Source organism: Cydia splendana, chromosome 24, assembly GCF_910591565.1.
Source record: "Cydia splendana chromosome 24, ilCydSple1.2, whole genome shotgun sequence".
Taxonomy (NCBI): domain Eukaryota; kingdom Metazoa; phylum Arthropoda; class Insecta; order Lepidoptera; family Tortricidae; genus Cydia; species Cydia splendana.
Window position 1 is genome coordinate 4013824 of NC_085983.1, and position 503016 is coordinate 4516839.

At 39.1% G+C, this 503016-nt stretch overlaps 15 protein-coding genes across 18 annotated transcripts; 8 read left to right on the top strand and 7 right to left on the bottom strand.

Moving 5' to 3' along the window:
* Positions 1–1584: 1584 nt before the first annotated feature.
* LOC134802445 (uncharacterized) lies at positions 1585–51175 on the bottom strand. The gene is made up of 6 exons (XM_063775111.1): positions 51114–51175; positions 49518–49540; positions 48103–48205; positions 10751–10969; positions 8346–8492; positions 1585–2004 (listed from the first exon to the last, which is right to left on the bottom strand). The coding sequence occupies exons 1-6, from the start codon at positions 51142–51144 to the stop codon at positions 1838–1840; spliced, it is 690 nt and encodes a 229-aa protein (XP_063631181.1). The 5' UTR covers positions 51145–51175; the 3' UTR covers positions 1585–1837.
* A 2396-nt stretch (positions 51176–53571) lies between these two features.
* Positions 53572–76160, bottom strand: LOC134802459 (uncharacterized). The gene is made up of 5 exons (XM_063775139.1): positions 75948–76160; positions 68830–68958; positions 62824–63030; positions 56836–56991; positions 53572–54184 (listed from the first exon to the last, which is right to left on the bottom strand). The coding sequence occupies exons 1-5, from the start codon at positions 75976–75978 to the stop codon at positions 54165–54167; spliced, it is 543 nt and encodes a 180-aa protein (XP_063631209.1). The 5' UTR covers positions 75979–76160; the 3' UTR covers positions 53572–54164.
* An 822-nt stretch (positions 76161–76982) lies between these two features.
* On the bottom strand, positions 76983–115442 carry LOC134802442 (uncharacterized). Its single transcript, XM_063775107.1, has 6 exons — positions 115319–115442; positions 89070–89193; positions 81796–81912; positions 78948–79175; positions 78022–78157; positions 76983–77084 (listed from the first exon to the last, which is right to left on the bottom strand). The coding sequence occupies exons 1-6, from the start codon at positions 115350–115352 to the stop codon at positions 77016–77018; spliced, it is 708 nt and encodes a 235-aa protein (XP_063631177.1). The 5' UTR covers positions 115353–115442; the 3' UTR covers positions 76983–77015.
* LOC134802285 (uncharacterized) lies at positions 92494–94668 on the bottom strand. Its single transcript, XM_063774864.1, has 2 exons — positions 93813–94668; positions 92494–93124 (listed from the first exon to the last, which is right to left on the bottom strand). The coding sequence occupies exons 1-2, from the start codon at positions 94650–94652 to the stop codon at positions 93101–93103; spliced, it is 864 nt and encodes a 287-aa protein (XP_063630934.1). The 5' UTR covers positions 94653–94668; the 3' UTR covers positions 92494–93100.
* On the bottom strand, positions 106688–111523 carry LOC134802469 (uncharacterized). The gene is made up of 3 exons (XM_063775148.1): positions 111400–111523; positions 108471–108639; positions 106688–106834 (listed from the first exon to the last, which is right to left on the bottom strand). The coding sequence occupies exons 1-3, from the start codon at positions 111508–111510 to the stop codon at positions 106734–106736; spliced, it is 381 nt and encodes a 126-aa protein (XP_063631218.1). The 5' UTR covers positions 111511–111523; the 3' UTR covers positions 106688–106733.
* Positions 115443–117112: 1670 nt separating the features above from the next.
* Positions 117113–177555, top strand: LOC134802405 (uncharacterized). Its single transcript, XM_063775061.1, has 10 exons — positions 117113–117155; positions 118940–119275; positions 121003–121162; positions 132705–132768; positions 140396–140471; positions 141132–141144; positions 146625–146780; positions 153714–153805; positions 163268–163412; positions 177448–177555. Exons 1-10 carry the CDS (start codon positions 117116–117118, stop codon positions 177497–177499), a joined length of 1134 nt encoding a protein of 377 aa, XP_063631131.1. The 5' UTR covers positions 117113–117115; the 3' UTR covers positions 177500–177555.
* A 4167-nt stretch (positions 177556–181722) lies between these two features.
* On the top strand, positions 181723–364728 carry LOC134802315 (segmentation protein cap'n'collar-like). Of its 3 annotated transcripts, XM_063774907.1 has the most exons (20): positions 181723–181974; positions 206567–206665; positions 263009–263083; positions 265403–265540; positions 267519–267564; positions 301997–302118; positions 303143–303229; positions 339457–339566; positions 340398–340489; positions 341451–341533; positions 342699–342801; positions 354515–354595; positions 356686–356797; positions 357791–357884; positions 358730–358841; positions 360501–360637; positions 361788–361908; positions 362605–362697; positions 364011–364141; positions 364402–364726. In XM_063774907.1, exons 2-20 carry the CDS (start codon positions 206582–206584, stop codon positions 364678–364680), a joined length of 2100 nt encoding a protein of 699 aa, XP_063630977.1. In that variant the 5' UTR covers positions 181723–181974; positions 206567–206581; the 3' UTR covers positions 364681–364726. The 3 variants fall into 3 exon arrangements, with proteins under 3 accessions (XP_063630977.1, XP_063630975.1, XP_063630976.1); XM_063774905.1 differs by lacking the exons at positions 181723–181974; positions 206567–206665 and adding an exon at positions 244184–245605 and having other exon boundaries at positions 364402–364728; XM_063774906.1 differs by lacking the exons at positions 181723–181974; positions 206567–206665 and adding an exon at positions 244184–245605 and having other exon boundaries at positions 339487–339566; positions 364402–364727.
* A 1741-nt stretch (positions 364729–366469) lies between these two features.
* On the top strand, positions 366470–372922 carry LOC134802100 (segmentation protein cap'n'collar-like; the record flags this gene model as incomplete). The annotated part of the gene is made up of 4 exons (XM_063774693.1): positions 366470–366616; positions 367300–367399; positions 370242–372601; positions 372771–372922. Coding segments are annotated over 3 exons (306 nt in total), but the record flags the coding sequence as incomplete, so codon positions are not given.
* Positions 372923–375578: 2656 nt separating this feature from the next.
* Positions 375579–474895, bottom strand: LOC134802475 (cytoplasmic FMR1-interacting protein). Its single transcript, XM_063775153.1, has 29 exons — positions 474609–474895; positions 472483–472619; positions 471481–471660; positions 470788–470969; positions 468654–468781; positions 465904–466001; positions 412310–412414; positions 411133–411218; positions 410290–410410; positions 409545–409736; positions 408618–408739; positions 406660–406752; positions 406456–406586; positions 400914–401084; positions 398622–398704; positions 394667–394809; positions 393751–393924; positions 390592–390730; positions 389022–389108; positions 387729–387928; positions 385456–385589; positions 383637–383828; positions 382401–382525; positions 380111–380189; positions 379249–379343; positions 378532–378713; positions 378042–378104; positions 377651–377798; positions 375579–376766 (listed from the first exon to the last, which is right to left on the bottom strand). The coding sequence occupies exons 1-29, from the start codon at positions 474682–474684 to the stop codon at positions 376605–376607; spliced, it is 3828 nt and encodes a 1275-aa protein (XP_063631223.1). The 5' UTR covers positions 474685–474895; the 3' UTR covers positions 375579–376604.
* Positions 425665–428178, top strand: LOC134802101 (uncharacterized membrane protein DDB_G0293934-like). The gene is made up of 3 exons (XM_063774694.1): positions 425665–425804; positions 426231–427243; positions 427702–428178. The coding sequence occupies exons 1-3, from the start codon at positions 425684–425686 to the stop codon at positions 428176–428178; spliced, it is 1611 nt and encodes a 536-aa protein (XP_063630764.1). The 5' UTR covers positions 425665–425683.
* On the top strand, positions 433186–438351 carry LOC134802102 (protein PF3D7_1417600-like). The gene is made up of 7 exons (XM_063774695.1): positions 433186–433348; positions 433886–434811; positions 434921–435790; positions 436041–436412; positions 436698–437444; positions 437870–438258; positions 438319–438351. Exons 1-7 carry the CDS (start codon positions 433219–433221, stop codon positions 438326–438328), a joined length of 3444 nt encoding a protein of 1147 aa, XP_063630765.1. The 5' UTR covers positions 433186–433218; the 3' UTR covers positions 438329–438351.
* LOC134802103 (uncharacterized) lies at positions 439234–444300 on the top strand. Its single transcript, XM_063774696.1, has 4 exons — positions 439234–439302; positions 440606–440724; positions 441337–442265; positions 444280–444300. Exons 2-4 carry the CDS (start codon positions 440607–440609, stop codon positions 444298–444300), a joined length of 1068 nt encoding a protein of 355 aa, XP_063630766.1. The 5' UTR covers positions 439234–439302; position 440606.
* Positions 449512–466560, top strand: LOC134802344 (uncharacterized). The gene is made up of 8 exons (XM_063774958.1): positions 449512–449613; positions 454043–454173; positions 454713–455626; positions 457795–458211; positions 460767–460925; positions 461249–461398; positions 465447–465593; positions 466402–466560. The coding sequence occupies exons 1-8, from the start codon at positions 449555–449557 to the stop codon at positions 466543–466545; spliced, it is 2121 nt and encodes a 706-aa protein (XP_063631028.1). The 5' UTR covers positions 449512–449554; the 3' UTR covers positions 466546–466560.
* Positions 474896–486309: 11414 nt separating the features above from the next.
* On the bottom strand, positions 486310–492145 carry LOC134802360 (zinc finger protein 62 homolog). 2 transcript variants are annotated; one of them, XM_063774985.1, is made up of 3 exons: positions 491429–492145; positions 490614–490906; positions 486315–487800 (listed from the first exon to the last, which is right to left on the bottom strand). In XM_063774985.1, the coding sequence occupies exons 1-3, from the start codon at positions 492048–492050 to the stop codon at positions 487420–487422; spliced, it is 1296 nt and encodes a 431-aa protein (XP_063631055.1). In that variant the 5' UTR covers positions 492051–492145; the 3' UTR covers positions 486315–487419. The 2 variants fall into 2 exon arrangements, with proteins under 2 accessions (XP_063631054.1, XP_063631055.1); XM_063774984.1 differs by having other exon boundaries at positions 486310–487800; positions 490614–492145.
* A 4417-nt stretch (positions 492146–496562) lies between these two features.
* LOC134802403 (phosphatidylserine decarboxylase proenzyme, mitochondrial) lies at positions 496563–498134 on the top strand. Its single transcript, XM_063775056.1, has one exon. The coding sequence runs from the start codon at positions 496692–496694 to the stop codon at positions 497826–497828; it is 1137 nt and encodes a 378-aa protein (XP_063631126.1). The 5' UTR covers positions 496563–496691; the 3' UTR covers positions 497829–498134.
* Positions 498135–503016: the final 4882 nt, after the last annotated feature.

Here is a 503016-nt window from a genome sequence, read left to right on the forward strand (position 1 = left end):
CAGAAAAATGGTACCATTTACTTTTTAGGGTTCCGTACCCAAAGGGTAAAACGGGACCCTATTACTAAGACTCCGCTGTCCGTTCGTCCGTCCGTCCGTCTGTCACCAGGCTGTATCTCGTGATCTGTGATAGCTAGACAGCTGAAATTTTCACAGATGATGTATTTCTGTTGCCGCTATAACGACAAATACTAAAAACAGAATAAAATAAAGATTTAAGTGGGGCTCCCGTACAACAAACGTGATTTTTGACCGAAGTTAAGCAACGTCGGGCGGGGTCAGTACTTGGATGGGTGACCGTTTTTATAGATAATGGTACGGAACCCTTCGTGTGCGAGTCCGACTCGCACTTGCCCGGTTTTTCGATTAACCATCAACTTCTGAGTTATTTAGACTCAAAATCACAAGTACTATTGAATGAGACAAAGCAAAAAGTGTCCCCAGTTTTGCATACCTATAAATTTTGGGTGTCAGTTTTGTAACGGTCCATACAAAATGTAGGTATGTGAAAATGCGTTACAAAACTAACATTTTTTTTTTAAATCGATAGTCCTCGTGATTCTGAGTAGAAAAAACCCAAAAATTTATGGATTAATGACTCAAATTAATGAATCAAAGACATGAAAAACATAGAGGACGAATAGGACTTTCAATTTTTAACTCATAAATGCTAACTCACGCTAGACCGGGCCGGGGCCGAGCCGGAACTACCTGCGTTTCGTTTTCCATGGAAAGCACCACGTGATCATCGATCAGCCGTCATAGAAAATGACATTTCGGACGCGTCTGCCCGGGCACGGCCCGGTCTAGCGTGAGTCATCCTTAAAAAAGCGGTGGAAATTTTTCAGGTGTCGGTGAAAAATAAAATACTCAAAATTTTCTTGTTAGTATATTATATATATAATATCTTTACAATTGGAGTTGGAAATTCGGATTGTAGGCCAATCAAATTAAAAAAAAGCTCAAAAAAAAAGCTTGACTACGAATATGAGTGATGAATAGGTATCAGTTTTGTGCTTGATTTTTTTCCAGGAATTAATTCCCAGCAAGCTGGAAATCGTCTTAATACCTTCGTTAGGTTCTAAATTAGCGTGTCCAAGTTTGCTCCGTTCCAGGAGTTGTGGAATAAATTTTGCTCTTTTTCAGTTTTTTGCTTGAAGTAAGTAGTGCAAAAACGGTACGTCCGACGGAAAATTTGCTCTAATCATGATAAAAATTGACATCTGAGGATCCGAAAGACACCTTAATATGAATTAAGGTGTTAGACACCTTAATATGAATTAAGGTATCTTTAGGATCGGTCAATTTTTATCATGATTAGAGCAAATTTTCCGTCGGACGTACCGTTTTTAGGGTTCCGTACCCAAAGGGTAAAACGGGACCCTATTACTAAGACTCCGCTGTCCGTCCGTCCGTCCTTCCGTCCGTCCGTCCGTCCGTCCGTCTGTCACCAGGCTGTATCTCACGAACCGTGATAGCTAGACAGTTGAAATTTTCACACATGATGTATTTCTGTTACCGCTATAACAACAAATACTAAAAAGTACGGAACCCTCGGTGGGCGAGTCCGACTCGCACTTGTCCGGTTTTTGAACTACTTCAAGCAAAAAACTGAAAAAGAGCAAAATTTATTCCACAACTCCTGGAATGGAGCAAACTCAGATTACGCTAATTTAGAACCAATGAAGGTGTTAAGACGATTTGCAGCCTGCTGGGAATTAAATCCTGGAAAAAATCAAGCAAAAAACTGATATTCATCACTCATATTCGTAGTCAAGCTTTTTTGTGAGCTTTTTTTGAATTTGATTGGCCTATAGTAAAGATCTTTTAAAAAATTTTAGCGATTGTCGAAACCTATGCCATCCAGTTCTCCGGACCACTTCTGGGGATAGTGGGGATAGTCCGCATCCCTGTGTCTTACCCACCTTCTGCCTTGGGCGGGTGTCGTCGACGCCGGCGACGCCGGCGACGACGGCTTCACCTTCTCCTCTTCTTCTTTTATTTCTAGAAACAAAAAAACATTACAACTATTCTATTAGAAGTCTTCTTCCTCGTAGACTAGACAAAAAAATACAAAATCGCTCTCCTTCTTGATGCGACTGGCAATAGTAGATTGTACAACAAGGGCATAAAGTGACCCATTTTTACCCGAGGCAATTTTTTGGTCTGAGCGAAGCGAAGACCAAAATAGTAGACGAAGGTAAAAATGGACATTTATGCCCTTGTTGTACACTCTGCTTTTCACTTCGATTGCGAGGAAAATAATTATATTTTTCACGGCAATTTACACCACGAAATTGTCGTAAAGCGAAAGAACATAATACATAACCAATTCCCGCCAACTAACTTTTTAATTTTTTTTTTAATTTTCTACATGTGATCAGAGTTTCAGACGCTTGGTTTTCTGCCAAGTCAAACATTTCGGAGCATTTTTGAACGATAATCGACTCCTATTTTATGTGATTTACTAAATTTAATGACAGAAAATACGGATTTCTAATAAATTGTAGCAAAAATAAAATAATATAACAAGTTTTGTCATCTACACAATTTTATTGCTCAGTAAAATTGTGCAATATGTTTTAACTGTTTGGCTGTTGAGACCGATTCCTTAGTCTTAGAAGAAAATTTTACTTTTATGCTCTAGAGCATAAAATGCGATTTTATGTCGTCTACGCACGACATAAAGGTGCACTTTTTGAGCATGAGAAGTGAAAATCATATTACTTATAAGCAACCGGGTTTTTTAACCTAATTAGACCCCGCTGAATCCGAATTTGGCGGTTGCTCGATCGAAATCTTGACCGGAAGTGAGATATTTGATATTAAAGGTCCCTTTTTTAGTTTTTCGTAAATAACTCTTAAACAGTGGCGCATAGCAGAAAATGTTCTTATACATAAGTAATCTGCATAAAATTGCCTACAAGAAAGATTCAGCACAATTTTTCGCTGGGATCGATATTCAAAGAGATATTAACGCGGGAAATTTAATTATAATCACTTCTAAGGTCGCTTTTTTAATAATCTACACAAAATTTTGAACAAAAAAGATTCAGTAAACTTTTCGCAGGGATCAATATTTAAAAAGATAATAAAGAGGTAAAGTTAATTAAGTAAAAATGTAAGATTAGTTCTAAGTTGATTGTATATTTTTTTTTTAAATAAACAGTTTAATTTTTTTTTTTCTAATTACTTATAATAAATTCTAAGGTTCCTTGTTTTTAATTTTTTCGTTAATAATTTGTAAAGTATGACTCATAGCAAAAAAAATCTTATACATAAAATTTCCTACAAGAAACATATAGAATACTTTTCGCTAGGATCAATATTTAAAAAGACAAAGCAGCTGGTAAGTTAATTATAATCAATGTTAAAGTCCCTTTTTAGTTTTCTGTAAATAACTCGTAAACGGTGTCCCTTAGCAAAATAGGTTTTTAAAAATAAATTATTTACATAAAATTTCCTCCAAAAAACATCTTGAACACTTTTCTCTACGGTCAATATTTAGAGCGATATTAAAGGAAGAAAATTAATTACAATCAGTTCACAGGTCACTTTTTTTTGGTTTTTCGTAAATAACTCGTATACGGTGGCCCGTTGCAAAACAATAGGTATTATACATAAATATGAAACATTAAATTGTCCACAAACAAGGTTCTGTACACTTTTTCGCTACGATCAATATTTAAAGAGGTATTAATAAAGGAGGTATGTTTATGTGAGGGGGCAGGTAGAGGAGCCTCACGGGGATGATGGGAATGAAAAGGCAGGATCCAGAGCGATGAGGGGTATTTATTATTTAAATAAAAAGGCACCTGTAACAATACAGGTTACGTGTTAACAGATAGGTATGTATAAAAACACTTTCGTAATTCAGAAGGTTAGAAATCAAATAACTTACAATATGTGCCTTGGTGATGATGTAGATATATATCAGGAAGGTGTGCAGGGCCACAAAACGAGCACTATACTGAACTGCACGCACTTTGAATTATTACGTTTACTAATAAAAATCACACTTAAACGGTCGTGTTTAGAAACTTGGGAAGTACAGTCTGTTAGATTAAATGATGTTTATCGATCAGAGTATGTGATCGAACTGAAAATAAAAATCATTGAATGGAATTTGGAATAGGATTTGAATTTCAAAAGGGAATTTAGAATTTGTATGGTGCCAGAAATAGTATGAAGGTCGATAGTGTAACGCTTCGTTACACGCACCGTTACAGTTTATGTTAATTATAATCAAATTCCAGGTCCCTATTTTTAGGTTTTCGTAAATGACTCATAAAATAAGGCTCATAGCAAAATAAGTTCTTAATGTTCTTGTAAATAAATAATCGGCATAAAATTTTCTACGAAAAACATATTTGAACACTTTTCTCTAGGATCAATATTTGAAACGATATTAAAGGAAGAAAGTTCATTACAATCAATTCACATGTCACTTATTTTTTGTTTTTAGGGTTCTGTACCTCAAAAGGAAAAAACGGAACCCTTATAGGATCACTCGTGCGTCTGTCTGTATGTCCGTCTGTCATAGCCCATTTTCCCCAAATGTACTGGACCAATTAAGTTGAAATTTGGTACACATGTAAATTGGTGACCCAAAGACGGACATCTCACGTAAACAAATGAATTTTAAACTATATCGTGTTACATATTAAATGAAAAAGCTCATTTTGTAAATCTGAAATATATTTTTTTGGAAATATAAAAATAAATATTTTAGAAGTCATTTAAGAAAATAGCCCTATCTCATTAAAAATTGATCGTAGCGAAAAAGTGTACAGAACCTTTTTTGTGGACAATTTTATGTTCAATATTTATGTATAATATTGTTTTGAAATGGGCCACCGTTTACGAGTTATTTACGAAAAACTAAAAAAATGACCTGTGAACTGGTTGTAACTAACTTTCTTCCTTTAATATCGCTTTAAATATTGATCCTAGAGAAAAGTGTTCAAGATGTTTTTTGGAGGAAATTGTATGTAGATAATTTATTCTTAAAAATCTATTTTGCTATGGGACACCGTTTACGAGTTATTTACAAAAAACTAAAAAGGGATTTTAAAATTGATTATAATATATTTTTTTAATTTAAAATAACATGGATATATAAAATATGCGTACCACAATACAAAGATTCGCCAAACTGAGGGGCAGTTTGTTGGCGATGAGCTCGCTGTTTTCATAATAAGTACATCAAAGAAGCTACACAATTTTGCACTGTCCTACCGTCCCAGCTAGGGAATGCAATCTCGCACCAAGATTGGCGATTCGAGATCTCGCAGGAAAAATCTGAATCGAGATAGGGTGTTTCTAGATCTCGACCGTCACACTTTCGAGATCGAGATTAATCTCGACGAGATCGAGATTTGACAACGTAAATATAAATGTGCTATTTTGAGCAAAAATCTCAAAGGATTCCGTATATACTACATATTTAGAGTAGGTACATCATGTTTTATTTTGAAGATCAACAAATTAATCAACATTTAATAACAAAACTACTTTTATTTAAAAAAAAAAACAAATAATATGTATGTAGGTAGCTCTAATTTGCATGTAATTATGAAAAAGTGGTATTAATTATTTTTAATTTTACACAATTGTAAGCAGAGGCAGTAAGCATGCTCAGTTGATATTTTTGACAAGCACTCAGCAAATTACAGAAAAAATTAGGGTAAGCGAGCAAAAATCATAAATAATTGTGACGGGGTACGGTTAAGTTCGTTAGATTTTTCCACACAGAGCGCACCACAGTGCTTTTATCGTTAGCTAAAGCTGGCGCATACAATAGCTCTGCCTGAACAACATGATCCTAAGGTCAAAAAGATTACTCAAAACAAAGTAATTCACACGGATCAATCATTCAATCTCGTTCGAGATCTCGAAAATATTAATCAATATTAACCGAGATTGCTAAAATCGAGATTTCCTGTCAACGAGATTGAATCTCGAAAATTCGTGCAAGATCTCGCGAGATCTTGAAATTGCGAGATCGAGATTGCATTCCCTAGTACCAGCGTAGCCCTTTCTTATTATGTACCTATAGGTATATTACAAGTGAACATAGGATGACTGAGTCTTCGCTGGTGGCGCGGGCGGGGGACAGGAGTACAGCGGTGCTTAAAAACTACCTTAACGCTAATAAATATGTTTTTTTTTATATTTTTTAATCTAAAAACTTGTACAAATATACTTACCCACTTACTTACTTATAATTAACTTACCCGCTGCTTTGTCTTTTTAAATATTGATCCTAGCGAAAAGTGTTCTACATGTTTCTTAAAGAAAATTTTATGTTTATTATTTATGTATAAGAGTTTTTTTTGCTATGAGTCATACTTTTCAAATTATTAACGAATAAATAAAAACATGGAAACTTAGAATTTATAATAATTAACTTTCCATCTTTATTATCTTTTTAAATATTGATCCCTGCGAAAAGTGTACAGAATCTTTTTTGTACAAAATTTTGTGTGGATTATTATCGTTTAACAACATTTTTTTATATTGGCGACCGTTTATGAGTTATTTACGCAAAACTAAAAAAAGGGCCCTTAGAAGTGGTTATAATTAAATTTCCCGCGTTATTATCTCTTTGAATATTGATCCTAGCGAAAAATTTTACCAAATCTTTCTTGTAGGCAATTTTATGCAGATTACTTAATGTAATAGAACATTTTTTGCTATGCGCCACCGTTTAAGAGTTATTTACGAAAAACTAAATAAAGGGACTTTTAATGTCAAATATCTCACTTCCGGTCAAGATTTCGATCGAACAACCGGCAAATTCGGATTCAGCGGGGTTTAATTAAAAAACCCGGTTGCCAAAAAGTAATATGCTTTGCCAGTCGAAATCGATTTTATGAAAAATATGACCAGTCTATCGCGTTATCCCGGCATTTTTGCCACGGCTCATGGGATCGGGGTCCGCTTGACAACTAATCCCAGAATTGACGTAGGCGCTAGTTTTTACGAAAGCGACTGCCATCTGACCTTCCAACCCAGAGGGGAAACTAGGCTTTATTGGGATTAGTCCGGTTTCCTCACGATGGATTCGTCACGGCCGTTTTTGTTTTGAGTAGATCGACGAATCCAGCAACATAAAAACTAGTTTGATGTATTCAAAAGGTACTTAAATACAAACTACAGTACGTAGAGGCCCCCGTTTTTAAATATCTTTCGTTAAATTTAAATAATCACGATTATTTAGCAGTGGCGCTAGTGAGCACGTTGATGGGCTCCACAGACAAGACATCCTCCAGACTGAGCATAGTAGCGCTACCCCCTCTGCCACAAATATACGGTATTTAATTGCACAAACGGGTCTACCGCGATATAATTTCATTGTTTTTACCTTTAATTCCGACGTTTCAGCTGAGTTGCACCAGCTGTGGTCACGGAAAGACCTCTTCTCTTTTTTGAGTCTTTCCGTGACCACAGCTGGTGCAACTCAGCTGAAACGTCGGAATTAAAGGTAAAAACAATGAAATTATATCGCGGTAGACCCGTTTGTGCAATTAAATATGTGTACAAAACGCGAGAGTTTAAAGTGTTAAATATACGGTAGTTTTACTCCATTTTCGAGTCAAGTGTCTTTGTGAGACGCCCGTGTCTTTGAACGGACCAATCACGGCACGGGACCTCGCTCACCTCGTCCCCCGCACCCCAGTATTTTTGTCAGCATCGGTTTCATTCATGAAATAATTGCTCTAAACTCCGTCTAGAGGATTCCTAGTCCAGGGCTCGGAACCGGTATTGAAATACCTGTTAATATCGTTCTAAAACCGTTATATTATTTCGTTCATTAAAAAACCGGTTAATTGATGGAACACGAACTAAAAAAATTCGTTCCGTATAAAGTTCCGTTTATGGTTCGCAGGGAACGATATAATACCGGTTACTCTTGGCTTTCGGAGACTCTCGGTTAAACTCGTTGTCATACGTGAAAGAGATAGCAATACTTACTCGTTCTATCTCGCTTCGATATTTTAAATTTAACCGGTTAATTTCGTTCCACAAAAACGGAAGGCGAACGAATAATGGCTCCTCTACACGATGGGCCAGCGCCGGCCACTCCAAGGGACGCAGCCAGCGGTAGAATGAGATAGCAATATCACTTGCTCCCTCTAACGCATAAATGCGTCCCTTGGAGTGGCCGGCTCTGGCCCATCGTGTAGAGGAGCCATTAGGCATAAATCGGTTAAGCGCAAACGGAAACGAAATCCTTTTCGTTCCCGGGTGAATGAACGAAACCGATTTGAAAAATAAAACGGTTTCCGAGCCCTGTCCTAGTCTATGATAGGCTCTTAAGTAAGTAAGTTAGTAAGGGGTACTTGGGGGCGGCACGTCGAGGCTCGCAAATTTCGCCAGCTGCTTCTTGACCACGTCTTTGGTGTCATCCTCTGCCGCGTTCGTTTTCTTGATTCGCTTTTCCTTCTTGACAAGCTCTGACAGCATCATGATTTCATTGTAGTCGCTCACTGACAAAACAGACAATTTAGGTTGACCAAAGTGTTATAGTCGAGAGTGTGGGTCCTAAAATACGGCGTTGCGTGAACAAACGATTTCCTTTGGCAGGATAGGTCCTTAGGACCCAAGGATGGGCTTAAGAGCCCATCAACGTGCACACTAGCGCCACTGCTAAATAATCCTGAATATTTAAATTTAACGAAAGATATTTAAGACGAAACAGGAGCTGAGTTTTAAATATTTTAGGTAAATATACCCGTCTCGCTAACGGAAGCGGCACCTAAAAGTAGTGCGATAAGGACAAGGCGAAAAATCCTGCGTAAAAATCTCTAAAATCGAGGTTTCGTACTCCTGTTTCCTCCTCCAAAACTTAACCAATCGTAACCAAATTTGGAAATCTAAATGATTATGAAATTATCTGTGTCGGACCGTTTTGCTTTTTTGGCTAATTGATATCAGTTTTGAATGCCACGCCTCTCATTGCGGCATAGTCAATTAGGCGATTTTGGCCATTTTTGAAGGGGTTTAGCGTCTTAAAAATCAAAAATATCAAAAAAAGCAAAACGGTCCGACACAGATATTGACAATATTAATCTGTGTTGAAAAAATCATTGCTCTAGCTTCAAAAACCACGGAGGAAAACGAGGAGTACGTTTGTATGCTGGAGAAATGACCACTCCCGTTGGCTCTTAAAAAAGGAGGCCGCTACGTACTGCATCTTGTTTTTAAGTAACTTTTGAATACATCAAACTAGTTTTTATGTTGCTGGATTCGTCAATCTATGCGTCCAAAGTTAAAACGACCATTCTTGTTTTGAGTTCATATATCGACGAATCCAGCAACATAAAAACTAGTTTGATGTATTCAAAAGGTACTTAAATACACAATACAGTACGTAGCGGCCTCCTTTTTTAAATATCTTTCGTTAAATTTAAATAATCACGATTATTTAGCATTAGCGCTAGTGTGCACGTTGATGGGCTCTTAAGAAATGGAGCCACTGAGATTTTTTTACCGACCGACATTTTAGGAACACAAAGATTAATTCTGCCAAAGGAAATCTTTTATTCAGTGAACGCCGTTAATGGTTGACGGTCGGGATTAAGAACAATGCTTGCCTATATAAAAATTTTAAAGGATCGTATGTATCGTAAAACATCGTACAATACTCGTGCGAAAAAGTTATTCGCAGCTCGTGTCGATTTATTATCGCCACTTCCTTGCAAATTTCCTTTTTTTTGACGTGATAACGTCTTATACATCAATGAACACCGGTAGCATGCACAAAAAAGTGTTACGTTATGGACAGATCTCCATGGTAACGTTGTGGACAGATCTCCATGGTAACGTTACGGCAATTTTTCATCAATGTCTTCTTATGACGTTATCACGCAAAATTATCGTCCGTAAACCGACTTTACAGACAACCATATTTTTTTTGCTTTAAAGTCCAAGTTGCAATTTTTTTACGCTTGTGTCGTAATGTACTAACTTACACATGATCAGTACGGTTAGCATCAGTTTGTCACTGATATAAACGCCGTCGAGAACGTAATTTACTTTCTATACGTCCCGTTTGCACTAATATGCGAGTGCGAGCGAGATGTATAGAAAGTAAATTACGTTCTCGACGGCGTTTATGTCAGTGACAAACTGATGGTAACCGTACTGATACAGGACGACCACGTCCCAGTTCGGCGCCGTATCGTTTAGCTCGACGCCAAGCACGTATCGTTACACAGTCGCATACTGGTGGTAACGGTCGCACATATGCTTGAAACGCCTCTATAATGTTTTATACTTTTATACTTACACATGATCTGATACAGGACGACCACGTCCCAGTTCGGCGCCGTATCGTTTAGCTCGACGCCAAGCACGTATCGGTTCACAGTCGCATACTGGTGGTAACGGTCGCACATATGCTTGAAACGCCTCTGTAATGTTTTATACTTTTATACTTACACATGATCTGATACAGGACGACCACGTCCCAGTTCGGCGCCGTATCGTTTAGCTCGACGCCAAGCACGTATCGGTTCACAGTCGCATACTGGTGGTAACGGTCGCACATATGCTTGAAACGCCTCTGTAATGTTTTATACTTTTATACTTACACATGATCTGATACAGGACGACCACGTCCCAGTTCGGCGCCGTATCGTTTAGCTCGACGCCAAGCACGTATCGGTTCACAGTCGCATACTGGTGGTAACGGTCGCACATATGCTTGAAACGCCTCTGTAATGTTTTATACTTTTATACTTACACATGATCTGATACAGGACGACCACGTCCCAGTTCGGCGCCGTATCGTTTAGCTCGTTACCAAGCACGTATCGGTTCACAGTCGCATACTGGTGGTAAAGGTCGCACATATGCTTGAAACGCCTCTGTATATCGTCATAACTGGCGCCAATCATAAAGTCAACTGAACCGGCGTAGTTTACGCCTGTTCGTTTTATGATATTCATTTTCTGTTGCATGTCTGGAAATGTACACGAGCACAGAATAAATAATAGTACTAGGTACAGAAAATTCACTCTCTAACAAAACGCGTCTGTTACGATTAGGACAGATATGACCGCTAAGTTTGCAAGCGCCACGCGCGGCCTATGGCTAGCCACCAAAATTGGTGTGGAACGGATGTACTTTTAGCTACCTGTAGCAAAGCGACGAAATCGCGGAGTGAGCCACGCCTGACCATACAGAAAGGAAACTTCCTACAAAACCAAAGTTTGACAGCGGTTCAGGGACGAATCACGGTGTCCCTTTCTTATGTATTCCGATTTTCGAAAAAAAGCGCGTTCAGAAAATGACCCGTATCAACGTTCAAGTATCTCGGTTGCACAATAACAGACACCAACCAGAGAGAAGACGAAATCGACATCCGTATCCAGAATGCCCTAAGATGCGCAGCGGCTCTACACAAAATATTAACGTCCAAGCTCATCAGCAGGAGAACCAAGATTAGAGTCTACAAGACCGTGATAAGACCGATCTTGGTATATGGATGCGAAGCTTGGACGTTAACCCTGAAGGAGGAAAACAAGCTCTTGGTGGCAGAGAGGAAGATCTTTAGAAAGATCCTAGGCCCTACAAGACGTGAGGATGGCTCTTGGAGAGTGAGGAGGAACTTGGAGGTGGAAGAACTGGTGGGCGAGCCCAACATCATCGGCGAGAGCAAGGCTGCTCGACTCCGCTGGCTCGGCCATGTGGAGAGGATGGGAGAGGATCGTGCGGCCAAAAGAGCTTATCTGGGGCGACCAACTGGGAGACGTCCGGTCGAAAGGCCTAGGTACCGATGGTTCGACGAGGTCCAGAAAGACCTGTGTGGCATACAAGTGACTCGCACAGGATAGGAACGAATGGCGAAATCTAGTGTCGGAGGCCAAGATCCACTTCGGGTCGCTGAGCGAAGTAAGTAATACTAGATTTGACATATTTTTTAAGTCCAGGAAATGGTAAATCCAGTGCGTCCCTTGGTAACTTATTGTAAAACTGTATACACTGTCCTAGAAAAGTTTTTATCACTTTAACACGAGATCTAATTATTGCTATGAAATGAAATGAATTGAAATGAAAAATATATATTTCGAGCAACTATGGACTCACACAGATTTGTTAGTAGACTTACGTTCCTAATGTTAGAGCCTAATGGCTACAAATATAATGACCACCAAAAAATACTTTGGTACCCTAAATAAAAAAATCATGCTTACCAAAAAAAATTACTGAACACCAAAAAAATAAGGCCTAAAAATACAAAAGTACCACCATTTTAATTACGACTGCACTTCAAATTGTATTCAAATACCAAATATATTGAATGATCACCAAATCTTGAAGACCAAATTAATGCGATATTTTCACCTAATAAAGTAAACTGATGCCAAAATTACTAGCCCCTCCCGCTCAACCCCCCGTACCCCGCACCGCATACCTACCTTACCTAATCTACTTTTCTAGTAGCATTTCGTTATGCTACTAGAAAAGTAAGTCAAACTGCTATCAGTTAAGTGGGTTAGGTTAGCACTGCGACCCTTACAGAAACGAAATGGTACTAGAAAAGTAGGTTAGGTTAGGTTTGAACTGCGACCTTTACAGAAACGAAATGCTACTATAAAAGTGGGTTAGGTTAGGTTAGAACTGCGATCCTCACAGAACCGAAATGCTACTAAAAAGTGGGCTAGGTTAAGTTTCAACTGCTACCCATACATATACGAAATGCTACTAGAAAAGTGGGTTAGGTTAGGTTTGAACTGCGACCCATACAGAAACGAAATGCTATCAGAAAATTGGGTTAGGTTAGGTTTGAACTGCGACCCTTACAGAAACCAAATGCTACTAGAAAAATGGGTTAGGTTAGGTTTGAACTGCGACCCTTACAGAAAAGAAAAGTGGGTTAGGTTAGGTTTGAACTGCGACCCTTACAGAAAAGAAATGCTACTAGAAAAGTGGGATAGGTTAGGTTTGAACTGCGACCCTTACAGAAAAGAAATGCTACTAGAAAAGTGGGTTAGATTAGGTTTGAACTACGACCCTTGCAGAAAAGAAATGCTACTAGAAAAGTGGGTTAGGTTAGGTTTGAACTGCAACCCTTACAAAAAAGAAATGCTACTAGAAAAGTGGGTTAGGTTAGGTTTGAACTGCAACCCTTACAAAAAAGAAATGCTACTAGAAAAGTGGGTTAGGTTAGGTTTGAACTGCGACCCTTACAGAAAAAAAATGCTACTAGAGAAGTGGGTTAGGTTAGGTTTGAACTGCGACCCATACAGAAACGAAATGCTACTAGAATAGTGGGTTAGGTTAGGTTTGAACTGCGAACCTTGCAGAAAAGAAATGCTACTAGAAAAGTGGGTTAGGTTAGGTTTGAACTGCGACCCTTGCAGAAAAGAAATGCTACTAGAAAAGTGAGTTAGGTTAGGTTAGGTTTGAACTGCGACCCTTACAGAAACGAAATGCTACTAGAAAAGTGGGTTAGGTTAGGTTAGAACTGCGACTGTTACAGAAATAAAATGCTACTAGAAAAAGGTGACGAAGTGGATTAATTAATTTAATAGGATAACGGTAATTATATTAAATATTTGCACATTTTTAATTAAAATGTGGTTACAATTTTGGTGGTCATTTACAATTTTTGGGTTTACAATGATTATTTTGGAGTCATTTGCTTTAATATGATATCAAGATTTAAACATTTGGTTATAATTTTACATTAAAATGGAGTTCAAATTTTGGTGGTCATTTACTATTTTTGGGTTTACAATGATTATTTTGGTGTCATTTTCTTTAATAGGATAGCAAGATGTAAAAATTTGGTTATCATTTCACATTAAAATGGGGTTTGAAATTTGGTAATCATTTAGTATTTTTGGGTTAATAATGATTAGTTTGGTGTCATTTCCTTTAAAAGGATAGTAAAGTGTAATAAAATTGGTAATCATTTCACATTAAAATGGTGTTATAATTTTGGTGATCATTCATTATTTTAGGGTGGTAAAATAGATTTTTTTGGTATTAAATTTTACTAAATCTGGTGATCAGTTAAATAGCAGCCGTACCTAATTAACTATTACAATATATATACACTGCTGGAAACATGCATTTCGCAGCAGTGTCTCATATACGGGCAGTCAAGTCTGTCCGCTATCACACACAGGATAGGGTTGGGGCTGGCCCGCACCCGGCGCACCAGGGATGTGCATCGTTTGCGCATAGTCGCATAAAAGCAGTCCACGCGCGCTTCTGCGAACATCCCTGATGCGCTGCAGAAACGAGGCTGCCCCATCAATACCCGGAACGCGTTATTTAATTCGGTTAAGTTGTGTTCAAATGTATGGGAAAGACAAACAAATTATAGCCAGCATTCAATGAATGTATGATACCTTTGGTAATGGTGCTTTACGCACACTAGTGTCCCATCCCCTCCCCCTGACATGTCCCGGACCCCGGTTGACGGTTTTTTTTTAATTTCTGAAAAAAGTATTGGTGTTAGGAATAAAGTGTCAAGGTAAGAAATAAATAAATACACAATATTCCATTATTATAAAAAAAACGTAAGAAATAATCCTTAATAAATTATAAACGCCGTTTTGTCGATTAAATAGTGCTTAGTTTTAAGTTTATAAAATACGTATGTATGTTAGTCTGTAAGGTATTTGTAATATGGGCCTTGTTGCCTGAATTAAATTTCTAAATAAATAAACAAAAAAGGTTACATGCAACTTTTTGGTAAGACTCACCATATTCATGTATTAACTTGTTGAAGTACTTGAAGTTCAATCTAACAAACATAGTACGTGATAGCACTGAAAGAAATCTTATGCGGAGAATAAGCTTGCAAGGTTATTCTCCGTGTAGGATTTCTTTCAGTACTATCACGTACTATGTTATATTGAACTTCAACAAGTTTTTCAACGGTTAAATTTTGTCAAAGTTAATCTAGCCATATCATGAATATTCATGATGCGTCATATAAAAAAAAATTATATAACCTTTTTTGCTAAGAATTTAATATGGATTATTTCTTTCATTGACACTTTTTTCCTATAGGTACCGTAAAACGGGGTGAGTAGGTTTCGCGGGGAGAGGTGGGTTAAGAATGGGGAGAGAAGGTTTTAGAGGGGGGAGAGAAGGGATTTTAAGGCTACTGCTACAAAAATAATGTATTCCAATTTAAAATGGAGCTATAGTATGAAAACCCCTCTCACCCCAAATACGAGGCACTACGGGGTGAGGTGGGTTTTCCTCTTTATCGTGAAAGTTATGAAATGGAACTACCCAAAATAAAATAAAAACTAAAATACAAACTTCCGGAACACTTATTATATACACCATTCAGTTTTCATATGTAAAAATAAAATGTTATCGAGGTTTGAATTTCAGTTTTGACCCTACTCACCCCATTTTACAGTATTGTATGCTTTCCCCAAAAAATAAAAAAAACTGTCAACCGGGACATATTTCATGCTAAAACGGGGTGTTGCGTCAGGGGGAGGGGATGGGACACTAGTGTGCGTAAAGCACCATAACCAAAGGTATCATACATTCATTGAATGCTGGCTATTTTTTCTTTTTTTCAAAAAACACAATTTGACCGAATCAATTGTATTGGATCCCGAGGGCCCCGTAGGCCCGCTGCGTATAGAACCTCCATAGGCTGCACGTATACAGGGAAGTACCCATATAACCATTCCGGTCGCAGAATCATCAAAGTGGTAACTAAATGTCAGATGTGTCGTAACAGAGTGCACACAATGTGTCTAGAATTGTTCAGTAACTAAGTGCCGTCACCGTGTGTACGCTTTTCCGTAACAAGGTGTCATGTGTGTGCACTTTGCGTGCGGTTTGTGACCAAATCTGACAGCAAATTTGTGACAGCAAATGTCAAAATAAAGTACCTCTTGAAAACCAAGGTTTGTCAAACTGTACTATTAGTGTTTCGTGTGCTCGTAATTCTAGTAAGTCATCATGAGCGATCCAAATAATAATTAATAATCGACGAAAACCATATAAACACTCGTCAACATTTTATAGAAAAGTTTTTAAAGAAATGAAATACCTATACATAGGTTAGGCAACGAATGCTCAAAAAAAGTTGTAGAGGGAAATGCTTGGAACACAATTTTTGATTCCGTAACTTGGTTTGAACTAGTACAACATACAAAATACACATACAAACACATACACAAACAAAACATACATATCAAAAGTCCCCGGCCCTTAGTAGCCCTTGGTAGCCCTTAAGCCGAGGGGAGAGAGGGTTTAAATGTCCCATTTTTGGGTTTTCGGTTATATCTCGGAAACATGCCAAATCTCCACAGCGACAACATGGCCACTTATACAAAATGAAAGTTAATTTAATTTGTTACAAGTTTTATTTAGACAAGTTTCTCGATATCTTGAATAGTTTTTGAGATATCCGCTCTTGAAAGTTTATTTAGGGCTCTCAATTTTACCTTGATATTGTATTACACTGCACCTGCACCTACAATAGAAGACATCGGCGTGGCACTAGATGAAACGGCTGCTCAGATGGCTCAGTGGTTCGAGTGCAGGACTTGCCCTAAATCTTAAGAAAACGCATTACATACATTTTAACCTGTCAGGCCGTGGTACGAAGCCGCTGACTGTTAAGTTGGACGGTAAAGCTCTCGAGCAAGCTGCCTCTACTACCTTCCTAGGTTTCGAGATTGACAGTGGACTAAAGTGGGACCAGCACGTCAACAAACTGTGCTGTAAAATCGGAAGCGCATGCTTTGCCCTCGGCCGGGTAGCGAAGACTATGACACCAGTAGTGGCCCGGTCGTGCTACTTTGCCACCATGCACTCCCTAATTCAGTATGGTTTGGAGCTCTGGGGCCGCTGCGCCCAATGGGAACGAGTGTTCCGACTCCAGAAACGAGCAGTTAGGTGTATCGCACGGGTACCTCCAGACACGCCAGCAAGAGAACTGTTTAAGGAATTAGGCATACTCACACTGCCTTCAATTATGGTTATGCAAGTAGCTATGTACGTAAGGGTCAATATAGCGAACTACAAAACGAATGGAATGGTACATAACTTCAACATTAGTGTGGAGTGTAGACTGTAACTTTAGTGATGAGGGGTTCGTTGGGTGAAGCGTAGAAACTCGGCAATTTGGAACGCGCCGGCCGCTGTGCTGTCTCGAAGTCCGCTATACCTCCATTTACCGGTATATGTGTTGTGTGAAATAAAAACACATATATTTGATTTAATTTACTGGAGAGTGTTCAGGCTAGTGTGAGTGAAGCTCTCTTGATGTCTCTGATATCTCTAAATAAGCTACAAACGGCTCGGGTTTATATAGGAAAATATCCGGCCGTTAGGTACCTTTCTTCAACTAGTGAGTGTATCATGCAGAGTCAGTTATGTTTATTTCTGCCAATCTCATTAATTATTAGCACGTATGAAAGGAACATGGATCCTAGACTTATAACTAGATACATAACATTCCACGCAATTCATTTAACATAATATACGCACACAAGTAAAACATGATATACACACAAAAGTAAAAATAGTAAACTTATACGTAAAGACTAAACTAAAACATACATAATTCATAGCTATTTTCTCCCCCACGTGTGTCAACACCGTCTTCATGTGAGGAGTAAATGGGTATAAGCCTAGAAACGGGGCGGCGGACGTCACCTGCGCGTGTGCGAACAATGGCCACTCTCACATGGCCATCTGGGCCAGGAAATAGCTGGGCGATTACGCCTCTGGGCCACGTTCCTCGTGGCATGGAGCTTTTCGCTACGATGACTACGTCACCTTCATGCAGTTTCTTTACGTTTTCAGTACTACTTTTAGTGCGGTTTTTTACGCTGCCCACGAGCCGTTCCCAGGCACCGCCAGCGGAGGGGTTGCCGGGTGGAATTTTCTTCCATTTTATGGCTCGCTCGGTCAAAAAGGGTTTGAGACTGTCGGGCAGCGTCTTTTTGGCCTCTGCTAGTTCTCGTACCGCGCCGTAGAAGTTGGTGGCGTTGTCGGAATAGAGAACTGTAGGCGTGCCGCGTCGCGCTATCAATCGGCGTAGCGACAGTATCATGGAGGATGCCGAAAGTGAGGCGGCAAGCTCCAGATGTACAGCGCGAGTCGTGAGGCATGTGTATAATACACCCCATCTTTTCTCGCAGCGGCGGCCTATAGTTATATGCATAGGGCCAAACAGGTCTACGGCTGCAGCGGTAAATGGCGGTTGATTCGCTTTTAACCTTTCGGGCGGCAGGTCGCCTGTGGGAACCTTGATTGGCGTTCCCCTATAGGTTCTGCACCATTGGTATTTATTCGTTATATAGCGAATGCTACCGCGCAGCCCTACAATGTAGTACCTTTGTTTCAACTCGTTGATTACGGTTGCGTGGTTGCCGTGATTGAAAAGAGCATGAAAATGGTGTACTAATAACTTGAGGAAATCTTCTTTCGCATGCAAGACAGGCATGTGCGTGTCTTTATCGATTCTAGCATTTAGTACGATGATTCCGTTTTTGTCAAGTTGTACAGCTATTTTATGTAGCGGAGATTTCTTCAGGAGTGGCCGCCCAGTTTCCAGAAGCTTGATTTCTTCTGGAAATGCAGCATGTTGACTCCGTCGGATTAGCAATATCTCTGCTAAATCTAAATGCCCCTTATTTATCTCTATATCTGTTTTCTTAGCTAGCAATGCGGCTTTGAAAACCTCGGCGGCAACCAGAACACTAGCGGTGGCGCGAACTAATCGTACGTTATTAATGAACGATCGCCACGCGGGTGCGAGTGAGACGGGTATAGGCGAGTCCCAATCGATCCCTGTCCACCAAACGAAACGTAACGTATCGCGATCTTGCTCTATTATTTCGATCTGTAAAGACTCTAACAGGTCGGGGCCAGCCAACAACGCCCTGTTAAACGAACGTCCGTAAGCTGTGGCGGCCGTGTCCCAAACTAATCGCATTTTCCCGCTTTGCGGGTGAAAAGTTGGGAAGTGCACCAGATGTCACGTCCGGGGTGCCTCGGGGGGCGGCGGTGAGTCCATTTTCTCCGCGTAACCTTTGTCAAGCAACATATGCTTTGCATATTCGACTTTAAGTTTCGCATCGTGGTCTAGCTTTCGTTCTAGACTGTACGGCCGTTGCAATGCTTGCGCTCGGTTATCGGGGAGTTTCTCGTCATCTGATCGCCACAGTAAGCCCGAGTGATACCTTTGCTCCCCCGGTATCTTCTCGCAGGTGGCTTCTAACAAATCTAGCGCACGTTGGTCGGGGTCGGCCCTAGGTAACTTCTGCGAAACGCCTAATGATTCTACCTCAGAATGTCGTTTCCTAAGTTGTAAGGCCTCGTCTTCCGCGGTATTAGGCTTTGCGTGCCCTTCAAACTGTTCCGCAGGTGCGATTCTGTCCGCAGTTTCGTGTAGCGTCAAAGCCATTGCCGCGCCTTCGTCAAGTAGCGCGAGGGTTTGGACGGTACCTAACGGTTCCGACACCTCTACAGGCATGACTTGGAGACACGTCTGCGGCAGCCTAACATTGAGTACTGCAGGTGCCGCAGGGACACTATTACCGTTCGCGGATGCGGCCGCGCTTCGTCCGTGTAATAGTTTATTATGTCCGGCTTCGCACTGATTCATGCCACACGCGACATATTTACATCCAAAAAACTTACGGTGATTCGCGCCTAAACATTTAAAGCACAATCTAGCACCCTTTGCCAAGTCCCATCGCTCAGATATAGTCGCGGCCAGAAATTTCGAACACTCGCTAACTTTGTGTTCTTTGCCGTTCTTACATATGGCGCACGCATCGCGCGAGACAGACGATATATCCCGCTGGGGCTTAGCTCCGGTTGACGCTGGCTTTTTCTTTAAATTACCATCGCGGTGCTTTACTTGAGCTATAGTCGATTTACTAGTACGCGATCTATTTCCCGTATCACGTGTGTGTGTCGTGGGAATCTGACTCCGAATCCGAACTATGGTCGCGGTAGGACGCGAGGGCGCGGGACCCAGCGAGAGCAATAGCTCGATCGACTGGGTTCGCGCACAGAGAATACCGCGTCCCCTTCATTACGCGACCCATCAGACGTATCACGGTATGAACGCGGGGGCACGAAACCCAGAGAGAGCTTGGCTTGATCTTCTCGGTTCGCGCGCAGAGGATACCGCATTCACTGCATTCCGTGATTTGTTAGACGGCTTATGTCGGTTTACGCGCTTAGCCGCAGTGCTAATTTCGTTAAGAAACTCGGATATCGCAACTAACCCGGGTGATTCTACGTTAGACTGCCTATATTTGGCCCATTCATAGCGCACTATCAGATTCAACTTATCCACGATTTTATTCACGAGCTCAGGCGCGTGCAAGTATTTCTCTTGACGCAACGATCTAATGGTGGCGACGGCATTCGCTACATGCGCGGCGAATGAGGCTATATTCGAATTGTCTTCGGATAAACGCGGCATGCGTTTGACGTTATGAATTTCCGTAAGCACAATCTCCTCAGGGTCGCCGAACTGCCGTTCTAGCGCTTCCATTATCTCGTACGGATCCTGAACCGTGTACATTATTGATTTGACGGCTGTCCGAGCTTCGCCCTTAAGCGCGCGCCTAATACGACTGACGTTATTGACGGCACTAAACATGGGCGACGTATCCTCGAACTCTGCCCTAAATGATATCCATTCGGTGATATCTCCGCCGAATGTAGGTAATTCCGGCGGTTTATGGTACATTGGCGCGTAGGTACCGTGCGGTACCTCTACAATAATGCGCGGGGTTGGTCTGCTAGCCTGATCGATGGCGGCACGCGGCGGCGGCGGCGGCGCGGTCTTTTTCGGCGGCGGAATTTTAACGTTTTCCTTTGCGATCTCGTGCTGTAACCTAGCTTGTCGTTCTACCCAACTTCTAGTCCGTTCTTCGACGGTCGCGTCACTGCTGCCGACAGACTGCGCCTTCAATTGCGCAACCTGCAGCCTTAATTTTGCAGTGTCGGACTCTGTCTTAGCAACGGCTAGAGCGGCTTTATGAACCTCGAGCTCGGCCATTAGCACGGCCAATTTATCATCGCGTTCCCTAACCGATTTACGACTCCTATGTGATTCGCGATTAGACGGCGCCCGCGACGGCGATGGCGGCGCATCGTTGTCTTTATTCACTAGCGTATTTGACCTACTTCGATTTACTACCGTGTCATCTAACGTTTCCGAGTGTACCGACTCGTTTCCACCGGTAGCATTCGGGTTGCCACTGGTGCCCTTGCTCCACGTATTGGTCTCGTTGGACGTAGTCTTACCAGACGAGGGGGTAGGGGTGTCCATGTTCGGTGCGGGCGCAGGCGGGCCCCTGGTGCATGGGCGAAGGCTCCTTGCTTCCTTTTCGGACATCTTTCTGGCTGGAACCACTTCACTTTACACACGCGGCGGGTCCCTATCTATACCTGCCTACGTCTATATCTGACGTTACCGAGCGCAACGTCAGTGCCCTAAGCGTGGATCCCTCGTGGTACTGAATCTCCCGCAATGGCAAAGTACAATGCCTAGAACGTTCGAAAGCAGTGTGTGGTCATCAACCATGTGACACATGCAACGAAAGTTGCCAGGACACGTGAGCGGAGGTAAACCTACAACACTGCACGGTCCGTCCGGCAAGCCGGTAAATGGGGTACGGAAAGGTATTGGGTTTGGGTCTAAACCGAAGCGAACTTCTAGGTTCAGCGCGTCCTTTATTCTGTCTTGCCGTCTGAGTTAAGCAACGTTCGCTTGAAACTCAGCGCGTACTTGTTTCTTTCTTGCTGTCTGAGTTAAGCTATGTTTGCTTGAAACTCAGCGCGTACGTTTTTCTATCTTCATTCGGCTTCAGAAGGACCAAACTGTGGAGTGTAGACTGTAACTTTAGTGATGAGGGGTTCGTTGGGTGAAGCGTAGAAACTCGGCAATTTGGAACGCGCCGGCCGCTGTGCTGTCTTGAAGTCTGCTATACCTCCATTTACCGGTATATGTGTTGTGTGAAATAAAAACACATATATTTGATTTAATTTACTGGAGAGTGTTCAGGCTAGTGTGAGTGAAGCTCTCTTGATGTCTCTGATATCTCTAAATAAGCCATGGTCTAATAAAACATGGTCTTCTATTCCCAGAGTGACACGGGCCTACGTCACAATAACATTGCCACTTTATTTCAACATAACATGTTACATGGGTACATTATACATATGGTTAATAAGTTAAAATATTTCTTTATAATATTATAATTTTCATTTATATGTATTTTATCTTAAATTTTACAATAACACGTCATTTTTAATTATTCGTTAGCAATATCTTCCGATTCACGAAAGAAAATTCACACGTTCGGGTAATTCTGTTTACATTACTGGCAACACAGGATAGCGCTGTCACATTTGACAATTCGGATCTAGATAACTTCATGCCCTGACCGTCATCCTTGTCGAACGCGTGTTAATTGTTATTTCCTTCTCGCTCAGTGTCAGCAGTCGCAGTGTTTTCCAAACTTTTCACGTCGTAAGCTTGGTAATTAATGTGTAACTGTGAATTAGTTTTTCAAACGTTTGTCTTGTATAGATAAATAAAGTTTAATTTAATACATTAGATTTGTTTTATTTTACTATGTTTCTACATGAATAACTTAAAATTAATGCCGTTAAAATAATTTTCACCGTTGGTTAAAATTCTCCCACATTTTAAAGTTTGAGAACCTGTAAACAGCATGATGACGTAGGCCCGTGTCAGTTAGGTCATACGCGAATCTCGGAATAGAGTACCAGGCGGAGTATATTATTATACCATGTAAATAAGCTACAAACGGCTCGGGTTTATATAGGAAAATATCCGGCCGTTAGGTACCTTTCTTCAACTAGTGAGTGTATCATGCAGAGTCAGTTATGTTTATTTCTGCCAATCTCATTAATTATTAGCACGTATGAAAGGAACATGGATCCTAGACTTATAACTAGATACTGTTAAGAGAGAAAACACCATACATCATTAAATAAAGGATTTAATACATAAAACTCGGAAAACAGGCGTAGCTTCAAGTAAATCACACTCCGACGCAGTAATGGCGGGCGATCCTCTTCTGACAGCCCGGGTCGCGCCAGTCCTAGTGTCACCATTGACACCTACCGTAGGGCTGCGTTCGAGCAAACCACATAATCGGTTATCAGTTCGGCCTCCTGATGAAAAAACCTTCGCCCACGAAGGTCAGCAAGCGGCGCCACAGCACTTCCGTCTTCGCGCACCTCCCAAGTCGGTTAAAGGGAATCGTGACGTAGCCTACTGGTACTCAGCGACTCCGTTGACCGCGATGACTGTGCTACACATATCAAAACACAAGCCAATTTGCATCTGTTACAGTGCCAAGTCATATTCTGACGTTGAGACCCCTTTAGGCCACATCAGAGGTTTCTATTTCTTAAAGTAAATAAATTCGATCATCAACTCTCAAACAATGAGCAGTCGTCGGCTCATATTATATCTAACCGTGTACTACCTCTTATTATTTTAATTTAGGAGGATTAAAGAATTATTTATTTATTTTATTTTTAAACTTTATTGCACATACAAAAAGTACAACAGGCGGACTTAATGTAGTCATTATCATGTAGTCAAGAGTGACCCTTTAAAGCAAATGTCATATAGACACATATCAGTTCTTAAATGAAACATGATGTAGACAATACTCAGCCTCTCTAAGCAAGTATCAACTCCTGAAGGAAAACATCAGGTAGACAAATATAAATTCTTAAGGCAAACATCTTGTAGACATCTGTCAGCTCATAAAGCAAACATCTTGTAGGCAACTGTCAGCTCTTGAATCAAATATAGACTTTTAAAGAAAAACATCATGTAGACACACATTAGCTCTTAAAGCAAACATCATGTAGAGTCTACATTGTAGACAACTGTCAGCTCTTAAAGCAACCATCTTGTAGGCAACTGTCAGCTCTTAAACCAAATCTCAACCTTTAAAGGAAAACATTATGTAGACAAATAAAATATTCACTCTTAAAGTAAATATTTTGTAGGCAACTCTCAGCTCTTAAAGCAAATATCAACTTCTAAATGAAAACTGTATACTATCAACCTTTTTTTTTTTAAATCTTGTAGACAGTTATAAGCTCTTAAAGCAACCATCCTATAATAGTTGTCAGCTTTTAAAGCTAACACCAAATATTAACTCCTGAATTAAAACAATGTAAACAAATATTAGCTCTTAAAGCAAACATCATGTAGTCTACATTGTAGACAACTGTCAGCTCTTAAAGCAAACGTATTGTAATAAATTGTCACCTCTCAAAGTGAATAACAGTTACTGGAGGAAAACATCACGCAGATGTCGTATATAAACTGTCAGCTCTTAGCACACACACCTCAACTGGACTTTTATTTATTTGTTCAGCCCTTTGAGTAATTTTAAATCATAGGCTCTCTATAAGCAACTTTAATTTATGGGCTCTTTAAGCTAATTGTATTATAGAGCTCTTTAACAGATTTGTAACATGACCTCTAAGAAAATTTATTACATGGGCTTTTTAAGCAGATTCGTAATATTAGCTCTTTAAGCATTTGTATCACAAGCTCTTTAAGCTGATAGTTGATACATTTTATGGACTATTTAAGCATATTTGTAACACAGGCTCTTTAAGAATTTTTGTAACATAGGCTCTTTAAGAATTTTTGTAACATAGGCTCTTTAAGAAAATTGGATGTGCTGGCAACTCTGGCCAGATAAACAACAAAAGAGAGAGCTCGTCGTGTTTTAAAATAAACTAAGACAATTTAACTTACGTATACTCGTGCAATGTAAACATAAGTGCCGAATAGAGTGCTGCGGCTAAAAGTGCACTACTTTTGGACACTTAACAACACTACAGGACTAAAAAGAAGTACGGTAAGATACATTATTTTAACCGTTTGACTTTTAAAAACATTCAAAAACACAAAGAACTGGTTAAAAATAACGGGACCTTGCATGCTCAGTAACATATGATTGGATGAACTGTGACATTGACAGCTTTGACATTGCTATACTGCTACCAACATCATAAGCTTGTGTTGCCATACAAAAGGTGCGTTCAGATACTTCAGATAACGAAAACTCGCTAGAACCACAGATAAAGTAATGAGCAGCACATGCGTATATATTGTAAGAAATAATTACGCAAACTAATTTTTTAATATTTAAAGCCTTGATATTATTAACTGAATATTATATCGATAAAAATGGCAACAAAGAATATGGACAAAAAGAAGGAATCTCTCAGAAAAACGCTGCTGAGGCCGAGGAAAAATGCTGAATTAGCACAGGTTATGAGCAGTGACGAAGAGGGTTCACATGACCACCAATTATGCTTAAATAAAATAAGCGAAAGTGATAAAGTAATACGCACGTTAAAACAAGAATTACAACAGTACTCTGATGTGCATAATGAAAATAAGTTATTAAAACAGCTACTAGCAGATAAAGAACGACAATACAACAGCCTTGAATCAAAATTAATACCAAACGACCCAATAAATAGCTCTTGCCCAGGTGTGGGGTCACTCGAGACTGATGAAATGCAAATATTAACCCCACTAAAGCAAAAAATTGCAAAGAAAGAAAAAGAGAATCTCTCTCTGGCCATGAGAATAGAAGAACTAGAAAATGAAAATACGACCTTATGTAATATGATTAAAATTAACGAGCCTTCCTCGATGACACCATACAATTTAGATAAAATTAAAGATCTTGAAGAAAAAACTAACGAATTTAGACTAAAAATCAAAGTTCTGACTAAAAAACTACGGAACGTTATAAAAAAAATATACGGCCATAAATAAACAATATAAAGAACTAAAAAGTAAGGATATATCGTTAAGCACTATCAGGCAATCCGTAGAATGCCTTAAAAAGAATACAGACGCGTTAAAAGAGCTTATAGAACAGGCCCCCAGTACAATCTATACGACCCCTAGAGTTACTACACAACATCCGAACACGTCAACGCATGAAGATCTACGCGACAAGTCTGCAAGTAATGTGGAACATAAGACTAAAGAACAGCCAAGACCAAAACCAAATCTTCTCCTTCTATCAGACCTCCATGGAACTGAAGTGACCTCAATGCTGTCTCGTATACGCCGGGGGGACTACGATTTCACTGCGGACATTATCAACAACGGTACAACTGACCGCGTCCTCCTGAATGTTATAGAAAAGACGGAACACTTCAGTAACAAAGATTGCGTAGTCTTAATGTGCGGTGGAAGTGACTACAACGTTTACACTCCAGCAGAAACGGTTTTATTGGTAGAGGAAGCAGTTAAGAGGCTCCCCCATTGTAATATTGTTGTATGCACTATACCAGTGAGCATCAATTATAACAGCAAAGGGTTTAATTTATTTGCAAATAAGGTTAATGCTGGGTTTACCCAAACTTTGACGAAGTACAACAACGTTACAATTAAAAATATAGATGAGAACCTTAATGTGGAGGATTATGCAAAGAACGGCTATAACTTACGAATTAAGGGTAAATTTAAAATTGCATCTGCCATAAATGTATGTTTAAAAGAAATTAACGAAAATTTTTACAATAGTGACAATTTTTTATAAATAAAGATATTATGGATAGTAAATTTGAGGCTGAAAATCTTGGCATTATGCATTTAAACATAAATAGACTCAGAAATAAATTGCTTAGCATGGAAGCTTTTATAGAATGCGAAATAAAATTGAAACCAAAAGTGATTATGCTTACGGAAACATGGCTTGAACCATCCGAACACGCAAACATCAACATGCCAGGTTATTCAGTTTCAAGTCATACTTCTAGAACTATAACTAAAGGTGGAGGAACAATAGTATTTATAAGAAATGACTATTCAAATAATTATAAAGAAATTGATGTTTCTGAATACTACATAGAAAAAGTATTTGAAGTATGTGCAATTTGTTTAGAGCTGAACGGCACAGGTTTTTATTGTGTTGTAATCTATCGATCCCCAAATTCTAATTTCAATCTTTTTCTCAACCAGTTAAATAACATGTTAAGCAAACTTAAGTTTCCTAACATCATAATAGGCGGAGACTTTAATATCAATCTTGCATCTAAAACCGATAATAATACTAAAATGTTTCTACAGACCCTCTTAGAACATAATATTAAACCTACAATATCTGATTATACCCGAGTAACTGCAAGTACATCAACTGTAATAGACAATATAATGACAGACTTTAGTGAGTACGCAACAGCTTATGTTATACCATGTAGCTTCTCTGATCATGATGCACAAATGCTAGAGTTGCCTGCGTCACTCAATCGAAAAGCTGAACCATGTAAATTTACACAAAAACGCATATTTTCCAAAAATGCCACAAGTAAATTTCAGCATGATCTCGAACTTATCGACTGGCACACAGCTTTTGCTAATAAAGATTGTAATAATAAAATAAACCAATTTTATGACATACTATTCCCACTGATCGAAAAATATTTTCCTTTAAAAAAGGTACAATCGCGAAAAAAACCTAATAAGTGGATAACCAAAGGCATAAGAAAATCTAGTCAAACAAAACGTAAGCTGCATAGTATAGCGCGCCACAATGCTGATGAATCATTCCTGAAGTACTATAAACAATATAAAAATACATTCAAAACCGTCCTTACCCATGCCAAGAAAATGAACATGTATCGTACAATCAGTAACGCAAAAAATAAGGCCAAAACTGTATGGAATCTAGTTAAGGAAACTACAGGCAAATGTGTAAAGGCTCAATCTAAAATAACTCTAAGACTAGATAACGGCATTACTAGCGATAAAAAAGCAATAGCAAATGCGTTTAACAATTACTTTTTAAATGTAGGGATGTCATCGTGCAAGACAAAAAATAAGGAACATATAAAAGCTATGCACAAGCTAAAAGTAACTAACAGTAGTTCAATATTTTTGAGCCCGATAACAGAGTCGGAAATCATCCGAACAGTAAAAAATCTTAAAAATAGTAACTCTACTGGACCAGATAATTTAAATACTAGATTCTTAAAAGATAATATTCACTTATTGTGTTCCCCATTATCCATAATATTTAATAGTTGTATAGAAAAAGGTATTTTTCCTGACCTGTTAAAAAAAGCTAAAGTAATAACCATACACAAAAAAGGAAGTCGCTCTGAACTAAATAATTATAGACCAATATCCCTGTTATGTGTCGTCTCAAAAATACTAGAGAAATGCTTAGCTGAGAGATTAGAAAGACACTTGACAAAACACAACATGTTAACTACACAGCAATATGGTTTTAGGAAAGGAAAAAATACTTCAAATGCTGTAATCAATTTAGTAACGGAAGTAATGTTTAATCTAAATAAAGGCTATAAGTGTGGCGGAGTATTCTGTGATCTGACAAAAGCATTCGACTGTGTCGATCACAGGATACTTCTCGACAAACTAGAATATTACGGAGTTCGTGGCTCTGCTCTGAATCTCATTGAGTCATATCTAACTAACCGCACTCAATATGTGGAAATATCGTATGTAGATTCTGATAGCGTAGCTCGTTCTGAAGAAGCTGTAGTAAAATACGGGGTGCCTCAGGGCTCTGTACTAGGTCCATTATTATTTCTAATTTTCATAAACGATTTACCCCAATCTCTTACCTATGGAACACCTTATCTATACGCTGATGATACCAGTGTCATTTTGAATGCGACCACTACCCATGAGTTCAAAGTAATGATCAAAAAATGCTGGGAAGAAATCGAAAATTGGTTTACTGTCAATGGCCTTAGAATCAATCATGAGAAAAGTTATTACACTATATTTCGACGTAGCCCTAAAAGTACCGACTTCGACTGTGATGTACCAATACAGAAGGCCGAATGTATTAAATTTTTAGGGGTAGAACTCGATCCTTATCTGAGATGGAACAACCAGATAGACTCCATATGCAAAAGGCTGGCTAGTGCATGTTACTCCTTAAAATCACTTTCGAAAGTAGCTGATGTAACTATACTTAAAACTGTATACTTTTCCTACTTCGAGAGTATTATCAGATATTGTATAGAAGTATGGGGTAACGGAACGAACATAAACTCTATACTACTCTTGCAAAAAAAGGCACTACGAATTATTGTGGGATCTAAACACATACCAGTCACTCATCGCAATATGTTTATAGACCACAAAATATTTACAATTACGGCATTGTATTTATATCGAATATGCGTTTATATGTATGTCAATCAAAATCATTATAGAAAGGCTGAAGAAACCCATCATTTTAATCTCAGAAACAAATCAAAAATTGTTCAAATTAAATCTAACTTTATCCATTTTAATAACAGCCTTAACAATATCGGAATTAAAATTTTTAATAAATTAAGTACCGACATAAAACAATGTAGTGACCTAAGAACATTTGACATAAAGGTAAGAGATTATTTCATAAATAGACCATTCTACACAATTGACGAATATTTTGCCAACGCACTTGATTAAAATTATTTTAGGAACTGTATTTGTAACTTCGTAGACTTTTTTATTTATTTTTACATCATAACTTGACATTTATACAACATCCGACATTATTTTATACATTTATATTTTTAGCTAGATTTAAGATATTATGACTGTAATGGTGAGTGGGGGTTTTATTGTTAAATTAATTATTAAGTAATTGTAGTTATAATTATTATATAGTTTTGACTGTAATTTGTAAGTTTTATGTGTGTATGTGTAACTTTAAATTTATTTTATATCGATTTTAATTTTAATGTATTTTCAATGTTTTTCTAATTTTGTGCCAATTAAATTATAAACATAATTGAAATTGTAATGGATAATAATTAATGTAAATATTGTAAATAATTGTATATACCTACTTTGTACCTATAAAACTGTATTTGCATGTACATGTACTTAACGCAAATAAATAAAATACAATACAATACAATACAATACAATAAGAATTTTTTTTGTAACATAGGCTCTTTAAGCATTCGTATCATGGGCTGGCTAAGCTGATACGTCTCACAGGCTCGCTAAGCATTCGTATCATGGCTCGCTAAGCTGACACGTCTCACAGGCTCGCTAAGCATTCGTATCATGGGCTCGTTAAGCTGATACGTCTCACAGGCTCGCTAAGCATTCGTATCATGGGCTCGTTAAGCTGATACGTCTCACAGGCTCGCTAAGCATTCGTATCATGGGCTCGTTAAGCTGATACGTCTCACAGGCTCGCTAAGCATTCGTATCATGGGCTCGTTAAGCTGATACGTCTCACAGGCTCGCTAAGCATTCGTATCATGGGCTCGTTAAGCTGACACGTCTCACAGGCTCGCTAAGCATTCGTATCATGGGCTCGTTAAGCTGATACGTCTCACAGGCTCGCTAAGCATTCGTATCATGGCTCGCTAAGCTGACACGTCTCACAGGCTCGCTAAGCATTCGTATCATGGCTCGCCAAGCTGATACGTCTCATAGGCTTGCTAAGCCTCCCTTTTTTTGTGTATTTATATATTTGTATTTTTTTTTTGTTAAATAGTTTTTTTTTTGTTATATAGGTTTGTATCGGTGTACATCGGTGGCTCTTTGAGCATATAGATGGGACTTAGTCCCGCTATCACACAGGCTGCCTCAGTCACGCACCGCCGCTCAGGTGCGCAGTCTCGCACCGCCGCTCAGGTGTGCAGACTCGCACCACCATATAAGTGTACAGACTCGCTCCATCGGTCGGCGCGCAGACTCGCACCGCCGTTCAGGCAGGCAGACCCGCACCGTCATGCAGGCGCAGACTCGCACCGCCGCTCAGGAAGGCAGACCTTTGCCAGTACATTCTGCAACCATAACTCAGGGCAATAACTGTGTCATAACATAGCATATTTGGATTCAACTTTTGAAATTATGGTTCAACTATCCTTGGCTCACTCAATATTTTCTAATAATTCATCAACATAATATTTGATCAGAATAGATGGAAGACCTATGCCCAGCAGTGGAACATTGCACAGGCGGGTAATAAAATAATGATCTTGGCTTCAATTACATCAAGATACACACACAAGACATGTCGCATACTCTATCAAGATTCTTTATGAAGTATTGACACTATCCCTCACATAAAAAGGGTTTTCTTAGAATAAGTAATGTGAATAAAACATGTGTAAGTACAATTTATTAGCTTAAGGTGTAGGTATTCCAATACTGTATGAGCTTTAGTAAGCCATTTACCACCTTCACCTTCATGACAATACCCCAATAATTTATTCTATTTTATCTTTTATAACACATATTATGTAATGCCATTATGACCTTGTCAATTTTTTTAATAAAATGGGATATAGTATTATTATGATTTGCTTGCATGAAACAGCCAAATACTTCAACTTGGTGAAACAAAGAACTTGTGTTGAGAATACTTAACTTCTCTCATAGTGGTACATGCAGCATCCAACTTGGCAACTTTTAACATACTACCTGCAGTCATCTCCCACCACAGATTTCTTTCACTGCCAAGAATTCCTTGCACCATCCAGCCTGGTGAGGACTCCCCTCAAGCAGCTGCAGTAGCCATTTGTGAAGACATTTGAACATTCTAACAACACACAACATGCAATGCATTTAACAAACAACAAAAATATGTGATCTGTTTTCTGTCACATCTTATTCCACATTATTATTTGTCAATTAGATACAAGATTATTGCACTTTACTAAGTTTTGACTAAATTTTCATGACTGACCAAGACTTAACTGGTAGGTCTCTTAAAATGACACAATTTTCAATCATCAACATAATATGTATATGAATAGTAAATAATTTAAATGAACTCTTTTAGAAGTATCATCACCATATCAATTGTTCCTATTTTATACTTATTTATTCACTGAACTGACTGCATGTTAAAGTACAGTCAACATTACAGCTCCTTATTAACGGCACATGTCACTTTATCCTTTCCATTTGGACATCACAGGCCTTTAGTGGCTATGCTGACCTGTTCTATTTTATTTGAAACATATTAACACACACTAATTATTTAGTGTAGGTGCATGACAATTTGAATATGTTAGGAACATGCCTCAATCGCCGCTTTGAGTATAATTTGGTGTAAGTCAATTATATATCTGACCACTCACTTGTTATTATTTTTATTATTTTAACCATGCTATAACTACAAATTATATGTGAATGTCTCTCACATAACACAACAATTTAATTTGGCCTTACCTTGTTCAATTTTGTGTCGCTGATCATATTTCTTATACCGCCAAAACCTTTCACACAGGACAGTATTACTTACTCATTTGTGTGCAATCATTCTGCAAGCGCAAAGCTTCTGTGAGTATGCAGACATAAAGCTTGTTCTGGTAAACAATACCTCCTGCATAAAACACATTTATTCTGTGAAAATATAAATGAAGCAACAACTTTATATGAAATGACAATTATTACCATATTTCCCCATCATGTGATCATGCTGCACTCACACTCACACACACAACATTCTCAAAGGGATCATTTTAACATAGCTTTATAATACTATGTCATTCAATGACCCAAGAAAGCAACTTGGTCGATCTCGCATAAATAGGCATAGTAATAATAACACACAACATAAGTACTCTCAAACTATAGTACTTTTCATCTTAGCATGTTTTTTTTTTTAAATATTAGTAACATAAAGCATTACTCAATGTTAAATAACCAATCTTTTATGTCGGTAATATGTAAAATACTTAATCCATTTATTTTTATTGCTAATGCTAATATTATCCATCATCAATCATAGACTAAGTGTTTAAACATAAACTTAACCATACACCATAAGCCAAACCACTATGACTGATAAATTTCATAAGCAATTTAATAACACCTTGATAGAACGTTCTGCGCTGAACATTCACCGACATTGTTCAACATGTACACGAACATTGTCTCCGTTATATGATTTTTATAAAATTGGGGTCCAGAATAAATATTACAGTGTGACTATAATGTCATTGCAGTAGTCTAGCTGGCATTCATAATCATAATGGTAATTTTGAGTATTGCCTTTCTTTGCATATTTTAAGACTAAATAATTATGACGAATGTTGTCTACATGATTATATGCCATTATAGCTGATATTTTAGGCTGTAAATTGTTTGCATATGTGCAATACTATTCTACACTAAGTGGATAAGACAACCTTTCACAGATTTTCCTTGATTGCATAATGATATTTAAGATTGGACACTATGGCACATAGTTCTTGGATTACTTACCCATAGATCATTTTTATAACTTACGTGGCTTGAACATCGTTCCAACAATTGAAACGATACGATATAGCTTACCAAATGTCGTATTCCAACTAACTCCTCGTATTGGACAAGAGTGGTTATGACGCCATGAACTACGGTGATGTACACCGTCATCAATGATTTTCTTTATCAAATATGCCTTAATAAGGCTTCATCAAAGATTTGTTTATATTATTCAATGATGAATGGTGCGAATATAATAGTAAAATCACTTGAACCGGCGTTCATTTGGTTAGCAACAATAAGCGGATGAACTACTGGCTTTTTGCCTTTCAGAATATATTGTGGACGTAAATTACGTATCGCGCTTCTGAACTGTTAAGAGAGAAAACACCATACATCATTAAATAAAGGATTTAATACATAAAACTCGGAAAACAGGCGTAGCTTCAAGTAAATCACACTCCGACGCAGTAATGGCGGGCGATCCTCTTCTGACAGCCCGGGTCGCGCCAGTCCTAGTGTCACCATTGACACCTACCGTAGGGCTGCGTTCGAGCAAACCACATAATCGGTTATCAATACATAACATTCCACGCAATTCATTAACATAATATACGCACACAAGTAAAACATGATATACACACAAAAGTAAAAATAGTAAACTTATACGTAAAGACTAAACTAAAACATACATAATTCATAGCTATTTACGACAACAAGGAATGCCGAGAAACTAGTTAGTGTAGGCCGCAAACTTAAAAAAACAAATAGGCTCACCCATGTAATGAGGCCCACTATGTATAATAAACTGCCCAGAAATATCGTCGAAGCTGCAAATTTAATTAGCTTTAAGCACCGATTAAAAAACTGGCTTGTCGAGCGCCCATTCTACACCTACCATAAGTTCTGTGCTTACAGAGAATAATAATAAAAAATGTAAAAATAATACTCTTACGTAAAATTAATAATGTACCTATGTAAAAAATGTAAGTAATTATAAAATAGAATAGAATGTTGACATGTAAACTGGTTTTATGAATAAAAATGATTATGATTATGATTATTATCCTATGGCCTGTCCTGGGACTCAAACTATTTCTATACCAAATTTCAACGAAATCGGTTCAGCGGTTTAAACGTCAAAGAAGTTTAAAAATGGTATTTTTTTAATTTTGTGGAATGGTGTCAATGTAATACCATAACTGGATTCAGCACCCCCGATTTTACGAAAACGATGAACATGGCCTCGTAGCTTCATTGATGTAGAACTCAAGATAAAATTGAGAGCCCCAAATTCTTATTACTAACTTGTGTAACAGGAAAAGGAAAAATAAAAGTCTTCGGCAGGAATACAAGACACAAATATATTTTTTTGAAGTACGAGTACGATTTCAATCATCAAACATAAACATACCTTGATTATATTATTCTAGTGAGATCATCATACATAAACAAAAATACATATTAAAAAAAATTACAAGTTTGAAATGTCACGGAACTCTCACAGTATGTGAAAAATAAAAACTTTAACGACAAAAAAAAGTTCTTGTTACAATTTAAGAATCACCGATTGCGGCGAGGAGTCATCTGTATTTTTGCTTGTTTCATTATATTGATTACATCTGAAAATAAAGATAACTTACGTCGTCACGGATGTCGATTTATAGGTATTAGGGAGTTCAGAATACGAAAATTATAACCTTTTTGGAATCCTAGATGTCTGCCGTGCACTTTGTCATAAAAGTCGTCATGGATATCGATTTATAGGTTTTAGGGAGTGCAGAATTCGAAAATGATGACCATTTTGGAATCCACCTTGGCGGCCACACACTTTGTCACAAAAGTCGTCATGGATATCGTTTTATAGGATGACCATTTTGGATTCCAAGATGTCTGCCGTGCACTTTGTCATAGATTAGATTAGATTAGATTAGATTCATTTATTTCTTGTTGTAAATATACATTAAATTTCACACGTCAAAATAGAATGCATTTCACAAAAAGATCGTCACAACAAAAAATATCAATAATAATAATCTAAAAACAATAAAATAACAGTAATACAATATAAAACGACTTTCTATAAAATAGAAAAGAGTAGGTAAAATGTAAAAATCAGTCAAATTATAAAGAATATAAAAAATAAAAATGTCCAAAAATAATAATAAAAATATTTAAAATATACGACTAGCCTAGGTAATGTCTAAAGGTCAAAATTAATATATTACAATAATAGGAAATGTATGTCAATTGTTACTAATTTATAAAAAATTAAAATATACTTATTAAAAAATTAAATAGTCAAGATTTTATTCTTTATATTCTTTGACAGAATAGAGGGTTTTATTTAATAAAAGTTCCTTCAATCGGCGCCCAAATACATCATCCGATGATTCATTTTTGAGAGTGGCGGGTAGACGTTCATAAAACGCCGGGCCTATTACGCGTGGGTTTATGTCGAGCAGCGCGAGGCGCCGCGGCACGGACTGTAATCGGCCGGTCTGGCGGGTTATTCTGACAGGCATGTCTATGCGTTTAAATAAACGAATGTTACGGCGTGTGAACATAATAATTTCATAGACATAGAGAGAGTAGTGCGTCATTATGTTATATTGCTTGAAGAGCTGTCGACATGAGTGTCTAGGATGTACACCCGCTAATACACGTAAGGCCTTTTTTTGGAATTTGAACACCCTCTCTGATTCTGTGCAATTTCCGTATAAAATAATACCGTACGCCATGAGTGATTGAAAATAGGAGTAGTATACTTGAAGCAGCATATTTTTTGAAATAATTGGCTTTAGTTTGCGCATCGCAAATATAGCACTACTAAGCTTTTCGCACAAGTTGTTAATGTGTTCTTTCCATTTTAGTTTTGCGTCAACGGTAAATCCAAGGAATCTGCACGAATCACACCTTGGAAGTGGAATCTGTATTTGCGGAATATTAATCGAAGAACTTGCGGAAAAAAGCATTATATTCGATTTTGTGACGTTGAGGATGAGGCCGTTCGCTGAGAACCACTCATGAAGTTGGGTGCATGTATTTGCTATTTTTTCCTCGAGCTGCGAGTACGTATGCGCCTTCACTACCACGGTGGTGTCATCAGCGAACAACACCATCTTGCCATCATCAATAGAGGAAGGGAGATCGTTAATGAATATTAAAAATAGGGTATTTCCGAGCGCGGAGCCTTGAGGTATTCCTTGTTCCAGTATACCTGCGTCGGATTTAACACTTTTGCCCTTAATTTTGACCTCCACTGTCTGCCGTCTATTTCGAAGGAACGATTTAAATAATTTATGGGTGTTATTAGCGATTCCATAGTTTCCGATCTTTTCTAACAGTAAGTCATGATTTATAACGTCGAAGGCTTTAGACAAGTCGCAGAATATTCCTGCCGGTTTGTCCTTTTCATCTAACGCCGTAGCTATGCAATCATATACTTCATATGCAGCTGTTGTGGTGGACCTATTTTTTCTATACGCAAACTGTCTGTCCGTCAGTAGGTCATTTGTCTCTAAGTGATGCATTAAACTATTTGATACAATTGATTCGACTAATTTAGAGATGTTGGGGACAATAGTGATGGGCCTGTAATTGTCCACAGCAGTTTTTTCACCTTTTCCCTTATAGACAGGACATACTCGAGTGCTTTTCAGTACGTCCGGGTACTCACCGCACGAGAACATCCCATATAACCATTCCAGTCGCAGAATCACAAAGTGGTAACTAAATGTCAGATGTGTCGTAACAGAGTCCACACAATGTGTCTAGAATTGTTTCGAAACAAAGTGTCGTCGCCGTGTCTACACTTTCCCGTAACAAGGTGTCGACACATTTGTGCGGTTTGCGACTAAATCTGACAGCAAAATTGTGACAGCAAATGTCAATATAAAATACCTCTTGAAAACCAAGGTTTGTCAAACTACTATTAGTGTCTCGTGTGCTCGTAATTCTAGTAAGTCATCATGGGCAATGCAAATGATAATAATCGACCGAAACCATATAAACACCCAACACCCGTCAACCTTTTACAGAAAAGTTTTTAAAGAAATTCAATAAGCTACTTAGGTCAGGCAACGAATGCTCCAAAAGTTGTAGAGGGAAATGCTCGGAACACAATTTTTGACTCCGTAACTCGGTTTGACAAGTTAGGAGGTGAACATATCAAAAGTCCCCGGCCGTAGCCCTTGAGCGGGGGGGAGAGAGGGGGCTTTGAAGGTCCCATTTTCCCGTTTTTCGATTATATCTCGGAAACTATGCATCTGGGCGTTTCTCAGAGATGACCTTCGGTGCCTGACTTCGGTGCCAAATTTTTTTTTTAACTTATTTGATATGCGACTTTATTTCCTAAAATCTAGCCTTAATATAAAAAATATTGGTAGTGGAGGCCTCCATTAGAACCTTATAGTTTTTAAGATATTTGAGATTTAAAAAACACCGAAATCATGTGCAGGCACTGAAATCAATTGGCGTCACCGAATTCAATAATGCATACACAAAAATCACATTTCAATTTTATATCTCAATCATATTACATTTTAATCATATTTTTCATTCTTATTTGATTATAAGCGATGTAATAAGGCTAATGATCTCGAAAACCCAAGATTTTAAAATAACCTAATTACGGCTTGTAAAACAACATCTCTAGAAGATATCCCACACTATTTGACTGTCCTCTCATATAATAGGGTGGTGGGCGATGTATGGTCCTGGAACGAGTTTCAGACATGTCGACCACAAATTCGCACATTAGTGCCATAAAGGAGAAGATGTTTGTTTCACACAATCCGACCGCACATGCATCAAAAAGAAACTTATGTTACCTACACTCGATAAACAAGAAACTTTTGAGTGGTGTTTAATGCTCAAAAAATATTTAATGCACTTATAAAGCAATGTGATGCAATACGGAAAACAAGTATTTTTGAATAACAGAGTTTTAAAGCATGAACTCCATCAATTTAAAACTATTTGAAGTGGTCGACTAATGCTTGAAGATCTAATAACCTGTTAATTATTTGAGGGTGCTAGAGACCTCCAGCATTCTGAAACACTTGAGCTAATTAGTAACTCCTATAATTAGACATAAAGACATAAGATATTGAGGATTGTTAAAACATTTGCTATGTTCAATTTGTGTCTATGGCTATCCTTTAGAAATATCGATCAGTAAGGTACGCTCAGTGCCTTTGAAGCGATCTCGACATTAGAAGGCCACTTTATTTTTAATCCCTTGTTCTGATCATCCTGTCCCTTGGGTGCACCTTGCATAATACTTACATACACAAGTTATTGTAAAAGAAGTGGGATCTGCATTCATTTAACATGGCTGACACGTTTAAAGTTATCGAGGTGTAGGGCCTCAGGTGATACAGAGGACAATTAACATAATTTACTTCATTGGTTTGAAGAGAACATCACGACAGAGAAAGAAACATTGGGTCTACAAGTTTCAACACACGTCTGGTTTAAAAAACTACTCATAGTAAACTAGTGATTTTTTGTACCTATTATGACTTAATTTACTTACAAACATAATTTTACGTTTATACAACGTATCTTGCACTTTTTAGGTGTGATAAATTAGTACAACAAACTAGTTTACAAAGCAGGATTTGAATTCAGTGATCACTTTTTTGATATCGGTGGTCAAAAAATCCACCGAATCCAAGGAAATCAACACCAGTGATGTCAAAATTAATCGCTTTTTAGCAATTACAGAAATAGCATGAGTGATACAGAGGAGATGTAATAATAATGGATTTACGTACTTTCGAGGATTTCTTAAGCACTTGCATAACGATAAATGCACTATAACTTTCGGAGGAAATTGCACCACCGATCTCAAAAAAACATAGAACCAAACCCACCGAAGGACGGTGAAACCTTAAAAAAATCACTTTATTATACTGTGACTGTACCTCTACTCTATTCAACGGTTAAGGCACAACTAAAGCATACTATGTTTGAGACACTGAGTTCCTGGTTTACAACTTTGAAGGAGTACCGACATGTTTTGCAAATTACACCGAAATCAGGCACTAGCCCGGGACACATCGTAAATTTGGTTTTATTCAATGAGTTGAGCAAACACATTATTGTGATATAAAGAATATGATAAGTTAACTAATACCTTATGCGTGAATACCCATAATAACTCCGATCTAATGCCCCATCTTGAGTAATAATTTTTTGTTTCATAAAATCTAAGAATCACCCAATTGCGTCGAGGAATCATCTGTATTTTTGCTTGTTTCATTACCTCCTCGCTTCTTTTTTGTCCTTTGTATTCTGTAGCAATTTGTTAGATCTGAAAATAAAGATAACTTGCGTCGTCACGGATGTCGATTTATAGGTTTTAGGGAGTGCAGAATTCGAAAACGATGATCATTTTATAATCCAAGATGGCGGCTACGTATTTTGTCATAAAAGTGGAATCCAAAATAGTCATCATTTTCGAAATCTGCGCCCCCTAAAACCTATAAAACGATATCCATGACGACTTTTATGACATAGTGCATTGCCGCCATTTTGAAATTGAAAATGTTATCATTTTCGACATCTGCGCCCCCTAAAACCTATAAAACGACATCCATGACGACTTTTATGACATAGTGCATGGCCGCCATCTTGGAATCCAAAATGGTCATCATTTTCGAAATCTGCGCCCCCTAAAACCTATAAAATGACACCCATGACGACATTTATGACATAGTGCATGGCCGCCATTTTGGAATCCAAAATGGTTATCATTTTCTAAATCTGCGCCCCCCAAAACCTATAAAACGACACCCATGACGACTTTTATGACATAGTGCATGGCCGCCATTATGAATTTCAAAATGGTCATCATTTTCTAAATCGGGGCCCCCTAAAACCTATAAAACGACATCCATGACGACTTTTATGACATAGTGCATGGCCGCCATCTTGGAATCCAAAATGGTCATCATTTTCAAAATTGGGGCCCCCTAAAACGTATAAAACGACACCCATGACGACTTTTATGACACAGTGCATGGCCGCCATTTCGGATTCCAAAATGGTCATTATTTTCGAAATCGGCACTCCCTAAAACCTATATATCGACACCCATCTCGACTTTTATGACAAAGTGTTTTGCTACCATCTGCATGCAAGACATTTCTATTATTTTTACGTACAAAAATGGCCCCCTGTCAACTTTCAATCGAGATTTAATCGATAATTTATTCGATTAATATTCAGATTAATTCAATTTCAATCTATGTTAGGTCGACTAAACTAATCGCGATTAAAATTTGAGAATTAACTTTTTTTATTCCATTAATTAGTCGAATAAACAGTTAATCGATTAATGCCTATCTCTGACCACGGCATTTTTACACTTTGAGAATATCTGAAAACAAATCAACACAAGGAGCCATTTTGCAAATCCAGTAACATACCAGTAACTTTGTTATTACTTTTGACAGCGCGTGTCATGTGTCAACACAGAGTCGACACAAAGTCGAAACATTGCAACTACTTTGTGACTGCAATATTTCTCAGCCTTAAACCATATTTATACATCATAATTAACAAGTTTCGTAGTATGTAAAGCGTTATTTCTGTTATTTAAGTATAGTATACGCATCGAAGTACTAAAAATGCTTCAAATAACATAGTTATGAACACAGGCACTGAGAAGTAAACAATTTCATTTCAGGCTAAACTAAAACAATGTGGTGGCGCGTTGATTATATTACACTTAGTTTATCAAATCACTCGAGCAGTTTAATTCCCCATAATAATTTAAGTTCTATTGTAATATAAATGCAAACAATATGTAATTACGTCTTGTAATCCGTTTTAGAGATGGCGTATTAATGTCACTTATTTTTATTTAAGTATTTTTCCATCTGACAGTTTCCATTTGACAGGAACAAAATGAACGAATGAACGAATGATTTTGGCATAAAGTAGTCGCAAACCCGAAACAATGTGTGCACACGGCGACCACACTTTATGTCACTTTGTGTCATGTGTCGACCCTTCCCCATTTCTGGTAACTGTGTCGACACGGCGACGACTCTGCGACTGGAATTGTGACCGAAACAGACGGTGTCGACACAAGATGTGTCAACACCGCGTCGTAACGGCGACTGGAAATGGTTGTATGGGATGGTATTAATGAGTTCTACTAGTAGCCCTGCGACGACTGGCCAGATGCACTCGAGTATGTTTAGGGAAATATCGTAGATATCTAGTGTCTGTCGTGTTTTTACCATGGATCTCAGAGTGCGGTTTAGGTCTGTGAGTGTGATTTTTGGCAAAATGAAATTAGGAACGTTTTTGTTTCTTAGATGATGCCTAACGTGCTCCACAGAGTCTAATTTGTTAATATTTAATTTATATTTTGATGTTACCGTCAGGAAGTGTCGATTTAATACTTCCGGTACGTCGCTGCAGGGCAAATCATTTCCTTTTTCATCCCTGAGTGAAATAGTATGTCGTAATGGTTTTGCAGATGACTCATCATTTACTATACGCCACATTTCCTTTGATGGGTTTTTACTATTGGCTATACGATCTCCAAAGTATTCTCGACGGGCAGTTAGAGTTTCTGACTTAATGCAATCTGCTTGGTGGCTGATGCACTCCGCGAGATTTTCAAGATCTGGGTACTGTTGTTTCATTACTGTCAAGTCATTGTAGTTGGTAATCAATTTAGAAAGACTTTCTGTAATCCATGGTGCATGTATGTTTTTCTTAACTAAAATATTTTTCATTGGAAAGTGAATATCAATATAGTACATTAAAATATTAAATAATTTGTCGAATTTGTCATTTATAGAAATTACGTCATTATAGACAAAATTCCAATTATAATTTTCAATGTCAATATAAAAAGTAATTAATGATTCGTCAGTAAATAGTCTTTTTTGCATGAAACTGTTTGGTTCAAGTGTTTGTCGTGTAGTAGGGAGGGTGAATACCTGTGCGTTATGATCGCTGATTGGGGTATCTAGCGGGCGGGTCTCAACGCCCCGGTACTCGCGCGGTACCAGCCCGCAGTCGATGCAGAGGGCCTACCGCGAACCACGTTCGACGTGTTGCCCCTCTGTCGCACTTGTAAATTTGTACGTAAGTGCGACAGGGAGGCAACACGTCGAACGTGGTTCGCGGTAGGCCCTCAGGTCGAGCTGTGCGCGGACACACGGGTCGGAAACTCGACACAGTTTTTACACCCATACATTTGTAAGATTTCGTTTACCCGCCGCCTCGATACGTTCTCTGACATGAAATCGACATTTTGGTCGCCGACTAGAATGAAACTTTTATTCTCTTTTATTAATCTATCTAATAATAGTTCTAACTTATCTAAGTAAATTTCAAAGTCACCGTTTCCAGTGCGGTACAACACAATTATTATTAAACTTATTTTACAAATTTCAATTGCAGTAAACTCTATATGAAATTCGATGGCCAGGCTCTGTAGGTCATTTCGTTGGCGGTACTCAATATCGGCCCGTGTGTACAGCGCCACACCGCCATGTTCTATATTCGTGCGACAGTAGCTATTTGCAAGCCGATAACCACATAACCTAACTCGTTCTATTTCGTATTTCTTGCACCAAGTCTCGCTACAGGCCAATACATCGGGATTTTCGGAGTTATTTAGCAAGTCTAGTAACCCAGTTTTGCCGCAAATTGATCTGACGTTTTGGTGGACGATTTTAAAACATGAAGATTTTGCTAGCGTGGTGGTCGGTCGCCGCTGCTTATTAGGTAGTTTTTTGACTCGACTGTGTTGAAGTGCCTGATGGACACGCCAGCCGGCCAGTGTTTGTGACTACGAACTACACCTACTTTATTCGCCGGCACATCGATCTTGAATGACGAGTAATGACCCCTCGTGACCTTCAGCTGTTCGCACCTATCTACCTGGACCCCGATACTGGTTTGGATGTGATGAACGACGTCTTCACAGCTGGTTTCTACGTTCAGGTTGAAGACGTGCAGACTAACAGACCGTGGCGTAGCTGCCCGCAGTCCCTCGCGTTGCTCCGTCGGAGCTACGGGCACCGTGGCTGCCAGTGGAGCGCACGTAATAGCATCACGTGCTGCCAGTGGACCATATGCAGGATCAGGAGGTGCCAGTGAGATGCACATTGCAGAAGGTGCTTTTGGGGCCGATGACGCAGCAGGAGGTGCCTGTTTAGTGAATGCTGCAGCTGGTGTACCTGCCACAAGAGAACCTGACTCCTTCTGCACTACTCCTGCAGATATAGCTCGTTTTGGAGGTACTGCATCTTGAGTGACGGATTGCCAGACGGGAGGATGGGCGGCAGCTGGTTTGGATGCTGCACTGACAGGTGGCACAGAGGACATGTTGTCTGGTGATAACGATGGTTGAGCTAAGAGCCCCTCCGACTGCAGTTTACGACGGGTACGGGTCCGGAGCCGCAGCATTTCCGCTGGCATTTGATCTGTGGGTCCTGTAGGTGTCGTGCAAGATATGTCATGCTTTGATGCAGTGTGCTCTTTGGTCGGTTCTTGTGTTCCATGTACAGTGTCATCAATGAAATTAAGTGCTTCTGGACCAGAGTCATTTAATTGCGGTGTCTTTGCCTGTAGTATATCAAGGTCAGTTTGATTGTGCTTTAGTATTTGTAATATCTGGGAGTGTATTTGTTTTTGTCTTACCAGTTCTTGTTGTTGGCATTTAATTAAATCATACGTGTTATCCATTTTTTGTTTCATTTCCAGAATAGTACTTTGTAAATTCAAAATAATGTCCGTCAACTGTCCGTCACTACACTTTTCTTTTTGTTTAGCTTTTGTTGGTGGCATTTTTATCGCTTTTTTGGTCACGGTGTCACTTTATCACTTCAATAAAATAAAATAATTTGTTTATGACCAAAATATATGCACTAAAATAATTATAATTAATAAAATTTAACGGAGCAGTTTAAATTTGCTGCTATTGATAAAAGTCGTCATGGATGTTGATTTATAGGTGTTACCCTAGTAGCATTTTCGTTGGGGCCCACGATGCCAACGGTTGGGAAAACGTTGGGATGAGGTTCGTTCCGTAGCCAACATTAATTTTGTATTGGCCCACCATCGCATTTACCAACATTCGCTGTGGCACAGATGCCAAACAATGGGCCTTTGTGTATTTTGGTACCGTTGGCTAAACAACGATAATATTCGTTGGCCCAATGATGACGTATATTGCATTTACCAACATTGGCAGTGGCAGTGATGCCCAACAATGGGCCTTTGTGTATTTTGCTACCGTTCGCTAAACAACGATAACATTCGTTGGCCCAATGGTGACGAATACCGCATTTACCAACATTGGCTGTGGCACGGATGCCCAACAATGGGCCTTTGTGTATTTTGGTAACGTTGGCTAGTCAAGGATATCATCCGATGGCCCAATGATGACAAATATCGCATTTACCAACATTGGCTGTGGCACTGATACCCAACAATGGGCCTTTGTTTATTTTGGTAACGTTGGCTAATCGACGATATCATCCGATGGCCCAATGACGACAAATATCGCATTTACCAACATTGGCTGTAGCATTGATGCCCAACAATGGGCCTTTGTGTATTTTGGTAACGTTGGCTAATCAACGATATCATCCGATGGCCCAATGATGACATATATCGCATTTACCAACATTGGCAGTGGCAGTGATGCCCAACAATGGGCCTTTGTGTATTTTGCTACCGTTCGCTAAACAACGATAACATTCGTTGGCCCAATGGTGACGAATACCGCATTTACCAACATTGGCTGTGGCACGGATGCCCAACAATGGGCCTTTGTGTATTTTGGTAACGTTGGCTACTCAAGGATATCATCCGATGGCCCAATGATGACAAATATCGCATTTACCAACATTGGCTGTGGCACTGATACCCAACAATGGGCCTTTGTGTATTTTGGTAACGTTGGCTAATCAACGATATCATCCGATGGCCCAATGATGACAAATATCGCATTTACCAACATTGACTGTGGCACTGATGCCCCACAATGGGCCTTTGTTTATTTTGGTAACGTTGGCTAATCAACGATATCATACGATGGCCCAATGACGACAAATATCGCATTTACCAACATTGGCTGTAGCATTGAGGCCCAACAATGGGCCTTTGTGTATTTTGCTACCGTTCGCTAAACAACGATAACATTCGTTGGCCCAATGGTGACGAATACCGCATTTACCATCATTGGTTGTGGCACGGATGCCCAACAATGGGCCTTTGTGTATTTTGGTAACGTTGGCTAGTCAAAGATATCATCCGATGGCCCAATGATGACAAATATCGTATTTACCAACATTGGCTGTGGCACTGACGCCTAACAATGGGCCTTTGTGTATTTTGGTACCGGTGGCTAAACAACGATAACATTCGTTGGCCCAGTGAGCACAAATATCGCATTTACCAACATTGGCTGTGGTACTGATACCCAACAATACCAGTTGAGTTTGCTTGTGGCGTCACTAGATGGCGTTACTGTCTCCAAACATCGAAGTTATAGTTATTTTCTCGATTATTCCGGATATAGTCATAATATTTTTTAAAAGTAACTTATAAATCTAATAGCTATAACTATAAAATTTATACATAAATTTAAAAAATTGTATTTTACCAACATTTTCTCAATTTAAATCTCAAAAAACATAAATCTCGCTTACGAAGTTTCGAAGTGCGGTTAGTATATATACAAATTAGAGTGTATAGTAAGTGTAATTGCTTCGGCAGTACATATACTAAAATTGGAACGATACAGAGAAGATTAACAACAACTGCTGCCTAGCCTAGGGCCTTCATGTGGATACAACCAATGCCTACCGTAGTGTAATTGTAATATTTATCAGCAAAGGCCCAACGTCGTATTACACAACCACTTACTTAACGTAGGGTAACTGTAGGACTCGTAAACAAAAGCCCATTACATAATTAGACTGTAGGCACACTATAAATTACACAACTATTTACCTACGGTAGTATTGTAAGAATCCTACACAAGGCCCAACGTTAAAGTTACAATGTTGGCCCTTTGTGGGACAAGCTGTGTTGGGCCTTCAACCTGGTGCACGACTACCTACCGACCTACCTGACTTGCCGTTGGGTAATTGTTGAATTTGCAAACAGAAGCACAACGAAAAAATGTCCCTTTTTTATTTTTTTGCAGTTGGCCCTACAGCAAGCCATACGGCCAAATGTAACAATTAACCAACCATCAAACAAATGTGTATAGGCCCAACCACGGCCCAACCAAAACCACCACCGTTGAATAATTGTATGATTTATTTAAATAGGCCCAACGAAAAAATTACTCTAATGGCCCTCTGTTGGGAATCTTCGGGAGGGCCTTTGTCGAGGGCCCTCCAGCAAATCGTACGGCCAAATGTAACAATTAACCAACCATCAAACAAATGTGTATAGGCCCAACCACGGCCCAACCAAAACCACCACCGTTGAATAATTGTATGATTTATTTAAATAGGCCCAACGAAAAAAATACTCTTATGGCCCTCTGTTGGGAATCTTCGGGAGGGCCTTTGTCGAGGGCCCTCCAGCAAATCGTACGGCCAAATATAACGGTTGCCCAACTAATACGTAAACAAAGGCCCAACAAAATCCCTACAAGAAAATGCTATTAGGGTAGGAAGTACAGAATTAAAAAATGATGACCATGACCAAAGTGCACGGCAGAGATCTTGGATTCCAAAATGGTCATCATTTTCGAAACCGGCACTCCCTAAAACCTATAAATCGACACCCATCTCGACTTTTATGACAAAATGTTTGGCTGCCATCTGCACGCAAGACATCTCTATTATTTTTACGTACAAAAATGACCCCCTGTCAACTTTCCATCGATAGTTAATCGAAAATTTATTCGATTAATATTCAGATTAATTCGATTTCAATCGTATGTTAGGTTGCTAAATTGATCGCGATTAAAATTTGAGGATTAACTTTTTTATTCCATGAATTTAGTCGAATAAACAGTTAATCGATTAAAGCCCATCGCTGACCACGGCATGGCTCTTACACTTTGAGAATATCTGAAAACAAATGAACACAAGGAGCCATTTTGTAAATCCAGTAACTTTGTTACTACTTTTGACACGCGCCGTCATGTGTCTACACAGAGTCTACACAGAGTCGTAACATTGCGACTACTTTGTGACTGGAATATTTCTCAGCCTTAAACCATATTTTTACATCATAATGAACAAGTTTAGTAGTATGTAAAGCGTTATTTCTATTATTTAAGTATAGTATACGCATCCGAGTACTAAAAATGCATCAAATTATGTAGTTATGAACACATGCACTGAGAAGTAAACAATAACATTGCCGGCTAAACTAAAATAATGTGGTAGCGCGTTGATAAAATTACACTTAGTTAATCAAATCACTCGAGCAGTTTAATTTCCCATAGTAATTTAAGTCCTATTGTAATATAAATGCAAACAATAAATACTTAGGTCTTGTAATCCGTTTTAGAGATGGCGTATTAATGTCACTTATTTTTATTCAAGAATTTTTCCACCTGACAGTTTCCATTTGACAGGAACAAAATGAACGAATAAACGAATGATTTTGGGATAAGTAGTCGCAAACTGGTAACAATGTGTGCACACGGCGACGACACTTTGTGACTAAAAATGTCTGTGTCGACCCTTCCCCTTTTCTGATAACTGCGTCGTAACGGCGACGACTCTGCGACTGGAATTGTGACCGAAACAGACGGTGTCGACGCAAGATGTGTCTACACCGTGTCGTAACGGCGACTGAAAATGGTTGTATGGGTACAGCTATGATTATGATTATTGATTATGTAAATGACTCACCTTTAATGAAATCTGCCGACATTTTAATGAGCAAATCCGCGTCTTTTTTTGTTTTATCTCTCCGATATTCATGATATTTGTCGAGCACGTCTGCTGTCGTTGTCTGGTTTAACACAAATATACATTAGAGATGCGTAAACGCTTCACCATATTTCGCTCACTTCGCTTAGTGAATCTATAGACTATATTGTTCAAGAGTGAGTAGAGGATGGTAGAGGGAAATATACACACAGCCATAAGTGCGACCAAGATGGTGAATCATGCGATACGATCCCGCCATGTTTTCCCGAAAGTCCCGAAGCCCTCCGAATTCTTCCGAACCGCTCCGAAACCTATTCGTATCGTCTCATTCGCTCCTCGCTCGTCACGCTCAGCCAGCTCATTTGAATCATGAGTGGGAAAGAGCGCGCAAGGAAGGTATAGTCGCGGACGGTCTAGAACGCAAAATGACTAGTGTAATATTTTGCCTATGTCCCTTTTAGCCTACATCGCGAACGGTCTAGAACGCAAAATGACCACTTTTTTATATCACTAGGGTAGGTTAGGTTCGTTAGTTATCTTCAAATGGCCGAAGGCCAAATTTAACAGCACAGAATAGGAGCCCCGCAACAGCGGCGCTCCGTCGACATCGCTAACGTAAAGATAAAACGAGCGAGATTTTGCGTTCAGGACCGTGATATAGGCAAAATATTGCGTTCTAGACCATCCGCGAATAACCCGCAAGGAGCACCGAGACTGAGATATGTAGATGAGCAACTGAGCGTGTTAAATCATCAGTTTGTTTGAAGAGTGAGCGAGTTCAATCAAATGATATAATAAATTTAAATCACTCACTCGTGGACGATACATGACTACATACATCATAGAGTAAATAAGTAAAGAAAGAGTGGTAACTCCATATCAGTTTTCTTACCAAAACGCGCGTTATTTCGTAGTCGACATCTAGCGTCGTGTAGCGGAATTTATCAAAACACGGTACTCTACTGAAAAGCTCTCTATTATATCACGATTGTATAAAATAGGTACTATAGCGAACTCGGCACCGTCGACTGGACAGAAACGGTGTCGGAGGCCAAGATCCACTTCGGGTCGTTGCGCCACAGCAGCACAGAATAAATAATAGTACTACTGTACAGAAAGGACACTTCCTACAAACCCGATGTTTGACAGCGGTTCAGGGTCGAATCATGCTATCCCTTTCTTATATATGGCACTATCCCTTTCGGCTATTTAGGGTTGTCAAAATTCCAGTGATTATCTTATCTGTGGTCGTGCAGGCAAAAGGAAGTCAAGTGGTGCCAACCCTAATAATTGCTCGGAGCAATGCTGAGCCGAACGGAGCCGAGTTCGACCGAAGTGAGGAGTGTCTCCCCACTGACAACAGTAAGTAAGAACCTAAGCCTTCCTACACTTACCTTAAGCACCAGAGCATATGCCACTAAAACGAATAATAAAATCTGATATAATATAGGTAGGTACAGTATGTAAGTATACTTGGTCAAGTAAATCTTGTCAGTAGAAAAAGGCGCGAAATTTAAATTTTCTATGGGACGATAACCATTCCATTCGCGCCTACATTTTACAAATTTTCCGCCTTTTTCTACTGACAAGATTTGCTTGACCATCTATATATATGTATAGTCTGTCAAGCCATTTCCGTTAGTAGAAAAAAACCGTTCAAGTGCGAGACTCGCGCTCCAAGGGTTCCGTATATTACCCAATTTTTAACAATGTATTTTTTCATTTGGAACGTGAATTAATTAAATGTCTTTAGAAAAACCCGTAGGGTTCGGATCAAAAACTAAGTAATTAAGTCCGACTCACGCTTGACTGCACATTTCCTGACATCAATTGGTAAAGAACAATTAAGTGTATTTTTTTCAAATATTTAGACGCAGTAGTTTCGGAGATAAAGCGGATGGTTGGATAGACAGACAGACAGACAGACGCACGAGTGATTCTGCAAGGGTTCCGTTTTTTCCTTTTGAGTTACGGAGCCCTAAATTTAAAAATGTAGGCGCGAAGGGTTATCTTCTCATGTCCCATAGAAAATTTGAATTTCGCGCCTTTTTCTACTGACAGAGTTGTTTGTTTAGTTATTTTAATGTGTCAGTCGCGCCACAAGCCCGCTTCACACTCGTGCGCGAAACCGCGAACGCGAGTGGGCTACAGAATAAGTAATAATACTACCACAGAAAGGAAACTTCCCACAAAACCGAAGTTTGTTAGTTCAGGGATGAATCATGCTCTCCTTCTTATGTATGGTAGGTACTATCCCTTTCGGCTATTTAGGGTTGTCAAAATTCAAGTAATTATCTTATCTGTGGTCGTACACGCAAAGGGACGTCAAATTGTGTCAACCCTAATAATTGCTATGAGCAATGCTGACCCGAACGGAACCGAGAAAGCCCGAAAGAGTTTCGCCTCCCTGGTCGCGCAACATCGACCAATCGCAGCAGTCCTGGTTTTCGGTTGCGATATTGTCGGATTGTGAAAGTTTTTTCGGTGCATAAAAACATGATAACAACTATAGTCTGTGTAGGTATTTAAATAAAAGTAAACAAACAATTTGTACATTTATAATATTGGTAAACCGACCAATTACAAAACCGCCTGGATCAGTCACTGAACGACCTGAGTTTAACCTACATTATTTGATCGTGTAATGTTTTCATCTACCCTCAACTGGCATATGGAGCCATTTGAGGGTAGATTTTGTTTACTTTTATTTAAATACCTAAAGATACAGAGTATAGGCATAGGATAGTGTGAAAAGTGTACTAATTTTAACATGAAGAGACTTATAACATAACTTTTAGACCAAGAAAAGTCTGCAGCGATTTTGATAGCCCACGCAGTGCAAGTGTTATTTATACGTCATAATTTCATAGAAGTTTGACGTTTAAAATGACACTTGCACTGCGTGGATTATCAAAATCGCTGCAGACTTTTCTTGGTCTAACTCTAGGTAACGGGCCTTATACCTACATTAAAAAAATCTTGAAACTTACTTAAAATTAGGCCTTGTTTTATTAAATTCATATTGCGTCTTCCTCCTATAATACGGCTTTGTTTCAAGTTCTGGATATAAGTGCGAAGGAAATATAATTTTACTGCTTATTGTTTTTTAGGGTTCCGTATCTCAGTCGCCTAAAGTGGTATCCAGACGGGACTGATCAAATCAGTCGATGAAAAAATAGCCATGTCAGATAAACGTCAGTCCATACAATGTATATGACCATTGGCCGCCTATTTTCGACAGAGGGGAACGCCTGTTAATGGCTACTCCGTTTGGTTATATCCTCTAAGGGAGCGGCGGATCGATGCTATCGTGACGAGAGGTTCCGAGAAAGAGGGAGTACACAGCGTCAGACATGCATAGATAAAATAGACACTTCAGTGTTATCATACCATAGAGCAAGATAAGATTAAGTGATGCATACACTGACAGACTTCAATAGTTATCACGTCAAAACATTATACGACAAAAGACATCAACGAGTCTCTAGCGGCTATCTAGCCGCTAGAGACTCAAAAAAATCAAACCTTTGCACTTCGTTTGGGCGCTCATCGTTGTACGGAACCCTCGGTGCGCGAGACTAACTCGCACTTTACAGACTTTCTACATTTTAATTTGTGGGTATTATATTACCTAATCAAAGCAATATTTACAAATTTTACAACCATTTTCGTATTTTAATTACTTTTTAATAATTTAATTTTAATTACATGGTAAGCATTTCGTTGTTGCTTCCGTCTTATGTAACTCCATATTTCACTACCTACCTACCTACTAGGTAGGTACTTAAAAAAGAAATCCTGAATAGTAAGTATCTATCCATGACTGTTATTTCCAAGTTATATCTGTAGAGCTCTCTTCTTTGTCGTATCCTCATGGCTGAGGGACGTGACGAATGTGGACACTTCACCAGCACTCTCCAAACCGCTCTGTCTTGGGCCCAGTGCATGCTAGCCTGCAATGTGGCGTTTGTCTCTGACGTTATTCTGTCCGCCCAACGTGTGGCCATTTGCCATGCGGCCAGTAATAAGGAGCTTTTCCAGGCTATCCGGCCCTGTCCTGCTCAGATGGCCGAAGAAACCAAGTAGAGAAAGGCAGTATATTTGAGAAATGTATTCGCGAAGGTCGGTCTACTCGGTCTTCCATACAAAATTTGAATTTGGCGCCTTTTCTTCTGACATAACCTGGAAATAACAGTCATGGATAGGTACTATATTTTAGATTTCTTATTTAAGTTGGTACCTACCTATCTCAAGAAATATGATCGTAGACATAAATAGGGGTCATCTAAATATACAGAACCACAGAATAAGTTTAGTAATAGTACTACCGTACAGAAAGGAAACTTCCTACAAAACCGAAGTTTGACAGCGGTTCAGTGACGAATCACGCTGTCCCTTTCTTATGTATGGTACTATCCCATTCCCATTTGATTTTGACAAAAATTCAAGTAATTATCTTATCTGTGGTCGTGCACGCAATGGGACGTCAAGTTGTGTCAACCCTAATAATTGCTCGGAGCAATGCTGAGCCGAACGGAACCGAGAATGATCAAAATGATAAGTTTCGCTCCCCTGACAGAACCTATGATTGTGTAAAGTGTCATTCAATGGAACTTGCTAACTATGTAAACAAAAGTCACTAGTAAATTCATCATTCATAGACAATTCCAATATGGCGGTTTGTTTACATAGTTAGCAAGTTCCATAGAATGACACTTTCCCGTCACCGGGCAGGGATGACGTGGGAGATGAATGAGAACTGCAGTCACTTTATATACTTCGTGTAATATCCTTGCACGTTTCACAATATTAAAATACGTTGTAGTACTTAATTTAAACAATTAGAAATAAAAGATCAGAGAGCGGCGTGTACGCCGGTGCTAGTCTCAGTATTCAATATGGCGTGTAGGGGGTGGTGTTGCCAGCCTGAGATAAACTATTTGAGCTAGGTGTTCACACGCTACACCACTTTACCTAATAACAACAACTATAAAAAGTTTGATATACTTATGATCATAATTGTAGGATTGCTATTGCTGTCAAATACGAATCAAATATTTGATTATTTCTATGACTAGCGACCCGCCCCGGCTTCCCACGGGTAAACCTTAACAAATTATATACCTCAGCCTTCCTCAAGAATCACTCTATTCATAGGTGAAAACCGCTTGAAAATCCGTTCAGTAGTTTTTGAGTTTATCGCGAACATACAAACAGACAGACGCGGCGGGGGACTTTGTTTTATAAGATGTAGTCATAGTCTAATAGGTACTAAGGTAAACGTACTGGTGCTCGACGCGGTCCCAGTACATGTCATCTTGAAACTTAAGTCATTGTCAATAGAGGTGACAGCGAGGTGTCAACTATTGGGCATTAGCATGTCGAACACTAGTACGTTTACTTTATGTATACAGAGTTTAGTAAAAAAAACTACATTAAGTGTTTGTATTAGTTGATTTAATAGTTAATGTTGCAACCAAAATCATTTTAGCACAGCTATCAGCCAAAAGCCTTTTAGCGGCTATCAAGGGAATTAATACCAGTATTAATTCCCTTGATCTTTGTAACAGTGATACAGGATAATGAATATTTTTTGGTCAAATAAATACATATTTTGGAACATAACAATTTCCTCATAGTTGATGTGACAAGCAGTATGTGTCACACGGTATCAAAATTATTTCGTCTTGGGCGTTAACACTTGAATCCCTCATTACGCTCAGGATTCTACTTTAGAATCTCCACAATAGTAGTTTGTGTTACAAGGGATCAAAATGATATATTTCCGTCAAGATATACTGTTTGTCACATCAACTATGAGAAAATTGTTATGTTCCAAAATATGTATTATCTGACCAATAAAAATAGTATGCCAGAAAGAAAAAATCGTGTCCTAGTACAGAAAAGTACAACTTTGATCCCTCCTAGCAGGGAAGAAAAGTGCCACTTTGATCCCTCCTAGCGGGGAAGGAAAAGCCCTTTTTCGAAAAGGTGATGTGAAAAGAGGATTTGTATTTGTATATGCTTCGAATAAACCAAAATTAGCGCCATACTTCCATCTCTGTAAATAAAAAAAAACTAATACAGCACTAATTTATACACATTTCAATTAACACAATTGAATAAGAAACAATGTTAGCTAAAACCCCTCTTGTCTCATTCCTCACAATCTCATTACCCTGGCTATACCACAGAATAAATAATAGTACTAGGTACAGAAGACTCACTCTCTAACAAAACGCGTCTGTTACGATCAGTACGGTTACCATCAGTTTGCACTGACATAAAGGCCGTCGAGAACGTAATTTACTTTCTATACATCTCGCTCGCACTCGCATATTAGTGCAAACGGGATGTATAGAAAGTAAATTACGTTCTCGACGGCGTTTATGTCAGTGACAAACTGATGGTAACCGTACAGGAAACAGGACAGATATGGCCGCTAGGTGGTGACAGCGCCACGCGCGGCTTATGGCTAGCCACCAAAATTGGTGTGGAACGGATGTACTTGTAGCTTCCTGTAGCAAAGCGACGAAATCGCGGAGTGAGCCACGCCTGGCTATACCTATTCACAAATTCCCAGGAGATTCCGCTAAGCAGTTTTGGTTGTATATGGAACTTGGCATTGCCTACACATCATCAGGCCTTTAACATCTTGACAGATGATTTATGCAGCATCTGTAAGCGAGGAACAGTTCTCTCGTGGCTGTATAAGCCAATGCGGGACCGGCATTTGCGACGGCATTTGTGGCAGCTGAAGCAGGGAGCCATGTCGGCAGTAGCTTCAGGTGGATTGTGCCTCTGCGCGTTTTCGGGCAAGGTCTTGGAACTTGGAACCATGCACTGTCGTGAATTTCGCGACCTTTCGCGATAGTACCCCTCCATCCATCGCGATATTCGCGATCTGACGCAAGCTCCTCCCAAGTCTCTATCGATGTCAAAAGCGACGTCGTCGCGTCGCTTTTGATTCGACGTCGTCACGTTTAGGGTTACCAGATCCAAATCTGGGATTTCCTGACAACATTCCTGATTTGGGAATTGTTTTCCTGACGCTCGTATCGGTGACGGGGGGGGGGGGGGGGGCGAATCATAAACGATAGACTAACTCTATCGTTACCAAGAAAAATCTGCAGAGATTCAGATAGCCCACGCAGTGCAAGTGTAACTCTATCTATGTATGATTGATACATTGTTTAAATTTGATTTGTTTTGGATTTATGTAAGTAAATTTGAATAATGTTAATGTTGTCTGTTAATTCACTAAAATTCCTGACATTTTCCTATTCCGGCCGCATTCCTGACAAACGACCAAAATCCTGACAACTGGTAACCCTACTCACGTTTCACGCAGTCCTTAAAACGCAGCAAGGGACGTCCAATGCGGCGCTTTTGAAATCCTATCTGGCTGAACATAATCTGCCCAGGCAAACGAGTGCTATCCATACGCTGCACATGCCCAAGCCACCGCAAGCGCCTAGAGACTCCGGCGCAGGGCGGTGATGCTAGGAACCTGTGCAATTTCCAGGACTCTCTCGTTTGTGACCCTGTCCTTCCCCTGGCCTTAGTCACCAAAAACTAGATGCTAATAAATGATAAGATAAAGATAAAAAATAGTTTATTCAAGTACGCATATTACAATGCGCTTATGAAAGTCAAATAAAGCTACACCGGTCCAACCCTACACCTCTGCCTTGAGAAGATTTAATTCCCCCCCTCAGGAGGGTATCCCAATATGGGACCGGCAACAAACTCGGCGGGACACATCTTTTCAAAACATTATTACATCTTGTAATTAACATTCATTACGAGTAAATAAGAAAAATACAATTTAGATTACTATAGAATTCATGCAATTATACAATTATATTATTTTATGGAAATTTGATTAAAAAAAATATGTACATGAAATCATACGAATACATCGGAAAACATATCAAAATCAACAGGCAAAGAGACAAAATACAAAAATAGGGGAATCTCTTGGGAATTTGAGAATAGGCGTGGCCAGGGAATGAGATTTTTCAGGAATGACCTTCTTGGATGTATAAGTAGTTTTCTGTTTAAGAATTAAATACATTGCATTAATATTAACAACTATTCCTATTGAATATTCATAAAAAATCATTATAATTTTCCTTGTAAAAAATTGCCGCATACTTGTACACTGTATAGTGTTAATGTTAATTATATCTGTGGTGCTAACGATTGGTCGTTCCAAATAGGTATGGCGCGCAGTCAAGGCGTGTCCAGACGAGTAAATTTTTCACCAATCTGATTAAATTGTCCGATCGAATCAGGCCGTGCGGACGCAAACGCCAATTTGGCTCGCTGAATTCAACCGCCGATTATGACCGATATTACTGATAAAATGGAGTGCGGACGCAAGAATACCAATTTGTGACGCCAGTATTTTTGTTTTGGGGCATTTTTTCAATTTAGAGGGCTCTAATATCACCATAAATCTAAAATCGGAGATTAAATTGGAAATTGACGCCAATTTCATTTCTGATCAACTCGGTCGATTTGATCACCCCGTCTGAACTCCACTTCACGCGTAAGCGTAGGGATGGGACATGTTCATTACAGACAGTGGTACTGCGACCTTAGTACCTTAAATTATTGTGGTAAAATTGTTACCAATTTAGTATAAGTACTTACAGTATACTTACTTAATAATAATATTGGTTTGTGTTCTATTTTGAATGTACTTACCCTCGGTAAAATTCCATCTGGAAGGGAAAACTTTTTGGGAAATCAGGTACTTTTTAATGATTTCGTGATCCAGATAGCGCTTCGATATTTGCCTCCAGTGCTTGAAGCGCTCCTTGAACAGGTCTATCAGTGACTGCAGCTCGTCGTAGTCGCTCACTGTCGACAGTACCACAGAATAAATAACAGTACCATAGAGTATATAACATCACAAGTGAACATCACTATTCTTACCAAAACGCGAGTTATTTCGTAGTCGATATCTAGCATCAAGTAGTGGAACTATCAGTACTGACGAATAATATACTACTAAAACAATTTACAACTTATATTGTAATCAGAAGGAGTTGAAAATAGAGTTCCGGTTAATCCGGTTATAATATTAGCTGAAAATTGTTGAGCATTAGAGTTTTCGTTCGCCGCGACATCTATTGTCAACTAGCAGTACTGATAAATTCCGCTACTTGACGCTAGATGTCGACTACGAAATAACTCGCGTTTTGGCAAGTAAACTGATGTATGGAGTTACCACTATTTCTTTACTTATATTAGTCTATGGTATTACCGTATAGAAAGGCACAGTGTTCGATTTCCCTCAAAAAATTTTCCTATGCTGTTAATTGCATAAATCAATCAAGGAATGCATTTGAAATGCAAGACTAGAACACCCAGAAGTCTATTTCAAATACTTTTTTTAATAAAAAATAAATTATATTTCATGACCTTGACATCGAAAAATTACTAAATAAATTCTACAAAAGTATCTGATGAAGAAGTCGCTTTTTAATCAATGTAGTTCGATAATGAAGCCTTTGGTGCATATTTTCTATTTCTTAGTTTTGGAATTTACCCTCTGGTTACCGAGTAATTCATATAAATAGAGATTTTTTATTTAATTTTTTTCTCCTATTTAACTCAAAAGTGCGACTTGTGACTAGCACTGACAGATTGCTCTTAACTAGGTCAACCACTGGTAAAAAAATCACGTTCCACTATCGAGGCGTTTGAGAGTTATCGAATTTAAAAATACAGTGTTAGGGTTGACCCTCAACTTGACCTTTAATTTTTAGTCAGAATTAATTCAAAATTTTCCTCTATTACAAAACTGTATATTGTTTAGACATACTCCAGGTACATAAATAAAAATACAGGAACACTGGATTGTCGGGGGCAAAAGTGCACCAGTGCTAGTGATTAATTAAAAATCGACTAATCGTAAAAAACAATTTAACCATCATTATCAAAATGGCTAAGTTTGAATACATTTAATTGTGTGCAAACCTGTTTCATTTATACTTATCACAAGTATAAACAACCGATATCTGACATTGACGGTGTCGAGTCACTTGTGACAAGTATTGAAATTATATTGAATAATTAATTCAGTACAACAATATTATTGAACAGGAGAAAAACTATGATAGATCTCTTTCACCGTGGACTAGAATCATCAGATCCGTTCGTGTCTATGGCACACTACAGACAACGCCAAAAATCGTCCAGTAGGATTAGTCTACCAGAAGCAGTTCGTGAACTTCTGAAGCCGATTCATGAAGAAAACTTACAAGAGGCTGAAGTCGATGATGAAGATCTAGCTAATGATGGATCTTCGTTAATAGACGGTGATGAAAATCCATCCCATGTTGACGACTGCACGTTAGTTCTCGAAAATGATAATGATTTGTATGAGCCACCAAATACATAAAATCTGAGATCAACTTGCGAAAAGAAACTATAACTTGACTTCTGAATTTCTTTCTTTCTTTTCTGAATTTAATGACTTTATTGTTTAACAAAGTCCACTGCACTTAAAAGTTTCTGCGTGGCCCAATGGTTGACTGGTAGAGAATGCCTTTTGGCAAGTCTGCCATTTGTAATTTCTTGTATTGTGCAATAAAGTTTAAATAAATAAATATAAATAAAGTTTCTTATATTGTTCCTTGATTTAATTTAATCAGATTTTTTAATTACTCCGACCTTTCATATTTGTTTGACCTTTAAGTAACAACCCTAAAAAGTATAATTTGACCTTTATACGTAACTCCCAAACGCCGCGATAGTGGAACGTGATTTTTTTACCAGTGGTAGACCTAGTTAAGAGCCATCTTTCAGTGCTAGTTACAAGTCGCACTTTTGAGTTTTTCAGGAGAAAAAAAATGAAATAAAAAATCTGTATTTATATGAATAACTCGGCAAGCAGAGGGTAAATTCCAAAACTAAGAACTAGAAAATATGCGCCAAAGGCTTCTTTATCAAACTACATTGATTAAAAAGCGACTTCTTCATCAAATACTTTTGTAGAATTTATTTAGTAATTTTTCGATGTCAAGCTCATGAAATATAATTTATTTTTTATAAAAAAAAGTATTTGAAATAGACTTCTGGGTGTTCTAGTCTTGCATTTCAAATGCATTCCTTGATTGATTTATGCAATTAACAGCATAGGGAAATTTTTTGAGGGAAATCGAACACTGTGAAAGGGTATCATTGTCATTATCAATATTTAAGAGCTATGCTCTTGTCGATGGAGTAATCGCCACTTTTCTCTTTGCTGGGCCATCTATTAACTCCCTCGTACGACACGACAGAAACTCTATCTTTTATTTGGCTGAGATATGTGAGCCTGGGCCTTCCTCTGACATTTCCTAAAAAACCGAAGTTTGACAGCGATTCAGGGACGAATCATGCTGCCCCTTAATGTATGGCACTGGGTGTGTAATGATCCGTATAACAATTTTTGATATATTTTCAAAAGATATAACAACTTTTGATATAATTTCATGGTGTATAATCACTTAAGCGGTATAATGAACTTTTGATATAATAACAAAATAACTATTTTCATGGGGTATAATGCTTAATCGATATAAAAGCTATTCGATATAACGTTTACTGGGTATAATGAATATTTTTATAAGTATTTATTGTATAATGTATTCTAATGTATAAAAATAAGTTGAGGTTTGTCAGTATTTAAAAAAACATTTATTTGTAAAGTAATAAAACAGTCGGTTCTGGCGCTTCGCCGGCCGCTACCGCGGCACGCTCGCTTCGCTCGCTCGGCTCGCGCGCTGTAGGGTCGCAGTTCTACCTAACACTCCTCCTCGCTTCGCTCGTCGTCGTACCTAACTGAGACCTGCCTTAAGTTCGAATACGTAGGTTGTTATAATAGTAGTAAATATTACAAATTATACCAGTACTACATTATGCCAACTGAGCGTTATATCGACCATAATTATATCACATATACGTTATACGCTGTTAATGTTAGATTAGATGTTGTTATATTACAAGTTCATTATACTTGACGATAGTTAGACTCTCTAAGAATATACCATGTATTGTTATAGCAAAAGTGCATTATGTCCCTCAATCGTTATATCGACTAAAAATATATCAAAAGTTGTTATATGGACCGTTACGCATCCGTATGGCACTATCCCTTTCAGCTATTTAGGGTTGTCAAAATTCAAGTCATTCTTATCTGTGGTCGTGCACGGTGAGGTCAAGTTGTGCCAACACTAAAGGCCCACAGATTACCAGTTCGCTAGTAGACGATATCAGCCTGTCAGTTAAACGCAAAAGGTGACAGTTCCGAACAACTGGTAATCTGTGGGTTAATAATTGCTCAGAGCGATGCTGAGCCTAACGAAGCCGAGAATGCCCGAAAGGATGAGTGTCTCCCCACTGACAGTACCCCAATTTAATGGCTCGTCTACACTATCGGCGATGACAGACGATGACGGGCGGGCACGATGTAGAGTAGAGATGCAACGGATAGTTGTTTGGCCGGATACCGGATATTCAGCCTGACCAACGGCCGAATATTCGGCAGGGAGAACTATACCTACATTTCGGTTTTTCATATGCGCATTATGCAGGTTTAGACCTGTTTCACAGCTAGTGAACGTTCGCGCGGACTCATTTCTAGGTTCAAAATGAGTGCGCGTGCAAGTGGAATGTTTAAATTGTTTTAAAATAATAATTAAACGAGTACGATTATAACCTGTTTCTTATTCCAATTTTGTTTACTCCGAAATCAAGCAATGTTACTATCCGGTATCCGGCCGGATAGTAGGCCACTATGCGGTATCCGGCCGGATGGTAACATAATGGCCGGATAGGCCGGATACCGGATATTAAACCGAATATCCGGTGCATCTCTAGTGTAGAGGGCATACTCGGCAGTCCCCGCCAGTCATCGTCTATCAATTCTATCATCGCCTGCGTTCCGTGAGTTGTCGGTTTTTTGGGCACGAATCAAAGGGATTCGTCGGGTTGCGTTGTACATTATACTCGTACCTACGGGTCTCTATTGTTTCCCAAAAAGTTTTAAGTTATAACGTATTGTTTGCCCGCATTTGTTAGTCATAATTTATTTGAGTGTTATAGGTTATTTGTTTTTTGTTTTGGGTGAGTTCAAGTCTCATCCAAGACAGTAATTTTTCCACTTTTAAATTTATTCTAAGCTTAATATTCATCGTTAGCAGACGTTTCTGCTTGTTAAAAATTAAAAATAATTTATTTGGTTCAGAAACGCGTCACTTTTCAGGATTGCCATAAAACAAACCTTTAACCTAGCTATAGGATAACCCATAGATATAATATACTTAAAGATTACGTCTAAGCGAGGTGTCACTGTAACCATTTTTGTTTAGCGTACGATTAACAATGTAACTCAACCTTGCGGTAGCCATGTCGATAAACTATCGATATTTCTTGCAATTTTAATTTTACTTCAAAGGTTTAACGACACCTAAAATGAACGAAAACGCTTTTATTCTTTATTGTGGTTATCAGATCACAATTTTATCGTCACGCCCCAGCCGGGAACGAAGGGAAAGTTCAGATATTTAATTAAAATACATAAATACCTACTAAAATATGTGTTCCGCAATAATTGAATTATCTTATTATATTCTAATATATTAATTATCCATTAGCATTTCAATTATGTTTATGTTTAACGAAGATAATTATTGAAGCTTCAATTAATAGGTATTTCGTTCCGCTGTGTAGCGTTTATCGATATATAACATGATTAAAATCGACTTTTCACATCCCTAAAAGAGCACACATACAAGTTTTTACGCACACATACACAGCCTGGATGCACCAAAAAAGGCAACACTTTGATTTGAAGTTCATCTTGTCAACAGTATGGTTGTCCTTTTTTGACAAATGGCATTTTTAAAAGAGCGAGAAGAGAGAAGTGATACTAGTTGCTGCGCCGTCAAAGTGAACAGACAACGTTGGGGCCTTGGGATAACCTTACGAAAATCCTGTAAAGTTAATGGATTCAGTTTTATGACTAATGTTAATATGACAAACAATACATTATGACTTAAAACTTTATGGGGAACAAAGGGAAGGGACATTATACACCTAAACCTTCCTCAAGAATCACTATTCATAATTAAAACCAAAATATTACTTTGCTAATCTGCGAAAAGATAACGAGCTAGTCAATCAGTGCTAACCGGTTATACTTACTTGCGTATTTTTATTTTTACATGCTAATTAATGATCCCAAATAAATGACCGCAAATAAATGTAACAAACCACCACCAAAAGTACAATACTCGACACGTGTTTCGCCTCTCTACGAGGCATCCTCAGGAGTTGTTGACGGTCTGACGCCCGGCAACGGAATGACCTGTCTAGAATGGTCGGTCAAATTTATACCTTGACCACTCCCCCTACTGTGCAAGTGTGAGTGAGATGGAAAAAGTCGTAATAACGGCGATATATGTGAAATCCGCTGCTCTATCATGTAAATTGTAAGGTAACCGCGAGATATTATACAGCGAGTACATGTGTGTGTGTGTGTGTGTGTGTGTGTGTGTGTGTGTGTGTGTGTGTGACTCACACATGAACTGCAGCATTCCGACGACCTCCGACCGCAGATCCCGCTCCTGCTCTGTAATGTAAGGAACCCGCGATGTGTTTTTGTACAGCGCGCACATGTGTGTGTGTGTGTGTGTCACTCACACATGAACTGCAGCATTCCGACGACCTCCGACCGCAGATCCCGCTCCTGCTCTATAATGTAAGGAACCCGCGAGGTGTTTTTGTACAGCGCGCACATGTGGTCGAACTTGTTCCCAATAGCGCTGAATATGCGCGCGGCGCCAAAGTCATAAGTGCCGTAGTAGTTGCGCTCGATGCGGCGGACGTCGCGCATTTTCATATCCATATCTGCAAAGAGAATAGATAGTATAGGGGGTCCTGTCATAGTATATTTTGTAGTCACAGTAAATTTACTGCCATCTATCGACACACGACTAAAACTCAAAATGAAAACGTATAAAATTATCAAAAAAATGTATAAATATGGATATATGATTTTATTATTTTTATAGCATTTTGACCCATGTTTATTCACTGATATTTATGTGTTAAAATTGTTAAATATGAAACGGTGTCGTCACGCCATCTAGCCGAGCATAGGCCAAAGGTGTGTGCGCCATCTATCCGAGAATGACTTTTTCTTGATTTCCGAGGCACGTTTTTTTCCTTAGACTTTATTCATCTTATACGAAGTTACATATGTCTTTGATATCTGGAAGCAAGACCTAAATTTAATGAATGAAATTTTTATTTCAGGCAACTAGTGGCCAATACATAAATACCTTAAAACTAGCATACATGGCTCCGCGATTTCGTCGCTTTGCTACAGGTAGCTAAAAGTACATCCGTTCCACACCAATTTTGGTGGCTAGCCATAAGCCGCGCGTGGCGCTGTCGCCACCTAGCGGCCATATCTGACCTTATCGTAACAGACACGTTTTGTTAGAGAGTGAGTCTTCTGTACCTAGTACTATTATTTATTCTGTGACTAAACACTACAAATTATGGTTGCGATCAATGATTGGGAGATCAATCAATCAATCAATCAATCAATCAATCAATCAACGATCAATCAACCCCGCAGTGATTGGGAGCCGCCAGCGGAACCGCCGAAACTTGATACCCATCGGCCAAAACTAGGGATTGCAAACCGGATTGATTTTCAATCCGGCCGGATCCGGCCGCATTCTGGCCCCAATCCGGCCGGATCCGGCCGGACCGGATCCGGTTAGGTATAAGGATATTAAAATTAATTATATGACATATTTTACTAGTTTTATACGTTATATGAGAAGCAAAGGGTATTTTTACAAATGTATTCATAAAACAACAATTTAAAAGTTAATAAGAAATAACTTTTTAACAATAAAATAAAACTATGTATTAAAAATTGTCACAATGTCAATCTCAATTTAAAAATAAAACTTAAATCTAAGTCATTTATTAATTTCTGCTCACATTTACATTTACAATAGAATTATAAATTTGATTAGATTCCAAAGCCTGTTAATGGGATAACTATGGGATGGGAATTGGAGAACTCCTTGAAAGGACGAGTTTTCGTAACTGTTCTTTGATGGAATTATTTGTAACGTTGACATCCATTCTAATAAACCAAAATTATATGAATTGCCAATATTATCTTGCTTTCACAAATAAGTAAATAATTCACGAATAAATATTTGGGGACAATCTTATACAGATCGACCTACTCGTAGCCCCAAACCAAGCAAAGCTTGTAATATGGGTACTAGCTAGCTAAGTAGTAGTAGGCGACGATATATATACGTATAGTATATTGATAAATACATGCTTATATAATTAGAAAACACCCATGACTCAGGAACAAATATCTGTGTTCATTACACAAATAAATGACCTTACCGGGATTCAAACCCAGGACCATCGGCTTCATAGACAGTGTCACTGAATGGTCTTCCGATATGAGTCCTAATAGTATGTATAATTCATTCTTTCACACTTTTATGGATCATTATAATGCGATATTCACCTCAAAATCGGTCGTAGTTAGTGGTGCATCAGTTTTTAGTGAGTGGGCTACTGCGGACTTACATCAAAGAAGACGTGAACTGTATGCCTTATATGAGGAACGGCGGTTTAATCAGAGTGATGAATTTAAAGAACATGTGAAGGAGTATTCGAAGAAGTTTAAAGTAGATTGTCATATAGCTAAGCGAAATTATCTAAGTCAGAAAATAAAAAGTAGTTCCGACATTGTTAAAGCAACCTGGAAAGTTATAAATGTGGAGACTGGTCGCTCGAAACATACAATTAAAGAACTTAAACTAAACATTGATAACAAAATTATAGATTCCAATTTAGAAGTAGCTACAGAATTTGAAAAATTTTTCACCGAGGTACCAGTATCCACAACTAAGGATTTAAATTCATCACCCTCATCTGCTGTTACATTATTAAAACATAACGCTCCAGAGTTTTGTGGAGACCTTCATTTTGAACATGTTTGTACCTCAGATGTAATAAAGGCGTTTAAATCAATTAATGTCAAAAAAACTAATGACCTCTGGGGAGTCTCTGTCCATGCTGTCAAATCCTTAGTAGAAATTGTAGCGCCTGACTTGGTAGTTATATTTAACAACAGTGTTGATTGCGGCGAGTTTCCTGATCTAATGAAACATAGTAAAGTAATTCCTTTATTTAAATCTGGTAGCAGCTCTGACCCCACTAACTTTAGACCGATATCTGTGCTACCAACATTAAGCAAAATTTTTGAAAAATTAGTTCTTTCTCAATTAGTACGACATTTTAACGTTAATAATTTGATGCATAATAAGCAGTTTGGTTTTACACGGGGTCGCTCAACAACCGATGCTGGTGTTGAGCTAATTAAGCATATTTTCGATGCCTGGGAGGAGTCACGAGATGCTTTAGGTGTCTTCTGTGATTTATCTAAGGCCTTCGACTGTGTTTGTCATGAAACATTAATCAGGAAACTTCATTATTACGGAGTTAGAGGATCGGCACTGAATTTACTTAAGTCGTACTTAAATGGTAGAATACAAAGGGTCGATGTGAATGGACAGCGATCACCTGGGTCATTGGTCTCTATGGGTGTACCACAGGGGTCAATATTGGGGCCTTTCCTGTTCCTTATCTACATAAATGACTTGCCATTCCTTGTTAAGACCCACCATGATATAGTATTGTTCGCAGACGACACCTCACTTATTTTCAAAGTCAAACGACAGCAACAAGCTTACAATGATGTAAACAATGCTATTTCCAAAGTAGTAAATTGGTTCAATGTTAGTAATTTACTGTTAAATGAGAAAAAGACTAAATGTATTAAGTTTGTCACTAGTAGTAACGTAAGGCATGTGCAAACAAGTGTCATTGTGAAGGATGAGGAATTGGAATTAGTTGATAGTACAGTTTTTCTTGGTATAACTTTAGATTCTAAACTCCAGTGGGGTCCCCATATTGCTACTCTTTCGAATAGACTGAGCTCTGCAGCTTTTGCAGTGAGCAAAATCCGTCAGTTAACTGATGTGAAAACAGCTCGATTAGTATATTTTAGTTACTTCCATAGCATTATGGCATATGGTATTTTACTGTGGGGCGGTGCTTCAGAGATAAATACCATTTTTGTTCTGCAGAAGAGGGCTATTCGAGCAATATACAAAATGAACCATAGAGACTCACTTAGAGATAAATTTAAGGAAATTGACATAATGACAGTGCACTGTCAATACATTTATGAGAATATTCTGTATGTACATAAAAATATTGTAAATTTTAGGAAAAATTGTGAAATTCATAATACTAGAAATAAACATAAGCTCGCAGTGCCCTTCACTCGGCTCCATAAAATTAAAAAATCATTCATTGGTAATTGTGTAAGATTTTTATTATAAAATCTCCCTCACTTCCAAACCATATTACTGAATTATCTATTAATAAATTTAAGAATTATGTAAAGCGTAAACTTATTTCTAAAGCTTATTATACCACACAAGACTACATGAATGATATTACAACGTGGGATTAATTGTTATTCGAAATGATTATTTATTTATTAGGTATATTTGATTATTGATGAGGAAATGGATATTCCGATGTAATACTGTCTACTTCTTTTGTTACTTATGCTTTTTTTTTTGACATTTAGATTTTATTCTAGAATTTCTAGACTAGTATTTTTTTATACAATCTTTTTAATGTTTGACGATCCTTTTGTGAAATTTTTAGTGTTAAATTTGATATGTATAATAATCCAATTTTATTATGGGATAATATTAACATCAATAAATTGCTCTGATAATTAGATTAAGATTAATTACGATTCATAAGAGCTTGTTGCTAGGCCTACATGAATAAAGGAAATCTTGTTTGTTTGTTTGTTTGTTTGTTTGGTCACTACCCACTAGGCCAGACCGGTCGTTACAAATGCCTTCCATAACATCTACATCCCTCCTTTAATTTTTACTTCTAAGTATCGTATAGTAACTGTCGTATCGTGCCGATTTGTGCCACCAACATGAAAGAAGAGGAAATTCTCCTCTGTTCTCAATAATCGTCATATTAAATAATAAATATCTTCTTATTTTACTAAATCTTGACTTTTTCATTCGTTTATTCTGTTTAACTTCTTTCTTCGATCCGTCGCCTTTATCTCACCTAAAACGCACAGTCGGTGCTGTGTGCGGTCTTTTTTTCTGTTTTCCCGGATCCGGTCCGGATCCGGTAGCTCCTAAGAAGTGCCGGATCCGGCCGGATTACAGGATCCGCCGGACCGGATTGCAATCCCTAGCCAAAACTCCTCCTTGGTTTAATGTGAGTACCTGCCTACGTTTCGCGAAGCCCTTTGAATAGAATAGAATATAGTGATGTATCGACTATTGATTTGGCCGACTAGCCGACTAATCGGCGCTCGAATGGCCGATTAGTCGGCCGATTAGTCGGTCGACTAGTCGGCTAGTCGGCCAGATCATTAGTTTCGTATAAGTTCAGGTGAAAAACAACAGTTTTCCTCCTTTGGTTGCGCTATTCATCATAATTTAGCTTGGCTAAAAGGTGTTCTCTACAGGTTCAAAGATCTATCACAAGAATCCTCGTTCAGTTCGTCTTTAGTTCTTTTACAGCTTGTAGGAGGTATTTCCAAGGCGCTATTTCCCGTACATAGTCGCCAGCTAAGAACCTATCCCCTGTGATCAGGGTCTTTACGAGCAACGTGCCCTGACTAAGTCTCTAAATTTTGCAATAACATTAATATAGATGGTCAAGCAAATCTTGTCAGTAGAAAAAGGCGCGAAATTCAAATTTTATATGGGACGATTTCCCTTCGCACCTACATTTTTCAAATTTGCCGCCTTTTTTTACCGACAAGATCTGCTTGACCAGCTATAGTTCCTCATGGCTCCACCATTAAAAAAAACAAAAACTGAATAATAATAAAAAAATATAACTATCGAACTTGCACATGAAATTACACGAGAATCAGTTGAGATGGACCTGTAGAGGAAAACACCACCCCGCCAACATACGATAACGATCAATCGGTCAATTATATGAACTAAAGTTTTCATTTGCACCCTGAATAGGTATTTTAGTAAAATAAACATAAAACATATGGTAAATATTAACTGTTGATTTTTTTATTTATTTATTTATCATAAAGTTCACAACAATTTTGTAACAAATTATATTACTCGCCAAACTGCGATTGCAGTCTGTTTTTATTTCACCAATAAAGTGCCGACTAATCGGCAATTTTTGCCGACTAGTCGCCGACTAATCGCCGACTACAAATGTGGCCGGATAGTCGGCTTTCCCGACTAGTCGGTACATCCCTAATAGAATATCATTTATGTCAGTATGTTTAACCTTTTGAACGCCACAGACGGCAATTGACGTCAACGCAAAATCGTGACAACGACGCCAAAGACGGCATTTGACGTCGATCGTTTTTTGATGAAAATCTACTGAAAAACACCCCACTTTTAGGTTGGCATTATTTATTGACAAAAGTAAAATTTACCCCCGTGGCGTCAGTGGCGCGGCAAATGGATGCGCCGTTTGGCGTTCAAAAGGTTAAGTAGGTACACAGTTATACAATACATACACAGAAAGAAAAAAATACTTATGAGGGTATGAATGAGAGTTGACCTTTGACAAACTCCAAGGTCATGTGGATGATTGCGCTGATCTCCTTGCGAATCCAGTCTTTACTATGAGACTGCAACCGCAGCCCGGGCTTGTTGGGTGCTCTGGGGGCAGTCAGCGGCGCCCCACACACTGTAGGTACACATTTAGTGAGCTTTTCTTTTATTTTTTGCCATTTTTATATATTATGACCTTTTTTGCTACTTTTGTGTTATTTCTACTCAGAATCACGAGCTCTTTCTGTAATATGTATTATTATTTGAAATAAACGACAACCATATCTAGTTTGGTCTAAGAATGATTCTTTATTCATCTGTTCAATCATAGACACAAAAACATAAAAGTCAAAGACAAACTAAACATACTCTACATCTCCCTTTTCAACATAAAGTAAAATAATAAAATATAATGGTTAAGAATTAAATAGTACACACATAATCGTTGAGATGCCTAGGAGGTCTAACATCTCTGTTAGATCTTCTGAGAGGCATTGGAAGAGCAGGTGCCTCAGTAGCACTCATCGACTCCATCTCAGACTCAGGACTTGCAGCTGGATTCAAGTTAGTAGCAGGTAACTGCTGGACAGCGATCTGAGACCAAGTCGACTGTACATGCGGTTGGACAGGCTCTCTACTTTTGTCCACTTTGATGAACCACGAGTTCCTAGTTTTTAAGTTTCCATAAAAGTCTTTTATTGTTACAGATCGTGGATTACTGGTGATTTTGTAAACCGTACCTGGTTTCCAAATACTACTATTTTCATTTTCTTTATATACTATCTTTTGCCCTTCTTCTAAATTGTCACTTCTAGGTTTTGTGTGTTGATCCTACGATCAACACACAAAACCTAGAAGTGTTAGTTATACTACTATAATTTATTTTTATTACAATTATTCAGTAATTTATCTTGTATATCATTATGTAGTTTTGGTTTTAATAAAGCGTTATTTATTGGAAGTTTGGTTCTACATAGTCTATTGAACAACAGCTCAGAGGGGGAACAGTTCAGACTGATAATTGGGGTATTTCTATATTCTAACAAAAACAACTCAATATCAGTTTTTGTTTCAGCAGATTTCTTTAGAAACCCTTTACAGGTCTGCACTGCCCTTTCTGCAGCTCCATTGCTCTGGTGATAATGAGGACTTGAAAACACCGTTTTAAAACCCCATTCGACGCTAAAATCCCGGAATGCTAATGAGTTAAATGGCATATTATCGGAGTATATAACTTCTGGTATGCCATGCGTTGAAAATATACACTTCAAGACAGAAATGGTTGCCTCAGCTGTTTTACTGTTGAGTTTGTGTAACTCGATCCACTTTGAGTAGTGGTCAAATAGAGTAAAATAATCATTATTACCATATTGCAAAATGTCTACGGAAATATGCTGAAAAGGCAGTTCAGGTAATTCTCTCATAACCATTGGTTCTTTCATGTTGTTATTAGAATGTTTAAGGCACACACTACAGCCAGAAATGAAATTGTCTATATCAGAAAACATATTCTTCCAGTAGAATAATGTTTTCGCTCGAGCTTTGGTCTTAGACATGCCAAAATGACACTCGTGCAGTTTTGTCAGTATTAGTCTTTGTAGAGATGTTGGGACGTAAAGCCTATGGTCTATAAATATCAAGTCATCCTCATAGCAAATGGTTTTTCGGATGTCATAATAGAATTTTAGTTCAGTCGGTACCTTAGATACAGAAGTTGGCCATCCTTTTTTGAAGAAATCAATCAATATTGATGCTATAGGATCTACTTTTATTTCTTGTTTCAATTGAGACAGTATTGCATCTGAAACGTTAACACTGTGAATTACTACATTGAGATCACTATCACAGTCTTGACTAGCCGTGGAGCAGGCTCGACTTAATGCATCTGCTATGTGCATTTGTGTACCTGGTACATGCTTCATGGTTAAGTCGTATTTACTTAATTTTAATTTTATTCTCTGCAGGCGAGTTGACGGAATGTCATGTAAGTCTTTTTTCATTATGGAAATCAGCGGTAAATGATCTGTCAACATAAGAACTTTTTGACCATAAATAAATGAGTGAAACTTCTTACAAGAGAATAATACAGCAAGAAATTCTTTCTCTATCTGACCATAATTTATTTCAGTCTCTGTTAAGGATTTTGAGGCATAATAAACGGGTTTATTATCCTGCAGAAGTACACAACCTATGCCTGTCTTGCTCGAGTCAGTCTGAATCACGATCTCTTTACTGGGATCAAAAGTCTGCAGAACTGGATTCGTCGATAAGATAGTCTTAATTCGCTCAAAAGCATCAGTATGAATTTTTTGCCAGTCAAATATCGTGTTTTTCTTTAGTAAATCTCTCAATGGGCTAGTGAGTGAAGCCAGATTGGGAATATATGGTCGTAAATAGTTAATTAGACCTAAAAGTCTTTGTAAGTCAGACTTGTCATTGGGTCTGTCAAAATTAGTTATAGCTTTAATCGCGTCGTCATCGGGTCGGACTGTACCATTTTCAAATATTTGCCCTAAGTATTTAACTTCTCTAATCATGTATTGAAACTTTTTTTTGTTGAATCGAACATTGCATTCCCTTGCCTTTTCGAACACTTTAGATAAGATGTTATGCATTTCTTCCTCAGTTTCTGAAAAACATAGCACATCATCAATATAGTTTACAACACCATCAATTGAGCTAAAAATGTCAGATAACCGTTTCTGAAACACTTCTGACGCTAATACGATGCCAAAAGGCAGACGATTAAATTTATATGTTCCAAACATTGTGGAAAATGTGCAATATTTTGAGGAACTCTCAGTCAAAGCAATGTGCCAAAAGGCGTCTTTCAAGTCTAATACAGAAAAGTATTTAGCATTCTTAATTTTCGCAGATAAGTCTTCAATAGTAGGAATATAACAATAATCTTTTACTATCGCGTTGTTAAGATCTTTCGGGTCTAGGCACACTCTAATAGACTTATCAGGTTTTTCAATCACCACTAACCTGTTAACCCATTCCGATGGTTCCGTGACTTTGCTTATTATGCCGAGACCCTCAAGTCTTTCCAACTCTTCTTTTAATTTTGGCCTTATTTTTAGAGGAACCCTGTATGGAGGTTTGGATGTAGGTATAGCATCAGCTTTTAATTTGATTTCGTAAGGATCATTAAACTTACCCAAACCTACAAACAAGTCCTCATTTTCACGAACTAATTGTTGTTTTCTATCATATCTAGCTTCGATAGATGAAACTCTTTTTACTAAATTTAAACGATCACACGTATCTCGAGATAGAATCGGTGTGGCGTCCTCTTTTCCCGCGATGCAAAACGTTTCGGAGTACATCTTGCCATTTACTTCTATGTTGAATGTTGCTAATCCTTTGACTTGCGTTTTGTAGCCATTCCAGCTCTCGAGTGTCGACATCGTTTTCTTGAGGGGAACAGGGTGTGAAGATATGACCTTTTCATAGATGTGTACTGGTAATATGTTGACATCAGCTCCTGGGTCGAGTTTGAATTGCACCGGATTGTTTCCAGGCAGTGTTACCTTTTGGAACCACGCTAACGAGTCAACAGATATGTCTGAAGTCACAGACTCTACATAGTAATCAGAATCATCTTGCAAGTTTACCTCATTCGATGTGACTTTACTGGAACGACACATTTTAGCGAAATGATGTCTCTTCTTACAGTTGACACACGTCTTGTTATACGCCGGACATTGACCGTAGATATGATGGTATCCACAGTTCGAACAGGTCTTCTGGGTGCTTTTAGGCACTGTGACCGCATCAACTTCGGGTTTGTTGTCAGTTATATCTTTGACATGTGCATTCGTGATCTCAGATATTCTGAGCGATGACACCACATCGTCCAGGGGTGGGTCTCCTTTCTTTATCAACTTTTTTTGACAATCCGTGTCATTCGAACCTAATACAAGACGGTCCCTTAGAATTTCATCTTTATTTTTGAAATCACAGTCATTGCATAATTGTTTTACGTCAGTCAAATAATTGTCAAACGATTCTCCTGCTTTCTGATTTCTATTATAAAATAGGTACCTAGAATGAAGTATGTTCTTCTTGGGATTGCAGTATGTTTCAAATACCTTTAATGTATCTTCGAGAGTTTTCACCTCTTCCGACTTTACATCTAGAGTATTGTAGACGGCAAGAGCCTCCTCACCAATTAGATTTAGCAAAAGTGAGATTTTCCTTGCCTCTGTCACTTCGGAGAGACCCGCGGCATTCAAGTATATATTGAATGATTGCTTGAATTTTCTAAAGTTCTCACTTAGGTTCCCCACCAGGGATAACTTGGAAGGTAAATGATATCCTGTAGCCATACTTGACTGCGCCATGTAATATGTATTATTATTTGAAATAAACGACAACCATATCTAGTTTGGTCTAAGAATGATTCTTTATTCATCTGTTCAATCATAGACACAAAAACATAAAAGTCAAAGACAAACTAAACATACTCTACACTTTCGAGCCTAATGGGATAAAATAATGTCCCAGATTTTTTTTTCCTATTGTGTTACCATTTTACATATACTTTGTATGGCGGTAACAAAAACGAAAATTTTAAAAATGTATGGAAAGTTTAGGACCCTTTTTTTCTCCTATAAGGATGAAAAGGGCTCGCGATCCTGACTAGAAATAACACAAAAGTGGTAAAAAAGGTCACAATATATAAAAATGTCATTAAATAAAAGAAACGCTCCAATAGGGAATATTACGCAAAACTCTGAGTAGAGGGCGTCACTAGGCTATATATGACATTGATGCACCAAGGCGGTCTGTTTACAGGTGGCCTACCGTGAAACACGACAATCGAAAGCTCGGTTTCTGCCTCTCTATCACTCTTGCTTATTCGATCGATAGAGAGGCAGATAACGAAATTTCGATTTTCGCGTTTCGCGGTAGGTCACCTGTAAACAAACCGCCTTGGTGCATCAATGTCATATGTAGTGAAAACTTGTCAAAAAACTGTTTAAGGCCTAGTATGTAGGTATAAGTTACTCTATGGTTAACTAAACAAATTAGTGCTGCACTCTGGCGGCAGAACATTGCAGTAATACTCCCTTAAGGCCCCTGTACACAAATGGGCCAGCGCCGACCACTCCAAGGGACGCATTTATGCGTTAGAGGGAGCAAGTGATATTGCTATCTCATTCTACCGCATGGCTGCGTCCCTTGGAGTGGCCGGCGCTGGCCCATTGTGTACAGGGGCCTTCACATAGTGAGTTTTTAATAAAACCGGCCAAGTGCGAGTCGGACTCGCGCACGACGGGTTCCGTACCATTACGCAAAAAACGGCAAATAAAATCACGTTTGTTGTATGGGAGCCCCACTTAAATGTTTATTATATTCTGTATATTATCTGTGAAAATTTCAACTGTCTAGGGGTCTATATTAATTCGCATAACGTAATACTCCTAATTTAAATTGGCATAACGTATATTACGCATAATTTCTAAATCGCATAACATTATTCCGCATAACTGAGTAAGCATAATGTTAATGCGCATAACGTAAATTGTCATAACGATGACTTGGGATAAATATAATAAGCATAAAGTTACTTTGTATAATTATTAAATGGTATAAATATAAAATGGCATATTAATAAAAATGTAGACAGAGCGGTCGAATTAAGGTTCAGTAGGTTCAGAGAACGAAGTTTTAAGTAAATGTAGCTCTTTTTTAGATCACAAATATCACAATACGATTGGCAAAATTTTTATTTACAATCTAGCGGCCTTTTTCTAGGGACTTCAGCGATTCGAATCCTGAGTTTTTGACTTATGCTCGATATAAAAAAACAGTAAAATAGGTCGAAAATACACTTTAACAAATTTGCAAAAAAAATATAATTAAAAATAATGATTTCTAAAACCAAAAAATATTTAAAAAAAGAAGACCACGAACTTACTACGCTTTAATAATGTTTTACGGCAAAAAGATTATTATTTGTTATAAAAGCTTCGCTTCGTTTCGCTCGATCCTGCCTTAGCCTTGAGAACCTGACCTAACCGAGTTGGTTTTGCCCTGATCCATCTAATTCTCTTGCTTTATTAAATTATGATGCTTATTCATTTTGTGCCAAATAAAGTTGTAGTTAATAATGTTATGCATATTTAAATTATGCGGATTCATTATTATGCGCAATAAGTGTTATGCTTTTTTAATATTATTCCTGTTCCATGTTATGCACAATTATATTATGCCAAATCTGTTATGCGAATTCATATTATGACAATTAATGTTAGGCGTATTAAGGGGCACCCACTGTCTAGCTATCACGGTTCATGAGATACAGCCTGGTGACAGACGGACAGACGGACAGGCAGATAGACGGACAGACGGACAGTGGAGTCTTAGTAATAGAGGGTCCCGTTTATTACCCTTTGGGTACAGGGCCGTCTTAAACTATGCTGGGGCCCTTGGGCACATAAGAATTTGGGTCCCTTTGGAAAGTAAAGAAAGCTAATTAAACTAACATTTTTTTACTATGATCTTCTATTTATTATGGGTAGGTAATCAAATATACTGTTAAGTACTGTCTGTCCTTCGGGCCCCCCCAAGGATGGGGGCCCTGGGCACGGGCCCCGTGTGCCCTTATGGTAAAGACGGTACTGTTTGGTAAGGAACCCTAAAAACCGATATGTGTGTGTGTCTGTAGCTCTTAAACGGACGTACTGATTTGAATGCAGTTTTAATTTGAAAACAGGTTTTCTTGCGGTATTAGTTTCTGGTAGCGGTAAGAGCGTGTGACTTGCAATCCGGAGGTAGCGGATTCAAACCCCGGCTCGTACCAATGAGTTTTTTCTTTGTAAAAACTAGTGCCCACGCCAATTCCTGGGATTAGTTGCCAAGCGGACCCCAGGCTCCCATGAGCTGTGGCAAAATGCCGGGATAACGCGAGGAAGATGATGAGTTTTAGGGTAACATTCCATTTCTGACCGCAGCTGCACTACTGGTACTAAAACGCGTCGGTGTTATTGTCAATTTCCATAGTATAATGAACAGTAGTGCAGCTGTCGTTGGAAATGGACTGTCACCTTTATCAAAATCATCAATTTCATTGCGTTGGGGTTTTTATTAATTTTTATTTATAATTCCTGTACTTACGTAAAAGTAGTCCCAGTGTAAGAAATTTCATTTCGATTTAGTAATATAAGAGTTAATTCTAATTCTGTCTTTTAATAAAGGCAGAATTAAAATTAATGTATATTTTTAAATTTTAAACTTGTTTTTATGATTTTGAGTTTAGTGAATTGGGAAAACTTAAAGTATCTAGGTAATTGGTAATAGGTACTTTATTTCTTGTTTTCAATTATTCTCAGTAGGTAGGTATAAAATTTCATTATTTAATGTTGCATTGTAATGTTTATTAATAGTTAAGTATAATGCATTAAATTCGTAAGTGGTTACATTTAGATAAGAGGTAGGTACATAAGGTACTTAATAGCTTTGCTCGGAAAACATATAAAAACTCAAAAATGCGCGTTTCCCCAGAGATAAGACCTAGCTAGATCGATTTTTCGCCCTCGAAATCCATCGAAATCGTTAGAGCCGTTTCCGAGATCCACGAAATATATATACTTATAAATAAATATGTATGATCAAATTACCTACTCTTTATAGTTTTATACGGGTTTTAAAATATAAATTTTGTCAATAATAATTGCTGTCTACGTTTCTCTATTAATCTTCTGGTGCTATTTCTTGCATGGTGTAAAATAATTTATTTTAAATACAGTCAAATACCCTATTGCCAAACCCTCTTACAGTTAGTTTCGATTTAAGGATGACCCACGATATAGTTCGTTTTTTTAGCATTAGAAATAAGGTAAACAATCTTGATGTGTCTTTTAATTGAAAAACACATTTTAAAAATAAGTTACGGCAAATACGTAACAATTATGAATCTAATACGATCATTTACATTCTTCTGCTTTCATAAGTAATAGTTACTGATTTTTAAAGTCGCCACCTAGCGGCCATATCTGTCCATTCGTAACAGACGCGTTTTGTTAGAGAGTGAGTCTTCTGTACTATTATTAAATTTATTCTGTGACCTGATGATTTCTATAAAAAACGAAGCATCGGAAGCTCCGGCCCGGCCCCGGCCCGGTCTAGCCCGAGAATAAGTAATATTTCATCGTTTCATGAATCATTAATTTATTTTATATAATTTCAATGATTGCGGACGGGAGTCTTGCCCGGTGCGGCGATTGTGCGGACCATGTCAGCTAGATGAGTCACCTGCAAAGGCAAAATAAAATAAGCAAAAAAAAAAAAAATGGCGAGTCAAAATGAGACTTGGCCTCCGACACAAGACAGCGCCACTTTTCTCGGTCCTGTGCGACCTCTCGCCAATTCGCTGCCCCAATATTACAGGGTTCTATGTTTCACTTTTATCGAACTGAAATTTGAACATTGTCATAGTGACATTAACTCGAATTTCAACTATCTTGAAAATGTAACATAGAACCCTGTAATATTGGGGCAGCGAATTGGCGAGAGGTCGCACAGGACCGAGAAAAGTGGCGCTGTCTTGTGTCGGAGGCCAAGTCTCATTTTGGGTCGCTGAGCCAACGGAGTAAGTAAGTAAAAAAACCGGATAAGTGTGAGTCGGACTCGCGCACGAAGGGTTCCGTATCATTACGCATATACGCATATAACGGCGAAAAAAATCACGTTTGTTGTATAGGAGCCCCACTTGAATATATATATTATTCTGTTCTTAGTATTCGTTGTTATAGCGGCAATAGAAATACATCATCTGTGAAAATTCCAACTGCCTAATAGCTATCACGGTTCATGAGATACAGTTGTCATACTGTTGACAGACAGACGGACAGTGGAGTCTTAAGGGGCCCACTGATTAACAGTCCGCCGGGCGGTATCGGCCTGTCAGTCGTTCGGAACTGTCAAAATTTTGTTCTAACTGACAGGCCGATACCGTCCGGCGGACTGTTAATCAGTGGGCCCCTTTAGGAACAGGGTTCCGTTTTTGCCCTTTGGGTACCTACGGAACCCTAAAAAGTACATACACTAGAAACAATCAATTCTTGTTAAGCCCGCTCCGCTCCACACTCGTGCGCGAATCACGGCGCGAAGCCGCGATTTCGAGGTTGGTCCCATAGTAAAAGCTCAGTATAATCCCGAAACCTTTTTTGTCTCTCACTACATCTCTCACCTCTATAGCCAGATTGGCAATCTGTTCGTAAGCGTTGACGTGCTCCACCGGTCTCCACACATCGTACATTCTCTTCAGGGTCTTCGATATGTCGATCATCACGTTCAGCTTATCTGACGCGTCGCCAAACACGTATCTGGCGACAAAACACTTATTAAGACCTGTCCAGATGGGGGACAATTTATCACCAATCTGATTAAATTGTCCGATTAAATCAGGCACTCAAACGCCAACGTTTCCTCACGATTTTTTCCTTCACCGAAAAGCGACTGGTAAATATCAAATGATATTTCGTACATAAGTTCCGAATAACTGATACGATCCGGGGTTTGAACCCGCGACCTCCGGATTGCAAGTCGCACGCTCTTACCGCTTAACTAAGTCATATAATAAAGTTTAATCCTCGGTATTACGAATCTTGAGCGTAGCGAAGGACTCGAGAGACCCGTGGTGCAAATAAGTTTGGTCTCGCGTAGCATATACATATACATCATCATCTCTACAGGGAGATCATAAATCTGTCGACCGGTCTGGCCTAGTGGGTAGTGACCCTGCCTGTGAAGCCGTTGGTCCTGGGTTCGAATCCCGGTAAGGGCATTTATTTGTGTGATGAGCACAGATAGGTATTTGTTCCTGAGTCATGGGTGTTTTCTGTCTATATGAGTATATATTTAATAAGTATGTATATCGTCGCCTAGCACCCAGAGTAAAAGCTTTGCTTAGTTTGGGGCTAGGTTGATCTGTGTAAGATGTCCCCTAATATTTATTGATTTATATTTATAAATAAAACGTGGTGATGGTAGTGTAGTGAGCTTACAAAGATATTAAATCATTGTTCAATTTTACGCAATGTGAAATGAGCAAAATGTTATTTTGCTCACTTGGCGCAACAAAGTGCGCTTGATCGCTAAGAAAAATACAAGTACCCTATATCAAAGGCCGTGGAGTTCTCGTAATCCGCCTTCACCAGCTCCGCCCTCTTGATCTTCAAGTCGCTATCCTTCACCGACTCGTACATGAGTCGGAACAGTTTCATTTTCATGACGTCATCATCATCGTCCTGGCTGACGCCGAAGAGGGACTCGTTAAACTGGCGGGTGCTCAGGAGCGTCATGGCGAGGGAGCGCGCTTTACGAATGTGCTTTGTGGGGGAACTGGAACGATGAGCAAACAAATAATTTAATACTGAAAATCGTAATTCAAGACCAAAAAAAGTAAAACAATGTTGCCACTTTTTACACTGTCTTGTATTTCTGTAAAAATAAGTAAGTAAAAGTACTTTTTAGTGTTCCGTACCCAAAGGGTAAAACGGAACCCGGTTACTAAGACTCCGTTGTCCGTCCGTCCGTCCGTCCGTCTGTCACCAGGCTATATCTCACGAACCATTGAAATTTTCACAGATGATGTATTTCTGTTGCCGCTATAACAACAAAGACTAAAAAGTACGGAACCCTCGGTGGGCGAGTCCGACTCGCACTTGTCCGGTTTTTTTAAATCGTAGGAGTAAAATTACCAATAAATAAATTATCTTAGCGTGTTTATTTATAAAAAGGAATTTACTATTTTACAAACAAATTATTGCAGTGGCAACATTGTGTTACTTTTTTTGGTCTTGAATTACGATTTTCAGTTTACAAATACAAATAATTTATTAATAAAAGTATAGTACAGTGGTTTAGCCGGAGAGTGGTGGTGTGACAGTGGTTGGGCAACAAAGGGATTGTAAAATTAATTGAAGGTCACCCCTGACTGCTGCCAGGCGCCCGGATTAATAAATAATCATAGTATGACACATTAACTAGAGAGATTTCGTTGCTCTATAAATTGCATACCTCTTAGACTAGTTGTTCTTAAATACTAAGAATTTATATAGAGACAAGTGGTTTACAAATGCCTGAACTAGGATTCCCTGTGTTTCAGGCAGCGAAGGACAATATCAATTAATTTTTAATTATTCAGTTAGGAACAATGAGCAAACAGTGAAATTGTGAATAGTGAGTGTCCGTTGCCGGGCGTCAGATCGTCAACATCTCCTGAGGATGCCTCGTAGAGAGGCGAAGAGTGTTGAATATTGTTCGAGAGCGCGGAGCGCTGAGAGCGTGGAGCTCTGAGAGCGCGGAGCGCTGAGAGCGGCTGCGGCCACAACAGCGGAACTAAACAAACGGCGCAAATATGCTGTCCTCGGCGAGGGCTACATATTTGCACCGTTCGGAGTCGAAACTCTGGGTCCGTGGGGGCCCAGTGCGAAGTATTTATATAAAGAAGTTTCCGAGCGCCTTATACATGCGTCTGGTGACCAGAGGGCTGGCAGCTACTTCGGCCAGAGACTAAGTCTGGCCATCCAACGAGGTAACGCTGCCAGCCTACTGGGCACCATAACTCATGACAGCGACCTAGGGAGCATTTTTTATTTATAAGTTTATTTATAAGTTCATTTATAAGTCTATTTATATGATTATTTTAAGTTTTATATTCCATGTAGTTTAGTTTTATTATTGTTTAGTTTGTATTTTTTGTCTCCATATTGTTCTTTTGGTGGTGGTTTGTTATATGTATTTGCGTATTTATTTTTGCGGTGGGAGGGTGGGATCTTTAATTGCATGTAAAAAATACGCAAGTAAGTATAAAGGGTTAGCACTGATTGACTAGCACGTTATCTTTTCGCGGATTAGCAAAGTAAATTTTTGGTTTTAATTTACAATGAGCAAAGTTGATGTTTGCACTCCGGGCTTATATTGAGACCTGGCCGCGTAGCCAAGATGCCAATCGCTTCCGCTCCGTAGCGATCGAAACGCAACTGTCACTGTCGCACTAATATGGAAGAGTGATAGAGAGACACAAAGCGATTCGATGGCGAAGGGCAAGCGATCGTCACCTTGGCTAGGCCGGCTGACCCCGTAGACAACATGCCAATCGCTAACGCTACGTAGCGAACGTAACACAACTGTCACTGTCACACTAATATGGAAGAGTGATAGAGAGACACAAAGCGATTCGATGGCGAAGAGCAAGCGATCGTCACCTTGGCTAGGCCGCCTGACCCCGTAGACAACATGCCAATCGCTAACGCTACGTAGCGAACGAAATGCGATATTTATAATTATAGGTGTTTGCTGCTGTCTTAGAAAAAATATTGCGTGCAACGGTACATTAATTAGATGTATAATTCTCGGGCCTATCTTTACAAAACACAACTTCGTTTCGTTTTGTAACTTCGGCCCTTGAATTTTAAGAACCCTTGTTATGTACCTTTTTCACATACTTAATACTATTTCAGGGGCGTACAGGTGTGCATTAACTATTTTCCTTCGTTATTTTCACGGAAACGTACGAACGTGTCTTGCTATTTCAGCCAGTCTCGGTACAAAAAGTACTGAGGTTGACTGAAGTAGCATGACAAATACGAACGTTTCCGAGAAAATACGATGGAAAAGATATGCACTACATCTGTAAGAAATCTCAAGGGTTAGTTTTATGGGTGTCGTAAGGAGCAGCAATAAGGTATTTGCATGACTACTAGTCAAATCTTTTTTCGAACTGTCAAAACGATTTTGCTACTGTGGAATTTATATAAAACACTAGCATGTGACGTCACAATCAAATTACCTACTCTTTATATTTTTATACGGGTTTAAAAATAGAAACTGTGTCTAAAAGTAACTGCTGTCTACGTTTCTCTATTAATCATCTGGTGCTTTATTTCATGCATGGTACAAAATAATTTATTTTAAACACAGTCAAATACCCTATTTTACCTCCAAGGTTTTACCTTACCTAAGGAGTTCATCGTTGATCTTTGCAAGGGTCCCACTCTTTTCTAGCCTCCTCGGTAACTCGGGAATAGACCTCGCCTTTCTTACACCGAGTAGTTGTCGAAGCGATGCTGTCAAACTGAAACAAATTAGCTTGTTAGAGCAGTGGGGAGATACTCCTGACTTCGGCCAAACTCGGCTCCGCTCGGCTCAGCATTGCTCCGAGCAATTGGTTGGCACCTCTTGACTTCCTTTTGCGAGCCCGACCACAGATAAGATAATCACTTGAATTTTGACAACCGAATTAAATAGCCGAAAGAGATAGTGCCATAAGTTAGAAAGGGACAGCATCAGTCGACCCTGAATCGCTGTCAAACTTTGGTTTTGTAGGAAGTCTCTTTTCTGTACGGTAGTACTGTTAGTTATTCTGTGGTTAGAGTTAGAACCCTTTGACGACCGGTCTGGCCTAGTGGGTAGTGACCCTGCCTGTGAAGCCGATGGTCCTAGGTTCGAATTCCGGTGTGCCCTTACCCTTTATGCCCTTATTTGTGTGATGAACACATATATTTGTTCCTGAGTCTACGGGCACACCGGAATTCGAACCTAGGACCATCGGCTTCGGCGGCGGCGCGAGCTCTGAGAGTGCGGAGCGCTGAGAGCGTGGAGCTCTGAGAGCGCGGAGCGCTGAGAGCGGCTACGCGGCAGGTTCACGTTGATTTCAAAATCACCAGTTATGAATCATACATTGTAATGTTTTCCTAAATTATATCACAACGGTTACACTCACTTGTAATTTTAGTCGCTATTGGCGACACATGTTTCGGGCCCGTGTTTGTGATATTTTGTAATATGTCTCACGAAAGTTTAATTTCGATGAATATATAGTTAATTTTTTGTGTAGGTATATTGTAAATACTTTTTGACGTTTTGGTATATAAAGTGTAAGCTTGTGTGTTGTGTGAATCAACAATAAATAACATATCAAAATTGTGACGTTTATACAATAAAAGTGCAATGCGAACTACCTGCAAGTCGACATTCTGTTGTCAACTGTCATGGCGTACAGGCGGGTCGCGGAGCACACCTGACTGACCAACTGAGTTTTATTTATCACCTTGTAATACAACAGAACCTAGACGTCACAATGGCGACGAGGATAAAGAACGTAAGAAAAAACAAAAAAATCGATGTAGTTGCTAAATAACCGACAAAAAGTTATCAGTTTGAAATTATTTTTTCAATAAAAGGGAGGGAGACGAATGACCCAAATAGCACAGGTATGATGGACCCATTGTGGACTTAATTTATACCTCTGAGCACATAAACATCTTTATAAGGTGCACTTCTGGTATTTAAACTATATTTTGATCGAGAAAAGAACTATTTTTACGCTAATATTATTACTATAGGGCACATTTCAACGTCTTATTCAGTTTAAATACTATTTAATGCTTTTACCTTTCCAAGAAACGGGTCGGTGAACAGAAATTAAGCCAAATACAGTAAAATAAGTTATTATAAAATAGAAATAAAACTTTTATAGCGACTGTGTATTTAAGGAAGCGTGTAAAACTATAATTAAGTTATAAATAAGTAAAGTTATAACGTATAATAAATAAACTGTCGCGCATATTGCTGTGTAGTGCTGAATATGTCTGTTCACCGGTAATTTACTACAGGTAACTAAGTATACCAACGTGGTGCTGTCTGCGTTAACGGTTGTTGAAACAATATCTGGGTGCGCTGTAGTTTATTATTAGCTCACAAATGTATCAAATTAACGACAAATGCTTAATAATAGTTCACATAATAGGGTTAACACTTTTAACCAGAAGTCATCTACCTAAATAAATAATAAGTGTACGCTATACAACATGGTGCTACTTAGCTTACGTGTGCTAGTTAGATATGCATTTAAATTATTTAACCAAATCAGCATAATATTATCTGGGTCTTGTTTCTATAATGCAAAAGGAAAAATAAGTAAACAAACTGATACTGTCGGTGAAATTTGTCGTAAAGCTTAAGCTTAATACGAGTATTCTCCAAAAATGGAATACTTTTATGGTTGTAAATGTTGTTGTGTTAATATTGCACTCACCCTCCTGGGGCCCAGCCATACAAGGAAAAAGTCTGAAATTTGCTATTGAAATTTGAATCTATAGTGTACGATTCAGGGTTGATTTTGTTTTGTTTAAAATGGAACGAACCAAAACAGATGCAACTCTGCTTCAATTAAACATTAGGTTGTGTCGCTAAGGAGCAAAATGTCATGGTTACGGCGACGGCGAACATTGAATCCTAAACGAAGCGAGGTATTAAAATGGAATACTGAGCGTAGTGAGGGATTCAAGTGTTAACGCCCAAAATGAAAATAATTTTGCTACCATGTGACCCATACTGCTTTTCACATCACATAATATATGTATAAGGAAATAAAAAATAAAAATAAGTTAGATTAAAGAACCTAAAGTCTGAAGAGTTTAAAGAGTTAAAGAGTGAAAAGAGTCTGAAAAGTCTAAAGAGTTAAAAGAGTAAAGAGTCTAAAGAGTCTAAAGAGTCTAAAGAGTCTAAAGAGTCTAAAGAGTCTAAAGAGTAAATAGTCTAAAGAGCCTAAAGAGACTAAATAGTCTAAATAGTCTAGAGTATAAAGAGTCTAAATAGTCTAAAGAGTCTAAAGAGTCTAAGGAGACTACAGAATCTAAGTTAGAGTCTAAAGATTGTAAGAGTTTAAATAGTCTAAAGAAGTCTAAAGGGTCTAAGAGTCTTGAGAGTCTGAAGAATCTAGAGTCGTACATGTGTGCAGTAAACAGATTTTGTTGAAAATAATTATAATAAAAAAAACCATTTTCCGAATAAATGTAAAAAATTCTTCCACCGAACTTAGAAAGTACCTACTACAGCTGGTAGGACCGTGGGCCTTGGGAAGGTATGGCTATGCTTAATAATTCTGCCGCGCCAGCAATGATTGCGCGGTGATCGATTACATTTGGAAACTCATGAAATGTTTACCTTGTCCTCCTTAAATAAGTTCTTTATTTAATTATTTAAACGAGTTTTCAAATGCAAGTACCGCGGTTATGGTGGTGGGGCGGGGTTGCTGATGCCGACTATGGTGTATTTAAAATAATTAACTAGACATTGACACAACCTTGCCTATAAATATGAAAACTAGAAAAGTCGAGTTTCATAGGCTGAAAAGACAATGGTATTAATGTATAGTTTATGCAAGATACGAGTTCCGTATAAATAAATACCTACAATTGGAGTGAAGACTCCGTGAGTGGAACCTAAGTCCGAATAAGGAAATACCATTGGAGTGAAAACTCCGCGAGTGCTGCATGGGATATCGGCCCATGTAGTGCAAATGATAAGTTCTTCAGAATTAAAAATAAATATAGCTCAGGAAAAATTCCATAAAATTTAAATTGTTAGTAATATGTGACTATAATTAACGTTAAGGAGTGAAACTCAGGTTATTGTCACAAAGACTCGTTGAACTTTAATGTATGTCTTGGGGTCCAATCCTATGTATATGTGTCTACCTGTTCTGTTTGTTACACGTTAGGTTACTTCGATAACTCCTTAAGTACAGAAACTCGGTAGTTAGAAGGTACTTACCTAACGCACATGTTCCGTGCTTACTTACGGATAGTATTACAATGATGTCTTAATTGTCCGCTTTAGAATGTGCCTGAGTGTCGTGTGCCTGCTATCTGCGAGCACTCTTCCAAGTACGCACGTTTCAGAAGCTAGCGTAATGGACATTTTTAAAGTTGCTGTCGACAAATTACAAGAATACTTTTCGCAAAAACAGAGTTTGTATGAACGATTCATGTTTCGACTGATGCAACAAGAATTGTACTTTGGAAATTTCTAATCTAATCTATTCCTTATGATTCTAAATGTGATTTCAATGCGAAAAATTGAGCCTCCGCCGATCTAAAGGAAAATATTGAATCTAGGGGTTTCAGTTACAATAAACAAGTGATTATGGGAACAAATTTGATAAAATGTTAGGAGGCAACTGAAAGAGTTTTTGGGCAAACATAACAAACAGGTAGACAGGATTGCGATAATGGCGCCGCCTTCCCCCTAAAAGATAAAATGTGCCGGCATGTGATAAATGTGCCTACAAAGGCCAATTCAAAATGCAAAGCTGCACTAGGACTAAATGAGTACCGATAAAAGTCGACGGGCCGACTAAATTAAAGTCCAAAAATAAATAAATTACCTAAAGCAAATCAACTAATTTTAGTGACAAAAGAACACAATAATTTTAAAAATAAATAAATTACCTAAAGCCAATCAACTAATTTTAGTGCCAAAAGAACACAATAGTAATTCTATAAATTTACAATCAGGTCAAAGGTCAATTTAAGGTAAATAAATAGACGCTGGGTCCGTCACAATGCCACACATTGTGTAGGTATCTAAAGTAAATGCTGAAAAAAATACAAAGTACCAATCAGTGACGATGCGTGAAACCTTGCACTCCCACTGCGCTACTTTATATATGACTTGTTCCTAATAGTGAAAACATACACATACGAACGTCAATATCGGACAGTTACCCAGATAGAGATGCGTTTTAATTAAGTGTAATAAAAAGGCACGTTAGTGGGAAATTTATACTGTGTACGTATAAAAACGTAAGGACCAGACGTGATCTTGATTGCACCAAATTGCAGTTTGCCTAGTTGAGGTTGAAACTAACAAAATCAAACAAACCTTGTAAATTGAGGTTGCAGATCGAGCCTCTATATTTGCAAGAGTACATATATATTATCAAAGAGTTATTTACTTAAGTCGTTGTTTAATTATCGTACAGGTACTAAGTACCAAGTATGAACTAAAACCCAAAATGGCCTAGGGTTTTATTAAAGCAACGGAATAATAATAAAGTAAATCTTCGAAAATGTACTCGGTGAAACCGTGTTCATGGTAATGAAATTCCATTGGTTCCTTGTAAAATATACATAATTAGAGTTAAACAATATATGCCACCATCAAAATGAACATACACAGGTGCTAGTTTTGCTCTATAATATATCTGTAAGTAATTGAAAGGGAAGCAAAATGTCTATAAAAAAAATATTAATGTGACTGTAACCATGGTCAAATTAAGGCTGTGTATATTGTAGTCAAGGGCTACTGTAGACTATAGTCAAGGCTAAAATCAACTTCCAATTGTAAGCAGGGATTAAAGTTGTTTTCATAACATAAATAATATCATTCATTGTATAAGTAACATTAAGTTGCTAGATTAACAGTACAGTCGATATACAATACTTGAATATAATTGAGGTCAATACTGTATTCAGCAAGTATTATAATTAAAAAACGGTAATAAAATAATGTATCCAATGCAATTTATAATAATAACGGTCAAATATGTAGGTACCTACATCATTTTACCCGAGTAATAGAAATCTATTTGTATAGATCATGGTTTGCGTAAATAACATACCAGTAAAACTAAATAGGTTGTGATATCTGATATGACTTTTTACCTTACTTAACATTGGACCATTTACGTATATTATAAATTGCATTATATCTATATATTATACTATATTACCTATCAAACAGCCAAGTAAAACTGAGGAAATCAGTTGTTGCCAATAAATAATGTACATGTACGAGATGTTATTGGAACGCGACCTGTATGTTACAATTTTATTGGAAATTCACGAAATAGGTATTAATTGTGTGAAACGTGTATATAGCTTGAACGCTAATGAAAATACCTAGAAAAGTGTAAGCATCCAAAGAAAATATGTATCAATTAAGGTTAAACTCGTAAGATATTTAAACCTCGAGTTATTATCAATTTGAATAAAAGAAAGCAGACTCAAAATTCAAAACTGAAAAAAGGAGAAGGAGAGAGACTGATATTGTAAAAGTAAAACCATAATTGTATTAAAACACTTTATTACGCTAAACAAGTACATAACAATAAGAGAATAGAATAAATGTGTACAAAGGCGAACTCATCCCTTTAAAGGATCTCTTCCAGCTGACCGCTAAGCAACTGAGAGAGATACTAGGAATAATGTAAATATTCCAAGGTTATATTGTTAAAAAATGTTTATTGTTGAACTGTTGAGAAATGAATATGTCCACACCTCGCCGAGTTTCTTCCGCCGGTTCTTCTCGGGTCTGAGGTTAACGCTGTTTTCCGAACCGGTGGTAGTATGTCGGAATTAGAATCTAAATTAACCTAGCTGTTATAAGATAAACAGATGTGAGATGACTGAACTATTGTTGCATGGCTAACGCATAAAATAAAATAAATAAATCATTATAAAAAGGAAGAGATGTGACGTTTATACAATAAAAGTGCAATGCGAACTACCTGCAAGTCGACATTCTGTTGTCAACTGTCATGGCGTACACGCGGGTCGCGGAGCACACCTGACTGACCAACTGAGTTTTATTTATCACCTTGTAATACAACAGAACCTAGACGTCACAAAAATCATTGCAATTTCAATCGGAACGAGGGTTTTAAATGTGAGCGGAAACGAATATCGACCGTCGATAAATCGAATATCGTTAGTTGTGGTGTCGACAGAGTAACATCCCTAAGTGCGGGTAGTTCGAAAAACTCGCGCGGCTAGAAGATGTTGATGTCAATTTTAGTCAGTCTTCTCCGAGACCACGGGGACAACGCCGTCCTCGAAACGACTGTACTACTGTACTAACTGTACAATTTAATAATTCATACTAATATTAGAAAGACGAAAGTGTATCTGTCTGTCTATCTGTTACCTCTTCACGCTTATGCCGCTGAACCAATTTAGTTGAAATTTGGCATAGAGATAGTTTGAGTCCCGGGACTCAAACTCTATCATGCCCCAGGGGCCCTCTCTAGATATAGATTTTTAGGTTTTTTTTTTTAGGTTTAGTTTTAGTTTTGTAGGTAGTTCTATATTTTTTTTAGGTATTAGTTTTAGTTTTGTAGGTAGTTTTAATTTTAGGTTACTTTTTATTCTAAGTTTGTTATTAATATTGTAAACAAATATTAATATCTTAATTTAATTTAATCTGACTAATATTGTTATTTTATTTAATCATAGGATAGTATTTATGTCAGAAATCATCCCCGAAGAGAGTGCAAAGGGGGGTGGAATTGAAAGAGTTAATGAATTGCCAAATAATTGAAGTAAGCAATGCGCGAATTGAATGATTGCTATTTAGCATTATCCAGGCGCTATACCTACTTTAGCTGCTGTCACTAATGCCACGCAGACGAAGTCGCGGGGAAAAGCTAGTAAATAATAAACAACATACTTGTTTAAGCTCTCAGGCTTGGCGACGCTGATGTAATCCAGGAACATGGGCTTGGTGGTCCAGCTCAGTTCGGACATGATCTTCTGAATATCTGGGTCCAATCCCAAACACTGGAACACAACACCTGACAAAACACATTATTATTATGAGCCGATGTTCATATCTTTAGGTATATACTTACATATAAATAAAAGAAAACAAACAATTTGTACATTTTCGGGTAGTTATAACATTTATTGGTTAACCAACCAAATACAAAACCGCTTGGATCTGTCACTGAACGACCTGACTTTAACCTATATTATTTGATCAAGTAATGTTTTCATCTACCCTCAACTGGCTTAAGGAGCCATTTGAGGGTACATTTTGTTTACTCTTATTTAAATACCTAAAGATACAGAGTATAATTACGAACGGGTCTACCGCGATATGATTTCATTGTTTTTAGCTTAAATTCCGGCCCGATGCCTTGGATTTTTTGGGTAGACCCATGGTATAATAATATACTCCGCCTGGTACTCCATTCCCGTCTTTTCTAGGTCACCTAACTGACACGGGCCTACGTCATCATGCGACAGCGCTATATGATAATATGCGATAGCGCTATATATAGCGGCCATGTTGTTGTGACGTAGGCACGTGTCACTCTGGGAATGGAAGACCATGTTTTATTAGACTATGGGTAGACCCCTTCGTGTAATCATCACTACACCGTAATAAAACGTCCCCCGCCGCGTCTGTCTGTTTGTGTGTTTGTATGTTTGCGATAACTGAACAGTTTTTTAGGGTTCCGTACCCAAAGGGTAAAAACGGGACCCTATTACTAAGACTCCGCTGTCCGTCCGTCCGTCCGTCTGTCACCAGACTGTATCTCATGAACTGTGATAGCTAGGCAGTTGAAATTTTCACAGATGATGTATTTCTGTTGCCGCTATAACAACAAATACTAAAAAGTACGGAACCCTCGGTGGGCGAGTCCGACTCGCACTTGTCCGGTTTTTTCATGCGGTTTTCACCTATCAATAGAATTGATTCTTGAGGAAAGTGTAGGTGTAAAATTTGTTAACCCATGCGAAGCCAAAGCGGGTCGCTATACTCTGTATCTTTAGGTATTTAACAAAGAGTAAACAAAATCTACCCTCAAATGGCTTCTTAAGCCAGTTGAGGGTAGGTGAAAACAAATAATGTAGGTGTAATGGTCGCGCTATCACGGAAACACCTTTTAGATGAAGCACAATTTTATTTACAGAGAAAATTTACACGAATAGGTCTTGGTAAGACGAGGATGTTTGGTAGACTACTATAGCAACGTAAAATTCCAAGTGTTCTACAGTGACAAGGTTCTAAAACTGTTTCGTATGCATGGAACAAGGATTCAGTACTTTATATTAAATAAAAGATTATTTACGATAATCAATAATTGTATTCAATGACGCCATGTTCGCGAGTGCCCTCTTGCCACAGATAATCCTATTTATGACACATATGTCACATCCCCGCCTTATGCTAATTGATACTATACTAATTACAAAAGCTCTCGAGCCACTAGAAGTTATTTTAACTTAAATCAAATTCGCCCAAGTAGGCAGGTTTCCTCACCAACCTTCCCTTCCTTGTAACTACTGGCAAATCTAATGGCTCTGGGTTAGGTGCAGGTACATTTGGCACCGGTTGAAGAGGAACATGTGCACGAGACTCCGGTGCAGGCGGCACCATTGCATCTTGTCTTCCCTGACTACCCCTCTCATGCAGTGCCTGGCTTACATCTGATGAGTCCAGCATATTATACTGATTTGTAACAATAAACTTATTTATAACAATAAACATTTAGGCATAGTAATGCCTAATATGCCTAATATGTTTTTCATTGCGCCTAACTAAATTGCCCCTATCATTTTTAACAATGAATGATCTAGGTCCACTGGCTTTATCCACTATTTTACCAGAATACCAACACTTACTTCTATTAACATCTTGAACAATTACATCTTCCCCTCTTTGAAATGGTTTCTTAGCTTTTGAAGTTTTATTATAATTGTCCCTAGATTTTTCATTATTAATTAACATTTGATCTTTGACATTTACACATAACTTAGGTTTTAACACTTCTTTGGAACAGGGCAAATTTGTTCTTAATAATCTGCTCATTAACAACTCTGATGGGCTGTAATCCAAATTTGCTACTGGAGTGGTTCTATAATGTAACAGTGCTAAATCAAAATTAGAACCACTTTCATTACACTTTTTCATCAGATTTTTAACAATCCCCACAGCTTTCTCTGCTAGCCCATTTGATTGCGCATAATGTGGACTGGACTTGACTAATTCTATGCCATGCTTCTTTGCAAATTGTATGAATTCAAAACTACCAAATGGCATATTGTCACTGACTATTTGCCTAGGGATTCCTAGAGTACTAAATATCTTAATTAACTCATCTATAATATTAGTGGTTGATTTGTTTTTCAGTTTTGCAACCTCAATCCATTTTGAAAAGTAATCTACAACCACTAAAAAATCTTTACCCGCATAGTACCCAATGTCCATACCTACTTTACTAAAAGGAAGATCAGGAATCTCATGTGATATAATTGGCTGTTTGCAGTTTGACATCCTGTACTTTTCACATACTTTACATGCTAACACATAATCCTCTATATCTCTTGACATTCCTGGCCAGTACAGTACTTTCCTAGCTCTCTTTTTACACTTTACTACACCTGCATGCCCTGAGTGTATTATATCTAACATTTCCTTCCTTAATGCTTTAGGAACAAGGACCATATTTCCAAAGTATACAATATTATCTGTAACCATCAACTCATGTCTTAATTTGTACAACTTTTTTAATTCTACACCATAAATATTTCTATCATTTTTTGGCCATTCTGAACTATACCACATCTTTATTTGTTGCAAGTTACCATCTTTATTTGTTTCATTTTGCAATTCTTTTAATTTACTTTCTGATATTTGCAAGTCTTTGTCTAGTCCATACACTTTTTCTGTTTCTACACTATGCACTAACTCTTTAAGTGTTGGCTCTATTTGCCCATTTGTTGAATTATAATGCCTAGACAAATAGTCAGCAACATACATTTGAGAACCTGGTATGTACTTAATGTCAAATTCATATTTTAAAAGTTTAAGAACCATTCTTTGCAGTCTGGCTGAAATTTTATTGATGTCTTTATTCATTATCGCCACTAAAGGCTTATGGTCTGTTTCAACAACTATTTTGCGTCCGTAGACAAATTGGTGATATTTTTCCATTGCAAGACAAACTGCAAAGAGTTCTTTTTCGATGGGAGCCCATCTTTGTTGACATTCTGTATAACATCTAGAATAAAAAGATATTGGTTTACCATTTTGAAGAAGACAAGCTCCCATGCCACTTTTTGAGCTGTCAGTTTGTAGAGTCACCAAACCGTCTCTCTTTAAAATATCTAAGGTTGGGGCTTTACTAATTTTCATTTTTATTTCTTCAAAAGCTTGACTTTGTGCTGTACCCCAATCCCACAATACATCTTTTTTTAATAGATCCCTAAGTTTTTCAGTTGTTTTGGAGTATTGTGGTATAAACTTACTTAAATAATTGCACATACCTAAAAACTTTTGTAGTTCTTTAACATTTTTTGGTTCATTCAAGTCCACAATAGCCTTTACATGTTCAGGATCAGGTTTAATTCCTGATTTTGACACTAACAACCCTACATATTTAACAAAATCACTTCTATACTGAACTTTGTTTGGATTAAATTTTACATTGAACTTCCTTGCTCTATCTATTACTTCACTTAAAATTTTATCATGGTCTGCTAAACTGTCCCCCGCAACAATTATGTCATCATAATACACATTTACCCCCTGTATATCACTAAATATGGCTGTATTTATTCTTTGCATTACCTCGGGAGCTGAAGAAATGCCGAATGGCATTCTCTTGAAAAAATACCTTCCGAAGGGAGTACCGAAGGTGCAGAGTTTTTGTTCATCCTCCAAACTCACTTGAAAAAACCCATCCTTCATGTCTAGTACTGTGAAGACACTTTTACCTGCAAGTGAATTATATATTTCTTCAGGTGAAGGAATTTGATAATTTTCTCGAAGAATGGCTTTATTCAACTCTTTGGGGTCTAAGCATAACCTAAGTGACTTATCTGGTTTTTCTACAATGACAAGATTGTTGCACCATGCGGTAGGTCCTTCTACTTTTTCAATTATTCCTCTACTTTCATAATTATTTAAAGTTTCTTTAAGTCTTTCCTTTATAGTCTGTGGAACTCTTCTAATAGGCTTAACTACTGGCTCTGAATTCTCTTTCAGCTTTATTGAATATATACCTATATTGCCTAACCCATTAAACACATCATCATTTAATTTTACAAATTTATTCTTTTCTTCTGAGACTACAGCATCTACTCTTTTTATTAAATTGAATTGGACACAATCAGGCAAGCCTAAGATTGGTTTAACAGGCATATCCACAACAGTAAATCTTACATTGCCCTTTTTTCCCCTAACAGTACAGGTTAAATTAACACATCCCACAGTTTTCATTTTTTCTTCATTATAAACAACTAACACTGTGGGTTCCCCGAGTTTACATTTGTCTAATTTTAAGCTTTCAAACAGTTCCAGTGATAAAGTACTACAGTCAGCACCAGAATCCAGTTTAAATTTTATATCTACTCCTTCAACATTTATTACTTCATACCATTGTAACCTATCTGAGCTACTTACAGAGTCTACTACAAAGTCTTCCGAACTGCAGTCGCTGTCATTTGTAGATTCCCTGATGCCATCAACTTTGTTTTTTGTGGATCTTTGTTTTTGCTGCGGTTTCTCTTCTTTCTTCTTAAATCTACACATTTCTGCATAATGGTTATAAATGTTGCACACAGTACATCTTCTCCCATACGCAGGACATTTTCTTGGCTCATGTTTCTTACCACAATAACTGCAATTGTAATGAATCGGTTTCTTTACATCTTTTCTATAACGAGAACTTTCTCTTACCATATTTACTGACTGTACTTTTTCTTCCAGCTCTTTTACATTTTTCTTGCTGTATTCAGCAGCCTTGCATAATTCTAGTGCCGTATCCAAACTCAGTTCCTTCTCTCGTAACAATCTCTCCTTAATGCCCGTCTCACTCACACCTATCACTAACATATCTCTTACCATTCTATCTTCTTCTTTAAAGTTACATGTCTTGGCTGCATTCTTCAATCTTAAAACAAATCGTTCCACCGGTTCATCTGGCTCTTGTCGTAAATTATAAAATCTGTAGCTGTTCACGACGGTGTTAGTTTTGTTTTTAAAATGGTCATCAAACTTTTTAAGCAACTCAGCCCATTTTAATGTAGAAGTGTCACTCATACCATTGTAAATCTCTAAAATGTCTTCTCCCGCGCAGGTTAAGAAAATGGCTACCTTTTTTTCATCGGTCCCCTGTTCCAAATCCGTGGCCTGTATATATAAGTTAAACATCTGCTTGTATTTTTTCCAAGCCTCCGCATCTTCAATCTTGTATCCTTTAGGAGGCTGCAAGCCCAGGGTCATTACGGGCGTTTCCTCCATTTTGTTTGATCCACAAAGGTTTTATTTTCTTAACAAAGACTTCTATTTACCACTTAGGTTTTTTCTTCTTGATGTTATACTCTGTTTTCACCTGACACCATGTTTCGTATGCATGGAACAAGGATTCAGTACTTTATATTAAATAAAAGATTATTTACGATAATCAATAATTGTATTCAATGACGCCATGTTCGCGAGTGCCCTCTTGCCACAGATAATCCTATTTATGACACATATGTCACAAAAACCAAATATAAAATTATGAATACACTGTATAAAAACCTCTTTAGAAGAGCAGAATGGGTCGAAAACATTCTGTGTTAGCGTCTTTCTAGACATACACAAGAGTTAAGGGCTATAAAGGTTAATTTTCTTATTTAACCCTTATCCACGTGAAAAGGTCCTCCTTTTATTTAGAGAACTGTGATAAAATCATTACTTACATGCCCACAAGCTGTTAACTATTGCCCACAGAAGAGAAAAATGTACAGTTCGCGCGAACACGCTAGTTTTCTCTCCTGTGGGCAATAGTTAACACCTTGTGGGCATGTAAGTAATGATTTTATCACAGTTCTCTAAATAAAAGGAGGACCTTTTCACGTGGATAAGGGTTAAATAAGAAAATTAACCTTTATAGCCCTTAACTCTTGTGTATGTCTACAGGAAAGACGCGAACACAGAATGTTTTTGACCCGAATACCTCACAGTAGGTTAAAGTCAGGTCGTTCAGTGACAGAACCAGGTGGTTTTGTATTTGGTTGGTTAATCAATACATGTTATAACTACCCGAAAATATACAAATTAGTTTTTTACTTTTATTTAAGTGAACATTTTTTTTTACTGAAACAAAAATAACTTTGTTTATACAAAAGGTTAATGGTAAATTATATTTGTTTACTTTTAGTTACGTAAATATGTGTGCAAAACGCGAGTGTTATATGAGCCAATATTGTCCCACTGCTGGGCAAAGGCCTCCCTCCTATTCCTCCACGTCATACTAATCTCCTGAATGTACCAATACAGGGTGGAAATAGTAGTTTGTGTTACAAGGGATCAAAATGATATATTTCCGTCAAGGGCGTACATTGAATCCTGAGCGTAATGAGGAGAGAGTGATACCGTGTGAGTCGTGTGACACATACTGCTTTTCACATCAACTATGAGGAAAATAAAAAAATCTTAGAGTTGACACAATCTGATGCTTAAACAGATTATTTAAGCTAAAAAAATAATGTGCAAAAAAATGTAAAAATAGTGTGCTAGAACAGAAAAGTGTTACTTTGATCCCTCCTAGCAGGGAAGAAAAGTGCCACTTTGATCCCTCCTAGCAGGGAAGAAAAAGCCCTTTTCCGAATAGGTGATGTGAAAAAATAATGTGACCTGGAGGGGAGTGCCTTAAAACCTTAAGTTAGCTGAAGGAAACTTTCTTTTAATAAGTTAAGGAACAAAACTGCATTCAAAGATTTTTTTTTTCAATTATCTTGTCTAAATATATTCTTGAGTATTAAGGTAAGTACCCCTATTAACGAGCCCATTAAAATCGGCATTGATTACCGCGGTATGTACAAAAAGGCGTTTTATAAGAAAGCCTATTGACTTTTTTAAAATTGAAGTACACACAAATAAAGCCTTCTCTATTGACTGTCGAATAAGTATAGCACTATTAAAGAAACACAAAGTAAACAATTCGAAAACCGTAAACTAACTCATCGGGGGCGCAGGATTTGAATGCTCCATACTAACGCGCAACACCTCAAGTAAGCAAACGCGTATTTTATTTAGTGATTTTCATAGTAATGGTGAATATTATAGATAGACTAAGACTTTATATCAATTCTTAATTATGATATGTATGGTTCCCAAATCCTCAATTTGTAAATATTTGCTGGCCAATAGTAAAAAACAGGAAATTAAAAACCTCGGTGTTGGGTTCCATTTTTTGGTGTGGTTCCTAATTTCGAGGTATACCTCGGTAATAGCGGAAACGGTATTTTAAGTTCGAAGGGTTATATATTCTTATGTAAATACATATTTCCTTAACTCTTGATGTTATTGAAATATTTAACCGTCTATAAAGCTAAAGAGCTATTAACGTGGTATGAAATCTATTCAAGAACTCTTAATTTTAACTACAGTTTTAAGCACTTAACTGGAGGTTTTCCTAGAAACCATTATATGAGAATCTTGTTTAAATATTGATATAAAAACAAAAGCATGGCTGTCAAGTCTGTTTTATACAATGTTTCGTAATATTTAGTATCTTCCATTTTGATTGTGTTCAAAATATACGCGATCTTTATTTATTTTTATCAGTCGTAAATGAGTTTTACAATAATGTGAATTAAACCGTTTAGCGATGGTTACAAAAGACATCACTCGGTAATAAGATGTATGGGAACCCAATACCGACCCACCTACAACTTTGGTCGGAAATAAATAGGTTCATAATATAATTATTATAAAACCTATTGTATTATTTTAATTACAACATATAATACACCAACATACAATCGCAATCCAACGCGGCAACGCAGCGAGCGTGATGGGCACCTTTGCGTCGGGGGCAGCCCGGGACGGGATTCAGTAGGTTGTTTATTTTATACATATTTAGTTTATATTTATATTCAAGTTAAGTTTTTAATTAATTTAAAATTATGTTTGGATTATGTGTTATTACTTATTAATAAAAGATGCAGTACATCCAATATTAATTTATTTTAATATTTGATTTCACATATTTTGTATCACTGGATCAATTTGATGTTGATGGGCATTTATTTGTGTGATGAACACAGATATTTGTTCCTGTCATGGGTGTTTTCTATGTAGGTATATAATATATAATGTATGCCCAGCAGTGGAACGTATATAGGCTGAATTATTATTTTTATTTTATAAATTTGTATTTATCTATATACGTATGTATATCGTCGCCTAGTATCCATTGTTGAAGCTTTGCATAGTTTGGGGCTATGTCGATCTGTGTAAGATGTCCCCTTATATTTATTTATTTTATGTTGTTTTATGTAGATACTTGTATACAGCATGTATTATTGATACGACCACATATATATTATTATCTAAGTGTAGTTAGTAGGTGTAAGTAGACTCAAAGGAATTCACTTTCATAATAATTATATTTTACTAATAAAAATCCTCTTATTTTTCCTTATAGACTTACCTAAAAAAATATTAATTGAATCTTATGATTGGACTGATTAAATATAACCCCTACTATTTATTTAACTACTATTGTCAAATAAATATAAGTAGGTATATAAAGAAGGAACTAAACATGCGATGGGTTTATCTACCCTCGTAGAAAGGAACCCTTATCCGCGGTATTTGGGTATCAATGATCAATTACCACGGTAATAGGCGATTTTGACGTTTTAAGTTTAATAATTATTTTTTTCTATATAACTGGCCAAAACAAGTCCAAAAACGAATGAAATATAAATTTCGATGTACAAATTATCATAAAAAAATATGCCTTTGTTCATACAGAGCCAGCTTATGTTTCATTTTTGGCTGTCTTTGTAAAAGTTGCTTAACCCCCTCGTTAATAGGGGTACTTACCTTAAATATTCGAATTTATGGATATGTTGGACAGTAGACAAGTGTAAAGGCTCCTCTTCACGTTGGGCCAACGCCAACGCCAACGAGGGACGCATTTATGCGTTAGAGGGAGCAAGTGATATTGCTATCTCATTCTACCGCATGGCTGCGTCCCTCGTTGGCGTTGGCGTTGGCCCAACGTGAAGAGGAGCCATAAGACCTACTATTAATGTTTCTTGGAGAAATATGAACATTAACTGTATCGACTAGCAGAATAAAATAGCGAGTATATATTTTTTTGAATTTTTAATTGGTTCGATTCCCGGGCGAGACAAGCGAATTAAAAAATCTTTTAATGTAGTTTCGATTCTTTAAAAAAAAATAGACTCGGACCAAGAAAAGTCTGCAGCGGATTTGATAGCCCACGCAGTGCAAGTGTTATTTTAAACGTCAAACTTCTATGAAATTATGACGTATAAATAACACTTGCACTGCGTGGGCTATCAAATCCGCTGCAGACTTTTCTTGTGCCGAGTCTATTTTTTTTAAAGAATCAAAACTACCTACATTAAAAGTTTTTTTTTAATCGCTTGTCTCTCCCGGGAATCGACTTTAATGTTTCCTGTAGGTACCTAAAATGAACTAACTTAAGGTGTCAAGGCACATGCACGCTTTAATATGAAAAACCATATTTTATTGAGTTCAGATATTGTGAACACCTTGGCCGCTCGATATATCTGATGGCGACTATACTAGCTAGCGGGTAGATTGGGGGTTGTGCACAAATCAGTGATTTCGGATACTTTTTGACCCCCCCTCCCCCTTGGTGATATTTGGTGAGGTTTTTGGCTACCCCCCTCCCCCCCACACAACCTCACGTGTATTTTTGTGAAACTTTTTCATTCGACCTAATTTTATACGTTCTCAACGTATCAGCATTGCGATACAGCGAGGAAATGCCGCCAGCATCCTTGGTACAATGCCTCAAGGGCCTATTTTAGATTTAAGCTAGTTATTAATTTAGTTTAGTAGTACCACTGTATATATATTGTATGTAAATAAATGATTAAAAAAAAATTTTTAAGATAAATAGTCTTGTATATAGAAAATCGTGTTTATTTTTATATTTTCGTTAAATAGACTCGCTTTTTTGAAGTGCAGAGTGAAGATCTATGTTTAAAGAAACCGAGAAAAAGTATCAATCAATCAATCAATATCATTTATTTGCAAGAATACTTAATTATAGTTACAGGATGTTCTTGTAGAATATTGTCTAGTATTCTATCGTACTTAAACGATGCGCAAATTTTATATTACCTAACAATAATAATTTTCAGTCTTGCACATATGCGAGACAGAAAATAATTATATTATTGAATTTTATTTTAATACATGCAATAACAATTACGATAAAATAAATTACACTCTAAAGTTTGTATAGGACATTTCATTACTTCATCAATTGGACTATTATCAATACATCACATTACATTTGTTGATTATCATTACATTACATAAAATTTATATTGAATTAGATTATAATAAATAATATTAATTATCTGCATTATTGTGCTCAATATATTCCTTGACACTATAGAAACAATGTTCTAACAGAAAGCTTGTCATTTTCTTCCTGAATTCAGTTGTGTTTAGACCTCTGAAATCAACAGGCATACTGTTGTATATAAGGATACACATATTATAGGCATTATTTTTGTATATGGCCGTGTTGCATCTTGGTTGATATATTAGATTTTGATATTGAGACCTCTGAGTTCCTGAGAAGAACTCAGATCTCATTTTAAATATGTCTGGGCGATTCTTTACAAATAGACACGCTTTTAAAATATACATGCAAGGTAATGGTAGTATGTTTAATTCCTTAAATAGTGGCCGGCAACTGTCAGTCACCCAAGCTCCCATTATAGCACGGATGCACTTCTTTTGTAACAGGAGGGCTCTTTCAGTATCTACAGAGTTGCCCCAAAGTAGCAATCCATAATTAAGCACCGAGGACACATAACCGTGATAGGCTGTAATCGACGCCGCAGCATTAATAGTGTGTCTCAGTTTTCTTAACGCAAATACGAATCGGTCTAATCTGCTGCAGACATAATCAACATGCTCCTTCCAATTAAGATGCTGGTCAATATATAATCCCAAAAACTTAATACGTTCACAACTCGATATAGAAACATTATTATAATTAATATTTAATTGCAATGGATTACTATTATATGAATGAAATTGAATAAAAAATGTCTTTGTCATATTTATATTTAAATTATTATAAAATGTCCAATTTTTTATGTCAGCCAAGGCATCATTAATATTATTTTCGTATGATGGAATATTCTCTCCCTTTACTAATATTGTAGTGTCATCCGCGAATAATATGCACTTGTGGGGAATAGTAAGAGGAAGGTCGTTTATATATACCAAGAATAAAAGGGGGCCCAAGTTGCTCACTTGAGGTACTCCAGTCTTAATTTCTCTAAAATTAGACCGATATTTAACTTTAAATATAATTGTTCTTAATTTTTTCAATTTTTACTATTTCTGTACACTGTTTCCTATTAGATAAATAACTTTTTACCCATTGAAGTGCTACTCCTCTAATTCCGTAGCATTCAAGTTTCGCGAGAAGCTTGCCATGTTCAACATAATCAAAAGCTTTACTAAGGTCTAAAAATAACGAGACTATAGGTACTTTGCTATTCAAACATTCAGACACATGCTTCACATACTCGAAACATGCCAATTCAGTAGAATGACCTTTTCTGAAACCGTACTGCTCCGGTTGCAGCAAATTTTTCCTCTCTAGAAACCCTATTAATCTCGCACACATAGCCTTTTCAAATATTTTAGCGATTACTGGAACGATTGTTATTGGCCTATAATTGTTGGGATCACTATGGTCGCCTTTCTTAAATAAGGGCTGGACGACAGATAGTTTCAATTGTTCCGGAAAGATAGATTGACAAAAGGATAAATTAATAATATGAGCTATAGGTTAACATACCCAATTAGCAATTAGTTTAAGAATTGTTGATATAATGTCGTCATAACCGCAGGCCTTACTATTATTCAGAGACATTATAATTTTAAAGACTTCATTAGCATCTACAGGTTCTAAAAATATCGTGGAAGGATGATTACTTATGTTTTCTGTAACATTTGCCTGGTTGCTATTTATACTAGATTTTGATGAGGTAACGTCGATAAAATAATTATTGAATAAATTACAAATGTCTTGAGGATCCTTAAATGTCTTATTATTAAAATTCACACAGTCAATTTCATTGAAATTCTTAGCTTTTGTCGAGTTGGCAGATATGACATCCCAAGTTGCTTTACATTTATTTTTGTGTTTTGTTATGTAATTAATATTATTAATTCTTTGCGATTTGGTAATACATTTTCTTAATATATTGTCATATTTTTTTAGATGAATACTGTTATACAAATTATTTGATTTTACTAATCTGTATCTAAGATATAATTTACGTTTAGTTTGACATGATTTCCGTATACCTTTTGTCAACCACTTAACTTTTTGTTACGGTTGTTCACTTTTACCTTGATGACCGGAAAGCAAAGGTTATAAAATAAGCACACAACTTCATGAAACGATGTGAAAGCTACTGAAACGTCGTCTAAGGAAAGTATATCAGAAAAAGATAAGGCAGACACACACTGAATAAATTTATCAATATTATCTCTGCTTATATCTCCAAAACCAGGTTAAACATTTCTTTTTCCCTTTTACATTAAAAGTTATTGTTTGAGCCATATCATGGTCAGATAAGCACAATTTATGTGTATCTGCTTCAACTCTCCTGACGTTACTTGCTATTTGATCTATACATGTTCTGATCCTAGTAGGTGAATCGATATGCATTGTTAAATTATAATTTCTAAGTGTACTTTTTAGCTCTCTTGTGAAAGGGCTATCTTTTAGTATATCAATGTTCCAGTCTCCACATAGGACTATCTTCTTATTCTTATACTTAGAAGTCAATCGAGAGAGTAGAATATTAAGTTTATGAATAAAAATGCCAACGTGAGATTTAGTTTGTTCCGGAATTCTGTATATAGCGAAGACAATAACATTCAAACCGAGAACTTCTATCCCGCAACACTCAAAGTAATAGTTTGAAGCTAAATTCGACTCGAGCTCAATTTGTTTAATCTGGAGATCTTTGTGAACAAAAATGGCCATTCCGCCTCTACAGACTTTTCTACTAAAGAATGCTCCTGGTATAAAATTCTCAATTTTTACATTTTTTTCTGAGCCTTGCTTTATAAAAGTTTCACTTAAACATATAATATCTATTTCGTGATTCTTTGCCTGAAACTCTTGTAAAATAATATTTTATTCATTAGTCCTGCGATGTTTTGGTGCATAATCCTTAATTTACAGTCAGAAATCAAGTTATGATTCTTTAGATTTTTAATTTTATCCACGAAAAAGCTCAGATGATTCAGGTTGGTTACAGCTGCAAGGACAACACTCCAAGGAGTGATTAATATCGTTATCATTCTTAATTATTTCCATCAATGTCCTAATGTCTTGAAATACCGTATTTAAACCGTATTTGTTGATGCGTCCTGATTTTATGTGGAACATTTCATGATCATATGTCAAGTTTCGGTTGCTATCAAGTAGGTAAACATAATTATATTTAGAGTTATCATCATATAATGATTGGTTAAACAATTCAATTCTCCAATTATACATATTATTGTAAAAACCTATATTAAAAGTCGGGCAACATATTATAATATTCGTATGTGTTAGTGTAGATGTCATTTTTCTTATGTACAACACTAGGTTATCATAGCATTGTGATTTTTTAAAATCCTCTTCACCTATAAATATAATACAGAAATCATCTTTAGTGTAATCAGACAATTTATTATCTAAACTGTGAAAGAGGTTTCGTACCCCAACATCAGGATAAAGATAATGACAAATACTGTAATCACCTAACACTTTATTAGCAGTTTGCAACATATTGCTGTACTTATTTGCACTAATAACGCAAATCTTATTGGTCTTAGACCTGTTATTATCAGTTTCCAAATTAATGTTATTACGCGCGACATGTGTTGGCTAATGTGTAACATGTTCAGTATACCTATTTTCTTTATTTCCTGTGGCGTCCTCTGGTGTCTGTACTCCTGATTCTCCTTGGATTGTTAAAGTTGGTTTATCCCCACATTCTAAATCCTTGACCAGTTCAGTGACTGTACGAGGCTCGTCAACAACTCGTAGCTCTTTGAGACTGTCATTTTGCCTGGTTGTATTCGCATCCGGTGAGAATACAAGGGTAGATTTGTTTGAGTTCTTACGGCGTTTTTTCTTGTTGGATTTGCAGATCAGTTCCAGATTTGTAACTTTGGTTTTTAAATTTTCTATTACATTTTTTAGTGTTTTATTTTCAGCAAGCAGGTTCTCAATTTCGTTGTCTGAAATTGCCAGCTTATCTTGCAACTCCTCCACTTTTCCCTGTAAGGCTTCAATCTTATCTCGTAGACCTTCTCCAATTTCTGGACAGCTTCTATTTATCTTGCTCAAGTTGGTCCGGTCATGGACGGACTTTGGGGAAGAAGATGTGTCAAGATCATCGTCGTCTGGTAGAGAATCGAAAGAATTCTTAGTGGATACTTGGATGTCATATTTTATTATATGTGAACTATTTTGACTTTCTGAGAGAGGAGATGGCGATATACTTGTGAGTTTGTTTTTCTTGATAGTCTCTATTGTTTCCTTAGATTTGCAGCAATCTTGACATTGCCAGTTTTCTTTAAGGTGTTTGGTCATGCTCCTAAATTGTGCATCGGTAACTGAGGTGCAAGCAACATCATACAAGTTCTTGCACAAGGCGCATTTTAAAAACTGCCTTGTTTTGATAGTATTTTTGCAGTGTGCACAAATATTCGGTGTTTTCTTCGGTGTCATATTTATGTTCAGCTTAATAATATTTTGCAGTATCTCTAAACACTAAATAATTTGATAGCTATCTTCGTAAATGCTTCGTTACTTAGATCGTTTCTGAACCATGAAGTTATAAGATGGAGTGAACTGTCACTTTTTTTGCCATACTAAATTTAACCTTATCACCGAGCCAGAAAGACGTTCTTACCAGACTAGAGAAAACGGTCCACTTGAGATAGCAAAGGTGGGTCGCGGTGTCTCACTCGCACATGTTGCCAATGTTAAAAATATACCATTGTGGTAGTATTTATATCAATATACTACTAAAGTTAAATACCTTCTTATATTATTTAAGTGCTTTATTTAGAGTAAGGTTCTGATATATTTTAAGAAATTTGTAAATAATTATGATGTCAATATTATTAACTGATTTAACCAAGCATGTGCACAACAAAAAAATAATAATTTTGATATGGTAGACATTGTAGTAACTTTAAATATTAATTGGTATCCCTATAAACGTGTGATGACATGTTATCAAAACACGTGAATGAAAAATTTCTTAAAAATGGTGAATAAATGTTGCGTTAAAGGTTGTAGGAGTGAAAGAATTTCTAATTGTGGAATATTGTTTCACAATAGAGCCACAATTATTACATTTTGCGATAAAAAAACAAGTCAACATTGTCAAACTCATTAGGGTGACCATGATGTCGGCACGATGAGAATCAGTGTTACACAATTCTTATTACGTACTTAAAAGTAAGTTTATATGAATAGGTATGTATTTATTTCGGCATGTTTAAATTGGTGAAATGAGAGCCAATACAAATAAATAATTGCCAAAATTGAAATCCAAAGTCCTTAAACACTACAGACACATTTATACATTGTTATAATAATAAAAAAACACATTGATAATAAAAGAAAAATAGAACTTTATGGTAATTTACTGACTTTTGGGACGATACCAGAAACGTTACTGGGAATTTACCGTCTTTGGAAAATTTACTGGGAAATGCACATCACTCGTTTCTTTACATTTCACGACTCTTCTCTTTTCGCACAGATGGCCTACCACCGTGAACACCGAGGTTCGCAAATTGCGGGCATCTTTCTCTTTTACTCCTATAAAGGAATAATTACAGAGACAGAGAAAGATGCTCGTCAAACGATGCAAACTTCGGTGTCTATGCTCCAGTGACAAGCGTCCTAGTTAAGAACTATAGCAAACGGACGTAGCGGTCCCACGCGACCCTGTGGCAGTGGCGGATTTGCCCTAAGGCCGAGTAGGCCCGGGCCTAGGGCGGCCAGATATTTTAAACGGCAGTCTATATGATGGGTGCTGAGAAAGGGGCGGCTAGTGCTTGCTATGAAGGGCCTGGGACCTTACGCGGCAAAGACTGTAAAAAGCTCTCAGGACAGTAGGGTTGTCCTGAGAGCCTACCCCGAGCCGCTTTCGACGTGTTGCCTCTTTGTAGCACTTTCGTACGTAAGTGTGACAGATGGGCGACACGTCGAACGCGGTTCGCGGTAGACCCTCTGGTTCTGTCAGCATATCTGTCTCTCTATCTCTCTCACTCATACCTGTATTCTTGACAGACGTTACGGCGGACCACCTTCCTGAGGATCGACCATGTTCGTGGTCCAGCATCTACGCCTATTAATAACAGTTTTTAGAACAACTAAATTAAGTACCTAAGGTTGTGTGAAGCGTTATACAGAAGAGAAAAAAAAACGATATCCATCCCTTTTCAGGCCATAATACTAGTACAGCGAAAATACAGTGTGATTCTTTATAACTGATATAACTATGCATGAATAAGAAAAGATCCTGGCCAAACTATATATTCAATGTTATCCTAATATCCCACATACATATGACTTATGGTCACCCTAATTAGAAAGAGATGCAACGGCCCACCTTGACTTCTCATGTGGACACACTTTTTGGCTAATGTACACTATCCGGTTTACTCTCTAGGTCCGTGTTCTGAACGCACCCTATGGCATGAAGTGTCACATGAAACGGAACGTCAGATGTCAAAATGTCAAAACCAGCTGATTAAATATATTAAATACCGCTTTTCTCTCTTCTTATTTTAATTTGTTTAGCAGTTAATTTAAATGATTTATATGTGTGAGTGATGCAATTATGTGATTCCAAATCGTAATTCTTCAATTATGTGAAATAGTGGCTCACCGGTGTATAGATTTATAGACGTTCGAATAAGATGTATCCTGCTCCATGCTTTAGCACATTTTCCTGTATGTATATCGAAGTATTTCTCCTATTTTGTTTATATTAAAGCTCTGTATCTCGCACTGACAACTGTTTACGTTCACGCACACACGCACAATGCTACTACTTATGTGGTAGGTTTTTTTCTTAGTTTCGTTCAAAAATACACGTGAGGTTTCCTTTATCCCCCCTCCCCCAACGTGATCTATCGTGATTTTTTCGTGACCCCCCTCCCCCCATCGGACCTCGCGTGATTTGTGCAAAAGCCCTTGAATAAAATGCAATTGCTATGGAGTACGCGTTTTATTCACTTCAGTCATATTCTGAATAACGTAGTGATTTAATTCTCTTTCTTCTGAATATCCTCGTTCGTATTGTTGGGAGCCTTCGTAGTCGGCTTGATACCGAACGGGTAGAACACTCGGTTGTCCAAAACTTGGGCTGAAAAACAAAATTAAACGTCCTTTTTAAAGGCACCCTGTACACAGTGGTCAAGGATGGTCCATGCCAAGCCATGCTTTGCAATGCGCGACTGTAGGCCTATATCACGTAGATGTTCACACAATGGTGCATCAAAAAAAAAAAAATTGCAGGCTCTGTTTGATAGAAATAAATCTATAAACTGAAAAGTCTCTTCATTGCTCCACAATAATGACATTTTGGGCTATGATCATTTAATCAAGCGGTCAAAAATTCAAGCTGTCAGTAATAAACTAAACAAAGAATGGTGACTGTGTGAACACCACAGGCCACGGTACGCCACGATTCCTTTGAAGTGTGCTAAAAAAACCGACAACTTCCCGATTGCCCACCACGGCTGACAACTGACGGCCAGTCGTCCGCCATTGTATCCCATTGCCCCCTGTACACAATGGCGAAGGCGTGGCATGGCCCATCCTTCACCACTGTGCACTGGGGCCTTAAAACATTCAGGGCCAAGAACCCGACTGTCGGGTACACTGTTCGTAGCGACTACGCGCTCCATACGGCGAAACCGTGGCTACGCGCTACGAGCGTTACCCGTAGCACTTAGTGGCAATGAATGTGTTAATAACGACTTTTTTGGACGACCGATCTGGCCTAGTGGGTGATCGTGCCTAAGAACCGGGTCCCAGGTTCAAACCCGGTAAGGGTATTTATTTGTGTGATGACCACAGATGGTCCTGACTTCCTGAGACATGGGTGTTTTCTATGTATAACTTATAAGTATATATTTATCTATACAGTGTGGAAAGATAAATCGGGCCCTGGAGGGAAACTACCTTAAATCCTTAAGCTGGCTCATTTTACTTAAAGGAGACATTCCTTTATTTAAAAAAAGTTAAAAACTGCATTCAAAGATTTTCTAAAACTCGCTTGCCTCGCCCGGGACTCGAACCGACTAAAAATTCCAAAAAATAAAAACTCGCAATTTTATTCTAGTAGTAGTCAATACAGTTAATGTTAATGATAACATTTCTCCAAGAAACATTAGGTCTTACACTCGTCTGTCGTACAAAATATCCATAAAATGTAATATTTAGTACTCAAGATTTTTTTAGACAAGCCAAATTGAAGAAAAAAAGAAAAATACTTTGAATGCAGTTTTGTTTCTTTTTAAAAATAAAGGAATGTCACCTTTAAGTAAAATGAGCCAGCTTAAGGATTTAAGGTAGTTTCCCTCCAGGGCCCGACTTATCTTTCCACCCTGTATACGTATGTATATCGTCGCCTAGAACCCATAGTACAAGCTATGCATAGTTTGTGGCTAGGTCGATATATGTATAGTGTCGTCCCGCTTTCTTAAGGCGTATCCAGATTAGTCAATTTTTCGCCAATCTGATTAAATTGCCCGATTGAATCAGGTCGTGCGGACGCAAACGCCAATTTGGCTCGCCGAATTCAACCGCCGATAATGACCGATATTACCGATAAAATGAGGTGCGGACGCAAGAATACCAATCTGTGACGCCAGTATTTTCGTTCTGGGGCATTTTTTCAATTTAGAGGACTCTAATATCACCATAAATCTAAAATTGGAGATTGACGCCAATTTCATTTCTGATCAAATCGACCGATTTGATACCACTTTACTTACGTTTAATTTTATATTTCTTCTCGACCTCATGCAGCATGTTGGCTAGGTGCATGACGTCCCAGTGAAGTTTCTCGATTTTCTGCAGATGTAGAACCTGTTCCCTAGTCCGTAGGACCCCCACCAACGATAGACTTGAGTTGTATAAGTCTACCATTTTTCGGTAGCGCTCCTGAAACAAGAATAAAAAAAAATCAAATACAAAACATATTTATTTCATAGCTTGGATGTTACATAGGTGAAGTACCGTAAAACGGGGTGAGTAGGTTTCGCGGGGAGAGGTGGGTTATGAATAGGGAGAGAAGGTTTGAGAGGGGGTGAGAAGGAATTTTAAGGCTACTGCTACAAAAATAATTTTATTTATTTAGAAATTTAATTCAGGCAACAAGGCCCATATTACAAATACCTTACAGACTAACATACATATGTATTTTATAAACTTAAAACTAAACACTATTTAGTTTAGTAAATAATGTATTCCAATTTAAAATGGAGCTATAGTAATACGCATAATAAAAAAAAATCGATCCAACAATCTTCCAAAACCACCTTTGTATGAAAACCCCTCTCACCCCAAATACGAGGCACTACGGGGTTAGGGTTACCAGATAGAAATTTAGAAATTCCTGACAAAATTCCTGATTTCCGAATATTTTTCCTGACATTCATATTTTTGACGACGACAAGTGCATTTGTATTATTTTGGTACATTGTTTGATTGATAAGTTGCGTGGATCTCATTTATTATTTTTAAGAGATATTTTTTGGATTAATTTAAGTAAATAAAAAGGTACTTTATAAATAAGTTTTTGGCAAAAATTTCATTTTTGGTACAAGCTTTTATCGCTGACTGTACTTTTCATACGACAGACAACTAATACTCATCCAGACAATTCTAAAAACCCCTAACACAATTAGGTTGCGTTGTTTCATCACAGAGTTCCTACGGCCACCTCCTGTCTCCATCATCAGATCAGTTCGACAGTAGCATATTATTGTATTGTCATCAGAACTACATACTTACAGCTGCCAATTTTCATGACGCTACGATCCTTGGAAGATGGTTAAATTAGTTACCTTAGATTCCATTACAAGTTAGTTACATACAGGTCGACCTAATAAAAGCTTGTTAAAAAGTATATCAATTCAAAAAATTCCTGACATTTTCGTGTTCCGTCCCCATTCCTGACAAAAGGCCAAAATTCCTGTCATCTGGTAACCCTATACGGGGTGAGGTAGGTTTTCCTCTTTATCGTCAAAGTTATGAAATGGAACTACCCAAAATAAAATAAAACTAAAATTCAAACGTCCGGAACACTTATTATATATGTCGGCGGCCGATCGTAAGATCAGGCATATCGTGAAACGTGAAAATCTTTGACTCGTTCCCTGAGTCGACGCGCGGGGCTCCTATGTCTGGGCAGTTTGCCCTTCGGGCATCTGAAGCAACCTAACTTACCTAACGAACCTATCCTACCTATATATTGGTTTAATGTGACTATATATAGTCAAAACATTACACAGGAACATTACGATCGGCCGCCGACATATACACCATTCAGTTTTCATATGTAAAAATAAAATGTTATCGAGGTTTGAATTTCAGTTTTGACCCTACTCACCCCATTTTACGGTACAGTGATCTCCACACTAGGCTTAGCCAAAAAATTGGGTACAATCTTAAGTCCTGTCCAGACGGGGACAGTTTTTCGCCAATCTGATCAAATTGTCCGATCAAATCAGGCCGTGCGGACTCAAACGCCAAACAGACCAAGAAAAGTCCGCAGTGATTTTGATAGCCCACGCAAGTATTATTTATACGTCGTAATTTCATAAAAGTTTGACGTTTAAAATAACACTTGCACTGCGTGGGCTATCAAAATCGCTGCAGACTTTTATAGGTGGGCTAGTATAGCCACCAAGTGGAAGTCGCAAAATAAGCGTGGACGTGGCAGGCCCAGAACGAGATGGCGGGAAGACTTAGACACCTTCATTAATAACTGGCCGGGAAAAGCTCAACAACGGGAGTCGTGGAAATCAAGGGGAGAAGCCTTTGCCCAGCAGTGGGACACTATAACAGGCTATTAAAAAAAACTCTGTACCTATACCATAGAAGGTATTAGGATCCCATAGAAGTGGTACACGCGTGCCTCCGTGAGGGACAACATACGCAATGCGACACTATGATTGGTCGAATCTATTTGTTGCCCACCATAATCCATACTAATTTACGGTGGGGAACAAAAAATATGTGAAACTGTGACAAGGACACACAATAAAAGCGCTTTCGCTGCTACTCCTACTGAAAGCTACATAGATTCATGGGGTATACTAAATCTACGTACCTCGCTAGTTCTATAGGTATGTGTGTGCTGCAGTGCGTCCATCGTTGCCGATATCATATACATGAATAAGGGGGACAGACTATATATCTACGTACCTCGCTAGTCCTGACTAGGAAGCCGATCTCATACGGCGCGTTGCCGCGGAACATCTGCCTTTGCAGCGTCAGCTTCCACAGTTCTATATGTGTGTGCTGCAGTGCGTCCATCGTTGCCGATATCATATACATGAATAAGGGGGACAGACTATATATCTACGTACCTCGCTAGTCCTGACTAGGAAGCCGATCTCATACAGCGCGTTGCCGCGGAGCATCTGCCTTTGCAGTGTCAGCTTCCACAGTTCTATATGTGTGTGCTGCAGTGCGTCCATCGTTGCCGATATCATATACATGAATAAGGGGGACAGACTATATATCTACGTACCTCGCTAGTCCTGACTAGGAAGCCGATCTCATACAGCGCGTTGCCGCGGAGCATCTGCCTTTGCAGTGTCAGCTTCCACAGTTCTATATGTGTGTGCTGCAGTGCGTCCATCGTTGCCGATATCATATACATGAATAAGGGGGACAGACTATATATCTACGTACCTCGCTAGTCCTGACGAGGAAGCCGATCTCATACGGCGCGTTGCCGCGGAGCATCTGCCTTTGCAGCGTCAGCTTCCACAGTTCTATATGTGTGTGCTGCAGTGCGTCCATCGTTGCCGATATCATATACATGAATAAGGGGGACAGACTATATATCTACGTACCTCGCTAGTCCTGACGAGGAAGCCGATCTCATACGGCGCGTTGCCGCGGAGCATCTGCCTTTGCAGCGTCAGCTTCCACAGTTCTATATGTGTGTGCTGCAGTGCGTCCATCGTTGCCGATATCATATACATGAATAAGGGGGACAGACTATATATCTACGTACCTCGCTAGTCCTGACTAGGAAGCCGATCTCATACGGCGCGTTGCCGCGGAGCATCTGCCTTTGCAGCGTCAGCTTCCACAGTTCTATATGTGTGTGCTGCAGTGCATCCCTCGTTGCTGATATCATATACATGAATAAGGGGGACAGACTATATATCTACGTACCTCGCTAGTCCTGACGAGGAAGCCGATCTCATACGGCGCGTTGCCACGGAACATCTGCCTTTGCAGCGTCAGCTTCCACAGTTCTATATGTGTGTGCTGCAGTGCATCCCTCGTTGCTGATATCATATACCGCGCCTCTGGCTCCTCGTCGAATTGTAACTTTGTCGTATACACCGTGTCTGAAATAATTAAGGTAATAAATACGTCAGTACAAAAAAAAACTTAAACAAAAAAGGTGCGACATCAAGAAAAAGTAAGCCATTTGTGCTCCGGCTTTCTAACGGATATACCACATTACACTTAATAAGAAATAAAAATAGAGGGGCCCACTGATTACCAGTTCGCCGGACGATATCAGCCTGTCATTTGTTCGGAGTTGCCAAATTCTGCGTTTAACTGACAGGCTGATATCGTCCGGCGAACTGGTAATCAGTGGGCCCCACAAATAAAATATACCTATATATAGGAAAGCAACAATATGAAAGTAAAATATGCCTTACTTTTTCTTTCCAGCTCCGTCCTGTAGGGCTAAGATGGTCGGCTCTTTATCAGTTGTCACCATTCCTGTCACGTTCTAACAAATGTGTAAGTGCGAAAGTGACGCATGTCATGACAAGTGATAAAAATGTGACCATGATACCGCTTCTGGATCCGATTTATAATGTTCTTGTCTTGCACAACACAATCACAGTTTTAACAACACGTATAGCCGAATTTTCCCAAAGAAAGTGAGGTAAACTGGCTACTGAATGGACACTGCAGACTAGCCGGGGCTAGGGTTGCCATACGTCAGGATTTGTCCGGACATGTCAGGATTTTTAACCCTTTGTCCGGATTGCGGCCGGACTTGGTAAGTGTCAGGATTTTTAGGAATGACCTCATAAAAAAAGCGGCCAAGTGCGAGTCGGACGTACTCGCCCATGAAGGGTTCCGTAGCAGCAAGTAACATAATAAAATTGCGGTTTACGATTTATGACGTATTAAAAAAAACTACTTACTAGATCTCGTTCAAACCAATTTTCGGTGGAAGTTTGCATGGTAATGTACATCATATATTTTTTTTAGTTTTATCATTCTCTTATTTTAGAAGTTACAGGGGGGGGGGGTCACATTTTACCACTTTAGAAGTGTCTTTCGCGCAAACTATTCTGTTTAGAAAAAAATGTAATTAGAAACCTCAATATAATTTTTGAAGACCTATCCATAGATAGATACGTTACCCCACACGTATGGGTTTGATGAAAAAAAAATTTTTGAGTTTCAGTTCTAGTTCTAAGTATTCTAAGGGAACCCCCAAAATTAATTGTTTTTTTTTTTCTATTTTTGTGTGAAAATCTTAATGCGGTTCACAGAACACTTACATCTACTTACCAAGTTTCAACAGTATAGTTCTTATAGTTTCGAAAAAAGTGGCTGTGACATACGGACGGACAGACAGACAGACAGACATGACGAATCCATAAGGGTTCCGTTTTTTGCCATTTGGCTACGGAACCCTAATAAGCGCGGGGAGGGGGCTACGGGGTCGGGCGGAGGGAAAGGGAAAAGTAGATCCACGATACAGTACACCGCAGAGCGCAGCGCGCCGCCGCCGGGGCCTCGTTCAAGCTACGCTAAATCTCTGTTACAAGAAATGTCAGGATTTTTAGGGTGATGTCAGAATTTTTATCAGGACATTTAAATCTTCCATATGGCAACCCTAGCCGGGGCAGAGGCAGATCAAAACAGAGATGGCGGGATGACCTCGAGGCTTTTCGCAGCGACTGGCGGGAGCTTGCACCAAACCGTGATGAGTGGCGTAAGAGGCCTTTGCCCAGCGGTGGGACACAACATAGGCTATTAAAATAAACTGGCCAAGTGCGAGTCGCACTCGCGCACGGAGGGTCTCCGTACCACTACGCAAAAAACGGCAAAAAAATCACGTTTGTTTTATGGGACTGGGAGCCCCACTTTAATATTTATTAGAGATGCAACGGATAGTTGTTTGGCCGGATACCGGATACCGGATATTCGGCCTCACCATCGGCCGAATATTCGGCCGGCGGAATTATACCTACATTTCGGTTTTTCAGGTGCGCATTGTGCAGGTTTTGACCTGTTTCGTAGTGAACGTTCGCGCGGACTCATTTCTAGGTTCGAAATGAGTGCGCGTGCAAGTGAGTGGAATGTATAAATTGTTTTAAAATAATAAACGAGTACGATTATGACCGTCACTGTTTCTTATTTCAATTTTGTTTACTCCGAAATCAAGCAATGTTACTATCCGGTATCCTTCCGGATAGTAGGCCACTATCTGGAATCCGGCCGGATGTTAAAATAATGGCCGGATAGGCCGGATACCGGATAGTAACCGAATATCCGGTGCATCTCTAATATTTATTATATTCTGTTTTTAGTATTTATTTTTATAGCGGGAACAAATTGCTCGAATAGCGGTGAAAATTTCAACTGCCTAGCTATAACGGTTCATGAGATACAGGCTGGTGACAGACAGACGGACAGCGGAGTCTTAACTCTTAGTAATAGGGTCCCGTGTTTACCTTTTGGGTACGGAACCCTAAAAAAAGAATGACACGCTAGAACGGTCCGGGTCCCGGCCGATGCGTCCGACACTTCGTTTTCAGTGATAGGTGATAAAACTATAAGTGATAACTGATGCTCTAAAAATCACGAAAAACCCGGAAAAGCTGTAGGTATTTAAATAAACGTAAACAAATAATTTGTACATTTTCGGGTAGTTATAACATTTATTGATTAACCAACCAAATACAAAACCACCTGGATCTGTCACTGAACGACCTGACTTTAACCTACATTATTTGATCATGTAATGTTTTCATCTACCCTCAAATAGCTTAAGAAGCCATTTGAGGGTAGATTTTTTTTACTCTTTTTAGGGTTCCGTACCCAAAAGGTTAAACGGGACCCTATTACTAAGACTTCGCTGTCCGTCCGTCCGTCCGTCCGTCCGTCCGTCTGTCTGTCACCAGGCTGTATCTCACGAACCGTCATAGCTAGACAGTTGAAATTTTCACAGATGATGTATTTCTGTTGCCGCTATAACAACAAATACTAAAAACAGAATAAAATAAAGATTTAAATGGGGCTCCCATACAACAAACGTGATTTTTGACCAAAGTTAAGCAACGTCGGGCGTGGTCAGTACTTGGATGGGTGACCGTTTTTTTTTTTTGCTTTTTTTTCGTTTTTTTTTTGCATTATGGTACGGAACCCTTCGTGCGCGAGTCCGACTCGCACTAGCCCGGTTTTTTAAATATCTAAAGATATCTAATGATAGACTATAGCTACTAGTTACAGTAACTAAACAAATAGGCTCTCAATTATATAAATTCAAATGAGCGAAATAAACCGCGATTATGCTAGTTAAATAAAATTAAAAATTAAAAGAAATCCAAATAAAACATACATATTAGACAGAAAAAAACAACTGTTGGCTTCATTTCTCTTCCTTTACTATTAATAAATATTTCTTCCCATTGGAACCAATCTCAAAGCATTTATGATAAAAAATTACTTAATTGGGAATCAATTAAAAACCTTAATCATATTTTTATAACACCTTTAATTAAAACACTTTGTGTTTTATAATTATTATGTGAATCGTAAAACAAAATTGATTAATAACAATTTGTTATAACAATTATTAATCTATTGGAATCCATCGTAAGTACCTACACTTTTATTTAATGTGACTATTTTAATTTAATTTAATTTTTTATTTGAATATTGTTTTAATATTAAATTATTATCTTTACTGTGTTCCTAATTTTAATGTTAGTGTATTAAGGATCTTTTGTTATCTGAAATAAAGATGAATTGAATTGAATTGAATTGAATTTACAGCTTGCGTAGCAATAAGCATGAGAAATGAGAATAGGCTAAATATACAATCTTGCACAAACTTTCCTAAACCAGGCGTGGCTCACTCCGCGATTTCGTTGCGTCGCTACACCAATTTTGGTGTCTAACAGGGATGTCGCGAATATTCGCATCCGCATCCGCAACCGCGGAACTTCCGCATTATTTTCAACATCCGCATCCGCATAAAATCGATGCGGAGCTTGTGCGGATGCGGATGTCGAACAAGTCGGTACAGGAACGTCTCAGCGGCGGCGTAAGTGCTAGGTAATTTCGTCATTACCTGTAACGAAATCGTCTAGATCCAGAAAAGTCGGCCCAGTTACTGTTTATTAAATATAACGCACCTATATTCTTGTTCAAATACTTAACGTTTCGTGTTTGATTAATAAAAAAATACTAAAAATTAAATATTTGACGTTTTTTAAGTACCTAATCTTGACTTCCGCATCCGCATCCGCATTCGCATCCGCTGATGTGAGCCTTTAAATATCCGCATCCGCATCCGCATCCGCCTCCGCGGATGTCAAAAAATCTGCATCCGCAACATCCCTGGTATGTACGTGTGTATGTGTGTAGGTATATACCTACACACATAGTTACATACATATGTAATGTACCTACATTGCAAGGTAATAAAAAGCTTGTAATAAACGTTTAATAACATTCTCAGTTCCAATAGTAAAATAATTGATATAAGTAATATCTAATAATTATAAAACCCAATGTGTTTTAAGGCATTATAAAGACGTAATTAAGTATTTAATTGAATTCCAACTAAGTATTTTTAGGGTTCCGTACCCAAAGGGTAAAGGGCCTAAGGGGCCTTTGGGGCCTATGAAGCCTGGTATAACGGATACCCGAGACGGCAAAAAAGGTACGTTGGGCCATTTTTAGGGTTCCGTACCCAAAGGGTAAAACGGGACCCTATTACTAAGACTCCGCTGTCCGTCCGTCCGTCTGTCACCAGGCTGTATCTCGTGATCTGTGATAGCTAGACAGCTGAAATTTTCACAGATGATGTATTTCTGTTGCCGCTATAACAACAAATACTAAAAACAGAATAAAATTAAGTTTTAAGTGGGGCTCCCATACAACAAACGTGATTTTTGACCGAAGTTAAGCAACGTCGGCCGGGGTCAGTACTTGGATGGGTGACCGTTTTTATAGATAATGGTATGGAACCCTTCGTGTGCGAGTCCGACTCGCACTTGGCCGGTTTTTTATCTTTCAGCGGTTTTAACGGTAAAAAAATACCTGCTTAATTGGAAAAGTCGAAATGAATTTATGTAATCATGTAATTTTTTTGTAATAATAAATATTTCTTATTCTTAAGGGAAGCAGAATGAGGCGGACAATTGTTTTTTTCTTCGTAATTTGTATAAGTAAGCTATAATTGTATTTCTTTTTTTATTTAATTTTATATAGGGGAGCGTGGGGTTGGAGCGAGCGGGTAATGGGAGCGCTTTCAATATAGATTTACTTAATTATCGTTTTTAGGGTTTCGTACCCAAAGGGTAAAAACGGGACCCTATTACTAAGACTCCACTGTCCGTCTGTCTGTTTGTCCGTCTGTCACCAGGCAGTATCTCATGAACCGCGATAGACAGTTGAAATTTTCACAGATGATGTTTTTTTGTTGCCGCTATAACAACAAATACCTACTAATAAAAAGTACGGAATCCTCGGTGGGCGATACAAAAGCCTTTGAACAAATGATGTTCATAGTCTGGCTCTTTACTGACGAAACGCTTCTAACGCTTTTAACAAAATAGTCGAGCTTTTTCCTATTTGGAAGTTACTTAAATAAAAATAAAATTTTAAACTTTGAGATTTGAGATCTTGTATTATTTTATTCCTATATATTTTTTAAGTTTATAATGTTCCTATTTATTGTGTTAAATTGCTCACTTTCTATCTATTTAACTAGATTTATTTATAATATTCAACATGTGTCAACAACCCTATTGGCGGGTAGGAGACGGGGCCGTCTTAAACTATGCTGGGGCCCCTGGGCACATAAGAATTTGGGGCCCTTTTTGAAAGTAAAGAAAGCTAATTAAACTAACATTTTTCTACTATGATCTTCTATTTATCATGAGTAATCAAATATACTGTTACTGCATGTCTTCGGCTTCGGAGCCCCCTGAGGATCGGGGCAGGAGAGAATCATTTTCACGACTATCGACAAATTAATTACTTAACAAAAAATGCCATTAGTTTTTTTAACATATCTCAACACAAAATAATTATAATTTATTCCCGAAATCTTATGGAATATCACAAAAGTATTAATAAACATCCTTAGTAAGCTCCCATTCGCCCCATGCTCCTCTTAGGGGTCATCCATTAATTACGTCACACGAATTTCTAGGTTTTTTTACCCCTCCCCCCTCTTTGTCATACTTGGTCCCATTTGGCAAACCCCTCCCCCCTGGTGAGACGTCACATTGTTTTTTCGAAATTTGCAAATCGAATAATAATATTTTATCAAAATATATTTTAAAAAGGAATATTAGTAATTTTATTACCCAAAACTGATTACGAAAGAAAATCTTACTAATAATATTTAGTTAATTGACTTATTTGTTTTAAATACGGCAAATTTTTTGTTTAACCGCTCGTGCTAAAGAAAGGTTCCATAATTGGTTCGAAAAATGGAATCTTGAGCGTTGCTAGGGTTTCAAAGCACGAGGGTTAAACAAAATTTGCCCCCGAGTGAAACTCAAATTTTTTCATCACGCCAACCCGAAGCAAATATTAAATGTAAAATATCAAACAAAATCAAATCCAAATGAATGTTATTAAATATTTATCATCCAAAATCATCATTTAAAAGTCAATTCTACCAGCAAACATAAGAAAACAACTCAAAACTTGCATTTGATTACTTTGCCTCACATGTGAATAAAATGCAACTTTGCTATCAGTTTTTGAAGTGCAGTGTAAGCCTTTCCGAGCTGGTGTGGTGAAAAAATTATTACCGTTCCAAAAAAATGTTATTTGACTGTACAGCGAATAAAATAATTTAAATTAATTTCCGGTTACTGATGAAGTTAAAGTAACATCACCAAGTCAAGTCAGTTTTGTTTTAACCCCCGACACAAAAGGTCCCTTTTCATAGATAATGCCCCATTTCATGAATAACTGCATATTGTGTTATATTTAGTAATTCTTTGCTCGTCCTTGGACGGGCAAGAGGAATCCGGGGCCACTCCGACCCGAGGCCCACCTTCTGAAGATGATGAGATGTACCGCCAACTCTCACCAGGAGCCTTCTTTGCCATGAAGGACAATGTTGCCATGGGCACTGGTATGGGGCCTATGGGGCCGGGTATGGGTCCAGTAGGGCCTGGTATGGGTCCAGTAGGGCCTGGTATGGGGCCTATGGACCCTGCGGGCCCTGGTATGGGGCCTACGGGACCTGTGCGCCCTATTATGGGGCCTAAGGGGCCTTTGGGGCCTATGAAGCCTGGTATAACGGATACCCGAGACGGCAAAAAAGGTACGTTGGGCCATTTTTAGGGTTCCGTACCCAAAGGGTAAAACGGGACCCTATTACTAAGACTCCGCTGTCCGTCCGTCCGTCTGTCACCAGGATGTATCTCGTGATCTGTGATAGCTAGATAGCTGAAATTTTCACAGATGATGTAGTTCTGTTGCCGCTATAACAACAAATACTGAAAAGTACGGAACCCTCGGTGGGCGAGTCCGACTCGCACTTGTCCGGTTTTAATTTTTTTGTCGATTTTTTAATCAGATTTTGATATGTTGGTAGGTTTGAAAGTTTGAGCTCCTCATTCTGGTTGGAATAAACACGAAATCCAAATTTGGGACCTTAAAGTATGTTAATTCCCATTGAGTTAAGAAAGTCCCATACGTTCTCGTAGCTTCGTGGAAGATTTTGTAGGACATACGGTGTTGCGCCTATTGTAGTACAGAATAGGGCACTCTATCCAACATAATAATAATAATTCAGCCTATATACGTCCCACTGCTGGGCACAGGCCTCTTCAGGCCTCTTCCTGTTCACAAGGACCAATCACAGCCGGCTCTAAGGGAGTCGCGATGTGACGAGGACGGTTTCAAGAAGGTGGAGAAGAGAAGAAAACCGGCTCGTCAGAATCAGTGTGGTACCGCACCGACTGGACCGAACCATTTGCTGCGTCCTGCAACACCGTCGACGCTGCTGTATGTGTCCCGTCTACATTACCTTACGAAGGTCGATGACATCGTAAAGTATGTGAAAACGAAGACCGGATTCATCCTAAGGGTCGCGAAGTTGGAATCTCGACACAATGCGAATTTTAATTCGTTTGTGGTTAGCGTTCCGACTGACCATCTAGCGACCTTCACCAAGGAGGAGTTTTGGCCGAAAGGTGTCAAGTTCCGGCGGTTCCGCGGCCGGCTCCCTGACACTGCGGGGTTGCGTAATGCATCGCAGCCATAATGTGATATGTAGTGTTTAGTTTTTTAAAGTTTAGTTTTAAAATATATTTATATATATATATGTATGCTAGTTTTAAGGTATTTATGTATGGGCCATTAGTTGCCTGAAATAAAGATTTTCATTTCTTCTCATGCGCGAGGGCTTGGGCTATAGTCCCCACGCTAGCCCAATGCGGATTGGGGACTTCACATACACCTTTGAATTTCTTCGCAGATGTAAGTATGCAGGTTTCCTCACGATGTTTTCCTTCACCGAAAAGCTACTGGTAAAAGCCACCACCGCTTCCATACCACCATATATCATCAAATTCTGAGAAAAAAATAAAAAAAACTGGACAAGTGCGAGTCGGACTCGCCCACCGAGGGTTCCGTACTTTTTAGTATTTGTTGTTATAGCGGCAACAGAAATACATCATCTGTGAAAATTTCAACGTCTACCTAGCTATCACGGTTCGTGAGATACAGCCTGGTGACAGACGGACGGACGGACGGACAGCGGAGTCTTAGTAATCGGGTCCCGTTTTACCCTTTGGGTACGGAACCCTGAAAAACGACAGCAAAAAAATACATTGAATATTTTACAGTTTAGACTCACTTGTTTTTAGTCACTCGCGCGACATGTTTAGGAGAGCCTAGGTCTCCTTTCTCAAGCACTGACAGTGCGAGCATGTCGCGCGAGTGACTAAAAACAAGTGAATCTAAACCGTAAAATTATTCAATGTGAGTATGTCTCACAACAGTTTAAAATCGAGCAAAAAAAATAGCCCAAATATACCATTTTAGGCTACGAACATTTCGACCTGTCTATACTCGATGACATTGCCAGGAAATCTCAGTATTCGGATAATTTTGGCGTAACTGACGTACTGCATGTGCAAGGGCTCGATGTGAACAGGCTCATCTATAATTTATGTTACTGCCTCTCATACATCTGGCGACGTGGGTAAGATTTTTTTTTATATTATTATTCTTTTATTATAGTATTAATATTTTTTGTAGAGGTGAGTCTTAATTTATAAGAACATTGGTTAAGATTTTCAGACATATTGTGTGGGTAAGTAGTTTGTGAGATAATAGATGATCAAACGAACTTCTCGAGCGAAGTTCGATCACTATTATATGAGTCGTTTAATTCGAAGATATTACATTTACCAGGTAGTCCTTTAAACCTACAGGCGACTTTTGCACAATATTAAGAGACAGTCAATTGACTATTAAACTGATTTTTAGTTCATTCATTCATTCTCCTACCCTTCCCGTTCGTTCCACCATCATAGTTGCTCATTATCTTTAGAGAAAAAACGCAAAACTTTATAATTTAGGGTCTTATTAGGGTGGGAGGGTTATTTTATCTTCGAATGAAACGACTCATATAATAGTGATCGAACTTCGCTCGAGAAGTTCGTTTGATCATCTATTATATTTCGTTCGTTTCATTCTTCAGATATTACATTTACCAGGTAGATGTTTAGAGTCTTAAAGTTTTGCTTAGGTGGAATGAAACTATAGATATATAGTCAATGAATCATTTATGTATTTATTTTCTTCTTTGGCTTGACTTTATTGGTCAGTCATTTAATTTTAACATTTATTCAAATTAATAAATCATCTAATTATGATTGATAATCTTATTATCTAAGGATTGTCACTTGGACTCGGCAAGCAAACAGATCTTGCAAAGAGTCCTTCATCCGATAGTGGCCTATTATAGAACCGCGCAAACGATGTAGACGCCGCGGTCCAGCCTGCGGTGCGGCGGATAGTGTCGACGCTGACGCCGGCGCGGCTCGCGGCCGACGTGGCGACTGTAATGTCAACGCCACTTTCCGACAAAACATTTTTAATCCACCTGCTGATGGTCTGAGAAGTTGCAGGTCTATGTGGAGGTTTATATGTCAATAACAAATGGGTCCATATTGGGTCGCATAATAATTGATTGTCCTAATGTAATGTTACGCATAAAACTCATTTCGCATAATTGTTATTGTACTGAAAATATTAACATTTCTGAAAAATTATAACACAAACCTAACCTAACCTACCCTATTCTACACAACCTATGCAAAATATTTTCGAAAATACTTTCTGTTTCAATTGGAGAAAAAATATGCGAAAAGAGTTTTATGCGTAACATTACATTATGACAATCAATTATTATGCGACGAGATAGGATCCCATAACAAATTTCCTATACCATCAACTCTCTTATTTTTTGTTACAAAAATATAATCTCTGAGAGTTGTAGCAGGGCATATAGATACATTGTCTTTAAAATATGGAAGGAAGAGAACGGGTTGTTCTCGTCCTGCAGCCGATGTTTTAATTATGTCAGTAATTCCAATTTTGACACCGTTTGTGGAAATAACGATATTTTCTATTTTTATAAGCGCTAATGTTTGGACCCTATGCGTTGTGCATATGGCCAGTAATGTCACTAATTTTTGCGACAGTTTTTCCAGGCTTATACTTGTATTGGGATACCAGTGAGAGACACGGTTTAAAACAACCTGAGGGTCCCATGTATGGTTATACTTGGGACCGTTCGGTCTTTGTTTGTACGCACCTTTGAGAAGGCGTTTCACGCAATCGTCCGAACCGACATTGTCTCCCAATAACAAGGATAAGGCTGAACGCTGAACGGTGACTATTCAGTGTGCCGTATGCACAATTTTTGTTAAATTGTTCTGTTAAAAAAGACAATATAGACGATTTCGGGGGATTTAAAATTTCAATAGAATTAACGGTGCAAAATTGCCACCAGAGCTTATATGTAACTTCGTATTGTTGTATTGTTTTGTCGGAGAGTGATGCTAACATCAGTGTTATAGCTTCGGGCGGGGAGCCTCTTCGACTGAAGGACTGTTGCAGAGCCTGGCGGTCCCCAGGGTAAGCCCCTTGTGTAGGGGATGGCAGTCCCTGTAATGGGAATAAAACAAGTTATTATTGAACTAAGGCTCTGCAATAGGAGGAACCACGGTTGCATTGGTCAATACGGAAACACTAAGATTACATTTGCTTGATCGTCTACGATCTTTTTAAGGCATTTTAAAATTAGCGGGGGAAAGGCGTAAAACTATATTTCACTCTAGTTAATCGTAAATACATCGACCGCTATCGCATTTGAATCGGGTTTCCATGAAATTAAATTTTTGGCATTTGGCACTGGAGCGAGAAGTGAGTAAATCTATTGTTGGTTTTTCAAACCGTTGTACTATAGATTCGAACGCTCTGTCTGTCCGCAATGTTTTCTATTGTATTTATGTATGATGCGGAAATATCAATATATTTCACTTCTCGCACCACAGTCAAATTGTACGAGGGTGTGGAAATTGTAAGCCCCCATGCGGTTTATATAACTTATGGCGGTCGTGTTATCAACACGCAACAAAATTGCACAATTAGTAATATTTTTAGCAAAGACATTTAATATTTAATTCAATTATTTGATGTATTAACATTAACAACTAGTTAAGATCGTCCAATATGGCACTAAGTTTCATTTTGGCATTAAAATTATCGTATTATTATTTTTTTTTTATTTTTTTTATAACTCAAGATATTTTAGGCTTTCTAAAGTGTTTGTATAAACCCAACCATATTTTACAGCGGGACATGCTGACACTAAAACTTCGAATCGTACCTTTAGACAGCCTTAGAAATTTAAGAACCAAGTGTGCAATTTTATTTCGCTTTCCTCCGAACGGTTTTGGGGCAAGAAAAACCTTAGGTATATAATATATGAAAACCAATATATTATATTGGTTTTTGATTTTAGGACACTCAGATATGGTTCCTAAATCTAACAGCTTTTGTATAGCTAGTATCAGCTACTTCACTTTGTTCAAACGTATTTGATGGATGTTTTGTTTTACGTCCGAGTTATTTGAGATTGACTAGCCATATCTGAAAAAATCTAAAACCATGTTTTTAAATGTTATTTTTAGACCACATTTATTTAATAAAAATGATTTATTGGCCGGCATGTACCTGCGTTACGGTGCCTGGGCACGTGTCTTGGTCGCGGGTGATGTCTCGGCCGGTTGTGGAGCTGGAAACGTCCGCCGGGTGTAATTCGCCTGCCTGCGAGCACCTCTCCGCCCCCCCCTGTTCGACGCGTAACGAGGGGGCGCTGACCAGTTTCCCGAGTACGACGCTCGACTTGTCGACGGCTGTGCTGTCGCGGGTTTCTTTGGGGACGTTTTCTTGATTTGAAGACCTTGTTTTTCAATGGTCTTCGCAGCTTTGATTTTCTCGGACAATTTATTACCAAACAGGGTATCATCACGTTCTGTGTCTTGTATAACTTGCAAGAACGTCTTATCGAGACTAGGTGTGACTAGGTGTTTATGCGGCTCTGAGTAGATGACGCATGCAGATCACACAGTATACGGCAGCCGTTGCTGAGGTGTTTCATAGCTTCGATTCCGCTGGGATCGACACATTTTATTAGAATATCCATGCCTCCATGGCCCTGTTGACGGCAGCGATCCCGTGGCCGAGTTGTTGCTGCGCTGCAGCCAAATTTTTGTCTCGGTTCCGGACCATATCGGACCGTCACGTTTAATTTTGGTGCTTGTAACAATCGACAGTTGTCGGGAACCAAATAATTTGAGGATTTTATCTTTGGCATCATTCGTCATACCTTTTTTGAGTAACGGTAACCGAAGTTTCGATAAATTATCGTGGATTTTTCCGCCATATTCGGGTGCATCTTCGGTCGATTCGCCGAGAGCCAGCAGCATATCCGGGTCGAGCTCGGGTTGAGCTGACGACAGCTAATGGGCAAATCTGCCTGATTTTCAGGTGCAGAAATCCCGTTATTATGGTTCGACATCGGTACATCACTATTATGTTCCGGTACAGGATTTTCGCTGTTTAGTGGTTCCTGTATAATAGGATCTTGAGCCGGTATGAAACCATCTGGATTTTGTTCCATTACAACATCTAAAACAAAAAGGAAGTGATTATTACATTTTATGAAAAATATTTTCTTTTGGGGGTAGGTTGAAAAAATATTTGTGTCGCAGAGTAACGCGCATCTACTGAAGACTGCGCGCATTGTTCTGCTTGTTTACATCGTTGGAGACTCGCAGTCAACCCCGATGGTTATATGATCATAGTTAGAGACTCGCAGTCAATCTCTATGTCGGCTCATTTTAATCACTTCTCAACACCAAATAAAAAAACATAAAAACAACTTACCCTCATCTTCCGATGAAGACGAATCATAAATGATCCTGTATCGTCTTTTATGATCTTCAAGTCGTTTGATTTTTTCACGATAATAATTTAACTTCTCTTTAGCTGTGCGCTTCGACATTTTGTAGGTAATAATGTCGTAGCCGAGGAGCTAAAGGGCGCGTGCGCTCGTCGCCGTGCACGAAAAAAGAATGAGCAACTATGATCGTGGAACGAACGGGAAGGGTAGGAGAATGAATGAATGAACTAAAAATCAGTTTAATAGTCAATTGACTGTCTCTTAATATTGTGCAAAAGTCGCCTGTAGGTTTAAAGGACTACCTGGTAAATGTAATATCTGAAGAATGAAACGAACGAAATATAATAATTATTTTTAATAAATCTTAAAAATGACGTAAGTCGGACACTATCAAACATAAGAAGCTGAGACTTGGGCAAAATAATAGCAAAGAGAATAGATAGTATAGAGGGGTCCTATCATAGTAAATTTTGTAGTCACAGTAAATTTACTGCCATCGACACACGACTAAAACTCAAAATGAAAACGTATAAAACTATCGAAAAAATGTATACATATGGATAAATGATTTTATTATTTTTATATCATTTTGACCCATGTTCATTCACTGATACCTATGTGTTTAAATTGTTAAATATAAAACGGTGACGTCAACGCCATCTAGCCGACCATAGGCCAAAGGTGTGTGCGCCATCTATCCGAGAATGACTTTTTCTTGATTTCCGAGGCACGCTTTTTTCTTAGACTTTATTCATCTTATACGGAGTTACATATGTCTTTGATAATAGACACCATTAGGGGTGCTTACCACAAAATCGATACTCTATAATAAAAGGTCGCAAATTGTATGAAAGTCCGACCATAGCCTTTGGTGTGGACGTGCTTTAAATTGCGAAGATAAATTGTAGGGGAGTTTTATCCCAGAAACCATCCCTTATGGGGATAAAAAGGGGGTGGAATTTACTCTTTTACTTCCAAAGTATATGGTAACACTATATAAATATCGTCAACCGGGGTGAATAGGGAAAAAACTGAACAGCCCATCAACGTGCACACTAGCGCCACTGCTAATTAATCGTGATTATTTAAATTTAACGACATGTATTTATAAAGGGGGGCCGCTACGTAAACAGTATTGTGTATTTCAGTACCTTTTGAATACATCAAACTAGTTTTTATGTAGCTGGATTCGTCGAACTAGGACTAGGGCTTGCATTCCGGAATTCCGGAATTTCGAAATTCCGGAATCTCGGACAAATTTTCCGATATTACAATTCCTGAATTGAGACCACTGAATATCGAAAATTCCGGAATTGGATTTAAGTACTTTTATTAGATTTTACTATTGAAAATTGCCAAGAAACTACACTATGCTGGTGTTTTTAGCAGTCGCTGACAAAAGTCTGAAGTCTAGCAGCATGCTGCATTAACATGCCTCATTAACTTAACCATCGAATTATTTACTTTTGATACTTGCTGAAGCAAAGCGATACATTTGCCCAGAATCCTACCTACACGAAACCTTTGAATCAAAATTTATAAATAAGTATGTAGTTGGATATTTTATTCTCAATTCAGAAAGATTTTTCCTCAATGAAAGATTTCGGATTTTGTAGTGTAGCAGCACATTAAATTCTGAATTAGGAACTAGTAAGGAAAAAAATAAAAATCAAAGTTGGTAAGCGTAACGTTTAAGTATGGAAAGCACTGTTAAACATTAAGTCTATGAGCCATTAAAGTTATTATTTTACACTTCAATCCAAAAGCAATCAGGAAATTTACTAGACGCTTATTTTTCTCACCAGGCTGTAATGAAGCGCTAATGAAATCATTTAGCCCATTTGGTGTAATCTCAAAAAGGCTTGCGTTTTGGGCACTAGTCGGCAATCCATAAAGGTAATAGGTATAGCTGAATAGGTACTTTAATACATAAAAAACAACCTTAACTCAGCAACAAATAATCGTTATAAGTACCTTAACACAATAAATGCCCTTACCGAGATCGGAACCCCATCAGGACCTTCATCTACGTAAACTGAGAGCCACTAGGTAGGCTACGAAGCCTTTTATATTTATAAAATTAGGCATCAAATGGTATGCCAGCATTCGTAGTTTCCCCAAAAAATACGCCGTATCATTGAAGTGAATAAAAGTGACCATAGTAATAAGGTGCTAAAATAAGAGGTGCAGGACGGTACTACTCAATTTATTAATATTTTTAGATTAATAATACTATAAATTAAATTCCACTAAAATAATACCTACTATCTTTAATAAACGTAAAGTATCAGAATTTCACATTTATTGTTGTTTTTTATTTAAAAATATGATTAACCCTAATTCCGGAACCAGTTCCGGAATTCCGGAATTAGGACCCAATATCGAAAATCAGTTCCGGAATTGGAAACCGTCCGATATTGCAAGCCCTAACTAGGACCTCAAAACAAAAACGGCCGTTTTAATTTTGGACGCATAGATTGACGAACCTAGCAAAATAAAAACTAGTTTGATGTATTCAAAAGGTACTGATTAATACACAATAAATACAGTACGTAGCGGCCCCCTTATTTAAATACCTGTCGTTAAATATAACACTTTAAACTCTCGCGTTTTGTACACATATTTAATTACACAAACGGGTCTACCGCGATATAATTTCATTATTTTTACCTTAATTCCGACGTTTCAGCTGAGTTGCACCAGCTGTGGTCACGGAAAGACTGACGTCCCAACAAATGTCAACGGAGATATTAATAAAACACCACTAAACTACCCGAAATTAGTTTATAAAAATGTTCGGGGTAGACAAAGAAATTGCAGCTACCCGTTAAAGTTTAATGTTTATTGTCCACGGCACGACACGCAACACTCACAGTATCCGTACACTGGTCCGAAAATATATCCGCTGGTTTCAACATTTGAATCACTGGTCCCCAAGTAGACGATAATTTGTACCCGTCCTCACGATTGAAATTTTTAGGGTGTTTTTTAATTTCAATCGCCTCTCTCACGATCCGCGGATAATAGTGTCGCTCGTTGGAGAGGACTTTGGGTTTATGTAGCTCAATCCAGTGATTCGTTCCTGTTGTCAGCAAGTGCTCAGCTATTGCGGATTTGTTTACATGGCGATTTTTAACAGCTGCTATGTGTTCCTTCACCCTCTCTTGAACGCTGCGCTTAGTTTGGCCAATGTACGCACTTCCACAACTGCATTCTATCTTGTAGACACCCGGATTCTGGTACGGAATGACATCCTTTGGGCTGCGTAAAAGACTTGCTACTTTAGATAACGGCGTGTATACAGTCTTAATGGAGAATTTCTTCAGTACTGATCCAACTTTGTCCAACTTTGTTTGTGAGGTAAAAATAATGAAATTATATCGCGGTAGACCCGTTTGTGTAATTAAATACCTGTCGTTAAATTTAAATAATCACGATTAATTAGCAGTGGCGCTAGTGTGCACGTTGATGGGCTCTTAAAATGTGACATACCTTACAATTTCTTAATAACTTTTTATTATTTATAGCCTATTTTGTGTCCCACTGCTGGGCAAAGGCCTCCCCTTTCTTCCGCCACTCGTCACGGTTTGGTGCATGTTCCCGCCAGTCGCTGCAAAAAGCTTCAAGGTCATCCCGCCATCTCTTTTTTGGTCTACCTCTGCCCCGGCTAATCTGCTGTGTCCATTCAGTAGCCAATTTGGCCCACCGATCCGGGTGCATACGGCAGACGTTTTCCGCCCAAACCCACTTAAGCTCTTAATAACTACCCACACAAAATTTATCATTGGATTGGAAATAATAGGGAGATTTTGTATGAAACAATTTGTGTGGGTAGTTATTAAGAAATTGTCAGTTAAATCCTTGGAGCCAGGGGCGTATTTACCCTAGGGCCAAGGGGGCCATGGCCCGGGGCGGCAGGCCGCGGGGGGGGGGCTCGCAGCTTTTTCTGGGCGCCTTTTATAATCAAACTTAGCTATATTTTTTATTATATTTTAATTGACATTTAAATTAATAAACAAACGAATGCTTCAAACCCCACCAATTGCTTAAAATATATCTACCAACAACTGTCGCCTGCATAGCAATGATTATCATTGATATGCAGCAATGACAGCACAGAACCTAGTGCAACGCCAGCGGTAATGTCCACACTATCGGAGCAGCTTCCGTCTACTACATATACGGCTCATGTGCGTCTACCGGAAAAAAGCTAGCGATCCATTTGTATAACATAGTCCCTCGAGCAGACTTGATGCCAGACCCGACCGAACTCCTTAGCTATATCCAGCCTAACTGCCAATGCCTCACCTTGATTCTCAATGGCCAAAACCCAGCAGTACCAACCGGTCACCGATCAGATCAGGCAAATATAACGAGGTCGCATCGTCATTGAGTGACAAAAACGGCTCATACAAATCTGTATCTAGAATAGTGACATTAGTGACGTCACCTTTCTGCACTCAAAAGAATAAAAATTTATCTACGTTCCACTATCAGCGAAGAGCGCCTGAATAGCTTAAGAAGCTGAGCTGACAAACGTTTTAAATTACGACAGCGTCATTGATGATTTTGCAACCAATTTGTACATAGGAAAACAATGTAAATGCCTATGTGAGTAAATGGTAAATGGTTTTTCTTTTTTTATTTCACACCCCAAAGGTACTTGTTGCAGGTTTTTTTTTTCTTAAATAAAATACTTTATCGTCACTGATGAAGGGGGGCGGCCTTCGAGCAACACCGGCTTCCGACACATCGGAAGGGAGGGGCCCAAGCGATATCTCACCGTACAAATCTTTCTGCCATTTTTCGCGGGGGGAAAGGTGCACACAGTCGCATTTCTCACACACTTACATACAAAATCCAATCTGTAATGACGATACAAATACATAGAAAATGACACACGTCAAAGACAAATCTTGCAAACCTCGATCTCTTTTTGTGTACGGACTAGAGATGGGTAACTACCCGGTAAATACCCGATATTTGCCTACCCCTAAATACGCGGGTATTTTCGTTTTTCTTCTAAAGTTGATGTGTTTAATGGTATGTGAGTATAAATAAGATTAATTTAAGTATTTTTTTATAATGTTACATAAAATGTATGTTCAAACTAATTACGAAAAGGTTGCTATGAGGTGAAGTTCGATTTTAACATATCAGTCCAATTAGAAAAATCGTGTAAAATCATTCCCTGGCTTCCGGAAATGTTTTAAAATGCTTTTAATATACATTAGAAAGATGAAAATAAAGAATACTTATGAATGATAATAAAAAAAAATTGTGCAGTATCCCAACTTGGGAAGCTTATAAGTCAAACACAGTTAGTTTTAGGACAAAAATGTATATAACCTTTTTTGTAGAAAATTATGTCTAGTTTAGTTTGAACATACAACACTTTTCGATATTAATGACAGATTCCAAGCAATATGAAAAAGTTCACTTTTGCCCCCCTCCCCCCAACAACACCCCCCGCCGACCGAAGTTGGAATGTGTATTATCAACGTATAAGTACGATAATTTACTCAAGTCTAAAAAAATACTCTTATGACGGCGTTTTTTTTAATATTTATCAAAATTGTACTAAAAATTCCTTAGTTACAACTGCAACTGCAACTAAACCATTTCATTTTAAATGACACACAATAATTACAGCCATTAACTCGGTTTATATCTCCACTTTAACACAAATCGACATGTGCAACAAGATATGAATCTACCCGTCCATTTGGGTAGATACGGGTAAATACCGGGTAGATGGGTATTTACCGGGTATTTACCTGGGTGGGTAAATTGGGTAAATACCCGCGACCCATCTCTAGTACGGACGAGTGACAAGTGTCACAACACGCACACTAACACATTTTCGTTGAAGTATGTTATTGTATTCTGAGAGATGAGAAGTCGGCTTTGTCGCTCGACCGATCCGCAATTTGTACTGAGCGAGCAAAATCGATAAATCCAAGAATTACATGAGACTAAAATATAATAATTGTGTTTGAATGTAATTAAACGTATGATATGTAAACAAAAATATTACATGTGAAATGTAACACTTTCTTTTTGTAAATTTGATGTCCCCGACCTCTTTTTATAACAAAAAACCGAGCAAACAGGCATTTTTGTGCAGCAGTGTTCACGCGCTCGTCTGGACTCGGTCTAGTGAAAAATCCAAGTGCAACTAGTTTTATTACCCGCGCTAGATTAGATTGACGCGCTAATCTTGTACCTCGGCAGAGGGGAAATAGTGCGAATGCCGCCTCCCTTCCGTGTTGCTCGAAGGTTTTGGTACCAAAACAGTCTGCCGATTTTTGCGGGGGTGGGATGTCAAATGTATTGCTATTTCTACATGATTTGTACGAAACGTACATATAGCCATGTCAGTCCTTACAAAAGTTTGCACAATTGTGCAAGGTTTTCGGCAAAGGGGTAAGCTCTTAAAGGCGACTCCAGTTATTAAATGCTCTAGGGCTAAATCACATCTAAATTTTTCTCCCTATTCATCCCAGCTATCCCTATTCACCCCGGTTGACGGTATTACTAAATTTACCTAGAAGAAGTCGCGAGCAGAAGCACATAATAAGTAATAGTACTACCGTACAGAAAGGACACTTCCTACAAAACCGAAGTTTGACAGCGATTCAGGGTCGAATCATGCTGTTCCTTTCTAAATTATGGCACTATCCCTGTCGCCTATTTAGGGTTGTCAAAATTCAAGTCATTATCTTATCTGTGGTCGTGCACGCAAAGGGACGTTATAAGTAGTCCCAACCCTAATAATTGCTCGGAGCAATGCTGAGCTGAACGAAGCCGAGTTTGCCCGAAGTCAGGTGTCTCCCCACTGGCAGAAGCTAGGATTAAATGTACATTAATGAATATCGTATTGTCATAGAGAAATATAGTAAGACAAGAGTGCTCACTCCATACATCAGTTTTGGTACCATAAATATTAGTATTTTCATAGTCGACATCTAGCATCGAGTAGCGGAATTATCAGTAGGTACGTTAAGTAGTAGTAGTAGTACTGTCAAGTGACAATAGATGTAGCACCGACCGGAAAGTCTTATGTTGTTGAGATTAGAGTTTCCGGTCGGTGCTACATCTATTGTCACTTGACAGTACTACGACTGCTACTTAAAGTACTGATAATTCCGCTACTCGATGCTAGATGTCGACTATGAAAATACTAATATTTATGGTACCAAAACTGATGTATGGAGTGAGCACTCTTGTCTTACTATATTTTTCTATGGTATTGTGTTTTTTTCAGACGTCTAAGTATTCGCAAATACTATCACTTGCGAGATATATATTCAAACCATTTGCCGTTTGAGGTAAGATTGTTTATATTCTAACCCAGCGGTCGGCAACCAGCGGCCCGCGGGCCGCAGGCCCGCCAACCTCTCGCTTGCGGCCCGCGAGCCTCTCTGGCTATTTTGTATGTAATACTGACAAACGACAATGTCTGCTAAAGTCACAAATATTACCAAAGTGCGGCCCGCGTCATCTTCCTTAACTACTATGTGGCCCTTGGTTGCTAAAAGGTTGCCGACCGCTGGTCTAACCCCCCTTATTCATAAACGCACTACGAACCTCAATTAGCTAATAATCGTTTGTCCTTATCTGTCATTTTGACTTATGTATTTGTAAGAAAGGGATAAAACATAATTTAACTAAATCAGGCCCGTGAAGTTTTATGAATAAGGCCTAACGGGATAAGAGACGACAACTGCGAAAAATACTGCTACTCGACACTAGATGTCACGTTTGTCGCGAATGACGAAAAGTGTATTACTATAAGATGGTCAAGCAAATCTTGTCAGTAGAAAAAGGCGCGAAATTCAAATTTTCTATGAGACGTTATCCCTTCGCGCCTACATTTTTCAAATTTGCCGCCTTTTTCTACTGACAAGATCTGCTTGACCATCTATATCTAAACAATTTACAACTAATATTAAATGCAGAAGGAGTAGAAAATAGAGTTCCGGTTAACACATTCGGTGCGGCAGCGCAAAACCCAAACTTACTGCCAGTGCTATACGAGTCATACTTCCCGTATTGAGAAAGCCAGATTTGCGGCACGACCTACATTTTCCCGTACCATGTCCTGACTTTAAAGGTCCCTACAGACCTGGAATGTAATCGATTTGAAATAAAAGTAATTCTGATCAATAGACTATATATCTTTGTGTATATACAGCTGCCGTCGCCCGCGGATCTATATAAAATTAAAAAAGATATAGGCGTTTTCCAAAACCCTTAATTTTACGGGAATATACTTCCCTTGCCGCACAGGCCGTATATAACACTAGTGATGGGATACAAAAAAATCGATAACGACTTTTATAATCGACAAAATATTTATTATCGTCATCGTGTCTGTACGTAATCAAAACAAATATTATTCATCCTAATATAATTATAAACAGTGTAGTTTAGTTTTATTTTAGAATAGTTTTGTATTTAGTTTAAAATTGTAATTTTAAGTTGTTTTTGGGCATGTTTTTGTACCATAGATATGAATAAAAGTAAATTATAAACAGGAGTCGCACTTTTAGATTAGGTGATTTTCAATATAGATGTCATAGTCTTGAATTGTCGCACTAATAAAATGTCGTATCGACGCGGACGCGTGAACAATGCGCAGCACTATGACCAATCTGAGCGCTGCGTACCCACCTTTCGGTGCGGTACGGGGTGATGGAGTACGGACAAATAGTACCCGTGCCGCGCCAGAGAAAAAAAAATACCTTTCAGTGCGTTACGCAAAAATACTTCCCGTACATTTTTTCTTTTGAAATAGAATATACTTGAAGTAAGAATATCGGGAGTATAGTCATCTTTCTCTTACTCACACGGGAACATAGAAAAACCACCGCCGCACCGGGGGTAAGACAAGCGCAGATAGCTGCCGCACCGGCGGAAAGTCAAATACGGCCAAATGCTTCCCGTAACGCAGCGAATGTGTTAATCCGGTTATAATATTAGCTGAGAGTTGTTGAAGACTTTCCGTTGAAATCTATATTGTCTTTTTTTGTGCGAAAACCAATTTTTTTGTATGAAAAGGTAAAAGGAGTATTCTTTTTATAACTTCTTTTTATTTTCATCTTTTATTAGTATATTTTAGTTTTTTATATACTTAATATTATAAGTATTAGTTTAATTTTTAAGTAGGTTTATTTTAATTTTAATTTAGTTTTTAAATGTTTAATTCATAGTTAGTTTAATGTTTTTTATTATTATTACTTCAGTGTTAAATTAAAATTTATAAGAAATTATACAGTCAAGAGCAAATTATACAGGTTAAGTAGGTAGAATCAGTCCATGAAAAGTCTGCAGCGGATTTGATAGCCCACGCAGTGCACGTGTTATTTTAAGTGGTGGAAAACACAATATTTTATCTGTGCGTGGTGTACATCCCACCTAATGCCGCCGAAAATGAGTACATGCGATTCTTCCACAAAATTGAGTGAATCATTGAGTCGCTAGCTGGTGTCGTAATAATTGTTGGGGACCTAAACTTGAACCCTAAGTATACCTCTATTAGTACTTTAAGTTACTACTGTTATTTTACTACTGTTTGTGATTTGAAAGAGATGAATGAAGTTGCGAATATGTATGGCGGAGTGTTAGACGTTAGTGCTGGTGTGGGTGGAGGCGTGAAGGTGGGGTCTCTGTAACAGAAATTCAAGAGTGTGGACTAGTACTGTATCCCGATGCGTACCATCCTCCGCTTCAGATCTCTGTTCCCTGTGTTGATGCCAAGAATGATACTGCCAAGCTGCAACCAGGCAATGTCGACTCGAGACTCGATTGGAACTACCCCAAAGGAAACTATACACTCCTCTGCCAACTGATTTCGGAAGTGTCTTGGGAAGAAGTTCTTGAGAGACGCGAAATCAGCACTGCTTTGGAGCGCTTTTATAATATAATATACAACATGTTCGACATTTGTATACCTAGGAAATTAAGATCTGATAAAGCGCGTAGACGTTATCCGATATGGTTTACAGCCGATTTAATAAAGGATATTAGGCGTAAAGCTCATCTTCACCGTGTATGGAAACGAACAGGTGACACTGCGGTATATGATGACTTTTCCAGGCTAAGGGCAACTGTAAAATCGAAAACCACAGTAGCCTATGAGAATTATGTCCGTCATATCCAAAGTAAGATAACTTCCGAACCTAGTGCATTTTGGCAACACGTGAGCAGTCTAAAATCCAAAGGAGGGTTTGAACCGCAGGTCAATTATAAGGGAAAGATGCATGAGGGGGTTGAAGCAGCCCAGGCCTTCTCAAACTTTTTTTCAAGCGTTTTTCTTCTGTCTGAACCTCTCCTTGATTATGAAAACATCATCCGTAACGACTCAACACGTACTTCGAATTATATAAACGTATATGAGATATGTCTTGCTGGTCTAAAAATTGGTATAACTCATTTAAAACCTCGCAGCTCCCCTGGCCCTGATGGCATCCCTGCATTTGTTGTTAAGGGGTGCAAGGAATGGCTAACTGGGCCACTACTTCACATTTACAACCTGATTCTTGGTTCTGGAGAGTACCCGTGTCAATGGAAGATTACAAGAGTACGTCGCATCCCAAAATCGAGTGAAACGTCCGAGGTCGAGAATTACCGCCCTATAGCCATTCTATCTTCAATTGCAAAAGTGTTTGAGTCAATCGTAAATAGACTCGCTGCTTCTCAAGTAAAACCTTACCTTTGCGATTCTCAGCACGGTTTCAGGCCTAAGCGATCTGTCGAAACGAACCTATTAACTCTGGTAGACTCCGTCTCTGAGCATTTAGATAAAGGAATACAAGTTGACGTGCTGTACTTTGACTTTAAGAAGGCTTTCGATCGCGTGGATAACGACATACTGTTGAGCAAGCTATGTAGCGTTGGCTTCTCACCGAAGTTGCTCCGGTTGGTTGCCAGTTATCTGCGCGATCGACAGCAGTACGTGCAGCACGGATGCTTCGTATCGAAACCCTACCACACACGTTCCGGAGTCAGTCAGGGTTCAATTTTAGGTCCGTTTCTCTTTGGCTTAATGATAAATGACTTAGCTGCAGTCCCTAAGCATGCCAGATGTTTGTTATATGCCGACGACCTAAAGCTCATTTATGGAGTGCAGCAGTTGTCCGACTGCGCGTCTTTGCAGGAGGATATTGATCGCCTTCATCAATGGAGCATTAACAACAAGCTCCTCTTCAACAAATCAAAGTGCTCCGTGATGACTTTTAGCCGTGCCAATAGTCCCATATTCGCTCAATACCTGCTAGGTCCTGATCCCATAACTCGTGTCGAGTCTATACGCGATTTGGGTGTTATCCTCGACACGCAGCTAAACTTTCATGAGCATATGAAAGCGTTGGCTACAAATTGCTATCGGAGGTTAGGGTTTGTGGTTCGGAATGCGCGAGATTTCGATGACGTCAGGGCTATTAAATTAGTTCACACTGCGTTAGGGGCTGTCCATAAATTACGTCATCGATGTTTGACGATTTTTGACCCCCCCCCCCCCCCCCCCCCATAATCATCCAAAAATCATGCTTTAAATACCGTCATCCGATGTCCAGACCCCCCCCCCCCCCTAATTTGAAATGACGTAATTTATGAATAGCCCCTTAGTCCGGAGTAAACTCGAAGCCGCATCGGTCGTGTGGAACCCGGATGAGGGCAAGTACGTCTTGCTTCTGGAAAAAATCCAGAAAGCCTTTCTGCGGTTCCTTTATAAAAAGATGCACGGTTATTACCCATACTTGTACCCTTCAAAGTTCCTGCTAGGCGGTTTAGGGTTTAATTCCTTAGAGGTAAGGCGTAACTACGGGCTCTTGACCACAGTATGTAATGTCTTACGGGGGAACTCGGACTGCCCTGAACTGGTTGCACAGCTCGTACGCCTGTTCGTTCCATCTATGGCTAAGAAGGCCCAATTTAATTTTCGACCACGAAGTCATCACCTGTTAGATGTGCCTAAAACACGCACTATGTCCCATGGCAAATCACCACTTGTCCGCGCTCTACAATATATTAATGCGCTCCTCGCATCAGCACCGGAATGTGATGTATTTGCAAGTAGTTGGATGGACCTGTGTAAAGAATGTATGAAGTTCTGTGAGGCGTTGGATAAGCGTGAATCATCTGTCTTGTATTAGTTTTTCTTTCTGACATTTTGTTCTGTTTGTCCTTTCTAGACTGTATCTTATACCTTGTTTGTATAAATACTGTCTATTATAAATTTCACAGTGTATTAGTCCGCTGTAATGCTGTGTAAATTTTATGAATCAATAAAATAAAATAAATAAATCGTGCAGAATGGAGGAAAAGAACAGGGAAGGCCGACCCCAAGTAAATGGGAACAAGGCCTAGCAGGATGATGAATAAAATAAAATAAAAAATAAAAATAAACGTCAAACTTCTATGAAATTTTTGAGGTATAAATGACACTTGCACTGCGTGGGCTATCAAATCCGCTGCAGACTATTCTTGGTCCGACTTTACTTTCTTTGTAATTTTATACAATAAAACCAATTTTTCTTGCTCTTAAGTGTGTATTTAAGACTACAAAACCCTACACTGAGCATGGCCCGACATGCTCCTGGCCGATTCGTAGCTTTTATCATATGTTTTTCTTGAAGGATAAATACAATATTTGTAAATTAAAATTTCATTAATTCGAATGTCACGTTTAGTAAAATGATAAGGTATTTCAACTATGAATTTCACATTGATTTTAAACTTGGTCAGTCGTGGCTCACTCTGCGATTTCGTCGCTTTGCTAGAGGTAGCTACAAGTACATCCGTTCCACACCAATCTTGGTGGCTAGCCATAAGTCGCGCGTGGCGCTGTCGCCACCTAGCGGCCATATCTGTCCTGATCGTAACAGACGCTGTTAGAGAGTGAGTCTTCTCTACCTAGTATTATTATTTATTCTGTGACTTGGTCGATTTTTACACATTAAATTGTACAACGGGACTTAGTCGCATCGCATGAGTCTTCTTCGAGACCACGCGGGCCGCCCTAAAAAAAGTTGTCGTCAAGCTCACCATACTTGTTAACCTATCGAATGAGATGATGCCTTTACTGATACTGGTTAGCGATATGTAATCATACTACATACCTATATGAGGCCTGGACGTTAGTGAGATGACGATTCACTCATTGCTGGTGTCCTACTTTATTACCTGCATATAAAATAAGTTTCACCTGATTATCCACCTGGTTTCTTGAACCTCATAGTCGCCTCCAAACCTCCCCTTATAGCGACCCCATTCCTCACACTAAGTTTACCATAAGTTCATATTAGCCATCAACAATTCCCTCGGATCACTGTTCACTCTGAATACTGATATACGTTAGTCACAATTTACATGAGGCACATCATTAATCTAATAACACCATAAGAAAGCCGTTGAATTGATCCCCAAAGCAAAATTCTCCCTCCGTATCTGTTCGCACTTAACCTCCCTTTCTTACTATCGTTCGGCGTCTACCCTCTTGTCTTTGCCTTAAAAAATCACAATAACCTAGAAGCGGTTATTTAACTTAAACATGACTGCGAGCGCCATCTACTCCATGACACTGGCAACTATTAGCCGGTTCGCATGTTCGCGACAAAAGTCGGAGGTAAATCTTAAAACTTAAATAACTACGTGATTAAGGCCCATTGTACAATTTACTAAAATTAATTTCTCGTCCCTAAATTATACAAAAAAATACCGGCCAAGTGCGAGTCGGACTCGTTGTTGTATGGGAGCCCCACTTAAATATTTGTTTTTACTATTTCTTGTTATAGCGGCAACAGAAATGCATCATTTGTGAAAACGTCAACTGCCTAGCTATCACGGTTCATGAGATACAGCAGCAGTTAAGCAGTTCAAACCTAACCTAACCCACTTTTCCAGTAGCATTACTTTTTTGTAAGGGTCGCAGTTCAAACCTAACCTAACCCATTTTTCTAGTAGCATTTGGTTTCTGTAAAAAAAATATATTATGGCTAGTGATAATTATGGCTTACAATGATGATGACAAATGATATTATTGAAATTGATTTTATGGGAAACAAAGTTTCTGGCACGTGACTAATATAGTAAACAATAAGTATTGCATATGTAATTATGGGAAACAATATAATGGCTGTTGACTATTATGGCAAATGAAATTCTGGCAAGTGGGTGTATACCCTTAGTAATAGGGTCCCGTTTTTACCCTTTGTTACGGAACCCTAAAACATGGACTCAAGTAAGGGTCTCCCCAGATATGTCGACGCGCATTCGGCAAAAGCTGTATCGGCTCGATTCGGGAAATGAATTAGAGATTCACTAGACATGAAATAGTAAAGATATGTGACGTTCCACGGCAAAAGGTACCTTATGGCGGCTGGCGCTTACGTCGCATAGCGCTGCAATAATATTGGAGTGGCGTTAATAATAGCGTAAGCGCCAACCGCCATAAGGTACCTTTATCCGTGGGACGTCACATATCTTTACTATATCGTATCTAGTTAATCTCTAATTCATTTCCCGAATCGCGCCGTATGTCCCTTTGTCCGCGCAAATAAAAGCGGAAAAGACGGCGACGCGTCGGCAGGCGCCGGCCGATGCGAGCCGATCGACGACATTTCCGCTCACGGCTCGGCCACCACATTGCGCGACTTGCGACGGCGGCAGCGGTAACCTTAGGTTGGAGCGAGACAGAACCTTTCGTTCCAACATATGGTTGTCGCTGCCGCCGTCGCCAGTCGCGTAGTGTCGTGGCCGAGCCGTTATTGCGCGGACATAAAGTCACCAGGCTGTATATCTCATGATCTCATGAACCGTGATAGCTAGACGGTTGAAATTTTCACAGATTTATTTCTGTTGCCGCTATAACAACCAATACTAAAAAGTACGGAAACCTCGGTGGGCGAGTCCGACTCCCACTTGTCCGGGTTATTTTCAATTTTCTTCTTACAGGTCGGCTACATCACTCATGTCATAATGGTAAAATATCAAAACATGTTGGAACTCTATCAGTACTGCAATTCAAAAGGTACGTACTACAGATATAATAGTACCTACGTAAGTATTTTCACGGAAACGTACGACCGTGTTACAAGTATGTTATTTCAGTCAGTCTCCGTACAAAAAGTACTGAGGTTGACTGAAGTAGCATGACAAATATGAACGTTTCCGAGAGAATACGATGCAAAACAATTATATAATAATATAGCCTATATACGTCCCAATGCTGGGCACAGGCCTCCTCTCAAACACGAGAGGGCTTAGGATATAGTCCCCACACTGGCCCAATGCGGATTGGGGACTTCACATACACCTTTGAATTTCCTCGCGGATGTATGCAGGTTTCCTCACGATGTTTTCCTTCACCGAAAAGGTAGTGATAAATATCAAATGATATTCCGTACACAAGTTCCGAAAAACTCATTGGTCGAGCCAGTATTTGAACCCACGACCTCCGGATTGAAAGTCGGACGTCAGATCCACTCGGCCACCACCGCTTCGCTTGAGCTTAAAATAAAAATAAAATAATTAAGTTAAGGAAGGTCTAGCGTGAGTCGAATTTAAGGTAAAAATATAATTAATATTATACTCTTACTTCGTTAAAAAATGTGTGATTGGGGCGCGACCGACTCGCACTTGACCAGTTTTTTGTTTTAAAGTTTATGTATGACTCGTATCAATATTTCAGTGGCAAAGAACAAGTAAGCAATATAACGTACCTAATATACCTATACAAACTAATAGTAGGGGAGAGCGGGAAAAACGTAACATAGGGTGGAAAGTAACAATTGGTCCATAGGTTTAGCCAAAGAGAAGAAGAATAGAGTGTATCAGAGGCGGATTGTCAAAGTAAATTATGTAGCAACTGTAAATTTACTGCCATCTTTCGACAGAAAATTAACACTGTTAGATCGCCTTTTGACTATGATCATTATTCTTTCACTGATATTTGTTAACTTGTTAAATATTAATATTAACACCATCTAGCAGTTTATTTATGTGCAGGTTACAGTCGAACCCTAACCTAACCTAATTGTCCGATAGTAGTTCATTTTATGGGGGTTTACAGCTCTAACTAATTTTTAGAAATTCTTGGTTAGAATTTTGGCCCCTTTACCGGTAGCAGTTTCTTTATATGGAGGGTCACAGTTCTAACCTAACCTACTTTTCTGGTAGTACTTTCTTTCTATCGGTATCACAGTTCTAACCTGTCCTACTTTTCTGGTACCTACCTAGCAATTAATTTGTTTGAGCGTTGAAATTTAGAACTAATTTTTGTTTACTATGTATCACAACAATGTTTAATGTTGAATTGAATTGAATTGAATAGTGTCGGTACAAAATTACAAACCCGATAGGGTTTCACGGCACTTTCCTGTTTGATTTAATGTAAGATTTTAGTAGAGAATAAATTTAAAAAAATCATATGATATGATCAATTGATCATGCATGATTCATTACGAAATTGCGATCATGCGAAGGATAAGTAGCAGCAGGCGTGGCTCACTCCGCGATTTCGTCGCTTCGCTACAACAGGTAGCTACAAGTACACCCGTTCCACACCAATTTTGGTGGCTAGCTATAAGCCGCGCGTGGCGCTGTCGCCACCTAGCGGCCATATCTGTCCTGATCGTAACAGACGCGTTTTGTTAGAGAGTGAGTCTTCTGTACCTAGTACCAAAAAGAATAGATAGTATAGAGGGGTCCTGTCATTGTAAATTTTGTAGTCACTGTAAATTTACTGCCATCTATCGACACACGACTAAAACTCAAAATGAAAACGTATAAAGTTATCAAAACATGTATATATATGGATAAATGATTTTATTATTTTTATATCATTTTGATCCATGTTCATTCACTGATATCTATGTGTTAAAATTGTTAAATATGAAACGGTGTCGTCACGCCATCTAGCCGAGGATAGGCTAAAGGTGTGTGCGCCATCTATTCGAGAATGACTTTTGCTTCAATTCCGAGGCACGTTTTTTCCTTAGACTTTATTCGTCTTATACGAAGTTACATATGTCTTTGCTAGTACTATTATTTATTCTGTGGTAGCAGTGAAAATGGTATCCCAAATATATTTGCGGTAAAGTTAGATAGGTACTCCATTAGCAAGACATTGACGGGGAAAATTTCAATCGTGAGGACGGGTACAAATTATCGTCTACTTGGGGACCAGTGATTCAAATGTTGAAACCAGCGGATATATCTTCGGACCAGTGTACGGATACTGTGAGTGTTGCGTGTCGTGCCGTGGACAATAAACATTAAACTTTAAAGGGTAGCTGCAATTTCTTTGTCTACCCCGAACATTTTTATAAACTAATTTCGGGTAGTTTAGTGGTGTTTTATTAATATCTCCGTTGACATTTGTTGGGACGTCAGTCTTTCCGTGACCACAGTTGGTGCAACTCAGCTGAAACGTCGGAATTAAAGGTAAAAACAATGAAATTATATCGCGGTAGACCCGTTTGTGTAATTAAATATGTGTACAAAACGCGAGAGTTTAAAGTGTTATATTGACGGGGTGTCTAACTTTATACATAATTATATAATTATTCATTCTTTATCATATTATATTTTATTTTAATTTATTTTTTAAGTTATTTACATACTATGTTACTATTGTTACTAACCATAGTTTGATAAGTCTTGTAAATATGTAATTACTAACAATTTTATGGATATTTATATCTGAATTAAATAAATAAATTGAAATTAAATTGATGTTGAATATATAAAGATCTATCGACGCGCTTAAATAGAGGCCTGGGGTGACCAGAGGGCTGGCCAGTATTTCGCACAGCGCACGGTGGGCTGGCCTTAGGCCATAACTCAAAAAAACGCATGTGGTATTTTTTGGTTTCCAATGACTGAATATTATTAGCTAATAAGTCTACTTTTATCAGGTATAAATAGATCCCGCATAACTAATTACTTTCATTCTCTAACAATCCTTGAAAGTTAACGCAACTCCCGTTTGTACGCGCTCTCTTATCAAAGGCTCATTAAGTGAACGTCATTAGTAGTGAATTCCTGAGGCGATAGTGATTTTAGTGATTATTATTAATATGGAGCTTAAAGAATCAGGTATGTTGTTTCATTTTATATACAAAGTATAACTTTTTCATTAAAAGTATATTTATAATAATAGGTCTACGAGGTAACAAAAAGTCATACAAACAGGATTAGAATATTTTGTTTACTTAAACTTCTAGTTATGTTCCCAATGAATTCTAACATCAAAAGTAGTATTGTTTTGAAGCTTGATATCTCTAAATTACCGGCCATAAAAGATTATATGCAGACGCTTGCGGGTTTGATAGTTAAAAGACTGCTACGCTTGGGTAAGCGAACGCGTAGCGGCTCTACGAAAATATTACGAATGACAATTCACCTTTTTTTTTTCTTTTTTTCAGATGATATGTACATCGCATCATTTACAAGAGGATTTATATTCGAACAATGGCTACCTACGAGTGGTTCAGATATTGAAAGATGTCGTCAAGTGCTGCAATATTTAATACAAATGGTACCAAATGCAGAAAATGTGGATACAAGTAATTTGAATAACGTCATCAAGTATATTTGCAAACAAATCGTGGTTTTTTGGAAATCTTCTGGGAGAAAAAAGTGTGCAGTTCTCAAGACACATGCGGACTGGTTCAGTGAGAAGCAAAATGTAAATCTGCCAAAAGTGAACAAAAAGGCGTTAATTGTTGATTTGGAGCAACCATCTTCATCGAGCCCTTTGGGAGCCCGAGCCTCGACTGCAGCCGGAGGACGGCCAAAAAAAGATTTTTCGGCTTGTAGTAAGCGGTCAAAGCGTAGAAGATTGGCAGCTCTGGCTTCATTTGATGAATCAGCAGTTAGTGATCTGACGAAAACAACTAGTTTCGAGACCCATGAAGTAAATCCTGACGATGTGTTATCTCTCCTCACTGAAGCTAAGTTAACAAAACACCAATACCTGTTGCTTCGTACTTTTATTAATTCTCGGGTTAATCCCATTTTGCCTTCGTATGGTAAAGTAATTGATGCAAAAAAAAAAGTGTTATCCAGATAATATAATAATTACCGAATCTACAGCTGAGGTAGAATTGCAAAGCTTGTTGGATCACACAGCTTCTCGTATCATCGAATTTCAAAAAGAAGTGATAGCAGCTATACCTGAAGATTCGATGGGTGAGGTGACTTTGATTGGAAAGTGGGGCTTCGATGGTAGCACTGGACAAAGTGAGTACAAGCAAAAGTTCGCCAGTTCAGATGTCACCGCAGATGGGAGCCTGTTCGTCACGTCATATGTACCGCTGCGATTAATATCAACAAATTCGATATCAACAAATTCGTCGTCAGATGACGCCGAAATATTATGGAAAAACCCTCGCCCTTCCTCAACCAGATACTGCCGTCCTATCCGGTTCCAGTTCATAAAGGAGACGAAAGAATGTACAGTTAACGAACAGGCATATTTTCAAGAAAAAATTGACAAGTTAATACCAACAACACTGACATGCGGCGACAAAGAATTAGAAATTAACCACTGTCTACAATTAACAATGGTTGACGGAAAAGTATGTTCTGCGCTCAGTGATACTGCGAATGCAACTTGTACTATATGTAAAGCTGTGCCCACCCAAATGAAGGATGTCCCTACTTGTATGGAAAGGCCGATTGATTGGAGCAAGTTGGAGTTTGGCCTTTCGCCGTTGCATTCGTGGATTCGATTTTACGAATATTTTATTCACTTGTCATACAAATTAGAGACAAAAAGATGGTACGCTACGTCAGAAGGAGACAAACAACATGTAGCCTTAACAAAAAAAAGGATTCAGGACGAGTTTCGGCAGAAGTTAGGTTTAATTGTGGACAAACCACGAAGCGGAGGAAGTGGCACAACCAATGATGGTAACACCGCCCGGAATTTTTTTTAAAATCCTGAAGTGTCAGCCAAGATCACCGGCATAAATCAGAGCCTTATCGAAAGGTGCGGAACCATTTTGGAATGTATATCGTCTGGATACAAAATAAATGTACAAAAATTTCAGGAATATGCCGTAGAAACTGCAGAACAACTTTTGAATGCCTACAAATGGTATCCTTTGCCTGCTACCGTCCATAAAGTACTTTTGCATGGTGCAATTATAATAGAAAATGCTCTGGTACCTATTGGTGAACTTTCCGAAGAAGCTGCAGAATCAAACAATAAAAATATAAAGTTGTTTCGGCGTAACCATACAAGAAAAATGTCTCGAGATGTCACCAACTCAGACCTTATTCATAGGTTACTTCTGAACTCCGACCCATTCATCAGTTCCAGTAGGAGATTACCTCGCAAAAAGAAATCAACACTCTCCTTAGAAGCATTACGTTTATTAGATTGTACAGAATAGCGTAGATTTGACTTTTACTTATACAATTTTACTTTTCGTTTTCCTTTATTCATTTTCTGTGTTAGGCTAAAAAAATATTGTTTTTGTTACTATTTTATTTACAAGATTTATTTAACCTTTACATATATTTGTTCTTTAGCATATATTATACGAAATAAAAGTTTTTTTACTGATTTTCTGTTAATAAATAGTTATAAGTAACATACACATTTAAGGATTAATTCTACATCCTATTAATCTGCATTTTTGGTTATTTTTTATTTACCTATGCTTGTCTGTTAGCATAATAGGTATATTATAATATTATACATAAACATATTTTATTAATGTATTAGTATTAAAATGTAAATAATGTTAATTAACATAGATATTTAAGAATTAACTTTTTTATTATTAAGAGAATGACTTTTTTGTTAGAATGTATGAATATATTTTGCATGCAATATAACCTAACACGTTTTTTTTTAAATATACTACATACATAATAATTGTATTTAAAGAAAAAGTAGAATAAATCAGGAAAAATCATATAATATTAGTTATGGCCGCCTTCCCTTGGCGCGCAGCCCACCGTGCAGCGCATTAGCTTAGCTATAAGTACAGCGAGGAAATGCGGCCAGCCTTCTGGGCACCCTGCCCGTTGACAGCGATTTAGGCCAAATTTTTTACCTGTAGGTAGGTTAAGTATTTAGTATTTAGTTTTATCATGTTGTTTTTTATTTGTTTAATTTAGTCTTAATAAATAAATACATTAAATGTCGAATTGATATTACGCACCCCAGGACAGATAAGGAATACATAACACGGATGCATCTGGTGCACTTCCATCACTCGATAGAACAGGGCAGGCGGGAGATTGAACATCTGTGCAATATGCTTAATGAGCTGACGAAGAAATACTCGGTTAAGCCCTACGACCCGGTGAACAAGTTTGACATGTAAGTTCACTAAGTTCATACGAGGTGTGCAGCGGCAGATAGGATCATTGCGTCAGTTACCGTCCAGTGCCTGTTTCCGTCCACTTGGGGTAGGTGCTACACAAAGAATTGCGTATCATTTGAATAGACAGGTATATAATCAAATTTCTTGAATATATAGGCATTATAATCAAATTACATATACGCAATTCTGTAACAACTACGCCAAGTGGACGGAAACAGGCACTGGACGGTAAACTGACGCAATGACCCTATTTCATTTCAGATTAAAAGCAAACTGGACAAGTGCGAGTTGTTGGACCCGCCTAGGGGGCTATTCATAAATTACGTCATTTCAAATGGAGGGGGGGGGGTCTGGACATCGGATGATGGTAGCATGACGTAGGAAGAAACGGGGTCATTCGAAGCATGATTTTTTGATGAATTTAGTGTGGGGGGGGGGGGGGGGCAAAAATCGACAAAAATAGATGACGTAATTTATGAACAGCCCCTAGGGTTCCGTGCTTTTTAGTATTTGTTGTTATAGCGGAGAGCAGTATTGCGCTAAGAAATGCAGCAATGTAGGTACATCGAACCAAAACCTGTTATTATCATAACCTCAAATTTTACAAATATTTACGATCAACGAGCATGATTGTACATTGTTGGCACCTTGAATTTGCTTAAGTTCATGCGCAATCGCAATCCTATTTAATATATTGGTATTTAATGGTGACAGCAGAAATTTCTCTTGAAATAGGAACGTCTCAGAATGTAAACAAACAAGATGGCTGTCTTTCACGATCCACATTCCACAGATAAAATACAGATGACTCGCGATTTTAGAATAGGGAATATTAGGCAAAGCTCTGCGTAGGTGGCACCTTTGTGGCACATACAGTAAACAAACCACATTGACACACGTCAATCACATGGCCTACCGCGAAACAAGAAAATCGAAATTTCGTTATCTAAATTCTAATCTCTCTATCACTCTTGCATATTCGAGCGATAAAGAGGCAGATAACTAAATTTAGATTTTCGCGTTTACCGGTACACCGGCCCTTGTTAACAAACCGCCTTGATGCATCAATGTCTTATTTTATTGTCTGTGTAAACTTGTCAAAAAACAGTTTAAGGCACAGTATGTAAAGTTAGTCTATTAATTTACTGAGTCCGTAGTGCTGCACTCTGGCGGCAGAACATTGCAGTAATATCCCCTATTATTCGAACAGTGTTAGAGTATGGCTACTGAAATATTACACAAATGTTGGGCGGGAAATTCAAAAAATCTTGGGCTGGTCACAGGACCCAGGCTGGTAGTAGGAATTATAGTTTTGATACTAGGAAATATTTTTGATTTTCTGCGCACACGTAAGGTACCTAAGGATATAAGTTAAATATACGTTGACGTGCACTCAAAGTTAGCTGGGTCAAAAACAAAACTGTGTTCGCTTCTTTCCTGTAGACATACACAAGAGTTAAGGACTATTAAGGTTAATTTTCTTATTTAACCCTTATCCACGTGAAAAGGTCCTCCTTTTATTTAGAGAACTATGATAAAATCATTAGTTACATGCCCACAAGCTGTTAACTATTGCCCACAGGAGAGAAAACTAGCGTGTTCGCGCGAACTGTACATTTTTCTCTCCTGTGGGCAATAGTTAACAGCTTGTGGGCATGTAAGTAATGATTTTATCACAGTTCTCTGAATAAAAGGAGGACCTTTTCACGTGGATAAGGGTTAAATAAGAAAATTAACCTTTATAGCCCTTAACTCTTGTGTATGTCTACAGGAAAGACGCGAACACAGTTTTGTTTTTGACCCAGCTCACATAATTTCTACTACTATGTAAAGTACAGTCAACGATAAACACATATGTTATAGATATGAGCGCCGCGCCGGCGCGCCGCCGCCGCCGACAAAATTTTCGCGCCGCCGCCGCCGACGATGCGCTATCGGCGTGGCATCGGCGTGACCTTGTTAGATACTACTACTTGCAAAATCAAAAAATATATAAGTTATTGAGTTTAGATCTTTAACGGCGCCACTCCGAATAGTTTATAGACATTCAAAAGGCATTTTAGGTCCATATAATTCAAAAATATCGATGAGAAATGCAAACTTTTCTTGCTGGTAGCCGCGCTAGCGCTACTAGTCTTAGGGTAACGACACTAATATCAATAGATATGGGACTTTGTTTAAACTGAATACGATGGTCAGTTGTTGATGGATTCGGGAACTTATAGATTTAATTAATTGTAACATTTCAAATAATATTTTTTTTTTAATTGTAATATGTATAAGAATAAGAAACATCTTCAATGTTGTGAGTCCGTCTTTTGTAATTTTTATGATGTGCAATAAAGTTTAAAATAAATAATTAAATAAATGTTCATTATGGCGCTCAGCGGCGGCCTTTGGGAGTGGCGAAAGGAGCAATCGCCCGAGGCTTGCAAAATAAACCGAGCAATTTTTCTTAATATTTTTGATCTGGAATTAAGCATGGTTTAACGTTTTTAAAAGGTCTAAAAAGGAGTTAAATTTTTGCCTCGCCTTTTAAAACCCTTGGTAATTGGTTCTCGTCCGATCTTAGCTCCACTCCACCTCGGCCTTTGGCCTCGCACGAATGCGCCCGCAGGAAAGCTCCATTTCTTCAATATGGCCTCGGACTTTATCGGCCTTTGGCCTCGCTTACGCTGGACCCCTAGTTCAATTCCAAGCTCTGGTCTCTTGCAGCTTGGCCTTCGGCCTCACACAGAAGCGCGCCTCAATTGGCGCTCCAGGCTGACCCCATCTTTGCAGAGTTCAACCGTCACCCAAGCTCACACTTGGCATTCGATTCTAAGCTTTATGCCTGCAGCTGATGCAGCTCAACCTCTGGCCTCGCATGGGGAGGTGTCGGAATCAGGTCTTCCGAGCTAGGTGGTGCTCGGCTTTGTCCACGCTTTTAGACATAAATCGGTTTTGTTGGATCGATATTGGTTAATGACGGAGCTCGATTTTCCTCACTCCGGCTCTTTGGACTGTCGAAGTTTCCCTGATACAGTCTATCCTTATTTTTTACTTAGCACAAAGGATAAGGGCCTCGCAAAGATCTTTTGGCCGGAGCATCGCCAAGATTAAGACCGCCTCTGATACCGTTTATCTACAGTTTATGCGATATAACATTTTTTTTCGTACGGTCAGCCAAGAAAGTGTTAAACCACTTTCTAGGCTGACTGTACCATTATTTAATAAATTTTCCTTGAAATTAAAAAATGCACCCGTTTTATAACGTTCTTATGGCAAAAACGTGTTTTTTCGGTAAATTTTGGTTTAAATTTTTTTTTCATTAAACAAAAGTCTTTCAAGGCCACGCCGCCGATACGCCGCCGCCGCCGATCGATTTTGACCGGCGCGCCGCCGCCGGCTAAATGCCTATCGGCGCTCATATCTAATATGTTAACACTTTCTCACCATATACCATTGTAACAAGGCGAAAAATTAAATGTACCTAGTGTAAATAAGACCTAGCTCGATAATACCGTAATATTAATCCATCACCAAAAAATACATAAGTACTTTTCCAAATATGCTGCTAAATGCTAAATATCAAAATATTTATAGAGCACCAACCTTCTAATTTGTTTACATTTGTTTAGGAGTTGTAAACATAGCAGTTTTTCGTTATACAACGCTACACGTCGACTTCGCACATTGTCGTAATTATTTACGAGCTTAAATAATAGTTTGCGAACCTCACTCAGTATAGACATTATTAAGGTAAGTACCCCTATTACCGAGGGGGTTAAGAAACTTTTACAAAGACAGCCAAAAATGAAGCATAAGCTGGCTCTGTATGAACAAAGACATATTTTTTTATAATAGTTTGTACATCGAAATTTATATTTCATTCGTTTTTGGACTAGTTTTGGCCAGTTATATAGAAAAAAATAATTATTAAACCTAAAACGTCGAAATCGTCTATCACCGTGGTAATTGATCATTGCTACCCAAATACCGCGGATAAGGGTTCCTTTTTACGAGGGTAGATAAACCCATCGCATTTTTAGTTCCTTCGTTATATACCTACTTACATTTATTTGACAATAGTAGTTAAATAAATAGTAGGTATTATATTTAATCAGATTTCCAATCATAATAAGATACAATTATTTTGTTTTTGTTTTTCTATGAGGTAAAATAAGAGGATTTTTAGTAAAACATAATTATGAAAGTGAATTCCTTTAAGTCTACTTACACCTACTAACTACCTACACTTAGATAATAATATATATGTGGTCGTATCAAAAATACATGCTGTATACAAGTATCTACATAAAACAACATAAAATAAATAAATATAAGGGGACATCTTACACAGATCGACATAGCCCCAAACTATGCAAAGCTTCTACTATGGATACTAGGCGACGATATACATACTTATATATGTCGAGGAGTACATAAATTAAAGATACTCCATGAACGGCACAGCTAAAACGATAGAATTCATAAAATATTAATTATAGGAATGCAGCGAGGTTGACTGCGACAGTTTTCCAATTCCAATTCAAATCTGACTGACTGTTCCACTCAGGATGTCATCTCATTTCGGGCTGTCCTCAGAATCAGCCAGGAACCAATCCATTAAAGAAGCTGTTCGGGTCATTCAAATAAAAGTCACTATATCGCAGTCAAACACACTCAAGCATAGACTATTTCAATACTTGACATTCCATCAAAAGCAGCCGTCATACATTCATAATAGACGGTCTGCGACACGGCCATTCTGACCTTCCACACGTCCTCGTGGGAAGGTACTGTGCAAGTCAAAACTCTACAGGAACAACAAGTCCACTCGGCTATCCTGACCACAATCATAAATGCAAACAGACTTTAAGACTTTACATAAGTCCGCTCAATCAAGTTCAATCGAATCTTATTTTTTATATAAGTATAACTTAGGTTAATGCCAAGACAAGTAGGTTGTCATAAACATGTAGCAACAACTCGCAATGCGTGTTTAATGCACAATTCAATTCGGCGTATCAATCTGGTATAATCTCATCAAAGACAAAACAAGTTCAAGTGCAAGTTCGCAATAACCTTATTTGCTTAGGGCTTTATTATCAGCAACAATGGAACAGGTTGTTCTACTAGTAGTATTCTGTACATCCGTAATTGCGTAACCCGCAATCCACATTATTGGCCAAACTCCTTTTTATTGGTTATTTTTTTTTTTCGGCGCTGTCCTTATTGCGTAACCCGCAATCTGCATCATTGGCTAAACCACCAATGAAAAACCACAACATATTGCGTAACCAGCAATCTGCATCATTGGCTAAACCACCAATTAATATTATTTAAAATAAACCCCTCATAAACCGCAAACAATTTGAATGAATGACATAAATTGACAACTGACTTTTAGCATTTTTTTAAATCATAGACAATTGGTGATACAACAACGAAATATCTGTCAACAATTTTTGGCTAGCCAGACTCTAGTAATTAGTATTAGGCAAAGCTCTGCGTAGGTGACACCACTAGCACATATAGTAAACAAACCTCATTGACATCAACAATGACACATCATGCGTCACTAGGTCAATCACATGGCCTACCGTGAAACACGACAATCGAAAGTTCGGTTTCTGCCTCTCTATCAATCTTGCTTATTCGATCGATAGAGAGGCAGATAAAGAAATTTCGATTTTCTCGTTTCGCGGTAGGCCACCTGTAAAAAAACCGCCTTGGTGCATCAATGTCATAGTGAAAACTTGTCAAAAAACTGTTTAAGGCCTAGTATGTATAGGTTACTCTATGGTTTACTAAACAAATTAGTGCCGCACTCTGGCGGCAGAACATTGCAGTAATACTCCCTATTGATAATTTATGAGTAATAATAATAACTTGTCATTATCATGGTCATATACATAAACAAAGTCATAGATCCGTCAAATTTTCCGCCATATCGATGGCACTTGACGTATCGTAGTTACTTCATGTAGGATAATCATGTATTTAGTGGTTATTAGTTTTAATTATGTTTTGACTTTTAATTAATTAAACAATGAGGTAATTGCGTGAGACCTAGCCTAATAAGTTTAATTTGGGCTAGATATTGACATTTTTCTACTCCTGATCACCGATTAAAAATCATCGTGTATAGAAAGTACAAAAAAACTATGGGTTACACTCCGGGAGTGCCGGCAGAAGTGATAACTCAACGACATTGTAACTCAAATTTTTAATAACAGCGCCATCTAGTGCTAAATGTCTGAAGCACTATGTATAATTGAGGTTAACGCCATCTAGCGTTATATCGTCGCATAACTTCAAACCCCTAAGCACATCACTGTGAGTACTACAGTTATATTAATAGCATTTTGAGAGAAACTCACTAGATGGCATTAAAATAAAAAAAAGCGGGCAAGTGCGAGTCGGACTCGCGCACGAAGGGTTCCGTACCATAATGCAAAAAACGGCAAAAAAAAAACGGTCACCCATCCAAGTACTGACCCCGCCCGACGTTGCTTAACTTCGGTCAAAAATCACGTTTCTTGTATGGGAGCCCCAGAGCCTTATAGCGGCAACAGAAATACATCATCTGTGAAAATTTCAACTGTCTAGCTATCACAGTTCGTGAGATACAGCCTGGTGACAGACAGACGGACGGACGTCTTAGTAATAGGGTGCCGTTTTACCCTTTGGGTACGGAACCCTAAAAACAATGACATTGTCCGTCACACATGACGTCACGCATGTGTGACGGACAATGTCATTGTTTTGCGCCCTGCGCCGCCTAAACGAAACAGCAGGCTAAGGCATACATTTTCTCCGCGCGGTAGAAAGAGAGTACGCCTTACGCCTTACGCTGTCTCGAGTTTAACATTTTTTCCCCACCTCAAAAAGTGCACGGCGCCGCTATAGAAGTTATCACTTCAATAAAAGTTGTTTTCTTTCAGTCCGCCCCCGGGTTACGATGACAAGGATTCGGCCGAGAGATCCGGGAAGGGAGGGAGGGCCGGGAAGGGCAGGAAGACCCCTAAACCAAAAGGTTATTTTTATATACACGGTGTAACATGAGGAAACCGAATAATTTTAACACGCTGTTATGCACGCATGTTCCTGGTCATATTTAGAGACAAAAATGTCGTATAAACTTTATTGATATTGGTCTAGTTTCAGAGTTAATACCAATTAAAAAATAAACATGTTTTTATTGTTACATAGTGCAAAACGCCTTTTTGGTGGCGATGTTGCTACTATGGGACGTAGTCTAAATATCCTTATTGATAGATGTCAAAAAGTGACAAGTAACACTTTGCAAAAACTAAGTTTTACGAAAAAAAAAGTGAAAATCCATTTTAAGTGACAAGTTTACCAATGACATTTACTTTTTATGTACAAATACATTCAAAAAATTGAAAAAAAAAACAACCAAAAAATGGTTTTCTGGCGAAATTGGCCTAAACTCATATAACATTTTTTCCTTCTTTTGACCTCAGAAATGCGTGCTTAAAATCTTTCGCATTCCTCGTAAACACCTTGTATACAGGGTCATTTTTGGACCGTTAGCCATATTGTGCGAGGTGATTAGGTAGGCCATACTGAACAACTTTGTCTATGGGACCAATTCCGAAATCACAAACATTTTTTTGGCCGTTTCATACATTTTGGTCGAGTGGATGTCGACGTTTTCTATGGGAAGGCCAATTTTTTTTTGGGATTTTGGGGTCCCATAGAAAAAGTTGTTCAGTATCACCTACATAATCACCTTGCACAATATGGCTAGTTGTTCAAAAACGCCCTATTATATAAGCAAACAAGCAGACGAGCCGCCTCATGCAGTGGCGGATTTACTAATAAGGCCCAGTAGGCCCGGGCCTATAGTCTGTACCTTTAGGGATTTAAATAAAAGTAAACAAACAATTTGTACATTTTCGGGTAGGTATAACATTTATTGCTTAACCAACCATACACAAAACCGCCTGGATCAGTCCCTGAATGACCTGACTTTAACCTACATTATTTGATCATGTGATGTTTCCATCTACCCTCAACTGGCAGGAGCCATTTGAGGGTAGATTTTGTTTACTTTTATTTAAATACCTAAAGATACAGACTAGGTATAAACTAGACTGAAAATCGTAATTCAAGACCAAAAAAAGTAAGACAATGTTGCCACTTTTTACTGGCGCGTCTTGTATTTATGTATAAATAAGTAAATAAATAGTTATTTGTACAACAAGAGATCAAAGTTTGATATTTCTTCGAGTGCTTATTTTGAGTCCCGTGCAAGCGAAAGATTCTATAATAGATTCACGAGCGTAGCGAGTAAATCTAATTTAGAATCTTGAGCGTAGTAAGGGACTCAAAAGCGCACGAGATGTAAATAACTTTGATCTCGTGTAGTACACAACATTTTTCACCCTAAGCAGTGAGAACATACCTAGAGGGACAGAGATAATAGAACCCAAGTATATCGAACTTGTATTAGACCCCGCATGTTGAAATGACATTTGACTATAAAGGTCACTTGAATGACATTTTGTCTCACTCAGTGAGCAAAGTGCGATTTTGCTCACTCATTTTGTCTTACTCAGTGAGCAAAATGCGATTTTGCTCACTGAGTGAGACAAAATGACTTAGTGAGCAAAATCGCATTTTGCTCACTGTTTTTAAGAAGCAAAGTACCCCTGTTCGAGCTGCTGAGGTGAAAAGTACTTTTTAAACTCGTAGGAGTAAAATTACCTATAAATAAATTATCTTAGCGTGTTTATTTATAAAACCCACCGCCTCCGCTGGCTTAGCCACGTATTAAGGATGGATCATAGTCTAATAAAACATGGTCTTCCATTCCCAGAGTGACACGGGCCTACGTCACAACAACATGGCCGCTATATATAGCGCTATCGCATATTATCATATAGCGCTGTCGCATGATGACGTAGGCCCGTGTCAGTTAGGTGACCTAGAAAAGACGGGAATGGAGTACCAGGCGGAGTATATTATTATACCATGGGATGGATGAAGATAGCGGCACTAATAAGGTATATCTGGGACGCTTGGTAGGGCGAAGACCGATCGGGCGTCCCAGGTATCGCTGGGGTGATGAGGTTGAAGCGGACTTGCGCGATCTTCAAGCCGATAAGATTAGATAGATAGATAACCATTTATTAGCTTGCCACGATACACACATTGATAGAAAAAAACAGAAATATTAACAATATTAAATAAACTAAAACTAAAATCAGGAACAAGACGTATCAATAGGTAAATGTGCTGTGTGCGTTGCAGCAAAACAAAAGGGTTCTGGCTCAGTAATACGCTCCACTCTTTCGGGTGAAGCACTGATGATTCTGCCAGCACCCAGATCACGGACAGATTATCGATGTATAAAATAATAATAATAATATATATAGTCCGCCGGTTCCTCTCTCTGCAGCCCTGACCACCGGTAGCTTGGGCCTTGCCCCGCTGCTGGCGGCACCCTAGGTTAGGTTTTTTATAATGTGTTTATATGTATATTTTATCGTTTTGTAAGTGTTTTTATATTTTACTTTTATATTCATATTATAAAAACCCAAACTTAAGACGAAAAATAAATAAAGAGAATAATAATATAAAAATACAAAAATATTTAAAAACTTGCCTATTAAATAATAATCATTGTCTAAGTACCTACGGATTGTGTAAAAGTGTGGTGCCTGTTAGTGTATAGTATGATATCAGACGAGGAATAAAAACGGCCTACAATAACATAAAGTATTGTGTACGTACAGACTAGATCCGGTAATCTCCAACCAGATACCCGTGCGGAATTTCTATATTTTGTTTATTTAAAAGGTATATTTTAAAATGAAACTTGAACGATTGTTTTGTTTTAAGATCTTAATGGTGGAGGGATATTATTCCAGCACTTGGTTGCGAGATACCGGCAGCAGCCCGTAAAAGCGACAGTTTTGTGTGGGTGTGTTTCTAAAAGACAACGCCTGGTGGATATAGTACCATGTCGTCTGTGGAATGAAGAAACGTGTATTTTCGAATACAAATATTCCGGTTTTTTGTCGTTCAGGACACTAAACAAAATACTTGCAAGGTGTAGGTGTCTGCGAGATGTCATATTAAGTATACTGGCGGGAGATTGCGCTGGATCGAGACAACTGGCGTTTACTCGTGTCGGAGGCCAAGACTCATTTTGGGTCGCTGCGCCATTAAGTAGCAGTAGTAGTAGTTTATTTAGAAAAAGGAATTTACTATTTTACAAACAAATTATTGCAGTGGCAACATTGTCTTACTTTTGTTGTTCTTGAATTACGATTTCCAGTTCCGGTTTCGGCAAAAAACATGTTTCGGTCGGACACTAGAGTCCGACCAGCGAGTCGTGTCACCAAGCTATTTTAAAAATAAATTTATATGGCAACTTTTTTTCCTATCAAATAAGATGTCAGTTTCAAGCTGTCATTTTTTTTTTTTTTTTTTTTTTTTTTCTATTATGGCTTTTGGAACGTTAGCCAATGTCAAGTTGTGAAGGTATTAAAAGTTAGGGAAACAAGGAATTAGGAAATACGGATAAGACGAAAATTTGGAAAGGAAAGGATTGGATTTACTGTAATATATATAATTATAATATTATAAACTATATTTTTATATCATTCTTTTCTAAAAATACTGATATGATTTTATAAATATCATACGAGTTGCTAAATAACAAACAAATTATGGATGTAGGAAATGGGATGCGTAATGATTCAAGGCTGGAAAGGAAATCAGACCGATCATGAAGAGAGCATGCAAAGAAAATATGGTTCAGATCCCCGTAGTCACCACAAGGACAATGAGGATCCGGCTTTTTATTTATTCTGTGTAAATGCTCCGGGGAACAAACATGCCCCAGGCGCATTCTACACAAAACAGAAGTTACAGTTTTCGAAAAAAACATTTTGTTAAACCATGGTTTCCTTGGAATTGACGGCTGAATATGCCTATAATGTTTACCTTTTGAGGTTTCCTTATTCCAAATCCCATTCCAATCCTCATACAAATAAACTTTTGATAAATTTATTAAGTCATGACAATAATTATGGTATGGCACAATGTCTCCCACGTGAATAGCCTCATTTGCCAATTGGTCAGCTCTTTCATTCCCAGGAATGCCCACATGGCTTGGTACCCAAGCCAACACGACAGCACAACTCTTCTGTGAACATTTATATAAAAGATTTCTAATATTAAAAACAACTGGAGACTGTTTATGAGACTTAAATGGGAACCTCGTTATGGCTTCTAAAGCACTGCGAGAGTCTGAAAAAATTATGGTTTTTGGTATCTTCAGCATAAGTATATATTCTATAGCTTTAAGTAAACCATAACATTCACCAGTGTAGACGGAAGTTTCAGGTGGCAGTTTGATAAGTTGTAATCCTTTGTATTGTGAATGGAAAATTCCAACACCAACGCAACTCCTATCGCCATGTTTGGAGGCGTCTGTGTATAAACAGTGCCAATCAGCCCATTCAATATTAAGAAAATTCATAAATTCCATTTTTGGATTAATATCATTTTTAGATAACCCTATGTTAAATCTAATATCTGGATCTGTAATGAGACTGTTGTAATCATGATATAAAGGCAGAGTCGCGTTTCTGTAAGTGGGTGCTTCTAAAGCTTGATATTTTTTTAAACTCTTAACAAGGCAAGGAGAATCCTTATGGGACCAATAATTACAGGTTCCGACCAGATCAGCTAATTGCTTTAATTTTAAAAGCAATGGATGAGAATCCAGTTGCAGAGTACGGAAAAAGAATTTATCACAGAGAAACTGTCTTCTAAACGTAAGAGGTGGATCACAGCATTCTACTTGTAAGCAACTTATTGGACTCGATTTCATTGCACCTATAACCAATCTTAAAGCCTTAGACTGAATAGTATCAATTTTTTTGATAGCTTTAACATTTCCAGGGTGTAGAAGAAAAGTGCCATAATCTAAAACACTTCTAATCAAAGCGTTGTATAGCAATCTCATAGTAAAAGGGTGAGCCCCCCACCAGACTCCTGTCAGACATCTTAAAATGTTCAGATTTCGTTCACATCTTAATGCAATATATTCAAAATGAGGAATTCCAGTAAGTTTACGGTCCAGTATAACTCCCAAAAATTTTACATTATCTTTAATTACTAATGGAATACCATTGCAATTTATGTTAATAGGTGGAATAGTTTGCTTTCGTGAAAAAACTACAACAGAACTTTTAGACGGCGAAAGATCTAATCCATTATTATTCAACCAATTATTTAAGGCACCCAAAGATGATGATAATACTTTACTAATGTTTTCTAAAGATCGCCCAGAAACATATAAGAGCAAATCGTCGGCATATTGAAGAACATTTACCTGCCCTTCAACAGAAAGTTCCAAATCATAAGTATAAATGTTGTATAGTAAAGGACTCAAGACAGATCCTTGTGGCAGGCCCTTCCAAACTGTTCTTTTAATTACTTCATTTCCTGACTGATCCAATGAATACTTTATATACCTTTCATGCAACATATTTATTATAAAATTAATCAAAAAGTTGGGAACATCTAGTTGAATTAATTTATTTTTTAAGATTGAAATGTTGACGTTGTCGTACGCAGCATTTATATCTAGAAAGGCAGCAACTAAAAAGTCATTTCTAGAGAAACTTATTCTGATATCTGTGGTAAAAATGCTTAAACTGTCAAGAGTACATTTACCTTTCCTAAAACCAAATTGATTACAAGATAAAAGTTTATTATGTTCTAGAAACCATTCCAATCGAATTTTTACTAAGTGCTCGGCAACTTTAGCTAGTACAGTTGATAAAGCTATCGGTCTATAAGATGTGGGATCTGAATTGGGTTTATTCGGCTTCTGTATTAAAATCAATGTTTGAGTCCTCCACTCTTTAGGAACAGAGCCTGTTATCATAACATTGTTAATCAAAGAAAGGAAGTAACAAAGACTGTTATCGTCAAGTTTTGACAAGAAAGAGTAAGGAATCCCGTCTTCACCGGGTGCGGAGTCTTTAGTTGATGAAAGTACTCCTTTCAGTTCAAAAAGTGAAAAAGGGGAATTTAAAACATCTTCAGAATTATTATTAGATAACATGAGTGGCCTTAAAATCATAGGATGCTCTGGGACGTAAGGTGGGCCCAAACGATCCATGACTTGTTCTGCTAAAACTGCAGATATTTGACTCTGTGTGTCTTTAAATGCTGATCTAAATCTTCTAATGTTTTGCCAAACTATAGATGGTGAAACATTAGGACTTAATGATTTACAAAACCTATGCCACCCTTCAAACTTTTTTGTTCTAAGTAATTCTTTAGTGGATTTAGCAACTTCTAAGTAGTTATCAAAGTTATTATCAGTCATTTCTTGACAATACTTTTTCTCTGCCTCCTTTCTTTGTTTAACTGCAAGGGTGCAGTCTGAATCCCACCAAGGTGGGGATGGAATGAATTCTGGACCACTACTTTTCAATGGAAAGGTTTCATTAGCAGCCTCAACCAAAGCTGTGGCAAATGCTTGTGAACTGTCTAATATATTCAAATGGCTTATTTCTGGCAAATTATTAATTTTTTGTTCTACAGCCTCTCTATACTGATCCCATTTATCGTCTATTAACTTGTGTTTAATACGGGGCTGTCTGTCATGCTTTTGAGGCTTCTTAAAGTAAGGAAAGGTAATGAGAATAGGAAAATGGTCGCTACCACAAGTGGAGACTGCAGTTGACCAAGATATAGATGAAGCAAGATTTGGAGTACAAATGGACAGATCTATTGCACTTGGATTTCGAGCGAGCCTTGTTGGAGATCCAGTGTTTAATATGCATAAATTACATGAGCTAATTAGTTCCAACAGTTTTTCTCCATAGTATAAAGTTTGAGCACAGCCCCAGAACTCATGGTGAGCATTAAAATCCCCTAAGCATACAAATGGTTTAGACAGGAACTTAAAAAGTTCTTCAATTTCTTTAAAAATATTATTATTAGGTTTATTATAATATAATGATACATAACAAATACTATTTACAACCACTGCTATAACAGATAATTCATCACTATGTACAGGTAGAGTGATATAATTATATGTTAAAGAGTTTTTGACAAGTATGGCCACTCCACCATACCCATCAGGTCTGTCTTCTCTCAGACAGACATATTCTGGTATTTTAAACACTGAATCCTTTCTCAACCATGTCTCTTGAAGACAGATTAGAAAGGGATCATGTTTATTAATAACATGTATTAAATCTTGTTTTCTATTGATTAGACTGCGAACATTCCACTGAACCACTAAGGCTCTCTGATCCATTATTGTTGTTTCTGAGTTGGTATAAAGCATTAATAACTGCTGCAACGTTGGACGGTGATACTGTGTTAGATTGGGACATTAAATTCATAAGAGCTTTTACTATAGCATCAATACTAGGCGTTTCTTCTTTGTTACTACTACAGTTACCACTACTAAAAACAGGTTTTTCCCTATGAATAACTGGTTGTCTTACTATTTCTGAATGAGCATACCTATCATACCCTTTGCCTAACTTTACAGGAGCCCTGGGTTTAAGAAAAACAGTTTTTTTATAAGATTGGTTATTCAACTCTGGTATTTTATCCTGATAACTCTGTGAATCATGCTGTGTTTGTGAAGAAGATGACACTGGTGTTGCAAGCAAAGCCTCAGCATATGAGACCTTAGACACAGGCGGGTGAATTTTGGAAGCTTCCATGTAAGAGATGCAACTTTTGCTCATAGTTTCTTTAATAGCTCTTTGTCTGTTAAATTCTAAACATTTTTTGCTAGTGGCTTGATGTGAACCTTTACACAAGCAACACTGATAGTCATCCTCCTCTACATCACAAGATTCACCAGAGTGACCTTGTCCACACTTGAAACATCTTGGATTTGAGCGGCACTGATTTTTAACATGCCCAAAGCGGCAACAAAGGAAACATTGAACCGTTGGATATATATATAGTTCTACTGGCAAGGCCATGTAGCACATGTACACCCGGGTTGGTAATACTTGCCCATCAAAAGTAAGTATAATGGTACCAGTATTCACAAATTGAGTAGTGTTATTGACAACAATTTTCCTTTTTATTCTTCTAATTTTTATAATTGGCCCACAGCCAATTGGCAGGTTAATAGAAGTCTGTACTTCATCATCAGTCAAGTCAAGTGGTACGCCTTTGATCACTCCCATTCGTGTGACATTGGAAGTTGGGATGAAAGCATTGTATTTGTTATTTCCTAAGCTGTCATTACTTAAAAAATTGTTAGCATCAGTGTGTGTAGCAAATGCAATGCTGACTCTATTTCTGCCTATTCTCTTTAGACTGCCGTTCACAACACCTTGAATGTTATTTTGTCGCATAAAACGACCAAAAGTGATAGGATGGAGAGTTGTGCCATCACTGGTAGCTTCTTTTTGAACATGTACAACAAAAGGTGCAATGTCAGACTGTTGGTAGCGGTCACGACCAACAGGCACATGAGTAGGTGGGGAGTTATTATTAAGAGTATTTGTAGTTTCAGAATTCGAGGTTACAATGGGATTCGGATTTACTGTTGGCTGTGGATGATTGGTAGCATTCTCTTTTAATTTTGCTTCAGCAACGCAAACACAATCTGTATTTTTATTCTTGCTTGACCCAGATTTGCGTTTTCTTTTATTACAATTGGTACACATCCGTGAAAGAATTTTTCTCTTTAAAGTTACGTCCGTAGTATTTGATACTGACGCATCAGTATCCATCGATGACTCTATCGCGGAAATTAAAATATCTATTGGTGTTTTCGACCCTGAGGGAATCGTTCCCCCAGGGTCGGGGGTCTGGCCATCCCCCATATAAATTACATATAATTAGCACTTACCCCTATATGTACACCTAACTACTTAATAAAATTAAAAACTAAAGCTAAATCTACAAATATATACACTAAATACAGACTCCAATCCTTTAAAAATACAATTTCAAAACTTTAGTTACGAAAACCGCGTCCGCCGCGCACGAAGTTTCCCGCCCTTTTTTTCAGCTGTCATTTAATTTCATAATAGTAATTTATTGCCAGGTGCGGTTTTTATTGAAATTCCCGCGTTTTATTTGTGCCACGACTCGCTGGTCAGACCATTATATAACTCACTACCTGTGGAGATGAAATTAGTACAAAGCGATATTGTTTTTGGTAATAACTAAAAACATTACTAACAAACCTCGCATGCTAATGACTAATTTGTCGAGGCGTGTAGTGACCCAAATATTTAAATTTAAGTTATGAACTGTTTTTCCAAACCTACTCAGAAAATAATGCAATGCATGCATAAATAAATTAGTAATCTATGTACCTGTTAAATACACTACCTAAGACCTAGTGTATAAATTGTTTATGTACCTTATTTGACATGTAAAATATTATGTTTTATGAATAAATAATGAATGAATGAATGAAGACTCTATATAAAATTTATTGTTTTTATGACAGCATACCTCGCCCAGAAAGTGGAAGAGGTACACAAACTGCTCGACCAGGAGATGGAAAAGAAGAAGAGGCAGATGCTGATTGCAAGAGAGTACTTCAAGAAACATGGACGCTATCCAACCACCACTCGGACCCAGCAGCCGCTGAGGTACTACTTTTAAGGCCTGTAATGATCGCGCTATCACAGAAACACCTTATTAAACGAAACACAATTTGATTACAGAGAAATTTACACGATAGCACAGAATAAATAATAGTACTAGGTACAGAAGACTCACTCTCTAACAAAACGCGTTTGTTACGATCAGCACAGATATGGCCGCTAGGTAGCGACAGCGCCACGCGCGGCTTATGGCAAACCCCAAAATTGGGGCCGAACGGATGTACTTTTAGCTACCTGTAGCAAAGCGACGAAATCGCGCAGTGAGCCACGCCTGCGAATAGGTCTTGGTAAGACGAGGATGTTTGGTATACTACTATAGCAACGTAAAATTCCAATTGTTCTACAGTGACAAGGTTCTAAAACTAAATATAAAATTATGAATATAAAATACACTGTATAAAAACCTCTTTAAAAGAGCAGAATACGTCACAAGGCCCCTGTACATATTGGGATTATTGGGCCAACGCAGGCCAGTCCAAGGGACGCAGCCATGCGGTAGAATGAGATAGTAATATCACTTGCTCCCTCTTACGCATAAGGATCTATATCTGAATCCCTAAAGTCTTTTCTCCTATTTTTGCATTCCCTGATATTGTTTGTCATAATGATCACTTGTCCTAACACTCGTATACCCTAATTTTGGTTTCCCTATTATCGAATGGCCGATTTTTTTTTGTCCTAATATGGTTTTCCCTAGTGGCACTTTCCATATTGACTATTTATCCTAATGTTATGTAGCATAAATCTTTTTTTGCCTAATTATTGTTAGGCCTAAAAATTATATATCCTAACCATCATGTTACCCAATTTTACTTAGCCTATCGTTGCTTGACCTTTATTCTTTATTCTTTATTCAAATACTATGTATAAGTTTACAGCTCCAGCCAAGGCACTTATACTGTTAATTAGGTACATATGTTGTCAGTATCAGTCAGTATCATAAAATTAGTAGGTACACTTATTATATTACACACTTATCTTTATAATTGAACATACATATTATGTATTACTAAGTTACATAGAGATAAAAAAAAGAATCTGATATTAAATAACATAGGTAGAGTTTAAAAAAATCCTGATACTACGTTGTAGGGACGGCCACTTGTCTGCGAATATGTCTGCGTTTTGGACTGTAGCTATGAAGTTATTTAGTAATTCTATTGCTCGGTACGTGGGTGCGTTTGAACCGTGATAGGTGCGAACATTTGGATATGCAAAAAGGTTTCTGGCTCTACGTGCGCTACGCCCTACTGCAGCTATGTAGTTGTCTGGGGTAAAAATACGCATACGCTCCAGAACAGATGGGTTGTCAATACGATTTCTTAAAAGCAGACAATAGTGTAAGGCAAGCGTTTGCTTACGCCTTAGCTCGAGAGACTCTAACCCTACCATTCCCAATACAAAGGATGACGGAAATAAGTACGGGTAGTATCCGTAATACCTTTTGTAAAGATGTCTAGCAAATTTACGTTGGACGCGCTCGACCATTATGGTATATTTTGCTTCCCGAGGGTCCCATGCGATAGAATTGTACTCAAGCTTGCTGCGAACATAGGCATTATAAATAATTATTGCGATTTTAGGGTCACGAAATTCAGAAGTCGTTCTAATAATGAACCCTAAAATTTTGTAGGCACTTTTGCAGATATTTATAATGTGTGAGTGCATGTTTAGCTTAGTGTCGAGTGTTAACCCTAGATCCTTTATTTCTGTTACTCGGTCAAGGGGAATGTTAGTAAGAGTATATGTCTGGAGAATATAATCTACAGACCGGCTAAAACTTATTACTTTGCACTTAGATTCATTTAGGTACAAGCGGTTTGTTTTACTCCAGCTGTCAACCATGTTGATTGTTTGTTGCAGTACCGTACAGTCGGATGGATTTACGACCGGTTGAATTATTTTAAGATCATCCGCATAAAATAGTGATTCCACGCCTGATATATTACTTGGCAGATCATTGACCATGATTAAGAAAAGAGTAGGCCCCAGAGTGCTACCTTGACTAACCCCGGAACGAGTGTAATACCTTTCAGATTGGTAAGAGTTTAATTGGACATATTGTGTGCGATTCCTGAGGTAGTCAGAGAAGAAAACAAGAAGTTGAGGGGTGAAACCTAAGGCTGACAGTTTGCATAGGAGAGTATCGTTGTCAACTAAGTCGAAAGCTTTCTTGAAGTCGAAATAAACAACATCAACTTGTCGTGCAGTATCCATTTGGCGCAAAACGCTATCAAAGAAGCAAATGTGGTTGGTAGTAGTGGATCGTGAAGCGCGGAATCCATGTTGACAATCTACTAATTTACGATTTATCTGATTAAGTAAGCAGCGGTTTAGAATGGTCTCAAACACTTTTCCAAACACGGACAATACAGCAATGGGCCTGAAGTTTGTGATATCGGAGGACTTACTTATCTTAGGAATTGGGGTCACTCTTGAGACCTTCCATTGGGATGGATATACGCCCAGCTTGAGTGATAGGTTGTATATGTGAAGTAACGAGTGTTCTAACAAGCATACACAGTCCTTGACTAGAAACGGGGGTATACCATCAGGCCCAGCTGACGACTTAGGTTTGAGTTTCCGAATAGCGGCTCTGATTTCTGAAATACTGATAGTTGGGATAGCAATCATAGATTCATTGTTGTTACCAGCCTCCAGTTCCGCTTTTTTGGGATCTAGTTGCGGAGCTTCAGGCTGGAATACCTAACCTAACCTAACACTCGTATGCCCTAATTTTGATTTCCCTATTTCGTTTCGTTTTTACAATGGTCGCAGTTCTAACCTGACCTAACCCAGTTTTGTGGCAGCAGTTAGTTTTTGCGAGGATCACAGTTCTAACCTAACCTAACCCACTTTTGTGGCAGCAGTTCGTTTTTGCGAGGATCACAGTTCTAACCTAACCTAACCCACTTTTGTGGCAACAGTTCGTTTTTGCAAGGATCGCAGTTCTAACCTAACCTAACCCACTTTTGTGGCAGCAGTTCGTTTTTGCAAGGATCGTATTTCTAACCTAACCTAGTTTTAACAGCAGTTCGTTTTTACAATGGTCGCAGTTCTAAATTAACCTAACCCACTTTTGTGGTAGCAGTTCGTTTTTGCGAGGGTCACAGTTCTAACCTAACCTAACTCACTTTTGTGGCAGCAGTTCGTTTTTGCGAGGATCACAGTTCTAACCTAACCTAACCCACTTTTGTGGCAACAGTTCGTTACCATTCATTATGGAAAGTAATTGTTATGATAATTGATCAATAGGAAAAGTAACTGTTATGACAATTGATAATTAGGGCAATAGCCATTAGGTCAAAATAGTTAGAGCATATTATTTTATGCCAAACATTGTTAGGGATTTCGAAGAATATGGTAAAAAACATTAGGGATCTTTATAGTTATGGTACAAATGTTTAGGACAAATGAGTCTTAGGCTAAACATTATATTATGGAAAATAATCGTTATGACAATTGATCGTTAGGGCATGTGCCCATTAGGACAAATCAGTTAGGGCAAGTGACTTTAGGACAAACGTTGTTAGGGATTCAGAAGGACACCCTACGCATAAATGCGTCCCCCAGACTGGCCCACGCTGGCCCAATATGTACAGGGGCATCTATGGCCCGGCCACGACTGGCGCGACTGGCGGCGGCGACGGCGACAGGCGTGGCTCACTCCGCGATTTCGTCGCGTCGCTACAAGTGTATGCGGCCCACACCAATTTTGGTGTCTAGCAGTAGTAGTTGCCGCGCACCGCTACGGAACGGACGCCTTGCAGCACCTGGCGGTCATATCTGTCGTAATAGACGCGTTTTGTTAGAGAGTGAACCTTCTGTACCTAGTACTACTATTTATTTAAACTTTATTGCACAAAATACCAATAAAATGGCGGACTTAATGCCTAAATTTATTCTGTAGTGACGGCGGGAATGAAAGGCCCGTTTGCTGTGTCTCGCTCCAACCTATGGTTACCGCCGCTGCCATTGTCGGTCTCGCAATGTCGTGACTAGGGCTTCCAAATACCGGACTTCTTTCAATACCGGTATTAATACCGAAACTGTCTTCATCAATACCGGGATCTGGGATCTCGGTATTGACATTGACTATGAATCGCATTTTTTTTTAGTTTTATTTAAAAAAGGCTCACTGAAACACCACATATGTATGTCCTTAGCTTAGGATATTAAATAATTAAACAATACACGCCATCTGCAATAATTATCATTTCACCATCCAGGTTGGCAATCATTTTATCCGCCTTTTTGACTTTAGCAGTCACATTTTTAGTTCAACCCCAATATAATAATTTAATCCTTTTTAATAACATAACTTCCGTGAGTGACCCGTTCTTAACATATTTAATATTTAGTCCTTAAAATTATATCAAAAAGTAGAAAGAAATGAACAAGGAATTGTAGTATGACAAACGACTCTTTGGTGGCAAATTTGAATATAGTTGGCTGGCTTATTAGGTTGAACTAAAAATGTGACTGCTGAAGTCAACAAGGCGGATAAAATAATTGCCAACCTGGATGGTGAAATGATAATTATTGCAGATGGCGTGTATTGTTTAATATCGGGTCTATATTAATTCGCATAACTTAATACTCCTAATTCAAATTGACATAACGAATATTACGCATAAACTTCTAAATCGCATAACATTATTTCGCATAACTGAGTACGCATAATGTTCATGCGCATAACATAAATTGTCATAACGATGACTTGGGATACATATGTTGTATAACTCTACTTCTCCTTGACTGTACCGCTTGATGGTTCTCCCAAGAATGCCTCCACGACACCAAACCTCCTAACCGCCATGACTAAAAAATGGCGGGCAAATTATCATTGCTGATTGGTTGATACTAACTGTCAAACCTGACCAATCAGAGTTTAGCAACAGTCCCATTGGTAAGTTTGACCCAATCATATTCATGAAAAGTTCAGTGTTGCCAGTATAATATCAATTATTGGTGCGTTCAAAACGTATGATGATAATCTGTTGGGTGTTGCCTTTTTAATCGTATTTATAATAACACTGCGTTCACAAAAAATCATAAACGCGTTTGCTTAAATTCAATGTAAATACAAAAATCATGACATTCGGCCATCAGACTACGTGCAGACTCCGGCGCACGTAAAAATAAAACCAAGAAAATATCATAGGAATGCAATGCATTATACAATAAAACGAATGAAGTAACCAAATTTCATATTATTATTTTTGTTTTTATAACATTAATAACATTATTGTTTAACAGTACACTAATAAATAATTAGAGATAGGTACATTATAAGATTTATAAGCAATCACTTGCAATCATGACATTAGGCCATTTTACTGATAGTTTATCTTAATTAAAGCTATGTACGCTTATTACAGAGATTCTACAATTATACACAAACATATGACAGTATACTTCAAATCGGACATAATTAACCTAAGTAGAATCTGAGTCAGAACTGCTATCGTCATTGTCAGTCATAACATTGAGGGCTTTAACATTAATCCATGGTCTCATTCGGTCAGCTGAGACTACAGAACAGTATTTCTTTGACTTTATGAAACCAGGGATATTAGTGATTTCGTACCTGTCATTACCTAATATCTTAGTAATTTTGTATGGACCTATGAATTTGGGTAAAAGTTTTTTGCTTTGACCTGGATTTTCCGCAAAAGAAATTTTTGTTATTTTAACCAAGTCGCCAACTTTATACTGGTCCGCAGGTTTTGTTTTCGAATCATGTGACTTTTTCATTTTATCTTGTCTTTCATCAATTGTAACCTTGATTTCTTTTCTTAATTCATGTAAGTCTTGATGCCCGTTAGTCTCGGCAACAAGTTCTCTAAACATGCTATCAGGGATACCTTTTAGTCTCATGCCGAAAAGTACCTCCGAAGGAGTTTTTCCTGTTGTGGCATTTACTGTACTGTTAATACCAAACTGCACCTTTGGGACAGCTAAATCCCAGTCTTTTTCATTTTGTAACGAATTTTGTGCTGCTAATGCATTTAAGATTACCTGATTAACGCGTTCCGCTTGTCCATTGGCACGTGGACAAGCGACAGCATTAAGAACATGTTTGATATGTCTTTCAGCACAAAATTGTTTAAACTGACCAGACGTAAACGCTGTTCCCCTGTCAGATATAATACGTTCTGGTGTACCAAAGTCCTGGAATATGTTTTCCAAAGTTTTTATTGTTGTATTGCTTTTGGTGTTCTTCACCGGTCTTACAAAAACATATTTCGAAAAACCGTCAACCACAGTTAGGATATAAACATTTTGTCGTTTACTCTTAAGGAAAGGTCCAAGGTGATCAATGTGGATCGTTTGAAAGGGAACACTCATTTTCTCAATGGGATAGATGTGTCCTTTTTTTCCTGGTTTTTTGTTGTCCTTGTTGTATGCACATTCAAGGCACGCACTCACGTATTTTTTTACAAAGCGGGCCATTTTGGGAAACCAATATTGACTTTGTATACGCTCAAGAGTCTTGTTAATGCCAAAATGTCCCACTTCATCGTGGTTGAGACGACATATCTGCCACCTTGCTCCTTTGGGTATTACCAGTTTCAAAGTATCCTCATCATGATCTCTTACTTTTCGGTATAGTACATTATTCTTAAGTACGTAATGTTTCTTTATATCCACGTATTCTTCGTCCATCTCAGGTTTTAACGTTTTGATTATTCTACTTGTATCCGAATCACCTAATTGCAATGTAACCAGCCAATCACTTTGTTCAATGCGGAGAACAGAAATAACATTTTCGGGGTTACAATCGTCGTTGGGGACTTCCACAGGGTTTCGACTTAATGCATCGACGTGCATCATGCGGTCACCTGGACGGTACTCTATTTCATAATCGTACTCTCCCATCTGTAAAAGCCATCTTGCTATCCGCGGTACGAGATCTTTCTTGGTTAGGGTCAGACGGAGAGCTTGACAATCTGTAAAAATTTTGAATGGACGACCCAGTAAATATACTCTAAACTTCCTCAGTGAACAAACCACTGCTAGAGTTTCCAGTTCGTAGGAATGGTAAACTTTTTCTTCCGGAGAGGTCTGACGGCTAAAATACGCCACAGGTTTGAGTTCATTTGTACCTTTTTGCCGTTGCATAAGTATTCCTCCAATCCCAAGAGAACTTGCATCTGTGTGTAACTCGGTTTGGGCTGTATGATCGTAAAGAGCCAATACCGGTCTACTACACAGTACATTCTTTAGACTTGAGAAGGCGTTCTCTTCTGCATCAGTCCATCTCCAGTCAGAACCTTTCTTTAAAAGTGTAGTTAGAGGACGTGCCATTTCACCAAACCCTTTTACAAATTTTCTAAAATAGCTGGCCAATCCAAGGAATTGCCTTGTTTCGTGTATATTTCTAGGCGTTGGAAATTGTTCAATCGCAGTAGTCTTGTGCCGACTTGGTTGGATACCTTGTTCCGAAACTTCGTACCCAAGATATTCAATTGACGTGGAGAAAAAGCGACACTTCGAAAGCTTTAAGGTAAGACCATATTCCTTTATCAACTTCAATACTTGCTCAAGTTTTTCAAAGCCTTCGCTCAGCGTTGTGGTTGGAATAAGCAAGTCATCCATGTATGCAAGTACGGACTCGAACCGACTTGCGCCTAATATTTTATTTACCATCTTCTGGAACACTGCAGGTGCATTAGCTAACCCGAACGGCATACGATTAAATTCGTAGTGGCCGTCCGGGGTGACGAAAGCTGATAAGTGTTTGCTTCCTTCAGATAGTGGTACCTGGTAATAGCCTGATGCCATGTCTAAGGTAGAGAAGTACTTGTTTCCACTAAGGTTTCCTACTTGGTCCTCAATAATAGGGAGTGGATACCTATCTTTAACAGTTTTTGCATTTAATGCCCTATAATCAACGCACAATCTCTGGTCTCCATTTTTCTTCCTAACCATTAATATTGGACTGGCATAGTCCGAGCTAGACTCCCTGATTATGTCATTTTTAAGAAGATCTGAGATAGTTTCCCTAACCTTAACTCTTTCAGAATGAGAAAGCCTATATGGTCGATAAGCAATCGGTTTATCGTCCTTCAGATCTATTTTCATCTCGAATTCTTTAGGAGCACAACCAATTTCGTCTAGTGAGTTCGCGAAACATTCCCGATATTTTTGTAGCAAGCTATGTAACTTTACCTTGGTTTCGTTGTTTATATTCGGGCCCACTTGTATTTCGTCTATGTTAATCGGAGGTAAAGTTTTATTATTATTCCCAGTGATTCGTCGTACATCGACCATATTGACTTCCTTAAACGGAAAAGCTCGACTTAACAAGGTGCCTTTTTTCAGAGTTACAGGAGCATTTGTCATATTCGAAACAAGTATTTCACTTATGCCGTCTTTAAATTGATATGCGCCCTGGAGTACTCGATACTCCTTACCAGGAATTAATCGCACTTGTTCCTCCACATACACATTACCATTATAAGGTTCATTAATCTGTACCGGTACAAAGTGAATTCCAGTCAGAGTTAAATTATCAATGTTTACCAACTTAACAATGTTAGAACTCGATCCTGACTCAGATTCTTCTGAAGGATTGTTAAAGAAAAACAAATTTTTGCTATCCTTAACGACTAACACCTGAGGCAATTCCGTAAAATTCTGACCTATTAGTACCGGTACATGTAAATATTTATCGGGTACTACATAAACTATGACCTCAGTGCGCACTTCATCAACCTGGACTGTCACTTTGGATTTATGCATGGGTGATACAAGGAAATTGCCAAATCCTTTTATTGCCGGTAAATCAGAGAACATTTTGTCCAATTTTAAGTTTTCAGCTTCGGTTGAATTCATAAGGGAACAGTCGCTACCAAAGTCAATGTAAGCATGTACTGATTTATTATTAACATCAATTTCTTTAACAAATTTTTCATTGGTATTAGAACTAACAATATTTAACACCTTTTCAGTCTTCGTTGCGTTTTTAGAAGAGGGAAACCGACAGTTTTGATCATTGTGGCCAATCATGCCACAAGCTTTACACTTCATAAGTGTCTTGGGACAGTTACTAAATCGATGTCCCTCTTCTTTACAATTAAAGCAGCTCGATGACTTCGTATTCGGAATTTCTTTCTTCTGAGGACATCTATTTGATGTGTGTCCATCAACACCGCAGTTAAAACAACGTATCTTGCGAAACATTCTTCTTTCCATTCCTTCAGCATAGCCCCGTTTCTTTTGTGTGAATGAGAAGGCTTTTTCGGGTTGTTGAATTACAAAATATTGTAATAAGTCTTCCGGCTCTACGCATTTAAGTGCCTGCGCACTATTTCTCATCGATACATCCGATATGCCGTGAATAAGACAATCTACTGCCTTTTTCCCGGTGATCTCGCATCTATTCAACAGCATCAATTTGTCGTAGAAATATGTGCGCAAACTCTCATCGGCTCTAGTTTTTCGAGCAAACATTTCTTCCAACATAAGTGCAAAGTTGTCGTCGATTGGAAAGGCACGACGTAGTTTTACTTGCCAGTCTGGCCACGTAAAATTCAGGCTTGGTAGCGAATAAAGCCATTTCTTAGCTGTACCAACCAACTTTTGCGTCGCATAGTGAGATGTTTGGACATCGTCCCATTCATATATTCGAGCGTACTCATTTACCTTGTGCAACCAGATCTCGATATTTTGACTCTTATTATCAGGATCGAACTCCGGTAAAGCATTCAACATTTGATGAGAACTGATGGACGGTTTACTTCTGCTGTTAAGTGCTTCAATCAAATCTTTAACGTTGACGGTGCTGCCAGATCCTCCTGATTTACGGCGCTTTGAATTAGAATGTGCGCTCTCATCTGCAACGTCTTGTTTGCGCTTTGTACCCTCGCGCGTGCTAGTGTTCAATCCATCATTATCATCGTTATTGCTAACGATGGGGCGGTGACGTCTTCTAACAATTATCGGAGGTATATCGTCATCCGAGCTCTCACTTGACATACTTATTATTCGGTTTTTTCTCAGGACCAACGGAAGGCGCCCAGCAGTCTCACTGGAGGCAGATGTTCTTGACATGATCTAAAACAAATAAATAAACTTATCAATTACAAGCTTGCTTAGTTTGGACTAGATGGTTTTTGTAAGATTGTTCCCAAACCATGTATCTTTCCTTATACTCATCCTCATTCTCATCCTCATCCTCATCCTCGTACTCATCCCCATCCTCATCTTCATACTCATCCTCATACTCATCCTCATCCTCATACTCATCCTCATACTCATCCTCATACTCATCGCCATACTCATCCTCATACTCATCCTCATACTCATCCTCATCCTCATCCTCATACTCATACTCATCATCATTATGAGCATCGTCATCATCATCACAGCCTAGACAGAACCCTAACGTAAGGCTTGACTTTCGAAAGAACTCGTAGCATGCGATAGACAGCGATGGCTACATTTAACCTAAACAAGGGTTTTCCTAGACAATGAGCTCTCTTTTCTTACTCATTCACCTAGAACTCGAATTGATTTCCCCTATATAACATATTACATAGTACTCGGGAGCTTTAGTAGTGGATCTTTAACATACACTAACATATTCTATGTAATTAAGACTATTTCAAACACCTCGTTCTGTTAATCTTAATCCGTTCCGTACATCTTGCCACTATCGTAAGCTAAACTCGCTAGCTATGACAATTTTGGTAAGTATACATCTTCAATGAAGTGAGTGCCAACAGTGTGAGTGTACATTGTGGCGCTGCTCACATCTCATATAAATCCCAGACTGTACTCACAGTCACTCAGACAAAAATCTAGACTCACTCTGAGGAAAAATCTAGACGCCGGCTCACGACCTCAATCAAAAATCTAGACTATACACACAAATCTAGACGCACACTCACGTCTCAAACAAAATTTTGACGCACGCTCACGGCATCAAACACAAATCTAGACGCACGCTCACGTCATCAAACAAATCTAGACGCACGCTCACGTCATCAAACAATTCTAGACGCACGCTCACGTCATCAAACAAAATCAAGACGCACGCTCACGTCATCAAACACATATCTAGACGCACGCTCACGTCATCAAACACAAATCTAGACGCACGCTCACGTCATCAAACACAATCTAGACGCACGCTCACGTCATCAAACACAAATCTAGACGCACGCTCACGTCATCAAACACAAATCTAGACGCACGCTCACGTCATCAAACACAAATCTAGACGCACGCTCACGTCATCAAACACAAATCTAGACGCATGCTCACGTCCATAAACAAAAATCTAGACGAACACTCGCGTCTTGAAACAAACCCCAGATATGCTATTCACACACTTTTCTTAATAAAACTGACCTCAAGAGTCCAATATAGCTTGAACTACGTGACCGTGATAACAACGGGTGTAGACGAAGGTCAGAGTTATACTGGTTATCTTTATCCGCATTGCCATTCATCATTAATTGCTATGAGTAGCATCATGTAAATACGAACATAAAATGAAACATTCTCATGTAATATTAAACATCTAGACCCGTTAACAACGTATTGTACAAACGTATTGCAAACTTTTATACAATGAATGACGTATCACAACGTATCACAAGCTAAATTATCTTTACTTGAATCGATTGAAGCAACTACAAAAACAAATCCTTCCATTTCTACCATGATTAACTTTCATTTGTGGTGTAATTCACAAAAGTATGGATTTATTGTTCGAAATTGAAAATAATTAATATTATAAGAAGAAATACATGGAGCTATGAACATATAACATATACTTAGGGCGATTCCGTTTTACCTGCTATTTAGATATTTATAAATTCCAACCTATTAAATAAAACAAACTGGGCAAAAGATAAACTCAATGGAATCTTATCCATATAGTTTTTTTTTTTTGTAGGTAGTCAGAGAATGAACGAACAAAGAATTTTATACCTGAATTTACTATTAACTTTGCATGTATTTGAAACCATTATAACTACAGACATGCTGTAAAGAATTTAGTTAAGATACCGATGTTTCTCAACATCTAAACCCGTTACTATTCAATTATCTAAATACTATGGATTAACAATGTCTAATTGTGTATCAGGATAGTTGAAATAGTACTTACGTACACTCCGTGGTAAGTATATCCACCATGTAGGCAGGTTCTGGACACTTCTGAGATGTATATAACTCTACTTCTCCTTGACTGTACCGCTTGATGGTTCTCCCAAGAATGCCTCCACGACACCAAACCTCCTAACCGCCATGACTAAAAAATGGCGGGCAAATTATCATTGCTGATTGGTTGATACTAACTGTCAAACCTGACCAATCAGAGTTTAGCAACAGTCCCATTGGTAAGTTTGACCCAATCATATTCATGAAAAGTTCAGTGTTGCCAGTATAATATCAATTATTGGTGCGTTCAAAACGTATGATGATAATCTGTTGGGTGTTGCCTTTTTAATCGTATTTATAATAACACTGCGTTCACAAAAAATCATAAACGCGTTTGCTTAAATTCAATGTAAATACAAAAATCATGACACATATAATAAGCATAAAGGTACGTTGCATAGTTATTAAATCGTATAAATATAAAAGGCAAATTAATAAAAATGAATCGGCGACTCGAATTAAGGTTAAATAGGTTCAGAGAACGAAGTTTTAAGTAAAAGTAGCGCTCTTTTAGATCACAAATATCACAATACGGTTGCAAAAATTTAATTAGCAATCTTGCGGTCTTTTTCTAGGGACTTCAGCGATTTGAATCCTGAGTTTTTGACTTTGGTCGATAAAAAAAATCACTAATGTAGGTCTAAAATGCACATAAAAAAATTGCACAAAAAAAATTAAAATGAAAATTAATTCTAAAACCTAAAAAAACCTAAAATTATTTCAAAAAAATTAAGACAACGAACTTACTACGCCTTAATAATGTTTTACAGCAAAAAGATTATTATTTGTTACAAAAGCTTCGCTTCGTTTCGCTCGATCCTGCCTTAGCCTTGTGAACCTGACCTAACCGAGTTGGTTTTGCCCTGATCCATCAATTCTCTTGCTTTATTAAATTATGCTAATTCATTTTGTGCCAAATAACGTTATAGTTAATAATGTTATGCATATTTAAATTATGCGGATTCATTATTATGCGCAATAAGTGTTATGCTTTTTTTAATAATATGCCTGTTCAATGTTATGCACAATTATGTTATGCCAAATCTGTTATGCGAATTCATATTATGACAATTAATGTTAGGCGTATTAAGGGGCACCCATTATATTGGACTATTTACCATAGGTGCCATAGGGTAAAAACGGAACCCTATTACATACTAAGATTCCTCTGTCTGTCTGTCTGTCTTTCTAAATGTCTATCACAAGGTGTATCTCATGAACCGCGTTAGCTAGGCAGTCGAAATTTTCACAGATGATGTACATATTAACTCACATTTATAAATGGATCTAGCGCTAATTTATTTTTATTTATTACCTTTAGTTACCGACGTTTCGACATAGATTTCACTGGTCTTGGTACATATTTCTGTTGCCGCTATAACAAAAAATACTAAAAACAGAATAAAATAAATATTTAAGTGGGGCTCCCATACAACAAACATGATTTTTTTCGGTTTTTGCATAATGGTACGGAACCCTTCGTGCGCGAGTCCGGTTTTTATTCGTTCTTCGTATTAAGATATACTCATCCTAAGTATCATAACACACATCGAGGCCACATCTAGTTGCGACCATTCTATGTTTCTCAACAGCGATCTACGTACGTGTATTGCGCGCACTGTTGTCCACCAGCCTACCTCCTAATACAAAAACGTAATCATACTTACCGGCAATATAATAAAATGCTTGTGTAATTTTAAATGAAAAATGTTATTTTAATCAATGTCTGTCGCTCCTTTTGTGACATAATATGTAAATAAAATGTATATATTTAAGTTCTCATTTTAAGTGAATCTTTAAACCGAAGATGTTTGCTTATCTCTGATTGGATCTTTTGTTTTAGGCTTTGGTCACCGAACCTGGATTACGAGTGGTCCGACGAGGGCGAATGGTGATTGGTGACGTCACTGAAACGAATATAAATGACATAATAAAATTAAATAAAATTCTTTATTGCTTTTTTATTGGACGCATTCTCAAATTCAAAATTCAAATTTAAAATTCAAATTCCAATTTCTTTATTTCATTAAAAACCATTACATATTTTATTTTACAATGGCAGGTGCCTCCCTGTAAGTTATTTACAAAATAATCCGTGCTAGAGGTCTAAGTTACAATTTATTTAGTATTATCAATGATTTTTTATACAAGATACGTCATACACTAACATATCAAGCGAAAAAATGATGCCAACCAATGCTGCCAACGTCACGGCAGCATCAGTTACAATTTGTTTACAACTTCATACGCAAATGCGTAAAAGAGACTGCACAATTAAAAGAATACCTAAGTAAAAAAGAGACGGCTAGTGTTTGTCACTTGCGCGTGAATTTGGTAAATCAGTGATACCACCATAACACGACGGCAAACAGTGAAGATGGCGCGAAACGTAAAACTTATTAAGAAAAAAAATATCAAAGAATAAGATGTTTGACAGAAGGTGCAAATCATTTTAGTGCAGTTCTATCAAGTTCTATGTAGTCGCTACCGAAGTAAAAAGTTTTCACATTTAGTTATGTAAATAAAATATATTATATTACACTGATACATTTATTAGGCAAACCGTTAAAAATACACTACATAATCTAAACATAAAACTAAACTTAAATATAAATATAAGCAAAGGTTTTACTTTTTAGGTAGTTTTAGTGAATTAATTTAATTCTTTTTTTGTCTTTATTATTTTGCTTATAATTATTATACTTATCATTGTTACTTTTGTTAAGTGAAAAGAATAATAATTGTACACATTGAGACTATTTTCTTTAATTTGCCAATTGTTGTAAGTACTTAATTACAAGAAAAAATGCGTTCAAGTAAAAATACTTTGATATTTAAGTTGAAATTTATTTCTCTTATTTGTACGATAATCACCAAACAATGAATGCAACTTACCATGACGCGTCTGCTATGATAATCTATGTACGCAGTTGGTGCGTCCTTGTCATTCTCGCTAATAAGTACATAAACTTATCTCTTTCTGTCAGCCGGCGAAAATGGCGGCCGGCTTTATTTTATTCGAGATTAAACCGAAGGAAAACGGATTATTTCAGCTTTTACTTACGAATGATATGTGACGCCGTCAATTTTTTTGCGCTTCCGCAGATAATTTGAGCATTTCAACATAACGCAGGTCGGCATTTTGTTGCTTAATACACGTTATTTGTGGAAAAGTATTAACCGGTGTACACCTTCGCGCTTGCGTCAGGCAGACTGAGACAAACTCGTACACATGACACGAGTTGAGTGCTTCAATTTTGGAACGTGTATAACACATCTTGTATAATAAATCATTGAGTATTATACTATTCTTATAACCTTGTTCCTTAATTATTATCATACATCAGTTTTGGTACCAAAACGACTATTATTTTCGCAGTAGACATCTAGCATCGCGTAGCGGAATTATCAGTACCGCTACTTGATACTAGAATTGTCTAGAGTCGCGACTCACGAAAATTATATTGAACAACAATTTAGAACTAATATTAAAAGCAGAAGGAGTTCAAAATAGAGTTTTAAGTACTTAATCCGGTTATAATATTAGCTTAAAATTGTTGAGCATTAGACTTTTCGGTAGTTGCAACATCTATTGTCTAGTAGCAGTACTGATAATTCCGCTACTCGATGCTAGATGTCGACTACGAAAATATAGATGGTCAAGCAAATCTTGTCGGTAGAAAAAGGCGGCAAATTTAAAAAATGTAGGCGCGAAGGGTTATCGTCCCATAGAAAATTTGAATTTCGCGCCTTTTACTACTGACAAGATTTGCTTGACCAACTTTAATAGTCGTTTTGGTACTAAAACTGATATATGGAGTGAGCACTCTTTTTCTATATGCCATTTGACATTCCTTTCTGGTCATTCGATTTTGAACCGTAATTCTTATAGTAGAGATGCGTTTTTGTTTTAAGTATGATAGCAAGTATGTTGCCCCTAATATTTATATTTTATATTTTTATACTAGTAGTTCGCCCCGAACTGAGAACTCGCGGTTCGCCAAAAAGATCAATTGAATGCAGTGCTACTACTTAGTCTGAGATGGGCATTTCGTAATTGATTCCTGATTCCACGATTACTTGAAATTACTTTGTAATCTGATTACCGATTCCCAGATTACTTTGTAATCTAACAATACCGAATTACTAAGTACAATTCCATTTGAGGAACCAGGAATCAATTTTTCGAATATTACAATTACTAGTAAATTGGAATCAATGTCGATTCCTCATTACAGGAATATATTACTTGATTCCTTTCAGATTACATTTCGTACTACTACTATCAAAAGTACATTTCGATAGTAGATATAGATGTTGTTGACTTACTAGGATGCATCTACCTATACCTTATTTGAAACAGGTGTGCAGATTTCGAAAATGATGACCATGACCAATGAAATGACATCCATGACGACTTTTAGGACATAGTGCATGGCCGCCATCTTGGATTCCAAAATAGTCATCATTTTCCAAATCGGGGCCCCCTAAAACCTATAAAACGACATCCATGACGATTTTTATGACATAGTGCATGGCCGCCATTTTGGAATCCAAAATGGTCATCATTTTCGAAATCTGCGCCCCCTAAAACCTATAAAACGACATCCATGACGACTTTTATGACATACCGCATGGTCGCCATTTTGGATTCCAAAATGATCATCATTTTCGAAATCTGCGCCCCCTAAAACCAAAAATCGACATCCATGACGACTTTTATGACATTATGCGTGGCCACCATCTTGGTTTCCAAAATTGGCATCATATTCGAAATCTGCGCCCCCCATAACCTATAAAACGACATCCATGACGACTTTTATGACATAGTGCATGGCTGCCATTTTGAAATCCAAAATGGTCATCATTTTCGAATTCTGCGCCCCCCAAAACCTATAAAACGATATCCATGACGACTTTTATGACATAGTGCATGGCCGCCATCTTGGATTCCAAAATTGTCATAATTTTTGAAAAAAATCTTAAATTAAAAAAACAATATTATAAATGTGTAACAAACCGAGCACTTTCATTTGATACCAAACTCGACCATACTTTCTTGCAATTAAAATGACCAGAATAGCAAGACCCCTCACAAATGGCTTTTTAGCATTTTAAGCTCTTCTAGCTCAATAACTTCTACCTCAATAGCCTGCTCAAAATTTAATGACTAAAATATAATGCCCTCAACTATACGTTCACCCAATTTCATTTAAATTAGAACAAATTTACAAAAGTTATTGAATATCAAACTATCCTCTGATAATTCAACTTAAAAACATCGAAATGCCGGGACGTGCCCCTAGCCAGCCGTGTGTTCAAAGTTGAATGTTGAACTTCACTTCGCTTCGCTCGCTCGTTCGATTAATTTAGCATCTCCGGCACCCTATCAAAATAGTTTACATTGTAAAATACAATGCAGTTAGCATTATGTATACTAATAACCAGACATCGTACATTTTATAGCATTTTTGTAGCATTTTTGGTGCAGCGGAGTGGTGTTACATAACGGAATTGGTATACATAGATTATTCCAACTGAAATGGTAAATTAAGGTTAACGCTATTTAATCATTAGGGTTGAAATTACTTCTTCCTCGCGTTGTCCCGGCATTTTGCTACGGCTCATGGGAGCCTGGGGTCCGCTTGACAACTAATCCCATGATTTGACGTAGTCACTAGTTTTTACGAAAGCGACTGCCATCTGACCTTCCAACCCAGAGGGGAAACTAGGCCGTATTGGGATTAGTCCGGTTTCCTCACGATGTTTTCCTTCACTGAAAAGCGACTGGCAAATATCAAATGACATTTCGTACATACAACATCCACATACATTCGTACATTTCGTACATAGGGTTGAAATTGTTTACGCTAATTCAGTTAACACCACTCCGAAAATGCTATAATGTCTGCGAATAACTAATTAACTTTAATTAAATTAAACAAATACTAATAATGTGCAATAAACTCCAATAAGTCATGTGTTAGTTGTTTAACATTTAATTTATTCGCAGTCTTCAAATCGCAGACACTTTTAGCCTTTATCAATACGGTATCAGCGCGCTTCTTAAAGCAGATAGTATTATCATGGCGTTAATTGTACAAATAGCCTTTACGTCATAGCCCGCCATTTTCTATTTTATAGTCAGTCTCTGACCTGCCGTTCGTACGATTGTGTGTTTCGTCATTATAATCCGACCGGATCGCGTAGCCCCTTCCCGCCTCAGGCCCCGCTGGTTTCTCGCGACGTTTTAATTCGGTCGTGTTACCGCAGTGTTTACTTTTTTAAATAACTTTTTTTTTTACTTTCCGGAGGTGCTTTATTGGTGTTGTGTTGTGATTTTTTCGTATTTTTGGATTTTTGAGAAAGTGTAAGTATGTTTAGGTTATGTTGGCAGTTTGTATTGTTTATTTTGCCGTATTATTTATTTATTGACAGTGACAGTTTTTTAACTCTAATTTTAGGGAATAATTATATTGAAGCTTTTGCTAATTCTTTTAGGTATCAAATGGAACAAATGGTTAAAATATATGCCTGTATTTTATTAAGGTTGATATCATCACATGTTTCATACTTATGTTATAAACCTACGTAGTTCCGTGTCCACATAACATGTTTTTTCTGCGATTTAAAAAACCTTGAGTTGAGCTCAAATCAGCACATCAATTTGACATTTCGTTTATGCAGTAAATCAAAATGTAATAACTGCATGAGAGTGTTTATCAAAATGAACTCTAATAAGACCACTTAAGGTTGAAAATAGATATTTGAAATACATCAATATTGTTACGCAATAAAACATATTAGGCAAAATGCGAGACGCAACATGTGATAAGTAAATAGGTAAGGGAAATGTGAACTTTAATGCTATGAGCATTAGGTTCAATTTCTTACTACAGGTGAAAGTCGATATATAAGTAAGTACGCGCCGCTCAAAAATATGAACGTAATTATTGTAATATATACTTAAGAAATATTACTATAAAGTTGAAAATCTAATGTATGAAAACTATATGTCGTTCATAAAATTGATGTAGGGGGCTGTCCATAAATTACGTCATCGTTTTTTGACGATTGTTGACCCCCCCCCCCTCAAATCATCCAAAAATCATGCTTCGAATGACCCCGTTTCCTCCTACGTCATGCTACCATCATCCGATGTCAAGACCCCCCCCCTAATTTGAAATGACGTAATTTATGAATAGCCCCTAGGGTGTATAGTGGAGGCATTCACTTTCTAAACTGTATTCTGGCAAATATATTATTTGATTGATTGATTGATATGTAGGTCGTAGTAGGTAGAGCTAGACCAAGAAAAGTCTGCAGCGATTTTGATAGCCCTCGCAGTGCAAGCGTCATTTTAAACCTCAAACTTCCATGAAATTATGACGTATGTATAAATAAAACTTGCACTCTGCGTCTATAGAGTTAGAGTCTCACCAAGAAAAGTCTGCAGCAGATTTGATAGCCCACGCAGTGTAAGTGTTATTTATACGTCATAATTTCATAGAAGTTTGGCGTTTAAAATGACACTTGCACTGCGTGGGCTATCAAAATCGCTGCAGACTTTTCAAGGTCAGACTCTATCAAAATCGCTGCAGACTTTTCACGGTCAGACTCTATCAAAATCGCTGCAGACTTTTCACGGTGTAACTCTACAAGCTCGATCGCTGACTGTCAATTTGGAAATTGTTGGAACCCGTTCGCCAGGAGGGATATAATGCCATGGTCCCGTTAATGAGAATCTAATAGAGTTGGACCAAGATAAGTCTGCAACCATTTTGATAGCACAGTAGCATACACAGTGCAAGTGATATTTATACGTCATCATTTCATAGAAGTTTTACGTTTAAAATAACACATGCAGCGTATTATCAAAATCGTTGCAGACTTATCTTGGGCCAACAATAACTATGGTGGTGGTACTGGTGCTCGACGCGGTCCCAGTACATAGTAGGTACATGTCATCTTGAAACTTAAGTCATCGTCAATAGAGGTGACAGAAAGGTGTCATCTATTGGGCATTAGCGTGTCGAGCACTAGTACCACCACCTTATCTACGGCGGAACTGTTTATATGTATTTATTTTATACATAAACATGATATAACAATATGATTGATATGTGCCACGCCGAGGTGCCACGTGGCCACGGTGTGAGTCGCGAAACGTTAGCACCACAACAATACATTATCGTTGGCTACAAGACTATGATAAGATGATAAAATTGATAAAAAATCTAAAACAGGTAAATCTCATTTGTGATATGTATACATATATGATTTCCTTAACCACAGAATAAGTAATCGGGTATTTGACTACCGTAAAATGGGGTGAGTAGGGTCAAAACTGAAATTCAAATCTCGATAACATTTTATTTTTACATATGAAAACTGAATGGTGTACTTATATAATAAGTGTTCCGGACGTTTGTATTTTAGTTTTTATTTTATTTTGGGTAGTTCCATTTCCTAACTTTGACGATAAAGAGGAAAACCCACCTCACCCCGTAGTGCCTCGTATTTGGGGTGAGAGGGGTTAATTTTCATATAAAGGTGATTTTGGAAGATTGTAGGATCGATTTTTTTTTATTATGCGTATTACTATAGCTCTATTTGAAATTGGAATACATTATTTTTGTAGCAGTAGCCTTAAAATACACTCGCTTAAAATACAATATATTAGTGCAAACGGGATGTATAGAATAGTAGATTGTACAACAAGGGCATAAAGTGACCTATTTTTACCCGAGGCAATTTTTTGGTCTGAGCGAAGCGAAGACCAAAATAGTAGACGAGGGTAAAAATGGACATTTATGCCCTTGTTGTACACTCTGCTTTTCACTTCGATTGCGAGGAAAATAAACAAAAAATCAAATATTTTAGGTTATTTTAACGTATTTATTCAAGACTAAAGAAAATTGTTCTTGGGCCGGTCGGAGGCGCGGGGCACGATAGATGATTTTACTTTATGCTCTAGAGCATAAAATGCGATTTTATGTCGTCTACGCACGACATAAAGGTGCACTTTTTGAGCATGAGAAGTGAAAAGTAAGTTACGTTCTCGACGGCGTTTATGTCAGTGACAAACTGATGGTAACCGTACGGGTATAGCCGGTATAGGCCAATTAAACGTATGGCGCCACCGCTCGAAAAGATGGAGCCATATAAAAATTCTAGGTACTTTGACATTATCCACCATATCAAATTCTCTTTTCACGACACCAATTCGAAAAAGGGCTTTTTCTTAATATCTGCTAGGAGGGATCAAAGTGGCACTTTTCTTCCCTGCTAGGAGGGATAAAAGTAACACTTTTCTGTTCTAGCACACTATTTTTACATTTTTTTTCAACATTATTTTTTTTAGCTTAAATAATCTGTTTAAGCATCAGCATCACTACGTTCGGGATTCTATTGTAGAATCCATCGCTTCATTCAGGATTCAATGTACGCCCTTGACGGAAATATATCATTTTGATCCCTTGTAACACAAACTACTATTGCTATTATGAGTAATGTTAACTGTACCAGTTGGGAGACACTCCTGACTTCAGGCAAAATCGGCTCCGTTCGGCTCAGCATTGCTCCGAGCTATTATTAGGGTTGGCCCCACTTGACGTCTTTTGCGTGCACGACCACAGATAAGATAATGACTTGAATTTTGACAACCCTAAATAGCCGAAAGGGATAGTGCCATATTAGAAAGGGAGGGCATGATTCGTCCCTGAACCGCTGTCAAACTTCGGTTTTGTAGGAAGTTTCCTTTCTGTACGGTAGTACTATTATATATTCTGTGCTGTGCTATGAGTAAGTATGCAACTGTACTATTCCGACGCGTGTAGTATTATTGATTTCCCGCCTCAACTGTAAGGTATCCAAGGTCAGGGTATTTTCACCGTGACGAATACATAATAAAAAGGGTTATTTTGTATAGGAAGGAAGGAAATTACGTGTCATAGCATTTTAACATAGCTTGATGTGTACGGTGGCTACTTATCTGTATCTTTAGGTAGGTATTAAAAAAAATAAACAAACAATTTGTACATTTTCGGGTAGTTCTAATATTTAACCGACCAAATACAAAACCGCCTGGATCAGTCACTGAACTACCTGACTCTAACCTACATTATTTGATCGTGTAATGTTTCCATCTACCCTCAACTGGCGTAAGGAGTCATTTGAGGGTAGATTATGTTTACTTTTATTTAAATACCTAAAGATACAGAGTATAGAGCTGACTACCATAAAATTAACCTTAAAACGAAAATATGTATTGAGATGACCGCTGGCACCGTACTTAAGCTATTTGTAAAATACTATAGGGACCGTACGCGTTGGAGGGTCTGCCATCTTGTGGCCTGAATTGGAAACATAAACATGTACATGATCCCGATGGACAGCCTCTGCATTAGCAGTGGGGAAACACTCCTCCTTTCGGGCAAACTCGGCTCCGTTCGGCACAGCATTTCTCCGAGTATAATTATTAGTGTTGACACAACTTGACGTCCCTTTGCGTGCACGACCACAGATAAGATAATTACTTGAATTTTGACAACCCTAAATAGCCGAAAGGGATACTTAGTGCCATAAGTTAGGGATATCATGATTCGACCCTGAATCTCTGTCAAACTTCGGTTTTGTAGGAAGTGTCCTTTCTGTACGGTAGTACTATTACTTATTCTGTGCATTAGGGAAAACCTGGAGCGGGGTCAAGGCCCCTTTCTTGCAGCGACGACCCAGTTCTCTGAGGAAAGATTTTTCCTCACTTTGTCTGTTTAAGTCAATGCTTAGTAGATAGGTAACGAATTTTCTGTTTTCGCGGTAAGGGGTTGTGCACAAATCACGCGAGGTGTTTTCGGCTACTTTTTGACCCCCCTCCCCCTTGGTGATATTTGGTGAGGTTTTTGGGTACCTCCCTTCCCCACATAACCTCACGTGTATTCTTTTGAATTTTTTCCAACCGACCGGTCAAGGCCACACGCTCCAAAATTTCGTACAATAGACTCGCTATTTTGATGTGAGGAGTGAAGATTTATGTTTAACGAAACCTCGGGGGTCAATTACTGAAGCCTGCTACTCATCGATATACAATATTACATAGTAGAGATGGGCCGAATATGGACTTCGATGAATACGAATATTACGGATACCTATTCGGTTCAGATCATACCGAATACGAATATTCGGGTGGGCTAAAATACTGCCTAAAACGCTGGAAACAAGTTCATACGGGTCTGCGATCTGCACACCTCGTGTTTTTGACCTTTCTCCTATGGACCGGCCGGGAATGTTTAAGAAAAGAAACTGAACCGTCTCATGCCTGAGGGGCTACCGCGAAAACAGAAATTCGCAGATTGCGGGGATCTTTCTCTTTTACTCCAATGAAGGCGTAATTAGAGTGGCAGAGAAAAATGCCCGCAATTTGCGAACTTCGATTTTCGCGGTTATAGCCCTGGCCGCGAAGTGCACCTGCGACAGCGCCAGCTAGCGGACGCCTTTAAAAAATAGGTAATTGGTTTATTCCATGAATCTAGTATTAAAACTGGATCTGGCATGAGGGTGGGGTGAAGTGACCGAACAGGATAGTCTTATGTATCTTTCAGTAGGATCGAGTAGCAGCGAAAGATTCGAGCTATTATTGTTTGTCCTTGTCACAGTCTCACATTTTATTTGTTCCCCACCGTTTTTTTTAGTATGGATTATGGTGGGCAACAAATGAATTCGACCAATCACAGTGTCGCATTTGCGTATGTTTTGTCCCTCCCGGAGTCCCGGAGGCACACGTATGCAACTTCTATACGATCCTACCTTCTATGGTTTAATAGGTAAATATTCGGTGGTTAGAACCAAACTATTCGGCCGAATACGAACATTGAAAAATATGCCGAATATGACGAATACCGAATAATTACCGAATATGCGGCCCACCTCTATCTCTATCACATAGTAATAAATAATAATAATGGTACTTTATAGGTACTGTTATCTCAATAGCAATTATTAGCACGATGATTGATGACTGTGATTAGGTATTGAATAGGTACCGACAGATAATTTACTTACTTAAGCCGTGACCCTTATAACAATGATGTTATGGTATATTTTAGCTAAATCTATTGGAGTTGTAGTACAAGTAGTAGTACGTGTAACGGGTGCGCAGTAGACGTGCGTGATTTGTTTTTATACCTATATAAGGGCTACAAATATAATGACCACCAAAAAATACTTTGGTACCCTAAATAAAAAAAACATGCTTACCAAAAAAAATTACAGAACACCAAAAAAATAAGGCCTAAAAATACAAAAGTACGACCGTTTTAATTACGACTGCCCTTCAAATTGTATTCAAATACCAAATATATTGAATGACCACCAAAAATCATTAATGATCACCAAATCTTGAAGACCAAATTAATGCAATATTTTCACCTAAATAAACCACTATGATTACCAAAAAATGTATACATATTACCAAATAAAGTAAACTGATGCCAAAATTACTAGCCCCTCCCGCTCAACCCCCCGTACCCTGCACCGCATACCTACCTAACCTACTTTTCTAGTAGCATGTCGTTATGCTACTAGAAAGCAACCCTTACAGAAACGAAATGGTACTATAAAAGTAGGTTAGGTTAGGTTTGAACTGCGACCTTTACAGAATCGAAATGCTACTATAAAAGTGGGTTAGGTTAGGTTAGAACTGCGATCCTCACAGAACCGAAATGCTACTAGAAAAGTGGGTTAGGTTAGGTTTCAACTGCGACCCATACATAAACGAAATGCTACTAGAAAAGTGGGTTAGGTTAGGTTTGAACTGCGACCCATACAGAAACGAAATGCTACTAGAAAAGTGGGTTAGGTTAGGTTTGAACTGCGACCCTTACAGAACCAAACTGCTATCAGAAAAGTGGGTTAGGTTAGGTTACTTAGGTTTGAAATGCGACCCTTACAGAAACCAAATGCTACTAGAAAAATGGGTTAGGTTAGGTATGAACTGCGACCCTTACAGAAAAGTAATGCTACTGGAAAAGTGGGTTAGGTTAGGTTTGAACTGCGACCCTTCCAGAAAAGAAATGCTACTGGAAAAGTGGGTTAGGTTAGGTTTGAACTGCGACCCTTACAGAAAGGAAATGCTACTAGAAAAGTGGGTTAGGTTAGGTTTGAACTCGACCCATACAGAAAATAAATGCTACTAGAAAAGTAGGTTAGGTTAGGTTTGAACTGCGACCCTTACAGAAAAGAAATGCTACTAGAAAAGTGGGTTAGGTTAGGTTTGAACTGCGACCCTTACAGAAAGAAATGCTACTAGAAAAGTGGGTTAGGTTAGGTTTGAACTGCGACCCATACAGAAACGAAATGCTACTAGAAAAGTGGGTTAGGTTAGGTTTGAACTGCGACCCTTGCAGAAAAGAAATGCTACTAGAAAAGTGGGTTAGATTAGGTTTGAACTGCGACCCTTACAGAAACGAAATGCTACTAGAAAAGTGGGTTAAGTTAGGTTAGAACTGCGACTGTTACAGAAATAAAATGGTACTAGAAAAAGGTGACGAAGTGGAATAATTAATTTAATAGTATTATATTAAACATTTGCACATTTTTAATAAAAATGTGGTTACAATTTTGGTGGTCATTTACTATTTTTGGGTTTACAATGATTATTTTTGTGTCATTTTCTTTAATAGGATAGCAATATGTAAAAATTTGGTTATCATTTCACATTAAAATGGGGTTTGAAATTTGGTAATCATTTACAATTTTTGGGTTAATAATGATTAGTTTGCTGTCATTTTCTTTAAAAGGATAGTAAAATGTAATAAAATTGGTAATCATTTCATATTAAAATGGTGTTATAATTTTGGTGATCATTCATTATTTTAGGGTGGTAAAATATATTTTTTTGGTATGAAATTTTACTAAATCTGGTGATCAGTTAAATAGCAGCCCTATATAAGTAGGCCCCTGAGGGGCTACCGCGAAAACCGAAATTCGCAAATTGCGGGGATCTTTCTCTTTTACTCCAATGAAGGCGTAATTAGGGTGACAAGAATAAATGCCCGCAATTTGCGAACTTCGATTTTCGCGGTTATAGCCCTGTACACAATGGGCCAGCATCTGTCTGGGGGACGCATTTATGCAAATACAAATACAAATACAAATACAAATACTTTATTAATAACGCCAAGTTACATGTCAGGTACAGTCTATATCTAATTTAAAATTAGATAAATTAAATTGAATTGTATCATTATTTGATTTAAATATTACAGTAAAACATTAAAATACTGACTAGAAAGTTATATAGTAGGGAGTTGGTAGAACTCGTTTACAGAATAAAATATATGACTAAGAAGCCACTTGCGTAATCTAGCTTTGAAGACCACCGCAGAAGTTGCATCTCTTTTTATTTCGTTAGGTAGTCTGTTATACACAGACGGGCCCGAGATGTATACCGACTTTTCTGATTTGCGCAGTTTGTGTGCGGGAGTGACGAGGAGATGGGCAAGCTTGTTGCTACGCATCGCGCGGGATTCGTTCACACCTCGTTGTCTAAACGCATCGTAGTGTTTATATGTAAAGAGAGCAACTTGGAAAATGTGCTCACAGGGAAGAGGCAAAATATCCAATTCTTTAAATAACTCCCTGCACGACACGTCATCAGGCACACCCACAATAGCGCGTACCGCCCGCTTCTGCATCCTGAAGACTCGATCGGCATCGGCAGCACGCGCCCACAGCTCCACACCGTAGGTGATGAGGCTGTGGACGGTCGCAAAGTAGCACGATAGCACGACGCTACGGGACGCGGTGCCCGCGAGGCGACGGAGCGCAAAGCATGCTCGGCCAAGCCTAGAACATATCTCATCGATATGTTGGTCCCAGATGAGGCCGCTATCTATTTGGAAGCCTAGTAGTCTAGCCGATTGGACCATCTGCAGGGCGGTTTGTTCAGCAGTGACTGAGTACGGCGACGGCGCCGTGCCATTGAGCTGGAATGTGAGGTAACAAGTTTTATCTCTATTTAAGGCTAAGCCGTTCAGTCTAAACCAAAACTCAAGCCTCTGGACTACGGAGTTTAACTTGTGTTCCAGTTCTCGCGTGGTCGGCGCAGTAACTATGGCGGCGACGTCGTCTGCATACATATATATCTCTGCGTCGTGTATTGCGGTGGGCAGGTCGTTGAGTAATAAACTGAACAGAGTGTTCGACAGGCACGAGCCCTGCGGCACGCCCATCACATTCGTCATCTCAGATGATGTGATCTTTCCGTTTTCCGCAACAACGACTTGCGAGCGGTGAGACATGAATGATGTTAGCAGGGACAAGGCCGGGCCGCGAATACCGTAGAAACTCAGCTTGTCGGCTATGAGCTGGTGGTCTGCGGTGTCAAAAGCGCGCGAGAGGTCGCAGCATAGCAGCGCTACGTGTTGGCCCGCTTCGCGCGCGCTCAGCACGCGCCACACCACTTCGCGCACCAGGTCGGTGGTGGCGCGCCCCGCCCTGTATGCGTATTGTCTCTCAGTCATCACGTTGCACTGTTCGATAAAGGATAGCAGCCTTTTGTTTAAACCTACCTCTAGAACCTTACTGATGGCAGGAACTAGGGATATCGGCCTGTAAGACTTCATATCGAACTTTTTCCCTTTACCTTTGTAAAGGGGCGATATTTTAACCTTTTTCAGAGGCATAGGATACGTACCCTCTCTGATGCAGGAATTAAATAGGTATGCTACGATTGGTGCAATAGGTAGTACGGCTGATCGAAGTAGGTTAGGTGATATGCCATAGACGTCTGTACTGTTTTTAGGGGCTATATGCTTGTTCAGTAGTAATACTATTTCACCTGGGGAGAACAGTGTTAGCCGCAGTGATGCATCGGCTGCGGGCGCGGCGGCCCGCAGTGCGGCGTGCGCGCGCGTCACATCGGCCGGCGGCGCGCCGCACCTGCTGGCGGCTGTCGTGAACTCGATGTTCAGTGCATCGACCAAAGCCTCCTTGGAACTAAAGTCCTTTCCGTCGGTGTCTCGCAGCAGGTCTGTAAAGTCAACCCTAGCGCGGTCTCGACGGCCGAGTTCCGTAGATATTATATTCCACATGCATTTAGCTTTGTTCGGGTGGTCACGAATAATATCAGAATAGTAATTAGTCCGTTTGTCTTTGAGCATTGCATTATATTTTTTGGAGTAACTTTCGGCAACACTAGTAAGATCCGCGTTATCCGGAAATAATTTTTGTATATGTAGTATATCGAATAGTAAATTTTTAAAATTTAATATATCGCTGTCGATCCAGGTATTACATTTTTTGAGATAGGGTTGTTTTTTTACTGGGAAACATATATTAAATTTGTCGACTATAATATTTAATAGTGATTTCGCAAGCGCATTACAATCCTTCGCCGACCGCTCCACCACCGCAGTCCAATCGATTGATTCGAGGGCGGTTACGAAATTAATTTTATTAGCGTTAGTAATGGATCGTCGCTCGACAAACCTCGGCATAGGCGCCGCGGCGCGCGTTATTCGCACACGCTGCGCGTCGTGATCGCTGAGATGCGTCGCGACGCCTGCAACGCTCACGACGCGCTGCGCGGGGAGGTTAGAGTACACATGGTCTAATAGTGTCGCTGTATCTCCTGCCACCCGTGTCGCGAAATCGACTAACTGATAAAAATTGTGTCTAGGCAATGTATCGACTAATTCTTTTTGTGATTTAGTGTTTTTAAGTAGATTTATATTAATGTCACCCATTATAATTGCGTCCAAACCGTCGTTAGATATTTTTGTAAGTAATTTGTCAAATAGTTTCGAATAAGCCATATCGTCGGTTTGGTTCGAGTGATATATTGCAACTATTAAAATATTTTCTGTAACGAGCTGTACGGCACAGACGTCAAATAGTTGTTCTATCGATAAATCACAATACTCTTGTTTGTTTACAACCTTAATGCCGGTACGAACGTAAATGCAACTTCCGCCGTGGCCTACTGTTGACCTACAAAAATGGGATATTAAATTAAAATTATTAAGTGTTACAGATACTAATTCCTGGCCCTGGAGCCAATGTTCAGACATTACAAGTACATCGCAAGATAAATCAGTTGTTAATAGCACTTCTAACTTTTTGGTTTTGTTAGTTAAGCATCTAATGTTCTGGTGGCATAAGATCAAGTGGTCTTTGTCATTGTCGGCGGACTGCGCGCGGCGCGGCGGCGGCGGCATCGGCGTCGTCGTCGGCGTCGCGGCGCCGGCGGCTGGACGCGGCTCTCGCGCGCCCGGCGCCGTGCCGAAACCACTCGCTAACTTCAGTACCCAGTGGCCAGTTTTCAGCTAACATAAAATATTCGAATAGGCTACACGGTACTGTAATTGAAAAGGATGCGTAATGTTTATGTGTTAGCTGTAATTTATTTGCGTGATAAACGCCTGGTCGTTTTTTATTCATAAACTGTATAATAGATTCCCAAGTAGCATTGCAAGCTGTATATAAGCTGTATTCAAGTTTATTTGTATACTATAAGCTGTACAGTTAGGCTGTACAAAGGCTGTATAAGCGCTTATACAGCCCTTATAAGTAAAAAAAGGGCCCAAATTATACAGCCTTTGGCGTTATTAGAGCTGTAGAGTAGCTGTATAAGCAATACATAAGCTGCATAATAGCTGCATTACAGCTATATTTCGGTGTAACAGGAAACCTTAACACTACAGATAATCTCTTATAAGTACGATATAAGAATATAAGTTTTAAATTAGTTATAAGAAAGAATTACAAGAGAATAATAATCATTTAAGAAACTAAAATGTCTTAATCTTGTTCATTCGTAATATAGTAATGGCGACAATAAAGTGTTATAGTGGATGGTAAAAGTAAAAGTAAATATTATACAGGCCTTGAATGGAATTTTACATTATTGGTAAGTGCGGATTATTATTTATTGTGAACCTGTGTATCTTTTCTGGCAAAATATTTACGCGCCTGCAAAATAACAAAGAGAAACCATAAGGAAAATATCAAAAATCGGTAAAGTTACTGTTTGTTTTTAAGGTTAGAGTATCAAAAATATTTATAAATATTAATTCTAAGGCTAAACAATTTATTTTAGCTGGTAATCATAACACGGCGTTAGTCTGCTAAATATTTGCAAGTATTTCTTTAATTATATTTACAAATACGTTTTTTTATTTCTTGTAAAATGGCGACAATTTTTAAACAGCCTACAGGATAGTTGGAGAGCATTATAATCTTAGTAGCTGTGCTGTGTAATAAATAGAGTGTCTTTTACAGCTTTTGTAATTAAAACAGTTTTATAATAGAATATTTGTATTCGTTTGGCTGTATTTCGGTTCTCCGTACATAAGTTATAATTCTCTTTAGAGATCCGTATAACAAATAAAAAACCTGTACTGTAACTGTCATTCATTAAAAACATTCGTAAAAACTAAAAAACTAAAACTAGTGCCTACGTCAAATCATGGGATTAGTTGTCAAGCGGACCCCAGGCTCTCATGAGCCGTGGCGAAATGCCGGGATAACGCGAGGAAGAAGAAGACTGTAACTGTCATATATTCCTTTAGTTTTATAATACACTTATTTTCAGAAATCATTACACTACTATACTTATACGAGTGTAAAATTACGCCAAAAGATTGTTATAAGCGACAGTATACAGTAATACAGAAAAAGCTGTACTATAGCTGCCATTTATTCATTTGGTTTTATAATACCCTTACAGACAGAAGTTATACAACTACTATTCTTATAGGAGAGTAAGATTACGCCATAAGAAATAGCTTTAAAACGGGGTTGACAGATACATTTGTACAGCTACAAGTGCCAAGTGATACTACAATACAGCCTGTATACAGCTTTTACGATAAAATTAGCTTGTAGTGTTTCATAACACTTAATGTTTTAAAACGGAGTTGACAGATACTTTTGTACAGCTAAAAGTGCCAAGTGTTACTACAATACAGCCTGTATACAGCTTTTACGATAGAATTAGCTTGTAGTCTCTCACAACACTTTTAGTTTTATAGTAGATTTTTTATATTCTGATAAAGCACCCCATGCTTCCGCAGAATCCTTTATAATGATTTTATACAGCTTGAGCTGTATAATGTCTGTAAAGTACCTTTTATACAGCTTAAATCTTTTCTGACACTCTTATACGTCCCTTAAATCACTCTAAGTTCTTAATTGGCTGCTATATTGATGTTGCCGACACTTCCATGCTACTTGGGTTCCGGCGTAGTATCTGGCTTAAAAAAGCAAGCGTGTAGTTTTCGCACTCGTTCAACGGTCTGCAGTGCGTCATCTAAACAACCCTTGCCAGTTATAACGGCTCGTTTCGGTGGCGGGGGATTCCGTTTTGGGGGTTGCCGTCCCCCATTGTCGCTAGTCTTCTGGTTTTTCTTTACATTCAACTGCACAGGAACCATAGGTTTCGTCGGTGGAGGCCTACTCAGTGGTGTAACTGCCGGCACGGTGGCCCGCTGACTGCTACGCGGCGCAGAGACGAGCGCTGCGTAACTCGGCGCGAGCGCCTGAGTACCCGTGGTGGGAGTTGTCATTGTGTGTGTTATCGCCTCGCGCGTATGACTTGCGTGACTTGTTTCTGTCACTGTAGGTGTGTCCGCCACTGACGTTTCGTCGCCTGCGCTTAGGGCCGGTAATTCGGTGATCGTGCTACCTCCGTTGTTAGTTTTTGTTTCTAATTTTGCTTCGAACTTATCGATTTTGTCTTCTAGTTTCTTCAGTTCTTTCATCACTGATGTAAACTTTTGTTCCATAGGACTTATGTACTTCACTAACAGTTTTTCAAGCGAATCTAGTGTCGATTTCGCCATGTTACACTTTAATTTATATCGCGGGGTGTGTGACAGTGACCGACCGTAACGAGTGCGCGCACGGAACAGGGTGCGTGCGTACATGCGTTTTAGAGGGAGCAAGTGATATTGCTATCTCATTCTACCGCATGGCTGCGTCCCTGGGACTGGCCGGCGCTGGCCCATTGTGTACAGGGGCCTTAAGAGTTTTAGGGTTCCGTAACTTCCGTACGAAAAGCACAGAATAAATAATAGTACTACCGTACAGAAAGGACACTTCCTACAAAACCGAAGTTTGACAGCGATTCAGGGTCGAATCATGCTGTCCCTTCCTAATGTATGGCACTATCCCTTTCGGCTATTTAGGGTTGTCAAAATTCAAGCCATTATCATTATCTTGTCTGTGGTCGTGCACACAAAAGGACGTCAAATGGTGACAACCCTAATAATTGCTCGGAGCAATGCTGGGCCGAACGGAGTCGGGTTTGCCCGAAGTCAGGAGTGTCTCCCCACTGGCAACACCGGCTTCCGACACGTCTTCGGGCAAACTCGGCTCCATTCGGCTAAGCATTGCTCCGAGCAATTATTAGGGTTGAAACAACTTGACGTCCCTTTGCGTGCACGACCACAGATCAGATAATGACTTGAATTTTGACAACTCTAAATAGCCGAAAGGGATAATAGGCCATAAGTTAGAAAGGGATATCATGATATCATGATCCGACCCTGAATCGCTGTCAAACTGCTGTTTTGTAGAAAGTTTCCTTTCTGTACGATAGTACTATTAGGTATTTATTCTGTGGTGTTGCTCGAAGTGCGATTTTGTCGGGTTATTCCCACTAGTTACCACCACGTACGTATATACCGAAGTACCCCGAAAATGGCGTATTTTTAAACTGTGTTTTTCAAAGTCATATAAATCCAATAAAATAATGATTATGGATACCTACCGCCCATAACTGGCCCCATAACCTGTTAAATTAGATACATCTTGACGCGGGGACAGTTAGATGTAGTCAATAACTGGTTATGTTATTTTACCTGATTGGCCATAAATCAGGATTATATATGGTAGTTGGTTTTTTTAGCATTAGAAAAAAGGTAAACAACCTTGACGTGACTTTTTATTGAAAAACACTTTTGAAAAATAAGTCACGGCCAATATGTAATAATTATGAATCATATACCTACGATTAATTTATTATATTCTGTTTTTAGTATGTGTTGTTATAGCGGCAACAGAAATACATCATCTGTGAAAATTTCAACTGCCTAGCTTATCACGGTTCATGAGATACAACCCGGTGACAGACAGACAGACGGACGGACAGATAGACAGACGGACAGACAGACAGCGGAGTCTTAGTAATAGGGACCCGTTTTTACCCTTTGGGTAAGGAACCCTAAAAATTACAATATTAGTAATTGACATGACAGTTTAACACATTCAGGGCCAAGAACCCGACTGTCGGATACACTGTTCGTAGCGACTACGCGCTCCATACGGCGAAACCGTGGCCACGCGCTACGAGCGTAACCCGTAGCACTTAGTGGCAATGAATGTGTTAAGAAACCACTTCTATTAGTGGCCAATAAGCAGGTCCAAGCTGCCGTTGTAAACTACGACGCATACCATCAGATAGACCCAGGGCCGGATTAAGCATGTCGGGGCCCCTAGGCAGTGCGAGGCTCGGGGCCCCCTACAATCAATTCTGCACACAGCATATTTAGTACAGGGAAAGTTTAAGTTTGCGTTTTTAATTTCAATTTTCAGGCGTAGGCCGAGCCGATCCAAATCGAACGATGTTCTTTTCGCTCTTATTGCGTGGACATAAAGCTTTATTCTATCGGTTTTTGCCGCTTCCGCGTCGCGTCAAGTGTGGGGAGAGCCCTTTAGGCTCAAGGCCAATTCCCAGTGCAATACCAAAGATGTGAGCTTCAGCGTCACTTGCCTATCTACCTCTAATGGCAAATTTTAAGCGAGGCTAAAGGCTAAGCTCAGTTCTGCAAAGTTGATTTTCTCAATAGTTAATATTTTGCGAGGCTGAACAGCAATTGTCCGACCATAAGACCAAACGCCCAGCCACATGATTAGAATCAACCTAATAATAAATAATTTCCATATGTTAAAATTACTTAAATTACTAGAGTTAGACCAAGATAAGCCTGCAACAATTTTGATAGCACGCTCGCAGTGCAAGTGTTATTTTAAACGTCAAAACTTCTATGAAATTATGACGTATAAATAACACTTGCACTGCGTATGCTATCAAAATAATTGCAGACTTTTCTTGGTCTAACTCTATTCATTCACTAGTCAAGCTAACATGTAGACGATACAGGGTCAACTAAAGAACCAAAAATAAACGCGAGCGCAGCGAGCGCGAAATTTTTTGTTAACAATATATCGCAAATTGTGAAAGCGTGTTAAAAGGCTGGGTATCGATCTTCATCTGGGCCTAAAAGTCCGAAGTGCCCCAGTGAGGCGAGCTTTCATGCGAAGTCAAAGCCGTGCTTCATCAGACTTCAGGATAAATAGTTCAGAGCACAAACACGAACCAATGTCCATTGTATTAAAAAGCGAGACTGCAGGCCGCAGCGAGGCCAAAGGCTAAGCTGAAGTAGAGGAGATGTGAAACACAAACCAATGGTAAATTGAGGTAAAAAGTGAAGCTGAAGGTCGAGCATTCCTATGAAAAACTGGGGACACGTTCGTCTTCTTTCTTTTTCTTGGTTTTAATCAATAGTCCTCGTGATTCTGAGTCGAAATAACACGAAAGTTGTTGGTTGTTCGAATAAAAGTGAACCATTTTTCCTGAAATCCCCTATTATTACAACTTTACAACAGGTACGCAGAATACGCCCCGTAAACTGTAACGTATTGCTTCAATTTTATTACAGTATTTCATTAATTTAAAGAATTGATCGAAAAAAAAAGCAATAACAAAGTATACTCATTATTTTAAGAATAAAAAAATTACTTATGAATTTTGACCCTATGGAACAAAATATTATTTGGTGCGCGCTGAGCCGCCGGGGCCCCCTAGCCGAGGCGGGGCCCCTAGGCAGTTGCCTACTTTGACTTAGGGTTAATCCGGCCCTGGATAGACCATATGCTTGTTCTCCACCATCGTTATAATAAAAAAATATAAATAGCCTTTATGTCCCTGAAAGTAGGTACATAGTTATTAACTTATTTACGTATAAAACTAAAAAAAAAAACAAATTAAAATACTAAAACTAGTGGCTCTGTGAGCTGTAGACCTCGCGAGCAGAGCTTGAAATAACATGGTGCTAAGAGCTTTAAATACACCGTGTTTTTTTTTTATTTCCGTTAATTTCAAGGGTGCATTCCTGAGCTTAAATCAAGTAACTTTCTCAAAGACACCGATGTTCTAATTAAGTCCATTTCGGAGATAATCCATAATTTATTTTTTTACTATAAGGCCTCTACAAGCGTGTACACTTGCCTTAGGGCCGGCTTACATATTGATTAGTGTTTAGAATGAGTTCATACATTTGCTACTAAACTTAAGTACAATCTCGGTCGATTGATGTACGAAATGACATTGATATGTCACAGATTTCAATTGTTTGGTTGAGTTAAATGTAATGCCCGTGTTACAACAACGCTATATGCTACATTTAATTACTTTTTAAACAAAAAAAAAAACAAAAAAGAAAACAAAAAAAATTTTTTTTTTTGAAAATTAACTATGCCATTTAGTTCTTATAAACGTACTTAACTATACCCCGAAGTTAACGGAATTCAATAAAAACACGGTGTATAGTAAATTAAAGAAAAACAATACGAAATTTATGTGTAAAAAAATACAAAAAGTTATAATATCCCAGCATACAATTACTGGGGATCGAACCCAGACCCTCTGTGCAAACAGAAAAAGCGAACGTTTACAAACTGAGCCAAATAGTTCTTAGATGGGTTGACGAAATTTAGCTACTCCTTCTCAAATTAAAATTAGTTAAAATTAAATATCTAAATACCGCCTAAACCAGCGATAATTTTTTTCTACATTTTTTGCTATTAACTCTGTAAACATGTTTCAAAAAGAAAAAAGTCTTATGATATCGATACGACTATTTGTTTAGGCGCCAGGTATCACGACTCCGCCATTTTTAAAAATTTCCAAAAACCGGATTGACAAAAAAAAAATATTTAGTCATAAAATTCGGTCACAAAATTTCACGAGAATCGGTTAAGAATTGCGACCTGTAGAGGAGAACATCCGGACATACGAAAGCAAAATGCCCGAGTCAAAACGTAGACCTTCGCTTCGCTTCGGTCAATTAAGTGGTAACAATTAGTTTGTTACCAGGGGTGCCAACTTAGTGGTTTTACCACTAGATCTAGGGGAAATAAACCAGCTAGGGGTTTTTTTAGGGGCTAAATAGTTTTAGTGGTTTTTTTAGGGATTTTTCTATGCCATGTTTGTGTGATATGGAAAAAGTGTTCACGATGTGAGAAGCAACATACTATACTTGAAATGAAACGTTATCGATACCATAGTATATCCCACTCTGTGTTGCTTGAACTCGCAAGTTCGACTGAGAAGGAAATACACGGCTGAACGTTCCGATTTACGCTATACAGTGATTTGTAACATGGTTGTATGATCTTTCGTCACTTTAATGGCGGTTTAGACCATACTTTTCGTCGGGCCCACTTGTCGGGTCGGGAGGTGTTATATATATAGATACGGAATTTTTATAACATAGTGGAAAATAAGCTGCGGAATATATTATCCATAGAAATGCTGCAAAGCAATGATGGTCCGCTTCACACTACAGCGATTAGGATCTTGCGTAACATTTACTCCCAGCAATAAAATGTTAAAACTATTTAACCTTCATATGTACGATCATAAAAATGTCGAACCGGTTGAAAATGATTTAATGTACGAAATTCTGGAAAATGTATAATAAATAAATAAAATTTTTATTAAAAAAACAGTGGGTTGCACTCCGGGAGTGCCGACAGAAGTGAAAACTCAATGACTAGCAGCACTATGTATAATTGACCCATCCTCCTTTCTATTGAAAAACTTTAGTTCCGAAATTGCTGGCCAGCTTAAATTTGCAGCGTTAATTGTTTAAAATTCGAATAGAAATTGTAAAGTTACCTCGCAGACCTCGCATCTAAATATATTTGGTCATGATATTTTGAGTTTTATTCACCAGTACTATATAGTTCACATTTATTAGAGATTTCATCAAGATGTAGCTTTATTGAATTATATTGGTTGGGAGTGATATAAAGTTAGAATGTAAGTAATTGTGAGATCCTCGTATTTCAGCCCGTACAAGATTAGAACATTGAGCTTTATTGCTTAATATAAAAGTCCAGTTTTAAATAATTGACCTGATTATGATACGTTATGACTAAAGTTCTTTGGTGAATACAAACGAAATAGCAGGGGTTACGCGTTACGCCTTACGCTGTCTCGAGTTTAACATTTTTTCTTCACCTCAAAAAGTGCACAGCGCCGCTAAAGAAGTTTTCACTTCAAAAATACATATGTGTATGTCTTGTATGTGTAATAAATAAATAATTAAACGTATAATTTCTTTTATTTTTATTTAGTGGGTTTTCTAAAACAATGGTACAGTTATATGGGTTTTTAAGTTGAGCTCTAGGGGTAAAAAAAAATTGGAGTTGGCAACCCTGTTTGTTACGCGGGAATCATCCATTTCTGGACGAAGGCCTCCTCGTTATATACTAGGGATTGCAATCCGGTCCGGCGGATCCGGTAATCCGGCCGGATCCGGCACTTTTTAGGAGCTACCGGATCCGGTTGAAATCACCGGATCCGGACCGGATCCGGGAAAATAGAAAAAAAGACCGCACGCAGCACCCACTGCGCGTTTTAAGTGAGATAAAGGCGACGGATAGAAGAAAGAAGTTAAACAGAATAAAGAACGAATGAAAAAATCCAAATTTAGTAAAATAAGAAGATATTTAATATGACGATGATTGAGAACAGAAGAGGATTTCCTCTTCTTTCATGTTAGTGGCACGAATCGGCACGATACGACGATTACTTAAATAATTAGAAGTAAACATTAAAGGATGGAGATGCCATGGAAGGCATTTGTAACGACCGGTCTGGCCTAGTGAGTAGTGACCATTCAGTGACCCTGCCTTGAGTGCCTATGAAGCCGATGGTCCTGGGTTTGAATACCGGTAAGGGCATTTATTTGTGTGATGAGCACAGATATTTGTTCCTGAGTTATGAGTGTTTTCTACGTATATAAGCATGGATTTATCAATATACTATACGTATATATATCGTCGCCTAGTAGTACTACCTAGAGCTAGCTAGTACCCATATTACAAGCTTTGCTTGGTTTGGGACTACGAGTAGGTCGATCTGTATAAAATTGTCCCCAAATATTTATTCATGAATTATTTATTTATTTGTGATTTAGGCTATAAACCAATTTTCACGGATAAAAAATGAAAGCAAGATAATATTGGAACGCATTTCATACAATTTTGGTTAAAAGTAAAATATCTTGTTACTTACTAGAATGGATGTCAGCGTTACAAATAATTCCATCAAAGAACAGTTACGAAAACTTGTCCTTTCAAGGAGTTCCATTTCCCATCCCATAATTATCCCATTAACAGGCTTTGGAATCTAATCAAATTTATTTTTTTATTGTAAACGTATAAATTTGAGCAGAATGTGAATGATTAATTATAATAAAATTAATAAATGACTTAGATTTCATATTTTATTTTTAAATTGAGATTGACTATGTGACACTTTTTAATACTTAGTTTTATTTTATTGTTAAAAAGTTATTTCTTATTAACTTCATTGTTGTTTTATGAATACATTTGTAAAAATACCCTTTGTTTCTCATATAACGCATAAAACTTGAAAAATATGCCATTTAATTAACTTTAATATCCTTATACCTAACCGGATCCGGTCCGGCCGGATCCGGCCGGATTGATGCCAAAATCCGGCCGGATCCGGCCGAATTGAAAATCAATCCGGTTTGCAATCCCTATTATATACATAACTATTATAAACGCATCAGCATTGCGGTACAGCGAGGAAATGCCGCCAGCATCCTTGGTACAATGCCTCAAGGGCCTATTTTAGATTTAAGCTAGTTATTAATTTCGTTTAGTAGTACCACTGTATATATATAGATATATATTGTATGTAAATAAATGTTTTATTACTATTATAAACTGCATAACATACAATAAGGCATTCTCCTGCAGCTATTTTTGTCATAGGCGCCTTCCGACATCCGATATCGGAAAGACGTTTCCGATAAGTTCAGCCATGGAGATTGGAGCCCCCCGTCAGATGTCGGACCGATAATATTTATTTTGTTTCTGTACGTATGTGTAGGCATAATGCTTGTTGTAGTGTGCGTGACCGCCCCCGCGCGGCCTGACTATGCGGATGTAGGATCCTACATCCGATATCGGATCGGACAATGTGAAAACGCTCTAAAGGAAGAAGTAGAAGCGGGAGTTGGAAGGGGTAGACCTCGGCAGACTTTCTCTGATCAGATCGGGGAAATCCTGAAGAAAGGCTAGGTCAAGACTGTCAAGGGCACCCTAAACCGGCGAGCGTGTATGAGGAATGTTATGAAAGTGAAGGAAGCGAAAGAGGTATGTCAGGATCGTCATCATCATCATTCATCATCTCAGCCATAAGACGTCCACTGCTGAACATAGGCCTCCCCCTTGGACCTCCATTCGTACCGGTTGGAAGCGACCCGCATCCAGCGACTTCCGGCGGCCTTAACAAGGTTGTCTGTCCATCTTGTGGGTGGACGTCCTACGCTGCGCTTGCTAGTCCGTGGTCTCCACTCGAGCACTTTTCGACCCCATCGGCCATCTCATCGGTCAGGATCGTAGCAAGTGGAAATCCGTGGTCACTGCCTACCACTCCGGGAAATAGGCGTGATTATATATATGTATGTACATGTAAATAGTCAAAATATACTAGAAATGATTTAACCAGAACAGAAACAGATAAAACGTTATCTATCTATAAATATTATGTGCAATATTATCAGTCTCTGTACCCCTAGCAGTGTAAATTTAATTCGATAGCGTGACGTGATGTACGCGTTTGCGTTAAGTGTCGTTTTCTATGGGGTTTTGAGTTTCCAAAACGTCCCGCTTGGCGCGCTGTTCAAAATCCCATACTAAAATAGACGTAACGCAAACGCGAACGCTCGTCACGATAGGGAATGAAATTTACACTGGGGGTTCAGAGGGGCTACCGCGAAAACCGAAATTCGCAAATTGCGGGGATCCTTCTCTTTTACTCCAATGAAGGCGTAATTAGAGTGACAGAGAAAAATGCCCGCAATTTGCGAACTTCGATTTTCGCGGTTATAGCCCCGGTACATATCTGAACTAAGGGGCTATTCATAAATTACGTCATTTCAAATTAGGGGGGAGGGGTCTGGACATCGGATGATGGTAGCATGACGTAGGAGGAAACGGGGTCATTCGAAGCATGATTTTTGGGTTATTCCCACTAGTTACCACCAAGTTGTTACCAGTGGTAACTACTGGGAATTTTTTTCCCACCTTTTACCACTGGTAACTACTGGGAATAAAAATTCCCAGTAGTTACCACCAACTCGGTTTAGTGGTAACTACTGGGAATTTTTATTCCCAGTAGTTACCACCAAAATTTTGTTAGAGTTAAATACTAGTAAAAACACTATAAATAGTGTAGTATAAATATATAGAGTAATTAAATTAATAATTATAAGTCGATTAGTGTTTTAGTAAACTCCCTTAAAAGTAGTGTCCGACCGAAACATGTTTTTTTGCCGAAACCGAAACCGAAACCGAATGTTCGGCTTTGGCTCTAGTTTCGGCCGAAACCGAAACCGAAACCGAATGTTCGGCTTTGGCTCTAGTTTCGGCCGAAACCGAAACCGAAACCGAAACTTTTGTAGACGTTAAAATCGTTGAAAAAATGTCATAAAACCGCTTTTACACACATATTATGGGGCTGTCAACACCCAATGTCCTTGAAATTGATGTTACTAGCAGTTTTTTAAGAAAATTACTATAGTTAGACCAAGATAATTCTGCAACGATTTTGATAACACATGCAGTGCAAGTGTTACTTTAAACGTTAAAACTTCTATGAAATTATGACGTATAAATAATATTTGCACTAGTAGCATTGCGTATGCTATCAAAATCATTGCAGAATTTTCTTGGTCTAACTCTATTCATTCACCAGTCAAGCTAACATGTAGATACAGGGTCAACCAAAAACGCGAGCGCAGCGAGCGCGAATTTTTTTGTTAACAATATCGCAAGGCCGGGTTCCGATCTACACCTGGACTTAAAGGTCCGAAGTGCCCCAGTGAGGCGCACTTTCATGCGAAGTCAAAGCCGTGCTTCAGGCTTCAGGATAAGTAGTTAAGCACAGACTCCAACCAATGTCCATTGTATTAAAAAGCGAGACCGCAGGCCGAGCATGGCGCAGCGAGGCCAAAGGCTAAGCTGAAGTAGAGGACATGTGGAACTCAAACCAATGGTAAATTGAGGTAAAAAGTGAGGCTAAGGTCGAGCATTCGTATGAAAAACTGTACTGGGGACACTTTTAAGGATTTTTTCGTCGTTTTAATCAATTGTCAGCTGTTCAGCTTCGCAAAATATTAACTATTGATAAAATCAACTTTGCGGTCCTAGTTGAGCGTAGCCGTTAGCCTCGCATAAAATATGCCATTAGAGGTAGATAGAAAAATGTCTGAATAAGAGCGAAAAAGACATCGTTCGACTCGGGCCGAGCTGATACTCGGCCAACGGCTACGTGCGACAGTGCTATCTCATTCACTCCGATCAGTATATGTAGATATGTATTAATATTGTTGTCCTACTTATTCCCGAACTTTTGGTCTTTGTCCGAAGTACCATTTCGTAAGTTTCGGCCCGGCCGAAAGGTTCGGCCGTTTTTTGGCCGAAACCGAAACTACAGCCGAAATATGATTTTTTGGCCGAAACTGGCCGAAACCGAAACCGAAACCGAACCTTCGGTCGGACACTACTTAAAAGTGACCAAAAATATTGAAACAGTTTAACCTGTACTAGTACAAAAACTATGATATATGTACTTAAGGATAAATTTAATAATCCATTTAGATGATTTTTCAAGTGATTTTATTAGGTAATTCAAAATAACTGTATTTATACTATTCATACCTACTGTTTTTATTAGTATTTAACTCTAACAAAGTTTTGGTGGTAACTACTGGGAATAAAAATTCCCAGTAGTTACCACTAAACCGAGTTGGTGGTAACTACTGGGAATTTTTATTCCCAGTAGTTACCAGTGGTAAAAGATGGGAAAAAAATTCCCAGTAGTTACCACTGGTAAAAACTTGGTGGTAACTAGTGGGAATAACCCTGATTTTTGGATGATTTTAGGGGGTCAAACTTCATCAAAAATCGATGACGTTATTTATGGACAGCCCCTAAGCCGATTTAGATAAAAATTGGCTCGTAGCCACATATTTAGATTAAGGTGTAGAGTTTGCGAAGTTAGGGCATGTAGAGCTTGGCTCTACATGCGATCTTATAACTTTTTGACAGTGCGAGCCATATGGTCTAGTCTAAACAACAGTTTACATGAAAATATTTTTGGGTCATACACATTTTACAGTTATGATTAACATAACTCGTTCGTATCTATCCTGTAGACATCGCAAAGTTAAGGGAGTCAAAAACTATTGCTAATTAAATTTTTGGCAACCGTATTGTGATCTAAAAAGCGATAAGATTTTTCAAATACTCTGTTCTCTGGTACGTTTTCCATACAATTTCCATTTCAGGAGAAAACGGTTTTCACTATTAACTAAATCTTAACATAATCACTTCGATTTTGATGTCGATCGCTTCAGCATAATATATTCTAGGTTCAAAGGTTTCGCTTTTTTTATGTATTGCAAATTTTGAAAAACGAAAAACCCATAAACCTAGTTTATCACTGTGTCATTAACATATTAAAAAATCATGAAGAATGGACAATATTTAAAAGTGGAAAAACGTTTTCTCTTTTTGTATGAACGGTCACGTGCTATACCTCCCCCGTGTTTCTGACAAAATGTCGTCCATTCCAGACCACGCTGGCCACCATGCTGGATGATGTGCTGCCGACGATGAGGAGCCTCAGCCCAGACCCTGAGGACATGGCTTCCATCAGCAAGAAGTATATACAGGTATGTACTTCCAGCAATGTCGTACGCTGATCGTGGCCTACAAATGTAGCCGGAAGATCAGCGCTGACTCTCGCGGGGTCTCGGGTTAGCATTAGGGTTGATTTAGACGGCGCGTGAACTCGTATGCGATTTTAGTTAGTACATTGAGGACTATTGGTTGCAATTCAGCCGACCAATCAAAAAACCGCAATGTAATGAAACTCGCGTGCGAGTTATCGCATCGTCTAAATTAGCCTTATATGAAGAGGCCCCCCTTTCGTGGTAAAGAATTTATTTATTTTATTTTATGTTTCTAATTTCTTTGTCGTTTTATCCGCTCATGTTTATATAAAATAAACTAAAAATAAATTATTCAAAGTAGTAAGCCATATAGGTCCTCTCGTCACCTATACTATAGCATTATTTTGAGACTAGGCTGTACTATTTAGCAGACCAATGCGCAGCAGTTGTTCATGTCGCCGTGGATATGTTGAGAGAGGTTGTTGAGGTTACTTACATGATCTTCAATAAAAACCCAAAATCCATCCAATGTCTATTTATTATTGAATAAATAATAAATTTACCACATTGTGAGTCACGATTGTTGTAACACTTGAACGATTAAATAAGATTAATATTACAAATTAAATGATGCAATCACGGAGCCATATTTAATTTGTGGACATGGTATAATAATATACTCCGCCTGGTACTCTCTTCCGAGATTCGCGAATGACCTAACTGACACAGGCCTACGTCATCATGCTGTTTACAGGTTCTCAAACGTTAAAATGTGGGAGAATTTTAACCAACGGTGAAAATTATTTTTACGGCATTCATTTTAAGTTATTCATGTAGAAACATAGTAAAATAAAACAAATCTAATATATTAATGAATTTCACACATGTGTCGATGCAAGACGCAAGGTTTGGAAAAATATTAGGTACTTACCTACCTACAGCGAGCTGCAAAAATGCATACCTACCCATTTTGTGAATGAATATTCAACCAACCTACCTTACTTAGGTACCGAAATCATTGGTTTAGGCATTGAGAATAAAGAATATCCCACAAATATTAATACGAATACTTATACTCATAAACATGAAATCGAAGATGTTTAGAACATGCCAAGAGTCATCAGCGGGTAACAACGTGCGTCATCACTCGGTTTATCATACAAATATGAGGAAAAACTGGTCAACTGACTATTTACATTATTTCTTTGCCGTGTTCGAAGTAGTTTGTACGTAATTACGGTATCTGTTTACCTGTTTGTGTACATGCCATGTAATCACATGTTGGCCACAAATTGAGCACCATACCTTTAATCTGCCGTCAATTTTGTACAATTATTTAATAATAGACCATGCATGCGATATTTGATGGGAGCAAGGTTTAAAAAGTATATAGCGATGGCAACGCCATCTACTAAAGAATAGCCAAACGTTCACACATGCTCACTTGACGACAAGTTCCGCTACTCGTCGAAAGATGGCGCTGTTATTAAAAATTGCTAGATCAGCTGTGCATTAATCGAGAAGAATCATTTATATTTCATAACTTGCTTCGTCATTATAATTATAAGGTAAACGTTGTTTAACCGTGACAAGAACAACTAGTATTCGATAGTTAGAAGACAACGAAGCCGGTTTATCGTAGCATAATAAGCCGTTCATAGTGTAAAATCATTCGTGTGTGATGTAACATTACGAATTGCAAAGCTCTTTAATTTGGTCGACTTATGTCGTACCTTTCGTTTTGCTAGATAGCGTTGTCCCGCTCTAGTTGTCAGCATGACGTGTTCATAGTTCTTCGATCGGAAGTCAGTTGCAAAACGATTTCGATATCGTCAAGTATTGTGGTTAGTGCGGTTATGTGTAGTGAGAACTTGAAAAATATTGTTGAAATCATTGTTTCGTATCAGTTTATTTGAATTTGGATGTTCTTTCGGTGTTTTGACTGCGAACCGGCGACATAGAAGAGTGGATTTCAGTGCGTTTCTCTCGTGAAGTGACAGTGAAATTGCGGGTTACATTAACTGCGATTCTAGCTGTTTTTTCCACCGAATCTCACCTGTTTTTGTAGGTTTGGAGAACTATCGAAGGTAACGGAATAGTTATCGAGCTTGGAGTTCTAAAGTCTCTTTGCAAGACCAAAATAATATGAAAGATTTAACCTCAATTTATTGACCTAGCGAATGCCTTAGTCACCTTTGTTTTTTTTAAAGCAGGAAAACGTATGGCTCTTTCGTCTGAAAATCGTGTAGAATAACGAAGTTTTTTTTTCAATACCATTGTGATAACCTTTTTAGACAAAGCGATGTTGTTAGTTTTTTATCTAATCAGTTGGATCAGTTCTTATCAGAATCTGTTATGCACAAGAGGAACGCAATTAGTGTATTAATATTAGGACAAAGGGTTTATTGACTTCATTTACCTATTTATCTCATCTTCCTTTTTGCCACGCGTTATCTGACTTTTTGCCACGGCTCATGGGAGCCTGGGGTCCGCTTGGCAACTAATCCCGAGAATTGGCGTAGTCACTAGTTTTCCCGAAATCGACTGCCATCTGACCTTCCAACCCAGAGGGGAAGCTAGGTTTTATTGGGATTATCCGGTTCCCTCTCAACATTTTCCTTCACCGAAAAGCGACTGGTAAATATCAAATATTTCATACATAAGTTCCGCAAGACTCATTGGTACGAGCCGGGGTTTGAACCTGCGACCTCCGGATTGAAAGTCACACGCTCTTACCGCTATTCCACCAGCGCTTCTTTACCTATCTATCATAACCCAGGGCTCATTTTTGCGCGCCTTTTTCTATGCTTTTTCTACTGACAAAGATGTTTAACCGGCTATAAAATGTACAATACCTAATTACTCTAGAAACTTGTTCTCTGCTTATCCTACTAAGACCGTGTGTACAAATTTTTGTACATATTCCTCAATCTATTTTGAACTTTAATTATGTACATAATGGTTGCAAATTCAAAATCAAAACAACCACTTCTGTTTTTTTTTGATTTTAAATACATGTAAACAAATTATTTGTAAATTTTCAGGTAGTTGTAACATTTAGTGGTTAACCAACCAAATACAAAACTTTAACCTACATTATTTGATCATGTAATGTTTTCATCTACCCTCAACTGGCATAAGGAGCCATTTGAGGGTAGATTTTGTTTACTTTTATTTAAATACAGACTAGGCCCCGTGCATTCTGCCAAAGAGTAATTGAAAGTAGTAGAGGTGTAATGTGTAAAAATAATAGTGCCTCGAATTTTACTAATACAACTCTATACATATGCTACCACAAAACAATGTTGTTTAGCTGTCAAACTCAGGCCACATTTTTTTTGTCTTTACACCTCTGTAACAGGATAACATATCTCTTTAATTATGTCTATTTTTTTGTTAAGACATGTTAAAGATGTTTAAGTTTTACATTGACATAAAATGTCACAGTGACTTAATTTTTAACACCCGTGGCGCTGCATGACAAACGCTGGGGTGTCCATCAAAAATGGAGTTCGTCTGACTGTTTCTTTTCAAAAAACATTTCTTTCGCAACTTAACTAGACGGAGCCCCGCTTCGCGGGGCTCCTATTTCTGAGCGGTTTGCCCTTCGGGCATCTGAAGCTACCTAACGAACCTAACCTACCTACCTATTGATTTAGTGAGACGTCCGTGAAAACATTACACTTTGGGGAAAAAAGCGTAGGTAGGTAAGTAGGTTAGGTTCGTTAGGTAGCTTCAGATGCCCGAAGGGCAAACCGCCCAGAAATAGGAGCCCCGCTTGCGGGGCTCCTTCTATTTAAGTTGTGAAGGAAATGTTTTGGAAAAGAAACACATGTAGTGCAGTGGGACCATGGTAAAAATAAATTAAATTGCAAACATTGTCAAACTCCGGTTACGTGGGCGACCGAAAGAACAGGTCACTCTACAATCTAAAATAGTAGTACGATGCGGCTAAACGTTGGCCGCCTTATTGAAGAACGTATCGCAATGACAATCCGGCTAATCGTCGAACCGCCGCATTTCAAAACGCCCCTGTTTTTGATAACGGCTAGCCGTAATGTAATACGGCGGATTATACGATCTGACTACGACATGTATACCAGTACAACAGATAAAATTTTATTCTTAGCATTTTGATGGCTTTCCCATTATTTTTTTATCAGTACTATACTCTGTATCTTTAAGTATTTTAAATAAAAGTAAAGCAAATCATTTTCAGCTATCACAGTTCAAGAGATACAGTCTGGAGACAGACAGACGGACAGTGGAGCTTAGTAGTAGGGTCCCGTTTTTACCCTTTGGGTTCGGAACCCTAAAAATGGTTAGACAGGCCTAGTTAGTAATTCTGTCATTACACATGTCGTAACTAGTGAGAGTGTTCTAATTATGTAGCTGCCACTTATTTAACTCTAAATAGACTGTTTACACATTAATTTGACTGACACTTGTACTCTTTCCAACCTAGTAGGCAGGTTGGCAAGATAGTTACATCTATTTATACTCTGATACGTTATTACTATTAGTATTCACCCACTTTTACTAGTGACACAGACTGTCTTCTTCCTCGCGTTATCCCGGCATTTTGCCACGGCTCATGGGAGCCTGGGGTCCGCTTGACAACTAATCCCAAGAATTGACGTAGGCACTTGTTTTTACGGGAGCGACTGCCATCTGACCTTCCAACCCAGAGGGGAAACTAGGCCTTATTGGGATTAGCCCGGTTTCCTCACGATGTTCCTTCACCGAAAAGCGACTGGTAAATATCAACTGAGATTTCGTACAATAAGTTCCGAAAAACTCATTGGTACGAGCCAGGATTTGAACCCGCGACCTCCGGATTGAAAGTCGGACGTCATATCCACTCGGGTACAATGCATTTAGTCCGGTGGCCGGCTGCATGAAACAAACCTCATCAAAAAATAGAATATACCTACCCTGTAGAGGTACCTGACATTTAGTAGCTTCCAACGCACTTGGTCGGCCTAGGCTTAACCTGGCAGATTTTGTACAAATGGCAAAAACGTTGGACAAAAATTCATCAAAAAAAACCTCATCGAAAAATAGAATGAAACTTGTATGGTAGGATACCTGACCTTGAGGACAGTAAAAAAAAATTGGTCGGCCTCACCTTAGCCTGGCAGTTTTTGCAGTCCGACCAGATTTATTGGGTCACGTGAGAGCTACAATTTACCTCATCGAAAAATAGAATGAAACAAACGGATTATAATAGCTAAAATAAGCCTGTTGACGTATGTCTTGGTCGGCCTCACCTTAACCTGGCAGTTTTTGCAGTCCGACCAAATTTATAAAAAAATCATCAAAATTTTTTTATCGAAAAATCGTATGAAACTGGTATGGTACGATGGCTGCCTTTGAGGACAGTAAAAAAAAAGTGGTCGGCCAAATCCTGTGTTGGCAGGTTCCTGTGTCCGACCAATTTTGTGGTACCACGTGAGAGCTACAATTTTACCTCATCGAAAAATAGAATGAAACAAACGGATTATAATAGCTAAAATAAGCCTGTTGACGTATGTCTTGGTCGGCCTCACCTTAACCTGGCAGTTTTTGCAATCCGACCAAATTTATAAAAAAAACATCAAAATTTTTTTATCGAAAAATCGTATGAAACTTGTATGGTACGATAGCTGCCTTTGAGGACAGTAAAAAAAAAGTGGTTGGCCAAATCCTGTGTTGGCAGGTTCCTGTGTCCGACCAATTTTGTGGTACCACGTGAGAGCTACAATTTACCTCATCGAAAAATAGAATGAAACAAACGGATTATAATAGCTAAAATAAGCCTGTTGACGTATGTCTTGGTCGGCCTCACCTTAACCTGGCAGTTTTTGCAGTTCGACCAAATTTATAAAAAAATAATCAAAATTTTTTTATAAAAAAATCGTATGAAACTTGTATGGTACGATAGCTGCCTTTGAGGACAGTAAAAAAAAAGTGGTTGGCCAAATCCTGTGTTGGCAGGTTCCTGTGTCCGACCAATTTTGTGGTACCACGTGAGAGCTACATTTTACCTCATCGAAAAATAGAATGATTCAAACGGATTATAATAGCTAAAATAAGCCTGTTGACGTATGTCTTGGTCGGCCTCACCTTAACCTGGCAGTTTTTGCAGTCCGACCAAATTTATAAAAAAAACATCAAAAATTTTTTTATCGAAAAATCGTATGAAACTTGTATGGTACGATAGCTGCCTTTGAGGACAGTAAAAAAAAAAGTGGTCGGCCAAATCCTGTGTTGGCAGGTTCCTGTGTCCGACCAATTTTGTGGTACCACGTGAGAGCTACAATTTACCTCATCGAAAAATAGAATGTAACAAACGGATTATAATACCTAAAATAAACCTGTTGACGTATGGCTTGGTCGGCCTCACCGTAGCCTGGCAGTTTTTGCAGTCCGGCCAAATTTGTGGTACCACGTGACAGCTACAATTTACCTCATCGAAAATAGGATGAAAAAAAAAACGGATTATAATAGCTAAAATAAACCTGTTGACGTATGGCTTGTTACGGACGGCTTTCATAAATTCAATGTGGCAGTGTGCGGCAGAATCCACTTGCATCAAATTTGATGCAACACATTGTGGCTGGACATTAAGAGATGAAATGTATAAGATGAAATGGTTTGAAGGACACATAACGCCTTTGCGAGTCGAAGAAATAACAATAGATAAGTCGGAGTCTGGGGAAAGTTCGTCAGACTTCGACTCCGAAGATGATTATGATTAACAGTAACTATTAACAATAAAAGGGTTATTCCCACTAGTTACCACCAGGTTCTTATCAGTGGTAACTACTGGGAATTATTTTCCCACCTTTTACCACTGGTAACTACTGGGAAAAAAAAAATCCTAGTAGTTACCACCAACTCGGTTTGGTGGTACCTACTGGGAATTTTTATTCCCAGTAGTTACCACTGGTAAAAGGTGGGAATTTCTTTTCTACAAACCGTGCTTCGAAGGGGCTGTCCATAAATTACGTCATCGATTTTTGACGATTTTTGACCCCCCCCCCCCTATAATCATCCAAAAATCATGCTTCAAATGACCCCATTTCCTCCTACTTCATGCTACCGTCATCCGATGTCCAGACCCCCCCCCCCCTAATTTGAAATGACGTAATTTATGAATAGCCCCGAAGGAGAAATGATACAGTTGATGGAAAAAAGGCTGATTTGATGCAAAGATAATCACTTAATATATGTGAGGTTATCTTGTGTATTTTACCGTTTATTAAAATTTTGGAAGGCTCACGTTTTCCCTCTTATATTACAAGTGTTCGATTGAAAACTAAGCTTTGGTGTATACCTGGATCACCTGCATGTACAAGAAGGCGTTTCATATACGCCCGCCCATCAGATAGGTACACAAAGTCATGATGCGTATGGAATACAGCATGTGTGGCCAAGCCATTATGCCCTAAATTATGTACTACTTCGTTAAAACTTAGCTTACCTGTGTATTTACTCTTTCCAAAATATTTATCTTCCTTAAAATGCAGCCTACACAAACGGTCTTTGTCATTTGCCTTAGTTTTTGGTACTCAAAGATTTTTCTCACCGATTTATGCATATGGGGTCCTTGGGAAAAAAGGGAGATCCTATAGGTATATTTCCACAATTTGTCGCACACTATTGCAGTATTGTGGAGAAAAAAAACATACAACCGAATTGATAACCTTCTCCTTTGGGATTTGGAAGTCGGTTAAAAAAGGAGAATGTTTACAATTTATTGGAAACAATGTATGTGATTTGACAGTGACAGCAACTCCACTATGGAGGCGCCACCTGGCGTGATAAAATGTCAGTTATGCCTCCTCATTCTATCTGTAGTGGAAAAGTAGGATATACGATTCAAAACTTGTCAAAAATCGATGAAAACCTTTTTATTTTTGACATCTGTGAGACATCATCTCAACGCAAGTGTTACTCTGAAACCACGTCAGTAGTTAGAAAACGTTATTTAGATATTAGATAGATTTATGAATAAAATTTGAACTGAATGTTTTCTTTTTTTTTAAAGCCCTCTAAGACCTCCATGGACTCATTTACTTATGACTTTTTTCAGTTAGCATTATTAAGTTAAGTTCAAGCTGCGAAGAAACCATATTTTCAATATAGAAATTATTATTCTTTATTTTAATGTGGTCGGACTGCAAAAACTGCCTGGCTAAGGTGAGGCCGACCAAGACATATGTCAACAGGCTTATTTTAGCTATTATAATCCGTTTGTTTCATTCTATTTTTCGATGAGGTAAATTGTAGCTCTCACGTGGTACCACAAAATTGGTCGGACACAGGAACCTGCCAACACAGGATTTGGCCGACCACTTTTTTTTTACTGTCCTCAAAGGCAGCTATTGTACCATACAAGTTTCATACGATTTTGCGATAAACATTTTTTGATGATTTTTGTATAAATTTGGTCGGACTGCAAAAACTGCCAGGTTAAGGTGAGGCCGACCAAGACATACGTCAACAGGCTTATTTTAGCTATTATAATCCGTTTGTTTCATTCTATTTTTCGATGAGGTAAATTGTAGCTCTCACGTGGTACCACAAAATTGGTCGGACACAGGAACCTGCCAACACAGGATTTGGCCGACCACTTTTTTTTTACTGTCCTCAATGGCAGCCATCGTACCATACCAGTTTTATACGATTTTTCGTTAAAAAATTATTGATGATTTTTTTTATAAATTTGGTCGGACTGCAAAAACTGCCAGGTTAAGGTGAGGCCGACCAAGACATACGTCAACAGGCTTATTTTAGCTATTATAATCCGTTTGTTTCATTCTATTTTTCGATGAGGTAAATTGTAGCTCTCACGTGACCCAATAAATCTGGTCGGACTGCAAAAACTGCCAGGCTAAGGTGAGGCCGACCACTTTTTTTTTACTGTCCTCAAGGTCAGGTATACTACCATACAAGTTTCATTCTATTTTTCGATGAGGTTTTTTTTGATAAATTTTTGTCCAACGTTTTTGCCATTTGTACAATATCTGCCAGGTTAAGCCTAGGCCGACCAAGTGCGTTGGAAGCTACTAAATGTCAGGTACCTCTACAGGGTAGGTATATTCTATTTTTTGATAAGGTTTGTTTCATGCAGCCGGCCACCGGACTAATTGTTACTAGAATTACATACTATAATAAATTGACACGGCTGTACAGCCGTTAGCCTTTGCCTAAAAAGGGATTAAACATAAATTGTATTGTCTATGTTAGAGCTAGCGTCCGTAAAGTTGGCATTAAGCACTTCCTCTATCTAATGCATAAACAAGTGTATTCATAATTTATGAGTTTTATAACCATAAACTATTATAGTAACGGTTCATGGAACAGCCGTTACTTTTTTTTAATGACTTACAACTAGAAATGGATCTCTGATCTTATTACTATGTATGTAGAATGTTTTACCATACCTACGCGATATTCACTGTAGGTATTTTTAAGTGTTCTTGGACATACATTTTTAATAGCCTATTTTGTAAACACACTTGATATTTACAACTAGCTTTTCGGTGAAAGAAAACGTGGGGAAACCTACCTATAATCTGCGAAGAAATCCATAGCCCCCCTGCTACGACACGACCACTTCATCAGAAACATCATAGAAGGGAAAATAAATGGAAAGAGAGGGAGGGGAAGACCAAGGAAGAGTTATATGAGCCAAGTAAAGGAGCATGTAGGGGCCGTGTCGTACCAGGACACTAAGGGGCTGGCTTTGGACCGACCAAGGTGGAGACAACTTCATCACGCTGCACCGACAAGAGCCCAGCTCTTAAATTGAAAGAAGAATGTGAAGTCCCCAATCCGCATTGGGCTAGCGTGGGGACTATAGCCCAAGCCCTGACAGCTAGGCACAGGCTTTCTCTCGCACTGTGCCCAGCAGTGGGACGTGTATACTTGTATAGGCTGAAATTATAACAACGCCATAGGTGCTGTGCACAAATCACGCGAGGTGTTTTCGGCTACTTTTGTTAATAAACACACCCCTCGCTACGCACATCTTTGGTGGAAACGAAGCCTAAAACGAAAGTGAATTTTCTACGTTAATAATAAAAAATACTTAATACATGAAATCATTGACATATATCTAAAAACGGGCTTTACGGGCACTAAGAATGGTGCTCGTTCAGCGGTGTCACTCACGAATTCTAGCCAATCGTGCAGTCTGTGATGGCTCCTCTACACGATGGGCCAGCGCCGGCCACTCCAAGGGACGCATTTATGCGTTAGAGGGAGCAAGTGATATTGCTATCTCATTCTACCGCATGGCTGCGTCCCTTGGAGTGGCCGGCGCTGGCCCATCGTCTAGAGGAGCCATAACGCAACTAGTTGCTACCAATCGCGCGCGTGAGGCGAACTCATCAACGAATCGCGTTGTGGCGTCACGGCTCGGCCACGACATCGACCGACTTGCGACGGCGGGAGCGATAACCATAGGTTGGAGCGTGACACAGTGATCGGACCTTTCGCTCCAACCTATGGTTATCGCTCCCGCCGTCGCAAGTCGCTCGATGTCGTGGCCGAGCCGTTAGACTGCATGATTGGCTAGAATTCGTGTGCGTGACACCGCTGTACTGGCCCCATTCTTAGTGCCCGGAAGGTTCGTCTTTAGATATATGTCAATGCATGAAACGTGTTTTGTTTGTGACGTGGATACCTATTATAGAAACATTATCCATGACATTGGAAAGGGCAAGCGTTGCTATCTAAATAATTTTAAACACCTATTCTGTGATTGTGAAACAGGGATGTTGCGGATGCAGATTTTTTGACATCCGCGGATGCGGATATTTAAAGCCTCACATCCGCGGATGCGGATGTCAAGATTTGGTACTTAAAAAACGTCAAATATTACATTTTTAGTAATTTTTATTAAAAAAAAAAAACGAAACGTTTAGTATTTGAGCAAGAATATAGGTGCGTTTTATTTAATAAACAGTAACTTGGCCGACTTTTCGGGATCTAGACGATTTCGTTATATATATACATAATGACGAAATTACCTAGCACTTACGGCGCCGCTAAGACGTTCCTGTTACCGACTTGGTCGACATCCGCATCCGCATAGCCCCCCATCGATTTTATGCGGATGCGGATGCAGATGCGGATGTTGAAAATAATGCGAAAGATCCGCGGATGCGGATGCGAATGTTCGCAACATCCCTGATATAGAACTGCGTAACCAATGACGTAACACCAAGACTCCGACCTTATATGCTTATTGTTATTTTAAAAATGTAGAAAAAGTTATTAAAAAGACGTGGGAAGTGGAAACAAATCTTTAGGTACACCTATACCTATTTGGGACGCCAACAAAACCAAAATACAATGATTCAAAAACCGGTCAAGTGCGAGTCGGACTCGTGCACGAAGGGTTCGCTACAATTACGCAGAAAACGGCAAAAAAAAAACACGTTTGTTGTATGGGAGCCCCACTTTAATATTTATTTTATTTTGTTTTTAGTATTTGTTGTTATGGCGGCAGACGGACAGACGGACAGCGGAGTCTTAGCAATTAGGGTCCCGTTTTTACCCTTTGGGTACGGAACCCTAAAAATGTAATATATTATGTAATTGTTTCAATAAATAAAAAATGGTCTTTGTACTTTTCTTTCTTTCGCAATCGGTAATCGTATTATTTATCTCATATCCATTAAAGGAAAATAAAACCAATCAATCACTTAAAATACAATTAATACAAAACCATATACTCTCCCGCCAAGCCGTAACTTTTTAATAATCGTAGCGCAGACTCCAGAATAGAACGTCCTTGTCATAAGGTCGACGTTCGCTTGACCGTGACATTGGCAGCATTGGAACATTTGGAACGTGAAAATACTGGCGCGAAAAAATAAACGGAAATCGAACGTTATTTAAATCTCATATCTGCTTGAAATTTGCCATGGAACTTGCACTCTATTTTTTGGACAGCATAGTCGATTTTAAATTGGAGGGATGAGTAAAATACGAGTATTGAAAAGTTATCTGGGAATAGACAAATTTATAGATTGTTTTGTAGAAATTTAATTCTATTTTAAGCTTGATCGAGTCCAGATATTTCGAAGTAAGGTTATAGAAGTCGAACGAGATAGGCATACCTATTTAGAAATAATATTATCAACTGATGATACTGATGATGTAACGGCCATTATATATGCTTTCTTAACCTTCTCAACTCCATATTGATTAGAGCAATGACCTTTAGAATATACTCTGTTAAGCCATTTCCGTCAGTAGAAAACAGCGACTAATTTAAAAAAAATGTAGGCGCGAAGGGTTATCGTTCCATAGAAAATTTGAATTTCACGCCTTTTTCTACTGACAAACTTGCTTGACCGGCTATATATTTATCTACATTCTACACATATGTCATAAACTCTCTATGATGTGTTCAAAAACCGCAAGTTACGGCCAGCATAAAGACAAACTGTTTTTACGAAGGCGACTGCCATCTGACCTTCCAACCCAGAGGGAAAACTAGGCCTTATTGGGATTAGTCCGGTTTCCTCACGATGTTTTCCTTCACCGAAAGGCAACTGGTAAATATCAAATGGTAAAATTCGATACCTATTTAATGATTGAAAGCGATGTCACAAGATGTCATTAGAACGCGTTGAATATTTCTATAGGTCGTTGCCTTATGCCCACGGTTGAGATATAGTTTCGATGACATGACGTCATCGTCATCGGGCGTTTGACCCGAGCGCTCGCTGATTCAATGTTTACCGTCGAATAAGTGTTGACAACTTGTTGCTAAAATGGCGGATTTTAAGAAAATTCGGAATTAAACGATGCTTTTATACCTATAATCCTCCTTGCGTCGTAATCCTCAGTGATGAGGGTCGTGACCTCCCTTCTGAATCACCTTCTCTCACAATCTCTCTCCATCTGGTTCTGTCCTTGGCGATGTGGAGAGCCATGTGGACTGTGGAGTCGAGAGCGGTGCGGATCTGGTCGGACCAACGTATTGGACTGCGTCCACGTCCAGGCCTTTTCCCATCCACTTTGCCGGTCACAAAAGCTTTTCGAGGCTGCCACCGTCGAAGCACCCACCTACGTTGTACGTTGTTACGTTGGTGGCAATTAAGCATGCCGTCCTCGTAAGCGGTTTAAAAGTAGCTATTAAACGATTGCTGTTGCTGTAGTCTGTATCTTTACGTATTTAAATAAAAGTAAACAATTTGTACATTTTCGGGTAGCTCTAACATTTATTGGTTACCCAACCAAATACAAAACCGCCTGGACCAGTCACTGAACGGCCTGACTTTAATAGTTGGGGAGCAGCCGATGCTAAAAGTGTACTTACTCGAGCGTCGTACAGACCTATTGGAATCGAAATGTTAGATGATAAGAAGAAAAAAAAGTTATATAAAGCTTTTTTCCAGCCAGCCGGAAAGCGTCTACAATTTTTTTTTTAATTTCGGGAGGTTGGTGGAGGGTTAAAAAATCGTTAAGCAGTTTGTGGGTTTGGTCGTTTTTGTCCACGTTGATGCTATATTTTTTCTATAACTTAATATAACACTTATTTGTAGGCATTTTCTTAATCTGACGAACACAAGTCTGACGCCTAATTTTTACATTGAAACCGTCAGATTAAGGAAATGTGTGCAAATAATTATCAGATTTAGTAATAGCACAATTATAGCGTTAATTTGGAGTAACATAACCAAATCCACAATCTGCTTAACAATTTGTTGAACCCCCCACCAACCAAGGGCTCAACATAGATGGCTAAAAGGAGTAAAGGTAGACTACACGGGGTAGCAAGATATCACTCATATCTTAATCTGACGCGCTCGAGTAAACACAAAAATCCCCTCTTGGGCTCCCCTACCATAACGTACATTATTTGATCATATAATGTTTTCATCTACCCTCAACTGGCTTAAGGAGCCATTTGAGGGTAGATTTTGTGTACTTTTATTTAAATACCTAAAGATACAGAGTATAGAATCCTGTACCTACATATAAATGTAGAGATTATGTTATGATTTACTTACTACTAGCTCTTCCGTGGAGGAAAACATCGTGAAGAAATCAGGAAACTAGTAGTCCTAACAAGGCCTAGGTTCTTCTTTGGGTTTGATGGTCAAATCATTTCATAAAAAACCGGGCAAGTGCGAGTCGGACTCGCGCACGAAGGGTTCCGTACCATAATGAATAAAAATACGGGAAAAAAATGCAAAAAAAAAACGGTCACCCATCCAAGTACTGACCACGCCCGACGTTGCTTAACTTTGGTCAAAAATCACGTTTGTTGTATGGGAGCCCCATTTAAATCTTTATTTTATTCTGTTTTTAGTATTTGTTGTTATAGCGGCAACAGAAATACATCATCTGTGAAATTTTCAACTGTCTAGCTATCACGGTTCGTGAGATACAGCCTGGTGACAGACAGACGGACGGACGGACGGACAGCGAAGTCTTAGTAATAGGGTCCCGTTTTACCTTTTGGGTACGGAACCCTAAAAACAGAGGCACTTATTTTAATTATGGCTTTTGCCAATGCCGACGTTCCAAGACGTACCACGCACGATAGAAACACTTAACCAATGAAACATCACACTATATTTTAAATGTGTCTATTTTTAACTATAATCATATCGGCCTCTTATCACCCACTGCTGAGCATAGGCCTCTCCTCTAGTACGCCACTTATCCCGGTCCCGAGCCAATCTCATCCAGAAGTGACCCGCAATCTACCGAATGTCGTCCACCCAACGAGCCAACGGACGCCATCAGGCACTATTTTTAACTACTATGACATTATGATAATTCAAGCCTACGTAAATACCTGACATAGACCACAATACAATTGGTATTCTACACAATAGAGTATGCGTCTATAATCTATGCTCGAGACAAAGAGAATGGCCATTTGCTTCGCCATTTAAAAAAAGTTGACTCCGGTGTCATTGCACTCTATTCTTTTTGCGTCCACATTTATTTGATTAGGTACCATAGATTATAAAATTGTAAAAACTAAGTCCGTCACTAATAGGCGGCAAATTAAAAATAAAAGTATGAAGAGTCAATGTTAAGAGCAAAGAGTTATGGATATTAGAAGATATACAGGGAGGCCAAAAAATAAGTGCATTCCCGTTGCTAGGGAGGTTTTGGGATTATACTGAGCAACTTTTACTATGGGACCAACCCCGAAATAGCGAACAAAATTTGTCTGTTTCATACATTTTGTCTGGTCCATTTTCTATGGGAGGGTAAATTTTTTTTTCGCGCCTATTGCTACGCACAAAGTTAGCTTGCCAGAGTATATTTATCGTGCCTACATATATTTTACACTGTATTGTTCTGCCAAATCCGCCTAAAATTACATTGAAGCCGTAAAAAAATGCAGTTCGCGCTCAGAACAATTATTTTTGTATCCTCAGAGATTTTCTTTGATGCACCTCTGTCGCTGTTCTGACAGCTGTAAATTAGCTGTAAATTTCGAAATTTCGTGATCCCTAAAAATAACTGCAAATGTGTGAGTCTGACAAAGGATCCTGTTTTTCGTCAGATAATGAAGGCTACAGGAATATGCCAAAATACCTGACGGTGTCAACGCTTTTGTAAATTAAAATAATCTGTTGAAATACCAGAGTACGTGTGTGTTTTAATTACTGAAAACGAACTGAAAGTTCAATTTCAATATATTTTTTATTAAAAGATGCGGCCGAAAACTTTATTAAATATTATGTATAGCAAGAGTGTTAAGACGACAGGGACATGTTAATTCTTACACCAGCACTAATTAATTATTATTATGAATGACTTTTTATTAATTACGTAGGTACGTGTTCAACTTTTTTTAATAATTTAGACATTCTTCGTAAAATTCACAGGTGGCGTGCTAGCGTAGGCGTGAAAGCAAATTTGTACTGTTGTTGCTATGTACAGTCGACGTCAAAAATATGTTTACACTTTTGCACCTTACTCCTTTGTAATAAGTCGAAAAATGTAGACATATATTTGACGTCGACTGTGTTGAGCAACAGTCCAAAATGATCCTGATCCTAATTCATAACATTATTTAAGAAGATACATTAAAATGAAAAATAAACTAACTTATCTACAAAATAAAACTAAATTAATACTAAATAAAATTAAAATACGTCTAAGAAATCGGGCCCCTTTGGCATGGTGCCGAGGACGCTGGCAGCATTTCCTCGCTGTATTGCGATGCTAATACGTTGCGCGAGTAAGCTGCCAGCTCTTCGGTCACCAGTGAAGTCGGTTAATCTTTTATATCTCTTTAAAAAGTGTCGTTTGATATCCACGGTCCATGCAGACTATACTTGGTCATAAATATCAACGATCAACAAAAGCTCCCCTATAAGGTATCTGCACAATACTTCCAACTCATCGACCTTACCCCATACACACTTAAGTTCAATTTATCTTATAAGGACATGGATGCATCTGTAATATGTTTGAACGATAATGAACTCTAAATACGAGGGAATAAGGTTTAAATTCGAAATGTGTTACAAAAGGTGTTTTATGGTAGCCGTTCTCCTCCAGCCAGTGTTACAAGGTTGCTGGCCATCTAGAGTACTGGATTAGATTGACATTATTTCTCTATTAAGTTGGTATTATAGAGTATTTTCCTACTTAGTCAAATCAGTTACTTTTTTAGAACTGTCAAAACGATTTGCTAATATGGAATTTATATGAAAAAACATTACATCGTGACGTCACGGTCAACTCACTTACTTTTTATACTTCTATCCGATTTATTAAATATAACTTGTGTTTAAAAATAACTCCTATCTGTGTTTTTCTAATAATTATCTGGTGCTTTATTTCATGCATGGTGTAAAATAATTTATTTTAAATACAGTATAATACCCTATTGTCGATTATGTCTATGGCCAGTTTATTTTTAAAAACAATTTGGTAAACAAGGCTGGTGTTTTGCTCGGTTCTACTGTGAAAACAGTATTTTTAAAAGCAATCTAGCCATAAATTGTTGTACAGTCTGCAATAATGGGTATTTTATACAACGAAACGCGCAAAAAAATAATGGCACTCTCTTTTAGATCTACAAAAACATTGTATCAGATGTTTTTACACGCGTTTTCTCTCCCATACAATACATCGCCATCTGATCAGACAAAATGTATGACACAGCCAATATATTATGTTTAGCGATATCGGGATTGGTTACATAGTAAAACTTGCTCAGTATGATTTTATTGTTCCGTTAGATAAATACACGCAATACACGATTCAATTATCTTCATATTTACATAAGTATTTCAAGTAAATTTAACCAGCTTCATGAAGATATAGGGAATGTAAACCGGTTTTTATTTGTATGAAATCGGTGACTAACCGGTTATATCATACAATTGAAAACCGGTTAGATTCCCTAGATATCCGCGACAAAAACTATGGTATGTCCTTCCCCTGCATACAAAGGGGGGATCAGCTATCCCTGCAGCTGACTGTACATACTAAATAGAAGAGATTTAGTATTTACCTTTACGAACGGATTTCTGTAAATAACCCCCCTTTAGTTTAAAAACACATTTTTTTTACACTATAAATACTAGAAATTTCTTGAGGCCAACGAAACATAATTTAAAACATTTGATAGCTGAATACTAAAATATAACGGTTCTTAACTTTTTAATAAATATTTGATTATGTAAAACTATGGCTGCGAATCAATTAGCCAAAATGGCCACCGTTTACGTCAACGGTCGTTCGAGATGTTTTGGAAGAGTTCAAGGGCGCGTTCGGAAATATTGTTTACGTAAGACCGGCTAGCGTGTCGCGTTGGCCATTTGCGTTAAAAAATATAGGTTTGTCTATGCATGGAAAAAACCGGACAAGTGCGAGTAGGACTCGCCCACCGGGGGTTCCGTACTTTTTAGTATTTGTTATAGCGGCAACAGAAATACATCATCTGTGAAAATTGCAATTCATGGGAGACATGCAGACAGACGGACAGCGGAGTCTTAGGGGTCATCCATTAATTACATCACACGAATTTCTAGGTTTTTTGACCCCTCCCCCCTCCTTGTCACACTTGGTCACATTTGGCAGACCCCCTCCCCCCTGGTGTGACGTCACATTTTTTCAACGATATCGGCAAATATTGATTTAATTTTTTATCAAAATATTTTTCACAAAAGAAATACCTATAGTAATTTTATAAACCAAAACTGATTGGGACAGAAAATTAAACGAATAAAAACGTCGTTCCAATAACTTGTTTTTTAACCGTACAGCGAATAAAATAGTTTTTTATTTATTTATTTATTTATTTATTTAATCTTTATTGCACAAAAGAAAACCTTATAGTACAAAAGGCGGACTTAATGCCATAAGGCATTCTCTACCAGTCAACCTTAAGGCTAAGCAGAGAGATTGTGAGCGGTGCTACAATTACAACAGCAAAAACAATCAATAAATTACGAATAACATATTAATTACGTATACAAATATACTATGATATATATGTACATATATATATATTATATACCTATATATATATATAAATAACGACGAAACATATTATGAAACTAATAATACACTAAGATTTTTTCATTCTGCTAGCAAAGAAAGCACGTACGGATTTTTTGAAAGCGAACTTATTAGGCGCATTTTTTATGTTGAAAGGAAGTCCGTTCCATAGACGCGCCACCTGCACAGTGAACGAATTCGACATGAACCCGGTTCGGTGAGGAGGGATGGACAAAGACATATTGCCAGAAGAGCGAAGTTGGCGGACGCGAGAAACGCCGTAGTATTGAAAGAAGGATTTGAGGTATTCCGGAGAGAGTGGATCATTAAGCACAGAAAAAAGAGTGGAAAGCAAGCGAATATTGCGACGTTGTCGAATGGGAAGCCAGCCAAGCTGAGAGCGAAAAGAAGAAACGTGATCATATTTGCGGAGGCAAAAAATAAAGCGAATGCAGTTATTAAGCAGGCGGTCCAATTTATCAAGAAGCTCTTCGTTTATGTCCGGATAACAGACATCACCATAGTCAATAATGGGTAGTATAAGGGCGTTAACTAATGCAACTTTAGTTTTGACCGGTAAGAAGTGTTTCAGTTTGTTCAGATAATGAAGTGAGCCCATGACCTTACGACTGATTTCAGTAACCTGTGCTCTCCAACTCAAGGTGTTGTCGAAAAGAACGCCCAAGTCTTTAACGCTCCGACTAAATGTTATTGGGGAGCCGTTAAAGCTTACAGGTGCAAGTGCGTCCAAGTCTAGTTTTTCAAGCTGTTTGGAACTACCTATAACAATAGCCTGGCACTTTGACGGATTTACAAAGAGGCCAAACCTCTCAGACCACTTCTGGATATGAAAAAGGTCCAGGTTAAGTTTATCAATGCAAGTTGGGAGGTCAGTCACGGAGCACTGGTCGTAGAGTTGCAAGTCGTCAGCATACAGATGGTAGGAACAGCGAAGGTCAGGTGTAATAAAATTAATAAAGGTGGAAAAAAGAAGTGGGGATAAGATACCACCTTGAGGCACGCCAGTCGCCAGATCATACCAGTCAGACAAAGACCGGTCAACTCGGACTGCCTGCTGGCGCCCCCGCAAGTAGGCACCCAACCAGTGAAGGGCTATTTCAGAGACTCTCATGTGTTTGAGCAAGGCAAGGAGAATGTCATGGTCAACGGTATTAAATGCGTTAGAAAAGTCAATAAGAATAAGGACCGTGACCAATTGATTCTCCATGCCCCGCCTGATGTCTTCAGTTACCTTGAGAAGCGCAGTACTGGTGCTATGACTTGGTCGGAAACCGGACTGCAAAGGGCTTAAAAGGTTGTGCGAGTAGACGAAGGCCGAAAGTTGCTTATGTACAACCGCTTCAGCGATTTTCGAAAGGAAAGGGAGAATTGAAATGGGCCTAAAGTTACTGAGAATGGTGGGATTACTAATTTTAGGCAGCGGAATCACAAAAGCTTTACGCCAAAGAGAAGGGAATTCACCAGAGGCCAGTGAAGAGTTGATGATGTCAGCTATCACAGGAAGCACACAGTCGAGGACTGACACAATCATGTAACGACTGACATCATCACAACCCACGGCTTTTGACTTGATAGCCTTAATAATGACTTTTATATCAAATTCAGAGACAGGACAGAATGAGAAATAATCTGTGACAGGAGAAGGCAAAGAAGAGATGTCAGATAGGGTAGTGGCCTTAATAGCGGTGTCAATAGGAGGAGCGGAGGAAAAATGCCTGTTAAGGTCATTGAGAGAAAATAAACTGCCATTAAAACTATTGGGGGGTTTTCCCAGGCCAAGAGATCTGAGGAATTTCCAAACATCGGCCATAGATGAAGAGGAAACATTACGGTGAATAAATTGACGCTTCGCTGTACGTACCATCTGGTTGCAACGATTACGAGCTGCCTTAAAGAGTTTCCAATTGTCATCCGTGCGGTCACGTTTAAAGAGCCCGAAAGCTCTGTTCCTCCTCCTCATTGCCATTCGGACGCCCTCAGTGATCCAAGGAGCCGGCGGACGCCGAACTCTAACTGTATGAACAGGCGCATGTTTGTCGAAAAGCCCTAAAATCGCATCATTAAACAGAGAGACCTTAGCGTCAGTTGATGAGGTCGAGAGCACAGGAGACCAATCGATAGCAGCGGCGTCATTTAAAAGAGATTCAGTATTAATCTTGGCAAAGCTACGCATATGAATGAGAGTAGGTTTGCATTTAGGTGCCTTGATTTTATAGGATGCAAATACAAGGTCGTGGTGAGAGAAACCTGGCGCTATGAACTGACCATACTTGGTGACAAGATTTGGCGATGAAGTAATGATCACATCGAGCCAAGTGTCCGACGACGCCGTATGATGAGTGGGGCCCAATGGGAGAAGAGAGAAACTGACCGACTGAAGTAGTGACCTAAGTTTACGAGAATGTGTTGTGTCTTTCAAAAGGTCAGTGTTTAGATCCCCCATGATCAGGTGATGTGTGTAATCAGAACTCACGGACTCGAGAATCCGTTCCAGATGAGAAAAATAATCAACGGTAGGGGGACTATAAATGACACCCAGTACTGCCTTAACCCCTTTGACATTCACCTCGAGTTTTTGTTACTGATGAAGTTAAAGTGACGTCACAAGTTTGTGACTCCCCCCTCCCCCTTGTCACAACATGTCACATTTTCTTGACCCCCTCCCTCCCCCTAAACGTGTGATGTAATTAATGGATGCCCCCTTAGTAATAGGGCCCCGTTTTTACCCAAAAAACTGTAGGCACGAAGGTTGGTCCTATAGAAAAATTGAAATTCACGTCTTTTTCTACTGACAAAGTGTGTTTGCCAGAGTACCTATATTATAGTCTCTCTATGCAAATTGTTTTTTAAAGTTTTTAAGTAACTATCTACATTCGAAAATTGTCTTTGCAAGAAATCGCGAAAAAATATCGAATGCTTGCTAAAAAGGTTAAAAAATATATATTAACCGTTAAATTGATGGAGAAATTATATAAAAAATGTAGGGCAATAGTCCTAAAGGCCAAGTTAGCGCATCGAGAAAATGCTAACGGATTTTCGCGACCGAATACGGGGACTTTCTAACAATACGAGCCACTTTCACTGCGATTCGCACTTTCTACAGTTTCGTGCGCTCGGATTTGACGGTTACGCACAAATATGGAGATTATAATTATGTAGAGTCGATATAAGGGTGGTATTCCATCTGTCCAATGTGTATTGCATCTCACATTTTGCTTAATGAGAGAATGAGACGAATGACATTGGGCAATGAAATTGGACAGATGGAATACCAGTTACCACCCTAAGCTAACGGCCCGATTCGAACTTTAAGATCCGTCAATGAATAGATCTAGAAACGATATGGATTAGATATGTCAGATACATCTAATCCAGATCGTTTCTAGATCTATTAATTGACGTATCTTAAACTTCGAATCGGGCAGTAAGTCTGCGCAGACTTTGAGGTAACGGAGTGTGTAAGCGCCATTAATAACTTCATGTACGGCAAAAAAAATTATCATCAGAAAAACCGTCCTATATAAGAAAAGTGCGTCCTCCCATCTTAGGCTGGCAACGTACTTGCAAGAGCGTCGCCAAAGGGGAGTAATCGCTTCTTCCTCGCGTTATCCCGGCATTTTGCGACGGCTCATGAGAGCCTGGGGTCCGCTTGACAACTAATCCCAAGAATTGACGTAGGCTAGATTTTACGAAAGCGGCAGCCATCTGACCGTCCAAACCAGAGGGGAAACTAGGCTTTAATCGGATTAGTCCGGTTTCCTCGCGATGTTTTCCTTCACCGAAAAGCAACTGGTAAATATTAAATGATATTTCGTATATGTGTTCCGAAAATCTCATTGGTTCCTCCGGATTGCAAGTCGCTCGCTCTTACCGCTAGGCCAGGGCCACCAGCGCTTATTAATTTTTTTGCGCTTATTTTTTATTTGTTTTTGTGTTCCAAAAATACATGATGATGTTGCAATGATTTACAAGCTCCTGTTTCCTTGGCTGGAGACAGTTTAATTCTGTCGTGTCCTCGTGTCCGTCCGTGTCAGAAAGTGGGTTAATATATTTATAACGGCCGAGATGCATTGCCACAGGCGTTGCACCACTTGCACACAATGGATTAGCTGAATGTGCAATTTTAAATGTTACGATTACACTCAGGAATCTTTAATGGCCCTAAATATACAGGGTGGCCAAAAATAAGTGCATTCCCGTTGCCAGGGAGGTTTTGGGATTAAACTGAGCAACTTTTACTATGGAACGAACCCCAAAATCGCGAAATCTGTCGTAATAGACCAATTTTGTTAGAGACTGAACCTTCTGTACCTATTAGTACTATTATTGATTCTGTGCCAATAAAAACTAACTAGAGTTAGACCGTGAAAAGTCTGCAGCGATTTTGATAGCCCACGCAGTGAAAGTTTAATTTTAAACGTCAAACTTCTATGAAATTATGACGTATAAATAACACTTACACTGCGTGGGCTTTCAAATCCGCTGCAGACTTTTCTTGGTGCGACTCTACTAAAGATTCTAAATTCTAAACAATACCCACTGGTAATAAAAATGCGAAAGTATTTGATATTATTTGCTTAATCACGAGAAATCATCGCCATCAGGCGGGCCGTATGCTTGTTTGCCACCGACGTAGTATTAAAACAACAGCTAGCGAGGCAAATAAGTCAAAACAGCTGATATTGCAGGTATAATTTTTCACTGCGGAATTTATCTCCTAAAGGGTGGAAAGGTAGTATAGTTTGTCAAAAGGACTGTCTCATTTCAATCATAGACAGAGAATCATACTATCTTTGTCTTACACTAGTACTAACTCCCAAAAGAAAAGGACGAGTATAGCTTTCCTGGTTCTTACTGAGTGACAAATTGGTTTGACCAACTATAGTTCGTCATAATTAATATAGCCGCTTTAATTAAATACTTTATGAAATTATAATGCACAATGCGTCTATTTTGAGCCTCAATGCAACGGCTGAGGTCACGGGGATTATTCTTGTGTTGTGACGTTTCCTTGTGACGCTGGATAATTGACCTCGTAGTGCATCTAAACTAAATCTAATCTATGATCAATTCACTGTCAGTACTGACTCAGTAGTAATGTCATTTCTAGTATCATTACATTGACATAACTCCAATACCTACTGAAGGAAGATATTTAAATAAACTTCATTGCTTGCCGTCATTCCTTCATGATAATTCCTACACTACCACTAAAAATTACATTCCTTCAAAGTAATGTCATTATTCATGATGGTGTCGGGCCCATATAAATTACTAGCTTTTGCCCGCGACTTCGTCTGCGTGGAATCTGTAACAGCAGCTTGTGAAAGCATAGTGCCTGAATAAAGTGTAATAGCAATCATTCAATTTGAGCATAAGTTTCAATCAGTGATCAGGCAATTCATTAACTCTCTCAATTCCACCCGCCCCCTTTTCACTCTCTCTAAGGATGATTCCCGACAAAAAACTATCCTATATGTCCTTCCCCGTGTCTCAAAATATCTCTATGCCAAATTTCAACTAAATCGGTTCAGCGGTGCGTGAAGAGGTAACAGACAGACAGACACACTTTCGCATTTATAATATTATATATAATATTATATTAGTATGGACAAAGAGAATAGATAGTATAGAGGGGTCCTGTCATAGTAAATTTTGTAGTCATAGTAAATTTACTGCCATCTATCGACACACGACTAAAACTCAAAATGAGAACGTATAAAACTATCGAAAAGATTTATATATATGGATAAATGATTTTATTATTTTTATATCATTTTGACCCATGTTCATTCACTGATACCTATGTGTTAAAATTGTTAAATATGAAACGGTGTCGTCAACGCCATCTAGCCGACCATAGGCCAAAGGTGTGTGCGCCATCTATCCGAGAATGACTTTTTCTTGATTTCCGAGGCACGTTTTTTTCTTAGACTTTATTCATCTTATACGGAGTTACATATGTCTTTGGTATGGATATATAAATAAATAAATAAACAAGAATTGCTCGTTTAAAGGTATTAATTAGACGTAAACAAAATAAAATAAAACATTGCGCTGTTACAACCAAGTATTTTTTCTAAAGCCTAAAAGCTAAAGTAAAGCTTATTACATAATTTAAGAAACTTTAGGTGTAGGTAAAGGCCTCGTTTTCATTTAAAACTTTACATAAAGTGAGTTATTACAAATTACTTTAATTTATTTTTATGGCTTGAATGAAGCCTTCTGTATTATAATTGTTTTGCTAAACCGAATGGCATTGTGTGGGCACACTCAAATTCTTTTTATTTTCTTTTCTTTTTTAATTCTTAACTCGCTGACGTAAGAGCTATGGAACATATTTTTGAGTAAGACGTATCTTTGGGCTATATTATTTAAAGTTGTCCCCTACACGTTTTTTTCCAAATTTGGGATTTTTTATGTTATTTCTACTCAGAATCATGAGCTCTTTTGATCCTAATAGGAGAAAAAAGTGTCCCAAAATTAACATACAATTTTCGATCTTTCCATTCCGTGACCGCCATACAAAGTCTATGAAAAATGGTCACGGAATGGAAATAAAAACCTTGGGACACTTTTTTTCTCCTATTAGGATAGAAAGAGCTCGTGATTCTGAGTAGAAATAACATAAACTTTCACAAATTAAAAAAAAAGTGTAGGGGACAACTTTAAATAAAATGGCCCCTTTACACTTGACTGTGTAGTCGTAGTCGCCATCAGATATATCGGAGCGGCCAAGCTGCTCACAGGTATCTGAACACGCCTCTATTGGCAAGGTGTTTAGAGTGCGCGTTCAGATATTTTTGGGCACCTCAGCCGCTCCGATATATCTGATGGCGACTGTAAATAATATGAGCGTTGTTGTGATTCTTCCTTTAAGGGGCCCACTGATTAACAGTCCGCCGGACGGTATCGGCCTGTCAGTTAGAACAAAGTTTTGACAGTTTCGAATAACTGACAGGCCGATACCGTCCGGTGGACTGTTAATCAGTGGGACCCTTTACTCGACACGTGTTATTGACACAAACTTGTTTTCAGCGTAATGTTTTCTGTGTGGGCACTTACGAACCGTTTGAAAACGTGTTAATTTCAAATTTAGAAATGAATCAGGAAAACACATTGATTGTAAAATGCTTACGCACATCTATTCGCAAATTACAGTCGGACCAAGAAAAGTCTGCAGCGGATTTATTAGCCCACGCAGTGCAAGTGTCATTTATACGTCATAAATGTCATAATTTCATAGAAGTTTGACGTTTAAAATAACACGTGCACTGCGTAGGCTATCAAATCCGCTGCAGACTTTTCTTGGACTGATTCTAGTAAACTGGACGGCAGATAACAAAAAAAAACAGGAATTTTTCGTAGAAGTAAATTGAGAAGGATTCTCTTCTTCTTGGTCGCATCCATCATGACTGATGATCGTGGTTGGTGGGTTTTGTTCGGGCACGAACACACTCTCGCCATCGATTCCGGTCCATCGCTTTCCTCACCACGTCATAGAATTTCTGAGATGGTTCCTCGCCTTTGAGTCGGTCAGTCCATCGTGCTGGTGAACGGCCCCGTGACCTTTTGCCATCAGTATTACCAACAACGATTAACCTTTCCAAACTTTCGTCTCCCCTTCTCATTATATGGCCAAAGTAACTTAGGAAGCGTTGTTCACAGATTGTGGACAATCGCACTTTCACGTCGAGAAGGATTAGCACCTTGAAAATATATTGAAAATATGAAATAATTAACAGTAACTTTAATCAAGGTTTGGAAACCGGTTTTGCGTCATAAAATTAACCGATTTGTAATTTAGATTAACATCAAAATACTAAGAAACAAACAGTAATTTTAATATATAGAGAAATTAAGTATCTACCTACATCCAGCCAATCGAAAAATTTTATTTATGTTTCACAAACAGTGAAAACCGGTTCCGACCCCGAAATTTCATTTATTTTATAAAAAGTGCAGTTTTTAAATTTTATCGGTAGTCTTATTATAGTTATTTGTTTTACAAGGGGCAAAGTTGTTGTTTAACCGCTCGTGCTAATATTGATACCCGAGCAAGCGAAAGATTCCAAAATTTTGGAAGGAAAGGTTCGAAAAATGGAATCTTGAGCGTTGCGAGGGTTTCAAAGCACGAGGGTTAAACAAAATTTGCCCCCGAGTGAAACACAAACCTTTTCACCTCACCAACCCGAAGCAAATATTAAATGTAAAATATCAAACAAAATCAAACCAAATCAAATTCAAATGAATGTTATTAAATATTTATCATCCAAAATCATCATTTAAAAGTCAATTCTACCAGCAACCATAAGAAAACAACTCAAAATTTGCATTTGATTACTTTGGCTCACATGTGAATTACTGATAGCAAAGTGCAACTTTGCTATCCGTTTTTGAAGTGCAAAGTAAGCCTTTCCGAGTTGGTGTGGTGAAAAATAATATAATCCTTTGCAAATGTCATTCTCCTCTATCTTATTTTGAATAGGTACTCTCGCTCAGGGCACCTAGCCAAGATGACAATCGCTTGCAGAAAACGAAACCCCCACTATGTTTTAGAAACATCCTGTATGTTTGCGCATATATTAGCATCTGTATGAGTTGTATGACCTACCTACATAACAATAAACATGTCGCTAAAGTTCAATAATAACCAAAACAAACAATGCATTTCGCACCTATGCACCGAGCGAGACAGCGCTATCCGTCTATCGCCGTCCCTTTCCAACCACGTGCTCGTTGAACGACCTGTCTTGCTCCTGCGCATATACTTGTATCAGTTTATCAAAGACTTAAGTGTATTTGTATAAGCTGGTGTTTACATCGTTTTAGCGAAATGTCTATTTACGTAGTTGCAGAGTGTTTTCCACATTTTGATTAGGGCACTTGTAAATATGGTGAAATGTGAAATGGCTAGGACTTTCGCTACTATCTTAGTTTAGCATTTTACGTGTTTTAATTTTACTAGGCCTACTTGCACCAGCCCACTAACCCAGTCTCAAATTGTACTGGTAACCATGGTAACATTGGTTACTCCAGGTTTAATCGGTTAACCCCGGGTTAGAGTGGTGCAAGTGAGCCTTAGAAATCAGACGGTAATGGTAACAGTTACGACACTTTAACAATTTGTTTGTGTTTGTTAAAGTGTCGTAACTTTACCATGTGTGTAATGGAAACAGTTACGACACTTTAACAATTTGTTTGTGTTTGTTAAAGTGTCGTAACTGTTACCATTACATGGACATTAGATCCCTAGTATAACTTATCTTTACACTTTAAAAACTCAAATTTAGTTCAGCAAGATACCATCTTTTGAAGCATGCAACGAAGCATTTTAGCGTAGCGTACCTAGGCGTCGTCGAATGGGGCCTTCACCCACGGCCTCGCAATTGAAGGGGCCTCGCAAAGGCAACCTTTTTATTACCTTGGGAAAACACATTGAAAAGGGCCTCGCAGATGTGGTTTTCGCCCACGGCTAGATTGGTTCACGCTACGCCACTGGCCTAAGGTATCGCAGTTCCTTAGACTTTGAACACATCACACATCACATCAAACTATCTTAAAAGAGCATTAAATCGATTCTTAATTCGATTTTAACGACTCAATGCCACATGTACAGTATAAAAGAAAGATCTTTTTGATTTAAATTTGGAACGCGCGGGGAAACGGCCTTTATGTTATGTCCCTTCAATGTCAGTTCGGTCCATAAACAAAACGTGTAAATAAAAAAATCCGAAGAGAGCTTTCATCCTACGGGCGGTTTGATAAGTCAGTGACTTTTAGTAAAAAAAGTCATAATTTTAATAAAGGAAGAGGAAGGACAATCTCTTACGGCAGAACTGTTGCAAAAGTGTCCAGCTGGCACCTATAAATAATAGTTCCGAATCTCTCCAGAGTAGCGCTAGAGTAGCTAAGAATAGTAAGAATGTAAGTATGTAGGCGTCACTGACGGAGTGAAGTGCGCTGTCAATGATTTGAAATTTTTTATCTAATATTCTAAAGTGTAATTCTATGGAACTTGCTAACTATGTAAACAAACCGCCATATTGAAATTGTCAAAGAATGATGAATTTACTAGTGACGTTTGTTTACATAGCTAGCAAGATAGATTTTAAGTTTAGGTGTGGCGCCGGGGTCCGTTTGTTTCCCATAAAGTTTTAAGTCATAATGTATTGTTTGTCATATTATCGTTAGTCATAAAACAGAAACCGTTAACTTTTCAGGATTTTCGTAAGGATATTCTATAGATAGGTTAGGTTTGTTTTATGACAATCCTGAAAAGTTACGCGTTTCTGAGAAAAAACAATTATGACTAAAAATTCGTACAAACAATACATTATGACTTAAAAATATTTGGGAAACAATAGAGATTGTGGCGCCACCTATTTAAGGTTTTTTGACGTACACTTTTTGTACATGGAGATTATTTCACCCGTCAATTTGGCAGCCATGTTCTATTCTAACCTCACTTTTATAAAACGTAAACATGTAGTTATTGCGTCGTAGTTCTAGGCCCTAGGGGAAATTAAATAAACATGTTGTTATTAAATTCGTTTGATTCTGTTGATAAGAATATTCTTGAAATAAAGTGGATTCGATTTGTTATCTCGAATGGTAACGATTTATTATTATAGACTCAGGATTTCCGCCAAAAAATAACCTAACCTGTTTCATTAAACATAATATATAAAAATCTCATCATCAACATCATATCAGCCAGAGGACGTCCACTGCTGGACATAGGCCTCCCCCAAAGAGTGCCACAATGACCGGTCAAAAAAATCTACCATTTGTATTTATTTTATTGTGTCGGTAGCAGGGCACCAATAACGGACGATTCTCAATACCGGTATTAAAATCCGATATCGGAGTTAATACCGGTATTTTTATTGACCATTTAAAAGTCGAAATATTTTAAACAATTGCAGTTAGTTGTAAGTGTCGTAACTACATAATTTTTTATAAAACATGACTAAAAAATCCAAACCGGAATTTCAATGGGTATTAGTCCTCTTCAATTCCGGTATTGCAACATAGCAAAAATTGGTCCGATATTCCGGTATTCATGCTGTATAGTTGGTATTAGTTACCGCAATACCAACTGGCGACTAAAGTCATAACACTATCTCCTTTACCCTTGTTAAGACCAACCAGGGGTGAGAGAGATGGCATTATGGCATCAGACGCCAGTTGATAATGCGGCGTATGAGTGTACACTATGACACATATGAGTAAGATGACGGAAGCGAGAGGACAAAGAACAGAGGGCCTACCACGACCCACGTTCGACGTGTTGCCTCCCTATCACACTTACGTACGAATGAACAAGTGCGACAGAGAGGCAACACGTCGAACGTTGCTCGCGGTCATGGGCGGCACCTGGAGGTCGTTTAGCGTAACTACGAGGAAACTTAGCTAAAATAATACGTTCGTAGTTTTATTAATTATAAATATTACGTTGTTACTAATTACTAAGGGCCACTTGCACTATTAAATGACCCTGGGTTAACCGGTTAAATCTGGAGTACCATGGTTACCAGTACAATTTGACACTAGGTTTAACCGGTTAAACCCGGGTTAGTGGGATGGTGCAACTGGTGCTAAGCTAAAGGTGCTTACTTAATATCAGCGATTTCTTGTAAAATTTTGTCGAGATCTATTTATGGCTTTCCATAACAAAAGGGTCTTTATGCTTCAAGCGCAATGAGGGGTATTTCGTCTGAAATTTCAATATAAATTCTGATAGGTGGATCCTTCTCTGATGGAAAGCCACAATTTAACACATATCGGAGCAGCTGAGGTGCTCAAAAATATCTTTACGCACTCTAGCGCCTTGACAACAGAGGCGTGTTCAGATGTTTGCGAGTACCTTGACCGCTCCGTTATATTTGACGGCGACTACACAACCTTGATCTGAATATAAGCTATGGTCAAAACGTTAACCTCATTATGTTGGCACTGGTGCATGTGACCTTGGAAAATCGCACTGCCCTCGACTCCTCACTGAAAAATATCCGCCGGTCAACGAACGAGCGTTTCGGCGTACGCAGTCGATCGCAAGACGCGCGCGGCTCTGAACGCCTGCTCGGACGTATAAACAAAGACCTTTGTCTCGCGGAAATTAAAAAAAAAACCGTGCGTGTTTTTTCGCGCGAACGTTTTAGTTTGTTTATCTATGGAATAGTGTTGTTTTAAACTTTTTAAAGCGTTCTTTTATTGTGGTGTCAGGGGAGATAACATTAGGTATTTTTTCGCGATGGAGTCATACTTTGCCGTTTGTTATTGTTACTATAAGGAATTTGCTAAATTAGAGTCGGACCAAGCTAACTCTGCAGCGATTTTGATAGCACAGACTGTGCAAGTGTTATTTTAAACGACATAATTTCATAGAAGTTTGACATTTAAAATAACGCTCGCACAGCCTGTTCCGTCAAAATCGCTGCGCGAGTTAGTTTGGGGTAGCTATTTTTTTCTTCTTTTTTTTGTAATGTAGTACCTATAATAAAATAACAATAGTTATGTTAATTAAATAATGTATTTAAGTGTGTTGTACAGGTCAATAGAGTAAATACGAACGTCAGTTGTTACACGTATCCAACCAAATTTTTAAATTTAAATTAGTTGAATACATTGACTTGGCTAGCAACAATTCTACCTATTGTCTGAGATTAATGACTTACGAATTTAAAAAAGTTAGCTTTTTGTCTGTGATCGATCTGTCTATTCAATTTAAATAATTCCTGCATAAACACCTTTTAATATTGGCAATTTAAATATATTCATGATGGTATTTTTTTTTCTTTTTTTTTTAGTCCTGTTATTTAATTCATACTTTATTTTCACTTGCTAATTAGTACAGCGATACTGAATGGTGATGGCGTATTTGTTAGTTTTCTTTACTACGATATCTCTTTTTAAAAACAAAGCAATTTAAGATAAGACGAAAATAATGTTAAATCTGGGCGTAAAGGAAACTATGATGAGTCCATATGAAGAGTATATTGTCGAGGATTAGGCACTGATACAAATTTAGTCTGGTTAGCAGCAAGGTCGAAACGAATGTGACGGCATCACGCACGCGAACAAAAGCTGTATATTTATTCAAACATTTAAACTTGTTCCACGTGCGTTTATGCAGTTACCTATAAAACAAGATTCTTTAAGTTTAAGAAGACACTTTCCAACACTGGCCCTTAAACCAAAGCAATCTTGTTTACACACACAAACACAAAACTTAAATAGTGACTAACATTAAATTAACAAAAACATATGCTCTGAACTTTCGCTACACCTTATTAACAAAGTTCAGTTATTCACATTATGAATTGTTATTCAATAAATGTTTATAAAATAAACAAGTCTTTTAATTTCATGTAATCACTATCATGTTTGACTAAACCAACAAATAACCATGATGGTAATTACATTAAGAACACAATTATTACATAGAATACATAGTTAAATGTATTTACCTATGACAGTAATGTGAGCTGTCTCACAAACTTACTGTGTTTAACTTTACACAACGCTTTCGTCAGTATATCTGCCAACATATCATTAGTATTTAGATACTCAATAGTAATCTTATTACTATTTACAAGTTCTCTAATAAAATGATGCCGTATATCGATATGTTTGGTCCTAGCATGATGTAAAGAGCTCCTACACAATTTTAGCGCTGACTGATTGTCATTGAAAATTGTCGGTACAATTTCTTTATTTATAATTTCTTTCAGAAATGTACTAATAAACAAACCCTCTTTACAAGAATTAGACAAAGAGTAGTATTCGGCTTCGGTAGAGCTAAGGCTAACTGTCTTTTGCTTGCGACTTTCCCAAGTAACTACTGACTCACCTATTTTAAAAACATAGCCCGTGTACGACCGGCGGTCTACGTCGTCACTGCCCCAGTCTGCATCCGCATATCCGGTGATATCCAGCTGCTGCTTGCCTTTCTTAAAAGTCAAACGGAGATCCAAGGTACCTTTCAAGTAGCGCAGCACTCTTTTGGCTGCTTTCCAGTGGGTCTCTGTAAATGATTCATTAAATTGACTCAAGTAGCTAACTGCGTATGCGATGTCTGGTCGGGTACAGATAGCAATATACATAAGAGAACCTACAAGACCTCTATAATCATAGGTATCATCTCTTTGATTGCCCCTAGGTAACTTAAGTCCAGTTTCCATGGGAGTAGGCGAACACTTACACTCTTCCATTTTATATTTCTTCAGCACCATCGCGATATAACTCGATTGATCGAGAGTAATTTTGTTTTCATCTCTACACAATCTCATACCTAACACCTGATGAGCTGGCCCTAGATCTGTCATATCAAATTCCTTCATTAATTTGACTTTGACATCTAGCTTATCACGTTCATCACCTGTCGAAAACAATATTATATCATCAACATACAGAGCAATAATTATAAACGACCCCTTCAGTCGCTGAAAATAAACACAAGGCTCAGATGATGACTTATTGAACTTCAACTTACTGCATAGAACATGATCAATCTTCTCGTACCATGCCTTTGAGGCTTGTTTTAACCCGTAAATAGCTTTATTTAATTTGTAGACCTTACTTTCTTGACCTTTAACTATAAAGCCTTCCGGTTGTTCCATGAACACAGTTTCCTTCAAGTCACCGTTGAGAAATGCTGTTTTTACATCAAGATGTTCAATCTTCATACCGTACTCAACCGCCAAGGCTAACAAAGTACGTATAGTGGAATATCTGACAACCGGTGAATACGTCTCCTCATAGTCTATTCCATATTGCTGCGTGAAGCCTTTAGCTACCAGGCGTGCCCTATATTTGAGTAGTTCACCGTTCAATCCACGTTTCACTTTGAACACCCACTTGCATTTGACAGGTTTTTGTGACTCTCGTCGATCTGTCAGTGTCCAACACTCGTTCTTAATAAATGAGTTGTACTCACAAGACATTGCTTCCCTCCAATTGTCAGCATCTGGACCATTCAGTGCTTCTCGTACAGTCCGTGGAGCATCTGGATCGCACGTGCCCGCTAGGAATCCAAAATGTGGTGAACCCGATGAACTGTCATATTCCGAAGTATCCGTACTCTCCTCCTCTGGAATATAAGTTGCATCGGCCGGATCATCACATTCACTAGAGCTAGACGAATCATTTATTGTGATCGTACTCGTTCGATCGCTCGTACTCTGAGAATTTTGTGTTAAATTGGCATCATCAGACGAACCGCTCACTACCGATATCACTGGTTGTACAGAAGTTGGGTTCGACAATTCGATTACAACATTTTTATTTCCATTATTTTCAATTTGTGGAAATATTTCAATTGACTCAATGACATTGTCAATGTCATCATTTGATACATTTTTAATGAACGTATTTTCTAAGAAGGTTACATCCCTGGCTTTGATGCATTTTGTTGGTTGTTCCGGGTCCAAGAGTCTATAACCCTTTGTATGCTCACAATACCCAACAAAAATGTACTTTTTGCATTTCGGATCTAATTTCGAACGCTTCAAAGTCATCGCATAAGCCACAGAACCAAAGATACGTAAATGACTTAGAGATACCTTTTTGCCACTCCACTTTTCTTCAGGAGTGCTCCCCAGTACAGCTTTCGTAGGACAGCGGTTTTTTGACGTAGACTGCCGTGTTAACGGCCTCCGCCCAGAATTCGTTGCTCAGGCCCGCATCTTGCAGCATGCATCTTGCAGCCTGCATCACGGTCCTGTTCGCGCGTTCTGCGACCCCGTTCTGAGCAGCGGAGCCAGGAACAGTGGTTTGATGCACGATGCCATTGCTCTTGAGATACGCCTGAAAAGCAGAACTGGTGTATTCTCCTCCGTTGTCGCTACGTAGCGATTTTATCTTTTTACCTGTCTGGTTCTCCACTAAAGCCTTAAACTCTTTGAACCTATCAAATACTTCACCTTTTTTAGTTAAAAAGTACACAAACGTCTTTCTAGAATAGTCATCTATGAAAAGCAAGAAATACCTCGCACCGCTGAATGAGGGAGATGGTAGCGGCCCACAGACGTCTGTATGTACTAAACCCAGGACCTCTTTAGCCCTGTTGTGAGATTTCTTAGGAAAGGGGACCCTACTTGCCTTACCTTGTACACACGCTACACACGTTTCAAAATCTCTACTATCATATGATATACCAGAAGCCATACCTTTTTTCAAAAGTTCCATGCTTCTTCTGTTAAGATGCGATAGACGACGATGCCAAACCTTCTCTGAAGCTACAGATACAGTTCCGTCGCTAGTAACCGCACGCTTCGCCTCCACTGCTGCATTGGCCATCTGTTTGTTCTGTAAAGGAACATTAGAACACGCCCCCACAGTGTCAAGGACATAAACATCATTTTTCAAAGTAGCTGTCGCTGCAATAACCCCATTATCTAATATTTCGCAACTATCGGATTCGAATACTATCTTAAAGCCTTTCTTTGCCATGGCGCTTACCGACAATAAGTTAGCTACTAAATTAGGTACATAATACACATCACTTATAGTCTTTACAGTGCCATTACGTTGTTCCACTTGAACATTACCTCGCCCGGCCGTAAATAGTTTATCTCCGTTAGCTACAGTCACTTGCAACGATTTCTCTGACTTCATGTCACTCATCATGTTCACATCTCGACAAAGATGACTCGCCGATCCACTGTCCACGTACCAAAGATCACTTTCCACGTTCACCGACAGCGCCGTGAGTAGAGCCTTTGCCGACGACGTTTCCTTGCTACTTTTCTTTTTGTTCAACATCGGACAATCTTTCTTGAAATGTCCGGTCCTCTTACATACATAACACCTGGGCAGCTTTCTCGCGGCCGCCAGAGCCGTAACTCCGTCTCCGTCGCGCTTGCTGTCCTCACGTCGCATCCTTTCCTGTAGCAGCTTCGCCGATACAACTTCGCTAGATAATTTGGCAGTTGACGAGTTCTCAATAGCCATGATTAGCGGGTCGTAGTCCTCAGGAAGTCCGCTCAGCATGATGACCGCAACAAAGTCATCCTCCAACCCAGCACCAATATCCTGCAGTTGTTGTGCGACATCCGTGATCTTGTTTATGTATTTCTCCATACTCTGACAATCCGTTAACTTTGTGCTAAACAAAGTTCGCAACAGGCCTAGTCTCCGACATAATCCCTTATCTTCATATGCTTTCTGAAGACTCGTCCATGCTTTGTGTGCCGAGGTCACGTTCCTTATGTGTACGAAGGCCGTCGATTGCACGGACAATGCAATGCGTGCGAGCGCTTTCTGGCCCTTTTTCACATCTTCCGGTTTTTTATCGTCAACCTCTTTTTCCACAAAATCCCAAAGATCTTCATGAACTAACACCATCTTCATCATAAATTTCCACGATGAATAGTTTTCCATTCCTTTTAGTTTTTCCATCACGAGTGGAGATGAGGAACTTGTACTGGACGCCATTACTGCCGGCAACCGTATTAACTATTTTCGCTTTTTACGCTCGAAATCCGTTTTGATTTTTATTGAAAACGCGCAGGCCCATGACCTGTTAAATCTGGGCGTAAAGGAAACTATGATGAGTCCATATGAAGAGTATATTGTCGAGGATTAGGCACTGATACAAATTTAGTCTGGTTAGCAGCAAGGTCGAAACGAATGTGACGGCATCACGCACGCGAACAAAAGCTGTATATTTATTCAAACATTTAAACTTGTTCCACGTGCGTTTATGCAGTTACCTATAAAACAAGATTCTTTAAGTTTAAGAAGACACTTTCCAACAAATAAACGTAGCCAAAAATTTAAATACTGGAGTTTGTTAACTATTTATTATTATTACTATCTATTTATGTACATATTACTATCACTATCTTATTTACTACTACTACATACCAATCTGTCAATATTATTGTTTACTTTGGTGAATAAGGCAATATAGATTAAAGATCAAATGATGTAAGCAACAAAATAATACATAATTTTACAGGAATTGCAAAACCGGTATTTATTTTCTATTCATAACCGGTTATACGTACCCGTTACTTGTTTTAAACTATGACAAAAGAACCGGTTTTTCATTTCTTAAATACCTATAAATATTTTCCGGTTGACTAGAAAAGTAAATAAAGGCAAAAAATCTTTAACGAATCTGATTTAAACATGTGGTTAAAAAAAAACAAGAGTCAAGCCCCATCGCCTCTTTAAAGTCCCAAAAATTCATCCAAATTCCAATTAAATGATGTTATTGATGTTTTTGCCTTATAATTTATAATACCTAAGTTTTATAAAAGTTTAAAGTAGTCAAAATAAACTAATTAATAAGTTCTGTTAAATATCACGGTAGTAAAAAAGTTTTGTAAATAATTCGAGCCGTGGATTCAGACTACAATCCTGGCGCAGTTCCAATGAGCTTCTGAGAACTTTAGCTTGGAGATGTTTTTTTCTTGTTTCGGTGAATGAAATCATCGTAAGCAACATGTCTTTCAATAATATGTTTGAACATATCCACATGTCTAATACTATTTCAATGAAAATGGGGGTCATTAAACTTACTTTATAACTGATTTAAAAAAAAAAGAGGAGGTGATCAATTCTACGAATGATGAATAATGATGATCAATTCGAAAATCACCAAAATTAATGAAATATATAAATAAATAAAAAGAAAAACTTAAAGCTAAGAAAAGGTGATCGTTTTTCAAAAAACCGATGTAGCACCTTTCAGTCTCTAGTCACAAAATAGAAATAATGATAGATAAGATAACATATGGTCTTATTCTTAACATTTATCATCAGCTTCCTCTAGACAACCTTTAGGTTGAAGTAGTAGGAGGAAGTGATTTTTTCTTTTAAACAGTTTTTTGCTCAACCTGCCGTGTGACCAATACTATTCTTGTTGCTTAGGTCAACTGTAAATAGGTTAAATCGTTCATAATTATCAAATATAATTTACTGTAATCAATTTAATTAGTAATTACGCACTATTGTTCTTGCAAAGAGACTCCAAGGCCATCTTTGTTCGTTTTCCAGAAATCTCCCTAATCTTCTGGCTCCATACCAGAATAACTAACTCAGTGAATCAGTGATGTATTCCAACATGGCGGCCACAGTGACAGACGCGAGAACCGTCAAGTGAGTGACGCAAGATGTCACCGGACAAACGCAAAAGGAGGAGAGAAGATAGAAAAAAAAGGACTTGCCGTTAGTTTTTAATAAAGTATAATATAACAATGATCTCACAGTATTTATAGTGCTCAAGCTTTAAGACTGATAGACTTTTTAATACGGTAACTTGCAAAAGAAACCATGATCGCGTTGAAGAAGCTGTACGGTGACGAGTTGCTTCGTCTGGCTCTGGTGCTGAGTCTTCTCAAAGTGGATCCGAACGACTATTTAGAATCGGAGACTCAGCAGCTCTTAGCTGGGCTCCACATCTCCAACGGATCCGACTGGGGCGACCAGGAAGCGAGAACTCTCATCAGACCGAGATTCGTCCACCCGAAATCCCTGGACAACATACTGATCAACTACGAAAGACAACTGTTCGAGGAACTGAACTCGCTAGGTCGATACGGGAGCTCGTTCAGCGAAAACAATATCCAGTGGAATAATCGGGGCCCTGTTTTGCATACATACTTAGTGAATAATGTGGCGACGGACACAGTAGTGCCCGAGCTCGCGGCGGCGAACGACACGAGCGACGGCGTGTCCGCCGACGACAATGTCGCACAAGAGGTCAAAGTTGAAGACGTAGAGAGAGAAACACCCGACGTCGTCGTCACGCTCTCCGCTGACTACTTCAACAACAGAACAGAAGAAGAACACACGAAACCTGATGATTCTGATGAAGACACAAAAGTTGATGTCTTTGAAGCTTTCGAGGAAACTCCGAGTAGGAGAGCGGAAGCGGACATCTTTGAAGAAATAGCGACACGCACTTTTGATGTCAACGACTTCTTCCAATCTGAAGAGATGCAGATCAAAAAGGAACCCGAAGAGGTGTTGGAGGTCAGAGTTAAGAAGGAACAAGAAGATCTGTACGACGATAATGCTATGGACGAATTCGTTCCTTACTTCACGGCTAAAGCAGAGAAATTCCAATATGGAGAACCTAACTCTGTCTTTGACCAAAACCTTGCTGATCTTCAAGACTATGGCGATATTTTCGAAGACGTAAAAGAACTGAGGAACTTGGAATATCTAGACGTGAAACAGCAACAGGATAACCTAGAACAGTATCTCATGGAAAACACGCCTTTAGATTCCGAAGTGTATCAGCCGATGTTTGACGACGACGAGCTAGTGTTGGACGTGAAGAGGGAGCGAGCCAGCACGAGCTTCACGTCGGCTAGTTCCAGTGGCGTGAGTGAGATGGACGTGGCGTCGCCGCCGCCGAACGTGAAGCTGGAGCCTGATGAGGGCCATCACAGTGGAGACGAGCTCACGCAAGAGGTGAGTTTTAGCGTAATTGAAAACTAACTTTATGTCGTTGTATTTAGGTTCGAAATTGAATGAACGCCGCAATAATGTTTGCATGCAAATTCGTGTTGACGACTGATAAATTTTAAATATCGAACATCTTTTTATTTGAAATTCGATTTCTATTTTTTTGTTGCAAGTACGCTATTGTACACCTTATTCCAATGAGATAAGATGTCTATTACGTTTCGTAAATGCATGCTACTAAGTATTAGGGTATTCCAAATTCTCAAGTTTACCGACTATTTTTCTTAGAAATTGGCGTATAAATCTAGTAAAATGAACCTTATTCGGAGCGCTATTGAGTTATTTTTCATATTTTGTTGTTGAAATGGTGGTTGTACGATATTATAATTGTAAAGTACGTTTAACATTTGACACCTTTGCGTCGGTATGAATAATTTAGATCGTACGATTCGATTTAGGGTTCAGTGATTTCTTTTAGCTGAAGAAAGTAAATGGTTAGTATTTTCAACTTTATTTCAATGTCGTTAAGGTTGTAGATTGGTCAACACGTGTACAATTGTTGAAACGAAGAGTAAAGTCTAGTTTTTGAACAATAAATATTGATTGGTTAAAAGTCAATGTCAAACTTCTGATATTTTAATACAAAAATAAAATCAGAGAGAATTGTATAAAAAAAATAAAATAAAAATCATTTATTGCAGATCAATGATCCATATGATGTTCAATACCGGGATCCCGGGATCCCGGTATTGACTATGAATCGCTTAAAATTTTTGAGTTTTATTAAAAAAAGGCTCACTGTAACACCAGATATTATTTATTTATTTAAACTTAATTGCACAGAACATAGAAATAATGTACAAATGGCGGACTTAATGCCTAATGGCATTCTCTACCAGTCGACCATCGGGTCAAACAGAGACATGTAAAAATGGTGCAAGGGGCTGTCCATAAATTACGTCATCGATTTTTGACGATTTTTGACCCCCCCCCCCCTATAATCATCCAAAATCATGCTTCAAATGACCCCATTTCCTCCTACTTCATGCTACCGTCATCCGATGTCCAGACCCCCCCCCCCCCCCTAATTTGAAATGACGTAATTTATGAATAGCCCCCAAGGAGAACAGAGGAATTTATTAGAACGATGGAAAACAACTGAACAACTAATAATTCTGATAAACTACATATAGAATACACAAATAAAAATACTAGAATATAAATAATTAATATACTAAGTACTACATATTTCATACATACTCATAGTATATAATATATAATGATGGACGTTACTTCAACTCTTGTTTCAGCAGATACTTATATGTATGTCGTTAGCTTAGGATATTAAACAATAATCGCCAACTGCAATAATTATAATTTCACCCTCCAGGATGGCAATAATTTTTTCTGTTGACTTCACCAGTCACATTTTTAGTTCAACCTTCAACCTAATAAACCAGCCAACTATATTCAAATTTGCCACCAAAAATTCGTTTGCCATACTACAATTCCTTGCTCATTTCTTTCTACTTTTTAATATAATTTTGAGAACGAATTATATTAATATCATATCCTGAACATCAGAATTCATCACCAAATATTTATCTAACGCATGCGCACAGATTTTGTTTCAATTAAATGATCTTCTTTAATTAAATGGGCAAGTAATCTTCTCGATACAGCCGAATTAATCATTTTAATGGATTTTAAACGTTATAATCGGCCCATTTTCCTTGTTTTTTAAAATACCGGGATCCCGGTATTGTATTAAAAAATACCGGTATTGCCAAATGCGTATAAATAGACGGGATCCCGGTATTTCGGGATCCCGGTATTGGAAGCCCTATTTCCGAAGCACGTTTTTTCCTTAGACTTTACTTATCTTACGGAGTTACACATATCTTTGGTAAAATACGAGTAGACCATTTTGTTATTTTTGTTTATTAATTTTCGACACAACAAAGACTGGATTATATTAACTAGGAGGTACCGATGATGGTTGCACTTTTATCGTCCAACGTGTCATGTCATGCGTCACTTTCGCACTAAAGTACTTATTAGAAGAAAAACAACGGGTTGCACTCCGAGAGTGCCGGCAGAAGTGAAAACTCAATGACATTATAACAGTTTTTCGACCAGGTCACGTGTCCGTCTTACGTATTACGCTCTCGCGAATTTAACATTTTTTTCCCATCACAAAAAGTGCACAGCGCCGCTAAAGAAGTTTTCACTTCCAAATATTGAAAGCAAATGATGGCAGACCCTCCAACGCACACGGCCCCCGTACCTACCAGTTGTGACCTAGATCGCCACCATGGCCTTACTAGGTATCGATTGCGCTCACCTTGCTGTGACATGTTTTGCAGACGGTAAGGCTCAAACACCTGGTTTATTTATAGACTAGCGGCCCGCCCCGGCTTTGCACGGGTTACACAAAACCTTAACAAATTTTATAGGTACCTAGGTCGCTGCGGCGTTGACATCATATACACTGTTAATCAGTGGGCCCCTTTATTTACAGTCCACAACATATTGGGGGTTGTGCACAAATCACGCGAGGTGTTTTCGGCTACTTTTTGAACCCCCCTCCCCCTTGGTGATATTTGGTGAGGTTTTTGGCTACCCCCCTCCCCCCACACAACCTCACGTGTATTTTTATGATTTTTTTTCATTCGACCTAATTTTAAGATAAATAGTATTGTATATAGAAAATCTTGCTTATTTTTCTATTTTCGTAAACTCGCTATTTTGAAGTGCAGCGTGAAGATTTATGTTTAACGAAACCGGGAAAAAGTATCTACTCATGTGGTAGGTTTTTAGGGTTCCGTACCCAAAGGGTAAAACGGGACCCTATTACTAAGACTCCGCTGTCCGTCCGTCCGTCCATCCGTCTGTCTGTCACCAGGCTGTATCTCACGAACCGTGATAGCTAGACAGTTGAAATTTTCACAGATGATGTATTTCTGTTGCCGCTATAACAACAAATACTAAAAAGTACGGAACCCTCGGTGGGCGAGTCCGACCCGTTTTTTTTCTTAGTTTCGTTCACTGTAGAAAAATACACGTGAGGTTTCCTTATACCCCCCCTCCCCCAACGTGATCTATCGTGATTTTTTCGTGACCCTCCCTCCCCCTGTCGAACCTCGCGTGATTTGTGCACAACCCCTTGGTAAATGAAACAAAATAGTTGTTTTGTTGACCGGGTGAAGCGAACAATGCTTTCGATCGTATGTCCGGATATGCTCCTCTACAGGTCGCATTTCTCGACCGATTCTCGTAAAATTGTATGAGCAAGTTCAACAACTAAATATTTTTTAGTCGATTTAGTTTTTCGAAAGGGTCTAGTCTAGCAGGCTAAGCGAACAAGAAGTGCCCCCAACGACGATTTGGTCATTCTTTCAGGTGGTGTACTGGCAGGTCCTAAGAACACTATATGCTTAATATCAGTCCTCGATCTTCTTTTGTTTTCGAGTTATTCAGGATAATGTAAAACAATCAGCATATCATTGAAAGTGTCATATTTTGTAAACTGTTCAAGTTAGATTAACCAAACAAAATTATAACAAAAGAAGATCGAGGACTGATATTAAGCATAGAGTGTTCTTAGGACCTGCCAGTACACATCCTGAAAGAATGACCAAATCGTCGTTGGGGGCACTTCTTGTTCGCTTAGCCTGCTAGACCCTTTAAAAAAAATGGCGACCATGAGGGCTTGCAAGCTCTACAGCTCACAGTGGTGTCAGAAGTACCATCGCCCACAATGTTAACTGACAGTCCGTACAAAAACCATAAGGTCCACCGTTATAATTTTTTATAAGGAGTTTCTAATGGCTCCTCTACACGATGGCCCAGCGCTAGACCAGAGAGACGGCCATTCGATGGTTGAGAGCACACACTATTATGGGGTGGGCCACGTGTAGATGCGTACGCACCATCGCTGGCCCCCTACCTTTGATGTGCGGACGAAAAACCGACACCGTGGCCATTCCATCGCCAGTAGTGGATGAACAGTACGAAGGCCCATCGTGTAGAGCAGCCATAACGCGCCATGCGCGATGATTTCATGGCATCAAGCCTACGCGCAATAGAGCCTGCGCGGGAGTCGACGACCGGTTAAAAACCCCAAACTGACGCTAATTGCGAATTCGCGCGCGCGAAACCATAACAAATAACGAGTTTTACAATTTTCGTCAGAACTTAAATTGTTTATACTGTCTCTTGCGTCGAATGATGGTGGTCACTGGGGCTTGCATTCCGGAATTCCGGAATTTCGAAATTCCGGAATCTCGGACCATTTTTCCGATATTATAATTCCGGAATTGAGACCAGTGAATATCGAAAATTCCGGATTTAAGTACTTTTATTAGATTTACTATTGAAAAGTGCCAAGAAACTACACTATGCTGGTGTTATTAGCCGTGGCTGACATAAGTCTGAAGTCTAGCAGCATGCATTAACATGCCTCATTAACTTTATTAACCATCGAATTTTTACTTTTCATACCTACTTGCTAAAGCAAAGCCATACATTTACTTGTCCAGAATCCTACCTACGGGAAACCTTTGAATTTTAAATTTATAAATATTAGGATATTTTATTCTCAATTCAGAAAGAAATTTCCTCAATTAAAGATTCCGGATTCTGTAGTGTAGCAGCAGCAGCAGCACATTATTTATATTCTGAAGCCCTAATGAAATCATTTAGCCCATTTGGTTTAATTTCAATAAGGCTTGCGTTTTGCCCACTAGTCGGCAATGCATAAAGGTAATAGGTATAAGTAGCTGAATAGGTAGTTACTTTAATACATTAAAAACAACCTTAACTCAGGAACAAATAATCGTTATACCTTAACACAATAAATGCCCTTACCGAGATCGGAACCCCATCAGGACCTTCATCTTCGTAAACAGAGCCACTACGTAGTCTACGAGACCGTTACTTTTAGAGATTATATAAAACTAGACATCAAATGATTTGCCAGCATTCGTAGTTTCCCCAAATACATATATACGCCGTATCATTGAAGTGAATAAAAGTGACCATAGTTATAATAAGGTGCTAAAATAAGAGATGCAAAGATGGCACTAGCCGCACTACTCAATTTATTAATATTTTTCGATTAATAAATTAATAATACTTTAAATTACATTCCACTAAAACAATACTTTCTTTAATAAACGTAAAGTATCAGAATTTCACATTTATTGTTGATTTTTATTAAAAAATCTAATAAAAATATGATTAACCCTAATTCCGGAACCAGTTCCGGAATTCCGGAATTGAGACCCAGTATCGAAAATCAGTTCCGGAATTGGAAATCGTCCGATATTGCAAGCCCTAGTGGTCACTATGCTATGCGAAGCGATACTCATTTAATTTAAAATATCTGGGAGACCGAGCTTTTCTCGGAAAACATATAAAAACTCAAAAATGCGCGTTTTCCCAGTGATAAGACCTAGCTAGATCGATTTTTCGCCCCCGAAAACTCCCATATAGCAAATTTTTATTGATGCATGAAAATCCGTTCAGTAGTTTTTGAGTTTATCGCGAACATACAGACATACATACAGACAGACGCGGCGAGGGACTTTGTTTTATAAGGTGTAGTGAAGTCGGGTATTCTGTGCCCTACAAGGGCCGAAGGTGAATGTTCGTGGCCAGACGGCGCGAACGATGCTCAAATAATTTAAATTACTATTATATCCCCCTTTTTAACCGGGTATTTGGACGGGTAAACCTTAAACGCCTAAAAAAATTATACACCTAAACCTTCCTCAAGAGTCCCTCTATTGATAGGTGAAAACCGCATGAAAATCCGTTCAGTAGTTTTTGAGTTTATCGCGAACATACACGAAGACAGACGCGGCGGGTGACTTTGTTTTAGGTATAAGGTGTCGTGAAGTCGGGTATTCTGTGCCCTACAAGGGCCGGAGGTGAATGTTCGTGGCCAGACGGCGCGAGCGATGCTCAAATAATTTAAATTAGCTACTGTGTATAGCGACTGAAACTTGACTGTATCGTATCACGCAAAATTAACTCTTGAAGTAGTAGTAGTAGTAGTATTTCGTGGTAAACAACTTGTAATTATGTATGTTTGTAGTAAACATGTTACTAAGTTTATCACGAAAAATAAATGATTTATGATTTTAGTAAAATACTTTATTGTAAAAAAAGACACATAAAACATGAAAGAACACACATCATAAGTCAAACACACAAAGGCGAACTTATTATTATCCCTTCTCCTTCTTCTCCTTCTTCTTATTTTTTTTTGTTTGTTTTTTTTTTTCTATTAAACGCTTCATAAAGCAAAGTCGGGTATTATGTGCCCTACAAGGGCCGAAGGTGAATGTTCGTGGCCAGACGGCGCGAGCGATGCTCCCTCTTTGTTTCCTTATTGCCGACTTTGCCGTCTACCTTCGGTATTGATTTTGGGAGTCTGCTTCCAGTACAATAACCTAGTACTAGACCAGTCTAGTAAAGAATACTGACAACCCTCCATACGCGCGGGAGTGTAGATGATGCTAAATATTATTTTTACATTTAAGATTACGTATGAAACTGTTTACTGCTATTTGAATGACAATGATAAAATTGATAACTTTTGGTTTTTTAAAGACCCATTACACGTGCCCGATTTTTTTAAATGCGGTATACTCCACAACTCTTTGGAATTTTTTCTCTACTTCTAATTTATCCTAATAGGAGCTTGTGCACAAATCACGCGAGGTTCGAGAGGGGGGGTGGGGGTCACGAAAAAATCACGACATATCACGTTGGCGGAGGGGGGTATAAGGAAACGTGTATTTTTCTACAGTGAACGAAACTAAGAAAAAATACCTACCACATGAGTAGGTAGATACTTTATCTCGGTTTCGTTGAACATATATCTTCACTCCGTACTTCAAAATAGCGAGTCTTTTTTACGAAATCTTGGAGCGCGTGGCCTTACCGGTCGACTAGAAAAATTTCAAAAAAATACACGTGAGGTTATGTGGGGGAGGGGGGTAGCCAAAAATCTCACCAAATCTCACCACGGGGAGGGGGGGTCAAAAAGTAGCCGAAAACACCTCGCGTGATTTGTGCATAACCCCTAGGAGAAAAAAATGGCTACAAATATAATGACCACCAAAAAATACTTCGGTAAGTACCCTAAATAAAAAAATCATGCTTACCAAAAAAAATTACTGAACACCAAAAAAATAAGGCCTAAAAATACAAAAGTACCACCATTTTAATTACGACTGCACTTCAAATTGTATTCAAATACCAAATATATTGAATGATCACCAAAAATCATTAATGATCACCAAATCTTAAAGACCAAATTAATGCGATATTTTCACCTAAATAAACCACTATGATTACCAAAAAATGTATACATATTACCAAATAAAGTAAACTGATGCCAAAATTACTAGCCCCTCCCGCTCAACCCCCCGTTTGCGTTTGCCCGCACCGCATATCTACCTAACCTAATCTACTTTTCTAGTAGCATTTCGTTATGCTACTAGAAAAGTAAGTTAAACTGCTATCAGTTAAGTGGGTTAGGTTAGGTTAGCACTGCGACCCTTACAGAAACGAAATGGTACTAGAAAAGTAGGTTAGGTTAAGTTTCAACTGCTACCCATACAGATACGAAACGCTTCTAGAAAAGTGGGTTAGGTTAGGTTTGAACTGCGACCCTTACAGAAAAGAAATGCTACTAGAAAAGTGGGTTAGGTTAGGTTTGAACTGCGACCCATACAGAAACGAAATGCTACTAGAAAAGTGGGTTAGGTTAGGTTTGAACTGCGACCCTTGCAGAAAAGAAATGCTACTAGAAAAGTGGGTTAGGTTAGGTTTGAACTGCGACCCTTACAGAAACAAAATGCTACTAGAAAAGTGGGTTAAGGTTAGGTTAGAACTGCGACTGTTACAGAAATAAAATGCTACTAGAAAAAGGTGACGAAGTGGATTAATTAATTTAATAGGATAACGATATATTAAATATTTGCAAAATTTTAATTAAAATGTGGTTACAATTTTTGTGATCATTTACTATTTTTGCGTTTACAATTATTATTTTGGAGTCATTTGCTTTAGTAGGATAGCAAGATTTAAAAATTTGGTTATCATTTTACATTAAAATGGAGTTCTAATTTTGGTGGTCAGTTACTATTTTTGGATTTACAATGATTATTTTGTTGTCATTTTCTTTAATAGGATAGCAAGATGTATAAATTTGGTTATCATTTCACATTAAAATGGGGTTTGAAATTTGGTAAGCATTGACTATTTTTGGGTTAATAATGATTAGTTTGGTGTCATTTCCTTTAAAAGGATAGTAAAATGTAATAAAATTGGTTATCATTTCTCATTAAAATGGTGTTATAATTTTGGTGATCATTCATGATTTTAGGGTGGTAAAATAGATTTTTTTGGTATTAAATTTTACTAAATCTGGTGATCAGTTAAATAGCAGCCGAAAAAAAGTGTTCTAATATACTCGTACTTATCCGTATATTTTTCGTTTTATCCATTCCGTAACGGACGCCTTACAAAGTCTATGTTAGTCTATGATAAAATAAATAGTGTTAAAGTGTAAAGTGTCATCCTATGGAACTTGCTAACTATGTAAACTAACCGCCATATTAAATCATCATTCGGTGTACAATTTCAATATGGCGGTTTGTTTACATAGTTAGCAAGTTCCAAAGAATGACACTACACGTAGTCAAAGTGTTTACATATTTTGGCCACCGTGTCCGTGCACATTTATTCGGACACATCGGACCCCACACGTGTTCCACACATCAATGTGTTCTAATAATCATTACCGTAAATTTTAAAGTGTTACTTTTATTGCCAAACTCGTAGTGCACGTGTCCACGTGGCGTCCGGAAATAGAGTTGTAAACAAAGATGGCCGCCGCTAAGGACAATCCGTAGACGTTCACTAAATAGACAGGCGCTTATTCCAACACGCTGACAATAGGGAATATTAGGCAAAGCTCTGCGTAGGTGACACCACTTGCACATACAGTAAACAAACCTCACTAACATCATCAATGACACATCATGCGTCACCAGGTCAATCACATGGCCTACCGTGAAACACGACAATCGAAAATTCGGTTTCATCCTCTCTATCACTCTTGCTTATTCGATCGATAGAGAGGCAGATAATGAAATTTCGATTTTCGCGTTTCGCTGTAGGCCACCTGTAAACAAACCGCCTTGGTGCATCAATGTCATAGTGAAAACTTGTCAAAAAACTGTTGAAGGCCTAGTACGAGTATGTATAAGTTACTCTATGGTTTACTAAATAAATTAGTGCTGCACTTTGGCGGCAGAACATTGCAGTAATATAATACTCCCTATTGACATAATATGACACTGACTTCATACAAAGGGGGAGGAACGCGTCCCTCCCCTTGTGAGAAAAAATAAGACATGGTCGAACCCCCTCCCCCCTAAATCGTCTTACGTAATTTTTAAATGAATGGCACCAGGGAGTGAATACAAACGTAATAGATGACGTACTAGTCGTACTATCGATTTGACCTCATCGTATCGCTATCACTCGTCGATCGCGTGATACGTAGATAAAAACTTAAAAAGTGAATCGACATGCATGCGCGTTATTTGTTATTTGAGGCTATCGGCCCGATTCGAACTTTAAGATACGTCAATTAATAGATCTGGAAACGATATGGATTAGACGTGTCAGTGTCAACAGTGACGTTTTTGTTTGAAGAAACGTCACATTTGACACTGACACATCTAATCCATATCGTTTCTAGATCCATTAATTGACTTATCTTAAAGTTCGAATCGGGCCGTATATCTGTTATTGTCACTACACCTTATAAATAAAACAGGGTCCCCTCCGCGTCTGTCTGTTTGTGTGTATGTATGTTCACGATAACCTCGAAAACTACTGAACGGATTTTCATGCGATTTCACCTAATAATAGAGTGATTCTTGAGGAAGGTTTAAGTGTATAATTTGGTAATGTTTAGTGTAACCCGTGCGAAGCCGCGGGTCGCTAGTATATTCATAAAGTAGGTTAGGTTTGTCTATTTCTCTAGTTCGCAAATGTACAGACGCTAGAGACTTCTACTCCGTTATTAGGGTTCCGTACCCAAAGGGTAAAAACGGGACCCTATTACTAAGACTCCACTGTCCGTCTATCCCTCACCAGGCTCTCATGAACCGTGATAGCTAGACAGTTGAAATTTTCACAGATGATGTATTTCTGTTGCCGCTATAACAACAAATACTAAAAAGTAAGGAACCCTCGGTTGGCGAGACCGACTCGCACTTGTCCGGTTTTTTGTCTATGCCCCGGTCCTCGTGCTTGTGACCCGGTTATCGTATTCAGCATGGTATCGACTCACGGTATTCGGTCCACGATACCTAACATGGCACGCTCCGTGACCACCATATACATAAATTATTGTACAGTCGCCATCAGATATATCGGAGCGGCCAAGGTGCTCACAAATATCGGAACACGCCTCTATTGTCAGGGCGTTAGAGCGCGTGTTCAGATATTGTGAACACCTTGGCCGCTCCGATATATCTGATGGCGACTGTACACATCATGTTACACGCGTAAGGTTGCCTTTTAAGACGAGAGTGGAGGACCCGCGCGAAATCTTTTCCTTGCACACACATTGCTGGACTTAAGTGTAATTTATTTTTCTGTCTGTGTGTATACCGGGTGTGACCTGTAACACGAGCAAAGAATTAAAACATAGATTGTTCTCCTCAAACCGTGACACTTTTGTTCAACAACTTTTAAAAATTACGAAGTTTTTCATACAAAATAAATATTATCTTCAATGGACGCCATCGCCACGCCATATCATTGTGACGTTGCTTGTCACGCCTTAAACATAACAAAATTCGCAATACATTGCGTCTTAGAATAAATTTTAAAGTGTATTAAAAATCAAACCACGAGTTATTTTTAAAAGTCGCTGATCAAATGTTGGTCAGTATGAGGAGTACAGCCTACAGTTTCTTTGTATTTCATCTTTTTGTCCTGTGTATGTGTGCTTTATCGAATAAATGACTTTCTATTCTATTCTATTTAAATCGTACAATCGTTGTCCTCATTTTCCCCCCTATACTCTGTATCTTTAAGTAAATAAAAGTAAACAAACAATTTGTACATTTTCGGGTAGCTATAGCATTTATTGGTTAACCGACCAATTACAAAACCGACTGGATCAGTCACTGAACGACCTGACTTTACGACCTACATTATTTGATCATGTAATGTTTTCTTCTACCCTCAAATGGCTCCTTAAGCCAGATTTTGTTTACTGTTATTTAAATACCTAAAGATACAGAGTATAACTCTATAAACAGAAACAGCTTTAAAAATTCAACTTTTGTTAATGTGACGGTATTTTGTTTATGTTGGCCAACCTGCATGTGCTAAAACCTTTATAATTATGATGTCAACGCCGCAGTGACCTAGATCTTACCGATTCAACCAACAGCCTTATAAATAACATTTGTTCCATTTTTCACGTCTTTCTTAATAATTGCTAACGTGATTGGGACAAAGTTCTTCAAATTAGTGCACAAGTGGTCCTAAAACTGACTTTATAGCGTTTTAAAACACTTCCAGGCCCGTAATAAACAATAATATTGTGAAATTATCATGATTCACACAATATGAGCTCAAGATCATTAGTTTAAACTCAAAAGGGCTTTAGCGTAACTTATTTAAGACTAAAATAACGGCGTTTTCTTATCTAGTCATCTACATTTACTCTTATTTTATTTTAAATTGCGAACAACCTTGTATTGCCTTGACCGCATCCGACCTCGCGAAAATTTACAAAGTTTATTTTACATGCGGACAAATTTGGAACTAACGCTACACCATACATTTAAACTATTAATGTTCGACAGTGGCGCTGCGCTTGGAGGTATGGTGATTTGTACTAGGAATTGTACAAATTTATCTATGCGTGCGGAAAATTTTGGAACTAAACATTGTTCATACGATATTTTTTGTAATTGTTTGATAGTGGCGCCGTGGTCATGTGTAAAGTTTATTATTTTGGATGTTCTGGAAGACTAAAATAGTCTGTTGATGAGCTGTATATAGCGCCCTCTACTGACGATTTTCCGAAGCTTGGATATTTTAAATTTGTAATTTGAAGACTTCAGTTGAAAATGATGCTTGTTAGCCTTGTCCCAATTCAACATTGAAGAAAACTTACGTATGATAAGGTTAGATACCTATGCATGGCAGGAAAATGTAGTAATTTTATAGGTAGTAAAAAACAAGTGTGTGGACTCGCGATGGCACAGAATAGGGTCTGTTCACCGTCCAGTGCTGTTTCCGTCCACTTGGCGGTAAACTGACGCAATGACCCTATGGTATTAAAGTATATTTTTATTGATGTCACATACACGTTTCTGGCCCTTAGGGCCGATATAGACGATTTGTATGAGAACTGCACGCCGACTGCACGCCAACTGCAACGTCGGCGTGCGGTTCCCATACAAGTTGCAGTCGGGTTGCAGTCCATCTGTACCGGCCCTTAAAGTTACAGGCCTATAGTATGTATCTTTAGGTATTAAAAGTAAACAAACAATTTGTACATTTTCGGGTAGTTATAATATATAACATTTATTGGTTAACCGACCAATTACCAAACCGCCTGGATCAGTCACTGAACGACCTGACTTTAACCTACATTATTTCATGTAATGTTTTCATCTACCCATGGTATAATAATATACTCCGCCTGGTACTCCATTCCCGTCTTTTCTAGGTCACCTAACTGACACGCGCCTACGTCATCATGCGACAGCGCTATATGATAATATGCGATAGCGCTATATATAGCGGCCATGTTGTTGTGACGTAGGCCCGTGTCACTCTGGGAATGGAAGACCATGTTTTATTAGACTATGCATCTACCCTCAACTGGCTTAACGAGCCATTTGAGGGCACATTTTTTTACTTTTATTTAAATACCTAAAGATACAGAGTATAGATATTCCCATTGTTTATGTATGTCCAAAATATTGCATTCCGTTAGTACGGTAGTTTTAAGTTTTCATAAATACGCAATGTAAGGCGGGAAAGTAGTTCAGATTAAATAGTTCAAAAACAATTTTTTTATTGATTTTTCGCTACGACTAGGTAAGGTACGACTAGTGCTCGACATGCTAATACCCAATAGATGACACCCTGCTGTCACCTCTATTGACAATGACTTAGTTTCAAGATGACATGTACGGGGACTGTCTGGGACCGCGTCGAGCACCAGTACCACCACCTTACTTAACCATAAAATATACATATTTAATAGGATGCTTAAAAATAGCGGAATATTCTAATTTGTATCTACCTATCTAAAGCCTTGGATATTGTTTGCGTTCAGATTTTTCTGAGCACATAGTTTGTATATTCATTATAAATATTATAATTATCTATAAACTTCGTAGACTTCGTAGGTACATAAAATGCTTAAAACCATACAAATTACAACGTATTTTAATTCACTACTTGACTTAATATTACTTCTTCAAATAACAGTAATTTCGTATCTCCGTAGCAACACATTGTTTTTGCCATCTTGTGAAGTTTATTCATTTATTATATCGCAGAGGTGAATGTTCGTTCGTATAAAGATGGCGTCTTGTATCTAATCTTGTTTCTAGCATGTATATTTCTTTAATTATCTTATAATAGCTTAATGCTCCACGTGAAACGCAAAATTAACATAATAATTATCAAAGTATGCTTCTAGGCTTTACAGCGTCCTCTAACGATGTTTGATGGTAACATTCTTGGCGCCATCTAGTAATAGTATTTAGTAACTGTGTTAGTGCCCTCTAGCGTTGAGTAGCGGCGTTTGTTAGCTACTGAGCTCTTGGTTTTGATTGTGGTTCAGCTCGTAGTGCAAGTAGGCTTCATCGTGTTGTATCATTTTTGTAGTAGATGGCGCTTTTATAATATGCACTTAGTTATTACAATAGGTTCAGAGATGGCGTTTTAATCAAAGTTAACATTTTGTTTATTAGTTTAATTTTGAAACGGTAGATGTCGTTGATATGGTTAATTAAGTACTAATATGGTAAGGGCACCAATCATGAGACATTTAAGACAAAATTTGGAATTGTATATTGGTAAATAATATGGGTATTTTTGATATTTCACTGAATATCTATAATATTTCTAGAGTTAGACCGAGGTAAGTCTGCAACGATTTTAATAGCACACGTCATAAGTTCATATAAGGCCGTTGATAGACCTATTAGATGATCAGTATGCTTTTTTACCACCACATCCACCATCGGTATATAAAAAGCCGATGATAACATTCATAACTAACTGTATACATACCTACGCATTGACATGTACATGAAAGCCTATGTACCTGTAGCACACAAGTCCCCAACCCGCACAAAAAGCGCGGCTCGGATTATCTCTGGGCCTCGGGGCCCCGCTGCGACGTGATACCATCGCGGTAGGGTTCCGTGAGAGAGGAGGGAACCTTTAATTATCTCTATATTTAATAATTGAGTACGCCATATTATGGTAAAATAAGGAATGAGAATGAAAACGTTGTACACCACCTGTATGTACCCTTATTTATGCAAATATTTTTTTTGAATTGAATTGAATTGAATATAAACTCAATTGAGATGGACCACGCTAAGTTTTCACGCCAAGTGCTACGTCAAGTATGGAGCTTATAGGGATTTGTATGTATGCGTTCTTACTGCCTAAGTTAGTGCAAAATTAGCGTAGTAAGAGTTTAGTTACTTCAATATTCTATCTATTCCGATTTGTACCATTTACTATGAGATTATGTGAGAATTCGCCTTTGTACATCCCTACTATATGCCTACTATCCATACTAATGCTAACCCAAAATAATATTATAAAGGCGAAAGTGTGTCTGTCTGTCTGTTACTTCTTCACGCTTAAGCTGCTGAATCTATTTAGTTGAAATTACATCTAAATACACTTAGCGGTTTAAGCGTGAAGAGGTAACAGACAGACATAGATACTTTCGCATTTATAAACTCTGTAAAATACTGTACCATAACAAATATTGCTGCCTAAATAATCTACAGAACCCACAACTCCATTAAAGTTTCTAGCCTTAACTTTCTCATCAAAACTGCCCTGAGCGTGGGTCTTTCAAATATAACTCATCTCTCAAACCAAAACAGACTCTAACTTAATCACTTAAAACAGCATTTCCAATGCACCCTAAATTGACTAACGACCTTTTACAACTTTAGCTCTTTGGGATAATCAAGAATTGAATTCGAAATTTAAAATGCTTTAATATAACTTACCGCTGTTCAACTTTACACTTTATTACCTTAAGCTTTAGGTTTATTATCGTTCGTGTTTCAGCTAACGTTTAGTTACTGTTTGAGCTACATTTCGTTATTAATTTCGTATTAAGCCAATCAAAAATGGCCGGCGTATAATTATGTGATTTTATTTAGCTTTTTTCGAGCTGGTTCGGTTAGGTATTGTATTAATATAATGTACAGGTTTAACATAAATGATTATGGGTTTTAGGTGAAGTATGAACATATTTGTGGTGTATACTTGTATAGGGACCGTGCGCATTGGAGGGTCTGCCATCTTGTGGCCTGAATCGAAAACATATGTGCGCATGTACATTGCCAAAGCAAGTGCTACCATCTACCGTTCGTCGGTACGTTTCCTTGTGCATAGTAGTTTTTGCCATCTTGTGGGCTACTTACATCGGAAGCATAAACGACACATTTACGCCTCGCGCCAAAAATCTGACGGCTCCTATGCTGCCCCCTATAGTTCATGCACGCCCCCTATATCACCGATGTTTGAGATTTAACTGTGAGGTGTAGTCAACTGACTACAACTGTATTGGTTGTAATGAAAATCGGTATATCGGCGGCCGATCTTAAGATCAGGCACATCGTGAAACTAGGCATATTGTGAAACGTGAAATTTTTGCTTGAGGAAGGTTTAGGTGTGTAATTGAAGGTTTTATGTAACCCGTGCGACGCCGGGGCGGGTCGCTAGTTACAATATTATATATGTCGTTGTCGAGCTGCCCGCAGAACAGTCAGCAGCAGAAGTAGCTAAGCGGGCGAGGTGTTCAAAATGACCTAGACACGCTCTTATTCTCTTAACAATAAAGTCGCGTCAAGATCATTTTGAACACCTCGCCCGCTTAGAAACTTCTTCTGCTGACTGTACAGTTGAGTCGCTCGGCACAATTCCCGTGTTGCACAATTTTTAGTGTTCCGTACCCGAAGGGTAAAAACGGGACCCTATTTCTAAGACTCAACTGTCCGTCTCTCTGTCCGCCGTCTGTCTGTCTGTCACCAGGCTGTATCTCATGGACCGTGATAGCTAGACAGTTGAAATTTTCACAGATGGATTTCTATTGCCGCTTTAACAACAAATACCTAGTAAAAAAACCGGCCAAGTGCGAGTCGGACTCGCATACGAAGGGTTCCGTACCATTATCTATAAAAACGGTCACCCATCCAAGTTCTGACCCCGCCCGACGTTGCTTAACTTCGGTCAAAACTGACGTTTAACAATCGTATGGGAGCACCACTTAAATCTTTATTTTATTCTGTTTTTAGTATTTTTTGTTATAGCGGCAACAGAAATACATCATCTGTGAAAATTTCAGCTGTCTAGCTATCACAGATCACGAGATACAGCCTGGTGACAGACGGACGGACGGACGGACGGGCGGACAGCGGAGTCTTAGTAATAGGGTTCCGTTTTACCCTTTGGGTACGGAACCCTAAAAAATACGCAACCCTCAGTGGGCGAGTCCGACTCGCACTTGTCCAGTTTTTTTAGCTCTAGTAAGGCTACTAGAGTTGAACCAAGAAAAGTCTGCAGCGACTTTGATAGCCCACGCAGATGCAAGTGTTATTTTAAACGTCAAACTTCTATCAAATTTTGACGTACAAATAATCAGAATCGCTGCAGACTTTTGTAGGTCTGACTCTATTATGGCTCCTCTACACGATGGGCCAGCGCCGAAGGACGCATTTATGCGTTAGAGGGAGCAAGTGATATTGCTATCTCATTCTACCGCATGGCTGCGTCCCTTGGAGTGGCCGGCGCTGGCCCATCGTGTAGAGGAGCCATTAGTTAATCTAGTTCGTGGGAACGGAAACTATACCTACCAGGCGTGGCTCACTCCGCGATTTCGTCGCTTTGCTACAGGTAGCTAAAAGTTCCACACCAATTTTGGTGGCTAGCCATAAGCCGCGTGTTGTCGCCACCTAGCGGCCATATCTGTACGATCGTAACAGACGCGTTTTGTTAGAGAGTGAGTCTTCTGTACCTAGTACTATTATTTATTCTGTGACTATACTTGATGCAATATTAACATGTATGTATGATTGTCTGCAGGACATGGATCTCATCGAGGTGCTGTGGAAGCAGGACGTCGATATGGGCTTCTCGCTCGAGGATCCCATACATCCGGTAAGTGCTTCTTTTCTTACATAAATAGTAAAAAAATACGTAAGGTTTTTCACTATCTAGACATACAGGGTGCCCAGTAATTAATGGACAACCTTCTAACCACCGACAGGGCACCTCAGGCTGGTCCAGAAAATGCACTTACAGGTCTAGTAAAAGTTTCGTGGTTTTCGAGATAATCGCACTTTTCTAATTGTGGTTCCTTGTTTCACTGTAATGATCGTTTAGGCCACAAATGAAAAGATTTTTACCTTCTGTTTTTTGAAAAATATTCTCAAATAGGCCTGCTAACCGATAGGCAATACAGTTTTTCCATAGCCAAGGTGTATTTTTAGAAGACCTTAATCCAAAAAATTACATTGTACTCTAACATTTTCAAGAAGTCTGATCACTTGCGGTGAAAAAAAAATTTATGGAGAACAGAGTGGCCAACTTTCTTAAAAATAGTTTATCTAATACTGATTCTAAAATGGTATCACACATGCTATTTACATTTTTACAAACAAAGATATGGCCTACATGGTGATTAAAGTGATGGTTGGTGGTTGTACACTTTTGCTTTTGTTTGTCATTCATCGTTACTTCTGTCCTACTCATTTCCTCAAAGGTTAACTGGAAGAGATCCCATTCAGGGATAAGTTCGCCTTTGTTGTATTTAATTGACTCTGTAACTGTGTTTCTCGTGTTTATATTTCTATGTACAATAAAGTAAATACATACATACATACATAAAGTGAAGTATGGTGATAACTAGTAAAAAAGACAGAAAAGTTCGATTATCTCGAAAACCACGAAACTTTTACTAGACCTTTAATTGCATTTTCTGGACCAGCCTAAGGTGCCCTGTCGATGGTTAGAAGGTTGTCCATTAATTACTGGGCAGCCTGTATATGGCACCCTAGTTAATAATGTAAAACATGGAAGATATTTCGATTAGTTGAAATTACCCCGCAGTCGAAATTGTCCCCCTGCACCTTAGACATAAAGTTTTACTTTATAGCGACATATTGTTGTGTACCGTACCTAACGTAGGTACTATAAAAAAATTAATCCCTAAAATTCTATGTCAACGTAGTTTTGGACCACTCTCCCAAAATAAACTTAGCTAGTGGTTGGAACAGTGGAATCTTGAGCATTGCGAGGGTTTGAAGGCACGAGTTTAAAACAAACATTGCTACCGAGTCAAACACAAAAATTTTCACCACGCTCAAAATAAAATACCAACCGTAAATAAAACTATAATATTAATTTATGTAAATAAAACTGAGTCCATTTGTTTCACATAAAGTTATAACTTATAATTTATAATGTATTTTTTGTCATATTATCATTAGTCCTAAAACTGAGACCGTTCACTTATCAGGATTTTCGTAAGGTTGTCCTATAAATAAGTTAGGTTTGTTTTATGGCAATCCTGAACTGAAAACGCGGACAAACAATACATTATGACTTAAAACTTTATGGGAAACAATAGAGACCCATTTATAATAATATATATGAAATATCCTTAACTCAGGACTAAATAATCGTGCCAAACACACACATATTCACGGGATTCGAACTAAAGACCTTCTGCTAATTCTGCTTCAGTTTATTACCAACTAGGATAGGTGACCGTTTTAAATGTAAAGCTACATGGTCGTTTTTGGCTGGCAAATAATCCAAGTCATGTTAAACAGTTGGCATATAATTTTAATATTAAAATTGTGTTACAACTTCTAAATTTCTCATTGTCATTTACAATCAATCTCCTCAATGTACCTGACTTCATTTAAGTCCAAATGAACGCTATAGTAATATGTATCGTTCAAAATCATCACTTAAAACACCACCACCACCAATCAACATGAGGAAACCACTCAAAATTTGCATCAAATTACTTTAATACTCTTGTGGATAAAATTGAAGTACAAATAGAGCCTTTACGAGCTGGTGTGGTGAAAATATCTGATCCGAATGGTAAAAGAAAGAATATTTATTGAGTTATAAAATGCATTTATGTATATAACAAATAACATCTGGGAGACCGAGCCTTGCTCGGAAAACGTAAAAAAACTCAAAAATGCGCGTTTTCCCAGAGAAAAGACCTAGCTATTTTTTTCCTCCTCGAAAACCCCCATTTAGCAAATTTCATCGAAACCGTTTCCTATATCCCCGAAATATGTAAATAAACAAGAATTTCTCGTTTAAAGGTATTAGATTAGATAGATAAAAAGTAATATTACAGAAATTTACAAACTTAAAAACTAAATCTAAAAATTAATGTGTAGGTATACTGACTAGGGTCGATAGGTATTTATTTATTATTATTATGTATTCCAGTCGGCCCCGCACGCCACCAAGGTGGAGCTTGGAGACGAGATCGACAAGGAACTGAAGATCGCAGAAGAGAAGATCCAGCAGAAGAAAGAAGATATCGAGAAGGTGAAGGCCTCGCTGCTCAACCCTGACGATAAGGAGGTGGGTCGTGATTTTATTATTATATACATATATATTATTTAAGAGTGGATTTTTATTTCCCATCATACAATTAGATATGAGCGCCGATAGGCATTTAGCCGGCGGCGGCGCGCCGGTCAAAATCGGTCGGCGGCGGCGGCGAATCGGTGGCGTGGCCTTGAAACACCTTTGATTAATGAAAATGAATTCAAACCAAAATTTTACCGAAAAAACATGTTTTTGCTGCAAAATTGATTAAATAAAGGTACGAAAAAAGTTTTATATAGCATAAACGGTATCGCGCCGATCGCGCGGCACAGTGGCGGTCTTAATCTTGGCGAGGCCCTGGCCGGAAGGTCTTTGCGAAGCCCTTATTATTATCTTTTGTGCTATGTAAAAAGTAGCGGATTGACTGTATCAGGGGAACGTCTGGTCGACATTCCATAGAGCCGAAGTGAGGAAAATTCAAGGTCCGTCATTAGCCAATATCGACCCAACAAACCGATTTATGTCAAAAAGTGAGGCCCAAGGCCGAGCTCCACCTAAAACCGTAGACCTGATTCCGACGCCTTCCCATGCGAGGCCAGAGGCTGAGCTGTAGGTAAGCATACAGCTTAGAATCGAACGCCAAATATGAGCTTGGCTGACGGCAAGAATGCCCGGAGTGCCGATTACGGCGCGCCTCTATGCGAGGCCGAAGGCCAAGCTGCAAGAGAGCAGAGCTTGGAATTGAACTATTGGTCCAGTGTAAGGAATTCCGAAGGCCGACAAAGACCGAAACCATAGTGTTAAAGACCTGGAGCTTTCCTGCAGGTGCATTCATGTGAGGCCTAAGGCCGTGCTGCAGTGAAGCTAAGATCGGAGAAGAACCAATGACCAGGCATTTTAAAAGTGAGCCCGAAAGTTAAGCTCCAAACAGGGCCGAAAACTTACGAGGTTCCGATAGCGTCTTCTATGCGAGCGATGCGAGACCAAAGATTGGGCTGCAAGAGAGCATAGCTTGAAATTTGAACAATGGCAAGCTTAAATGCGTCATTTCCGATGCCCTTCCGTGCGAAGCCAACGGCTGGACCTTTGGGCATGAAAAAGCTTATATCTGAAATTAACCCCTTTTTACACCTTTTAAAGACATTCAAACCATACTTGCAATGATTAAATTCGCGGTGAATGACGGATGAGCTAGCCAGCTGGCAAAATTAGTCATTTCATTGCCCTAACACTAGCAGCGCGGTTACCAAACAGACAAGTTTGAATTTACCATCAGTATTTTTGACTTATATGGACCTAAAATACCTTTTGAATGTCTATAAGCTATTCAGAGTGGCGCCGTTAAACATCTAAATTAGATAAAATATATATTATCTGATTCTGAAAATAGTAGTATCTAACAAGGTCACGCCGATGCCACGCTGATAGGGCAGCGTCGGCGGCGGCGGCGCGAAAACTTTGTCGGCGGCGGCGGCGCGCCGGCGCGGCGCTCATATCTACATACAATACAGTATAGAGAAATATAAGTAAGGTACGTTTGTTGTATGGGAGCCCCACTTGAATTGAATATTGAATTAAATATTCATTTTATTCTGTTTATAGTATTTTGATGTTATAGCGGCAACAGAAATACACCATCTGTGAAAATTTCAACTGTCTAGCTATCACGGTTCATGAGGTACAGCCTGGTGACAGACAGACGGGTGGAGTCTTAGTATTAGGGTCCCGTTTTACCCTTTGGGTATGGGACCCTAAAAAGTCCCAAAGTGAAGACCTAGCCTCATTTACTCGTATTGACTTAATTAGTTTTATTACAGATTTTTTTTTAATTCATTCACTCCAAAGAGTTACAGGTTACAGATTTTTTTTAGTTGATTCACTCCAAAACATAGCTATTAATATTGAAGTCTTATACATGAGCACTCTCCAAAAGAGGCGGGAGTTACAAGATATTATTTGTCTTGGAACTCCCTACTCTCTGATTATGACCATGGTCCCGTTTGTTCCCCAGGACGACCCCTGGGCCGGCCTCTCCTACACCGTCGACACCGAGACCGGTAAGTCAATTATCTTTGCATTTTTTAAGGATCTGTCGAAATTATTTTACTTGGCAGTCCTGTGGTGTGTGTGCAACGCCACACTCACACTGTCTTAGCGTAGCCTTATACAAGTGCTATGTTATATTATCCAGAATAAAACCTTACTTATAACCTATCGGTTGTATCATTAACGCCCAACCTCACATGGCGATCCTGGCAGGGTCGCCATGTAGTGTTGGACGTTAAATGGAACTATTTGGTTGGAGTATAGGTCTATAATGTCTAGAATAACATGTGTACGAGCTTATATAGTATAGGCTATGTTATGTGTGAGGGTAAGGCGTCACTACAGTCCTCAAAAATTTCAACTGTCTAGCTATCACGATTCTTGAGATACAGCCTGGTGACAGACAGACGGACGGACAGCGGAGTCTTAGTAAAAGGGTCCCGTTTTTACACTTTGGGTACGGAACGGAACCCTAAAAACCATGAAACAGCAAGCTTTTTAAAATTCTAAAATTAATAGCTTTTTTACTTCGAGCAACACCGGCTTCCGACACATCAGAACTTTTTTAGTTTTTACTTTTGTTGGCCATTTTTCTAAAAACTTTCATAGCACCTGCCGTCCTGCGCTAAGGTAAGTACCATTATTGTATAATTTTCACACCCCCTAGTGTAAATTTAATTCTATAGCGTGACGAGCGTTATGTCTATTTTAATATGGGATTTTGAACAGCGCGCCAAGCTGGACGTTTTGGAAACTCAAAATCCCATACAAAATGACGCGCGTACTGTCATGTCACGCTATGGGTCGCGCGCACCCGAGATATTAGATACATCGCTGTCGTCGCATTGTTAAGTAGCTCGGTACACGCCAAAGGCCGTCGGACTACTGTTACTTTTTACCCGACTACGGCAACGCAAAAGGAGGGTTATGATTTTGACCGGTATGTATGTGGGTATGTATGTATGTATGTTCATTTGTTCCCTCATAACTTATAAATTTCTCATTATTACACTGACGCAAGCGTCAATATATCCAAAGAAACATCATGCTCCATTAAACAAATACCTACTTGAAACACGAACATACAGTGCCAATACAAAGATTGCCGCTATCAACCCCTATATACCACATAAGGGCGCCTCCCCTATGTATGTTCCGTCAAGGGTGCTCCCCCAATCATTAGATGTATTTGCGATCGGCCCTTTGTAATACGTTCGCTTTTTAGACTGCGATACGGATATCTTGGATACGGAATAGGAGGGTAATGTTTTTTAGAATACTGGGTAGTAATATCTACTATATGACGTCACTGTTTGAAATTAGTAATAATAAAATCATTAATAAAATACACATGTAATAAAACATTGTTCTTTTGCCAGTCAATTTAGGAGTCCTGTTAACTTAATCTAACCTGATGATAAATGTTTTGTTAAAAAAAAAACATTTTATAAACAAGCTTTTATCGCTGACTGTACTTTTCTTTCCATTTTCGTTCAGTTCCATAACGATGTTGGTGAAGCTTATAAATCATAAATCATATATTTATTTGTAAACAGGTTTTTACAGATATAATTGTACACTTAAAAAGAGTGTCACTATGTTTAGCCATTAGGCATACAAATATTTTCCAGATGCTGCATGCATATTTACAAACTTAATCTATAAAAATAAAATATAATTTAGTAATTTACATTCCTACATATACCTATATATACTTAATGTCACCAAACCAAAAATACTTGATCGATTCACAGGAACTGGTGTCACTTTCCACTTTTGTACTGATGTATTATTTTAATGAACAATCTTCTGAGCTCACGAGACATGACGTACTTGACTTAAGATCCTATGTCCCCTAGATGGGGCAGAGGGCGTCCACAGTGACTCTCCATGTAGATCGATCTTGAGCTTCTCGCTTCATTTCGCTCCAAGACTTCCCGATCTTCTTCGCCTCGTCTAACACCGTCCGTACGCCGCCAGGAGCTCACGAGACATACAAGAATATAATTTCAGAGCTCCTAGCCGAAATAACTTCTTCTTCCTCGCGTTGTCCCGGCATTTTGCCACGGCTCATGGGAGCCTGGGGTCCGATTGACAACTAATCCCTTGATTTGACGTAGGCACTAGTTTTTACGAAAGCGACTGCCATCTGACCTTCCAACCCAGAGGGGAAACTAGGCCTTATTGGGATTAATCCGGTTTCCTCACGATGTTTTCCTTCACCGGAAAGCAACTGGTGAATATCAAATGATATTTCGTACATAAGTTCCGAAAATTCATTGGTACGAGCCGGGGTTTGATCCCGCGACCTCCGGATTGAAAGTCGCACGCTCTTACCGCTAGACCACCAGCGCTTTCTGCTGCGTTTCCTAGCCGAAACAACAACAACTTAAAAAAAACTAAGTATTATTAATTAAAACCCCCGAATTCGATTACATTTCGCTGCGGCACTCGTGCGCACCCCGTACAGCACCATTAGTCATATGAGTCAGCCATTTCTGGATTAATAGAAATTATGGGACTCAAGCCACGCCACGGCTGATACAAAACGCGTACAAGTTTTAAAACTTTTAAATAAGATGTAAAAAAAGGTATTATTAATAATTTCTATAGCTATACGTATTGCTTTGTCGACGAATTGTACACAAAATTTTAAATAATTAAAATTTTTTGAGGATGGGGATACTCAAGATCGGTCGCTACCGATATACCGCTAGGCACTATTGAATAACTGCGCAAAATCCTACCAAAGACATATGTAACTTCGTATAAGACGTATAAAGTCTAAGGAAAAAACGTGCCTCGGAATTCAAGTAAAAGTCATTCTCGAATAGATGTCGCACACACCTTTAGCCTATCCTCAGCTAGATGGCGTGACGACACCGTTTCATATTTAACAATTTTAACACATAGATATCAGTGAATGAACATGAATCAAAATGATAAAAAAATAATAAAATCATTTATCCATATATATACATTTTTTGATAACTTTATGCGTTTTCATTTTGAGTTTTAGTCGTGTGTCGATAGATGGCAGTTAATTTACAGTGACTACAAAATTTACAATGACAGGACCCCTCTATACTATCTATTCTTTTTGATCCTACTCAATTGGACTGCCTACCGTTTGACACAAATACTATCTAGTAGTTTTAGTTACCGGCTGTAGGTATCATCCTTAGAGCATTTAGTAACTGGAGACGTCATGGCTGTCATTTTCTGTACGAAACAGTCTGCGATTTTTGCGGGGGAGGGGACGTCAAATGTATTGCTATTTCTACATGATTTGTACGTAACGTACAAATAGCCATGTCAGTCCATACAAAAGTTTGCACAATTGTACAAGTTTTTCGGAAGAGGGGTAAGCTCTTACAGGCGACTCCAGTTATTAAATGCTCTAAGGTATCGTCAATACATATTATAAAACAAAATCCCCCGCCGCGTCTGTCAGTTTGTCTATCTCTATATGTATGTTCGCGATGAACTCGAAAACTACTGAACGGATTTCTATCCGAAGATTCTTGAGGAAGGTTTAGGTCTGCCCGTGCGGAGCCGAGGCGGGTCGCTAGTTTAAAAACAAAACACAGATTTTAATCACAAAACGTTTTCCAGCTGCTGTTAGGTTTCTGAATAACATAGTAGTAAAATGAGGACTACGTTTGGAGAAGCGGCCATCCTCTTTCCTATTAACTATATTTTACTCAAATTCAAGAAAATCGTTGCTCACAAAGTGCTCTCCAAAGCAAACATACAATACCAAATCTCACATGTTAATTCACAAAGCGGATTTTAATTCCACAATGATATTATTAATGATGGTAGCCCTGGGGATTGAGACGTTGCTGGCAACATTAATCACGCGACAATGCGCGCATGAGCGTTATGTGGACGCCATTGTGCTTTTAAACGTGGAAGCTTCAATGTAGAGGGCATATCCTGATATATCAGGCACATTTATATAGTAAATGTTTTCTTAGACTAGCTGAGAATTAAAAAAACTGTTGACTATAAATACCTACGACTCCTACGAGTAGAATATAGGTATATAGGACAACTTGAATCACGCGACAATGCGCGCATGAGCGTTATGTGGACGCCATTGTGCTTTTAAACGTGGAAGCTTCAATGTGGACGGCATATCCTGATATATCAGGCACATTTATATAGTAAATGTTTTCTTAGACTAGCTGAGAATTAAAAAAAACTGTTGACTATAAATACCTACGACTCCTACGAGTAAAGTATAGGTATATAGCAACTTGAATCACGTGACAATGTGCGCATGAGCGTTATGTGCCCGCCATTGTGCGTTAAACGTGGCTTCAATGTGGAGGGCATATCCTCATATATCAGGCACATTTATATAGTAAATGTTTTCTTAGACTAGCTGAGAATTTAAAAAAACGGGCCAAGCGCGAGTCGGGCTCGCACACGAAGGGTTCCGGTACCATTATCTATAAAAACGGTCACCCATCCAAGTACTGACCCCGCCCGACGTTGCTTAACTTCGGTCAAAAATCACGTTTGTTGTATGGGAGCCCCACTTAAATCTTTATTTTATTCTGTTTTTAGTATTTGTTGTTATAGCGGCAACATAAATACATTATCTGTGAAAATTTCAACTGTCTAGCTATCACGGTTCGTTAGATACAGCCTGGTGACAGACGGACGGATGGACGGACGGACAGCGGAGTCTTAGTAATAGGGTAGTTTTACCCTTTGGGTACGGAACCCTAAAAACCTGTTGACTATAAATACCTAACGAGCTGGCCCCAATTTCACCACGGTGACAGGTGCGACAATTGTAAAATCACTGTTGCTGACGTCACAGGCATCCATGGGCTACGGTTACCACTTACCATCGGGCGGGCCGTATTCCTGTTTGCCACCATCATTGTATTATTTAAAAAAAACTTTATTATATCGGAAAAAAACAGATATTTCTTTTGCGAAGTTTCTGACAATTGTCAAGATTTAGAAGAATTGTAGGTAATTCTTGACAGGTAATGAGTTATATGTCGGAATTTCGTGACAATTATAGTGTTTCTTGTGACAATTGTCATAAACTTAGAAAGAGAAATATCTCTTTTTTTCCGATATTATAAAGTTTTTTTTAATAAAACAATGATGGTGGCAAACAGGAATACGGCCCGCCCGATGGTAAGCGGTAACCGTAGCCCATGGATGCCTGTGACGTCAGCAACAGTGATTTTACAATTCGTCGCACCTGTCACCGTGGTGAAATTGGAGCCATGTACATAGGTATATAGAGGGTTACGAGACGTCAGGAATTTTCTTGACAACGTTTTACAGTACATATGATATGGCCCCTTAAATTTTCGACATAGGCAAGTATTGTGCTAATTACCGCACTAGGGCGGTAAAGTAGCACCATATGTGCTGTAAAAAGTACCTACGAGTACAGATGTAGGGCATAATTATTTTCCATCGTATTTTCACGGAAACTTATAACGTGTCTTGCTATTTCACTCAGTCTCGATACAAAAAGTACTGAGGTTGACTGAAGTAGACATGACAAATACGAACGTTTCCGAGACAATACTATGGAAAACAATTATGCACTACATCTTGACCTAGATAAATACACTCAAGGAAACATGAGGTTCTCGACTAGCAGTTCTTGTATATAGACCTTATTATATGTTTTTTTTGTAGATAGAACGCTTCAAAATGGCGGAGCAACGCTAGTTTTAGATAAGGCACCTTATCTAGTGTCAGTGATACGTCACATACTTAATAAAAAGTTACACCCATTCATAGACTAGGCCGTTGGCTCTGTTGTGATGACTAGCCGATACAGCAACGCTAACCATCGGTGAACCTTAATGTCTTCACAACAAGACTTACATTTGGTCAGTCAACATTGACAGAAATCTGGGTGTCATCGTGAGAGGCACTTTGACAGCTACTATGTACAAGTAGGCATTACTTGATACTCTTTCATTCATAGTTTACTGTTGGAAGTGGGAACGAGTTGTCAAGCAGGAATGTTGCGGATGCAGATTTCTTGAGGATATTTAAAGGCTGACATCCGCGGATGCGGATGTCAAGATTAGGTATTTAAAAAACGTCAAATATTACATTTTAGTAATTTTTAGAGCACCGTACAAAACTTTGTTCACGGTGCTCTTATGGGATCACTTCGGTCTTGCAAATCGGTTAAATGCGTTTTTCTCAAAGACCGTTTGATGTAGGTACCTACCTAATATTTGGAATAGTTATGGCAAGTACCATCACTAATACTGTGAATTTGTCAAAACTGCTTATTAATTTTAAAAAAACGAATCGTTTAGTATTTGAGCAAGAATATAGGTGCGTCATATTTAATAAACAGTAACTTAAAATCTAATAAATCTAAATCATTAAGCTCCGCATCGATTTTATGCGGAGAGGATTTTGAAATTAATGAGGAAGTTCCACGGTTGCGGATGCGGATGCAAATATTCGCAACATCCCTTTTGCTTGCGGTTGTTTGCCCTTTTCTGCCTATTTTTGTGTCCCGATTTGAGGTTTTGTTTATTATTTTTAGAAAACTGCTGAAGTTACAAAAAAACTGCAAGTGAAAAATAATTTTTTCATTCAATTCTTTGACTTCTTCCCTTGACACCCATTACACACAAGAACATGGTACCTACATTATGACGTTTAGTTTCACTCAGATCGATCCTAAGGATTCGTATTTCGTTTTAAAACTAGCCTTAGTAGAGCCATTTCGTACCCAATTTAAAAAGAACCATTAACAAAAAGAAATCTATCTCGAAAACTTTCGAAATTTATGCATTAAAACATAATTCAAAACTTATGATCGAAACGCATAAAAAACTTAATAAAAGTCTATTATCTCTGGATTTTTGAAAAGGACACGTTTTCGAACGGAGTGGCGTCGGTTCAATAATGAGCTCAAACTCGACCGATTTAAATAGAAACCTGTCCTCGTACAGCTTATTACTGCCGGTGGGTCTTTCAGAATTGGTCGTGTTCCCCGAGTGACAGCCGCGTTCGAATTTCAAAAAGACTCGGGTCTTTTTTCGAGTCGACTTTCCACAAGTCATCGCTCGGGCAGTGTTCTCTGTGATTAATACTTTGGCTCTTTTTTGGGGTTCACTAGGTTTTTGAGGGTTCAGTGAGCATAGGGAACCCTCGCACACGATCATAATATGTACAAACGCTAGTTTATTATAAAAATCAGATAATGTAATATGAAATAAAATGTGGAGAAGAACGAACAGATCGGTGTAGCGATGCGATTTTTTATAGAATGCCTAAATTACCTTAAAATCCTTGGAAGCGTCCATATGCTAGCTACAGTACAAGCCATGAAACCTACGGTTTTTAACCATCGAGGTTAAATATAGTCTGTCAAGCAAAGTATGTCAGTAGCAATGTACAGCAAAGTGAAGTAGGGCAACACTCAAAGAGCAGTATTGCGCTAAGAAAAACGGCAATGTAATACATCGAACCAAAACATGTAATTATCATAAACTCAAATTTTACAAAAATTTAAGATCAACGAGCATGATTGTACATTGTATTAGGCACCAGGAAATTCGAAAACAGTGTTGCTAATTCGCGATTTTTCTAATTTGCTGCCTTTTGCTACTGACAAGATTTTCTTGACCAAGTATATATAATACGGAACCCATACGTATCGTATTCAGCCGAAACGATCTTGTCCATTTTTAGGGTTCCGTACCTCAAAACGAAAAAACGGAGCCCTTATAGGATCACTCGTGCGTCTGTCTGTCTGTCCGGCCATTCCCCCCCTTTATCTCTGAAACTACTGGACCTAAACCTAACTACTGGACCTAACTACTGGACCTTTTGAAAAAAATACACAAAATAGTACTTTACCTATAGATGACAGGAAAACCTATTAGAAACGTGCAGTCAAGCGTGAGTCGGAATTATGTACGGAACCCGTGGAACGCGAGTCCGACTCGCACTTGACCGGTTTTTTTGTATCGAAATTGGTGATATTATGTATTTCCTGCACATTTCGCCTTCTTTACAAAACGTTTGATCCCTTTGTGCCTTTAATCATTCCTTTGTTGATTGTCGGCTGGCATCATCATAACTTATTCACAATTTCATACGTTTTGCTTTGGGGCTAATGTAACTTATGTACGAATAAATAGTTCGATAGGTTTTTGATATTTACTGAATATAATTATATGAATTCTATAGTGATTTAAATTTTATTTTTTCTCAATTACTTGTAATGCATGTTAATTATAAGATATAATGTTTTGAAAAGATGTGTCCCGCCGAGTTTGTTGCCGGTCCCATATTGGGATACCCTCCTCCAATTGAGGGGGGACTTAAATCTTCTCGAGGCAGAGGTGTAGGGTTGGAGCTTGTAGCCGGTGTAGCTTTATTTGACGTTCATAAGCGCATTGTAATATGCCTACTTGAATAATATACTATCTTTATCTTTTTAAAAAGTCGGTAGAAACGCTGGTGGCCTACCGGTAGAGTTAAACCATGATAAGTCTGCAGAGATTTTGACAGCACACGCAGTGCTAGTGTTATTTTTAGAGATGCCCCGAATAGTGCATTTGACCGACTACCGAATATTCGGCCCCTCTCTCGGCCGAATACCGAACATACGGCGACCTAATATTCGGCATGACATGCGAACATTTTGAGTCACAATTATTATGAAAACTGTTCGCCAACGAAGCACGAAACGTTTGCTAAGATTTATATTATGTTGAACAGAATTTTAATAAGTCAGTCAGTAAATCAATCAAATCAGACCCATGATAAAAATAAAATATTTTGTATACGACATATGGTCAAAAACGTGCCTTCGTATTTAGCTACTTTCCAAGAATACATTTTAAATATTAAATATACCTCGTTTTTGGTTATTTTTTTGTGTAATTTTTCTTTTTAGGTAGGTGCAACAGATATTCGGTATTCGGCCGAATAGTAGGCAACATTCGGCCGAAAACCGAATATTCGGCAAAGATGGCCGAATAGGCCGAATACCGAATAGTTGCCGAATATTCGTGGCATCTCTAGTTATTTTAAACGTCAAACTTCTATGAAATTATGACGTAACGGGCACTGCGTGTGCTGTCAAAATCTCTGCAGACTTTTCTTGGTCTAACTCTAAGAGCGTGCGACTTTCAATCGCGGGTTCAAACCCCGGCTCGTACCAATGAGTTTTTCGGACATGTACGAAATATCATTTGATATTTACCAGTCGCTTTTCGGTGAAGGCAAACATCGTGAGGAAACCGGACTAATCCCAATAAGGCCTAGTTTACCCTCTGGGAGGGTCAGATGGCAGTCGCTTTCGTAAAAACTAGGATAATACTTAGGATTAGTTGTCAAGCGGACCCCAGGCTCCCATATGAGCCGTGGCAAGATGCCGGGATAACGCGAGGAAGATGCATGATGATGGAAAAATGTTGGTAGAGTCAGACCAAAATCATTGCATGGCATTTGCAAGGACAAAGTGTGGAGATGTCATTATTGATGTCAAATTTGTGTGAAAATTGACGTTTATAATGACTCTACGCCACCTGTAGAGATAGGTATCTGATCTGAGGTTGTAATGTAATGTATAGTCAAGAGTGCTCACTCCATACATCAGTTTTGGCAAAAAGAATAGATAGTATAGAGGGGTCCTGTCATTGTAAATTTTGTAGTCACAGTAAATTTACTGCCATCTATCGACACACGACTAAAACTCAAAATGAAAACGTATAAAGTTATCAAAAAATGTATATATATGGATAAATGATTTTATTATTTTTATATCATTTTGATCCATGTTCATTCACTAATATCTATGTGTTAAAATTGTTAAATATGAAACGGTGTCGTCACGCCATCTAGCCGAGGATAGGCTAAAGGTGTGTGCGCCATCTATTCGAGAATGACTTTTGCTTCAATTCCGAGGCACGTTTTTTCCTTAGACTTTATTCGTCTTATACGAAGTTAGATATGTCTTTGGTTTTGGTATGCTCAACAACATAAGACTTTCCGGTCGGTGCTACATCTATTGTCACTTGACAGTACTACTAGATACTGCTACTTAAAGTACTGATAATTCCGCTACTCGATGCTAGATGTCGACTATGAAAATATTAGTCTTTTTGGTACCAAAACTGATGAATGGAGTGAGCAATCTATGTATTTTTTCTCTATGGTATAGTCTGTCAAGCCATTTCCGTCAGAAGAAAAAGCGGCAATTTTGAAAAAAATGTAGGCGCGTAGGGTTATAATCACATAGAAAATCTAAGTTTCCCGCTTTTTTTACTCACAAAGTTGTTTGACAGACTATAGTAGGAAAAACAAAACATACTTGGATACATCCGTGATCAAATCAGAAAAAAACGGTTTTCCCATTGTGCGATGAATTCGAGGAAATGCCTTAAACATTTCTAGGGAGCGAATCACAAAAACGAACGTAGGCGTACTTATTACATCCACTCTATAACGTAGGTATAATAAATAACCCAAAATCATTATACGAAACTTAGGTCCCTTTTACTGACAGGTTGATCGAAAAACCTTTTTTATTCAACCTCCATGAAATCTATCAAATATAGATCTTAAATCGATATGCAAAGAGTCGGAAATCAAACTGTCGGCGTTAATGGAATGGATATGGGTTTGGAAAACACAAGGACGCAAAGAAACTGTAAGGTCAAATGAAAATAGACCTAAACACTTGGAAATAAAGCCTAATGTTCTTAAAATATCATAATGACTCCTTCGCTTTTTCGAAACTGACATTCTAAATTCAAACCGAACAGGTTTTTGAAACTTACCAATATTACGAAAAAAACTCGTCTACATTTTCAAATTCAAATTAAGAACTATCTGGGAATCATTCAAAATACCCATTGTTTCAAACCGATCCTATTTTATTTGACAATTTAATTTCAATTCTATTGTAACTGAGATAGGTTAGATTTTTGACTGGCAAAGAATGGCTGTTACGTTATTGCGTGTCTGGAGCGGTGCGTATTGATTAGCAAGTGAACCGGCCAATGAGAGGCCGTGTATTCCCAAGATGGCCGCCAAGGGTAGGTCTCCCTTCAGGATATCCATCTATTTAATTTATTACGCATTGTGTTCCACGGACATTAATCTTTTTTGCTTTTATTAATGTTACGCTGTTTTATTTTAATGAAACCGCTTTTCCCTCGTTTCCCGGCCGCCATGTTGGTTTCCCATTGTTTTATTGATCTGGGCTAGGGAGTGTTATTCGGGAAAGTATCCTGCTCCTTTTGTTACATTATAAGATTATACTGCCTATTTCTCATATGTTATCCAGGGCCACTTGCACCATCCCACTAACCCGAGGTTAAGCAGTTAAACTGTTAACTTAGTGTCAAATTGTACTGGTAACCATGGTAACTCCAGGTTTAACCGGTTAATCCGGGGTTAGTGGAATGGTGCAAGTGGCGCTTAGAATCGTGCTTAGGCGTGACAATTACGACGATATAATCCGTAAACTTTGTTTTACATACAGGTATTAAAAAAATTATATAATTAGGCTTTACTTGCGGAAATCTATGTTAATAAAATCAAAAATTTACTTTGCTAATTCGTGAAATAGTAGGTACAAGTATTTCATATCCGAAAACCCTACAGTCAGTACTTTTTTTTCTATAATTTAGGTAGTGGTAATTGTCCCAAACCCTCATCAATAAAAAAACTTATTATCCACACCCATTAACACCCTTTTACCCGTTTCTAAAGTCTTACGCGAAAGGCAACAGCCACCGGCATTTTTTCTACCTGACTTTAGAAAAAAAAACCTTTACAAGATTGTCTCTGGTAGCTTTTAAGATAATCACGTTTGACAACTGCGGTCTGGTAACAAAAAGTCGACAAATTGCAGTTTTTGTGGGGGTGCTGCTGATTTTGAGATTAAAGGACTGGTAATGATATGAAGTTCTTTTTGTTTTCGATTTTATTCTTTGGAGGAGGAGGTTATTCGTTCATTCGTTTAATCGTCTGACATCTGACAATATTTAAGAACAGAAAAATTCACAGCTTCAAGCAAGACTCGAACTTCCTGCCTTTCGGAACACCGGTTCGGTTAATTAAAATAAGTTTTTGGCAAAAATTTCATTTTTGGTACTAGCTTTTATCGCTGACTGTACTTTTCTTAACGACAGACAACTAATACTCATCGAGACAATTCTAAAAACCCCTAACACAATTAGGTTGCGTTGTTTCATCACAGAGTTCCTATGGCCACCGCCTGTCTCCATCATCAGATCAGCTCGATGGTACCATAATATTGCATTGTCATCCGATTTATACATGCATGCAAAATTTCAGCTCAATCGGAAACCGGGAAGTGGATCTAATTTAACTTGCAAGATTTGATTACAGACCGACAGACAACGGGACAGGATGAAACTAAATAAAAGCTTGTAAAAAATGTAGTATCGCTCGCAGACGTAGCTGCTTGACAATTAAAATGCTCAAATTACATACGAGCTTCACAATCTTCAGTTATTTCGGTGGCAACACGCGCGAGTCATCGTGACGTCACAAGATGGCCGCCGCGTCACGGCCAATCAGCGGTTTGCTCCGATTTAAAAGTTGCCAGTCTAGTGGCTGCTTTGCCTCATAAGTATCAATTTAATAAGTTTTTTTATATAAGTATAAGGCCGGCAACGCGCTTGCAATCCATCTGTTGCAGGTATCCATGGGCAACGGTAATTACTTACCATCAGGCGATTCGCCTGCTCGTTTGCCTTCTGTCATAAAAAAAGATTCGAACCGTATAGTGCGACATAAAATAGTACAAATTAAATAAAATGGAACTAAAAAACATCCATACAAAATTGTTGCCATGTTTTTAGCATTTTACATCAAAAATGTGACAGTTACGGAAGTGGCGCCCTCAATAATGTTCTACAATTTCTTGTCGGACTATAGCTATGCTACCAACTTTGTAGGCAAGTTCACACTAACTATAACTAGGGATGCGTTCGCTGCACACCATTTTACATCAGATAATGTTGATACTCCACAATATCTTGGTCCAATATGCATAGAGTCTCACTCTCTCACTAAGCAGAATGTGAGATGCAAATACACATTGGACAAAGAAATTGGACAGTCGGAATACCACCCTAATCTAATGACCGTAATAGAGTCTGTGTGGAAAGAGAAGAGTCGTAGAATGTATTGGATCCCATACATTTCACGACTCCTCTCTTTCCGCACAGACTACATTGTTTTACGCGGTAAGCGCAATGTAATTATTCCTACATTCCGTTGATCGCATGCGCTCAACGCTGCTTTTTTTTTTATTAGCTTATCTGCCGTATTCGAACTTCAAGATATTCACAAGAGACGACACGTACTAGATCCATTCTAGATACGTTATAGTTTAGATATCAACTCTTTTGCAGCGCAATTCGGGCAACCAATGTCACTTTTACGTTAGATAGCGTAAGATATCTATTAGATGTGAATTGGATCTCTAATCATATCCTGAGGAAATCGTTCAAGAGTATCTGCAGAATCGCGCAAATGTCATATTTGACAGGTTAGATCTTAAACATATCGTTATCGTATCTTAGTGATGTCTAAAAGATATCTAATAGATGTCTATTTCAAAATCCGAATCGGGCCCTATGTGTGTGTCCCACTGCTAGCAAAGGCCTCCCCTCTTCCTTTCCAATCCTCCCTGTGCTGAGCAAGATCGCGCCAATCCCGCTGAAATGCATCTAGGTCGTCCCGCCATCTCTTTCTCGGTCTGCCTCTGCCTCGACTACCCTGGGGATGCCAGCTAGTGGCTATTTTGGCCCATCTGTCATCATGCATCCGGCAGACATGTCCAGCCCAGTCCCACTTTAGCGGTCTTCACCGCAACATCGACGATTCGGGTTTTGGAGCGAAGCTCTGTGTTCCTCACTTTGTGAGATCTTCGTCGTGTGAGATCTGCGTTTATAAAGGGGCCCACTGATTAACAGTCCGCCGGACGGTATCGGCCTGTCAGTTGTTCGGAACTGTCAAAATTTTGTTCTAACTGACAGGCCGATACCGTCCGGCGGACTGTTAATCAGTGGGCCCCTTTAATCACATAAAACAACCGCGCGCTTTATATATAGTACCTAAGAGTTGGTAAGAGCTCGAGTCCACTGAGTCTGAATTTGAAAAACTCAACTCGTTTTTACGAGACTCGGTGCTTAAAAAACTTCCGAGTATTTTAAGTCCCGAGTCGAGTCCTTTGTTGAGTCTTTTTTAAGAGCAAGGACTCGAGTCTCCGAATAAAGACTCCGTCAACAATTTCCTAAATAACAGTAAAGAAATTAGGCGTTATTGTATCATTTGTGTACCTAATTCACGAATTTTTCATAAAGACAATGCGTTTTGATTTCTTTTGTTAAAAAAAACAAATTCTCTGAAAAGGACTCAAGTCGCTACAAAAGACTCGGGTCTCTAACAAGTTGAAAAGAACTCGAGCTTAGACTTAATTATAAGAGTCTCAAAAAGTGAGTTGAGTCTTGAAGCAGAGGACTCAAAGGTCTTAACCAACACTAATACGATACGCACTTACATTGTCTTGTTCGTACTAAAACATTGCAAACAACTTTCACAAGCCACATTTAAATAAGATCAGTAGGTACCGATACAACAGTGCACTATTGACTGTTACCATTGTGTTGTTATTCAACCGAACTCGAATCTTGAACTTGCTGCGAAAACGCTGATCGACCGTGACTTTGAGATACTTTTATTGTTATTATAGACTAATAAAAGTAATACGTTGACAGTGTTGACACTATAAATTTAGTTATCTGTGATTCGGCCTTTCGATATACTACTTAGTTCAATAGAAATTTTACTTTTTACCTTAATTTCTTCGTAATCTCACACTTTTTGGGACCATACCATAAACATAAGCGGTGGTGGCCGAGTCTGACATAGCTTCCCCCTATATAGACCTTCATGCACCAAGAAGGAGTTTTGGCCTGAGTGTCAAAGTTCAGGCGGTTCCGCGGCCGGCTCCCTGACACTATGCATCGCAGTCGTAACGTGTTTTGTAGTTATTCGTTTTAGGATATATATTCATAATGTGTACCTTTCCTGTGTATGCTGGTTTTAAGGTATTTATCTATGGGTTACTACAGCATTTACCAAACTAAGGGTCGCGAGCGAATATTTAGTGGGCCCTGAAACTACGAGGAATTTGAACGGTACCAATAATATTTTATCCCCCTTTTTAAGACAGTCAAGAGGTGGGTCCCAAATTTGTCAGTTTTTGTTGGGTGGGTCGGAGCCCTGTCAACTTTGGGAACTACTGGGTTCCTAGTTAATACCTGAAATAAAGATTTTTCATTTCATAGCCCTACATCATACACTTTTTGCCATGCTTGCCATACAAAGCACATTAGTTCCGTACACAGCTCCCACCCAAAAAGCGCTGATGAGCGATGACGGCCATCTTCAGCGTCACCATGACTAGAAAATGTCGGGCGAAAGTGAAGCTTTGTAAACTGTGCTTTTCTATTTCGTCTACACTTACTATTCGGTGCTTTTCGGCGGGTTGATGACCGGATTTAGATGTGTTTCTTCCGGATTTGACAACTGGAAATACTGAATACTGATACGTGTCGGTGGGTATTTTCACTTAAAAATAAAAAGTGTACAGACTATATACCTAGTATAGAGATGGCCGAAGAGATGTAGGTGAAAAAGTGGATACATCTCTTTGTAGTCGATTGTAGCATACTTTTTTGCGACTCTACTCAGACTTTCGATTTAAAAAGGAAAAATAAAGTGTAAAAAATTCAATCTTATAACCTTTAAACGAGCAATTCTTGTATATATATATATGTATATTTATTTATTTATTTATATATATATTTCAGTGATCTCGGAAACGGCTCTAACGATTGCGATGAAATTTGCTATAGGTATGGGGGTTTTTTAGGGGGCGAAAAATCGATCTAGGTGTTATCTCTGGGAAAACGCGCATTTTTGAGCTCGGTCTCCCAGATATTTTTGTATGGATCATCACAACACTGACACCCAAAGTGTTTATTAAAAACTGGGTACATGTTTTTTATTGTTTTAATCAATAGTCTTCGTGATTCTGAATCGAAATAGTCGAAAAGTTGTTAATTTTTCGAAAATAGTAAGGTTGTGAAAACTCCCAGGGACCTAAACCTAATAGAGTGCCTAGAAAAGTGAATCTTCGTGAACTGTTTTCTATTTCGTCCATTCGGTGTTTTAAGGGGCCCACAGATTACCAGTTCGCCGGACGATATCAGCCTGTTAGTTGTTCGGAGCTGTCAAATTTTGCGTTTTAGGGCTCATTTAGACGATGAGAGAATTCGCATGCGAGTTTCATTACATTGCGGGTTTTGATCGGTCGGTTGAATTGTACGTAATCAACAGTCCGCAATGTAACTAAAAACGCATACGAGTTCGCGCGCCGTTAAAATCAGCCCTAACTGACAGCCTGATATCGTCCGGCGAACTGGTAATCAGTGGGCCCCTTTACGGTTGATGATCAGATTTTGATGTTCGTTCCGGATTTGACAAGGCAATAATGACACGTGTAGATACCTAATCAGGCCCGGATTTAGAGACCTAAGAGTCTCTAGGCACTTTTAGGGAGGCCCCTTGGTCCTTCTCTATCTCAAAACCATTGCTAGGTTGCCTGGGCCCCTAGGCTCCAACTTCTTAAACTTCTCCGACTTCTTCCATCTTCAACTTCTCCAACATCTTCAACCTAGGCGGGATGGCCGTGCGTATCGGATCACGGATTAAAATGTTACTACCTATATTAAGAATGGGAGAGGATCGGGCTGCCAAGAGGGCGTACCTGGTAAGATCTGTACTGTACTGGGGAGACAGTGTGGAAGCGGATCTGCGTCAGCTTCAAGCCGATAACTGGCACGCAGGGATGTTGCGGATGCAGATTTTTTGACATCTGCGGACGCGGATGCGGATATTTAAAGGCTCACATCCGCGGCTGCGGCTGTCAAGATTAGGTACTTACAAAACGTCAAATATACAAATTTTAATAATTTTTATTTAAAAAAAAAACGAAACGTTTAGTATTTGAGCAAGAATATAGGTGCGTTATATTTAATCTGTAACTTGGCTGACTTTTCTGGATCTAGACGATTTCGTTATATGTAGGTAATGACGAAATTACCTAGCACTTACGCTGCCGCTAAGACGTTCCTGTACCGACTTGTTTGACATCCGCATCCGCATAGCTCCGCATCGATTTTATGCGCATGCGGATGCAGATGCGGATTTTGAAAATAATGCGGAAGTTCCGCGGTTGCGGACGCGGATGCGAATATTCGCAACATCCCTGATTGGCAGGAAACGGCGCAGGATCGGGAAAAGTGGCGTGCTCTCGTTTCGGAGGCCGAGACCCTCTTTGGGTCGCTGAGCCATATTAGTTAGTTATATTTTGGGCTAGATTTATGGTCAGCATCAAATAGAAAATATATAGGGACGGACAAAGTGGCCAAATATATCGTAACACACCTTTGTTTACCATAGAAATAGGATGTGTTCAGATATATTTAAATACTTTGACCATAAATATTTATTTGATGTTGACTGTGCGTGTAGAGTAAACTGAAGCAAATCGGATCAAGGGTTAAAATAAACATTTCGAAGTCGATGTATTTAGAGTTAGACCAAGACAAGTCTGCAACGATTTAGATAGCACACGCGATACAAGTGTTATTGAAATTTATAAGTCGTAATTTCATAGAAGTTCGACGTATAAAGTAACACTTGTACTTTGTGTGCTACCAAAATCGTTGCAGACTTGTCTTGGTCTGACTGTATTTGTTTCTCTTAGGTACGTCTCAACCAGTAGGGTCTAATAAAAGAAAATTCGTCCACGTACATACCTAGGTTCACTATGAAAATTATACTGATCTAAATTAGCCTGGATAATATGAGTTACTGAAAGTTTAGAACATTCAGCTTGTAAGTGATTTTAAAAATTCTTCATTAATGGAAACATAGTGTAGACATATTTTTCTTCTCTACACATGTATTATAGGGAAAGGCAAAAATCACATTCTATCCCTAACTAACCCGGAGTTAACCGGTTAAACCTGGAGTTACCAGTACAATTTTACACTGTGTTAACGGTTTAACTGGTTAACCCTGAGTTAGTGGGACGGTGCAAGTGGCGCTTAGTCTTCTTATCTATAAAAAAAATCGCTTACCTACTTCTATTAGGGCTACTTGCACCATTCCACTAACCCAGAGTTAACCGGTTAAACCTGGCGTTACCATGGTCACCAGTACAATTTGACACTGGGTTAACGGTTTAACCGGTTAACTCCGGGTTATTTGGCTGGTGCAAGTGGCGCTTAAGTAGATCATTTGTTTAAGTATACAACAATATCTAACCTTTGACATTTACTTACATACACGACGGAAACACAGAAATCGTATCTAATAAAATGTAACCGATACTTCCTCCACGAATAAAATATTCAACTCCAATCCAACAAAACGATATATAGAACATACCTAAATCTACGTATCCTTAAAAAAGTAAAACGCAACTCCCAAACACAGTCGTCTCGCTTCAGCTGACACTAAGTTAAGCGCGTTAGAGAGAGACGCGTATATTTTTAAAACTAGTCTTCAACGGCTCCGCCTACAGAGCGGCATAGTAGGCCGTGATACCGGTTGGCTCGAACAATATTAAAAAAAAGGCAGTCCGCACGAGGCAAGGGACAAAGGTTCATCCAGACCCCATTATAATTCCGTGGCTGTATGGAGCGGTATCCTTAGCCTCCGAAAAAGTGTAAATCATAGTGCATGGAACTGCCAAATCATACCTATTCCGCGTTTTTACCGGCCAGTCATTTCGTGAAAAAAATTGACAATTTCTCTTTGGATGACAGTGTGGTTTTTTTTTATAAACAATATTTGCCGGTGTTAGTGAACGTTTTCTAGTGTATCTGTGGATATTTGCTCGGTATGTGTGTTTTCTTATTAGTATTTGTTGGTTAAGTAAGCGCATGGAAATCTAAAACGTAATGTGTTTGTTTAGTTTTAGTGTTCTCGAAATGGTAACCAACAATTTTGAAAATTTATTGATAAGTATTCTTCCATATTACGTAATTTATTACATTCATTTAAAAAGTTTATTATAGATTGTAGTATTAGTTAGTAGTAGTAAACTCTTTATTGTACGAAAATACATATTAAAAACAACATACAATTAGTAAGAAGTACAAAGGAGAACTTATCCCTTTGTGGGATCTCTTCCAGTTAACCTTTCTCTCTCGATTGTCTATATTCTCTCGATTATTCTCATACATTTAGTGCAGTTCGAATATTATAAATATTTTATGGGGTTAAATACCTCCAGTCAAACATAGAGTTGATAATTGTTTTGTATTTAAATGATTTAATTATTAAGCCAGCCAATATCTGAATTGTATGATAAAAATATTTCTTATACTATTAGTAAAAGGATGGATTATAATATACTGGCGACCGGCCCCGACTTCGCGTGGGTTCCACAAAATCTTAACAATTCCTCAAGAATTACTCTATTGGTAGGTGCAAACCGCATGAAAATCCGTTCAGTCGTTTTTGAGTTTATCGCGAACATAGATACCTACACACAAACAGACAGACGCGGCGGGGGACTGTGTTTTATAAGGCGTAGTGATGGCAGAATACCTAGTAACATGTAGGTATAATATGTTTGTTATTAGCACTGGATAAACGGCAAAAAAAAAACGATCACCCATCCAAGTACTGACCCCGCCCGACGTTGCTTAACTTTGGTCAAAAATCACGTTTGTTGTATGGGAGCCCCACTTAAATATTTATTTTATTCTGTTTTTAGTGTTTGTTGTTATAGCGGCAACAGAAATACATCATCTGTGAAAATTTCAACTGTCTAGCTATCACGGTTCGTGAGATACAGCCTGGTGACAGACGGACGGACGGACGGACAGACGGACGGACAGACGGACAGCGGAGTCTTAGTAATAGGGTCCCGTTTTACCCTTTGGGTACGGAACCCTAAAAAAGTCCTCCGCCGCGTCTGTCTGTTTGTATTTGTATGTTAGCGATAAACTCAAAAACTACTAAACGGATTTTCATGCGGTTTTCACCTATCGAAAAAGTGATTCTTGAGGAAGGTTTGTGTATAATCTGTTAACCCGTGCGAAGCCGGGGCGGGTCGCTATAGTTAAGCATAAATCTTATAATAAATAAGTTTTCGCAAAGCTCGCTCAAAACTTATCATACTTAAATGGATATTTATATATGTACAGAGAGAACACTAAAATTACTTATATCTCTATGGTTATACTTAATCCGAACCATGCAGATACCTAATATTAATATAACTAACACGGGGATGTTGAAACTGTCGAAAGCCGCCACTATTGAATGAATAGGTCTGTTGTTAGGAAATCTTGTAATTATGCACTCGTGCTGTAATGTCTTACATAAGTTTAATAACCTCATGTACTTCATGTTTATTAAGGTCCAAGCTTGTCGCAATATTATCTATGACGTCCTCTTAAACATAATATTATCTAGTACTTCGCCTAGAACAAAAACCTCGTGACTCGTGACATTTTGACCCCTCTAACGCCTTGCCTAGCCCTCTAATATTATAACTTCAGAAATGAATTTATCGGTACAATCCTTCTGCCACATTTCATGAATATTGGATTGAATAATACTCAAGATATCGTCTAAAAACATGGAACATACAAACAAGAAAATATGAATGTTCCACGAATGTTCACTCCTAGTTGTAGGTAGTGATCTTGCTTCGCTAGGTCGATAACGAGTTCTCCATTTTTAGGTCCTTTCCTTGGGAGTAACTCGGGTTCAGACCTACTCAAGTTCCCATATTTATTTACACAAACGGGTCTACCGCGATATATTTTCATTTCTACTCAATTTGCGCCTATCCCTTATCATTGGCCTTCGAGTCTATTACATACTATACAAGCAGTGTCAGGTAGGGATACAACGTTTTTCGTTGTATTCTACATGTACTTAAAATAGAGCTTTACTAAGAAAGGATTTTGAAATAACCCTTAAGGCCCACTTGCACCATTCCAATAACCCGGGGTTAACCGGTTAAACCTGCAGTTACCATGGTTACCCATACAATTTGACACTGGTTTAACGGTTTAACCGCTTAACCCCGGGTTAGTGGGATGGTGCAAGTGGGCCTAAGGGGGTTAGGGGAGGGCAGTGTTATAAATGTTGTTACCCAATGCTTTCAGAAGTATCAGACCATTTTTGCTGTTGAAATAAAACCTCGAAATGTGCAGAAGCGGTGATAAAATAACAAGTCATTCTGGCAACATTTTGACGTTTAAAAAAAAGTCTCATGATGGGTGCGTTCGCAATTTTCGGAAATCGGCATGTTTGTCAAAGTTAATAAGTTTAGGTCCGGGTAATTAAAAATTTATTTTCATTTCTACTCAATTTCCGCCTATCCCTTATCATTGGCCTTCGAGTCTATTACATACTATACAAGCTGTGTCAGGTAGGGAGACAATGTTTTTCGTGGCTGTGTAACCTATCCCTTATGGATACCGTTATTAGATCATATCTACTTTCTGATGCAATAAGGCCCGATCACTAGATTTAAGCAACCAAAACATACGCAAGTCGGCTGACGGCAAGACGGCGGAAAAAAAGGTAAAATTGGTAAATTTTACCTATTTTTTTCCGTCCTACACTCATGGACAAATTTAGAGGAACGAAAAAAAAAGGTTTAATTACTAATTTTGTAATTAGGTGCTGTAATTAAGTAATTAAACCGTTTTTTATTGCGTTCCTCTAAAGTCCATGAGTATATAAAAATGGCTTCTAAAATGTTATATGGCTATAAAAACACACATGACATGTTAAATAGTACCACTGTCCCATAGGCCTACCAGTCCCATGGCACTGATCCATCAACATTGACAGATCGCATGTCAAAATATTTTACACACATTATACGCGCAAAAACGCATCAATTGAATGATTTCAATTATGATTCGCGGGATAAGCCTTATTGTGTTTTGGGTATGTGATCGATCTGTAATGTATAATTGTATGTGCAGTGTCAACCGCCGTAACAAAGAAAGAATACATAGTTCTCTGTTGTACAGATGTAGTGCATAATTGTTTTCCATCGTATTTTCTCGGAAACGTTCGTATTTGTCATGCTGCTTCGGCCAACCTCAGTACTTTTTGTACCGAGATTGACTGAAATAGCAAGACACGTTCGTACGTTTCCGTGATAATACGATGGAAAATAATTATGCACTACAGATGTAGTCAGATGGCTAACCCTGGAACGCGCAAGTGGCCCTAAGCACAGAATAAATACATAATAGTACTACCGTACAGAAAGGACACTTCCTACAAAACCGAAGTTTGACAGCGATTCAGGGTCGAATCATGCTATCCCTTTCTAATGTATGGCACTATCCCTTTCGGCTATTTAGGGTTGTCAAAATTCAAGTGATTATCTTATCTGTGGTCGTGCACGCAAAAGGACGTCAAGTGGTGCCAACCCTAATAATTGCTCGGAGCAATGCTGAGCCGAACGGAGCCGAGTTTAACCGAAGTCAGGAGTGTCTCCCCACTGCCCTAAGTAAAGTTACAACTGTTACATGTGATGCCCGCGTCTGTCTGTGTAATTGTGTATGACCAATCTATATCTACATGTGAGAAACATTTAAGTATTATTTTTAACCTTCAAAACAGTCTTGAATATTTTCGAAAAAAACATTCAAAAGTCAAACCGTCCGTCCGCCATTGTTGTCCCACGACATCGGAAAAAGAATAAAAATCAACCAGTAACAAGATATAGCACGGCAACTTTAATTATGCTGTCGACGAAATTCGGTACTAACCGCGCCACGTACTCTTTTGTATTCCACTGTTAGATGGTGGCGACACTTTGGACCGCATGTTTAACTTTGTGGTGTTTTTAAAATGAGAACATCCCACACTTGAACGTTCGAAATTCAAAAGAGGCTTCAAGAGCGGTTAGTGCCCTATCGAAAAAAAACCGTTTAAAGTTGTTCGATCTTCAAATGCGTTGTAATATGGATAGAGCGATCCCGCAGCGATTCGTATCTTTGAGGAAAATTTAATTAAACACCTGCCTGTTACTGTATTACCTATGTATTCTGATCAAAAATATATAAAAACAGTTCTGTTAGGTACATTAGATATATATAGACAGCCCAAACCGATGAACGTGAAATTTAGGACATATATTCTACATGTACTTACAATAGACCGTGCCAATAACAACCAACCAGACGTCCAAAATATAGCAGGATGCGAAGTCGTTAGTAGCTACGTATACCTAGGCTCCACGATCACCAACACCGGAGGTTGCGAAGATGAGATTCGGAGACGTTGCGCCGTGACTAGATCCTCGGTCGAAAAACTCACAAAGATTTGGAAGGACCGCAGAATAACCAGAAACACAAAGGTTCGGCTGATGAGATGCCTGGTATTTCCAATCTTTCTATACGGAGCTGAGACGTGGACGCTGAGGATGCAAGACCGTCGCAAGATTGACGCGCTGGAAATGTGGTGTTGGAGACGCTTGCTCAGAATCCCATGGACTGCACACCGTACCAACGCTTCGATTCTGAAAGAACTTAATGTCAAAGAGAGATTGTCGTCGACTGTGCAATTGCGAATCCTCAAATTCTTTGGACACATCACTCGTAACGAGGCCTCCATGGAACGCTTGGTGGTGCAAGGGAGAGTCGAAGGCAAAAGATCTCGTGGCCGCTCCCCAACACGATGGACAGACCTCATTAAGTCCATCACAGGAAATTCAGTCAACGATTGCTCCCACTCCACCAAAAACAGAGCCACATGGCGACGGATCGCAAGAGCTGCGGTGGCGCAGAAATCGACCGTGACATGCCCACGACCACTCTGTCAAGAGTGCACGACTAAGAAGAGACTTACAATAGAGCTTTACTAAGAAAGGATTTTGAAATAACCCTTAAGGGGGTTAGGGGAGGGCAGTGTTATAAATGTTGTTACCCAATGCTTTGAGAAGTATCAGACCATTTTTGCTGTTGAAATAAAACCTCGAAATGTGCAGAAGCGGTGATAAAATGACAAGTCATTCTGGCAACATTTCGACGTTTAAAAAAAAGTCTCATGATGGGTGCGTTCGCAATTTTCGGAAATCGGCATGTTTGTCAAAGTTAATAAGTTTAGGTCCGGGTAATTAAAAATTTAATTAATTATTATGCAGTGTGGAATTAAAAATACAAATTGCTCGTATTGTAGAGAGCCTCTGGCTTGGATAAAGAAATTGTAGATAACGCTTAGTTTATAATTTATAGCAACCACCATTGACCACAATCTTGTCATTATTTTCCTCGCGTTGTCCCGGCATTTTGCCACGGCTCATAGGAGCCTGGGGTCCGCTTGACAACTAATCCCGACGACATTGACCACAATCTTGTACTACAGCTAAAGTTATAATACTAATAATTTAAGGCCGTCAGAACGGTAGCCGGTTGCACCCGGTAAGATGTAAAGAAAACTTTTTCTTTGAAACAGATGCAAGGTTTTTGAGCCGCTTCCTCTAAAAACGGTTATTGAAACCCCAAGAGACCAGCGGATTCATTATGTGTCTTCGTTTTGGATATTTAAAAACGGACGTTTTATTGGCTGTGTCAGCAGCAGAAGTTTCTAAGCGGGTGAGGTGCTCAAAAGGATCTTCACGCGATCTATGGTAAAACATAATACAATTACGCTTAAGTGTATTTACGTCATTCGCGGATTTGCAGGTTATTTAAGAAGAAAAAATTGTCTTCTTAACTTTAGTGTAGATTTCAGAAGCCATTGTACTTAAAAGTTAGGTACATCTCACTAAATGCATAAAGGTATCAAATAAAATAACAAACCAAAATGCAATATCCGAAATGCACTTCGCTGGATCAGATACGAACTCAATCCAGCAAGTTATCTCAAGTCCACGGCCATTCAAAATCAACGCACTGACATACAGATCGCAACAGGAGATAGTACATAATGATATGTTCGCGTCCAATGACAAACTTAAACATGTCGACAGTCAAAAATTTAACGATATTTAAGATGTACAATTTGTAGGTGACCGCTCGACGACAGAGTCGTTTTCAACGGCAAGCTTAACTTTGTAACAGTCTCCAAATGACGTTCGAAGTACTTACAAAAATGGTCGGCGAACCACAAAGCCCGAAAAAACTCCAACAACAATTTATAAATGATTCGAATTTCGAACAAAAACCGTGGGACGGAAGAGGACGGGGATACGTCGGGTCAATTTGAAAATGGAATGTGGTCAGAGTAGGACGGTTAAACAATTTAAAGATGGCGGCGCTTTAATGAAAGAAGATTGGAGACAATTGTTTCGATTGATATTGATGGTTGGACCGTATATAATTTATTTATTGTGTAGGTAAAGATTTCTCTCTATGGTTTGATTTGGTCTTCGTTTGGGGTCATGCCATATCGTTGTGTCTATTTGTTGATATGACAGGAAAGAAGAAAGTTTGTCTATTGTTTTTAGGTTTGACAGTTCTAGCGATTAGCGTAAAGAATAAGCATGTAGATTCAGAAGAAGATAACTTGGCATAAATTAAATTGTGTCACAGCGGTAATGAAATCAAATTTGCGGAAAATGTACTAAAAAAAATAAGATTAAACATTTGTGCTTTGAAAATCAACAAAAACTCCTTAAAAGTATTCATAGTGACTCAGAATGAGTTCGCAACGAGTAGCTTCCTAACAGCAAACCGATTTGAAGTTTCATAAGCAGCATTGTAAGTAGCAGATTTGACTGTGGTCAGTACACAACTACCCTATCAACCATACTTCGATACTTTTACAACTATACTGCAAAACGTAATTCAAGACCAAAAAAAGTAAGAATGTTGCCACTGCAATAATCTGTTTGTAAAATAGTAAATTCCTTTTGATAAATAATCACGCTAAGATAATTTATTTATTAGTAATTTTACTCCTACGATTTAAAAAAGCACTTTTATTTACTTATTTTTACATATACAAGACGCGCTAGTAAAAAGTGGCAACATTGTCTTACTTTTTTTGGTCTTGATTTACGTTTTGCAGTTTAGCTAATTACTTCCACGTTATCCTTAACTAACATAAATAAAAACCAGAAAATACCCGACAAATGATCAGACAGATGTATCCTTTAAACAATTGGCACGCAAAAAAATAACCAAATCGATTTGAGCGGACCGAATTCCGTCCGGTACCGAAATAGGTACCTATTTTAATTGTTTAGGTATAAAAAATGTCCGCCATGTTTGATGTCCTTCACGCCTGACCAATCGGAGCGGGGAACGGATGTGTATAGGTTTTGGAAACTAAAATAGGTATAAATAACCTACCTACATACCTACATTTATCTCCACTGGTTTAAATAATTCAAATCGGCTGTGGTTATAAACTGACTCTACGATGTACAGAATTTACAATAGGCCCATTTGACTACTAGTCAAATAAATTTCTTTTTTCGAACTGATAAAACGATTTTGCTTCTATGGAATTCATATCTACTCTTTATAGTTTTGTACAGGTTTTAAAATAGAAATTGTGTCTAAAAATAACTGCTGTCTGCGTTTCTCTTTTAATCTTCTGGTGCTTTATTTCATGCACGGGGTAAAATAATTTATTTTAAATACATCATATCTAAATAAAACCTTAAAATTAACTACCTAAGTCTTGAGTCTAAATCTAAATTAAAATAACTAATTTCTACAAGACTTCGCGCTTAAAAATCTTAGGCCCACTTGCACCATTCTAATAACCCGGGGTTAACCGGTTAAACATGGAGTTACCATGGTTACCAGTACAAATTGACACTAGGTTAACGGTTTAACCGCTTAGTCCCGGGTTTGTGAAATGGTGCAAGTGGGCCTTAGTGTTTTGTGTCGTAAATCGAATCTTTTTTCGAGTATTTTCACGTCCTACAATTAAAAATAAAATGAATGATAATACTTAATCTGAATCATACATTGCGGGTAATACCAATAAGTAATTTAAGTCTTAAACACGTAAATAAAATATAATAAATACCGTCCCACCTCCAACGGACTACTGTAAAACCGGGCGGAGCGGCGGAAAGCGCCGAAATTCTAAAACGTAACAAATATAAGAGCCTCGGTAGAGAGTACCATTTTGTACCATTTGGAGTTTAAACTCTAGGTCCATGGGGTCCCAGCGCGCATAAGTTGTTCGCAGAAATCGCGAAGCGTCTGGTTGACGTAACTGGTGACCGAAGAGCTGGCGGCTACCTCGCACAACGTATCAGCATTGCGATACAGCGAGGAAATGCCGCCAGCATCCTTGGTACAATGCCTAAAGGGCCTATTTTAGATTTAAGCTAGTTATTAATTTCGTTTAGTAGTCTTAAACTATATTAAATTCATGAAAATATATCCCTTTCTTGATGTAGTACCTTACACGATAGGTACAGTCACCTGCAATAATATGTTACTTTTCGAAGGCCGCAAAAATATGTGACACAATCTTAATGCTCTACAAATAAGGTCGTGTCAGATATTTTTGCGGCCTTCGAAGAATAACATATTATTGTAGGTGACTGTACACAGTTTTTGATTCTTCGCATAATAATTATTTTTGCTCTATTACACCCAAGCAAAGCTTGAAGCCTTGAACTTATTATAGGGTATTTGACTACTAGTCAAATCAGTTTCTTTTTTCGAACTGTCAAAACGATTTTGATACTATGGACAAAGACATATGTAACTTCGTATAAGACGAATAAAGTCTAAGGAAAAAACGTACCTCAGAATTCAAGTAAAAGTCATTCTCGAATAGATGCCGCACACACCTTTAGCCTATCCTCGGCTAGATGGCGTGACGACACCGTTTCATATTTAACAATTTTAACACATATATATCAGTGAATGAACATGGATCAAAATGATATAAAAATAATAAAATCATTTATCCATATATATACATTTTTTGATAACTTTATACGTTTTAATTTTGAGTTTTAGTCGTGTGTCGATAGATGGCAGTAAATTTACAGTGACTACAAAATTTACAATGACAGGACCCCTCTATACTATCTATTCTTTTTGCTATGGAATTTATATGAAACACTAGCATGTGACGTCGAAATCAAATTACCTACTCTTATATGTAGTTATATGCGGGATTTAAAATAGAAATTGTATCTTAAATTTACTACTGTCTATGTTTCTCTATTAATCTTCTGGTGCTTTATTTCATGCATGGTGTAAAATAATTTATTTTAAATACAGTCAAATACCCTATTGATTTTAATTTTGCGAAGAAAAGGGTTAAAATAATTTTAAACCACGATATTTTAGACTAATTCAATAATCGCTTGAACTAGCTTTCTACTACCACTTGATACGAATTTCTTTTATATTCAAATTTACAATTACACATGCGTGGGAACACTTTCTATCTACATTAAATATTAGATCGTATCTATATTCAATTAATCTTAATTTCTGAGAACTCTTTGAAGCAAGCCGAAAATTTTACATTATATAAAAAACCACTACTACTTAATACGTTTTCGGTAAAGGAAAACATCGTGACATTGTGAGATTCATGAAGAATTTTTTAGATGTTATGCGAAGCCTCGACCTCTCATAAAACTAGAGTAGTTATATGAAAAAAAATAATATTCTGACACAGGTCCAGACATCACCCTAAAAAACCTGACAGAACGGTTATTTCTCCAAAAATCATAACCTTTCGTGGGCTACTAGTCCCTTAACTTGCCAACATACACTGTAGCATAATCTTCCCTTTGCTCTGACAAACTCTGAACTCTTTGCGAACTTCTAGTCAATAATTCAGGTTTTTAAAAAACCTTGGTACTCGACAAGTCCCCCGCATTCCTGACAAAGGATCAAGAACACTTTAAACTCTCGCGTTTTGTACACATATTTAATTACACAAACGGGTCTACCGATGAAATTATATCGCGGTAGACCCGTTTGTGTAATTAAATAAGGATCAAAAATCCTGACAGGTCAGGGGAAATCCTGACCACATCTCTTCTCCGCTCCGCTTGACTACAACCAATAGGATCGGTTGATTCTCGCACTCGATATGCGGTCAAATTATGTTTTTTGAAAAACAAATTTTAGCCAGCTTGAAATGAATGTAGTATGATACCTTTGGGTGCTTTATGCACACTAGTGTCCCATCCCCTCCCCTGACGCAACCCCCCCTTTTAGCATGAAGTATGTCATGGTTGACAGTTTTTTTTTAGGGAAGGTATACAATATAGGATAAAAAGTGTCAATGTATGAAATAATCCCTATTAAATTCTTAACAGAAAAGGTTATATTCATTTGTATTATTTGATGCACCATATTCATGTTACATTTGTAGATGAACTTCGACATAACCGTTGAACAAGCTGGTTTTCCCCATACGATTTCTGTCAGTACTATCACGTACTATGTTATATTTCAACAAGTTAATACATGAATATGGTGAGTCTTATCAAAAAGTTGCATATAACCTTCATGTTTAAAAATTATTAAGTATTATTTCATACCTTGCCACTTTTTCCTAACTCTAATACTTTTCTCAAAAATCAAAATAAACCGTCAACCGGGACATATTTCATGCTAAAAGGGGGGGTTGCGTCAGGAGCAGGGGTGGGGACGCTAGTGCACACTAGCGTTGCGTAAATGACCATACCCAAAGGTATCATACTACATTCATTATATGCTGGCTATAATTTGTTTGTCTTCTCCATACATTAGAACATAACGACCGAATGAATATGTTAATAGCGATCAATACGTTAACAAAGCTCAAACTTGCAATTGGTCTATCAGTTCAGTGAATTATTTACCTCACAAAAACCGCTGACGCAACCTAACAATCGACATTGTCACGGCGCAGTGATCCACGGATCTATAGATCATGGATCACTTTCGGCGCGCGCGTGACAGTCACGGCCAAGGTTACTACGGTGTTATGCAATTTTAGTTATTTTTAGGTTTAGAATGGAGTTAAATTGCTGAAAACTATAGTCATGACATTTTACACATATTTAATTACACAAACGGGTCTACCGCGATATAATTTCATTGTTTTTTACCTTAAAATTTAATTTAACTTGTGTACAAAACGCGAGATTTTAAAGGGTTACATGACGTTTTATTCCAATGTTTAAAGGTTTTAGTATAATTTAGGATACTTACCTAATCGAAATTCGGAACCGAAAAGCGCTGGTGGCCTAGACTTTCCCGCTCGTAGGTACCAATGAGTTTTTCGGATCTTATTATGTATGAAATATCATTTGATATTTGCCAGTCGCTTTTCGGTGAAGGAAAACATCGTGAAGAAACCGGACTAATCCCAATAAGGCTCAGTTTTACCCTCTGGGTTGGAAGGTCAGATGGCAGTCGCTTTCGTAAAAACTAGTGCCTACGCCAATTCTTGGGATTAGTTGCCAAGCGAACCACAGGCTCCCATGAGCCGTGGCAAAAATATAATAACGCAAGGAAGATGATGATATGATTATGCTGAAATAAGCCACACGGGTAGGGTTACCAGATATCAGTAATTTTCCTGACATGTCAGGAATTTTGGCCGTTTGTCAGGAATGCGGCCGGAATACGAAAATGTTAGGATTTTTTGTGAATTAGCAGATTTTTCTATTATGCAAGTACCTAAAAGGTACATTATTCAAATTTACTTACATAAATCCAAACGAAATTAAACTAATATAAAAAAATGTATCTAGCATACATAGATATCGCTTACGGCTAGCCCGATCACAGTCGCTGTTAGGAGGTCCAGGAAAAATATTCGCAAATTTTGTCATTTTGTCAGGAAATCCCGAATTTGTATCTAGTAACCCTACACACGGGTGCTTCTACTTCTTTCACTACAATGAAAAAGTCAATGTATGACCACTATACCCGCCTTTTAAGTACAATAATCAACCCTTTTACAACTTTTTCCATTGACAGTCCTACCTCAGTGGCACCGCTATCGACAAATCCTTATCCTTCTTTTTTATTCTAATTCTTATCCTAACCCTTCTTTTGTATTAAAAGATACAAAATCAACTGGCGACGGTTTTTTTGACCAACTGTTAAACCGCTATTTAGGTGACAGTTATTGACAGGTTTATGGCGTTCTTTGACAGAGTTTTGGGTAATTGTTAATGGATGTGGGTTGGTAATTGGCTTAGATCTTGGTAATTTTTACCGCAAAATTGGATGAAAAGCGTCTATGGAAATTATTGTCTTATTATGTACCTAGATTTAGTTGTCAAGCGGACCCCAGGCTCCCATGAGCCGTGGCAAAATGCCGAGATAACGCGCGGGAGAAGAAGATTTACCTACAGTATATTACCAGATTGTTTCTTATTTCTTCAATATCAGTACAATTCAGTTAATTTCAAGTGTGCTTATTTAAATCAATGTTCCTCATAACTCATAATCATTGAGTTTTGTTTCATATTTAACCTACAATATCTGGGAGAGCTCGGAAAACATATAACAACTCAAAAATGCGCGTTTTCCCAGAGATAAGACCTAGCTAGATCGATTTTTCGCCACCGAAAACCCCTATATAGCAAATTGGATCGAAATTGTTAGAGCTGTTTCGGAGGTCCCCGAAATATATATAAACAAGTATTGCTTAAAGGTATGTATAAGATGTTATATTGTAGGTAGAGAATGTAAAAAATGCAATCTCGAAGCATGATTGGCGATTCGAGATTTCACGCGAAAATTTCGAGATACTTTCGAGATTGAGATTAGAGTACGAGCAGGTAAAATAAAAAAAAAACTCGCACGGGTTATCAAATTATACACCTAACCTAAACCTTCCGAGTAAAATGGCGTGCTCTTATGAAGGCCAAGAATCATTTTGGACCATCGCGCCAAACTATAGTTCGTTTTTTTTTTGCATTAGAAAGAACTTGAAAGAAGGTAAGCGATCTTGACATGTATTTTAATTGAAAAACACTTTAAAAATCAGTAACTATTACTTTTGAAAGCAGAAGAATATAAATGATCGTATTAGATTCGTGATTGTTACATATTTGCGGTAACTTATTTTTAAAATGTGTCTTTCAATTAAAAGACACATCAAGATTGTTTACCTTATTTCTAATGCTAAAAAAAACGAACTATAGTAAGTAAACCTTCCTCAAGAATCACTCTATTGATAGGTGAAAACCGCATGAAAATCCAGTAGTTTTTGAGTTTATCGCAAACATAGCACGCAAACAGACAGACGCGGCGGGGGACTTTGTTCTTTAAGATGTAGGTAGTGATTTTGCCAAAATTCTGTTATTCGGAAATTTTGCAAAATACAACGCCATAAATTCATAACGCATAACTAATTTATAATTTACAAGTTCCCGAAACCCAATAAATCATAAACCTCAAACCCCTTTTCTAAAACCCCTTTGTGTCTCGTAATCCCTTTACCACTGAATAGACTTAAAGACTTACGGGTTTAAGTCACCACTACACTAATTAGGAACAGTAGCCCTTACAAAAAATAACTTCATTTGAAAATGGACCTTACCTTTTATTATTTTAAGTTGACATTTAAATATCACATTACATGCAACCGGAATTTTTGTCATTTGCATTCAAGGGACATTTCTAACGCGTTCTATTATACACCTTGTTATAATGACTTTAAGTTGATATTTCATTGATATAGAAATGTGTGTGTCGGTTGCTCGTATAATCGGGCAGATCATGAAATTCCTAGGCATATTGTGAAGCGTTAAAATCATTGTCTCGTTCCCTGGGTCGACTAGGGCTTCTATTTCTAGACAGTTTGCCCTTCAGGCATCTGAAGCAACCTAACGAACATGTCCTACCTATCTACTTATTGGTTTAATGCAAAGATAATTTAGTATAGACGCGTATTGTCAAAGTAAATTTTGTAGTAACAGTAAATTTACTGCCATCTTTAAACACAGGATTATAACTTTTAGAACGCCATTTGACTTTGATCCTTGCTCTCACACTGATATGTGTTAAAATTCTTAAATATCAAACGGTGTCGTCTACACGAGTATAGGCCAAAGTTATGGCCATCTTTTCGAGCATAAGTATTTTCTTGATTTTCGGAGGCACGTTTTTTTCTTAGACTTTATTTATCATATACAGAGTTTATTTATCTTACACAGGAACTTTACGATCTGCCTGTTATTACGAACGGCCGCCGCGCCTACATAATAATATGGAATGTTGAGTGGGAACGACAGATCTTATTGTCTAAGTGCGGGAGATCATTTTTGATTGAACGTGGTGCTGATTGACATACAATGGGTTGTGTTTTAACTTTTAAGCTCTTGAGTATGAATGGAAGAAAATTATGCTTTGTAGATGTTGACAGTTACATAGTCTAAATAATATACAGTCGCCATCAGATATATCGGAGCGTACAAGGCGCTCACAAATATCTGAACACGCTTCTATTGTCAAGGCGTTAGAGTGCGTGTTCAGATATTGTGAACACCTTTTTCCGCTCCGATATATCTAATGGCGACTGGACAAGAAGACGAATTTTATCTGAGCTTCTCTCTGCTCAGCCCGATGAAGTTGATGAAGTTCAGGATAAGATGGTTATTTTTTACTTACACTATGTGAGGAAAAAAACAGAATCGGTGATTTTATCTAATTAAATTCTCATTCTCTGTAACTGTGTCTTGTCTTGCGCGAATTTTATAGCGGATTCAGTTGAGGCGGATTCTTTTGTTAGAGATTCTCTCTCTCTATTCCTCAGCGATATGCGCCCACTGTTGGGCATTTGCCTCTCCAAATCTCCTCCAAGCAGCCCAATTTGCTGCTTCTCTCCTCCAGAGTGGACATTTCAATCAATGTACCATCAAATCAATGTGCTCGAGATTCGCAATCAAATTTGTCAAACCGTCGTCGGATCATTTTTTAGGGTTCCGTACCCAAAGGGTAAAACGGGACCCTATTACTAAGACTCCGCTGTCCGTCCGTCCGTCCGTCCATCCGTCCGTCCGTCCGTCTGTCACCAGGCTGTATCTCACGAACCGTGATAGCTAGACAGTTGAAATTTTCACAGATGATGTATTTCTGTTGCCGCTATAACAACAAATACTAAAAACTGGGGCTCCCATACAACAAACGTGATTTTTGACCGAAGTTAAGCAACGTCGGGCGGGGTCAGTACTTGGATGGGTGACCGTTTTTTATAGCCGTTTTTTTGCATTATGGTACGGAACCCTTCGTGCGCGAGTCCGACTCGCACTTCCCCGGTTTTTTTGTAACATTTTAAACTTAACTGTCCCCTAATTTTTCTACAATTTAAGAAGAACTTAGTTTGCTATTAAATTATCCAGTTAACGTTGTTTTTCTTCTTCCCCAGGTGAATACCTGCTTCAAGGTGAGCTGCCTCGCGAGCTCGTCAGCGGGGAGTCGCTGGAGCTGCTGGAGGAGGCGCTCCAGCTGGTGGAACTAGGAGACGAGGCCAAGGATGATCAGCCACAGGTATGCAGGAATTGTGCGCTAGATGGCGTTGTTTGGTGGTGCCACAAACTTGAACCGCGCTTGCCACGAAACGCTCCGAGCCTGACGGCTTACCGCGAACACGTTCGACGTGTTGCTCCTCTGCCGCACTTGTAAGTTCATACGTAAGTGTGACAGTGAGGCAACACGTCGAAAGTGGTTCGCGGTAGGCACGCTCGGCGCTGACGCACGCCATAGGTACAGTCACCACTTGGGATTGTTATGCCATTTAGGGTTCTTGCTAAATTGGAAATTCTATAGCGTAAGTATTGAACAACCAATTTAGTTAGGACCTTAAATGGCGCAACAATCGCGGAGCGTGATGGTACATTGATTGAAATTCTTAAAATGTATAACGTGCGTTCAAGCTCGAGTAGAAATAGAGTAAATAAAAATTTACTCTATTTCTACTCGATCGTTACTGCTATCGATCACTATACGGCATTCTTTATACTACGTCGGTGGCGAACAAGCCCGGCTGATGATAAGCAGTCTCCGTAGCCTATGGGCGCCTGCAACCCCAGAGGTGTTACATGCGCGTTGCCGACCCTAACACTCCGCACCCTCGTTGAGGTCTGGCAACCTTACTCACCGGCAGGAACATATACAAGTAGGGTCTAGTGTTATTTGGCTGCGGTTTTCAGCATTCAGGGGTGTTTTTCGGTAGCATTACGAATGAAGAGGTATTACGAAGAGTGAAAGAGAAGAGGATGATATTGAACACCATCAACAACAGACGGGGAAAAATTATTGGACATTTGTTACGGCACGACAACTTCTTTAAAACCATCATAGAAGGCAAGATAAAAGGAGGCAGGGGCAGAGCAAGACGTAGCTATGTAGACCAAATAAAAGAAAAAGCTGGTGTCGTGTCGTATCAAGAGGTCAAATATGGCTTATGAGAGGGAGAAATGGAAAATACTCCACCGACAAGAGGATACCTCTTTGAAGAAGAAGAAGATGGATATGTGACTTGCATCAGTAGTTGATGAAGTTGTTGTTGCAGGCGGTAGAGGGCAGCAGCAGCGACAGCGCCATGCTGCACCCGGCGATGCGGCATGTGCCGCACCACCTCGCGCACTACCAGCACCAGGTCAGCTCCTACACTTAATATCTTTTATAGCCTGTGTCCCACTCCTGGGTAAGGGCCTCCCCTGTCTTCCGCCACTCGTCACGGCTTTGTGCATGCTCCCGCCAGTCGCCACAAAATGAGTCCAGGTCGTTCACCATATCATTTTTGGCCTGCCTCTGCCTCGGGTGATCTGTGGTTCTACACTTATTAATACCCTTTTATTTCGCGCTCCAGTGCCGAGCGCCACAGGCCCCCTTATAGTGACCCCACGCATGTCCCGAGCGTCGGCGTCAAGTCAACTCTATATCTGCTGCTAGACGCAACGTTGATGCAACTGCGCAGCAACGCCATTTTCCATAGCACCGTCTAGACGCTGATGCTCAAGAGACGCTAGAGTAGGGCGAAGCTTTTTGGGATACGCTGATAGCCCTCCAGTGCCATACCAAAAAGTAGAGAGAGATAAAAAGTATTCTAAATAGAAAATCGCTGTGACGATAGGTATTTATCTGAGAATATATACCTAACTATGTATTTGATTGCTTAACGTTTCTGACATACTGCCGGGCCAGACAGTACCTACAGAATCTTAGTTAACTTCGTTCGTACAGTTTCATTGTTTTAAACTTTAAAGTATATTTAAAGGTGATGTTAAACTCGTAACACTTACTCGTCGAAGCTTTGCAAACCACTATTATTTCTTTTACATACTTGTTAATTCTCTTCCCAATTGTCGCAAAAAAGGTCTTAAAAACTATATTACAAACACTTGTAACATTCACCATCGAAACCCTTAAACACCTTTGACACGTACGCCAAGCGGCGGTGCCTACAGAAAAAGGGATAGACGTTTAGGATAAGATAAATGATGGTGGTGACACTGGGAGCATGCCACACACGACGGCGCGGCGCAATGTTCGAGATGGTTGGCTTGTTTTAAAACAATTTTGGATTTATTGAATGACCGAAACAAAACCTTAAAAATAATCAAGTTTACATGTAAGATACAAGTTTACAAATGCTACAAATGCAAATTAGCAAATGCCTTGACCCAGACAAAACAATGATGATATCCGCAACAGGCTGCGTCATGTTGTCTAACGGAAATTAAAAAAAAAATCAAATAAAAATAATTTATTTTCAGACACATAAGAACTTGCATACAATGTCAAACAAAATATATTCAAAACCTAAAAAACATCATTTTGGCGTTACAACGGCTTTCTATTGCGTCACTGGTTACTGTGTATAAAAAAATAGCATAAACGAGAAAAATAGCAATATATAGATATTTATGCCGCGTATGTACGTTTAAAAGACATAGTTGGTAATTAGCTTTACGCATCTCTGCAAGAAGTTTGAAAAATGTACAGATGTAGTTCATAATTGTTTTTCATCGTATTTTCTCGGAAACGTTCGTATTGGTCAAGCTACTTCAGCCAACTTCAGCACCACTGTACTTTTTGTACCGAGACTGACTGAAATAGCAAGACATGTTCGTACGTTTCCGTGAAAATGCTTTGGAAAATAATTAAGCAATACATCTGTAACTAGGTGAGACCAAAGCGTATCGTCTCCGCTGGCTTGGCCATCTCGAAAGGATGGGTGAAGATCGGGCAGCCAAAAGGGCCTACTTGGGTCGACCAACTGGACGCCGTCCTGTTGGTCGTCCTAAATACCGTTGGGCAGATAGAGTGGAGGCAGATCTCCGTGAGCTCGGCGTCGGCGAAAGCTGGCGGGATACCGCTCTGGACCGATCAAAGTGGCGTGCTCTGTGTTGGAGGCCAAGACTCATTTTGGGTCACCGCGCCAACCAAGTAAGTAAATAAGTACATCTGTTACTTATTATCGACATGAAACATCTCTGCTGATGTCTTGGTGCCGGAAAGGGAAAGCTACGGAACCAAGTCAGCCCTATTTTCTACATGCGAACTTAAAAACCGACAACTAATTCTCTCTTATAACTTAGTTCAAACTTTACTCGAGTGCCAAAGATGGATTTTTCCTATAAATATAATAAATAATATTTCAGCCTATATACGTCCCACTGCTGGGCACAGGCCTCCTCTCATGCGCGAGAGGGCTTGGGCTTTAGTCCCCACGCTAGCCCAATGCGGATTGGGGACTTCACATACACCTTTGAATTTCTTCCCACATGTATGCAGGTTTCCTCACGATGTTTTCCTTCACCGAAAATCTAGTGGTAGTAGTGGTAAATATCAAATGACATTTCGTACATAAGTTCCGAAAAACTCATAAATATAAATATAAATATAAATACCAGAAAAAGCTACCCGCTTTCTCCCCTCTTTTAAGCCCATGGCGGCAAAGCCTTAACCGGTGTCATATCATATATCATTCGATTGACTATTACAAGAATAGGACAAATTGTGTGTTTGTTTAAAAATGCGGCTACCGTGGTTTAAAATAAAACTAACGATGTCCAGTACCTAAATTTCTAAGCTCTAGCAACAGTGATTACATACTTAATTTAAATAACAATTAACACGTTTCTTTAAATAAATATAACTTCGTTAAATTACAAAAATAAATATTAGTCAAAAATTGGAAAATATTGCAAAAAAAATGGTTAAATTAATTAGATGTCGTTGAACTGTCAAACTCAACATCTTTCCTGCTGAGTACAGTCAGTAATACTATTAGCTAAACAACTTTTCATACAAACTTTTATTCATTTATCATCAGGGGGGGACATTTTCTCTGCAGCTGACTGTACTCCGGATCTTTCTACCCCATTTCACCCCCTTAGAGATTATTAAGTTAAAATCTTATTTATATTTAACTAACCACTTTCACATTTATTTATATTACTAGAAGAACAGAAAAATAGCGGTGGTGGCCGAGTGGATATGACGTCCGACTTTCAATCCGGAGGTCGCGGGTTCAAATCCTGGCTCGTACCAATGAGTTTTTCGGAACTTATGTACGAAATATCATTTGATATTTACCACTAGCTTTTCGGTGAAGGAAAACATCGTGAGGAAACCTGCATACATCTGCGAAGAAATTCAAAGGTGTATGTGAAGTCCCCAATCCGCATTGGGCTAGCGTGGGGACTTATAGCCCAAGCCCTCTCGCGCATGAGAGGAGGCCTGTGCCCAGCAGTGGGACGTAATATAGGCTGAAATGATGACTAGAAGAACTCTTCGGTTACTTAACTTACTTGAATCGTCTTATCCATTCCTAAGTAAATACTAACACAAATCGGAGGTCATCGACACCCGAATCGATTCGACAATCGACTCCGTCCGACGGCATGTGGACAACCATTAATCGATGTCCGATTATTATAATCGATATTTCGATCAATACGATCTGATACTGATTCTGTTATCTGTGGATTGTCGTTGTTAAACTTTTGAATTGTAGTTTGGAGTTTATATTTTATAATATCTTAAGTTTTTTACTTAACGGCAAAATTACGTACATAAATATCTGCACTTAGTGTAAATTTTATTCGATAACGTAGGTAAAGTGTCATTCTATGGAACTTGCTAACTATGTAAACAAACCGCCATATTGAACTCATCATTCAGTGAAAATTTTAATATGGCGGTTTGTTTACATAGTTAGCAAGTTCCATAGAATGACACTTTACACGTTTGCATTAAATGTCACTTTGTATGGGAGTTTTTAGTTTCCGAAACGTCCCGCTTGGCGCGCTGTTCAAAATCCCATACAAAAATACATAACGCAAACGTCACGCTATCGAATGAAAGGACCATGGGCAACTTTGTATGGAGCCTGGACCCAACGCCAATAGAAATGAGAGTAAGGTCATTAGATAGGTATTTCTATGTACTTCATTTTGTTCTATGGGCACCAAGCGGAATTCCATCGCAGAACTGAGATATTGGTAGTTTAGCCAAAATCTCGTCACCCTTATTACCTAGGCAATAGAGACTGAGTAAAGTAAATTAATTGCTGCAGGGTAGATGTTCGCGCACCGCCGGGCGAGCACACCGAATGATTTGCCGCGCTCGCCCGGCGGTGGACTCTATTGCCTAGGTAATAAGGGTGACGACATTTTGACTAAAATACCAATTACTCAGTTCTGCAATGGAATTCCGGTTGGTGCCCATAGAACGAAATAAAGCACAGATAAATACCTATCTAATGACCTAACTCTCAACTCTGTTGGTTTTGGGGCAATTTTGACGCATAGTCCTTTACAATAGGGATTCGACTTTCTTAATAACTCACAATATTTTTCAACTTAACAAGTTAAGTGAAGAATAACCAATGGAAAATGAACTCTAACGTAATGTAATTATGCTCAATATTTGAATGACAATTCTTTTGCATTATGACTGTGAATTTTATAATTCCTCCGCCGATAATTTAAATGAAGACTGTCACACTTACATTTACTGTTCCATAACATATGTTACAGATGTGTATAAATGTTTTCCATCGTATTTTCTAGGAAACGTTCGTATTTGTCATGCTACTTCAGTCAACCTCAGTACTTTTTGTACGGAAACTGACTGGAATAGCAAGACACGTTCGTACGTTTCCGTGAGAATACGATGGAAAATAATTATGCACTACATCTGTAGTGTACAGTCACCTGCAATAATATGTTACTCTTCGCAGGCCGCAAAAATATGTGACACGCTCTTATGGCTCTACAAATAAGATCGTATCAGATATTTTTGCGGCCTTCGAAGAGTAACATATTATTGCAGGTGACTGTACAATACCTAAGAGGCTAGCTTAACATATCCTTCAGTTACGGGTAAGCTTTGTGAGCCCAGATCGTCATTATGCGATAGCTTTTAGTATTCAAGTCAAACCCTAGGTATCCCATGACTGGGCGAGGTGTCAGTCACTGGCCACGCCCCGCTTTGAGCTGTCTGTCCGTCTGTCTTGCGGTCGTGGCTTGTGGCTTGAGTAGGAATTGGAATCTACTAATGTTATGGTAACTGTACAGGGTGATTCATGAAACGTGAGCAGGACTAATCCTGCACACTCAGTAACTGATAATTGATCGATCACCGTCGTATTTAGGTGAAACAACCACACTTTTTCCTATTTTTAAACTTTTTGGTGAGGGCAAATTTAACTATCTACAATCATGGTCACTCTACAAGACCTAATTAATAAACATAAAACCTCTTTAACCTTCGGCGAAACTGTTTTGCTTTTACAGAAATTTTGAGTGCGCCGTTTAGAAACAAATTATTTTACTTATTTACCTATACTTTATTGCACATAAAATAATCTGTACTCAAATGGTGGACTTAATGCCTTAAGGCATCCTCTACCAGTCAAGAATACATATATTGCACTTGCAACAAACCAATCATAAATTCCAATGAATTCTAGCGTATTTTTTGCCACTCACCCGAAGGTAATCCGTATTGGAAATCTGTCACATTGTTGGTTCAAGACTAGAATGTTAACCATAGACAAACAACTTGCCTACACGGTAGCAGATTGTGCTTTTTAGGTTATGAGCGGTGGGGTATTGTCGATGGTTAGTATCGATATTTTGGATCATATTATTTCGTCGGTAAAACTCGCTACTAGGTAATAAGTAGGTATATAGTTCGTTTTTTTAGCATTAGATTTTATTTGAAAAATGCTTTTTAAAAATCAGTTACTATTTACTTATGAAAGCAAAATAATGTATTTAATCGTATATGATTCAGAATTGTTACATATTTGCCGTGACTTATTTTTCAAAAGAGTTTTTAATAAAAAGACACGTCAAGACTCGTCAAGATCTTTTTTCTAATGCTAAAAAAACGAACTATAAGTAGAGTTCCTAAATCTGCCGATAAAAGGAACTGACAGGGCGGGCCTTTTACAGTTTTAATTAAACTAATTACAATTATAGATGTATTCGTTGTGATTGACAATTTATTATTAGTTTGTGTACCAACGCAATTACAAATTTAACAAAAATATAACATTTTTGTGTAAAGTAGATAAATAACCTAATAACATCACTGGTGATTATGTTTCGTGTTGTATATCTAATAAATCACTACACTTCATAAAACTGAAGCCCTCCGGCGCGTCTGTTTGTATGTATGTATGTATTATGTATGTTCGCGACGCAATAAACTCAAAAACTACTGAACGGATTCTTGATGAAGGTTTAGGTGTATAATTTGTTAAGGTTTTGTGTAACCCGTGCGAAGCCGGGGCAGGTCGCTAGTCATTAATATAACTGAAAGTCTCACGTACATATGAACTAAAACTATTTCTACATGAAACGAAACATAACCTAGAAACAGAATACAAAAGTGAATGTTGTTATTAAACTAGTTACTAAAACTTATCGATATATATATATCAAACCGTTTCCCATAACTATCCCAGAAATCCGTAATTTCGCTCAAACCGATATAGTTTAAACATGTCGTCGGCCATGTTTGTTTAGGCCGACACTTGATGCGTCTCGAGTGCGCGGGCGCAGGTATTTAGAAAATGTAAGTTTTTGAGTTATGTTGCTCTTATAGCGAGTGGTCGCTTTATTAGGGTTCAATATACAAAGGAAAACTACAAGTGCTAGTGCAAGTGCTATTTAAGTGCGTACCTAGAGTTAGACCAAGAAAACCATTCTAATTCTGAAGAAACATTCTGAAACCATTCTGGTTTAACGATGCTTTTGGATCAAAATATTATGAAATTGTGATTTATCTCTAATAAATAATAATAAAAGTCTGCAGCGGATTTGATAGCCCACGCAGTGCACGTGTTATTTTAAACTTCAAACTTCTATGAAATGATGACGTATCACTAACACTTATACTACGTGGGCTATGAAATCCGCTGCAGACTTTTCTTGGTCCGACTCTAAACTGATTCTGATTAACACTGCTTCGACTGTACAGTGGCGCCTCCATTAGCGGAATTGTGTTTTCTAGTAAACCAATTTTATGTATAATTAAATCAGTATATTAATAACTAGCGACCCGCCCCGGCTTCGCACTGGTTAACAAATTATACACCTAAACCTTCCTCAAGAATCACTCTATTGATAGGTGAAAACCGCATGAAAATCCGTTGAGTAGTTTTTGAGTTTATCGCGAACAAACATACAAACACACAAACGGACAGACGCAGCGGGGGACTTTGTTTTATAAGGTGTTGTGATTGTTGTCCTACTGATTCCCCAACTTTTGGTCTTTACACATTGTTTTTTTTTTTGCTTTATCAACTAAACGGCAAATAGTGGCCTCATTTTTCCGTTTAGGTGATAAACTAAAAATCTATTTAATCATCGGTCCTGCTCACAAAATTTCACGAAAATGTGTTGAGAATTGCGACCCGTACAGAACACCGGATCCGGATGTCAACGGCTAACGCTCGGTCAACAATAGGTATGGGTATACATGGTGGTTAAAAAATAACTGCATTCCCGTTGCCAGGGAGGTTTTGGGATTATATCAGTGTAATCCCAAAATCTCCCTGGCAACGGGAATGCAGTTATTTTTTAGCCACCGTATATAGGACTTACTTATTGAAAATCCTAGAAATTCCTTTGAATATACTTATCCATACTATATATTATTAATATTATAAAGGCGAAAGTGTGTCTGGCTGTCTGTTACCTCTTCACGCTTAAGCCGCTGAGCCGATTTAGTTGAAATTTGGTATAGAGATAGTTTGAATCCCGGGGAAGGACATAGGATAGTTTCTATGCCGGAAATCATCCCTGAAGAGAGTGCAAAGGGGGGTTGATTTGAAAGAGTTAATGAATTGCCTAATAATTGAAGTAAGCAATGCGCGAACTGAATGATTGCTATTAGCATTATCCAGGCGCTATACCTACTTTAGCCGCTGTCACTAATTCCACGCAGACAAAGTCGCGGGCAAAAGCTAGTATTATATATTACCTGGCGGTTGCAAAGGTCTTTTCCTCGTTCATCTAAACAACACTAAATACGGCAATTTATGGAGTAGTAGTAATTATAATTATGAGATATTATTACCGACGCAATTGTCTTGTTATTTAATGTCTATTACTTATGTCTCGGGCTGAACGTCTATACCTCCTATCTATTCTTCTTCCTCGCGTTATCCCGGCATTTTGCCACGGCTGATGGGAGCCTGAGGTCTGCTTGACAACTAATCCCAAGAACTGACGTAGGCACTTTTTACGAAAGCGACTGCCATCTGACTTTCCAACCCAGAGGGGAAACTAGGCCTTATTGGGATTAGCCCGGTTTCCTCACGGTATTTTCTTTCACCGAAAAGCGACTGGTAAAATATCAAATGATATTTCGAACATAAGTTCCAAAAAACTCATTGGTACGAGCCGGGGTTTGAACCCGCGACCTCCGGATTGAAAGTCGCACGCTCTTACCGCTAAGCCTCCGAAAATATCAATTAAAGATTAACAACTATGTATAGCCCTCGACTGCACTACGTGGTACCTTAAGCTACCTGTGATGTGATGTCGGCAGGACAGACAGACGGTTTGACAAATGACGTGTTTGGACAGCCGACAGGTGTGGTCCTTTATGTAAGTAATCGTTCCGGATACTAGCTTTACCCGTGACTATGTCTGTTCTATCCAATTCTAAGGTTTTCATTTAAATTTCGATAACCACCCCCTTATACATAAAACTTTACTGGCCTGATTTAGTTAAATTGTCTCAGCCAAAAGCTGTTTCACTGGATGCGATTCGCACGTTGCACCGATGTGCGAGCGGAATGGCGCTATAACATGCGCATAGCGTTGTCTTGCTCAAACATTGGAGCGACTTGCGTATCGCATCCAGTGTGTTAAGGCCTATCCAGACGAGAACAATTTTGCGCCAATCTGATTAAATTGTCCGATCAAATCAGGTGGTGCGGACGCATACGCCAATTTGGCCACTTTCACAAATTTTAAATTTATGGTGATATTTGAACGCTCTAAATTAAAGAAATACCCCAAAACGCACATACTAGCGTCACAAATTGGTATTCTTGCGTCCGCATCCCACTTTAGCGGTAATATCGGTCATAATCGGCGCGCCAAATTGGCGTTTACGTCCGCACGGCACGCACGTTGATCGGACAATTTAATCAGATTGGCGAAAAATTGTCACCGTCTGGACACGCCTATATCCCAATACACAATCAGATCAAAGTGATCGCCGAAGCCTATATAAGTACCCATTTCATCACCCGACCTTCATTTTCGCGCTTTCCTCCTATCACGTTGCCCAGCCGTACGTTAAATTAAACGTATTAACATATGAATGATCGCTTCATCTGTATATTCCATTGTTATATGTAATTAATGTTAACTCGTGTGTGGTTGAAAGTGGATACGTCCGTTAGATTTTAGGTGTTAATTGGGGTTTCTAAAAGCTCGAATCGGTTTTGAAACTAAACTTGTACCTAAGTTTTTGTTGGAATTTTAAGTAAATCCGAGTTAAAGTTATATAATAATAGGACTAAATTCAAATTGAATATTCTTAAAGTTACTTATTAACTAACTTATAGCTACTGTTACACATGCTGATTACTAGCACGAAAGCATGCCACTATTGAGCAATTGCTACTTAGTAGTATGTGTGTCGAAACATTGCTAATAATGAGCATGCTCATTTTGAGTTTGCTCAAAAATCAACGGTTGTGCGATTTTTGGTCATGCTACCTGCAGCGCGGGTGGAGGGGGGCGTGCTTTTAGCGCGTGTGAACAGGTTTGCTTATTGAGCATGCTAGTATCTTGTTTCTGTATAGCGCTTTCAACTTGAGAGAGTAAAAAGTCAAATTGATGCGGTAGCATCCGCAAATAGTTTTTATAACCCGCAGCATCTTCTACTCGCATTTCTGTAAGCAATTGAGCACTTGCTCCAAAGTCCTGTCTTCTAGATATCCAATCACGGACCCAAATCTTTCTCTTTCTTTTCTTTTTTTGCCGAGCTGATATAAGTTTCTGGATGCATTGCATCGCTAGCAAAAGGATGATCTTATTCAGCTCCATACGGATAGCTGTTTGATTGTCCATAGCTTTGTTTGAACTGACAGAGAGCGAGAGAGCACGCTATAAAATAGCATGTGTATTTGGAGTGTTTGCTTTGAGCATGCTTATTCAGGAGCATACTTAAAACTAGCATGCCTATTGCTAGCAAATGTAAACTGCTCATAAGCATGCTCGTATTGAGCATACTCAATAGCACGCTTTTTAGCATGCTATTTTAGAGCATGTGTAACAGTAGCTTATTAACCATAATTTCGCAGTATATCTGTAATGATACACATTTTCAATATTGGTTCTCCATTTTTTGTATTTTTTGCTCTTTTTATTCAGCGCAAAGGGGACTTGAATTAGGTAAAGAAAAGGCAGTGGGGCGACACTCCTCCTTTCGGGCATTTTCGGCTCCGCTCGGCTCAGCATTGCTCCGAGCAATTATTAGGGTTGACACAACTTGACGTCCCTTTGCGGGCACGACCACAGATAAGATAATGGCTTGAATTTTGACAACCCTAAATAGCCGAAAGAGATAGTGCCATATATTAGAAATGGACAGCATGATTCGATCCTGAACCGCTGTCAAACTTCGGGTTTGTAGGAAGTTTCCTTTCTGTACGGTAGTACTATTATTTATTTTGTGACATTACACCCTTCTTAACAATAATCTTTCATAAATTAAACCATATTCTCACACAAAATCACTTGTCCTACACTGGCCATACGCCCGCCATTTCTTAGAAAGTAACAATTAATCAAATTAACATTAGAAATGTTCTTTGAACAGAAGCCGAAAACCATCTGTCATCATTCCATAACCAAATTGTCCAGACTCATGGGCCAATTCGAGTTTTAGTTATACGATCTGTTTCCGATATGATACTGATCTGGCAGTGTCAAAAATGTCTGAAATGATTTATTTAATCAAAAACATCAGATCAGTGTCATATCGGAAACGGATAGAATGACTAATACTCGAATTGGCCTGCAAGAATTAGTACGCAAAGTTAATACTTATTGTTATCGTGATTAGGAATAAATTTGCGTGTAAATCGAAATACCGTTTTTAAGGTATAGTCGAAATTCTTCTTCCCCGCATTGTTCGGCATTTTGCCACGGCTCATGGGAGTCTGGGGTCAGCTTGGCAACTAATCCCAAGAATTGGCGTAGTCACTAGTTTTTACGAAAGCGATTGCCATCTGACCTTCCAACCCAGAGGGTAAACTAGGCCTTATTGGGATAAGCCCGGTTTCCTCACGATGTTCTCCTTCACCGAAAAGCGACAGGTACATGTCAAATGATATGGTATAGTCGAAATTATTTAAAGTAAACATAATTTATAGAATGTCTTTGTAATCTAAATTGTGTTGCGTAGCTAGTAAGGTCAGGCGTGGCTCCCTCCGCGATTTCGTCGCTTTGCTACAGGTAGCTAAAAGTAAATCTGTTCCACACCAATTTTGGTGGCTAGCCATAAGCCGCGCGTGGCGCTGTCGCCACCTAGCGGCCATATCTGTCCTGATCGTAACAGGCGCGTTTTGCTAGAGAGTGAGTCTTCTGTACCTAGTACTATTATTTATTCTGTGGTAGGGTTCAAATTTTAAATTTATTTTCTTCCTTACAACTTCGTTTACTCTAGGGACCTGGCATTCTAAAGGGTTAAACAATGTACCTATTCGTTTAGTACATTTGTCCTTCAAAAAGGACGGAAGCTCAAAACGCACCGACAAAGTTTGAAATTTAAATGCAAAAGTAAAAGTAGGAAATAGCGGCAAAAAAATGCGGCATGGCTGACTACGCAATGAGGACGCTTGTAATTGGGAATATTACGCAAAACTCTGCGTAGAGGGCGTCACTAGGTCAATCACATGGCCTGCATCTCTATCACTCTTGCCTATTCGATCGATAGAGAGGCAGATAAAGAAATTTCGATTTCGCGTTTCTCGGTAGGCCACCTGTAAAAAAACCGCCTTGATGCATCAATGTCACAGAGAAAACTTGTCAAAAAACTGTTTAAGGCCTAGTATGTATAAGTTACTCTATTGTTTACTAAACAAATTAGTGCTGCACTCTGGCGGCAGAACATTGCAGTGACTCAGTAAATTCATAGACTAACTTATACATACTGTGCCTTAAACTGTTTTTAGGGTTCCGTACCCAAAGGGTAAAACGGGACCCTATTACTAAGACTTCGCTGTCCGTCCGTCCGTCCGTCCGTCTGTCCGTCCGTCCGTCCGTCTGTCTGTCACCGGGCTGTATCTCACGAACCGTGATAGCTAGACAGTTGAAATTTTCACAGATGATGTATTTCTGTTGCCGCTATAACAACAAATACTAAAAACAGAATAAAATAAAGATTTAAATGGGGCTCCCATACAACAAACGTGATTTTAGACCAAAGTTAAGCAACGTCGGGAGTGGTCAGTACTTGGATGGGTGACCGTTTTTTTTTTTGCTTTTTTTTTTTCGTTTTTTTTTTGCATTATGATACGGAACCCTTCGTGCGCGAGTCCGACTCGCACTTGCCCGGTTTTTTGACAAGTGATGCATCAAGGCGGTTTGTTAACAAGGGCCTACCGGGAAACGCGAAAATCGAAATTTAGTTATCTGCCTCTTTAATATCGCTCGAATATGCAAGAGTGATGGAGAGATTAGATAACGAAATTTCGATTTTCTTTTTTCGCCGTAGGCCATGTGATTGACGTGTGATGTGTCAATGTGGTTTGTTTACTGTATGTGCCACAAAGGTGCCACCTACGCAGAGCTTTGCCTAATATTCCCTATCCATAATATATTGGACCGCTCATTTCTAATACTTTATTTCAATACTTTATCAGATAAATAACTTGACCAATAATAATTAACAGTATTTAGTTTATAAAATCAAATTCTAAAAGAGGCGGGATTACTGTAGACACCATCCTGAACAAAAACACTTGAAGATCCACCCAAAAACATTAATATAAAGAAATCAATTACCGACTTTAAAAAAAGCTAGTCATATTGTACCTGCGGCGGCCGCAGCCTGTCACATCTGTCAAATCTGTCAATGCATCATTTGTCACTTCTTTGTGCTTTGTCGCTGTCGCTAGTGACACACGATAATGGGTTTGGGCAGTATTTTAACTTGGAATAAACGCCTGACCGCTTGGCATGATAGTTCTGGCTAAAGCTAAACACTGTTTTATGATGAGTATTAACCATTTTCTGAGAAACTTTGTTTGCCAACACTGTTAATAAACAAAATTGTTTAAAATAGTGAATACGTTATATGGCTATGATATATGTATAAGAAAGGATGAGGAGGTTTATTGATACTAAGTTTTATACGTATGTGAAAAAGTGCTATTGTATACACCGTGTTTTTTTTTTCGTTAATTTCACGGGTGCATTTCTGAGCTCAAGTAACTTTCTCAAAGACACTGATATTCTAATTAACTCCATTTCGGAGATAATCAATATTTTTTTTTCCTACAAGGCCTCTACAAGCGTGTACACTTGACTTCATACATTTGATGATGAGTTCATACATTTGCTACTAAACTTAAGTACAATCTCGGTCGATCGATGTTCGAAATGACATTGATATGTCACAGATTTCAATTGTTTGGTTGAGTTAAATGTAATGCCCGTGTTACAACAACGCTATATGCTACTAGACGTGTGCGCCGCGCCGGCGCGCCGCCGCCGCCGGGCTTTTTTGCCACGCCGCCGCCGCCGATAAATTATCGGCGTGAAATCGGCGTGACCTTGAGTGTTGTTAATCAGCTATTTTAACTTGATATTTGGATTACAATTTAGATTTTTTTTGTATGATATATGTTACAGTTGTCAAATATATATCAATTATTTATTTAATGAAACAGATTAAGCCAGTTGCACAAAATATTTGACTCACGTCAGTTGTTCAGCGTCAAAAAAGATGAAGAAGCATTATATGCAGTATTTTTGCCTCTAAATTGTGCATTCACATTCAACTATTAATTAGAATTTGTATGCCTTCACCTCACATACGAAGTTAGAATGATATGTCATGAAAATACTTGCATTGCAATTAACTAGGCAACCAAAACACAGGGCTCATGTACCATGAAACCTCAAGGAGCAACAGAAAAGGAAGACTAACTAGCTAATGTTGCGTTGCGATCATCATACTTGCTTGTGCTATTGTCGAATGGCTTACGGGAATAACAACAAGAAATGTTTTTTAGCGATAAGACCGCCTGTTGTTTACCTCTGCTTGTATTTCTGTATTCTGATGATGTCTTTCAAAGAATTTCTAAAAGCACATGTCTCTCAAACCTAGGTAAAATAGGGATTGTCCCGTTCTAACAACCGAGTAACGTGATATTTAAGCATTATTTGAACAGTACGTCTAATCAGTTTTGACATTGACATATACGCTCACGTCTACGTAACTTACTTTCTATGCATCTCGTACTCGCATATTAGTGCAAGCGAGATGTACAGAAAGTAAATTACGTAGACGTGAGCGTTATGTCAATGTAAAAACTGGTGGTAGACGTACAGCATAGTTTTTGAAATTCCAATAAGCCCACCCTCATAAACGCGCGTTGAAACAAGTTAAAGTACTGTTGGTAATGTATTGATCGTGGATCGGCGTTCCAGAAAGGGTGTTCCCCTGAGGCTCGATTCCAACTATTTGGAGAAATAACAACCATTATATATGCAGGTGGAAACATCGACGTTTTGGTACAAAGTCGAATATTTTAATGGTGTCACTATAAAACTCTGTTTCTTTAGGTATTTAAATAATAGTAAACAAAATCTACCCTCAAATGGCTCCTTAACCCAGTTGAGGGTAGATGAAAAAATTAAATGATCAAATAATGTAGGTTAAAGTCAGGTCGTTCAGTGACAGATCCAGGCGGTTTTTTATTTGGTTGGTTAACCAATAAATGTTATAACTACACGAAAATTTACAAATTGTTTGTTTTTAACTAAACTTTTATTTAAATACCTAAAGATACAGTAAAGGTGTATAGGGGCTATTCATAAATTACGTCATTTCAAATTAGGGGGGGGGGGGGGGTCTGGACATCGGATGATGGTAGCATGACGTAGGAGGAAACGGGGTCAATCGAAGCATGATTTTTGGATGATTTTAGCGCGGGGGGTCGAAACTCGACAAAAATCGATGACGTAATTTATGGACAGTCGCCATCAAATATATCGGAGCGGTCAAGGCGCTCACAAATATCTGAACACGCCTCTATTGTCAGGGCGTTAGAGTGCGTGTTCAGATATTGTGAACACCTTTGGCCGCTCCGATATATCCGATGGCGACTGGACAGCCCCATATCACATTCACAAGTGTTACTTACGATATTACCTTTTCTGTTGAAAATTAAACGGCCATTGAAAACTGTACAGATTCAGTGCATAATTGTTTTCCTTCGTATTTTCTCGGAAACGTTCGTATTTGTCATGCAACTTCAGTCAACCTCAGCACTTTTTGTGCCGAGACTGAGTGAAATAGCAAGACACGTTCGTACGTTTCCGTGAAAATACGATAGAAAATAATTATGCACTACATGTAGGGCTTGCAATTCGAATATTCGAATTTGTCGAATATTCGACCTGTTTTGATATTCGAATATTCGTCCGCTCAGGTTTCGAATATTCGAATATTTTTTATTAGTATAAAAAATCTATTTCATCCGCTGTAGTTACAGTTTCTGTGTATTTTCCGGGTATTTACAGTGAATGAGGAACGGTAGGTACCCAAATACGAAGGAAATAATATTTTTACTGTATTCCTCTCGATAGACTTCGTGAATACAGTGAAACTTAACTCAATTTGAAAGAAAACGAAATCAAAAAGTATGTTATTTTTACGGTGCGTAAGTTTTAAGTTAAAGGGTCATTCTGTTTATTCAGTGCAAGCGTGCGTTAAGCGATTTTTTGAAGACTAAACCTTGCCCGCACTTATCGCAATTCTCAAATTTGATCATACCAAACCTGCCCAACTAGGTAATCTAACTATGCACCTTTAGCTAACGAATAGTCCACCCAGTAGTCAACTAACTTTTTCCCTTAAATATTCCAATATTATATAATTAAGTCGACCTTTAGGAATAAAAACTTGCCAAAACAAACAAAGTCAATAAATATTCAAAATACAATGAAATTAGGTACATGCCTTTTTACAGGCCTCTGAGTGACTACAAGTTAATTTAAATCAAAAAATAATTACCTACTAAAAAAAATATCTTACATACCTAGGTGTTTGGATGGTTAAAGTTATATTATTTCACGCAACGACGCATTTATAATAAAAGTTTTATCAAGAAATATTGAATACGTCTTATTTTGGCGTTTTACTTGTTTTTATAAATGTGGGCATCTCATAGTAGGATGATAAAATCTAGTTAATTTCTGCAAAATATCATTAGTTTTAGCAATATGTGAAAAAAGCTTTTGAATAAAACGATAATAAACCGATTTCTCGTTCTTTTTCTTATTTTTTATAATATTCGAATAATTATTCGAATATTCGAATATGTCGTCAGAAAAAGTCGAATATTCGAATACCTGAAAGTTTCGAATATTTGCAAGCCCTAACTACATGTGTACATTTAGGTATTTAATTTATAATTTTAGTAGTTTATTAAGGTTTTTTAATGCCTGCCTATTACTGTTTCGTCTGATGGTTAGCCGGTAGAGAATGCCTTTAGGCATTAGGTCCGCCATTTGTACTCTATTTTCATATTGAGCAATATTTAATAAATACCGGTTATTTAAAATAAAAGTTACCACAAGTCCCAGTTTAAAATTATACTATACTAACATACAAGCATATAACCGCAAAATAAAAACAAAATCTAAACAAAAAGCAAACGAACCTCTCCACTTTCATGCATCCTTATTATCGATCGGTGATCTATAGATCCGTGGATCGCAATTAGGATCTATTCACGAGCATTATACTTATTATGTTGCCGGCGCGCTGTCAGTTCGGGAGAAGTATGAAATCACCGGGATGAGGTCTCCATCTTGAACACGTCAGGATTGTATGAAATGATTTTAGAACTGACTCGGAGTTATTTATTCATTTAACATGCACAGGGTTAATATTTATTTAATTAAGAAACATAATCAATACCAAACTTACATTAAAAAGTAACCTAAAATGAACCTACTTAAAAATTAAACAACAATAGAAAAAATGCCCACCTATGAAAGGTGCCCCAAGTCTGTGCCCTGCGGAAGGGTGCCCATGAGGCTGGCTACATTACCCCGCTGGGTGGCTATGCCTATTCGTTGACCTAGGAATGAGCCAGCCCTAGGGTCACCCGAGGTCTCCAGTAATTTTAGTTAGTTGAATTGATGTAAAATATAAGCAAAATTATAATTAGAAAAATCTTCACTCTTACATCATACTTGCGCGTAAAAGATGTTATTATACGTAGGCGATGCTGTCCGCAAGTCTTTAATTCCGACCTAGGGTTGTAATGTATTTTTTTATCACACTTGCTAGGCGATGCTGGCCGTAAATCCTAAATTTTGACCTTGGGCTACAGTCCTTATTACAATGTACGTACGAAATTAGGCAATAGTTATTTGTTTTACAAGGGGGCAAAGTTGTTGTTTAACCGCTCGTGCTAATATTGATACCCGAGCAAGCGAAAGATTCCAAAATTGAACCACGAGCGTAGCGAGTGGTTCGAAAAATGGAATCTTGAGCGTTTCGAGGGTTTCAAAGCACGAGGGTTAAACAAAATTTGCCCCTGAGTGAAACACAAAATTTTTCACCACACCAACCCGAAGCAAATATTAAATGTAAAATATCAAACTAAATCAAATCCAAACTTGTTATCATCCAAAATCGTCATTTAAAAGTAAATTCTACCAGCAAACATAAGAAAACAACTCAAAATTAGCATTTGATTACTTTGCCTCACATGTAAATGAAATCCAACTGCTTTTATTTTGAAGTGCAAAGTAAGCCTTTCTGAGCTGGTGTGGTGAAAAAGTTTTATTTATTTCCCTTTTTTTCCTCACAAGTGTGATGAAAAACATTGTGTGTGCCACAGGTAGGGTTGCCAACTGTACTATATTATATAGTATTGTACTATATTTTGGCTCTCTGTACTATATACTTTTGGAAAAATATATAGTACGCTAAAATACTATATTTCCGATTAACCGTATATTACTTACACTCATGTTTAGTATTTTATCTACAAGTGCTATATTTTTTTGAAATGTACTATATTTTTGATGCCTTATTCTGGATAATACTATATTCCACCAAAAAAAAGTTGGCAACCCTAGCCACGGGCGCTACAGGAATTACAAGCTCGTCTTAACTAAGCCCTCGCCTTCGGCTTCAGGCCTCAATTCACACTCGTTCGTAAATTCTTGTGTCTTTTTAGGGTTCCGTACCCAAAGGGTAAAACGGGACCCTATTACTAAGACTCCGCTGTCCGTCCGTCCGTCTGTCACCAGGCTGTATCTCACGAACCGTGATAGCTAGACAGTTGAAATTTTCACAGATGATGTATTTCTGTTGCCGCTATAACAACAAATACTAAAAACAGAATAAAATAAAGATTTAAGTGGGGCTCCCATACAACAAACTTGATTTTTGACCGAAGTTAAGCAACGTCGGTCGGGGTCAGTACTTGGATGGGTGACCGTTTTTTTTTTGCCATTTTTTGCATTTTGGTACGGAACCCTTCGTGCGCGAGTCCGACGCACTTGCCCGATTTTATTTTCATTACAATTAGTTAAAATCCGTTACTAAGCGAAGACGTAAACAAGTACAGAGCCTCTACCATCAGTTTTGACATTGACATAACGCTCACGTCTACGTAATTTACCTTCTGTACATCTCGGTTGCACTAATATGCGAGTACGAGAGAGACGCATAGAAAGTAAGTTACGTAAACGTGAGCGTATATGTCAATGTTAAAACTGATGGTAGAGGTACAGAATGCCGAAGTAAAAGACATAAACGCGCACTAAAATGATTTGTGTATTTAATATTTTTTTAATAATCCTTCACGCAAGTGGGGTAAAAACATTGACATAGATATCTAGGGACTGGCTTTACGAACAATAATAATGAGGCATGACAGGGGCCAGTACAGCGGTGTGACACCGCTACAACGCGATTGGTTGAAGAGTTCGCATCACGCGCGCGATTGGTTGATGAGTTCGCATCACGCGCGCTATTGGTCGCAACTAGTTCCGTTAGACTGCACGATTGGCTGGAATTCGTGAGTCACACCGCTAAAATAGTACCATTTTTAGTGCCCGTAAGGCCAGTCCATAGATATGTACGTTAATGGGTAAAAATATGGCTAGTATGTCACGTTGGCTACAAAAATAAAGCCCCGTACATAACTTGCATCCAATATTTGATACATTACTAACTACAGAGTATATGAATTGGTCGTTGGACCAAATACCGCAATGTAACGAAAATCGCATGCGAGTTCTTGATCTGTCTAAAATTATTATATGGGGCATTATCTATGAAAAGGGACCTTATTGTCGATGGCGCTTACGCCGCACAGCGTCGCGCGGCATTGTATTTATATCGGAGCATCGTTAATAATGGCGTAAGCGCCATCGACAATAAGGTCCCTTTTCATAGATAATGCCCCATATTATTATAGGACAATTTTACACAGATCAATCTAGTCCCACGGTAAGCTCAATAAGGCTTGTGTTGTGGGTACTGGACGACGATATATATAATATATACATAGATATATACATAGAAAACATCCATAACTCAGGAACACATATTTGTGATGAACACACAAATAAATGCCCTTACCAGGATTCGAACCCGGGACCTCCTGCTTCGTAGGGTCACTACCGACTAGGCTAGGAGGCCGTCAAATGAAACTTTAATCGATGAAACCTCATTTATCGTAATAGATATATGTACTGTTAATATCATAACCCTTATTTAAGGACTGTGTCATAGCAGGCGTGGCTCACTCCGCGATTTCGTCGCCTAGCTACAAGTACATCCGTTCCACACCAATTTTGGTGGCTAGCCATAAGCCGCGCGTGGCGCTGTCGCCACCTAGCGGCCATATCTGTCCTGATCGTAACAGACGCGTTTTGTTAGAGAGTGAGTCTTCTGTGGTCATTGTCAGCTAAAAACAGGGTGAAGTCAGTTTTTAGTAAGCCATTTCCAAGAAAACCTAAACTCTTCAGTCTAACCGCGGCATAATCGTGAAACGGTAATTCGTACAGTTTCCGATAGAGATGCCACGAATATTCGGCAACTATTCGGTATTCGGCCTTTGCCGAATATTCGGTATTCGGCCGAATGTTACCTACTATTCGGCCGAATACCGAATATCTGTTGTCCCTACCTAAAAAGAAAATTTACACAAAAAAATAACCAAAAACTATGTATGTTTAATATTTAAAATGTATTCTTGGAAAGTAGTTAAATACGAACGTTTTTGAGCATTTGTTGATTACAAAATATTTTATTTTTATCATGGGTCTGATTCTAATTACATTCATTATTTATGTTCAACATAAAAATATATCTTAGCAAACGTTGTGCTTTGATGGCGAACAGTTTTCATAATAATTGTGACTCAAAATGTTCGCATGTCATGCCGAATATTCGGTATTCGGCCGAGAGAGGGGCCGAATATTCGGTATTCGGCCAAATCTACTATTCGGGGCATCTCTAGTTGCCGACTTTCTCGACTCCGCCGCTCATTTTACTTGTACGATTGTTAATTGAAATCATTCATTCATTCGTTCATTCGTTCAAATACTTGTAACGAGTCAATTGAATGAACTTCAGAGGCGAATGGCAACCTTTTTTCGACATAAATTCGGTGAGAATGAATATAATGATAAAGTTATGTGACTTTTGCCATGTTTTAACATTTTGGCCTCAATTTTGACCACCGTGATGTTAAATTATTCACACAAATACGTATGTATTTGTAATATTCAGAGCCTCTACCATCAGTTTTAACATTGACATAACGCTCACGTCTACGTAATTTACTTTCTGTACATCTCGCTTCCACTATTGCTCGCATATGCGAGTACGAGCGAGATGCATAGAAAGTAAGTTACTTAAACGTGAGCGTTATGTCAATGTCAAAACTGGTGGTAGCCGTACTGAATCAAGATCCAACTTGTTGATCGTAATTACTTACTATTTCTTCATATTATTATTGGACTATATTAAAACATTGGAACTGATACACGGCCTGATTCAAACTTTAATATACTTAAAATATTAGGTCTCTATAGAGTCTTGACACAGAATAAATAATAGTACTACCGAACAGAAAGGAAACTTCCTACAAAAACCGAAGTTTGACAGCGGTTCAGGATCGAATCATGCTGCATTCTAATATTGGCGCTATCCCTTTCGGCTATTTAGGGTTGTCAAAATTCAAGTAATTATCTTATCTGTGGTCGTGCACGCAAAGGGACGTCAAGTTGTGCCAACCCTAATAATTGCTCGGAGCAATGCTGAGCCGAACGGAGCCGAGTTTGCCCGAAGTCAGGAGTTTCGCACCCCAGACCTGCTAGCATGAGTTGCGTTCTCGCGCGCGACTCCATACATCAAGCGCGACTTCAAATATGGCTCATTTAGACGATGCGAGAACTCGCATGCGAGTTTCATTACATTGCGGGTTTTGATCGGTCGGTTGAATTGGACGTAACCAACAGTCCGCAATGTAACTAAAATCGCATGCGAGTTCGCGCGCCGTCTGAATCAGCCCTTATGCTAGACCGCCTGTTCTAGATACGATGTGGATGGGATATGTCAGTGTCAAAAGTGACGTTTCTTCAAATAAAACCGCATGCAGGTTCTTTAACCGTCTACATGGGGCTTTATTACAAGCTTTTATTTAGTTTCACCTGTCCCGTTGTCTGTCGTTCTGTAATCAAATCTTGCAAGTTAAATTTGACCCACTTTCCGGTTTCCGATTGAGCTGAAATTTTGCATGCATGTATAAATCGGATGACAATGCAATATTATGGTACCATCGAGCTGATCTGATGATGGAGACAGGAGGTGGCCATAGGAACTCTGTGATAAAACTGATAAAACAACGCAACCTAATTGTGTTTGGGATTTTTAGAATGGTCTCGATGAGTATTAGTTGCCAGTGGAAAAGTACAGTCAGCGATAAAAGCTTGTACCAAAAATGAAATTTTTGCCAAAAACTTATTTACATAAATTCTTCTTACACGAGCTTTCTACGGAATATCATTTATAGTATTTATACTTATCACCTAGATCTAAACTATCCAGGCGGCTTAGCACGGTCGCGTTTTTATCCCTTGTCACCATGCCTGTCACGTTCTAACAAGTATGTAAGTGCGAAAGGGACGCGCATAGTGATAGTCGATAAAAATGGAACCGTGCTGAGCCCGCAGGACCAGTAAACGGCTGATTGCTATAAATATAATAAATCTCGTATCCCGCGTTGCGGTATGCGACGCGCGCGCAAATGATCCATGATCTATGGATCGTAATGCGCGCTTTTTGCGCGTGCGTTTAGCGTAATGGCCCTGTCAGCTGACGAGTTAATCTAACGGTTTTTCTAGAAGTACAGTCGGAATCGAAAAAGAGGGATGGAGTCTGCGACGGAATATATATAAAAACTAGGGTTCCGTACCCAACGGGTAAAACGGGACCCTATTACTAAGACTCCGCTGTCCGTCCGTCCGTCCGTCCGTCTGTCTGTCACCAGGCTGTATCTCACGAACCGTGATAGCTAATAGACAGTTGAAATTTTCACAGATGATCTATTTCTGTTGCCGCTATAACAACAAATACTAAAAAGTACGGAACCCTCGGTGGGCGAGTCCGACTCACACTTGTCCGGTTTTTAGCTCTAGTCAGACTTCTATAGTTATCTAGTCCGTTTATCCTATATTCAAAGACGAAGTAAATCTGTGGTTTTAGAGAAAGCGTGGAAGTAGAGTAAGTGCGCTCAAAACGGGATATTTATTACGTCGCTGCGCTACTGGAGTTTAATGGATATTTTTATTACGAGGGGGCTGTCCATAAATTACGTCATCTATTTTTGACGATTTTTGACCCCCCCCCCCCCTAAAATCATCCAAAAATGATGCTTCGAATGACCCCGTTTCCTCCTACGTCATGCTACCATCATCAGATATCCAGCCCCCCCTCCCCCCCTAATTTGAAATGACGTAATTTATGAATAGCCCCAAGGTTTACACGAGGGCAATGAGACAATAAACAATAACTAGCCAATACAACATTGTTATTGTCTAAACTAGTGCCTCTGAGCTGTAGACGTCGAAATATACTTGAGAATTTTTACTATCACGGTTCATGAGATACAGCCTGGTGACAGACAGACAGACGGACAGACAGAGACAGATAGACAGACAGAGGAGTCTTAGTAATTGGGTCCCGTTTTTACCCTTCGGGTACGGAACCCTAAAAAACGACACTAGGCATAACCCACAAATGTTTTGTGTATAGGCTGACATGGATACTAGACAATCCGTGTGTTTTCGCAAACAACTCTAAGTACCCATTATAAAAGCCATAAAAAAACTAAATTTCCCTCTTTCTATTTAAATAAAAACTATAATTAGAAATCACATCATTAAAAACACAAATGACAAGTAATTTCGTTTCCAAAGAATATAATTAAATGAAACTCAATCAAATAAATTTAGAAATGATTGTAACTTCAAAAAGTATTGTTGGCAGCAATCAACTTTGCCTTTCGACCTGAGCGCTTGTCATTTGATTTTCAACCTTGTCCCATAGTTTTAAAGTTGTTATTTGTGTGTTGGTTTACATAGGAAAAGTATATTTGTAAGTTCTTCTGTGGTCGGACAATCAATCAGGTTGGTGTTCCAAAATTGAATTTGAATTGACGGATAGTGATGTTAATTAACGGCAAAAATGCAACGGTATTTTACCAAATTTTAAATGTGTTATTTTATTGTCAAAGAGCTGTATTTTAAAGCTGGTTTAGTTGGATAGTCTAACCAAGCCTACTCTGCATGCCATTTGCACTGACAAAGTGTGGAAATGTCATAATTAAAGTCAAATTTATATGAAAAATATGAAGTTAGCTTAGACGAAGTCTAAATTTTAATGAAATAATTTAGTTGTCCAATAGATTAATAATTTTCGTACTTTTCATGGTAATTATTTTGCCGCAAACTTCATGTACCTGTAGTAGACATAATTAAAAAAAGGTATCATTACCGAAAAGACAAAAAAAATACATTATTGATCTAAAAAAGTTGTATGATTCATACATAAATGGGTTAAGAATTAAGATTATGTACTGAAGTCGCTAGCAAAATATTAAAATTTTTGATAACAGTTGTGTTCAACAGTCACCTTTAATTTTTTTATTATTTCATAGCATTTTCGTAAATCCTTATTTTAACTAAGTAATCCGATTTAATGATAAGAACATGCCATTATTAATGATTCAATCACATCACTACATAATTACAATCCGTACAAAACGCACTATAGTACCATAACCAACTTTATACCATAGACACTTAAAGAAAGCAGGCTCCATACTATTTACCAACTTAACGATGCCGTTTTAGCGGCGCCACGTGTCTCATTTACCCAGAACATAGTATGGGATAATGATAGTTCGGGATTTCGCCGACGGCGGAGTTATGTTGGTATTTTATGTGTACAGTTAGAAAATGAAGTTCGCGGCCATTCTGCCGATTTCACACGTCAGTATTAGGTATTAGCTTTTTTTAGGGTACCGCGAGTATGGGAGCTTTTAAAAGTTGTCTAGCTTTTCTTGCTAAAAAAAATAATTAAAAAAGAGTCAGTTACTGTCGGAAAGAAAACTTACAGCAACCAAAAAGAATAGATAGTATAGAGGGGTCCTGTCATTGTAAATTTTGTAGTCACTGTAAATTTACTGCCATCTATCGACACACGACTAAAACTCAAAATGTAAACGTATAAAGTTATCAAAAAATGTATATATATGGATAAATGATTTTATTATTTTTATATCATTTTGATCCATGTTCATTCACTGATATCTATGTGTTAAAATTGTTAAATATGAAACGGTGTCGTCACGCCATCTAGCCGAGGATAGCCTAAAGGTGTGTGCGCCATCTATTCGAGAATGACTTTTGCTTCAATTCCGAGGCACGTTTTTTCCTTAGACTTTATTCGTCTTATACGAAGTTACATATGTCTTTGCAGCAACTAATCAAACAAAGAAAAAAAGACACAATAAGCACAATAATCATCATCATCGTCACACATTTTGTTTGTAATATTGTGCACATTTTGTTTTGTTGTAGTATTTATCATTTTCATAAAATGTTGTAAGAACAGATCTAACCTAAGGAAAAATAATGATGTTTTGAATTTGAAATTTTTTGATGTAACGTTACGCTTGAAGGTAGATTAATTAATAGTGTTCAAAGTTGGCAAATAAAGTGGCTAACACATTTTTGACATTAAGTACCTATAAGAGTTCTATAAAAAAACTATTTAAAAGTTCGACTATGTATTCAACATTTAACAGCAAATTGTATTAAAAAAAAAAACAATACAAAAAACATTAAAGTTAAATTAGTTTTACTGTTTAACTCATGTATTTTTAGTTAATACTCGTGTTTTTACTTTAAATTCGCCAGGAAATACTAAATCCAACCGCGTCCAACAATTTCCGAATCCTACTTGATTCACGCCATAAAAAAACCTCATTACATTTTTTAAGCACAGAACCCGTAATAAAAAGAGCCATAGAGCACTTGACCAACTTTTTTCACGAACGGTCCAAAGATACGGTAAAGACACACAGTGACCAACCACACGCTGCGCGATCCGCGCGCTTTTCAAATATGGAACGCGAAAAACTATGACACCAACTTTTTAAGTGACGTTTACTTTTTTTAATGGCATCGCGCTCCCGTATTCAGCCAGCAGGTTTACTTTTAATACTAATAATGCGCGGGAAATGTCAACGTTACAACTTTTTTAAATTCGGATTGAGTGCGCGAATGTGATAATAAAATGTGACTTTCGTTTTAAGTACCTGATAAAATTTTGTGCAATATAACCACTTTTTGTGGACAGTCTGAATAAGTGCAATATTTTAGTTTTAGTTAGTTTTTTGTTAGTTTTAGTTTAACGATATAATAATGGACATACACGAGTATCAGGTGAGCTTTCGTGCAGCTTTTTTACTTTTAATTTGATAGCCGATGGCGTAATTACTTTGCAAACTGCGTAGGATTTTCCGCATTGTTCGGAGCTGTTGGTGAACATTTCTAAGTCTTACAAAAGTTTTTTTTGTTAATTCCTTTCTACTAATTGTTGTAATGTGTGTTTGTAAATACGTTCAGTTTTAGAGTCGGGCTAAGCTAACTCTGCACCGTATTTGATAGCAAAGAGTGCGAAAGTGTAAACGTCAAAGTTCTTTAAAATGATGACGTTTGAAATAACACTTGAACACTCTGAAGAAGTGATTGTAGAAGTCTTTTTAACCCCCACAACGTAAGTAACGACACCTCACACTTTACAATGTTGTACAATATAGGTAATGTGGGGGTAATAGGAACAAAACTATTTTTGTCGGGGTAAAAGCAACAGTATGTAAGTTCCATAAAAGTGTTTCTCTTAGCCTACCTGGCCGTATAATTTGAAATGTTACCAGCAGAATGATGTTATCCCATACACTCCACTCCAGAGTTAGACATGGATCCAGATAGTCCAGTTATGTACCTATTAGATAGGCCTAATGATGAGTTTTGACAGAAAAATACCCGAATTTTGCATAAACCTTATTATATCTGAATTTATAAGTCGTAATTTTACTTGATATTCAGTCAAACTGGCAATCTAGACACTGTAGACACTGATCTAGTGTAAACAACAAGATTACTACTAAAATATCTGAGCGAATAAGTTGCTCATATATATTTGAACTAGATTGCCAATGGATTAGAGGGCATGTGCAGATATTATGAGCACTCTGGGTACTACATACATGTGTACATTATGACGACTGTGTTCCAACTTACCCCAGTCTCCCCTACATAAACAATCATACAGAAGCGATTACTAATATCCCAATTTGAGTTTCCCAGACGTGAAAAAACGTCCAATTCCACATAATTATTAACAATTTGACAGCTATTGTGGTCAAATTGCTACCGTCTTTGAACCCGGGACCTTGAGTTGACCGGGTAATGACAAGGGACTCCACTGTGTGTTTACCTTAGGTATTAGGGATAATTATCTAATTATGTAAGTATTTTAATGAAGCGTTTAAAATGGTATTTTGTTGCTTATATAATGCGCTAAAATTATTACCGGTTACTAGTAAATCAAAAAGGACAAAGATATGATGTTGTACACACTCGTCGAGAGGCCACGAGACAGACCGAGAACGAGTGTGTACATACTGCTCCCTCCTCGGCTCGCCCTTACTCGTCTCGTCTCGCTCTCCTCCGACATAGAGAAAAAAGTACATAGAGTGCTCACTCCATACATCAGATTTAGTACCAAAACGGCTATTATTTTCGTAGTCGACATCTAGCATCGAGTAGCGGAATTATCAGTAGGTACTGCTACTTGACAATAGATGTTGCAGCGACCGAATAAAAGTCTAATGCTCAACAATTTTCAGCTAATATTATAACCGGATTAACCGGAACTCTATTTTCAAATTTCTCTATGACTATAGGTATTTGCATTAGCTTTATAGTTATAACAAGTATCATCTATTTATAAATTCAAAACTCAAAAGTAAAACGTAATTATTTTAACCCTCACATATTTTTTCCACTTTTGTATGGAAATCTCCATACAATTTGACTTATTTTCCGCTGCTTTAGTGAAAAATAGACTGAAACATCATTCCGCCATGCCTTTTTCTCCTGTATTGTCTGTTTGCTCAATACCCGGTGACTATACTCCTTTTCGAAAAAAGAAACAAAAATCAAAATGGCCGGCACGTGTTCTGCCACGTTAATAAATGTCGCGTGTAGCAAATAGCGTATACGGAGATGTAATTTGCCACATGTATAATTCCGACGCCTTGAGACGCGCAAGGTCGGTGTGGACTATGCTTATCCCAGCGCCGGAAGAGGCTATTTAAAACTATAAATTTAAAAAAAAAACCGGAGTGAATCTTATAGTCTGTGGCCAACCGTTTCTGTCGGTGAAAGGCGTGAATTCAGGGGTAGATTCAACGTTTCGCGCTTAAATTGTTTGAATTTTCTAGTGACGGAAATTTTTAAAAACGGGACCCTATTACTAAGACTCCACTGTCCGTCTGTTTGTCACCAGGCTACCTCACGATCCGTGATAGCTAGACAGTTGAAATTTTCACAGATGATGTATTTCTGTTGCCGCTATAACAACAATTACTAATAAGTGCGGAACCCTCGGTGGGCGAGTCCGACTCGCACTTGTCCGGTTTTTATTTATAATTTATATCACCCAATTTCGGGCTGGTTTTACATCGTAAGGACTACCCCACACTAGCGTCTCCCGAGCGTCGGCGTCTAGTCAACTCTATGGCTGCTGCTCGACGCATCGTTGGCGCGACTGCGCAGCGACGCCATTCTCCATAGCGCTGACTAGACGCCGGCGCTCAAAAGACGCTAGTGTCGGGCCACTAAAGCCTTAGCGCCACTTGCACCATCCCATTAACCCGAGGTTAACCCGTTAAACCGTTAACCTAGTGTCATATTGTACTGGTAACCATGGTAACTCCAGGTTTAACCGGTTAATACCGGGCTAGTGGGATGGTGCAAGTGGCCCTTAAGGGTTAAAGGTGACGTTCAGATGGCAAAGCCATATATCTACACACACACATGTATACCAGGTCACCTGGCGGGCCACCTAATAAAGCCCGGAGGGCCGAATGCCGCAGGTTGAGTATGGCTGTTATAGCCGAAGCTCTTGAGTCTTAGGGTTCATTTAGAGAACAGACGATGCGAGAACTCGCATGCGAGTTTCATTACATTGCGGTTTTTGATCGGTCGGTTGAATTGGACGTAACCAACAGTCCGCAATGTAACTAAAATCGCATGCGAGTTCGCGCGCCGTCTAAATCGGCCCTTAATATACAGTCACAGTCGCCATCAGATACAGTGAAACCTGGATAAGTGAGACTTCGAGGGACGAGCAGATTTGTCTCACTTAAAGAGGTATCCCACTTACCCAGGCTCTCAGTTAGCCAGGTACAAATAAATTTCTGTCTCATTTACAGAGGGTCCCATTAATAGAGGTGAGAATAGAGGATATATCTCAGTTATAGAGGTGGTTAATAAGGTATTTTGTAATTATCTTTAAATGTTTAGGTAAAATAATCCATGTCCCTTAACATTTTTTAAGTCTGTGTCAATATTTCTTTGAATTTATTTTGAATGATTTTCCAAAGGATAGATTTTTTCAATTAAATTTGATACGGACTGCATTGCGTATTAGAAATTTATTAAATGAAAATTTGTTTATTTTTGTTACTTATCAAGATTTCAGCTTTCGTTTCGATAGTTTTAACTACATAAAGTAACTATATGAAACTTGAAGTCGTTTAAAAGACACAATTAAGCAAATGCGGAATTCGTGGATAGACTAAGAGTTAGTAAGAATACGGAAATAGATCAAAGTCCAAGTTAGAGAGGTCATAGATTGACGTTATCTCAGATACAGAGGTAATTCGTATAGAATTAAAAAAAAACAATTAGGAAAATGTAATTTTATAAATATAGTCTCAGTAAAAGAGGTAAAATACACTCTCTGTCTCAATTATAGAGGTAAATGTGACTATAAAATCACAACAACTAATCCCAGTCATAGAGGTTAGTTTTATCTCACTAACAGAGGTAATTTAGTGCTAAAGTGTCGGGACCGCACCATGAGTCCCAGCTATAGAGGTTTCTCACTTATCCAGGTCCCACTTAACCAGGTTTCACTGTATATCGGAGCTGAGAAAGTGCTCAAAAATATATGAACACGCACTCTAAGGGCTGATTTAACCGGCGCGCGAACTCGCATGCGATTTTAGTTACATTGCGGACTGTTGGTTAGTTGGTTACGTCCAATTCAACCGACCGATCAAAAACCGCAATGTAATGAGACTCGCATGCGAGTTCTCGCATCGTCTAACTAAATGAGCTTCTAACGCCTTGGCAATAAAGACGTGTTCAGATATTTGTGAGCGCCTTGGCCGCATCGATATATCTGATGGCGACTGTGTTTCAATAATAACGTTAGGTATAAGAGCGTTTTTAATAACCGTTCACCGTTAACTGTAATGGACACTTGAATTATACTGTTACTCTGAAGAAGTACTTCATAATTGACGGTATGTCCCCAACGATACCAAAGAGAATTTGAAATAGAGAGTTACTGTCATGGTAAATTATGTAGCTACAGTACATTTACTGCCATATTTCGACAGAAGATTAAAATTGTTAGAACGCCATTTCTCTTCTCTTACTCTCGAGTAGATCAAAGGTATGGTGCAATCTTTTCGAGCGATGGCGCCATAACCTTTGGCCTACAGTCGAGTAGATGGCGTTAATTTCAATATTTAACAAATTAACACATATCAGTGAAAGAATAAGGATCAAAGTCAAATGGCGTTACCAGTTTTAATCTTCTGTCGAAGGATGGCAGTAAAACAGTGGCTACATAATTCACTTTGACAATCCGCCTCTATACACTCTATTCTCTTTGGCGATACTTAGCGATGTATTATAACTTAGCTTGCTTCCGTATTGTAATCGGACCACGCTAAGTTTTCATGTCAAGTATGGAGCTTATTATAGACATGTATGCGTTCTTACGGCCGAGTTAATGTGCAATGTTAGTGTGGCCAGAGACTATAAACGCCATATTATTATGTTCATAGTAATTTTCTGTTTATGGTGGCACTCCTACTGTTGTTTTACACCACCACTAACTTTTCTGAGGAAAATCGTGAGGAAATCTGCCAAGGTTTTTAAACATGTAATAATTGTCAAAACGACGTTTTCTTCGTATACCGGGTGTGGCCTGTAACACGAGCAAATAATTAAAACATAGATTGTACGCCTCAAACGGTGACACTTTTGTTCAACAACTTTTAAAAATTATGAAGTATTTAGAGTCCCTATTTTTCATACAAAATAAATATTATCTTCAATGGACGCCATCGCCACGCCATATCATTGTGATTGACGTTGCTTGTCAAACATAACAAAATTCGCAATACATTGCGTCTTAGAATAAACTTTAAAGTGTATTAAAAATCAAACCACAAGTTATTTTTAAAAGTCGCTGAACAAAAGTTGGTCAGTATGAGGAGTACATCCTACAGTTTAATTTTTTGCTCATGTTACAGGCCACACCCGGTATAGATAGCCCACGCAGTGCAAGTGTTATTTTAAACGTCAAACGACTATGAAATTTTGACGTATAAATAAATAACATTTGCAATGCGTGGGCTATCAAAATCGCTGCAGACTTTTCTTGGTCTAACTCTAGAACCTCTTCCTCTTTGGTACAGTCAGCCAAGAAAGTGGTCTACCACTTTTCGACTCTATCATCTGATGGATAGAGTCGAAAAGTGGTAGACCACTTTCTTGGCTGACCGTACTTAATCTTCAAGCAAAGAGTTGTCTTTGCTTCAAGTAATATTAAACTTTGTTTTTTACGAATTTAGTAGTTTTTGTAACAAAACCCGCTGAATATAGTTAATTAAACAAATATTTAGCACGGATTCGATACTATTTAATTGCTACTTTCTATCAATTCACACTGTCATAAAGCGACACTCTAATATAAAATTAAGATCCGACTTGACAAATACATAGTGGGACATGGGACATTATCTAATTTTAGAAACTGTGAAGTTAAAGTCTGGTTTTTAGTAATTAGTGAGTTTTGGTTGTCAACTAAGTATGATACTATATGTAGGTAGTGAGAATAGATTAGAGTCAGAAGCAAGTAACAAAGAAATAAAATGTACTTCAAATAATTCGAGGTTAATTTGACTATCAAAAATGGAAAAAGAAACTTACAAAACTCGAAAGAACTACATATATGCATATACAGGCCGTCCCACGGCTATGCCACATGGAGGGAAAGTACCCTGAATATTGTAGATGGAACATTTTACTGAAAGAAGACATTATTTTAATTAAAAAAACAATTTTAACCGCATTCATAGATTTTTATATAATTACATGGTTGAACCCGCTACCTACACGAGAAAAAAAATTACCCTGTAGCTTTATCATACGGATCGAAAGGCTTCATCATAAGGATTATTTTTTGTTAAATAACATAGTGTCAGAAATAAAAGGAAAACCATTAATTTTTTTTTTTTTTAAATAATGTCTTCTTTCAGTAAAATCTTTCCATCTACAATATTCAAGGTACTTTCCCTCCATGTGGCATAGCCGTAGGACACCCTGTATAACAAAGTCAGTAGCGACAACTGTTAAGCAACAGTTTGCGTAGAGCTCCAATACAAATTGTACCAGTCTTCGTACGCACAACCGGTAGCATAAACAAAAACCGTTGTTTTTTTCGAATTTCGAACGCTCCTCAAACAGCTCCCATTCTGCGCGAGCGCACGGCAAACAGAGCTGTTTGACGGAGCGCCACGAGTGCACTGCACATAGAGTTTCACTCGCTTTTGGAGTTCCTTCGACCATAGATTAAGGTCTGAACCCCTATAGTCTGTATCTTTATTTACCGTAAAATGGGGTGAGTTGGGTGAAATTTGACTTTCAAACCTCGATAAAATTTTATTTTTACATGTGAAAACTGAATGGTGTATATAAGAAGTGGTTCGGACGTTTGTATTTTAGTTTGTATTTTATTTTGGGTAGTTCCATTTCTTAACTTTGACGATAAAGAGGAAAACCCTCCTCACCCCGTAGTGCCTCGTATTTGGGATGAGAGGGTTTTTCATACAAAGGTGATTTTGGAAGATTGTTGGATCGATTTTTTTTTATTATGATTATTACTATAGCTCCATTTTAAATTGGAATACATTATTTTTGTAGCAGTAGCCTTAAAAACCCACCCCCCTCTCAATCCTTCTCTCCCCATTCATAACCCATAGCACCCCGCGAAACCTACTCACCCCGTTATACGCGCGGTATTTAAAAAAAACTAAACAAATAATCGGTACGTTTTCGGGTAGTTATAACATTTATTGGTTAACCGACCAATTACAAAACTACCTGGATCTGTAACTGCACGACCTGACTTCAACCTACATTGATGATGTTTTCAACTACCCTCAACTGGCTTAAGGAGTCATTTGAGGGTAGATTTTGTTTACTTTTATTTAAATACCTAAAGATACAGAGTATAGTCATAGTCTAATAAAACATGGTCTTCCATTCCCAGAGTGACACGGGCCTACGTCACAACAACATGGCCGCTATATATAGCGCTATCGCATATTATCATATAGCGCTGTCGCATGATGACGTAGGCCCGTGTCAGTTAGGTGACCTAGAAAAGACGGGAATGGAGTACCAGGCGGAGTATATTATTATACCATGAGTATAGTGTAAATTTCATTCGATAGCGTGATAGCGTATTTATGTATGGGATTTTCAACAGCGCGCCAAGTGGGACGTTTTGGAAACTCAAAATCCCATACAAAATGACACTTAACGCAAACGCGTACGACACGTCACGTTATCGAATGGAATTTACACTAGGGATTGCACTAAGGTTGTATCTATCCCTACTAAGCCCTACTATCCCTACTAATAAATATTATAAATGAGAAAGTAACTCTTGTCTCTAGTCTGTCATCTCATAAAACGCTATACCAATTTAGATGAAATTTGGTATGATATGATGGCGCAAGGAAGGATATAGATAGTTTTTTATCAATCATCATCATCATCACACGCAACCAAAGTCGCGTGCGGAAGTTTAATTTTGTACTTAAATGAACTTAAAAAATATCACTTAAATTTACTAGGAATAAAATCAAATCGAAAATGTAATAGGTGTATCTAATAACATCTAAAAGTAAACCTACAATTTCTGGCGTTAGGAAAAATCGAAATTTTTTAAATCGTCTAAATATAATATATAGCTGGTCAAGCAAATCTTGTCAGTAAACAAAGTTCAAATTTTCTATAGGACGATATCCCTTCGCGCCTACATTTTTCAAATTTGCCGCCTTTTTCTACTGACAAGATCGCTTGACCAGCTATAGTAACGAGTAAGTATGTAAAATTCATTATATAAAACTCGAATAAAACAAACAAAGAACTCGTGTCCAAACGAATGTAAGTGCTAAACAAACTCGTATGTGGAACCCTTTACTTTTGAATTTAAAAAAGGACCACTTGACATTTCTCAATGAAGTATTGACAGGTGTGTCAGACACCGTTTTAAAAAGAAATGTAAGGCATTTTTCGTGTTTATGGTAATGAGTTTTTTAATTATTTGTACACAATAATGACACGGAGTTTTACAACGTTTAAAATGGCTGAATTTATTTTTACTTTATTGTGGATGTTCACTAATCCTTGAGGCTAGTTGTTATTTTAAGGGGCCCACTGATTTACAGTCCGCCGGACGGTATCGGCCTGTCAGTTGTTCGGAACTGTCAAAATTTTGTTCTAACTGACAGGCCGATACCGTCCGGCGGACTGTTAATCAGTGGGCCCCTTAAGGATGGGACATTTTAAAAGTGATTTTTATTAGGAAGAAATATGTATTACATAAATACATATATTCTACAAGAAAGAAGTTAAATGTACTCAAACACACCGAACTTGTCAGTATAAAGAGGCGCGAAATTCAAATTACTATGGGAGATCAATCCTTCGCGCCTACATTTTTTGAATTTGCCGTTGGTGCCAGAGTATAATTAGGTACATCGCAAATTTCGCAAAGCACATCCTTCAAAATTTAAATATCGGCATCAATATTGTCTTTAATTTTTTTTTCCAAACTAACTACTTACATACATACATTTAGTTTTAGGGATGTATTATAGATAATGTTGCCGAGTAAAAGAACTTTAACGCTAAAAATATTTTAGGGGAAAAATAGCGATTGTCATTTCTAAAAACTATAATCTCCATAATCGCCTGATCTTTGGTCAACAAATGGAGACCAACAGTTGCTTTCGAATATTTACCGCGAAAATTGTAAACAAACACACGCGCTTCCGAGTCAATATTAACTAAACAAACAAGATGGCGGACGCGCAAGATGGCGGTAACGGTCGGTTTTCGAATTTTACTGCAACACGTTCGATCGCGGTTATACGTGAAATCTCTCCGCTACTTAATAATGTGGTTTTACTGTTTTGATCTATTTTGACGACCGGTCTGGCCTAGTGGGTAGTGACCGCTATGAAGCCGATGGTCCTGGGTTCGAATCCCGGTAAGGGCATTTATTTGTGTGATGAGCACAGATATTTGTTCCTGAGTCATGGATGTTATCTATGTATTTAAGTATCTGTATATTATATATATCGTTGTCTGATGAGTACCCACAACACAAGCCTTCTTGAGCTTACCTTGGGACTGTACGACTTAGTCAATTTGTGTAAGAATGTCTCTATAATATTTATTTATTTTTATTTTCAAAAAGTTTTAAGTCTGTATTGAGATGGAAATAATGAATAAATGAACGAAAAATCTTTGGCCCGTGGATAAATACATTAAAACTAGCATACTAGCATACATAGCAACTGCCTTATAACTATAACTTTTGCACAATCTGAAACGCTTCGCTTTCGCTCGGTCAATTACATGTTATTAGGGTAATTAGGAGATATAACCATCCTTTTTGTAGTAGGATAAGAAGACCCAAGGAAATTGTGTTAATAAACTTTCACCGTATGTTAAAAGTATACCCCTGATATAATTTCACAGACTTATGAAACATTTTATAATATGCCAGTTATAATAATTTTATGACACTTTAACAATGTTGTTAAAGAGATATATCAACCGGCTACTTAGTGGCAGATAGGGTAGACCGAGGCGAATCGGGTCAGATTATAAAACTATTTTGCGGAAACATGATTTTTATGCCGGAACCGAAACTTCGGTCGAAAACTACCGGAAACACAGTTTCGGCGCGGTCGAAAGGTTCGGCAGTTTTTTAGACGAAACCGAACTTTCAACTTTTGGCCGAACCGATTATTTCCATACATTTTTTTCCTGATAATTTCCATACATTATTTTAGTTATATCGACATTTTCTTTAAACAAATTGTCACTTGGCTATACCCTCTCCACCTTCGACCCCATGCTATATACCCGTAAAGATTCACGGTCTTCATGTTTCCAGTCGCTGATGCGGACCATGTCGGTGGAGCAGCGGTGGCAGGACCTGGCCTCGCTGCTGACCATACCCCCGCCGCCTGAGCAGTACCAACACTACCAGCATCACAACATCAGGTCAGTAATGTTCTGCTGACTGTACCGCCCCCTCCAATACTTAACATCATTCATAATATTTGAGGGGGGTAGCAGTTTTGCCGGACGTGCAGTATCTTCAGGAGTTAACGAGATCCCAGACCGGCTAGCATGAGTTGCGTTCTCGCGCGCGTGTCCGTACTTGAAGTCGCGCTAGATTTATGGAGTCGCGCGAGAACGCATCTCATGCTAGCAGGTCTGGCGGTCTAGCATAAGTTGCGTTCTCGCGCGCGAATCGATACTTGAAGTCGCGCTAGATTTATGGAGTCGCGCGCGAGATCGCAACTCATGCTACCAGGTCTGGTATGGTCCAAGCTTCGACGATTTCTAGGACCTCAAGGTGCCTCTAGAGCTGCGACCCTAGAACAAAGAAAGATGCTCCAAGCGAGAAACATTTCCTGCCAGTGTCAAGCGAATACTCTTGGAGCATATTTTACATGGTCTTTGGGCTAGGAGCGACCATTAGTGGATGTTCTGTACACCTACCCTTTTTAGGGTTACGTACCCAAAGGGTAAAAACGTGACCCTATTACTAAGAGTCAGCTGTCCGTCTGTCTGTCTCTGACCAGGCTGTATCTCATGAACCGTATAGCTAGTTGAAATTTTTACAGATGATGTATTTCTGTTGCCGCTATAACAACAAATACTAAAAACAGAATATAATAAATATTTAAGTAGGGCTCCTATACAACAAACGTGATTTTTTTTGCCGTTTTTTGCGTAATGGTACGGAACCCTTCGTGCGCGAGTCCGACTCGCACTTGGTTTTTATTTTGTCAACTGTTATGTAATGAAACGTTGTTTGTGTTACAGCGCGCATGCTCACGCGCACGGCGCAGGTGGCTACGCGCACAACTACCACGCGCCCATCGCGCCCATCCCCGACAAGCACCCTGACGCCTATGGTAAGCTCTTCATTTCTTAAACCCCTACTAAGGCCCTCTCCTGACTTGTATCTCCTGACACTAGGTCAAAGGTATGGTGCAATCTTTTCGAGCGATGGCGCCATAACCTTCAGCCTACTCTCGAGTAGATGGCGTTAATATTAATATTTAACAAGTTAACATATATCAGTGAAAGAATAATGATCAAAGTCAAATGGCGTTCTAACAGTTGTAATCTTCTGTCGAAAGATGGCAGTAAATGTACTGTAGCTACATAATTTACCATGACAGTAACTATCTATTTTAAATTCTCTTTGGTATCATGTTTGCTTTTCGATTGGTGTTTGTCGACAATAGGTCATGCTGGCCACGGCAACAGTACTTTTTGATGTACTAGTCCGCTCTGACACCACATCTCTTACTTAGGGCATACTGAAAATTCCTGGACTGGCCACTTAGAAAAAGTAAGGCGTCTCATATATCAAAATCCAGAAACTTTCAGTATGGCCCACGTATTTTCAAAGCCATTTAAACTTTGTTATCCTGTTACAGTATACATACTGCAGTAAAAAAAAACTGCAGTTTTTACCTATGTTTATTTATTCGAACGTTAATAAAGTACTATTTAAAGTGACTATTTAAATTAACAATATTAAATTGCCCCGATACGATTTGAATTACTGTCTGGAATAACTGTGAATGAAACCCTCCATATCGACTTGTTTTAAGTAAATACGACAATAGGTACAATTATGTATTTCTATATAAACGAAGAAATCTTGACCTTAGTAAGCGAATAATCATATTTTTGATGAAGGAAAGAAATGTTTGTCACGAGAAAATATTTTCAAGACCATATAATGTCTCGGATTGAGAATATACCCGAAGCTTTTTATTCCGTGTATCTTTTACTTCGCGACTAGATCAATCTGTGCAAATATGAACGTAGCTAGTTAATTATAATCTGTCATTCGTGTTACAGGCGCGGCGGCGACGCCGCTCGAAGGCGCCTACAAGGCGGAGGCCCATCCCCATCATCCGCAGCACGACAACATCTACTACCAGGTATACACGGAACTTATGTACGAAATATCATTCTATATTTACCACTAGCTTTCCGGTGAAGGAAAACATCGTGAGGAAACCTGCATACATCTGCGAAGAAATTCAAAGGTGTATGTGAAGTTCCCAATCAGCCCTAAGCCCTCTTGCGCGTGAGAGGGGGCCTGTGCCCAGCAGTGGGACGTATAAAGGCTGAAATTATTATATACACGAGCTCAGAGATACTGTAGGGCAGCGGTTCTCAAACTTTTTGGTGACGGAACACTTTTGGAACGCGAAATATTTGACGGAGCCCCAAATTGAAAGTTTTCGTTCGTCAATGTGGACCAGATATACTTATAGAAGAGCTGTTTTTTTTTATTATTACAAGTATTCTCGCGGAGCCCCAACAGAGGCTAGGGCTCCGCAGAGCCCACTTGGAGAATGGCTGCTCTAGGGAAAGCCACATAGACTGACATCTAACCCTGGCCATTATAAAAAAATTTATTGCTTGTATCAGTCTTGGTCAGAGTAACGGGCCAGCCCCTGAAATGGGCCCATAGCCTGGAGCTCTAGAAATTTCTTACCTTTTATTATTGACTTTATAATCTACCTTTGGCCTCCACCGATGAACAGTTGCCAGACATTCTGATTGAGACAAACTACACATATAGAAGGATTTCATTGCACTCATATACATTTTTCCGGGTAGCTCATAATGGCATATTTCATAAACGCCTGTCAACTCTCGTTTGTCCTTTTCTGTCATTTGGACATATCTGAAGTGTATTCATCCTTATAATTGGTCAAGCAAATCTTGTCAGTAGCAAAAAGCGGCAAATTTGAATAATTGCGGATTAGCCACACTATTTTCGAATAATTCCAAAATCGCGTGTCATCTGTGTTTTATATGTGGAATGTGGATCGTGAATGACAGCCATCTTGTTTGTTTACATTCTGAATCGTTGGTATTTCAAGAGAAATCTCTGCTGTCACCATTAAATACCAATATATTAAATAAGATTGTGCATGAACTTAAGCAAAGTCAAGGTGCCTACACAATGTACAATCATGCTCGTTGATCGTAAATGTTTGTAAAAACGCTCTGAGGAAGGATACACTTTACAACGATGTTCATAAAGTGATTTAAAAATAAATGAAAAATACAATTACATTGTTATTCGTACAGAATGGCACCGGCGAGATGCCGCCTCCGCCAGCTTCGGATGGCTTCCTGCAGTCCATCCTCAACGACGAGGATCTGCAGCTCATGGACATGGCGATGAACGAAGGTCAGTGCCTAACAAAAGCTTGACCTAACCATATTTTTAGTATCTAGTGAATTTGTTACATTCATTTGTAATCAGTCTTGAAAAAATATTACCACTCTACATAACCATCTTCAATACTCGATACGTAATGTATTGAGTTGATACTGATGGTATGTTTCGAAAGCGCCACCTAGCGGCTATAGCTTGGAACGATGGCGTTATGCAGCGCTCTCATACCAAGCGCCACCTAGAAACTACGCGTGGAACTACGCCTCATATCGCATACGATGGCAACAACCAGCGCCATCTGTACTTGTGTTAGTAAAGTTGTTTCATCTTCAAATTGATTTCGATTCTTATATAGAAGACGTTATTTATGTTATGTATGTTTGCCATCACTTTGCATATATGCAGGGTATTTTCAACGTTTAGCCATAACATGAGTGTAGTATGTAGTAATTTGAAATCAGTAATGAAGGAAATATGGAAATATGAAAACGAAACAATAGAAAAACAACTCTCTTCCAATTGAATATCGTTTAAATTACATTGAAGTTATTTGTACTACGGGTTGGACGGTGGGCCTTACGGGACTATCTATAATAGATAAAGATTAAATGATTTCGGTGGATAACGCACCGAACAACACAATTATCTGATATAAAAATGTATATCAATTGATATACATATTGACAAGTCACACCTTTCCAGCGAATTATCGAACTTTGCATTTCAGTGTTAGGGATGACTTGCGGGTCGTTTACCGAATATTATCCGTAATAATCGGATTGTCATAGGCATGATAAAGCCATGACAATGACAAGGTGTTACTAAGTCTTTATATGAAATATAGGTCAAAGAACCATAGAGTAATATAAATAAAGAAAGAGTGGTAACTCCATACATTAGTTTTCGACATCTAGCGTCAAGTAACGGAATTTATCAGTATTGCTAGTTGACAATAATAGATGTCGCGACGATCGTTCGTATTCCATTAGAATTTTCGTAAATTCTAAAGCTCAACAATTTTCAGCTAACATTATAAATTATAACTGGATTAACCGGGACTCTATTTTCAACTCCTTCCGCTTGTAATATTAGTTGTAAATTGGAGTAGCAGTACATTTTTGTCAGTAGCGACACTTGTGACATCTGGTGTCAAGTAGCGGTACTGATAATTCCACTACCTGTAGATATGAAACCGTCAGCGCTACATTTTTCAAACTACATTTAAGTATATGACGGAGGCACGGGCGACGGCAGTGGGCATAGTACCTCAATGTATTACTTCACAGCTAAATCAGTATGCTACCTTTGCTACCAGTGCATGAAATAAACATTCGAACTCGTTAACCATACTAGTGCCTACTAAAATATCTAGTCGTTATTGGGATGTATTTGGATTGCACTCAAATAAAAGGATCGCATAAAATCGTTCAAGTCTTTATTCAAGTCAAGCTAGGCCGGCTCCAACCGTACACCTCTGACCCGAGAAGATTTAGCCCTATTTGGGACCGGCAACAAACTCGGCGGGACACGTCTTTTCAAAACAACACTTCTTCTCTTTATTTTACAAAGGTAAGGTTCTAATCACACGTAAGAAATCAAAATAACACTTGGAATAAAACACTTAGCTAAATGGTTAAAGAACGTTGGATTCTATAAGCTATCAGAATAATCCTTCAGGTATAAGCCTTCAGGAACGTGGCGAGTTAGGCACGAGGTTGGCTAACGAGTACGTCCGACTTCTAGCGCGGTCCGATCAAGACTCCCCACCAGCGGCGGAGCCTCGCTGCTCCAGTCCTCCCGCCTCAACGTCAAGTTGGTCAACCTGTTTGACCAGTCTACCAACATAACGACAAAAATGCCAACCTTCGTGCCTACCTTCACCCAAGAGAACCATCTTGACGTTCCAAAGCCTTCTACCTGTCATCTTAGTTCAACAACACGCCAATAGATGGCGTTACTCTCTACGTTATCGATTTCGTTACAACTTCCAAACAGCAAACATCGCTAGTAGCCAAACATTGCTAATCAATTGTATACAGGCGTCTAAAATAATGAACTGTAACGCTGCAATACGTCCTTCTGGAGTCACGCCCCGACATATAAATAATCACAGAATAAATAATAGTACTACCGTACAGAAAGGACACTTCCTACAAAACCGAAGTTTGACAGCGATTCAGGGACGAATCATGCTATTCCTATCGGCTATTTAGGGTTGTCAAAATTCGAGTCATTTTCTTATCTGTGGTCGTGCATGCAAAGGGACTTCAAGTTGTGTCAACCCTAATAATTACTCGGTGCAGTGCTGAGCCGAACCGAGCCGAGCATCCCCGAACGAGTGACTCCCCACTGCCATTACTAACGCCATCTGGCAATAACCTACATTTTGGATTTTATATAGGGACCGTGCGCGTTGGAGGGTCTGCCATCTTGTGACCTGAATCGGAAACATATGTGCACATGTACATTGCCAAAGCAAGTGCTACCATCTACCGTTCTCGTCGGTACGTTTCCTTGTGCATAGTAGGTTCTGCCATCTTGTGGGCTACATCCGAAGCATAAACGACAAATTTACGCCTCGCGCCAAAAATCTGACGGCTCCTATGCTGCCCCTATTGTAAGTATGGGCCTATAGTACATTGTAAGTCTTCTTATTTTATTCGTCCATGATGAGTACTTAATTTTATAATAATAAAAATGCCGAACTCAACGACCGACACGTTAAAACAAAAGTTTTTACAATATTTTCTTACAAACTTATGTCATACAGCCACTTCGTAGTCTTCATACACAAAACCGCTTTTAACCGGTCACGTCCGCCATCTTGAATCAGCTGTCAGTTTACTTAGACATTAACACTATGCTTTTAATATTGAAAATGGGCACTATTTATTAATAAAACATATTCAAACCTGAATCTAATGACGAAGACGATAAGGTGGAAATTTGAATGGATAATTTTGTAATATATGTTCATAGTAAGAAAATAACAATGTAAGGGTTACGTTTCTACAAATAACCAATGTACGATAAGGTTGTGCCGTGTGCGTACTAGTTTAACATCTAGGTCTAGTCAAGGGCGTTCGTCTTGTTATCTAGATTCTAGATATGCATGTAGTACGGCCTGCGCACGAGCTCTGAGAAATGGGGTTGGCAACTGTCAAAGATTTGCATAGATGGCGCCATCATAGCTTGTCCCTTATTCTATGAGATTTGGCTTAAAGGGCTGGTATCCAGGGCATAAAATTCCATTAAAAAACTAAAATTTGACACAATCTATGTATGTTCACGATAAACTCCAAAACTACTGAACGGATTTTCATGCGGTTTTCACCTATCAATAGAGTGATTCTTGAGGAAGGTTTAGGTCACTTTAGGTGTATAATTTGTTAACCTTTTGAACGCCACAGACGGCAATTGACGTCAACGCAAAATCGTGACAACGACGCCTAAGACGAATTTGACGTCGATCGTTTTTTGATGAAAATCTACTGAAAAACACCCCACTTTTAGGTTGGCATTATTTATTCACAAAACTATATTTTACCCCCGTGGCGTGAGTGGCACGGCAAATGGATGCGCCGTTTGGCTTTCAAAAGGTTAGGTTTTGTGTACGTGCGAAGCCGGGGCAGGTCAATTAACTCCAATTAATCATTCCTTATGACGTAAGTATAGGGTCATTGCGCTAGTTTTCGTCCACTTGACGAAATTTGAATATAAACCTCCATTGCTGCACAAATTTAGACTTATTGCAATCCTTAATATCTAAACAATTTATCTATCTACATAAAAATTATATTTCGCAAGTAGCAAATTAAAAATGAAATGTATTATTGGCTAATATAGTCAAGTGGACGGAAACTGACACCGGACGGTAAACTGACGCAATTACCCTACATGGCAGTTAAAGATATCAATGTTTTAAGGCTTTCATGTTTTTCAATAATATTGACTTGCGGATATATTATATTGTTCACAAGATGTAGTCATGCGCATGCGACTGTTTTACCGACCGGATACGATAATGATCTGTGACAGGTAAATGTGTATTTTGATCATTCTAGTTCTAGCGCAAACAGAGCGGTTTACTTTTTTAGGGTTCCGTACTCAAAGGGTAAAAACGGGACCCTATTACTAAGACTCCGCTGTCCGTCCGTCCTTCCGTCCGTCCTTCCGTCCGTCCTTCCGTCCATCCGTCCGTCTGTCACCAGGCTGTATCTCATGAACCGTGATAGCTAGGCAGTTGAAATTTTCACAGATGATGTATTTCTGTTGCCGCTATAACAACAAATACTAAAAAGTACGGAACCCTCGGTGGGCGAGTCCGACTCGCACTTGTCCGGTTTTTAGTTAAATTGTCTATGGATAATATTCTCTACGGACCTGTATATATAATAGAATAGAATAATATTTATTTGAAAAAACCTTGTTGACAATAAATATCGATATCCTGTGGCCCCACACTAGGCTATGCCTGTGACGTGGCAGCCGGGTTCACAATTCGTAGGCTAAAGGTTAAGAAAAGACTAATCTAGTAGGTAATAATGAAGGAAATTATGAAATTCAAAGAAAGAAAAAAAAGGAATGAAAAAATCTGATAAGTTAACTTTATTCCTAAAAATAGGCGCGAAATTTCTAAAATTTCTATGGTCTAGTAATAAATGGGAACAACTTAAAGATTATGTAAGTACGTTGACTTGAAAAAAAGTTGGGTGGTTAACCTCTGTTTCAATTGTATATATTACTCAATTTCGCCTTATCACGGTCAAAATAAACAAACTATACCGCTTAGTCACCCCTCGCCGGCCTATCTACACAGACGTAAAATTAAATGTAATGTCCAAATTAATTATTACTAAGTATTTTAAAGTCGTATTCGAGCGTTTCTTTTATTTTTTGGCATTTTTATATATTTTGACCTTTTTTGCCACTTTTGCGTTATTTCTAGTCGGGATCGCGAGCCCTTTTCATCCTTAAAGGAGAAAAAAAGTGTCCTAAAATTTCCATACATTTTTCAAACTATCCTTTTTGTTACCGCCATATAAAGTATATGGGGAAATGGTAACACAATAGGAACTAACTCTGGGACATTTTTTATCCCATTAGGATCGAAAGAGCTCGTGATTCTGAGTAGAAAATAGTAGAAATAACACAAAGGTGGCAAAAAAGGTCACATATATAAGAATGGCAAAAAATAAAAGAAACGCTCATTTAAGGTCGATATAAAAATAGACCTAAATAATCCTTTTGTGTGTAAACAGTGTAAACAGACAGTAAATAAGATAATATTGTTTGCTAATAGCACCTCTTATTTAAGAGAGCGCGCGTACGGCGGCCATTTTACTTTACTCGCGCTGAGCTCTAGACGTTTAAAAAAAATAGAAGGTGTTTTATCCGGGCGATTTTGGTTTAGAAAGGATATAGTTTCTTTTTTAATTGTCCAACATGGGTGTTTTTTCATACGTTTACCGCTTATTTGTAATGAATAAGATTGTTAAGTGAATCGCGTAAAACATTTTTTTGAAAGACCTGTGTTTTGAGAGCCTTTGTTTTAGACTTTCGAACTTTTTCAAATCGGTTTCGGGTTGGAAATTGTGTTAAATAAAACTTGATTGTTGTAGTGCAATTTAAAGACTATTGTGAATTATATAGACTTTTAAGAAGCACAACTAAACAAAAGTGCCCAATCAAACTTGAAAATCTCAAGGGTTGTCTTCACCGAAGTTGTTAAAAAGCCTACATATGACATACTTCATGAAACAACGTAATTTGAAGAGAGAGGTGCACACTTCTGAATGTACTTGCCGCTTATGTTGCGCCCTACGACGCCCAAGAACAAGCTGCGACTCTCTAACCAAGGTCCCAGTGGCCGTTCTGAAAAGATACAACTACTGTCTATGGACTTTCAAGTATAGACAATACTACGACCCCGTGTCTTTCCCTTAAAGGCGCCACAGATAAGAAAATGAGACAAAGGAAAGTCATGTCGCTATTTGCAAAGGTCTTAAGAGATACGCCAGATTGTAAAGCTAATATTTGACGTCACAGAAATTTCCCTAATTCTCTGAGAATTAGAAAATGGTTTCTATGGATGTTTTGTTTTTAAAGAAAAGATTATCATAATCCTTGGACTGATAACGATATAGATTGTATCGAAAATATTGAAAGCTATTAGTTGTCTGTGAAATATAGGAGTGAACAGCTTTGTATGATGTCTGACTGTTGTTTTGTTATATGATAGTGTAGGAATAGTTAAGGATTGGAGTGATAATCTACGATTAAGATGAATCTGTCCGTGTCCCCGTTCGCGTACGGCGCGCCGTACCTGCCGCCATTTTTGCCGAGTCACCTGTTGTACCCTGACCCCGCTGAATACTTAAGTTCTTACTACAAATTATATGATGGTAAGTTTTCATACAAACAAACAAATGTGACTTATCCACATATATTCTGGCAAATCATTTGTCTGTGGAAAAGGATGCACTATTATTTTGATTGGCGCAGTTATTTTTCAAATTTGCCGCCTTTTCCTATTGACAAAATGTATTTGCCAGACTATGACTTGTATATTATTATGCGGGCATCTCTCTCTGTCACTCTAATTACGCCTTCATTGGAGTTATTGAGGAAAACCCCCGCAATTTACGAATATACGCCGAAGTATTCAACTGACTGTCCTAAATATTGTCTACGTGCGCACATAGACACGAAAATGATTTCCTAGTTACTTTATGGCGTGTCCGCCCTATGGTCTGTTGTACGTAAGATAGTTTTTCGGCGGCAAAAACATACCAGTGCCAGTGATTATTTAAATATCGACTTCAGTGTTAACGATATCGATAGCAAGCAATTTATAAATCATAATAGAGTCTGTGCGGAAAGAGAAGAGTCGTGAAATGTATGGGGTCGAATACATTCTACGACTCTTCTCTTTCCGCACAGACTCTAACAGATGTAACTCATCCTTGGAGTAAAAATACTTAATGAATAGCGTCGGTTCTGTCATTACATATATGCAAACATCTTTCATTTATTAACACAGATTTTCAGACTAAAACTTTTGTCAGGATATACCATCACTACACTTTATACAACAAAGTCCCCCGCCGTGTCTGTCTGTGTGTATGTCTATCTTCGCGATAAACTCAAAAACTACTGAACGGATTTTCATGCCGTTTTCACCTATCATTAGAGTAATTCTTGAGGAAGGTTTACATGTATAATTTATTAAGTTTGTTACCCGTGCAAAGCCGGAGGGGACGGTAAATCGTTAGTTTTTTCATATGGTAACCCAATTTGTGAAAAGTCAATCTTCAAATCTACTTAACAATTTACATATACCCTAAAATAAATGTGTTAACTGAAAATCTAAACACATTACTAAAATACCATCCTACTTACACTATCAGTCCCATTCCGACCCCCACCCGGCCCAAAAGTGCCAAAGATATTAGCAGCATTTAATTACCGCGCTGGATGCTGGATGGCAAGCGATATCTGTAGGACTAGGTAGGAGCCCATGAATCTAGTATTAAACTGGATTGGGCATGAGTGGTGGGGATAACTGACCGAACGGGATAGTCTTATGTATCTTTCAGTAGGAGTAGCAGCGACGGCGCTATTATTGTTTGTTCTTGTCACAGTCTCACATATTTTTTGTTCCCCACCGTAAATTTAGTATAGATTATGGTGGGCAACAAAAAAAAATTCGATCAATCATAGTGTCGCATTGCGTATCTTTTGTCCCTCACGGAGGCACGCGTATACCACTTCTATCTTCTACCTTCTACCTTCTATAGGAGCCTGAACGGGGATCGCACCCTCTGTCACGTAGACGCCGCCCAAAGTCTCTAACCAACTTCCTTGCCTGCGAACACCACGACCCAGCGGTTTCCACAGCGAACCCAGTTCTGATGTTTGTGTCATGTTACACCTGCCATTATGTCATACGTAACGTCAAAACTGCCGAATTGATATCGATGAATAAGGCGTGCGGCGCGGGTGAAATGACAGATAGAAATACATTATCACTGATGCGATAAAGGCCCTAGAGACATAACAAGCGCACTTTGCACGGACTTTGCAATAACAAATATCACCAGTGGGGCGACACTTATCCTTTCGGGCATTATCGGCTCCGTTCGGCTCAGCATTGCTCCGAGCAATTATTAGGGAGAACTTGACGTCCCCTTTGCGTGCACGACCACAGATAAGATATTTTCTTCGGTTTTGTACGGTAGTACTATTTTTATTCTGTGGTATCATTATAAATGTTTGCTATTGGCCTCTCCAAACGTCTTTGATATATGTGGGGAGACCCATAGACGGACTCTTATGCGAATATCACTACTATGTAAATAATATATATTTATTAGTAATGTAAAAGTATAGTCTGACTGTTACATATTTACGCTTAAACGACTAAGCCGATTTAGAAAAAAATTGGTATGGAGATGTTTGAGGACATGGGATAGAATATATGTATGTATCCCAGATATTGTCCTTATTATAGGTGAGGAGGGGGTGATGAAATGTTATGTGAAAGTAATTCGCGGGCAGATGCTATAGTTGTTTTACATTTACGCCTAGTCATTGTTCTTTCAATGACATTTAAAAAGCTATGTATCACATGATTTTAGCATACAAATAATGCAAGCAAAACGCTCAATTTGCTTATTATCTCCTTATCTAGGTCTGTTCAGTATTAACACTTGTAATCGTGACGTATTCGCTGCCCCATTTATGCCAGTCATTTGATGTCAGCATATTTTTTTATCAGCGTAACGATTATACGACAAAATATCACCATTTCTTTAATTTCAACTCTATATTTAGCCGTTTAAGGCAGATATTTGGATAGTCGAAAGTCACGCACACATGCAAAATAGTTTATATGCGAATGACATGACTTTTATCTTGTTTTTGTGAAACACAAAATTAAGATAGTAAGCATTACTATGCTGCCAAAGTGGATTTTTGAACACTTGTTGAAGAAGGAGTTTACTTGTGAGTTTTTTTATCATTTTTTTTCTGACGATCTGATTTTGTCTGTTTTTTTTTCACGTAACTGTGACACCTGGGTCCGTTCGGCAACGTAAACCTAAGGATTGGCGCAGGCACTTATTTTTAAGAAAACAACTGCTATTTTCCTTCAAACCGAGAGAGGAAACTAGGTTTTATTTGGATTAGTCTGGTTCGGTACCTTATCGGTATTCGGTACCGGTCCGATTCGGTGCGGTCTGGTACTTTTGGAAATAATCGTTCTGAAGTCAGACACCCCCCCCCCCCCCCCCCCCGCCCCTGTAACTTTTAACACCGGGACCGCAAAACAACATTAGGTACATTAGATTAAAGTACTTACAATATTGTAATTTTTGTTAAATTCACAATAAAAAAAATCTGAAAAATGCTCTCTACGAAAATTATTATGTATATGTCGTAGTCAGATCGTATAATCCGCCGTATTACATTACGGCTAGCCGTTATCAAAAACAGGGGCGTTTTGAAATGCGGCGGTTCGACGATTAGCCGGATTGTCATTGCGATACGTTCTTCAATAAGGCGGCCAACGTTTAGCCGCATCGTACTACTATTTTAGATTGTAGAGTGACCAGTTCTTTCGGTCGCCCACGTAACCGGAGTTTGACAATGTTTGCAATTTAATTTATTTTTACCATGGTCCCACCGCACTACATGTGTTTCTTTTCCAAAACATTTCCTTCACGACTTAAATAGACGGAGCCCCGCAAGCGGGGCTCCTATTTCTGGGCGGTTTGCCCTTCGGGCATCTGAAGCTACCTAACGAACCTAACCTACTTACCTACCTACGCTTTTTTCCCCAAAGTGTAATGTTTTCACGGACGTCTCACTAAATCAATAGGTAGGTAGGTTAGGTTCGTTAGGTAGCTTCAGATGCCCGAAGGGCAAACCGCTCAGAAATAGGAGCCCCGCGAAGCGGGGCTCCGTCTAGTTAAGTTGCGAAAGAAATGTTTTTTGAAAAGAAACAGTCCGACGAACTCCATTTTTGATGGACACCCCAGCGTTTGTCAGGCAGCGCCACGGGTGTTAAAAATGGGAACTAAAAACTGTCAAAGCGGCGGCTAATGACTCGCTGTATTACATTACGGCTAGCCGTGTTGAAGAACGTATGGCGCCGAATACATTCCGGCGGATTCTCATTCAGCCGCATTCAATCCGGCTAATCGTTAAACCGCCGCATTTCAAAACGCCCCTGTTTTTGAAAACGGCTAGCCGTAATGTAATACGGCGGATTATACGATCCGACTGCGACATATATAAAGAGTTGAGACATGTAATATAAGTAGGTAAATAACGTGAAGAGATAATTGTGGTGATAAAAAGTCGAGCTATGGGTGAATTGCAAAAAATTTACCTGGGCGCGTAGCCAACGTGCCAATCGTTAATGCTGCGTACCGTATCGTAGTCATCTCTCTATCACTCGTCCACAACTCCACACTAGTGCGACAGTGACATAAGGGAAGAGTTACTGATAAATCCACTACTTAACGCTAGATGTCGACTATGAAATAACTCGCGTTTCGGTAAGAAACAGAATGTGGAATGACTTGCCTCCCGAGGTATTTCCTTTGCGCTACGACATGGGGTTCTTCAAGAAGCGGGTATTTAGGGTTCTCAAGGGTCTGCAACGCTTAAGTGGCTCCTGTGATGTTGCTTATGTCCATGGGCGACGATGACCGCTTCCCATCAGGCGGTTCGTCTGCTTGTTTGCTGACTATCACATAAAAAAAACTGATGTATGGAATGGAGTTACCTCTCCTTACATATATTTTCTCTATGGTTTTGGTTGTCAACTGACGATATTATCATAGAGTAATATAAGTAAAGAAATAGTGGTAACTCCATTCATCAGCTTTCTTACCAAAACGCGCGTTATTTCGTAGTCGACATCTAGCGTCATGTAGCGGAATTCAGTACTGCTAGTTGTCAGTAGATGTCTCGGCGAACGAAAACTCTAATGCTCTACAATGCTCAGCTAATATTTTAACCGGAACTCTATTTTCAACTCCTGCTTGTCAATTTGTTTTAGCAATACATTTTTCGTCAGTAGCGACACTTTGTGACATCTGGTGTCAAGTAGCGGTACTGATAATTCCGCTACACGATGCTAGATGTCGACTCCGAAAATAATAGTCGTTTTGTTACCAATCCATGCATGGAGTGAGCACTATATTCTTACTATATTTCTCTATGGCATTAGTGATCAACAGATCAGCGCGTATGATTGCGAAAAAGTCATCTGTGTGTATCACATCACATCACTACAGTGATGTATTATAGAAGTATTATAGTAGTACGATATTAGGGCTCTTTTAGACGGCGCGCGAACTCGCATGCGATTTTAGTTACATTGCGGACCATTAAGGTTACATCAACTCAGCCGACCGATCAAATAACGCAATGTAACGAAACGTATGCGAGTTCTCGCACCGTCTAAATGAGCCCTTAGTTGTAAGGCCTGAGTGGACGCTCGGAGCGGAGCGTTCGGCGGGGCGTGCAGCGTGGCGTCGGGCTAGTCGGGCTCACAAGTGATCTGAGCAGCGTGCAAAGACCGCTCCTATGCGTTTGCATTTGTTTAACATGCACGCCGCACGCCCCGCCCCGTTGCACGCCCAACTCGAGCGTTCACTCAGGCCTTACACTTATAGAAGTATATAAGTTATATTGACATATGTGTTGGTTGCAGGCATGTACACGATGCGTATGCTGGACGGGGCCGCGGGCGGCCATCACGCGCCCCACAACCACTCCCACATGATGATTGCCGGTCAGTACTCGCTGGACTCTTGGCTTCACATGGCCCCTTGGCTCCCTTACGGCCTGGCCACGACATTGCGCGACTGGCTTCGGCTAAGGCGACAACCATAGTCAAATAACAATATGGTACTTGTTATATACGTTTCGAGCGGTGGCAGGGAGTATGTATTGAAACACTTTATGTGTGATAGTCTGATAGTATAAGAACGTATATATTCTCTAAATGCCTGCATATATATACACGTTAGGTTGCACTGACACAAGCAATATGCGTTTATGTCACAGTAAACCAGAGTGTTACTGTTAAACACTGTAAGTGGCTAATTGCCATATTACAATAGGTTGGAGCGAGACACAGCGTTCGGACCTTTCGTTCCCACCTATGGTTGTCGCCTTAGCCAAAGCCAGTCGCGCAATGTCGTGGCCAGGCCGTTAGAGCTGTTACGCACTGTCGACTTGTCGCCGGCTACTCAGTCGATGGCGACTGTTATTTTCTATGGCTTATAAGGGCGTTTACGCACTTAGTCCTTTTCGCACGTGTATTGTACAACGTTTTACGTTATGGCCCTTTAAATTTTTGACATAGACATAATGCTAATTACCGCACTAATTACCTACACACATATGTACTTACTGTAAAGGTAATAAACAGACGGAAGATTTATTAATTTATCGGCCAACATTTTATCGCGGATTCTCACTTCCGGAAGATTATTCATCTATCATTTGATTTACCTATAATATGATGGAACTCGCACACCTACATATATGATTAGATAGGTAGGGCAATTCGCCAGTAACTGGCCACTTTTAGTAACTGCCCACCTTATACTAAAATGAATTCTATTCACCTGTAAACAGAATTCATTTTAGTATAAGAATAAGAATATATTTATTTGAAAGAACCTTGTTTACAAATTGTTTACGTATCCTATGGCCCCACATAAGCAGGTATAAGGTTTCAATAACTGGCCACCTTATACTAAAATGAATTCTATTTATAGGTGTATAGAATTGATATTTGGTTTGGGGTGGCCAGTTACTGGTGAATAACCCTATTTATCAATTATATTAATCTAACGTGAAAAATTTATTATTTAAATGAAATTCGAGTCCATTGCTTACGTGACAATTTTTCGCCCCGCAGTAAGATTTGGCTTGGTGCCTTTGTCCCTTAAGGGGCCCACTGATTAACAGTCCGCCGGACGGTATCGGCCTGTCAGTTAGAACAAAATTTTGACAGTTCCGAACAACTGACAGGCCGATACCGTCCGGCGGACTGTTAATCAGTGGGCCCCTTTATGATTACTTAGGGCCACTTGAACCATTCCACTAACCCGGGGTTAACCGGTTAAACCTGGAGTAGCCATGGTTACCAGTACAATTTGACATAGGTTAACGGTTTAACCGCTTAACCCCGGGTTAGTGGGATGGTGCAAGTGGTCCTTAGAGTCCGTCTAAGCTAACTATGCACTGATTTGAACAGAACGCCTAGTGTTCATTTCATTCGATATCGTGACGAACGTTCGCGTTTGCGCTATGTCTAATTTTGTGTGGGATCTTGAACAGCGCGCCAAGCGGGACGTTTTGGAAACTCAAAATCCCATACAAGATGACACTTAACGTAAACGCGTACGTGACGTCGTACTGAACAAAGTGAGGGGTGTCATTATATACCTCATCATTACATAGAAATTCGTCATTAATGATGATATTGACATACTTTATCATGCGGTGCATGCAGAGTTAGCTTGGTCCGACTCTATAGTCTGTATCTTTAGGTATTTAAAAAAAGAGTAAACAAAATCTACCCTCAAATGGCTTCTTAAGCCAGTTGAGGGTAGATGAAAACATTACATGATCAAATAATGTAGGTTAAAGTCAGGTCGTTCAGTGACAGATCGAGATGGTTTTGTATTTGGTTGGTTAACCTATAAATATTATAACTACCCGAAAATGTACAAATTATTTGTTTACTTTTATTTAAGTACAAGATACAGAGTATACATGTTATTAAACTTCGTGATTAGATATTTCGTCTGTATTCGTCAAAAAATTCCTGTATTCTTTAATTTTTAATACGTATATCATACATTTTAGAGCGAGACTCGGCGTCCGATAGCGCCGTCTCATCCATGGGCTCGGAGCGCGTGCCATCTCTTTCTGACGGGGAGTGGTGCGACGGCAGCGACTCTGCGCAGGAGTTCCACAGGTTTGTATGACTCTCATACACGTCTCATAAACCACACCATAAATAGCGATTGACATCTCTTATGCCGGCTGTACACACTCGTCGAAACACCCCGAAACAGGCCGAGACCGAGTGTGTACATTCTGCTCCCTTCTCGCGAAACGTCGAGACGAGACGAGAGACGAGACGAGTCTCGCGCTTCTCCGATTGGATTGGAGCGGTGCCGAGACTCGGCAAGAGGCTCTCGACTAGAGATGCCACGAATATTCGGCAGCTATTCGGTATTCGGCCTATTCGGCCATTTTGCCGAATATTCAGTAGTCGGCCGAATGTTCCCTACTATTCGGCTGGATCCCGAATATCTGTTGCACCTACCTAAAAAAAATACACAATAAAAAGAATCAAAAACTAGGTATATTTAGGATTTAAAATGTATTCCTGGGTAGTTATTAAATACGAAGTCCCTTTTAGAGCATTTGTTGCATATAAAATATTTAATTTTTATCATGGGTCTGATTTGATGACTAACTACTTACATTCATTAATTATGTTCACCAAAAAATATATAATATTAGCAAGCGTTGTGCTTTACACGACAATTTTCATAATAATTGTGACTAAAAATGTTCGCATGTCATGCCGAATATTCGGCGCTTCGGCCGCGAAAGGACGAATATTCGGTATTCGGCCAAAACCACTATTCGGGGCAGGGCCGTCTTAAACTATGCTAAGGCCCCTGGGCACATAAGAATTTGGGGCCCTTTTGGCAAGTAAAGAAAGCTAATTAAACTAACATTTTTCTACTACGATCTTCTATTTATTATGGGCAATCAAATATACTGTTACTGTCTGTCCTTCGAGGCCCCCTGAAGATGGGGGCCCTGGACACGGGCCCCGTATGCCCTCATGGCAAAGACGGTACTGATTCGGGGCATCTCTACTCTCGACGAGTGTGTACAGCCGACATTATGTCTCTTTATATGTGCAACATACTAAGTAAAATTTTAATTTCAGCTCAAAGTTCCGGCCTTACGATGGCTCGTACGGACGCGAGCGCTCCCACCAACCGCAGAAGAAACACCATATGTTCGGCAAACGGTGCTTCCAGGTACGGATACACGGTGGCTAACAAGCGTGCCGACCTGTAAGCGGCCCCCGTTGATCGTGGACGCTTACTAATGCAGTTGTATAAAGGCACGTTACCACAGAGTTGAACATATTGGGATAGGGTCGCTACAGCTGTCGCGTCGATGGTGATCCGTGTTCAGTTCCTTCAAATGTCTTTTGCTTGGCGTTGTACATACGTCACGGCTCCCCGTTCCGCGTACCTACATTAGACTGCACCTTACAGCCGAAGCGGCTACACATATTTTATATAGATATTCAAAAACATAAACGTTACTTGTACCTAGCTATTAAGTTAAATCAAAAAGAATAGATAGTATAGAGGGGTCCTGTCATTGTAAATTTTGTAGTCACTGTAAATTTACTGCCATCTATCGACACACGACTAAAACTCAAAATGAAAACGTATAAAGTTATCAAAAATGTATATATATATGGATAAATGATTTTATTATTTTTATATCATTTTGATCCATGTGCATTCACTGATATTTATGTGTTAAAATTGTTAAATATGAAACGGTGTCGTCACGCCATCTAGCCGAGGATAGGCTAAAGGTGTGTGCGCCATCTATTCGAGAATGACTTTTACTTGAATTCCGAGGCACGTTTTTTCCTTAGACTTTATTCGTCTTATACGAAGTTACATATGTCTTTGGTTAAATAAAGAAGATAGTAGAGAGAGTTTCTTCATTACAACAAGATCTTAAATTGAGGAGAACATCGAACACTTGGGCTTAATTAATAAACAATAATTGAAGAAATATGTTTTTTAATCTTTGCAAAAACTTGTTAATTAAGTAGTAATGCTATTTTGTTTGTTAACAGGAACAAAACCAACCAGCGCCATCTATGGAGACCCTCACGCCGCGGCCGGCGGTCGTCAAGTACGAATGCCCGGAGCAGGCGTACGCGCACGAAAACATGCATATGCACAACGGTAAGTACGCCTTCTGAAGAGTATGCAGCTTTTCACTTCTTTCCTGAATATAATATTTTTGTCGCATTTTGATTTAGGTACTTAAGTCATTTCTTTCCTAAAAACAAATAACACAACAAAGAGAGTCCTGGAAATCAAGGGGAGAAGCTTTGCCCAGCAGTGGGACACCTTAATGGGCTATTAAAGATATATTATATAATATATATTTTAGGAAAAATGACTTAAATCAAATTGGGACGTATTTTTAAGTACAATTTTTTTACACCACCAATTACTGAAACCACCTAGAAAAATAAACCTGAGTGATAAATTCATGGCGAAACAGATTCTAATAGTTATTTACGATACATGTGCGAAAAATAGGAAATTCGCTACGAGTGGCGAATTACCTATTCGCACGTGTATCGTACAGTCAGCGTTATATAGTAGGTAGCATCCAAAGTATTCAAATAGCACCACCATACACCATATTATTTGTATGGCGTACCGAATTATATGAATACTTTAGATCAGCGGTTCTCAATCTTTTTTTTTTTGACGGAACCCTTTTGGAAAGCGAAATATTTGATGGAACCCTACAATAAAACAATAGTTTTTAGAAGTGTGTTTTTTGCATAGTAAAATTTTTCGAGGCGACTAAAGCATAGTGTTCTAAATTCTTGCGGAACCCCTGCAGGGGTGTCGGAGCACACTTAGAGAACGGCTGCTTTAGATGCTACCTACTATACGACGCTGACTGTACAACGCATTACAGTACATATATAAACCTCCTAAAACCTTCGACGTAGTTACGTAATGTGCTTATTATAGCACCTGGTGTCGTAATGTAGCACCAGATGTACTGTACAATCTTGGACTCTGGTTTCGAAGGGATAGCACCTTGCTTAATAATAAATAGAAGTATGTTTAACCTTTTGGACGCCAATGACCGATATATCCGCACCGCAGGTTCAACGCCAAAGACCGATTAATCTGTCACAGACCACAGAGTAACATAGACTTACGTGCATATGCATAAAGTTCAATTTCAGTTTTGACATATCGGTGACGTGGCGTCCGAGTGACGGCTTTTGTGTTGGACACGGCGTCGAAAAGGTTAATCTGGCTCACACAAATCACCTCACTATACAAAAATAAGTTAAAAATCTTATGTATCTTACGACAGACAACCGTTCCCTAGTTCTAGAAATAAAAAGCGATATCTATCAAGAAATTGAGTAAACACAGTAAATAAGCCGTTTTATACATGTACCAAAAAGAATAGATAGTATAGAGGGGTCCTGTCATTGTAAATTTTGTAGTCGCTGTAAATTTACTGCCATCTATCGACACACGACTAAAACTCAAAATGAAAACGTATAAAGTTATCAAAAAAATTATATATATGGATAAATGATTTTATTATTTTTATATCATTTTGATCCATGTTCATTCACTGATATCTATGTGTTAAAATTGTTAAATATGAAACGGTGTCGTCACGCCATCTAGCCGAGGATAGGCTAAAGGTGTGTGCGGCATCTATTCGAGAATGACTTTTACTTGAATTCCGAGGCACGTTTTTTCCTTAGACTTTATTCGTCCTATACGAAGTTACATATGTCTTTGCATGTACTTTAACTTGTATTAGAAATATTAGAATAGCGTTATCTTCCGCAGTGGAGTTCGGTGCGCGGCAGCTCGCGCACGCGCACGCGCACGCGCACGCGCCGCCCGCGCCGGCGCCCGCGCCCGCGCCCGCCGTAGCGCCCGCCCTGGACCTCAACACGGCGCACTCCAGCCATGCTTTACTACAGGTAACCTACCACATAGTTCATTTGGATCTTAGGGCTTGTACACAAATCACGCGAGGTTCGATAGGGGGGGTGGGGGTCACGAAAAAATCACGTTGGGGGAGGGGGGGTATAAGGAGACCTCACGTGTATTTTTCTACAGTAAACGAAACTAAGAAAAAATACCTACTACTAATAAATACTTTTTCTCGGTTTCGTTAAACATAAATCTTCACTCCGCACTTCAAAATAGCGAGTCTATTTTACGAAATATTGGAGCGCGTGGCCTTGACCGGTCGAATGGAAACATTTCAAAAAATACACGTGAGGTTATGTGGGGGAAGGGGGTAGCCAAAAACCTCACCAAATATCACCATGGGAGAGGGGGGCAAAAAGTAGCCGAAAACACCTCGCGTGATTTGTGCACAACCCCTTATAGTACGTTGCTGCACCCGCGTCACCCGTCCGCACTCCCGTGAAGGGCAAAAACCTTTTAAGATATAGAAAAAATGAGTAGGTAGGAACGAAGTAATCCTTAATAATTTAACTATTATTTTATTATACAGACTATAATGCTTTCACTTATATTTTTTGTGCAATCTGTCACCATAGATGCAATTTTTTAAAGCTGCGCAAAAAACTGTTCGCGGAGCTCTTATGAGATCACTTCGGTCTTGAAAATCAGTTAAATGCGTTTTTCTCAAAGACCGTTTGATGTAGGTAATTTAGATTCTTTTTCCCAGTTGAAAACAGTCTGCCATTAATTGTGCTATTCCTAATTGTGGTTTTACAATATCAATGCACCTACTATTACCCGACAGTCTAAGCTACCTCTTCATCGACTTTATCAAAGTGTGGAGTGCTTTAGAAACGTCATATCTCATATAAATACCCACTCATTGCTCATTATTCTATAGGGTAAATGCGTCAGTTTACCGTCCGGTGTCAGTTTCCGTCCACTTGACGGATTAGTAAATAATACATTTCATTTATAATTTGCTACTTGCGAAGTATAATTTTTATGTAGATAGATAAATTGTTTAGATATTAAGGATGCAATAACTCCAAATTTGTGCAGCACTGAAGGTTTATATTCAAATTTCGCCAAGTGGACGGAAACTGACACCGGACGAAAACTAGCACAATGACCCTAATATGTTATTTATGTTGACAGAATGGATTAGCGTCGGGTCCGGCGCGGTACGCGTACGCGACGCCGGAGCGCGTGCGCCACAACCACACCTACTCCGCGCCCGGCCTGCAGCCCGAGCGGCCCGCCACCCGGGACAAGCGAGGTGACATATCACACATAACATAACCCGTTGCACCAACCACATTTAACAGACTGATCAACGTCACGCAGCAGAGATCTATGAAACTTCCCATACAATAAAGTTTAGCGAACGCTTTAACCCTTTACCAGGCTGACATTTCAAAAATGACAAATAGAACACATGTTTGAAGTGCCGTATGTGGGAAATTACGGCCCTTAGGCTGGTAAAGGGTTAACGGTGACAGACGGTTTGGTGCAACCGTCCCTTATTCTTTTATTTAGGCATATTACAATGCGTTTATGAATGTCAAACTACCAGTTCTAGCAAAAATAAGCAGCTTCAAAAAGATACCAACGCAATAAAATCTTTCACCCGAGTTAAACACTCTTTTCATTTCGAATACGAGGAAAGTAAAATGCGTGTGTTTTTTTAAAAACATGACTAAGTATAAATTATATAGTATTTTTAAGGGTACTTTCAATTAACAATTTAGGCAAAAGTATCATTATTTATGGAATGGGGAGTCAAATATCAGAATTGAAATTGTATAACAAATCCATTTATACCCAAATTTCAATTGCTTATCGTAAAAAAAAAATCGTACTTGAAAAAATGCTGTAGTGCAGAAACGTATCATTTTCTGCACACCCTTTAGAACAACAATGACCCTCTTTCAGATCATGAGAAATGAAAATATAACATGTATATGTGTTGCAGTGCGTCGGTTGACGGACGGCAGCGTGTCGGACGGCGGGTCGTGCGCCGGCGCCGGACACCTGTCGCGAGACGAGAAGCGCGCCAAGGCGCTCGGTATGTATGGTATACTTCACACCAATAACTACTGTACACTCACCTGAGTACATCCCGGCTGACGGACGGCAGCGTGCCGGACGGCGGGTCGTGCGCCGGCGCCGGACACCTGTCGCGAGACGAGAAGCGCGCCAAGGCGCTCGGTATGTATGGTATACTTCACACCAATAACTACTGTACACTCACCTGAGTACATCCCGGCTGACGGACGGCAGCGTGCCGGACGGCGGGTCGTGCGCCGGCGCCGGACACCTGTCGCGAGACGAGAAGCGCGCCAAGGCGCTCGGTATGTATGGTATACTTCACACCAATAACTACTGTACACTCACCTGAGTACATCCCGGCTGACGGACGGCAGCGTGCCGGACGGCGGGCCGTGCGCCGGCGCCGGACACCTGTCGCGAGACGAGAAGCGCGCCAAGGCGCTCGGTATGTATGGTATACTTCACACCAATAACTACTGTACACTCACCTGAGTACATCCCGGCTGACGGACGGCAGCGTGCCGGACGGCGGGCCGTGCGCCGGCGCCGGACACCTGTCGCGAGACGAGAAGCGCGCCAAGGCGCTCGGTATGTATGGTATACTTCACACCAATAACTACTGTACACTCACCTGAGTACATCCCGGCTGACGGACGGCAGCGTGCCGGACGGCGGGTCGTGCGCCGGCGCCGGACACGGTATGGTATACTTCACACCAATAACTACAGTATACTTACTTTCAATAATAACTTGCTAAAAATACAAGTAAGATAAGATAATAGTACATTACGATGCAAGTGTGAAAAATAAGAAATTTGCAACGAGTGGAGATAAAACACAACCGAAGGGAGAGTTGAATGAGTGGCTACGTCAATTCTTGGGATTAGTTGTCAAGCGGACCCCATGCTCCAATGAGCCGTGGGAAAATGCCGGGACAACGCGAGTAAGACGATGACAAGTAACATAAACTAATAGTTATCAAACAGAAACGTCTGCGAATGATACTACAAATTTGCTATAGGGGGCGTGCATGAACTATAGATATAGAGGCAGCATAGGAGCCGTCAGATTTTTGGCGCGAGGCGTAAATGTGTCGTTTATGCTTCCTATGTAGCCCACAAGATGGCAGAACCTATGCACAAGGAAACGTACCAACGAAAACGGTAGATGGTAGCACTTGCTTTGGCAATGTACATGTGCACATATGTTTCCGATTCAGGCCACAAGATGGCAGACCCTCCAACGCGCGCGGTCCCTATATGGCTTGTTTAATGAAATAGACATATCAGCACCTGGCTTCTAGTTTGTAACCTAAAATATTCTCCACAGGCATCCCCATGGAGGTGCACGACATAATAAATCTGCCGATGGACGAGTTCAACGAGCGGTTGTCGAAACACGACTTGAGCGAGGCGCAGCTATCGCTCATACGGGACATACGACGCCGAGGCAAGAACAAGGTAAGGACAATAGCGACGCAACTCAAAATGTGACCATATACAACGAGCGGTTCTCGTTGATCGTTGATCGTTGCAGACTTCTCAATTTTATTTTAAATTGCGTTTCTAAATTTTCCATAATTTTTTTCGGAATTGTTGTTTGTCGAAATGCTTCTTAGATTAAGTTTAACTGGCTAGATAACGCTGCTTTGTTATTGACAGTTTTTTTTTTATCTAGAGTTATGCAAGTGACTTACTCGTAATAATTGTTTTGTCGACAGGTGGCAGCCCAAAACTGCCGCAAGCGCAAACTGGACCAGATCACGTCGCTGGCCGACGAGGTGCGCACCGTGCGCGACCGCAAGGTGCGCACGCAGCGCGACCACCACACGCTCACGGCTGAGAGGCAGCGCGTGAAGGAACGCTTCGCCGCGCTCTACAGACACGTGTTCCAAGTGAGTATACAAACTGGACCAGATCACGTCGCTGGCCGACGAGGTGCGCACCGTGCGCGACCGCAAGGTGCGCACGCAGCGCGACCACCACACGCTCACGGCTGAGAGGCAGCGCGTGAAGGAACGCTTCGCCGCGCTCTACAGACACGTGTTCCAAGTGAGTATACAAACTGGACCAGATCACGTCGCTGGCCGACGAGGTGCGCACCGTGCGCGACCGCAAGGTGCGCACGCAGCGCGACCACCACACGCTCACGGCTGAGAGGCAGCGCGTGAAGGAACGCTTCGCCGCGCTCTACAGACACGTGTTCCAAGTGAGTATACAAACTGGACCAGATCACGTCGCTGGCCGACGAGGTGCGCACCGTGCGCGACCGCAAGGTGCGCACGCAGCGCGACCACCACACGCTCACGGCTGAGAGGCAGCGCGTGAAGGAACGCTTCGCCGCGCTCTACAGACACGTGTTCCAAGTGAGTATACAAACTGGACCAGATCACGTCGCTGGCCGACGAGGTGCGCACCGTGCGCGACCGCAAGGTGCGCACGCAGCGCGACCACCACACGCTCACGGCTGAGAGGCAGCGCGTGAAGGAACGCTTCGCCGCGCTCTACAGACACGTGTTCCAAGTGAGTATACAAACTGGACCAGATCACGTCGCTGGCCGACGAGGTGCGCACCGTGCGCGACCGCAAGGTGCGCACGCAGCGCGACCACCACACGCTCACGGCTGAGAGGCAGCGCGTGAAGGAACGCTTCGCCGCGCTCTACAGACACGTGTTCCAAGTGAGTATACAAACTGGACCAGATCACGTCGCTGGCCGACGAGGTGCGCACCGTGCGCGACCGCAAGGTGCGCACGCAGCGCGACCACCACACGCTCACGGCTGAGAGGCAGCGCGTGAAGGAACGCTTCGCCGCGCTCTACAGACACGTGTTCCAAGTGAGTATACAAACTGGACCAGATCACGTCGCTGGCCGACGAGGTGCGCACCGTGCGCGACCGCAAGGTGCGCACGCAGCGCGACCACCACACGCTCACGGCTAAGAGGCAGCGCGTGAAGGAACGCTTCGCCGCGCTCTACAGACACGTGTTCCAAGTGAGTATACAAACTGGACCAGATCACGTCGCTGGCCGACGAGGTGCGCACCGTGCGCGACCGCAAGGTGCGCACGCAGCGCGACCACCACACGCTCACGGCTGAGAGGCAGCGCGTGAAGGAACGCTTCGCCGCGCTCTACAGACACGTGTTCCAAGTGAGTATACAAACTGGACCAGATCACGTCGCTGGCCGACGAGGTGCGCACCGTGCGCGACCGCAAGGTGCGCACGCAGCGCGACCACCACACGCTCACGGCTGAGAGGCAGCGCGTGAAGGAACGCTTCGCCGCGCTCTACAGACACGTGTTCCAAGTGAGTATACAAACTGGACCAGATCACGTCGCTGGCCGACGAGGTGCGCACCGTGCGCGACCGCAAGGTGCGCACGCAGCGCGACCACCACACGCTCACGGCTGAGAGGCAGCGCGTGAAGGAACGCTTCGCCGCGCTCTACAGACACGTGTTCCAAGTGAGTATACAAACTGGACCAGATCACGTCGCTGGCCGACGAGGTGCGCACCGTGCGCGACCGCAAGGTGCGCACGCAGCGCGACCACCACACGCTCACGGCTGAGAGGCAGCGCGTGAAGGAACGCTTCGCCGCGCTCTACAGACACGTGTTCCAAGTGAGTATACAAACTGGACCAGATCACGTCGCTGGCCGACGAGGTGCGCACCGTGCGCGACCGCAAGGTGCGCACGCAGCGCGACCACCACACGCTCACGGCTGAGAGGCAGCGCGTGAAGGAACGCTTCGCCGCGCTCTACAGACACGTGTTCCAAGTGAGTATACAAACTGGACCAGATCACGTCGCTGGCCGACGAGGTGCGCACCGTGCGCGACCGCAAGGTGCGCACGCAGCGCGACCACCACACGCTCACGGCTGAGAGGCAGCGCGTGAAGGAACGCTTCGCCGCGCTCTACAGACACGTGTTCCAAGTGAGTATACAAACTGGACCAGATCACGTCGCTGGCCGACGAGGTGCGCACTCTTAAAGGGCATACGCGCAGACACCTAACACAACACACGGACAGACCGAGTATATAATTGCCAAGAATCGTAAATTAAGACATTGCTAGATGAGATATTTCTCAAATTAAAGATTGGCGGTGCCCGGCGACGCCAAGTTACTTACTTAGCATAACTTTAGTTAGTAGTAGCCCGCACGGGTTACACAAAACCTTAACATTTTATATATCTAAACCTTCCGCAAAAATCACTCTATTGATAGTCGAAAACTGCATGAACATCCGTTCAGTAGTTTTTGAGTTTATCGCGAACATACGTACAGACAGACGCAGCGGGGGACTTTGTTTTATAATATACTAGCGACCCGCCCGACTTCGCACGGGTTAACAAATTATACACCTAAACCTTCCTCAAAAATCACTCTATTGATAGTCGAAAACTGCATGAACATCCGTTCAGTAGTTTTTGAGTTTATCGCGAACATACGTACAGACACACGCAGCAGGGGACTTTGTTTTATAAGATGTAGTGATTAACTAGAAATAAACCGGACAAGTGCGAGTCGGACTCGCCCACCGAGGGTTCCGTACTTTTTCCGTACGGAACCCTAAAAAACATAGATTAAACATCTAAATAATGTGTTTCGTTTCAGAATCTCCGCGACGCTGAGGGCAGGCCGCTGTCGTCAGCTCAGTACTCGCTGCAGCAGGCCGCCGACGGGAACGTCGTGCTAGTGCCCAAGATGCAGCACGGTCCGTTACATTCAATAAATAAAATACATTTACGACCAGGGGGCCGATTTTTTAATTCCGATCGCTCGATTTCGTCACTCGAAAATCGGTGTAAAACGGAGAAATGCAAATTTTTCAAATACGAGCGATAGAAATTGGGAATCGAGTGGTATTGACCACTCGTTTTCAATTCCGTTAGTAGAATTTAAATGCCTCTGAAATCGAGCGGTCGAAATTCAAAAATCGGCCCCCAGTCCGGACCGGTTTGACGACCGGTCTGGCCTAGTGGGTAGAGCCCACAGTGGGTGGGTGGGTGGTGTAGAGTTCGTGGGTGGGACCTGCGAAACCGATGGTCCTGGGCTGGAATCCCGGTAAGGGCATTTATTTGTGTGATGAACACAGATATTTGTTCCTGAGTCATGTTGTGCTCCTGTCAGGGTGTTTTCTATGTATATATGTTTATATCGTCGTCGCCTAGCACCCATTGTACAAGCTTTGCTTAGTTTGGGGCTAGGTCGATCTGTGTAAGATGTTCCCAATATTTATTTATTACTTTTTTTTTAATTTGGGCCGGATTTATCTGTCTGTCAGATGTCTGTGTAGATGTCGACTACGAAATAACTCGCGTTTTGGGAAGAAAACTGATATATGAAGTTGTATATACTCAGGGCCGGATTAAGCATGTCGGGGCCCCTAGGCAGTGCAAGGCTCGGGGCCCCCTACAGTCAATTCTGTATACAGCATGTTCAGTTGTTCAGTACCTACAGGGAAATAAGTTTGCGTTTTTAATTTCAATCTTCAGCCGAGACGATCCGAGTCTAGTCAGAACGATGTCTTTTTCGCTCTTATTGCTTGGACATAAAGCTTTTTTCTATCAATTTTTGCCGATTCCGCGTTGCGTCAAGTGTAGGAAGAGCCCTTTAGGCTTAAGGCCAATCCCCAGTGCAATACCAAAGCTGTGAGCTTGAGCGTCACTTTCCTATCTAACAATGGCAAATTTTAAGCGAGGCTACGCTTAATTTTGCGAGACTGAACAACGATTGTCCGACCATAAGACAAAACGCCGAGCCACATGATTAGAATCAACCTAGTAATAAATAATTTCCATATATTAAAATTATTAGAGTTAGAATAAGATAAGTCTGCAACGATTTTGATAGCACACGCAGTGCAAGTGTTATTTTAAACGTCAAACTGCTATGAAATTATGACGTATAAATAACACTTGCACTGCGTATCCTATCAAAATCATTGCAGACTTTTCGTGGTCTAATTGTATACATTTACCAGTCAAGCTAACATGTAGATAAAGGGTCAACCAAAAAACCTACCAAAAACGCGAGCGAAGCGAGCGCGAAATTTTTATTAACAATATCGCAAATTGTGAAAGCCTCTTAAAAGGCCAGGCCGGGTACCGATCTTCACCTGGGCCTAAAAGTCCGAAGTGAGGCGAGCTTTCATGCCGCGAAGTCAAAGCCGTGCTTCAGGCTTCAGGATAAGTACATAGTTGAGCAAAGACACGAACCAAATTCAATTGTATTAAAAAGCGAGACTGCAGGCCCAGCTAGGCGCAGCGAGGCCAAAGCCTAAGCTGAAGTAGAGGAGATGAGGAACACAAACCAATGGTAAATTGAGGTAAAAAGTGAGGCTGAAGTGAAGATCGAGCTCAGCAATCTCCGCATTGCTTGACAAGCCCGAAGCGTCTTTTAGCGAAGTGAGCTTTCATGCGAGGCCAAGCTACTGAAATCAATATTGATATTTCTTAAAAAGCGACGCCGAAGGCTGAGCTGTAAGGAAGCAGCGCTCTGACATGAACCAATCGTCGAAAAAAGGTCACTTTTGTGACGCAGTTTTACATACATAAATTTTGTATGGATCGTCACTAAACTGACACCCCAAATTCGTCTAAAAAACTGGAGACACTTTTTTTCTTTGTTTTCATCAATAGTCCTCGTGAACTCGTGATTCTGAGTCGAAATAACCCAGAAGTTGTCGGTTGTTAAAAAAAAAGGATATGTTAATTTTTTTTCAGAAAACCTTTCTAACAGGGGCCCGTTTCTCAAATGCTTGTAACTTGTAATACAAGCGGATGTCACTTTTTGACAGCTTTTGTTAGAAAGGGACTTCCACTTGTATTACAAGTTACAAGCATTTGAGAAACGGGCCCCAGGTACGCATATACGCCCCGTAAACTGTAACGTATTGCTTCAATTTTATTCCAGTTACATTAAATTCAACAATGGATCAAAAGAAAAACAATAACAAAAGCATACTCATTATTATTAAGCAACAATTGTTACTCGTGAATTTTGACCCTATGAAACATAATTTTATTTGGTGCGAGCTGAGCCGCCGGGGCCCCCTAGCCGAGGCGGGGCCCCTAGGCAGTTGCCTACTTTGACTTAGGGTTAATCCGGCCCTGTATATACTGTATATTTAGGTACTTAAATAAAAATAAATAATAATTTGTGCATTATCGGGTAGTTATAACATTTATTGGTTAACCAACCAAATACAAAACCACCTGGATCTGTCACTGAACGACCTCACTTTAACCTACATTATTTGATCATGTAATGTCTTCATCCCCTCAACTGACTTAACCCGTCGAATGCCTTGTCCCGGATACGTCACAGACAATTTGAACTTTAATTTACAATTTCAAGGTTATTAATTCAATACCAAATCTTTGACACGGGCGTTCGAGGGGTTAAGAAGCCATTTGAGGGTAGATTTTGTTTTACTTTAATACCTAAAGATACAGACTATATATTTATCTATGGACCAAGCTAACTCTGCATTGGTATCTTCTTAACCCTAAGTAAGTTTTTGTACCGTATCTAACCAAATACCTTGTCCACAGACCACCCTATGAACCGGTCCTCTGACGACGACATGGACCGCAAGAAACACTACGAGTGACACTCGACCTGGTAGCAGACAGACAGGCGGACAGACACGCGCAACAGCCACGCTTACGCGTTCATAATGAGTTAACAGAGTTTATACCTCGTTGAATGACTGACATATTCCAAAATAAATAAAAAATACTTATTTTGGATTGGTGTCACCATTATAGGGTACCTATTAAATTCTCAACTGTACGGCAAATATAATTGATACATGGTAACTAAATAACGCTTTCCTAAAACAACAACACATTAGGATAAAATCTATTATTGCTAACGCCGAGTGGATACATTTGAAATATTTTGATTGAACTAACTCGCACTGTAGTTAGCAATAGATATATATGTATAACGCGTTGTATACTTGTATTTGAACAACAATATACAAAAATTGTCTGTCGAATGTCGCGTGTGGAACTGTCATTATACTCAAAAAAGAAATATAGGAAGATAATACGATGTATTGAGATGAGAGAAAACGACTCAATAAAAAATCGTTACACATTTACTCAATATCTCGTGTTTCTTTCCTGCTTGGAAAAAACTGTCTAATTGACAGTTATTTTATACCTGGATCTGGATATATGTCTAACAAAAGTAATAACATCTGAAAATAGCCAACACATGAAACAAATCGTATATTAAGACAATTAATAACAACGCCATTCGAATATCTACCTTACGATTTAAACGAAAAGGTTGAATGTCATGTGGGCTTCGATAATTTGTATTAGCTTCTGTATAAACATATAGAACAACTCACAGAATTCGTACTCAAAATGAAGAGTAGACTTATCAAGGGATCTACAAAATATTTATTTAATCATTTTGTCTCATTTACATATTTTCTAAATCGCTTGTAAAAGAGGGAAGTGAAAAAACCTCTTGATAAGTTTTTTCTTAAATGAAACAAGTGTTAAAGTCTCTGACACTAAATATTATGTAAACGTGAACATTTGAACGACTTAAGATAACTTTAATAATGTCAGTATGCCTCTTACTCTCACGGTATATGTTAGAATGAGACAGTGAACTGGCATTAGGTATTACTGACTTCAAAACTTGTATTAGTTTTTTGTTTGTAGTTCGTTTTTTTTAGCATTAGAAAAAGACTACGCCATCTTGACGTGTATTTTAATTGAAAAACGCTTTTTAAAAATCATTAACTATTACTTATGAAAGCAAAAGAATGTAAATAATCGTATATGATTCAGAATTGTTACATATTTGCCGTGACTTATTATTCAAAAGTGTTTTTCAATAAAAAGACGTCAAGATCGTTTACCTTTTTTCTAATGCTAAAAAAACGAACTATAATGGGAAACCAGTGAAGTTGTGTTGTACATAAAATAACGATACAACACAAAATGATTGATAAATGTTGTATTTTTGTCAATCTGTGCTTCATTCCGATAGGTATTTAAAGAAAGGTGAACAATGTTATAGAAAATGACACAATTCATGTGTCATTTAACATTTGAGTTGTGTCTAGCATATTAAGCAGGCGAATCTAATTAGATGCGATAGTGACATCTATGTATTGATTTACATTTTTGTTTCTGATTAAATAAATGGTATGTTTGTTTGCCCTGATATTACCTAACTGAATATAATAAACTAATTTTTCACTACGTTAAGGTTAACGTTGTATAAGCATCGCTAACCAACGCTTTTTCATCACCGAGTAAATGAAAAAAAAAAATGTGATAGAAAGATTCCATTTTTATTTAGTTTCAAATTAGATTTTTAGGTTCAAGCCGATTGCCTATTCTCTAGAGCTTGGCCTGTTTTTTTGCTTACCATAAACGACTGATAAAATAAAAAAAAATAGAATAAAAATATAAATCATGGTGTCGCTGACGCCGGCGCGTTGCAATAAGTAATATAGTTTGGCAAGACATTTCCGTTAGTAGAAAAAGGCGGCAAATTTTAAATTTGTGGGCGCGTAGTGTTGTCCCCTCATAGAAAATTTGAATTTGGCGCCTTTTTCTACTGATAATGTGGGTTTGCCAGAGTATACAATAGTTTGTAAACACTTTTTGTAATATATTTTCTTTATAAGTTGTTTATTTATGTATAAAATAATTAAATAAAAAATAAAAATAGTAAGTATCTGATTGTTTTTGTGAAAAGGTTTTGTTTAAACCCGTTTTGGAAGAAAGTACAAAATTAAAGGCATATGTGTACATATGAGTTTATATGAATATTACATTGCAAAGTGCCCCTTTTACCACGGCTTATGTTAGAAGGTTCTTAAAATATAGAATAGTCTATGGTCTTAGGAGCTATTACTTGAGTAACGTGTAGAGATGTAGTGCATAATTATTTTTCATCGTACTTTCACGGAAATGTACGAACGTGTCTTGCTATTTCACTCAGTCTCGGTACAAAAAGTAACTGAGGTTGACTGAAGTAGCATGACAAATACGAACGTTTCCGAGAAAATACGATGGAAAACAATTATGCACTACATCTGTACTCAGTGTAACGGTATTTTGAAGTTGATCATTTGTTTATTTTTCGTGATCTTTTGAAATGTCGTCGCCGATTGAAAACATTTCAAAGACAACATCAAAAAAAAAGCTTTAAAAGAAATTGTGCCTACCTCTAATAATAAGAGTGGGGTACTCAAAAATATTTCAATGAAATAAAAAAATATATTTATTTTATGTCTACGGAGAAAGTGTTACCATTTAAAATAAAAAAATATTACGTTGTCTTTGAATTGTTGTTCAATCGAGCAAAGATTGAAAAATGGTGCGAATAGAGTAGCCATCGCTTTGTCAAATATATTTTTAATAATAAATGTGTAGGCGGGTACTGCATTTCACGTTTAATTTTAATTTACCGTTAGGTAAAGGCTGTGGGTAGCTTTTTGTTTTGCCGGCAAACGTCAAAAGTTTTAGGTTGTACTTTTGGCGCAAATTGTGGCCGAAGTGAAAAAAAGTTAGCAAAAAAATCAACCACGAACTAAGATGTATCAACCACATACGATTCATTCAAGTTGTAACCTTAGCTCTCAGATTTAAGGTTCAAATTACACTGTACTTTGGCAAAAACTACCTTGTTACGTCATTGATCACCAAAGTGATGATTGTAACAATATTGGAATCAGAAAAAGGGTTTAATTTATCTGAGTTATTGAAAAGTTGTAAGGTAAGTTACATCACTTATTTATTCCAAATTGGCTTAGTTATTAAATCAGTACAACAAATACTTCGTTTTAACAACAAAAAAATATAACAACGCTTTAGTGCTAACCCAAGTTAACACATACCCTTAAACAATAGCGTTTTTTTTAACTTATAAGGATTTCATAAAATAAACCTCATATTTTAAATATTATCTTTTTTGACTTAAAGGACTCACGTCCAAGCCATAAAACTTAAAAAAAAAAACAATTTAAACTTTTTATCGCTTCTGCCATATGCCGGTGAAAATCTAGACTTCTTTTTAAATCATGTACCGCTAAGTCGAACTGTTGTAATATATTATGTATGTATATCGATAAGGTTTTTTATCTGTAGCCGTAAGTCGAGGAACGTAGTATAGAGCATTATAACGTAAGTCTTAATAAAAATACGTCGAAAGTTACTTTGATTTTTATTTTCCACTGTTAACCGAAGTCCTATTTTGTGACAACATAGTCCGGTAAGCAATTTTGTCAGTAAAAATTTATACAAAATAAATATACATATACCTAAACCTAAGCTCTTTCCTTTTTTTGGGGTTGTAGCGTTTGGACTACCGTTGTGTCAGTGTGGTGTCCTTCAATAATTGAGGTTATTCTAGCCTTGTTTGGTGCCTCACGTATAAATTAACTAGTGCTAGATGTGGTACGATTTATCCGGCGGTACAAAATAGGCGACTCTCCCCTATTATATTAACTTGATATGATGAAATAAAATTCAACATAGGAATAAACATTTATTTTCTATAAAAGTGGATATAAATGGAATTACATGATCGAATTGTTTAAATCTTAATACATCTCTTAATTAAACAATAAAAATAAAAGAAATACATTATTACACATTTTTAATTATTCAAATTTGTAGCAGAAAACAGAAACCATTCCATGGCAATTAATTTGGCCTTTAAGTGTGAGTGTAAGTGTATGTGTGTGAGTGTAAGGCTTTAACAGATGTAGTGCATAATTGTTTTCCATCGTTATTTCTCGGAAAAGTTCGTATTTGTCATGCTACTTCAGTCAACCTCAGCACTTTTTGTGCCGAGACTGACTGAAATAGCAAGACACGTTCGTACGTTTCCGTGAAAATACGATGGAAAATAATTGTACCCTGTAGGGCCACAACACTGCCACAACATTGTCCAGATGTATCTGGACAGCTGTTATAAGTGTAGGCAGGGTGCAAAACTCCTCCCTTCGGGCAAACTCGGCTCCGTTCGGCTCAGGATTGATCCGAAGGAGGCACGGATTGGATTAGGGTTGACACAACTTGACGTCCCTTTGCGTGCTCTACCACAGATAAGATAATGGCTTGAATTTAGACAACCCTAAATAACCGAAAGGGGTAGTGCCATACATTAGAAAGGGACAGCATGATTCGTCCCTGAACCGCTGTCAAACTTCGGTTTTGTAGGAAGTTTCCTTTCTGTACGGTAGTACTATTATTTATTCTGTGGTGTAGGGCAGTATTAACCCTCTTGCCTGTGGTGGTGGTCAAAAATAGTGAGTTCAAACCTCGGTTGTGCTTTATAGAGCAAAAAAACCGATCTAAAAATGCAAAAATATGTCGAAAAATTGGGTAAGGACCCGTATTAACAGACAAGAGGTTAAACGGTGATACTAGCACAGAATAAATAACAGTACTAGGTACAGAAGACTCACTCTCTAACAAAACACGTCTGTTACGATCAGGACAGATATGGCCACTAGGTGGCGACAGCGCCACGCGCGGCTTATGGCTCGCCACCAAAATTGGTGTGGAACGGATGTACTTTTAGCTACCTGTTGCAAAGCTACGAAATCGCGGAGTGAGCCACGCCTGATAATAGTACGTGTTAACCCTTTAAATGCCACGTCCCGTTCGCGGCGCGTCATCGTGAAACTTGGTGGAATGCACGAAGGTTGATATTGGGCTGTAGCCGCGTGCGTCAGTTGACGTCGTTGGCGGTCACAGGGTTAAGTGATTTTTTTTTAATGAACCACAACGTTAAGACACGTCTAGTTTTCCTTTATTACATAAATATGGATATTTCATGTGGCGTTCACGTTTTTATTTTACTTATATAAAGTAACAATAAATGCATTTATAATTTCTAAATAAAGCAAGTAAACTAAAGAATATAATCCTAATGCTACTTACATAAAAGAATACAAAATGTCTTTTTTCTTAAACACTATCTTTATTCTATTACTAACCGGGATTTAAATAATCATTTAAACTTACGTCTACTGATTTCATTATTCTTAACAATGTACTGCATACAAACTTCAATGTTTTTCATTGACATTAAAGAAATTGGCATAATTTATGTGATAGGTTTTTGAATAAAGGATTCCATTGGTGCTTTTATATTTTATCGTGGTGATGGTAACAACATGACAACGGTTACGTTTACGTTGGAGAAAAAACCGTCCAGCGGGGCTACCGCGAACTACGTTCGACGTGTCGTCTCCCTGTTACACTTACGTACGAATTTACAAGTGCGATAGAGAGGGAACAAGTCGAACGTGGTTCGCTGTAGGCCCTGAGAGTGCGTAGCCAACGTGCAATCGTTTACGCTCCTTAGCGAACGAAATGCAACTGTCACTGTTACACTAATATGGAAGAGTGACAGAGAGAGATGACTACGATACGCTACATAGCGTTAACGATTGGCACGTTGGCGGCTAGGCCAGTTTCAGGATTGTAAGTGTGATGTTAGGACTTTTGTTTGGATATTCCAATATCTTTATATGACAACCCTATCTCTAACCTACTCGTCAGCCGGTTGGCAAGCCTACACGCCTACTAACCACTTAACCAAGGCTTGGAACCGGTTTATAAAATACCGGTATATACCGGTTTATTTCGGTTTTCCTGCGAACTTTCATAAGAACGTTATTGTAACATAATTAAACCGGTTTATGCGACGAGCGACGAGACACCCGTCTAGCCTGGTGGTGTGACGTAAACTTAGAGAGCGACATAAACCGGTTAATCTGACGAGAACTTTATGGAAATGTTCTACTAAAAACCGGTTAAAAAGTAACGGTTTTTCGAGCTAACCGGAAATCAAAATGTTTTGCGCTAAGGACATGATAACAGTTTGGAAATTTAACCGGTTTCCGAGCCTTGCACTTAACCAGCTTAGTTGACAACATGTTGTGGCGCGCTGGGCGGAGGGAAGCACCGCACATGCTCGACGCCGGCGCGCTCGTCGTCGGCCGCCAGGTGGCGCGCCAGCACGCCGAAGATCTGAGAGTTCAGCACCTGGAAGCGACGGATGCGGTCCACCATACGCTTCAGGGGCTGTGGAAACAAAATAAATAAATATTTACTGAATAAATATCTGGGGACATCTTACACAGATCAACCTAGCCCCAAACTAAGCAAAGCTATGGGTGCTAGGCGACTATATACATACTTATATAGATAAATACATACTTATATACATTGAAAACACCCATGACTCAGGAACAAATATTTATGTTCATGACACAAATAAATGCCCTTACCGGGATTCGAACCCAGGACCGTCTGCTTCACAGGCAGGGTCACTACCCACTAGGCGAAACCGGTAAATATCTGGGGACAATCTTACACAGATCGACAAATACACAAAATAGTACTTTGTGACCGGTTTTTTTAGTGGACCGAGCTACTAACAATGGCGATTAAGTCAATCCTATTAGACAGGTGGATATACTTACAATCCCCTTGACCAGCTCATCCTTGCCATCGACTCGCTGCACCCTGAGGATGTGGTAGCAGAAGTCCAGGGCCTCGAAGCGGCGCTGCTGCCCCAGCAGGGCCACGATGGTGCAGCCTGCCCAGTGGAGACCTCCTCCCAATAGTTCTAGAAGATACTTACAATCCCCTTGACCAGCTCGTCTTTGCCATCTACCCGCTGCACCCTGAGGATGTGGTTGCAGAAGTCCAGGGCCTCGAAGCGGCGCTGCTGCCCCAGCACGGCCACGATGGTGCAGCCTGCCCAGTGGAGACCTGCTCCCAATAGTTCTAGAAAATTCTTACAATCCCCTTGACCAGCTCGTCTTTGCCATCTACCCGCTGCACCCTGAGTATGTGGTAGCAGAAGTCCAGGGCCTCGAGGCGGCGCTGCTGCCCCAGCAGGGCCACGATGGTGCAGCCTGCCCAGTGGAGACCTCCTCCCAATAGTTCTAGAAGATACTTACAATCCCCTTGACCAGCTCGTCTTTGCCATCTACCCGCTGCACCCTGAGGATGTGGTAGCAGAAGTCCAGGGCCTCGAAGCGGCGCTGCTGCCCCAGCAGGGCCACGATGGTGCAGCCTGCCCAGTGGAGACCTTCGCCGAACAGTTCCCTGCAAGAAGATTGGGTTAGAAGGATGAAGTAGACTTTCACCTTACTGTCGATGGCGCTTACGCCGCACAGCGTCGCGCGGCATTGTATTTATATCGGAGCATCGTTAATAATGGCGTAAGCGCCGTCGACAATAAGGTCCCTTTTCATAGATAACGTCACAATTTATGCTGTGAGAGAAACAACACGCACAAACTAAAATGAAGATAATGAATTGTAATGACTAAAAGAATGTAAAACTCACTCGACGGTGAACTGTGTGTCGGTGACCGGGATACAATACAGGAATTGGAGAGCCGACCACAGTCTGAAAACAAAATAGTATTTATAAATACTGTACAAAACAATCGAACTTAAAATTTAACCAGATGACTTTCGGAGTAAAAATATAGTTCCTTTTTTTAGCATTAGAAAAAATGTAAACAATCTAGACGTGTCTTTTTATTGAAAAACACTTTTGAAAAACAATTATAAATCATATACGATTATTTACGTTATTTTGCTTTCATAAGTAATAGTTACTGATTTTTAAAAAGCGTTTTTTAATTAAAATACACATCAAGATCGCGTAGTCTTTATCTAATGCTAAAAAAACGAACTATAGGAGTGGTCAAGGGCGATGCGTATAGAACCCTCGTGGACGTCAGCTGCCGCTCCGTTAGCGAGTCGAGGAGCGGCGGCCGCCCTCACGCGGAGGCGTCTCAGCCCCAGGTTAACATAACCGTTAACGTTACCTGTGGAACTCGTTAGTGTCGTCCGCGTGCAGAGGGGCGGCGTGGGGCGCGGCGGGGGGCAGCGGCCAGGCGGGCGCGGCGAGGCAGGCGCGCAGGCGCCGCAGCACCACGGAGAACAGCGACAGCCCGCAGCACAGCCGCTCGCGGGTCAGCAGGTCGCCTTCGCGGGCCAGTTGGCTTTGCTGCACATAACAATGACAGTTAAATTATGACACGTTTTCTCCAACATGTGCGGATAAACATAGAATGGCCGACTAACCAAACTACAGAGCCGAAGAGTCTGTAATAAAAATAAAAATAAATCTTTTATTTCAAACAAAGTCCATATCGACATACCTACATTAAAATTACATAAGATAAAATAGAAATTCAATTAAAAATAAAATACAAATTATTACTAACTATTATTTACACTATTAGCCCCATTCCCCTTACTACCACACAATTAATCCAAATACTTTAATCAATAATAAATGTCATACACAACCTTATTATTATGCTGGGCCATGCAACAATGGTTCACATATGCGCAGTCAAACCTGCTCGCGATCATTTTCAGGATGCTGTTGGAGCTGCCCCTAACACGGCGCACCAGGGATGCGCATGGTTGCATAAAAGCAGTCTACCCGGGCTGTCGCGAACATCCCTGACGCGCTGCAGAATCGAGGCAACCCCATCAGCACTGAACGCTAATAAATGATTTATTTTATTTATTACCTTCGCAGTGCCGTACTTGTCGACGTTCTGCACGATCTGCAGCGCGGCGTACTTGGCCTCCAGCCGCTTTTGCTTCGTCTCGGGCTTCTCTCCCTCTGGAAATGCGTTTATTTATCTTTTCACCACACTTGCTCAAAAAAGATCTTATTTCATGCAGGTGTACTGAAGGGTAAAGGCCTATATTGTTCCCGCGGGAGTTATGGATTGTGAAAAAAAAGATATAACTCCCTAGGGAGTAATAGCTTTCTTTTTTAACTATGTCACTAATTATAAGTAAAATACTTTGTTTAAAGTCAAGGTATAAGGGAGTTTTACTTTTAAAATACCTACTGACGTTTATCATTTAATAATTTTGTTTATGTTTAAAAATATTTAATTTGGTTAATTTAACAGTAGTTTAAAATATTTTGACCATAGAGAAACTAGCAGTACTCATAAATACCGCTACTTGACGCTAGATGTCGACTACGCAATAACTCGCGATTTGGTAAAAAAACTGATGCAAGGAGTTACCCCTCTTTCTTTACAAATTTCTCTATGATTTTGACACAATTTTCAATCGTGGTTGAATGCGAAAGGTGCCTTCTGTGCCTTCGATGCCTAACCTGTCAATAAATGACAATATATATCTGCTTTGGCCGCGCGCGTCAGTTGGCGTCTTTGGCCGGTCGGTCAAAGTGAGAAGCATGTTCTGAGCGTAAAGTGTCATTCTATGGAACTTGCTAACTATGTAAACAAACCGCCATATTGAAATTGTCTATGAATGATGAATTTACTAGTGACTTTTGTTTACATAGTTAGCAAGTTCCATTGAATGACACTTTATGCATTGTATTAAATATGTTGTAGGATGTTAGCTTACCAGCTGTGAAGGGTCTCGGCAGTATGTTCTGGAAGGGCGCCGCATGCAGTAGGTCCGTCACCTCCTCCTGACTCAGCGCCTAAACATACAAAATTGATCAATAAGCGATGAGTCCCAAAATAATGCCGTTGTACAAGTATATGTCGCAGAATTTCTGAGGCCAGGGATACAATATAAAATCCTTGAAATAACTCTGAATTTGCTAAAAGAACGTCTTTGAACTTTTCAAAAAAAAAACTCTGTTTTTAAATTTTTGCTCAAAGGAGCGTGAGTAAATTCTACGGAGTAACACTTATTTCTTAGCGACAAGTGTCAATGTCAAGTTAACTTAGAGCATTTAATAACCGGAGTCGCCTTTAAGAGCTTACCCCTCTGCCGGAAACCTTGCACAATTGTGCAAACTTTTGTATGGAATGACGTTTATCTGCATGGCTATTTGTACGTTACGTACAAATCATGTACAAACAGCCATACACTTGACGTCCCCCCCCCGCAAATATCGGCAGACTGTTTTGTACAGAAAATGACAGCCAAGGCGTCTCGCAGTTACTAAATGCTCTAAACAAGTTAAAGTTTCCAATTAAGGCCACTAGTTAAAAAAATTATGACCCGATATGGATATTTTGGCATATTTGTGCCATTTGCAACCAAAAGGGTACTTACTTATTGTCGCTTGTCAATAAGGTGCTAATTCCATAATGGTTGAATTTGAAATCAACCTTATCGACAACCGACAATATGGTACCTTTTAGTTGAAAACGTCACATTTTCTGTCAGTGTCAACTGTGCGTGGTAGTGCCGTCTCCGTCGCTCCAGTGTCGCCGTCTCACCTGTTCGACGAGCATGCAGAACAGTATGATGTTGCCGAGCTCCCGGAACGCGTGGAACAGCTCCGTGCGCGCGTCGGGGTACTGCACGATATCTATCAACTGTGCGTGGTAGTGCCGTCTCCGTCGCTCCAGTGCCGCCGTCTCACCTGTTCGACGAGCATGCAGAACAGTATGATGTTGCCGAGCTCCCGGAACGCGTGGAACAGTTCCGTGCGCGCGTCGGGGTACTGCACGATATCTATCAACTGTGCGTGGTAGTGCCGTCTCCGTCGCTCCAGTGCCGCCGTCTCACCTGTTCGACGAGCATGCAGAACAGTATGATGTTGCCGAGCTCCCGGAACGCGTGGAACAGCTCCGTGCGCGCGTCGGGGTACTGCACGATATCTATCAACTGTGCGTGGTAGTGCCGTCTCCGTCGCTCCAGTGCCGCCGTCTCACCTGTTCGACGAGCATGCAGAACAGTATGATGTTGCCGAGCTCCCGGAACGCGTGGAACAGCTCCGTGCGCGCGTCGGGGTACTGCACGATATCTATCAACTGTGCGTGGTAGTGCCGTCTCCGTCGCTCCAGTGCCGCCGTCTCACCTGTTCGACGAGCATGCAGAACAGTATGATGTTGCCGAGCTCCCGGAACGCGTGGAACAGTTCCGTGCGCGCGTCGGGGTACTGCACGATATCTATCAACTGTGCGTGGTAGTGCCGTCTCCGTCGCTCCAGTGCCGCCGTCTCACCTGTTCGACGAGCATGCAGAACAGTATGATGTTGCCGAGCTCCCGGAACGCGTGGAACAGTTCCGTGCGCGCGTCGGGGTACTGCACGATATCTGTCAACTGTGCGTGGTAGTGCCGTCTCCGTCGCTCCAGTGCCGCCGTCTCACCTGTTCGACGAGCATGCAGAACAGTATGATGTTGCCGAGCTCCCGGAACGCGTGGAACAGTTCCGTGCGTGCGTCGGGGTACTGCACGATATCTGTCAACTGTGTGTGGTAGTGCCGTCTCCGTCGCTCCAGTGCCGCCGTCTCACCTGTTCGACGAGCATGCAGAACAGTATGATGTTGCCGAGCTCCCGGAACGCGTGGAACAGTTCCGTGCGTGTGTCGGGTTACTGCACGATATCTGTCAACTGTGCGTGGTAGTGCCGTCTCCGTCGCTCCAGTGTCGCCGTCTCACCTGTTCGACGAGCATGCAGAACAGTATGATGTTGCCGAGCTCCCGGAACGCGTGGAACAGTTCCGTGCGCGCGTCGGGGTACTGCACGATATCTGTCAACTGTGCGTGGTAGTGCCGTCTCCGTCGCTCCAGTGTCGCCGTCTCACCTGTTCGACGAGCATGCAGAACAGTATGATGTTGCCGAGCTCCCGGAACGCGTGGAACAGTTCCGTGCGCGCGTCGGGGTACTGCACGATATCTGTCAACTGTGCGTGGTAGTGCCGTCTCCGTCGCTCCAGTGTCGCCGTCTCACCTGTTCGACGAGCATGCAGAACAGTATGATGTTGCCGAGCTCCCGGAACGCGTGGAACAGTTCCGTGCGCGCGTCGGGGTACTGCACGATATCTGTCAACTGTGCGTGGTAGTAGCCCAAGACGCCTGAAACAAATATAGATTATTGTATGTATATATAGGTTGATTTCCGACTCTGTAAATGATCCACATTATCTTAATTTTTCTTATTTTTCAAGTAATAACTTATACTAAGTAATCATGACTTTTGTCATACGCTGTATGGAAAGCGACAAGACGTCACATTGAGTTGGGTGACCAAATTGTATGCAAAAATGTTTTTACAGTACATATGGTCCTACTTTCCCGCACTAGTGCGGGAAACAGGACTTTCCGTGCGTATGTCAAAAGTTTAAAGGGCCATATGTACTGTAAACCGTTGTACGATACACGTGCGAATAGGTAAATCGCAACTCGTGTCCATTTAAAACACTCCCTTCGGTCCTGTTTTAATTTATCGGCACTCGTTTCGAATTTCCTCTTTTCCGCACTTATATCGTAAATAACTATTTTCTATTTATCATCTGAAAAATAATCATCATTATTGGTGATAAACAATAATTAACATCATTTAAGCTCATCTTGGATTTCTGTATGATGTTTTGTTCTCTTGCTCCGCGACACCGAAATCACCCTGTATGTATACATATATATGTACTATGCAGTCTTCTAAAATTTGCTAAAACCTCTCACAGTCAGCCTAAGCCAACTATACACCTACTTTTACGAAACAAAGTGTGGGACCGCCGCAATAAACGTCGTCATTGTCCTACATTTTGAACCTATAGGGTATATTGTATATTGGGTATATTGGGTATATTGGGAACCATCGAGTGCGTCGACTTCTGGCCGAAAGGTGTCGTGTTTCGGAGGTTCCGGGGCAAACTGCCGAATCCGACACAAGAGCAGCCGATGCAACGGAGCCACGCCGTTTTGTCGACTAAATAGTGTTTAGTTTTAAGTTTATAAAATACATATGTATGTTAGTCTGTAAGGTATTTGTAATATGGGCCTTGTTGCCTGAATTAAATTTCTAAATAAATAAATAAATATTGTTATCCTGTAGGTTCAAAAGGTAGGTAGGTGAGTGTGTTGTTGTGTTGTTTAGGGGGTGTTGGGATTGTGTTACGGTTAGCGGTGTTGTTGAGTGTGGGCGTGTTGTTGTGTGGGGTGTGTTGTGTTGTTGGGTTGTTGTTACCGTTGGAGCCGTAGTCGTATCTCGGCAGCTTGCAGTGTCTTGGCATGGCGGCGTGCAGCGCGCGCGTGAACTGCGCCAGCGAGCCGTGCAGCAGCCCGCGCGCCACGCCCAGCAGCTCCGACACCACCACGGCCACGCCCTGGTAGCCCAGCAGCCGCACCAGCGCGTGCAGGTGCTGCGTGCCCACGAACCCTGGTAAAAGAAAATATATAGATAAGTAGATATAGATCAGGATATAGGGAAAAAAGTTGATAAACAAGACCAAATGCGGATAGTTCGAAAAACTCGCGCGGCTAGAAGATGTTGATGTCAACTTTAGCCAGTCTTCTCCGAGACCACGGGGACAACGCCGTCCTCGAAACGTCGGAGGTAAATTTAAAACATAATTTTACGCGATTTAAGTCCCGTCGTTGTGAATAATAAGGATATAGGGATATGCGGACTGAGCGTGACTTAGGCGGGCGAGCAAAGCGAGACCGTTTAGTACAACAAAGCTAGCAATTCATATTTCGATCGGATTATTTTTATTAATTGGAACAAAAGTACAATTATAAATGTTGACAAACTTTTACCAAACCGTAAGTTTCAAAATTCAAATCTAACAGTAAAACCTCAAGGAAGTTTTTTGTAGGGACCGAATACCGGTATATTTTTCATACAAATTAACCGGTATTCAATTTCGTTATCAGGGTTGTTCATGTATATTTTTGCATATAATTTAGCTAATCTGTTCAATCATTACCCTTACTTCAATACTATTCTATAATATCAAAACAATGTAAATTCTTTTTTTTAGAACACAAACAGTCACATAATACAAATGGATTTGTAGTACAATGTAGTGTACTTAAAATACTTAAGAAAACAGGCTGGAGGTTCATTATTAAGTAAAAAAATGTTAACATACATAATGTTACGTCTAGTGCCTAGTTCGTAGTAGGTATTGTGAACCCAGGAGATCTAGACTGCTGAATGAAACGATAGCGGACTGTAACACTATTTTAATTGCAATACATTACAAAATAATCTTAATTTATTTTGACGCGACGCGATATATGTGCGTTTCGCGAGCCGTTATTTTTGCTTCTGAGTGTCCCCCCGCGGGCCGGCCCCCGGGCCCGTCGCCGGCTAACCTGTCCGGTGACGTGACGGTGGACGTCATCGTAGTTGCTGTGGCTAATTTGATGCGGAGGCGGGTTTGTCGCCTACACATAATAACCGCAGAAAGATAATGAAAACATGAGCCATACCTACTTAAATTCTATCTACCAGTCTATGATATATTTTAATTTTTAGTAATCCCGGTAGCGGTCCCTGGTTTTTTGTCTGACGAAAATTCAGACTCAGAGAGGTAAGGGGTTGAACAAAGTTTCAGCAGTAGAAGTTACCTGCGTACTGCGCAGAGTAAGCCAGGCTGAGCTGTTTGGTGCCCCACAGCAGAGCGTGCCCATACTGCTGCGGCCGCTCCCGCTGCACGTTGTTACAGCAGTACTAGTTACCTGCGTACTGCGCGTACTGCGCATAGAAAGCCAGGCTGAGCTGTTTGGAGCCCCACAGCAGAGCGTGGCCATACTGCTGCGGCTGCTCCCGCCGCACGTTGTTACAGCAGTACTAGTTACCTGCGTACTGCGCATACTGCGCAGAGTAAGCCACTGCTGCGGCCGCTCCCGCTGCACGTTGTTACAGCAGTAGTAGTTACCTGCGTATTGCGCGTACTGCGCAGAGTAAGCCAGGCTGAGCTGTTTGGAGCCCCACAGCAGAGCGTGGCCATACTGCTGCGGCCGCTCCCGCTGCACGTTGTTACAGCAGTACTAGTTACCTGCGTACTGCGCGTACTGCGCAGAGTAAGCCAGGCTGAGCTGTTTGGAGCCCCACAGCAGAGCGTGGCCATACTGCTGCGGCCGCTCCCGCTGCACGTTGGCTGCGAACTGTATGCCGCGGCATTTCACGAACCTGAGGGTTTCAATAATGCTGATTAATAGATAAACACACAGTATAGGGACCGTGCGCGTTGGAGGGTCTGCCATATTGTGGTCTGAATCAGAAACATATGTGCACATGTACATTGCCAAAGCAAGTGCTACCATCTACCGTTCTCGTCGGTACGTTTCCTTGTACATAGTAGGTTCTGCCATCTTGTGGGCAACATCGGAAGCATAAACGACACATCGCCTCGCGCCAAAAATGTGACGGCTCCTATGCTGCCCCCTATAGTTCATGCTCGGGGCCTATAAGCAAAATTATTTATACACCGACCCGCCTTGAATGGAATTACCTCACCCAACGTCATATTGAATAGAGATTGACAGAATCTCAGTTCGATTAGCAATGCAATCACCGTGCGTTTTGCCATGGTTACGTCAAAATAGGTGGCTTTTCATCAGAGAAGCGTCCTGATGCACTTGGCGCAATACCTATATTATCAAAGTCGATGGTATTTCTAAGAAATTTCTTAGGTAAGGCAATGGGATTTTAAGTTAGGGCATTGCCCCATAATGCTTCCTTATTTCTTAGGTTCATAATGACCCCCCCCCCCCCCCCTAGCTACGGCCCTGCAGTGGCCACATTGTAGCAGTAAATGGCAGTAGGTCGTAGTTGAGCTCCCAGAACACGTGGAGAGTGACCCGGTCGTAGGGGGCTAGTACTCCGTGGTCACTCTCGCGCAGGATGCTCTAAGTCATCAGATATAAGTCAAGGCATCGAGTAGACTTAGGTACTGACCTGTCAGTGGCCGCGTTGTAGCAGTAAATGGCAGTAGGTCGTAGTTGAGCTCCCAGAGCACGTGGAGAGTGACCCGGCCGTAGGGGGCTAGTACTCCGTGGTCACTCTCGCGGAGGATGCTCTAAGTCATCCGATATAAGTCAAGGCATCGAGTACACTCGGGTACTGACCTGTCAGTGGCCGCGTTGTAGCAGTAATTGGGCAGCAGGTCGTAGTTGAGCTCCCAGAACACGTGGAGAGTGACCCGGCCGTAGGGGGCTAGTACTCCGTGGTCACTCTCGCGGAGGATGCTCTAAGTCATCAGATATAAGTCAAGGCATCGAGTACACTCGGGTACTGACCTGTCAGTGGCCGCGTTCTAGCAGTAATTCGGCAGCAGATCGTAGTTGAGCTCCCAGAACACGTGGAGAGTGACCCGGCCGTAGGGGGCTAGTACTCCGTGGTCACTCTCGCGGAGGATGCTCTAAGTCATCAGATATAAGTCAAGGCATCGAGTACACTCGGGTACTGACCTGTCAGTGGCCGCGTTCTAGCAGTAATTCGGCAGCAGATCGTAGTTGAGCTCCCAGAACACGTGGAGAGTGACCCGGCCGTAGGGGGCTAGTACTCCGTGGTCACTCTCGCGGAGGATGCTCTAAGTCATCAGATATAAGTCAAGGCATCGAGTACAGTCGGGTACTGACCTGTCAGTGGCCGCGTTGTAGCAGTAATTCGGCAGTAGGTCGTAGTTGAGCTCCCAGAACACGTGGAGAGTGACCCGGCCGTAGGGGGCTAGTACTCCGTGGTCACTCTCGCGGAGGATGCTCTCGAAGTCATCAGATATAAGTCAAGGCATCGAGTACAGTCGGGTACTGACCTGTCAGTGGCCGCGTTGTAGCAGTAATTCGGCAGTAGGTCGTAGTTGAGCTCCCAGAACACGTGGAGAGTGACCCGGCCGTAGGGGGCTAGTACTCCGTGGTCACTCTCGCGGAGGATGCTCTAAGTCATCAGATATAAGTCAAGGCATCGAGTACAGTCGGGTACTGACCTGTCAGTGGCCGCGTTGTAGCAGTAATTCGGCAGTAGGTCGTAGTTGAGCTCCCAGAACACGTGGAGAGTGACCCGGCCGTAGGGGGCTAGTACTCCGTGGTCACTCTCGCGGAGGATGCTCTCGAAGTCATCAGATATAAGTCAAGGCATCGAGTACAGTCGGGTACTGACCTGTCAGTGGCCGCGTTGTAGCAGTAATTCGGCAGTAGGTCGTAGTTGAGCTCCCAGAACACGTGGAGAGTGACCCGGCCGTAGGGGGCTAGTACTCCGTGGTCACTCTCGCGGAGGATGCTCTAAGTCATCCGATATAAGTCAAGGCATCGAGTACAGTCGGGTACTGACCTGTCAGTGGCCGCGTTGTAGCAGTAATTCGGCAGTAGGTCGTAGTTGAGCTCCCAGAACACGTGGAGAGTGACCCGGCCGTAGGGCGCTAGTACTCCGTGGTCACTTTCGCGGAGGATGCTCTCGAAGTCGTCGAGGGCCAGGTAGCGGCTGAGGAGCTTGTGGCAGAGGCGGTTCACGGCTATGAGGCCCTCCAGTTCCTGGTAAACAATGGGACTGTCAATACTCTGGCACAGCGAGAAGCGCTGGTAGCTTAGCAGCAAAGAGAATTTGAAATAGAGAGTTACTGTCATGGTAAATTATGTAGCTACAGTACATTTACTGCCGACAGACGATTAAAACTGCTAGAACGCCATTTGACTTTGATCATTATTATTTCACTGATTCGTGTTAACTTGTTAATATTGATATTAACGCCATCTACTCGAGAGAAGGCTGAAGAATGAAGAGAAAGATTGCACCATACGTTTGGCCTATAGTCGAGTAGATGGCGTTAATATCAATATTTAATAAGTTAACACATATCAGTGAAAGAATAAGGATCAAAGTTCTCTTCAAGAACGCCATTTGGTTCTAACAGTTTCATTTTCTGTCGAAAGATGGCAGTAAATTTACAGTGGCTACATAATTTACTTTAACAATCCGTCTCTATACAATCTATTCTATTTGTTAGCGGTACGACCGTGCGACTTTCAATCCGGTGGTCGCGGGTTCAAACCCCGATCCCGACCCCGAAATCTCATTTGATATTTTTCGTAAAACGTGTCTAGTTTGTCTGGTTTTAATTTTAAACTAATTAACACAAAAGTTGTGGCCAGAAAACCGGTTTTTTAGCCTAAAATTGTTCAACTTTGATGACAAATATCTCGAAGACACATGAACTTTGAAGTAAATATGGGATACTATATTGCTTAAAGCCGTTGCTGTTAATATAATAAGAATAAGCTACAAAAAACATTAGAAAACTAAGGGATTCAGATCGAAGGTCATTGGCGTGGGGAAGCCCCTTAACTATAGTATGTTTAACATAAAGCGCTGGTATTTTGTACGAAATATCATTTGATATTTACCAGTCGCTTTTCGGTGTAGGAAAACATCGTGAGGAAACCGGACTAATCCCAATAAGGCCTAGTTTCCCCTCTGGGTTGGAAGGTCATATGGCAGTCGCATTCGTAAATCTAGTGCCTACGTCAATTGTTGGGATTAGTTGTCAAGCGGACCCCAGGCTCCCGTGAGCCGTGGCAAAATGCCGGGACAACGTGAGGAAGAAGAAATAGTAATAAGTGAACTTACCACGACACCCGTGATGTCGCCGGCTTCGAACTTGGCCACCGCCGCGTCCAGGGCCCGGTGCATGTCCGCGTTGATCCGCTGGGCCACCTGATCACATGAACACGTTATAGTGTAAAAAGTAACAGTGGACCGACGCTTTAAGTTGCGTAAATGCCGATACTAGGGGTGCGAAACTCCTCCCTTTGGGCAAACTCGGCTCTGTTCGGCTCAGCATTGCTCCGAGCAATTATTAGGGTTGACACAACTTGACGTCCCTTTGCGTGCACGACCACAGACAAGATAGTGGCTTGAATTTTGACAACCCTAAATAGCGGAAAGGGATAGTGCCATATATTAGAAAGGGACAGCATGATTCGACCTTGAACCGCTGTCAAACTTCGGTTTTGTAGGAAGTTTTCTTTCTGTACGGTAGTACTATTATTTATTCTGTAATCACAGTAAGGTTGTCACAGACTTTTACACACCAACACAAACATACAAAACATTTCAAATAAGGCACGCTAGCCCTGTAAGTAGTACCGAGCTACAAGCTACTAACAAGCTCGGGTGCGCGCGGGGTACAATCTATGTTTGAATTATTTGCTCGTATAGGGCCCACCCGGTATAATGTGCGAATTTCTCTTCTCAAGACTAAGCGCGCCGAACTTAACGTCAGACGGAGGGATGCTGTCTTGCAGCAACTGTGGTGAATACAATAAAAAATGTTTACCTTTAAAAGCAGATATTAGAGCTAAATAAAATTAGAATGATGGTGGCGACTTCGAGCAACACCGGCTTCCGACACGTCGGAAGGGAGGAGCCCAAGCGACATCTTACCGTACAAATCGTTCTGCCATTTTTTGCCGGAGGAAACGTGCACACAGTCGCACTTCTCACACACTTACATACAAAATCCAATCTATAATGAGTACACAAATACATAGAAAACGACACACGTCAAAGACAAATCTTGCATCGATTTCTTTTTGTGTACGTATGAGTCACAACACGCACTGCGTTAAGCCGCGTCTCGATATCGGCGATATCGCGCGGAAAACTATCGAACCCATCGCCATTGCGCGGCAGCCGCGCGCAATGGGTACCGGGCTGCCGCGCGAGCCAAGTCGATCATTGGCGCGCGAGCCACGCCCCGCGCATAGAACCATTTACTGTCGGTTTTTGGGCGCGCGGCAAAGGAGTGTTCGCGCGCAGTTGGGACGGATGTGTATATATTTCAGTTGGCTCGTGCAGCCGCAGAAATAGATAATAAAAAGTGTCGTACTTTAATTAAATTATACGGCACTAAACACGGCAGGAAAAGTAGTGATTAACACTACAGATCATTAAGAAGTATTGCATGGAATCGCTTGCCGCGCGCGGCTGCTGCGCTATAGTTCAAGATGGTGCCAAAAATGACTCGCGAGCCAAAATACAGATTTGCCGCGGTCGAACAATACTCGCGCGGCCGCCGCGCGATATCGAGACACGCCTTTAGTTGTGTGCATGCCCAGTTGGGCATGTGCTTCGGCAGAGGGGAAATAGTGCGAATGCTGACGCCCTTCCCGGTGTTGTCCTAAGAATGGCGACTTACCAAGGCGCTGAGCGCGACGTGGCGGCCGAGCAGCGCGACGTGGCGCTGGCGCAGCAGCGAGGCGTAGCGCCCCGCCGCCGGGCCCGCCGGCGCGCCGCGCGCCATGCACTCCGCGCGGTACCGCTTGTCCAGGAGCATACTGCAATAAAGGCTCAATCAGTTACCACCGCATTCATAAAACTTTACGGGCCTGATTTACTTCAATTATGATAATATCCCTTTCTTACAAATACATAAGTCAAAATGACAGATAAAGACAATCGATTATTAGCTAATTCGAGCCAGTAACGCGTTTACAATAACGCCATTGGGAGATGCAAAAAATTCAGCTTTTTATATTATTAAAATGAAAAAGACTAATTTAAAACCAATGACGTGTATTCTGTACATTGTAGTGATTCTCCACTGGTATTACACTACTTAAATCCACTTTCCCCGTTTATAACAACACGCAGGTACACGAACAGCTTGTACACGAACTGGTCGAATCACAGGTTCACCTCCGCCATCGTACAGGACAGTTAGCGGAACACAGCGCGTATTGTGTAGCACTTGTAGCATCACTCGGGACGGGGTGTGCCTGTGGGTATGGCTACCTGGCCGCGAGCTGCTTGTAGTGCGCGTACACCTGCTCGGACAGCTTGTACACGAACTGGTCGAAGCACAGGTTCACCTCCGCCTCCATCGTACAGGGCAGTTAGCAGAACACAGCACGTATTATGTAGCACTTGCAGTATCACTCGGGACGGGGTGTGCCTGTGGGTATGGTTACCTGGCCGCGAGCTGCTTGTAGTGCGCGTACACCTGCTCGGACAGCTTGTACACGAACTGGTCGAAGCACAGGTTCACCTCCGCCTCCATCGTACAGGGCAGTTAGCAGAACACAGCACGTATTATGTAGCACTTGCAGTATCACTCGGGACGGGGTGTGCCTGTGGGTATGGTTACCTGGCCGCGAGCTGCTTGTAGTGCGCGTACACCTGCTCGGACAGCTTGTACACGAACTGGTCGAAGTACAGGTTCACCTCCGCCTCCATCGTACAGGGCAGTTAGCGGAACACAGCACGTATTATGTATAGGTTATAGGTTATAGGTTTTCGCGGGCTTGGTTTCCGCAACTCGACGTCATAATATCGCGCCTATTTTGCGTAATGGGTTGGCGGCACTATTCCTGCCAACCCAACTCTACCAAGAAGCCTAGCAGACCCTTGACGTTGCCGACGACTTCTGGGAGAGACCCCGGTGAGCCGAGGTGTTGTGCCCGGTATTTTGCCACCCCTGGGCATTCAAGAATGACGTGGGCGGCTGTCTCCTCTGCCTCCATGCACGCTCTGCAGAGGGGGCTATCTGTAACACGTAGGGTTAGTAGGTGCTTGTTAAATGAGGCGTGTCCAGTTATTGCCCCGGCTATAAGCCGGAGCTGTGGTCTCTTCAGCTGTCGAAGTCTCCGCGACAGATTGGGGTTGAGTGTCGGGAGGGCTTCCTTTGCCTGCCTGCAGGTGCCTAGGTTAGACCAGTATTGTTGGTGTTTTACCTTGGTGTTGTGTCGCAGCGTGTTCTGGAGCCAGGCATATGGCAGAGGTAGGATTGGCTCAGGTCCTGCCACCTTCAGTTCCGAACCACCTCTCGCCAAGATGTCGGCTGCATCGTTACCTCGTGAGTTGCTGTGTCCTTTGATCCACTGCAGAGTTACGCCATTGGTGGTACATACCTCTGACAGAGCTTTGTGACATTCGTAAATTAGCCCTGAAGTGAGAGTATAACTTTGTAGAGCTTGTAGTACTGATCGACTATCAGAGAGTATGCGGATGGGGTAGTCCATTACTTCCCTTGAGACGATTGCGTGTGCTGCCATTATAATGCCCATACATTCCGCCTGGAAGACTGTGTTATGGGCACCAAGTGGTGTCGAGATGTGTATGTTTAGGTCCTCTGAGAAAACCCCAGCGCCAGTGCCTGACCTTGTTTTTGATCCGTCCGTGAAGATTCTCAGCTCCCTTGGGTTGAGTCCTTCATGGGGTTCTTCGTGTACTTGTATTTTGTATTTCTTGTCGAAGACGAACTGCTTGGGTATCCTGTCAGTCACCGCTTCTATAAGCGGTTCCTTACCTATGGCCTCGTAGAGGATTTCGGTGTGTGGCACCCTAGGCGGTCTCCAGAGATTAGATTTTTTTAGACGTACCGCCGCAGCCAGCGCTTCTTGTTGTATAAAGAGGTGCAGCGGCGGGAGGCCCAGTGAGGCTTCCAGGGCCGCGGTTGGTGTTATCCTCATGCAGCCCGTTGTCGCCATACAGGCCAACCTCTGGAGTCGTTGTAGTCTAGCCTCCACAATGGATAGTTTGCTGCGTGGCCACCATACTATCGCACCGTAGCTTATTATTGGTCTTATCACTGCCTGGTAAAGCCATAGAGTTAGCCTGGGAGTTAATCCCCAGGTTCTACCCACCATCCTACGACATTGCCAGAACGCGACTGTAGCCTTATCAATTTTGCCATTTAGGTGATTACTCCAATTCAGTTTGTTGTCAAGTATTACCCGTTAGTATCACTATGTCGTCAGCATAGCCGATTGTGTAGTAGTGATTGTTGTTTAATGTTGTTATGAGGTCGTTCACCACTAGGTTCCATAAGAGTGGCGATAGAACTCCCCCTTGGGGGCATCCCTTCGCCACTAATGCCTGCTGTGTCTCGCCAGTCCCAAGTTTTATGACCCTCTGGCTCAACATGTTGTTTATCCATTTGGTCATAACTGCATTCGCACCGTGTCTTACCAGTGCTGCTGCAATGCTGCTGAACCTAGTCCTGTCGAAGGCTCCTTCTATGTCTATAAAGGTTCCTAAGCACATGGACCTGTTTTTAATCGCTACCTCAATTTTGCTTACCACTGCATGAAGTGCCGATTCTGTAGACTTGCCAGGGCTGCACGTATTATGTAGCACTTGCAGTATCACTCGGGACGGGGTGTGCCTGTGGGTATGGTTACCTGGCCGCGAGCTGCTTGTAGTGCGCGTACACCTGCTCGGACAGCTTGTACACGAACTGGTCGAAGCACAGGTTCACCTCCGCCTCCATCGTACAGGACAGTTAGCTGAACACAGCACGTATTGTGTAGCACTTGTAGTATCAATCGGGACGGGGTGTGCCTGTGGGTATGGTTACCTGGCCGCGAGCTGCTTGTAGTGCGCGTACACCTGCTCGGACAACTTGTACACGAACTGGTCGAAGCACAGGTTCACCTCCGCTTCTACTTCGTCGTATAGGAACTGTTTGCGGAACACGGTCAGCGCGTATTGGGCCGAGTCGTTGTAAAGATCGAGCGGGTAGAGCACGTATCTGTAGACAAAAAAAAGTTTTAGTCGATTTCAGGTTTAGTTTTACAGTTGTATATGTGAATATACTCTGGCCCCACTATGTCAGTAGAAAAAGGCGCGAAATTCAAATTTTCTATGGGAGGACAATATATTCTTAAATTTGCCGCCCTTTTCTGCTGACGCAAATGGCTCGCCAAACTATATGAATGCGTTAGGACGCAATTTCTATATAATTTCATAAATGGCCGTGCGCTTTTAGGGCCACCCCACACTAGCATCTTTTCAGCGGCGTCTAGCCAGCGCTATGGAAAATGGCGTCGCTGCGCAGTTGCGCCAACGTGGCGTCGAGCAGCAGCTATAGAGTTGACTAGACGCCGACGCTCGGGAGACGCTAGTGTGGGGTCTCTCTTAGACACTAAAACATTTCTTAGTAGAATTCAAAGGCTGTTTTTTCCAGAGAATTTTATTTTATTTTAGAACCTCGAGTTCAGAGCGTTTAGCCGAGGTTCGCATCAGTGCGAGGCCGAAGGCCTAGAACATCAGATCACGGCGATGCTTTATGTGCAAAGCTGATGGCCGAGCCGCATGAGGACTTAAATCAAACGAGGACCGACTGCAAATGAACTGTATATGCGGTACTTTGACTGTTGTTCAGTGTGAGGTCGATGCTTTATGTGCGCAGCTAACGGCCGAGCCACATGAGGACTTAAATCAGGAGAGGGCTGACTGGAAATGAACTACATTTTATTTGATGTTGGACTCACTCCATCATGGCAGGTTCCTTGCTGCGCAGGACGTGGTCAGTCAGGATCCAGGGCATGGACATCTCGATCGGGAACTGGATCCGCTTCTCCATGGTGATCAAGTCGTTGCACTCCTCGTTGTGCTGGTGGCGGACCATGCATTTCTGGAAGGAACATGTTTACATTATTTAATGCAAAATTATTTTGCTTTTTAGAGCACCGTACAAAACTTTGTTCACGGTGCTCTTATGGGATCACTACGGTCTTGCAAATCGGTTAAATGCGTTTTTCTCAAAGACCGTTTGATGTAGGTACCTACTCAATATTTTTTGGTTTTGTTGTTATTTTTTATTGCTTATTTATATAAGTTATTATTTCCCTAGTCCTATATTTTATGTTAGGAAGGACGCGAATGACAAAATGACACACGATCTGTCGTGTGGAATATGGAAGAAAGTTGGATAGAAGCAGGTTATTTTGTTCTGTAAAATAAATAGTCATAAAACATTTAGTTGTGTTGCATGCAGTGTAAGATAAACACTTATTTTTATGCAAGATATTTTTAGAAGGTCGACATATTTTTTTAATATCAGTCAAATAGTGACACCGCTATCTAAAATACTAAATAATCGCCTTACACAGCAATGTTTATAAACATAGAGTGTAAGTGTTAAATACAGCGACGGAAGTTATTCTAGTTCGTTGGTTAAATATTTATTTGTCACTGTGTATATATTTCGTTTATAAGTGTTAAAGGTTAACAGTGAGATCATAACATTTGTGGGCTACCGAAATCTTCACTCATTCAGTGCCTGTTTTCTAGTTCAGACGTGCAACTCACAATTTGCAATGCATCCTACAAAATATCATTTACTACTTTAACTTCACATTTTTATCATCAGTATCATCACTCATCAGCGATGGTGGTTACTCGCTTTGAATTAATGAAAACATTTATTTTCAGGCAACTATTGGCCCATAGATAAATACCTTAAAACTAGCATACATATTATTACAAAATATATCTTAAAACTAAAAACACAATTATGGCTGCGATGCAGTTCGCAACCCCGCAGTGTCAGGGAGCCGGCCGCGCTTTACCGCAAGTAAGTTACTATATCTCCTCGTAAATATAGACGGTATAAGCAAGGTGACATTTTGACAAGGATCTGGTTTTACTTAAGGTCTCTGCCCACTACATCGTATCATACCATGACTGTATTATGAACGTATCGGGCACGGAATGTAACGCGACACGGACTACTATGCCCACTAGAACGTGTCCACGTCGTTTCATGTTTCATATCCGTGCATAACTGGTTTAGTGCCCGTCGTAACCGCGTATCATCCCCATAGCATCCGCCTATAATCCCCATAGCATCCGCGTTTCATCCCCTTAGTACCCGCGTTTTATTCGCGAGAGCAAGACTCGTCAGAAAGAACGACCGAATAGTTATCAGACTGGCAAGAGCGAGCAAGAAATATGGCAACGCGTTTATAACGGGCTTAGAACGGTCACCATACGCGGTTATAACCCGTACGCCCACCGTTTCACCGCCTGCACGCACCGTTCTGGCAACGTTGCGTGCCGTGCACGGAGCGTTTCGGCACCGACAAAATATCCTCGCCGACAATTTTTGACGGTCCGTGCATGGCACGCGACGGGTATGGTCGGTGACGGAACGGGCTAGTGAGCATAGTCTCATACTTTTTAATACAAAGAATTTTTTTTTGCCTGAATCGTTCCTACTACGGTCATGGTATGGTGTAGTGGGCAGAGACCTTTAATACTCGTACTTCAGGACCGACTGTTGTAGATATTTACTGCAATATGTTAACAATATTGTGTAGATATTTAAAGCATTATGTTTATAATTATTTTTTAACAAAGCAATATGAATTGAAGTACTTATACCGTTTAATATTCTTTGAAACTTTACACGCTATTTTTGTTGTGCATCCCTCATCATGAGACCCGTACGTAGGAAAGCCGAATTCAAATGCTAATTCTAATTAATCTGTAATTTTATTTCGGTAAAATGTAGTTGTAAAGTTGTAGGTGAGTTTTATACAGGGTGATTCAGGAGACGTGAGCAAGACTAACACTGCGCATTTCGTAAATTATAAGCAACTGTTTCGTATCAGTATTAGTGAGGTTAACGTTAATTTTCTAGTTGTGTTGAAAAAAAAAGTTATTAATTTATTTACGACATGCATGGTCACCCTAAAATTAGAATGCTAAACTACCGATATTCTGTGTCAAATTGAATGTCATCACTGTCATCACGGTCTGGTTACTTTTGAAAATTCGTATCTCACTCAAGTTGTCGCCTGACAGTTTATTTTCTTCGTAATCAAAATGCTGTCATTACGGTTAAACAGGTTTTATGTTTAGGTCGGTCTTGTAGGGTGACCATGATTGTACATAATTAAATTTGCCCTCACCAAAAAGTTAAAAAAATGGGAAGTGTGGTTGTTTCACCTAAATACGACGGTGATCGATTAATTATCAGTTGCTGAGTGTGCAGGATTAGTCCTGCTCACGTCTCATGAATCACCCTGTATATTATATAATGTGTTGCAGGCCCTTCAGTCGTAGCGTTGGCGCTGCTGTTGACGCTACTCCCGTCCACCACCAGCGACCGCGCCACATGGCAACACTGCAAACACGTCTGGGACGGCCGCGGACGCATCCTCGAACCCACCCGAGATGACGACGTCACACTACTCAACTTAGAGAAATGCAATATCACTAAACTAGCACCAGACGATTTTAACACCACAGTTCCAAACCTAGAGCAAATATATTTAAGTTACAATAACTTAAGAGATAGACGCAGCGGTTTTCACTCCAGTCTCTCATGTGAACTATATTTTTTTAACAAATAATAAGCTCCGTAATATACCTGTTTTCGGTGCATATTCACTATTTCCTAGTCTAGTAGAATAACATCAATTAATAGCAGGACTTTCTCAGCTGGCGTGGAATTGGAGGATTTATATTTAACTTATAATCAAATTTAGTATATTTCCCCAGACGTGTTTAAATCTTTAATCAACTTAGAAAGTTTTTATTTAAGTGATAATAAATTAACGAGTATATCAGACTCTTTATTCAAAGTGAAATCTTTAAAGATCATCTGGTTGGATAATAATTTGATAAGTTATATATCTCCTAACGCTTTTAGTGACCTTTTTCAGTTGCTACTTGATAGTAATCGTTTAACTTTTCTCCCAAATAACTTTGCGTCAGTGATCACTCGACCGCCATACCGAGCAGTAGCTATAACTCTGCACAGAAACCCTTGGCAGTGTGCGTGCTTGTTGGAACTTATGGCGGATATGAAGAGAGCTAAGAGTGGTGCGAAGTACGCAGCTTGGGTGTATAATGGGGTTCTGCGTTCGTGTGAGTTCCGTGGGAGAGTGTGTCAACGCCACTCCTTGTCTGAGGGCACCCTATAGGTTAAAATAAAGTCGTCCAGGCGGTTTTGTATTTGGTTGGTTAACCAATAAATGTTATAACTACCCAAAAATTTACAAATTATTTGTTTATTTTTATTTAAATACCTAAAGATACAGAGTATAATACAGGGTCGATTTTTTAAATTGGGCCCCACTCCACCTCGGGCCACGCAAAAATCGTCTTATATAATAAATAAAAATAAAAAGCCTTTTATTTCCTACTATTTGTTACATGGATTTATGTTTGGTTAGTTTGATATTAGTTTTTGTTATTGATTAATTTAGTTTTTTGTTAGTATTTTTAATCTTAGTCTAATAGGCAGGAACCCCTTAATTGTGAAGGGGCCTACGGGGCAAAACCTAAGGGGCAAAAATGGTCTTATAAGACCCTAACTTCTTAATGTCTATAACTCCTTCGCCGTCGGTCCCTTATTCCCCGAGCCTCTGTAGTAATGTTCTATGCCTGTAATGTTTATTGACAATGGTTATTTCAATAAATAAATGATACACTTACGTTGACTTTCCTTCCCATGGTCATTTCCAGGTAGAACTCCCGGTACCACAGCTGGGACAGGTCGCAGCACTTTTGCAAGGAATCTGTGAATAAATCGCAATCATATTGATCTAGTTATAATGCATATCTTTATTGAGCTTATCTTATCTTATCTTATTGTTTTCGGGGGCCCTTGCGGATACACTTCGACCCATAAGGATCTTTTGTGCAGTTACCCCCTAGAAAAGATCCGTCAACTACTCAAGAGCTTTTCCCACCATATCCATGTGCCGGGTGATGGAGCTCATGGGTAGCGTTTTAAAGTCCTTTGGTTCCAGGTATCCTGCTCCAAAGTCCTTCATTCTTTGTCTGGCGAGGGCGTGACATTCACACATTAAGTGTCTTACTGTCTCTTCCTCTTCGCCACACATACGACAATCGGTGTTTATTGAGCTTAACAAATAGTTTATAGTTAATGAAATATAATCAATATTACAAGCATTATACGATTGCACAGCGTGTATTAAATAATGACTTAATAGTCTTAATATAATTGTGTTAAGGCATAAAATCAAATGGATTAAAACAATCTGTTGACCGCAATCTAATTTTACTGCTTTTAAAATTAAAAATATAGAGATGGTTTGTCACATGACTCTGTGACATCCAACAGGCGTCTTTTATAAGTCTAATAGCTTTGATTTTTAGCTTATTGATGAAGAGTGTGGTATTTTTTAAGACTAGTGACCATAAGATGGGCTAAGCTGTCAACGTCCAGGTCTGTGCGCGTCGTCTACCCCGGCGACATCAAATATCATCATCGGTCGAATTTCCAGCACTTTCAGCTGTATGTACACCTGGATTATACCTGACAGGTTCAGCAGACAGTTCCAGTAGAAGCTCTGGCGGTGGAAGGCCTCGATCTGTACGAGGGTGGCAGCGTCCAGGTCTTTGCGGAGCGGTAGATCAGGGCTCACAGCAGTTCCAGTGGTATATACACCAGGAGCTAAACTATACCTGACAGGTTCAGCAGACAGTTCCAGTAGAAGCTCTGGCGGTGAAAGGCCTCGATCTGCACGAGGGTGGCGGCGTCCAGGTCTTTGCGGAGGGGTAGATCAGGGTTTCCAGCAGTATACACACCAGGAGCTGAACTATACCTGACAGGTTCAGCAGACAGTTCCAGTAGAAGCTCTGGCGGTGGAAGGCCTCGATCTGCACGAGGGTGGCAGCGTCCAGGTCTTTGCGGAGCGGTAGATCAGGGCTCACAGCAGTTCCAGTGGTATATACACCAGGAGCTAAACTATACCTGACAGGTTCAGCAGACAGTTCCAGTAGAAGCTCTGGCGGTGAAAGGCCTCGATCTGCACGAGGGTGGCGGCGTCCAGGTCTTTGCGGAGGGGTAGATCAGGGTTTCCAGCAGTATACACACCAGGAGCTGAACTATACCTGACAGGTTCAGCAGACAGTTCCAGTAGAAGCTCTGGCGGTGAAAGGCCTCGATCTGCACGAGGGTGGCGGCGTCCAGGTCTTTGCGGAGGGGTAGATCAGGGTTTCCAGCAGTATACACACCAGGAGCTGAACTATACCTGACAGGTTCAGCAGACAGTTCCAGTAGAAGCTCTGGCGGTGGAAGGCCTCGATCTGCACGAGGGTGGCAGCGTCCAGGTCTTTGCGGAGCGGTAGATCAGGGCTCACAGCAGTTCCAGTGGTATATACACCAGGAGCTAAACTATACCTGACAGGTTCAGCAGACAGTTCCAGTAGAAGCTCTGGCGGTGAAAGGCCTCGATCTGCACGAGGGTGGCGGCGTCCAGGTCTTTGCGGAGCGGTAGATCAGGGCTCCCAGCAGTTTCAGCGGTATATACACCAGGAGCTAAACTATACCTGACAGGTTCAGCAGACAGTTCCAGTAGAAGCTCTGGCGGTGAAAGGCCTAGATCTGCACGAGGGTGGCAGCGTCCAGGTCTTTGCGGAGCGGTAGATCAGGGCTCCCAGCAGTTTCAGCGGTATATACACCAGGAGCTAAACTATACCTGACAGGTTCAGCAGACAGTTCCAGTAGAAGCTCTGGCGGTGAAAGGCCTCGATCTGCACGAGGGTGGCGGCGTCCAGGTCTTTGCGGAGGGGTAGATCAGGGCTTCCAGCAGTATAAACACCAGGAGCTGAATTATACCTGACAGGTTCAGCAGACAGTTCCAGTAGAAGCTCTGACGGTGGAAGGCCTCGATCTGCACGAGGGTGGCGGCGTCCAGGTCTTTGCGGAGGGGTAGATCAGGGCTTCCAGCAGTATAAACACCAGGAGCTGAACTATACCTGACAGGTTCAGCAGACAGTTCCAGTAGAAGCTCTGGCGGTGGAAGGCCTCGATCTGCACGAGGGTGGCGGCGTCCAGGTCTTTGCGGAGGGTGCGTCTGCCACCAGATTTGTCGGAGATCAGGGCTTCGAGTTGAGTGCGCACCATGTAGAGTTGAGTGGAAGACGGGCCTGTCAGAAAGAAATATGAGATATTTTAAAACATGGACAAGTCACTAATCCTTCTTCTGATATACCTAATTGAGACAAAGTGACTTAAGGCGACGGTAGCGGTGGGTAAAATATCAGATTCTGTCAATTTACCCCATTTCACACACAAGCGCACTTCACGCACACTACCTCACTGTACTGGGACAGGTCAGTGACCCATCATGTTTTTTTAAGATTGGACTTTTAGTTTAGTATTGACCACTAGCCTCCTTTGAAGGTAAAAGCATTCCATTTAAAGATGAAAGTGAAACAATGCATTTAATCTTGCTTTCCTTGTCTGTTCATGTCACACGTGACGTACCTATTTAATTCATTTGATTGTTGACTGTTTTACTACCTAATATTGCTTTGTCGAGATACGCGTTTTGTACAATTAAAGCGAATAAAACAAGATGTCATTAAGTCAGATGTAAAATGTTATTTACTACTCTATACGGTTTTTCATAAGGTGCAAAATCCATTCAATAGGAATTTAAATAAATAAAGTTTCAGCAGGGTGGCAATTCCATTTTGGCGGATAAAGCGAAACAGAATAGTTCTATCGAACCTGCTTACAAATTATCACGAGAATCAGTTGAGAAATGTGATCTGCAAAGGAGAACATACAAAAGCATTTTTGCCCGAGCTGAAACGGAGACCTTTGCTAACGCTCGGCCAATGATGGTTTAGGTACACCTATAAAAAATGGTTGTCCCTGCTGTAATTTTAATATCTTAATGTTTCAACCGGTATAGTTTTACCTTCAAAAATAATCGGTATCGCTAAACAATAGCGGTACCTTACTACTTATACGTTCACGAAATCGGTATCTGCATAACTTGATTGTTAGTAAACTAACCTGGAAAATAATCTCAAAATCACCGAAACATTTATGTACAGTCACCTGCAATAATATGTTACGTCATTAACGCCAACTTTGCCTCCAGGGAAACTTTGCCCAAAACGACAATTTTAAACAAATTCGTTGTTTTTAGTAGAAAATTGGTTATATTTCTGACAAAGTATATGCCAAACTTGTGCATAACTTGACTTGGGAATTTTGAGCGTGTTGTCTAATATAGGGTATATTTCGGCGGGCAAAAAATTGATAAATAATGAATGCAAGTAGAAAAAATTGAGAACCCTTTGACAAATATTTCCGGGTTTCAGTTATAACTAGTGTCCGACCGAAACATGTTTTTTTGCCGAAACCGAAACCGAATGTTCGGCTTTGGCTCTAGTTTCGGCCGAAACCGAAACCGAAACCGAAACTTTTGTAGACTTGTTAAAATCGTAGAAAAAATCTCATAAAACCGCTTTTACACACATATTATGGGGCTGTCAACACCCAATGTCCTTGAAATTGATGTTACTTAAGCAGTTTTTTAAGAAAATTACTAGAGTTAGACCAAGATAATTCTGCAACGATTTTGATAACACATGCAGTGCAAGTGTTAATTTAAACGTCAAAACTTCCATGAAATTATGACGTATAAATAACATATGCACTAGCAACTAGTAGCACTGCGTATGCTATCAAAATCATTGCAAAATTTTCTTGGTCTAACTCTATTCATTCACCAGTCAAGCTAACATGTAGATACAGGGTCAACCAAAAAACCAACCAAAAACGCGAGCGCAGCGAGCGCGAAATTTTTTGTTAACAATATCGCAAGGCCGGGTACCGATCTTCACCTGAGGGGCTACCGCGAAAACCGAAATTTGCAAATTGCGGGGATCTTTCTCTTTTACTCCAATGAAGGCGTAATTAGAGTGACAGAGAAAAATGCCCGCAATTTGCAAACTTCGATTTTCGCGGTTATAGCCCTGGGCCTAAAAGTCCGAAGTGCCCCAGTGAGGCGAACTTTCATGCAAAGTCAAAGCCGTGCTTCAGGCTTCAGGATAAGTAGTTAAGCACAGACTCCAACCAATGTCCATTGTATTAAAAAGCGAGACCGCAGGCCGAGCATGGCGCAGCGACCCAAAGGCTAAGCTGAAGTAGAGGACATGTGGAACACAAACCAATGGTAAATTGAGGTAAAAAGTGAGGCTAAGGTCGAGCATTCGTATGAAAAACTGTACTGGGGACACTTTTAAGGGTTTTTTCTTCGTTTTAATCAATAGTCAGCTGTTCAGCTTCGCAAAATATTAACTATTGAGAAAATCAACTTTGCGGCACTAGTTGAGCGTAGCCTCGCTTAAAATTTGCCATTAGAGGTAGATAGAAAAATGAGTGAATAAGAGCGAAAAAGACATCGTTCGACTCGTGTCGAGCTGATACTCGGCCAACGGCTACGTGCGACAGTGCTATCTCATTTACTCCGATACAATTAGACAGTGTGCGCGTTATAGATATTGACAGCCTCTTAAGACTGCGTCGACCGTCCAGTGGCGCTCTCATTAGTGGAATTGTGTTTTATAATAAACCAATTAATTTCTGTACCTATACATGAATCAGTATATGTAGGTATGTATTAATATTGTTGTCCTACTTATTCCCGAAATTTTGGTCTTTGTCCGAAGTACCATTTCGTAAGTTTCGGCCCGGCCGAAAGGTTCGGCCGTTTTTTGGCCGAAACCGAAACTACAGCCGCAACATGATTTTTTGGCCGAAACTGGCCGAAACCGAAACCGAACCTTCGGTCGGACACTAGTTATAACACATGAAGCATAGATTATGTCTATTGAGATTTAAACTAAAAAGGCCTAAATACACAAAAGTTATAGCGGTGGGCAAAGTAATCCGGTAATTTGGCATCCATACCAACATTGCCCACCACCAAAAACGGATTAGGGTTGTCACTTTCATCTAATTTACCCAACTTCGCAAGTAAAAGAAGGTTATGTTTGTACACTAAAATAAGTTTATAAATATATACTGTATTTAATTTGTCTTTTTATCCTTTATTTAGATGTTTTATCCCGTTAACGAATGAAAACACAACAAAAATCATATTTTTGGCCATTACCAAAAACGGATTAGGGTTGTCACTTTCATCTAATTTACCCAACTTCGCAAGCAAAAGAAGGTTATGTTTGTACACTAAAATAAGTTTATAAATATATACTGTATTTAATTTGTCTTATTATCCTTTATTTAGATGTTTTATACCGTTATGTATTATCCCGAATGAAAACACAACAAAAATCATATTTTTGGCCATTAAACTATTGTAACAGATTTTCTCAAAAGTGACAACCCTAGCCTTTGTAAAATGCTTAGGCGAGCCTTATTTGGAAATGGGCAAAAACGGGTAGGCAAAATTGCCCAGCAAATTTATTTAAAAGTTTTTACACTTATCGCTAAGTTATTAACAGGGAATGGTAGGATTGCCCAAAACCTTTAAGTGATCCTTAGACATCATCATCATACGAGCTGTATTTGAATACCAAATTGACGTGGGCAATGTTGGCGAAAACCCCGGATATTTTATTATTTGCCCGCCCTCTAAAACGCAAAAAAATGGGTAAAAACACGATAAAAAAATGGTTTCTTCACATAAACTGATGCGTTTGATCACAATGGACGTGCTGAGCAAAAAAAAGTCATATGATGTGATTTTTTTTGAGAAATTCGTGTTTTAAAAAAAAAAGCGGGCAAAGTTGGTGGTAATGAGTAATGACGGTACCTACTCTTCGAAGGCCGCAAAAATATGTGACATGCTCTTATGGTTCTACAAATAAGATCATGTCAGATATTTTTGCGGCCTTCGTTGTGTAACATAAATTGCAGGTGACTGTACATTTGGAATAATTATTTTATTTAGTTACAACGAAAGTTTCAAGTTTAGTACGAAAATACTTCAGATATGCAATATGCACAAAATGTAGACCTAATCGAAATAAAACATTGCTTTTTATAGTAAATTTATAAAACATTCGATACATAGGTATACATAACAATAACCAGGCCACAACGCTATTGGCCTGTAAGCTTCATCTCGGTCTCCAAAGCCGCAAAAACTTGCTAGTACTTAGTGCTGGTCTAGCCGTTATTTTTTCTTGAAGATTTTCAGAGAACAGCACGTACACGCATTATACATATAGACGGAACGAACGGCATAATCATAATAATTTATTCGTCGCAATCCATGGTATTACAGATCTAGGTACAAGACTTTCAGGTATTACTTATACGAATTACATAACTCTTCCTGTTAATAGGCAATATTTTAATATAAAAGTTCTATAATATAATACACGATTACAGTTGTCATCAAAATTCATTGACATACAGAAGTCAAATACGTTTTTAAAATGACGCAAAATGATACCAGCATAATAAAAATTGATCCCAATCAGTAAAGATGAGTCTTTAAACTTTTTTCATTTTAAGCGAGTTTTGAAGGAACATAATACTTAAATTCGACTGTAATCGTATTGTTTTAATATAGTTTACTGCGGTTTTCAACAATAATGACCCGTAAATAACAGCAAATGAAATTTAAATGAGACGCGAGCTGATATTTATGTACCCTATTTTTTGAAATACATTTTATCTACTGGTATGCTTTCTCGTGTGCGTATATGATTTAATGTCAATATAATTGTCAAAAGCAAGAAAATCAAGCTGTCATTTTCATTTGAAGAAGTACACGTGTGCTCCGGTGTAGCCCCAACGGGCATCTGACTTGAAGAAGAATTTTGAGTGATGTCGTCAATGTATGGAAATTGTTCGAAAGTTTACATTTGAGATTGAATTTCTGTGTTGTCTTTGTGAGTAAAAATATAAATCGATAATAAATTGGTAGCTGAATTATCTAGCTTCCAAAATCATACAATAATTCAATTACTGTCAAAGACAAAATTGTTTTGCTTCTGTCTCAAACGGAACTCCATATTTTGATTTTTTGATACTTTTAGTGTCGATTTGTAGAGAATAACAGCAAATTAAAAATATAATGGTATGAAGAGTCGGTACACGGTTTCTTCGTGAATAAATTTACGTGTAATTTAATGCAATTATCAAACATTTATTGAACAAATTATGGTTACAAAGTGAGGTCTAAATCGAAAACGTCATATACCGGCCCCTTAACCGGACAAGTGCGAATCTGACTCGCCCGCCGAGGGTTCCGTACTTTTTAGTATTTGTTGTTATAGCTGCAACAGAGATACATCATCTGTGAAAATCTCAACTGTCTTGAGTGTCGAGCGGCCTAGCCAAGGTGCCGATCACTTGCGCTTCGCCATCGAATCGCTTTGTGTCTCTCTATCACTCTTCCATATTAGTGTGACAGTGACAGTTGCGTTTCGTTCGCTACGGAGCGTTAGCGATTGGCATGTTGTCTACGGGGCCAGGTCTCTCTCTGACACTATTATACTGAAAGAGAGAGTGAATACAATATCGTACCGACGTTCCTTCTGGGCACTTTGATGGTGAAGCCAGCCTCGGAGTCCTTCTTCCCCCGCAGCGCCGGGTCCTGTTGGGGCTCACAGCCGCGGGCCCAGTCCCCGCAGGTCTCTCGCACAGACACTATTATACTGAAAGAGAGATTAAGTTAAAACGGCGTACATATTAAGTAGAATCCAAAAAAAGTTAATTTTAATCCTGTACCTCCGAATAAGGTCTTTCTTGTTCTTGATAGCTTTCCTGAGTGGTTCACGTAGAACCAGTTGCACGAAGTCTTGTAGCTCAGCATATATGGATCTGTAACAACATCAATTCTATATTAGTTAGAGTTTTCAATGGCGATGTGCCGTTCTCGAAATTTTTCCGAGATCAAAAGAAATCTATCGGAAACGTTCTCGGAAATTTCTCGGTTAACCCTTTCGTCGCAAAAGCGGTGAATTATTTTGTTTAATTGCTTAGTGTAGGAGATAAAACAAACACCATGGACGCTTAACAGCAAATACTTGGCACCATTCATGGCAATATAAAAATAATACTAACTGATAAAAAACCAGGAGTAAAAACAACACAAAATTGCCGAAACAAGTTATTTGAGGCAAAAGGTATAAACTTAACAAAATATGTCATTCCATTACAAAAAAAAAATTGTTCATAACTTATTTATGCTAACGTTCTCGAGAAAGTGGCAAATTTTCCGGAAATTTCTTCGGAAGTAATTCTCAGAAACGAGAACGTTCTCATCGGCACATCACTAGTTTTCAACATCAATTCAATACAACCGGTCACTGTTCTTACAAACGCATCGCAAAAGCACCCTCTGTAATGAACGACGGCTACCCCATTACGTAAAGTATGAGTTTTCTCAAATGATTTTTACGCCTAACATCCTATAACACTTTAAACTCTCGCGTTTTGTACACATATTTAATTACACAAACGGGTCTACCGCGATATAATTTCATTGTTTTTACCTTAAATTCCGACGTTTCAGCTGAGTTGCACCAGCTGTGGTCACGGAAAGACTGACGTCCCAGCAAATGTCAACGGAAAATCAAAAATGTCAACGGAATATCAATGAAATTATATCGCGGTAGACCCGTTTGTTTAATTAAATATGCCTATTAAACAAAAGCCATTGTGCATTCTTTTGTGCGAGCGGTGGGCTACCTTATTAGGCACGTGGCAAAGCAACAATGTCATTTAAAAAGCAACTGTATCGTGGTGGTTTTAAGGTTCAAATCTATGTAATGATATGAGCGCTCGCCTACATTGAGGTGGTCGATCGTCCTACATTGCCAAAACATGTTAGATATACATAGACTTGAACCTTAAAACCACCACGATACAGTTGCTTTTTAGGGTTCCGTACCCAAAGGGTAAAACTCCGCTGTCCGTCCGTCCGTCCGTCCGTCTGTCTGTCACCAGGCTGTATCTCACGAACCGTGATAGCTAGACAGTTGAAATTTTCACAGATGATGTATTTCTGTTGCCGCTATAACAACAAATACTAAAAACAGAATAAAATAAAGATTTAAGTGGGGCTCCCATACAACAAACGTGATTTTTGACCGAAGTTAAGCAACGTCGGGCGCGGTCAGTAATTGGATGGGTGACCGTTTTTTTTTTCAGTGATTTGCACTATGGTACGGAACCCTTCGTGCGCGAGTCCGACTCGCACTTGCCCGGTTTTTAAAGGACATTGTTGCTTTGCCACGTGGCTAATACGGGAGCCCACCGCTCGCACAAAAGAAACAATGGCTTTTGTTTAACAGATTAGGATCTTAGGTGTAAAAATCATTTGAGAAAATTCATACTAGGGTAATCCGCCAGTAACTAGCCACTTATAGAAACTGGCCACCCTAAACTAAGAATGAATTCTATTCACCTATAAACAGAATTCATTTTAATATAAGGTTTCAATAACTGGCCAGCTTTCAATAACTGTCCACCTTATACTAAAATGAATCCTATTTATAGGTGAATAGAATTCATTTTTGGTTTGGGGTGGCCAGTTACTGGCGAATTACCCTATATATCCCGGCTATATATAGACCGCCTGTTGTTACCTCTATTGTCTTTCGTTTATGCTACTGTACATTTATTGTAAACTACGAGTATGTGAGGTGTGCAATAAAGAGTATTGTATTGTAATTATCACTCACCGCCTGGCCGCATCAGCGAACACAGTCTCCATCCTCGCCATGAGCACCTGCAGGCCCTTGATCATGGCGATCACTTCGATCATGGCGAACTTCTCTTCAGAGGTGTAGTTGTACCGGGTCGCCTGTGGATAGAACATCAATACAATCGCGTTCATACTCCTCGGTATCGGGCGGACAGCGCGGGTTACTGGCATGATCTGTAGGATGGAGTAACTTCCACGAGCATAGCTCGGTGAGGACTGAGCACCAGGATGATAGTAGTTGCAGGCCACGCAGGCAGAGCTCGGATACTGCCTTTTTTCGGCGTCGGAGCCGGCCTCTGTGTAGTATGCGGTAATAGTACATTATTGTCGAGGCTCGGAAGTAGCTACTTGCAGGCTGAGGATTCGTTTTAAACGGACGACCTTGGGAGTCCGTTTAATTGAATCCGAAGCCAGCAAGTAGCCTTCCAGCCGAGTCATATATAGTGCTTTTCTCAAAAATGGTGCAAGAAATATAAATATCATAGAAATATTTTACAAAAGCAACTTTCTTACGTATATATTTTCACAGAAAAAAGTAGAAACAATTGAAAAAATTAGCTTTGCCGCCCATTTATTTTTTTAATAAAAAAATAGAAGTGTATTTTTCTGCCGAAAATACGCCAACCTATTTGAGACAGCTAAATAGTCGCGGTACTAATCATCTGTTTGGCTGTTTAATGGGCCTATGCCTTCATTTGATATGGCCATTTCAACTTTTAAAAAGTTTGGAACTCGACAAATAATGGAATTTGTATGCAACATTGCAGTCCCAAAATCGAGACTGCAATGTTTTTAACTTTTTAATTTTTGATTGACCATAAACTACGCGCTTCGCAACCTATTTTTTAAACGGCAAAGTCGACTTTGCCGTCCATTTTTGAGAAAAAACGTTTTTTTAACTCACCCGTTCGTACTCCTCGGCGTCAGGTGGGCAGCGCGGGTTACTGGCGTGATCGGTAGGATGGAGGAGCTTCCACGAGCACAGCTCGGTGAGGACCGAACACCAGGACGAGAGGAGTTGCAGGCCGCGCAGGCAGAGCTCGGTCACTGTCTTGTTTTCGGCGTCTGATCCCGCCTCTTTGAACGTTGTTGTCACCTGAGGAAAGTAACAGTTCGTACAATTTACATGTGAACTAAGACACCCAAAAAGTGAAAATAGGAAACCTTATTTTTAAGCTTAACCTATCCGTCCGTATGACCGTCCGTTCGTCCGTCTGTCAGCGGGCTCAAATATAATAAATCTAGATTAAGACGCAGTCAAATTTTCAACCACACCTGAGAATAAGTAATACATGTACTACCGTACAGAAAGGACACTTCCTACAAAACCGAAGTTTGACAGCGATTCAGGGTCGAATCGTGATATCCTTTTCTAACTTATGGCACTATCCCTTTTGGCTATTTAGGGTTGTCAAAGTTCAAGTAATTATCTTATCTGTGGTCGATAACACAAAGGGACGTCAAGTTGACGTTGAGTTGAGTGTCTTTGGTTGAGTCAACCCTAATAATTGCTCGGAGTAATGCTGAGCCGAAAGGAGCCGAGTTTGCCCGAAGTGTCTCCCCCACTGACCACACAGTATTCAACCATATCGTTATTTCAACCGTCTGAGTAAAGCACGAGTAAGGTGGGCCTATAACTTAAAACTCACTTCATTGCTGTAGCGGGCCAGCTCGGAGATGTAGTTCTGGTGTTCCTCGCGGATCTGGGGCAGGTGGACCATCAGGTCGGCCTGCGGAGACGGCGGGTTAGGGCTCGAAGATAGCGGCCACCTGACAAACACATAGTTAAGTTTTAGCTTAAGAGCCCATCAAGCGTGCACACTAGCGCCACTATTAAATAATCGTGATTATTTAAATTTAACGTATTTAAAAAAGGGGGCCACTACGTACTGTATTTTGTATGTAAGTGCCTTTTGAATACATTAAACTAGTTTTTATGTTGCTGGATACGTCAATCTATGCGTCCAAAGTTAAAACGGCCGTTTTAAGTTCATAGATCGACGAATCCAGCAACATAAAAACTAGTTTGATGTATTCAAAAGGTACTTAAATACAAAATACAGTACGTAGTAGCCAATCAGTAGGTATTGATAAATTGCTCATTTTCTATCTATTTAACTAGATTTAGTCATACAATTCAATGATTTAGTCATACAATTCAGCATGTGTCAACAACCCTAGGTATTGTTGACTCGGAAGTTCGCGCAGATCCGCCTCCACCATGTCGCCCCAGTGATACCTGGGGCACAAAATAAATAACAGTACTAGGTACAGAAGACTCACTCTCACAAAACGCGTCTGTTACGATCAGGACAGATATGGCCGCTAGGTGGCGACAGCGGCACGCGCGGCTTATGGCTAGCCACCAAAATTGGTGTGGAACGGATATACTTTTAGTTACCTGTAGCAAAGCGACGAAATCGCGGAGTGAGCCACGCCTGCCTGGGGTGTCATGGGTTTTAAGGGATATGGATAATATAATCCTGACTTACTTGCTCGGGTCGTAGTGTTTAGATCGCTTGATGTAGTTAAACGGCGCGATTTGCATATCGCCGAACAGAGGGACCACTTCCAAGTTCTGTACAAACAAAAATACTAAAAATAAGATACCAATAGGGAATATTACGCGAAACTCTGCGTAGGGGGCGCCACTACCACAATTACTCACAATCTGAGTCTACCGCAAACAAGAGAGTCGAAATTCTCTCTTGCATTTTCCAGCGATAAAGAGGCAGATAGCTGAGATTCGATTTTCGTGTTTCCCTATATTGTGTGTAAACAAACCGCCTTGATGTATCAATCATAGTCTAATAAAACATGGTCTTCCATTCCCAGAGTGACACGGGCCTACGTCACAACAACATGGCCGCTATATATAGCGCTATCGCATATTATCATATAGCGCTGTCGCATGATGACGTAGGTCCGTGTCAGTTAGGTGACCTAGAAAAGACGGGAATGGAGTACCAGGCGGAGTATATTATTATACCATGGTATCAATGTCAAATTTCTTTGTCTGTGTAAACTTGTCATAAAGCAGTTTAAGGCACAGTATGTTTACTCTATGGTTTACAATGGGTGCTAGTGCTGCGCTCTGGCGGCATCGGCAGAACATTGCAGTAATACTCCCAATTGCAATCAATAATGTTTCCATTGCAAAAGAGTACTTGGGTCAAACACAAATCGTAACGTCTCATGTTCCGTGTAAACTCCATATAGACCACGGAACAGGAACAGATTTCCACGACCAATAGCATCAAAGCAAAGTGGTTAAGGATGATATATAGTGAACTCTCATGGATGTCAGCTGCCGCTCCGCATGAGGGTTGAGAAACACCATCCCGGATGCGATGACAGACGAAATTTGAGGTCTAATAGTGACTAATTGTTTTGACTGTTCCAAAAAATAAGCTGTTTTGACTTGTCAGTCAATTACCCTATTGTAAAGCTGTAAACAGTTTTTAAAATCTATGAAGCCCATGGTCCCAGGTTCGAATCCCGGTAAGGACATTTATTTGTGCGATGACACAGATATTTGTTTGGGTTCCTGGGTCATGGTTGTTGCCTATGTAATTAAGTATTTGTATATTACATATATATATATCGTTATCTGAGTAACCACAACACAAGCATTCTTGAGCTTACCGTGGGGCTTAATTAAATATTTACCTTGAAGATCCTGTCGATCCTGTCGAGGCGGATCTTTTTCTTCTGGTCCAGGCGGTTAATGTTGCAGCCGTCCGAGTCCATCAGGAACAGCCCGAAGCCCATCACCTGGAAAGAACATCAGTTAATGTAACTATTCTATACAATTTAAGTATATAAAAACCTCCAAAGGGTGGGGTAATAGTAAGGGCCGGTTGCACCAACCAGAGTTGCCGGATTGATCAACGTCACTCAGCTCTCACTATGAAATTTCCTATATACCCAATAAATTTAGCGAACGAGACTGTTTGGTCGAGACTTTTTTTCCCAAAAAACTTGATGAAAATGGGACCAACTAGAAGGTTTTAAAAATAAATTTTCGAAATCGATCTAAATAGTCTATGAGTAAAAAATGTTCCGATGAATTGAAAATCGCCTCCTTTTTTTATCGGTAAAAAAAAATAAAAACCACAAACAATAACAATAGAGTTAGACCAAGAGAATTCTGCAAAGATTTTGATAGCACACGCAGTGCAAGTGTCATTTAATACGTAATAATTTCATAAAAGTTTGACGTTTAAAATAACACTTGCACTTGATTTGCACTGCGTGTGCTATCAAAATCGTTGCAGACTTATCTTGGTCTAACTCTAGTGTAAATATAAAATAATGGCAGTAAAATATGCACATAATTAACAACTAGCAACACTCAAACAGTAAATTCCCTGCCGAAGCAGTAAATTTAGCCTATTAGCCTTATCGCAATACCAAGCGTGGTTCAGCGAAATATGATAAATAGTACCTATAACAGCTACGACATCGGGCGTAACTGATGACATGGTGTTTTAGCAAGTTTTAGTATCGTTAACTGTAGCTTAGTGTAGCTTTATTTGACGTTCATAAGCGCATTGTAATATGCCTACTTGAATATTTAATAAACTATCGTTATATTTATCTTTAACGTGATGTTTATACATTCCAACTTTATTAAATAGGGCAGGCTAGCAATGTCGCGCACTGCGCGATTCGCCATGTAAAAGTCGGTATGTATCAACATTAGTACTGTCAATCTATATTTTGTTGTGTGGTAACACCATTCGTTTTGACTAACTTTTGCTTGTTGGTACGATGAAAAAGATGGCGGGAAAGTAGTGTCACGAACACGAGGCAAAAGTTGTGAGCAGAGATCGTGGTAGTAAGAAAGTTAGGAGCCTTGAGCTTCTAGGAGGCCCAAGGCCCCATCAGAAACACATCAGGTGAGTGTTTGCTTTGCCATATTGTTATGTCGACCTAAACATGCATCATAAGATGGAAAGATGAGGAGACGGTTATAGCATATCGTTCTTTCCGTTAGTAGTAGTCCAATCTTGCAGTGCACAGCACACTTGGTAGTCAAGGAAATTGGACATGCATTTGAGGTGTGTCCGGAAACACACGGGCACGGTCGACTAAGTTGGAGCAACCGTGGCGAGACTATGGGGAAGGTGGAGGTCTCCGGGGGGGCATAGCCCCCCCGTCCGGCTAAGTGACTAATGTGCAAATCTGATAAGAGTCACCAGGGATCTGCCCCTGTCTAGACCGGAGCAAGTCGACCGATGCCCAACTTGAGGTGCATAGCCATTTAGCAGCATGAGAATTCCTCATGCAGTGAATGTGGATTAGCTACCACACAGAGCTAAAGGACATGGAAGGGCACCAGGTAAAACTGATTCATGTATGTGAGTGGCATAGCCACATGAGAGAGGCAAGACCTCATTTTATCAGTATTCACACAATTGAGTAGAGTGGAATAAAGTTGGTCGACTCATCTTTCCATTCTAATGATATAAATGTGTAAATTATATATATTCATGCCGTCCATATGTATATGTGAACCCAGCAATTAGTATTTCATACATATATTGTAGAGGAGGGACGACATTTTGGTGGAGATGCTGGGATATGAAATAAATGAGCCAGTTAAGCAAGGCTTATTTTTTTTATCAAAATTCACTCGAATAAAAATTGAACCGCTGGATACTGACATCCTGGTTCTTCATTGAAGCAGATATTGTGATTATTTATTTTATTCATCATGATTCTTTGTTGCAACTATGTTATATATTAGTGTATAATAATAAAGAAATTAGTCTGAGTACCATTTATTTTAGTATTAAGGAAAATATGTGAGTTTGTGTTTTTGATATTGTACTATTTTAGATCATAAAAGGATTATACTGAGTGATTGTCAGTCTCTAAATGGGGAGAACTGAAAGGCACACAGTTCAATAGTAAAAGGATAATTTCTTGAAAGTTTGGAAAAAATTCCAACTGCAAATAATTGAAAAAGATAGAACAGGTGTATGTAAGGCTTAAGGTAGGTTTAATTTTAGTAGAACATCGTGTAAAGTGCACTTAAATGAAATTATTTTAACAAAATTCACCATTCATTCGTTTCATCCGAATGTCTATGGTTCTAGTGCGTTCCCAAGTAATCGATTTTAATCGATTCGATTGAAGTGAGCGATACTTGAAACTAATATAATGTTTTAGGTAATATTCACTGTAATATTAATACAAAGGTTAGTATTTACAAGTTTTAATCTGGGTTTAGTTTGCAAAAATATGTAAACGATAAATATTTGTTGAGTAAACTCTTGGTTTTACAAATTGAATGAATAGTCAAAATCGGTATTATGTCATCTCGGCGTGACAACACTACTATGGAACTACCTCGATTTGCCGCTTTTTCGGTTGTCAAGTGTCAAAGTGAAAAAATTTGCTGTCTGGTAGTATTTTTAAGAGAAACTTTTAATCAGAGTTATCCATTAGTGTTTTGCGAGTCGATTTCGGGGTGATAGGGATAATATTAGACCTATTCACGATGGAAGACATATTAGCTAATATGGTCGAAATGCGAAAGAACAAACTGAAAATTTACATTGAAAACATACAGTCGAACGATGCCGGCAATCTCATAATCGAAAGCGCATCAAATACAATAGGTCATTTAAAAAACCTGATTAACAAATTGCAGAATGAAATTCGTCATTACACGACTACTTCGTCAAACCCTGTTTTTACCATTGTTGAAAATGCAATGGATCTGCAACTGCAGGCGGAGGATTTAATCGTGAATATAGAGACATCCATGACAGTTGTAGCTGATTCGCATGATACAACAACAACAACGGAACGACAAATGAATATCAAACTTCCAAAACTGCAACTACCTAAGTTTGACGGGGATCAGCTACGGTGGTCGGAATTTTGGGACCGGTTTGTGTCCAATATAGACAACCAGCCCATGGCCGAGGCTGATAAACTTAATTATTTGTTAAGTAGTCTGGAGGGCAAGGCAATGGAAGCTGTAGCAGGCATCAGTATAACTAATCACAATTATGCCATTGCCGTAGAGGCTCTCAAGTCAAGGTATGGGTCGAATGATGCTTTGATAGATGTGCACTACACTGCGCTTACCAACTTGGGTCGAGCAGAATATTCGGCTTCCAGTTGTAGGACTCTGGACGAGATCGAGCGCCATTTGCGAGTTTTGGAGAAGCTAGGTGAAAACACAGCGGGCAACCACCTACGGGCTACCATACTTGCAAAGTTTCCGGAGCAAGTGTTACACCAATACCACCTTATGCCACAGCAATCGAAGAGTAATTCAACCTCCACAGTAAGACAGACTTTACTAGACATTGTGATCGCCATGGAAAAGGCCCAGACACAACCAATACCGAAAGGGTTGGAAACAAAACCGGATGTTATAACTACGGAAGTCCTTCAAACTAAATCTGATTCCGTACAAAATGTATCAAAATATAGACCACGACGGAGCTTAAAACGAAAGGCGGAAAATTATGCTAAAAATAACATACCTCAAAAGAAGAGCCGGATGCCTTGCGTTTTTTGTAAGCTGCAAAATCATAATAGTGTGGACTGCAGGAAGTACAGTGACATTGAATCTAGGAAAAAGCAGCTATCTGGCAGATGTCACAAGTGTTTGAAACGGAACCATAATACAGACCAGTGCTATAGAAAAATAAAATGCTACCGATGTGGTGATGGACACCTCCAGCTTCTGTGTCCAAAGCCAAAGGGTGAGGAAGATTTACCTGTCAGTTGGCCTGCAATGGTAAAGTGTTATATAGCAAATATAAATAAATACAATTTTTTACAGACAGCAGTGGCACAAATCAGCAACCCCAACAACAACAAAATAAGCAAACATAGGTGCAGACTTGTATTAGACTGTGGCTCACAGAGGAGTTACATAACTGCACGGGCTGCTGCCAAACTACAGCTATTACCAGATAATGAAGACCGACTCTTAGTGTTCACGTTTGGAGAAACTATTCCAAAGGAAATGCCGAGCCCTTCAGTGGACATTGTGTTAGAAACCAAACGTGGCACCAAAAAACAAGTAAGAGTAAATATTGTTCCACATATTACTGAGAAGTTGCCAATAGCTAAATTTGATCACTCAGTGGTGGATCTAGCGGCCGATGATGACTCTATTGGTGAAAATGTAAACCTCTTAATAGGGAACAATTATTATGAAGGTTTCAGACGTCAAGAGAAGATACAACTTAATGAAAATCTGTATTTGATCAATACTGACTTTGGTTGGCTGTACTCTGGAGATGAAAATCGTAAACGCACTGCCGTCCCAGAAAATATTTTGACTGTGACTACTTACTGCCACTGTCATAATTCAAGCTGCCCTTATTTTACCGAACCGGACTTACCCCTCAGGAACATTGACATTAAATTTCTATGGTCTCTTGAGTGTATTGGCATAAATGACTCTCCAAAAGCCACTAGACAAGATGAAGCTGTAAAACATTTCAATGATACCATACAATACAACAATGGACGTTATGAAGTAACGTGGCCATGGATTGAATATCCACCTCAGCTTCCTGTAAATTTCGGCATGGCGTTAGGAAGACTGAAGAGCTTGGTCAATAGATTGGATTCAGCAACGCTGCAAGAATATGATGATATTCTGAAGGAGCAACTAAACGGAAATGTAATTGAAGTAGCCGAACCACATAGGAATGACACAGAACACCCTGTGCACTATCTTGCCCACCACATTGTAAAAAATGAAGGAAAACGTGGGAGGATTGTTTACGATGCTTCAATGAGAAGTATGGACAAGAAAAGCCTGAACGAATGCCTGTATAGTGGGCCCTCCATGCTTGAGGATCTCACAGCCCTTCTTCTGAAGTTTAGGACGAAGAAAATAGCAATCGTCGCCGATGTAGAAAAGGCATTCTTGCAGGTAGGACTTCAAGAGAAGGACCGTGATGTGACAAGATTTCTGTGGGCTAAAGACATTACAAAGGACCTAACGGACGACAACCTGCTATATCTTCGGTTTTGTCGAGTCCCATTCGGCATAATTTCAAGTCCATTTCTCCTGACAGCGACCATTAGATATCACATGTCACAGACAGATGGAAGCTTACTGAAGGATATAGCTAACAACTGCTATGTAGACAATCTAGTAACTGGAGCGAACTCTGTGAAAGAAGCGCAAGAAATTTATGAAAAGACGAGAAGATCCTTTGGGCAAATATCTATGAACATCAGAGATTGGTTATCGAATAATAAGGAATTTCTTGATCTTGTACCTTCAGAACAGCAAGCAAAACATGAAGATACAGTAAAAATTCTTGGATTGTCGTGGAATGTGAAAAAGGACACCTTACAACTGAAAATTACTGATGAACACTTTGACAAAGATGCACCAATCAACACTAAGAGGAAGGTACTTCGTACTTTAGCCCGAATTTATGACCCATGTGGTTTCATTTGTCCACTAACCTTACCATTGAAGGTGTTGTTTCGGAGCATCTGCGAACAAAAACATAAATGGGACACCAACCTACCGGATGACTTGGTGCGGTCCATGCAGGAAATATTGATGGTAATAAAAACAGCAGTAAATCTGGAATTGCCAAGATGTGTAACAAATGTCAATCCAGAACTAGCGACAACATACCAGTTACATGGATTTTCTGATGCCTCAAAGGTTGGATATGCTGCTGTTATTTATCTAACAACAAGAAGTGACCAAGGCACATCAATCTCATTCTTAATGGGAAAGTCTAGGATAGCCAAAGGTGAAGACAAAAGTGAACTCCATATCCCGAAATTAGAGCTACTGGGTTTACTCATAGCAAGTAGACTCTTGAAATATGTAAGGGAGAACCTATCTCTTCCAATAAGTAAGGAAATGTTGTGGACCGATAGTTTGGTCGTACATGGATGGATGCGGTCAGACAAATTGTTACCGCCCTTTGTCTCGAACAGGGTAGAAGAGATCAGAAAAAACCAAATGGGAGCAGAGTTGTACTATATTAACACCAAAATGAACCCAGCTGATGTTGCTACAAGGCCCGACAGATGGAGTCAATCCAAGGAACTTTGGTTCAATGGTCCCACATTCATAAAAGAGGATGAGACAATGTGGCCTACAGATAGACACTATATGAACCATATGACGGTCCTTTCTGTTGGGGAGGGCCTGGACCAGAGTGGACACAGTAGCATACCGGAAACTAATGATGGTCCAGGAAATGAACCAAGAACTGTTGAAGCAGATGATAACCAACAGATGGAAATTGAAGACCAGATCGACCAGTTGACAAATAATAATTTAAGTAATGACATACCAGAGATTTACTCAGTACAGGACACACCACCTTCATTGAACTCTGCAGATAACACTATAGCAGAAATAAAGAAACTGCAAAAACTTCATTTCGCCAACGAGATTGCAGGAAAGGTAACACATCTGACTAGAAATCTTGGACTGTTTCTAGATGTGGATGGTGTACTGAGATGCCAGGGACGAATGGTAAACACCACGTGGAATTATGATATGAAACATCCTATATTGCTTCCCAGAGACTGTGAATTTACAAAAAAGATAATCAAGGAAACTCACGAAAACAATTATCATGTTGGCACTACACATACCCTTAGTCTCATTAGAGAGAAGTACTGGATACCACAAGGTAAACGTCAGGTGGAACGAGTGATCTCGAGATGTCAGCGGTGTGTCAAACACGGCGGTGGTCCTTATCGCTTGCCAACTGCGCCTGATCTACCTACTGAAAGAGTGAACTATAGCACACCATTCACGTATTGTGGCGTAGATTATTTTGGACCACTTTATGTGAACACAGAAACTGGCAAACAAAAGAGATGGGTTGCCCTATTCACTTGTTTAGCTGTTCGAGCCATTCACCTTGAGATTGTTAACAACTTGACAGCAGAAGAATGTCTCTTGGCACTTAGAAGATTTGCTGCTACTAGAAACACACCACAAAGACTGTATTCAGACAATGCCACATGTTTCAAACTAACATCGGAAGTCGTTAGTAAGCCATATTGCATTGAAAGAGGAATTGAATGGAGGTTTATACCTCAGCTGGCTCCGTGGCATGGTGGATTCTATGAGCGACTAATAGGTGTAGTGAAGCATTCTCTAAAGCGCACTCTCGAAAAGCACCTTCTTGGAGACAGCAAGCTGTTAGCCGTGCTAAAAGAGGTAGAAGCTGTGGTCAACTCAAGACCGCTTACTAAAATTGGAACCGAAGTGATCCACATATTAAGACCAGCCGATTTCCTAAGTCTTGGGAAGTGTTTAACTTTGACCCCGGCAACGAACAGTGTATGTACGGTGGACAGTTCCAAACTTCAAGTTAACCTAATAGAAAGCTGGAAAAAGGGTCTGATAATCCTGGAAGAATTTAGGAAGATATTCTTAGCACAGTACCTGACGAGTCTGAGGGAAAGATACCAAAACTCTCCTAAACAACCTAGAATTGTGTCTGATTGCGATCCTAAACTGGGGGACATCGTTCAAATAAAATCAGATATTAAAAACCGAGAGTTATGGAAAGTCGGGAAGGTAGCGGAGCTTATAAAGAGTGCAGATGGCAAACATAGGGTCGCTAAGGTTAAGGTTGGAGACTCCATGATGACTCGATCTGTAGGTCATCTCTACCCGCTGGAGACTGAAGCAACTGACTCTCCACAACCTGGAGCGACAGAGGAGGAACAAACTGCACCACCTCTGGACACGCCGATTGAATATTTGGACCTGGATGCTGCCCCAAGTGGAAGTGAGAGCATACAGCCACCACAAACCAATCCAGTATCTGAGAATCGTGACGAGGTAGTTGCTTCTGAGGAAGTTACTTCCAACCCTGACAGTATGCTGCCGGAAACTAGAACTAAGAGAGACGCTGCTATTCGAGCCAGAGAGAAAATCCTGGAGTGGACGCGTCACCTGCTCACACTACTGCAATAAGACTCCCTTTGTTTGGGGGAGTGTCGCGCACTGCGCGATTCGCCATGTAAAAGTCGGTATGTATCAACATTAGTACTGTCAATCTATATTTTGTTGTGTGGTAACACCATTCGTTTTGACTAACTTTTGCTTGTTGGTACGATGAAAAAGATGGCGGGAAAGTAGTGTCACGAACACGAGGCAAAAGTTGTGAGCAGAGATCGTGGTAGTAAGAAAGTTAGGAGCCTTGAGCTTCTAGGAGGCCCAAGGCCCCATCAGAAACACATCAGGTGAGTGTTTGCTTTGCCATATTGTTATGTCGACCTAAACATGCATCATAAGATGGAAAGATGAGGAGACGGTTATAGCATATCGTTCTTTCCGTTAGTAGTAGTCCAATCTTGCAGTGCACAGCACACTTGGTAGTCAAGGAAATTGGACATGCATTTGAGGTGTGTCCGGAAACACACGGGCACGGTCGACTAAGTTGGAGCAACCGTGGCGAGACTATGGGGAAGGTGGAGGTCTCCGGGGGGGCATAGCCCCCCCGTCCGGCTAAGTGACTAATGTGCAAATCTGATAAGAGTCACCAGGGATCTGCCCCTGTCTAGACCGGAGCAAGTCGACCGATGCCCAACTTGAGGTGCATAGCCATTTAGCAGCATGAGAATTCCTCATGCAGTGAATGTGGATTAGCTACCACACAGAGCTAAAGGACATGGAAGGGCACCAGGTAAAACTGATTCATGTATGTGAGTGGCATAGCCACATGAGAGAGGCAAGACCTCATTTTATCAGTATTCACACAATTGAGTAGAGTGGAATAAAGTTGGTCGACTCATCTTTCCATTCTAATGATATAAATGTGTAAATTATATATATTCATGCCGTCCATATGTATATGTGAACCCAGCAATTAGTATTTCATACATATATTGTAGAGGAGGGACGACAAGCAATACACTAAACTACAGGCTTTCTGGTGAGGTATTTTTGTATGACACTAAACTTAACTAATATAAAGTATTGTTATTAAAATGTGATATTTTAAGAACAGAATACAGTTTTCAGTTATAATAGTAATCAATGTAATCATATTATAATTAAATTGATCCTTGAGATATAAATTGAACCCAATTATTAATTGGAACTGTTTACCTAATGGGCCCATTGTCCGTAACTAATTGTGGTATAGGTTCATCAATTAGACATAGGTATTAGGTGAAGTTATTGTGAGGTTCCGTATGTTTATTTACAGTACATATGGTGCTATTTTACCAAACTACTTAGTGCGTTAATTAAAAGCGTATCCAGACTAGTAAATTTTTCGCCACTCTGATTAAATTGCCCGATCGAATCAGGACGTGCGGACACAAACGCCAATTTGGCTCGCCGAATTCAACCGCCGATAATTACCGATATTACCGATAAAATGAGATGCGGACGCAAGAATACCAATTTATGACGCCATTATTTTCGTTCTGGAGCAATTTTTCAATTTAGAGGGCTCTAATATCACCATAAATCTAAAATTGGTAATTAAATTGGAGATTGACTCCAATTTCATTTCTGATCAAATCGGTCGATTTGATCATCCCGTCTGGATACCGCTGAACACATTTACGTAACTATGTCGAAAATTTAACGGGCCATATGTACTGTAAAACGTTGTACGATACATGTACGAATAGTTAATTCTCAACTCGTGTCGATTTAAAACAGTCCCTTCGGTCGTGTTTTAATTTATCACCACTCGTTGCGATTTTTTTTTATTTTAGTGTATTGCATCGTAATGTAGGTACTATTATAAATCCAATAAAAACGTTCGCAAATTTCATTTGCAAGGTTGCAAGGGTAATCTTTACCAGCGCGTTATTATATCATATCGCGTATTAGCTAAGCTAAATCTAATGTTTAATTAACATAGATTTCCGCAAAGTAATACTCGCACCAGTTGATTCAATAATTTAATTTTATACCAGTTGCAGTGCTATTAGTATATTTATCACCACATGTTAAATAAAATACCACATTAATTCAATCAAGCTACAATTGTAGGTATATTCATAATATATACTTAAATAACAGAGTCCACTGAAAAAGAAAGGATAAGCTAAGGGCCTTACCACAAAAAAGAAACTCAATATGTATTTCGTTATCTGCCTCTTTACTTTTGCATATTCGAGCGATATAGGCAGATAAAGTCGGTGTTCGTTTTTCGTCCCATTTACACAAACTAAAATGACAGATCGGCTAGACAAATTGGGTCGCACGGTAATTTTAATACCTAGCATTAAAAACCGGACAAGTGCGAGTCAGGCTCGCCCACCGAGGGTCCCGTACTTTTTAGTATTTGTTATTATAGCGGCAACAGAAATACATCATCTGTAAAAATTTCAACCGTCTCACGGTTCATGAGATACAGCCTGGTGACAGACAGACGGACAGTGGAGTCTTATAATAGGGTCCCGTTTTTACCCTTTGAACCCTAAAAAGAAGGTTTACATTCTAAACTTGACTAAGATTCCCTAGCAAGGATCCCTAAGCATTCCAAGATATTCTAAAACGGATTATCAATCAATCAATTATTTATTGATAACAAGCGTTACACGATTAAGTTCATTAAAATCCTAAGTACAGTTAATCTATACCTTAATGTTATTGTACTTATTGTAATGTGTCAACTCAAAGCCAAAATGACATAAGCGTCATTCTGTTCACGGATAATATTTACGTCCATAGCAATAAGGACTATAATCGCGTGTTAAATGGAAATGAGTCATTTGGAAGTTGTATTTATGAGGTGTTAAGAAGAATTTCGTTATCAATCGCTTGTAGTTAGTTGAAATCCGGTGGTTTGTGTGGTCGGTTGTGTGGTTGTGACAAATTGATTATTAATAGTTCAGGTTCGTACATATTATCATTTATTAATCAGGTGGGGTAAGAGAAACATTAGTTTATTCTGCTCGGGGCAAGTTATTCGTAATGCGGAAAGTCCTGCATATTTTTACGAGTAGGTACCTAAGTTAATTTATCTTTCATCTTAGGGCTGATTTAGACGGCGCGCGAACTCGCATGCGATTTTAGTTACATTGCGGACTGTTGGTTACGTCCAATTCAACCGACCGATCAAAAACCGCAATGTAATGAAACTCGCATGCGAGTTCTCGCATCATTTAAATGAGCCCTTCGGCTGTTTTCATAATATGGATATAAAAGTAAAATACAAAAAGTTACTCAAAAATAATACAAAATACATTAAACATATTATAAAAAACCTAACCTAGGGGGCAGGGGCACCCGGCGGAATGGAAAACGGCGAAATGCTAATTTTTGAAATACGTGCGATAGAATTTGGAATCGAGTGGTATTGACCACTCGTTTTCAATTCTATTAGTAGAATTTAAATGCCTAGTAGTGGAGATATTATTGAACGAAATACAGGAAATCGAGCGGTCGAAATTCAAAAATCGGCTCCCATCAGTTTGATATTTGACGAGTATCAGCTCTTTTCCAAAATGATTTACCTAGGGCATTTTTGGCATAAAATGGATGTTTTTGGCATAACGAGTAGGAGTTTATTTTTTTTTTAATTTTGAATTAAATAGTTATCGTTGCTCAAAATTGTTATTATAGAAATAAAATAGAGCGAGTGGAAGTTTGGTACAAAACTTCTACATACTCTTGACTCTTGAGTTAGGTAAGTACTTGAATTATCAAGTCAAATTTCATGTTATTTCGTAATGTAGTTTTAAAATGTGAGTTTACTTCGGTAGTATGGCGGCGGCTAGGTTAGTGTTCTTAAATAACGATGTGATAACAACATTGACGTATATATAAGGACTGGCCTTACCGGCAATAAGAATGGGACATGAATGGGGCCAGTACGCGATTGGATGATGAGTTCGCATCACGCGCGCGATTAGTCGCAACAAGTTGCGTTAGTCTGCACGATTGGCTCGAATTCGTAAGTGACACCGCTGAACTAGTACCATTTATAGTGCCCGTAAGGTCAGTCCTTAGATATAATACGTCAATGGATAGCAACCTTTGTTGCGGGACCTTTACGAGTCTTGTGAAGAGCAATATGAACGCTTACTTACGCGCACCAAAAATATGAAAGTTATGTTCTGTCCTAGACTCGAGGTTGCTGCGCATTCCGTTGCTCATCAAGCCATAAGCCTTTATAACAGATTGCCTACTGAACTAAAAATCATTACGGATCACTCGCTGTTTCATAGGGAATTGAAAAGATTTTTATTGAGAAGTTGCTTTTACACAGTGGATGAAATTTATGATAATGTTTAAGATTTAGGATTATCTTTACATTTTATTAAGTGTTTAATAATTTTAGTTTTAAGCCATGTATTTCAAACACAATACCTGTATTGTTTTATTGAATAAATATATGACTATGACTATGACTATGACTAGGCCCACACTTGTCCGGTTGTTTATTGTAAGCACTCACATCTGTGCGGAGGCCGGTTGTTTATTGTAAGCGAGTTGTAAGCACTCACATCTGTGTGGAATGTTACAATTGCCGACTCAAAAACAGACGACACGAAATCAACACGTTTATTGTTAGGATTTCTCATTGTTCTGTGTTCTGTCGTTGGCTGTGTGCGCGGCAGTGCCGCCCGCCTCGCGGCTATGGGACACAGGTATATTTGCATTGACATACATATAAAGACGAGCCTTACTGTGACTACCTAAAAACACAAATCGACATATTTAATAACTTAAATTTGATTCGTTCCCTAAGCTATAGGTATATGCAGGGTGGCTAAAAAATAACTGCAGTCCCGTTGCCAGGGAGGTTATGAGATTATACTAAGCAACTTGTTACTATGGGGCCAACCCCGAAATCGCCAAAAAAATTTGGCTGTTTCATACTTGCTATTACAATTAGTCTCGTTACAAAAACGTTAGTACTGAGGTTGACTGAAGTAGCATGACAAATACGAACGTTTCCGAGAAAATACGATGGAAAACAATTATGCGCTACATCTGTACTTGGTAGATACCTATATACCATTTGATCCAAATATTACATTATACGCGACGTGACCCGTTTAAATGGTCCTATCTCGCACAGTTTCAGAATGACGACGTATTCAATACGATTGGATGACGTGGATCTAGCGCTGTTGCCCCTGCGCACACATAACAACGACTTCTTGAAGAAGGAGCACTTCCAGTTTCAAGTCGTCAAGGAGTGCGCAGGTATTACGCGGTTATCACATGTGTGAGCGTGACAGCGATGGGTACGATAGCGATGTCCCGCTCGCACACCGGAGCGGCGTGCGGATCAGAATATTCCGAATATATTGTGAAGGCCTTACTGTCTACACCAAGTACCAAATGATAGTAATTGCAAGATAAATAATTTCACTGCAATCACGAAATTACAATATTGCGATGCTACCTGTTAAAATCAACAAAACCAAAAGGACTTGGAGGACGTTTTTTATTTATAGGTCCTTTATTTTAAGTTTATTTATAGATAGTATTTACTTTATTATGGTTTAATGTTTTATGTTTATTTAATTGTGTGGTAATAAGTTACAATCAAAAGTAACTACAAAACCAAAATAGACAACTGGACCAATTTGCCATCTTTTTCACTCAACCGGCCATGTTTCATTCCAGAAATGCCAGAACTATCAGACGTTACCTACACATGCCACATATGCGCCATCAACGTGCCAGCAGCGTTCGCTCGCGAGCATAACACGAGCACCAAGCATCAAACGAACGCGCGCATCGCTCGCGTGGCCACACTGCGCACGCACGCGCTCATCTCCGCGCTCCCCCCTCCCATCGTTGCGCAAACTGGACGCTTCTGCGCAAACTGCGCGACAATTGTTGATGAAGACCATGACAAGACAAAAGACCATCGAGTCGCTGTGATGCATGATAATCTGCTCTGTGAGCTGATGAAAGCATACGTTGGTGATGATGATGAAACAAAATATCAAAATGCTGATGACAAGGTTGATAAAATACAATTTAGTGGTAAGAAAGATGAAAAAGACTTTAAAATTGTTGAAGAGAACAATAATATTGATGACGCCACGATAACTCAAACGATGAAACCCCGATCAGAAGATATCACAGATAATGTAGTAACAAAAGTCATGCAACCCATTGCCAATTGTGCAACCAATGATACGACCTCAGAAAATAAAGATGATACCCCTAAAAATAATATGAGTACTAACAAAAATGAAAAAAATCCACCTGCAAATTCAGTTTTGCCTACATCAAGCTGGGTTAAAACACTTCCTCAAACTAAAGATTTGACAGAAAATGGAACGGGTCAAAATAATCCTGGTACCACAAACAGAAAAGAAACTATAGAACAGAAAACAAAATCAGCAAGGGAGCCCTACGAAAAAGAGCTGCGCAAATTTATGGACCCTAAAAATCTATTCCAAATTAAAGAATCGTATTCCAGAATACATATAAAGATAAATGACGACACTGTGAATGTTTATAGTGATCATTTCCACAGTTTTCATAGAATGTACAGGAACGGTGACATAGAATGCATAGTTTGCGATAGCACTTTCAATGAAAAAGATTCAGAAGCACACAAATACAGTTTGGATCACATTAGTGGTGTCGTTAATATTGGGAATGATGGAGAATACGTGAGACAGGTATGTATAATATTCGTTATGTTTTCGAAAGTTCTAAGAGCTGTAATACCGATTAAAGCAAAGAATTTCAATTTTGATAAAAAATAAAAATACTTAAAACTTATTTCTACGAAATAATTGGACCATTATTTAAGAGTTTGTTTTTAATCACTTTTAAAGACAATTTGTTGTAGAAGTGGTGGTAGATTTTAATGGCGTTTTCGGATATGTATTTCAAAATACAGCATGTCTGCTAATAAAGCAGAAATGCCATCAAAATCGAGCCAATTTTGTTATAACATATCCAGGAAAATGAGGATAGCATAATATTTGCAATAACTCGTCTATGTGTTTTGTTAACAATAATAATACAGGTAAAGCTCCAAAAGTCACGAATCAACCTGTTCAGTATCCCTGTCTTGTGAATTGCGCTGTTAAAACGAACATTAGTTTTACAACATCTTTTATACATATTTCAGATAAACGAAGCATACAGCCACTGCATACTGTGCAACCAGAAAATCAACAACATTAACGTAACAAAACACAAGCAATCACAGCACCACAATTTACGAAAATCCAACAATGTTAGAAGCAACGCCAAACCGAAAGAAGCAGCTACAACTGTAAGAAACAACGAAAATACAAGCAAAGCGACCACGACTGAAAGAAACAACGAAAACACAAGCAAAGCGACCACTGAAAGAAACAACGAAAACACAAGCAAAGCGACCACGACTGAAAGAAACAACGAAAATACAAGCAAAGCGACCACGACTGAAAGAAACGATAAAAATAATGAAACGGCTGATGTAAATAAGCCTTATGAAGAAATGAAAGGAGAACTGCGGTGTCTGGTTTGCGAATGCAGAGTACCAAGGGATGTACGCAATAGAGAAGACCATCTAAAGGGATTTAGACACTTGAATAACCTGAAGTTGAAGTCTCTGCTGTAAAAGTCATTTTAATTATTAAAAATAATGTTATAAATATAAGTTTTAATTTGTAAAATAATCCTTCGTGACAATAGTGACCAATAAAATGCTCGTTTAACTAATACTTACCTACTTTATTTTTTCTTATCTATTTTAATCATAGACAAGAGCCATTCTACATCAAGAGGTAATATAATACATGCTTCATGTTGTACAGTATACAAACTAGAGATGCAACGGATAGTTGTTTGGCCGGATACCGGATACCGGATATTCGGCCTGACCATCGGCCGAATATCCGGTATCCGGCCGCCGAATATTCGGCCAGTGGAACTATATACATACCTACATTTCGGTTTTCAGGTGCGCATTCTGCAGGTTTGACCTGTTTCCTAGTGAACGTTCGCGCGGACTCATTTCTAGGTTCGAAATGAGTGCGCGTGCAAGTCAGTGGAATGTTTAAATTGTTTAAAAATAATAAACAAGTACGACTATGACCGTGTCTGTTTCTTAAATCCAATTTGTTTACTCCAAAATCAAGCAATGTTACTATCCGGTATCCGGCCGGATAGTAAGTCACTATCCGGTATCCGGACGGATAGTAAATTAATGGTCGGATAGGCCGGATACCGGATAGTAACATTGCTTGATTTTGGAGTGAACAAATTGGATTTAAGAAACAGACACGGTCATAGTCGTACTTGTTTATTATTTTTAAACAATTTAAACATTCCACTGACTTGCACGCGCACTCATTTCGAACCTAGAAATGAGTCCGCGCGAACGTTCACTAGGAAACAGGTCAAACCTGCAGAATGCGCACCTGAAAACCGAAATGTAGGTATGTATATAGTTCCGCTGGCCGAATATTCGGCGGCCGGATATCTTTATATGTATTCTGGAATAGTATTCTTTAATTTGGAATAGATTTTTAGGGTGCATAAATTTGCGCAGCTCTTTTTCGTAGGGCTCCCTTGCTGATTTTGTTTTCTGTTCTATAGTTTCTTTTCTGTTTGTGGTACCAGGATTATTTTGACCCGTTCCATTTTCTGTCAAATCTTTAGTTTGAGGAAGTGTTTTAACCCAGCTTGATGTAGGCAAAACTGAATTTGCAGGTGGATTTTTTTCATTTTTGTTAGTACTCATATTATTTTTAGGGGTATCATCTTTATTTTCTGAGGTCGTATCATTGGTTGCACAATTGGCAATGGGTTGCATGACTTTTGTTACTACATTATCTGTGATATCTTCTGATCGGGGTTTCATCGTTTGAGTTATCGTGGCGTCATCGATATTATTGTTCTCTTCAACAATTTTAAAGTCTTTTTCATCTTTCTTACCACTAAATTGTATTTTATCAACCTTGTCATCAGCATTTTGATATTTTGTTTCATCATCATCACCAACGTATGCTTTCATCAGCTCACAGAGCAGATTATCATGCATCACAGCGACTCGATGTTCTTTTGTCTTGTCATGGTCTTCATCGACAATTGTCGCGCAGTTTGCGCAGAAGCGTCCAGTTTGCGCGACGAGGGGAGGGGGGAACCGAATATCCGGTGCATCTCTAATACAAACACTGTTGCATAATATGACTTTACAGTACACCTGGTGCTACATTACGACACCAGCCGGCCTAGCACATGATTGGCGCGACAGTATCTCGCCGCGAGATAGACTACCCGTCCCTTTTTAATTAATACAGTTAGAAAAAGACGGGTAGTCTATCTCGCGGCGAGATACCTACTGTCGCGCCAATCATGTGCTTGGCCTACAGGTGCTATAATAAGTACATTACGTAACTACGTCGAAAATTTAAAGGGCCATATGTACTGTAAAACGTTGTACGATACACGTGCGAATAGGTAATTCGCAACTCGTGTCGATTTAAAACACTCCCTTCAATGGTAGTGTTTTAATATTCGCCATTCGTTGCGTTTTTACTATTTTTCACACTTGTATCGTGAATACCAATTATATGAAAACATGACGTTTATAATGACACTCTCTCACTTTGTTATATTAAAATCGATGCATAGTTAGCTTAGACGGACTCTAATAGACAAAATTAATTATAGCCGGTCAAACAACTTTGTCAGTAGAAAAAGTCGCGAAATTAAAATTTTCTATGGGACGATAATCCTTCGCGCCTACGTTTTTTAAATTTGCCGCATTTTTCTACTGACAAGATTTGCTTGACCAAGTATATATAGTTGGTCAAGCAGATCTTGTCAGTAGAAAAAGGCGGCAAATTTGAAAAATGTAGGCTCAAAGGGATATCATGTCATAGAAATTTTGAATTTCGCGCCTTTTTCTACTGACAAGATTTGCTTGACCATCTATATTTTATACTTAGTAGAAAATATAGCTCTTTGGTAGATTTACCACCAAAGTATGGCAACATTAGCAAGTGTCACCGTTATCTGTCATGTTCGTTATCAATGTCAAAATCACAAACGTCATAATCAAATTAGAAAATACCGGTCGAGCACTGCGAAATCTTCTTTTGTTTTATTTAGTAAGTAAATGTATAATTTATGTGTACCAAAGAATATCAACCAAAAGGCATCATCATATTTGCTGGACAAAGTAAGTAGAATAAACACAATCATCTGTGGATTTTAATAGCCTAATTTTAGTTGAGGAAGGTAGATTTTTATTACTTTTATTTCTCTGGAAATCGTTTATAAAATACTTAATACCTAGATGTATGAATACTGAACGACTAGTAACAATAATAATAGTTAGTTTAACAATAATTTAAACATAAAACATAATATGATGTTACTCGATTGAAATTAAACATTTTCGTAATATATTTAAAAAAATGACGAAATAGGTAATCTTTCTAGAGTAGGTATGCCAGGTTGTAATAAGGCAAGTAACATTTTATTTTTAAGGTTCCGTAGGTACCCAAAGGGTAAAAACGGGACCCTATTACTAAGACTCCACTATCCGTATGTCTGTCTGTAACCAGGCTGTCTCTCTATCTCATGAACCGTGACTATCTAGTTGAAATTTTCACAGATGATGTATTTCTGTTGCCGCTATAACAACAAATACTAAAAAGTACGGAACCCTCGGCGGGCGAGTCCGACTCGCACTTTGTTTTTTTTTGTTACTATCATTTTAGTGTATGGGATATACAAACAAGTAATAGGTATGTATTAAAACTTATTGTTCTTACTTAACAATAAGTACCTGCTTAGATTTAAATGCAATGCACTCAACCTTAAGAGGAAAGGGGACAACAGCTTCTCCATACAAACATAGTCCTAATTTTCCTCTCTGGATATTAACATTATGAAAAATAATTTACACAATCTGATGTACTTTAACAATAGTTATGCGGTATCCCCTTCGTTTGACTTTTTTCGATTTTATGCTTGCTATACAATTTTGGAGTGAAAAATTCAATATAAAATTGAAAATGCTTCTAACTCTTATAGTAATTTAAAAAAAATGAAATTTTATCGCGGTAGACCCATTTGTGTAAATAAATAAATAAATATTAAGGACATTTTTACACAAATTGACTAAGCCCCACGGTAAGCTTAAGAAAGCTTGTGTTGTGGGTACTCAGACAATGATATATATAATATATAAATACTTAAATACATAGAAAACAACCATGACTCAGGAACAAATATCTGTATCATCATACAAATAAATGCCCTTACCAGGACTCGAACCCGGGACCATCGGCTTCATAGGCAGGGTTACTACCCACTAGGCCAAACCGGTCGTCGAAATAATATGTAAGTAACTCATATACTAGTTAAAATTCGAAAATAAATCAAAGAAAGAGGCATAGCTATGGTCAATATACAACAAATTGAGTCATAATAATTATTTTCAATATAATGTTAATATCCAAGGAGGAAAATGGGGACTATGTTTGTATGAAACGTCTGTTCCGGAGCGGTCATCCACTTTCACCGTTTAGCACTACCTAAAAAAACTTCACTCTCGTACAGTCACCTGCAATAATATGTTACACAACGAAGGCCGCAAAAATATCTGACACGATCTTATTTGTAGAGCTATAAGAGCGTGTCACATATTTTTGCGGCCTTCGAAGAGTAACATATTATTGCAGGTGACTGTACATAAATGTTATTGAAAATCATTTGATTACCATGTGAGACATTCTGTATGGTTAATATAATTACCAAAACTAAAAAAATATGATACAGATTATAAATATCCTTTTTTTATTTGTATGGGTATATTTATGTATAAAGTAATTGCTGTTAATACAATTTAAAGGATACCTAATTAATAATTATAACTTATATAATTTCGCTTCGCTTATTTCTGAAAAGTTAACTTATACCGCCGATTGAAACTACTTAGGTACCTACGTATTTAATTTAATTATATTTTATTAAGTCAGCAAAATATAATTAATAATGCAAAGCAAGTAAAAACTACACATACATAATGCCAGTTAAGTTTATTATCGTGTTTTCGATCATCAATTCATCACAAATGTCACAATGAAATACTATATTTTTTTTTTCTTACATTGTTTTTATTTTATAAACTTATAATAAAACATAGCCCAAGCCCTCTCGCGAGTGAGAGGAAAAGCCTGTGCCCAGCAGTGGGACGTATATAGGCTGAATTATTTCTTTTTAATTTCATTCTCATAATAAAACATACATAAAAACAGCACACTTGCAATTTTTTCAGCTTTTTAAACTGCTCTTTTCTGCTACTAAACTTATAATGTATAGGTAATTCGCCAGCAACTGGCCACTGTTAGTAATTGGCCACCCTAAACTAAAAATGAATTCTATTCACCTATAAACAGAATTCATTTTAATATAAGGCGGCAAGTTGTTGAAGGCTGGCCACTTGGCCAGTTATTGAAACCTTATACTAAAATGAATTCTGTTTATAGGTGAACAGAATTTATTTTTAGTTTAGAGTGGCCAATTACTAACAGTGGCCAGTTACTGGCGAATTACCCTACCTACATAATTATATTTTTAGAACGATCTAAGTGCCATCTATAGGACGGATTATCTAAAACCCATACAATAAGCCGTAGACACAATGACAACATATTCCATAAGCTTGGATGACGTGGACCTGGCGCTGTTGCCTCTGCGCACACACTCATACAACAACTTCTTGAAGAAGGATATCTACCAGTTCCAAGTGATGAAGACTGTATCATCTGAAGGTATGCATTGTGGACCTAGTAGTCATACAAATTGAAATTCATGGCTTCTATCCTCCTAAGGCCCAAGGTCCTACCTATAGAACTTATTCATCTCCATGAAATTTAAATCATATTCAATTGGAACAGAGTTGCTTTTGCTTTGTTTCGTTCAGTTTTTGAACAACGCAAAATCAATTCTATTTCCTACATTGTAAGTTCAAATTTTTGTGGCAAATTTTGCATTTTTCATTCGTATGGCTGGGCCTTAGGAGGCTCTGATATGATAAGAAAGTTACGAGTCACATTTTTTATCTAAAATACTACTAGTGAATATCTGGTGTCTGGTACTGGACAATTTAATTTATATTTTATTATTTTCTGGCTTGAGAGTGCTAACGATTGTAAGACACATCCAAATCAATTTATCACCTCACTTTATATTTTATACAGGCATTACTGTCTGTCAAGTGGCGGTGTCATTTGTACATTACTAATTAGAAATATCTCTGATTTTCTTTACGAATAAATTATAATATCATTTACTATTTTAAGTTACAGCGCCAGAGCCCCCTATTTTCTACACGTGCCACATATGTGCGATCGAAGTACCGGCAGCGTTCGCGAGCGAACACGCCGCGAGCCAAAAACATCAAGCTAACGTTCGCATAGCGAGCGTAGCGGCGGAGCGTATGCGCGCGTTCATCTCCACTCTCCCCCCAACGCACGCTACTAAGCCATGTGCACGCTTCTGCGTAAACTGCTCGAAGGAGGCTGGTGAGGACCACGAAAAGACAAATGAACATCGCGCCGCTGTGATGCTCGATAGCTTGCTATGGGATCTGATGAAAGCATACGTTCAAGATCATGATGAATCAAAATGTAATAGTGAGATACATGTTAAACAAACAAATGTAAGTAATAACAGCAAAATCAACGATCATAAACAGGATGAAGTAAATACTAATCAAATAAAAGGAAACGATAAAAATAATAACGATTTAGATGACAACAACAGTCAACCAATGGAACTAATAGAAGAGATAGTAGAACAAGAGGGAAAACTAGTTGAGAAAATTTGTGAACTTAATGATAATTCAGGTAACTCTAGTGAAGATAATATGATAGTTAACGTCATTGAAAATATAGACATGAACAACAAAATTGAAGAAAAAACAAGTAAGGAACATATTTTGATACACGAAAAAGATGACTATGGAGAAGAGTTACGAAAATTTATAAATGATAAAAGTTCATTTGAGTACAAGGAGTTAGTTAAAATAAGTATAAAATTAAACGATTACATAATAAACAATATTGATAGTGATCATTACCACAGCTATGACAGAACGTGTGACGATGGCAGTTTAAATTGTATAGTGTGCGATTGTGTTCTCAATGATAAAGACGCTGAAGCCCATAAATATGATTTGGAACATGTGCGTCGAGTTGCTAACTTGGGAAACGATGGTCATTACATAAGAGAGGTAACATATTAATATTTGAATATTTAATTATGATCAAAACAGATTTTACATTTTGTTTTGTTGTGTTGACTCTTATAATCGTAACATATGTTTAATAAATATTTTTCAGATAAACGAATTCTACAGTCATTGTATTCTATGTAATCTAAAAATACAAAATATAGACTTAGAATCACACAAGCAATCAGCAACTCACAACGTAAAAGAATATTTGTACACTAACACACGTTCTGGTATTATCAAGGAACACAGAGAAGCGGTGTGCAATGTAAAACTGGAAGAACTTAGTGATAATGATAATAATGAAGAACTCGGCCTTAACGAGGCATATAGTGAACATTATAGCCTTGAGGAATACTTTATATTTAGTTTTGATGATAACTCGGAGGAATACAGTGAAAATGAAGAAACCGACGACAGCCTGGAGAAATACTGTGAAAATAATGAACTCAAAATGTTATTCGAGGAACACAGTGAAGATGAAGAACTCGAACATAACCCGGAAGAACACATTGAAAATGAAAAACCCAGTAACAAATTAGAGGCACCGTGCGAAAACTCAAATGATTACCTGGAGCAATACTGTAAACATGAAGAATCTAATGCTTGCCTGGTAGAATACAACACTAAAGAACCCGTTGGCAATTTTAAGGAAAATAGTGAAAATGAAAAACCTGAAGATAATACAGAGGAATATAGCGAAAATGAAGAAATTGATGAAGAAGGGAATTGCAGGGATAATGAAGAGCCCATACATAACATGGAGAAGAACTGTGAGAATGAAGGACTCAATAATTATAACCCGAATAAACGCAATATAGAAGAGGAACCTGATGATAACTCAAAGGACTGCAGTGATAATGAAGAATTTGATTATAACTCGAAGGAATACAGTGAAAATGAAGAATCCGAAGATAACTGGAAAGACTTAAGTGACAACCTTGACAAATTAACAGATGACATCACTAACAATATTATGGTAAGTAATCTTAAACTAAGGCCAATGATGCTGCTCTCACAACAACAAGTGATAAAGATCAGCATATTAAAGAACGAAGACTAATTTTTTTATAAAGATGTTGGTTTTTGCCTAATAAATACTTAAAGTAACGTATATATCAAAGTGCTTAACACTGTCCCAAAAGCATTACTAGACCTTAGAGGTGACAAACATATTTTCAAATTTTGGAATAAGTTTCTAATACAATACATTTTTAATTATTGCACAGGTAAAAATCGAACAACTAACAACGGAACCGAAAGAATACAAAATAGGAATCAAACGAGAGGAAATTAAGAAAAATATAGTCAAATATGACTCACAGAAATATGCAGAAGAACTACGCAAATATATAGACGATAAAGACTCTTTCGAATTCAAAGAGACTTATATTATGGCACAAATAAAGATAAAAGACAGTATTTTAAAAACGTATAGTGACCATTTCCACGGTTATAACAGACTGAGCGACAAAGGCACAATAAAATGTATGGTTTGCGATTCGGTTTTCGATGAGGAACATGGTGATGATCATAAATTTGATTCGAAACATATGCGGAAAATCGCGAACTTAGGAGAAGATGGTCATTACATTAGAGAGGTAATACGAGTAGATTTGATTGATTCGTCAAGTGTTTTTAGGTTTTTAATATAATTTTTTTTTTTATTCCTACGTGTGCAAACAGCAACACACATTACAAAAGGCATAAGGTCCACCGATGTACAGTTAACAGTGTGGGCGATGGTACTCGCAACAAAATTATATTTTAAATAACAATAAAAATTTGAAATTTTACCCAGGTCTTGAGACATTGAAGATGAGTAAATTTAGAATGTAAAAAAAGCCTCATACAAATCAAACATAATAGTAATATATTATTTTCAGATCAACGAAACACACAGTCACTGTATTTTGTGCAATTTGAAAATTGAAAACATAAACGTGGCAACACACAAGGAGTTGTTTTCTCATAAATTTGGTAAAAGATTGTTTACTAGGAGCGCTACTACAAATGTTATTGAAGACGTCATTGCAAGAGACGGCACCGAAATACAACATAGCCCCTCAGTAATCAATCAATCGTTCAAGGATTGTGAATCTAATTGTCATACCGAAAATCATGATGCGGATCAAGAGTTAAAAGTTGAGAATGATGAAATCAACCAAGTTAATACAAGCACAACAAGCACTGACGAACTTAATAGTATTCAATCAACGAAAGATCAGAACGTTCTAGTGACTAACAATGATGTAGAAACTGTCGCAGCTAAAGTTGCGATAGAAAATTGCACCAGCCCCTATGACCTAATAAAAGCAGTAAACAATTTTGAAACTAACAATCATCATGATATAAAAGATTATGGAAATGAACTTCGTCAATTTATAGATAGTAAATGCAATTTCGAGTTCAATGAAAGGTCAAACGTGATACGTATAATGATGAATGATGAAATAATAAGTATTTACAGTGATCATTTTCACAGTTTTGATAGGACGTATTACGGCAGAAGATTGAATTGCATAGTTTGTGATTGCATTTTAGAATTTGAAGAGGCTGAGCAACACAAATACGATCCGAAACATATGCGTAGAGTCGTGAACTTAGGAAATGATCAACATTATCTAAGAAAGGTAACGCATTTTTACTCATCATATTATTTGTAGGCATTTTAAGCCGTTTAGTATTATACCTCAACACACTTGTCCGGAATAAAAATCAAAAAGAATTCGCAAAAGTTTCCATCAATGTATTTTATTTTCCATTTCATTTACCTACAGTCACAGAATAAATAATAGTACTAGGTACAGAAGACTCACTCTCTAACAAAACGCGTCTGTTACGATCAGCACTCAGATATGGCCGCTAGGTGGCGACAGCGCCACGCGCGGCTTATGGCTTTCCCCAAAATTGGGGCGGAACGGGTGTACTTTTAGCTACCTGTAGCAAAGCGACGAAATCGCGGAGTGAGCCACGCCTGCTACAGTTGAATCTTCCCCGACAGTAAAATTAAATATTTTAAATCTGTGCATAACGAATTCTTGTTATATTTTTTTAGATCGACGAATCACATAGCCATTGCATTCTATGCAACTTGAAGATTAAAAACGAAAACCTGGACAAGCACAAGCGTGTCCTACTTCACACTATAAAGAAAGATCTCTACACCAGCAAGACCGAAAATACAAAAAAGGAAGTCGAAATTGAAAAACCTGATAGTGAAATTCAAGATGGCGATCGAGTATCTAAAGAGAAAAATATTACTAATGCTGTAGGTCCGATTAAAACGATTGATACGATCGTTGGTATCAAAATTGAACATCCGTATGAAGTAACAGCGACAGGGACACTGCGTTGCATGGTTTGCGATTGCCAAGTGCCGAACGGTGTCCAAAACAGAGAAGAGCATGTCAGGGGTTTGAGGCATCGTAATCTGATTTGGCATAGGTATGCATAAGTAACTAATGTGGCTCAGCGACCCAAATATGGTCTTGGCTTGGGGTTTAGATATGCATAGTTCAACCGATACATATTGTCTTCTTCTTTTTTTAAACATTATGGCCTGGATGCGAGTCCTTTAAGCCAATATTATGTCTTAATCAACAACAGTTTTTCATAGCAGTATGCTTTAAATTTAATTTGTAAAACAGTTTTTGTAACTTTATTTTGCGTAAAACTAACTCAACCTTGACCGGTCCTTAATATTTTTACTCTAATATAGTTTGTTTTGTTTTATATCACATAATGTTTGCATGATTTACCGTTCCTGAGACGATATAATTCTTCAAATTCACATCATTTAAATTAAAGATTCAGAAACGCCACAGGAGACTAAAGGGATAGCAACTAGACAATTTTAAATATATTTTTATGATAAGTAGGTAAGTATTATTTATTATGTTTAATGATTTTAATTTTAGTTTCTTTTACGTGCTTTTAATTTATTTGGATCTTGTTATTTATTTATATATTCGTCATAACTGCCTATCTATTTATTGTTTGGTGTGTGTAATAAAGTTATTGTACCTACCCTACTTGTTTTTTTTTTACCTTTTTATGTCCACTTGCACCATTCCACTAACCCGGGGTTAACCCAGTGGCAAATTGTACTGGAAACCATGGTAACTCCAGGTTTAACCGGTATCCCGATATCCGATCGATCAAATGCCCCAATGTATTGCAAATCGCATGCGATTAATCAGTCACGTTTGCAGAGGCTATTTGGTAGATTTAAAAAGCAAGAAGCTGGTCACACTGGCAAAAGTCAACTTTGACGTTTGTTATTATTTATCAATTGTCAGTGTCAGCATTTCACACTGTCAGATTCTTAAAGTTACCGGTCGCAAACTGCTTGCATTGCAATACAGTTTTCTTACTTACCTCTATTACTGATGTTGTAAACAGCTGTGAAAGTGCGTATACTGAGTATGTAAAATAAAATTCGTCTACAGAAATAAAACGACAACAGTTAGTTTTCTTGGACGTAATAAGGTAGGTACAAATACTAACAATAATAAATGTACCTAAAAGTAAACATTTAGCTATCTTTGGATTAGTGTTGTCTGAATGTACCTACAAAAGTACCTAGTTATTAATTTCTTTTAGTAATACAGTAATACCAGATACCACTGTGTATATCTTGTTTGTAAATAAATGATTTTTATATTCAAAGTTACAAAATTAATACGGAGTGAATATAATCTGTATGTAATGTAGGTACATGTTGGTAAGATTACCATTCAAATGTGTTCCAAGTTTCATGAAAATATCTGTTTTTTTATAGACATAATAAGTGCAAATAATAAATTTTTGGCAAAAATTAAATTTTTGGTACAAGCTTTTATTGCTGACTGTACTTTTCTTACGACAGAAAACTTTACTAATACTCATCGAGACAATTCTAAAAACCCCTAACACAATTAGGTTGCGTTGTTTCATCATGGAGTTCCTATGGCCACCTCCTGTCTCCATCATCAGATCAGCTCGATGGTACCATAATATTGCATTGTCATCCGATTTATACATGCATGCAAAATTTCAACTCAATTGGAAACCGGGAAGTGGATCAAATTTAACTTGCAAGATTTGATTACAGACCGACAGACAGACAACGGACAGGTGAAACTAAATAAAAACTTGTAATATAAATCAGGTTTCTTTTCTAACTGTAATAGTAACTTACATGGGGTTAAAACAAGATTAAAAGAAGTTAGGGTGAATATTTTTTTAACTTGTATGTGTTGTTGTAAGTAATATATTTTTTTCTCTAACATTATATTTAATATGTGACCCAGTTATATGAAATAAATGATTTTAACATTTTAATTCCCATATGTTGCCACCCAATTGTTACCACTAGGATTTTTTCCAATAATAAACTGGTAACAATTGAGAAATATATTCCCAGGTCAGGTCTGACTAGTAATACCAGTGATGAACTTGATGTATAAACAGTAATTTTATTCCCAGTATATCATGTGTATGAGGTATGAGAGTACTGGTATGGTATGAGGTATGAGATGAGTGCGAAACTCCTCCCTTTAGGCAAACTCGGCTCCGTTCGGCTCAGCATTGCTCCGAGCAATTATTAGGGTTGACAACTTGACGTCCCTTTGCGTGCACGACCACAGATAATATTATGGCTTGAATCTTGACAGCCCTAAATAGCCGAAAGGGATAGTGCTATACATTACAAAGGGACAGCATGATTCAACCCTGAATCACTCTCAAACTTCGGTTTAGTAGGAAGTTCCCTTTCTGTATGGTAGTACTATTATTTATTCTGTGGTTATAGGATGACAACATATTCCAGAAGCCTGGATGATGTGGATCTAGCGCTGCTGCCTCTGCGTACACACTCATACAACAATTTCCTGAAGAAAGAACACTACCAGTTCCAACTGATGAAGTCAGGTACATATTGAGGAGATTGATTGTAAATGATAATGGAAATTTAGAAGTTGTAACAATAATTTTAATTTAAGTTTTTTTTTTAAGTATTATAGGACAATTGTTCAACAGATCAATCTAGTCCCACGGTAAGCTCAATAAGGCTTGTGTTGTGGGTACTGGACGACGATATAGAAAACATCCATAACTCAGGAACAAATATTTGTGATAAACACACAAATAAATGTTTTTACCAGGATCGAACCCGGGACCTCCTGCTTCGTAGGCAGGGTCACTACCGATTAGGCTAGGAGGCCGTTATCTACCAAATTATATGCCAACTGTTTAAAACGTGACTTGGATTATTTGCCAGCCAAAACCGACCATGTACTTTTACATTTAAAACGGCCACATATCCTAGTTGGTAATTAACTGAAGCAAGAGGTCTTTTGTTCAATCCCGTGAATATTTAGTGTGTTTAATATATATTGAATAAATATCTCTATATATCGTGTTCTAGTATCCACAACACAAGCATTTAGCTTAGTGTGGGGTATATTGACCTAGATATGTGTAAGATTATCGCATAATATTTTTATAATTGAATTTTGAGGGAACTAATATCTCTGCTTTCAGTACCGGAGTCTGCCACTCAATACACGTGCCACATATGTGCAATAGAAGTGCCGGTAGCATTCGCTTACGAGCACGCCGCGAGCGTCAAACACCAAGCGAACGTTCGCATAGCAAGTGTAGCGGCGGAGCGAATGCGCGGGTTCATCTCCGCTCTGCCCCCTCCATTCGTGAAACCAGCTGGACGCTTCTGCGCGAACTGTGTGATGGAAGTGAACGAAGGCCACGAAAAGACAAAGGAACATCGCAACGCTGCTATGCTTGATAACCTGTTAAGGGATCTCATGAAAGTATACGTTCAAGATGAAGGCGAAGAAATATTTGATAATAATAATAATAAAACATGTGAGAATAATGATAGCGGCAAAATTAATGAATTTGAATACGATGTAAGTTTTGAAAAAGCCGGTGGAGATAATAACGCAATTGCTAACTGTACAAAGAACAATGAACCAACAGAAGTAATAGATGAAGTAACAGATGAGGAAGACCACATTGAGGAAAATAGTGAAACCACTGATATGACTGAGGAATGTAGTGAAGATGAAGAATGCACTAATGAAACTGAATACAATCAGTCTTCAAACGTCGATATGTCTAAAAATATCGCAAATAAAAGCACGGCAGAAAAAGCCACTAATGTGAACTATATCGAACGTTATCAAGAAGAACTGCGCGAATTCCTTGATGAGAATGATGATTTCGAATATCAAGAATCAATTCAAATATGTATTAAGTTCAATGAGTATAAGTTAAGAAACATTGGAAGTGAACATTTTCACAGTTATGAAAAAAGATTATTTAGTGATAAAATAAAATGCATAGTCTGCGATTGCGTTTTAGATTATGAGGAAGCAGAAGACCATAAATATAATTTTGATCATATATGCAGGATCGCTAATTTTGGAAACGATGGTCATTTTGTTAGAGAGGTATCCATATTCATTTCATTTCGTAATTAGGGTAAAACCTGTGTTTGTGTAATAGTTTGTATAAAAATACGTAATATGCACACACAACAAATATTATATTAAGACATTGTAAACATTGTATACGTTGTAAACTAGTAAAGATAATAGATATATTAGTATGTTGAATACCAAAGTAGAAACCTCTTGGGATTCATTGATTAATTTATGACTAGAAATAATTATGTCAGGAAAAATTATATTGTATTGTATTTATTTATTTGCTGAATATGGGTTTACAAAGGTGTACAATAACATATTAATTAGTTCAACCATACCCTGCTTGGTGTAGCATGCAAAATTTAAAGTATAGTCGCACTAATAACATAAAATTAAGATAAAAATATTAGAAATAACATGTCAGATTAATTATTAACATTAGAAAAGTCATGCAATTCATTATTTACAATTTCAAATTCCTATTACTATTCCATTTCATAATCAAAGTATTCATGTATGGAATAAAAACACATGTCATTAAGCCATAAAAATAATTTCTTTTTAAACTTGTTGATTGGAAGGTCTTTTATGTCAGCTGGCAACCTATTAAATATTTTTATACACATGTAAAATGAACTTCTAGCTGTTTGTTTGCGACAGGTTTTTGGCAAAAATAGTAGATTGCATAATAATGCAATTAGGCGTAGGGATGTGACGACCCCATCGCCCGCTGGTTTTACCAGTGCAATCAGTCAACGCAGGGCAGCTTGTGGCGAGCTGTTGGGGATTAGCGACCTCACGTACCCGAGTGCTCCTGGGGAGTTCTGTTACCCGCAAGGAGGGTGGGTGGGATAGGATTCTCTGCCTCTGGCTTGCCTTAGCCGGCCGGCCAGAGTGGAGTCGTTAGAGCTATAAGCTCCAGGGGTGGAAGTGAAATATGCATAAGACGTGAGTTGGCACAGTGGATGTTAACAGTTACTGGGTAGAAAGCGGCGCACACCTCTCGACACCCCTGAGCCGCTCACACCGGTGTTGCCCTTGAGCCATCCTAGATGTCGCTTTTTGTGGGGGCCCATCTTGTGAGGGCGAGTCACCGTCTGTCGTAAATAAAATTGCATACCGTTTTATTAGGCAGGCGTCCGGTTTTTTACCCCATAGCTCAGTACTTAGTCCATCGCTTTCACCCAATAACCTAGTTCATTTTAGATACCATCAACTCTCAATAGCCCTTACACCCTGGCGGGTGCTGCCTCTGCGTGCGTCCCATGACACGGGTAAGGGCAGCATCCGCTCGGTGTACCCCTTACATTTCATTAAAGTGTCAAAAGGGCCTCTACGTGTTGGCTTCGGCTCCGCGCACGCCTCCCAAAGGTCCGGAACACCATTGTTCCGTGATGGGAAAGACATAGTAGTATAATTACATATTAGGTATGGTTGCTAAATCCATTTTAGTTTTCCTATTATGATTTTAAAACTATAAATTACTGGCTATTATGCTTTTCAAATAAAAATTTAACTACATTGGGACCTGTATTTTTCAGATTGACGTAAATTACAGCCATTGTATTGTATGCAACAAGAAAATAGAAAACGTAGACATTGCAACACATATTGAGTCAGGGAGCCACGAATTAAATGAATGGTGTCACACTAACACTCGTGACGTTAATAAAGAAAAAGCCAAAGACACCACAACTGGAAAACACGATAATGGGAATGGTACTCACGCCGATGAAAATAATACAAGCAACGAAACTGTAGGTGCACTAAAACCAGTTGATAAAGCCGTTGGTTCTATAGAATATCCATATGAAGTAACAGCCATGGGCAAAGTGCGGTGTGTGGTGTGCGAATGCCAAGTGCCAAGCGGAGTACAAAACAGAGAAGAGCATGTTAAAGGGTTTAGACATCGTACTACGGTAATTATTTTGGTTCATATTATTATTAAGGAATTAGGTTCTTCAATAGATTCTATTCAGTACTATTAATTATGTTAAGTATTAGGTACTCATATTCGATTTTTTTTGTTGTTTTCCAGGTTCTTAACAAAAAACCCTAGAACCGGTGGCTTCTCAGGATTACGAGTACATTAAGCTCATTATTATATTATGTTGTGACTTGTCTATCACACTATGATATACACCGAGGTGGCTAAAAAATAACTGCATTCCCTTTGCCAAGGAGGTTTTGGAACCAACCCCGAAATCGCGAAAAAAAAACCGGGCAAGTGCGAGTCGGACTCGCGCACGAAGGGTTCCGTACCATAATGCAAAAAAAGGCAAAAAAAAAACGGTCACCCATCCAAGTACTGACCCCGCCCGCCGTTGCTTAACTTCGGTCAAAAATCACGTTTGTTGTATGGGAGGCCCACTTAAATCTTTATTTTATTCTGTTTTTAGTATTTGTTGTTATAGCGGCAACAGAAATACATCATCTGTCAAAATTTCAACTGTCTAGCTATCACGGTTCGTGAGATACAGCCTGGTGACTGATGGACGGACGGACGGACAGCGGAGTCCTAGTAATAGGGTCCCGTTTTACCCTTTGGGTACGGAACCCTAAAAATTTGGCTGTTTCATACATTTTGGCTGGTCCATTTTAAATAAATAAAATAAAATTTTATATGGGAGGGTAATTTCTTTTTCGCGATTTCGTGGTTGGTCCCATAGTAAAAGTTGCTCAGTATAATCCCAAAACCTGCCTGGCCACGGGAATGCAGTTATTTTTTAGCCACCCTGTATACAGTTATACATGAGTTATGAGAGTTATACTATAACAGCGAGTGTGGGAGCACCAATGTAGTCGCCATCAGATATATTGAAGCGGCTAAGGTGCTCAATAATATCTGAACATGCACTTTTTTAACATCTCGATAGTAGAGGTTTTGTTCTGATATTTGTGAACACCGTGGTCGCTTCGATACATCTAATGGCGACTCGACTGTACATAAAAAGGGCGATGGGGTAGGGTACAGTCACCGGCAATAATATGTTACACAACGAAGGCCGCAAAAATATCTGACACGATCTTATTTGTGGAGCCATAGGAGCGTGTCACATATTTTTGAGGCCTTCGAAGAGTAACATATTATTGCATATTGTACTTAGTGATTGTAGTATACCCGATTAGTAAAAATACTATCACGATCGTGTATATATTTGCCATAAAGCATTTGCATTAAATATATTCTAAGAATATATATTATATATAGCTGTTGGGGTTATTATGGTACAGGACTACCTATAATATAAAAAAAAATCACTTCAAGTTAATTTTGTTTTTCTGTTTTTGTTTTGTACATAAAACGGGATAAATCTATATTCCGTGTGTAAACTGTAAATAAATAATAAATAAAAAAACCTTTTATTTCCCGTAACAGTACTAATAATTTATAAATTTGTTTCATTAGCGACTAACTAATAAAGAAAAGTATATATATGTATATGTATTTAACCCTTAAATGCATGATTTTTTCTTTTTGCCCGAAATTTATATATGTATCACATAATTGTTTGTAGATTCTAGGAAAAATAGTAAAAAAAAAATAACTTCGATTTTCACTGCGAAATCAGTGTTAGAAGTTGAATTGGCTAAATCATATTTATATAAATATGCAATTTACAGTAATATATAAATGATTTTTTTTACTACCATTAGAAAGGTACACTATTTGTGATATACCTATGATAAAGTTTTTAAATATAAAATAATTACATACCCCGAAAAATCTGCCCAAAATCACATACTAAAAATCATCAACTTCCAGGTTTTTCCAAGTTTTCCGACATTTCGTCTTTAAACAAATGTAATATTTATAAATTAAAATACTGCGTAAATTTATGTAATAATTCAGAAAATGGATTAGTTTTACTATTGAAATAATATACAAGAACAAATATAATTTGTTTAATTATGCATAAAATTTGATGTTTATGTCGTGATGTATAAATACATCACTATGCATTTAAGGGTTAAATCTAATAGTTTTTTATGTCCTCTCTCTCTGTTTAGTTTTTTTTTTTTTTTTTTTTATTGGGATCCCTTTGGCAGGGTATAGGTCTCCTCCAATTTCTTCCACTTATCTCTGTTGTGTGCCACTTTAAGCCAGTTGTTTCCTGCTACCGTTTTTATTTCGTCCTCCCAGCGCTGCTGAGGTCGTCCCACGCTTCGTTTTCCATTAGGGCATGCTCCCGGGAATTCCCGGTTCTCATATTCCCGGGAATTCCCGGGAATTTTATAGTGTCAAAAGAACCGGTACTGAAGACCCGGTACCGGTACTTCCCGGTTCTCATCATATGACTATTTATTCCCAATTCAATAGTATTAATGTTTTAGTACTTTAGCTCGGGACATTAAATAACATTTAATAATGGTGCTATGAAACTGGGGACCCAAATAACCCGACAAACTAACCTAGTAAGGGGTCATCCATTAATTACCTCACACGTTTAGGGGGAGGGAGGGGTCAAGAAAATGTGACATTTTGTGACATGGGGGAGGGGGGAGTCACAAACATTGTGACGTCACTTTAACTTCATCAGTAACCGAAAATTAATTTATATTTTTTTATTCGCTGTACAGTTAAATAATGAGTTTTTGGAAGTAATTTTCGTTCCTAATTGGTTTTGTGTTATAAAATTACTAATATTTCTTTTACCAATAATATATTTTTATTCAAACAATAATGCCGAGTTAACAAAATTGCCTAAAATGTGACGTCACACCAGGTGGGGAGGGATTTGCAAAATGTGACCAAGTGTGACAAGGAGGGGGGGAGGGGTCAAAAAACCTACAAATTCGTGTGACGTAATTAATGGATGATCCCTAACGTAGCGTAACGTATTCGTGCAGGCAGGCCGTGCCGTCATAGCGCTGAGTGCATCGACTACGCTACGGCCGTGTTGTGGCTCGGCCCAGGCGGAGGCAAAGTGTGCCGGTTAATTTCTTAAAATAGGTTGGAACGCCAATTAAGTGTTTTTTTTAAATAAAATAAGTCATTTATTAATTCTTATGCAATTATTTATATGAAAAAAAAGTCATTCATAAAGATTGTACGCTAACACAAACAATTTCTTAAAAGTAATCAATTGATGCCTTGAGAACCGGGAAGAACCGGGAATCCCGGTTCCGGCCATGCCCAGAACCGGGAAATGAAATTCTTGGTACCGGGACCGGTACTGCATGCCCTATTTTCCATAAGGACCGGTCCATTTGGTACATATGAGGGTCCAGCGCTGGTCAGTGTACCTGGCTACGTGGCCGGCCCATCGCCATTTCAATTTGAGCGCTTGTTGTAGAGCATCGGTCAATTTAGTTGTTTCCCTGATCTTTTGGCTTTTGACTTTGTGGATTCTTCTTAAGTTTAGAATGCTTCTCTCCATCGCCCTTTGGCACGATGTTATTTTATTTTTTATGTTGTTTGTGTAAGTCCAAGTTTGGGAGCCATATGTTAAGCATGGAAGAATACATGTGTCCATGACAGTTTTCTTCATATGGAGATTATAGTTGCCTTTCAATATTTCTTTATTTGCCCAGTATTTGTTCCAGCTGGATTTGATTCGTCTGTTTATTTCATCCGCGTTGTTTGTTTTAGAGAACGATATTTGCTTCCCTAAATATATGTAGTGGTCGACGTATTCTAGTTCGGTGTTGTCTAGCATGATTTTTTTCTTAGTACTGTTTGTCATTAACTTAGTTTTATTTAAATTCATGTGTAGGCCTGTTTTTATACTTGCTGTGTTTAATTGATGTATCATGTTTTCTAAATCGTGATGATTTTCTGCTAGGACTGCGATATCGTCAGCGAATCTTAGGTGGTTGAGACGAGTGTGTCCAATTTTAATGCCCTCAGTTTCCCAGTTCAGCTCGGCGAAAACACTTTGCAGGACAGCTATGAAGATTTTAGGGGATAATGGATCGCCTTGTCTGACGCCTCTGTCTATTTTGATCTCGTCGCCTCTAACTTCCAGTTTTACTCTACTTGTGTTGTTTGAGTAGAGGTTTTTTAGGACTGTAGTGATTGTTGTGTAAACTGTACCGTACCTTAATTAAAGAATACCTATATCAAGAAAAGAGTTTTAATTTTTTTTTTTGTATTTGGTATGCATTATAAACTTGATCAAGCAAATCTTATCAGTAGAAAAAGGCGTCAAATTTAAAAATTGTAGGCGCGAAGGGATATCGTCCCATAGAAAATTTGAATTTCGCGCCTTTTTCTACTGACAAGATTTGCTTGACCAAGTATAAATGTTTGTTCCTCGTCATTAAACAAAAAATAGTTCGATACTAGAGTCGGACCAAGCTAACTCTGCACGGTATTTGCAATGACGAAGTATGGCAATAAAATCATTAGGCAATGCCAACTTTCTACGATAATATGACGACACTCCTTCACTTTGTTCTGTTCATATCAGTGCATAGTTAGCTTAGACGGAATCAACATCATCATTATTTAATAGTTGAAGCTCAAGGATTTTCCCTAAGAAATACCAAGGGAAATTACCGAAAAAACAAAAGACTTTTAAGTGTGACCAAATAAAACCCATTATACCTTTTTGGTATATTTTCAATCGATAAAGCATATCGACAAGCCGGAACTTAATCGATGTTCTTAGTTTATTTTTATAATCACATAGTATCAGAGATCAAAATCGTTAAGAGTAAAGGTAAACAGAATGTAATATATGGAGATAAAACCACAGAATAAATAACAGTAATGGGTACAGAAGATTCACTCTCTAACAAAACGCGTTTGTTACGATTAGGACAGATATGACCGCTAGGTGGCGCAAGCGCCACGCGCGGCCTATGGCTAGCCACCAAAATTGGTGTGGGACGGATGTACTTGTTGCGACGCGACGAAATCGCGGAGTGAGCCACGCCTGATAAAACTTCAAAGAATTTTAGAAAAAAAGAAATGTCTCTCGTCATTTATAAACCACTTGCTACGCTCGTGATTCAATTATAGAATCGAGGATATACAATTAATCTACATTATTCTGGATTAAATGTTAACTACACCCTCGCAGTTTAAACTCGATATCGCATTTTTTATTTCTTTGCAAAAAATATGTTTCCTTTTATCTCACTGCTTCACTGGTAGAAAATTACTTACGTATAAAGCCCATAATTTTCTATTTTATTCTTTTTATGCAGAAACCGCAATTTTTTATAGAGTGCATGCACTTGGTAGAAAATTTTACCGTTTGGTAGATTTCTGAACCGAAGTATGGTAACACTGCTAAACGTCACTTCATCTTGTCCTGTCATTGTCAATTTTTTTGTTATTCTGCCGATCGCACCGCAAATATTTCATGTTTTTCAATTTATTCGCTGTTTTTCTACATATTCGTTTACGAGGCGGAGTATTCGAGTAAGTATAGTAATAACAAGGTTTATTTCCGTGAAGATGTCCCGAAATTTCGGAGGAAACCAACAAGCGCAGGATTATCCGATTGATCAACCAGGATTGGCGGTTAGAGGGAACAGAAATCGTGCATATGAATTCCAGCAAAGGAATGCAGCTGAAGAGAATCGGGCCGACGCCCGTGAATATGAGGACAGATCGCCAAAACCAAGACTTCCAAGAGGACCAACACAACGTAGTACCGCTTGGAAGATCAGAAAACAAGAGCAACAGCGTCCCATCGAGAAGAAAGACGATGTAGCTGTAACTATGGACTTCCGGGCTAAGGAAGACACAAGCCCAGTGGATGAGCCACTTTACGACCTGGGCCTCCATGTTGGATCAATTCCAGTGGAGATTTATAGCCAGAACTGTGATACGTGAGTAGAATGGATCCTTCACAGAACTGGCTTACAAAATCTTATAATGTCACACCAGGGGTCTGTTTCATGGGCTACTTTTGTATTGGAATATTTTTGGGACTATAGTAACAGCACCAGTCATGGGATGATGGGACATTTAAGAGGAAATTTAGAGTATTTATGATATTTCCCTTATACATGTAAATGGTCTACCGCTTAGCGTGTTAAAAGATGAAAGTCGTATCCGTCTTTCATGTTTTAGGCGTGTTGTATCAAAGATACTGCAATGAGTTTCCACATACTTAACAAATTAAAACTTTGGTTTTTTTCTCCAGTTATGGACACCAAAGCTCCAGTAATGGGCCCCCGGTAATGGACGTGGATCCAGTAATGGGCCCCCTATAATGGACATTGCTCTAAAAGTATAAAATATTGAAATGGGGAATAAGTTATAGCAAATAAATCAATTTTTGGTATAAACTTTTATCGCTGAATGTATTTTTCTTTCCACAGCTAATTATTATTGTATTACATCCATCGAGACAATTATAATATACCCAAACACAATTAGTTAGGGTTTATTGCGATAAAGTTCCCATGACCACCTCCTGTCTCCATCATCAGATCAGGTCCATGTTATCATAATATTGCATTATCATCCGATTTGTTAACTTAATTACGTACTTACACAAAATTTCAACTGAATCGGAAATCAAAAAGTGGCTCAAATTCAGCTACCAAGATCTGACCCACACCAACTAACAGGGCAAGTTAAATAAAAGTTTGGAAAAAACGATATTAAATTATCCGAAGTCCGAGAATACCTCCTGGTTGACATATTTCGTAACTACATTTTACTTCTGTATTGTTTAAACATGAAATTATGGCATGGCAAGCATCATTATGTCAACTGTCCCATCATACCAAATATCATTGGATTGGGCCAAATACCACTATTTTTTTTTACATCTGTGGAGTCACAATATAGTGTGTTGTATACCTTATCTCATGGTAAATGCAATTAACAAAACACATTCTAGTTTTCATCAAGTATTAATTAATTAAAATTTAATAAATTATCTCACCTCTCTTAGCGAAGTTGTTAAGAATTCTTCGTGATATTTTTTTTCAGTGGCACGACAACTTTTGGGTTGACGCACAGTTCTTAAAAAATAACCGAATTTAATAAAAATTCAAACATAAATAGCTCTAGGACTCCTATTTATGATAAAAATATATCCAGTGTTTATAAACTACTTTTAGGTACTTATTTTAGAGGAATTGTGGTTTTTTGTCCCATTACTGGTTCCACGTCCATTATAGGGTATACTACTATACACGGTTATAAGTACTTACTATTATTTTTACTTATTTATATTCACATACAGTCGACTCTCGTTAATTCGAAACTCAAGGGACTTTTAAAATATTAAGAATTATCGAGAGTTTGAAATATGAAATGGTTTGAAATTATTGAGAGAAAAAATAAGAAAGTTCGAATTATTGAGTATAATCAATTATGACTTATTAACTGCAAATTTTTAAACAATATCAAAAGGTTAGAGGTACATATTTACATGCACATGCATAATTTGAATTAATTATTAGTCTTTCGGAAGAAGTCTGTAATATTAGTTTGCTTCAAAAACTTTTTTTTATCAGAAATACCTAGGGGCTGTCCATAAATTACGTCATCGATTTTTGACGATTTTGGACCCCCCCCCCCCCCCCCCTATAATCATCCAAAAATCATGCTTCAAATGACCCCATTTCCTCCTACTTCATGCTACCGTCATCCGATGTCCAGACCCCCCCCCCCTAATTTGAAATGACGTAATTTATGAATAGCCCCCTAGTGCCTGGAATGCTTTTACAATAACAAATGGTCATTGAACTAGAACTTGTCTCAAAATGTAGGGGTACGTATCTCTGCAATCTGATAACTTTGAATTGTCGAGTGTTTGACGTTCGAATTACCAAGTGCTTAAAAAGGTATTGAATTATTTCGAAATATAAAGAGATTTTCTAGGGAACTCGTGATATCTTCGAATTATAGGGAAGTTCGAATTATCGCGGGTTTGAATTAACGAGAGTCAACTGTAGTAAGTATTTTAACAGGATAAGTTGAAAGTGCCCTTTCACATATGGCTCGAGCAGTCGAGGGCATCCAATAAGCCTACACCATCCTTGAATCCATCAGCAAAGTTTGCTGATGGATTCAAGAATGGTATAGGCATGTATCACTCCGCGACTTCGTCGCTTTGCTACAGGTAGCTAAAAGTACATCCGTTCCACCCCAATTTTGGGGAAAGCCATAAGCCGCGCGTGGCGCTGTCGCCACCTAGCGGCCATATCTGTGCTGATCGTAACAGACGCGTTTTGTTAGAGAGTGAGTCTTCTGTACCTAGTACTATTATTTATTATGTGCCAGTACACAGAGAAGTACTAGTACTTTGCTGACTCCGGACTTTACCTAGGTAAAGCCAGGATTAGTTGCAGGCAGGTGTGGAAGGAGTATTTAGATGAGCAATCTCTTAGAAAAGGATTTGGTACCAAACAGTTCAATGTCAGCCCCCTCAGATCCCATGGTTTCTCCCAATATCACTCCTCAGGCTTAGTTCCGGCACATTCCATCAAACAAATTATGAAATTAGCTGCATCACCAAATTGCCAAGAGTGCAAATAGAAGATGTTCATCATGTGTTGATGGAATGTATCCGCAACGAGGCGCTGAGGAGTGACATGACATTTATCCAATCTACCAACATAGTTAGTTTCAACATCGTCCTGGCATCGCCACTATCAGACGAGGCCAGGATGATGTGTAATCTATACTTAAAAGTGATACTACACTACTACATTATTACTATTAGATCTCATTATGACACTGTCTTTCTGAAAAAACCCCTCCCTTAAAAATAGATATATAGATAAAAAATATGATAAGTTGAAATTTAGATAAGTTTTCAGTGCATCTGAATGGAAAATGAAGTGGATATATTTTATCTAAAGAACAGAAGGGTGAATTTGTATGTAATATTTTAGCCAGATGCAACTGATCAAAATTTTCGCAATGAAATGCTTTTCTTGCAACTAGGCATTAAATCTACATTCAATGGTGTTTTGGGTATTATTATAACAGTCATGTAACCACATGAGGCCAGGGGCAAATTTTTCCAATGGTACAGTAAACTGTAAAAATATGGGTGTAGACAACTTACTCAAAAATATGTCCCATAGTTCTTAATTCACTTACATAAGAGTTATGGGACATATTTTTGAGATGATTTGTGCACCCATAATTTTACAGTTGACTGTACCCCATTAATCATGTGATAAACACATACATGATACAGAAGCGGGGACAAATGGAATTCATATGAATGCACCTTTCCCCTTTGTATCTGGCAGGGACAAATGTGAATACACCGACCCAACTAACAACATAATTTACAGTACATATGGTGTTACTTTACCGCCCTAGAGCGGGATTACAATACGATAAACTCTGGCGATAATCCGGGGCTGCCGGAGGGCGCCGTGGTGGAATGTCATCCCAGTCGATCCCAGTGCGCCCTCACTAACGGCAGAGAGGGTGAAACGTCGGAGTGGGTTTAGTGGGTAGGGCCAAATTCTCCCCTTCTCTTACCAGGAGAGGGGAAAGGAGCGGCGAGTCCCACACACCGTGCATAAACGCATTCCCGCTCTGTCAAAAATAAAAAGTCAATACGTGCCTATGTCAAAAATTTAAAGGGCTATGTACATTATAGTGAAACGTTGTACAATACACATGCGAAAAGGTAATTCGCAGCTCGAGTCGATTTAAAACACTACCTTCGGTCGTGTTTTAATTTATCACCACTCGTTGCGAATTTCCTACTTTACGCACTTGTATCGTAATGTACTATTAATGTGGAGGAGGCCTACGTCAAAGGATGAGTTGAAGTTAAAGTTATGAAACCGAATTAACATATACTATGCACAACTAACTTCAATAATAAAGGCTAGTTACAATTACTATTAATGTGTTCCAGGATGACAACATATTCCATAAGTCTAGATGAAGTGGATGTAGCGCTGCTGCCTCTACGCTCCCACAAATACAATGACTTCTTGAAGAAGGAACAATTCCAGTTCCAAGTCATGAAGACTGAGGAAGTAGAAGGTATGTACAGTCTCTCTCTCTCTCTCTCTTTCGCATAGTTATACACGTTTAATATAATCGTAGCTTATATTATATTAGACCGTAGCTAGGCGAGTTCATTAAGTCAAGGTGAGAGATTGACACTCATCATCATCTTCCTCGCGTTATCCCGGCATTTTTGCCACGGCTCATGGGAGCCTGGGGTCCGCTTGGCAACTAATCCCGAGAATTGGCGTAGGCACTAGTTTTTACGAAAGCGACTGCCATCTGACCTTCCAACCCAGAGGGTAAACTAGGCCTTATTGGGATTAGTCCGGTTTCCTCACGATGTTTTCCTTCACCGAAAAGCGACTAGTAAATATCACATGATATTTCGTACATAAGTTCCGAAAAACTCATTGGTACGAGCCGGGGTTCGAACCCGCAACCTCCAGGTTGAAAGTCGCACGCTCTTACCGCTAGGCCACCAGCGCTTAGGCAGATTGACACTAAAAAATAGATTTGCAAATTACTTAATACCTCTACAAGAAGAATCTAATTGGAAATATTTTATTCCACAGAATTAGAGCCCACAATTTACTACAAATGCCACATATGCGCCCTCGACGTGCCCGCAGCGTTCGCGCACGAGCACACCACCAGCCTCAAGCACCGCGCGAACGCGCGCATCGCTCGCGTGGCCACCCAGCGCACGCGCAAGCTCATCTCCGCGCTCCCCCCACCCCATGCCCCCCAAACGGCGCGATTCTGCGCGAACTGCTCGACCATAGTCCAGAGAAACCATGAAAAAACCAAAGAACATCGAGTCGCTGTCATGCACGATAAGTTGCTGTGGGAATTGATGACTGCCTATGTCGGTGATGATTGTAACGATGAAGATTCGGACTTTAGTGATACTGATGAGTCGGTGGAAGAAAATGCAAGTTCTAGACATTATAATGGCATTGCAACGTGGAATGAAGTCAATAATAATAAAGAAGTGAAACAAAAGAAATATGAAGGTTTGAGTATTGAGACAGATAAAAAAGAAATAGATAAAATGGAAGACAATGAAGTGGAGAAGCAAAATAACGACAATAAACCCTTAGATAATAAGACGAAAACTATAGAAGTTACAAATATTGATACAAGAAAGCCTGAATCTAGCAAAAGCAGTGAAATCACAATTATTGAAACTAAGGCTAATAAATCTATTGATACAGATAAAGAACCAACCGAAAGTTCTGCCAAAAATGAAGAAATTGCTCCTAAACCTCAAGATAAAATAGAGTATGTTGAATTTGTCAGCAAAAACAATAAAATAGTAAAGGTATTCAGTGACCATTACCACAGTTTCACCAGAAAAGGGGAAACGATAAGCTGTAAAGTATGCAGTATTGTATTCAGTAGCGAAGAAGTAGATTCGCACATGTTTTCGTTGAAGCATTTGAACAAAATGCCGAGTACTTTGATTAATGAGCACTGCGTGAGAACGGTCAGTATTTTACATAAAATATTTATTTAGTCAGAAATATTTATTAACAAAGTAACTTTGGTTGTTGGAAAATATGGCCAGCTTTTTTTTTCAATAAGCGCTGGTGGCTTAGCGGTAAGAGCGTGCGACTTTCAATCCGGAGATCGCGGATTCAAACCCCGGTTCGTACCAATAAGTTTTTCGGGTACCTACTTGGGTACGAAATATCATTCGATATTTACCAGTCGCTTTTCGGTGAAGGAAAATATCGTGAGGAAACCGGACTAATCCCAATAAGGCCTAGTTTACCCTCTGAGTTGGAAGGTCAGACGCGTGCCATTCGTAAAAACTAGTGCCTACGCCAATTCTGGGGATTAGTTGTCAAGCGGACCCCAGGCTCCCATGAGCCGTGGCAAAATGCCGGGACAACGCGAGGAAGATGAACTTCCAAAAGAGCGAGTTACCTATGTGAACCAACTTTTTCTCGATTATTTATTTTCAACTATTCTTGTTTTCAAAATTAACCAGTTTCATTTTAGAGCTACTTATAAGCCCTTTCCGTAAGTAATGGCCCACCTTCCAAGCATGTTAGAACATGGTATAACAGATTTTATTACAAACTCTACTACCATTGTCCCTGGTGGGACAGATTAACAACAAGTAAAAATTGATCAAACCCTCTACTAACGAAATAATCATACATATTTTTATATAGCTTATTATTAACCGGGCAACTAATAGTACATTATTGTCGAGGCTCGGAAGTAGCTACTTGCAGGCTGAGGATTCGTTTTAAACGGACGACCTTGGGAGTCCGTTTAATTGAATCCGAAGCCAGCAAGTAGCCTTCCAGCCGAGTCATATATAGTGCTTTTCTCAAAAATGGTGCAAGAAATATAAATATCATAGAAATATTTTACAAAAGCAACTTTCTTACGTATATATTTTCACAGAAAAAAGTAGAAACAATTGAAAAAATTAGCTTTGCCGCCTTTTTATTTTTTTAATAAAAAAATAGAAGTGTATTTTTCTGCCGAAAATACGCCAACCTATTTGAGACAGCTAAATAGTCGCGGTACTAATCATCTGTTTGGCTGTTTAATGGGCCTGTGCCTTCATTTGATATGGCCATTTCAACTTTTAAAAAGTTTGGAACTCGACAAATAATGGAATTTGTATGCAACATTGCAGTCCCAAAATCGAGACTGCAATGTTTTTAACTTTTTAATTTTTGACTGACCATAAACTACGCGCTTCGCAACCTATTTTTTAAACGGCAAAGTCGACTTTGCCGTCCATTTTTGAGAAAAATATTAAACAGGAACTTTCACTGGGCATATAATAATATAATTTGGATGTGCATTAATATTTTAGCACCAATAAATTTATATTAGCCTCAAATTTAAGCATCATATTATTAAAAAACTGGCAGCAAAATCAAGCCACCCAAAAAAATTATAGGGAACTTGAATTGATAGGTTGGCGTCTAAAATAATAAGTTGGCAACTAATATTGTAAAGCGATCATAAAATTTGGTTGTTTATATATTTTGTACATAAACAGAATACCTAAGATACCTATAAACATAAGCTTTAAATACTCCATTTTTAAATAATTTAAATATAAACATATGCATACCTAGTACTTTAAATTGACAAATTTCCTAATCCACAAAACAACACAAATTTATTTACGTATGACCCTACTATACTTATAGTTGAAATTCCTAATCATGAAACACCTAATGACCATTATACCATTAGGTCTTTAAATTTTTAATTACTAATTTCAATAGTTACCACGTTCTGCCAGAGTCAAAAGATAGGTGCGACGACGAGCGAAGCGAGGAGGAGCGTGTTAGGTTGACCGTGTAATGACAAAACAAAATATTTTAAAGAACTTCATTTTTAAATGAATAGATGGCCGTTTTCATTTTAAAATGTGCTTCATAAATAGTCTCCCATATAATAATTCAGTTGCCAAATAATATTTGGTAACTGCCTAAAAATAAACAAAAGATGTAACGGCATTACAATACAACTCATATTGATTATTTTAAGGTTCCGTTTTAGTTGCCAAACTATTAATTTTAGTACCCATTTCTATTATTTTAAACTACCAAAATTCGATTAATTAGTTGACCGGTTAAATACGTGCCTTTTTATATTTGATATTTTTTTCTCTTTCAGATTGATGATGTATTCAGCCATTGCATCCTATGTAACACGATGATCAAACATACAAATTTAGCCAAGCATTATCTGACACTCGGCCACAGCCAAAAAGAAAAACAACTTATCACCGATAACCCAAACTTCCAAGCGACAAGTTCTAATTTCGATAAAGTTAATACAGTATATACTCCGAAAACTCACAAACTTAATTTAGATGTTAAAATTAAAACTGTAGACACAGTGGCCGCTTCGAAAAGTCCAGAAGTAAAAGAAGTAGGAAAGTCAATAGATTGGCCGGTAATATATCCATATGAGATGACAAAGCAAGGCGTCCGCTGTGTCATTTGCGACTGCATAGTGCCAAACAATCCGGAGAACAGGAAGGGACACCTCGTTGGGTTGAACCATGTTAAAAATGTGAAGGATAAGAGAGTAAGTTTGTTGACGTCTTTATTATAAGCAGTTTGCCAACCATCAGTGTCTTACAGTGCAGCTAAATATATACACATCCAATTATTTTGATCATAATACTCAATAATTTACAAGATTATATGAATCTCTAAACTTATTCATCAATGACACGATCAGTTGGACAAACTATAGAAATAAAGTCGATGATTAAATCATGCCATTTAATCGGCAGGTCCACACAGACTCGAAATTGCCTCACAAAGCATCTTGGTCAGTAAACTGCCTTACCTGAGCAAAGTCTACACGGAACCAGCTGCTACGCGCGGCAAATTCCTCGCGAGGCAACTCATTCTGTGTAAACCCTAGACTGTAGTGTGTAAACTGAACGAACTATAGATGTGAAAACAAAACCAAAGTTATTTTCAATAGATAGACATACCAAACATATTATTTGGGGCTGTTACATGAAACAGGTTTTCATGGCACACGGGTGCGTAACTAAAAATATATCAAATTTGTTATATCCATATAACAAATTTGATATATTTTTAGTTACGCACCCGTGTGCCATGAAAACCTGTTTCATGTTTCATGTATCGATATAACGATTGAGGGACATAATGCACTTTTGCTATAACAATACATGGTATATTCTTAGAGAGTCTAACTATCGTCAAGTATAATGAACTTGTAATATAACAACTTCTAATCTAACATTAACACATTCAACACCAAGAACCCGACTGTCGGGTACACTGTTCGTAGCGACTACGCGCTACATACGACGAAACCGTGGCTACGCGCTACGAGCGTAACCCGTAGCACTTAGTGGTATTGAATGTGTTAACAGCGTATAACGTATATGTGATATAATTATGTTCGATATAACGCTCGTTATATTATTCGAACTTAAGGCAGGTCTCAGTTTGGTACGACGACGAGCGAAGCGAGGAGGAGTGTTAGGTAGAACTGCGACCCTACAGCGCGCGAGCCGAGCGAGCGAAGCGAGCGTGCCGCGGTAGCGGCCGGCGAAGCGCCAGAACCGACTTTTTTTATTATAACCTCAACTTATTTTTATACATTTGAATACATTATACCATAAATACTTATAACAAATATGCATTATATCCAGTAAACGTTATATCGAATAGCTTTTATATCGATTAAACATTATACCCCATGAAAATAGTTATTTTGTTGTTATATCAAAAGTTCATTATACCGCTTAAGTGATTATACACCATGAAATTATATCAAAGGTTGTTATATCTTTTGAAAATATATCAAAAATTGTTATACGGATCATTACACACCCCATGGCACACATTACTCATCGACATTGATTTCATTTTTTTAATAAGTACAAATTAGGTATAGAAATTTAAGTTCTACTTTCCCGTCAGGGCATTACTATTTAAATGTTTTAGTTATAAAATAATTCTTAGGAATTTGCTTTTTTTATACTCCAAAATGGAGGAAATTCTTCTTTTGTTCACTTTTATTTTTTATTACGCGTGTTTCAGTTATTAAATAATGTCAGGGAATTACTAAAATAGTTTTTTTGGCATTCAATAATGTTTTACTTAGTATTATCCTAATAAATTAGATCTTGGAAAGTCTATTATATAAATTCTAAGATTCCATTCTTTAGAAATTCACCTTATTATGTACATATGTGCAAACTTTTTGAAAAAAAAAAACGTCATTTCTTCTTTTTTGGTATTTTTTTTTTACTTGTTTTCATAAGCTATGTAGACATGGACACAGAAGCAACTGTTACCTGTTATGCCACGTGTGATGGTACAGTGACAATTTTCGAAATTCTCTAAAACAGCATTTTAATGAAAAAAGCATGCTAACAATGAAATAAGTCAAAGTGTGAGTTTAGTAATTTTTAGAAGTATTTACAAAATAATAAGTTCCTAAATGTCAATTGCGTGTAGTATCCGTGTAGCTAACTCTGGACCTACTTCACAAGCGACAGAGTGTGGCAGGGCCAAGTTGACTCATTTACCTATAATATGACGTTTATATGGCCTTGTCACACTGTATCGCTGTGACGTCGGTGCATACTTAGCTTTATTAGACGGGTTCTAGCACTATACAAGTATACAGTCTATTCAATAAGCGGGTCCACACAGAACAAGCCGCCTCGCGAAGCCGCTCGGCCGGTGGAGACGTGCCTCACCCGAGGCATGGAGGCCGCGAGTGCGTCTACACAGACCGACTTGCTACGCGCGGCAATTTCCTCGCGAGGCGGCTCGTGTGTGGACCCGCCTATACACGTTGTTTTTGAAACCAGGTGATGTAAGATAAATAACATTCCAAAAAAGTCTGTTAAACTGTTATCCAACAAGTGCCATAAAACAAATTTAAAGTAGTTTCAGGTATTTGTACATAAAATACCGTTTATTTTAGTTTTAATAAAGATCTTTGAGCCATTATTGTTGTTTTAGTTTCAAATCATCTAACCGTTGTATTTCATAGGTATTTTTGACTTCGTTAGTAAGCGGTTACCGTAGCCTGTAGACATGTCACATGCGCGTTGCCGATCTAAAATCCTGTATCCTTCACAGGTATTTAAGCTGGAATATCCATTCGAAGCTACTAAGGATGCCAACATCGCCCGTTGTGCTATCTGTGACATCAAAGTCACAATTTCAGAAGGCAATCTGAAAGAGCATCTAGATGGAATGATTCATGCCACGAATAAAATTAATAAGAAATTAACTAAAGTGAGTGTTATATGATTGGTTAGCCACGTCATAAACTAACCAAACCTAACCATATCATGAAGTAATCAATTCTATGATGACATCATGGAACTATGATCTGACCACGAAATAGACACTGTTAGGGCTAATGTAGACGATGCGAGAACTCGCATGCGAGTTTCATACCATTGCGGGTTTTGATCGGTCGGTTCAATAGGACGTAATCCACAGTCTGCAATGTAACTAAAATCGCATGCGAGTTCGCGCATCGTCTAAATCAGGCCTTAGTCCTATTTGACATTGTCACAAGCGCGTTGCCGATTACAAACCTGCATTCTTTACAGGTTATTAAGCTGGAATTTCCATATGAAGCTACTAATGATCCGAACTTCGCCCGTTGTGCTATCTGTGACGTCAAGTTAACAATCTCACAAGCTACTCTCAAAGAGCATCGAGAGGGGCAGAATCATGTGACGAATGAAAAGAATAAAAAAGTGAGTTTATTATAATGACCAACAATATTCTTAACCTTTTCGACGCCATGTCAAACACAAAAGCTGTCACTCGGACGCCACGTCACCGAAGTGTCAAAACTGAAACTGAACTTTATGCATATTAGTGTAGTAAATGAAGCAAGTTGTTGTATGGAGACCCATGCATTAATTTCTCAGTCGATGAAATTTAGCTTGGTTATTGTATAGTATGAGCCGAGACTAACATATAAATATCCAAAAAAAAAACACTCCTAAGTTAGGTAAAAACACAAATCTGAATATATATTGAACCAAGTAATTCCTCAGTCCAAGTTTATTTTACAAAATTATTATATAAAACTAACGTTCTAGCATCTTCTGTAGGCTGTCAACAAGGCGACCCGCTCGGCCCGGCAATTTTTAGCCTCGCTATACATCCCATTATTAAGAAACTAAATTCAAAATTGAACATATGGTATTTAGATGACGGGACCCTCGGCGGCGAAGCGATTTCCGTCCTCGAAGATTAAAAAAAAATCAACATAGACCTGAAAGAAATTGGCCTCTCGCTAAATTTTTCTAAGTGCGAACTTTTTATTACAGATTCCTGTCCGGACAAGGAAAATACAATCAACCTTTTTAGACAACTCGCCCCTGGTATCAAAATTATAAACAAAGAATCGCTTCACCTCCTTGGCTGTCCCGTCTTAGACCAATCCTTTGAAAATTTCGTTGACTCAAAAATTCAAAATTTTACAGCGACATCACACCGCCTGGCCAAAATTAATCTACATTCAGCCTATTCGATCGTTAAGCATTGTCTTTTCGTTCCAAAATTCACGTATATTCTTCGCGGAACCCATCTTTGGAAACACCCCAATTTGGTCTCAAAATTAGACACATTAGTAGTTGAAACACTCACATCCATCTTTAACATCTCTTTTGACGAAAGGTCTTGGACCCAGGCTAGCCTGCCCATTAGGTTTGCCTGGGCATCCGCAAAATTTCTTGTGTATATTTACCTGCGTTCTTGTCCTCGGTGCATGGTGCTCAAAGCCTTATAGGGAAAATACTAGATCCTTCTATTGGATCTATGGAGGCCGCACACTGCTCCGAGGCCAAGAACGTCTGGTCTATAACCTGTCCCAACACAGACCTGCCTGAAAATCCCTGCTCGCAGAGGCAGTGGGACGAGCCGATCTGTCAACTAGTACGGAAAAACCTTTTAGATACGTCACCTAGTTCGACAGACCGAGCTCGTCTCCTTGCGACTGCAGAGTGGGAGTCAGGGCTGTGGCTGCAGGCGCTACCCTCTCCAAACATTGGGACTTTTCTAGACAACACTACCTTCCGCCTAGCAGCTAGCTTACGTGTAGGGGCATCTACCAATCAGCCTCATCGCTGTCAATGTGGCACCACGGTGGACATTCTTGGCCACCATGGCCTCTCATGTGTTCGAAGCGCTGGCAGGATCCCCCGCCATGCCTGTATAAATGATGTCATCCGTCGGGCTCTTGTTAGTGCCAAAGTACCTGCAGTCCTCGAGCCCAGCGGTCTGGCCAGGGATGATGGCAAGAGGCCCGACGGATTGACACTGGTGCCTTGGAGCATGGGTCGGCCGCTAGTTTGGGACGCTACTTGCGCTGATACCCTGGCACCGTCCCATGTTCCAAGCACCAAAGATTCTGCTGGCGCTGCGGCTTCCTCAGCCGAGAGCCTCAAGCACCGCAAATATGCCGCTCTGGGAAGCAGCTACATATTTGCGGCGTTTGGTGTCGAAACATTGGGGCCGTGGGGGCCAAGTGCGCGTCGACTGTACAAAGACTTGTCGGCGCGCCTAATAGAGGCTTCTGGTGACCAGAGAGCTGGCCACTATTTCGCCCAGCGTATTAGTATCGCCATACAGCGGGGAAATACAGCCAGCCTTCTGGGCACCTTGCCCGTTGACGGCGATCTGGGCCAAATTTTTTATCTTTAGATTTTTAAGTTTTATTATGTTTGTTTATTTCTTTCTTTGTTTTTACCAAATAAAATAACTTTTACAAAATAAGTTATTTGTATCAGTATGTGATACTAGAAAAAAATCTAAAAGTTTTGTCAAACATATGAATATTTCTTTATGGTACTTCCTTTTTTTGACGCTCATTTTCATCGGAAAATTGCTCTGTAATTTTTTTCTTCTTATATGATCTTAGAATATAATTTGGCGCAGTGGGTAAAAAACTCCAAAAAAAATGCGTATCGCAATGTATGTATTATAGAACTATTAAAAACTGAGAGTGGAAAATTTTTCGATTTTTATTTTGTAGGTATAAAACGGCAATAAAATGGCATTCCAGTGAAAAAATTAGACTGAGCAATTTTCCGGTCCAAGACACGCCAAAAAATTTTATTTTATTAATACTGGTATTTCTGCTGGGATATTTTTTTGATATTTCATATATTGTTGCAATACGTTACATGAATATGTCTGGTGAAGAAAGTTTGAACGGAGCATTTTTCCGTAAAAAAATATTAACGATTTAAGACTTTAGGTATTTACTTTAATTAATTTAATACTTTTTATTTATTGATACTTTATCATACTGTAAAGTTTTTTCTGGCTGAGGAATTACTGCGGGGTCCACTACCTTTATTTACTACACTATATGCACGTAGGTCTATGTTGCTCTGTGGTCTTGACCGATTAATCGGTCTTTGGCGTTAAACCTGCGGTGCGGATATATCGATCATTAGCGTCCAAAAGCATACTCCGTTTCAACCGATTCTCGTGTTTGGTGAAAAGGTTGAATACTTATATAGAAGTTTTTGTCGATTCAGGCCCCGTAGATAACATGCCACTCGCTAACGCTACGTAGCGAACGAAACGCAAGTGTCACTGTCACACTAATATGAAAGAGTGATAGAGAGACACAAAGCGATTCGATGGCGAAATGCAAGCGATTGTCACCTGGGCTATATAGGCCGCCAACTTGCGATTATTATTTGCGATAGTATTTGCGAAGTTTACAGCTCACAGAACCAGTATTATAAATGGAAAAGTAACTCTTTGTCCGTTACCTTTTCAGTCTCCACGCATAACTGACTGAACCGATTTAGATGAAATTTGTTATAAAAGTATTTAGCGTAACGGGGAGTGACATAGGATAGTTTATATCACGAAAATCTTTATTACTCGTACTTACTCATCAACAAAAAAAGAAAGAAAAAACATCAAAATATCTTTATTTATCATAGAAGGCAATTTAGCAAAAGTATATTGCAGTGAACCTGTATCGCAGGGGTCAACGACATAACAATCAGTTTAAATAACTCCTTTGCTTAGAGAGTCTGTAAAGGGGCCCACGGATTACCAGTTCGCCGGACGATACCAGCCTGTCAGTTAACACATTCGACACCGCGTACCCGACTCTCGGGCACTCGTAAACTTTACTCAGATGCCGGCATACCCGCTAGTCGGGCAAGAGCTATAAGCCTACACGCGACACCGAAGTGCCCGACAGGCGGGCAAGCATTGCATCTTCACTACCTCAGGGCTGCCACTGCCACTAACAGAAAAAATTGTAAGTCTTCTGATTATTATGTGGTCGAAAAGTTGGTACAGTTGATTATTATATTTTATTACTTCACTTTGTATTTACTTTACCTAATGCGATTACAAAATAAAAATTCTTATTAGTTGGTTACGTGAAATTGCATACACGGGTATGTATCAATAGGAGTTAGAATTAGGAGAAGAACAAAACGGGGAGCCTAAACAGATGAGACAGCAGATTTAATTTTATCCACGTACTTATACGAAAGTTACTTGGCACAGCCCTGAGCGTCCGCCACTTGCCCGACTAGCGGGTTCGCGGCGTGCGGCATTGAGTTGCACGTCGTTGCCCGACTAGCGAGTACTGTCGGTTTCTGGGGTATTGTTTGAAATTTTGCCTGGTTGCGAAAGTGTTAAACGCAAAATATGCTCTGAACAACTGACAGGCTGATATCGTCCGGCGAACTAGTAATCTGTCCCCTTTACTTCTTAAAAAGTTGAAACTGACCGATTTTGTATTATTTCACATGAAAGAAGCTGGCCGCGGACGCGTTTAGAGCCACGAAAAAAGCGAGTGTCGCCCGCTGCGTCGTTTGTGACATCAACGTGCCAAACACTTTGAGGAACCTCCTGGACCACCTCTTTGGATCTAACCATGTTAAAAAGGAGCAAAGTGAACGCGTAAGTATTATTATTCATAAACCTTTTCAACCCTTTGAACGCCACGCGTATCGTGCGCCGTCATTGTGAACGTAGGTGTGTACGAAGGTTGATATTGGGCTGTAGCCGCGGGCGTATGTTGACGTCTTAGCCCCACTTGCACCATCCCACTAACCCGAGGTTAACCGGTTAAACCATTAACCTTGTCAAATTGTACTGGTAACCATGATAAATCCAGGTTCAACCGGTTAACCCCAGGTTAGTGAATGGTGCAAGTGCAAGTGGCCCTTAAGCGGTCAAAGGGTTAAGGAATTAAACCTAAATGACTAACCTTGACCAGCATGTGTTTCTCGGAGGGCGTCAGGTACATTTTGGTCTCGAACATGTGGACGCAGATGTTGACTACGTCCGCCAACAGATCCTCGTACCCTGTGGGAAGAAAATAATGATAAATACTTAACCCATATGGCGCGACGAGAGGAACTTGCGACAGAAGATACATTATATATGATTGGTTATATAGGTTCTCGCGGGCTTGGTTTCCGGAACTCGACGTCATATTATTGCGCCTATTTTGCGTGGTGGGTTGGCGGCACTACTCAAAACTCAAAACGATTATGCTACTATGGAATTTATATGAAATACTAGCATGTGACGTCACAATCAAATTACCTACTCTTTATAGTTTTATACGGGTTTTAAAATAGAAATTGTGTCCAAAAATAACCGCTGTCTATACGTTTCTCTATTGATCTTCTAATGCTTTATTTCATGCATGGTGTAAAATTTATTTTAAATACAATCAAATACCCTATTCTAAATATTTTAGGAAAGCCAGCAAAAAGCGGCGTCTCAAGCGGCACCCCAGCCTGCAAAAGTGGCCCAGCCGTCAACATCGGGAGGCAAAACGTTCGAATCAACTTCCGACACTATTGGAGTTAGGCCGCAGAACTTGTACTTTTCTTGGATATAGGGTTTGAACGACGGATGTGAAATGTATGGGAATATCCGCGGATCCGGATCCAGATCCGGATAATTTCATACATTTCGGATCCGGATTGTAAACCCTACTTGGATATAAACAGTGGCGTAGCTAAACGTGGGCGAAATGGCCTCGCGCCCCAAGGGGGTACTCGCGCGAGGCCCCTTCGGGCACAGTGAAATAAAAGGGCCTCGCAGATGCGACTTCGCCCACGGCTAGATTGGTTCACGCTACGCCACTGAATAAAAATTAAGACATAATGTGTGCCTTGTCATGATTACATAGTTTTTTTTTAACACATTCATTGCCACTATGTGCTACGGGTTACGCTCGTAGCGCGTAGCCACGGTTTCGCCGTATGGAGCGCGTAGTCGCTACGAACAGTGTACCCGACAGTCGGGTTCTTGGCCCTGAATGTGTTAACACTCGTAAAATTGACGCAGCTTATGGCTGTGAATATGAAAACATTGAATCAAATAATTTATAATACAGATGGGATGTAAATAATGTTTTAATTTGACTTATGTTATGATTATGACAATTTAAGTACATATAAGGTAAACGTACTAGTGCTCGACATGCTAATGCCCATTAGATGACACCTTGCTGTCACCTCTATTGACAATGACTTAAGTTTCAAGATGACATGTACTGGGACCGCGTCGAGCACCAGTACGTTTACCTTATGGCCTATTAAGTTTTCTTTTTTATTGAATATTGTGTGATCATTTCATTTTTTACTTATATAAACTTAAATAATGACAATAAATAAGTATATGATTATTAGCAAGTAAATAAAGCAGAATCATATTAAAATAAAGTTGTTTTATTAGTACAACGCCACTATAATATTATAATGTAAATGAAAAAAGAAAAGAAAGAGAAAAGTCGCTGTTTTAGTGATAATAAAATCACAGAGCAACCTCCTAAGGCCCAGCCATACAAATGACAAATCGATAAAATGCCATTTAAATTTGAACCTATAATGTAGGAAATAGAATTGATTTTGCGTTGTTGGAAAATTGAATGAGACAAAGCAAAAGCGACTCTGTTCCAATTGAATAGGATTTAAATTTCATCAAATTGAAGAGGTACTATAGATGGGACCTTGGGCCTTAGGAGAGTAATAGGGAATATTACGCAAAACTCTGCGTAGGGGGCGCCACTAGTACGAACTGTAAACGAACTGCCTCGATTCATCAATGTCAAGCTGTGAAAACTTGTCTATTGTTTACGATATGTGCTAGTGCTGCTTCTGGCGGCAGAACATTGCAGTAATATTACTGTCACAGCCTTTCCTTTTCACAAGCTTTTACTTTACTTGCATTGTATGTAACTATGTTTGTACGGGTTAAATCTTGCAAGTTAAATTTGACCCACTTCCCGGTTTCCGATGAAGCTGAAAATTTGCATACGTTTGGAAGTCGGGTGACAATGCAATATTATGGTACCATCGAGCTGATTTGATGACGGAGACGGGAGGTGACCAGGCGGCTGGCTGTCTGGATGCTGGATGCCTGTCACGTTCTAACAAGTATGTAAGTGCGAAAGGGACGCGCATAGTGATAGTCGATAAAAATGGAACCGTGCTGAGCCCGCAGGTGACCATAGGAACTCTGTGTTTAAACAACACAACCTAATAGGGAATATTAGGCGAAACTCAGCGTAGGGGGCGCCACTACCACAATCCATCACAATCTGAGGGTCTGCCGCGAAACAAGAAAATCGAAATTTCGTTATCTAACCTCTCTATCACTCTTGCATATCCGAGTGATAAAGATGCAGATAACTAAATTTCGATTTTCGCGTTTCCCGGTCCTTTGTAAACAAACCGCCTTGATGCATCAATGTCATATTTTATTATCTATGAAAACTTGTCAAAAAACAAGGCACAGTATGTATGAGTTACTCTATGGTTTACTAGAGGCGCTAGTGCTGCACTCTGGCGGCAGAACATAGCAGTAATTAACCTATTGTGTTTGGGGTTTTTAGAATTGTCTCGATGAGTATTATGTAGTTGTCTGTGGAAAGAAAAATACAGTCAGCGACAAAAGCTTGTACCAGAAATGAAATTTTCCCCAAAAACTTATTCAACTCACCAGTAATCTTCTCAAGGGCATCCTTCACAGTGTCTCTGATCTTGTTCTGCGTAGCCAGGAACATGGAGAGGTTCTGCGACTCCTGCAGGCTCTGACTGTCTGACATCACCTTTAGGAACTGGGCGGCTCTGTGGACAATTCAACCATTTGTAATTCCTATAGGGAATGTGCATGAACTATAGGGGGCAGCACAGGAGCACCGCGCGAAGCGTAAATGTCAAGTTTAAGCTTACAATGTAGCCCACAACTTGGCAGAACCTACAATGCACAAGAATAAAAACCGGGCAAGTGCGAGTCGGACTCGCGCACGAAGGGTTCCGTACCATAATGCAAAAAACGCCAAAATAAAAAAACGGTCACCCATCCAAGTACTGACCCCGCCCGACGTTGCTTAACTTCGGTCAAAAATCACGTTTGTTATTGTATGGGAGCCCCACTTAAATCTTTATTTTATTCTGTTTTTAGTATTTGTTGTTATAGCGGCAACAGAAATACATCATCTCACGGTTCAAGAGATACAGCCTGGTGACAGACGGACGGACGGACGGACGGACAGCGGAGTCTTAGTAATAGGGTCCCGTTTTACCCTTTGGGTACGGAACCCTAAAAAGTACGTGAACTGTAGAGGGCTGCACTTGGTTTGGAGCGATATGTCATTGTACAGTTTATGTTTCCAATATGGTTCTGGTCACAAGATGGCAGACCCTACAACGCGCACGGCCCGCCCCTATCTTTATACAGTTTATTAAATAAAGAAACTTTAATTTTGATCGCTCATTCTTTGAGCCAATTCATCATTACCTTGAAGAAATACAAGCCGCTGAAGAGACATATGTCATAGTCTGTCATATTTGTCAGGACATAAGTCAATAGCAATAATAGTAAATATCTCGGAGACCGAGCTTTGCTTATTTATTCTGTAGTAAAAGCCTCTCTTACCTCCTGTAGGTAGAGTAGTCGTTCTTCACCGAGCTCTTCATGTTCTTCAGTTCGTCGAGCACGGCGAACATGTTGACGAACTTGCCGAGCGTGAGCAGGTACGCCTCGGAGACGAAGTCGCGGCGCTTCTCGGCGTGGCAGAGCCGTGAGGTACGCCTCGAAGTGACTTACCTCCTGTAGGTAGAGTAGTCGTTCTTCACCGAGCTCTTCATGTTCTTCAGTTCGTCGAGCACGGCGAACATGTTGACGAACTTGCCGAGCGTGAGCAGGTACGCCTCGGAGACGAAGTCGCTGCGTTTCTCGGCGTGGCAGAGGCGTGAGGTACGCCTCGAAGTGACTTACCTCCTGTAGGTAGAGTAGTCGTTCTTCACCGAGCTCTTCATGTTCTTCAGTTCGTCGAGCACGGCGAACATGTTGACGAACTTGCCGAGCGTGAGCAGGTACGCCTCGGAGACGAAGTCGCGCCGTTACTCGGCGTGGCAGAGCCGTGAGGTACGCCGCGAAGTGACTTACCTCCTGTAGGTAGAGTAGTCGTTCTTCACAGAGCTCTTCATGTTCTTCAGTTCGTCGAGCACGGCGAACATGTTGACGAACTTGCCGAGCGTGAGCAGGTACGCCTCGGAGACGAAGTCGCGGCGTTTCTCGGCGTGGCAGAGGCGTGAGGTACGCCTCGAAGTGACTTACCTCCTGTAGGTAGAGTAGTCGTTCTTCACAGAGCTCTTCATGTTCTTCAGCTCGTCGAGCACGGCGAACATGTTGACGAACTTGCCGAGCGTGAGCAGGTACGCCTCGGAGACGAAGTCGCGGCGTTTCTCGGCGTGGCAGAGCCGTGAGGTACGCCTCGAAGTGACTTACCTCCTGTAGGTAGAGTAGTCGTTCTTCACCGAGCTCTTCGTTCTTCAGTTCGTCGAGCACGGCGAACATGTTGACGAACTTGCCGAGCGTGAGCAGGTACGCCTCGGAGACGAAGTCGCGCCGTTTCGCGGCGTGGCAGAGGCATGAGGTACGCCGCGAAGTGACTTACCTCCTGTAGGTAGAGTAGTCGTTCTTCACCGAGCTCTTCATGTTCTTCAGTTCGTCGAGCACGGCGAACATGTTGACGAACTTGCCGAGCGTAAGCAGGTACGCCTCGGAGACGAAGTCGCGCCGATTCTCGGCGTGTCAGAGCCGTGAGGTACGCCTCGAAGTGACTTACCTCCTGTAGGTAGAGTAGTCGTTCTTCACCGAGCTCTTCATGTTCTTCAGTTCGTCGAGTACGGCGAACATATTGACGAACTTGCCGAGCGTGAGCAGGTACGCCTCGGAGACGAAGTCGCGCCGTTTCTCGGCGTGGCAGAGGCGGCGCACTTCACCGCAGAAGCGCTCGATGGCTTTACGCTGAAAATAATACAATGATTAAAATGATTGATTAATAGTGCCGACGTCAAATATATGTTTACACTTATGCACCTCACTCCTTTGTAATAAGGCGAAAAATGTAGACATATCTCATTAACCGCGCGACACCATTACATACTTGCGTACAGATGTAGTGCATAATTATTTTCCATCGTATTTTACGGAAACGTACGAACGGGTCTTGGTCTTGCTATTTCAGTCAGTCCCGGTACAAAACTGAGGTTGACTGAAGTAGCATGACAAATACGAACGTTTCCGAGAAAATACGATGGAAAACAATTATGATTCCTGCCTATACCTATGTATATTTCTTGTAAAATGTAGGAAGTCCGCTAAGTGAAAGATTTGAAGATTCACAGTACATAATTATATAACACTGTGGTAACCTGTGGTTGCGACTTTTTGCGCACCGCAAGGGAAATGGGTACGTATTCAATTTCTTCATATACCCTGTCATCTTTGTAATATCCTGGTCACGGCACCAAATTACCTGAAAGTACATGAACTGCAGCAGCTTATCGACCTCCGGCGCCAGCACCTGGACAGTGCGCTCATAAATATGCACACGGTCGGGCTGCTCATTGGACCTCGGCTGCGGGATGGCGCGCGAGCAGCACCGCCACGTGTACAGCATCACGGCGTGGGCGTTGCCCTCTTCCAGCAGCTCGTTCTGTCGACACAGAATTAGGGAATTAGTATCAAAGTTTAGTAATGTCTAAGGGTGATATTCCTATCCAATTTCTTTGTCCAATGTGTATTGCGTCTCACATTTTGCTTTAATGAGAGTGGGATGCACTCACATTGGACAAAGAAATAGGACAGGTGGAATACCACCCTAAGGAAAAAATCGTGTCGAAAAAAAAGGAAAAAAGTTTGAAACCTGAAGTAGATGGCTCTGTACGGTGGCATATATTTTTAACCGACTTCCATTTCATAGAAGGAGGAGGTTCTGTATTCGGTTGTGGCTATGTTTTTTTATGTATGTTCATTGATTACTCCGAGACCCGTGGGCGGATTTAAGTAATTCTTTTTTTGTTCGAAAGGAGGTACTTCCAAGGTGGTCCCACATTAATCTGGTGCTGTTCTGATGATGGGATCCATGAGGAATTGAGGGAACTCCTCAATTTTTAAATGCACATGTAGGGTGATTTGGATGTTTTCTTAAGAAACTCAAGCATTTTCTCTCGAAAACCACCAATTTGATGAAGTGGACCTGATGATGATGATTGTTTTGATGATAATCATGACGATTTCTTAAAATGTACGACGTTCAGCGATTATTCCGAGACCCGTGGTCCGATTTGAGCAATTCTTTTTTTGTAACTTAACTTACTTTCTATACATCTCGCTCGCACTAATAGGACGAGCCAGCCAAACTATTGCTGGCTGCAAAGCTTTGCACCCCTGCATACATTCTTATATGCAGGAGTGCTAAACTAATAGTTTTGCAGACTGTACATCATAAATTTTATATAGGACATCAATTTCTTACCAAGTTGGCATGAACGGTAGCCTCTTCAATGTACTTGGCAATACCAGTGACGAAGCCATTGCGGTCCTCAAAGTTAGTGTCAAAGTTAGCCTGGTACAGGATTGAGCATGGCGCTGCTTCTATACAGGGCTGCTCATCTGAAACAGGATTAATATTATTAGAAATACTTCTTAATAGTATATTAATATTATTAGAAATACTTCTTAATAGTATTCTCTTTCTTTTTTAGGGTTCCATACCTCAAAAGGAAAAAACGAAACCCTTATGGGATCACTCGTGCGTCTGTCTGTCTGTCTGTATATATATCTGCCACAGCCTATTTTCTCGGACACTACTGGACCAATTAAGTTGAAATTTGGTACACATGTAAATATTCTTTATTCAATTTAGACTTAGCAACAAGCACTTCCAATTTCCAAAGCATCAGTTTCAACATATGTACAAACATCATCTTAATTAAAACAAAGCTACACAAAGCACAAAGCTACAAGCACGCAAAGTACTCCGCGTTGGAATCCGCTTATGACTTTGTGCTGGTGGCTATTGAGACAGCGGGGCCTTGGGGTTCAGAGGCTCACTCCTTTTTCAGGGAATTAGGGCGTCGTTTGCGTGAGAGGGGCTGCGATCCTCGCTCTGGGTCGTATCTGGTTCAGCATGTGTCCATTGCAGTGCAGCGGGGAAACACAGCGGGAATAATGGGGACATTTGAGCCAGGTACGATCCAGGACGGGTTATTTTAGATTTAATTTTATAATATTGGATGAAATTGTATGTATATTGGAATTATTTTATTAATTGTGTTTATAATCTTTCTTATGTACAATAAAGTTTATTAGTAATTAAAACAATGTCAAACACAATGTCAATGTAAATTAATGACCCAAAGATGGACATGTAACGTAAACAAATGAATTTTAAACAGGGGGGCCAGTTTTGGGGGGTAAATGAAAAAGTTAAAATATATAGTTTTTCAAACTATATCAAAGTTATTTAAGAAAATAGCTAAAAATGACCATTCTCCCCTTTATCTCCAAAACTACTGGGTCTAAAATTTTGAAAAAATACACAAAATAGTTCTTTAAATAAAAAAAAAAAAGCCCTTTTTTCATCATAAAGTGTTTACATAAAAAATTGAAAATAAAACTATGACTTATAATATGTGTTTTACTAATGAATCCCTAGTGGGTAAAGGCCTCCTCCATTGCTGCCCATTTGTCCCTGTCTTGTGCTGTTGCCATCCAGTCTGTGCCAGCTGTTCTTTTTAAGTCTTCCTCCCAACGCATTTGTGGTCTGCCCGGCCTCTTTTGCCAAGTGGACCTCTCCATTTGGTGACTATTAATGTCCATCTCTTATCTGTAAGCCTTGCTGTATGGCCTGCCCACTTCCATTTTAGTCTTTTTGCATAGCTCAAGGCATCTGTTGCTCCTGTTTTTTCTCTTATTTTTGAGTGTCTTATTTTTTCTATTTTCTTATATTGAGCATGCTTCTTTCTAGCGCCCGTTGACATGTAATGATTTTTCTTTGAGCTTTTGCCGTGAATTTCCAAGTTTGGCTTCCGTATGTCATACATGGCAAGACAGTTGAATTTAGGACTTTAGTTTTAATGGCTATTGGCATGTTCTTTAAATAAATGCAGTGAAATGTGCAGTCAAGCGTGAGTCGGACTTAATGTACGGAACCCTTGAAACACGAGTCCGACTTGCACTTGGCCGGTTTTTTCTTATTATTTACTTACACTAAGTACAATTGGGAAGATGACCATAAATCGGGGTTTTGGGTGTGGGAATGATTTTGTGTATTTATAAATATGTTTATTGTATAATTACCAAACTATAAATTAAAAATAAGTAGTAAGCTCTATGGTGATGCTGAATTGTGTAAGTACAGGATAGCATGATTATTATAAATTATAATACTGAATGATACTATTGTAAAAACATTTCCAACACGCAAAAATCCTCATTTAGAAGATCCACCGGCGTCATTTTCGTCGGATAAAAACAAAAGAGTTCCATATTTCCTTGATTAATGAACATAAATCCATCATAAACCATGGTACATAAGATAAATAAATACATGTATGAATCATACTTTCAACTTTGATAGGAACTAAAAACAATAATTACCTGGAAGTGTGAGCTCATCCAGTACATCCACATTGCTTAAAGCGTCCGATAAAGACACTTTTTCACTCACAGACATGATTAAAGTTAATAAATCTGGGAAATATCACACGCAAACGCCGCACCCAGGAAATAGCAAATTAACCACTTTGAACGCGTGTATGCACTGTTTAACTATTGATTACTACTTAATGTTGTGTAATTAGGTTTATTAAAGCTGTTAAGCTGTAATTTTGATAATATTATTGACTTTCTGGATATTAAATACGGTAATGCATTTGACAGCAAAACACACTGACGCCAGTGACGCACCCACACATTATTTTAGCTTGTATCGATACTATCGATATTGTTTGGAAAACGTAACCGCTATATGGATTGATAAATAAATGAATGACCCAAAAAAATTAATTGATTTTTACATCTTATTTATATTGTTCTCTAATAATGGTTAATTGTACGTGGAAGTCATCTCATCAGTAAAGTTTAAGTTTTTATTGCCGTTTGTATGATTATCGATATGTACATCACTACTGCCGACGCCCAGGACATTTTCGTTCAGAAATATGTATAACTTTAGGAGTATTTGATACAAAAAATCAATTGGTTTTCGGACATGATAACTTAACTAATATACTTGGTCAAGCAGATCATGTCAGTAGAAAAAGGCGGCAAATTTGAAAAATGTAGGCGTAAAGGGATATCGTCTCATAGAAAATTTGAATTTCGCGCCTTTTTCTACTGACAAGATTTGCTTAACCATCTATATTTATTTAAATTAATTATATATTAGTAATATATAATTAATTTAATATTACCCTTTAGTTTAGTTGAAAAATGTTTGAATATTTTTGTAACAAGCTGAGGTAACAAGTGAATCTTAACCGGCAACATTGCCCCGGCTCACTTGGGGTCCACTCGGCAGCCCAATCTCAAGAATTGACATAGGCACTAGTTTTTATTTTAAGAAAGCCATATCCTGACCTTCCAACCTCATAGGGTAAACGAGGCCTAGTAACGTCCGGTTTCCTTACGATGTTTTCCCTCACCAAAAAGCAATTGGTAAATCAAATATTTCGTACAAAAGTTTGAAGAAAGTCATTGGTACAAACCAGGTATCGAACCCGCGATTTTCTTTGTTTAGTTCGGTGGGGTGTATTCCCATTTGTCCCCAACAGGCACAGATTTGTCGACAATAGCACTGCATTCATGAACGATTCTCACCTATCCCTGCCTTATGTGCGGCAGTCACGAGGGGCTGTTAGCTTACTTACCTACATGGTTTATAACACTGTTTCGTTTCTAAAAAAATGACGTATAAATAACACTTGCACTGCGTGGGCTATCAAATCCGCTGCAGACTTTTCTTGGTCCGACTCTAGCGATGGGACGAAATCGCGGAGTCACGCCTGAGCGGCTACCGCGAAAACCGAAATTCGTAAATTGCATTGCAGAAAAATCCCGCAAATTGCGAACTTCGATTTTCGCGGTTATAGCCCAGGGCTAAGAAGTTCGTCAATTGCGGGCATTTTTATCCGTTACTCTAATTAGGTAAGTCTTAATTAGAGTAAAAGAGAAATATACCCGCAATTTGCGAATTCCGGTCTTCGCGGTAGGCCCCCTACGAGTAGTTAGGGTGGAATTTGGCGATAAAAACAGCAAACTCTTTGTGTCTGTACAACATTTATTATGTACTTCCAGTGGAATTAGAATCCATAATTATGTCTTACAAAATGCAAGTAAACTAATCAATACATATTGAGGGCCTCACATTGGCACCGACATGTATGAGCAGTGGCGGATTTGCCGTACGGCCCAGTAGGCCCGGGCCTAGGGCGCCAAACAATTAAGGGCGGCAAATTGTGACAGAAATTTCGCTGATGAGAACAAGAAATGACTTAAAATGTAATCAATATGATGGGTGCTGCGAAAGGGGCGACTACAAGGCCTGGGGCCTAGGGCGGCAGAGTGCAAATCCGCCACTGTGTATGAGACTACTATCTTATTGGCTATATCTTAAAAGTTACACGAATCCGCCACCCTAAATACGGACCAAGTTAACTCCGCAGCGAATTCATAGAATTTTGACATTTTAAATAACACTTGTACGTCTGTGCTTTAAAAATCGCTGCAGAGTTATCTTGGTCTGGCTCTATGTTCGTGCGACTCTTAACCGAAATATAATAATACATACATGTCTCCAGTTTTCAATAAATTACCGCCATAAAAGAAAAACACCTTGGATAATCTATACATCTATACATATAATAAAGCTGAAGAGGGTCGAAAGTCTGTACATGGAAGATATTTGAAAAAAAGTTGGCTGGGGATACTTAGAATCCATAACAGAACACGTTCCAACAGTTTTCAGAATTTTTGTCTGTTTGTCTGTTTATCTGTTTGTCTGTTTATTTGAACGCGCATCACGTGAAAACGGCTGAACGGATTTTGATGAAAACTTTACTAATCTGTCGAGAAAATTCCCGGCCAGGTTATAGGCTATAAAAATTCAACCCTTAAAAGGGGGGGTAGCCACAACACTCGATTGACTTAAGTTTGCCCCTGAATCGTATGGCGCTACTTAGGAAGGAGGGGCAAACTTTTTTCAAATATGTGCTGTGCTAACACTATAGAGTACCCTGGTAAACTAACAGATGGCACTGAATTTAATACGATGTGACATAAATAAGCCACCAAGGAAGGATTTTGCCAAATTAACTCTAAGTTTAGAAGACCCCTCTTCTAAAATTTCAATCAATCGTACGGATATCAACAAATTTAATTGAATAATTGTGTTGATTAAATAATAAACAAACTAAACGACAATAAATTAATTGCCCCTCATTGCACAGTGCCATCTTTAGGGGAGCTGAGTAAACATTAAGTAACCAAGAAAACTAAAAATTAGTTTACATAGTTACGTAGTGGTAAAATAAACACACATATCAACACGCGTATAATTGCATGAAATTATTTAAAATTATTTATTTTCTCCGTCATGAATTATACCTAATCGTAATTATATCGCATCCATATTCATACGTATCGCCTCCTTAAGCACTTAATAATGGCCACGAAGGTGGGTACTTTGAAAAAAAAAAACATTGACCTCTGTCATTTGCAGTGCCGGATTAACCCTTTTAAGCAAAATAAGCACTTGCTTAGGGCACCATGTCTAGGGGGCACCAAAAATTCGCAAAAATATGGTAAATGTGACATTCGGGTGGTGACTGCAGCAGCATTAGGTACTTAACTCTGTTGCAACGTTACTGCTGCGGCACTGTCAATTTTCGTGATAAAATGATGTGACTGATTTCCGTACTAAAACTAAAAATGTGCAACTGTCTATCAAAGTGCGTTTTTTTATATCGAAAAATTTTCGCGCTCGCTTCGCTCGCGTTTTCAATATATTTCTGAGATATGATAAAGGTGACATTCGGGTGGCGACTGCAGCAGCATTAGGTACTCTGTTGCAACGTTACTGCTGCGGCACTGTCAATTTTCGTGATAAAATTATGTGACTGATTTCCATACTAAAAGTAAAAATGAACAACTGTCTATCAAATTGCGTTTTTATATCGAAAAATTTTCGCGCTCGCTTCGCTCGCGTTTTCAATAACATTCTAAGATGTTTATGATAAAGTGACATTCGGGTGGCGATTGCAGCAGCATTAGGTACTCTGTTGCAACGTTACTCCTGCGGCACTGTCAATTTTCATGATAAAATGATGTGACTGATTTCCATACTAAAAGTAAAAATGAACAACTGTCTATCTAAATGCGTTACTTATATCTAAGAATTTTCGCGCTCGCTTCGCTCGCATTTCAATAACTTACTAACATATGATAAAGGTGACATTTAATTTTCGTGATAAAATGATGTGACTGATTTCCGTACTAAAAGTAAAAATGTACGACTGTCTATCAAATTGCGTTTTTTTTATATCGAAAAATTTTCGCGCTCGCTTCGCTCGCGTTTTCAATACTTTTCTGAGATATGATAAAGGTGATATTCGGGTGGCGACTGCAGCAGCATCAGGTACTCTGTTTCAACGTTACTGCTGCGGCACTGTCAATTTTCGTGATAAAATGATGTGATTGATTTCCGTACTAAAAGTAAAAATGTACAACTGTCTATCAAATTGCGTTTTTTTATATCGAAAAATTTTCGCGCTCGCTTCGCTCGCGTTTTGAATAACATTCTAAGATGTTTATGATAAAGGTGACATTCGGGTGGCGACTGCAGCAGCATTAGGTACTCCGTTGCAACGTTACTGCTGCGGCACTGTCAATTTTCGTGATAAAATGATGTGACTGATTTCCATTCTCAGCTGAAATGCAGCAATGAACGTCACTCAATTTACCAAAAAAATTCAATGTAATCTTGATGACCCTAGGGAGAGGGGGCACCATGGTCTAGAAATACTTAGGGCATCAAAATATCTTAATCCGGCACTGATGGTTGTTTGCGGAGTCAAACGATTTGGGACTCGCATTTTATACGCATTTACCATGCCTTCCCTAAATAAAAACCGGGCAAGTGCGAGTCGGACTGGCGCACGAAGGGTTCCGTACCATAATGCAAAAAACGGCAAAAAAAAAACGGTCACCCATCCAAGTACTGACCCCGCCCGACGTTGCTTAACTTCGGTCAAAAATCACGTTTGTTGTATGGGAGCCCCACTTAAATCTTTATTTTATTCTATTTTTAGTATTTGTTGTTATAGCGGCAACAGAAATACATCATCTGTGAAAATTTCAACTGTCTAGCTATCACGGTTCGTGAGATACAGCCTGGTGACAGACGGACGGACGGACGGACGGACGGACAGCGGAGTCTTAGTAATAGGGTCCCGTTTTACCCTTTGGGTACGGAACCCTAAAAAAACGAATCATTCGCGAAAGTTTCGCAACGCATTGAGGTTACAAGGGGCACGTGGTCTTCCTCAGGAATCTGAAGAAGACCACGGTAAGTGGCGCTCTAGCCAGGCAGGCGGCTTCGCGTGTACCTTACTGTATCGTCCGATATTCACCCACTACTTACTCTGTCGTTTAAATCCTTAGAGAATATAACCAACTGAGACGCCATGTCTATAATTTTCGGTACAAAATAGTCTGGCGTTTTTTGCGGGGGAGGGGCACATCAAATGTGTACCTACGTAACGTAAACATAGCCATGTCAGATAATCGTCGGTTGACCATTGGCCGCCTATTTACGACAGAGGGGAACGCCTGTTAATGACCACTCCGTTTGGTTATATTCTCTAAGTTTAATCACGTGTAAAATTTGAATAAGGGCGAATAAAACTATTGATTTTGGAGTGTAGTTTTATTTAGTGGTAGCTAATTGTAAAATATTTTATCTGGACTTCAGTCCTCTAGCATATCCATATGTCAACTTTACTTCAAGTTCCGCCTCCAGGGTAGAGGGACAGAAATTAGGATTAGAAATTAGCCGCTTACTGACACAGACCGAATTACACGCGGGCGGAGCCGCGGGCACAGCTAGTAGGTAATATTATCAAAACAAACTCATCATATAATTTCAGACAATTCGGATGTAGAAGTAAAAAATATATTATAAAGTTGGTCAAGCAGATCTTGTCAGTAGAAAAATGCGGCAAATTTGAAAAAATGTAGGCGCGAAGGGATATCGTCTCATAGAAAATTCGAATTTCACGCCTTTTTCTACTGACAAGCTTTGCTTGACCAACTTTACATATGTATCGAACCAATATACGTCATGTTCTCTGACCACGCCACTTTGCATTTTGGTATTTGTTACCTGAGGATTTAGGTACAACGGGGTTGGCCGGTCGAAGTATTTTACAGATGGCGCCAGCATAGGTTTGCCTGTCAATCCCTAGAATTGTGAAAATCATGTTTTTTATTTTATTTTATAGCCTGGATGCCAGCCTTTTGAGCAAAATCTCATAGAACAAAACTAGAGACAGGGGAACGTGGTGATTATATTCTCTTTGCAGGGGAAAGCTATGATGGCGACATCTATGCAAACCTTTCCAAAACGCAATGTGGGGTTGCCAGAGTGTATAACGTAACCACAGACTAAAGAACACTAGCAATCTGAAGTAGTGCAAAATATATAGACGGTAAAGCAAATCTTGTCAGTAGAAAAAGGCGCGAAACTAGAATTTTCTATGAGACGATATCCCTTCGCGCCTACATTTTTCAAATTTGCCGCCTTTTTCTACTGACATGATCTGCGTGACCAAGTATTAGTACAGCTTGGCAAAAGAGTAGAAATTAAAAAGTGGCAGCACTGTAGTGTCGTCCCTTTCAAACCAATATATACCTATATAAGAAAACGGGACGACACTACAATGTTGCCACTTTTTAATTTCTACTCTTTTTTGCCAAGCTGTACACGCATATATGAATATATATAGCTGGTCAAGCAGATCTTGTCAGTAGAAAAAGGCGGCAAATTTGAAAAATGTAGTCGCGAAGGGATATCGTCTCATAGAAAATTTGAATTTCGCGCCTATTTCTACTGACAAAATTTGCTTGACCATCTTAGTTATTATTTTTTGCACTATTTCAAGCTGATTAGTATTTCTTGGTCGATTTTAAAACTACTAGGTAGTTATGATTGTTTCAATAAAGCTATGTATTTACATTTTAGCCGACGAAAACGCGACATTTTCTTACATTAGTTAATCCATAATGTCAATATGTACTCTAATACTACTAGGTATATCCTAATTTAACTATATTAGTTAGGATATAGGACTTGCAAAGTAAAAATCGGAAACACAATATTCTGGCATTTTTTACTTTTGAAACTAATAGGACTTCGAAGCTATAAGTATTTAACCCATTTAGCGCTCATCACGACACGTCGTTTTGCCTCTACGAAGCATTTCCGCTACATACCAGGAAACCCATGATATCGGCTACGACCGGAGCTCAGCGGTGAATGTGTTAAGCGGTTATCACACTGATGTGCACAGATGTACAGCGATGTCCTGTTAGCACACTTCAGCTGCGTGTGAATCTGCATCCAATGTGAAGACCGCCTTATGTAGTCACCAGCAATAATATATTACACAACGAAGGCCACAAAAATATCTGACACGACCACGACACGATCTTATTTGTAGAGAATAAGGACCATAAGAGGGCGTCACATATTTTTGCGGCCTTCGAAGAGTAACATATTATTATATTATTGCAGGTGACTGTAGTAAGGCGTGTGAAGCGTTTCATTTACATAAGATGATCAATACATTAAAAATACAGACAATGAAAAACAAAATAACAAATTTAGGAAGCAGATCATGGTTTATTTCTTAAATGTACCTTTATCTTACAATCATAAAAAAACTTGCGAAATGGGTAAATGTCTTTTTACATAAATGTCATACATCATTCGCTCATAGTAAGTACACAATTTTCCAAAATACTATGTATATTGTACTCTGCATGCTTGCTGCTCTGTCCTGACCGATTTCGGCCACAGCGACTGTGTGCTCTGGCCCCTATTTCACCACGGTGACAGGTGCGACAATTGTCGACATCCTGTTACTGACGTCACAGGCCTCCATAGGCTATGGTAACCGCTTAGCCGCGGGGGAAGGGCGGTGTGCTTGTTTGCCACCAACATTTTAATTTCAAAAAACTCCATTATATCGCCAGGAAATAAGTACCTATTTATTTTGCAAAGCTAATGACAATTGTCACAAGAAACACGACAATTGTCATGAAATTCCGACACAGAACTCATTTCCTGTCAAGATTTACCGAAAGTTCTTTTAAATCTTGTGACAATTGTCATCATCATCATTTCGCAAGAGAAATATCTGTTTTTTGCCGATATACTAAAGTTTTTTTATAATACAATGATGGTGGCAAACAGGAATAGGGCCCGCCCGATTGTAAGCGGCATAGCCCATGGATGACTGTGACGTCAGCAACAGTGACATTTGTCGAATTGTCACACCTGTCACCTTGGTGAAATAGGAGCCTGGAGTACTGTACTCTAAGTGTACTATGGCTATGTATACCAGCTAATACAGGGTGGAAAAATCGAGTGCCACATGGATGGCAACTACCTTAAATATAATAAATAGCACATTTTGTGTAAAGGAGACTTTCCTTTGTTTTTAAAAACAATAAATTCTGCATTTAAGGATTTATGAAAAATCGCTTGTTACTGATAAGGTTCATTTTTCTCTAAATAACAAATACAATCAGAATAACGGAAGGCCATGAAAATTGAAAACTAACACATTTGACCGGTTCGAGTCCCGACTGAGGCAAGCGATTTTTCATAAATCCTTAAATGCAGAGTTTATTGTTTTTAAAAACAAAGGAAAGTCTCGTTTACACAAAATGTGCTATTTACAATATTTAAGGTAGTTGCCATCCATGTGGCACTCGATTTTTCCACCCTGTATACCCATTGACCACCAAAGACGTCAAATGACGCGCGCGGCTACATTCCAATATCAACCTTCGTGCATTCCATCAGCTAACAACTTGATGAAATCAATAAAGCAAGTTTTCATAAAGCTAGAGTCTGTGCGGAAAGAGAAGAGTCGGTAAATGTAGGCGAGCTGATCTCGAGCCCTGTTAGCTCTTTTTTTAGGGCTCGCCTCATCTCTTGACGCCTAAAAGGCAAAAGCCTATTTTACTAATGAAATAAAAAAGGCTTTTAGCCTTTTAGGCGTCAAGAGATGAGGCGAGCCCTAAAAAAAGGCTCACAGGGCTCGAGTCTTTTGGATCACTAAGGGGAGCCCATACATTCTACGACCAGTGCCGGATTAAGATATTTTGATGCCCTAAGCATTTCTGACCATGGTGCCCCCTCTCCGTAGGGTCATCGAGATTACATTGAATTTTTTGGTAAGTTGAGTGACGTTCATTGCCGCATTACAGCTGAGAATGGAAATCAGTCACATCATTTTATCACGAAAATTGACAGTGCTGCAGCAGTAACGTTGCAACAGAGTAATGCTGCTGCAGTCGCCACCCGAATGTCACCTTTATCATATCTTAGAAAGTGATCGAAAACGCGAGCGAAGCGAGCGCGAAAATTTTTCGATATAAAAACGCAATTTGATAGACAGTTGAACATTTTTACTTTTAGTATGGAAATCAGTCACATCATTTTATTACGAAAATTTACAGTGCTGCAGCAGTAACCTTACAACAGAGTAATGCTACTACAGTCGCCACCCGAATGTCACCTTTATCGTATCTTATAATGTTATTGTAAACGCGAGCGAAGCGAGCGCGAAAATTTTTCGATATAAAAAACGCAATTTGATAGACAGTTGTACATTTTTACTTTTAGTTCCAACCAGGCGCGAATCCAGGATTTCATACAGAGAAGGGATGGGACAGTTTTCTATCGGCCTAGCGTCGCATAGGGCTCGATATTTAAGGGTTTCAGCGAGGTTGTTTTCATACAGAAAAGATGCAAGAAAGCAGAGCTTGGAATTGACCAAGTGAATGTGAAGTGTGAGCAAGGCAGAAGGCCCAGCTGCGAAAGAGGAAAGCTTTGGATTTGGATCCACGCCCAAGTGTTAACCTAAGGCAGTTGATCAACTTTGCCATAAGGCAGAAGACCTCGCATAAGACCTTACGCCACACTGCAAAAGAGTGGCTTGAAATCGAATCTATGCATGTAATCACGTCTCTTCTACTGCTCGCTCTTTGGCTTCACTCGAAAGCGCTACTTGATAGGATGCTTTTAGTTTTCAGCTTTAACGGGGCCCCTTATAACACTTTGACAGTTAGGTCTCAGGATCGCGGCTAAGGAGCAACTCGGCTTGGCCGACAAATCTGGCGTGCAAGAGAGCAAAATTCGCTATAAAATCGGTAACCTATGTCGAAAAACTCGGCTGGCCGCAAGCCCGAAAGCAAGATTTTTTCCATGACTTTAAGGGCCTCCGCGTAAGGTCAAATCGAGACGGGTTGTTAGTAAGCGTTGTGAATTACCGATTGTTTCCCAAAGAATTACGCGCCATTAGTTTTGCAAATTAGCTTTTGGACAGCTAAAAAAAATCGTGTGGTAAAAACGATGTGTCTGTCCCTAATTTTAAAATTTGTTCACCTTTTTCAACCTGGCATTTTGGTGCCCCCCCTGAACGTGGTGCCCTAAGCACGTGCTTGTTTTGCTTATTGGTTAATCTGGCACTGTCTACGACTCTTCTCTTTCCGCACAGACCCTATTACAAAATAGCAACCGTATACCATACTACAAGGGTAAAACATCCTATTATTGACACTTTTTGCTATAACTACACCAACATAGGGGCGTATTTACCCTAGGGCCAAAAGAGCCAAACCTGGGGTGGCCAAAATCGACCCTTTTGGTTAGTTATGGGCGGCTATGGAATAGCAAACATTATAGGAGAAGGGAGCCTAGTTTTAAAATACGCCATAGCCAATATTGGGAATCAAAATACAGATACATGTAGTGCATAATTATTTTCTATCGTATTTTCACGGAAACTTACGAACGTGTCTTGCTATTTCAGTCAGTCTCGGTATACATGTAGTGCATAATTATTTTCTATCGTATTTTCACGGAAACTTACGAACGTGTCTTGCTATTTCAGTCAGTCTCGGTACAAAAAGTACTGAGGTTGACTGAAGTAGTGAAGTAGCATGACAAATACGAACGTTTCTGAGAAAATACGATAGTAAACAATTATGCACTATATCTATAGAGGGATGCTGTGTCAATAATAGGTACGTTTACCCTAAATCTAAACTTGTACTAGGGAATGCAAATCGGTTATTTTCGGTTATTTTTTGTATGGAAATTATCGGTTATTAACCGAAACCGCGGTTATTTCCATACAAAAAATAACCGATTTGCATTCCCTAACTTGTACTGATCAATATTACCAAACATAAACCTATGTAAGAAAACGGATTTTAAATGTATTCTAGTCTCTCAAACAAGTAAATGTAATTACAGCGCCTGATATACACGATACGATTATAACCAGAGATCGGGGATGCGGTTGCCACTAGGGATAAATAATGTTTTTCTTTTTCTTATGAAATGATTTAGTTAATTATATTTCAATAATATTAAGATAGCGTATTTGTGAAAAATTCAATCCATATTGCGGGCTTACTCCCGTATCCATACGAAATATTCTACTAGATCCCGCGGCGTTGCAACCAAATCCCCGATCACTGATTATAACTCAAATTATAGAAATACTTATTTGGCATCAAGAGAAGAGAATGGAAATTTGTGGTTACAAAACGGAAACTAGTTTCGGCAACCACTTACTATATGTATATGTACATAAATGCCATATGAAATATACACGATAAACACAGAAGTTGGGTTAGTGATTTTTGAGACGTAAATTTTAAACACACCCTAAAGCGTGTATGAGGAATGTTATGAAAGTGAAGGAAGCGAAAGAGGTATGTCAGGATCGTAGCAAGTGGAATCCGTGGTCTCTGCAGTACCGTCTTTACCATAAGGGCACACGGGGCTCGTGCCCAGGGCCCCCATCCTCAGGGGCCCCGAAGGACAGACAGTAACAGTATATTTGATTACCCATAATAAAAAGAAGAACATAGTAGAAAAATGTTAGTTTAATTAGCTTGCTTTACATTCCAAAAGGGGCCCCAAATTCTTATGTGCCCAAGGGCCCCATCATAGTTTAAGAAGGCCCTGGGTCTCTGCCTACCCCTCCGGGAAATAGGCGTGATTATATGTATGTGTATGTATGTAAAATTTAAACCAGACTATACTAAATAATAAAATCATAACACAATGTTGACAAACTTCATATACACTTGCATTTGCTTAGTAATAATGTAAAAGTAAAACAATGGCAATGGCAGGCGATAATAGACGAAAATTTTGAGCAGCAACACGCGAGTAGAAACCCAACTGGGGCCTTCAACTTACAACAGACTTCGTTTCTAGTAGTAAGGTAAGGTAGGTGATACTAACATAGTTTATTTTGTTCGGGGAAAGACAAACAGTATGAGGATAGTCTTTAGTCACAAGTGATAGTCTTACCCCGGTGATCGTCTTACCCCACCTTAACTTAATCAAAATAAATTCGCGATAGACCCGATAAAAATATATTAAGGGAAATTATAAAATATTTTAAGGGGAGAGGCCTTTGCCCAGCAGTGGGACATTCAAATAGGCTAAAGAAAAAAAATGTGTTCAAAACGCTTAATGTTAAAAGTGCGTTTCTACCCGCGTAACAAGCCGTTAATTTATATATTAAATAACCAAATAACTAACTTCGTCATAATCTGTGCACCACATTTATCAATTTTATCATATATTACACGTTAACTCTTAAAACCAAATACTCATTCATTGTACAATCACGCTCCGCGATTGTTGTACCATTTAGGGTCCTAGAGTCTACCGCAATACTTGGACCGCGCCATCTACATCAGCTGTCAAGCTAGCACGATTTTTTTCATAGACTTTACTCATATAAGGGTATACCACCTATCCAATTACTTTGTCCAATGTGTATTGCGTCTCACATTTTGCTTAATGAGAGTGAGACACAGTGACATTGGACTTAATACTTAAAACGGGGTCCCTTTGTTTCCCATAAAGTTTTAAGTCATAATGTATTGTTTGTCATATTATCGTTAGTCATAAAACTGAAACCGTTAACTTTTCAGGATTTTCGTAAGATTATCCTATAGATAGGTTAGGTTAGGTTTGTTTTATGGCAATCCTGAAAAGTGACGCGTTTCTTAAGCAAATAAATTATGACTAACGAAAATGCGGGCAACCAATACATTATGACTTAAAACTTTTTGGGAAACAAAAGAGACCCACTTAAAACTCAATGGGCACCTCCTGCATAACAATCTTGCACCCACTATAACAGTTCTGTATATCCTGTCTCTGTCCCCAATTATACTCCGTGAACTCAACCACCGGGGCAGGTATCTCAAAGTCCACTGTGTGTATATAATCATCAGTGATCGGTAAGTCATCGAGCTGTATCTCATTTAAGTTGTCGAAGTGAATCTCCGGTCTGGCATCGTCGAACGGTATCTCGGGCAGGTTGAGACGGATACATTTGTGGTTGTGGAGGAGCGAGGGCCAGTAGAAGGTTTCTTCGCAGACCTTGCACTTGAGGTTCTCGTAGTCGGAGTGCTGGCTGACTATGTGGCGGTTCAGGCAGTAGTTAGTGGAATAGTATTTTCCACATATCTGAAATAAATAATGGTTGATTAAAATCAAGAGAAGAAGGGAGACCTAGAATTACTTATCTCAGCCAAATAAAAAATAATGCGTCGTATGAGGAAATTAAAAGACTGGCACAAGAAATAAATGTTTGGCGATTAATCCACCGACAAGAGCAAAGCTCTTAAGTTATGATGATGATGATGATGATTGATTAAAATGAGAGTACAGAGCAGTAGGCCCAGGCCTAGGGCGGCACGATATTAGGGGCGGCGAATTGTGACAAAAAATTCGCTTATGATACAAGAAACTCAAAATGTAGTCAATATGATGGGTGCTGAGACAGGCGCGGCTACAGGGCCTGGGGCCTAGGGCGGCAAAGACTGCAAATCCGCCACTGGTACAGTAGGCCTACCGCGAACCACGTTCGACGTGTTGCCCTGTCACACTTACGTACGAATTTAGAAGTGCGACAGAGAGGCAACACGTCGATTTACCCTTTGGCGCCATAGACGTCAACAGACGCGCGCGGCTACAGCCCAATATCAACCTTCGTGCATTTCAATAAGGTTCACGATGACGCGCCGCGCACGACAGGCGTGGCGTTCAAAGGGCTCAAACCAAAAAAATTTTAGAGTGCAAAATCGAAAAAAAATAAAAATATTGCCGAGTTTGACAGCTGCACTATAGTCTGTATCTTTAGGTATTTAAATAAAAGTAAACAAATAATTTGTACATTTTCGGGTAGTTATATCATTTTTTGGTTAACCAACCAAATACAAAACTGCCTGGATCTGTCACTGAACAGCCTGACTTTAACCTACATTATTTGATCATGTAATGTTTTCATTTACCCTCAACTGGCTTAAGTTGTTTACTTTTATTTAAATACCTAAAGATACAGAGTATAGATGGCGCTATATTGCGCCATATGTTTCGTGGTAACTGAATTGTGAAACATCACCTTTTGATAACCAAAGTTGCCACTACTGTAAAACGCCATTTACTTCAGCTGTCAAATACGAGGCCCGAATTTTCCGTAAGTTTACCGTTAATAACTCTTTAGAAAAAGTGACCAAGTCCACCGGTGGCCAAGGCGGGAATCGAACCCGCGTCTTCAGCATACGCGGCTACCGTCCTTACCACTAGAGTGACTAGACCACGCGGCCACTTTGACTTGGCCGGTGGACTTGGTTACTAAGTTCAAAATGGTATATCACACTAAGCATAAGAGCAGTAACTCATTTTGAAATCTCTTTCAATTGCAGAACATATAGTAAAAGCACAAGGTATACAATTGAATGACATCGCAAAATGAGTTACTGCTTTTATGCTTAGTGCGGCAAAATGAGGGCAAAATGCTACATGTATGAAATAAATCAAAAAAAGATGTGTACACGTTGGCTACAAAATATAACACATCACACAAGAAAACAAGGCATGGGCAAAGAGCAGCAGGTTAAGGATTGTATTTGTATTGGCAACAAGATATAATATAATTAATTTGGTATAAAGCAATTAGATGAGAGTGAACTAAACGATGTTGAACTAAAAGGCCTGTGCACACCGGCTTGCGTGTGCGTGACATGCACGTGCGCGTTGTAGTATACAGATCCTTATGAGAGAAGGCACACCGCTTGCGTGACGTGTGCGCGTGCGGCTCCAACATTTTAGAGCACGCGCACGGGAGATATTTATTTTACAATATTTATAGTCACAAAGCAATAACAATACACTTTTTTGTTACAACAAACTACTACTTTTTTGTTATACTTAGCCATCTTTGTTGGCTTTCTATGCAGTTTCAGATTTTCGACCAATACTGTCCATTCATATTCATCAAGTGAATGTCCATTCATATTCATCAAGTGAATGTCCATTCATATTCATCAAGTGAATATGAACGGATCTACTGCGAAATAATTTCATTATTTTTACCTTAAATCTGACATTTCAGCTGGGTCACACCAGCTGTATAACCCGGGTACAAAACACGAGAGTATAAAGTGTTTTAATAGCTTTCTAATATGTTTTCATAGGAAATCTGATAGGTATTACTCGGCATATATAACTTAATTTACAATGTTTGCATAAACTGCTTAGTAACCTCAATTTAACGCTGATACGTTTCTTTTTAATTATAGCCATACAAATCGCAATAGTAGGTAGAAGTAGGTAGGTATTATAACATCTTCAGAATAGTTTTATAAGCATTCTATAATGATCAGTATTTTTCAAGGAGTCATTGACATCAAAAAAGATGGGTTTAATTTTTTTGCGGAAACACGAACTATTTCCAAGATACTTATCTATCAATAAAGATTTGAAAATGAATGACTTAGATACTGAATTTTTCAATTATTTATGATTGTGAAATTTTCTGTTCCATTAATAATAGTTACTAGTCATCATATTAATCAATGATAACTAAATACCAAGAAAATGACAATAATTGTAAATGTAATTTGGAAAACTTTTATCTAACCACTTAATTAATGATTTGAGGCAGTTATATTAATGTAGGCGAACCTTTAAGATAAAAATGTGAAAAATAACGTAAGTTGGAGTATCTAGTAAGCTTAAATGAAAAATACCTTAAGTACCCAGTTTTAGTCTCCTGATGACTGGGTTTCAAAGTTTGCCAGCTTAAATTCAACTCTGTCAAATTGACATAGAGTCAAAACTGAATTGGGGGTATGTAGTACGTATAGGATGCCAGTCATCAGGAGGTTAGTGTGAAAATATCGCTTATTTTTGTTATCAACCCAATCTACTAAAAATAACCAAAGCAAAGCAATTTACTAGTATGTTTCTACGCAAGTGTCGGTAACATTACGAACCTGACACTGATGTTTAGATATTATAGTCTTCTTCGACACAGGGTCAACCACAGGTTTCTTTATCTCCCCCGTGTACTCATCGAAGCAGTTTACGTCCACAAAGTCAATGGAATCCGTCAACTCTTTCCCTCCTACTTTAATCCGTTCCAATATAACCTGCGGCTGCATGTGATCCGGGACCTCGTCTACTTTGTAAAACCTCTGGAAGTCCGTTTTACGTTTTACAATGTTCGGCCGCAGCTGGGAGTTGTCGCTGGTCTTCAGGAAATGCGTCCATTTGTGTTGAAGCATATCTGTTTCAACATCAAACTTTTTCATACACTGATCGCAGAAATAGTAGTCCTTGTAACCTGTCATGGCACGGTTAGTTAAGTCCGGCAACAATGCTACATGTTTCTCAATTTCATCCCGTTCTACCGAGCTCTCTTCACAAAAGTTGCACAAGTATAATCTCTCGCTTCCTAGTGTGCGCATACTGTACAAGGACTTTGGGCGAGTCTTAGAATGAAGGAACGAAATGTGATGTGCAACAGCACATTTAGATGGAAACTGGTCTTTACAGATGTCACAGACAAAAGTTGTCGGCAAATGATCGTAACTATGGTCTTTCAAATCCATGAACTTGAAAAATGACTCTTCACAAGTCTTACACTTGTGGAACTTCAACACCTTGCACACTCTCCGCCGGTGCTCGATGTACGAAGACCTGTTGGACGAGAGGTCCCCACAGATGTCACAGTGCAATTTAATATGCACTTTGAAAAACATCCTATCAACAAAGTTTTTGTTACAATAATTGCAAATGTAACACTTACGTTTCTTGTGTCTTTGCTTCATGTGGCGTTTGAGGAGGTTATACTTCTCAAATATCTTGGTGCACTTCCTACATTTGTGGTATTCCTTGACCTCGTGCACGATCACTTGGTCGGAGAACGACACCCGCTTCTGGGCCTTGTCGTTCGACTTGTAAACGAGCATGTGCTTGTTCTCCTGATGATTCTGAAGCTTCTTCTCACTGGAGTAAACCTTTTTACAAATTTTACATTTAAGCTTAGCTATATTGAAGCAGGCATTAAAAATGGGATCGTTAGGGTCCTTTTGGAAGGCCATTTTGAGCTCGTCAAGGTCGTGGCGAAGAACGCTGATTGAGCACTTGTCGCCCAGCCGTCTAGAATGTACGGCAAAATCCAACTTCGATAAACACTTTTCCAGTTCAGATTTCTCAGTGGATTTCTGTCTCATATTCTTGAGATACGGTGATATATCAGCCCGCGTCAGTGTGACTACAGGGCTCTTCTCGAAACCTCTGAAAACATCTTTAATCGAGACACTTTCTTTCGAAGCGTCGGCAATAGAAAATCTGCGTATACCATTGTTCGGTTCACTAGCCTCTGTTTCACTCTCGTATGATTCAACTCCATTGCACTTTTCGGACATAGAAGTTGTAAACTAATGATAGAAAACAAAATAATAAGGGGGAAAACTAAGAATTTTTACAAATAACTTTCGCTTGCGATGCAGCCGTACTGACATTCGTTACACCACAGCGTGTCAAATTACCAATACCTTGGTTGTAGCTTTTGTCATACCAACATAAGAATTAATATTTTGTAATATATAATTTAATAGAAAAACTAAACTACTAAACTTTCTAATATCATTTTGAAATAAATATGAAATATCATTTAAAATATTAAAATAAAAAAATATGTCAAAATGTTTTATTGCTATAAAAGATAGCTTTTTAACGATTTCTAGGTTTAGAAATCTTCTTTAATGAGCTAATGTTGGCCATCCTGACAATCATATAATTTAAGGTTTTGGTTTAAATACATACTTTCTATGTTGTTTATATGAAAATATAAATTTCTATGAAACATAATTATATATTTGACGACCGGTCTGGCCTAGTGGGTAGTGACCTCCTAGTGAGTATTATATTCTTTGGTAGTGACCCTGCCTATGAAGCCGATGGTCCGGGTTCGAATCCTAGTAAGGGCATTTATTTGTATAATGATACAGATATTTGTTCCTGAGTCATGGTTGTGTTCTATGTGTTTAAGGATTTATAATTTTATATATTATATATATATCGTTGTCTGAGTACCAACTGAGTACCCACAATAGAATACAAGCTTTCTTGAGCTTACCGTGGGGCTTAGTCAATTTGCCTAAAAATGTCCTATAATATATTTTACTTTTAGACCTATAATAGTAGAGTTAGAATAATATCAAAGAGCATATAATCACTACGTGAATAATATTATTTAAAATATAAATTCATGTTTTGAGTAGATAGCACAGACTAGCACAAAATCAACCATAGATATAATATATTAAAGATTACGTCCAAGCGAGCTGTCATTGTTGCCACTTTTGTTAAGTGTACGATTAACAATTTAACACCACCTTGCTGTAGCCATGTCGATAAAGTCATATCGATAAACTATCGACATTTCTTGCAATTTTAATTTTACTTCAAAGGTTTAACGATTCCTAAAATGAACAAAAACGCTTTTATTCTTTGTTGTGGTTATCAGATCATAATTTTATCGTCACGCCCCAGCAGGGAACCAAGGGAAAGTTCAGATATTTAATTAAAATACATAAATACCTACTAAAATATGTGTTCCGCAATAATTGAATTATTTTATTATATTCTAATATATTTATTATGCATTAGCATTTCAATTATGTTCATGTTTAACGAAGATATTGAAGCTTCAATTAATAGCTATTTCGTTCCGCTGTGTAGCGTTTATCGATATATAACATGATTAAAATCGACTTTTCACATCCCTAAAAGACCACACATAGACGTTTTTACGCACACATACACAGCCTGGTTCTACCCAAGGCCCCAACGTTATCTGTTCTCTTTGACGGCGCAGCAACTAGTATCATTTCTCTCTCCTTGCTCTTTTAAAAATGCCGTTTGTCAAAAAAGAACAACCATACTGTTGACAAGATGGACTTCAAATCAAGGTGTCCCCTTTTTAGGTGGAGCCAGGTTGTGTATGTGTGCGTAAAAACGTATATGTGTGCTCTTTTAGGGATGTGAACAAGGCCCCAACGTTATCTGTTCACTTTGACGGCGCAGCGACTAGTATCACTAATTCTATCTCCTCGCTCTTTTAAAAATGCCATTTGTCAAAAAAGGACAACCATACTGTTGACAAGATGAACTTCAAATCAAAGTGTTACCCTTTTTGGTGCATCCATGCTGTGTATGTGTGCGTAAAAACGTGTATGTGTGCTCTTTTAGGGATGTGAAAAGTCGATTTTAATCATGTTATATATCGATAAACGCGACACAGCGGAACGAAATAGCTATTATTTGAAGCTTCAATATCTTCGTTAAACAAAAACATAACTGAAATGCTAATGAATAATAATAATAAAAATAAAAATATTCTTTATTTGCTTAAAATATGGTACAATGAGTTGTTAAGGGTAACATATATCTGTGCTTATACATATTTTGCTAGTTTAGCATGCAAATGTACACTTAAACTAAACTTAACTAAATACCTATTTAACTTCTACTCAATATTATCTAACATGCAAAACAGGTCATCTGTAGTGTAAAACATCTTAGTTTTTAGCCAACGATAAAGTTGTGCTTTAAATGAATTAAGAGGGAGATCCTTAACAGTATCAGGAAGAGCATTAAATATTCGTATACACATATAATAACTACTTTTCATGAAAAGGGAAGTATTTGGAACAAAATCAATTACAAGTCTGTTTGGGTTCCTTGTGTTTCTATCCACATCTGTTCAAAAAAGCTAAAGATGTATATACATCTTTAGCTTTTTTGAACAGATGTGGGTATTTTTTTACAAAAACAGCTGCTTCAAAAATATACATACATGGTAATGTCAGAATTTCATGCTTTGCAAATAATGGCCTACATGATTCCCGTTGGGGCATCCCGCAGATTGCCCTTAAACATTTCTTTTGTGATATGAAAGCCCTAGCCGCGTCACTGGAATTGCCCCATACAAGAAGTCCATATCTTAACTGAGACGCAACATATCCGTGATATGCCATCCGTACTGTGTTCCAACCAGATATGTTGCGAAGTCGTTTCAGAACATATGCAAATTTTAAGAGCTTGTCACACACTGTGTCTATAGTCTGTGTAATATAATAAATATATTAGAATATAATAAAATAATTCAATTATTGCGGAACACATATTTTAGTAGGTATTTATGTATTTTAATTAAATATCTGAACTTTCCCTTCATTCCCTGCCGGGGCGTGACGATAAAATTGTGATCTGATAACCACAATAAAGAATAAAAGCGTTTTTGTTCATTTTATGTATCGTTAAACCTTTGAAGTTAAATTAAAATTGCAAGAAATGTCGATAGTTTATCGATATGACTTTATCGACATGGCTACAGCAAGGTGGTGTTAAATTGTTAATCATACACTAAACAAAAGTGGTAACAGTGACAGCTCGCTTTGACGTAATCTCTAAATGTTATATATATATCTATGGATGTGAAAAGTCGATTTTAATAAACTTTTTCGACATGGCTACAGCAAGGTGGTGTTAAATTGTTAATCGTACACTAAACAAAAGTGGTAACAGTGACAGCTCGCTTTGACGTAATCTCTAAATGTTATATATCTATGGATGTGAAAAGTCGATATTAATAAAATAAATAAATTATTGCGGAACACATATTTTAGTAGGTATTTATGTATTTTAATTAAATATCTGAACTTTCCCTTGGTTCCCTGCTGGGGCGTGACGATAAAATTGTGATCTGATAACCACAATAAAGAATAAAAGCGTTTTTGTTCATTTTAGGTATCGTTAAACCTTTGAAGTAAAATTAAAATTCCATAAATGTCGATAGTTTATCGATATGACTTTATCGACATGGCTACAGCAAGGTGTTTCCACATTGTTAGGCTAAGAGCGCACCACGACTTTTTGTCGCGCGATAATTTAGTCGCAGAAATGTAACGTATGAGTTTATATGGCAGTGCGCGCATATGCGACAAAAAAATCGCAGCGATTTTAAAATTGTGATTTGTCACATTTTTCCGCGACTGCTCGCGACGCGATTGTCGCAAAGTGAATTGCAGCATACGGAGTTGTATGGCCCCGCGCGCACTGCGATAATAAAATCGCACCCGGACCTCAGTCGGCATTTCGCTCTCCAAGCGTCAACATGTCGGAACCTGCTGCTGAAGACGCTAGATGTTGACCATTTAATTATGGAAATAGAAGATCACCTTTGTGGTATAAATACTCAAAGTCATACATACAGCGATCGCATATTAAAGACAACGTTTCATGACAAACGACTGGTACGAAATCCATGTTGAGAATGAACAAATCGTCGACTTTTTCATCGCAGTGCGCGCAGTGAATTTTCTGCGATATATTACAGCGCGATTCTAAAATCGTGTCGCAAAAACTAAAATCGTGGTGCGCGCTTGGCGTTAATCGTACACTAAACAAAAGTGGTCCCAGTGACAGCTCGCTTAGAGGTAATCCTTAAGTATTATATCTATGGTTCCACCTAAAACGATAACACCTTGATTTGAAGTCCGTCGTGTCAACAGTATGGTTGTCCTTTTTTGACAAACGGCATTTTTAAAAGAGCGAGGAGAGAGAAATGATACTTGTTGCTGCGCCGCCAAAGACAACAGACAACGTTGGGGCCTTGGTCGTGATTGTCATTGAATTTGACAGCTCTCGTCTACGTTCAAAAACCTAAAGCTATACATAATTAATTAGAATTCGGTCTAATTAGAGTCTAATACGTCTACTTACATCATGATGATCCATGAATAAATCGTCTTTAATGACCAAAGATTCCTAAAAATAGTTCGGTGTTGTTCTAGTTTATCAGTGTGAATATTTTACTAGCGTCATGTTAGTAATTTGTTAAAAGATAAAGATAATGCTAGCTTCAAAACGGCCCAACAATTTTTTTGTCCGGCCTTGGCCCTCGTTATCGGACGTTTCTAGTCTGCGCAATTAAATCAATTCGGGAAAATCAGATAAACAAATTTATTTTGAAACAAGGCGGAAGGCAGGCGTGAGCAAACATGTTTCCGCCCACGCGTATTCGTAGCTGCCTTCCAGTCATAAACCCGATGTTCAAGCAGCGTTTGCGTCCACACAGGCCTTTCCGGCAGACATCGACGCTGCACAATCAAACAAAGAACGCGACTCAGTTTCAACCGAATAAATGGATGAATTTGAGAGCTATAATTACGCGGTGGGTGCCTCTCGGAAGCGTTATTTACGTAGGTTGGTGCTACATCCGCGCGAGCGTTAACTATGAAGTGTCGAAAGTGGAAATCAAATTTTACGAAATGTTTCCGTTTCGTATAACTAGTCGGATATGGGGACACCTGGCGGCCTGCGAGCTGCCGACGTCGCTCCGCAGCTTCGTCTACGGTACGTACGTTAGAGTATTTAACGTGAACCTGAACGAGGCGGCAGTACCTGATCTCACATATTACAAGAGTTTGGCAGCGTTTTTCGCTCGGCCGCTGCGCGACGGTGCGAGGATCATCTCCCCTGTCGCTTGCGTGTCCCCCTGCGACGGCGTAGTCCTGAACTGCGGACCAGCAGATACTGAGAAGATAGAACAAGTTAAAGGCGTAACATATAGTTTAGAAGAATTCTTAGGTGAAAATAAATGGTCTAAATCGAAGGACAAAGATTATTATAACTCACTGTTGAGTAACAAGAATAATATTCTACACCAATGTATTATTTATTTGGCGCCTGGTGACTACCATAGATTCCATTCTCCATGTGACTGGACAGCTAATTTCCGGCGACATTTCTCAGGAAAACTTTTATCTGTAAATCCTTGGATGGCCCGTCTCATCCCCGGGCTTTTCACCATGAATGAAAGAGCCGTGTATGTTGGTAAATGGCAGCACGGATTCTTCAGTATGACTGCAGTAGGGGCGACTAATGTTGGTTCCATAGAAATCTATGCTGATCCGGAGTTACGAACAAATACTAAAGGCAGGAGGAACAGAATTGATGAAGCCGACTTAGGAGACTTGCCGATCAAGAAAGGAGAGTTATTTGGCCAGTTCAACATGGGAAGTACGATAATTCTGCTGTTTGAAGCTCCGAAGGAATTCAAATTTGATTTTGCATCCGGTGACAGGGTACAGGTCGGCCAGGCCTTGACAATGACTGCCAAAGCGCAAGCAAGATGACCAGTTTATTCAGATTTAGTTCATGTCGCCCAATATGCACTCGTTTTCTATGTGATAATGCTTATAATTTGAATATTGTAGAAGCATAGAGGCTTTGACGATGAAGCATGTCTAGGGTACGATTTGGCGGTTTTGCTACGGACCCAAAGCTTGAATTATTAGATTTTGTAAACCCATCTCATTAATGTGATCAACAATAGAATGTACAAAAAACATAGTATCTAATGTACTTATATCACAACTTTGTTAATCTTAAAGATATATATCGATTTAAATAAAAGTATTAAATATAGTGTTTTTAAAATATCCAGGAGTTTTTAATGTTTGTATTACTTTGTATGTATGCTCAACTCAAATAGTATTAACTTTGCTAGTTTTGCTACGTCAAATAATTATTTTCTACAAACAAAATGGTATTCTCTGGTATTCTCTATAGTTTTTTTAAGGCATAAAATACTAATGAAAGTGCCCTATTTTGTTTTGTTATTTATTATTCTTCCGCAATTAGATTATTATAGAAATGATCATATATATTATATGGGATCCTATTTGAAAGCAATCCTACAATTATGATCATACTGGACCACAGAATAAATAATAGTACTAGGTACAGAAGACTCACTCTCTAACAAAACGCGTCTGTTACGATCAGGAATTCAGGAAAGATATGGCCGCTAGGTGGCGACAGCGCCACGCGCGGCTTATGGCTAGCCACCAAAATTGGTGTGGAACGGATGTACCTACTTTTAGCTACCTGTTGCAAAGCGACGAAATCGCGGAGTGAGCCACGCCTGACTGGACGCCGTCCTGTTGGTCATCATATCGTTGGGCGGATAGAGTGGAGGCAGATCTCCGTGACCTCTACTGTGTTCTTGTGTGGTGTCGGCATTTACGCAAGCATCAAAGGCGTCGGTCCACTGTTACTTTCTACACTGTACACCTACATGCATGCGTCTTTTGTCGTGTTCTTGCTTGCGAGCAATCAATTCTTGAAACTTTTTTTTTCTTGAAGTATTTTATTTTATATCCTCCAAGGGCTGAATAGGTCAAATATTGCGTCGATGCCATCGTAATTATTAAAAAAAAAAAAGAAATACTAGTGCTATTTTGGCCCGCTTTTCGAGAACTGATTTTAAAATTATGTTTTTACTATTGATAACCCAGTAACTATATAGTTTGTGTTTGTTAAATATATAAATTTGTAATTTTATAATAGTAATTATTGTTTTTAGTTTGAACAAAGCATCATTTATTTGACTCTCGTGTGATCTTAGCATCAATGAACTCGTCAACTTTTTAAAAGCTCTATTTTAAGGTCTATTCTCATTATAGAGTAAAGAATTTATAATTATGTAGGTATGTTAGTAAATAAGAAAATACGTATAAGTATTCGCGTTAGAATATTTGTAATGATTGTTGTTTGTGGAATATAATTCCTTTCCATTTGGTCTTTGCAGCATCATAAATATCATAATATAATTATATCGTGTCCTTAAAATCAACGCCTTTATCCTGATTAACAGGTATATAAAAGTGCCGATATCTCAAAAACTATGAGATTTCCATTAAGGGTAAATTTGCTAATCTCAACACCTGGAAACCTCTTTGTCTATTTCTTTCGCTCATTAAAAAAAATAGAGAAATGAAAGAGATGGAATAAATTACTGATTAGGCGCTCCACAGATTTCTGTGGAGCGCCTAATCAGTAATTTAGTTAGAGTTGTTTTTTTTTCTTCAGTAATTCAAAGCCGGAAGCCATTAATTAAAAAAAACAACGGGCTGCACTCCGGGAGTGCCGGCAGAAGTGAAAACTCAATGACATTGTAACAGTTTTTCGATCAGGTCACGTGTCCGTCTTACGAATTTTCAATCTGTCGAATCTGTCGGTCACGTGACCTGTCGCGAGTTTATCATTTTTTCCCCATCACAAAAAGTGCACAGCGCCGCTAAAGAAGTTCTCACTTCAACAAAATCAGGTCGTGCGCGTTCCGTAAAGGGTCCTTGAGTTGCTAACGTTCCTTTGAGTATCGATAAAAAAAGCGCCAAACGCCATAAAGATCCTTTTTATACGGAGCGACACATATTTATGAACTATACCTAGACAGCCAATATGTATGACTAATGTCTGTATCTGGATCTCTTATTAATTTATACATATAAGAATGACTAGAACCGAAATTAAATATGTTTTAGTATAGGGAGAAAATTGTAATAAAGTATTTACATACATTTAACAGTCTTTGTTTCAGCATGCTTGTGATATTCCACTGGTCCAATTTTTGATCTGCGTCTCTCATTTTGCTTAATGAGAGGGTGAGACGCTATGCACATTTGATCAAAAATTTGACAGGTGGAATACCACCCTTACACCTGTTTTTTAGGGTTCCGTACCCAAAAGGTAAAACGGGACCCTATTACTAAGACTTCGCTGTCCGTCCGTCAGGGTTCCGTACCCAAAAGGTAAAACGGGACCCTATTACTAAGACTTCGCTGTCCGTCCGTCCGTCCGTCCGTCTGTCCGTCTGTCTGTCACCAGGCTGTATCTCACGAACCGTGATAGCTAGACAGTTGAAATTTTCACAGATGATGTATTTCTGTTGCCGCTATAACAACAAATACTAAAAACAGATTAAAATAAAGATTTAAATGGGGCTCCCATACAACAAACGACTCGCACTTGCCCGGTTTTTTATGATATAGGGAGGCAAACGTACAGAAGAATCACCAGATGGGTTGTAAGTGCGTTACGGGCATTTAAGATGGGAGTACGCTTTTTTTTAATGTACAACAGCAACACAAAAAAAACCGCATGTCATCAAATTTCGACTCGATAATTGACTGACTAAAGTATCACCATAACTACTGTAAATAATTTGGTAGAAAACTCATCAAGACCGGCATGCACATATTTTGCAATCCTTGAACTGTGTAAGAATTAGAAAAATATTATACATTCGCAAAGTTATCAAACGCTTCTATTTATGTAAACATATGTTCCAGTTTCTACTGACCGTGTTAGGTATGTTGTGTTTAGAAGCGGGGCCGTTTGCTTAGCAACCGAATCAAAATAAGGTCCATAGATGTACAGTTAGGAGTGTTAGTACCTACTGCTTCGTATAATCGGTTCAGTTTTCTAGGAAATGTGTAAACAATGTCTGTTATTTCGTTAACGAATAAACAAGAGATGTTTGTAACGTGTTTTCTTAGGAATGTTTTGTGTAAATGGCAACTATCAATAAAATGCTAAGGTCCCCGACGTGACCCCGACATTCGATTTGCTAAGGGGCTATTCATAAATTACGTCATTTCAAATTAGGGGGGGGGGGGGTCTGGACATCGGATGATGGTAGCATGACATAGGAGGAAACGGGGTCATTTGAAGCATGATTTTTGGATGATTTTAGTGTCAAAAATCGATGACGTAATTTGTGGACAGCTCCCCAGGTTTGATATCGCATGATATCTTATATATTAAATACTTACCTATTTTTTATTCACATACCTACCTAGAACTAGAAATAAGTACCTAAATCTGAAATATGTAAATTATCTCGTTAATCTAAACAATATCTCGTTATTATCTAAACAAATAAAAATTAACTGTCTGCAGAGGTCTGCAGCGCAGTAGGCATATGGATAAGATACGACCCGCCACCATTCTTCCCTGTTGACCATCCTGGCACATGGTTCGTGGTAGAGTAATAAAGCTGTAAAACTAGAGTAATTACTGGCTACCGAGTGTCAACAAAACGCTCGTTTGGGCCTAAAAATAACACCAAACTTGTTTGATCTGTTAAAAAAATCAATTCCAACGAACTATTTACTGTTATTTGAACTTTGACCTTTCATTCATCAGGCTATTCAAGCGACAAATGGCACAAATGGTTTAATTGATTAGATATATCGTACGACGCATCCAACGACCAACGTAAAAAGAGCTCTAGCATAATGTGCACAGTATCCGTTTCAGGGACCAAGGTTTTTTAGTTAATATGTAGGTATTATCAGTGGGGAGACACTCCTGGATTCGGTCGAACTCGGCTCCGTTCGGCTCAGCATTGCTCCGAGCAATTATTAGGGTTGGCACCACTTGACTTCCTTTTGCGGGCACGACCACTGGTAATCACTTGAATTTTGACAACCCTAAATAGCCGAAAGGGATATATTGGAAAGGGATAGCATGATTCGACCCTGAACCGCTGTCAAACTTCGGGTTTGTAGGAAGTGTCCTTTCTGTACGGTAGTACTATTATTTCTTCTGTGGTATTATTCTTACCATCGGATCGGTCCTTGAATTCGAACGTAATATTTAGCACAATGTAGAATGCTTTAGTAACAAAGTACATTACGACACAAGTGCGCGAAAAGTACGAAATTTGAAACACGACCGAAGGGAGTGTTTTAAATCGACACGAGTTGCGAATTACCTATTCGCACGTGTATCGTACTACGTTTTACAGTACATATAATGGCCCTTTACATTTTCGACGTAGTTACGTTATGTGCTTATTATAGCACCTGGTGTCGTAATAGAGTACCAGATGTACTGTAAACGTCTATTACGGTTGAGTCACGTCGTCACCGTATTAATTGAGTAAAATAAATATGTATAATTAATAAGAGAGCTGACGATACTTAATAGGAGTAATTCTTTCCATATTTAGTTGTCATGGCGTGGATCACAATTGACAATATGACTCACAATCACAACAGATCCTTGCTACACACTGAGGCTGAAGACTAAGGGTCTCCCTTCACTGAGAGAAAAAACTAACAAAAACACACTTAGAATTACAAAAATAAAACTTAATCCGGGGACAAGGAGAGTCAACTAATAGGAACAAATTGACTTTTGCAATTTCCATTTAGTAGGAAATACAACTTCTATATTTGTAATTTGAAGTATGCTAGAGTAATTTCAGAAATTTGGTTTTGTTATTCCGAGAGGTGCTTTAGCAATATCGGAGGTGATGACGTCATGGGTGAAAACTAACCGTTTTGTAATTCTAAGCGTGCTTTAGCAATATCGGAGACGATGACGTCATAGGTTTTACTAAACTGTACTGCGATTCCAAGCTAGCTGTTGTTATTCTAGAGATAATGACGTCACAGGCAAAAACTAAACTGTTTGCAATTCCTCCGCCCCTAGCAAACGGGCGCCGCGAGAGCATGTCGCGCGCGTGGTAGC

Excerpts from the sequence above, each read along its gene's own strand:
- LOC134802442 (XM_063775107.1), bottom strand. The coding sequence starts at position 115,352 with ATGAAGCCAACAGTTGTTTTTTTCTGTCTAATAT. Across the intron at positions 89,194-115,318 it reads TGTTTTTTTCTGTCTAATAT|GTGTTGTGTTCCAGTGTTTG; the intron begins GTATGTTTTATT and ends GTGTTTTGTCAG. Across the intron at positions 78,158-78,947 it reads TCCACGGCCTTTGATATAGG|ATACGTGTTTGGCGACGCGT; the intron begins GTACTTGTATTT and ends TTTTGTCGCCAG.
- LOC134802445 (XM_063775111.1), bottom strand. The coding sequence starts at position 51,144 with ATGAATTTAATAAAACAAGGCCTAATTTTAA. Across the intron at positions 10,970-48,102 it reads GTCGGCAGATTTCATTAAAG|ACATGCAACAGAAAATGAAT; the intron begins GTGAGTCATTTA and ends GTACATTTCCAG. Across the intron at positions 2,005-8,345 it reads CCTCGACGTGCCGCCCCCAA|AAATAAAAGAAGAAGAGGAG; the intron begins GTACCCCTTACT and ends TTTTGTTTCTAG.
- LOC134802102 (XM_063774695.1), top strand. The coding sequence starts at position 433,219 with ATGACAACATATTCCATAAGCTTGGATGACGTGGACCTGGCGCTGTTG. Across the intron at positions 435,791-436,040 it reads ACATCACTAACAATATTATG|GTAAAAATCGAACAACTAAC; the intron begins GTAAGTAATCTT and ends ATTATTGCACAG. Across the intron at positions 437,445-437,869 it reads ATCAACATTATCTAAGAAAG|ATCGACGAATCACATAGCCA; the intron begins GTAACGCATTTT and ends ATATTTTTTTAG.
- LOC134802103 (XM_063774696.1), top strand. The coding sequence starts at position 440,607 with ATGACAACATATTCCAGAAGCCTGGATGATGTGGATCTAGCGCTGCTG. Across the intron at positions 440,725-441,336 it reads GTTCCAACTGATGAAGTCAG|TACCGGAGTCTGCCACTCAA; the intron begins GTACATATTGAG and ends CTCTGCTTTCAG. Across the intron at positions 442,266-444,279 it reads ATGGTCATTTTGTTAGAGAG|GTTCTTAACAAAAAACCCTA; the intron begins GTATCCATATTC and ends GTTGTTTTCCAG.
- LOC134802459 (XM_063775139.1), bottom strand. The coding sequence starts at position 75,978 with ATGAAATTTCTTACACTGGGACTACTTTTAC. Across the intron at positions 63,031-68,829 it reads GACCTTGGAGTTTGTCAAAG|ATATGGATATGAAAATGCGC; the intron begins GTCAACTCTCAT and ends TTCTCTTTGCAG. Across the intron at positions 54,185-56,835 it reads CAGATGGAATTTTACCGAGG|AGATGGAAGTATGGCGCTAA; the intron begins GTAAGTACATTC and ends TTTTATTTACAG.
- LOC134802469 (XM_063775148.1), bottom strand. The coding sequence starts at position 111,510 with ATGGACGCACTGCAGCACACACATATAGAACTGTGGAAGCTGACGCTG. Across the intron at positions 108,640-111,399 it reads TCCTCGTCAGGACTAGCGAG|GAGCGCTACCGAAAAATGGT; the intron begins GTACGTAGATAT and ends TTCTTGTTTCAG. Across the intron at positions 106,835-108,470 it reads GAAGAAATATAAAATTAAAC|CCCAAGTTTTGGACAACCGA; the intron begins GTAAGTAAAGTG and ends TTTGTTTTTCAG.
- LOC134802475 (XM_063775153.1), bottom strand. The coding sequence starts at position 474,684 with ATGTCTGTGAGTGAAAAAGTGTCTTTATCGGACGCTTTAAGCAATGTG. Across the intron at positions 406,753-408,617 it reads TTCGCTGATGCGGCCAGGCG|ATCCATATATGCTGAGCTAC; the intron begins GTGAGTGATAAT and ends ATGTTGTTACAG. Across the intron at positions 389,109-390,591 it reads ACGTCGCGCTCAGCGCCTTG|GTGGCCCAGCGGATCAACGC; the intron begins GTAAGTCGCCAT and ends TCATGTGATCAG.
- LOC134802360 (XM_063774984.1), bottom strand. The coding sequence starts at position 492,050 with ATGTCCGAAAAGTGCAATGGAGTTGAATCATACGAGAGTGAAACAGAG. Across the intron at positions 487,801-490,613 it reads TATCTAAACATCAGTGTCAG|ATATGTGGAAAATACTATTC; the intron begins GTTCGTAATGTT and ends TATTTATTTCAG.
- LOC134802315 (XM_063774905.1), top strand. The coding sequence starts at position 244,460 with ATGATCGCGTTGAAGAAGCTGTACGGTGACGAGTTGCTTCGTCTGGCT. Across the intron at positions 302,119-303,142 it reads CCAAGGATGATCAGCCACAG|GCGGTAGAGGGCAGCAGCAG; the intron begins GTATGCAGGAAT and ends TTGTTGTTGCAG. Across the intron at positions 354,596-356,685 it reads CTCCCACATGATGATTGCCG|AGCGAGACTCGGCGTCCGAT; the intron begins GTCAGTACTCGC and ends CATACATTTTAG.
- LOC134802405 (XM_063775061.1), top strand. The coding sequence starts at position 117,116 with ATGAGGCGGACAATTGTTTTTTTCTTCGTAATTTGTATAA. Across the intron at positions 146,781-153,713 it reads CCGGTGAACAAGTTTGACAT|TCCGCCCCCGGGTTACGATG; the intron begins GTAAGTTCACTA and ends GTTTTCTTTCAG. Across the intron at positions 153,806-163,267 it reads GAAGACCCCTAAACCAAAAG|CATACCTCGCCCAGAAAGTG; the intron begins GTTATTTTTATA and ends TTTTTATGACAG.
- LOC134802344 (XM_063774958.1), top strand. The coding sequence starts at position 449,555 with ATGTTTTTCAATTTATTCGCTGTTTTTCTACATATTCGTTTACGAGGC. Across the intron at positions 455,627-457,794 it reads ATGAGCACTGCGTGAGAACG|ATTGATGATGTATTCAGCCA; the intron begins GTCAGTATTTTA and ends TTTCTCTTTCAG. Across the intron at positions 460,926-461,248 it reads TTAATAAGAAATTAACTAAA|GTTATTAAGCTGGAATTTCC; the intron begins GTGAGTGTTATA and ends CATTCTTTACAG.
- LOC134802285 (XM_063774864.1), bottom strand. The coding sequence starts at position 94,652 with ATGGAGGAAACGCCCGTAATGACCCTGGGCTTGCAGCCTCCTAAAGGA. Across the intron at positions 93,125-93,812 it reads AAGACTTTGTAGTAGACTCT|GTAAAAGTGTCTTCACAGTA; the intron begins GTAAGTAGCTCA and ends ATTCACTTGCAG.
- LOC134802101 (XM_063774694.1), top strand. The coding sequence starts at position 425,684 with ATGACGACGTATTCAATACGATTGGATGACGTGGATCTAGCGCTGTTG. Across the intron at positions 425,805-426,230 it reads AGTCGTCAAGGAGTGCGCAG|AAATGCCAGAACTATCAGAC; the intron begins GTATTACGCGGT and ends GTTTCATTCCAG. Across the intron at positions 427,244-427,701 it reads ATGGAGAATACGTGAGACAG|ATAAACGAAGCATACAGCCA; the intron begins GTATGTATAATA and ends TACATATTTCAG.
- LOC134802403 (XM_063775056.1), top strand. The coding sequence starts at position 496,692 with ATGTTTCCGCCCACGCGTATTCGTAGCTGCCTTCCAGTCATAAACCCG.